Raw genomic sequence first — 576,716 nt, 5'->3', positions numbered from 1 at the left:
TGGAGGTTTCGGTGAGCCAAGATCGCCCCATTGCATTCCAGCCTGGAGGACAAGAGCAAAACTCCGTCTCAAAACAAACAAACACAAATAAAACATGACTGAGACTGCGTTTTTTTTTTTTTTTCTTTTTGATCCATGGTACTGCAGGGTGAAAGAACTATTTTCCTTCCCATCTGAGGTTCATGACTGAGACCCTAGAACCACAAATAGATGAACAAGAGAAAAGCATACACATTTATTTAATGTAAGTTTTAAGTGATGTGAAACCGTCATAAGGAAATGAAGAACCGAAGCAACAGTTAAACAGAAGTGTTCTTACGCTAGATCTGATGAAGAAGTCGATAGTTATGCAGAAGCATGGCAGGAAAAATGAGGTATGATCTAATGGCAAGAAGCTGAAGGGCATTCTGCAAGGCCTGTTTGTTCAGATTCTTCTGAGTTCCTGTGTCTTCATAGATAAGGATGTTCCTTTTCTTCAGGTATAGGGAGGGTACTTCTCTAGTGAGGGACTTATGACCTGCTTCAGAGAAAGGTCAGAAACGTCCTTTTCAGCTTTATGACCTGCTTCTGGAGAAAAGAGGGGAAAGGTGAGAATGACCTTCCTCCTTCTGCTGTCTTCTCGAATGCCAAGGTGTTGTGTTTTGGGATAGTACGTCATGAACTCCACCAGCACCTAATACAGTGAAAGTGTTCAGGATACCGCCAAACCTCTCCCAGAGTCAGGCGTGTAAACCAGCCCGGGCGGCGGCCACAGCTGCAGGGCCGCCATGGCGCCCAGAGTAGCGACCCTGGGGGAGTGGCGTGGGGCAACGCTGGCTGCGGGGACCCAGTGACAGCATCAGAGGTAATAGGTTTTGACAAGTTTGCATCATGTGTGAATATAAGCTAGTCGTTCTTGGCTCAGGAGGGGTTGGAAAGTCTGCTTTGACTGTACAATTTGTTCAATGAAATTTTGTTGAAAAATATGATCCTATGATAGAAGATTCTTATAGAAAGCAAGTTAAAGTGGCCAGGCTCATGCCTGTAATCCCAACACTTTTGGGAGGCCGAAGCGGGCGAATCACCCGAGGTCGGGAATTTGAGACCAGCCTTGACCAATATGGAGAAACCCCGTCTCTACTAAAAACACAAAAAATTAGCCAGGCGTAGTGGTACATGCCTGGTAATCCCAGTTACTTGGGAGGCTGAGGCAGGAGAATGAACCTGGGAGGCAGAGGTTGCAGTGAGCTGAGACTGTGCCATTGCACTCCAGCCTGGGCAACAAGAGCGAAACTCCATCTCCAAAAAAAAAAAAAAAGTTATTGGGACAAAAAGAAAAGAAAAAACTATCAAAACTTTTTTTTTTTCTTTTGGACAATTCAGGAAACTAGAATGGACTGGATCATTAAATGCCTTAGCCATAAATATGGTATTGTGGTTATATAGGAGAATTTTTTTCTTTTTTTAACAAAATAAATTGAGACAGAGTCTCGCTATGTTTCCCAGGCTGGTCTCAAACTCCTAGGCTCAAACAATCTGCCTACCTTGGCTCTCAAAGTGCTGGGATTACAGGTGTGAGCTACCATGCACGGCCAGGAGAATGTTCTTGTTCTTAGGACATACTATTTGGTGGTGAAATGTCATGATGCCTGGAACTTACTTTCAAATGGTTCAGAAAGAGAGAGAGAGAAAAAAATACAAATTTGTAGAATGCTAACAAATGGTGAATCCAGGCAAAAATTATATGCTATAATTTTCTTTTTCTAATTTGAAATTAAAAGAGAACATGATTTAAAACAAGTTTTGTTTTGTTTTGTTTTGAGACAGAGTCTCAATCTGTGGCCCAGGCTGGAGTGCTGTGGCACGATCTCGGTTCACTGCAACCTCTGCCTCCCAGGTTCAAGCAGTTCTTCTGTCTCAGCCTCTCCAGTAGCTGGGACTACAGGCGCCCACCACCACCTGGCTAATTTTTGTATTTTCAGTAGAGACAGGGTTTCACCATATTGGTCAGGCTGGTCTCAAACTCCTGACCTCAGGTGATCCACCCTCCTCGGCCTCCCAAAGTGCTGAGATTACAGGCGTGAGCCACCACGCCTGGCCAACAAAAAAGTTTTTAAAATAGTTTTAAACTCCTTACAAAAAAATACAAAAAACTGGCCGGGCGAGGTGGCGGGCGCTTATAGTCCCAGCTACTCGGGAGGCTGAGGCAGGAGAATGGCATAAACCCAGGAGGCGGAGCTTGCAGTGAGCTGAGATCCGGCCACTGCACTCCAGTCCGGGCGACAGAGCGAGACTCCATCTCAAAAAAAAAAAAGAATCTAAATTAAATATGCCTTATCAAGCAGAGTCAATAAAATAAAAATAAAAATAAGAAAATAAATTGAATATGCCAAAATGGCAGGGGAGTTTTGTTCAACTTGCACAATCTTTTATTTTTTTTATCTTTTTTTTTTTGAGATGGAGTCTGGCTCTGTCGCCCAGGTTGGAGTGCAGTGGCACAATCTCGGCTCACTGCAACCTCCACCTCCCGGGTTCAAGCAATTCTCTTGCCTCAGCCTCCTGAGTAGCTGGGATTTCAGGCGCCGGCCAACATGCCCAGTTAATTTTTGTATTTTTTTTTTTTTTTCAGTAGAAATGGGGTTTCACCATGTTGACTAGCTGGTCTCGAAGTCCTGACCTCAAGTGATCTGCTCACCTTGGCCTCCCAAAGTGCTGGGATTACAGGCATGAGCCACTGCACCCAGCCAATTCTTTTTTTTTTTTTTTTTTTTTAGTTTTTCTTAGTTTTTTAAAATTTTGCATGTATCTTATCTTATGTACAATCATTTAAATTATTTGACATTAAAAATAGAGAATTTCGCCGGGCGCGGTGGCTCAAGCCTGTAATCCCAGCACTTTGGGAGGCCGAGACGGGCGGATCACGAGGTCAGGAGATCGAGACCATCCTGGCTAACATGGTGAAACCCCGTCTCTACTAAAAATACAAAAAATTAGCCGGGTGAGGTGGCGGGCGCCTGTAGTCCCAGCTACTCGGTAGGCTGAGGCAGGAGAATGGCCTAGACCCGGAGGCGGAGCTTGCAGTGAGCTGAGATCCGGCCACAGCACTCCAGCCTGGGCGACAGAGCGAGACTCCGTCTCAAAAAAAAAAAAAAAAAAAAAAAAAATAGAGAATTTCATATAAAAATCTAAATTCTAGCTTCTCTTATAGATTGGGATGCCGTGGCCACACTGGGCCCTGATTTCTACATGGCAGTCACTTGAACCCTCTCCAGTCCACCATGTCCCAGCCTTATCTGGTTCAGTCATGTATGTTACTTGCCTGGCCCCTGTATGCAAGTAATCCTTTTTCCTTTCTTCTCTGCATTCTAAATTGCCTAAGGGTTTGCACTATCACCCTCATATTCTGTCTTTTTGTATTGAATCAGCTTCTGTCATGATTAGTGTCCATTTGTTAAGCCACTATTTGAATTAATGAAAACTCATCTCAGAAATTCCAATGAATATCCCCCATGATACATCATTTCAATTTTTTGTGTGAAAGGAGGGATATATGAAAGCCATTGTGTAAGCTGGTCACAGTAGCTCACGCCCGTAATCCCAGCACTTTGGGAAGTCAAGGTGGGCAGATTGTTTGAGCGCGGCCGTTCAGGACCAGTCTAGGCAACATGGTGAAACCCCATCTCAACAAAAAATACAAAAAATCAGCTGGGCGTGGTGGCACCTCTGTAGTCCCAGCTGCTTGGGAGGCTGAGGTGGGATCGCTTGAGCCCAGAAAGTCGAGGCTACAGTAGCCATGATCATGCCACTGCACTTCAGCCTGGGTGATGAAGTGAGACCATGTCTCAAAAAAAAAAAAAAAAAAATTGTATGATTACACACACAAACACATCTCTGCCTACAACTGAAAGAATTTGAGATGACTTGAAGTAAAATTAGACTATAACAACAAAACAGGTGACAAACCACCCCACAATAAAAGGCAAAAATCCAGTAAAAAATATCAGTCAGCTGAGGTTAAGCCTTCATGTTGTAAGCCTCCTTTGGGTCATTCCCTTTTGTAGTACTTACCCAGTTAAAACTTTGTTTGATGCCTTAAACCCCCACTAGACTATAAACTCTTAATGGCAGGGACTTTGTCAATCTTATATATTGCCATATTCCAAAGTGCATAGCATAGAGCCTCATTAGTTCAATAATAGATGAAAATGTATCAGGAAACTTTTTCGCTCAGTTGCTGCTGAAGAAAAGCTATAGCAATCAAATATAAAATTGTTTTTCAGACTCTTAGCAGCCAGGACAAAGAAAGAAGCAGCCAAAGGTCTTGGCCTGTAGCCTGTCGATATTGCAGGATTAGCCCCCTGTCCCAGAAAGCAGTGTGGATAAAACAAACAAACTAAACCTCCAGCTAAGAAAGTTGCTCTGGATTCGTAGTTGTTGGTGCCTTGAGGAGCAAGGTACAAGGTGCATACCACTAGTCTGGCTTCCAGGACAGGACTATGGTCACTTGGAGATCATAGTCATAGAGGAACTGGTTTTCAGACAGGCACCTAGACGATGAAGAACAAAACACAAGACATATTAATTGCAATGATGATTTAGGAGGTGGCAGAATCCTATTACTAGGTCTGGCCAATAAGATTACAAGAGGACAGGTTGAGCATGGTGGCTTACACCTTTAAGCCCAGCACTTTGGAAAGCCAGGGCAGGAGGATGGCTTGAGCCCAGGAGTTTGAGACCAGCCTGGGCAATACAGTGAGACCCCATCTCTAAAAAATTGTTTTAAAAAAGGTTAGAATAGAACAAGCTTAACTTGTAGGAAGTAACCAGAGCTGAAATAAAATTCCACTTTCAGAATTGGTTCCAGCATCTAGAGATAGGTCAAGACTCTAGTGCCTAGGGAACAATCTAAGAATGGAGAATAAGGAAGGCCATTAAAAATTATAGGGGTATGCCAGGCATAGTGGCTCATGCCTGTAATCCCAGCACTTTGGGAGGCCAATGCAGGCAGATTGCTTGAGCTCAGGAGTTCAAGACCCACCTGGGCAACAAGGTGAAACCCTGTCTCTAAAAAAAAAAAAGGAAAAGAAAAAGAAAAATTAGCTGAGTATGGTGGCATGCACCTGTGGTCCCAGCTACTCAGGAGGCTGAGGCGGGAGGATCACTTGAGCCCAGGAGGCGGAGGTTGCAGTGAGTCAAGATTGTGTCACTGCACTGTAGCCTGGGCAACAGAGCCAGATCCTGTCTCAAAAAAAAAATTCTAGGGGCAATATATATATATTTGAGATGGGATCTTGCTCTGTTGTCCTGACTGGAGTGCAGCAGCACAATCACAGCTCACTGCAGCCTTGGCCTCCAGGCACAAGCAGTCATCCTGCCTTAGCTCCCAAGTAGCTGAGACCACAGGTATGTGCCATCATGCCTGGCTAATTATTTTTTATTTTTATCTTTTGTAGAGACAGGGTCTTATCATGTTGCCCAGGCTTATGTATAATATTGAACTAGTTATCTCATCTCATGATGTCTTATTTTACATAGTCATATGGAAAAACAAAATTAAAATAATGAAATACCAGCGGAAAGATGTGACATACTACAAAAATGCATTAAAACTCCAAGATCTTGGCCAGGCACGGTGGTTCACACCTGTAATCCCAGCACTTTGGGAGGCCGCGGGAGGATCACGAGGTCAGGAGATCGAGACCATCCTGGCTAACACGGTAAAACCCCGTCTCTACTAAAAATACAAAAAATTAGCCAGGCGAGGTGGCGGGCGCCTGTAGTCCCAGCTACTCGGGAGGCTGAGGCAGGAGAATGGCGTGAACCCAGGAGGTGGAGCTTGCAGTGAGCCGAGATCGTGCCACTGCACTCCAGCCTAGGTGACAGAGCAAGACTCCGTCTCAAAAAAAAAAAAAAAACAAAAAAACAAAACTCCAAGATCTTGATGTAAGCAATAGTGATAAATACCCACAAAAATGTTAAGTAAAGCTAAACTCTCCCATCCTGTGAGGACTTGAATGCTCTTATGCCACATTCATCGACCTCTTTGGGCTCCCTCTGGTGGCACGTTAGTCCTCAGTAATAACTAAGTATTTTCGAGAATTTCTTGTAAATTCCTGTGGATGAAAGCTTCATTGAATAGTTTTTTAGCTAACCATTCATAAATATTCAAATAAGTATAAAATGATGGCTGGGCACAGTGACTTATGCCTGTAATCCCAGCACTTTGGGAAGCTAAAGCAGGAGGATCACTTGAGCCAAGGAGTTGGGGACCAGCCTGGGCAACATAGTGAGACACTGTTTCTACGGAAATAAAAAAAAGGAGAGGCACATGCCTGTGGTCCTAGCTATTCAGGAGGCTGAGGTGGGAGGATCATTTGAGCTCAGATTGAGGCTGCAAGTGAGCTGTGACTGTGCCACTGCACTCCAGCCTGGGTAACAGAGCAAGATCTGATATCCACTGTGTGAGCCACTGTCCCCACTAAACATTTTTCAATAAAAAAAAATTTTTAATTCATCAACCCTCACCTACAGAAGTCAATTTAAAGAAAAGAAAAGAAAAAAAGAAAAGAGAGAGACAGGGTGTCACTATATTGCCCAGGTTGGTCTTAAATCCCACTTGGCCTCAAGTGTTCCTCCTGCCTGGGCCTCCCAAAGTGCTGGGATTACAGGGATAAGTCCTCATGCCTGATCTAAAATCAGTCAATTTTTGATGTTGGTGAGGAAATAGAGTCACAGAAACCCTTATACTCTCTTGATGTGATTGAAAATTTGCTCATGACTTTGGATAAAAATTTAGTACTGTCGGCCGGGCGCGGTGGCTCAAGCCTGTAATCCCAGCACTTTGGGAGGCCGAGACGGGCGGATCACGAGGTCAGGAGATCGAGACCATCCTGGCTAACACGGTGAAACCCCGTCTCTACTAAAAAATACAAAAAACTAGCCGGGCGAGGTGGCGGGCACCTGTAGTCCCAGCTACTCCAGAGGCTGAGGCAGGAGAATGGCGTAAACTCGGGAGGCGGAGCTTGCAGTGAGCTGAGATCCGGCCACTGCACTCCAGCCCGGGCTAGAGCGAGACTCCGTCTCAAACAAAAAAAAAAAAAAAAAAAAAAGAAAAGAGAGAGACAGGGTGTCACTATATTGCCCAGGTTGGTCTTAAACTCTTGGCCTCAAGTGTTCCTCCTGCCTGGGCCTCCCAAAGTGCTGGGATTACAGGGATAAGTCCTCATGCCTGATCTAAAATCAGTCAATTTTTGATGTTGGTGAGGAAATAGAGTCACAGAAACCCTTATACTCTCTTGATGTGATTGAAAATTTGCTCATGACTTTGGATAAAAATTTAGTACTGTCGGCCGGGCGCGGTGGCTCAAGCCTGTAATCCCAGCACTTTGGGAGGCCGAGAAGGGCGGATCACAAGGTCAGGAGATCGAGACCATCCTGGCTAACACGGTGAAACCCCGTCTCTACTAAAAAAATACAAAAAACTAGCTGGGCGAGGTGGCGGGTGCCTGTAGTCCCAGCTACTCGGGAGGCTGAGGCAGGAGAATGGCATAAATCCGGAAGGTGGAGCTTGCAGTGAGCTGAGATCCGCCACTGCACTCCAGCCTGGCGATAGAGCGAGACTCCGTCTCAAAAAAAAAAAAAAAAAAAATTTAGTACTGTCTTATAAATTGAAAATGTCATTTCTAATGCAGCAATTTCACTCCTAAGTATTTACCTTAGAGAAACTTTGGCACAAACACCAACAGACGTATGCGGAAATTTCTTACCTAAAGAGTTCATAATAGCAAAACTGGACACATCATAGAAGGATAAAACTGTAGTGTATTAAAAACACAAAACACAGGCTGGGCACAGTGGCTCATGCCTATAATCCCAGCATTTTTGGAGGCTGAGGCGGGTGGATCACCTGAGGTCAGGAGTTCGAGACCAGCTGGCCAACAGGGTGAAACCCCATCTCTACTAAAAAAATACGATAATTAGCTGGGCGTGGTGGTGTGTGCCTATAATCCTAGCTACTCAGGAGGCTAAGGCATGAGAATCGCTTGAACCCGAGAGGCGGAGATTGCAGTGAGCCGAGATCATGCCACTGCACTTCAGCCTGGGTGACAGAGTGAGACTCTGTCTCAAAAAAAAAAACAAAAAAACAAACAACAAAAAAACCCTGAAACACTATACAGCAGTGAAAATGGGTAAACTATAGCTGTAGGCATGAATATGGATGAGAACCTCAAAAATGCTAAATGAGGAAAAATGTATCACAGAAAAATATGTAGAGTATGAGTCCATTATGTACAGGTCAAGGACAGGCTGGGTGCAGTGGCTCATGCCTGTAATCCCAGCACTTTGGGAGGCAAAGACGCATGCATCCCTTGAGCCCAGGCATTTGAGACCAATGTGGGCAGCATGGCGAAACCCAGTCTCTACAAAAAATACAAAAATTAGAAGGGTGTGGTGGTGTGCACCTGTGGTACCAGCTACTTGGGGGGCTGAGGTGGGAGGATTGCTTGAGGCCAGGAGGTTGAGACTGCAGTGAGCTGTGGTCATGCCACTGTACTCCAGCCTGGGTGGCAGAGTGAGACCCCATCTCAAAAACAAACAAACAAACAAACAAAAAACCTCAGCAAACATTTCTTCTTATCTGCATCAAGCTACCTATTAGCAATACATCTTTTACTTTTAAAAAATCTAAGCTATAGGTCAGGCGCAGTGACTCACACCTGTAATCACAGCATTTTGGGAGGCAAAGGTGGATGGATCACTTGAGCAGGAGTTTGAGACCAGTCTGGCCAACATGGTGAAACCCCATCTCTACTAAAAAATGCAAAAATTAGCTGAGCATGGTGGCGTGCACCTGTAATCCCAGCTATTTGTGAGGCTGAGGCAGGAGAATTGCTTGAACCTGGAAGACAGGGGTTGCAGTGAGCCGAGACCGTCCACTGTACTCCAACCTGGGTGGCAGAGCAAGACTCTGTCTCAAAAACAAAACAAAACAAAACAAAAACAAATCTAAGCTATATTACTTTCTTCTTTTGGAGACGGAGTTTTACTCTTGTTGCCCAAGTCATAGTGCAATGAAGCAATCTCGGTTCACTGCAACCTCCACCTCCCAGATTTAAGCAATCCTCCTGCCTCAGCCTCCCAAATAGCTGGGATTACAGGTGTGCACCACCACACCCAGCTAATTTTTGTATTTTTAGTAAAACGGAGTTTCACCATGTTAGCCAGGCTGGTCTCGAACTCCTGACTTCAGATGATCTGCATGCCTTGGCCTCCAAAGTGCTGGGATTACAGGGATAAGTCCTCATGCCTGATCTAAAATCAGTCAATTTTTGATGTTGGTGAGGAAATAGAGTCACAGAAACCCTTATACTCTCTTGATGTGATTGAAAATTTGCTCATGACTTTGGATAAAAATTTAGTACTGTCGGCCGGGCGCGGTGGCTCAAGCCTGTAATCCCAGCACTTTGGGAGGCCGAGAAGGGCGGATCACAAGGTCAGGAGATCGAGACCATCCTGGCTAACACGGTGAAACCCCGTCTCTACTAAAAAAATACAAAAAACTAGCTGGGCGAGGTGGCGGGTGCCTGTAGTCCCAGCTACTCGGGAGGCTGAGGCAGGAGAATGGCATAAATCCGGAAGGTGGAGCTTGCAGTGAGCTGAGATCCGGCCACTGCACTCCAGCCTGGGCGATAGAGCGAGACTCCGTCTCAAAAAAAAAAAAAAAAAAAAAAATTTAGTACTGTCTTATAAATTGAAAATGTCATTTCTAATGCAGCAATTTCACTCCTAAGTATTTACCTTAGAGAAACTTTGGCACAAACACCAACAGACGTATGCGGAAATTTCTTACCTAAAGAGTTCATAATAGCAAAACCTGGACACATCATAGAAGGATAAAACTGTAGTGTATTAAAAACACAAAACACAGGCTGGGCACAGTGGCTCATGCCTATAATCCCAGCATTTTTGGAGGCTGAGGCGGGTGGATCACCTGAGGTCAGGAGTTCGAGACCAGCTGGCCAACAGGGTGAAACCCCATCTCTACTAAAAAAAAATACGATAATTAGCTGGGCGTGGTGGTGTGTGCCTATAATCCTAGCTACTCAGGAGGCTAAGGCATGAGAATCGCTTGAACCCGAGAGGCGGAGATTGCAGTGAGCCGAGATCATGCCACTGCACTTCAGCCTGGGTGACAGAGTGAGACTCTGTCTCAAAAAAAAAAACAAAAAAACAAACAACAAAAAAACCCTGAAACACTATACAGCAGTGAAAATGGGTAAACTATAGCTGTAGGCATGAATATGGATGAGAACCTCAAAAATGCTAAATGAGGAAAAATGTATCACAGAAAAATATGTAGAGTATGAGTCCATTATGTACAGGTCAAGGACAGGCTGGGTGCAGTGGCTCATGCCTGTAATCCCAGCACTTTGGGAGGCAAAGACGCATGCATCCCTTGAGCCCAGGCATTTGAGACCAAATGTGGGCAGCATGGCGAAACCCAGTCTCTACAAAAAATACAAAAATTAGAAGGGTGTGGTGGTGTGCACCTGTGGTACCAGCTACTTGGGGGGCTGAGGTGGGAGGATTGCTTGAGGCCAGGAGGTTGAGACTGCAGTGAGCTGTGGTCATGCCACTGTACTCCAGCCTGGGTGGCAGAGTGAGACCCCATCTCAAAAACAAACAAACAAACAAACAAAAAACCTCAGCAAACATTTCTTCTTATCTGCATCAAGCTACCTATTAGCAATACATCTTTTACTTTTAAAAAATCTAAGCTATAGGTCAGGCGCAGTGACTCACACCTGTAATCACAGCATTTTGGGAGGCAAAGGTGGATGGATCACTTGAGCAGGAGTTTGAGACCAGTCTGGCCAACATGGTGAAACCCCATCTCTACTAAAAAATGCAAAAATTAGCTGAGCATGGTGGCGTGCACCTGTAATCCCAGCTATTTGTGAGGCTGAGGCAGGAGAATTGCTTGAACCTGGAAGACAGGGGTTGCAGTGAGCCGAGACCGTTCCACTGTACTCCAACCTGGGTGGCAGAGCAAGACTCTGTCTCAAAAACAAAACAAAACAAAAACAAATCTAAGCTATATTACTTTCTTCTTTTGGAGACGGAGTTTTACTCTTGTTGCCCAAGTCATAGTGCAATGAAGCAATCTCGGTTCACTGCAACCTCCACCTCCCAGATTTAAGCAATCCTCCTGCCTCAGCCTCCCAAATAGCTGGGATTACAGGTGTGCACCACCACACCCAGCTAATTTTTGTATTTTTAGTAAAACGGAGTTTCACCATGTTAGCCAGGCTGGTCTCGAACTCCTGACTTCAGATGATCTGCATGCCTTGGCCTCCCAAAGTGCTGGGATTACAGGTGTGAGCCACCATGCCCAGCCTATATTACATTTTAAAAGAAGTTATTTGTTATTTTATTATTGTTTATTATTCATACAACAAATTTTACTGTTTAAACTCCATTTTATTTGTTATTATAATTTTATTTAAATGCTATTTATTTTATTGCTTTAAAAAGTTTTTTTTTTTAGACAGGGTCTCACTCTGTCACCTAGGCTGGAATGCAGTGGCTCAATCACGGCTCACTGCAGTCTCAACCACCCGGGCTCAAGCAATCCTCCCACCTCAGGCCCCTAAGTAGCTGGTACCACAGGTGCACATGACCATGCCCTGAGAATTTTTGTATATTTTGTAGAGACAGAGGTCTCGCCATGTTGCCCAGGCTGGTCAAACTCCTGGGCTCAAGCAATCCACCCGCCTCACCCTCCTACTGGGATTACAGGCGTGAGCCACTGCTCCTGGCCAATACACTATATTTCGTAAAGCCTATTTTTAAAATACATTTTTTGTTTGTTTATTTTTGCTTTTTTAGAGATGGGGGTCTCACTATGCTGCCTGTGCTAGAATATAGTGTTATTTACAAGTGCAATCATACCATGGTATAGACTGAAACTCCTGGGTTCAAACAGTCTTCCTGCCTCAGCCTCCTGAGTAGCTGGGACTACAGGCATGCACCAACATGCCCAGCAAAAAGAAGCTATTTTTAATATGGTTATTATGAGCAAGATTGTCATGTCTAAAGCAACAGACTTCAGTTTTACATGAAAAGTGCAGATACCAATGCATTTGCCTCTGATGATCTATGATTATCCTTCTGACAGAATGATCTCTTGTTTGAGCTAAGCACATCTTGTTTGAAATATGATTACATATTTAGCAATCCTGACCTCTCATAGGAGTTTTACACCTATATTAAAATTATTAATGTGTTGCATTTGTAAGGCATTTCATGGGTTTTCAAGTGTCACTAGAAGACGTTTCCCTCATTGTACAGTTTAGAAAACTGAAGACAAGAGTAATAAAAAGGGGCCAGGCATGGTGGCTCATGCCTGTAATCCCGGCACTTTGGGAGACCAAGGCGGGCAGATCAAGAGGTCAGGAGATCAAGACCAGCCTGGCCAACATGGTGAAACCCCATCTCTACTAAAAATACAAAAAATTGGCCAGGCGCAGTGGCTCACGCCTGTATTCCCAACACTTTGGGTTCATGCAATAATTTATCTGATTTGTTGTAAATTTCAGACTTGCCATCATCTGGACATTCCTGTTCATCAGAGCGGTGGGAATTTTCATTTTAATTGTGGCATGGAACTCACTAATCATCTGCTACCGTGGTAATCAATAGGAATAAATATTCTAATAAACATTCACTTAAAATCTCCAGTGAATTCAGATGCTATTTAAATGAAAAACAATACACTGATATAGGTCAGTGTGTTCCCTCCTCCTTGGTGTGCTTACTAATTTACCGAATGTACTCTGAATGCTTTTAATGGTAAAGGAAAGGTACTAGGTGCTCTTTTTTTTTTCTCTCTCTTTTTTTTTTGAGATGGAGTCTCGCTCTGTGGTCCAGGCTGGAGTGCAGTGGCCGGATCTCAGCTCACTGCAAGCTCCGCCTCCCGGGTTCACGCCATTCTCCTGCCTCAGCCTCCCGAGGAGCTGGGACTACAGGTGCCCGCCACCTCGCCCAGCTAGTTTTTTGTATTTTTTAGTAGAGACGGGGTTTCACCATGTTAGCCAGGATGGTCTCGATCTCCTGACCTCGTGATCCGCCCGCCTCGGCCTCCCAAAGTGCTGGGATTACAGGCTTGAGCCACCGCGCCCGGCCTAGGTGCTCTTTTTAATGTGTTAACTGAGAAGAAGCCTAGTTTTTTAGCCCATTAACAAAAGCTATTACAATACCTCCGCTAAAATACTGGCAGATGAGCCAGGGCAACATAGTGGGACCCCGTGTCTACAAAAAAAAAAAAAGATTAGCCAGGGGTGGTGGCACGGATCTGTAGTCCTAGCTACTTTCGGAGGCTGAGGCAGGAGGATCACTTGAGGCAAGGAGGTTGAGGCTGCAGTGAGCCATGATGGCATACTACATTCCAGCCTGTGTAACAGAGTGAGACCCTGTCTCAAGAAATAATAAATAAAATTGGTGTGGCATAGTGGCTCACGCCTGTAATCCCAACACTTTGGGAGACTGAGGCAGGTGGATCACCTGAGGTCAGGAGTTCAAGACCAGCCTGGCCAACATGGCAAAACCCAGTCTCTACTAAAAATACAAAAATTAGCTGGGCACTGTGGCAGGCACCTGTAATCCCAGATACTAGGGATGCTAAGGCAGGAGAATCACTTCAACCTGGGTGGCAGGGGTTGCAGTGAGCCGAGATCATACCACTGCACTCCAGCCTGGGCAACAGAGTGAGACTCTGTCTCAAAAATAAGTAAATAAAGGCCGAGCATGGTGGCTTATGTCTGTAATCCCAGCACTTTCGGAGGCCGAGGCGGGTGGATCACCTGAGGTCAGAAGTTTGAGACCAGCCAGATCAACATGGTGAAACCCCGTCTCTACTAAAAATACAAAATTAGCTGGGCATGGTGGTGGGCACCTGTAATCTCAGCTACTTGGGAGGCTGAGGCAGGAGAATCACTTGAACCCAGGAGGTGGAGGTTGCACAGAGCCAAGATCATGCCATTGCACTCCAGCTTGGGCGACAAGAGCAAAACTCCATCTCAAAATAAATAAATAAATAATAAATAAATAAATAAAATAAAATACTGGCAGATTGCCCTTCCTACATTGTAAGCTCCTTGGAGACACAGATCATGTCATATTATTAATGCTTGTAATTCTGTCAGTGCCTAACATGCTGCCTTGAGTTTCATTAAATGGCTTAAACTGTTGTTTAAGCCATGCAATTTATGGCATTTTGTTATAGCATATTAAGACAATTATTAATACAATAATTGAAACTCTACCTACCAAATTATAGCTATTTTATTTGTTAAAACCTCTCTTTAGCCAAGTGTAGAAATGCACATTTGTAGTCCCAGCTACTCGGGAGGCTGGGGCAGGAGGATTGCTGGATCCTGGGACATCAGGGCTGCAGTGAGCCATGATCACACCACTGCACTACATCCTGGGTGACAGAGCAAGACCCTGTCTCAAAAAAGAAAAATAAGAAAAAAACTTCTCTCGAGTCTTCAGTTTTCTCTTTTTCTTTCTTTTTCTTTTCTTTATTTCTTTCTTTTTTTTTTTTTTTTTTTGAGACAGAGTCTTGCTCTGTTATCCAGGTTGGAGTGCAGTGGTGCGATCTCGGCTCACTGCAACCTCAGCCTCCTGGGTTCAAGCAATTCTCCTGCCTCAGCCTCCCAAATAGCTGAGACTACAGGTGTGCGCCACCACCACCCAGCTAATTTTTATATTTTTCATAGAATGGGTTTCACCATCTTTGCCAGGCTGGTCTCAAACTCCTGACCTCAAATGATCCGCCCACCTTGGCCTCCCAGAGTGCTGGGATTACAGGTGTGAGCCACCATGCTCATCCAGAACTGGGAATTTCTAAGCAAAAGATTATTTTTGTACACATTCACCATTCCTCTACAGGCAAACAAACTAAAATGCATTGCTATTTGATTTTAGAGACTCCTAGAGATTTTTCTAAACTAGAATTTACAATTAAAAAAAAAAACAAACAGTGGCACACTATCTTTGAACAAAATCACATACAGCAGCCCAACATATAAAACTACTGTCTGGGAGGAGGTAGGAAATTCTTTATCTAACAAATGGAGAAAATCAGTAAGCTATATTTTGAGGCTTTTGATGAATAAGATGACTCACAGCTGAAAGAATTTGCCCTTGACTGCTATGTCAGAATACTATGTCAAAACAGAGGACAGTCTTGCAATTCAGAGCAAGAACAATGGGAAACCATATTTTCTATTCCATTCCCAGAAAATAAATGTTTATGAATGGAAATATGTCCAAATATGGTTAACGCCTTCTACTTATACTTCTCATACAAAGTGGTATATGGGCCAGGTGCAGTGCCTCGTGTCTGTAATCCCAGAACTTTGGGAGGCTAAGGTGGGAGGATTGCTTGTGCTCAGGAGTTCAAGGCTGCAGTGAGCAGTCTGGGTGACAGAGCAGACCCTGTTTCAAACAAAACAAAACAAAAACAAATTGGTGTATGTAACCAGTCTGAGAATTTCAACTTTGAAGACTCACAGAAGATAATTAGTATAATTTAAAATTTTCCATGTTACAGTTCTGTAATAGTGGAGTAGTTTGTATTGGATCAACATTCCCACATACAATAATAATATATTTTTTAAAGATAGGGTCGGCCGGGCGCGGTGGCTCAAGCCTGTAATCCCAGCACTTTGGGAGGCCGAGACGGGCGGATCACGAGGTCAGGAGATCGAGACCATCCTGGCTAACACGGTGAAACCCCGTCTCTACTAAAAAATACAAAAAACTAGCCGGGCGAGGTGGCGGGCGCCTGTAGTCCCAGCTACTCGGGAGGCTGAGGCAGGAGAATGGCGTGAACCCGGGAGGCGGAGCTTGCAGTGAGCTGAGATCCGGCCACTGTACTCCAGCCTGGGCGACAGAGCGAGACTCCGTCTCAAAAAAAAAAAAAATAAAGATAGGGTCTCCTTTGTCACATAGGCTGGAGTGCAGTGGCTCAATCATAGCTCACTATAACCTGGAACTCCTGGGCCTAAGGGATCCTCCAGCCTCAGCCTCCCAAGTAGCTAGGACAACAGGCACAGGCCATCATGCCTGGCTAGTTTTTTAATTTTTGGTAGAGGCAGGGTCTTGCTATTTTGCTCAGGCTGGTCTCAAACTCCTGGACTCAACTGATTCTCCCATCTCAGCCTCCGAAATGCTGGGATTACAGGCATGAGTCGCCATGCCTGACCGAGAGTAGATCTTGAATGTTCTAACTATACATGAAAAAACGGTAACTATGTGAGGCAATGGATAGGATATGATATGGTTAAGCTTTATGTCACCAGCCAAATCTCATTTTGTATTGTAATCCTTAGGTGCTGAGGGAGGAGGCTGGTGGGTGGTGATTGGATTATGGGGGCATTTCCCCCCATCCTGTTCTCCTGATAGTGAGTGAGTTCTCATAAGATCTGGTGAGTTTATAAGGCAGTTTTCCCTGCTCTTGCTCATACTTTCTTTTTTTTTTGAGACGGAGTCTCGCTCTGTTGCCCAGGCTGGAGTGCAGTGGCTGGATCTCAGCTCACTGCAAGCTCCGCCTCCGGGGTTCACACCATTCTCCTGCCTCAGCCTCCCGTGTAGGTGGGACTACAGGCACCCGCCACCTCACCCGGCTAGTTTTTTGTATTTTTTAGTAGAGACGGGGTTTCACCGTGTTAACCAGGATGGTCTTGATCTCCTGACATCGTGATCCGCCCATCTCGGCCTCCCAAAGTGCTGGGATTACAGGCTTGAGCCACCGCGCCCAGCTGCTCACACTTTCTTACCTGCCCGGTTGTAAGATGTGCCTGCTTCCCCTTCCTCTGCGATTGTAAGTTTCCCGAGGCCTCCCCAGCCATTCAGAACTGTGAGTCAATTAAACCTCTTTTTTTTTTTTTTAAATAAATGACCCAGTCTTGGGTTTGTCTTTACAGCAGTGTGAAAATGGATGAATACATGCTAATTAGCTTGATTGTGGTATTCATTTAACACTATATGCATATGTGAAAACATCATGTTGTACACCATCAATATATACAACTTTAAATTTTATTATTTTATTTATTTATTATTCTTAAAATTTTTTCTGAGACCAAGTCTTGCTCTGTCACCCAGCCTGTAGTGCAGTGGCATGATTATAGCTCGCTGCAGCTTCAACCTCCTGGGTTTAAGTGATCCTCCCACATCAGACTCCTGAGTAGCTGGGTCTATAGGCATGCACCACCATGCCAAGCTAATTTTTGTCATTTTTGTAGAGACAGGGTTTCCCTATGTTATAGCCCAGGCTGGTCTCAAACTGCTGGCCTCAAGTAATCCACCCACATTGGCCTCCCAAAGTGCCAAAATTACAGGTTGAAGACACTGCACCTGGCCCATTATTACTTTTTTGGAATGGGGTCTCACTGTATGGCCCAGGCTGGTGTTGAACTCCTGGTCTTAGTGATCCTCCTGCCTCAGTCTCCCAAAGTGTTGGGATTACAGGCATGAGCCACTGTGCCCAGCCTATAAACACATACAATTTTAATTTGTCAATGTTACCTCAATAAAGCTGGGAGGGAAGAAAGAAAGAAATTCATCAACAGGTTGGACGCAGTGGCTCACTCCTGTAATCCTAGCACATTGGGAGGTCGAGGTGGGTGGATCACCTGTGGTCAGGAGTTCGAGATCAGCCTGGCAAACATGGTGAAACCCCATTTCTAAAAACACACACACACAAAAAAGCCTGGCTTGGTGGCATGTGCCAGTAATCCCAGCTACTCGGGAGGCTGAGGCAGGAGAATGGCTTGAACCTGGGAGGTGAAGGTTGCAGTGAGCTGAGATCATGCCATTGCACGACAGCCTGGGCAACAAGAGTGAAATTCCGTCTCAAATAAATAAATAAAATCAGTAATCTAAATTTCCACTTTAAGAAGCTAGAAAACCACTCTGTTCTCCTTCTCACTACTGCGCTTGACAGGTCTTAAAAAAAAAAAAAAAAGCTAGAAAACGAGGATCAGCTGCAAAAACCTTAGGGCTAACCTCACACAATTAGTGAAATATTGAATTATCTTTTGTAAGATCAGGAACAAACCAAAATGTCCCCTCTCAACATTTCAACTCAACATTGTATTGGAAATCTTAGTGAATGCAAAAAAATAGATAAATAAAAGGAACTGGGCACAGTGGCCCACACATGTAATCCCAGCAGTTTGGGAGGCTGAGGTGAGCAGTCACTTGAGGTCAGGAGTTTGAGACCAACCTGACCAACATGGCAAAACCCCGTCTCTATGGCAAATACAAAATTAGCCAGGTATGGTGCCATGTGCCTGTAATCCTAGCTACTCAGGAGGCTGAGGCAGGAGAATCGCTTGAACTGGGGCGGAGTTGGGGGGGTGGTGAGCAGGAGGGGTATGGGGGGCGGGGGGGGGGTGGAGTTTGCAGTAAGAGAGCAAGACTCCGTCTCAATGAATAAATAAATATAAATAAATGGAATACAGATGGGAAACAAATAAGTAAAACTTTCAGTGTTCACGCATATCATGATCATTAATTTTGGAAATCCAGGAATCTATAAAACAACTCTAGAACTAATAATCCTAAGATCATAGGACACATGGTCAACATTTTAAAATCAATGACATTGGAAATACAACTGGAAAATGAAATGAAAACAATTCTATTTACAATAGCATAAAAATACTTAGGAATAAATCTCACAAAAGCTGTGCAAGACTTCCACCCTGAACACTACAAAACAAACTATACTATATTTATACAATGGAATACTACTCAGTAATAAAAAGGGGCCAGGCATGGTGGCTCGTGCCTGTAATCCCAGCACATTGGGAGGCTGAGATGGGCAGACTATTTGAGGTCAGGTGTTCAAGACCAGCCTGGCAAACATGGCAAAACCCTGTCTCTACTAAAAATACAAAACTTAGCTGGGTGTGATGGCGGGTGCCTGTAATCCCAGCTGCTTGGGAGGCTGAGGCAGGAGAATAGCTTGAACCGGGGAAGGCAGAGGTTGCGGTGAGCCGAGATCATGCCATTGTACTCCAGCCTGGGCAACAGAGCAAGACTCTGTCTCTAAACAAATAAATAAATAGGAACAAACTATACAGTTTCTACTCTCTGCAAGTGAATAGGCTGAGAAAATTGTAAGCGACTCTGAATGAACATAAAAATTCTGCTTGTTAAGAACAAAGTCTGGCTCTGGTAACTGACCTTCATAACTAAAATATAAAACTGTTTGAGAAGTATTTAAAAAATGAACAGGCCGGGCGCGGTGGCTCAAGCCTGTAATCCCAGCACTTTGGGAGGCCGAGACGGGCGGATCACGAGGTCAGGAGATCGAGACCATCCTGGCTAACACGGTGAAACCTCGTCTCTACTAAAAGAATACAAAAAAACTAGCCGGGCGAGGTAGCAGGCGCCTGTAGTCCCAGCTACTCGGGAGGCTGAGGCAGGAGAATAGCGTAAACCCGGGAGGCGGAGCTTGCAGTGAGCTGAGATCCGGCCATTGCACTCCAGCCTGGGTGGCAGAGCGAGACTCCGTCTCAAAAAAAAAAAAAAAAAAAAAAAAAATGAACAAACTACTGAAGCCTACATCAACTTACCTGAATCTTATTAGGTTGACTCAAATAAGCCAGACGAAAAAAGAATGCATAATGTATGCTTCATTTGCATGTTGTTCTGGAACAGGGAAAACTTACCTGTAGTGAAAAAATCAGGGCAGAGTTTGTGGATGGCATTGGGATGGGGATCAACTGAGAAGGAAGCATGAAGGAGCTTTCTGGGGTAACGGAAATGTTTATCGGGAGGTTAAATGGGTATATTTAGTTGTTAAATGATACCCTTAAGATTTGTGGACACCGGGCACAGTGGCTCATGCCTGTCATCGCAGCACTTTGGGAGGCCGAGGTGGGCGGATCACCTGAGGTCGGGAGTTCGAGACCAACCTGACCAACACAGAGAAACCCCGTCTCTACTGAAAATACAAAATCAGCCGGGCATGGTGGCGCATGCCTGTAATCCCAGCTACTCAGGAGGCTGAGGCAGGAGAATCGCTTGAACCCAGGAGGCAGAGATTGCAGTGAGCCGAGATCGTGCCATTGTACTCCAGCCTGGGCAACAAGAGTGAAACTCCATCTCAAAAAAAAAAAAAAAAGATTTGTGGACATCGCTGTATGGAAAGTTTACCTGAAAAAATGGAAAAGAAGTATAAATAAATATTGAAATTCATGAGATTTGCTTTCCACAGTAGCATGAATTAGCAATCCTAAAAGTACCTCATTTGCATTCTAGGTTTGTGCAAATGAATAAGTATATAGGAGGATAATGAAAGTCACTCTTTTCTTTTTTTTCTTTTTTGGAGACAGAGTCTCGCTCTGTCGCCCAGGCTGGGATGCAGTGGCACAATCTTGGAAAGCCACTGTTTTCTCAGTGTTGGAAATGGAAGTTACACATATGGAAAAGAGGAGGGCTAGTATGAACCCTGGAGGTAGAGACAGAGAGATGGACCTTAGGTCCTCTATCTAGACAGATATATATGTATATCTATTAAGGTATATTTATGTACATTTTTTTTCTAGCATTTTCTCCAGAGAGGGACTAGAAACAGTGACACACCAATAGCAGTGAGCACACCTAGCACCCAGATTTGATTCCTTTATTTTCCTCTTGGGGTTGCAAAAGAATAAGGTGAGTATAGAATATCATGTGTCAAATTAGAAAAGTGTTTAAAGTGTTTAAAAGGCCAGGAGCAGTGGCTCATGTCTGTAATCCCAGCACTTTGTTTTTTTTTTTTTTTTTTTTTGAGACGGAGTCTCGCTCTGTTGCCCAGGCTGGAGCGCCGTAGCCGGATCTCAGCTCACTGCAAGCCCCGCCTCCCGGGTTCACGCCATTCTCCTGCCTCAGCCTCCTGAGTAGCTGGGACTACAGGCGCCCGCCACCTCGCCCGGCTAGTTTTTTGTATTTATTTTTAGTAGAGACGGGGTTTCACCGTGTTAGCCAGGATGGTCTCGATCTCCTGACCTCGTGATCCGCCCGTCTTGGCCTCCCAAAGTGCTGGGATTACAGGCTTGAGCCACCGCGCCCGGCCTATCCCAGCACTTTGAAAGGCCGAGGCAGGACAATCACTTGAGTCCAGAAGTTGGAGACCAACCTAGGCAATAGACCGAGACTCTGTCTAAGAAAAAAGTAGCCAGGTGTGGTGGCACGCAGCTGTAGTCCCAACTACTTGGGAGGCTGAGGTAGGAAGATGACTTGAGGTCAGGAGTTTGAGGCTGTAGTAAACCATGTTCATGTCACTGCACTCCAGCTTGTGCTACAGAGCAAGACCCCATCTCAAAAAACAAAAACAAAAACAAAAAATGAAAGAAAAGAGCTTAAAGAATGATTGGGGGCCATGCACGGTGGCTCATGCCTGTAATTCCAGCACTTTAGGAGGCCGAGGTGGGCGGATAACCTGAGGTCAGGAGTTCGAGACCAGCCTGGCTAAAATGGTGAAACCCTGTTAAAAATACAAAAATTAGTCAGGTGTGGTTGCATGCGCCTGTAATCCCAGCTACTCAGGAGGTTGAGGCTGGAGAATGAGGAAGCGGAGGTTGCAGTGAGCTGAGATCACGCCATTGTACACCAGCCTGCCAACAAGAGTGTAACTCCATCTAAAAAAAAAAAAAAGAGCGATTGGAACACATCAAAAGGGATAAATGGTCTAACTTGAAAGTGTTTTACCAGCCAAATTCAGGACAATTTGATCATCAAAATAAATAATGATAGAAATGGAGTATTACCCATTGAATAAAATAAGATTCCATGAGCCCGTATTGATAAGAATGAATGAATAAATAAATAAGAAAGAAGAGAAAACTTTTACTTGTAAGAGAATGCCAACTACAAAATGTAGAGGAAATGATAAAGTGAAATATTATTAGCAGATGCCAAAACTAGTGGGTAAAACATGATGACAGAATATTCACATAGTATAAAAATACTTCCCCATTAATTACTTAATACTAAAATTACAAATATATAAAATCAAGTATTTTTAAATTAAGTTGAAATATTTAAATTTTGATTAATTTATGTCCTAGAATATTAATTAATACTATAAAACATTAATTTTAAAATAGAGAAGTCTGGTGGCCATCATCTTCACCTGGTGATTAAAGTTACCATTAGCAATATTGGGACAATCTGACATATGTCTCCCGATAACAATGCTCTAAGAAGGATATTGATATGGTTTGGCTGTGTCACCACTCAAAATCTCATCTTGAATTGTAATCCCCGTAATCCCCATGTGTCAAGGGAGAGACCTGGTGGAGGTAATTGAATCATGGGAGCAGTTCTCCCATGCTAGTCTCATCACAGTGAATGAGTTCTCACGAGATCTGATGGTTTTGTAAGTGTTCGGTAGTTCCTCCTGCGCTAATTCTCCTTCTTGCGGCCTTGTGAAGAGGGTATCTTGCTTTCCCTTTGCCTTCCGCCATGATTATAAATTTCCTGAGGTCTCTCCAGCCATGGGGAACTGTGAGTCAATTAAACGTCTTCCCTTTATAAATTACCCAGTCTCGGGCACTTCTTTTTTTTTTTTTTCCCCCAAGACTGAGTCTTGCTTTGTCGCCCAGGCCAGAGTGCAGTGGCGCGATCTCGGCTCACTTGCAACCTCCGCCTCCCGGGTTCAAGCAATTCTCCTGCCTCAGCGTTTTGAGTAGCTGGGACTACAGGCGTTTGCCACCACGGTCTCGGACACTTCTTTATAGCAGTGTTAAAATGGACTAAACAGGCCGGACGCGGTGGCTCAAGCCTGTAATCCCAGCACTTTGGGAGGCCGAGACGGGCGGATGGAGGTCAGGAGATCGAGACCATCCTGGTTAACACGGTGAAACCCCGTCTCTACTAAAAAATACAAAAAACTAGCCGGGCGAGGTGGCGGGCGCCTGTAGTCCCAACTACTCGGAGGCTGAGGCAGGAGAATGGCGTAAACCCGGGAGGCGGAGCTTGCAGTGAGCTGAAATCCTGCCACTGCACTCCAGCCCGGGCGACAGAGTGAGACTCCGTCTCAAAAAAAAAAAAAAAAAAAAAAGACTAAACAGATATAGTATCAGTTTTGCGGTATTCCTGCCAAAAATGCATAACCTGAATGTAATTATGATGAAACATAAGACACATCCAAATTGAATAACGTTCTACAAAATATCTGGCCTGTGCTCTTAACACTGAGGAGCAGTTCCAGACAAAAAAAGACCAAAGATTGCCTTTGTAACTGCCAGAAAAAAAAAAAAGAGAGAGATCAAAGACCCATTACAACTACATGTAAATATGTAATCCTGGCTCGGATCCTGGACAAGGGAAAAAGAAATAGCTGTGGAGGACTCTATTTGAACAATTTATGAAATTTGAACAGGAACTGTAGATTCAATAGTATGGTATCAATGCTAAACTTTCTGATTTAGGTCATTGTACTGGTTATATAACATAATGTCCTTATATTTAGAAAATACACGCAAATGTATCAAGGGCTAAAGAACACAGTTGCCCTCCATACCTGGTAACAACTTTAAGTGGTTCAAAAAATATAAATGTACATATATGTGCATGCATGCATACAAATGTGTGTCATGGAGAATGATGACGCAAGTGGTGCAAGACAGAAACCATTTGTGGGTCTAGTGGGTAGATGGGAATTCCTTGTACTATTCTTGCAAGTTTTTTTGGTAAATTTGTAATTTTTGGGGGCTGGGTGTGGTGGCTCATGATACCAGCACTTTGGGAGGCTGAGGCAGGTGGATCACGAGGTCAGGAGTTTGAGACCAGCGTGTCCAATATGGTGAAACCCCATCTCTACTAAAAAAAAAATACAAAAATTAGCTGGGCTTGGTGGCGCACACGTGTAGTCCTAGGTGGTCGGGAGGCTGAGGCAGGAAAATCGCTTGAACTCGGGAGGCAGAGATTGCAGTGAGCGGAGATTGTGCCACTGCGCTCTAGCCTGGGCAACAGAGTGAGACTCCATCTCAAAAAGAAACAAACAAACAATTTTTGTTTGTTTGTAGAGATGGGTCTCTCTATGTTGCCCAGACTGGTCTCAAAGTCCTGGGCTCAAGTGATCCTACCACCTGGGCCTCCCAAAGTGCTGGTATTACAGGCATGAGCCATGGAGCCCAGCTATACATTTGTGATTATATAAAAATAATTTAGGCTGAGTGAAGTGGCTCACACCTGTAATCCCAGCACTTTGGGAGGCTGAGGCGGGAGTATCACTTATACCCAGGAGTTCGAGACCAGCCTAGGAAACATAGAGAGACCCTGCCTCTATAAAAATAAAAATATATAAATAAATAAGTATAAACAGATTTAAAAGTTATTTGCACCACCTATATATCATATGTAGAAGTGTTTGTGTTACATCTACACATGTGTTACATGTGTTTGTTTATGCGTGTACATCTAAATTCAGTGGTGGGCTGTTATATTTGTTTTTTTTCTTTGGGTGAAGGGTGTTATATTTGTGAATGTAGGAAAAACATAAGCTCTTTGTGTTAAGTTTGAAGTAGTGACCCTCATTCTTAAGGAAAACAAACCCTCTTTTATTGAAAAGTTCCACTATTCACTATTCCTCAAATGTTTTATTTTTGTTTTGGAAATATTGAAGAGTTGGGAAAAGATATCCCACCTTATTTTCACCCTTAATCGGAACTGTCACACTTCAGGCCAGGCACGGTGGCTCACACCTGTAATCCCAGCACTTTGGGAGGCCAAGGTGGGCAGATCATCTGAACTCAGGAGTTCGAGACCAGCCTAAGAAACATGGCAAAACCCTGTCTCTACCAAAAATACAAAAATTAGTTAGGTAGGTCGTGCACACCTGTGGTCCTAGCTACTTGGGAGGCTGAGATGCGAGGATTGCTGGAATCTGGGAAGTTGAGGCTGCAGTAAGCCATGATTGCGCCACTGCACTCCAGCCTGGATGACAGAGTGAGACCCCATCTCAAAAACAAAACAAAAACAAAAAAAACACCTGACACACTTCATATCCAGAATCTATTAGGATTAACTCTGCCTGGAAATGTGAATATTTCCAGTTACAATTTCAGACCTGTTCATGAAGTGATTATGGCCTATTTACCTGCTTTTAGGGATGAATTGCTTGAAGGAATTGGCATGATCCAAAAAAGGACCATGTGTAACAAGTGTGAATATCTGTCCACAAAATGTATAAGATTCTGTACTGTCTTTTGATACGTGGGTATGTCTCATAAAACCAAAGAAATATAAAGCTTTAGTGAAGCATTTTAAAAATCATTATTGACATTATACACACACTTGGTTTAAAGACTCAAGTGATTCAACAAGTTTTGTTAAGAAAAAGAGCATGGGCATGGTGGCTCACGCCTGTAGGCCCAGCATTTTGGGAGGCCAAGGCAGGAGGACCAACTGAGCCCAGGAGTTTAAGACCAGCCTGGGCATCATAGCCAGACCCCATCTATACAACCAAAATTTAAAAACTAGCTGGGCGCCCAGGCATGGTGGCTCACGCCTGTAATCCCAGCACTTTGGGAGGCTGAGGTGGGTGGATCACCAGAGGTCAGGAGTTCAAGACCAGTCTGGCCAATATGGTGAAACCCGTCTCTACTAAAAATTAAAAAATTAGCTTGGCATGGTGCTGTGTGCCTGTAATCCCAGCTACTAGGGAGGCTGAGGCAGGAGAATCTCTTGAACCCAGGAGGCGGAGTTTGCAGTGAACTGAGATCGCACCACTGCACTCCAGCCTGGGCAACAGAGCAAGATGTCTCAAAAAAAAAAAATTAGCTGGGCATGGTGGCAAGAGCCTTTGGTCCCAGCTACTCAGGAGGCTGAGGCAAGAGGATCACTTGAGCCCAAGAGGTCAAGGCTGCAGTCAGCAGTGATCGTACCACTGCACTCCAGTCTGGGTGACAGAGTGAAATTGTCTCAAAAAGAAAAAAAAAGAAAAAAGAAAACAGCACTGCTCTTCCCTTCTTCCACCCATTACCTTCCCTTATCTTCAGACATAACTACTTTCATCATTTATAACTGATTGTTTTGATGTTTACTGCCGTGTCTCTAAACAACATGCTTAATTGTTATTTCTTGGGTCTTCAGTTTTGTAAACTATCTGTCAGTTTCCTACTGCAGATGAGGACCCAACTCTATTTGCTCTTCCTTCACCAATATTAAGTACATGATTATGACTATGTAAACATTATTCATAGCTGAGACAAGTAGTATGTGCTATGATTATCTTCTTATCCCGAATAAATCTTTATTTTGCCTAGATTTAATAATTGTGCTTTTTCTCTTTAAAAAAAATTTTTAGGCTGGGTGCGGTGGCTCACACCTGTAATCCCAGCACTTTGGGAGGCCGAGGTGGGCGGATCACAAGGTCAAGAAATTGAGACCATCCTGGCTAACACGGTGAAACCCTGTCTCTACTAAAAATACAAAAAATTAGCCAGGCATGGTGGTGGGTGCCTGTAGTCCCAGCTACTCAGGAGGCTGAGGCAGGAGAATGGCCTGAACCCGGGAGGTGGAGCTTGCAGTGAGCCGAGATCACATCACTGCACTCCAGCCTGGGCGACAGAGCGAGACCCTGTCTAAAAAAAAAATCTCGCTCTGTCGCCCAGGCTGGAGTGCAGTGGTGCAAACATGGCTCACTGCAGCCTGCACATCCTGGGCTCAAGTGATCCTCACACCTCAGCCTCCTGAGTAGTGGGACTTCAGGCGCCTGCCACCACGCCCGGCTAACTTTTGTATTTTTTGTAGAGACAGGGTTCTGCCATGTTGCCCAACTTGGTCTTGAATTCCTGGGCTCAAGCAATCCACATGCCTTGGCCTCCCAAAGTGCTAGGATTACAGGTATGAGCCACTGTGCCCAGCCTTCTTTTTTTCTTTCTATTATTTTTGAACCAGGGTATACATACATGCATACAATTTATGATGATCAAATCTGGATAATTGGGATATCAACAGTCTCAAATATTTATAATTTCTTTGTGTTGGCAACATTCCAAATCTTCTCTTCTAGCTATTTTGGAATATATGATTAATTATTGTTAACTATAGTCACCTCATTGGGCTATTGAAAACTAGATCTTATTCTTTCTATGTAACAACATTTTTGTACCCATTAACTGACTCATCTTCTTCCCTACCTCCTCACTACTCTTCCCAGTCTCTGGTAACCCCAATAAACTCTCTACCTCCATGAGATCAATTTTTTAGTTCCCACATAGGAGTGAAAACATGTGTTGTCACTCTTGTGACCAGAAACCTCTGTGGCCACTGGCGCCTTTGCCTGAGTTTTTATCATGCGTCCAGGAAGAATGAGGTATGCAGACAAGTGGAGGGTGAGCAAGATAAAGAGGAACTTCATTGAGTGTTAGAGCAGCTCAGAGGAGACCTGCAGTGGGCAGCTCATCTCTGTAGCCTGGTTGTCTCAGCAGGCGCCGGAGTGGGTGGCTCCTCTCTGCAACTGGTAGTCCATGGTCTCTCCATCCTCTGCCCTGCTCTGGCTGAACTGGGGGCTTTTATGGACCTCAGAGAGGATGAAGTGCTTTTGGTCCATAGGCAGCCATGGGCTGGCCGGAAAAGGCCCCGCAAGTGCCCACTCAGACCCATGGGGACTGGCACCTGACCCCCAGCCTTCAGGCCCTCCCTGCCCTGAAGGTGGGGTCTTACGGGGACCGCCCCCTTTGCTCAGGAGCCTGTCTGCCTCCCACTGTGCCACCAGCATCTATGTCACCCAGGCTGTTCTAACTAAGGGGCTCCTGCAGGCCAGCGCCAGGCTGTTCTAACCAAGGGGCTCCTGCAGGCCAGTGCCAAGCCGCCCTCAGCCCCCACTTGGCTTCCACTCTCAGCACCCACTTGGCTTCCCCTCTCACACTCGTGGGTGCCCAAATTCCGGAGGCAGCAGAGGCGGCAGAGGCCTGGTGTATCAGCACTGCCGCGAGCCTGAGCACACCCGGCTGGACTGTGACAGCATCCCTGCTCATTCCCACCCCCTGCTCTGATAATTGGAGCCGTTCCGGGAGGGGAGAGAGGCCAGGCAGAGGGAGAAGAAACCCCCGAGCCTGCTGGGACAGGGTTGGGGAAGCCTTCCAGGGTCCCCAAGGATTCAGACTGCAGAGATAGCTGCCTGGGTCCTGCACCTGGGAGGGCAGCTGCAGCTGCACCAGGGAGCTCCCGCCCTGCCAACTCAGAAGGGGCAGAGCTTCTGTTTATCACCGGCTCCTTGGAGCAGGAGGCCTGGGTCTGCAGCAGCGGATCCGGCAGCTGCAGCTGCACCCAGGAGGGCAGGGATCCTGCCTGCTCCCGGCCCCCACAAGAGCACAGGGAGGCTTGGATCTGCAGCCCCAACTTGGGTGGCTGCAGACTGTCCAGGAGAGGGGGCTCCTGCCTTCTTCATGGAGCAGGTCTACAGGCGCGGCTTGGGCGGCTGCTGCAGCGGCACCCGGGAAGCTCCCGCCTTAACTCGGAAGGAGCGGGGCTCCTGTCTGTCCCGGGGTCCCGCTGGCTCCATGAGCATGCAGCCCCAGGCATACCTCCCCACTGCCTGGCTTATTTCTGTGCCTGGCTTATTTCACTTAACATAATGCTCGTACACTGATGAGGAATGTAAATTAGTACAGCTACTATGTAAAACAATATGGAGTTTCCAGGCCGTGCGCGGTGGCTCAAGCCTGTAATCCCAGCACTTTGGGAGGCCGAGACGGGCGGATCACGAGGTCAGGAGATCGAGACCATCCTGGCTAACACGGTGAAACCCCGTCTCTACTAAAAATACAAAAAAAATAGCCGGGCGAGGTGGCGGGCGCCTGTAGTCCCAGCTACTGCGGAGGCTGAGGCAGGAGAATGGCGTAAACCCTGGAGGCGGAGCTTGCAGTGAGCTGAGATCCGGCCACTGCACTCTAGCCCCGGCAACAGAGCAAGACTTCGTCTCAAAAAAAAAAAAAACAAAAACAATATGGAGTTTCCCCTAAAACTAAAAATAGAACTAGCATATGATCCGGCAATTCCACGGCTGCGTATATACCCCAAAGAAAGGAAATCAGTGTATCACAGAGATATCTGCACTCCCATATTTATTGCAGCACTATTCACAGTAGCCAAGATGTGTAGTCAACCCAAGTGTCCATCAACAGATAAAGAAAATGTGATGTGTATATACACAATGGAATATTATTCAGCTATAAGAAAGAATGCATTTCTGTTATTTGCAGCAACGTGGATAAAACTAGATAACATTAGGTTAGTTTTCTTAGTTTTCATTACCCCAAACCCTGTTCCAGTTGTCTAAATCTCCTTTCAAGAGGTTCTGATGCATCAAATGTTTCATTGGTTTCATCATCTAAAGAAATCCCTCTTGGTGCCTATGATCTGCTCCAACTGAACAGGTTTGTTCTCAGTGCCTAGTGACAACTGACAACCTGGGGTCTCCCTTCACTATCATCCTGGTACTTATCCTAGATCTCCTGTTTCCTGTGTCCTACGTCATTTTCGTTTTTTGGTTATATTTTTGTTTCAGAGGAGCATATCTCTAGTAATTTCCTAATAAAGGTACACAGGAATTTTGTTTCGTTTTGTTTGCTTTTTCATTCTTTGCACATCTGAAAATATTCCTTTTTTTTTTTTTTTTTTTTTTTGAGACGGAGTCTCGCTCTGCCGCCCAGGCTGGAGTGCAGTGGCTGGGTCTCAGCTCACTGCAAGCTCCGCCTCCTGGGTTTACGCCATTCTCCTGCCTCAGCCTCCCAAGCAGCTGGGACTACAGGCGCCCGCCATGTCGCCCGGCTAGTTTTTTTTGTATTTTTTTTTTAGTAGAGACGGGGTTTCACCATGTTAGCCAGGATGGTCTCGATCTCCTGACCTCGTGATCCGCCCGTCTCGGCCTCCCAAAGTGCTGGGATTACAGGCTTGAGCCACCGCGCCCGGCCTGAAAATATTCCTATTTCCCATCTTGTATTTGATTTATCAGAAGTAGAACCTGGCCGGGCGCAGTGGCTCACACCTGCCATCCTAGCACTTTGGGAGGCCGAGGCGGGCAGAGATCTACCTGTGGTCAGGAGTTCAAGACTAGCCTTACCAACATGGCGAAACGCTGTCTCTACTAAAAATACAAAAATTAGCCAGGTGTAGTGGCACGTGCCTGTAATCCCAGCTACTCGGGAAGCCGAGGCAGGAGAATCGCTTGAACTCAGGAAGTGGAGGTTGCAGTGAGCTGAGATCATGCCACTGCACTCCAGCCTGGGCGACAGAGTGAGACTCGTCTCAAAAAAATAGAAGAATAAAAAGTAGAACCTAAACTAAGGAGACCTCACCAAAGACAGTTAGATTGGGAATATAAAAAGTGAGTGTAGAGATGAAAAAATTGTAGGAGAGTTTGAAAATGCAGGAGTGGATCCTGGAGGACTGCCTGAATACATTCACCTGAAATGAGACGTTGAACTAGGAAGAAATTGAGATACCTTTAATTGGCAGAATTACATTCCTGTTACACTTCCACCCTCCCTCTGTAGAATGAGAACTCAAAAGGAAGTGTAAGTCAGTCGTAGAAATTAAGGGATTGGCCAGAAATTGCTTAGCAATTTGGGAGCCCAAGGCGGGTCAATCAGTTGAGCCCAGGAATTCGAGACCAGCCTTAGACAACATGAAAAAACCCCATCCCTACAAAAAAAAATACAAAACTTAGCTGGGTATGGTGGCATGCACCTGTAGTCCCAGCTACTCAGGAGGCTCAGGTGGGAGGATCACCTGAGCCTGGAGAGGAGGAGGAGGCCATAGGGAGCCGTGATTGTACCACTGCAATGCAGTCTGGGTGACAGAGCAAGACCTTGTCTCAAAAAAAGGAAAAGGAAGGAAGGAAGAAAAGAAAAAAAGGAAGGAAGAAAGGAAAGAAAAAAGAAAGAGCGCTACATGTTTTGTATATCTGAGTTTGTTGTGTGCTCAAAGTTTACCCCTCCACCATGTACATTTCTGACTTCTATTACTGTTTTTTTCCGTAAAGAATATCTCTTACTTTTGTAATCAGAAAAAATAATACAGTTGTCTGCATTTTGTGGCAAAGTTTGAGAGAAACTGAAGAAAACCTTGTAGAGGAACATTTCCAAGGTATACAGTAGTTTCTTATCAATGAGTGATGAGAGAGTGGTATGAATAGGAGAGCCTGTCAGATAAATGAAAGGTCAGTAAAAGGATCACACAGTTCTATTGAACATTATTCAACATTTTCCAGAGGTATCTGGCTCTATGCAGAAAGAATTGCCACAATTTTTCAAATAACAACACAAAGATATAATACCTTTATTATGCCACTTATTTTCCTCCTAATGGAAACTTCATTCTCTCTGGGTTCTGTACAAACTCTCCTGTCTAGAGACAGGAGAAAATCATGTCTAGAAACATGATACAGAACAGAAATAACAACTATCCCGATCGCTATGTTTGAAGATTATAGGTATGAGAAGAACTTTTTTGTTGTTGTTTTAGACAGCATCTCGCTGTGTCACCCAGGCTGGAGTGCAGTGGCACAATCTTGGCTCACTGCAAACTGCCTCCCAGGTTCAAGTGATTCTCATGACTCAGCCTCCTGAGTAGCTGGGATTACAAATGCCTGCCACCACACCCAGCTAATTTTTGTATGTTTAGTAGAGTCAGGGTTTCACCATGTTGGCCAAGCTGGTCTTGAACTCCTGACCTCAGGTGATCCGCCTGCCTTGGCCTCCCACAGTGTTAGGATTACAGGTGTGAGCCACAGTGCCCCGCCAGAGAGATTCTGATTGGTCCAGTCCCGCCTCCTTGAAATTGATCCTCCTCATTGCTGTTAGAGAGGTCTAACTGAGCCGGGCGCGGTGGCTCAAGCCTGTAATCCCAGCACTTTGGGAGGCCGAGACGGGCGGATCACGAGGTCAGGAGATCGAGACCATCCTGGCTAACACGGTGAAACCCCGTCTCTACTAAAAATACAAAAAACTAGCCGGGCGAGGTGGCGGGCGCCTGTAGTCCTAGCTACTCCGGAGGCTGAGGCAGGAGAATGGTGTAAACCCGGGAGGCGGAGCTTGCAGTGAGCTGAGATCCGGCCACTGCACTCCAGCCTGGGAGACAGAGCCAGACTCCGTCTCAAAAAAAAAAAAAGAGAGGTCTAACTGAAATGCAAATGTAACAATATTTCCTTATAATTTAAAATAATTTACTGTCCTGTCAACTCCCTCCTCCATTGACTTAGCATGGTATGTAAAGTCCTCTATGATCTTGTGCTTGTCTCTTCTGTCACTTCCCTATTACATTTTATGCCAATAAATATCTCGTCGCTTCATTTTAGGAGAGATGAGAAAATGGAAGTATTTCATAGCAAATTTGCTATATTTTTACCAGAACTATTTAGTATTAGCCTGAAGTAACTATGATAAAGAAGCATACTGCAATCCTTATAGCAATTGGTAAGAAAATTACTCAAATAAAAACTTAAGGCCGGATGCGGTGGCTCACGCCTGTAATCCCAGCACTTTGGGAGGCTGAGGTGGGTGGATCATGAGGTCAGGAGATCGAGACTATCCTGGCTAACACAGTGAAACCTCGTCTCTACTAAAAAATACAAAAAAATTAGCCAGGCGTGGTGGCGGGCGCCTGTAGTCCCAACTACTAGGGGGGCTGAGGCAGGAGAATGGCGTGAACATGGGAGGTAGAGCTTGTAGTGAGCCAAGATTGTGCCACTGCACTCCAGCCTGGGCTACAGAGTGAGACTCTGTCTCAAAAAAACAAACAAACAAAAAAACTTAGAAATGAACAAAGGAATTAAAAGAATACATTGAAAAGTATTTGTTTAATGCAAAAGAAAGCAGTAACATTGGAACCGAGGAACAAAAATAACATGAAACACAATGGAAGCAAATAGGGAAATGACAGGCGTAAATCCAACCATACGAGTAAGTACAGTAAATGTACATGAATTAAACACTCCAATTAAAAGCAGAGATTATCAGATAAATAAATAGGGTTCAATTACATGCTGTCCATAAAAGATACACTTTAGATTCAAAGATATAATGTAAATGTAAAATTATGGAAAAAATCATCATGAGAGCTGGAGTCACATGTAATTCCAGCACTTTGGGATGCTGAAACCAGCGGATCACTTGGGGTCAGGAGTTTGAGACCAGCTTGGCCAACATGATGAACATAGTGAAACCCTGTCTCTACTAAAAATACAAAACATTAGGCTGGCATGGTGGTGTGCACCTGTAGTCCCAGCTGTTCAGGAGGCTGAGGTATGAGAATCACTTGAACCCAGGAGGTGGAGGTTGCAGTGAGCTGAGATTGTGCCACTGCACTCCAGCTACAGAGCAAGACTCTGTCTCAAAAAAAAAAAAAAAAAAAAAAAAAAACTGGAGTGACTATTTATATCAGATAAAATAGACTTTAAGACTTTTTAGAAGTTACTATAAAAGAGATGGACATTTTATTTTATTTATTTATTTATTTATTATTTATTTATTTATTTTTGAGACAGGGTGTTGTTCTTCTCTCGCCCAGGTTGGAATGAGTGGCACAATCACAGCTCACTGCAGCCTTAACCTCCCAGGCTCAAGTGATTGTGATCACCTGATCATCCCACTTCACCCTCCCAAGTGGCTAGGACTACAAGTGCGTGCTACCATGCCCAGATAATTTTTTATTTTTTGTAGAGATGGGGTCTCACTATGTTGCCCAGGCCAGTCTTGAACTCCTGGGCTCAAGAGATCCTCTCTCCTCCACCTCCCAAGTGCTGGATTACAGGCTGACCCACTGCACCAGCCTGAAATACTGTTTTTTATCAAGTTTCATGAAAATGCAGAATATTGTCATACTTTTTTTAAAGCTATGTTATTAGCACACAGAACACTTCATTGTTGTTTTTTGGAGAAAAGGCACATTGTGCCACTAATAGAATGTCCCCAAAGCTGGATTGATGTGAGGAAAACAGCTTTATCTTTTAGATTTGAGAGACTTCCTCTTGGCTCCCAGGAGGAGGAATTTCCTGATGTTGACACACATAGCCAGCTTGGCACAAATGTCTTGAGGTATGGAAAAACTAATTCATCTTTATGTCCACTTCTCCCTTTCCACCGCTGAACAGACTTAACTCCCTTAAACCCAGACACCTTTTGAGACCTGACCTCCAATAATTGATTACCGGTATGTCAGGCAATCTGAACTTCTTAGGGATGCCACTGAGAAGGTGCACCTCAAAAGAGCGGCAGTTCCATTTCTACATTACGAATCTTCACATAAATTCTGTCATTTTCAATTTACTTCGTGAAAGTCGAGTTGGCTCTCAAAAAGTTGTCAAGCAACATACTAAACCTGAAATATCAACTCTCACTCTAAACTTTCCCTGTTCAGAGCATCAGATAAAGACTTCATTGAGTTTTTTAGGGGCTTTCTGATGTGGGTAGTCCATTGAAGAGGGAAGTTTGAAAGTTGTTGGGCTGGGCACAGTTGGCTCACGCCTATAATCCCAGGGCTTCCAGAGGCTGGAGCAGGAGGATCGTTTGAGCCCAGGAGTTCAAGATCAGTCTGGGCAACAAAATGAGGCTCCCCCTCTACTAAAAAATTAAAAAATTAGGCAGGTATGGTGGCACATGCCTGTGGTCTCAGTTACTTGAGAGGCTGAGGTTGGGAGGATCACTTGAGCCCAGGAGTTCGAAGCTGCAGTGAGCCATGATCATGCCACTGCACTCCAGCCTGGGTAACAGAATAAGACCCTGTCTCTAAAAAAAAAAAAAAAAAAGTTGTTGCATACTGTTACTGTTAACAATTGTTTGCACATGTCCTGCCTGAAATACCATGGTACCAGGGTTGTTTATGGAAAGTATCTTTAATAAAGCTGGATACAGTTTTGCTTGGAAAAAAATTATAAACATATATCCTTCTAACAACAGAGCCCCAAATATATAAGGCAAAACTTGACAGATTTGAAGGGAGAAATACAATTCAACAATAACTGGAAACTTTATTTTTGTTGTTGTTGTTATGGAAACTTTATTGTTATTTTTTATTTTTTATTTTTTGAGATGGAGTTTCATTCTTCTCCCCCAGGCTGGAGTGCACTGGTGCAATCTTGGCTCACTGCAACCTCCGCTTCCTAGGTTCAAGTGATTCTGCTGCCTCGGCCTCTGGAGTAGCTGGGATTACAGCCATGAACCACTATGCCCAGCTAATTTTTATATTTTTAGTAGAGACACCACGCCCTGCTACTTTTTGTATTTTTAGAAGAGACAGGGTTTCACCATGTTGGCCAGGCTGGTCTCAAACTCTTGGCCTCAAATGATCTGCCCGCCTCAGCCTCCTAAAGTGCTAGGATTACAGGCATGCGCCACCGTGCCCAGCCATGTTATAGAAACTTTAAATATCCTATTCTCAAAAATGGAAATAACTACACAGAAAATCTTACAGCTCATTAAAAAGAATATAAACAATCAACTATAAAGTGGATAGAATAAACATTTCACTAAATAAAGTATGTAAATGTTTAATAAATTCATGAAAATGTGCTCAATATCATGAACTATTAGAGAAATGCACGTTACAACCACAATAAAAATATAACTACACACTCACTGAAATGTGCTATGATCAAAGAGACAGTGCATACGAAGTATAAGTGAACATATAAAGAAAGAGAACCCATACATTGCTGGTGGAATGTAAAATGGAACAGCCACTTTGGGAAACAATTCAGCAGTTACTTAAAAGTTAAATGTAGGTTTGTCATATGACCCAATAATTCTACTCCTAGATACTACCCAAGAGAACTGAAAACATCTGCCTACACAAAGACTTGTATGTGAACGGTTTTTATCTGTGACAGGGTCTCACTCTGCCTCCCAGGCTCAGGTGATCCTCCCACCTCAGCCTCCTGAGTAGCTGGGATCATAGCCATGTGCCACCACACCTGCCTAATTTTTAATTTTTAATTTTTTGGCAAAGATGGTATGATAGTTAATACTGAGTGTCAACTTGATTGGATGGAAGGATGCAAAGTATTGATACGGGTGTGTCTGCGAGGGTGTTGCCAGAGGAGATTAACATTTGACTCAGTGGGCTGGGAAAGGCAGACCCACCTTAATTTGGGTGGGCACCATCTAATCAGCTGCCAGCATAAGCTAGAATATAAAGCAGGCAGAAAAACTTGAAAAGCCTAGACTGGCCTAGCCTCCCAGGCTGCATCTTTCTCTGTGCTGGATGCTTCCTGCCCTCAAACATCAGACTCCAGGTTCTTCAGTTTTGGGACTCAGACTGGCTCTCCTTGCTCCTCAGCTTGCAGATGGCCTATTGTGGGACCTTGTGGTCATGTGAGTTAACTTAACTCCCCTTTATATATATACACATACACACACACACACACACATATATACACATACATACACACCCTATTAGTTCTGTCCCTCTAGAGAATCCTGACTAATACAGATGGGGGTCTCACTTTGTTGTCCAGGGTGGTCTCAAACTCCTGGGCTTAAGTAATCCTCTCACTTTGGCCTCCCAAAGTGCTGAGATTACAAGCATGAGCCACCATGCCCAGCAATGTGAGTGTTCACAGCAGTGTGATTCATAATAGCCAAGAAGTGGAAACAACCCAAAAGTCTATCCAATGGTGAGTGGGTGATAAAATACTGCATGTCTGTAGAATACAATTAAAGAGAACAAACTATTAATACAATGTGGATGAACCTCAAACACATTGTGCTCTGTGAAAGCAATCAAACAGAAAGACTACTTATTTTATAATTCCATTTACATTAAATGTTTAGAAAAGGCAAATTTATAGAAACAGAAAGCAGATCTGTGGCAGTCTAGGGTGAGGATAGGAGTGGGGATTAACCATAAATGAGTACAGAGGAAATTGTTAGAATGATGGAAATGTTCTAAACATTTTCGTAAATGTTAAAATTTGTCCAAGGTCATGCAGCTAGTGAGCAGCAAGCCAGGATTCAATTCCAGGCATTTGGTTCTAGTGGCCATTCTCTTACCTCTCTGCTAATATAAATCAAATTTTGATGATATTTGTCTGGGCACAATTGCTCACACCTGTAATCTGAGCACTTTGGGAGGCCACCACAGGCAGATCACAAGGTGGAGAGTTTGAGACCAGCCTGGTCAACATGGTGAAACCCTAAATCTACTAAACCCTAAACCCCAATCTACTAAAAATACAAAAATTATCCAGGCGTGGTGGCACATGCCTGTAATCCCAGCTACTCGGGAGGCTGAGGCAGGAGAATCACTTGAACCCGAGAAGCAGAGGTTGCAGTGAGCCGAGATCACGCCACTGCACTCCAGCCTGGGCGACAGAGCAAGACTCTGCCTCAAAAAACATTTTTGTTTTGATGATATTTTAAAAGGTTTGATAAAGAATCATTCAGGGCCGGGCGCGGTGGCTCAAGCCTGTAATCCCAGCACTTTGGGAGGCCGAGACGGGCGGATCACGAGGTCAGGAGTTCGAGACCATCCTGGCTAACACGGTGAAACCCTGTCTCTACTAAAAAATACAAAAAAAAAGCTAGCCGGGCGAGGTGGCTGGTGCCTGTAGTCCCAGCTACTCAGGAGGCTGAGGCAGGAGAATGGCGTAAACCCGGGAGGCGGAGCTTGCAGTGAGCTGAGATCCGGCCACTGCACTCCAGCCCGGGCGACAGAGCGAGACTCCGTCTCAAAAAAAAAAAAAAAAAAAAAAAGAATCATTCAGAATCTCTCCTGAAGTTGAAAATATGTAACGTATTAAATTTGGTAGTGCAAAGCATGGGAAGATATATGTTATTTTCCAATTTTAAGAAAATAATAAAAATGCCTTATCGGTCTTCTAGACACAAATAAGGAAGAATAGCCTGCCTTTTTTTTTTTTTTTTTTTTCCCTTCTAGTTGTATGGCAGGAGGCAATATATATACAGAAAAGATAATGGGCTTTAGAATAGATATGACTCAGATTTCAAGGCTGCAGAGCACTATGATTACAGCTGTAAATTGGCATTACGCGCCAGCGTGGGCAACACAGCAAGACCCATTTAAAAAAAGAAATAGGCACTTTGGGAGGCCGAGGTGGGCAGATCACGAGGTCAGGAGTTTGAGACCAGCCTGGCCAATATGGTGAAACCCCGTGTCTACTAAAAATACAAAAAATTAGCCAGGCATGGTGGCGGGCACCTGTAGTCCCAGCTACTCAGGAGGCTGAGGCAGAAGAATCACTTGAACCTAGGAGGCGGAGGTTGCCGTGAGCCGAGATCGTGCCACTGCACTCCAGCCTAGGTAACAGAGTGAGACTCCATCTAAAAAAAAAAAAAAAAAAAAAAAATAGAAAGAAAAGGAAAAAAAAGAACAGAAAAGAAAAAGGAAAATAAATAGGCTGGACATGGTGGCTCATGCCTATAATCCCAGCACTTTGAGAGGCCGAGGTGGGCGGATCACCTGAGGCCAGGAGTTTGAGACCAGCCTGGTCAACATGGTGAAACCCCGTCTCTACTAAAAATACAAAAAATTAGCTGGGGCCGGGCGCGGTGGCTCAAGCCTTTAATCCCAGCACTTTGGGAGGCTGAGATGGGCAGATCACGAGGTCAGGAGATCGAGACCATCCTGGCTAACATGGTGAAACCCTGTCTCTACTAAAAAAATACAAAAAACTAGCCGGGTGAGGTGGCGGACGCCTGTAGTCCCAGCTACTTGGGAGGCTGAGGCAGGAGAATGGCATAAACCCGGGAGGCGGAGCTTGCAGTGAGCTGAGATCCGTCCACTGCACTCTAGCCTGGGCGACAGAGTGAGACTCTGTCTCAAAAAAAAAAAAAAAAAAAAAAAGCTGGGCGTGGTGGTGTGTGCCCGTAATCCCAGCTACTCAGGAGGCTGAGGCAGGAGAATTGCTTAAACTCAGGAGGCGGAGGTTGCAGTAAGCCAAGATCACACCACTGCACTCCAGCTTGGGCGACAGAGTGAGACTCAGTTTCAAAAATAATAGTAATAATAATTGAGATTTGGTCTCTGACTCAGCTACTTAACCATTTGATGTTGACAAGTTATTTAACTTGTTTGGAGCCTCATTTCTTATCTATAAAAATAGATGCAACCTGCACACTGCAACCTCTGCCTCCTGGGTTCAAGGAATTCTCCTGCCTCAGCCTTCCAAGTAGCTGAGATTACAGGTGTGTGCCACCACACCCGGCTAATTTTTGTATTTTCAGTGGAGACGGGGTTTCGCCATGGTGGCCAGGCTGGTCTCAAACTCCTGATCTCAAGTGATCCACCTGCCTTGGCCTGCCAAAGTGCTGGGGTTATAGGCATGAGCCTCCACGCCCAGCCAGATGTAATAATTTCTACATATCAGGATTGTATGTGTGAAACACAGTATGATTTAATGCATGCAAAATCTTAGCACAATACCTTGCTCATAGTAGATGCTGAAGAAGTGAGAGATCTTTCTAGATATCAGGATTCTTTTTTTTTTTTTTTTTTTTTTGAGACGGAGTCTCGCTCTGTCACCCAGGCTGGAGTGCAGTGGCCGGATCTCAGCTCACTGCAAGCTCCGCCTCCCGGGTTCCCGCCATTCTCCTGCCTCAGCCTCCCGAGTAGCTGGGACTACAAGCGCCTGCCACCTTGCCCGGCTAGTTTTTTTATTTTTTTAGTAGAGACGGGGTTTCACCATGTTAGCCAGGATGGTCTCGATCTCCGACCTCGTGATCCGCCCATCTCGGCCTCCCAAAGTGCTGGGATTGCAGGCTTGAGCCACCGCGCCCGGCCGATATCAGGATTCTTTTAAACATTAGAACCAGTCATGTCTTCCACGGAAGGGCAGGGCAATTTGCTAGGACTTCTCAGCAAAACTAAACTTGAAAGAGAACAAAGAACAATTCAGAACTTATTCAATGGCTATATATATTCAATATATTTGTTTTATTTGATCTAGGTTAGCATATTAAACACCTCTTTTGTTTGCACATATAATATATTTTTTGAGGTAAGCGCTTACTCTGTCACCCAGGCTAAAGTGCAGTGGTAGGATCATAGCTCACTGCAGCCTCTAGCTCCTCAAGCAGTCCTCCCATCTCAGCCTCCTAAGTATCTGTGACTGTGGGTGCACACCACCACGCTAAGCTGTTTTTTTTCTTTCTTTTTAACTAGAAATGAGATCTCACTATGTTGCCCAAGATTGTCTCAAACTCCTAAACTCAAAGAGTCTTCCCACCCTGTCCTCCCAAAGTGCTAGAATTACAGGTGTTACCCTCTGCGTCTAGCTTTCTTGCATACGTCTTATATAGAAACCTTAACTTTTTTTTTTTTTTTTTTTGACAGTGTTTCTCTCCTGTCTCCCAGGCTGGAGTGCAGTGGTGTGGTCTTGGCTCACTACAACCTCCACCTCCTGGGCTCAAGCAACCCTTCTGCCTCAGCCTCTTGAGTAGCTGGGACTACAGGCTACAGGCAGGCACCACCATATCTGGCTAATTTTTGTATTTTTAGTAGACATGGTTTCATCATGTTGGCCAGGCTAGTCTCAAACTCCTGACCTCAAGTGATTCACCTGCCTTGGCCTCCCAAAGTGCTGAGATTACAGGCATAAGCCACCGTGCCTGGCCTAAAAACCTTACTTTAATCTCCTCCTATTCTCTGGACTCTACCCCTGGGTATAAGAGATATTATTTCACTATTATCTCCAAGCATCTTTAAGGCGTATGAGTAGAGCAACACCCATAGTCTGTATGGCTACTGTCAAAACAATTCATGAGAATTCTAATGGAGGGAAAAAAGGTGGGTAGGAACAGGCCTTGTTCGCTTGTCCAAATGAGTTCTGTGGATGCCAGAGATGACCCGAAATCCTACTGAACAACCCTTCTTGGGTCCCAGGGTCCTGCTCACACAAGTCACCAAGAACATTTTCTAAATATAAATGTTGGAAATCTTTTATATCAATGGCACTGACCTGTATTTAGGAAACAAACACTAATTAAAGGACAAATGTGCTTTGTTTTGTTTTCTTTTGTTTTGTTTTTATGAGACAGACTCTCTCTCTGTCATCCAGCCTGGAGTGCAGTGGCCCAATCTGTGCTCACTGCAACCTCCACCTCCTGGGTCGGAGCAATTCTTATGCCTCAGCCTCCGAAGTAGCTGGGATTACAGGCACGTGCCACCACGCCTGGCTACTTTTTGTATTTTTAGTAGAGACGGAGTTTTGCCATGTTGGCCAGGCTAATCTTGAACTCCTGACCTCAAATGATCTGCCTGCCTCTACCTCTCAAAGTGCTGGGATTACAACAGCACCCGGCTGACAAATGTTTTAAAACTTTTTTTTTTTTGGCCGGGGGCGGTGGCTCACGCCTGTAATCCCAGCACTTGGGAGGCCTGGGCGAGTGGATCACGAGGCCAGGAGATCGACAACATCCTGGCTAATACAGTGAAAACCCGTCTCTACTAAAAATACAAAAAAATTAGCTGGCGTGGTGGCAGGCAACTGTAGTCCCAGCTACTTGGGAGGCTGAGGCAGGAGAATGGCGTAAACCCGGAGGCAGAGCTTGCAGTGAGCCGAGATCGCGCCACTGCACTCCAGCCTGGGAGACAGAGCGAGACCCCGTCTCAAACAAAACAAGACAAACAAAAAACTTTTTTTTTTCTTCTAGTTGACAGAAACAAAAATGTTTAGTTTATTTGGTAAATTACTGAAGTATTTCTTCCACTAGATGTCAGTGTCGCCCTTGAAAAATGAACTTTCACTTTTATAATATGAAAGTTAAATTCTTTTAGCCCTGGGATGGCATCTTTCTTTTGATCTAATAGAAGATACAACCAGATGATCCAGACTGATTTTGTCCTCAGATAATTTCCTCCAACGGGACATCAGGAAGGAATTTGTTGTACAGAATTGAAGATTTGGCAAGAAGATCTAGAAGCACCCAAAGTCTCCTTGAGAATGACAATTTTAAAATAAGCAATCTAGTTAAAAACAACAACAACAACAACAACAACAACAACAACAAAACTCTTAATTTTCCTGTTACCCTGTTCATTTGAGGTTCTTTTGGTGAGCCCTTTAACTCTGTGACCTGTGTTCTGTTTCCATCCTAGAACAAGCTTTCTTCTGAGGATGAAAGGCAATTAGTCTCTGATTTTCTTACAGAAAGTATAATAATAGGGTTTTTTGTTTTGTTTTTATGAGACAGACTCTCTCTCTGTCATCCAGCCTGGAGTGCAGTGGCCCAATCTGTGCTCACTGCAACCTCCACCTCCTGGGTCGGAGCAATTCTTATGCCTCAGCCTCCGAAGTAGCTGGGATTACAGGCACGTGCCACCACGCCTGGCTACTTTTTGTATTTTTAGTAGAGACGGAGTTTTGCCATGTTGGCCAGGCTAATCTTGAACTCCTGACCTCAAATGATCTGCCTGCCTCTACCTCTCAAAGTGCTGGGATTACAACAGCACCCGGCTGACAAATGTTTTAAAACTTTTTTTTTTTTGGCCGGGGGCGGTGGCTCACGCCTGTAATCCCAGCACTTTGGGAGGCCTGGGCGAGTGGATCACGAGGCCAGGAGATCGACAACATCCTGGCTAATACAGTGAAAACCCGTCTCTACTAAAAATACAAAAAAATTAGCTGGGCGTGGTGGCAGGCAACTGTAGTCCCAGCTACTTGGGAGGCTGAGGCAGGAGAATGGCGTAAACCCGGGAGGCAGAGCTTGCAGTGAGCCGAGATCGCGCCACTGCACTCCAGCCTGGGAGACAGAGCGAGACCCCGTCTCAAACAAAACAAGACAAACAAAAAACTTTTTTTTTTTCTTCTAGTTGACAGAAACAAAAATGTTTAGTTTATTTGGTAAATTACTGAAGTATTTCTTCCACTAGATGTCAGTGTCGCCCTTGAAAAATGAACTTTCACTTTTATAATATGAAAGTTAAATTCTTTTAGCCCTGGGATGGCATCTTTCTTTTGATCTAATAGAAGATACAACCAGATGATCCAGACTGATTTTGTCCTCAGATAATTTCCTCCAACGGGACATCAGGAAGGAATTTGTTGTACAGAATTGAAGATTTGGCAAGAAGATCTAGAAGCACCCAAAGTCTCCTTGAGAATGACAATTTTAAAATAAGCAATCTAGTTAAAAACAACAACAACAACAACAACAACAACAACAACAAAACTCTTAATTTTCCTGTTACCCTGTTCATTTGAGGTTCTTTTGGTGAGCCCTTAACTCTGTGACCTGTGTTCTGTTTCCATCCTAGAACAAGCTTTCTTCTGAGGATGAAAGGCAATTAGTCTCTGATTTTCTTACAGAAAGTATAATAATAGGGTTTTTTGTTTTGTTTTGTTTTGTTTTTTTCAAGACGGAGTGTCCCTCTGTTGCCCAGGCTGGAGTACAGTGGTGCAATCTCAGCTCACTGCAACCTCTGCCTTCCAGGTTCAAGTGATTCTTCAGCCTTAGCCTCCTGAGTAGCTGGGATTACAGGCATCTGCCACCCATAGTGGTGGGATTACAGGTGTGAGCCTCCCAAAGTGCTGGGATTTTTTGTATTTTTAGTACAGATGGAATTTCTCTCTAATTTTGTATTTTAGTAGAGACTGAGTTTCACCATGTTTGCCAGGCTAATCTCAAACTCCTGACCTCAAGTGATCCGCCCGCCTTGGCCTCTGAAAGTGCTGGGATTATAGGCATGAGTCACTGCACCCAGCCATAATAATATTTCAGTTCAAAAACTAGAATGTTTTGCAGCCATAAAAAAGAACAAGATCATGTATTTTGTGGGAACATGGATGGAGCTGGAGGCCATGATCCCTAGCAAACTCATGCAGGAACGGAAAACCAAATACCACATTTTCTCACTTGTAAGTGGGAGCTAAATAATGAGAACTTGTGAACACAAAGAAGGAAATAGACACTGTGGTCTACTTGAGGGTGGAATCTGGGAGAGGGAGAGGAGCAGAAAAGATAAGCATTGGGTACTGGGCTTAATACCTGAGCGATGAAACAATCCGTACAACAAACCTCTGTGACATGAGTTTTCCTGTGTAACAAACCTTCATATGGGACCTTCAAACCTAAAAAGTTAAAAAATAAAATAAATGACAATGTTAAACATTTCTCTATTCAAGGAATTACGAAGATAAGTAAGCATATTTTTTCTTTCCCTGTTGTATTTATTAACAAAATAGAAACAAAAATCTCTTCAGAAAATTGTTTTTGAGCTCTATGCCTGAAGTTATACGGAAGTATAACAGATGGGGGCACAGTGGGATTCTTGCAGAGTGCCTGCCAGGTATGACACATGCTACACAGAGAGCAGAAAGGGTTTCTTAATGCAGAGTCAAAAGGCTACTCATAAAAAAGACAACAAATATGGTGCAGTGTATACTGCTCAGGTGATGGGTGCACCAGGTTCTCACAAATCTCCACTAAAGAACTTACATGTAACCAAATGCCACCTGTACCCCAATAACTTATGGAGAAATAAAATTTAAAAAACAAAAACAAAAACATGATAGGCTGGGCAAAGTGGCTCACACCTGTAATCCCAGCACTTTGGGAGGCTGAGGCAGGCGGATCACCTGAGGTCGGAAGTTCGAGACCAGCCTGACCAACATGGAGAAACCCCATCTCCACTAAAAATACAAAATTAGCTGGGCATGATGGCGCATGCCTGTAATCCCAGCTACTCAGGAGGTTGAGGCAGGGGAATCACTTGAACCTGGGAGGCGGAGGTTGTGGTGAGCTGAGATCTCACCATTGCACTCCAGCCTGGGCAACAAGAGCAAAACCCTGTCTGAAAAAAAAAAAAAAGGTATAAAGAAATAAAACCCTAGAAATAGAAGAAAAGGATAATTCCATTTTAATTTTAGGTTAACCTTAATTTATTCATCTTAAGACGGTCTTTTTAAATAATACATGAAAGACAAAAGCAATAAAAGATTGAAAAATTTTAATTCATCTAAATATAAAAACTTTAAAATATTAAGTATAAAGAAAACCCTAGAAATAGTAGAAAAGGATAATTCTATGTTATTATTATTATTTGAGATAGAGTCTTGCTCTGTCACCCAGGCTGGAGTGCAGTGGCACAATCTCGGCTCACTGCAACCTCCGCCTCTTGGGTTCAAGTGAGTCTCCTGATTACAGGAGCAAGCCACCACATCTGGCTAATTTTTGTATTTTTAGTAAAGACGTGGTTTCACCATGTGGGCCAGGATGGTCTCAAACTCCTGACCTCAGGTGATCCACCTGCCTCTGCCTCCCAAAGTGCTGGGATTACAGGTGTAAGGCATGGCACTCAGCCAATAATTCTATTTTAAATTTAGGTTAACCTTAATTTATTCTTCTTAAGAAGGTCTTTTTAAACAATATATGAAAGACAAAAGCAATAAAAGACTGAAACAAATTTTAATTCATCTAAATATAAAACTTTTTTTTTTTTTTAATGGCTATTTGGCCAGGTGTGGTGGCTCACCCCCGTAATCCCAGCACTTTGGGAGGCCGAGGTGGGCGGATCATGAAGTCAGGAGATGGAGACCATCCTGGCCAATATGGTGAAACTCCATCTCTACTAAAAATACAAAAATTAGCCAGGTGTGGTGGCACGCACCTGTAATCCCAGCTACTTGGGAGGCTGAGGCAGGAGAATCACTTGAACCCAGGAGGCAGAGGTTGCAGAGAGCCAAGATCATGCCACTGAATTCCAGCCTGGTGGCAGAGTGAGACTCCATCTAAAAAAAAAAAAAAGGCTCTTCATGCTTACCAACAAACAAGGGAAAGATAATAACCACAGTTCTGATATTTGCTAACTTGTACCATGTAGATCACCAAACTGTTTCGAGGAAAAATTAGATGAATTAAAAATCCCAAATATTTGGGAATTGAGCAAAATACATTTAAAAACAAACGAACAAACAAAACCAGGTAGATTACAGAAGAAAACACAGTGGAAATTTTAAACTATTTTGAATGAAATATGACAAAAATATAACAAAATTTGTGAAATACAGCTAAAATAGTGCTCAGAGAGAAAATATAGCTTTCAATATAATATTAAAAATCAAAGGTTAGTCTGGGCAATATATGAGCCCTGTCTTTACAAAAAGTAATAATAATAATTAGCCACGGTGGCATGCACCTGTAGTCCCAGCTACTCGGGTGGCTGAGGTGGGAGGGTAGCTTGAGCCCAGGAGCTCAAGGCTGCAGTAAGCAGAGATCACGTCACTGCACTCCAGCCTGGCCGACCAGGTGAGACCTTGTCTCAAAAAAAAAAAAAAAAAAGAAAAGGAAAGAGAAAAAAAAGATTAATCGTCAGTTATCTCAGTCTCCATATCAATAGTCTATTATTTTTTTTAAAGAAACTGAAGTCAAAATTAATATAACTAGAGAGTTTATTTTGGCTAAGGTTGAGGACTACAGCCAGAGAATCTGAGGTTAAAGTTCCCCTGAATATATGCTTCAACAGAGTGGGTTTATGCAGGAAAAAGAGAAGTTAGAGGGCAGTCCCTAAAGTGTTTACCAAGAATTAATGTTGGTTCCCTAAAATAAGTAAGCTATTGATTGCCTTATGGTACATTGTTCTTGTATTGCAAAACCCAGGAACATGAAGATAATGAGTCGGGGTTACATTGTGGCATTAGTGGTAACATTTTAGGAAAATAAAACAATTACCTCCAGGCATGGCTGCAGAGGGTGTGATTGAAGCCTGGTGTTCCTGTCTCTGTGGGCCTGATACATTTTGAATATTTCACATTCCTTAGACTGTGATGAGCCACTTTTCTTTCTCAAAAGCAAAAGTTACCAATAACTGAAACAAAAAGTGAACATTTATATTGTCAACCTTAAATAACAAGGTTCAGAAAATATGATTAAATGTAGAGTTTGAGAATAGCCGTCTGGGAAGCACAGATTCCAAAGAGTGGACGACAGTGTTCCAAAGTTTAGAAGTTTGGGATTATTTATATAGACAAGGTTTAGGGAAGCTTAGTAGAATTTCAGCATCTTTTTATGTAAGGGTTAATGCATAGTTACAATTGTTTGATTGATCGAAGTGTTCTTTTTTTTTTTTTTTTTTTTTTTGAGACGGAGTCTCGCTCTGTCGCCCAGGCTGGAGTGCAGTGGCTCTCAGCTCACTGCAAGCTCCGCCTCCCGGGTTCACGCCATTCTCCTGTCTCAGCCTCCCGAGTAGCTGGGACTACAGGCGCCCGCCTCGTCGCCCGGCTAGTTTTTTTTTTTTTGTATTTTTTAGTAGAGACGGGGTTTCACCGTGTTAGCCAGGATGGTCTCGATCTCCTGACCTCGTGATCCACCCGTCTCGGCCTCCCAAAGTGCTGGGATTACAGGCTTGAGCCACCGCGCCCGGCCCGAAGTGTTCTTTTTCTTTCAAGAATGTGTGTTTAACATTGCACACTGAAGATGAAACAGTCCTGGGGTCTTTTGTGCCATCTGTTCTGAATTAGGTACAGGACAATAAAGGAAGCAGTTAACCTCTGATGAAGATCATTGATTCGAAGGGGAAGTTGTCTAGTCTCTGGTCTTTCCTAGTCATTTACCGAACAAGAACCATGAGAAAGAGAGTCAATCTATTATGTTATGTTATGTTATGTTATGTTGTTATGTTATTTTTGACAGAGTGTCACTCTGTTATCCAGACTGGAGTATAATGGCATGATCTCGGCTCACTGCAACCTCCACCTCCCAGGTTCAAGCAATTCTCCCGCCTCAGCTTCCTGAGTAACTGGGATTACAGGTGCCCATGATCATCCCCTACTAATTTTTGTATTTTTATTAGAGACAGGGTTTCACCATGTTGGCCAGGCTAGTCTCGAACTCCTGACCTCAGGTGATCCGCCCGCCTCGGCCTCCCAAAATGCTGAGATTACAGGCGTGAGCGCCGCACCCGGCCTAATCTATAAGAAGCGGAAGTTACAACTATATGCTACATGACTCGGATTGGCCATGTCTCTCTCAAGTCTTAAAGTGTTTTTGGAGTTCCAGCATCTTTTAAATTTTATTTTCACACTATATATCCTACCTGCCTTTAAAAAATAAAATATTATGAATAACTGCATCCCAATAAAATGTGACAATTTAGATCAGAAGGACAAATTACTTGATTTAAAAAATTACTAAGACTGATGAAAGAAGAAATTTAAAAGCCGAATAGTTCTAAATACATAAGAAAAAGAAAATTTAACATTTGACACCTTTCCACTGTGTGTACGGCATAGACAGAGAAAAGAAATATGAGCAAAGGCATTTTTGAGAGAGCTGTTTAGTCAAGCAGACAGTCAACGTACGAGAGGTCTGAAAACAGGACCTGAAATTAAGGTACTTTGAACTGTGGGAATAGAGAGAATAAAGCAGAATAACCCAAATCCTGAAAGAATAGGGCAAAGCCAGACTAGCAGCTAAAGCGTCACTTGAGCTACTGAATTATATTGCCTTCAGTTCCTCACCACAAAGGACAAAATTGGTCTCTGGTCCTGATCTGGGGCTAGGTTTTTCAATGGGAGTGAATTAGCTCTAGCTGTGTGATGAATGTTACGAGAAAAACTTAAGAAAATTAAATTTAACAGAGTTTAACTGAGTGAAGAATGATTTGAGTATCGGTCAGGTCTGTGAACCAGAATAGGTTCAGGGCAACTTCAGGGTTGCCACATGGCCAGATAATATTTACGGACAGAAAAAGGAAAATGAGGTACAGAAAAACATGAGGTATAGAAACAGCTGGATTGGTTACAGCTTGGTGTTTGCTTTGTTTGAACATGGTTTGAACAGTTAGCTGTCTGTGACTGGCCAAAACTCTGTGATTGGCACAAGAGTAGGTTAGTCTGTTTACATATCCAGTTCAGCTACAGTTCACTGTGTATAGAGAAACCTGTAAGCTGAGCATAAAATATGTAAGATGGCAGTTTTAGGCTAAACTTAATTTAACGTGAAGTTAGAATGAAGTGAAAATAAAACATACTTATTTTATTGTACGTTGAGGGAGTTTCAAGGTGATGGGGTTTAGGACATGCTACTCCAACATATGTCACCTTGGCATATTGAAATATGGCAGAAGCCTTTGGCATAAGGATTATTTTAAGCTCATTATTTTGAGAGACTGCAGCTACAGGAGAAGTTTAGAAAACAAGAGCAGAAGTCACACTTTTCTTTCTTATGTATCTATTTATTTCTCCATGAAGGCCTAGAAGTCACACTTTTCTTTCTTTTTTATTTATTTCTCCATGAAGGCCCAGAAGTCACACTTTTCTAAGAGAAATTTACATCTATAAAGGAAATCTCCATTCACAAGCATGTCTCCATTTGTAAGCATGTCCCTCCTCCCACTTTATACAAGAAAGAGAAAGATGACTCTAAGTCACCACAGACTCTTATCAATGGAGAAGGCACCAATGTAAATCTGCATGACAAACCTGACCCTGATTTACCGTGCTTTTCCTGATCACCTCCTCATAACCAGGCTTTCCCACACCCTCTTTCTTTGTTTCCATTGAAGATTTTTTTTTTTTTTTTGCTTCCAAATTTTGTTTTAGGTTCAAGGGGTACATGCGCAGGTTTGTTACATGGGTAAATTGCATGTCACAGGGGTTTGGTTTATAAAATTATTTCATTACCCAGGTAGTAAGCATAGTTCCTAATAGATAACTTCTCCATCCTCACCTTCCTCTGAACTTTCACCTTCAAGTAAGCCGCTTGTCTATTGTTCCCTTCTTTGTGTCCATGTGTACTCAGTGTTTAGCTCCCACTTATAAGTGAGAACTTGCAGTATTTGGTTTTCTGTTTCTGTATTACTTTGTTTAGAATAATGGCCTCCAGCTCTGTCCGTGTTGCTGCAAAGAACATTATTTCATTCTTTTTTATGGCTGTGTAGTATTCCATGGTGTTTATCTGCCATGTTTTCTTTATCCAGTGACCATCCATAGGCATTTAGGTTGATTTCATGTCTTTGCTATTTTGATAGTGCTATGATGAACATACGCATGCATGTGCCTTTAAGATGATAGAATAATTTACATTCCTTTGGGTATTTACGCAGTAATAGGATTGCTGGGTCATGGGGTTATGGGGTTTTTTTCTTTTCTTTTCTTTTCTTTTCTTTTCTTCTCTTTCACCGTGTTAGCCAGGATGGTCTCTATCTTCTGACCTCGTGATCCACCCACCTTGGCCTCCCAAAGTGCTAGGATTACAGGCGTGAGACACTGTGCCCAGCCTCATTTTTTTTTATTGTTTTGTTTTTTGTTTTTAAAGAGATAGGGTCTTGCTCTGTTGCCCAGGCTAAAGTACTGGGGCATGATCATAGCTCACTGCAGGCTCGACCTCCCAGGCTCAAGGGATCCTCTACCTCAGCTTCCCAAACAGCTGGGACCACAGACGCATGCCACCTGCCTGGCTAATTTTTTATTTTCTGTAGAGGTGGAGTCTTAGTATGTTACCCAGGCTTCTCTCCAACTCCTGACCTCAAATGATCCTCCCACCTCAGCCTCCCAAAGTGATGGGATTACAGGTGTGAGCCACTGCATCCAGCTGGTAGTTCTGCTTTAAGTTCTTTGAGAAATCTTATCTTCAAACTACTTTCCACAGTGGTTGAGCTAACTTACATTCCCACTAGCAGTGAATCTGTGTTCCCTTTTCTCTGCAATCTCATCGGCATCTGTTATCTTTTGACTTTTTTATAATAGCCATTGTGACTGGTGGTATCTCTTTGTGGTTTTGACTTGCATTTCTCATTTTTGTTTTTGTTTTTTAGAGATGGGGTCTCACTATGTTGCCCAGGCTGGTCTTGAACTCCTCGGCTCAAGTGATTCTCCCAGCTCAGCCTCCCAAAGTGCTGGATTACAGGTGTGAGCTACCATGCCCAGTCGATTTGCATTTCTCTAATGATTAGTGATGATGAGCATTTTTTCATTTGCTTGTTGGCCATGTGTATGTCTTCTTTTGAGAAGTGTCTGGTCATGCTCTTTGCCCATTAATATGGTTTGGCTCTGTGTTCCCACCAAAATCTCATGTTGAATTGTAATCCCCTGTGTTCGAGGAAGTACCTGATGGGAGGTGATCGGATTGTAGGGGCAGATTTCCCCCTTGCTGTTCTCATGATGGTGAGTGAGTTCTCACGAGATCTGGTTGTTTGAGAGTGTGTAGCACTTCCCCCTTCACTCTTTCTCTCCTGCTCCACCATGGTAAGATGTGCTTGCTTCCCCGTTGCCTTCTGCCATGATTATAAATTTCCTGAGGCCTCCCAGCCATGCTTCCATGTAGTGTTGGGCCTGTGGGTGCACAGAAGGCAAGAGTTGAGATTTGGGAGCATTCACCTAGATTTCAGAGAATGTATGGAAATGCCTGGATGTCCAGACAGGAGTCTGCTGGAGGGGCAGAGCCCTCATGGAGAACCTCTACTAGGGCATTGTGGAGGGGAAAGGTGGGGTTGTGGCTCCCACAGTGTCCCCACTGGGGCATTGCCTAGTGGAGTTGTGTGAAGAGAGCCACCATCCTCTAGACCTCAAAATGGTAGATTCACTGACAGCTTGCATTGTGCACCTAGAAAAGCCACAGGCACTCAATGTTAGCCTATGAAAGCAGCTACAGGGGCTTTACCCTGCAGAGCCACAGGGGAGGAGCTGCCCAAGGCTTTGTGAGCCCACTCTTTGCATCGACATGCCCTGGAAGTGAGTCTTTCCCTGTTTGGAGTCACAGGAGATTATTTTGGAGCTTTAAAACTTAATGAATGTCCTGCTGAGTTTCAGACTTGCATGGGGCCTGTCATGCCTTTGTTTTGGTCAATCTCTCTCTTTTGTAACACAGGCATTTACCCAATGCCTGTACCCCCACTGTATCTAAGAAGTAACAAACTTGTTTTGTTTTGGTTTGGTTTGGTTTCTTTTTTGAGATGGAGTTTTGTCCTGTGGCCCAGCCTGGAGCGCAGTGGCGCGATCTTGGCTCACTGCAACCTCTGCCTCTCGAGTTGAAGTGATTCTCCCGCCTCAGCCTCCTGAGTAGCTGGGATTACAGGCATGTGCCACCACGCCAAGCTAATTTTTGTATTTTTAGTAAAGATGAGGTTTCACTATGTTGGCCAGGCTGGTTTTGAACTCCTGATCTCAGGTAATCTGCTCGCCTTGGCCTCCCCAAGTTCTGGGATTACAGGCATGAGCCACTGCACCCAGCCACAAACTTGTTTTTTATTTTACAGGCTCATAGGCAGAAAGAACTTGCCTTATCTCAGATGAGACATTGAACTTGTACTTTTGAGTTAATGATAAAATTAGCTAAGACTTTGGTTGACTGTTGGGAAGGCATGATTATGTTTTAAAATGTGAGAAGAACATGATATTTGGAAGGGGCCAGGAGTGGAATGATATGGTTTGGTTCTGTGTCCCTACCAAAGTCTCATGTTGAATTGTAATCCTTTGTGTTGAGGGAGAGATCTGGTAGGAGGTAATTGGATCATCAGGGCAGATTTCCTCCTTGCTGTTTTCATGATGGTAAGTTCTCATAAGATCAAGTTGTTTGAAAATGTGTAGCACTTCCCCCTTCACTCTCTGTCTCCTGCTCTGCCATGGTAAGATGTTCTTGCTTCCCGTTCACCTTCTGCCATGATTATAAGTTTCCTGAGGCATCCCAGCCTTGCTTCCTGTACAGCCTGTGGAACTGTGAGTCAATTAAACCTCTTTTCTTCATAAATTACCCAGTCTCAGGTAGTTCTTTACAACAGTGTGTGGGAATGAACTAATACGCCCATTTTAAAATCAGTTTAGTCTCTTTGGTCCGTACGTCCAAAATGACAAAGAAAAGAAGGAACAACGGTCGTGCCAAAAAGGGCCGCGGCCATGTGCAGCCTATTCGCTGCACTAACTGTGCCCGATGCGTGCCCAAGGACAAGGCCATTAAGAAATTCGTCATTTGAAACATAGTGGAGGCCGCAGCGGTCAGGGACATTTCTGAAGCGAGCGTCTTTGATGCCTATGTGCTTCCCAAGCTGTATGTGAAGCTACATTACTGTGTGAGTTGTGCAATTCACAGCAAAGTAGTCAGGAATCGATCTCGTGAAGCCCGCAAGGACCGAACACCCCCTCCCCGATTTAGACCTGCGGGTGCTGCTCCACGTCCCCCACCAAAGCCCATGTAAGGAGCTGAGTCCTTAAAGACTGAGACAGACTATTCTCTGGAGAAAAATAAAATGGAAATTGTACTTAAAAAAATAAAAATAAAAAAAATAAAATCAGTTTAATTTGATTTTTGTTTTTTGAATTAAGTTCCCTATAGGTTCTGGATATTAGAACTTTGTCAGATGCATGGTTTGCATTTTTTTCCCCATTCTGTAGGTTGTCCATTTACTCAGTGGATAGTTTGTTTTGCTGTGCAGAGGCTCTTCAGTTAAATTAAGTTCCATTTGTCAATTTCTGTTTCTATTGCACTTGCTTTTGGAGTCTTTGTCATGAAATCTGCCATAACCTATGTCCAGAATGGTATTTCCTAGGTTTTCTTTTCCTTTTTTTTTTTTTTTTTTGAGATGAAAGTCTCTCTTGTTCCCGGGCTGGAGTGCAATGGCGCAATCTCGGCTCACTGCAACCTTCGCCTCCTGGGTTCAAGTGATTCTCCTGCCTCAGCCTCCTGAGTAGCTGTGATTACAGGCATATGCCAGCATGTCCAGCTAACTTTGTATTTTTATTAGAGACGGGAGTTTCTCCATGTTGGTCAGGCTGATCTTGAACTGTCGACCTCAGGTGATCCATCCGCCTTGGCCTCCCAAAATGCTGGGATTACAGGCGTGAGCCACTGTGCCCGGCCTTCCTAGACTTTCTTCTAGGGTTTTTATAGTTTTATTAGGTTGGTGCAAAAGTAATTGTGGTTTTGCCATTACTTCGAATGGTTTTACATTTAAACCTTTAATCCATCTTAAGTTGATTTTTGTGTATGACAAAAGGAAGGGATCCAGTTTCAATCTTTTGTATAAGGCTAGCCAGTTATCCCTCCACCATTTATTGAATAAGGAGTCCTTTTCTTGTTGCTTGTTCTTGTCAACTTTGTCAAAGATCAGATGATTGTAGGTGTGCAGTTTTATTTCTGGGTTCTCAAACCTATTTCATTGGTCTGTGTGTCTCTTTTTGTACCAGTACCATACTAGTCTTGTAGGATACTTTGAAGTTGGGTAGTGTGATGCCTCTGGCTTTGTTCTTTTTGCTTAGAATTACTTTGGCTATTTGCGTTCTTTTTGGAATTTTAGAATAGGTTTTCTAATTCTGTGAAAAATGTCATTGGTAGTTTGAAAGCAATAGCATTGAATCTGTAAATTACTTTGGGCAGTATGACCACTTTAACAATATTGATTCTTCCTATCCATGAGCATGGAATATTTTTTTCATTTGTTTGTGTCACCTCTGATTTCTTTCAGCAGTGTTTTGTAATTCTCATTGTAGAGATCTTTTACCTCCTGGTTAGCTGTATTCCTAGGTATTTTGTACATGTGTGTGTGGCTATTGTGAATGGGATCGCATTATTGATTTGGCTCCCAGCTTGGACGTTGTTTGTGTATAGAAATGCTACTGATTTTTGTACATTGATTTTGTATTCTGAAACTTTGTTGAAGTTGTCAATCAGATCTAGAAACTTTTGGGCAGAGACCATGGGGTTTTCTAAGTATAAAATCGTGTCATCTGTGAAGAGAGATAGTTTGACTTCCTCTCTTCCTGTTTGGATACCTTTTATTTCTTTCTCTTGTCTAATTGCTCTGTTTAGGACTTCCAGTACTATGCTGAATAGGATGATGAGAGTGGGCATCTTTTGCTTGTTCCAGTTCTCAAGGGGAATGCTTCCAGCTTTTGCCAGTTCAGTATGATATTGACTGTGGGCTTGTCATAGATGGTTCTTATTATTTTGATGTATGTTCCTCTAATGCCAAGTTTGTTGAGGGTTTTTAACATGAAGAGTCGTTGAATTTTATTGAAAGCCTTTTCTGTGTCTGTTGAGATGATCGTGTGGTTTTTCTGTTTAATTCTGTTTATGTCACAAATTACATTTGTTGATTTGTGTATGTTGAAACAACTTTGCATTCCAGGAATAAAGCCTACTTGATTATGATGGATTAACTTTTTGATGTGCTGCTGGATTCAGTTTGATAGTATTTTGTTGAGGATTTTTGCATCTATGTTCATCAGTGATTTTGGCCTAAAGTTTTCTTTTTTTGCTGTGTCTCTGCCAAGTTTTGGTATCAGAATGATGCTGGTCTCAAAGAATGAGCTAGAGAGGAGTCCCTCCTCCTCTGTTTTTTGGAGTAGTTTCAGTAGGATTGGTACTGGCTCTTCTTTATACGTCTGGTAGAATTCAGCTGTGAATCTATCTGGTCCAAGGCTTTTTCTGGTTAGTAGGCTTTTTATTATTGATTCAACTTCGGAAGTCATTATTGGTTTGGTAAGGGTTTCCGTTTCTTTCTAGTTCAATCTTGGGAAATTGTATGTTTCAAGGAATGCATCCATTTCTTCTAGGTTTTCTAGTTTGTGTGCAAAGTTGTTCGTAATAGTTTTTGAAGGCTTTTTGTATTTCTTTCTTTCTTTTTTTTAATTTAACAAATCTGACTGTTCCTGAAAGTTTTTTGTTTTTCGTGGGGTAAATGGTAATGTCTCCGTTGTCATTTCTGTGTTTATTTGGATCTTCTCTCTTTTTTTTTTAATTAGTCTAACTAGTGACCTATCAATCCTATTTTTTCTTTTTAAACTTAAAAAATTATTTTTCAAAAAAGAATAGAGAGAACGTATCGCTATGTTGCCCAGGCTGGTTCCAAACTCCTGGTCTCAAGTGATCTTCTTGCCTTGGCCTCCCTAAGTGCTGGGATTACAGGTGTAAGCCACTGATGCCCATCCACATTTTTCTTTTTAATGTAACTCTGGGCCAGGCACAGTGGCTCATGCCTGTAATCCCAGCACTTTGGGAGTCCAAGGTGGGCAATTGCTTGAGCCCAGGGTCCAAGACCAGCCTCGGCAACGTGGCGAAATGCAGTCTCTACAAAAAATTCCAAAAAATAAAAAATTAAAGATTAGCTGGGCATGGTGGCATTTGCCTGTAGTCCCGGCTAGCTACTCAGAAGGCTGAGGCAGGTAGATAGATTGAGCACAGGAAGTCAAGGTTGCGGTGAGCTGTGATTGTGCCACTACATTTCAGCCTGGATGACAGAACAAGACCCTGTCTCAAAAAAAAAAAAAAAAAAAAAGTAGGCCTGTACTAATGTAGAATGACAGATTGTTTCAGAATGAAAAAGGAGAGTAAAGGACAAAAACTGAATACATTATAAAAATTATGTAAGGTTTGCAGAAAAGGAATCTTGGAAGAGGATATCTTGTGTGGTCAAAGCTGTCTGAGATTAGATGGATTTATTTATAAGGATTTATTAAAATCAGCTTTGTTATTAATAGTACACTTGTACAAAACTAGAAATTAGTTTTCTCTCTCTGTACAATGACAAAGTTTTCTTAGAGAGTTGGTCAGCTCTTGGTAAGCAATCATGAAAAGTTTTTCCATACCTTTTTTTTTTTTTTTTTTTTTTTTTTGAGACGGAGTCTTGCTCTGCCGCCCAGGCTGGAGTGCAGTGGCCGGGTCTCAGCTCACTGCAAGCTCCGCCTCCTGGGTTTACGCCATTCTCCTGCCTCAGCCTCCCAAGCAGCTGGGACTACAGGCGCCCGCCACGTCGCCCGGCTAGTTTTTTTTGTATTTTTTAGTAGAGACGGGGTTTCACCATGTTAGCCAGGATGGTCTCGATCTCCTGACCTCGTGATCCGCCCGTCTCGGCCTCCCAAAGTGCTGGGATTACAGGCTTGAGCCACCGCGCCCGGCCGGCATACCTTTTTTTTTTTTGGAATAAGGTTTCACTCTGTTTCCCAGGCTGAAATGCAGTGGCAGGATCATGGCCTCCACTTCAATGGATCCACCAGCCTCAGCTTTCTGAGTAGCTAGGACTACAGGCATGAACCACTATTCCAGGCTAATTTTTAAAAAATTTCAATAGTTTTTGGAAACAAGTGGTGTTTGGTTACATGGATAAGTTCTTCTGTGGTGATTTTTGAGATTTTGGTGTACCCATCACCTGAACAGTGTACCATGCCCAATGTATAGTTTTATTATCCCTCACCCCCATCCCACCCTCCCACCCTTCCTCCTAGTCCCCGAAGTCCATTACATCATTCTTTTTTTTTTTTTTTTTTGAGACGGAGTCTCGCTCTGTCGCCCGGGCTGGAGTGCACTGGCCGGATCTCAGCTCACTGCAAGCTCCGCCTCCCGGGTTTACCGCCATTCTCCTGCCTCAGCCTCCCGAGTAGCTGGGACTACAGGCGCCCGCCACCTCGCCCGGCTAGTTTTTTGTATTTTTTTAGTAGAGACGGGGTTTCACAGTGTTAGCCAGGATGGTCTCGATCTCCTGACCTCGTGATCCGCCCATCTCGGCCTCCCAAAGTGCTGGGATTACAGGCTTGAGCCACCGCGCCCGGCCCCATTACATCATTCTTATGCCTTTGCCTTCTTATAGCTTACCTTCCACAGGCTAATTTTTCAAATTTTTATCGAGATGAGGTTTTGCTGTGTTGCCCAGACTGGTCTCAAAGTCCTGGGCTCAAGCATTTCCCCGGCCTTGGCCTCCTAAAGTGTTGAGATTACAGGCATGAGCCATTGCACCCAGCTAGTTTTTCCTTACCTTTAAGAAATCTGGCTGGGCGCGGTGGCTCAAGCCTGTAATCCCAGCACTTTGGGAGGCTGAGACGGGCGGATCACGAGGTCAGGAGATCGAGACCATCCTGGCTAACATGGTGAAACCCCGTCTCTACTAAAAATACAAAAAACTAGCCGGGCGAGGTGGCGGGCGCCTGTAGTCCCAGCTACTCGGGAGGCTGAGGCAGGAGAATGGCGTGAACCCGGGAGGCGGAGCTTGCAGTGAGCCGAGATTGCGCCACTGCACTCCAGTCTGGGCGACAGAGCGAGACTCTGCCTCAAAAAAAAAAAAAAAAAAAGAAATCTGCCTCAGGTGGATCACCTGAGGTCAGGAGTTCGAGATCAGCCTGACCAACATGGTGAAACCCTGTCTCTACTAAAAATACAAAAATTTGCTGAGTGAGTTGGCAGGCGCCTTGTAGTCCCAGCTACTCCAGAGGCTAAGGCAGGAGCATCGCTTGAACCCAGGAGGCAGAGGTTGCAGTGAGCTGAGATCATGCCACTGCACTCCAGCCTGGGTGACAGAGTGAGACTCCGTCTCAAAAACAAACAAAAAGAAATTTGCCTCCACCCATCCCCTGCTGCTCCGCCATCATGGACACCAGCCGTGTGCGGCGTTTCAAGCGAGCCTGGGGCACTATGGTACTGGGCATAACTGGCTCTCAGGGACAGTGTATGGGGATGGACATGGAATTTGTGGACAACAGGAGCCACTCCATTATCCGCAGTGTCAAAGGCCCCATGTGCAAGGATGACATGCTCACCCTGTTGGAGTCAAAGTGAAGAGGTGGCTGGGTGCGGTGGCTCATGCCTGTAATGCCAGCATTTGGGGAGGCCGAGGTGGGTGGATCACCTGAGGTTAGGAGTGCAGGAGTTCGAGACACGCCTGGTCAACATGGTGAAACCCCATCTCTACTAAAAATACAAAAATTAGCTGGGCGTAGTGGCACATGCCTGTAATCCCAGCTTCTCGGGAGGCTGAGGCAGGAGAATTGCTTGAACCTAGGAGGCGGAAGTTGCAGTGAACTGAGATCACACCACTGCACTCCAGCCTGGGTGACAACAGTGAGACTGTCTCAAGAACAAACAAACAAACAAAGACAAAGCAGAGAGGCCCGGAGGTTGCACTGAGCTTGGCTGCTTGCTGGGTCTTGGATGTTCGGGTTGACCACTTGGCCCACAGGAATGATGTGCCACGATCTGCTCCTTTATTTTATTTTTTTTTGCTCACCACAGAGGAATTAAGATGCATCTTTAAATAAAGCGTTTGTGTTCCGTGTTTTTTTTTTTTTTTTAAAGTAAGTTTGCCTAGGAAACAGCCTGAATTTTATCAAAATAATGCCATGTGCCTCATGTTGTTTTTCTGAGGTCTTTGATTACTTAAGAAAACTGAATTTTCTCAATATTAAAAGAGTTATATTTTGTTCACAAATATCTAAGCTTCTGTATTTGCCTTGAAAATCTTGTATTGTTGTTTTGGTTAAATAGATAACCAGGTACTGCCTCATTGTGGTCTGTGATCCTATAATCAAGTGGGTTTTTTGTTTGTTTGTTTAAAGAGACAGGGTCTCTCCCTGTTACCAAGGCTGCTGGAGTGTGGGGGCGTGATCATAGCTCTCTGCACCCTCCACTCCTGGGCTCTAGGCCCAGTACTCCAGGCTCCAGCGGTGCTCCTGCCTCAGTCTCCCAAGTAGCTGGCACTATAGGCATATGCGACCATGATTGGCTAATTTTTTTATTTTTTGGACAGACAGGGTTTCTCTATGATGTCCAGGCTGGTCTTGAACTCCAGGCCTCAAGTGATCCTCTTCCCTCAGACTCTCAAAGTGCTGGGATTACAGACATGAACCACCACGCCTGGCTAATTAAGTATTTTAAACCTTATTGATAATTTCCTGAAATCAAATGGAGGTCTTTTGACTTCAAACTAACTTTGAGGATTCCCAGAGGGCTCCTAAAAAATCTCAAAAGAATCCACTTTCTCTCCTTATCAAAAGCAAGAAGGCCAGGTCTGGTGGCTCATGCCTATAATCCCAGCACTTTGGGAGGCCAAGGCAGGAGGATCTCTTAAGGCCAGGGTTCAAAACCAGCCTGGGTGACTTAGCCAAATGCTGTCTCTACAAAAAATTATTTTAAAAGTAGCAAGGTGTGATGGTACATGCTTTTAGTTCCAGCTACTAGGAGGGTGAGACAAGAGGATCCATTGAGCTCTGGAGTTTGAGACTGCAGTGAGTTATGATTGCACAATGCACTCCAGCCTGTGCAACAGAGTAAGACTCTTTCAAAAAAAAAAAAAAAAAAAGAGAGAAAGTAAAAAGAAAGATGTTTACTAGCAGTATTTGATATATTAAATTGCATGGAAACGTGCTGAATAAGTGATGATAAACCCATATATATAGTAAGTGTGTCAAAAATGCATAAAGCTTGGTTAATGTTTTACTCCGATGCTTTCCTGGAAGCTTTTGTAAGGAGCTAAGATATAATGAGATTGCTTCATCTTCAAAGATAATTTATGAAAAGGACTCTGGGAAGTACTCTGAAATACAAACAAACTTTTGAAAACTTAGGATCATACCATTGGCCTGGGTAAGAATTTCTGTAACACTAATGAAGAAACTGATGGCTTCATGAAACTATTAACTCAAGATCAAGCAGAACAAGAGTTAATTACATGGCACTGAAAAAACTGATAAGGATGATTATAATTTTTTTTATTTTCTATTTGAAACATTGCCAGTTCTTTAATCTTTTGTTTTCCCGATTTAAGGAAGCCCTTTTCTCTTAACCTGTCTATAGCTTATAGAAGTTTAGTAAAGTACTTTTGTAAACAGAATTGAAATACTTGCTTTTCTCTCTGACTGATCCCTCCAGAATTCAGAAAGTATTAGTGAATATTCTTTTTTTTATTTAAGACACAGTCTTGCTCTGTCACCCATGCTGGAGTGCAGTGGTGTAATCTCAGCTCACTGCAACCTCTGCCTCCCGGGTTCAAGTGATTCTCCTGCCTCAGCCTCCTGAGTAGCTGGGACTACAGGTTTCTGTCACCATCCCCGGCTAATTTTTTGGTATTTTTAGTAGAGATGGGGTTTCACCGTGTTAGCCAGGATGGTCTTGGTCTCCTGACCTTGGGATCTGCCCACCTTGGCCTCCCAAAGTGCAGGGATCACAGTTGTCAGCCACCATGCCCATAGTGAATACTCTTGTTTTCATGCAATATACTTATTTGCATGTGTTTAATAAGAATCTGTTCTCCTTGTAACAAGGCAAAATTGGAAACATTAGTTATCTTACCAAGGCTTTGACTGTGTTATTATTATTATTATTGTTTTTGATTCAGGGTCTTGCTCTGCTCTGTCACCCAGGCTGGAGTGCAGTGGCATGATCTGTGCTCACTGCAGCCTTGACCACCCGAGCTCAAGTGATCCCCCTGCCTAAGCCTCCTGAGTAGCTGGACCACAGGTATGCATCACCATGCCCAGCTAAATTTTTTTTGTATTTTTCTTTTGTAGAGATGGTGTTTTGCCATGTTGCCCAGGCTGTTCTCAAATTCCTAGGCTCAAGTAATCCTCCAGCCTTGGCCTCCCAAAGTGCTGGAATTACAGGCATGAGCCACTGCACCTGGCCTTGACTGGAATATTGTATTTTCAGATATGACCAGTTTTAAAGAACTAAGGTTGACTATCAGGAGAATCCACCCCCAATATTTCAGCATAGGTTCTTTCTATTTTCCCTAAGTGTTGGCCAGCTGAGAAATAAAGAGAAAGAGTACAAAGTGAGGAATTTTACAGCTGGGCCTCCGGGGTTAACATCACATATCAGTAGGACCATGATACCCCCAAGCTGCAAAACCAGTAAGTTTTCTTAAGGATTTTAAAAGGGGAGGGGGTGTGTGAACAGGGAGTAGGTCACAAAGATCACATGCTTCAAAGGGCAAAAAGGAGAACAAAGATCATATGTTTCTGAGGGCAATAAAGATCACAAGGCAAAGGGCAAAGCAAGATCACAAGGCAAAGGGCGAAATCAAAAACTCCTGATAAGGGTCTGTGTTCAGCTGTGCACGTATTGTCTTGATAAACATCTTAAACAACAGAAAACGGGGTTTGAGAGCAGAGAACCAGTCTGACCTCAAATTTACCAGGGTGGGGTTTCTTCTCCATCCTAATAAGCCTGAGGGTACAGGAGACCAGGGTGTATTTCAGTCCTTAACCTCGTAAGACAGACACTCCCAGAGTGACCGTTTATAGACCTTCCCCCAGGAATGCATTCCTTTCCCAGTGTCTTAATTATTAATATTCCTTGCTAGGAAAAGGATTCAGCAATATCTTTCCTACTTGCACGTCCATTTATAGGCTCTCTGCAAGAAGAAAAATATGGCTCTATTCTGCCCGACCCCGCAGGCAGTCATACCTTATGGTTGTCGTCCCTTGTTCCCTGAAAATCGCTGTTATTCTGTTCTTTTTTAAGGTGCACTGATTTCATATTGTTCAAACACACATGTTTTACAATCAATTTGTACAGTTTAACACAATAGTGGTCCTGAGGTGACATACATTCTCAGTTTACGAAGATAACAGGATTAAGAGATTAAAGACAGGCATAAGAAATTATAAAAGTATTAATTTTGGGAACTGATGAATGTCCATATTAAAATGAAATCTTCAAATTTATGTTCAGAGATTGCAGTAAAGACAGGAGTAAGAAATTATAAAAGTATTAATTTTGGGAACTGACAAATGTCGATGAAATCTTCACAATTTATATTCCTCTACCGTGACTCCAGCTGGTCCCTCAGTTTGGGGTCCCTGACTTCCCACAACAGTTGACTTTAAGGAACTAATGCTTATAAAGCTCCTTAGAAAAACCAGCCTCTAGGTGCAGCAAACCACCATGGCACATGTATACCTATGTAACAAACCTGCACATTCTGCACATGTATCCTGAAACTTAAAGTAAAATTTAAAAAATTAAAAAGAAAAATCAGCCTGATACATGGCTTTAAATGGTTTCTGGCCTTACATGTGAGTAGAAGTGGTCACTTCCTGGTAGGCCCAGGAAACTGGAGGTACTTTGGGGACCTCAAGAAGAGATGAATTCACCCAGATGTTTGAGTACCATAGTCAAATTCTGATGGCCAGTCATTTGGTTGGCTTCCTAGCCTCCAGAGGTTTTTAAAAGTGTAAAATTTTTAGAGTTTCAACAAAGCAGACTTAAGTAAAGCCTATATAATCAATCACTATTCTTGCTGCACTTATATAAACAATCAAGCAAGTTTAATGAGACTAGACTTATTTTGGAAATAAATTAGTCTTATTGTGATTGTCTTTGGCAGAAACGAGAGTGAATGTAGAGAGAAAGATTGTGTTTCAAAAAAACTATAGTGCGTGTGTGTATCAGATACTAGCCCTGTTCGTTGTCTTTGAGGTTTTATTGTCTACTTGTAAACTGGATGTGTAAATCTGAATTAGCCTACTTTCCTCCAATGTCTAGCTATGGTTCCTCAAACAAACATGTCCAATTTTCCACCCTTGTGACTTGAAATCACTAAGAACAATAATTGCCTGTATTGGCCAGGTGCGGTGGCTCATGCCTGTAATCCCAACACTTTGGGAGGCCCAGGGGGGGTGGATCACGAGGTCAGGAGTTCAAGACCAGCGTGGACAACATGGTGAAACCCTGTCTCTACTAAAAAAATACTAGAACAGGTGCGGTGGCTCACACCTGTAATCCCAGCACTTTAGGAGGCCAAGGCAGATGGATCACAAGGTCAGGAGTTTGAGATCAGCCTGGCCAATATGGTGAAACCCTGCCTGTACTAAAAATAAAAAAAATATTAGCCAGGTGTGGTGGCATGAACCTGTAGTCCCAGCTACTTGGGAGGCTGAGACAGAAGAATTGCCTGAACTCGGAAGGCAGAGGTTGCAGTAAGTCGAGATCACACCACTGCACTCCAGCCTGGACGACAGAGCAAGACTCTGTCTCAAAAAAAAAAAAAAAACCTAAAAAATTAGCCAGACCCTGTTTCGAAATAAATAAATAAATAAGTAAATGTATGTGGGTGAATTAGAAATAAAATGGGGCCGGGCGCGGTGGCTCAAGCCTGTAATCCCAGCACTTTGGGAGGCCGAGACAGGCAGATCACGAGGTCAGGAGATTGAGACCATCCTGGCTAACACGGTGAAACCCCGTCTCTACTAAAAAATACAAAAAACTAGCCGGGTGAGGTGGCACGCGCCTGTAGTCCCAGCTACTCGGGAGGCTGAGGCAGGAGAATGGCGTAAACCCGGGAGGCAGAGCTTGCAGTGAGCTGAGATCCGGCCACTGCACACTGCACTCCAGCCTGGGCGACAGAGCGAGACTCCGTCTCAAAAAAAAAAAAGAAATAAAATGGATTTTCTCAATGTGATAAAAGCGTCTACATAAAACATACAGATAATATGAATGGTAAAAGATTAAATGTTTTTCCCTAAGTATGGGAACAAGGCAAAGATATCTATTCTCATAAATTTTTTTTCAATATTGTACTAGGAGTTCTAGCCAGTGCAATAAGGCAAGAAAAAAAAAACTAGAAAGATTCAAATTGTAAAGGAAGTGGTAAAACCGCTTATATGTGATTGCTCAAACAGAAAATCCTTTGAAATTAAAAAAAAAAATTACTAGAACTGGAAAATAAATTTGGAAAGTCACCAGGATACAAGATTAACATACAAAAAATCAATTTCTTTCTTTTCTTTCTTTTTTATTTTATTTTGGAGACTGAGTTTTGCCCTTGTTGGCCAGGCCACAGTGCAATGGCATAATCTTGGCTCACTGCAGCCTCTGCCTCTTGGGTTCAAGCAATTCTCCTGCCTCAGCCTCCTGCCTCAGCTACACCTGTAGCTGGGATTACAGGTGTCCATCACTATGCCTGGCTAATTTTTGAATTTTTAGTAGAGATGGGGTTTCACCATGTTGGCCAGGTTGGTCTCAAACTCCTGACCTGAGGTGATCTACCTGTCTTGGCCTCCCAAAGTGCTGGAATTACAGGTGTGAGCCACTGTGCCTGGCCAATTTTATTTCTTTATACTAGTAGTAAACAATCAAAAACTGAAATTAGAAATCCAATTACAATAATGTATTTAAAAATATATCAAAAAATATAAAATACTTAGGGAATATTCTGGCAAAAGATTTGCAAGACATATTTAGTAAAACACTACAAAACATTGATAAAAGGAATTAAAAGTCTTTTTTTAATTTATTTTTTCATTGTGAAATCATGAGCCAAAAAAAATCTAAATAACTGAAGACCATAACATTTATATGGAAATACAAATGACCTAGATCAGCAAAAATGACTCTGAAAAAGAGCAAAGTTGGAGAACTGATACTATCTGACTTAAGATTTATTATAAATTCATGGAAGTCAAGATAATGTGATTATAGATAGCATCAATATAGGCAAATAGGGCAAGTAGAAATAAAACCATATATATATGGTCACTTGATTGTGAACAAAAGGTCAAGTACAAGTTAGTGTCTTTTTAACAAATGGAACTAGAAAAATGGAATATCCATGTGCAAAAAAAAAGTTTTAATACATACTTGGTGCTATGTACAAAAATTAATTAAGAATGGATCAGAGACATAAATTTAAACCTAAAACTATAAACATTTAGAAGAAAACATAGGAAAAATCTTGTGGTCTTGGATTAGGCATAGTTCTTACATATGGTATAAACAATTCATAAAAAGAATTTTAAAAATTTGATTTTTTCAAAAAATTTAGAATTCTTTCTCTTCAGAAAACCCTGCTATGGAATGAAGACTAGCTAGACACTGGGAAATGTACTTGCTAATCACGTATCTGATAAAACACTTATATCCAGAAAGGAGATTATTTCAGAAAGGAAATTATTTCAGAAAAGAAATCAGTGCTTGTTTTGGGATGGATGAGCTAGTGGGGGAATTGCAAAGGAGCACGGGAGGACTTTTTTTTTTTTTTTTGAGACAGAGTCTCGCTCTGTCGCCCAGGCTGGAGTGCAGTGGCCGGATCTCAGGTCACTGCAAGCTCCGCCTCCCAGGTTTACGCCATTCTCCTGCCTCAGCCTCCCGAGTAGCTGGGACTACAGGCGCCAGCCACCTCGCCCGGCTAGTTTTTTGTATTTTTTAGTAGAGACGGGGTTTCACTGTGTTAGCCAGGATGGTCTCGACCTCCTGACCTCGTGATCCGCCCATCTCGGCCTCCCAAAGTGCTGGGATTACAGGCTTGAGCCACCGCGCCCGGCCGCTTTTTTTTTTTTTTTTTTTTTTTTTTTGAGACGGAGTCTCGCTCTGTCACCCAGGCTGGAGTGCAGTGGCCGGATCTCAGCTCACTGCAAGCTCCGCCTCCCGGGTTCACGCCATTCTCCTGCCTCAGCCTCCCGAGTAGCTGGGACTACAGGCGCCGCCACCTCGCCCGGCTAGTTTTTTATATTTTTAATAGAGACGGGGTCTCACCGTGTTAGCCAGGATGGTCTCGATCTCCTGACCTTGTGATCCGCCCATCTCAGCCTCCCAAAGTGCTGGGATTACAGGCTTGAGCCACCGCGCCCGGCGCTTTTTTTTTTTTTGAGATGGAGTCTCACTCTGTTGCCCAGGCTATAGTGCAGCAGAATAATCTCCTCTTACTGCAACCTCTGCCTCCTGGGTTCAAGTGATTCTCATGCCTCAGTCTTCTGAGTAGCTGGCATTACAGGTGAGCGCCACCACACCCAGCTAATTTTTTGTATTTTTATTAGAAATGGGGTTTCACCATGTTGGCCAGGCTGGTCTTGAACTTCTAACCTCAAGTGATCCACCTACCTTGGCCTCCCAACATGCTGGGATTACAGGCACGAGCCACTGCACCCGGCCAGGAGAATTTTTGAGGTAAATAAAGGATATTTTCATTACTTGATTGTACTGATGTGGTTTCATGGATATATAAAACTTATTAAATTGTATACTTTATATTATATGCAGCCTATTATATACCAGGTAAACTCAGTAAAACATAAAAATATAAAAACTTACTACATTTCAAAGACAATATTATAAAAATCTTCCCAATAATTTTTATCCCAATTACAGCCTGAAATTACATTTTGGAACTATTAAAGTTAATTTAACCTACTGCTTTTCAACTTACTAATCTAGCTTCTACGATTTAAAATTTGGTACATAAGAAAACTGCAATTAAGTGAGAAATCAAAAATAAAATATAGCACTCCAGACGTCCTATATAAATAAGGAAACTTCAAAATGTACTTGTGTAGAAGCACTTCTAGAATAATGGAGTAACTGAGGCTGGGCACAGTGGCTCATGCCTGTAATCCTGGCACTTTGGGAGGTTGAGGTGGATGGATCACTTGAGGTTAGGAGTTTGAGACCAGCTTGGCCAACGTGGTGAAATCCCATCTCTACTTAAAAAAAAAAAAAAAAAGGCCGGGCGCGGTGGCTCAAGCCTGTAATCCCAGCACTTTGGGAGGCCGAGACGGGCAGATCACGAGGTCAGGAGATCGAGACCATCCTGGCTAACACGGTGAAACCCCGTCTCTACTAAAAAGATACAAAAAACTAGCCAGGCGAGGTGGCAGGCGCCTGTAGTCCCAGCTACTCGGGAGGCTGAGGCAGGAGAATGGCGTAAACCCGGGAGGCGGAGCTTGCAGTGAGCTGAGATCCGGCCATTGCACTCCAGCCTGGGTGGCAGAGCAAGACTCCGTCTCAAAAAAAAAAAAAAAAAAAAAAAAAAAAAAAAATTCTCTGGGCATGGTGGTGCACACCTGTAGTCCCAACTACGCAGGAGGCTGAGGCAGAAGACTCGCTTGAACCTGGGAGGCAGAGGTTGCAGTGAGTTGACATTGTGCCACTGCACTTCAGCCTGGGAGTCTCCAGAGCTAGATTCCATCTTGAAAAAAAAAAAAGAATAATGGAGTAAGGACCTATGAAAATCTGTTCATTCATAAAAGGAACCGAACACTAACAAAAATTGTCCAAATCAAATTGTTCAAAACATTAGAAATTAACCAAAAGGTTGCACCATCTTAGGAGCATTTATTCAAGAAAAACTGCTGGACTGGGCACGGTGGCTCATGCCTGTAATCCCAGCACTTTGGGAGGCTGAGGCAGGCAGATCACTTGAAGTCAGGAGCTCAAGACCAGCCTGGCTAACATGGTGAAACCTCGTCTCTACTAAAAATACAAAAATTAACTGGGCATTGTGGCATGTGTCTGTATTCCCAGGTACTTGGGAGGCCAAGGCCGGAGAATTGCTTGAACCTGGGAGGCAGAGGTTGCAGTGAGCTGAGATCACACCACTTCACTCCAGCCCAGGTGACAGAGGGAGACTCTATCTCAAAACAAAACAAAACAAAACAAAAGCAAAAAACAAACAAACAAACAAAAACCCTGCTGAATATCAGAAAGAACAGTGAGTTTTGTAGGTTTTAACTTACACTATTTCCATCCTATGCTCCTTAATTTCAGGGTAGGCTTAAGTTTTATCCCCAGAGAATTGTCACTATTTAACCTGTCTTGCAGCTCCCTGAAAATCTCCATTCCCAAGGACTGTCTTTATATGACCTGAGTAGGTTCACTATGTATGACTAGCTTTATCCCTAGGACATTTGTTGAAAACAATCAGTGGCCATCATTTAACACTGCAGATGCCCGACTAAGTGATACCAGTTAGAGCTAACAAGGTGACCCACCTTGTTACCCACCAAAAAACAATTAAAAAGGAAAACTGTGGAACGAGATGTTCATATGAAACTTTGCAAAGGTTAAACATATTACTGGAAACCTAAAAGACCATGTGCAAGTGCAATGCTCTGCTCATGTCTAGAATGAACCTTGAGGATTCTGCATAAGCAGGAAGTGAAGGCTAAGGCACAGGGCTGGAGCTTTGAAAACATTCCAACACACGTACAGAGCAGTGCTTAATTTGAAATTTATAACGGTAGACACCTATATTTAAAAAGAAGAAAGGGCTGGGTATAGTGGCTCACAACTGTAATCCTAGAACATTGAGAAGCCAAGGCAGAAGGATCACTTGATGCCAGGAGCTTGAGACCAGCCTGGGCAACATAGTGAGACCCCATCTCTATAAAATTTTTAAAAATTAGCTGGACGTGGTGGCATGCACCTGTAGTCTCAGCTACTTAGGAGGCTGAGGCAGGAAGATCCCCTGGGCCTAGGAGTTCAAGGTTGCAGTGAACTATGGTCATACTACTGCACTCCAGCCAGGGAGACAGAGTGAAATCTGTCTCTGCAAAAAAAAAAAAAAGAAAAGAAATCTTCCCATAGTTGAAAATCCAGGCCCATTTGACTTCTCAGATGAAGTCTATCAAATCTCTTTTTTTTTTTTTTTGAGACGGAGTTTCATTTTTGTTGTCCAGGCTGGAGGGTAGTGGTGCAATCTCGGCTACTGCAACCTCCACCTCTCAGGTTCAAGTGATTCTCCTGTCTTAGCCTCCCAAGTAGCTGGGACTACAGTCACGTGCCATCATGCCTGGCACATTTGTATTTTTAGTAGAGACAGGGTTTCATCATGGTGGCCAGGCTGGTCTTGAACTCCTGACCTCAGGTGATTCGCCCGCCTCAGCCTCCCAAAGTGCTGGGGTTACAAGTGTGAACCACCACGCCCAGCCCAAGTCTACCAAATCTTTAAAGAAGAATTAACACCTATACTTCACAAACTCTCAAAAAATAGAAGAGGAGGGAACACTCCCTAAAACATTCCTTGCCAGTATTACACTGTTATCAAGACCAGACAGGCCGGGCGCGGTGGCTCAAGCCTGTAATCCCAGCACTTTGGGAGGCCAAGACGGGCGGATCACGAGGTCAGAAGATCGAGAATCGAGACCAGCCTGGCTAACACGGTGAAACCCCGTCTCTACTAAAAAAATACAAAAAACTAGCTGGGCGAGGTAGCGGGCGCCTGTAGTCCCAGCTACTTGGGAGGCTGAGGCAGGAGAATGGCATAAACCCGGGAGGCGGAGCTTGCAGTGAGCTGAGATCCGGCCACTGCGCTCCAGCCTGGGCGACAGAGCGAGACTCCGTCTCAAAAAAAAAAAAAAAAAAAGACCAGACAAAAACACCACAAGGAAGAACATTTTTTTTTTTTCCTGAGACAGGTTCTCACTTTGTCACCCAGGCTAGAGTGCAATGACCCTATCTCAACTCAATGCAGCCTCAACATACCAGACTCAAGCAATCCTCCCACCTCAGCCTTCCCAGTAGTTTGGACTACAGGTACTTGTCACCATGGCCAGCTAATATTTTTTATTCTCCGTAGAAACAGTCTCCCTATGTTGTCCAAGCTGGTCTCAAATTCCTGGGCTCAAGCAATACTCCCTCCTTGGCTTCCCAAAGTGCTGAGATTATAGGCATGAGCCACCACACCTGGCTCAGGTTAATGGTTAGTGGATACAAAAAAATAGTTAGAAAGAGTAAATAAGATCTACTATTTGCTAGCACAACAGGGTGATTACAGTAAGAAATTGATTTGCTTGTCCATTTAAAAATAACTAAAAGAGAGAAGAGTGGAGTGATTCATGCCTGTAATCCTAGCACTTTGTGAGGCCAAGGCAGGCAGATCACTTGAGCTCAGGAGTTAGAGATCAGCCTGGGTAACATGATCAAATCCCATCTCTACAAAAAATGTAAAAGCCAGGCATGGTAGTGTGCACCTGTAGTCTCAGCTACTTGGGAGGCTGAGGCAGGAGGCTCAAGCTCTATTTGAGCTCCAGGGGTCAAGGCTACAGTGAGTTGTGACTGTGCCATTGCACTCTAGCTGGGCAACAGAGTGAGATTTTTTAAAAAATGCTTAAATAGGCCGGGCGAGGTGGCTCATGCCTGTAATACCAGCATTTTGGGAGGCTGAGGTGGGTGGATCACCTAAGGTCAGGAGTTCAAGACCAGCCTGGTCAAAATGGCGAAACCCGGCCGGGCGCGATGGCTCAAGCCTGTAATCCCAGCACTTTGGGAGACCGAGACGGGCGGATCACGAGGTCAGGAGATTGAGACCATCCTGGCTAACACGGTGAAACCCCGTCTCTACTAAAAAAAATACAAAAAACTGGCCGGGCGAGGTGGCAGGCGCTTATAGTCCCAGCTACTCGGGAGGCTGAGGCAGGAGAATGGCATAAACCCAGGAGGCGGAGCTTGCAGTGAGCTGAGATCCGGCCACTGCACTCCAGCCTGGGCAACAGAGCGAGACTCCGTCTCAAAAAAAAAAAAAAAAAGACTGTCTCAAAAAATGGCGAAACCCTGTCTCTACTGAAAACACAAAAATTAGCTGGGTGTGGTGGCAGGTGCCTGTAATTCCAGCTAGTTGGGAGGCTGAGGCAGAAGAATTGCTTGAACCTGGGAGGCAGAGGTTGCAGTGAGCTGAGATGGTGCCACTGCACTCCAATCTGGGTTACAGAGCGAGAATCTGTCTCAAAAAAAAAAAAAAAAAGCATAATTAAAATAGTGTAATTGGATTGTTTGAAACACAAAGGATAAATGCTGGAGTTGATGCATACTCCATTTACCCCCATTACCTGATGTGATTATTACATGTTGCATGCCTGTATCAACATATCTCATGTAAGCCATAAATGTACACACCTACCTTATGCACCCACAAAAACTAAAAATTAATTGTTTTTGAGAGTTAGGGACAGATGCCCAGGCTCAGTGGCTCACGCTTGTAATCCCAGCACTTTGGGAGGCCAAAGCAGGCAGATTGCGAGGTCAGGAGTTTGAGACCGGCTGGGGTTTCACTGCCCAATGCAGTGAAACCCCAGCTCTACTAAAAATACAAAAATTAGCTGGGCATGGTGGCAGGAGCCTGTAATCCCAGCTACTTGGGAGGCTGAGGCAGGAGAATTGCTTGAGCCTGGGAGGTGGAGCTTGCAGTGGGCTGAGATCATGCCACTGCACTCCAGCCTGGGCGACAGACCTAGACTCCATCTCAAAAAAAAGTTAGGGACAGACAAAAACTTTATTAACCTGATAAAGGACATTGATGAAGAAAATTACACTAACATACTGTATGGTGAAAAACAATACTTTTTTGAGTATTTTGAGGAACAAAGCAAGGATGTATATTTTCATCACTTCCACTCAACATAGCACTGGAGTAAGATCAAAAAAATTACCAAGGTTGGAAGGAAAGAAGTTAAATTGTCTTTAATGGTAATAAGATAAATTTTTATGTACAAAATCTTATTGTATCTGCAAAAAACCACCAAAACTAATGTGTTTACCAAGGTTGCAAGATATAAGAGCAATACACAAAAATCAATTGTATTTCTACATACTGTCAATGAAAAAAAATCAAGAAATTACAATTGGAAAATATCATTCACAACAGCATCAAACAGAAGAAACTACTTAGCAATAGATTTACCAAAAGAAGTGCAAGACTTATTCAATGGACACTACAAAACATTGTTGAAAGAAATGTAGCCAGGTGTGGTGGCTCACGTCTGTAATCCCAGCACTTTGGGAGGCTGAGGCAGGTGGATCACCTGAGGTCAGGAGTTCTAAACCAGTCTGGTCAACATGGCGAAACCCCATCTCTACTAAAAAATATGAAAATTAGTCGGGAATGGTGGCGGCTAGTTGGGAGGCTGAGGCAGGAGAATTGCTTGAACCCGGGAGGCAGAGGTTGCAGTGAGCCGTAATCCCAGCTACTTGGGAGCCTGAGGCAGGGAGAACTGCTTGAACCCAGGAGGCGAAGTTTGCAGTGAGCCAAGATTGTATCACTTCACTCTAGCCTGGGGAACAGAGTGAGACTCTGCCTCAAAAAAAAGAGAAAGAAATGTAAAGACTTAAGTAAATGAAAAGATAGCTCATGCTGATGGGCTGGAATACTTAATATTGTTAAGATAGCAGCACTTTCTAACTTGATCTACAGATTGAATCCAATAGCTGTAAAACCTCAGCTGCCATTTTCTAAGAATTGGACAAGCTAATCCTGAAATTCATATGGAAATGCAAGGAACCCAGAACAGCGAAAGCAACCTTGAAAAAAAAATAACTAAGTTAGAGTACTTAGTTACATACTTTCCAATTTCAAAACTTACTAAAAGCTACAGTAATCAAGATAGTGTGGTATTGGCATAAAGGCAGATATATACATCAATGGAATAGCACTGAGAATCCACAAGTAAATTCTTCCACTTATGGTCAATTGATTTTTTATAAGCATGCCAAAAAAATTCAGTAGAAAAACAATAGTTTTTTTTTTTTTTTTTTGAGACTGAGTCTCACTCTGTTACCAGTCTGGAGTTCAGTGGCATGATCTCAGCTCACTGCAACCTCCGCCTCCCGGGTTGAAGCAATTCTCCTGCCTCAGCGTCCTGAATAGCTGGGACTACAGGCACGCACCACCACACCCAGCTAATTTTTTTGTATTTTTACTAGAGACTGGGTATCACCATGTTGGCCAGGATGGCCTTGATCTCTTGATCTCATGATCCGCCTGCCTCGGCCTCCCAAAGTGCTGTGATTACAGGTGTGAGCCACCACGCCTGGCCAACAATAGTCTTTTCAATGAGACTGGGACATTTGCTGTCATGGTGCTGGCACAACATGATATTCACATGCACAAGAGTGACACCTACAAATATGAAATTGAATCTCACACCACTTACAAAAATTTACCAAAAACAGATCATCAATTTATAAGGGTTAAAACATAAAGCTCTTAGAAAAAAATCTAGGTGAATATCTTTGTGACCTTGTGTTAGGCAATGGTTTCTGAGAGAGGACACCATAAGCACAGGTATAAAATATGAAAGAGATAATTAAACCTCATCAAAAGTGAAAACTTTTGAGCTTTAAAAACTCCCCAAGAAAGTGAAAAGACAATCCATTTGAGTGGGAGAAAATATTTGCAAATTATATACCTGATAAATGTTTAGTATCCTGAATATATAAAGAATTCTTGCTGGACGCGGTGGCTCAAGCCTGTAATCCCAGCACTTTGGGAGGCCGAGACGGGCGGATCACGAGGTCAGGAGATCGAGACCATCCTGGCTAACATGGTGAAACCCCGTCTCTACTAAAAAATACAAAAAAACTAGCCGGGCGAGGTGGCGGGCGCCTGTAGTCCCAGCTACTCGGGAGGCTGAGGCAGGAGAATGGCGTAAACCCGGGAGGCGGAGCTTGCAGTGAGCTGAGATCCGGCCACTGCACTCCAGCCTGGGCCACAGAGCGAGACTCCGTCTCAAAAAAAAAAAAAAAAAAAAATTATTAAGACATTTGAATTTTTCTAATACTTCCTTCCCCATTGTTTTTCCTCATCTCTTTGGTGAATTTAAACCATTTCTTATACTCAAGTTATTTTTACCTTTACAATATGTATCTTTTAAGACTTACTAACAGTTTGATTTGTTTTGTAATTGTTCATAATTATTATTATACTATTCTATTATTAAATAGGAGCTTATTTCTCACCACCAATCTTTCAATACAGTGATCTCTTTGTTCTTTTTGTTTTTTTTTGAGACAGTCTCACTCTGTTGCCAAGTCTGTAGTGCAGTGGTGTGATCTTAGCTCACTGCAACCTCCACCTCCCAGGTTCAAGCAATTCTCCTGCTTTAGCCTCCCAAGTAGCTGAGATTACAGGTATCTGCCACCATGCCTGGCTAATTTTTGTATTTTTTGTAGAGACGGAGTTTCACCATGTTGGCCAGGCTGGTCTCGAACTCCTGACCTCAGGTAATCCACCCACTTTGGCCTCCCAAAGTGCTGGGATTACAGGCTTGAGCTACCATGCCTGGACGATCTCTTCATTCTTGAATCTCTATTGTGGACATGCTCTTGATTAGTTAGAATCTTTGAATGCTTTTTCGGGAAGAGTTATGGGTGGTATGTATTTTCAGACCCCTTGCATATCTGAATTTATTTTTCTGTTGTCTTCACATATGAAGTGACACCTTGACTGAGTATAGAAGTCCTGGGACTCTACCTCTTTCTATCAAAATACAAGGATTTTGTTTTGTTACTTTCCAGTATCTAATGTTGTAGAAGAAAAAGTCTGAACATGATATGATTCTTTTTGTTGTTCTTGGCATTTGCTCTTGATTTTTGTTTTAGCTTGTGTGTCTGTCTGATTCTTCTATTTTTTTCTTGCACATTCACTTCCCATTGACTTCTGGAAGTAGATAATATTGGAATATAATTTTTTTTTTTTTTTTGAGATGGAGTCTCTCTCTGTTGCCCAGGCTGTAGTACAATGGCACAATCTTGGCCCTCCGCCTCCTAGGTTCAAGTGATTCTCCTGTATCAGCCTCCGAAGTAGCTGGAACTACTGGCATTCACCACCACGCCCAACTAATTTTTGTATTTTAGTTTTGCCATGTTGATCAGGCTGGTTTTGAACTCCTGACCTCAGGTGATCCACCCACCTCAGCCTCCCAGAGTGCTGGGATTACAGGCATGAGCCACCATGCCCGGCATGAATATAATGTTCATTCTTCTAAGAATCTTAATGATTATTGAAGTCACTGAAATATCACATTATTTTAAAAACTGACTAGAAAACATATTTGTTTGAAATTTCAATATTCAAGAGACCACATTTTTATAGACACTATGTTTAGATTTTTCAGTATTTCATTCTTGTATCCCAGAAAAATTACTATTTTAATTTATAATAGTCTATTAGTGGCAAAGAGGTTTATTGATAAATGTTCAAAATAAACATACTAGATTAAAGAAATAATGCTACTAAATTATTATTTTCAAATTAATCATGTTCACCTTGGTCTGAGCTCTCAGGATAAATTTGGTTAGTTGTCAACTAAGGCAATGAGAAGCAGAAATAAAAGGAGGCCCGCTAAATGTGGTAGCTCACACTTGTAATCCCAGCATTTTGGGAGGCTGGGATGGGAGGATCCTTGAGCCCAGGAGTTCAACACTAGCCATGGGCAACATGATAAGACTCCATCTCTACAAAAAATTTAAACATTAGCTGGGTGCACACCTGTAGTCCCAGCTACTTGGGAGGCTGAGGTGGGAGGAACCACTTGAGCCCGGAGGTTGGGGCTGCAGTGAGCACAGATTGTACCACTGCACTCCAGCCTGGGTGACATAGTGAGACCAAACTCGCTCTTTTGTTTTGTTTGAAAACCAAAACAAAACAGGAAAGTATAATGGAGACAGATTCCCAAAGAAAAACAAAAAGGAAAATAAAAAAACCAAGAAAGAAAAAATGAAAAAGGTCACAGAAAGATTATGATATTATCAGTAGTTTTTAAGCATTAGAATAAAAATTTATTCTCTTTTCACTGTATTGGGCAGTAAAATTCAGAATAGGTATTACTCATTCTCATAATTATTTGAAGTTTTAATTAAAACTGTCAAAAAAAAGAGAAAGGAAATGTTCTTTTTCTGATTCAAATTCTATGTTACATACTGCTCTTTCATTAGTATTAAAATATTTATTAAATATCCATATATATGTTCTGCCATACCAAATATGAGAGGAGGTAGAATACAAATCTATAGTGCTTGTCTTCTTGTACTTTTCTTTCTCAAATAGATAATATATGTGAAGACAGATTCTTAGCAGTGGATCAAAAAAGGAAAAAATATACATATAAGTGAAGCCAGACATATAACAGACCAACTGGCACTTAACAAGCAGACTGCTGATTAACATAAGAACTACCTATCTTTGTGTATGATAAGCCCACAGCTAAGCTCTAGCACCTCTTCCCTAATATACTGTTCGTCCATTCCTTGAATCATTGTCTATGGATCATTTGGAACTAGCGTGTGTCTAGATTCCCAATTCTGTTTCCAAATCTAATTCAATTAATAACTCCCTATTAATGGCATACATTGTGCTTTGTACCCTTCCTTATACTTTTAACCTAATATTTCCAAAACTTCATAATTTTTGCAATATCATGCTAACTGTGCTATTATTTAAAAATAATTTTTAAGTTGACTCATACTTCTTTCTTTAACCTATTCCTAATCATTAATATCCATGGAAATGCAGTTTTTTTTTTAATGTGTCTGTATTTCATCAACTAAAATAATCATGTGTCCCCTCAGTGGTATGACAACCACACTGGAGTAACTACTGTGTTGAGTCTGCTTTGCTATCACCTAGCAAGAATGATAAATGTACCAACATAGAATCCTGTCCTATGGAACATAAGCTGCTCTATCTTCCATCTCAAAAGGCAGTCTCATTTTTTTGGTAGTCTCTTTTGAGTAGGCACATTCCAAGATACACATAACAAAGAATATTTAAGGAACTCTGAGTTTCTTTTTTTTTTTTTTTTGAGACAGAGTCTTGCTTTGTCGCCCCGGCTGGAGTGCAGTGGCCAGATCTCAGCTCACTGCAAGCTCCGCCTCCCGGGTTTACGCCATTCTCCTGCCTCAGCCTCCGGAGTAGCTGGGACTACAGGCGCCCACCACCTCGCCCAGCTAGTTTTTTTTTTTTTGTATTTTTAGTAGAGACGGGGTTTCACCGTGTTAGCCAGGATGGTCTCGATCTCCTGACCTTGTGATCCGCCCGTCTCGGCCTCCCAAAGTGCTGGGATTACAGGCTTGAGCCACCGTGCCCGGCCCTGAGTTTCTTAATGTAATATGTTCATATATTTCATAGATTAAAATATCCCTTTTAGAAAATTCAATACAAATAGTAGCCAGGCATGGCGGCACATACCTGTAATCCTAGTTACTTGAGAGGTTGAGGCATAAAAATTGCTTGATCCCGGGAGGCAGAGGTTGCAGTGAGCTGAGATTATACCCCTGCACTCCAGCCTGGGTGACACAGTGAGACTCCATCTCAAAAAAATGAAAATTCATCCTTGGGTTATTTTGTTTGTTTAAAGTTCTTCAGACTGATTTAGTAATGACTGAAATTTACTCAGATAATAATGACACAAGTATGTCAGTCTCTTAATTCTTTTTTCTTTTTTCCTGTAGAAATTAGGTCTTGCTATGTTGCTGAGGCTGGTCTTGAACTCCTTGCTTTAAGTGATCCTCCTGCCTTGGCCTCCCAAAGTGCTGGAATTACAGGTGTGAGCAACTGTATTTATCCAATTTTTTACTTTTTCTTTTTCTTTTTTTTTTTTTTAAGATGGAGTCTCACTCTGTCGCCAGGCTGGAGTGCAGTGGCGAGATCTCAGTTCACTGCAACCTCTGCCTCCCAGGTTCAAGTGATTCTCCTGCCTCAGCTTCCCAAGTAGCTGGGAATACAGACGCACATCACCACGCCCAGCTAATTTTTGTATTTTTAGTAGAGACATGGTTTCACCATGTTGGCCAGGATAGTCTCGATCTCTTGACCTTGTGATCCAGCTGTCTCGGCCTCCTAAAGTGCTGGGATTACAGGCGTGAGTCACCACGCCCAGCCACATTTGTCCAATTTCTTTTTTTTTTTTTTTTTTTTTTTTGAGACAGAGTCTCGCTCTGTCGCCCAGGCTGGAGTGCAGTGGCCGGATCTCAGCTCACTGCAAGCTCCGCCTCCCGGGTTCACGCCATTCTCCTGCCTCAGCCTCCCGAGTAGCTGGGACTACAGGCGCCCGCCATGTCGCCTGGCTAGTTTTTTGTATTTTTAGTAGAGACGGGGTTTCACCATGTTAGCCAGGATGGTCTCGATCTCCTGACCTCGTGATCCGCCCGTCTCGGCCTCCCAAAGTGCTGGGATTACAGGCTTGAGCCACCGCGCCCGGCCTCAATTTCTTAATTCTTACTGTGCAGAATAGTGTAAGTCAAACATAGCATTTCTGGAGTTCAGATAACAAGTGAATAAAATAAAATCAATAAAGCTTCTTTTATTCATTTGTTCATTCAACAACTATTGACTGCATATTATGTGCCTGCTCTTTTCCTAGGTGCTAAACATGCATCCATAAAGCTTTTTTTTTAAGTAGATAAAACCAGTTATCATGGATATGTAAGTATTGTAATATAGGATTTTATGAAAAGTTTGAAAGTACCTATTGATACTTTTATTTTTTATTTCTGTTTTTATTTTTTGAGACAGAATTTCTCCCTGTTGCCCAGGCTGGAGTACAGTGGTCCAATCTCAGCTCACTGCAAACTCTGCCTCTGGGGTTCAAGAAATTCTCCAGCGTCAGTCTCCTGAGTAACTGGGATTACAGGCACCCACCTTCACACCCGCCTAATTTTTGTATTTTTAGTACAGATGGGGTTTCACCATGTTGGCCAGGCTGGTCTCAAACTCCTGACCTCAAGTGATCCGCCCTTTTTGGCTTCCCAAAGTTCTGGGATTACAGGCGTGAGTCACCATGCCTGGCCTTACATATGTACATACCTTTTTTTTTTTTTTTTGAGACGGAGTCTCGCTCTGTGGCCCAGGCTGGAGTACAGTGGCCGGACCTCGGCTCACTGCAAGCTCCGCCTCCCAAGTTCACGCCGTTCTCCTGCCTCAGCCTCCCGAGTAGCTGGGACTACAGGTGCCCGCCACCTCGCCCGGCTAGTTTTTTGTATTTTTTAGTAGAGACAGGGTTTCACCGTGTTAGCCAGGATGGTCTCGATCTCCTGACCTCGTGATCCGCCCGTCTTGGCCTCCCAAAGTGCTGGGATTACAGGCGTGAGCCACCGCGCCCGGCGTATGTACATATCTCAATGTAGATATTTGTGTGTGTGTGTGTGTATTTCCAGCCTTGAAAGTACATGTTAATCTTTGAAATATTCCCATTAGCATCAGTGTTTTCTAGTACCTCATTTCTTAAATATTATTATTATTTTGAAAATATCCAAGGCTGGGCGTGGTGGTTCATGCCTGTTATCCTAGCACTTTGGGAGGCTGAGGTGGGTGGATCACCTGAGGTCGGGAGTTCAAGATCAGCCTGACCAACATGGAGAAACCCCGTCTCTACTAAAAATACAAAATTAGCCTGGCGTGGTGGCACATGCCTGTAATCCCAGCTACTCAGGAGGCTGAGGCAGGGGAATCGCTTGAATCCGGGAGACAGAGGTTGCGGTGAGCTGAGATCGTACCATTGCACTCCAGCTTGGGCAACAAGAGCAAAACTCCATCTCAAAAAAAAAAAAAAAATGAAAATATCCAAATATTTCAATTAATATTTTAATTCGCGTTTCTAGTTCCTTTTGACAGGGTCACACTGTGTCACCCAGGCTGGAGTGCAGTGCAATGCAGCCTCGACTTCCTCGACTCAGGTAATCCTCCCACCTCAGACTCCCAAGTAGCTGGAACTACAGGTATGCGCCACTATGCCTGGCTAATTTTTTGGTATTTTTTGTAGAGATGGGATTTCACCATGTTGCCCATTCTGGTCTCGAACTCCTGGGCTCAAGGGCTGCCCGTCTTGACTTCCCAAAGTGCTGGGATTACAGGCATGAATCACCACGCTGAAGCTTGTTTTTAAAAGTTATGTATTCTCACTATTTATGTATTATAAAATACTTCAAAAATGTAGAAAAGTGCGCCGGGCGCGGTGGCTCAAGCCTGTAATCCCAGCACTTTGGGAGGCCGAGACGGGCGGATCACGAGGTCAGGAGATCAAGACCATCCTGGCTAACACGGTGAAACCCCGTCTCTACTAAAAAAAAAAAATACAAAAACTAGCTGGGGGAGGTGGCGGGTGCCTGTTGTCCCAGCTCCTCGGGAGGCTGAGGCAGGAGAAAGGCGTAAACCCAGGAGGCGGAGCTGGCAGTGAGCTGAGATCCGGCCACTGCACTCCAGCCTTCCATCCTGGGTGACAGAGCGAGACTCCGTCTCAAAAAAAAAAAAAAAAAAAAAAAAAAAAAAAATATATATATATATATAGAAAAGTGCAGATGACCATATAAAACTGTTTCTTCATTTGTTCAGACTAAAAACAGTGGGGTCACTGACACCTTTCATTTACCATTCTTCAGTTTTTGTAATATCATTATGCCAACTAAGCTATTATTTTGAAAAATAAAGTTTACTTATTTTCTTTTCATTCTAATACCCATAGTACCTACTTGATTCCTGTCCTTCACTGACACTCTAAAATTTTGTTGGTTGTGTCTTCAAAATATAGCCAGAGTTCTGTCAGTTACCATTCCCACTACCACCACCTTGGTCCGAGACACCATCATCTCTTGCCTGAATTATTGCAGTGGCCTCACAGTGGATCTGCCAACGTCTATCTTTGACTCTCCTTTCTCCCTCAACAATCTATGCTCAACACAGCAGCCAAATTAATCCTATAATAATGTAAGTTAGATAATATTCTTCCTCTGCTACAAAACATTACGGTGATTTCTCATCTCACAGAGAACAAAAGCCAGGGTTGTTGATATTCTGTTTCTAAGGGGTGTCTGTGCTTTTGTATGTAGTTATAGTAGATTTGTTTTCATTGTTAGATAATATTCTATTGTAAGAAAATAACTCATTTTATCAATCCATTCTTTCATCTATGGACATTGGGGAGTTTTTAATTTGTGTTACTATTATAAGTAATGCTGCCACAACAAGAAATGCTAAGGGAAACTCTTAAGGATGCAGGAAATTATATAAGATGTAAATTCAGAAGTACAGGAAGGAATGAATAACTCTTATATTATTGTCAATTGATTTTTAACAAGAGTGCCAAGAAAATTCAATGGGAAAAAATAGTCTTTTCAATGAATGGTGTTGGGTCAATGGAATATTCAGATGCAGAAGACTGAAGCTGGACCCCTACATCATACAATACACAAAAATTAACTCAAAGTGGATCATTGACTTAAAAGTAAGAGCTAAAACTATAAAACTCTTAGAAGAAAGCCTATGTGTATATCTTTGTGACTTTGGGTCAGGTGATGGTTTCTTGATAGGAAACCAAAATTATAGCAACAAAAGAAAAAAATAGATAAAATGGACTTTATCAAAATGAAAAACTTTTGTACTTCAAAGGACATCATCAATACAATAAAGACAACACACAGAATTGGAGAAAATATTTGCTAGTCATATGTCAGGTATGGGACTTGTTCCAGAATAAGTAAGGAATTTTTGCAACTCCACAGTAAAAACACAAACAATTCAATTTAAAAAATGAGGAAAGTGCCAGACACAGTGGCTCATGCCTGTAATTCCAGCACTTTAGGAGACCAAGGCAGGTGGATTGCTTCAATCCAGGAGTTTGAGACCAGCCTGCGCAATATAGTGAGACCCCTGTCTCTACAAAAAAATGTGAAAATTAGCTCAGCGTAATGCCATGGGCCTGCAGTCCCAGCTACTTGGGAGGCTGAGGTAGAAGGATCGCTTGAGCCCAGGAGGCAGAGGTTTCAGTGAGCTGAGATTGTGCAACTGCACTCCAGCCTAGATGACAAAGTGAGACTCTATTTCAAAAAAAAAAAAAAAAGAGCAAAGTATCTGAATAGACTAGACATTTTTCCAAAAAAAATGCAAATATCCAATAAGCACATAAAAGATGGATCAACATCATTAAGTCATTAGGGAAATGCAAATCAAAATGACAATGAAATGGCGAAAATTAAAAAGACAATAAGGGCCAGCCACAGTGGCTCACGCCTGTAATCCCAGCACTTTGGGAGGCCAAGGCGGGTAGATCATCTGGGGTCAGGAGTTTGAGACCAGCCTGGCTGGGTTCAGCCAGGCGGAAACATGTCTCTATTAAAAATACAAAAATTAGCTGGGTGTGGTGGCACGCCCCTGTAGTCCCACCTACTCCAGGAGGCGGAGGTTGTAGCAAGCAAGATTATGCGATTGCACTCCAGCCTGGGTGTCAGAGCAAGACTTCATTTCAAAAAAGAAAACAAAACAAAAAAACTTTGATTGTGGAGTTGGTAGTACTCATTGAACTGTACATTTAAAATTTGTGCATTTTATTATAAGTAAATTATTCATTAATATTTTATATAGAAAAATAATGCTGCTGGAAATATATATATGAGTCATTTTTATCCATGTACATTATGTATTTACTTTTTTTTTTTTTTTTTTTTAGTCAGGATCTTGCTGTGTTGCCCAGGCTGGAATGCAGTGGTGCAATCATAGCTCACTGCAGCCTCTAATTCCTGGGCTCTAGCAATCCTCCCAGCCTCCATAGTAGCCAGACTATAGGCATGCATAACTGAGCTTGGCTAATTTTAAAATTTTTTGTAGAGATGGGATCTCACTATGTTGCCCCAGCTTGCCTTGAACTCCTGGACTCAAGTGATCCTCCCTCCTCAGCCTCCCAAAGTGCTGGGATTACAGGTGTGAGCCACTGCGTACCTAGCCTATGTGTACATTTTGCACATGCTCTAACTATACATAGTATATGCCTAGGAGTAGGAATTCTCTGTCTTAAGGTTTGCAAATTGTCAAATTTTATAAGATAATGTGAAATTGATGTTTAAAATTGTTTTACCAACTTCCACTTCCACTTATACTTCCAGTAGTGGCATGCAAAAGGTTTCTGGTGATTCACATCCTCACCAATGCTTAGTATTTTCAAATTTCTTCTTTTTTTTTTTTTTTTTTTTTTGACGGAGTATCATTCTGTTGCCTAGGCTGGAATCAGTGGCGTGATCTCGGCTCACTGCAACCTCCACCTCCCAGATTCAAGTGATTCTCCTGCCTCAGCCTCCCGAGTAGCTGGGACTATAGTCACGTGCCACCATGCCCGGCTAATTTTTTGTATTTTTGGTAGAGACGGGGTTTCAACGTGTTAACCAGGATGTTCTCCATCTCCTGACCTCGTGATCCGCCCACCTTGGCCTCCCAAAGTGCTGGGATTACAGGTGTGAATCTTACGCCTGGCCTAAGATTTCTTAATTTTGCCAATCTAATGGGTAAAAATGTTACCTCACTATGGCCCTCATTTAAATTTTTCTGATTACTAATAAGATTGACAATTACCCCCCACCCCCATTTATTGACCATTTGGAATTTTTTTTTCTGTAAAGTTGCAGTCCAGCTATTCTAGTCATTTGTTTATTTTTTCTTATTGATTTGTAAAAGTTCTAGATCTATTCTGAGGCTGGGTGCAGTGGTTTATGCCTGTAATCCCAGCTACTTGAGAGACTGAGGTGGGAGGACCCTTTGAGACTGGGAGGTCGAGGCTGAAGTGAGCCAAGATCACGCAATTGCACTCTGGCCTGGGCAACAGAGCAAGACCTTGTCTCAAGATAAATAAATAAAGATAAGGCCGGGCGCGGTGGCTCACGCTTGTAATCCCAGCACTTTGGGAGGCCGAGGCGGGCGGATCACAAGGTCAGGAGATCGAGACCACAGTGAAACCCCGTCTCTACTAAAAATACAAAAAAAATTAGCCGGGGGCTGTGGCTCAAGCCTGTAATCCCAGCACTTTGGGAGGCCGAGACGGGTGGATCACGAGGTCAGGAGATCGAGACCATCCTGGCTAACCCGGTGAAACCCCGTCTCTACTAAAAAATACAAAAAAACTAGCCGGGCGAGGTGGCCGGCACCTGTAGTCCCAGCTACTCGGGAGGCTGAGGCAGGAGAATGGCGTGAACCCAGGAGGTGGAGCTTGCAGTGAGCTGAGATCCGGCCACTGCACTCCAGCCTGGGTGACAGAGCAAGACTCCGTCTCAAAAAAAAATAAATAAAATATAAATAAATAAATAAATAAATAAATATAGAGAGATACATAAAGATTTTTAAAAATAGATATTTTCTGGATTCTAGGTCTTTATTATGTGTGGAAAAGATCTTCTTTCTGTGATTTGTCTTATGTCTTAAGACATTATTCCACACCCTGAAGTTAAAAAGATAATTTTATCTTCTGAAAGTGTTAACATTTTGGTTTTCATGTTTAAATTTTTAATCCAATGTCTTAGTATGGGTATAACTTAAGCTTGCTGAAGAAAAGATAACCCCAAATAGAGGGACTTAAAGAATATAGACTTTTGGGGCTGGGCACGGTGGCTCACGCCTGTAATGCCAGCACTTTGGGAGGCCTAGGTGGGTGGATCACCTGAGTTTAGGAGTTCGAGACCAGCCTGGCTAACATGGTGAAACCCCAACTCTACCAGAAATACAAAAAATAAGCCGGGCGTGGTGGCATGTGAATGTAATCCCAGCTACTTGGGAGGCTGAGGCAGGAGAATCACTTGAACCTGGGAGGTTGGAGGTTGCAGGACCTGAGACAGCATCGCTGCACTCCAGCCTGGGGGACAGAGCAAGACCCTGTCTCAAAAAAAAAAAAAAAAAAAAAAACTTTTTTCTTTTCCAAGTAACTGCTCCAAAATAAGCATTTTAGCGTGGGAACTGGTTTTGCTTTATAGGGTCATTCGGGGAACCCAGTTTTTTTTTATTTCTTCCTTTCCTTCTTTCCTTCCTCCCTCCCAACCTCCCTCCTTCCTTCCTTCTTTTTCCCTTCCTCCTTCCCTCCCTCCCTCTCTTCCTTCCTTCCTTCATTTCTTTTTTTCTTTTCTTTTCTTTTTTTTTTTTACAGGGGTCTCACTATATTGCTGGACTTGAACTCCTGGATTTAAGGGATCCTCCCACCTCAGCCTCCCTAGTAGCAGGGATTACAGGCAGAAACTCCAATTTTAAATGTCTCTGACAAAGGTATTCTGTTCATCGCCTTTACATGAACAAGATATATTCCTTCACTTCTTTAGGTCTCCTTTAATTAATAACTGTAGAGGCTGGGCGTGGTGGCTTATGCCTGTAATCCTAGCACTTTGAGAGGCCGAGGCGGGTGGATCCCCTGAGGTCAGGAGTTCGAGACCAGCCTGACCAACATGGAGAAACCTCATCTCTATTAAAAAGACAAAAATTAGTCCAGGCGTGGTGGCACATGCCTGTAAACCCAGGTACTCGGGAGGCTGAGGCAGGAGAATTGCCTGAACCCAGGAGGCAGAGGTTTCAGTGAACTGAGATTGTGCCATTGCACTCCAGCCTGGGCAACAAGAGCAAAACTCTGTCTAAAAAACAAAACAAAACAAAAAGCTGTAGAAAGGAGACATCACCCCTAGGGCAGGGGAACAAAATGAGAAGTAGTATTAATGGAATCTAGGGACTTAGAGGAGGGGCCCCATGTGGCTGTGCTGTCCTTGAGAGCAGATACTCCACAGTCGAGACCTCGGCGGGGTGCCATGGGACTGGTTCGCTGGGGCACCACAGCTGTTGCTCAGTTGGGTGCATTCTGAGATTGGTGTTGGAACTTCTGGAAAGAAGGGGCCAAGTAGTTGAAGCTGTGAGCCCCCAAAGAAGCAAAAGGCTGGATATGTAGCTGTCCTCATGGTGCTGGGGAACCTGACTGGAACTGGAAACAGGAAGCATATCTCTTCTTCCCTTCGTCCACCTTCCATTCTCTGCCTCCTTTGGCAAACCCTAAGATAAATCATCTGTCAATGAAAGAAATGGTGCTGCAGTGGACAACCTTGTGCGCATGTTGTTTTTGTTTTTCTTTACAAATCTCCTCAGGGTAAGTTCTTGTAAGGTTATATGTAGTTTGCTAGATATTGCCAAAATTTTCTCTATTTGGAGCTGAACCATTTTGCACTCTCAGCAACAGTATGAGAATGTTTTTCCACAGGGCCACATGAACAGAGTGCATTGTCAAGCTTTTGAATCTTTGTCAAACTAATAGATAGTAAGTGATATTTCTGTTTGGTTTTTATGCAGATTTCTGTTACGAAGTTGAATGTCTCATCAGGGTTTGAGACTATTTACCTATATTTTTCTGTAAATTGTCTGTTCATGTTTTTTGCCCATTTTTCTTTTTCTTTTCTTTTTTTTTTTTTTTTGAGACAGTCTCTCTCAGTCACCCAGGCTGGAGTGCAGTGTCACAATCTTGGCTCACTGCAAGCTCCACCTCCTGGGTTCACGCGATTCTCCTACCTCAGCCTCCTGAGTAGCTAGGACTACAGGCACCCACCACCACGCCTGGCTAATTTTTTTTTTTTTGTATTTTTGGTAGAGACAGGGTTTCACCGTGTTAGCCAGGATGCTCTCAATCTCCTGACCTCGTGATCCGCGTGCCTTGGCCTCCCAAAGTGCTGGGATTACAGGTGTAAGCCACCACATCTGGCCCTTTTTTTTGCCCATTTTTCTTCTTCTTTTTTATTTTTTGTTTGTTGTTGTCGTTTTGAGACAGAGTCTCACTCTGTCACCCAGGCCGAGTGCAGTGGCACTATCTCAGCTGGCTGCAACCTCCACCTACTAGGCTCAAGCAATTCTTGTGCCCCAGACTCTTGAGTAGCTGGGATCACAGACTAATTTGTATTTTTAGTAGAGATAGGGTTTTGCCATGTTGTCCAGGCTGGTCTCAAACTCCCGGCCTCAAGTAATTTGCCCATCTCAGCTTCCCAAAGTGCTGAGATTGCAGCACTTGGCCCTTCTGCCCATTTTTCTTTTTCTTTTTTTTCTTTTTTTTTTTTTTGAGATGGAGTCTTGTTCTTGTCAGCCAGGCTGGAGTGCAATGACGCGATCTCAGTTCACTACAACCTCTGCCTCCTGGGTTCAAGTGATTCTCCTGCCTCAGCCTCCTGAGTAGCTGGGATTATAGGCACTCGACCATGCCTGGCTAATTTTTGTATTTTTAGTAGAGATGGGGGTTTCACCATGTTGGCCAGGCTGGTCTGGAACTCCTGACCTCAAATGACCTGCCTGCCTCAGCCTCCCAAAGTGCTGGGATTACAGGTGTGAACCATTGTACTGGCCTATACATATATTAATTTTGGGGAAAATTGACATCTTTATGATTGTATTTGCCTTATCCAAGAACAAAGGATCCTTTTCATTTGTTCAAGGTTACCATTGTGTCTTCAAGGGTGTTTCAGGTTTTTCTCATATAAGACTGCATACTTTCTGTTATGTTTACTCTTAGATATTTTACCTTTTTTGTTGCTTTTGTGAATGGGGTTTGCTTTTACTTTAAATCTTCTATTGTGTTTGATATGTATGAAGGGTATTGTTTTTTGTATGTTGATTTAATTTTTTTGGAGATAGGGTCTCACTCTGTTACCCAGGCTGGAGTACAGGTAGAGTGCAGGTGAGATTGCAGCTCACTGCAACCTCCACCTCCCAGGCTCAAGTGATCCTCCCACCTTAGCCTTTGGAGTAGCTGGGACTACAGGTATGCCCCACCATGCCAGGGTAATTTTTATGTGTGTGTGAGTGTGTGTGTTTTGTAGAGAGGGAGTTTTGCCATGTTGCCCAGGCTGGTCTCAAACTCCTGGGTTCAAGCGATCCACCTACCTAGGGCTCTTAAAGTGCTGCGATTACAGGTGTGATCCACTGTGCGCAGCTTGTGTGTTAATTTTAAATCTAGCTACATCTCTGAATTCCTTAATGTTTAAGATGAATTATCTTGGGTTTTCTAGGTATATTCTCATAATATCAGTAGATGTATTTAAACTTCTTTTGTACATTTTATACCTTTATTTGAATTGTTTTGTCTTATTATATTGGCTAATCTCCACTCAAATATTAAATTACAGTGAGATAGCATCTTTGCTTTGTTCCTGACCTTGGTAAGAATGCCTCTAACGACTAAGTGACTAAGGTGCTGAGATATATTTTATCATGTTAAGGAAGTATCCAACAATTCCTATTTTTTTTTTTTTTTGAGGCGGAGTCTAGCTCTGTCGCCCAGGCTGGAGTGCAGTGGCGCGATCTCGGCTCACTGCAAGCTCCGCCTCCCGGGTTTACGCCATTCTCCTGCCTCAGTCTCCCGAGTAGCTGGGACTACAGGCGCCCGCCACATCGCCTGGCTAGTTTTTTTGTATTTTTTTAGTAGAGACGGGGTTTCACCGTGTTAGCCAGGATGGTCTCGATCTCCTGACCTCATGATCCGCCCGTCTTGGCCTCCCAAAGTGCTGGGATTACAGGCTTGAGCCACCGCGCCCGGCCTTATTCAGATTTTTTAAAAAACAGAAATAGATACTGAATTGTATCAAAGGCCTTTTCAGCACCTGTGGAAAAATCTGATTTTCCTCTTTCTATCTATTGATATAGTGAATTACATTAATGGTTTTCTTAATATGAACTATCTTTACAATCTTAGAATAAATTCACCTGGGTCATAAAGTAATTTTTAAAAATTTTGATGTTTATTTTTCTAAGCAATTTTAGAGTTACAGCAAAATTGAGTGGAAAGTACAGAGAATTCCCATATACGGCCCTCCTTCCACACACACACTCATGCACACAGCTTTCCCCACTATCAGCATCCTGCACCAGAGTTTACAATCCATGAAGCTACACTGACACATTATGCAAAGTCTATAGTTTACATTAGGGATTACTCTTCTTGTCACATACTCTTTGGATTTTGACAAATGTATGATGACATGTATTCACCATTATAGAATTATACAGAATAGTTTCACTGCCCTAAACATCCTCTGTGCTCCATCTATTGATCTCTCCATCCCCCCAATCCTGACAATCACTGATCTTTTTACTGTCTCCTTAGTTTTGTCTTTTCTGGAGTATCATATACTTGAAGTCATACAGTATGTAGAGATTGACTTCTCCTATTTACTAGTATGCACTTAATTTTCTTCCTTGTCTTTTCATGGTTTGGTAGCTCATTTCTTTTTAGCACTGAATAATACTCAATTGTCTGGGTTTAACACAATTTATTTATCCATTTACTTACTAAAGGACATCTTGGTTGCTACCAAGTTTTGGCAATATGAATAAAGCTGCTATAAACATTCACTTACAGGTTTTTGTGTGAATGTAAGTATTTAACTCATTTGGGTAAATACCAAGGAGCAAGATTACATAAAGTATTTTTAAAATGTGCTTTTGGATTCTGCTGTTAATGTTTGACTTGGAATTTTTTTTACATTCATATTCATAAGTGAGAGTAGTTTATAGACTTTTTTGTACAGTCTTTGTCAGATTTTGGAATCAATATTATGTTGATTGGCTTCATAAAATGTTACTGGCTTCATAAAAACAATTGGGAAGTTTTTCTTATTTTAAAATGGCCCAAACCAGGTGTGGTGGCTCACGCTTGTAATCTTAGCACTTTAGGAGGCCAAGGCAAGAGAATCTCTTGAGGCTAGGGGTTCAGGACAACCCGGGGCAACATAGCAAGACCCTGTCTCTATTTTAAATAAAAAGAAAAAAGAGAAATAAAAGGAAAAAACTGCAAAACAATTTATGTAGCAGCATCTAAGTATCACATCTTTGGAAATTTAGAAGAATTCCTCATGAAAGCACCTGGGCCTCATACTTTTTGTATGGATAGTTATTTTATATCTTTATTTCTTCTAGTAAAACAGATTTGTCTAGCCTTTCTATCTCTGCTGAGATTAATTTTGGCATATTGCAAGTTTCGTTAAATCTAGGCTTTCAAATGTATTTTCGAGTACAGTGGCTCATGTCTGTAATCCCAACACTTTGGGAGGCCAAGGCAGGTGGATCACCTGAGGTCAGGAGTTCAAAACCAGCCTGGCCAACATGGTGAAACCCCATCTCTACTAAAATTACAAAAATTAGCCAGGCGTGGTGGCGGGCACCCGTAATCCCAGCTACTCGGGAGGTTAAGGCAGGAGGATTGCTTGAACCCAGGAGGCAGAGGTTGCAGCGAGCCAAGATCATGCCATTGCACTCCAGCCTGGGTGACAGTAGCAAAACTCTGTCTCAACAAAACAAAACAAAACAAACCAAAAGATGTATTTTCATAATACTATGTAATTTTCTGTTTAAATGGCTATACTCCTCTTATCATTTTTTAAAATTTAGTGTTGTACTTTCTCTTGTTTTGATTAATTAGTGGCCTGTCATTAAATTTTTTCCTCAAATAATTGGCATGGTAATTTATTCATTGGTTCTCTGTATTTGACATAATTAATATCTGCTTTATCCTTATTTTACTTTCTGCTTTTCTTTTTCTTTCTTTGTTTTTAATACCTTAAACTATTAAGGGATAATCTGCTTTTCTTTGATTTACTTTGGTTTAGGTTTCTTTTTTCTATTCTTTTTTTTTTTTTTTTGAGACATGGTTTCACTGTGTCATCCAGGCTGGAGTGCCGTGGTGTGATCTCAGCTCACTGCAACCTCCACCTCCCAGGTTCAAGTGATTCTCCTGCCTCAGCCTCCCAAGAAGCTAGAATTACAAGCATGCACCACGCCCAGCTAGTTTTTTTGTATTATTAGTAGAGACGGGGTTTCACCATGTTGGCCAGGCTGGTCTCAAACTCTTGACCTCAGGTGATCCACCCACCTTGGCCTCCCAAAGTGCTGGGATTACAGGCATGAGCCACCGCACCTGCCCTTTTTTTTTTTTTTTTTTTTCTCTTGAGATAAGGTCTGGCTCTGTTGCCCAGGCTGGAGTGCAGTGGTGCTTTCACGGCTCACCAGAGCCTCAACTCCTGGGCCCAAGCAATCATCTCACCTCAGTCTCCCAAGGAGCTGGGACCTCAGGCATGCACCATTATTCTGGCTAATTTTTGTATTTTTTGGAGAGACAGGGGCTCGCCATGTTGCCCGGGTTGGTCTTGAACTCCTGGCTCAAGCCATCTGCCTGCCTTGGCCTCCCAAAGTGCTAGGATTATATGTGAGAGCCATCGTGTGTGTAGCTGGTTTAGGTTTATCAGTGAGAAATCAAATTCATTTTTGACCATTCTTTCATTTTTAGCAATAGAAATATTTAAAACTATATATTTTTCTTTAGTCACTGATTTTTTTTTACAGACTTTGATATGTATTGTTTTCATTGTTATTTCTTAGAAATTATTCAAGCTCAATTTTAATTCTATTTTCCATTTCATCTAACAGTTGTTTAGTAGGGCACTTTATTTATTCAGTTTTTTTTTTTTTTTTTTTTGAGATGGAGTCTCCCTCTGTTGCTCAGGCTGGAGTGCAGTGGCACGATCTCAGCTCACTGCAACCTCTGCATCCTGGGTTCCAAGTGATTCTCCTGCCTCAGCCTCCTGAGTAGCTGGGACTACAGGCATGCACCATCATGCCTGGCTAATTTTTATATTTTTAGTAGAGACGAGGTTTCATCCTGTTGGCCAGGCTGGTCTCCAATTCCTGACCTCAAGTGATCTGCCTGCCTCTGCCTCTCGAAGTGTTGGGATTATAGGTATGAGCCATGCACCTGGCCTCAGGGCACTTTAAAATTTCCAGGTGGGGCCAGGCGCAGTGGCTCAAGCCTGTAATCCCAGCACTTTGGGAGGCCGAGACGGGCGGATCACGAGGTCAGGAGATCCAGACCATCCAGGCTAACACGGTGAAACCCCGTCTCTACTAAAAATACAAAAAACTAGCCGGGCGAGGTGGCGGGCGCCTGTAGTCCCAGCTACTCGGGAGGCTGAGGCAGGAGAATGGCGTAAACCTGGGAGGCGGAGCTTGCGGTGAGCTGAGATCCGGCCACTGCACTCCAGCCTGGGCGACAGAGCAAGACTCTGTCTCAAAAAAAAAAAAAAAAAAAAAAAAAAATTTACAGGTGGAAAGAACTACTTGTTTTCTGTTTTCGTTACTGATTCGTTACTGATTTCTAGTTTTATTATATTGTTTATTAACTTAAAATTTAAAAAAAAACAGAGACAGAGTCTTGCCATGTTGTCCAGGTTGGTCTCGAATTCCCTGGCTCAAGCAGTCCTTCTGTCTTGGTCTCTCAAAGTGCTGGGATTACAGGCGTGAGTCACAGCACCCAAATTATTATATTATTTACTCACTAATTATTGTTTAACTAAAATGAGCCTGATGCTGTGGCTCACACCTGTAGTCCCAGTACTTTGTGAGGCCAAGGTGGGAGGATTGCTTGAGCCTAGGAGTTCGAGACCAACCTGGGTAACATATAGAGACCCTGCTTTTACAAAAAAAAAAAAAAAATTAGCTGGGTATAGGGGCATGTGCCTGTAGTCCCAGTTACTCAGGAGGCTAAGGTGGGAGGATCACTTGAGCCCAAGAGGCTGAGGCTGCAACAAGCCATAATCATACCATTGCACTCTAGCGTGAGTGACAGCATGATAAGTTGTCTCAAAATAAAATAAAATAAAATAAAATTTGCTTTATTTGCTTTATTCTACTATTGAAAATCTGTTTATGATATGTTATAGCCAATTTTCATTGCTGACTCCATATGTGCTTGGGAAGAAAGTATGTTCTCTATTTCTTTTTTTTTTTGAGACAGTCTCACTCTGTCACCTAGGATGGAGTCCAGTGACACGATCTTGGCTCACAGAAACCTCCGCCTCCTGGGTTCAAGTGATTCTCTTGCCTCAGCCTCCCAAATAGCTGGGATTACAGGTGTGGGCCACCACACTTGGCTAATTTTTGTATTTTTAGTAGAGATGGGGGTTTCACCATGTTGGCCAGGCTGGTCTTGAACTCATGACCTCAGGTGATCCACCCACCTTGGCCTCCCAAAGTGCTGGAATTACAGGTGTGAGCCACCATACCTCGCCTATTTTTTTTTGTTTTTCTTGAGATGGAGTTTCACTCTTGTCGCCCAGGCTGGAGTACAGTGGTGTAATCTCAACTCACTGCAACTTCTGCCTCTGGAGTTCAAGCGATTCTCCTGCCTCAGCCTCTCAAGTAGCTGGGATTACAGGCGTTCGCCACCATGCCTGGCTAATTTTTATATTTTTAGTAGAGACGGGGTTTTGCCATGCTGGCCAGGATGGTCTCGAACTCCTGACTTCAGGTGATCCATCTGTCTAAGCCTCCCAAAGTGCTGGGATTACAGGCATCAGCCACCTCGTCTGGCCCTTTCTGTATTTTTGATGTGTAAAGTTTAATATATATCATATCCAGGAGGTCTATCTTATTATTTATTTATTTTAAAGGCTTATCAAGTGAAGCAATGGGAGTGAAGAAGGAACAAATAAATCTGTAACTGGTTGTGATCAATTAGTTGTAAACACCACTGCACTCAGACCAGCCAAGGTCTATCTTATTTATTATTAATATATTGTTTAAGTTTTCTATATCCTTGCTTAATTTGGCTGGTTAGACCTGCCTTAGCCTGAGAGAGAAATGTTAAGGTCTCTTATTTTTATTGTTTTTATTGTGAGCTGAGCAATATGATTAATGCATCACTTTGCATTTGAGGGTAAAACAAACAAGACATACAATAGGATTTCTTTAAATGATGCATTTATTTCTGTTAAAAACATGTCCAGGTTCTAATTTAGGGACAGACACTACTAGTTTTATTAGGCAAATATTTTAAGGCTTCAGTCTTCTCCTGTGTAAACTGCGGTCAGTTATGGAATTTTAAAAATCTACTACTTTAATTGACCTATTCAATAAAGTGCTTTTGAAATAATACTCTTCCAAGCCCCGCAGTTACTGACTGAAATAATTGCAATAATGACAGCTATCATTTGTGTAGTGCTCACTGCCCGCCGGGCTCCACGCTTGGCACTTCACACACACAGCTCCCCTGAATCACGGCATATTCCTTTTAATTTTTCCTCAGTCTCTAGAATGTTGGACTGTGGTTCAACTGGCAATACCAACTTGCATCTGGTTGGATGCAACTTTCTACTTTTATTAGGACAATGGTCAGAAAGAACACATTAGTCAAGGGAGCAATTAGCCAACATTTATTTCTGTTAGTTTCCAAGTTTGACAGGAAACAAGACCAGAAAGAGATAAGGAGCTCTGGCCTTTACAGGGTGTGATCGGACTCTTGGAAAAACAGAGCTGTTTTCTTGGCTAGCTATTTTCATCCAGGTTTATACAAGCACTCCCAAAGTGGTAAAAAATATTGTAGCCAAAGACTGTTGCTTGAGTTAGACAGAGATAGCATGACAAAGAGTGTTTAGCACTAAGTTAATCTCCTTTTGTCTTTTGTAGTAACATAGTGATGCAATAGGAGTAAGTAATGAGATGGTCTCACCTTGACTCAGATTAATGAATATTATACCTGCTTCTTCAGATAAAGAGACTTTGAGTTGTTTTTAAATTCACTTATCCATTTGGTGAATCACTTAACATTATTATCTCCTATTACCATCAGGGTTGATAAATACATGATAGCATTGTCACACTACCACCTTCTGTGCTTATGACAGAGAATCAGTCATTAATCAACTTGTATACTTTCTTGCCAAATCTAGATGGAGCCCCACAATTTTTTAAAACACGGCACGCAAGTATACGACTGGAATTAGCTGCTAAGATAAAATCTGCTGCCATTCTTGTTTAGGCACTCAGGATGCAAGGATAAATACACAGGACTCATAGTTGAGGGTGGGATGCAGAAATATAAATAGCAACTCTTGTGCCATGAGATCAGGTGACAGGGAGGAGTTGCTGCCTAACTTAGAGTGGTGAATTTAGCATTTCTTTAATGGCATGAGGATGGCCAACTCTTTTAAGTTCCTTAGACCATGATTTTTGTTAGTGACTCTTGGTTCACCTGCTCAGTACACTGTGGAAGTATATGTGGAATGTCTACTTCTGTGGTTCTCACCCATGTGTCACAACATGTTTGTGTACCAAGTCACAGATGTGCTTTCATTTTGATCAACTTGCAAAACTTATGCTTACTGCAATTGGAGTTAGCAAAGTCTCTCAAGCAGGCTGTTGAGCCCAATAGATCATTTGTTGTAAAATATAGAAGCTTGATGGGGCACGGGGCATAATACGACAACATACTTTTTGTTTGTTTGTTTTTGAGATGGAGTTTCGCCCTTGTTGCCCAGGCTAGAGTGCAATGGCACGATCTTGGCTTACTGCAACCTCTGCCTCCTGGGTTCAAGTGATTCTCCTGCCTCAGTCTCCCAAGTAGCTGGGATTACAGGCATGAGCCACCACACCTGGCTATTTTTTTTTTTTTTTTTAGTAGAGACGGGGTTTTACCATGTTGGCCAGGCTGGTCTTGAACTCCTGATCTCAGGTGATCCACCCGCCTCAGCCTCCCAAAGTGCTGGGATTACAGGTGGGAGTTACCACGCCAGGCTGACAACATACTATGTTATCATACTATGTTTGTATTTCGGTATATGGGAGAGTGTACGCATGGCTGCATGGCCAGGCTCATGGCAACCCTTACTGTTTCCTAGTCAGAGATGTAACCATATGAGCCATCCATTTATAGGCCCAGGGTTGTGTTTTAAAAGAACTAGGTGTGTCTCAGTTTGGCTTAACATTAACATTTGATTATCACTTCAAAGTACAGAGGATCTGTTTCATTGCACTTGTCATTAGTCTAATCTAATGATTTAAAAGTACGTATTAATATCCAAACTAGGATGGCTAAGAGACACCACAGGTAATTAGAAGGGTCTAATTAGAGACACCTAAAAGCATTTCGAGACATTGTATTCTGGACTCTTTAAAGTGTACTGGACAATGTGGAGCAACAGTTCTTTCACTTCAACAAGGGCTTGTAACATAGATGCCTGGAAGGGAACAATGACTAGTAAATTTTAACATTTTCTCCAGGGAGTGTTGCCATTATGATTTTGCAGGATTTACTGTAAAGAAAGCAATAGACACAGAATGGAAATGAATAGAATGAATAGAACAGAGAAGGCCGGGCGCGGTGGCTCAAGCCTGTAATCCCAGCACTTTGGGAGGCCGAGGCGGGTGGATCACGAGGTCAGGAGATCGAGACCCTCCTGGCTAACACGGTGAAACCCCGTCTCTACTAAAAATACAAAAAACTAGCCGGGCGAGGTGGCGGGCGCCTGTAGTCCCAGCTACTCGGAGGCTGAGGCGGGAGAATGGCGGGAACCCAGGAGGCGGAGCTTGCAGTGAGCCGAGATGGCGCCACTGCACTCCAGCCTGGGCTACACAGCAAAACTCCGTCTCAAAAAAAAAAAAAAAAAAAAAAAAGAACAGAGAAGAGAAAAATAGCAGACAATGTTTTGTAGACAGCTCCACAAATCCTGGAGCCCAGCCTCTCCCTAAAATTGGCTCTCTAGCTTGCAACTATCCATCCCATCAAGCAAAGTGGTTTTAGGAAAAGACAGCATATGGCTGGACGCGGTGGCTCACACCTGTAATCCCAACACTTTGGAAGGCCGAGGTGGGTGGATCACGAGGTCAGGGGAGTTCAAGACCAGCCTGGTCAACATGGTGAAACCCCCGTCTCTACTAAAAATACAAAAATTAGCCAGGCGTGGTGGCGGGCACCTGTAATCCCAGCTACTTGGGAGGGTGAGGCAAGAGAATCACTTGAACCCAGGAGGCAGAAGTTGCAGTGAGCCAAGATTGAGCCACAGCACTCCAACCTGGGCGACAGAGCAACACTCCATCTCAAAACAAACAAACCAGAAAGTTACTCTTGGTTTACAGATCTTTGTTGTGACTCAAGCTCTTGTTAATAAACAATGCAAAGCTAGGTAGTCTGAGAGGTAATACCATTGGAAGGATAATCTTGGAATACAAGGAACTCTGCATTTGTGAAGAGTTGAGCTACTGACCATCAATAAAATGTGCATTTCAAATAATTTGCCTGAATCATCCTGGTAGTCACAGAGGTAAACATTTTTGAAACAGTTGTTCCAAATTGTGGGTACAACTTACAACTAATTTTCCCCATTAATATATGTTAGCTGAATGCATTATCAAACATCTAATCTCTGTTCTTTGCCATCTAGTTTGAGTCATTTAAGTAATTCAGGCAAGATTCTGTAGCCACAGACATATATATGAACTTGGAGTTTTAAGAAAAGTTAAGGCCAGGTGCAGTGGCTCATGCCTGTAATCCTGGCACTTTGGGAGGCCGAGGTGGGAGGACCATTTGAGGCCAGGAGTTTGAGACCAGCTTGGGCAACATGGCCAAACCCTGACTCTAAAAAAATGCAAAAATTACCAGTGTGGTGTCGTGCGCCTGTGGTCCCAGCTACTAAAGGCGGGGGGTGGGGGGTGGGGGGTGGGGGTGGGTTGAAATGAGGGGGTTGAGGCTGGAGGATGGATGTCTTGAGACCAGGAGGTAAAGGCTGCAGTGAGTTTAGATCGCGCCACTGTACTCCAGCCTGGGCGACAGAGTGAGACCCTGTCTAAAAAATGAAAAAGTTAAATTTGATTGTGATAGAAACTCAATAGAGAAATCCTGAAAAGCCGCTGCTTTTTTAATGTAATAATAGCGAGGTGTGCCTTTTATTTGGAACTTCAAGTGCCTTAGTAATATTGTAATCACAGCTCAAGAGGTAAGTGGGGGTCAAGTGACATCATCCTGGGTCCAAAGGGACTGAGTATGTGCTGGAAAATCAAACTGGCACCTGCAAGACGCAGTTCCAAGGATGCAGTTCGCAGTGAGTTTTCAGACATGGATGATGTATGTCGCGTCGGACGACTGAGACAGCTCTCCACTTCCCCTCATCCAAGGGGAAGGAGGAACCCAGTTATCTGCATTGTTAACAAGCGCCTCCCCTTCTCTCCAGGTGACCCCGAGGTACGGACCACACCACGAAATACGGATCCAGATTTTAAAGGCCTTGGAATCCAAATTCCTCGTTTTACAAAGAGCCCACAGGGTGAAATGACTTGCTCATGGTCTGGTAGCTAATCGCAGATCTGCTTTCTAACTCCTACTTCGAAGACCCGGGAATCTACGGGTGTTGAAATCGTCCAGAAGAGCTTTTTGAGGGAGTTTGTGACTCCCGATTCCCCAGCCCCGGGTAAGAAAAGGGTCGTGAACCTACATTGCGAGGTGGTCTCTCCCTCACACCACCTCTGATGTCCCAAAACACCGGGAGAAAGTTGCCCGCCCCGGGCTGCGGCGGGGCCTGCTGCTCCGCCCCGGCGCTGGCGGGCGCGCTCCATACTGGCCGCCGAGGGGCGAGCGCGGGACCCGGCGGCGGGCGGCGGGCGGGGAAGGAGCGGGGCGTGGTTTGCCGCTTTCCGAGCGCCAAGGAGCTGAGCGCGCTCAGCTGCGCCCAGAGCCTTCGGCCGAACCTGAGAAAGCAAGAGGGAGAGCGAGCAAAAGCCGCGATCCAGAGAGCCAGGCAAGCGGGGCGCCGACCTCGGGCGGCCCCGGCCCGCGCTCTTGCCCCTTGGCCGGGCGGACGGTGGGTGAGCGCGGCCGCAGGGCCCCAGCACCCCGGTGCGCCCCGGAGAGAGCGGGAGGGAGGGGAAGGGGCGAGAGAGAGAAAGGTCCCTGAGCCGGGGGCGGGGGCGGCGGGAGACTGGAACCGACCCGATGCCAGGGTCCGAGCCGGGCCACGGGAAACTTTGCTCGGGTGGGGAGAGAGGGGTGCGCGGAGGGCGCAGCAAACTTGTCAGAGGGCGGGGCGCTCCGGAGATTGGAGCGAGCGCCAGCGGGTGGCGTTTGTCTCTCCGGGTTCTTTGTGTCACCTCCGGGCCCCAGCCAGCCGGTCCGCCCGGCTCGGGCAGGCGCTGCGCGGGAGGCTGTGCCCTGGTGCCCCGGCGTCCCGGCCGCCCCCTCCCCGGCCCAGGCCCAGGCCCCGGCGCTCGGGGGCCGCTGATTGTTTTCATTCCTCGCGTCACGCCTGGGCGGGAAACATTTTGAACGCCGCGTGAGCTGGAAGGCGGATAGCCGCGGCGCAGAGATTGCAGGATCGTGGGCAGTGCGGGGCTCGCCCGGGGGACCCGGGAACCCGCGCATCGGGACTGCAGAGGGCGCGGGGACGGGCGGCCCGGGTACTGGAGGGGCGGCGGCGGGCGCGGCAGCTTAGCGCCTCTGCGGGAGCGGGGGGCCCTCGGACGGCGGGGATTATAATTCCATTTCGATTGCTTGGGGTCTTTGTTGTCTGAAATTGCCTTTAGGGTCTGACGGTGGCACTTTCTCCTGCTTAGGTTATTTTTCTTCTATTGAAAAGGGCGGGGCGGGGACTGTGTATGGAATTAGTGCTGCTGGGAACATTAACGCCTTATTTGATGGAGGCTGAGAAGTCCTGTGTAGCATTCGCGTTTGTGGACGCCTGCTGTTTCCGAAAGTTATTTCCCCTCCCTCCCAGAAAGGGAGCGTCTGAACTGGACGCCGGAGGCACGATTGTGTACAAGCACCGGCAAGTCGGAGCTAACCCGTGAGGGTTGTTTCGAGCCGCTCCACACTTGGCATCGCTTTTTTTATCTTTTGAGTTTGTTTGATTTGAAGCAACTTTTGTCTGCTTTGCTAGAAGTTCCGAAGGCTTCGTTGCAGATACTATGTGGCTATGCTAGGATGGGTTCGATCATTTTTAGAGGTGGGGAATACAATTAAACCGTGCCGGGCCACACCTGGCCTTCTCACCGCTCCAGTGCCTGCCACAGAGACATCGTAAACATGTTCAGAGGAGAGTGTTCAGCTTTTATGGGATGAATATTTGGTGTGTTTTCATGCTTTAATGCATGATTCTTTCTCCAAGTTGCCTTTCTGGAAAGCTGTGGAGACTCTCAAGGGCTTTTCCTGAGATAATTACTGAACGGCTTTAGCTGGGCCAGCCCCCTGGGGCGGTGGGAACAGGTGTAATCCTTATTAAGTTTTTTCGTGGTGAAGAATGGAGATGTCAAAATAAGTAAAAGTGGAAATGTTTAGGTCTTTGTCCACATGTTTGAATTAACAAACCTTTATCTGAATTTTTAAAAAATCAAACTCAAACCACTTTTGGTCAGCTAGCCTTAAAATTGTTTGAAAAATCATGTGAATAAATTTACCCAATTAGAAAGGTTTTAGCATTTCACTGGATTCGTGTTAATTGTGTTGTAGGATATTGCAGAATGTTTAGAGAACTGACTCACAATGGGGTTATTATGAGTAGTGCTCTCACTAGCATAAGGTGAAAGTTAATGTAAAATTTAAAAACTGAATGAATCACATTTTAATAAGTAAGGGAACGGGTGAAAAACAATTGGTTCATTTTTCATTATTTTATTTTTCATTACTTACATGTTTTAAATACATATTTTCAATAATTTCACAAGATTATTTATTTACTCAAACTCCTACATATACCAGTCACTGTGCTGGCTTCTGGGGATCTGAATAATAATAGTTACACCTTATAGAATGCTTATTTTGTACCAGTAGATACTTTACATAGATTACCTTTTTACCTTTTTCATCTATAATTGCTTATTGAGTACCTACAATGCCTTGTGCTAGGTGCTGGGGTGATAGTGGTGCACAAGACAGCCATGGTTCCTGCCCTTATCTAGGTAGGGAATCTAGGCAGGAAATAAAATATATTGCTAAACTAATAGCAGGTTTTGAAAGGTAAATCAGATCACATCATTCTTCTGTTAAAAACCCTCCATTGGCTTCCTGTCTCTCTCTGAGTGAATGGCAAAGACCTGACAGTGGCTCCCAGAGCACACCTCTTTTGGCTTCCCTGCTTCTCCATGCCCTTACCTTCCTATTTTATCTGCTGCTCTCCTCCCTGCTCGAGTGTCTACAGCCAAACTAGCTTTCTTGCTGCATAAGGGCCTTTGGACTTGCTGTGCACTGCCTGGAATGACCCCCTGGCCCTAGCTCCCATATCTCTAATGGCACTTGTTGACCTGACCCTCTTTACTTCTTTACTTGATGTTATTTTGTCAGTGAGCCTTCACTAACCCCCAGATTTGAAATCACAACCATCCTTGCGACTCCCATTCCTCCTTTCATAAGTTACTATTTTTCCTCCATAGCACTTATGGCTGCCTACCATATGTTGCTTGTTTATTGTCTGTCTTTTTCAGAAGATTGTATATCCTTCAGAACTGTATCAGAGCTGTTTTATTCACTGTTACATCTTCAGAATCTGGAACAGTAACTGGCATATAGTAGGTCCTCAATAACTTGAATGAATGTTGAGTGGAAAGAAGGGTACAGCAGAATGCTGGGACATAGAATAACCAAGGCCTCCTAGAATACTGGTGAGAAGGCCTCTAGGTGGAAGTGACATTTAAATGAGACTTGAAGATGAGAAGGAGCTAGCCATATTGTTGTGGCGTAAGAGGTTGTAGAGAGGAGACAGGCATGGAAGAAAATCTGGCAGAGAGAGGGGATGCTCAAAGGCCTCGAGGCGGGAAAGAGCTAGGTGGTGTGTGGATTTATTGAAACTGAGAGGTCATTGTGGCTGAGCACTGTCAAGTCAAGGGAGGGTAAGACTAAATGACAGAGTGGAAATCAGGTGTCAGATTATTCAGGGTCTTTCTAGAGAAATTAACATGAAATCCTCATATATAGCCTATTAACCCTTTTATGGTTTAAAAAACTGGGCATCAGGGAGATTGAATAACTTTCTGAGATTATGCAATGGGTGAATGGCAGAGCCTAGAATACAAAGCCAGCCTTACAGACTCTAACAAACCTATATTTTACCACTATGTCAAGATCAAAAGACATAGTCCCTATCCTGATGAAGCTGTTAGTTTAGTGTGAAGACAAGGTATTGCAGTATACACATGTACTCCTGGGGTCTGTGGAAGGAGGGAAGCCCCTAGTTCTGCCTGGGAGTGGGACAAGCCAAATTGGAAACAATATAATCATTTTTCCTTTTTTATTATTATGAAATATTTCAGATTGGCAACATCTTAATTAAGAAATAATATTAAATACAATAGCCTATTCTCTGAGTCTTCACTGTATGTTTCCCTCCTTTTTTTCTTTTTAGAGACAAAATACTTGCTTTCATATGAGACAAAGGGTCTGTGTCATATGCCCCCTTTCCTACTTTCATCAAATAAAAGATTATGTCTGGAATAGTGCAAATTCACTTATTTTATTTTTTTGAGACAAAGTCTCGTTCTATCACCCAGGCTGGAGTGCAGTGGTACGATCATGGCTTACTGTAGCCTCTACCTCCTGGGCCCAAGTGATTCTCCCACCTCAGCCTCCCGAGTAACTGACTACAGGTGCGCACTACCATGCCTGGCTAATTTTTAAACTTTTTGTAGAGAAGAGATCTCACCATGTTGCCTAGGCTGGTCTCCAACTCCTGGCCTCAAGTGATCCTCCTACCTCAGCCTCCCAAAGTGCTGGATTATAGGCATGAGCCTGCCCTTGGCCTCTTGTTTACATTTGAGAAGTTTTTGACTTATGTATAGACCTGTGAAACTGTCTTCCTGTAGCCCCTTGCTATACCCTGAATCCCTCTTCCTCATACAACCAATGATAGCTTTCTGACTCTGTGGATTAGTTTGCGTTTTTAGAATTCTATGTAAATGAAATCATGTAGTAAGTTCTGTTCTTTGCCTGGCTTTTGCTTAGCATAATTATTTTGACTCATCTATATCGTATCAATAGTTGATTCCTTTTTGTTGTTAAGTAGTACTCCATTGTACTGATAGATTCCATTTCATTTATCTTTTTACCCATTGATAGATATTTGGGTTGTTTCTGGTTTTGGGCTATTAAAAATAAAACTGCCATGAACATTATACACAGTCTTTGTATGCATGTCTTTCATTTCTCCTGGGTAGATGTCTAGGAGTAGAATGACTAGATCCTATGGTAGGCATATGTTTAACTTTTCAAAGAACTACTATGCTTTTCCAAAGTGGTTATGTAATATAACCAAAATAGTCTATGAGGGTTCCAGTTGCTCTAAATCCTTGCCAACATTTGGGGTGGTCAGGCTTTTATAGCCATTCTGTTGGGTGTGTAGTCATTCTGTTGGGTGTGTAGTGACACTTCATTGTGGTTTTAATTTCTATTTCCCTGATGACTAATGACGTTGAGCATCATTTCATATGTTTATTTACCATCCGTATATCTTCTTTGTTGAAGTGTCTGCTCAAATTTTTTGCCCGTTTTCTTGCATTGTTGTTTTCCTTCTTATTGAGTTTTGAGAGCTCTTTGTGTATTCTGGATGCAAATCATTTATCAGGCATAAGCTTTGCAAATATTTCCATTCAGTCTTATCTTAGTCCATTTTGTGCTGCCATTATGGAATACCAGATTGGGTAATTTATAATGTACAGAAATGTATTGGCTCATGGTTCTAGAATCTGGGAAATCTAAGATTGAGGGGGTGACATCTGGTGAGAGCATTTTTGCTGTATCATTACATGACAGAAGGGCAAAGAGAGGGTGAGAAAGAAGCAAAATGGAGCTGTTTTATTCTATTTATTTATTTATTTAAGACACAGTCTCACTCTGTCACCCAGGCTGGAGTGCAGTGACACAGTCTCGGCTCACTGCAACCTCTGCCTCCTGGATTCTAGTGATTCTTGTACCCTAGCCCCCCGAGTAGCTGGGATTACAGGTGTGCATCTCCACATCGGCCTTTTTAAAAATTTTTTTGGTTTTTTTTAGAGACAGGGTTTCACTGTGTTGGCCAGGCTGGTCTTGAACTCCTGGCCTCAAGTGATCTGCCCGCCTTGGCCTCCCAAAGTGCTGGGATTACAGGCATGAGCCACTGCACCCAGCCTATTTTATTTTATTTTTTGAGACAGTGTCTCATTGTGTTGCCCAGGCTGGAGTGCAGTGGCTTGATCTCAGCTCACTGCAACCTCCACCTCCCAGGTTCAAGCGATTCTCCTGCCTTAGCCTCCTGAGTAGCTGGGACTCCAGGTGCGTGCCACCACGCTCAGTCTGATTTATTCTTTTATAAGGAAACCGCTCCTGTGATGATGGTGTTAATCCATTAATGAGAGCAGAGCCCTCATAACCCATCACCTGATAAAAGTTCTGTCTCTTAATACTGTAATATTGTAACAGTATTGCCTCTTAATAATGTTATAATGGCAATTAAATTTCACCAGAGTTTTGGAGGGGACATTTAAACCATAGCAAATTTATTACATTCTCTTAACAATATCTTTTGAAGATACTGTTCTTAATTTTGATAAAGTACAATTTGTCAATTTATTCTTTATGGATTGTACTTTTGGTATTATATTTGAGAAATCTGCCTAATTCAAAGTCTAAAAGGCTTTCTCCTATGATTTTTTTCTAAAATTTTTATAAGGTTTTGGTTTAACATTTAGGTTCATGTACTTTAATTTTTATTTACGGTGTGAATATGGGTGGAAGTTTACCCCATCTATGCCAGGAACATTTGGTAATTTTTGGAGACAGTGTCTGGAGACCATGTCTGGTATAGGAACGAGGGGCATTTGTTCCCGGCATCTAGTGGGCAGAGGTCTAGGATGCTGCTAGACACCCTACAGTGGATAGGTGAGATCCTCTGAATAGAGAATTATTCAGCCAAAGTGTTAGTAGTGCCAGGGTTGAGACACTCTAGGCTTGAGGTTTATTAATTTTATTGACCTCCATGAACCAGCTATTGGTTTCACTGATATCGTTTAATATTTTTCTAGTTTCCCTTTAATTGATTTTCACTCAAATCTTTATTTTTTCCTCTCTTCTACTTTTGGGTTTAATTTGTTCTTATTCCAGTTTCCTTAGGTCATTGATTTGTGACTTTTCTTCTTTTCTGATATAGGTGTTTAGTCTTTTAAATTTATTCCTCAGTACTACTTTAGTGACATGTCACAAATTTTGATATGGTGTGATTTTATTTGTATTTAGTTTAAAATACTTTTAAAATTGACTGGGCACGGTGGCTCACGCCTGTAATCCAAGCCCTTTGGGAGGCCAAGGCAGGGGATCACGAGGTCAAGAGCTTGAGACTGGCCTGGCCAACATAGTGAAACCCCATCTCTACTAAAAATACAGAATTAGCTGGGTGTGGCGGCACGTGCCTGTAATCCCAGCTACTTGGGAGGCTGAGGCAGGAGAATTGCTTGAACTTGGGAGGTGGAGGTTATCGTGAGCTGAGATCATGCCGCTGCAGTCCAACCTGGGCAACAGAGCAAGACTCTGCCTCGGGAAAAAGAGAAAAAAAGAAGCAAGTCACTAGGTGCAGCCCGCACTAAAGGCGTGGACTCCACTGCTTTCCTCTCTCCTTTCTCTCTTTTCTTTCTCTCTCTCTTTCTCGCTTCCCCTCTTCCTTCCCCTCCCTTCCTTCCTCCTTCCTTCCTTCCTTCCTTCCTCCCTCCCTCCCTCCTGTCCGTCCCTCTAGCTCTGTCGCCCAGCAGGCTGGAGTGCAGTAGCACGATCTTGGCTCACTGCAACCTCTGCCTCTCTGGCCCAAGTGATCTACCTGCTTTGGCCTCCCAAAATACTAGGATTATAGGCGTGAGCCTCTGTGCCTGGTCTAGAAACTAATTTTCTTTTTTCTTTTTTTTTTGAGGCGGAGTCTCGCTGTCTCCCAGGCTGGAGTGCAGTGACCGGATCTCGGCTCACTGCAAGCTCTGCCTCCCGGGTTTACGCCATTCTTCTGCCTCAGCCTCCCGAGTGGCTGGGACTACAGGCGCCCGCCACCTCGCCCGGCTAGTTTTTTGTATTTTTTAGTAGAGATGGGGTTTCACCGTGTTAGCCAGGATGGTCTTAATCTCCTGACCTCGTGATCCGCCCGTCTCGGCCTCCCAAAGTGCTGGGATTACAGGCTTGAGCCACCGTGCCCGGCGAAACTAATTTTCTTTTTTTTTTTTTTTTTTTTGAGGCGGAGTCTCGCTCTGTCGCCCGGACTGGAGTGCAGTGGCCAGATCTCAGCTCACTGCAAGCTCCGCCTCCCGGGTTCACGCCATTCTCCTGCCTCAGCCTCCCGAGTAGCTAGGACTACAGGCGCCCGCCACTTTGCCCGCTAGTTTTTTGTATTTTTTAGTAGAGATGGGGTTTCACCGTGTTAGCCAGGATGGTCTCGATCTCCTGACCTCGTGATCCGCCCGTCTCGGCCTCCCAAAGTGCTGGGATTACAGGCTTGAGCCACCGCGCCCGGCGAAACTAATTTTCTTAAACGAATCCACTAAATTATCATAGAGCAGATCATTGCTGTTATAGAAACATATTTTAGAATACTGCAGAGTATTACAATATTCAGAACACCTGCACTTGGAGAAACCTCCCCTCCAGACAGGCTCTGCAGGGTGCACTGCCTCCTTTTCTTTCCTCTGGGCCGCATTAGGAGGAGGGAGGTGAATGGGGAGAAGGAATCAATCTTCCGGTGTTGACATTTTCCAGACCCTGAGAAAGGTTGAGTTGAAAGATAAGTGTGAAAGCATCTCTTTCTTTTGATGGTGTCTGAGATGAAAAGCACTTGCTAATAGCCCCTCAGGTCAAAGTAACACATTTGACAAAAAGTAGCCTCAAGGTTTTGCTTGTCAGCGTCCATATTTGATTGGAAACTTCAATCTGAGATGTGGTGCTTGAATTTTTCTAGAATTTGCCAATTACTTGTTGCTCTGGTTCCAGCTGACTTTTAGTCTCCCTTTGGGTATTACCATTGCGTGCAGTTTGTTATCAGTGAGTAGCTCTTCTCTATCGGGCTGTCTAAATGTACCCCTATTTAATTTATTCAACAAATTATTTTTTAAATACTTACTGAATCTGGGCTCTGACACATAGATGAAAGTCAGTGTCTCTTGCCACTAGCAAGCTGTCTAGAAGCAGAAAGGCCCATAAGCAGAGGAACATGCAATCTCAGTGGTAGTCACTGCAGTGGAAACTGGTGGTCACTGCAGTGGAAACATGAGCAGGGCAAAGCATGGTCAGCTAGAACAGTGGTTCTCAAAGTAGGGTCCAGGGACCAAGAATGGCCAACCTATTGAGTGTACCTTGACAGTGGGGCCCAGCAATCTGTGTTTAGTAAGCCTTGTAAGTGATTCTGATGCATACCGCAGACTGTGAACCATGGGCAGAGAGGATTAGACAATCTCTGAGATCTTTTCCAGCTCTTCAAGTCTATGCGTATGGTTAAGAAATGTGATATTTGTCAGGAGATCGAGACCATCCTGGCTAACACGGTGAAACCCCGTCTCTACTAAAAATACAAAAACTAGCCGGGCAAGATGGCGGGCGCCTGTGGTCCCAGCTACTCGGGAGGCTGAGGCAGGAGAATGGCGTAAACCCGGGAGGCGGAGCTTGCAGTGAGCTGAGATCCGGCCACTGCACTCCAGTCCGGGCAACAGAGCGAGACTCCACCTCAAAAAAAAAAAAAAAAAAAAAAAAAGAAATGTGATATTTACCCCATTGTATTTTTTTTTTTTGAGACTGAGTCTTGCTGTGTTGCCCAGGCTGGAGTGCAGTGGCACAATCTCGGCACACTGCAACCTTCGCCTCCTGGGTTCGGACTCCTGAGTAGCTGGGATTACAGGTGCACGCCACCACACCCAGCTAATGTTTGTGTTTTTAGTAGAGACAGGGTTTCACCATGTTGGTCATGCTGGTCTCGAACTCCTGACCTCGTGATCTGCCCAACCTGGCCTCCCAAAGTGCTGGGATTACAGGCATGAGCCACTGTGCCCGGCCCTACCCTGTTGTATTTTAAGAGCAGTAGTTGGCACTAATATCATATACAACATTAATTGCAATGTAGGCTGGGCACTGTAGCATATGCCTGTAATCCCAGCATTTTGGGAGGCTGAGGTGGGAGGATCGCATGAGCCCAGGAGTTTGAGATCAGCCTGGGCAATATAGTGAGACCCCAATCACACACACACACACACACACACACACACCACACACACAAATTAGCTGGGCTATGGTGGTGCATGTCTGTAGTCCCAGGTACTAGGGAGGCTATGGTGGGAGGATTGCCTGAGCCTGGGGGATTGAGTCTGCAGTGAGCCATGAGAGACACAGTGAGACCCTGTCTAAAAAGAAAAAAAGGAATGTAGGTAGAACAAATTCAGTTTTACTATATGTGTTGCTGAAGTGAGCATGAAAAACAAATTCAATATGATACAGTTGTTTGGCAGTGGAACAATAGTAAATTGGATTTAAAAAACTTTATTATGAAAAATTTCAAATATATTCAAAAGCAGAGATAATAGTAAAAATGTACTATTGCGTAACGATTACTCAGAATGAATATTATTAAATCCTGTCAATCTGGTTTTACCCATGTCCTCACATATCCCGCCTGTGCTGGATTATTTTGAAGCAAATTTCATACCTCATATCATTTTATCCTTAAATAATTGGATTTCAAATATTTTGAGATATTAAAGTGCTAGAAATCAATTTGAAACGGAATCACATGTAGCCATTTCCTGGTTTCCCTTACATTATAGATAAAACTTATCTGGAGCTAATTTACACAAAAGGTGGATAAAACAAAACAGGTGGACACATGTACATATATTCCTATTTGCATAAAACCTATTAAAAACAAGTATATTTTTTTTGTTGTTGAGGCAAAGTCTCGCTCTGTCACCCAGGTGGGAGTGCAGTGTGGTGTGATTATGGCTCATTGCAGCCTCGACCTCCTGGGCTCAACTGATCCTCCAGCCTCGTGTTTCGATATTTTGTAGAGACGAGATCTCACTGTGTTGCCCAGACTGGTCTTGAATTTCTGGGCTCAAGAAATCCTCCTGCCTTAGCCTCCCAAGGGGCTGGGATTACAGGCGTGAACCACCGTGCCCAGCAAAAATAAGTATAATTGTCACTACCATGAATACATTTTATTAAAACATTTTATGTACTGTCATTATGTTAGCAATATATGCATTATACTTATAGATAATATTCTAAAATAGTAAGAAAGAATATACACGCATGCCCTGCCAAAATTGAATTATTATACTTGAAGGGGAATTTTAATTTGGAAGACAGGTTTTTAGGAAGGTAGATATTAGAAGGTTTTGAAGGTTTGGGGCAGGTTTTTTTTTTTTTTTTTTTTTTTTTTGAGACAGAATCTCACTCTGTCACCAGGCTTGAGTGCAGTGGTGTGATCTTGGCTCACTGAAGCCTCCGCTTCCTGGGTTCAAGTGATTCTCCTGCCTCAGCCTCCTGAGTAGCTGGAACTACAGGCATGCACCATCACACCTGGCTTTTTTTTGTGTTTTTAGTAGAGATGGAATTTCACCATGTTGGCCAGGCTGGTGTCAAACTCTTGGCCTCAAGTGACCTGCCCGCCTCAGCCTCCCAAAATGCTGGGATTATAGGCATGAGCCATCGTGCCTGGCCTTGGGGCAGATTTTTAATATATGTAAATTAAGAATTGTCACTACTCATTTCAGCAGTTATGTTGCCTCATTTGGAAAGAAAAGGTATTCAGCATGTGGGGATGCATAAAAATCCATTCATCTTAGTCAATGTGCTCCATGCTATGTTTTTTTCAAGGTTAGAGATAACACATTTAGTGGGAGTTGAGGTTATGGGATAGTTCATGTTTGAAGTGGGGACATAATTGATTTACAGACATACCACCTGTTTTCTCCTACTTTGGCTTTGGAGAACAAGTTGTGGTATACTGAGGAAAAGCTGATTGTATCACTTATGACTGAGATTTTCATCTTTAGCCGTTCTGTGTGATACATGAATTAATGGGTCATACCATAGGAATTAGCTAATTTTCATTTTAAAATATTACTCAAGAAATTTTTTTTTTTTTTTTTTTTGAGACGGAGTCTCGCTCTGTCGCCCAGGCTGGAGTGCAGTGGCCGGATCTCAGCTCACTGCAAGGTCCGCTTCCCGGGTTTACGCCATTCTCCTGCCTCAGCCTCCCGAGTAGCTGGGACCATAGGCGCCCGCCACCTCGCCCGGCTAGTTTTTTTTGTATTTTTTAGTAGAGACGGGGTTTCACTGTGTTAGCCAGGATGGTCTGGATCTCCTGACCTCGTGATCCGCCTGTCTCGGCCTCCCAAAGTGCTGGGATTACAGGCTTGAGCCACCGCGCCCGGCCAGAAATTTTTATCTTAATTGTACATTTCAACAATATAAATAAGCTGTTCCAGACTGTCTCTCATGCCTCCAAACAAATATAAACCCCCACAACTCAAATGCATATAAGCTTTTACTACAGTATAATGGTAGGTTATAGCCAGTGTATGATGGGATTGTTGATAGAATAATGCATATTAGAGCTTTTAGTTCAAAAATTTGAGATAGTGATTCAGAAAGAAAAAAGGAATGATTATCATGAATTCTGTTTATTAGAATTCTGTTTATTAAAAAGTTAAAGATATGTTCTATTTATTTATTTATTTTTTATTGTTTTTTTTTTTGAGATGGAGTTTTGCCCTTGTTGCCCAAGCTGGAGTGCAGTGGCGCAATCTCAGCTCGCTGCAACCTCCACCTCCCGGGTTCAAGCAATTCTCCTGCCTCAGCCTCCTGAGTAGCTGGGATTACAAGCGCATGCCACCACGCTCGACTAATTTTTTGTATTTTTTGTGGAAACGGGTTTAGCCAGGCTGGTCTCGAACTCCTGACCTCAGGTGATCTGCCCACCTCGGCCTCCCAAAATGCTGGGATTACAGGCCTGAGCCACGGCGCCTGGCCAAGATGTGTTTTAGTATTTGCACTTGTGTGTTGGCAAAGAAAATAGGTTACTAAGCTTGCTCTTATTGGAATATCCTTTGTAGTCACTCATTTGATGATACTGAGTAAGAATCTTTCTTCTGTTAATACATCTTTGTTTAAAAGAAAATAAGTTACCTTTGTAGTCTTTGTACATTTTTCATTGCAGAAAGTCTCCCCTCTGCTGGGTAATAATTAATTTTGTAAAAGTGTTTAATCCAGTACTGATTATAGTCCCTTCTGAGCTGGATGAAAAGAAACTTCTGAATGTTTGTAACCACAGATTGATGATTTGGTTACAAAGACTCTCTGTTGGTGATAGTTTCTGAGAACTGGAAGGTAAGCTTGTTCCTTGGGTGAGTCATCAGGTTGTCTTGCAGTTGGTCATGTGTTTTCTTAGCAACTACTGTTGATTTCAGGTTTGAACAGGGTGAGCATGTTTTGAAATGATCCAACAGATTCTTTTAGGTTATATATGGCTGCTAAATCTTATACACTTACTGTTATATGTATCACAAGGAGTGAAAGATTGAATTCTTTTTCTATCTATACCTTCCAAATCATTTCTCTTCTAATTTGTTTTTCAGGGGTGGTGAGGACTGGAAGTGGGGGTAAAAAAGGAGAAAAATAAATGAATCTGGGATATCATGATATCTGGGATATCATGGGATATTATGCCCCTGGACTAGAGCAGAACCAAGAGGACCTCCATGTGCTGGTAGGATTAAATATGATTTCCTGGGATGTTGATCTCGAGTAATACTCCATGTGCATACATTCTAAAGGAACAAGTGAATTTTAGAAATGTCTGTGGTATAGTGTAGTGGTTAAAAGCATGGCTCATGAAATCAGTCTGACCCCTGGTTCAAGTTCTAGCTTTGCCATATACTGGAGGTGTTATTTTGGGCAAATTACTTAACCTCTCTGAGTAGAGTTTCCTCATCTGTAAAAGTGAAACTAAAATCCCACATACTTATACTGAGATAATACAGGTAACAGACAGCTTAGTACCTACGGAACACATGGTAACAAATGCTAGTTATTGCATTCAGTTCAAGGGTGTAATATACAAGGGGCTAGATAACAGGTGTTTAGGGGACAGTCAGAAATGAATCAGATATGAGCCCTAATTCTTCAGGAACTAGGGGAGAGGGCCTTGTAAACAAGTCACTGTGGTATTATCTAGAATGGAAGAAGTGCCAACTGAAGTACAAGCGAGGTGCTGTGGGTGCATAAAGCAAGTGCCAACTTTGGGGAAGTTAGGGCTAATTTTGTAAAACATTTGCCATTTGAGCTGAGTATGTATTGCTGGGCCTAGAATGATGAGTAGGGCTTTTATGGGTGGAGAGTGGAGGAGAGTAGATTGTGGGCTGAAGAAAAGCACAGGGTTAATTAATGGCAGGGTGTGGTGGGAGAGAAGGCCGGATAGATGACTTGTGGTTAGATTTTGGAGGGTTTTTCACACACAAGTGTTCAGACTATATTCTCATGGTCAGTGGGGAACCAAAGCAGGTGTTTGGTGTGAGCTCTGTTTCGCAATAATGTTTTGAAAGATGTATTGGAGAGGCAGGGAGTCTGATTACAAGGATGTTTCAGAAATTCAGGTGAGTGATGAAGACATTTGGAGAACAGAGTAAGAGGGAATTAAAAGGAGATAGAAGACAGATAATTTGAAACTAGGTGCCAAAGACAATGTTCATGCCATTACTTGAGAGAGAGAAAATACAGGAGGAGAAGGTATGGGATAAATTGGATAGTTCAGTAATGGAGTGGGCTAATGGGTCTGGTGAGCTCAAAGATTAGTGGGAGATCTATCTGGCAGTTGGAAATTCAGTTCTGAAAGAAGGAAGCTAACATTTATTGTGCACCCACTGTGTCTCAGGTTTTATGCTAAGCATCTTTGCAAATTATTTATTGGTAGCAATTTTTTTTTTTTTTTTGAGACAAAGTTTCACTCTTGTCCAGGCTCAAGTGCAGTGGCATGATCTCAGCGCACTGCAACCTTTGCCCCCCTTCCCTTGCCCCCCATTTCAAGTACTTCTCCTGCCTCAGCCTCCCGAGTAGCTGGGATTACAGGTGCCCACCACCAAGCCCGGCTAATTTTTGTATTTTTAGTAGAGATGGGGTTTCACCATGTTAACCAGGCTGGTCTCAAACTCCTGACTTAAGGAGATCCACCCACCTCAGTCTCCCAAAGTGCTGGGATTACAGTCGTGAGCCACTGTGCCTGGCTGCAAATAGTATTTTTAAGATGAAAAAGTAGGGGCTCAGAAGAGACCTGATGTTTAAACATCAATTTTAATTTTAAAGCACTTCTCATTTTTTTTGTTTTTTTTGAGACGGAGTCTCGCTCTCGCCCGGGCTGGAGTGCAGTGGCCGGATCTCAGCTCACTGCAAGCTCTGCCTCCCGGGTTTACGCCATTCTCCTGCCTCAGCCTCCGGAGTAGCTGGGACTACAGGCGCCCGCCACCTCGCCCGGCTAGTTTTTTGTATTTTTTAGTAGAGACGGGGTTTCACCGTGTTAGCCAGGATGGTCTCGATCTCCTGACCTCGTGATCCGCCCATCTCGGCCTCCCAAAGTGCTGGGATTACAGGCTTGAGCCACCGCGCCCGGCCTCCATTTTATTTCTTAAGTTCTAGTATTCCTTTCCCTTCTGAGCTGCTTGAAAGTTAATGTCCTTTAAGATTTTTCTCTCTTTTTTTTTTTTTTTTTTGAGACAGAGTCTGGCTCTGTCGCCCAGGCTGGAGTGCAGTGGCCGGATCTCAGCTCACTGCAAGTTCCGCCTCCCGGGTTTACACCATTCTCCTGCCTCAGCCTCCCGAGTAGCTGGGACTACAGGCGCCCACCACCTCGCCCGGCTAGTTTTTTGTATTTTTTTTTAGTAGAGACGGGGTTTCAACGTGTTAGCCAGGATGGTCTGGATCTCCTGACCTCGTGATCCGCCCGTCTCGGCCTCCCAAAGTGCTGGATTACAGGCTTGAGCCACCGCGCCCAGCCAGATTTTTCTATCTTGCTTCTGATGAAATGGAAACATTTGTTTTGGAGTGGGTAAAAACTTAATCTAATAAATCTTGTTTTAGTTCAATTGGAGAGGCCAAAGGGGCAGAGAGAATTCTGCTCTTTTCCTTACTGTTGTCCCCTTTATTAGATAATGAAATGTGTAATCCTTATGCCAAGCTCATGGATGCAGTTAAAAATTAAGTCTGATCAGACTTTGAATGCCTTTTAAGGAATTTTTGTTATTACAAAAACCGCAGCACGCACACACGCACGCACGCACATGCACACGCACACATGGGCAAAAGCCCTTCCCCATATTACTTTCATTTTCCATTCTTGCAGTCTCTCTTCCTAGAGATAATTGCTATGGACAATTGTGTGTTTATCTCATTTAAATGTTTCTGACACCTGGGACCTTGGGACTAATTAGGCAAAGTAGCTAGAATTTGACCTTTTTCCTTTTCACCTAGGTATTTGATATCAGGGTTTATTACTGATTTCATTACTGAGATTTCATAACTATGGGTTCTTCCTTTTTTTTTTTTTTTTTTTTTTTTTTTGAGACGGAGTCTTGCTCTGCCACCCAGGCTGGAGTGCAGTGGCCGGATCTCAGCTCACTGCAAGCTCCGCCTCCCGGGTTTACGCCATTCTCCTGCCTCAGCCTCCCGAGTAGCTGGGACTACAGGCGCCCGCCTCGCCGCCCGGCTAGTTTTTTGTATTTTTTTTTAGTAGAGACGGGGTTTCAACGTGTTAGCCAGGATGGTCTGGATCTCCTGACCTCGTGATCCGCCCGTCTCGGCCTCCCAAAGTGCTGGGATTACAGGCTTGAGCCACCGCGCCCAGCCAGATTTTTCTATCTTGCTTCTGATGAAATGGAAACATTTGTTTTGGAGTGGGTAAAAACTTAATCTAATAAATCTTGTTTTAGTTCAATTGGAGAGGCCAAAGGGGCAGAGAGAATTCTGCTCTTTTCCTTACTGTTGTCCCCTTTATTAGATAATGAAATGTGTAATCCTTATGCCAAGCTCATGGATGCAGTTAAAAATTAAGTCTGATCAGACTTTGAATGCCTTTTAAGGAATTTTTGTTATTACAAAAACCGCAGCACGCACACACGCACGCACGCACATGCACACGCACACATGGGCAAAAGCCCTTCCCCATATTACTTTCATTTTCCATTCTTGCAGTCTCTCTTCCTAGAGATAATTGCTATGGACAATTGTGTGTTTATCTCATTTAAATGTTTCTGACACCTGGGACCTTGGGACTAATTAGGCAAAGTAGCTAGAATTTGACCTTTTTCCTTTTCACCTAGGTATTTGATATCAGGGTTTATTACTGAGATTTCATAACTATGGGTTCTTCCTTTTTTTTTGTTTTTTTTTTTTTTTGAGACGGAGTCTTGCTCTGCCACCCAGGCTGGAGTGCAGTGGCCGGATCTCAGCTCACTGCAAGCTCCGCCTCCCGGGTTTACGCCATTCTCCTGCCTCAGCCTCCCGAGTAGCTGGGACTACAGGCGCCCGCCTCGCCGCCCGGCTAGTTTTTTTGTATTTTTAAGTAGAGACAGGGTTTCACCGTATTAGCCAGGATGGTCTCGATCTCCTGACCTCGTGATCCGCCCGTCTCGGCCTCCCAAAGTGCTGGGATTACAGGCTTGAGCCACCGCGCCCGGCCTTTTTGTTTTATTTTTAAGGCAGGGTCTCACTCTGCTTTCCAGGCTGGAGTACAGTGGCATGATCTCTGTTCACTGCACCTCCTGCCTCCTGAGCTGAAGCAATCCTCTCACATCAGCTTCCTTAGCAGTTGGGACTATAGGTGTGCACCACCATGCCTGGCTAATTTTTGTGTTTTGTGTACAGATGGGGTTTTGCCATGTTACTCAGGCTTGGGTTCTTATTTTTGACTGTGGTTTTGAAACTCCCATAAATACAAAATTTAACTTACTTTAAATGCTGTTAGATCACCTTTCAAATCGCTAACATACCTAGGGTTATAAAGACCTTGTGTATCTCATTTGTTGCTAAACCAGTTCTGTTAATTTATGACACAAATTTGCCAGTTAACTGCAACAGTGGGCAAAAAGCTTCTTTTTCTTTCTTTTTTTCTTTTTTTAGACAGTCTTACTCTTTAGTCCATGCTAGAGTGCAGTGGCATGATTATAGCTCACTGCAGCCTCAAACTCCTGGGCTTGGGTAATCTTCCCACCTGAGTCTCCCAACACAGGCTCATGCCACCACATGATCCTCCTGCCTCAGCCTCCCAAAGGGCTGGGATTGTAGGCATGAACCACCTTGGCTGGCTGGCTTTCTTTCTTTCTTTCTTTCTTTCTTTCTGTCTCTCTTTCTTTCTTTCTTTCTCTTTCTTTCTTCTCTCTCTTTCATTCTTCTTATTCTTTCTTTCTCTCTTCTCTCTCTTTCATTCTTTTTATTCTTTTTTTGAGACGGAGTCTTGCTCTGTCATCCAGGCTGGAGTGCAGTGGCGTAATCTCGGCTCACTGCAACCTTCACCTTCCGGGTTCAAGCGATTCTCCTGCCTTAGCCTCCTGAGTAGCTGGGACTACAGGAGCATGCCACCACACCCGGCTAGTTTTTGTATTTTTAGTAGAGACAGGGTTTCGCCTTTTTGGACAGGCTGGTGTCAAACTCCTGACCTCAGGTGATCCAGTTGCCTCGGCCTCCCAAGGTGCTGGGATTACAGGCATGAGCCACCACAACTGGCCCTTTCTTTTTCTTTTCTTTTTTTTAAGAGGAGGAAGGGCACAGAAGAACTGAGAATAGAAATTAACATAGGTCAATTTTAGTTTGGTAACTATATTAATCTGTTAACTACTTCATATATTGAATGCTCATATAAATGTGCCAAATTTCTGTACAGAATCATGAGGTAAATGGACTGGGTATATCTTGTCCATTAAGAGGTCTCTTATGGTACTGTTTAAGGACGTGGGTTTTGGAGCCCAACAGACTTGTGTTCAAGCCAGTCTTGCCAGTAACTTGCTGTATGGTTTGGACAAGTTATTTAACCTCTCTGTTTCCTGAAATGAGGTAGATGGTTTCTGTGTTATAGGCTTATAACACAGTGAGGATCAAAGAGATGGTGCATGTAAAGTGTCTGGTACCAACTGAGTACTAAATAAATAAATAACCATTTTTTTTTTTTTTGAGAGAGGGTCTTGCTCTGTTGCCAAGGCTGGAGTGTAGTGGTACAATCTCCATCTTCTGGGCTCAAGCAGTCCTCACATCTCAGTCTCCTGAGGAGCTGAAACTATAGTTGTGTGCCACCACGCCTGGCTCATTTTTAAATTTTTAGTAGAGATGGGATCTCACGATGTTGCCTAGGTTGGTCTTGAATACCTGGGTGCAAGTGATTCTTCTGCCTTGGCCTCCAAGTGCTGGGATGACAACATGAGCTACCACGCCCAGCCAGTGATTCTTATTGCTGTTTCATCATTATTATCAAATAGAGAACCTATAATTTTGATCATGTATATTAGAGAATTTACCTGTTCTCACTTTTAAGCTATAACAAAGTAGGTGTCATTGATATTTCACTTTTTTTTGCACTGTAGGTTGTCAAAAGGAATATAGAAATACTGAGATAAGCTTTTTATAAAAAGTGTAGAGATGGGGTTTAGCTGTGTTGCTGAGGCTGGTCTTGAACTCCTGGGCTCAAGCGATTTTCCCACCTTTGCCTTCCAGAGTGGTGGGATTACAGGTGTGAGCAACTATGCCTGGCCAAAATAAGCATTTTAAAACAGATGCAAATCTTAGTACCTCTCTTTGTTAGCCAGCTTTTTAAGTAAGTTGAAAGAGTTCACCCAAAGAATAACACAGAGATTTTCTTTTGTTTTAGTAGTTCAACATCTCAAGTTCCTTTGTTGTTTCGAGTTTTGTTTCTACTCAGGAAAATGTTATCTAATTTATAAGACATTTTTAAAGGAGTGTTCTAATTGTTCACCAATGGGGAGGAAACAACTTCAGTGGTGTTTCTTGTTGGTTGAGAACATATTATATATATTTTGGGGGCTGAGGACAGATCAGGGATATTTCCACAGGGAAGGATTTGAGAGAAGGAAAAAAATATTTCTTAGAAATCTCAAAACTGTAGTCTCAAATTCCGTGAAAAGAAAATTGAAGAATTTTGTAATCCAAGTCATTGGAGATAAAGGGTCAGAAGGAGTATTTTGTTGTAGGAAGTGTTGTCTTCACGAGAAGATCCATAAATCCTAACTGTTTTCATGAGCTAGAAGATATGCTAAAGAAAAAGGAATCTCAGAAGTAGACGGAAACAGGTTGTTTTTGTTTTGTAAAGACAAGGTCTTGCTTGGTCGCCCAACCTGGTGTTCTTTTTTTTTTAAGGCCAGATAAATTTCTTTTTTTTGAGACAGAGTTTCGTTCTTGTTGCCCAGGCTGGAGTGCAGTGGTGGGATCTCGGCTCACTGCAACCTTCGCCTCCTGGATTCAAGTGATTCTCCTGGCTCAGCCTCCCAAGTAGCTGGAATTACGGGTGCTTGCCACCATGCACAGCTATTTTTTGTATTTTTTAGTAGAGAAGGGGTTTTACCATGTTGGCCAGGCTGCTGTTGAACTCCTGACCTCAGGTGATCCACCCACCTTGGCCTCCCAAGTGCTGGGATTACAGGTGTGAGCCACCAGGTCCAGCCCTAAGTCAGATAAATTTCTTTCTTTTTTTTTTTTTTTTTTGAGACAGAGTCTCACTCTCGCCAGGCTGGAGTGCAGTGGCGTGATCTCAGCTCACTGCAACCTCTGACTTCCTGGTTCAAGCAATTCTTCTGCCTCAGCCTCCCAAGTAGCTGGGATTACAGGCACGTGCCACCATGCCCAGCTAATTTTTGTATTTTTAGTAGAGACTGGGTTTCACCATGTTGGCCAGGATAGTCTTGATCTCCTCACCTCGTGATCTGCCCGCCTCGGCCTCCCAGAGTGCTGGGATTACAGGTGTGAGCCACCGCGCCAGGCCCCAGATAAATTTCTGATGGAGTCATTGTGCATGTTACAAGCAACAACAAAAGTAATTTAGTATACACAGAAGTGCATTCTGTTCTTTCCCTGAGATGATATGACCTCATATCAGATCTTAAAGTTGTGTCCACAGTATTGGTAAATATGTATCTTTAGGGAAAACTCAGAACAAGTAATTCTGGTTGTTTCTCTTCTGGTGAGAAAGTTCTGCCATGTTTAGAAATGGAATGGAAACAAGTTTGCAAGCTCTCTAGCAGTCACAAGTGAAACAGGAGCAAAGGGAGGATTTAACAGATTTCATGGTTTGAGATTCTGCTATTTCAAAAATCAAATCTGTTTTTCAGAGACACCCTCTTCTTTTCTTTTCTTTTTCTTCTTCTTTTTCTTTTTGAGATGGAGTCTCACTCTGTTGCCCAGGCTGCCAGGCTGGAGTGCAGTGGTGCAATCTTGGCTTACTGCAACCTCCGCCTCCTGGGTTCAAGCGATTCTCCTGCCTCAGCCTCCCGAGTAGCTGGGACTACCGGTGCCCGGCATCTCGCGTGGCTAATTTTGGATTTTTATTTTTTTGTAGAGACGGGGTTTTACCATGTTGGCCAGGTTGGTGTTGAACTCCTGATCTCAAGTGATCCACGTGCCTTGGCCTCTCAAAGTGCTAGGATTACAGGTGTAAGCCACCATGCCTAACAGAGATACCCTCTATTTTCATAGTTGCTTTTTTTTTTTTTTTTGAGACAGAGTCTTGCTCTGTCGCCCAGGCTGGAGTGCAGTGGCCGGATCTCAGCTCACTGCAAGCTCTGCCTCCTGGGTTTATGCCATTCTCCTGCCTCAGCCTCCCGAGTAGCTGGGAGTACAGGCGCCCGCCACTTCGCCCGGCTAGTTTTTTTTTTTTTGTATTTTTTAGTAGAGACGGGGTTTCACTATGTTAGCCAGGATGGTCTCGATCTCCTGACCTCGTGATCTGCCCGTCTCGGCCTCCCAAAGTGCTGGGATTACAGGCTTGAGCCACCGCACCCAGCCATAGTTGCTTGATTGAAATACTTTTCGACGTAACAATACCTATTAAAGAGCTGCATTGCTGGTTGGCATGCTAGAACACACAGCTTTTACATCACACTGCAGTTAATTTTCCAGCCGCTTTTTCTCATCTACTTTCACTTTACTTTTTAAAATTTAAATTTACATTTTTTTTTTTTTTTTTTGAGACGGAGTCTCGCTCTGTAGCCGGGCTGGAGTGCAGTGGCCGGATCTCAGCTCACTGCAAGCTCCGCCTCCCGGGTTTACGCCATTCTCCTGCCTCAGCCTCCGGAGTAGCTGGGACTACAGGCGCCCGCCACCTTGCCCGGCTAGATTTTTGTATTTTTTTTTTTAGTAGAGACGGGGTTTCACCGTGTTAGCCAGGATGGTCTCGATCTCCTGACCTCGTGATCCGCCCGTCTCGGCCTCCCAAAGTGCTGGGATTACAGGCTTGAGCCACCGCGCCCGGCCTAAATTTACATTTTTAATTTTACTTTTTTGTCTTTAACCAGTCAGAATGCTAAGATTTGATGGTTAAATAAGACCAAGTATCAAATATTTAGTACGAACTCTCCATTTATCAGTGTGGTTGTGCAGAAATGAATGGTTCTTTGGAGGCAGAGTTAAAGAGAAACACAGACTCAAGAAGGACAGAAAGGAACTAATTTTGGGGAGATTTGAATTAAAAAAAAAAAATCCACTAGAACAAGTATTTCCTTAACATTCTAGTATGAAAACTATTATCTAAAGTGATTAAAAGAGATGTCATTTTAATTTATTTATTTATTTTTTTATTTTTTATTTTATTTTATTTTATTTTTTTTTTTGAGACGGAGTCTCGCTCTGTCACCCAGGCTGGAGTGCAGTGGCGCGATCTCGGCTCACTGCAAGCTCCGCCTCCCGGGTTTACGCCATTCTCCTGCCTCAGCCTCCCGAGTAGCTGGGACTACAGGCGCCCGCCATCTCGCCCGGCTAATTTTTTGTATTTTTTTAGTAGAGACGGGGTTTCACCGTGTTAGCCAGGATGGTCTCGATCTCCTGACCTCGTGATCCACCCGTCTCGGCCTCCCAAAGTGCTGGGATTACAGGCTTGAGCCACTGCGCCCGGCCGTCATTTTTTTTTTTTTTTTTTTTTTAATCTTTCAGAGACAGCGTTTCACCCTGGAAACCCAGCCAACTTTTATGTTCTTTGTAGAAACGGGGTTTCGCCATGTTTCCCAGGCTAGTCTCAAACTCCTGAGCTCAAGCCATCTGCCTGCCTCAGCCTCCCAAAGTATTGGGATTACAGGTGTGAGCCACTGCACCTGGCCAATTTAAATTATATCTATATATAGATATAGTTTAAAAATTACATAATATTTAAGACCTATGAAAAAGTATAAATGATTATACAGTAAGTGTATGCCTGCTTTAGCATCCTAGGTCAGAAATAAAATATTGCTAATTTGGTTGTGACCTCTTCCTCCTCCCCAGAGGAAGCTGCTATACTGAATTTGGTGTTTATCATGCTTACGTGTTTCTTAACAATTTTGTTGCATATGAATGTTAAGGGTGATTTTCAAAGTATTTCACAGCTGGTAGTGTGTGGGCCTGGCCGTGTCAAGTTGTACCAGCCTAATATTAGTCCGATCATGGATCCGTAAGAGATATTTTCAGATTGTATCCAGCTGGGCACAATGGCTCATGCCTGTAATCCAAGCAGTTTGGGAGGCTGAGGCAGGCGGATCACGAGGTCAGGAGTTCGAGACCATCCTGGCTAACATAAACTCTGTCTCTACTAAAAATACAAAAAATTAGCCAGGCATGGTGGCACATGCCTGTAATCCCAGTCACTTGGGAGGCTGAGGCAGGAGAATTACTTGAACCTGGGAGGTGGAGGTTGCAGTGAGCCAAGATGGTGTCACTGCACTCCAGCCTTGAGACAGAGCGAGACTCCGTCTCAAAAAAAAAAAAAGATTGTATCGAATTGACTGAGCATGGTGGCTCACGCCTATAATCTCAGGACTCTGGGAGGCCGAGGCAAGTGGATCACCTGAGGTCAGGAGTTTGAGACCAGCCTGGCCAATATGGTGAAATCCCAAGTCTACTAAAAACACAAAAATTAACTGGACGTGGTGGCAGTTGCCTGTAATCACTGTTACTTGGGAATCTGAGGCAGGAGGATCGCTTGAAACTGGGAGGCAGAGGCTACAGTCACCTAAGATCACATCACTGTACTCCAGCCTGGGCAACAGCATGAGACTCTGCCTCAAAAAAAAAAAAAAATTAATATGTAATTAATATTACAATTTTACTGTATGTTGCACATTCTTCTGCAAGTTGCTTTCTTCCCTCTCAACTGTGAGATTCATCCATCTTGGTATATGTGTAACTGATTCATTGATTTTCATTGTTTAATATTTCATTGTTTGAGTATGTCACAGTTTATCCATTCACTTATTTGTTGGTATTTAGTTTTTTATGTCTCCTTCTAGGACCCACCTGTTCACGTCTTTTACTTACTTTCCTATTGGGTTGTTTGTCTTTTTCTTTTTGATTTGTGGGTCTATTGTTTCTGTAGTTTTCTAGAAACAGTTACTCGTTAACATGCACATAAACCACATAATGACAGCTTTGCCTTTCCAATATTACTGGAGCTACATATAGCTACTCACATTTGAAAATGGGTATACTCTAATCAGACTGATGTGAAGTACATAAGTAGAACTGAGTGTTAATATGCCAGTGACTGTAGATATAAACATATTTCTTTATTTAGAATGGATATGACTTGCATTTTTTTTGGTAAAGATTAATTTCCCCATATTTCCGTAGTCATGCAGGTGAGGGTGTGGACCCTACAGTACTCTAAAGTGTGAGTACTTACCTTTGTAAGAAATCGTAAGATTCTAATTTTTGTCTCCACTAACTACATAAAGCAGGATAATGGTTGGCACCATTGCTTCCTCATTGAACTGTGGACGGGTCTCAGCATGCAAAGGAAGTAGAAAGTGAATGGGAGGATGGCGGCTGTTGCTCAGAAGTTCTTTCCATAATTTGATTTATTTACACTGTTCAGGTTGTTCATGGCTTGGTTCTTCCTCCCTTTTTCCTCCAGTGAACGGTGACTTGACAGAGGTATGTGGGAGGCTGCTTGTTCTCTTGTTGGCTGCTTGTATTTGCTTTCTGGAAGGTTATTGTTTTCAAGGATCTTAAGCACCAGGATTAGGACAGTTAAACCATTTGTTAGCTTGGAAAATGTCATCGTCCTCTTTATCCTGCTGTCCTGGCTGTGTGCTTCCTTCTCTCCCTTCCTGTATTTCTCTTCCTTACAGATTGCTTGCATTATGTTTCTGTGAGATGTCTGTCTGAGTATTTAACATTTTGTTCATTGTAGTTCTTTAAAACCTTCTTATAGTTGCACAAAAAGACATAAACATTTAAAAATATTTTTGGTACTGGAGGTTGCCTTTTCCTGGAGCATTGCATCTGATTTCCTTGTTATCAGTAGACTAAATACTACTGAATGCTGTGTCTCTCCCTGCCTGCCCTCCACTCCACTGTCTCTGCTCCCCACCTCCTGGCTCTGCAGGCCTCTTTTGTTGTTGAGAGCTAACAAAGTACCATAATTTGCTAGATGTTGCAGGAAGATGACAGGCCAAGGGGTTCCAGGAAGGATTCCTATGTAACCTGCCTGAACTCTCTTATCTTTAAAATTGCCACCTAACTAGCCTTGTGTCTCCTGGGAATAGCCAGAACTTTAGAGTTAAGAATGTTGTTCAAAAGAAAGATGTTTATTTTTAGAGGCAGAAAATATTTTGAGCCTATTTGCCACAACTGCTTTTTTAAAGAAACAAAAACGAATGGACTTTACAAGTGGGTAACCTCAAAGGGAAAACAAAAATCTTGCAAGAAGATTTAGCAATATATAAAAGTTTGGAAAACAAGCTTCATTAAGTAACTTTTTATGTTTGCTTAATCAAAATTAATATTACTGTAATTATTCTGAAGTTCTCTTTTTCCTTGCATTTCTTACCAAATAACCTGATTTAATGACATAAAAAATAAAAAATGTCAAAGGGGAAAAGTATTTAAAGACATTTTGTTGTTGGTACAAAGGGTGTGGTGTTATCACTAGGAGACAAGCAGAGTTCTCAGAGATGGTGTCATCTAAATTAATTTTATCTTCTTCATGATCACATGGATAAAAAAAAATTCAAACCTCTGATTTTTTTTTTTTTTTTAAGTGGGGCGTTGCTGTGTTGTCCAGGCTGGAGTGCAGTGGCTACTCACAGGCGTGATCATGGTGCACTAAGCTTTAAACCCTTGGGCTCAAGTGATCCTCCTGCCTCAGCCTCCCAAGTAGCTGGGACTACAGGTGTACACCACTGTGCCATACTTTCAAGTCTTTGATTTTTAAGGAATCCTGATTTTATTTTAGCAGGATAATTTTTACTTTATGAGGCCCAGTTTCTTGTAATGATGCAGCATGTGATACAGATAAAAATCAAAGACCAGAGCTAATAGAACGGCCCTTCCTTCTCATAGCATCTTTATGAACCGTTGTGAGTAAAGATGATTCCCAAAATCCTTTACAGATACTAAGTTCTATTTAAAGATTCACAATAACAATGACAACATTTTAGGGCTCTCTTCCAACACCATCACTTCCTCCTTCTCCTGGGAAGTTAAGCTTGGGGTGGAGGAGGTGCAGTGGTATTCCTGGACTAGCATGTCCATGCTGTTGCCTGCTTTTGGAAACACAGACCTTTATGTGACACTGAGCAATGGGATTGGTGATGTAGAAATACGTTGATGGAGACTAACAGAATAGAAAAAAAATGAAGTAACACTTGTCAACCTCAGCCAGTCATGGGAGGAAGTGCCCTCACTTATTAAACAGTAACAAATAAAACGTTTGAAATGCCGATTATTTATAGTAAATTGCATTTTCTGTCTTTTGGCATGAATCTTAAGAGGTATATTTGAGGGACAACAGTGTATGGGCCAAAGGGAGGCCTCACTGCCCAGGTGGAAGAGCTCGCTCTTGCCCTCTGCAGGGCTCCAAGGCTCCCAGACCAGTGACTTGATGCCAGAAACCCCAGGGCAGAAGGGAGACTGGCCAAAGTGCATATTGCAAGGGGTGCATCTTAAAGGCCCCTCTGACTGACTGTGCTCTACTCTAGGGAGGTCTGTGGACCAGGATCACCCAAGTGATTCCAGTTTAAACTATGATGGACCTGTTTTATGAAGGTACAGGTATGAATTTGGTGGCTATGGATTGAGCTACTTGTTTAGAACATTTAATTGGCTGGGTGTGGTGGCTCACGCTTGTAATCCTAGCACTTTGGAAGGGTGAGATGGGAGGATTGCTGGAGCCAAGGAGTTTGAGATCAGCCTGGACAGCACAGTGAGACCCTATCTCTACAAAAATTAAAAGAAAAAGTTAGTGGGGTGTGGTGGCACACGCCTGTAATTCCAGCCACTTGGGAGGCTGAGGTGGGAGGATCACTGGAGCCAGAAGTTCAAGGCTGTAGTAAGCTATGATCATACTACTAAACTCCAGCCTGGGCGACAGAGCAAGACCCTGTCTCAAAAAATAAACAAAATCTTATTTAATTGCAGTAGTGGATACCATTATATAATTTTTAATAAAAAAAACCAGCAACAAGCAAATATGTTCCTTTTTTTTTTTTTTTTTTTTTGAGACGGAGTCTTACTCTGTCGCCCAGGCTGGAGTGCAGTGGCGCGATCTTGGCTCACTGCAAGCTCTGCCTCCCAGGTTCACGCCATTCTCCTGCCTCAGCCTCCCGAGTAGCTGGGACTACAGGCTCTTACCACCATGCCCGGCTAATTTTTTGTATTTTTAGTAGAGACGGGGTTTCACCGTGTTAGCCACGATGGTCTCGATCTCCTGACCCCGTGATGTGCCCACTTCGGCATCCCAAAGTGCTGAGATTACAGGCATGAGCCACCGCACCCGGCCCTCAAATATGTTCCTTTTAACTGCATTGCTAATCTTATCAAATAAACTGAGAGAATACGGTGAGTTGTTCAAAGCCTCCCAGTGAGTCAGGGAACAAATAAGACATCAGAAACCACTGTCCCTGGATACCCAGACTGTTACTTAGTCCAACAGACCTGTTATTGAGGATTAACATCCACTCAGAGCCAGAAATAGACCAATTGAGACTAAATCAGTTTTGATTGTTGGTCTCTAAGGATGAAGGGATGAGGGATACATTAATTTGCTGGGCAATTGATTTTCCCTTGGGATAAGAGAAAAACAAGACCAAAATTGTCAGTCATCAAAAATGGCACAGCCACTTTCGTTAATAAATTATGTTTGGGTTTGGAAAACTTCCAGCCCTATAAATAGATTATGGGAAGCCTTCAGGGAGAGAAAAAAAGATGCGCCATGACTGCATTTAAAAAAAATAGCAGGCCCATTCAACTTGGAGAAAAAAAATTAGAGGCCTATAACCTAGAACTTTGGTCAAAATAGGAACTGTGATTAATAGCTGAAACTTTACTTTCTAAGTTTGTTACCACAAACTTCCAAGTTTAGAAGGGATAGGTCAAAAGTTTAGGAGGATTTTTGGGAACGATTTGTACAAACAGGAGATTTCTGAGCAGTTACATTTTTCTTGCTGAGAGGTGGTTAATTTGGTTACTCACATTCTTATATTTTGCCGTAGTAGAGATTAAGAAAACCACTGGAAGGCCGGGCGTGGTGGCTCAAGCCTGTAATCCCAGCACTTTGGGAGGCCGAGACGGGCGGATCACGAGGTCAGGAGATCGAGACCATCCTGGCTAACACTGTGAAACCCCGTCTCTACTAAAAAAATACAAAAAATTAGCCGGGCGAGATGGCGGGCTCCTGTAGTCCCAGCTACTCGGGAAGCTGAGGCGAGAGAATGGCGTAAACCCGGGAGGCGGAGCTTGCAGTGAGCTGAGATCCGGCCACTGCACTCCAGCCTGGGCGACAGAGCGAGACTCCGTCTCAAAAAAAAAAAAAAAAAAAAATACAAAAAAGTAGCCAGGCGACGAGGCGGTCGCCTGTAGTCCCAGCTACTCGGGAGGCTGAGGCAGGAGAATGGCGTAAACCCGGGAGGCGGAGCTTGCAGTGAGCTGAGATCCGGCCACTGCACTCCAGCCTGGGTGGCAGAGCAAGACTCCATCTCAAAAAAGAAAAAAAAAAAAAAAGAAAACCACTGGAGTGGAAATGAGAACCATCTCCACATTTTAATATTGTGATTGAAAGAGAATTATGGAATGCTTCTGAAGATCTACACTGTTGTAAAGTGACACCATTCTGATTTTCTGGGCTTCTCATAGGAATGTTGATAAAGCCAGCAAGTGGAGCTTGCTGTTTGTGTGTGTGTGTGTGTGTGTGTGTATATATATATATATTTTTTTTTTTTTTTTGAGACGGAGTCTCGTTCTGTCCCCCAGGCGGGAGTGCGGTGGCGCGATCTCAGCTCATGGCAAGCTCCGCCTTCCGGGTTCGCGCCATTCTCCTGCCTCAGCCTCCTGAGTAGCTGGTACTACAGGCGTCCGCCACCATGCCCGGCTAATTTTTTTTTTTTTTTTTTTTTTTTTTTTTTTGAGGCGGAGTCTCGCTCTGTTGCCCGGACTGGAGTGCAGTGGCCGGATCTCAGCTCACTGCAAGCTCCCCCTCCCGGGTTTATGCCATTCTCCTGCTCAGCCTCCCGAGTAGCTGGGACTACAGGCGCCCGCCACCTCGCCCGGCTAGTTTTTGTATTTTTAGTAGAGACGGGGTTTCACCATGTTAGCCAGGATGGTCTCGATCTCCTGACCTCGTGATCCGCCCGTCTCGGCCTCCCAAAGTGCTGGGATTACAGGCTTGAGCCACCGCGCCCGGCAATTTTTTGTATTTTTAGTAGAGACAGGATTTCACCCTGTTGGCCAGGATGGCCTCGCTCTCCTGATTCACCCGCCTTTGGCCTCCCAAAGTGCTGGGATTACAGGCGTAAGCCACTGCGCCCGGTCTTGGAGCTTGGTATTCAACAGCGGAGTTGGGGATCAAAGGGGCGTTATCTTTCATGAGTATATGTGTTCCCTATGTGTGTGTTCTTTGCTTTCTTATTCTCTGTGTCTGTGTCTTTTTCCCTGTGTTTCCCTGACAGTTCTACTTTATGACTGTCTATAAGGTGTGGTGGTCTGTATTTTATAGTCAAGGTCATTTGCATTAGTTACACTTTTTTTTTTTTAATTGAAACTTTTTTTTGAGACAGGGTCTCATTCTGTTACCCAGGCTGGAGTGCAATGGCATCATCACAGCACATTGCAGCCTCGACCTCCTGGGCTCAAGTGATTCTCCCACCTTATCCTCCCTTGAGTAGCTGGGACTACTGGTGTGTGCCACCGCACCTTGTTAAGTTTTTTTTTTTTTTTTTTTTTTTTTTGGTAGAGATGAGGTCTTACTGTGTTACCCAGGCTGGTGTCAAACTCCTGGCCTCAAGTGATCCACCTGCCTTGGCCTCCCAAAGTGCTAGGATTACAGGCTTGAGCCATCACACCCAGCCTAGCGTGGTGTTCTTTGGATGGTGAGTGGGTGGGTGAATAAGAAATGGCACCTGTGGCAACATGATCGTGATCTCCACCCTGTGAGGCTGGCGTGTCTAGATCTCCTTGGCCTGTACTTGGTACACCCACACAACCCGATAAAGCCGGTAGCCCTGGTAAGAGGCTTGCCTGTGGAGGCAGTGAACACCTTTACGGGGAGCTGGGGAGGATTGCTTGATTGTCTAGAGAAGTTGGTTAATGTCTCATATTTAGGGCCACACAAGAATCAAGACAATCATTTGCTGACAGTCATTCTCCCTGGATTCTGGTCATTTTGTTTCTGCTGCTGAAGCCCCCTTTTATTTTTTTTCTGTATTTTTATTTTTATTTTTTTTTGAGACAGAGTCTCACTCTGTTACCCAGGCTAGAGTGCAGTGGTGCGATCTCAACTCACTGCAGCTTTCACCTCCCAGGTTGAAGCAATTCTCCTGCCTCAGCCTCCTGAGTAGCTGGGATTACAGGCGTCTGCCATCAGTCCCGGTTAAATTTTGTATTTTTAGTAGGGATGAGGTTTCATCATGTTGGCCAGTCTTTTCTCGAACTCTCCTGACCTCAGGTGATCCATCTGCCTCGGCCTCCCAAAGCGTTGGAATTACAGGCGTGAGCCACTGTGCTCGGCTTGAAGCCTCTTTTAAAAGCAGTGATCAAAAAAGAAAAAAATCTAGACATAACTCTTAAATATCTGACTGAAGCCATTAAATGATACAGTTTGGACAGTGTGGTAGCTCATGCCTTGATCCCAGTGCTTTGGGAGGCTGAGGTGAGAGGCTTGCTTGAGGCCAAGACCAGACTGGGCAACATAGCAAGACCCTGTCTTTACCAAAAAAAGGTCAGTTGGGTGTGGTGGTGTGTGCTAAGGAGTTTAGAGGAGCACAAACTGCCTCATGAGCCAAGAAGACTAATGGGAGAAACTGAAGAACCATACCATGATCACCCCAACCTTGAGTTGGGCTAATTTATCTCAATAACAAAAGACATTGAAAAGTCTCCTTTTGTGCAAGTTTTATCAGAAGATTGATTTAAAAACCTTTTTTTTTGTTGTAGAAGATGACTCCCTTAGCAAGGCAGGAAAAGAAGACTCAACCCTCTGAAAATTAACCTCTGTGCATTCTTCACTAGAGTCAGCCCCAGTGAACCTGAACTGTGGGTAGACGAAGGAGTCAGGCACAGATCCAGGCCATGAATTCTTGGGAGAAGCAGTCGGAGCCCACAAAGAGTCGCCATCCCCTGAATTCTGACTGTTACCATAAATAGTGGGCAGCTGTTCATTTCTTCCAGTAAAGGCCCAGGTGGCCGGTGTATCCTATAAAGGAAGCTGGGAAGGTGGGAAAGCCGATCTGGCTGACCGTTAATTGTGCACAGATAGAGAAGGGAGAGCGGTAATATGTAACTTTAGTAAGGAACAAAGGGGCTTCCAAAAGTTCACTTGCTCCAGCCTGAGACAAAGAAGGAAAAATAAATCTGTTCAGATAAATAAGCAACAGAGGACAAAAGTATTTTTGTGTTTTCCCTTTGATATCCACAGATAGCATATTTTACAAATACCACAAGATTAAATTCTTCAATTAGTCTGAAAAAGCAACACAAGAGAATTCAACAAATGAGCCAAGGTTATAGTGGGGATACTTAGGTTTATAGCACCAACCAGCAAAGGACATCACAGTGGCATAGAAATTAAATCTCTAAGCTTAGGTTTATTCTTTTTATTAACCACAAGTCACATTCTTAAGAAAACATTTTCTTCTCTGGTTACGTTTTATTTTATGGATGAGAGCTTTCTAAATTTTATTTTATTTATTATTTCACTTGATGGAAGGGATGTGACAAAGGTTGACGTTAAGTGGTTTTATTTATTTATTTATTTATTTAATTTTTTCGAGACAGGGTCTCACTCTGTTGCCCAGACTGGAGTGCAGTAGCATGATCTCAGCTCATCTCAGCCTCCGTCTCCCAGGCTCAGGTGATTCTCCTGCCTCAGCCTCTCGAGTAGCTGCGATTACAGGTGTGCGCTGCTGTGATTACAGGTGTGCGCTGCCACCGCCTGGCTAATGTTTGTATTTTTAGTAGAGACAGGGTTTTACCATGTTGGCCAGGGTGGTCTTGAACTTGTGACCTCAAATTATCCACTTGCCTCGGCCTCCCAAAGTGCTGGGATTACAGGTATGAGCCACCATGCCTGGCTGAAGTGGTTTTAAAAAATGTGTGTGGGTTACATATTTTTCATTTAGAAGATGAGGTAGCAATAATGCTAAAAGACTTCGACTAAGAATTCTATGTTAAAAAAAAAGAATTCTATGTTACATCAGCTACCACAATTATTTTTATTTTTGTCCTTTATCTTTTAATGGTTGTTTATATGCATATATATTTATATGGTTACATTCCTATTGAATATCGACATTGGATTCTGTTGACCTTAGTATTTTCTTATTTAATATTTTCTATAGTCTTTAATTTTTTTTTTTTTTTTTTTTTTTAAAGCTAGGGTCTCACTCTGGTGCCCAGGCTGGAGTATAGTGGTGTAATCATGGCCCACTGCAGCCTTGGCTTCCTGGTCTCAAGTAGTCCTCTAGGCTAAGCTGCCCAAGTAGCTGAGACTACAGGCATGTGCCACCGTGACTGGCTAATTAAAAAAAAAAAATTTTTTTTTTTTTTTGAGACGGGGTCTCGCTCTGTCTCCCAGGCTGGAGTGCTGTGGTGCGATCTCAGCTCACTGCAACCTCTCTCTCCCAAGTTCAAGCAATTTTTCTGCCTCAGCCTCCTGAGTAGCTGGGATTACAGGAATGCACTACCACACCTGGCTAATTTTTTTTGTACTTCTAATAGAGATAGGGTTTCACTATATTGGCCAGGCTGGTCTCAAACTCCTGACCTTGTGATCTGCCTGCCTCGACCTCCCAAAGTGCTGGGATTACAGGTGTGAGCCAATGTGCCCGGCAATTTTTTATTTATTAATTTTTTTAGAGACAGGTTTTCTCTATGTTTGTTAGGCTGGTCCTGAACTCCTGGACTCAAGCGGTCTGCCCACCTGGGCTTCCCAAAATGTTGGGATTGTAGGTGTGAGCCACCACACCCAGCCAAAGGAAACTTTTATGTTTTTGAATTACCTGTGAAGCTATTACCAGGATGATTGTTTGTCTTCAGTTACTTTGTGGGATATTGCTATAGAATAAACATTTGGGCCAGGCACAGTGGCTCACGGCTATAATCCTAGCACTTTGGGAGGATTGTTTGAAGACAGGAGTTTGAGACCAGCCTAGGCAACACAGTGAGACCCTGTCTCTGCAATAAACAAAACAATCTGATCTTTTGAGTTAGGGATATAATACAGATTAATTTATGTGTCATATATTTTTATATATACTTATATAAATGTATATTTATGGATAACTTTATACTTATATAAATATATAATTGTAAGTATAATTTTTAAAGAATTGGAAAAAAATCCAAATTAATTTCTGTCTTAGTTAATTAATCTGCCACATCAGGAATCTGTTGCTTCATTTCATGTGGATGTCCAGTGGATAAGATGTTGCTTATTCAAAACCACTCAAAGAAACACAAGCTTTGCATAGCCTTAGTAATACGGCCTTGCAGAAACCATTAGAACAATGGCACTATTACTGATGTTTGTTATTAGAAACTAACATATTTCTGATTGACCAGCCAGATAGACTATTGAATTATGGAGACCGTTAGCCTTATGGGAATTTTATTCCTCTTTAGAATAGTGTTTGAAAGGAAGAGTTTATAATCCAAGCATTTCACTGAGGAGAGATAATAAGGCCTATAACCCTGCTGCAGTTTACAGTTTATTGGTCATGCTTTGTGTGAATTATTTGAGCCTTCTAGCAAGCCCTGTGATGCAGGTGGAGCCGTAGATCCTTGTGTAACAGCAGAGGAAGTGGAAGCTCAGCCACCTGCTTGTGGTCACGGTATGGGTACACAGAAGAGGGGATGAGAAGCAGTCAGCTCTTTGCATCCTGACAAATGTCAACTTGAACAATGTCATCATTAGGATGAATTAGTGAGCAGCTAAAATTCCATTTATGGTTTTAATTAGAGATGAGTATACTAATTGATATTAATAATGATGTTAAATCACCAAAGAGAACTTAAAACATATTCCATATATTGTATTTAGCAGGTCAAGAAATTTCTATCACTCTTGCTTAAAAACAAATAGTCATGTTACTGAATGAGTAACATGTGGAGGCCGGGTGAGCGGTAACTCACACCAGTAATCCCAGCACTTTGAGAGGCCAAGGTGAAAGGATTGCTTGAGTCCAGGAGTTCGAAACCAGCCTGGATAACATAGGGAGACCTCCTGTCTATACAAAGTTAGATAACATAGGGAGACCTCGTCTCTACACAAAGTTAAAAAAAAAAAATTATTTGGCTGTAGTGTCACACACCTGTGGACCCAGCTACTTGGGAGGCTGAGGTGGGAGGATTGATTAAAAACAAATAGTCATGTTACTGAATGAGTAACATGTGGAGCCTGGGTAAGCAGTGGCTTATACCAGTAATCCCAGCACTTTGAGAGGCCAAGGTAAAAGGATCACTACAGTCCAGGAGTTTGCGACCAGCCTGGATAACATAGGGAGACCTCATCTCTACACAAAGTGAAAAAAAAAAGAGATTAGCTGGGTGTGGTGTCACATGCCTGTGGTCCCAGCTACTTGGGAGGCTGAGGTGGGAGGATTGCTTGAGTCTGGGATATTGAGGCTGCAGTGAGCTATGATGGTGCCACTGCACTCCAGCCTATGTGACAGAGTGGGCCTCTATCTCAAAAAAAAAAAAAAAAAGATACAATTATTGGTGGAAAAGTTACTTATCCTGATCATCTCATTTTGGTATTATATGAAATAGAGGTTGAGACTGTGGACTCAGGATGGAGTTCAGAGACACAGTGGCTCTTAGAATAAAGCACTTTTACTTCCATGAGCCTTGGTTTCATCTATAAATTGTTGATATGGTTAGTATCTATGTCAGAGAAGTTTTATGAGGATTAAATGATATAATGTATATAAATGCTTAGTGCATAGCAAGCACTTTGTTTTTTTTTTTTTTTAAGGAATTAGGTGGTATTTATTGCAAATATGCTTCTTTATTCTTTTACATTTTATTTATTTATTTATTTATTTATTTATTATTTCTTTATTTATTTTTGAGATGGAACCTTGCTCTGTCTCCCAGGCTGGAGTGCAGTAGTGTGATCTAGGCTCTCTGCAACCTCTGCCTCCTGGGTTCAAGTGATTCTCCTACCTCAGCCTCCTGAGTAGCTGGGACTACAGGCACACACCACCACACCTAGCTGATTTTTGTATTTTTAGTAGAGACGTGGTTTTGCCATGTTGACTAGGCTGGTCTGGAACTCCTGATGTCAAGTGATCCCCCTGCCTTGGCCTCCCAAAGTGCTAGGATTACAGGCGTGACCCACCACACCTGGCCTGTTTATTCATTTATTAAAGTCAGGGTCTCGCTCTGTTACCCAGGCTGGAGTGCAGTGGTGCAAATCATGGCTCACTGCAGCCTCAATCACCAGGCTCAGATGAGCCTCCTACCTCAGCCTCCCAGGGAACTGGGACTGCGTGCACCTCCACACCTGGCTAACTTTTTTTGGTGTTTTTTTTTTTGTAGAGATGGGGTTTTGTTATGTTGTCCAGGCTGATCTTGAACTCCTGGGCTCAAGAAATCCTCCCACCTTGGTCTCCCAAAGTGCTGAGATTACAAGTGTGCACCACTGCGCCCAGCCTTTATTGTACTCTTGATGTGAGGAAATGCCTGTAAATCAAGGCTGAAAATACAAAAAAAAAAAATTATGTTGGATGATAAATTCCCTCCTCTACAGGGGTAATTTGAATTTGGGAAAAATTGTTCCAGACACAAGCTTGAAGTCTTCTGAACTAAAATATAAATTGTAGCCTTGGTTATATTGCTTATAATACAGAAGCTGGCAAACTTTTTTTTTTTTTTTTTTTTTTTTTTGCATGGGTGTGAGGGGAGTTGGGGAAGTGTGAACTCTTTTTGAAATGAAAAAATATATTATGCTCTCAGGAAGAGATTTTTTTTTTTGTGCAGAGTCATTGAGTGGTGATGGGTGACCCAGGGAGAGCTGAGAGGTGGGCCCTTGGTGTGGCCCAGGAGATGAAGGAAAGCCGCTCAGGGCAAAGCTTAGAGGGGAGCCACAGCCAGAATGTCAGGGTCAGAGGGGTACCCTAAGCTTCTTTCCCCTCCTGGAGTATTGAGGGTAAGTGAAATGGAGAAAGCAGGCCCTATCGTAGACGACAGTGGAGAAGGTGGAATTTGTAGACTTCGAGAGCGGGCCAGTGCTGCTACAGAAGCCTTCCGGGGATACTTGGAGCAGTTTCAGTGACATGAGTCCTGTAGGAAAGGCTTCTTCTGAAGACAGAAAAACTAAGAAAAGGGTAAAGGTAGGAGATACTCGTTGAGAGTGCTTAATGATTCTGTCCGTCTATCTCTCCATTAACTCCTTGCACATCCCCTTGGTACCTACTTTGCATCAGACTTGATGTTTGATACTGGATGCAAAGAAGAAAGTGATACTGTAAAAGAGCTTAGGGTGCAGTGAGGTCTCAGACACGGAGATGTGTCTGAGACAAGTGTGGTAGATATGCTGAGATTGTGGCATGGGGTGTGTAGTGGGCACCAAGGTCGATCACCTCACTCTGCCTGGGTCAGTTGGAGTTGTCTGCGTGGATGGGATAGGCGAGACTGTGTGTGCAAAGATGGGAAGGTGAGAGAGAACCTGGGGCCTTAAAGAGGGCTTCAATTCTTTGACCATGTTTGTAGGCTTAGGGCCTACGTGAGAGTGTCAAAAGACAGGGATGAAATAGGAAGGCCCCAGATGTTGAATTTTAAATGCAGTTGATAGGAAGCCTTTGAAATATTTTAAGCAGAGAAGTAGCCAGAGCAGTGGTTTTCAGAGCTTAATGTGGTGGATGCTGTGGTGTACTGTCCAGATTCGCTTCCAAGAAAGACTCAATGCCCAGCCTCTTGGGAGTGACCCCTTTAGCCATTGCCTCAGCTGCAGTGAACCACCTTACTCAAGGGAGGGAGGTGGAGGGTCCCACATCCAGGGACTAATGAGGTGGGAGTAGGAAAGTTGAGCCATCTAGGCCCAACTTAGGACAACTCTGAGAGCCCTGTTCCCTCCAGAGCTCACCATGGGGTTGGTAGAGGCCATTATTGAGCCTGCTTTGCATCTCAGCTTTCTCCTCTGCCCACTCCTGCTTCCTTCTCTACTCCAGCAATCTGGGCCTTTCTCACTGTCTCTCTCAGTGAAGTTGGCAAGGCTCTATTTGGTGTCCCTTGATGTACTTAGGGCTGGCAATTGTTTGCAGGTGGGGAGCACAGACAATCGTGGGGCTCACCTTGTCCATTTATCTTCTCTGAAGGATGACACTCTTGCATTGCCTGTTGTAGCCTCAACATAATTGTTTCCTGTATTTTTTCCAATTTTCTAATTGTTTACAGAAAAACGTTAATTCTGGACCCTGTAACTCCCAAATGGCCAGAGTTGAAGTTACTTGTTCTGTTTTTAATTTCAATATATATTTTTTGAGACAGGGTCTTGCTCTGTCACCCAGGCTGGTCTGCAGTGGCGTGATCATAGCTCACTGCAGCCTCAAACTCCTGAGTTCAAGCAGTCCTACCTCAGCATCCTGAGTGAACTTGTTTTATTTTGAATATGTTGAACTGGGAGATGTTGAGGTAGTTATGCTGCTAGCTATATACGCATTCAACAATATTCAGCTTGCATTTATTGACTGTTTGCTGTGTGCCAGGTTTTCGATTAGGTACCAGGGTCATCGAAATGAAGGATAGTAGTCCTTCCCCATGGGGAGATAATAGTCTAATGAATACTTAATTGAAGCTGAGGGAGACATCTCGAGAATATGCGAGCTAAATAGATGCTGATTTTCTTAATTGGACGCGGCCTCCCTCCCTCCCTCGTTTGCCAGTATAGGATCTTGTTTTATAGTGGAGGGCTTGAGCCCTACACCACCTGTGTTGTGCTAACACAGATAATGATGCCATTTCACAAAGTGAAAGTAGTTTTAACATCCTTACTGCTCGTTTTTCAAACAGGATTCAAAATGCACTGTTGGGTGGACTCACTACCTACAAAAACATACATACAGGGAAACACACACACAAACTTATCACCTCTGTTTACTATCTTTGGCCCAGGAGTGAGGACACTAATGCACCAGCAGGAAGATGTGTGCTTAGGTAACTGAGAGCTAATGGTCCTTATTTTTTCTTTTGGCTTTATGATCTTCAGCTTGGTAATGACTTTTTATTAGAATAGTTGATTATAATTTATATAAGATAGGGTGAAATGTGTGCTTTGTTGTCCACTTGTTTATTATGTGGAATTTTCTTCCTTTTTTTAAATCATAGGCTTTGATTTTAAGAGGAAGGTAGAACAATGTAATTTTAAGAATACATTGTGTGATTATTTGGTGCAAAGTCAATTATTAGGTGTACAGTTTATCTACTGGATGTATATCAATTTTATATTTTGTAATTAGATGTCTCAACTGACAGAATTTATCTTGTACTTATTGGAGTAGTAGCCTTATTAATTTTGTGTTTTAAATGATACGGACTGTTCATTCTCTTTTGAGGTGGAGTCTTGCTCTGTCGCCCAGGCTGGAGTGCAATGGTGCAATCTCGGCTCTCTGCAACCTCTTCCTTCTGGGTTCAAGTGATTCTCCTGCCTCAGCTTCCCGAGTAGCTGGAACTACAGGTGCGCTCCACCATGCCTGGCTAATTTTTGTCTTTTTAGTAGCGACAGAGTTTCACCATGTTGAACGGACTGGTCTCAAACTCCTGGTACCAGGTGATCCACCGGCCTCAGCCTCCCAAAGTGTTGGGATTACAGGTGTGAGCCACTGCCTGGCCATCATTACTAATTAAAGAATTAGTAATGAATTTATAAAGAAAAAAAGAATTTGTGACCAGGAATGGTGGCTCACACCTGTAATCCCAGCAGGGAGGCCAAGATGGCTAGATCACAAGGTCAAGAGATCAAGACCGTCCTGGCCAACACGGTGAAACCCCATCTTTACTAATAAATACAGAAATTAGCTGGGCGTGGTGGCCTGTGCCTGTAGTCCCATCTACTGAGGAGGCTGAGGCAGGAGAGTTGCTTGAACCGGGGAGGGGGAGGTTGCAGTGAGCCGAGATGGTACCACTGCACTCCAGCCGGGCAACAGAGTGAGACTCCATCTCAAAAAAAAAAAAAGAAAAAAAGAATTTGTAAAGAAACCCTAAATGGATGGAAATAATAATCATTTGGAGAAAGAAATGACATTTTTGACATTTTTCAATACTAAAGAGAATTTTCCCTCTAGTTTCCATACTGTCAGAGAACATCACTTAACTTTTCCAGTAGGACGCCAGGTCTGAACTGATCCTACACCCTCTGTGGTTCCCTGGGGAACGTGTTCAGCCTGTTGCTGTGGAAGAGAGAGCCCAGCTGATTGTCCTTCAGGAGGATCCAGAGACACTACCCTCACCCAGGCCTCACTGACATTGCCAGCCAGACTGAAGATTTATCACAACCCAGAAGAACTTAGTAACTGAATTGGAAGATATGTAACTTCTAGAGCAGCAAGAAACTGTTTTTTTTCTTTTTCTCATTCCTGATATTTGAAATATGCTTTAATATTGGTGAGAGTTTTGGACTTGGTGCTTTTGTGGACTACTGTAAGTACTGTTTTTTTTTTTTTTTTTTTTGAGGCAGTCTTGCTCTTTCGTCTAGGCTGGAGTGCATTGGTGCCATCTTGGCTCACTGCAGCCTCCGCCTCCTGGGTTCAAACAATTCTCCTGCCTCAGCCTCCTAAGTAGCTGGGATTATAGGAATGTGCCACCATGCCTGGCTAATTTTTATATTTTTTGCAGAGATGGAGTTTCACCATGTTGGCCAGGCTTGTCTTGAATTCCTGACCTCAAGTGATCTGCCTACCTTGGCCTCCCAAAGTGCTGGGATTACAGGCGTGAGCCACCATACCTGGCTGAGTCCTGGTTTTTATAGTGTCATAAAATCACACTTATTTAGCTGGAAGAGCTCATAATGTCTAGCTCCACCCTTATGTTATGGATGAGAAGACCATAATGTCTAGCTCCACCCTTATGTTATGGATGAGAAGACTAGGGACCAAGTATGTTCAGTACATTCTGTACAAGCTTGGGACAGAATGAGGGCCAACACTCAGGCCTGCTAAGCCACCAGTCCAGGAGTGATTCTACAACACGGTATTGCCCCTTCATAAGACCATTCAGCTTCCCAGACTGTACTTGGTGTGGCTTCGGGTATCCCAGGCCTGGGTGGGGGGCACCGTCCTTTACTGGCCAGCCAGCCAGCAGCTGTGTGTGCTGGTCCCTGCTTCTCTCGCCATGAGCTGGGATTTTGAGGCCAGGCTTGGTTATATTCTAGCCTGGTTGAGCCTGAGTCCTTGTTACTGCTGCCCATTCACCATTCCTGCCCTACTGGAAATTAACCTCATAGTATCACTCACCTAATTATTTTATTTAATTTGCACAGCACAGCTGAAGCACAGTGGTGACAATGGCTGGGAATCAAGTAAGGTGAGGTAGCCTATATCCCATCTTGCTGACTACCCAGTGTAGTGCCTGGAGCATACAAACTGCACATTCATACTTTTTGGGTAAATTATTGACAAGTAAAAATGAACGAAAGCTAAACAGTAACAGAACATTTTCTACCCTTTGTCTTCTTGAGATGTTTTAGGAGACTAATTCTTGTTGTTCTTTTCTAATTTAAATTTTTATGAACAATCAAGATGTAATGCAGGCATTAAGATTATTTCTGAGAGATTAAGAACATGGAAATACTGATGCTCAATATTTAGCAGAACCAAAAAAATTATGATATAATATAATTACAACTCTGTAAAAACAAAGTAGGCCGAGCGGGGTGTCACATGCCTGTAATCCCAGCACTTTGGGAGGCCAAGGCGGGTGGATTGCCTGAACTCAGGAGTTCGACACCACCTTGGGCAACATGGTGAAACCTCGTCTCTACTAAAATAAAATAAAAAAAAAAAAGTTAAAGACCTATGACAAAGACAAAAATTATCTAAAAATTCACTGGTGGCATTTGGATAGTGAAACTAGGGGTATAGTTTTTTCTTTTTTTTTTGTAGTTTTCTGGAACATTAAAAATTACTTTAATAAGCTTCTCTTTTATAGTACAAAAGTCCTCTTAAAATAAATACAATGTATATTCCATTTTGTAGAAAATAAATTGAATGACAGTTTGACTTTCTATCCTTACAGTATATGTAACTTACAGTATTCTAAAAAATCCTCTAAAAATAGCTGGATACATTTCTTAACCACTGGCTCTGTTGTGGTGGTGGTGTAGGGGAGGAAAGGGGTGATACCTTTCTTCACCCATCATAAGGGTCATGGCTGACACTTCTGTCTATAACAAAAGACAGGTTAACTAGAGAAAAGCATACTAAGCATTATTATTAAAGTATAATTAATAATTCTATTAAAGTATGATTTTTATTTTAAAATATTTATATTTTGGAGTCAGGGTCTTGTTCTGTTGCCCAGGCTGGAGTACTGTGGCACAATCATAGCTCACTTTAGCCTCAAACTCCTGAGCTCAAGGAATTCTCTTTTTTCAGCCTCTTAAGCAGCTGGAACCACAGATGTAGGCCACGGCCCCAGGCTAATTATTTCTATTTTTTGTAAAGACAGGGTCTCCCTATGTTGCCTGGGCTGGTGTGAAACTCCTGGGCTCAAGTGATCCTCCCACCTTGGCCCCCTAAAGTGCTGGGATTACAGATGTGAGCCATCGTGTCCGGCCCATACTGAAGTATTTAGTCACAGTTTTACATGACATGAGAGTCTTCAGAATGAAGGCCCAAAGACTTCAGGGTGAAGACTCAGGGTGAAGTATCCATTTTTATGTTATGGTTCGATGCATGGACAACCATGTATAAATATGATTAGACAAAAAGGATAGGATCCAGTAGTGACAGACTGAGGGGGAAACTCATTCAAATTCTTCTTGGCCTCTCTGTGCAGCATTCCTTCCATCCAGGTATGGGGCAGGACCCCTTTCTGGAGTGGTTGGGTATTTTCTTTTTGTTGTTGTTGTTTTTTGAGACAGGGTCTTGCTCTGTCACCCAGGCTGGATGGAGTCCAGTGGCGTGATCTTGGCTCATTACAGCTTCGACCTCCTGTGCTCTGGGGTGATCCTCCTACCTCAGGCTCCCAAGTAGCTGGGACTACAGGCGTGGGCCACCATGCCCAGCTAATTTTTATATTTTTAGTGGAGACAGGGTTTCACCATATTGGTCAGGCTGATCTCAAACTTCTGAGCTCAAGTGATCCACCCACCTCAGACTCCCAAAGTGCTGGGATTATAGGCGTGAGCTACTGCGCTCAGCTATTAAGGGGTCTTAGCACTCAAAATCAAACAAGGTAGGCCAAAGAATGTCTTATGGTCAGTTCTTACACGGAAAAGCAAGGGGAAGTTTGTTATAATGTTTTTAGGTTTTATTTCTGGCTTTGGAGAAATGGAGTTCTGATTTCTATGACCCACCTTGATGAAGAGGGATTCCAGTTTCCATGGCTTGCCTCTGGAGAGAGTGGAGGGGAGAGAGACAGGAGAGCAGGCGGTCTGAGAGAAACTTTGTTTCTGAGGCCTTCGCTTGGGAGTATAGTTTTCCGAGCCCCAACAGTAGATTAGAGGAACGGACTTATTTTTGTGCTTGTTAATGATTTCTAATTTGACGAGGCTCACTTGTCCTGGCAGCTTTCCCATCCCCAAACTACATTTGCTGGGTCCTTTCTGCCTTCATGGGGAAATCTTGAGGTTAGGAAGGTTGAAATTGCTCCTTTTCCTTTTATGCCTGTTATGACAAGCTTTGCTTTTTTGGACTTCTCCAGGCAGTTAGTTATTGCTATTCATGCTCCTCTCTGTTCCTGTCTCTAGAAAGCACTTCCCACTTATTCATCTTTGTACCCCAGTGCCTGATATAGTGCCTGGCAAGTCGTATTAGTGCCTGGCAAGTCGCACTCAACTGGTATTTGTTAAATGAGAATGACTGATTACTGTCACCCCTGGAACTCTCAGCTCTTCACGAATTTGGTTTATGTTTTTATAATATGTATCTTATGCCCTCATGTTAGAATAATATTGGGATGGAAAGTCTCTAAATTAAGCAAGAAGCTGAGCAATTGTAGGGGAGGAAAAACTTCTTTCCTCTACCCTCCTAGGTTCAGTGTCTGGAGGCCCTGCCAATTAAACTGTCAAAAGAGATTAACAAGAGAAAAAACAGTTTTAATTACTTACGTAGGCATGAAAGTTCACAAAGAAATGTGGCACGAGGAGGCGGTCAGAACTTGAGGGCTTATATACCAAAGGATGACAAAGTGCAGAGCAGAGGCCAGCCGTAGGAAAAGGGGAGTCACTTACGGGAAGGTGGCTAGGAAATGTGTGGTATACAGGGGTTGTTAGTAAGGTTTGTCTTGGAGATTAACGTGCCTTCTTCATTGATGGGAATTGTTAAGAGACATCCTCCTCTTCCTGGTGCAGCAGAGGGGGACACCTTTACAAATGGAAATTTCCTATATACATGTAAATTTCCTTTACAAAGAGAAAAAAGCTCTGTTTTTAGAGCTTGCTTGCTGTTCTCAGTTGCCTTCAGCTCAAAATAATCTTTATGCCAAAGAAGAATATTTTGGGGTGACATTGTGGCCCCCTTTATGATTTTATGTGTATATATGATTCAGGGCTGTAGTGGGACTTGGACATTACAAGACAAAACAGACCCTTATCTGAAAAAGATTGCTTTTGCTAACTTCCTCTGTAAGGGAACACAGTTAAAGAGAAAGAATGGGTTCTGGCCAAGCAGCAACTGGTGCCTCTGTTGATAAAAGCACGTGTAATTTGGGTCGGCTATAGTAGTGTGGGCCAAAAGGAAAAAGCAAATCACTCTGCCTTTGCCCATTTGTAATAATAAATTAATTTCTGCATGTGAAAGCATCTCTGCAGCTGCCACTACAATTGGCAAATATTTTTCTCAAGAAATAGTTTGTTTCAGAAACAAACTTCTGATTTTAACAGCTAACATATTTTTGGCTGTCATAAGTGTTTGCTGCCAAATATTTCAAATTTAGAGATATTTCTTTTAAATATCTTAGGGAGACTAGTGTTTGGAATTTTAAAATAACAATCCTTCATCAGTGGGAAAATGCTACACAACAGAAACGTGTAAAAATGCTCATGCAGTTATATTATTCAAATGCTTGACAAACATACTGTTACAATCACAGTGAGATCCTGCATGATTTTCCCCAAGCATTTCTTTTCTTCTCAGAATTTTGCCAGTTGTACTTGAAACCATTTTGACTACAGCTCAGAAGGACTAGTTCTGTAAATTTCACAGTTCCTCCATTCCCCCCCAACTTTTTGTTTTTCCTCAGAGTAGTTTTTCCCAGAGTAGTTTCATGTTCTTCTTGAAAACCCAAGGCAAAAAAAACATTACAAGCAGAAATTGGCATTTTACCTTAAAATACATCCAGGAAGATATTTGAAGTCAATTCAGTTTTCCATGGCTAAGAATTCTGGTCATTTGGGGAGAAAAAAAAATTGTCAAAAATGGAAGAAAGTGAAGCAATTCAAATGAAGATATCCAAGGAAGGAATTGCTACTTCTTTTTAGTATTCTGTGACCTATGAAGACCTGAGGTTAAACATGATTTTTAGTATTATTTCTGTTTTATTTGTGTGTACAAAATAAATCCTTAGTGTACTTTCTTTCTTTTCTTTTTTTTGGTAGAGACAGAGGTCTCACTATGTTGCACAGGCTGGCCTTGAACTCTGGGGCTTAAGCAGTTCTCCTGCCTCAGCCTCCCAAGTAGCTGGCCTATAGGCGAGGGCCACCATGCCTGGCTGTTTTATTTATTTAGTTTTAAAATTTATTGATTCTCTTTTATTCACAAAGGATTTAAGATGACCACAACAAATACATATAAGATCAGATATTATATGTCAGTCAAAAGTAAAAACAAAACATAATACAAAGGCCAGAGAAAAACAAATACAGTGAGGGTCTACACAGTTACTAGAGTTATACCTCAAAGTTAGCCCTGTGTTTTGGGGCAGCCAAAGTGAAAAAGGAACATTAATTATATGGTTTTTATTTTTAGAAAAGAAAGCAACAACAAATACCCATTCTTCATTTCTCAAAGGAAATGAAGTGTTTTCTAGCACTAAATTCTTTTAAAGAAAGAAAAAAAAAATTTAATGGAGGGGCTTCCTACAAGGAGAAGCAGAAGGTTGTAGAAACAGTGTCTTTGGCCAGGTGCGGTGGCTCACACTTTTAATTGTAGCCCTTTGGGAGGCGGAAGCAGTGGGATCACTTGAGTCCAGGAGCACAAGACCAGCCTGGGCAACATTGTGAGACCTATTTTTTTGTCACTACAAAAAAAAAAAAAAAAAGAAATTAGCCGGGCATGGTGGCAAACGCCTGTAGTCCTGTCTACTCGGGAGGCTGAGGTGGATCGCTTGAGCCTGGGAGGTTGAGGCTACAGTGAGCTAAGATCACGCCACTGTACTCCAGTCTGGTCAACAGAGCAAGTCCCTGTCTCAAAAAAAAAAGAAATTTTCTTCAGCAACACTGCTCAAGTTATTTATTTATTCTTTTTAAAAATATTTTCTCAAACATCTATTATGTAGCAACTATAAGGCATACACTATGCTACATAATAATGATTAAAACGGCAAGTAAGACAGCCCGTTCCCACAAAGCTAGAATCTGGAATTGGAAGAGTCTGTTTCACAGGGCCAGGGCAGGCTCCGTGTGGAGAGTCTAAGGAATGGGTTTCTCCTTGTTAGCTGGCCAAGCTAAACATTCAGGACCTACAGCCTCTAAGTGATGCAAGGATGTCCGTAGTATACTCCAGCTTAAAATGCCAGGAAGGGTCTAACAAGAGCTAGGCAATGGGAGTCAGGGCTCCAGCCAGCTTGGCTGGGATACAGGGCTGAGATTATTCCTGGAGTGGGGAGCAGAGATGAGTGATCTATTAGTTACTCAGTTACTTCTTCGGGGAAAAAGGCCAGTTCACCTAGAGCCAAGTTACCCAATGACAGACTGACCTAATTATTTGTTTCTTTTCAGTTCTATTTTAAAAGTTTAAACAGTTTGTATAAGATGGTTTTAACAGCTTTTTGAAGATGTATGTGATGTTTAAGATGGGCTTTTTCATTTTAATGTGCTGGCATTTTATGGATTTTTTTTTTTTTTTTGAGACAGGGCATTGTTCCTGTGCCCAGGTTGGAATGCAGTGGATGTGATCATAGGATCATAGCTCACTGCAGCCTTAATTAAGCTCCTGGGCTCAAACTGTCCTCCTGCCTCAGCGTCTTGAGCAGCTAGGACTATAGGCATGCACCACCATGCCCTGCTAATTAAAAACAAGTTTTTTTTTCTAGAAATGGGGTTTTGCTATGTTGCCCAGGCTGGTCTAGAACTTGTGGCCTCAGGTGATCCTCCTGCCTTGGCCTCCAAAGTACTGGGATTGCAGTTGTGAACCACTGCATCCTGCCGTTATAAAATAACGTGTGTTTGCATTGCTGGAACGGGAAGGTGCTGGGGCAGAGCTAGATGAAAACACACTGTAGAGCCTGGACTGCTGTTCCCCCGGAGAGGAGATTGAGGGGCAGAATGAAGGACTAGGGGGAAGGCAGAGTAAGTGTATTCGCCAGGAGTATAATCATTACAGATATATTCTTTGATGTAAAGAGTCCTTAGGAATATATTTTTATTATGAATAATAATTCATTATGACCCTCACTACCTTCTCACTCTCCCCTTCTCTGTTCCATACTACCCTGGAAACATTGTTAATCTATTGCTTGTAGGCGAGGCTCTGTTGATTCGGGCTCTCTATGGGACTCGGCTCTTGGTGATACGCATTTAGTTCAAGAGTGATGGGACATGAATCTGGCAGAAATGATAGAGTAGGTCACAAAGTCATTCCTGTGTTTTCGGTAGGGATGCTTTAGCATGTTGTCTACAAATTAGTCCCCTTCCTAGAGCTTACAGCTGGAATCTAGCCATCTTCAAGTGATATGGCACTGAGAAATAATACTAAGATAATCTGAGTTTTTCAAAGCACATAAATTTCCAATTTCTTTCTTTCTTTTTTTTTTTGAGATGGAGTCTCGCTCTGTTGCCCAGGGTGGAGTGCAATGGCATGATCTCGGCTCACTGCAACCTCCGCCTCCCGGGTTCAAGCGATTCTCCTGCCTCGGCCTCCAGAGTAACTGGGACTACAGGCGCACGCCACCACCCCTGGCTAATTTTTTTTGTAGTTTTAGTAGAGACGGGGCTTCACCATATTGGCCAGGCTGGTCTTGAACTCCTGACCTTGTGATCTGACCCTGTGATCTATCTGCCTTGGCTTCCCAAACTGCTGGGATTACAGGTGTGAGCCACTGTACCCGGCCAAATTTCCATTTTCTACTACCAATTTTTTCTTTCTCAGCAATGAATAACAATTTATATTTGTGGCTCAGGAAATGTGACTCACACCTGTAATCCTAGCACTTTGGAGGCTGAGGTGCATGCGTCACTTGAGCCTAGGAGTTTGAGAGCAGCCTGGGCAACATGGCAAGATCCCGTCTCTCAGAAAAAAAAAAAAAGAAAGCCAGAAATTAGCTGGGCAGGTGGTGTGTGCCTGTTGTCCCAGCTACTCAAGAGGCTGAGGTGGGAGGATGGCTTGAGCCCGGGAGGCAAAGGTGACACTGAGTTGAGATTGTGCCACTATACTCTAGCCTGGGTGACAGAGTGAGACCCTGTCTCCAAAAAAAAAAAAAAAAACCCAGAAAAAATTTACATTTTTCTAATTTCATTAGAAAATTTCATTACAATTTTGTAATCTCATTTTGTAATTTCAACATGCTGCATACTAAATGATATAATCATCTTGTTCTTACAGAATGGCTGTGACTTAATTTGTTTGTATCCTCTCTTATTCCAGGGAAAAGTTTGAAGCACTTTATAGAGAAACATAAAATTCACTAGAATAAAAAATGGATGAGGACATTAGAATGAAGGAAAAATAGGGATAGATAGATGTAGACGGTGGTAAAGCAACTTATTTTTGCCGTAAAAGGCAAAAAAAGGGAGGGAAACCTTGTTTATAAAAATAACATGTTCATTAAATTAAAAGAATAGATGCCTAGTATCACAGTTTTTCTTGGTACTGAGACCTGAGAGAATTTTCCACAGCATGTTCTCATTAAAGGAACACTGGTTTATGGGCTGTGTACTCCCGAACTCCTGTAGAAAGAGTACAATGGTAGGTTTCTCTTGACTGTTTCCTATCATACCCTGCATAGTAAGGTTTGCGGGATCACACTGAAATACATTTTAATAAAAGCAGTTCTCTGAAGGGATAGAACAATGCAGTTCAGGTTCACAGCTCCCTGGCGGCTGGACAGGATCCAAAGACAACATCCAGGAATGGGTGGACTCTGTTTCAGGCATTCCTCCATGAATATTGTTTCTTGTAATCCAGTGTTTGTAAATGTGCGGTGGAGAACTTCGGGTTAGATTCTTTGGCAGGAATCTGAAAGTCTGAATGTTGGCCCAGACAAAATCATTACCCTCATTTAACAGATGAAGAAACAGGACCCGGTGGCTCAAGCCTGTAATCCCAGCACTTTGGGAGGCCGAGACGGGTGGATCACGAGGTCAGGAGATCGAGACCATCCTGGCTAACACGGTGAAACCCCATCTCTACTAAAAATACAAAACTAGCCGGGCGAGGTGGCGGGCGCCTGTAGTCCCAGCTACTCAGGAGGCTGAGGCAGGAGAATGGCGTAAACCTGGGAGACGGAGCTTGCAGTGAGCTGAGATCCGGCCACTGCACTCCAGTCCGGGCGACAGAGCGAGACTCCGCCTCAAAAAAAAAAAAAAAAAAAAAAAAGAAACAGGACCTTGGAGAGGCTGATGATTGCTCAAGGCCGAGTGGTCAGTGGAGAAACTGAGACTACAGCCGAGTTCTCCTGACTCTAAGTCTCGTGCTTTTTCAGCCATTTCCTCCCACTTCTCTAACTTACATAGAATTCTGTTGAAATTTGAAGAGTTAATAATGACTATTTTAAACATTGATAATGGATTCCCTACTTAGATGTTTAACTAAGTGAACGATATAGCTGAAGTCTGTCCTCCCAGTCCTTTGCCCTCCACTCTGTGAAGTAGTGGGTATCCTGCCTTAGCATGTTTTTGTTCTTTTACTGTATATGTGTGCATGTGTGTGTTTAAAATGTCCATAAGTGGCCTGGCGCGGTGGCTTATACCTGAAAAAATTCCAGCACTTTGGGAGGCCAAGGCAGGCAGATCACCTGTGGTCAGGAGTTTGAGACCAGCCTGGCCAACATGGTGAAACCTCGTCTCTACCAAAAAATACAAAACTTAGCCAGGATTGGTGGCACACACCTGTAATTTCAGCTACTTGGAAGGCTGAGGCAGGAGAATTACTTGAACCCGGGAGGTGGAGATTGCAGTGAGCTGAGCTCGTGCCACTGTACTCCAGCCTGGGTAACAGAGTGAGACCCTATCTCTAAACAAACAAACAAATAAATATATAAACAAATTTACATAAAGGACATGTGACTTTATAGTATATCTGTCCTTTGTGCTGCTGGCTTGTTTCCCCACCTTTGTAGTTCTGGTATCTATCCATGCTGATATTGGCCGTTCATTTGTTTTAGCTGTGAATAGTCTTCACTTCCACGTGAGTCAGCGACAGTTTATCTGTTTCTCTGCTGATAGTATTAGATTATTTCCACTTTTTTCCTTACAAACACTTCTACCCTGATTATTCCTGAATGTGTCTCCTTGTGTATACGTGCACTTTTTTTTTTTTTTTTTTTTTTTTTTTTTGTTGAGATGGAGTCTCGCTCTGTCACCCAGGCTGGAGTGCAGTGGCCAGATCTCAGCTCACTGCAAGCTCTGCCTCCTGGGTTTACGCCTCAGCCTCCTGAGTAGCTGGGACTACAGGCGCCCGCCACCTCACCCGGCTAGTTTTTTGTATTTTTTTAGTAGAGACAGGGTTTCACCGTGTTCGCCAGGATGGTCTCGATCTCCTGACCTTGTGATCTGCCCGTCTCGGCCTCCCAAAGTGCTAGGATTACAGGCTTGAGCCACTGTGCCTGGCCACGTGCACTTTTACAGGATTTTTTAGTTGGCAGAAATGAGCATCAGGCAGATGTGAGAATGTCTTTGCTGAGCCCTCCTGGGCCCACCTTGGACCCAGCATGCCATTTGGGTTCATTTGCAGCCAGTGCCACTCTGGCCTCAGTGGCCCTTCAGCTGCCCTCACAATCCTTGTATGCTTCTGTGGTTGGTGGGTTTGTGTTCTCGGCTGTGGCCTGTTCCAAGCACCGTTTATTCCTCAAGGACCCCACACCACCCATGCTCCCCCTGCTCCTGCTCCCAAGAGATGAAACTCAGCTCTTATTTTCCTGAGAAAAATGAAGTCAGATGATGAGAGCTCTCTTCATTCTTCTCTGCTTCAAAATTTCTCAGCATTCCTACCCAGAGGAACAGCGAGCATGTTTTGCAAACCACAAATTCTTCATGGAATGTATGGAGGAATACATTTCTTGAAAAAGTTTCTGAGATCCCGAATTGGAACTTTGTCTTATCATGAGCTGCTTTATCTTCAAAGCCACTCCTTCAAATCTCTCTGACCACAGCCGCCAACTCTCCTAGTGTATTTCCTAAGGTATGCAGACCGTAATTGTTCTTCAGCCTCACTGAGACAGCAGTCTGTACACTCTCATTTCATGGGTTCACTCCTGCCTGTAGTCACATCCCTCCTTCCCATGTAATCTTCCCCACAGCGTCCACCCCAAACCTCCCTCTCAGAGCTCTTTCTTTTCCTGCCTCAATCTGCTGCATCACTATCATCCTGGGAATGTCCCTTTATTTCTCCTGTATTCAATGCCCAGTCCCTGTTTTTCTCACTTTTAGTTTAGTGTTCTATTTTGTTGGCATACTTTCGTTCATCTTGCTTTACCTTTTTTTGTTGGTATAGCTTTATTTTCTTTTTGAGACAGAGTTTCGCCATTGACCAGGCTGCAGTGCTGTGTTGCCATCTCAGCCCACTGCAATCTCTACCTCCCTGGCTCAAGCGATCCACCTGCCTCAGTCACCTGAGTAGCTGGGATTACAGGCGCATGCCACCCACAGCTGGTTAATTTTTGTATTTTTTGTAGAGACGGGGTTTTGCTGGTTGCCCAGGCTGGTCTCGAACTCCTGGCCTCAAGCGATTTGCCCACCTTGGCCCCCAGGGTGCTGAGATTACAGGCATGAATCACTGCACCTGGCCCCCACCAGTAGCTTTCTAAGAACAAGTGCTTAGGACATACATTTTTTTGGAGCTTTGTGTGTCAGGAAATTACTTTTTTCTACCCTAACACTTGATTCATACTTTAGCTGGATATAAATTATAGGTTGAAAAGTTTTCTTTTAAAACTTTGTTCAAAATACACATAACATAAAGTTTATCATCCTAATCATTTTTAAGTGGTATTAATTCCTGCTGGTGGATTCACATTGTTGTGTAACCATCACCACCATCCATCTCCAGAACTCTTCATTTTGTGAAACTGAAACTGTTTATTCATTAAACAATTAAAAGTTAATTAAAATAGTTAACTCTCCATTCCCCCTGGCAGCACCATTCTACTTTCTGTCTCTAAATTTTGACGACTGTAGGTACCTTATGTAAGTGGAATCAGACAGCATTTGTGGAGAATTTTCTGAATCTGTGTTGATTTCACATTTGTAAATGTCAGGTTTTTTAGCTTTGGAAGTTTTCATCCTTAAGCTTTTTTTGAGATGGAGTCTTGCTCCATGTGTGTAAAGTGGAGTGCAGTGTCATGATCTTGGCGGACTACAACCTCTGCTTCCTGGGTTCAAGCAATTCTTCTGTCTCAACCTCCCGAGTAGCTGGGACACCCAGCTAATTTTTGTATTTTTAGTAGAGACAGGGTTTCACCTTCTTGGTCAGGCTAGTCTTGAGCTCCTGACCTCAGGTGATCCACCTGCCTTGAGCTCCCAAAATGGGATTACAGGCATGAGCCACTGTCCCTGGGCCTGTTTGTTGGTTTTTTTGAGACAGGGTCTTGCTATGTTATCTGGGCTGGAGTGCAGTTGCGTAATCATGGCTTATTGCAGCCTTGACCTCCTGGGCTCAGGTGATCCTCCTGCCTTAGCCTCCCAAGTAGCTGAGACTACAGGGGCACATCACTATGCCTAGCTAATTTTTGTATTTTTTGTAAAGACGGGTTTTTTTTTTTTTTTTTTTAGACGGATTCTCACTCTGTCGCCCAGGCTGGAGTGCAGTGGCTGGATCTCAGCTCACTGCAAGCTCTGCCTCCCGGGTTCATGCCATTCTCCTGCCTCAGCCTCCGGAGTAGCTGGGACTACAGGCACCTGCCACCTCGCCCAGCTAGTTTTTTGTATTTTTTAGTATAGATGGGGTTTCACCATGTTAGCCAGGATGGTCTGGATCTCCTGACCTCGTGATCCGCCCGTCTCGGCCTCCCAAAGTGCTGGGATTACAGGCTTGAGCCACCGCGCCCGGCCTAAGATGGGGTTTTACCATGTTGCCTAGGCTGGTCTAGAACACCTGGTCTCAAGTGATCCTTCTGTCTTGACCTCCCAAAGTGCTGGGATTACAGGCGGGAGCCACTGTGCCTTACTAAGTTTTTTCACTCTTTGTTTTAGTATTGTGACTAGCTTTTAGTTTTTACTGCTGATTAAGAAACAGGATAATCCCTATAAATGTATTTCACAGATTATAATAAATACAGTTTATATACTGTGTAGTACATTTCTTATACTAAGTATTTAATAAATGTTAATTGTTGTCATTTTTAGTTTCATGAGTGTTTTCCTTGAATTCCAACAACCACCTTATAAGAGAAGTATTATTCCCATTCCACAGCAGTGGATACTGAAGTTCAGAGCATCAGGGACTGGGTCAAGGCCAGCAGAAGGCTCTTTTTAGGGAAGTGGCTACATTTCCTCAGGATGTTCTGATCACGGGTTAAGTGGGTGGTTTCTTGCCACAGTTGGTATTGGTTGGTGACACTGCTTTGTTGTGCGATTGCAAGCCCGGTGGCATCATGATTTGAGAATTGCTGCATTTTTGTTTTCCAAAAGTGTAGTACATAGATAGGTGTATTAGTTCGTTTTCATGCTGTTGATAAAGACATACTTGAGACTGGGAAGAAAAAGAGATTTAATGGACTTACACACTTCCACATGACTGGGGAGTCCTCACCATCACGATGGAAGGCAAGGAAGAGCAAGTCACGACTTACATGGATGGCGGCAGGCAAAAAGAGAGCTTGTGCAGGAAAACTCCCCCTAATAGTAACCATCAGATCTCATGAGACTCATTCACTATCATGAGGACAGCGCAGGAAAGACCTGCTCCCACAATTCAATCACCTCCCACCAGGTTCCTCCCATGACACATGGGAATTGTGGGAGTTACAATTTAAGATGAGATTTGGGTGAGGACACAGCCAAACCATGTCTTAGGATTGATTGTTCTGGCATTTGTGTGGTGTCATTAGAAGAATAAAGTGCCCGGGAGGAAGGAATAGAGTGGACTTTACAAATCACCTGACCTGGGAATATGTACCAGGTCAATTTATTTCTAGTCAAATGATGACCACAGGATAAATAATAAGGGGGAAAAGTTAATGGGAAAAAGATGAACAAATTTATGGTAGTGTTTCACCAACTTTCTGCTGTGAGCTTGTAAGCGGACTGTCAATTGCTAGGAATAGCTCTGCAATGTAACTGATAAAGGAGAAGATCCTTCCAAATTCCTAGGTGAACTATAAATAACATAGTACACCTGAAGAATGGCAAAAGAACAGGAGAGATACCCCAGGGAAAATGCTGGCTTTAAAATCACTCTGTTAAAGAAATACGTGAATACTACATCTGCTATGACACACGTTCTGGTCAACCTTTAGAGACAGGACAGATGCTTCTTCCTCACCATTGGCAAAGTGGTTTTTCAGCTAGACTTTCAGTTAGACTGGCAGGGCTTGTTAACTGTCTACTAATGAGAAAATGGAAAGCCATTGAGCTACCAAAAAGACTTTGGGAGTATTTTTTAGAAATTTCTGACACACTCAGAGAATTTTAAAAATATTTCATTTTTGTCAAGAGAATATTTTTCTCCGTGTGAAGACATAGTTGTACAGGTTCTACTGCATATGGAATGAAGAACTGAACCTGAACTAATAATACCTTATTCTCATTTTGCTGTCATTTCGTTAAAATAAAAGCCAAATTGTTGTTCTTATTTCAGTAGAAATAAGCATCCATCATTTAAAAATTTAAAAATGCAGATAAAAAGAAAATAAACACCACCCATAATCCCTTTCATTTGAGATGCTCTCTATTAAAATTTCATCTTTTAGTTCAAAAAACCAGAGTAAATGCCAAGATTTCTTTAAAAAAGGGAAACTCACTAGTGTTTTGAGGTTTTAGTCGACACCACAGGATTATTGCATAAGCAAACCACAGTCATTTCAAAATAGTTTATATCAGCCAGCTGCAGTTGCTGACACCTGTAATCCCAGCACTTTGGGAGGCTGAGGCAGGAGGATGGCTTCAGGTCAGGAGTTTGAAAACAGCATGGGGAATATAGTGAGACCCTGTCGCTACAGAAAATTTAAAAATTAGCCGATTGTCGTAGCGTGTGCCTGTAGTTCTAGTGAGTGAGCCATAGTACCACTGTACTCCAGCCTGGGTGACTGAATGAAAACTTGTCTTCAGTAACAATAAACAAAACAAAAGCAAAACCCCCAAATAGCTTGTGCCATTGGTAAAAGCGTGTATATTAATTTACATATATTTTAAAAACAATTCCACATTATTCCACTTCATTTTAGAAGCTTTAATGCCACTACATTCTTCACCTAACCTTTCGTTATGTTTCTGAAGATTTTATTAACTTTTAAGAGTAGTTTCATTTCAGGTCAGGCATGGTGGCTCATGCCTGTAATCCCAGCACTTTGGGTGGCTGAGGCAGGCTGATTATCTGAGGTCAGAAGTTCAAGACCTGCCTGGCCAACATGGCAAAACTCCATCTCTACTAAAAATACAAAAATTAGCTGTGTGTGGTGGTGCGCGCCTGTAATCCCAGCTACTACGGAGGCTGAGGCACGAGAATCGCTGGAACCCGGGAGGCAGAGGTTGCAGTGAGCCGAGTTTGCACCACTGCACTTCAGCCTGGGTGACAGAACAAGACTCCATCTCAAAAAAAAAAAAAAAAAAAGAGTAGTTTTATTTATTTTAATACTAAACCCTGGCTTAGTAACATAATTTTAGTAACTTTTATTTGAAAAGAAAAAGTAAGGCCGGAAGGAGTACCCAGGAAAGCTCTTTTGGGCTGGAATTTACCTGGGCACAGCCACTGTGTTCTCTTCAAGGGTAGTCAAAACACAGTGATAGATTTCAGTTGCTAGAGACCGGGGAGACTCCATCTAGCCCTTTAGCCAAACCCTCACTTCTCTTTCTTTCCTTGTTTTTTTTTTATTTTTTATTTTTTATTTTGGAGACAAGGTCTTGCTCTATCACCCAGGCTGGAGTGCAGCGGTATGAACACAACTCACTGCAGCCTTGATCTGGCCTCGAGTGAGGTGGGAACCCCAGCCTCTGGAGTAGGTATGACTACAGGTGTGTGCCACCGTGCCCAGCTAATTTTTTTGATTTTTTTGTTGAAACCAAGGCTGGTTTCGAAGTCCTAGTCTCAAGCAGTCCTCCTGCCTCTGGCTTCCTAAGTGCTGGGATTACAGATATGAGCCATTGCACCTGGCCTTTCACTCTTTCTTCTGCCTTCTTTTTTCAAAGCCTTTCTAGCTTCTGAATTCAAATCCTGAGAAGTCCCTTGAAGCTTTTCTTTTCTACTGTGTTCCAGTTTCTCGTGAGTCCTATTTGATAGGTAAATTCCTCCTTAGAAGTGTCAGCAGTTTCTCACCAAAAACAATTGTGTTGGAAATGTCATCAGTAAGTCTCTTCAATTATATCCTCATGGCCTCTGTAGCGTGTTTTGACAAATAATTGTACTACGACAGTATTTGGGTCAATAATCTAACACTTCCAATTGATTCAGTCTTAAAAGTTTGGTTTTGCTTTTGATAGACATTTCTAGAAGCTCTAAGAAATTGTCCAGGGGGTAAAAAAAATTATGAATATATCTTTTGCCTTGTTTGCTAATAAATTTTCATGATTAAAAACAGAAACTTCTTGGACATCCAGCTATTTTAAGGTCTAGACTGGTTTTTGGGGGGTACTATGTTATCTGATTTTTTTTCTGACACCTTTATTATTTATTTTTATTTATTTAGTTTTTAGAGGTAGTCTCTCTATGTTGCCCAGGGTTGCCTTGAACTTCTGGGTTTGAACAATCCTCCCACCTCAGACTCCTGGGTAGCTAGGACTATAGGCATGTGCCTGGTCTTTTCCTACATCTTTAATATACAATACAGTGAATTCCACGTGCCAGTTGAGGACAGGAATACTTCTTGATTCTCCAGTTACCAAATTGTCTTTATTGTTCTATTTTTATTTATTTATTTATTTTTTTGAGACAGAGTCTCGCTCTGTCGCCCAGGCTGGAGTGCAGTGGACGGATCTCAGCTCACTGCAAGCTCCGCCTCCCGGGTTTAGGCCATTCTCCTGCCTCAGCCTCCGGAGTAACTGGGACTACAGGCGCCCGCCACAATGCCCAGCTAGTTTTTTTGTATTTTTTTAGTAGAGACGGGGTTTCACCGTGTTAGCCAGGATGGTCTCGATCTCCTGACCTCATGATCCACCCGTCTCAGCCTCCGAAAGTGCTGGGATTACAGGCTTGAGCCACCGCGCCCAGCCCTATTTTTATTTTTAATATAAATACAACAAATGTTTCTTTCTCCTATATCTGATACCTTATATTTGATTAATATTCAATTAAATGACCATTCTTTTTTTTTTTTTTAATTTCGAGACATTCTATATATGTTTTAAAATTTCAACTTTTGTTTTAGATACAGAGGGCACATGTGCAGGTTTGTAACACGGGTGTATTGTAACCAAGTGGTGAGCATAGGACCCAATAGGTAGTTTTTCAACCCATGCCCCCCTCCTTCCCTTCACCCCTCTAGAAGTCTGTAGTGTCTTTTGTTCCCATGTTTATGTCTATGTGTTCTCAATGTTTAGCTCCCACTTTTAATTGAGAACATATATTATTTGGCTTTCTGTTCCTGTGTTTATTCGCTTAGGATTATGGCCTCCAGCTCCATCCATGTTGCTGCAAAGGCTATGATTTTAATCTTTTTAATGACTTTTAGTATTCCATTGTTGTGTATGCACTACATTTTCTTTATTGAATCCACTGTTGATGGGAACCTAGGCTGATTCCATGTCTTTGTTATTGTGAGTCACGTGGCAATAAACTTATGAGTGCATGTGTCTTTTTGGTAGAAAGATCTGTTTTCCTTTGAGTATATATGTAGTAATAGGATTGCTGGGTTGAATGTTAGCTCTGTTTTATGTTCTTTGAGACATCTGCAAACTGCTTTCCACAGTGGCTGAACTAATTTACTTTCCCACTGACAGTTTATAAGCATTCTCTTTTCTCTGCAACCTCACCAGCATCCGTTGTTTTTTGACTTTTAGTAGTAGCCATTCTGACTGGCGTGAGATGGTATATCTTGGTGGTTTTTGATTTGCATTTCTCTGATAATTAGTGATGATAAGCATTTTTTCATGTTAGTTGGCCTCTTGTAAGTCTTCTTTTGAGAAGTGTCTATTCATGTCTTTTGCCCATTTTTTAATGGGGTTGACTTGCTTGTTGATTTCTTTAAGATCCTTATAGATTCTGAATATTAGGCTTTTGTCAGTGCATAGTTTGCAAATGTTTTGTTCCGTTCTGTAGGTTGTTTACTTTGTTGATAGTTTATTTTGCTGTGCAGAAACTCTTTAATTAGGTCTCATTTGTCAATTTTTGTTTTTTGTTGCTTTTGCTTTTGGAGACTTAGCCAAAAATTCTTTGTCAATGCTTATGATGAGAAGGGTATTTCCTAGATTTTCTTCCAGGATTTTTATAGTTTGAGGTCTTACATTTAAATCTTTAATCTATGTTGAGTTAATTTTTTTTTTTTTTTTTTTTGAGACGGAGTCTCGCTCTGTCACCCAGGCTGGAGTGCAGTGGCCGGATCTCAGCTCACTGCAAGCTCCGCCTCCCGGGTTTACGCCATTCTCCTGCCTCAGCCTCCCGAGTAGCTGGGACTACAGGCGCCCGCCACCTCGCCCGGCTAGTTTTTTGTATTTTTTAGTAGAGACGGGGTTTCACCATGTTAGCCAGGATGGTCTCGATCTCCTGACCTCGTGATCCGCCCGTCTCGGCCTCCCAAAGTGCTGGGATTACAGGCTTGAGCCACCGCGCCCGGCCCTGTTGAGTTAATTTTTGTTTATGGTGAGAGATAAGGAAGGGTTCAGTTTTGTTCTTCAGCATATGGCTAGACAGTTATCCCAGCACTATTTATTGAATAGGGACTCATTTCCCCATTGCTTACTTTTGTCAGTCTTGTTACTATCAGGTGGTTGGACATGTGCAGCTTTATTTCCGAGTTTTCTATTTTGTTCCATTGGTCTTTGTGTCTGTTTTTGTATCAGTACCATACTGTTTTGGTTACTGTAGCCATAGAGTATATTTTGAAATTGGGTAGTGTGATGTCTCTGGCTTTGTTCTTTTTGCTTAGGATTGCTTTGACTATTTGGGCTCTTTTTTGGTTTTATATGAATTTTAGAGTTGTTTTTTCTAATTCTGTGAAGAGTGTTCATAGTTTGATAGGAATGGCATTGAATTTGTAAATTGCTTTGATAGTGTGCTCATTTCAGTGATACTGATGCTTCTACTCCATGGGCATGGAAAGTTTTTCCCTTTGTTTGTGTCATTTCTGATTTCTTTCAGCACTGTTTTATAACTCTCCTTGAGATCTTTCACCTCCTTGGTTAGCTGTGTTCCTAGGTATTTCATTTTCTTTGTGGCTATTGTAAATGGGATTATGTTCTTGACTCTTAGCCTGGATGTTAACTGGTGTATAGAAATGTTACTGATTTTTGTACGTTGATTTCATATCCTGAAACCCTGCTAAAATCACGTATCAGTTCTAGTAGCCTTTTGACAGAGTCTTTAGGGCTTTCTAGGTATAGAATCATATCATCAGCAAAAAGAGATAGTTTTACCTCTTTTTTTCCTATTTGGATACCTTTTATTTCTTTCTCTTGCCTGATTGCTCTGGCTAGGGCTCCCAGTGCTATGTTGAATAGGAGTGGTGAGAGTGGACATTCTTGTCTTGTTCTGAGTCTCAAGGAGAATTGTTCCAGCTTTTGCCCATTGAGTATGATGTTGGCTGTGGGTTTTTTCATAGATGGCTCTTATTTTGAGGTATGTTCCTTCAGTGCCTAGTCTGTTGAGGATTTTTTTTAATCATAAAGGGAAATGTTGGATTATATAAAAAGCTTTTCTGTGTCTATTGAGATGACATAGGGTTTTTACTTTTAATTCTGTTTATGTGGTGAATCACATTTATTGATTTGCATATGTTAGAACCAACCTTGCATCCCAGGAATAAAGCCTACTTGATCGTGATGAATTAACTTTTTTATGTGCTGCTGGATTCAGTTTGCTAGTATTTTGTTGAGAATTTTTGTATCTATGTTCATCAGGGATATTGGCCTGAAGTTTTCTTTTTTAGTTGTGTCTTTGCCAAATTTTGGTATTAGGCTGATGCTGGCTTCATAGTATGAGTTAGGGAGGAGTCCCTCCTCCTTGATTTTTTGGAATAGTTTCAGTAGGATTTGTACCAGTTCTTCTTTACACTTCTGGTAGAATTCAGCTGTGAATCCATCTGGTCCAGGGCTTTTTTTGGTTGGTAGGTTTTTAAAAAAATTATTATTGATTCAACTTCAGAGTTTGATATTGGTCTACTCAAGATTTCAATCTCTTCCCAATTCAATCTTGGGAAATTGTGTTTCCAGGAATTTATCCATTTCCTCTAGATTTTCTAAGTTGTGTGCATAGAGTTGTTTGTAGTGTTCACTGAGAATCTTTTGTATTTCTGAGGGATCAGCTGTAATATCATCTTTGTCATTTCTGATTATACTGATTTGGATCTTCTCAGAGACATTCTTACCAAATTCAAGGTACTGTCCAAATAATGCTAATGCTAATAGGACTATTTGGTATGAAATGCTATTTTGTAAAAAGTACACTCTTGTCTTAGGTTGTTTGAGTTGCTATAACAAAATACCATAAAATGAGTAGTTTGTAAATGACAGAAATCTAATCCAAGATCAAGTCCGGAAGATTCAATGTCTGATGAGGACCTGTGTCCTCAGAGATGGCTATTCTCTCAGTCTATCCTCACATGGTAGAAGAGGTAAGGGGTCTCTCTTGGGCCTCTTTTATTTATTTTTATTTTATTTTATTTTATTTTTTGAGACAGAGTCTTACTCTGTCAATCAGGCTGGAATGCAGTGGTGCGATCTCGGTTCGCTGCAAACCCTGCCTCCCTGGTTCAAGCGATTCTCCTGCCTCAGCCTCCTGAGTAGCTGGGATTATAGGCGCGCGTCACCACGCCTAGCTAATTTTTCTATGTTTAGTAGAGACGGGGGTTTCATCCTGTTGGTCAGGCTGGTCTCGAACTCCTGACCTCATGATCCGCCCACCTCGGCCTCCCAAAGTGTTGGGATTACAGGCATGAGCCACTGTGCCCAGGCTGGGCCTCTTTGTATAAGGGCACTAATCCCATTAATGAGGATCACCTCCAAAAGGCCCTACCTTCTAATACCATGATATTGGGGATTAGATTTCAACATATGAACTTTGGGGGATGTGAGAATTCAGTCCACTGCAACTCCTGAGAGTCGCATCCATCTCCAGCTTCAAGTGACGGGGCATGCCGTCTCCCTTGCTCTCAGAGTACCTTCTGTACTTGTTTATTAGAGGATTTTGCTTCATATTGTGTTCATTTATCATTCTCAGAGGATTGAATCTCCTGAGAGCAGCATCTAGCCTATATGATTATTTGTTGTGCAAATGAATGAAAACAAAAATAAATGACATATGGCAAACTTGCTCACCTTAGGAGCCACCATCGTGTGCTGGTTTAGAGCATGAACTCTGAAGCCCAAACCACCTGGATTCAAGTCTTGGCTCCATCATTTATTACCTGTGTGTCCTTAGACAATTGCGGTGCATCTAAGCTTTGTCTTTTCAAATGTGGAGATAACTATAGTTCCTAACTCTTACCATTTTTGTAAAGATTAAATGAGGTTGTATATACAAAGTGCTTAAAACAGTGCCTGTATACAGTAAGTACTGTATAAATGGTTTCTACTATTTCTATGACCCTTTTTTTTTTTTTTAAATAGCGATGATATGGAATAGTGTGTGCCCTTAGAAAATTCATTCTAGAATTCAATTCTTAGGGTACCAAAATGAAGAAGTGCTTTGTCTCCACTTTGGGTTCAGGAACTCCAGAGTATGGGAAGGGGTGATGGAGGTCCTCAGTACATCACAAAGCTGAGGATGTTTGTATCTTTTTCACTCATCAGGCTGCCAAGGCTCGTGGTGAACTAATAAACAGCCTTTCCTTTTGGTTAGAATCTCTCAATTCCACATAGCAACTCTTTTACCTCAGGCTGCTTGTGATTCATCTTAATTCAGAGGATAAAGAAATTAATCATTAATTAGTCAAGTTGATTTGGTAGCTGAAATCTTTAACAACAGTGATCCATGCAAGAGATAAAAAAGGGAAGTGGATGATAAACAGAGGGGGCAGGCAGGATTGAAAGATTTTTGAACTAGGAGGGACTGTTTAATGATTTTTATTCTTTGTATTTTTTGAAGTGTTCTGTTTAATATTTAATATGATTGATTGTATCTAGCTGTTGGCCTCATATTTATCTTTTAGTTCCCTCCCACCCCAGCATTTTATTATGTAAAATTTCTAGTATACAGCAAAGTTAAAGGAATTTAAAGGTGAATAGCTATATGATCAACACATAGATTCTAACATTAATATTTTGCAATGCTTGCTTGATCACAAAGCTGTAGTTATCCATCCCTATGTATACCCCCAGTCTACTTTATATTTTTATATGCTTGCTTAGGTTTGTTTTATTATTTAATCATCCATATGGGAGAAGTCAGTTTTTTATACTCATCCTACAGAAACTAATAGTGGTAAATAAATACATGAAGCAATGCATTTAAAGAGGTATGGAGTAAAAACTGCTCTCACTGGAGGAGTTCTTTAAGAATCAAGGTGGGGCGAGGGGAAGAAATGTGTAGGTGGAAAAATAAGTCCTTGGGAAAATAATTCAATATATTAGAACCCATTAAAATATTCTTTTTAATATATTAGATTTTTAGTTTCACTTTTCAAGCTATGCAGGCTCAGTTCTTATTGTTTCCAGTAAATGGCAACGTAACTGGGGCAGAAAAGGAACTAAGTTAAAAAAAAAAAGTTTTAAAGAAAATCCTTGAAGTTGAAGGCTAACAATCACGTAACACTAACGCCCAAGATATCAGTTTGTGTCAACTTTCCTTCCTCTAGACAAGTTATTACATCGAATTGCCTGGCTGTCCTTTCCACCACTGGTATAGAATCCGCAATGCTAGTTCTTCTGGAGTTCTGAAAGCAGCTCCAAATGGCATGAATAGGTCATAGGGCAAAATCTTGATTATGAGTCAAAAAGAAGGTGTAGTTACTTTGTTCTTCATGAACCACGGAAACACACACTAGAAAGCCATACTTGTTTTGGAGGACAGTTTTTGGTTGCTGCTGTTTTCTGGCAATGCGTGTTTACTAGAAACAGAGCTGCAAAGTTATTAATGAACATTTATCCATTTCACTTTCAGTTCACTTCTTCAGTTGAGATGGACATGATATAATCTCCATTGAGTCAAAGAATGGCATCTAGTCCTGAGCTTCCCACTGAAGATGAACAGATTTCCTGGGGCATCGACGATCTCCATATTTCATTGCAAGGTAATTAAGATTGGGTGGGGGTAACACCTACAGAAACTGTGGAAACCTTATTTTTATCTAGTTGCGAATCATACTGATTTCTGTCTCTCTTATGGAGATAAATATATCTGTATTTTGCCAACTGTAGAAACCTTTTAGTATATTTAAATGTCTTTATTTCTGTCTTAGCTCTCTGGGAAAGTAAGGAATACCTGGAAGGAGTTTGCTATCTCTAGTTTCTTACTGAGTGTATGTATTTTATTTGCAGTGAAAATTAAATAGTAAACTGTAGTTTGTTTGGCATTGTTTGTACGTACTTCGTATCTTTTTGTGTAGCTTCTTTTAAATGCACATCCTTGCCGGGCACAGTGGCTCATGCCTGTAATCCCAGCACTTTGGGAGGCCAAGGCAGGTGGATCACCCAAGGTCAGGAGTTTGAGACCAGCCTGACCAACATGGGGAAACTCTGTCTCTACTAAAAATGCAAAATTGGCCAGGTGTTGTGACACATGCCTGTAATCCCAGCTACTTGGGAGACTGAAGCAGGAGAATTGCTTGAACCTGGGAGGCGGAGGTTGCAGTGAGCTGAGATTGCACCATTGCGCTCTAGTCTGGGCAACAAGAGCGAAACTCCGTCTCGAATGAATGAATGAATGAATGCACATCCTTATTTTGTCCTGATAGGAAGAGAGGTAATATTATAAATGAGTGACCTTTCAATCATGTGAATCATGTGTGCATGTATATAAGGGCTGTCATTTTTTAAAAAGTGCTTCTTGTGGAGTTTGGCAATATTTGTGTTGTACTTTGAAAATTCACTAGCCACTAGACCTTCTACCTTTGTTGATGAAGCAAATTTTGCAGTTGAGTAAAGTTAGCTAATATAAAAGAAATAAGGCTATAGCAGGTCTTTGAAAATATTTATGCAACTATGTATTTTAAAGTAATTTTAAGATTATGGGCAGTATTATGCAGCATTTTTAGAATGTTACTTAAAGTCATAGATTCTAAGTCATTTATGGTAAAGATGCCAAAATTACTTTTTTCCTGATATTTTCCTTTAAATTAAAGATGTGTTTTGGTGCCATATTGAGTGATTTGGCAAAAAAAAAAATGTGTTTTGAATGATTTGCTTCTATATTTTGAGCTGAGATGGAAATCAATAGCTGTTAGAATAGACAGTATCTGTATGTATCAGCCTTTTCAAAGTAATTATTGTATAATTTATATAGAGTAAGAAACATTTAAATTGTTGAGAGGTTATACTTGAGGTAAGAATTTTTAAAATTTTCAGTAAGGACTTAAAAAATAGTGTCTGAATATTCAGATGTGGTTGGAATCAAGCTTTCATTTAGCTGGAAAAAAATTCTTGTTTTTCTGTGATGTTTTGGTTGCATGTGATGTTTTGGCTGCAATAAAATAGGTAAATCAAATTTCTCATGTTGGCTCTGCCAATCACTAGTTCTTTGAACTTGGAGGAGAGACTTCATCTTTTGAGTCTCAGTTTCCTCATTTGTAAAGTGTGAATGAGAGTTCCCACACTGCAGCTGCATTTTGAAGATGAACAGTAAGGGAGACAAAGGGGCTTAGCACAGTGCCTCACACAGACTAGGGACTCAATATGTACGCATGCTTTCTTTTTCTATATTTATGGCCAAAATCTTAGCCTCAAAATTATTTCTTGTCCAAGAGCACATAGCTGGAGTAGAAACTTCATGATATATAGGAAAAAATTGTAAACCAGACGTCTGGTTTTTTTTCTGCTTTTTCATTTGTTTGTTTTGTTTTAACATTTCTGTTCAGTGGCTCCCTATCACATGTGGGATGAAGTCCAGACTTCTTGGCATGGTTCAGGCTTTTGCTGGTCCAGTGCTTGCCTTTCTCTCTGCTCTTATCTCCCACCATGCCCCATAAGCACTCTGTGCTCCAGCCCCACGGTTCCTTAAGGGGCCATACTCTCCCTGGTCCGCCAGCCTGTGTGCTTTCATTCAGATTGTTTCCCTTGTAGCTCCCCCGGCCCCTCCTCCAGCAGCAGAAATCATTCTCCCATCCATCCTTCATACATCCTTTATCCCTCCCCAGGTCAATTAGAATCAGTTTCTCTGTGAGCCCCGTTCTCTCTTAGGCTGAGATAATGTGCTCCCTCCTCTGTTCTCCCGTAGTGTCTCTTTGAGCACTTGTAGTATTTTAATTATTATACATATCAAGTAATATTTTCTTCCCCACAACAGAATGGACATTTTGACTTTTATGTAGCATGCTATAACTTATGTAGCACTTTTGCATACATTATCTCTTTTGATCCTCACAACCACATTATGAAGTAGATTTAAGAAAAATCTTTGACAATTGAGAAAGAAGCTGTGGCTCAGAAAGAATGAATTACTTGCCCAGAGTCCCACAGCTAGTGAGCAGCGGAGCTGGGTTTTGACTAGGACAGTTTTCTTTGTATTGTTCCATACCCTCTTTGATACACTTCAAAGAACAGTTTGAAAGAGGGAGTTTCCTTAACGACTTTCCCTGGAAAATTCATTAAATCTTAGCCTTACCCTGTTCAACCCATAGCAAGTTTCACATCCAGAATATGGATGAGCATCTTTAAGTAACATTAGTGATCTCAGGCTCATAAGTAGCTCAAAATAATTAGCAAATTACTGAGAAATGAGTGGTTTCTTATAGCATGTTTTGAATTATAGTAGTTATACAATCTGCTTTCCAATTTGGAGAGTAGTATGGACTGTTTTGCAATGTAAATGTGATATACATGCACTGGTCAGTCTGAATGATTTCCTTTCATGATGTATTTAGAGGAATTGTGGAGCTGGACACATTGCTGTCTAGGGGGACTGGTGGAAAGCCAATACTATAATGTCAAGGTGACGGTGGGCAGTCTGTTCACATTAGCCAGGTACCCTCAAGAGTTATCAACCAAGAAGTTCCCATGCCTATAAGATGAAGGCTTTATGGCAAAATGAATAGATTCCCAAAGTTAAGTTCAATATTGTTATCAGTGAATTGTAATGATTCTTTCAGCCTAAGTTGTTGAAGGAAAAAAGGAAAGGAGGGAGGAAGGAAGAAAAGAAGGCAGACACTTGTATATATTTCTGAAGGCACCTTTGCTTTCATAGCAGGATTATTAGCTATTTGAGAAAACAAGTTGATGGACAATATTATCTGCATGAAGTACTACTGAACCAAAGGCTGTCACACAGCAAGCAGACTCATATTTCATGAAATTCACACGTGCTTTTAATGATCCCTGGAGTAATACGAGAAAAGAGATTTCATGTAATATAAGAGGCTCAGGATCACTACTCATAAGAAAGTTTTTACTTTTATTTTTTGTTTCAGAACCTTTTCTTAGAGGCAGATAGAGACAGTAGAATGGCCTAATTAACTTATACAGTCTGCTTTATTTTAGCAAAAACTTAATCTAAGGTGAGACAATTGTGGCAACACCCTGACTCAGAATAACACTTGCAAGAAAAGATTAAAATGTCTGAATTGAAATGTAGTGATTCATCATTAATATGTTATGAAAGCAGATAGCCCATATGTACAGGGCCTAAAAGGAATCAGCCCTGAAAATCAGGCTGTGCTTTGCCGAAATTCATAGAGCAGGACGATAAACAAGTGACTTCATCTTTCTTTTCATTGATTTTTTGTGTGATCTTTGAGAAAATATCTTTGTAAAGCCAATTTGAGGGTACCTTCCCTCTTTTTTTTGTGCGAGGGTCTTGCTATGTCACCCAGGCTGGAGTGCAGTGGCATGAACACGGCTCACTGCACTCTCAAACTCCTGGGCTCAAGTGATCTTCCCACCTCAGCCTCCCAAGTAGCTGGTACTACAGGTGCACATCACTGCGCCTGGCTAACTATTTTATTTTTTGTAGAGATGGGGGTCTTGCTATGATACCCAGGCTGGTTTTGAACTCCTGGACTCAAGTGATCCTGCTACCTCAGCCTCCCAAAGTGCTGGGATTGCAGGTGCCACCATACCTGGCCCTGAGGATACTCTTTATAGGTAGATATTTATGTTTTCTACATGTAGTGAAGAGGATGGTGTTGGACTGTTTGAATGGTTAGGAAGAGAAAGGAATGGTATTTATACATCTGAGTGGGTTTGTATAAAAATGGAATTCATTTTAGTTTAGTGCATTATCTATTACTCTGGGCAGTACACATTTTATTTATTCATATATATGTATATATGTATATTTTTTCTTTTCTGAGTTTCTGAGACAGAAACTTGCTCTTTCACCCAGGCTGGAGTGCAGTGGTGTGACCACGGTTCACTGCAACCTCTGCCTCCTGGGTTCAAGTGATTCTCCTGCCTCAGCCTCCTGAGTGGCTGGGATTACAGGTGCCCGCCACCATGCATGGCTATTTTTTGTATTTTTAGTAGAGACCATGTTGGCCAGGTTGGTCTCAAACTCCTGACCTCAAATGATTCGCCTGCCTTGGCCTCCCAAAGTGCTGGGATTATAGGCGTGAGCCACCATACCTGGCCAGCAGTCCATATTTTAAATGATTTTGAGATATGGAAATTCAGGCTATTAAAATGATAATAAATGGCTGTTTAAACATTTTTAAATTTAATTTAATTTTTAATTTTTAAAATTTAAAAATATATGTGGGGGGAAGTCTTGCTATTTTGCCCAGGCTGGTCTTGAACTCCTGGCCTCGAGCTATCCTCCCACCTTGGCCTCCCAGAGTGCTGGGATTACAGGCGTGAGCCACTGTGCCTGGCCATAAATGGCTGTCTTTAAAAATTATTTGCTTTACCAAGATGCCCATTATAGAACTCCTTTAAATCTTTCCATTTGGATTTCTTCCTTGGCAAAGTAATAGGTGCTTCCTTTTCTTTGATCCTAAGAAAATTATAACTGCATACTTTGTAAGAAACAACATCTGTGCTCAGCCCTTCGGGTGGGAAAGGTATGCCCAGGGAGCAGTGTTTTGAAGTATTGGATAGATATGTTTATGAAAGCAGTAGGGGTAATGTTGGATAAGTATCACAGGGCTTTAAAGTTAGATGGGATTTTCTTTGCAATTCAGTGTAATTTGAGACCAAAGTAGGAATCCCTTCCAAAGTATTTCTGAGATTAAGATCCTTCGTGGAGTTGAATCGAAACCCAATGGTTTGGGGTTTTTGCTTTTAGGCAGTGCCTACCTATTGGGTCTTAAGAGTGACAGTTACATGGTCACATGTCAGGGTTGTGCCTGAGGGGATTAATCTGTCTTTGAGGTACAGGAAGGCTGGAAAAGAGTAGGCAAGTAGTTAGAGAAACCTATTAGGAAGTATTAGCAAATATCTGAGTGTTGGGTACTGTTTGCCTGGGCCTGAGTTATAGCAGTGAGCGTGAAAGTACGGGACAGAGAAGAAAATCTTTAAGGTGGAAGACTCACTAGGAATTTGCAATGGTAAATATGGATAAGGTAGATAGGCTCCACAGTTTTGAAGTTGAGCTGCTTGGGATAATAGTAGTAGCGTATATAATGCCCAAATTACTAACTTTATTTAGTGTGTTTTGTTTTGTTTTGTTTTGAAACAGAAGTCTTGCTCAGTTGTCCAGGCTGGAGTGCAGTGGCACGATCTCGGCCCACTGCAGCCTCTGCCTCTTGGGTTCAAGCAGTTCTTGTGTTTTAGCCACCTGAGTAGCTGGGATTACAGGCATGCGCCACCATGCCAAGCTATTTTTTGCATTTTTAGTAGAGATGGGGTTTTGCCATGTTGCCCAGGCTTGTCTCAAACTCCTGGGCTCCATAGATCCTCCCACCTTGGCCTATTTAGTGTTTTTTTTATGAGGCATGATAGTATCAAATATGAAGGCCATTAAATATTATTTATATCAATGTGCTTAAAATAAATTTTTGCAGATGAAAGGTGCTTTACAAAGAAATTCTTGAGAACTTCTCAGTTATAGAAAGATTAAAAACGTGATTCAGGTGGAGGATCTATTTGAAAGTCATAGTAACAAGGGAAATTGACTGTGTAGGCAGACTCATCTTGAGAAATTTTAAATAGCAACTGTAGGCAATTTTGAACTGTTTTGGATACTTTATATATTTTAGATTTAAGTTATTTCTTTTTAAACAGGTAAATATAACTTGTTGGTCATAAAGTACATAATGAATTTCTGTAACAGGAGCAAATTACTTGGCTTTCAAAAACAACATAGGCCAATGCTTTAAAAAAACAGCATCCAGATACAGAATATTGTCATTAATTAGACACTGAACTAGGAATGAGTGTGGATTCTATTACCTTTACCACCACACAGGAGTTAACTTGGCAGGAGTCCTGCCAAGATGCTGGTGAATGCTTAACCATCTGCATAAACCTGTATAAAAACATTCAGCCCAGTTACTGTGTCATTTCAAACAAGGCTCGTATGTTTTATCTAATGCTGTTATTGTCTAGATGACATATTTTAAAAGATTAAAAAACCCTCTGTGTCTTCTCGGTAGGTATCCTTACTTGGTAGGGTTCAGTAGTGAAACGTGAGTCCCTGTAGTTAGGTTATTACTCCGTTTAAATTTATTTATTATTTACTGAGTATCCATCTGAAGGGAGGCTTTCAATTTCTGTACTATTTTTAGAAGCATTAAAAATTATCCAAGCTTAGTGGGTTAGGTTACAAACATTGTAATGGAGATGCAATGTTTAATTTTATTCATTTACTCAGTAAATGCTGAACCCCAATCATGCACAGTGGTATAGGTGTTTGGAGTACAAAGAAATTGGGCACCTTCAAGAAGCGTGTAGTCTAGATGTGCATTTGCTTGTTGATGTCGTGTGGAAGTGAAAAAATAGCCTGGGATGCAAATATAATCATTCTTAGGAGATGAGTTGATGTCTTTAACTTTAAAGGGTTATGTTTCTAATTGTTGTATCCGTTGTACAGATTCAACCAAAATATGACCAAAAATGTTGTCTGGAATATCTTTCTATGTTTTATTTTTAGGGAGGTGAAGAATAAAAAACATACTGTATATAGCATTATTTACAGTGTGAGTTATAAATTCCTCTCACTGTAAAAATGAAACAGTTTGGTCAGAACTTCCCTGGAGATTGTTGTCTTCTTACTGTTCTTATCCTTGCATTTCCTCTCCTCTTTGGATATTACTTGCTGCAATAATCCTTCAGAGTTCCTCAAAGTATGTTTTAGGTGCATTTGATATTCCTGAATTGTTACTGCCAATCAAGTTTCTGAATATTTTAGGTTTTCAATAAACAATTTTATTATGAGTGACTGAGTGGCCATTTTATATATTTAAAAAAGTTCTATAAAGTACCCCAAATTAGAAGAACTTTTGAGTGTTCATGAAAATTGTCAGAGAGGATGGAAACATGATTTCTTTAGGCTTCAGGCAGTGAAGTGTGTCTATGATGTTTTGAGGCTCAATAGTGCTTTAGTATTCTGTTTATGAGAGAAGATGCTGTTCTACCTTATAACTGTAAGTGAATGAAGCCATGTGAAGTCTTAGAAAGAGGAACAAGATTAATGAAAGCTTCTGGGCTGGCACAGTGGCTCATACCTGTAATCTCAGCACTTTGGGAGGCTGAAATGGGACTACCGCTTGAGCCCAGGAGTTTGAGACCAGCCTGGGCAACATAGTGAGACCCCTCTGGCTCCACAAAAAATAAAAAAAAATTAGCTGGGCATGGTGGCATTCACCTATATGTCCAGCTACTTGGGAGGCTGAGATGGGAGGATCGCTTGAGCCCAACAGTTGAGACTGCAGTAAGCTGTGATCGTACCACTGTGCTCTAGGCTGGATGACAGAGTGAGACCCTGTCTTTAAAATAAATAAATAATTAATTTTTAAAGAAAGGCTTCTGGGTGGAATTTCTACCCATTTTCAGTAAAGTCCCCAGTGTGGGATTTTGAGGTTAATGATGAATGAAGAGTGAGAAAATATATTCTCAGGTAATACTTTTGTTTCTCTAACCAATTCACATTACTCAGTTATGATAAATAAAAGCAAATTATCTTTGGCTGGTTAGATGCTTGTTACACCAGAGAAAGCAATCAAGCTATAGTCCCTCACTGGCTATCAATGTTTTACTATAACAATACAAAAGCTTCTCGAAAGTTCTTGTTATCATAGTAACTGATACTATCTTTTGCTGTGTTTTCTTGGAAGGTTGTTTGCCTTGATATTACCAGCTTTATAACCTTTTTTTTTTTTTTTTTTTTGAGACAGAGTTTCACTCTTGTTGCCCAGGCTGGAGTGCAATGGCACAATCTTGGCTCACTGCAACCTGTGCCTCCCAGGTTCAAGCGATTCTCCTGCCTCAGCCTCCTGAGTAGTTGGGATTACAGGCATGCGCCACCATACCTGGCTAATTTTGTGTTTTTAGTAGAGATGGGGTTTCTCCATGTTGGTCAGGCTGGTCTCGAACCCCGACCTCAGGTGATCCGCCTGCTTTGGCCTCCCAAAGTTCTGGGATTACAGGCATGAGTCACCGCACCTGGCCTTAAGCTTTATAATCTTAAAAGTATTCTAATTAAATGAAAAATAAAATAAGAGCTTTTGTGGTATTTGCACTGTATAGTGTTTTTCAGAATTGTTTTATTTTTATTTTTTAATTTTTTTTTTAGCTTGTATATACAGTTTTGGCTTCTGGGAACTTTGATTCTGTTTTTGCCAGGAATTTGGGGATAAGCTTACTTTATTCTGGGTCAGTTACATTTTGAAAACTGGGGCAAGATAAATCCAGGGTCATTTAGAGTCTTGTTAAAGTGGGTTAACAAAGATTTCCTTCATTCCTTATAGAAATAAAAATCCTTTTTAATTAGCCCCATGAGATACAAGATTTTCTGAGCTTTTCTGTATCCATGTATGTTGGGTGGGGGTGTAATTATTCAGAGCTTGGAGTAGTACATTAGAAAAACAAAACTTAAAATAACATTACCTTTAAGATGGAAAAACTAAGAAGTTAATATAGTATGTTAAATTGTAACCATTTGCTGGATTTAGTGTATGATTTAACACTCTGAATTGGAGGTCATTCTAAATGTGCCTCTTCAAAACATTACTTCCCTTATCTAATTTCAACATTGGTGATTACAGTTTCCTGGAGTAACTCCCATTTTTCTAAATAATTCAGGAAATTTTGATAAAAGATAACTGCATTTCTGTGTCTCAATATGTATGAGAGCCACAGTTTACTACCACCAGGTATTTTTATAGTCATTTAAAAGTGGCAGATGAAAGGATATGAATGATTTAACAGAGATGGAATGTCTGAAGTTCTGAATGTGTGTCTCTTTGGAGGAGAGACGTCAGATGCTGGATGAATAATTTACTGTCATTGAGGGTCTGTGCGGTGATGCATATTGGGCGAGCATAGGAGGGAAAAGGCAGAAAGAGTAGCCGCACGCTTTTGCTGTTGTCTTGTTGGGTGGAGCAGCATTCACTGGTCAGGCACTGGTTTTTTCCATCTTTACTGCACAGGGGATTTCATCAGTGCTGTTATGTTTTCCATCTTTACTGCACAATTTCATCAGTGGTGTCGTGTTGTAAGGTAAAGGGCACCTGGTGCAAAGGTGGAACACAAAGAGCCCTTCTCAAATTTGAGAAACACTTAAGATCTTTCCAAAATATTGGAATCATTTGCTTTTTCTTCAGTTAAGTAGCGTTTTTAATAGTGGGAACTAGGTCTGCTGTATATCTGTCTGCCTCCATCTGAATGCTTTGTGGCAAACTTCCAGGGGGTTTTGATGTCTTCATAATAAAATGTTTCAAGAGTCCAGGTGGATTTGCATTTCCCACTTCATCACATAATTCTAATTTTTATAAGCATAGGTAAAACTGCTCACTGATTCATTCATGCAGCAAATGTTTCCTTTGACCATACCTTGTATCAGGCATTATTTTGGGGAAGAGAATACTGAAGGGAATAACTTCAATAAGCTTCGTGTGCCCATGGTGCTTATATTTAAGCTAGACTAGATTATAATCAAGAAGTACATCAGCGCATGATAAAGGCTGTGCAGAAGATTTAAGTGAGTTTATATCATAGAGCTTGGGTGACTTCTTTAGATCAGAGAAGGCCTCTCTGAGAAGGACAGTTTAGGAGCGATTGAGTAACAAGGAACTGCCTGCAAAGAGCAGCATGAAAGCAGGTCCAATCTGAGGCAGCAGGACAAAGAAAAGCTCTAGAATAGAAGCAAGGTTGGTGAATTCATCGAGCCGAAGAAGCCTATTGTGGCTGGATTGTGGTGGGCAAGGAGTGGCCTGACCTGGTGGTGGACCGAATGAGATCACCTATGGAGCGCGTAGTAAGAGCAGACCTTTGGGTCTTCCTGTGTTTAGAGGTCAAGTGGAAGAGGAGGAACAAGGAAAGGACACTGAGAAGGAGTAGCCAATGATAAGGAAGGAAAAGCAGGTGAACGTGATGGCATGGAAACGCCTAGATGAACATGTTTCAAGAAGGTGGTATGGTAAAGCATATTGAATGCCACACAGCAGTCAAGTAAGGTCAGTACAGAGAGGAGCCCACTGGATTGGGCTCATAGGATTTGTTGTGATGGCTCTGACAAGGGTAGCCACTGTCAAGTGGTGGAAATGGAAACCTGACTCTGCATTGAGGAGAGAATAGGAGAACGAGGAAGTGGAGAGAGAGTCACTTAATTTGTACTTTCAAGAAACTTTGCTGTAAAACAGGGATATCAGGCACATGATAAAAGGTATGATTTTTTTTTTTAAGGTAAGAGGTACTATTTCATTTCTTGTTATGCTTTTCTTAGGTATAGGTCAGTACGGGGTAGTACATGGCACATCCTCTTCTAAAATGTATCCTCTGATTACAGAGATACACACAAGCACGTAGACTATCACAGTATCAAGGGGTGTGTGCTCCAAGCAAGGCCAGACTTGGTACTATGGAAGTATGGCGTAGGAGTACCTAACTTAGACCCAAGGAAGGCTCCCCAGAGAAAATGATTCCTAAGCTTTTACCTAAAAGATGTTAGCACATGAGCAGTGTGCAGATGAGAAGATGCTGTGGGCAGGAGAGGCCAGAAGATGAGCTGGATGTGGTACCTTCAGGGAAATGGATGTTCAGTGAGACTGAGGATTTAAAGGAGAATTAAAATTTGAAGGAGAATGTGAAGAGATGAGGGGTCATATAAATATATAGGGGTTTAGAATTTTTCCTAAGACCAAGGAGAAGCAGTGGAGGGATTGTGAACAGTCACAGAACTGGTTTTAGAAATTCCCCCAGGCTGCAGTGTGGCATATAGTCTTTAAGGGAGTGAGGGTGGAGGCAGAAAGACCAGCTTAAGTCTGTTAGGGTGGTCCACCCAAGAGAGAATGGTGTCCTGATGTAGAGGTGGCCGTGGAGATGGAGAGAAATAGGTCTTCAAGAGATATCATCTAATAGGTATCAGGGCTTTTTGATTGGGTATAGGAGAAGGAGAGGGAAGGATGTATCACAGATGATAGGTTTTGGCTAGGCGTGGTGGCTCATGCCTGTAATTCCAGCACTTTGGGAGGCAGAGGCGGGTGGATCACTTGAGGCCAGGAGTTCGAGACCAGCCTGGCCAACATGGTGAAACCCTGTCTCTACTAAAAAATACAAAAATTAGCTGGGCGTGTTGGCACGCGCCTGTAATCTCAGCTACTCTGGAGGCCGAGACAGGAGAATCGCTTGAACCCGGGAGGTGGAAGCTGCAGTGAGCCGAGATCGCGCCATTGCACGCCAGCCTGGGGGACAGAGTGAGACTCTGTCTCAAAAATAAATAAATAGAAAAAATTGTTAGGTTTATTCTTGGGCAAATCAGTAGATGATAGAACCATTTACTGAAAAAAAAAAAAAGTACAGGAGAACAACTTTGGTTGGAAAGGGAGTTGGTTAGAGATGATGACTCAGTTCTGGAAATGTCGAGTTTGAGATGTCTATGGAATAACCACGTAGAAATACCCAGACAACAATGGGATATATAGGAGAGATGACACCTGGGCTGAAGGTGAATACTTGGGAGTCCTTAGTGTGTAAATGACAATTTATTCCTTTGGACTAGATGAAAATATCTAGAAAAAGAGAAGGGTCTAGGCAGAACATCACATAGATAGAAAAAGCAACACAAGCCCATAGCAGAGATGGAGAAGGGATGTCCAGAGAAGTAGGAAGAAACCCAAGTGAATGTGGTATCATGGACCCCAGAGGAGGAGAGTATTTCAAAAAGGAGAGGGTAGGAAACTGTCAGAAGTTTTAAGATATCCTATAAGTACCGAGAAGTATCCATTAGGTTCAACAATGGAAATATGTAAGTGGCCTAGGTGAGAATTAAGTAGAGTGTTTGGGACAGCCCGGTTTATAATGCGTTGAGACATGAGTGGTAGATAAGGAAGTGAAAATAGCCAGAGTAGACAACTCTTTCAAGAAGTTTGGATTTGAAGGGGAGGCGAGAGATAGGGTAGTAGCCATGGATTTGGCATTTCAGCTGATTTTGAACTATAATGAAAAGAACACGGATTTTGAATCCAGACACATCTGGATTTGAATTTCTCCTCCACCAGATGTGAGATCCAGAGCATATTATCGAAGACATAGTAGATTTTCAATAGATGTTTTGTTTTATTATTTGAGATAGGGTCTCACTTTGTCACCCAGGCTGGAGTACAGTGGCATGACCATGGCTCACTGCAGCTTTGACCTCCCAGGCTCAGGTGCTTCTCCTACCTCAGTGTCTGGAGTAGTTGGGACTATAGGTGTGTGCCACCGTGTCTGGCTAATTTTTTGTATTTTTCTTAGAGACAGGGTCTTACCTGGTTGCTTAGGCTGGTCTCGAACTCCTGGGCTCCAGTGATCCTCCCATCTCAGCCTCCCAAAGTGCTGAGATTACAGGCACAAGCCACCAGACCCAGCTTAGATGTTTTCTTGAATGAGCAAATAAAGTATCCTCCATCTTCTGGGAGGAAGTTTTCTCATTTATAAAATGCATACCTGACTACTTCATTGGTAGCCCTTAATGAAATAGTGTCATAGTTCCTTACCTGTGACATTCCACTTATTCCTGGGCCTGACTTGCTTCGGCAAGCCATCTGAGCCCTGCCAGGTGTTTCTTAAGGTAGCCATGTGTTAGGGCTAGGTACAGTGGCTCACACGTATAATCCTAGCACTGTGGGAGGATAGCTTGAGCTCAGGAGTTTGAGACTAGCCTGGGCAACATGGCAAGACCCCATCTCTATAAAAAATACTCATGTGTTATAATATTTATTTTGAGATACATTATATTAATATCTCAGAGTTTATAATTTCATTGCTGTTTTTTGCCAGGCCCTTCTTATTCCCTCTTGTTTCAAGAATAAGTTACACATGTAAATCATCCAATCTATTTAGACAAGTATTTCACAAAGTGAGATATGTGAAGCCCTGAATCAGAATCTCTGGGAGTTGGGATCCAGAAACCTGCACTTAAAAACAATAACCCTGAGTAATTTGCTGGCATTCCAAAATGTAAGAACCCTGGATTTATAATCACAGCACAGCTCTGTTTAGTGCAGTCTGGTTCTTTTGCACTCAGAAGTCAGAGGTGCTTGGACTGCAGCCCCAGTAGAAAGTGTTCAGGCTCACATATCTCGATTTTCAAAAGAAAGCATTCAATTTTATGTGGTAGATAAAAGGTAGCAAGGAGTAACAAATATGTGTTAAAATAAGTGTAGCCATTTCTTTATTTCTTCATTCCATAGATATTTATTGAGCAACTCAGATGAATCAGAAGAGTGTGAGGAGGAGAGACAAATAGCACTTAGCTTCTAGACTTTTATCAGTATTGTGGACTCATTTTCATGTGCTAGAAATACAAGATTTGCTTACTCAGAGAGCCAGGAGCTATGTTCCAGTGAGGCTGGAAACAAAAGCCTCAGTATAAGAATCTCAGGTGTTTACACAAGGGTGTGGTTTGCTCATGTGGCAACACGAGGTTGCTGGACTCCACATGCTGAGGCTCAAAGTAGAAACCACTGATCTTATGTCACATATTTTCCCAATAAACTTAAATACTTAAATCTCTACGTTGATTGAAGAAAAATAACAACAAAGTCCTGCTCCCTCCTTCCCTAGCCATTTAATCGTTCATTCAACAAACATTTTCTAAATTCCTGTAGTACGAAAGCTCTGGGGTAGGTGCTGCAGGCAAAATGAGGAGAAAATCAGACATGTGTCATGTACTGTTGGAGCCCATAACCTAATGAGGAGGCAGAAGTTGATCAAATAATCTTATAGATATTAGCTAATATTTTATTAAGCTTTAATAAGATATAATTTGACATCAAATTCACATACCATGCAATTCACCCATTTAAAGTGTATGATTTAGTAGTTTTTATATACTCACAGAGTTGGGCAGTCATCACATTGGGTTTTAGAACTTTTTTTTTTTGAGACAGCATCTGTTTTTGTCACCCAGGCTGGAGTGCAGTGGTGCGATTTCAGCTCACTGCAATCTCTGCCTCCTGGGGTCAAGCAGTCCTCTCACTTCAGCTTCCTGAGTAGCCAGGACTACAGGCGTGTGCCACCACACCTGGTTAATTTTTTGTTTTTATTTTTATTTTTGTAGAGACAGAGTTTCACCATGTTGTCCAGGGTGGTCTTGAACTCTGGGCTCAAGCAGTCCTCTCACTTCAGCTTCCTGAGTAGCCAGGACTACAGGTGTGTGCCACCACACCTGGTTAATTTTTTGTTTTTATTTTTATTTTTGTAGAGACAGGGTTTCACCATGTTGTCCAGGATGGTCTTGAACTTCTGGGCTCAAGCAATCCACCCACCTCAGCCTCCCAAATGTTGGGATTACAGGCATCAGACACTGTACCTGGTCAAAAAGAGTATTCTTTTCCTACTGACTTTTCTTGGCATGCTTGTCAGAAATCAATTGCCCTTAAGTGGAAGAATTTACTTTCAGATTTTCAGTGCTATTCCATTCTTCTATTATATAGATCTACCCGTGTGCCAGTACCGCACTATCTTGATTACTGTAGCTTTTAGTAAATTTTGAAATTGGGAATTGTGTGTCTTCCAACTTAATTCTTTTCAACATTGCTTTAGCTATTCCGGGGTCACTTGCATTTCCATATGAATTTTAGTATTAGCTTGTCCAGTTCTGAAAAAAAAAAAAAATGGCAGCTAAGATTTGATAGGAATTGCATTGAGTTTGTAGATCAAGTTGGAAAGTATTGCCATCTTAACAGTATTAAATATTCTAGTCCATGAATATAGGCTATCTTTTTATTTACCTAGATCTTTAAATTTCTGTCAACAACGTTTTGTAGTTTTCATTGAATAAGTCTTGCAGTTCTTTTATTAAATCTATTGGTAAGTAGTTTATTCTTTTTGATACCATTGTGAATGATATTTTCAAATAGCAGTTTCTTGATTTTTTCATTGGCAGTATATAGAAATACAATTGATTTTTGTATATTTATCTTATATCTTGCAACCTTGCTAAACACATTAGTTTTGGTATTTTTTTTGTAGATATAATGGGATATTCTACATAAAAGCCCATGTCATTACCATTAAGACAATTTAACTTTTTTCCTTCCAGTCTTGATTTTTTTTTTTTTTTTTTTTTGCCTTACTCCAGTGCAGTGTTGAATGGAAGTGATGGAAGTATACACCCTTGCTTTGTTCCTGATCTTAGAGAGAAAGCATTTAGTTTCTTGTTATTAAGTATGTTATTAGTGTTATTTTCTTCGTCAGTGTTCTTTATCACGTTAAGAAAGTTTTCAGCCAGGTGCAGTGGCTCACGCCTATAATGCCAGCACTTTGGGAGGCTGAGGCAGGTGGATCACTTGAGCCCAGGAGTTCAAGACCAGCTTGGGCAACATGGTAAAAACCTGTCTCTAAAAATAAATAGATAGATAGATAGATAGATAGATAGATAGCCAGGTGTGGTGGTGCATGCCTGTAGTCCCAGCTACTTGGGAAGCTGAGGTGGGAGGATTGCTTGAGTCCAGGAGGCAGAGGTTGCACTGAGTTGAGATCATGCCACTGCACTCCAGCCTGGGTGACAGAGTGAGACTCTGTCTCAAACAAAATAAAACTAAACTAAACTAAAAAGTTTTTATTATTCCCTTTTTATTTTTTATTTTTGTGAATACGTAGTAGTTGTATATATTTATGGGTTACATGAGATATTTTGAGATAGGCATGCAATGCATAATAATCATATCTGGGTAAGTGGTGTATCCATTACCCCAAGCATTTATCCTTTGTGTTTCAAACAATCCAGTTATACTTTTAGTTATTTTAAACTGAACAATTGCATGTTTTTTTTTTTTTGTTTGTTTGTTTTTTACCGTAGTCACCCTGTTGTGCTAGCAAATACTAGCTTCTTTATTCTTTGTAACTATTTTTGTACCCATTAACTATCTCCTCTTCCCCTCTACCAGCACCCCCAACTACCCTTCTCAGCCTCTGGTAACCATTCTTCTACTCTCTATCTCTATGAGTTCAATTGTTTTAATGTTTAGCTTCCACAGATATGTGAAATCATGTGATGTTCTCTTTCTGTGCCTAGGTTATTTCACTTAACGTAATGACCTTCAGTTCCATCCATGTTGTTACAAATGACAGACTCTCATCCTTTTTTTTTTTTTTCCTTCTTTTTTGAGATAGGGTCTCACTTTGTCACCCAGGCTGGAGTGCAGTGATGTGATCTTGGCTCACTGCATCCTCCACCTCCTGGGCTCAAGTGATCCTCCCACCTCAGCCCCCCAAACAGGTGCGCACCACCACACCTGGCTAATTTTTCATATTTTTTTTGTAGAGACATGGTTTTGCCATGTTGCCCAGGCTGGTCTTGAACTCCTGAGCTCAAGCGATCTGCCCACCTCAGCCTCCCAAAGTTAGGATTACAGGTGTGAGCTACCGCACCTGGCCAGGATTTTAGAACATTTTTGTCACCCCCAAAAGAAACACCATACCTTTAAACTGTCACCCCTCCCCAGTCCCACCCCCGTCTCCACCTCCAACCTCACCCTCAGCCCTAGGCAATCATTAATCTACTTTCTGTCTCTACGAATTTCCCTATTTTGGGCATGTCACATAAATGGACTCATATAATATGTGGTGTTTTGTGGCTGGTTTCTTTCACTTAGCATAATGTTTTCAAGATTCAACCATGTTTATTTGTGTAGACTAAGCATAGTCTATGCCAGGGATTGACAAACTTTCTCTGTAAAGGGCCAGGTAGTAAATATTTCAGTCTGTGAGTGCCATATGGTCTCTGTTGCAACTACTAACTCTGCCATTGTGGCATGAAAGCAGCCACAGGCAATACACAATCAAGCATGTGGCTGTTCCAATAAAACTGTATTTACAAAAACAAGCAACAGGTCAAATTTGGCTTGTGAGCAATAGTTTGGTGACCTCTGGTCTAAGTCAATAGGGGTACTTAATCCTCCTAGTAACCCAAAGAAGTAGATACTATTGTCCCCTTTTCAAACAAGACTGAGGCAGCTAGTAAGCTTATCAGGGGGTCCCACACAAGTAGTCTGTCTCCACAGCCAGTGTTCTTAACCTTGTCATTGATTACAGATTGAGCTAAGTGCTAAATAGTGGGGAAATCCCCCCATGACTCTATGAAAGCAAATGAAAGACTTAGATTGACTTAGGTTTTCCTCAGGATGCAACACTTGAGCTCAGACCTAAGCATGACTGGTGAAGTGAATAGGGGTGGAGTGGTACAAATGCCTGTGGCAGGTGGGAACATAGCTTGTAAAGGCCCTGAAAGAAGGCGGGAGTGACTGGAGCCAGGGGTGCAGGAGAGAGTAGGATGCCTAAGGCTGGAGAGGTGCTCTGGGGTCCACACAGTGCCTCCTAGGCTCTGTTAAGGATTTTGCTCATGTTTCTAAGAGCAGGGAGAAACTATCTAAGAACTGAGTAATTTGGGTAAATTTAGGACAGATTGGAATGGCACAGGCGGGCTTGGTTGGCCGTGGAAGCATTCCAGGGTAGAGTTGATGGTAGATTGAAGAGGAGAGGCCAGATGCGGTGGCGCATACCTGTAATCCCAGTACTGTGGATGGCTGAGGCAGGAGGATAACTTGAGTCCAGGAGTTCGAGACTAGCCTGAGCAACAAAGTGAGACCCCCCCCATCTGATACGGTTTGGCCATGTCCCTACCCAAATCTCATCCTGAATTGCAGCTCCTGTTAACTCCCATGTGTTATGGGAGGGACCCAGTGGGAGATAATTGAATCGTAGGTGAGGCTTCTCCCATACTATTCTTGTGATAATGAATAAGTCTCATGCGATCTGATGTTTTTATGAGGGGTTTTGCTTTTGCTTGGCTCTCATTCTCTCTTGTCTGCCACCATATGAGACATGCTTTTCGGCCGGCGCTGTGGCTCACGCCTGTAATCCTAGTGCTTTGGGAGGCCAAGGTGGGTAAATCACGAGATCAGGAGATTGAGACCAGCCTGGCCAACATGGTGAAACCCCGTCTGTACTAAAAATACAAAAATTAGCCTGATGTGGTGTCGTGCACCTGTAGTCCCAGCTATCTGGGAGCCTGAGGCAGGAGAATCGCTTGAACCCGGGAGGTGGAGGTTGCAGTGAGCTGAGATTGCGCCACTGCACTCCAGCCTGGGTGACAGAACGAGTCTCCATCTCAGGAAAAAAAAAACCAAAAAAAACAGACATGCCTTTCGCCTTCTGCCATGATTGTGAGGCCTCCCCAGCCATGTGGAACTGTGAATCCTTTAAACCTCTTTTTCTTTATAAATTACCCAGTCTTAGGCATGTCTTTATCAGCAGCATGAGAATGGACTAATATACCATCTTTACAAAAAATAGGAAAAAAAAAAAGATTCAACAGGAGGGCTGGTGGGCCAAGAGGTATAGAGAAGGAAGTAGATACCAGAGTCATGTACGAGGGGGCAAATTTGGCAGGATTTGGTGGTAGGTTGTACTTGAGAATGATAAAGGATGGGGGTGTCCAACCCATGAGACAGGAACATGGGCAAGGACTGGACTGGAGAGAGATAGGGTTGATTTTAGAGTGTGATTTTAGTCCTGGAATGCTGAAGTTGACAGGCAAGTACTTTTTTCCCATAGTGATAACATAAATTCTCCAGAGGGGGACATGTGTGAAAGTAATTGTGAGGTTGAGAAATGGGTGCTCACTGTGTTTATCAGTTATGTTAGCCAGGAGTTACCTCCTAAACTCATTTTACTGATTCAGTAAGCAAGAGCTTAGCCTTGGTACTATTTGTTTTCCTTTCTTACTGTTTGTCTGCTTATGGTTGGTTGCAAGAAATCGTGTTGTATATTATCCCCTGCTTTCTCTATTAGTTAATAGCCTTCCCCTTTTGTAGTAAAGTAACAGGCTTTTTCCTGTTCAAATATTTTAGGCTTGTTTTTTGTTTTGATTGTGCATGCCTGTGTGTTTTTATTCTCTTAATTTGTTTCTTTATTTATTTCTGTTTGTTATCTCCAAGAGAAACAATAGAAGAGGTGGCTTTATATTTTTAGTTCTCTTTCTGTCAGATGACAGCTTGATTAGGATTTTTTGGGTGGGCTGTTGGAACACATGGCTAAAATATGTTGCATTATTGTCTGAATTTAATTATCATCCTTACCGTGTCTGTCCTAGCTAACAGTGAGTTGGCAGTATTGTTGTAGGGAGTGGCAACAGCGTCTCATTAGCACATGCCTGTGACATAATAAGAAATATATATTTGGTTTCTGCCCCTGGTTCCTGGCACAGAGCTCCTAAAACCCGTGTAATTTCCTGAACCCCAGGGATGTTAGGAGCATCTTTTGTTCTAATATTTGATCTTTGGCTCTAGTTCCTGACACAGAGCTCCGAAAGCCCTTGGAATTTCCTGGGTGATAGGACCATCTTTTGTTCTAATGAGTCCACTCTTGATGGGCTCCTAGATAGCCTCAGGATGGAGTATGGTTACCAGAAACACCAAGCCATGATTAGAAATTTGGAACTCCTTCCACCTCCATTTTCCAGAGGGGTGAGAAGAGCTGGAGATTGAATTAATAATTCATTATGTTTATGTGATGAAGCCTCCATAAAAATCTCTAAAGTGCCGAGCTGAAAAAATCTATATCCTATGGAAATTCTAGTGGGAAAGCCATACAATATACCAATAACAAATAAGTAATATAGTATCATTTACACATTGTAATTCTAAAGAAGAAAGTAAATAGGATGATATGATAGAGAGTAATTGTTTGGATGAAGGGTATTTTGGATAATGTGTTTGAAAAATTTTCTCTGAGGCCGGGTGTGGTGGCTCACACCTGTAATCCCAGCACTTTGGGAGGCCAAGGTGGGTGGATCACGTGAGATCAGGAGTTCAAGACCATTCTGGCCAACATGGTGAAACCCTGTCTCTACTAAAAATCCAAAAATTAGCTGGGCGTGAGGGCAGGTGCCTGTAATCCCAGCTACTCGGGAGGCTGAGGCAGGAGAATTGCATGAATATGGGAGGCGGAGGATGCAGTGAGCTGAGATCGCGCCGTTGCACTCCAGCCAGGGCGACAAGAGTGAAACCGTCTCAAAAAAAAAAAAAAAAAAAAAAAAAATTTTCTCTCTGGAGATACTTGACTGAAGGCATCAGGATGAGTCAGCCATATGAAATGCAAGTAGAAAATGTATTCCAGAATTCCAGGTTAAGGAAACAGCAATTATAAAGTCAAACATGTCATGAAATGAAGTTTTTAGAGGTAGGCAGGAGCCAGATTACATGAAGCTATGGGCCATGATTATGGTTTGGATTTTAAAATACAATGAGATGGGGCCAGACACGGTGACTCATGCCTATAATCCTAGTGCTTTGAGAGGCTAAGGCGGGAAGATTGCTTGAGGCCAGGAGTTCGAGACCAGCCTGGATGACGTAAGTAGACCCCCGTCTCTATAAAAAATGAAAAAAGTTAGCCGGTCGTGGTGGCATTTGCCTATGGTCCAGCTACTCGGGAGGCTGAAGTGGGAGGATCACTTGAGCCTAGGAGGTCGAGGCTGCAGTGAGCTGTGGTTGCACCACTGCATTCCAGCCTGGGCCATACAGTGAGACCCTGTCTCAAAAAAAAAAAAAAAAAAAAAAAAACCAATGAGAAGATTGTACAACTTTGTGAATTATACACTTTAAAAAGTGAATTTTATGGTGTGTGAGTTATATTTCAATAAAACAGTTGTTAATTAAAAAATCTCTAAAGTGTAGTTTGGAGGCCTTCTGGGTTTGTGAACATGTTCATGTGCTGGGACCCTTCCAGACCTTGCCCTCTGTACACCTTCATCTGGCTGCTTATCACTATCTTTTATCATTATCTTAAAGATGGAGTCCTGCTCTATTGCCTAGGCTGGAGTGCAGTGGTGCAATCACAGCTCACTACGAACCTTTGCCTCCCAAATTCAAGCAATTCTCCTTCCTCAGCCTCCCAAGTAGCTGGAATTATAGGTGCCCCCCCACCATGCCTGGCTAACTTTTTGTATTTTTAGTAGAGGCAGGGTTTCACCATGTTGACCAGGCTGGTTTCGAACTCCTGACCTCGGGTGATCCGCCCACCTCGGCCTCCCAAAGTGCTGGAATTACAGGCGTGAGCCACTGCACCATATAATAAACGAGCAAATGTAAGTGTTTCCTTGAGTTCCGTGAGAGCCATTATAGCAAATTACTGAACCTGTGGAGGGGATTGGGAAACCCCTGATTTATAGCCAAGTCAGACGGAAATGTGGGTAACCTGGAAATCAACTACCTGTGATTGGCATCTGAAGTAGGGGAGAGTCTTGTGGTACTGAGCCCTTAACATGTGGGGTCTGCACTAACTCCAGGCAGTCATTATCATCATTGAATAGAGAATACCCACTTGGTGTCTGGAGAGCTGGAGAATTGCTTAGTGTTAGGGAAAAATTCACACATTTGGTATCGTAAGTGAAATATTAAGAGCTGTAATACAGAAAAAGTGCTTTTCTTCCATAATGCCCTTTTGTTCAAGACGTTTTATTAGTAGAATAAACAAATTGTCTAGGGGTTATTAAAATAAAGATTGGCCAGGCGCAGTGTCTCACGCCTGTAATCCCAGCACTGTGGGAGACCGAGGCAGGCGGATCGTGAGGTCAGGAGTTTGAGACCAGCCTGGCCAATGTGGTGAAAACCCGTCTGTACTAAAAGTACAAAAATTAGCCGGGCGTGGTGGCAGGTGCCTGTAATCCCAGCTACTCAGGAGGCTGAGGCAGGAGAATCACTTGAACCTGGGAGGCGGAGGTTGCAGTGAGCCAAAATCATGCCATTGCACTCTAGCCTGGGCTACAGAGCAAGACTCTGTCTCAAAAAAAAAAAAAAACAAAAAAAAACAAAAAAAAAACGAAAAGGATTAAGAGAAGACGTAGGCCTAGTATAACTGTTGCCAATAAGTTCTTTTCCTCCATCAGTCAGTTTTATCCTTAATACTTTTAGTATTTCCTAAGTCTTTCAATCAGCAAATATTTATTGGGGATTTTTTTTTTCTACATTACACTGCTGAGGGGAAGCAAAAACACAAAAGCACAAAGGTTTAATTTCAAGTTCTTAGGCTGAGTAGGAGGGAAACCTGTAAGTTATATACCAGAAATTCAAGTTACAGTCTTCAACTCCTGCTGCACTCCACTGATCCTCCCACTTCAGTTACCAGAGTAGCTGGGACTATAGGCATTTACCACCATGCCTGGCTCTAAGATTAGCTTTTAATTTCTTTCTTTCTTTTTTTTTTTTTTTGAGACGGAGTCTCGCTGTGTCACCCAGGCTGGAGTGCAGTGGCCGGATCTCAGCTCACTGCAAGCTCCGCCTCCCGGGTTTACGCCATTCTCCTGCCTCAGCCTCCTGAGTAGCTGGGACTACAGGCGCCCGCCACCACGCCCGGCTAGTTTTTTGTATTTTTTAGTAGAGACGGGGTTTCACTGTGTTAGCCAGGATGGTCTCGATCTCCTGACCTCGTGATCCACCCGTCTCAGCCTCCCAAAGTGCTGGGATTACAGGCTTGAGCCACCGCGCCCGGCCTAGCTTTTAATTTCTATTTTATATCCCTATGTACTGTTTGAAAAATTTTTATAAGCATTACAGATTTCTTTGTAATAATAATAAGCAGAAAAGATTCAACAAATATTGTCATAGGCCAGAGCCAGAATAGATTATTTCTATTCATTTTAAGAAAGGGGACTTTGGGGCCAGGCACTCCTGTAATCCCAGCACTTGGGAGGCCAAGGCAGGTGGAGCACCTCACCTGAGGTCAGGAGTTCAAGACTAGTCTGACCAACATGGTGAAATCCCGTCTCTACTAAAAATACAAAAATTAGCCAGGTGTGGTGACAAGCACCTATAATCCCAGCTAGTTGGGAGTCTGAGGCAGGAGAATCACTTAAACCTGGGAGGCGGAGGTTGCAGTGAGCCGAGATTGTGCCATTGCGCTACAACCTGGGCGACAAGAGCGAAACTCTGTCTCAAAGAAAAAACAAAACAAAAAAGCAAGGGGACTTTTGGCTGTATGCAGTGGCTCATGCCTGTAATTCTGAACACTTTGGGAGTCCCAAGTGGGTGGATCACTTGAGCCCAGGCATTCGACACCAGTCTGGGCAATATGGCAAAACCCCGTTTCCATAAAAAAAATACAAAAATCAGGTGTAGTGGCACACACCTGTAGTCCCAGCTACTGGGGAGGCTGAGATGGGAGGATCACTTGAGCCGTGGAGTTCCAGGCTGCAGTGGACTGTGATTGCTCCACTGCACACTCCAGCCTTGGTGACAGAGTTGAGACCCTATCTCAAAATAAAAAAAGGGGTGTGAAACTTTTAAACTGCATATGTCCGATTATAATAAATGTTGATCAAGTGCCCACATGTGCTGGGTGCTGGCATTTCTATGAACGCAGAGAGATGGGGAAGAGTGGCCATTCCAGGCAGTATGTAGCGTGGTGATGCAGAAAAGGGTGAAACATCGTTGGGGAATTGTAGATATCCTCATTTGGCCAGAGAAATAGGATATGGGTACAGAAGTCATGGAGCCAAGTTACCAATGACCTGGAATGTTAGGCTAAGAATTGATCATTTTTTTCAGTAAGGAATTAGGAAATGATCAAATAATTTTAATAAGGAGAGTGAAAGATCAAAGTAATGAATCTAGGGCCACATGCAGTAAATCTTTATTAATAATCCAATCATAGGAGGAGAAGAAAATAAATTCTTTGATAGGAAGAGGTCACAAGGCGTCCTCATAGAGTAGCGAACACTCTTGGAGATGCCACATTTTAATCCTGCATCGCTCTGTGTTGAAGTGAAAATGAAAGCTGGTGATTCTTAGCCTCAGGTAACTGCTTTTGAACTCTTACTGCCAGGGAGGACTCCTGGAGTCAACATTTTAGACCAACTTTTGGGAAATGACCTTGCTGAGACTTAGTAGCCATGGTAGTTTCATAATGAGCTTTAAAATGAAAATCCACACCCTTTAATTAGCTTAATTCAATTGGCTTTCAGTTCAGTTCCCTTCTGGCTAAGGATATGAGTTGCCCGCTCACAAAAGCAGACTGAATCAGAACAAACTCAGGGATTAAATGTATTTTTATGGTAATGACACCTAGAGAAAAATCTTTGCCTTCTGTGCCTCATTTCTCAAATTCAGGCAAATATTTTTCAAGGATGATAAGCAAGAATACTCATGTGGGCCTGAATAAAATTCACTGACCACATTTTCCTGCATCATGTATATATATTTGCCTGGAAAATCAAGATAATTTCTCATTCTCTATTCTCTGAGCATTTTCACAGAAATTCATCATTGTAGTAGATTGTATTATTCTCTTTATTTCTTTGCTTTTTCTATCCCTAACATCTGCTGATTGAAAGGTCCTATTCTCTACATGCCATTCTAAGAAGAGTTTTATTAAGTCGCTATAAGCACGTGGCTCTCAATTATTTTTTCCCCGATGGGTCAGCCTTTGAAAAGAACAAAAGTTTCCTTATCCTGCCGTAGGGTGAGCTATTTGGCACTGGTTCCCATTGAATACTGCCATTCAGGGATAAAGCAGTATGAAAATGTGAGAAAAGTGTGTCAGGGGATAAATGGAATGGTGCATACGAAACCATTTAATTGAGCTACTACAAAGGTGTTTAATTGCACCTGGGACGTCTTTGTTTGCCATTAAGCAAAGGGTCTTTATTGCATTTAGAGGGTTTTGATTTCCAGGATGAAGAGGCATTCTCTAAGTTCGGACAATGAGTTAAAAGCCATGCAGATTCCTTTCCAAATCTTTTTTTCTGAAGATTTCATTTGTGCACTGTCTCATTTGCTAACTGGAGAATACCTGTGGGGATTTGTTCTGGCTGCCCCTCTTAGTGTTTTTTCCCTTGTTTTATTAGAGTTTGATCAGATTAGGACAGAGGTAACTTACTTCAACTTTTCCTTACAAAAGTTTTGATTATTTTAAATTCAAGTTTATGTCTCTGAGGAGCATCAAGGGCATGTTCCTCAGTTTGCTGTCCGATTAGGTGCTCCATTTGAACAATCCAGTTAGAGCCCTGATTTTGCTGCCACTTTTCTCAGCTAGGAAAGTTCATAGTCCCAGGTTGCCTAGTATAAGACCCCTTTTGTCTAGTATCATGTGCAAATGAAATGACCCCCATCTTGTTTGGAAATAGCTCAAAATGGCTGAGGTTTCTAGGTGGGCATGGATTGGTAAGACTCTGTAGGCACACAATGGTCTTTTTGCACTCAGTTTCACGCTGCATTTCACTTCTTCTGAGGTTGTTGAATTGTGCTCCTCCTTCCTGCCATAACTCCCCTCAAATCAGTGCATACTCTCTCTCCTGGACCTGATAATATTGCTGATTAGTTTCTTTTTTACCCCTTATCATCTACATGGGGAAAAATCTCTCTTGGTCCCTTAAAAATAAGGAAGAGAGTCATCTTTGTTTTTGTTGTTTGTTTTCATTTTGAATGTCTGCTCTATTGCTAGGAATGGATAGGGCCCTCTCTGCTTTTACATGTGAGCTTGATTAGTGTACAGCATGTGAATATAACTTGATCCTGGAATCACAAAAACGTATTCTGTAGTGTTTTTCTATTAAGATACAAAATTAGCCTTTGATGCTTTTTTCTTGGTAGGTGGCAATACATGTTTAAAAGTTATTCTTTTATCTTCTGATACTAGGGGACAAAACAATGAAAACATTTCTCAGAGATTCTAGGAGATTTGGTATAGTTTTGAATTGTAGGACAAAATTGTGGTGCTCTGGAATTATTTCGTTGAGAGAAATTTATATAAAACAGGAATGACTCTCAAAAGCCTGAATTATCCAGTTGGCTTATCAGAACTCAATTTAGTTCAGTTAGCAATATTGAACACCCTATAAAGTGTAGATCAGTAGGCTATAACTAATTTAAATTGGTAATACATAAAAAATGGAATGGACTAAAAAGGAAAAAAATTCCTGTGAGGTTTGGTGCATCTTGAATCTCTAATCAGTCGCAGTATTTACTGGGCAGTTGTAAACACCACAAAATTCCATTTATACTGCTAGGCCGTCTTCTAATTCTTCAACCAGAGCTCTTGTCTACTTCAAAATTTTTCTAGAACTTAAATTAGATGTCATACTTTTACATATATTGCAGGCCAAATACCAACAATTTCAATTCACTATGACTATGTAGATTAATAAGGGAGACTAAAAAGTCCAAGGAAAACAATGTAGTGGAAGGTAGAACAGACAACTTTAAGAGAAAGGACTGTGAACTCGTAAAGGTATATTTGCTTCAATATAGTAAAATATAACAACCACAATAATAATTAAAAACATTATTATTAGGTTAGGTGTGGTGCCTCACACTTGTAATTCCAGCACTTCGGGAGACCAACATGGGAAGATCACTTGAGTCCAGGAGTTCAAGACCAGCCTGGGCAACATAGTCAGACGTCATCTCTACTAAATCTAAAAAAGAAGACAAAACATTTATTATTATTACTGTTATTATTGAGATGGAGTCTCGCTCTGTTGCCCAGGCACAATCTCGGTTCACTGCAATCTCTCCCTCCCAGGTTCAAGCGATTCTCCTGCCTTAGCCTCCTGAGTAGCTGGGATTGCAGGTGCCTGTCACCATGCCCAGCTAATTTTTGTAGTTTTAGTAGAAATGGGGTTTCACTATGTTGGCCACACTGGTTTCGAAATCCTGACCTCGTGATCCGCCCGCCTCAGCCTCCTAAAGTGCTGGGATTACAGGCGTGAGCCCCCACGCCCGGCCCAAAACATTATTACTATTTCAGAAAATATTTATTTAAGGCCTACTCTGGGCCAAGCTTTTCTAGGCACTTGGGACCTATCACAGACGAAGCATCTTTGCCTGTGTTGTGGTGCTTAAATTCTGTTGAGAGGTGAGTGAGACATTAACAATAAACTTCCTGTATGAATAATTTACCTGGAATATTAAAAGAGATAACTACTGTAGGAAAAAAGAATAGAGCAGGACAGGAGGGATCGGGACTTGGGGGTGTTATAGTTTTAGATCGGACAGTCAGGGTAGACCTCTTAGATGAGGTGTTGTCTGTGCCAGGATTTGAAGGAGGTGAGGGAATTCGCCTGTGGTTAACTGTAGAAAGAACATTTCCAGAAGAAAGAACAGCTGGTGCCAAAGCCTAAGGTGGGAATGGGTCTGGGGAGTTTGAGGAAAACAGGAGGCCAGAGTGGTTGGAGCAAAATTAGCAAGTGGGAAGCAGGGAAGGGCAGATAGTGCTGGGGCTTGTAGCCATTATGAGGAGTGAAGAGAGGAGCCCTTGCAGGGTTTTGAGCAAAGGAGTTTCCTGATCTGAGTGAACATTTTAGCAACATCACTCTGCCTGCTCTGCTGAGCATAATATTTTGGGGCAAAGCTGGAAGGAAGATCTGTTAGGAATCTGTCGCAGTAACCCAGGTGGAGGTGATGATGACTTGGGCCAGGGTGGTGGTGATGGAGGTGGTGGGAAGTGGTCATATCCTGAATATATTGTGAGGGTGGACCTAACAGGATATCCGGAGGCATTAGATATGAAACGTGAAAGAAAGGACGGAGCAACCTTGATGAAGGAGGAAAATCAGGAGTCTGGGTCCTGGAAGCAGGAGAGGAGAGTGATCATCTGTATCAGATGCTGCTGATGGGTCCAGCAGGATGAAGGTTGAGAACAAACCATTGGTTTTAGCGAGAGTGGGTCATCGAGGACCTTGATTCAAGTGACCATGTTGAGAAAGCTGTTTCAGTTGAATGGCAGGGACTGGATTGGTATGGATTCAGTTGAGAGTGAGGGAGGAGAAGACCTGGAGACAGTAAACACAAACTATTTGAGGAATTTTGCCACAAAAGAGCAGACAAATGAAGCGATGGCTGGTGGGATCTGGCGTCAAGAGAGGTTTGTTTTTGGATGGGAGAATTAACAGTATGGCTGTATACTCATGGGAATTGTCTAAGAGAGTAGGGGAAGAGGATACAGAGAGGCAGGAACAGCATGTTCTTGTGTTGGAGCACAGGGATGGGATATAGTGGACAAGTGAAAGGATCGGCTTTAGATCTGAGCAAAGCTAGTTCATCTGTGCTGACAGGTTGGAGGCAGAGCACTTTTGCAGGCTGTTAGATGAGGGGGTGGGAAGCAAGGTCTCAGCTGAGTTTAGTGATGTGGGGGAGGTATTGGACGTTTGTGGAAGAAGAAAAGGGGTGAAGTTGCCATCTGGGGAGGGGGAGAGGGCCATACAGTGTGATTGCTGGGCAGCGTTTTGGGTCCACTGGGGGTGCTGGTGAGATCAGTGAGCACTGTTCAGTGGGTTTCTCCAGCCACATTCAGCAACCTGTTTGTAGGATGAAGTGCACAGAGTAGTCATGAAGTGTCAAAGCGAATAGAACAAAATAGGTGAAATGCAAGAAGTGTTGGTAATAATTGATCATGGAACTTAAAATGGATAAGAATGAAACGTAGGGCATCCTGGGGTTGAGGGACACTGAAAAACTGGCAGAGTCAATGGCTTGAAGTTGTCGATGAACTGAAAGGATTGTTGGAGTTGGGGCACTAGAACGAGTGAACTGATCGGAGATGCATGAACTTGAGATCATGGAGGAGTTGTTAGTAGTAATAACAAAATCTGGAGTATGACCATGACAGCAAAGTGGTTGACACAGGGCAGAAGACAAGTGTATTGGAGAGGAGGAATTCGAGAAGCTGAGGGGCCAGGACATTGGAAAGTTCATTGCTGTGTATATTGAAATTGCCAAGAATAAGGCCAGGTATGATGGCTCATGCCTGTAATCCCAGCACTTTGGGAGGTGAGTTGGGAGGATTGCTTGAGCCTAGGAGTTTGAGAACAGCCTGGGTAACATGGTGACACCCATCTCTACAAAAAATTTAAAAAATTAGCTGGACATGGCAGTACACGCCTGTAGTCCCAGCTACTTGGGACCCTGGGAGGGCAAGGCTGCAGTGAGCCATGATCACGCCCCTGCACTCCATCTTGATCAGCAGAGTGAGACCCTGTCTAAAAATAAGTAAATAAGAAAGTACTACGAGTTAGACAGGAGTTCTATTGGACAGAGTGACAGTGGAGAAGGAGCAGAGAGGATGAGAAATGATAGAGGCAGGTAACAATTGTGATAGCAAGGATAGTCTGATGACATGAGACTCAAAGCTAGGGGATTTCAGGGACAAAGAGGGTAGAGGATGAACTGGAGGTGGCCACGAGGAGCGAGGAAACAGTGGTACGAGGGCTGCAAGAGAAAGCAAAGCCGCCACTTGAGAGGGCTGCAGGGGAAGCGGTATTCTCAAAGGAGGGCCAGGTTTCCATGAGAGTAGGAAGGCAAAGCCTCAACACCAGAGAGGGTATTGGGCACGGAGGGGATTTTGCTGATGGCGCACCACAGATTTCATCATCATTGGAAGCATTTTAGAACTTAAGGAGAGGTGGGAGATAAGAAAAGTTGGGGGGATATGCAGAGTCTTTTGGGAATTAGAGAGAAATAAATGAGAGGGACCTGAGAGTCTAGAGTGCATGTGCGTGTGTGTGCATGTGTGCATGTATATACATGTGTGCTTATGTGTGTGTTTGCATGCATGCATGTGAGTGTGTGCATGTGTGCATGCATTGGCTGATATAAGCAGGGATAAAGGGTATAGTGAGATGAGGCCCGGTGAACTTGAGGTTGATGGTGGCAAGGCCGTAAGCATTGGGCACAGGATGCAACGGGTGTCTGGGCCTATGCTTATCCCTCCCCATCCAGGTGAGGAGGCCTGGGGAGATGGAAGCTCAGTTCATGAGTACAGGGCTAACCTCGGTGTCAAGAATGTCTGCTGAAAATCGGGGTAGAGGGCTAGAGGAGGTATGGTGTCAGTGTGGGGCCACTCCTGCTCAGAGGGGCAAGAAGGGCTGTACTCTGAGGGTTCAGGTCTTCCCCTTGACTCCTACCTGGGTTTTTTTTTTTTCTTTTTTCTCTTTGAGACGAAGTCACGCGTCGTTACCCAGGCTGGAGTGCAGTGGCACGATCTCAGCTCACTGCAACCTCTGCCTCCTGGGTTCAAATGATTCTTCTGTCTCAGCCTCCTGAGTAGCTGGGCCTACTCGGGCATGTGCCACCACGCCCGGCTAATTTTTGCTTTTTTTTTTTTTTTTTTGAGATGGAGTCTCGCTCTGTGGCCCAGGCTGGGGTGCAGTGGCCGGATCTCAGCTCACTGCAAGCTCCGTCTCCCGGGTTGACGCCATTCTCCTGACTCAGCCTCCCGAGTAGCTGGGACTACAGGTGCTCACCACCTCGCCCGGCTAGTTTTTTGTATTTTTTAGTAGAGACGGGGTTTCACCGTGTTAGCCAGATGGTCTTGATCTCCTGACCTCGTGATCCGCCCGTCTCGGCCTCCCAAAGTGCTGGGATTACAGGCTTGAGCCACCGCGCCCGGCCAGTTTTTGCATTTTTATTAGAGATGGGGTTTCCCCATGTTGCTCAGACTGGTCTCGAGCTCTTGACCTCAGGTGATCCACCGGCCTTGGCCTCCCAAAGTGCTGAGATTACAGGCGTGAACCACCATGTCCAACCCCTACGTGTTTAGTAAGAGTAATAGCCAGCACTTCTTATGTGCCAGAGTCTATGCTAATCACTTTAAGTGAATCATTAGATTCTCATAACAATCTCTAGAGACAAATGCCTATTACTTTTTTATTAAACAAGGACACGGCTCAAGGTCATACAGCTACTCCATAACAGAAACAGGATTTGAACTCAGTTCTCTCTGACTAATTACAGCTCATTTACAGTTAATTCAGTGGCAATATATTCTCCGTGATAAGTGTTAAGACTAGACCGTAATGATTTTATGTGCCATTTAAAACATCTTATATTCTGGGGTCATCTTTACTGCGTGGTTTTGGCTTAAACTTAAAGTCTTTGTGGGTTAGGGGCTCCTGTTGCTGTTCACAGTTCTTTGTACAGTACTGTCAAGGTGGTATAGGGTCTCAGTTGTTTTTTCTTTTTCTTTTTTAAATGAGACAGAGTCTTACTCTGTTGACCAGGCTGCAGTGCAGGGGCATGATCGCGACTTATGCAGCCTTGACTTCCCAGGCTCAAACCATCTTCCCCCCTCACAGGTTCATGCCACCACGCCTAGCTAATTTTTGTATTTTTTGTAAAGATGAGATTTCTCTATGTTGCCCAGGCTGGTCTCGAACTCCTGAGCTCAAACAATCTGCTTACCTCAGCCTCCCAAGTGCTGGGATTACAGGTGTGAACCACAGCACCGTGGTCCTAATTCTTTAGTCAGTAAAAAATATTAAAAACCATTGTCTCGTCAACAAACCCATGGTTTTTAAAAAAATATCCTATCAACATGCTTTTTAAAACACTACTTGGACAAACATCTACAATTTAGACTAAATCCTGGAAAATGTGTAAGCTTGTGAAACACAGGCACATATCCAGTGTGACAGACCTCTGAAGCTCTGATATGTTCAGGAGGTTTCTGAGGCTTCTGGTTTTATAACTGCTGTTGTTCCTTCTTTGGTAGCTGAACAGGAAGACACCCAGAAGAAGGCCTTCACGTGCTGGATAAACTCACAGTTGGCCAGGGTAAGCAAACAAAGACCAAATTAGGTTATAAATCTGTTTGTTACTCCCCATACTCCTTCTATTTTGTCCCCAAGGAGGCCATTAAAAAATGGTACTGGTGATGACAGGGACAAGGTTGTGGAATGTCTTTTCTTGAAAGAAGATGTTTTAAAAGGTATGTTGATCTTGTTTTGATTTATTTGTTACTCTTTCTCACACAGACAAAAAAGTACTTTTGTTGAGGATATGGGACAGTGCTATAAAATATTTAATCACATCTCTTCAAGTGAAATAATAGTAATACTGATTTGCATATAATGAATGTTATATATTAGAAACTGTCCTGAAGTCTTTAAAAGTAATGATTGTGACAACTCCTGACAAATGATTTCACGACATCCCTATGAGATAGATAGTAATATACCTGTTTAAAGGTCAAGGAAACTTCAGTGCAGAGAAGGGATGTGACCTGCATGTGGTCACATAGCTTAGAAGTGATAGTGCTGGGATATGAACCCAGACAATCTGGACTCGGCAGCCTTGATCATAATCACGGTGCCATCCTACCACACTGATGCTGAGTGTCTAGAGTAACCTAGATATATGATGAATGAGCCTCTTCTCACAGACCACGCACACTGTTTTCTCTCTGTCCATTTCAACACGATGCTTGTAATTCTAAGAAAGGGTAAATATATAAGCAGGTTACTCCAGAAATGTAATCTACTCTCCAGATGAGTCACTAGTGACTGATTCTAAACGTCTTTAATGCCGCTTGTGTGCACAGGTTTTAAGCTCTCAGTGAAAGCTCCGTGCAGAAAGGGTGTTGTGTTACTGGAAATTTGCCATAAGATAATTTAAATTTGCTACTTTTCTTATGTTTTGATATGAATCTTTGCATGTTCTTTCTCATTCTCTTAATTAAGAAGAAAGTCATTACTGAATTTTAGTTTTTCACAAAGCACATTTATGAGATCCTTAAAGGTATGGTTTTTGGACCACAGTTTGAATGATTATTTTTCTTGTGACCTTCTGCAGCACACTTCTCCCTCAGTTATATCCGACCTATTTACAGACATTAAAAAGGGGCATGTCCTCCTGGATCTGCTAGAAGTACTTTCTGGGCAACAGTTGGTAAGATTTTTAAATGACACTGAGAGACTTTCTGTTGATTTAAAAAATATATATTTCATTTTTTGTGAGTAATATATTTGCTTGAATTTCACAGCCTCGGGATAAAGGATCTAATACATTCCAGTGTAGAATCAATATAGAACATGCTTTGACATTCCTAAGAAACCGATCAGTAAGTGTAAATTTTACTTAAAAATTTACAGGCGAGATTAATGCTCTGGAATATTTCCTCCTTTTAACCTGCATTTCTTGTTTTCCAGATTAAGCTAATAAATATTCATGTTACTGATATCATTGATGGAAACCCATCCATTATCCTTGGCCTAATTTGGACAATTATCCTGCACTTTCATGTAAGTAGTTTGATGAGATAAAAATTATTTCTACCCTACCACAGTATAAAATAAATGTAATACAATAAGTGTCAGTTGACTAAATTCAGTCCTGAGCATCTCCTATAAATAGGAGCTCTAGAAATCTTGAACAGGTAGAAAATAATAGCAGACCTTTTGCCATTTCTGTTACTGGTTTTTTTTTCCTGGAGACAGAGTCTCGCTCTGTCAACCAGGCTGGAGTGCAGTGGCGCAGTCTCAGCTCACTGTAACCTCTGCTTCCTGAATTCAAGTGATTCTCCTGTCTCAGCCTCCTGAGTAGCTGGGACTTCAGGCGCATGCCACTGTGTCCAGCTAATTTTCATATTTTTTTTTCTTTTTTTTTTTTTTTGAGGTGGAGTTTTGTTCTTGTTGCCCAGGCTGGAGTGCAGTGGTGCGATGTTGGCTCACTGCAACCTCCACCTCCCGGGTTCAAGTGATTATTCTGCCTCAGCCTCCTGAGTAGCTGCAATTGCAGACATGCACCACCACGTCCAGCTAATTTTGTATTTTTAGTAGAGACGAGGTTTCTCCATGTCGGTCTGGCTGGTCTCGAACTCCTGACCTCAGGTGATCCACCCACCTCTGCCTCCCAAAGTGCTGAGATTACAGGTGTGAGCCACTGTGCCCGGTCTAATTTTTGTATATTTTGTAAGGACGGGGTTTCACCATGTTGGCCAGGTATGGTCTCAAATTCCTGACCTCAGGTGATCTGCCTGCCTTGGCCTCCCAAAGTGCTGGGATTACAGGCATGAGCCACGTGCCTGCCCTGTTGCTGTTTTTCAATTGAAAGTTGAATGCTGAATTATCATGATATCCTGCATTATTCATAATATCAGCACCAGTCTGAACAGAACCTGCCATGGTAAATGTTTGCTTCTTATTGTTTGTTTACTATGGCGAGGAGAGAGTAGAAAGCTTCTGGAGTAAATGCTTGAAATCTAGCCACTGAATTTTTTAAAGCCTCCCCATTTTGGGGGACCCCTGTCCTATTTGACTACGAATAATCCCACAACATCCAGTTCTATCCCAAGACTGAGTTGTAGATTCATTTCGTTTCACAGATAGTTTTGACACTTACTATATGCTAGCTCTTATGCGAGGACATCAAGATTTTGTGATAGGTATAGTTCTGACTTTATAAAACATCTGATTGATAAATATGTTTTTTCAGGCCTGGAATTCTGACATAGCGCAGGGTGTCTGCACTACCTAAAAAGTTGCATTTTCTGTATTTCCATAATTATTTTAAAAATAACTTGGGAACAATACTTATTTTAGAAAAACTAGAAAATAGCATAACTAACATATAAAATTTAAAACATGCAGAGACAGACTATATATTATTTCTGGATACATGCATTTGTAATTACAGTGGAATAATATGCATGAGGATGATGAAAACTAAATTTAAGCTTGTGTGTTTTTTTTCTGGGAAAGGATAAAATGGGATTGGAGAGAGAAAGAGGCTTAAATTGTATCTGTGTTTTATTTCTTTTTTTTTTAATGATTTATTTTATTTTATTTTTTTGAGATGGAGTCTTGCTCTGTCACCCAGGCTGGAGTGCAGTAGCGTGATCTCAGCTCACTGCAACCTCCGCCTCCTGGGTTCAAGAGATTCTCCTGCCTCAGCCTCCTGAGTAGCTGGGATTACAGGTGTGCGCCACCATGCCCAGCTAATTTTTGTATTTTTAGTAGAGACAGGGTTTCTCCATGTTGCTCAGGCTGGTCTTGAACTCCTGACCTTGTGATCCGCCTGCCACGGGCTCCCAAAGTGCTGGGATTATAGGCGTGAGCCACCACGCCCGGCCTGTGTTTTATTTCTTTAAGAAAATCTAAACCAAATATGGTAAAATGTTAAAATTTGATAGTTCATGGTCATGTATTATTTTTTCCTATAGTTTTCTGGTATTTGAAGTATAATTAAAAATTTTAATACAGATAGTAAAATTATAATCTACCACTCACTATAGCTGCTATAAATAATTTAGTGTATAGTCTTTACGATATATACAGCAAGAATTAATGTATCTTCATATGTATATATTTTAACAAAATGGGGTCATGTTATCCATACTGTTTTCATTCAGCATGCTCTGTTGAACGGCTTTCTGAATATATATATATATATGTGTATATGTGTGTGTGTGTATATGTATATGGAGGCATGATGTTTGTTGTAAAGTACAGTGTTTCACTAATGGATAGTCAGAAAGCTCATGATCATTTGTAATTATAGGTAATTTCAGATAAGAATGCCCTTAAGATGAAACCTTTGCTATATAATCTTAATTATTTCCATGGGCCAAATTCTTAGAAGTGGCATTGTGCCATAGCTTTTTTTTTTTTTTTTTTGAGACAGAGTGTCACTCTGTTGCCCAGACTGGAGTGCAGTGGCGGGATCTTGACTCACTGCAACCTCCACCTCCTGGGTGCAATTGATTCTTCTGCCTCAGCCTCCCAAGTAGCTGGGACTACAGGCGTGCGCCACCACAACTGGCTAATTTTTGTATTTTTAGGAGATGGGGTTTCACCATATTGGCCAGGCTGGTCTTGAACTCCTGACCTCGTGATCTGCCCCCCCCTTGGCCTCTCAAAGTGCTGGGATTACAGGCGTGAGCCACCATGCTGAACTTAAAGCTTTTATTTTTATTTTATTTTATTTTATTTTATTGATTGATTGATTGATTGATTGATTGAGACTGCTCTATTGCCGAGGCTGGAGTGCAGTGGCGCGATTTTGGCTCACTGCAATCTCCACCTCCTGGGTTCAAGCGATTCTCATGCCTCAGCCCCCTGAGTAGCTGGGATTACAGGTGCCAACCACCATGCCTGGCTAATTTTTGTAATTTTAGTAGAGACGGGATTTCACCATGTTGGCCAGGCTGGTCTTGAACTCCTGACCTGAAATGATTCACCTGCCTCAGCCTCCCAAAGTACTGGGATTATAGACGTGAGCCACCACACTTGGCCTTTTTTTTTTTTTAATTAAAAAATTTTAAGTAAACTTTTGTCAATGTATATGTAACACACACAGATAAAAATGAACAGGACTTAAGTATAGAGTTTGATGAATATTTATAAATGAAACACACCCATATAATCACCCTGCCAGATAAAAATATAGAACTTTGCCAGCATCCCTAAGTGCCCCAGGTCCTTCTCCCAGTCACTGCCCTCCTTTCCTAAAGGTAAGCACCACTTTGAGCCCTATGGATAAGTGTAGAGTCTTTAACACCATACAAATGGAATTATAAATGTCTTCTCTTATGTACACTATGTACTCTTTTGTGTTTGACTTATTTCATTTTATATCATGTCTGTAAGATTTACCTTATCGTAGCAAGTATCAGTAAGTCTTTCTTGTTCATTGTTGTGCATGAATATACAATTGTGTGAATATACCATAACATATTTACCATTGTATTGTTGGTGCACATTTCTTTTGCTGCCAGTTTTTTTGTTTGTTTTTGGTTTTGTTCTCTTTTGTTTTTTGAGATGGAGTCTCACTCTGTCACCCTGGCTGTAGTGCAGTGGGGCACGATCTTGGCTCACTGCAACTTCTGCCTCCTGGGTTCAAGCGATTCTCTGGCCTCAGCCGCCTGAGTAGCTGGAATTATAGGTGTGTGCCACCATGCCCAGCTAATTCTGTATTTTTACTAGAGATGGGGTTTCACAGTGTTGGCCAGGCTGGTCTCGAACTCCTGACCTCGGGTGATTAGCCCACCTCGGCCTCCCACAGTGTTGGGATTACAGGCATGAGCCACCACACGTGACCTGTTGCCAGTTTTTAGCTACTATGAATAAAGCTGTTCAGAACATTCTTGTATATACCTTGTATAAATCCTCATTTCCATCCTGTATCTACCTAGGAACGGAGCTGATGGTGTCAGAGCATATGATCTTTAGCTTTAGTATATACTGCCAAACAGTTAATCAAAGTAGTTCTTCCAGTTTATACTCACCAGAATTTCTTGCTACAATCTCTGCTGCTAATACTTGGCATTTAAAATTTATTATTTAAGCCTTGATGTTATGTGTAATGATTTATAGATGTTTTAAAATACATTCTAGGCTAGATGCGGTGGCTCATGTCTATAATGCCAGCACTTTGATAGGCTGAGGCAGGAGCATTGCTTGAGCCCAGAAGCTTCCTACTCTCTCCTCTGCCATAGTAAACAATACCAGCCTGGGCAACATAAGGAAACCCCATCTCTACAAAAATAAAAATAATTAGCTGGGAATGGTGGTACCTGTCTGTGGTCCCAGCTTCTCTGGAGACTGAAGTGGGAGAAGCACTTGAGTCTAGGAAGTTGAGACTGCAGTGAGCCATGATTGTGCTACTGCACTCTAGCCTGGGCAACAGAGCAAGACCCTGTCTCCCAAAAACATACACATGTATACCGGAGATGTAGATATAGATGAATACACATATACACATATACTGAAGATCATATATACATATGGAGATCACATATACATATATATGTTATAATATATATGAATATATTATATAAAATATGTAAATGTATATATTATATAATACATAATATATGTATTATATTTTATATAATATAAAAACATATATATGTATATGTGATCTCCAGTATATACATTATATATATTCTACAAAGAACTTTTGTCCAGTATATATAATATATATACTGTAATATATCTTTTGTCCAGTATATATTATATACTGTAATATATAATATTGTAATAATATTTTATAATATACATACTATAATATAACATATATTACAGTATAATATAATATATAGTGGACAAAAGTCTTCTGTAGAATATATGTAAATTGCAAATAATTCTGACTCTGTGGCTTTTTCAATGTTTTAATGAAGAAGCATTCATAATTTTAATATAGTTTGAATTTATCAACTTCTTTTGTGGCTTATACTTTTATATTCCTTTTTTTTTTTTTTTTTTTGAGACGGAGTCCTGCTCTGTTGCCCAGGCTGGAGTGCAGTGGCACAATCTTGGCTCACTGCACCATCCACCTCCTGGGTTCAAGTGATTCTCCTGCCTCAGCCTCCTGAGTATCTGGGACTACAGGTGTACACAACAAGGCGTAGCCAATTTTTGTGTTTTTAGTAGAGATGGGGTTTCACCATGTTGGTCAGGCTGGTCTTGAACTCCTGAACTCAGGTGGTCCACCTGCCTTGGCCTCCCAAAGTGCTGGGAGTACAGGTGTGAACCACCATGCCTGGCCTGTTATATTCTTTAAAGACCTCTTTTTACTATGAAGGTATTCTTTTACATTATTTTCTAGAACAATTTTGTCCAATAGGATTTTCTGCAATGATGGAACTGTTCCATAGCTATATTGTACAAAACAGTGACTACTAGCAACCTCTGCCTCCTGGGTTCAAGCCACTTGTGGCTATTGAATACTTGAGATGTGGCTAGTGTGGCAGAGGAAATGAATTATTCAATTAATTTGAATTTAAATCTCACATGTGCCTAGTGACTGTCATACTGGACAGCCCAGTTCTGAAAATATAATTGTTTTAAATTCTATATTTAGCTCTACAATCTTTCAAGAATGAATTGATTTTGTATGCTGTGTTGAAACAATCGAAATTTACTTTTTTCCATATGGCTATCCAGTTGACCCAACAGTTTATTGAAAAGCTCACCATGTTCCTACTGTGCTGTAGTGTCACCTTCACATGTGAAGTCGACATGAAGTCGCCCTATATGTGAGGCTCTATTTTCAAATGACCTCTTTTCTTTCATCACTTCTCTTTGCACCAGTACTATACTTTGTAATTTTGGTAACTATATAGTAAGTCTTGATATCTGATAGTGTAAGTTGTCCAACTTGTTCTTTAAGAAAATCTTCAGGCCGGGCGCGGTGGCTCAAGGCTGTAATCCCAGCACTTTGGGAGGCCGAGACGGGCGGATCACGAGGTCAGGAGATCGAGACCATCCTGGCTAACACGGTGAAACCCCGTCTCTACTAAAAAATGCAAAAAAACTAGTCGGGCGAGGTCCTGTAGTCCCAGCTACTCAGGAGGCTGAGGCAGGAGAATGGCGTAAACCCGGGAGGCAGAGCTAGCAGTGAGCTGAGATCTGGCCACTGCACTCCAGCCTGGGCGACAGAGCGAGACTCCGTCTCAAAAAAAAAAAAAGAAAATCTTCATTATTCTTTGCTTTTTGCATTTTTATATACATTTTATAAATAACTTGTCAGTTTTCACGCGTGTGTGTGCGTGGACACACACACATTCTCACACACACACACACACTCCTGCTGGGATTTTTATTAGGATTACATGCATGTATAAAACGTTTCAGAAAAAAATTGACATTTAAAAAATACTGCATCTTTCAATCTGTGAGTATAACGTTTTAATTATTCTGTTTAAAATATTTTCTAATTTTCATTTCTATTTCTCATTTGACCCATGGGCCATATAAAAATATATTGCTTAGGCCGCGTGTGGTGGCTCACGCCCATAATCCCAGCACTTTGGGAGGCTGAGGCAGGCGGATCACGAAGTCAGGAGTTCGAGACCAACCTGACCGACATGGTGAAACCCTGTCTCTACCAAAAATAAAAAAATTAGCCGGGCGTGGTGATATGCACCTGTAATCCCAGCTACTCAGGAGGCTGAGGCAGGAGAATCACTTGAACCTGGGAGGCAGAGGTTGCAGTGAGCCGAGATTGCACCACTGCACTCCAGCCTGGGCGACAGAGCGAGACTCCATCTCAAAAAAAAAAAAAAATATATATATATATATATATATTTATCTTAATTTCTGAATATTTGGAGATTTTATCTGTTATATCTTTGCTGCTGACTAGAATTTCAGTGTGGTCAGAGAACATACTCTGAATGATTTCAGTCTTTCAAAATTGCTGCAGCTTGATTTATGGTGCAGCATGGTCAGTTTCAATAAATGTTCTGTACGCTTGTGAAAGCAATGTTGGTGTAGTGCTTACCGGATCAATGCTAATCAGATCAAGTTTGTTAATTGTGTTGTTGACATCGCCCTCCAAAAAAATTGAGCCAATTTGTACATTTACTAACAATATAAGAATATCTAGTTTCTCATACTTTGACCATCGCTGGATATTGCCTTTACATTTATTTTGCCTGTATAATATAGTAAAAGCTATCCTTTTGCTGCATATATTTAAATTTCTTAAATTACTAATGCAATTGTTTTTTGTAGATTTTTTTTTTTTTTTTTTTTTGAGACGGAGTCTCGCTCTGCCGCCCAGGCTGGAGTACGGTGGCCAGATCTCAGCTCACTGCAAGCTCCGCCTCCCGGCTTTACGCCATTCTCCTGCCTCAGCCTCCCGAGTAGCTGGGACTACAGGCACCCGCCACCTCGCCCGGCTAGTTTTTTGTATTTTTTAGTAGAGACGGGGTTTCACCGGGTTAGCCAGGATGGTCTCGATCTCCTGACCTCGTGATCCGCCCGTCTTGGCCTCCCAAAGTGCTGGGATTACAGGCTTGAGCCACCGCACCCGGCCGTTTTTCGTAGATTTAATGGCAGTTTTATTTGTTTCCTCTGGACTTGTCTATCTATGTGTTTGACTGTCTTTTTTTTGATGTGTACATTTGTCCTTAATGGATGCATTTCACTTGATCCAGTCTCTCAAGGTACTCTAGAGTAGGAGCTCAATTTGGTTCAGTTAAATTCGTTTGACAGGCGTTAAGCTACAGTGAAGTGCTCCATAAGTACTTCAGGGGGATGCATCGATGAGGGACATCCCTCAGTGTGGGGCAGCATGCCTGGGTGAGTGTAAGGAATGACCCAAGTCATACCTTAGGAAGCAAAAGTGCAGCCCCCATGGCAGATGCTGTTATTCAAGGATTTGCCCAGTATTCATTTCACCAGGAGTAAACTAGGACTGTCATAGGATGCTTTTTAGGTCTTATTTTGGCCCAATGCTGGTAACTGATGCTTTTATAAACATTAAGTCTTACTTTGCCTTCCTTAGATTGAGAAGCTTGCCCAGACTCTTTCTTGCAGTTACAATCAGCCTTCCCTGGATGATGTGAGTGTGGTTGATTCTTCTCCTACCTCAAGTCCTCCAGCTAAGAAATGCTCCAAAGTACAAGCAAGATGGCAGATGTCTGCCAAAAAGGCCCTTCTTTTGTGGGCTCAGGAACAATGCGCCACGTAAGTAGTTTGCTATGATCCTAAGAGACACACAGGGCAACTGTATCAACCAATACCACCTCACCACCCAAACACCTCCCTCACTTAAAATGAAAATTCTCACTATCCCTCTTCCTCTCAGTGCTTCTTCCATATGTGGAAGCCCAAGAGCTCAGCCACGTTTGGTTTCAAAGGCTGGAAGGTAGTATCACCTGGGTAACTAACTCATTCCCACCTGCTGTGTTTAGGGGGCATATTATTACATGGAAATAAAGTGGTATTTAAGTGCCAGGCACGATGGCTCACTCCTATAATCCCAGCAGTTTGGGAGGCTGAGGCGGGCAGATCATTTGAGGTCAGGAGTTCGAGATCAGCCTGGCTAACATGGTGAAACCCCGTCTCTATGAAAAATTAGCCTGGTATGGTGGCACGTGCCTGTAATCCCAGCTACTTGGGAGGCTGAGGCAGGAGAATTGCTTGAACCTGGGAGGTGGAGGTTGTGGTGAGCCGAAATCACGCCATTTCACTGCAGCCTGGGCAACAAGAGCGAAACTCTGTTTCTCTCTCTCACACACACACACACACACACACACACACACACACAAAACTTATCTCTTGAAGATGTATGTGAGTATATTAAGAGACCTCAGAGTTTAGGAACATAGCTCAATTAGGAAGCACAGAGACCAGACAGTATACGTTTTGAGATAGAGTCTCACTTTGTCACCCAGGCTGGACTGCAGTGGTGCGATGATGGCTCACTACAGCCTTGACCTCCCAGGCTCAATTGATCCTTCCACTTTAGCCTCTTGAGTAGCTGGGACTGCAGGTACACACCACCATGTCTGGCTAATTTTTGTATCTTTTGTAGAGATGGGGTTTTGCCATGTTGCCCTGGCTGGTTTCAAACTCCTGAGCACAAGCAATTCACCTGCCTCCATCTCTGAAAGTGCTGGGATTACAGGTGTGAGCTACCACACCAGGCTGGAGTATGCATTTTTAAAAAGTGGGGATAATGAAGGAAAGTTAGTGCTCATATCTCGTTTTTCTTTTAAAGAAAGAAAAGTGTTTTCTGCTCTTGGGAGACAATTTACTTTTCCATTTTAACCAATGTCTGAGCTGGAGTTTAGGAAAAATAAAGACTGTAGATGCAGGAGATCTCTCTACTAGAACTGTAGAGTTCACAGGGCATTTCTTGTCACATCATAGCATTGTTAGGTAAATAGGGTCATAAATATGTTGCTAAGCCCTTCAAATGCAGGACTTCAGAGTAAGTCCTTCCTGTTGAAAGGCCAAGATAGAGCTGAATTTCTGCCTTCAGCCTTACTTTTCTTTTTTTTGATAGGGAGTTTCGCTCTTGTTGCCCAGGCTGGAGTGCAGTGGCAGGATCTCAGCTCACTGCAACCTCCACCTCCTGAGTTCAAGCAATTCTCCTGCCTCAGCCTCCTGAGTAGCTGGCATTACAGGTGTGCACCACCATGCCCAGCTGATTTTGTATTTTTAGTAGAGATGAGGTTTCATCAGGTTGGCCCAGGCTGGTTTCAAACTCCTGACCTCAGGTGATCTGCCCACCTCAGCCTCCCAAAGTGCTGGGATTACAGGGGTGAACCACTGTTCCCGGCCCAGCCTTACTTTTCTTTAGTTGTCATTCATTCTCTATATTTTATGACAGCCATAAACGTACATAACCTTATATAGAGGTTTAAAGTATATTAAATGAACTCTTTCTTGAATCTCCTAGAGATAATTGTACTCCAGTTTTCTTTTTTTTTTTTTTTTGAGACGGAGTCTCACTCTGTCACCCAGGCTGGAGTGTAGTGGCCGGATCCTGGCTCACTGCAAGCTCCGCCTCCCAGGTTCACGCCATTCTCCTGCCTCAGCCTCCCGAGTAGCTGGGACTACAGGCGCCCGCCACCTCACCCGGCTAGTTTTTTGTATTTTTTAGTAGAGATGGGGTTTCACCATGTTAGCCAGGATGGTCTCGATCTCCTGACCTTGTGATCCACCCATCTCGGCCTCCCAAAGTGCTGGGATTACAGACTTGAGCCACCGCGCCTGGCCTGTACTCCAGTTTTCTAAATTTTAAAAATCCCAAACAGCATTTGTGAAAAGCATTATTGTGTCTACTCAGATTTATTTCATTTATGCATAAATAACCTTAAAGTCCTTTCAGAGCCCCAAATATTTTACCACAGTTTATCTTTTCTTCACGTCTCCCCATCTTTCTTAGTTTTCAGCTATAGAGCTTATGCTAAGCTTATTAAAATGTAGCACCTCTTCTTAAGTAATTCATCATGGGTTTATCCTAGTTTTGGCCATCATTGGTGGTATTATATAACTTTTATTTCAATATCCTGTGTTTTATTATTTCAATATTTGTGTTTTATTTCAATAAGACTCTTTTGTAAGTAATATGTTGTATTTTCTCATTTGTGAAACAGATGAATCAGGCCCCATTCTCCACATCTAAATGAGTGTAGGTTCTGCCAACCAGGAGCCTAATTCCACCCTCTCTAAGGTCTGGCAGCAGCATCTTTATGGTATTGGCTTTGACTCATCAGTGCAGAGCTGACCTACACCGTATTGGGTACAGTGCCTGCCAGTCAGTGCAGTGCTGGTTCAGTACTCAAGGTGTTGAGGTCTGGCCCTGCCCTCAGCTGCAGCCGCCATCCCTTTAGTTATTATTAGGTTGGTGCAAAAGTGATTGCGGTTTTTGCCATTACTTTTAATTACTTAAAAGTAATTGCATTACTTTTGCCATAGCATTACAATTTGCTATTACTTTTAATGGTAAAAACTGCAATTACTTTTGCACCCACCTAATAGTTTAGCTTAGTCTTGCATGTTCTAAAGTCAGAGTACCTGGATTTGAAGTGCTGGTGCCCTGTACTTTCTAACTGGTGACTTTGAACACCTAATCTCTTTGTGTTCCAATTTCTTCAGTCATAAAATGTGAACAACAGTAATATATCATAGGTTGTTATATGCATGATAAGAATTAATTTTTTTAAAGCATTTAGAACAGTTTCTGGGTAGAGTAGATACCACAGACATATTTGTTAGACAACACAAAAATCACTGACTGCTATGTAGTTTATTACAGTCATAGTTTTAAACTTTTTTCCCCTAAGTAAACAGGAAAACCCAGGTCATCTGGAGCAGACCTGTTTCCTGAGTAGCTTTTATCATTTGATTCATACCTTAAAATAGTCTATTGAATTTCTTCCTGCTTTTTATGGGATATGAAAGGACACGATAGTTGTTCTAGAATATATCCCAAATGTTGCAGGCAACTATACCCTTTTGCAAAACTTTCACTGATCCCTTATGAAGCACGGAATAGTGATGGAGTGATTTTTTAAAAAATATGTGTCTTAAGCCCTGATTATATGCCAGGCATTGTTTGGGGAATGAGTCTACAGTGGTGAACAAGAAAGGCAAAGCCCTTGCTCTCAAAGGCTTGCATCCTGATGGGGAAAGCAGGAATCATCATGAAGAAATACGATAATTACAGTTGGCAAGCAGATTATGAAGGACTTTTGATATGGTCAAGAAGGTTGAGGGCAGGGAGAGTGTCTCCTTTAGTGCAGGTGGTAAGACAGGGCTTTGCTGCAGAGAGACTTTGAACTGACTCCTCAAGTGGAGGCTTTATGAAGATGTATGAGAAGGAACATCCAAGGACAGTGACTAGGAGGGTGGCTTTGAGAAACAGGAAGGAGGCTGGTGACTGTAACTCTGTAAGAGAGGGGAGATACAAAGATGAGAAAAGCAGGCCGGGGCCAAATCACATAGGGTCTGTAGACCAGGGTGAGAGATGTTATTCTAAATACAATGGCTAGCTAATGATGTTGGTTGATTGATAGATAGATAGATTTTATTGTGATAAAATATACATAACCTAAAATCCACCCCTTTGACCATTTTTAAGTGTGCAGTTCAGTGGCACTAACTACATTCATATTGTTGTCTAGCTATCACCACTCTCTGTCAGCAGAACTTTTTTCATTTTGTGAAACTGTAGCTGTTAAACTAGAACTCCCCATCACCTGCAACCTCTGGCCTCTGGCAACCACCATTCTACTTCCCTATGAATTTGACTACTCTACATACCTCATATAAGTGGAATCATATGGTATTTGTCCTTTTGTGACTGGCTTATTTCACTTAGCATGGTTTTTAAGGTTCCTTCATGTTGTAGCATGTGTCAGAACTTCCCTCCTTTTTTTTTTTTTTTTGAGACAGTCTCATTCTGTCACCCAGGCTGGAGTGCAGTGATGCAATTGTAGCTCACTGCAGCTTCAATCTCTCAGTGTCAAGTGATCCTCCCACCTCAGCCTCCCAAAGTGCTGGGATTGCAGGTGTGAGCCAACGCCCCCAGCCAGAATTTCCCTTCTTTTTAAGGATGAATAATATTCATTACATGTATATACCACATTTTGTTTATCCATTCATCCGTCATGATGGGTTTTAAGCAGAAGAGTGACAAGGTCTATCTATCTAGTGAGTTACAGGCCATTAATTGCACACAGTGTATCATTTAATTTGTCCCACCGAAAAAGAAAGTGATTTCCTCTAGTTAGGGACCTTCCCTGTATGTAGAAGTTTAAAGGCAGGCTTAAGCCAACAGATTTGGTAATGAAAGGCATCAATCTTGGGTGAATATCATTATCTCCTGGAGGGCTTTTTTAAAGGCACAGATTTCAGGCCCACCTTCAGAGTTTGATTCAGTAGGTATGGGATTTGGCCTGAGAATTTGCATTTCTAACACCTGCACCCCAGGTGATACTGTTGCTGCTGGCTCAGGAACCAAATTTTGAGAATCAGTGTTCTGTGGTATTTTGAGTTTCATCAAGCTTGGCATTTTCCTTTAATTTGATCACAAGATTAAAAATTTTATCTAGCATGATGTATCTAATTTACTTGATTTGACAAATTTTAATTGAAGATAGTGGAGGGGTGTGTTACATTATTTTTAATGGTATTTATCATGTTTTTGTCCTTTTATGATAGCTATGAGTCTGTCAATGTGACAGATTTTAAGTCAAGTTGGAGAAATGGGATGGCTTTTTTGGCCATCATTCATGCCTTGCGACCAGACCTAATTGACATGAAGAGTGTGAAGCAGAGATCCAACAAAGACAATCTGAGAGAGGCCTTCAGAATTGCAGAACGAGAATTAAAAATCCCCAGATTGCTGGAACCAGAAGGTAAAGAAGCTTCTTTGTTTTTAAAACAATCTTTAAGGCTTAGCATGAAGTTGATTTCAAAATAGTATCTATACATGAATAAACATAATAGCATTCTATTGTAGTCCTGGAGGGCTTAACTTAAACTGTTGATTGAATTTTATATGATTAAACAATTCCTACCAATTTGTTAACTTCAGTAATTACAGGGGAAGCCACAGCTGAAAGCAAACAATGCTGTTATTGGGAATAATTTGAGCCTCTCTCTTGATTTTCTTCTATTATGTTCTGTGTTTTTTTCTTCTTGATTCTATTATTCTATTCTAAATCTCTTTTGTAAGATGTTTCTCTGAGTCTTGAATTAAAGTTAGTTATATGTCTCTCCTCACTCTCTCTGAGTTAAAGCTGAAACCTTTGTGAGAATAGAAACTGCTGCTTTCCCATCTGTCCTTACATGGTTGGCCATTGATTCTGCTCAATTGTGTTGGATTGTTAATGACAACATCCTGCGTACTGGTTAGTTTTACAGAGATCATCATCAAATTATAATTTAACTTTATAAAATTAAGGTTAAAAAATTTTACTTCTTTCTCAAAAGCGCTTTACTTTGGATTGTAATGTTTCATAATATAACCAAAGCTATTAAAAAAAACATTAAGGTCGTAATAGAGGTATACAGGATTAGTGAAAATTATGATGAATGCGTAGGTCAAGCACGTATGAATTCTAGTCTCAGCTCTATTACTGCGGTGTGTATACAAATGTTTAGTGACTGACTCTCCCAAATAATGGGAAACATACACACATTTACACTATGATAGATTTGACTGATATTAAGGAATGTATATTATTTTATAAATGATTATAACATTTATGATATGCTTTCTTATAGATTTCATATAGCCCCAAAATGGTTTTGTTGATTTTTGCCAAACTGTATCCATCTGTAATCGACTTAGGGTTGTATTTGCTGAAGAAATGTAGTTCTGACATGAATGTTAGTTTAGAATTTCCTTTATGTTAATAAGTGGAATAAGAGGTATATCAGAACTTCATTTGTTCTTCAATGACATGAGTGACTTCTTTGCTGAATTGAATACTAGAAGAATATTTTCTCAACTTTTTATGCTATTCACAACGCAACTAACAGCTTTAGACAGAACATATTTTTAAGATTTACCTGCATCATTAACATTTTATTCATCTCTTTTTTAGCAGTTAACAGAACAACAGTCAAGCCCTCATTTGCAGACTTCTGTGTTATAAATGCTACCGTTATGACTGATTTCAAGTTACCAATGTGCAATCACTAAACGCAGAATTAGAAAAAGATGTTCAGTACCACACCATGATATGTTGCTTCCGTCACATAGATACAATAGACAGATAGCCTCAGGAGCATATAGATAATAGTAAAATATAATACAATAATTGGGAAGTGATAAGTTTTGAGTATTTATTACCTATGCTTTTAATATAATTTGTGGATTTATATGATTTAATTTTTATTGATGATTTTTTCACAACCAGCTTACAAAAACTTCTGAACATTTCGCAATCAACTCTCTTAAGCTGATGTGAGTCAGCTAGTTCCAGCACACTCACTGCCCAGGTGACTGTGGATTGGTCACTTAATCTTTTTCGTTTTAAGCGGCTCTATTAAGAGATAATTCACATACCATATAATGTATCCATTTAAGTATACAAATTAGTGGTTTCTAGTATACAGCCTGCCCTCCGTGTCTGTGGGTTCCATATCCATGGAGTCAGCCAACAATGGATTGAAAATATTTGGGGAAAAAGAAAAGCATTTGTCCTGAGCATGTACAGACTTTTTTCTTGTCATTATTCCCTAAACAATACATGTTACACAATTGTATAACAACTGTTTACATAGCATTTACATTGTATTGGATATTTAAAGCAATCTAGAGATGAGTCCTGGAAGCAGTTCCCGTGGATACCAAGGAGAACTGTATTCACAAAATTGTTCAGTCATCATCACCGTTCATTTTAGAACATGTTTGTCATCCCCAAAGGAACTCCTGTGACCATTAGCAATTACTCTCCATTTGCCCCAACCCCCCTCATGCCCCAGTACTTTCTAATTACATTTCTAATTACATTTCACATGTATGGAATTATACAATACACGGTCTTTGTGACTGGCTTCTTTAACTTAGCAAAATATCTCCAAGGTTATCTATGTTGTGGCATGTATCAATACTTCATTCCTTTTTTTTTTTTTTTTTGGAATGAGTCTTGCTCTGTTGCCCAGCAATCTTGGCTCACTGCAACCTCCACCTCCTGGGTTACAGTGATTCTTGTGCTTTAGCCTCCCGAGTAGCTGGGACTACAGGTGTGCGCCACCATGCCTGGCTAATTTTTTGTATTTTTTTTTTTTTTTGAGACAGGGTCTCACTCAGTCTCCCAAGCTGGAGTGCAGCGGTGTGATCTTGGCTCACCACAGCCTCCATCTCCTTGGTTCAAGTGATTCTTGTGCCTCAGCCTCTTGAGTAGCTGAGACTACAGGTGTGCGCCACCATGCCTGGCTAGTTTTTTTGTATTTTTATTTTTTTTGAGACAGGGTCTCACTCAGTCTCCCAAGCTGGCGTGCAGTGGTGTGGTCTTGCCTCACCACAGCCTCCATCTCCTTGGTTCAAGTGATTCTCTTACCTCAGCCTTCTGAGTAGCTGGGTCTACTGGTGTGTGCCACTGTGCCTAGCGAATTTTTGTGTTTTTAGTAGAGATGGGGTTTTACTATGTTGTCCAGGCTGGTCTTGAACTCCTGGCTTCAAGCATTGGGCCACCTCAGCCTCCCGAAGTGCCAGGATTACAGACATGAACCACCACACCTGGCCTTTTTTTTGTATTTTTTTTTTTTTTTTTTTTTTTTTGAGGCGGAGTCTCACTCTGTCGCCCGGACTGGAGTGCAGTGGCCAGATCTCAGCTCACTGCAAGCTCCGCCTCCCGGGTTTACGCCATTCTCCTGCCTCAGCCTCCTGAGTAGCTGGGACTACAGGCGCCCGCCACCTCGCCCGGCTAGTTTTTGTATTTTTAGTAGAGACGGGGTTTCACCGTGTTAGCCAGGATGGTCTTGATCTCCTGACCTCGTGATCCACCCGTCTCGGCCTCCCAAAGTGCTGGGATTACAGGCTTGAGCCACCGCGCCCGGCCTTTTTTTTGTATTTTTAAATAAACTTTCAGCGAGGTGCTATGTCTCATGCCTGTAATCCCAGCACTTTGGGAGGCCGAGGTGGGCAGATCACGAGGTAAGGAGTTCAAGACCTAGCCTGGCCAGCATGGTGAAACCTTGTCTCTACTAAAAATACAAAATTAGCTGGGCGTGGTGGTGTGCCTGTAATCCCAGTTACTGCCTCACCTGGCTGAGCTAATCATGGTGAAGTTACTCTTTTCTCCCTCTTCTTTCCATACTGTGCTCTTTGGAGGGAAATCACTGCATAGCCTACACTTGGGAGAGTTACACTCACTCTCCTTGATGGCAGATTATCTATGTGAATTATTTGAAATTCTTCTGCTCAGAAATTTGTCTATTCTCCCCCGTTTACTTACTTATTCAGTCATTTATTTATATCAATACGGGCTTCTTGTATTACTTTGTTTATTTTAAGGGTCAATTTTTTAAAAAGTCCTCTTTACACTCAAAGTTTTGGCCAGTAGGAGCTCTTTCAGTTGGCCTCTGTGCTCCTTTGATTTGTCCCCATCAGTATGGGGTTTGCTTGTTTGTTTTTGAGCATTTTCTTACTTTCTGGCCTGACAAGACACTGCAGGCTCATCTTGTGTATTTCCTGCCCCAGTCTTAGGAACAGTCATTTCTCCAAGGAGGCCTGGCTCTTTTTATTGGAGAATGGTATTAGAAACCAAGATCTGGGTGCTACCTGTGCTCTTTGCTACTGGTATTTAGCCTCTTTGGACTTCAGGTTTTGGTAAGAGTTGAATTTAGGAGATATTTGTAAGCTCACAGCCTAATGTGAACTTAGAACTTGTATGTGAGCTTATAGCCATATTCATTCATTCATTCATTCATTCATTCATTTATTTATTTATGTATATATGTATGTATGTATGTATTTAGAGATGGAGTGTCTTGGCTCTGTCTCTGAGGCTGGAGTGCAGTGGCTCAATCTCGGCTCACTGCAACCTTCACCTCCTGGGTTCAAGCAATTCTCCTGCCTCAGCCTCCTGAGTAGCTGGGATTATAGGCATGTGCCACCATGCCTGGCTAATTTTCGCATTTTTAGTAGAGAGGGGGTTTTGCACTGTTGGCCAGGATGGTCTAGTACTCCTGACCTCAGGTGATTTGCCGCCTCGGCCTCACCAAGTGCTAGGATTACAGGCTTAAGCCACCATGCTCAGTCTGCCTACAGCTGTGTTTCTATGGTTTGGACGTTGGTCTGCCTTCATGTTGGTTGTTACTAATTCTTGTTAACTTTTTACCCCTATCTTTTTTCCCCCCTTCCTTTTTTACCTTCTTTTCTCCCTTTCCTTGTCTTTTGTCTTTTCTTTTTGGCTTTTCATTGTCTTTTGTTTTTCCTTTATTTTTCCTCATGCTTTTGTCCTGTTTCTGATGACTGTTTTTTTTTTTTTTTTTTGAGACGGAGTCTCGCTCTGCCGCCCAGGCTGGAGTGCTGTGGCCAGATCTCAGCTCACTGCAAGCTCCGCCTCCCGGGTTCATGCCATTCTCCTGCCTCAGCCTCCCGAGTAGCTGGGACTACAGGCGCCCGCCACCTCACCCGGCTAATTTTTTTGTATTTTTTAGTAGAGACGGGGTTTCACCGTGTTAGTCAGGATGGTCTGGATCTCCTGACCTTGTGATCTGCCCGTCTCGGCCTCCCAAAGCGCTGGGATTATAGGCTTGAGCCACCGCGCCCGGCCTGACTGTCTGTTTTAAATACTTTTCTTATATTGTGATTCTCCAAATCTTTATTATTAGTATAAAATATTTTCTCCATTTTTGTATGTATGAATAACCAGGCAACTAATGAAATAGACACTGTAGTAAAAACAAATTTCCTCTGCATAATTGCCCATAATTCATTATAAATGGCTTAAATAATAGCTCAAAAATGTGAAATGCATCATGATTATTTATCCAAACCAAATACTTTAGTCATATTTGAATAAGGGAACTATTTTGACATAATATTGTTAACACATTTAATCTTCACGCGTGGCTTCATATATAATGAGAAGTTTTTGTAAAGTGATATCTAAATAAGCCAGTATCATTATTTTATGTATCTCTTGATGTTTATATCTTTTTCAGTTAAAGATGGAATAACTTAATTCTTAAAAATTCTTCCTATATTGAAACCCTACCCTCAGCTTTTTATTGCTAACTTTTATATGCTTACTGCCTTGAATTACATTGTTTGCAAATGGATTGATTTATTTTCTACTTCAGGTGACTTAGAGCACTCATCGAACCTAGTAAATATGTTCACTAAAGCATGCATGGTGTGTTGTGTTTGTTTGTTACTTGTTTTTCTCCTAACCTTAAACTCCTTGAGGGGCAGATAATGTTTTAAGGCATCTAGCATCTGCTAGTTGAATGAATAGAGGGTTGAAACATAAGATCTCCAAAGGCAGGGACCATACCTTACATATCCTTGTAGCCCCTGCCTGTGACCCACATTTATTGGCTCCCTGTAAATATTTGTTGCTTTAAGTTTAACTTAATAAATAAACTGAAGTTTTTAAAAAAAATAATCTTCATTGCTTGTTTAGGTCAAGGAACACCTCCAAATTAGGTGTTCATTTTGTCTGTGACATATTGCATCCCCCTTTTTGTGATTTTATGATCTCCTTCACTTATTAGATGCCTGGAGAAGTTCTGTACTTTATAGAATTTATATGCCTGGCACAGTGTCTTATGCTAGCTACTTGTGAGGCTGAGGTCGGAAGACTGCTTGAGGCCAGGAGTTTGAGACCAGCCTGGACAACATAGAGAGACCCTGTCTAAAATAAAATAAAAAATAAGATAAATAGGAGTTTGTAGTCTTTAAAATTTTGTTTAATTCAGCATTTTACAAACTTATTTCACCATGGACTCTTAATGCAACACAAAGCCTGGCCCGTAGAAGGCTCTCAGTAGATTTACTTGTTCTATGAATGAATGAACAAACTCTGTGAATGTCTTAGATAAGCTTTCCATACAATATATGCTTTTGGAGATGCTTTACTGCACACATGCCAAGACCAAGGTGTCAGGAATGCATTCTAATTGCTGTATGTTCCTGCATTCCCAGAGGAATTTCTGCACCATGTGTCTAGAAAGAGGAATGCTTTATTTTCTCCTCTTCATTCTCTCTGACTACTTATGCCCTCAGACATATCCCCATAGTGACACTTTATTATTAGAAAACTGAGACTGTGCACATACTAGTGCCAGGATTTAACCCCCCAGCTATCTCTGTGTATAGATCTAAACTCTTAGCCACTGCACAGTCTTGCAGCAAGGCTGAGTAGACAGAGATTGGATGGCTGGGTGACTACTTTGGTGCATTTCCAGAGTCTGTGAACCAAATGGCAGAGGCTATGGCATAGCCCATTCTTGAATATTCATTATAGCAAATGTATAACAGCTAATTGATAGTGTGGTGTATCTTGCAGATGTGGACGTTGTTGATCCTGATGAAAAGTCCATCATGACCTATGTGGCACAGTTTCTGCAGTATTCCAAAGATGCACCTGGGACTGGAGAGGAGGCTCGGGTATGTTTTCATATGCATAAGTCAAGCTCATTTTAGTTGTATCCTGCTAATGGTTTAATTTTTAAAATCAAGATATAATTTGCATACAGAACTTAAATGTACGGTTTAATGAGCATACACCCCTGTAAATCATACTTCAGTCATGATGTAAAACATATCTGGTACCCAGAATATTCCATTGGGCACCTTTTCTGTCTCTGCTTCCTACCCCAGGCAACCAGCATTCTAATTTCTGTTACTGTAGGTTAGTGTTGAATGTTCTTTTTTTTTTTTCTTTAGGTTCAAAGGGATAATTTATTAAACTTTACTGAATTATCTGAAACAACTTTTCGATAGGCACTATATAAGACAAATGAAGTTAAACTTTTAAAAATCTAAAGATATAAAATTTTTGTTTATTATAATATTCGATTTAAAAATTTTTTTATTTATTTATTTTTTGAGACAGAGTCTCGCTCTGTCACCCAGGCTGGAGTGCAGTGGCACGATCTTGGCTTACAGTTGCATCTGTCTTCCCTTTCAAGTGATTATCATACCTCAGCCTCCCAAGTAGCTGGAATTACAGGCACGTGCCACCATACGCAGCTGATTTTTGTATATTTGGTAGAGACGGGTTTCACCATGTTTACCAGGCTGGTCTTGAACTCCTAACTTCAAGTGATCCACCCATCTTGGCCTCCCAGAGTGCTGGGATTATAGGAGTGAGCCACTGTGCCTGGCCTGTCAAATTTTTATGTATTATAATATTTATTACCTTTATTGAGATATAATTTATATACCATAAAATTCATCTATTTAATATGTTTGTTTCAATGGTTGTTGGTGTATTTACATGATTGGGCAACCTTCACCATCATCTAATTTTAGCACATTTCCAGTTTGTCTGTTCTTTAGCTTCATATAAATGAAATTGTGTGATTCATATAAATGGAAGTGTTGTATTCTATTGTTAATCCCTATTTGTTGATATACTCCTGAATTACTATTTTTTGTTTGTTTGTTTGTTTGTTTGTTTAGACAGAGTCTTACTCTGTTATCCAGGCTGGAGTGCAGTGGCATGATCTTGGCTCACTACAACCTCTGCCTGCCAGGCTCAAATGATTCTCGTGCCTCAGACTCCCGATAGCTGGGATTACAGGCGTGGACCATCCTGCCTGGCTAATTTTTGTATTTTTAGTAGAGACAGGGTTTCACCATGTTGGCCAGGCTGGTCTGAAACTCTTGGCCTCAAGTGATCTGCCTGCCTTGGCCTCCCAAAGTGCTTGGGATTGGAGGTGTGAGCCACTGTGCCCAGCCTTGCATAACTATTAGATTGCCATTTGATTATTCAGTTTTTCTCCTTTACTTTCAGTGAGTACACAAAATAGTGTGGGTGGAAACTTCATAAAAATTGCTGAGCTGAAAAGAAACTCTTACTCTGCTTCTAAGATGATAAATGAGTGCTGTGAATTTAGTAAACTGTTTGAGAATATTACTTAAAAAAGTGTTTTAAACCACATGTTTGCATGCATTTTCAGACATGTTTACATGCATTTTATTTGACAAATTGGGCCTATGTTTTTCCAGCTGTTAAGTTTGAGGCAATAAGCCAGATTGTTGCTGACTCTGGAAGAGAGTCTCAAGCTGAGATGCAGGCTTATAATTCAGTTCACTTATTTCTGGCCTGCTGAGGAGCTATTCTTTTCTAATTAATTTTCATATTAAAAAAATAAAATGCAAGATTCAACTGTCCATGAAATTGAGTGCAAAAGTATTAGAAAACTTTTGCTTAATAGGAAAAAACAAAGTGAATGAAGGTTAAAGAAGGGTGGAAATAAGATATAACTTCTTTGTCCTATAGCAGTAAAATTGGCTTCCAAATGTAAGCAAGTTTACCACCTAAGCAAGAATCTACGGAAAAAGTAATTGTTGTTCATATCTTGACGATAGCATAGCTAAAAACCTTTGGTACTGTTATTTTTAGGCTCTCGAAAGTGTTTGAGTTATTTTTGATGTCAGTGTTTCTGCAGGGTGTGAACATCTCTTGAATTACCCCATATTTCGTTTTATTGGAAGGCAGTCTTCTGAAATGCCTGCTATAAAGAAATGATTTAGAATAATGTTCTCCAAGCCAAAATGGGGGAGGGGGTGCATTGCTTGCCCATTTCTTTAGCACATTGTCATGTTCAGATGCTAGTTACAATCTGGTTTAAAATTTAAGGTGTTATGTGAACCAGTGATATTACTCTTTGGCATAATGAACCATTGGTGTGTAATGATGGCATTCTTTCACTGCTGTTTCAAGTTGTTAATTTTTTTGTTAAAAAAACCAAGTCTGTTTAAAATATAGTTTAATTGTGTGTGTGTAAAATACAGGGAAAGGTGAAAGATGCTCTGGTCTGGTTAACTCTGCAAAAGGAAAAACTACAGAAGTTGCTAAAGGATCCAGAAAATGATACCTACTTTAAAAAGTATAATGTAAGTATGATTTTAAACAGCTGTTTGTAATTTACTTTTTAAGGGATGAGCAGTAAGTATGTTTTTAGAAAACTCTTTCAGGGTTAAGTATTTTAAATATTAAATTCACTGAAGGTTTTAAGGCTGAATTCTAGCACTGTACTTCAGAAACTAAGGTGCATGTGATTCACTGGGGTAGTCCTGTTAAAATGCACATTCTGGTTCAGTAATTCTGGGGCAGGGCCTGAGTTTTTGCATTTCTAACAAGGTCTCAGATGATGTTGATTCTCCTCGTTTTTGGAGTACTTTGAGTAGCATGGTTCTGGAGCAGGGGTTGGCCCATTTTGTAAATAAAATGTTGTTGGAACAGAGCTACACCCATTTAAGCATTGCCAGTCACTACTTTCACACTATAACCCCAGAGTTGAGTAGTCGTGATAGAGACCATATGGCTCTTAAAGCCTGAGATATTTACTGTCTTGCCCCTTACAGTAAAAGTTTTCCAGTCCCTGGTTTAAAGCAGAACATGCTTTTTATTTTATTTTTATTTTTATTTTTTGAGACAGAGTTTCGCTCTTATTGCCCAGGCTGGAATGCAGTGGCGTGATCTTGGCTCACCACAACCTCTGCCTCCCGAGTTCAAGCAATTCTCCTGCTTCAGTCTCCCAAGTAGCTGGGGTTACAGGCATGCACCACCACACCCAGCTAATTTTGTATTTTTAGTAGAGACAGGGTTTCTCCATGTTGGTCAGGCTTGTCTCGAACTCCTGACCTCAGGTGATCCACCTGCCTTGGTGTCCCAAAGTGCTGGGATTATAGGCATGAGCCACAGCACCCAGCCCCAGAACATGCTTTTTAGAATGAATACAGAGCCTCAACTGAGAGTTCTTTGAGAAATAATGACAGCTGTGATTATTACCACATATTGAGCATTTCCTTTTTTTTTTTTTTTTGGAGACAGAATCTTGCGCTGTGGCCCAGGCTCGAGTACAATGGTGCAATCTTGGCTCACTACAATCTCTGCCTCCTGGGTTCAAGCGATTCTCATGCTTCAGTCTCCCGAGTAGCTGGGATTACAGGCACCTGCCACCAGGCCCAGCTAATTTTTGTATTTTTAGTAGAGACGGATTTTCATTTTTTTATTTTTATTTTTATTTTTTTGAGACTGAGTCTCGCTCTGTCGCCCAGGCTGGAGTGCAGTGGCCAGATCTCAGCTCACTGCAAGCTCCGCCTCCCAGGTTTACACCATTCTCCTGACTCAGCCTCCCGAGTAGCTGGGACTACAGGCGCCCGCCACCTCGCCCAGCTAGTTTTTTGTATTTTTTAGTAGAGATGGGGTTTCACCGTGTTAGCCAGGATGGTCTGAATCTCCTGACCTCGTGATCCACCCGTCTCGGCCTCCCAAAGTGCTGGGATTACAGGCTTGAGCCACCGCGCCCGGCCTGAGACGGGTTTTCACCATGTTGGCCAGGCTGGTCTCGAACTCCTGACCTCAAGTGATCCACCTGCTTCAGCTTCCTAAAGTGCTGGGATCACAAGCGTGAGCCACCACACCTGGCCATGTTGAACATTTTCTATGTAGCAGATACCTTGCTGATTTGCATTTCACGTGTTAAAATATCTTGCTGAGCTTGGTATTATTCCATAACATTATTTCATAACATTTCATTTAAAATGCTGTCAATAATTCTGGATAATGTTTTAAATAACATTTAAAACATTAATGCTGATCTTTGGAACAGCATTTGAACAGTGTGGTTCTAGAGCAGAGGTTGGCCCATTTTGTGAATAAAATGTTATTGGAACAGAGCCACACCTATTTATATATTGTCAGTTGCTAGTTTCACACTACAGCCCTGGAGCTGAGTAGTTAACTATGGCCAGTTGCAGTGGCTCATGTCTGTCATCTCAGCACTTTGGGAGGTGAGGCAGGTGAATCACTTGAGCCCAGGAGTTCAAAACCAGCCTGGACAACATAGTGAAACCCTGTCTCTACAAAAAATACCAAAAAAAAAAAAAAATTAACCGGACGTGGTGGTGCACCCCTGTAGTGCCAGCTACTCGGGAGACTGAGGTGGGAGGATCACTTGAGCCCAGGAGGCAGAGGTTGCAGTGAGCCAATGTCATGCCACTGAACTTCAGCCTGGGCAGTAGAACCAGATCCTGTCTCCAAAAAAAGAAAAAAAAAAAACCCATGTAATTAATAACTCTTTTTTTTTTTTTCTGAGACAGGATATCTCTCTGTCTCCCAGGCTGTGGTGCAGTGGCCCGATCACTGCAACCTCTGCCTCCTGGGCTGAAGCCATCCTCCCACTTCAGCCTCTTGAGTAGCTGGGACTACAGGTGTGTGCCACCATGTCTAGCTAATTTTTTGTATTTTTGGTCAATACGGAGTTTTGCCATGTTGCCCAGGCTAGTTTTGAACTCCTGGGCTCAAGTGGTGCACCTGCCTCCCAAATTGCTAGGATTACAGTTGTGAGCTGCAGTGCCTGGCCAATTGATAACTCTTTTTTTTTTTTTTTTGAGACAGAGTCTCTGTCACCAGGCTGGAGTGCAGTGGTACGATCTCGGCTCACTGCAACCTCTGCCTCCCAAGTTCAAGTGATTCTCCTGCCTCCGCCTCCCGAGTAGCTGGGACTATAGGCATGCGCCACCACGCCCAGCTAATTTTTGTATTTTTAGTAGAGATGGGGTTTCACTATGTTGGCCAGGATGGTCTCAATCTCTTGACCTTGTGATCCACCCACCTCGGCCTCCCAAAGTGCTGGGATTACAGGCGTGAGCCACTGCACCTGGCCTGATAACTCTTAAATACCCGTATTTCACACAAATATGAACCAAGAAAAAGCTTTACTTATTAAGTATTTGAAGGCAAAGTGTTTTTCAAAGTTTATATAAAATTAATTGGGAAGAATAAGCCAAATCTCAGTTATTCATGAACACTTTGAAAATTGCTTATAATATGACTACTGCTATCATATAATTTTCACATTCATTCATTCTTATTTTGTTGTGAGCGCATACTTGGGGAGAACAAACAAACTCATATTTTCCATGTGGCATCATGATCTGCCCTGTAACCCATTGACCTTGCTGCTCCATTCCAGTAGAAATCCAACAATACTGACACAAAGCACAGAGTGAGACGTATGACATCATGCTGGTGTCCAGTTATCACAGTGCACTGAAGAAGGAAATCAGAGCAGAGAGAGGATACTAGATTCAGAGGATTTTACCTTTAAATAAAAACTTAAATATATCCTATACCTATAGACCTCAAAATAACAGATTATATGATATAAATGGAATTAAACATTTTCAGTCTTTAAAATACTCTTCTAATTGTAGAGCCTGCTGTCCTTTACGGAGTCATTCAATGAAGAAAAAAAGTCCTTTTTGGATGTTCTGTCAATAAAACGGGATCCGGATGAGCTGGACAAGAATCATTTACAGTTGAGAGAAGCCTGGGATGGCCTCAATCACCAGGTGACTGTTTATGTTGATTAGAAGAACATTTTCAGGCCAGAATCAGTGGCTAACACCTGTAATCCCAGAACTTTGGGAGACCAAGGGTGAGTGGATCACTTGAGGTCAGGAGTTTGATACCAGCCTGGCCAACATGGCAAAACCCTGCCTCTACTAAAAATACAGAAATTAACAGGGTGTGTTGGTGGGCACCTGTAATCCCAGATACTTGGGAGGCTGAGGCATAAAATCGCTTGAACCCAAAAGGTGGAGGTTGCAGTGAACTGGGATCACACCACTGCACTCCAGTCTGGGCGACAGAATGAGACTACGTCTCAAAAAAAAAAAAAAGAAAAAGAGCATTTTCAAAGGGCAGCTTTGTTTTTTTGGATGAGGGTTTTACTTTAAACTTCCATGAGAAATTCTGTAAAAGACAGGATAGATGCTTCATCAGAAAATGGGATAGTGTTTTTGTATTTTCTCCATGGCATCATTTGGGTAGTGATCATCTTTTAAGTAGGAATTTTTTTGCATTCCGCTTAGAGAAAACGCAAGCTTATCCAAGCTTGATATATTTGCTATCAATTCTTGGTTTGCTACAGTAGATTATCTATATTTTGATTGACCTGTGGCTTCTTCTCTACTATCATGTATCAATATCAGTAGATGCTTGAAAGAAGTAGGAACAAATCCACGGAGAGTGTGTAAGGATGAATTTGTGCATGTGTGTCTGAATATATCTGTATAATTTCAATCCATTTCAATTTATGGAGACATGGCTTATGGCCCAGCATATGATACATAACTTTGTGCACTTGAACACATATTCTGCAGTCATTGGGTATAATATTCTATAAATGTTAAATTTTTTAAAAATTCAGTTTAATTTTTAATTTTTATTGGTACATAGTAGGTGCATATATTTATGGGGTACATGAGATATTTTGATACAGGCATGCAATGTGAAATAAGCACATCTTGGAGAATGGGATCTTCATTCCCTCAAGCATTTATCCTTTGAGGTACAAACAATCCAGTTACACTCTTCAAGTTATTTTAAAATGTACAATTAAGTTATTATTGACTATAGTCACCCTGTTGCACTATCAAGTAGTAGGTCTTATTTGTTCTTTCTATTTTTTTGTACCCATTAACCATCTCCATTTCCCCCTACTCCCTAGCTGCCCTTCCCAGCCTCTGGTAATCACCCTTCTACTCTCTATCTCCATGAGTTAAACTGTTTTGATTTTTAGATCCCACAAATAAGTAAGAACATGTGATATTTGTCTTTCTGTGCCTAGCTTATTTCACTTAACATAATGACTTCCATTTCCATCCACGTTGTTGCAAATGACAGAATCTCATTCTTTTTTTTTTTTTTTGAGATGGAGTCTTGCTCTGTCACCCAGGCTAGAGTGCAATGGTGTGATCTCGGCTTACTGCAAATCTGCCTCCTGAGTTCAAGAAATTCTCCTGCCTCAGCCCCAGAGTAGCTGGGATTACAGGTGCATGCTGCCATGCCCGGCTAATTTTTTTCTTTTTTTTTTTTTTTGAGACAGAGTCTCGCTCTGTTGCCATGCTGGAGTGCAGGGGCGTGATCTCGGCTCACTGCAAGTCTCGCCTCCCGGATTCAAGTGATTCTCTGCCTCAGCCTGTAGCTGGGACTACAGGCACCCGCCACCACTCCCGGCTAATTTTTTGTATTTTTGGTAGAGACAGGGTTTCACTGTGTTAACGGTGATGGTGTCAATCTCCTGACCTCGTGGTCCGCCCTCCTTTGCCTCCCAAAGTGCTAGGATTACAGGCATGAGCCACTGCGCCCGACCCTCGTTTTTTTTGGCTGAATAGTATTCCATTGTGTATATGTACCACATTTTCTTTATCAATTCATCTGTTGATAGGCACTTATGTTGCTTCCAAATTACAAATATTAATTAATATAAGGTGGTTGATAATTTTGTTCAGATTATCTGTGTCTTGATGGATGTTTTGTCCAATTCTATTATATATTGCTGAGAGAAGAGTATTAAAATCTGTGGGAATCTGTCTTCAGTGCTGTCAAATTTTGCTTCATGTATTTTAAAACATTGTCTTTGTGTGTATGTGCTTATGATAACTTTGTCTTCCTGAAGACTTCTGCCATTATGAAATATTCCTGCTTATCTTTAATAATACTGTTTTTCTTGACATCTATTAATATTATACTTAATCTTATACCAGTATAGTCATTCCAGTCTTCTGTGCTGACTGTATAGTACATCTTTTTCCTTCATTTACTTTTCATCTATTTGGAGTCTTTATATTCGAAGTGTATCTCTTATAAATGACACATAGTTGTATCTTGCTTTCTTACCTACTGTGCCAGTCCCTGTCTTTTTTTTTTGAGATCGTGTCTCACTCTGTTGTCCAGGCTAGAATGCACCAGCACAATCATGGCTTACTGCAGCCTCAGTCTCTCAAGCCATCCTCCTGCCTCAGCCTCCCAAGTAGCTGGGACTACTGGTGTGTGCCATCACGCCTGGCAAAGTTTTAAATTTTTTTTAGAGATGGAGTTTTGCCATGTTACCCATACTGGTCATGAACTCCTGGCTTCAAGCAATGCTCCTGAATTAGAGCTTTTGGCCTCCCAAAGTGTTGAGATTACAGGCATGAACCACTGTGCCTAGCCTATCCCCTCTCTTTTAATTGTAGTGCTTAGTCCACTTAATAGTTAATTGTTGATATAGTTCAATTTAGGTATATCATTTAACTCTTTGTTTTGTTTATTCTCTCTGCTTTTTCTATCTCTGTTTCTTCCTTTTTTTTTTTTTTTTTTTTTTTTTTTTGAGAAGGAGTCTCTCCGTGTCTCCCGGGCTGGAGTGCAGTGGTGTGATCGTGGCTCACTAACCTCTGCCTCTGGGTTCAAGCGATTCTCCTGCCTCGGCCTCCTGAGTAGCTGGGATTATAGGTGCCCACCACCATGACTGGCTAATTTTTGTATTTTCAGTAGAGATGGGGTTTCACCATGTTGGCCAGGCTGCCTCCCAAAGTGCTAGGATTACAGATGTGAGCCACTGTGCCCGGCCCCCATTTCTTCCTTTGTTGCCTGGTTTTGGATCATGCGTTTTTTAAGAATTTCATTTTAATTTGTCTATTGACTTGACTCTACTTCTTCCTATCATGTTTTTAGTGGTTGCTCTAGGGATTATAATATACATTACAAAATTTTTACAGTCTACTTAGAGTTTTGCAATTTGTTGTTGTTGTTGTTGTTGTTTTGAGACAGGGTCTTGCTTTGTCGCCCAGGCTGGAGTGCAGTGGCTTGATCACAGCTAACTGCAACCTCTGCTTCCCGGGCTCAGTCAATCCTCAGCTTTCTGAGTAGCTGGGACTACAGGCATGCATCACCATGCACACTTAATTTCTTTTGTTTTTTTTTTGCAGAGAAGGGGTTTCACTATGTTGCCCAGGCTGGTCTTGAACTCCTAGGCTCAAGGGATCCGCTTAACCTTGGCCTACCAAAGTGCTGGGATTATAGGTGTGAGCCACCACACCCAGCCTTAGAGTTGTACAACATCTAAGTTATTGTACAACTTTTTGTAACATGTAGAAATCCTGCAATCAAATTGATTCATCTCCCATTATTTATGCTATAGTTGTTTTGTATATAAATATATGTGACACATGTAACATATGTCTTAAAATCCCCAGGGCCATGTTATAATTTTTTTTTCTCTAAACAACCATATATTTTAAGGAAATTAAATGAAAAAATTAATATTTTATGTTTATCTAGGTATTTCCCATGTTCTTAATTTCTTTCTAGAGATTTGAGTTTCCATTGAGCTCAGTTCCCTTCAGCCTGAAAACTTCCTTTCACTTATTTTACAATACAGGACTGTGAGTGACAAATTCACCTAGTTTTCTTTGATCTCTAAATATGTCTTTGTTTTGCCTTCATTAAAAAAATAACTTTATTGAGGTATAATTTATGTAACATCTCATTTATAAATGGATAACGAAATGATTTTTAATACATTTACAGAGTTACGACAGGAACTGTGTGGTCCACAAAGTCAAAGATACTCTGGCTCTTCACAGGGAAAGTTTGCTGACCCTTTGCTTGGCTGTCAGGAGTGGCAGCCTGTTTTCGGAATACATTTTCCACACCGTTTACTAAGTATTAAACAGCAGTCTAGTGGCTTAAAAGAGCCACTCTTTTAGACAACCTAATTTTGAAGAACTTGCAGCTCCTAGAATCTTCCCATCAGTAGTGGTGCTTATTGCATTGTCAGTTTCTATTCTGATCACCGCTTTGAAACGGACTCTTGTGAAGGATAAGACCTGTCTGTGACAAGTCCTCAACAAAGTGGAAGGCAATGAAGAAGATATTGTCTGTATAGTTCAGTCTGTTCTAGACCACAGAGACCTGGCCTGATTTTGTTAAATATGGAAACATTGCCCAAATAATGAGAAAAACCACAAAAAGAACTATTTTGCAAGATTAAGTGCTGTAAATTGGTAATAGCTTGAAAATTCACTCCTCAGTCAGGTAAACTGCAGCTCAGTTTCTTGATGTGGCAAATTGAGACATTGCTAATTTTAAAGCCATTGAGGGCATAAAAGTTGAAACCACGTATGCAGTTTCTGGTTCAATAGTTTGAGAACAGATTTCTCAGAGCATCATAGTAAATGGTTTCATATTGAGCCTACTGTAGAAAATAGCAACATTATGTTATTTTGACCTGTTAAGATCTTATGTAAATTTTCAGCCAAATTGAAAAGTAATTACTGCAGAAAGGAAGTGTTAAGTGAGAAAGGAGAGGAGCGAAAGGTAAACATTGCCTTCTGTTCTTCCTCTTCTGCCTGCTGTATAAATATTGAGTGTAGCCCTGAGTCGGAAAAAACAGGTTTGGTTTAATTCAAAATATATGCAGCTGTCTTTTGGTTGTGCAAAGAATAATAGTTGAACTAGAGGTATTGCTCTTAGCCTCTCTTTAACTCAATTATATTTCAAATTTCTGTTTTATTTTTTGGCAGATGTACAAGTAGTTAGACACACTAAAAGTCTATGCTAACTTGTTTATTTGAAATGGCTGGGCACGGTGGCTCACACCTGTAATCCCAGCACTTTGGGAGGCCGAGGCGGGCAGATCACTTGACGTCAAAAGTTCAAGACCAGCCCTGGCCAGCATGGCAAATCCCTGTCTCTACTAAAAATACAAAAATTAGCCAGGCATTGTGGCACATATCTGTAATCTCAGCTACTCAGGATGCTGAGGCAGGAGAATTGCTTGCACCTAGGAGGCAGAGGTGTCAGAGGTATATACAGCCTGGGAGACAGGGTGAGACTCCATCTCAAAACAAAAAGAAAAAAAAATTACAATAATGAAATAACTTTTTTTCATTTTTCTTTCATCTGGAGACATAATGGCAAATAGTTAATGATTTAAGATTGTAGAATTGGCCAAGTGCAGTGGCTTATGCCTGTAATCCCAGCACTTTGGGAGGCCAAGATGGGCAGATCACCTGAGGTCAGGAGTTTGAGACCAGGCTGGTCAACGTGGTGAAACCCCGTCTCTACTAAAAACACAAAAATTGGCCAGGTGTGGTGGTGTGTGCCTGTAATCCCAGCTACTTGAGAGACTGAGGCAGGAGAATTGCTTGAACCTGGGAGGTGGAGGTTGCAGTGAGCCAAGATTGCACCACTGCACTCCAGTCTGGGTAACAGACTGAGACTCCATCTCAAAAAAAAAAAAAAAAAAAAAAAAAGTTATAGAATATCTTTGCCATATGTCTTTTGAGAAAATTAAACTTGCAAGACAAAAAAAAAAAAAAAAAAAAAAAAAAACAAAATGGAAAAGCTGTAATATCTAATGCTTTCATTTTATGAACAGTTCCATTTGACTGCCTTAAAGGAACCTAGCTTTGTCCTCATTTTGTATACCTGGGTACTTGGTTAAATATCTTTTAGATATTTGCTTTAGCATATGATGGGCACCCCATAAATGTTTTTGAATGAATTAATGTTGAAGTGATCTATCTGATATACAAATTTTTGCCTGTTTAAAAAACAGTATAACTCAACTGGGCTTGGTGGATCATGCCTGCAATCCCAGCAGTTTGGGAGGCCAAGGCAGGAGGATTGCTTGAGGCCAGGAGTTCAAGACCAGCCTGAGCAACATAGTGAGACCTTGTCTCTACAATAAAATAATGATTAAAAAAACCCTCAAAGAATAAAAACAGTGCATTTAGTAGAATTAGACTGGGTAACAGAAAGATAAAATACAGACTTAAGACCAGTACTTTTTATTAGAGAAAGTTGAGTGAAACAAATTTTAATTTGTGATTGATCTTCATAGGAGTATGAAATAAATTAAAAGAGGCTTATTTGGCTCATGTTTCTGCTTCTGTACAAGAAGCGTGGCACCAGCATCTGCTTCTGGTGAGGGCCTCAGGCTACTTCTATTCATAGTGGAAGGCAAAGGGGAGCTTGTGTATAGAAATCACATGGCAAGAGTTGAAGCGAGAGCGAGAGAGGCAGAGAGAGAGAGGAGGTGGCAGACGCTTTTCAACAACCAGCACTTGTGGGAACTCAGCTCCTGTTAGGCCCAGCCCCAATACTGGGTATCAAACTTAAACATGAGATTCAGAGGAGATAAACATTCGAACTGTATAACAGTAAGTTTGTGTAAAAAGTCACATTCTTTTTTTTGAGATGGAGTCTCGCTCTGTTGCCCAGGCTTGAGTGCACTGGTGTGATCTCGGGTCACTGCAGCCTCCACCTCCTGGGTTCAAGCGATTCTCCTACTTCAGCCTCCCAGGTGGCTGGGACTACAGACATGATCCACCATGTCTCTCTCTCTCTCTCTCTCTCTCTATATATATATATATATATACACATATATATATATACATATATATACACACACATATATATATATATATATATATATGTATGTCTCTTGAGACAGAGTTTCACTCTGTTGTCTAGGCTGGAGTGCAGTGGTGCGATCTTGGCTCACTGCAACCTTCGCCTGCCTGACTCTGTGACATCACTTATCACACTTTCCTGTAACCATGTTCTTGGCTGCTGCTTTGGATAGGTGGTTCAGGCAAGAGCTGTGGCTTTTATTTATCTGGTTTACACTCTGACATAGGGGGTTGTATTAAATTGCTCTTCTAGGCAGGACCCTGCTCTTGTTTTTATTCATTTGCTTAATTGTGTGTTGATTTCCTTTTATAGTCATACCTTCTTTCCATTCTCCTTGAGCCACAATTTTGATATCTTTAATATGTTTTATGTTTTTGCATAATATAGATTGAATTTGTGTGTATTTTTGTTTTGTTTTATTTTGTTTTTGAGACAGGGTCTTACTGTGTCATCCAGGCTGGAGTGTAGTGGCATGATCACGGCTCACTGTAGCCTTGACCTCCTGGGCTCAAGTGATCCTCCCACCTCAGTCTCTTGAGTAGCTGAGACTATAGGTCACACAACAGGTGTGCACCACCGCTCCTGGCTAATTTTTGTATTTTTAGTAGAGATGGGGTTTTTACCATGTTGCCCAAGCTGGTCTTGAACTCCTGTGCTCAACCGATTCTCCTGCCTTGGCCTCTTGAAGTGCTGGGTTTATAGGTGTGAGCTACTGCACCCTACCTGTACATGTATTTTTAAGTTGTGTCCCCTTGAGGTTATATGTTGTTTCTTTTTATTTTTGAGCGTAGTGTATTTTAAGGTGCTTCCATGTTGGCGTTTGTGCATCTAATTTTCTCCTAACTGCTGCATAGCATTAAATGATGGGTAACCATCACGTGGACCTTTGTCCACGCCAGAAGCTTTCTGTATCTTTATCTCCAGCTCTTAGCACAATAGCTTGTTCATAAATGTTTGGCCAGTGAGTGAATGAACGGATGTGTGAGTGAGTTTTGACAGTGCTTGCCGAGGGGACATCCCGGTAGCAGGGGCAGCGAGAGCGAAGACACAGCGAGTATTTGGAGAAGCAAGCAGTCAGAGTGTGTGTTTCTCACCTGCTTGTGCATGCAGGGAGTGGTGCGAGGCTGAGGAAGGAGGAGATGTACCTGGATTTGGGAATGGGTGGTGCTTTTCATGAAGGACAGATGTTCGGGAGATATGGTAGAGAGATGTCACGTGGATATACTGTTAGGGCTAGAGGGGGAGAAGTTATAAATCTGTATCGAAGGTGTAGTTGTAGTGTCAGAGCACACAAGGACACACAGCATTTCAAATGATGGTCATTCAGTAGGATAGTCTATCCTTGCTTAGAGGTGTGCTTTTAATCTTTTGAATTTCTGGCATATCTTATTGTGGATTTATCAAAACGTTTGTTTTTTCTTATGCCTTCTTTTCCTGCAACTTTTGAACAAATTATATTCCTGGTCAGCAAGTAGCTAAGTGATATTTAGAACTAAGAAATTTACCCATTGATAAAGATTTCCATGATAATGGATCACATTTATCAGTCTTGGCTTCCAGAGAAACTTCAAAGAGTCAAACATACTGTATGTGAAGAAATAAACTAGAAAAGTTCTACTGAAGAATTTCTTCTTCTTCTTCTTCTTCTTCTTCTTCTTCTTCTTCTTCTTCTTCTTCTTCTTCTTCTCTTCTTCTTTCTTCTTTCTTCTTTCTTCTTCTTCTTCTTTCTTCTTCTTCTTCTTCTTCTTATTCTTTTTTTTTTTTTTTCAGATTAATGCATGGAAAATAAAGCTAAACTATGCCTTGCCCCCACCCCTCCATCAAGCTGAAGCTTGGCTCCAGGAGGTAGAAGAGCTTATGGATGAAGATTTGTCAGCCTCCCAGGATCACTCTCAAGCCATGACTCTAATACAAGAGAAAATGACTTTATTCAAGGTTGGAAAAGAAAAAAAAGAGATGTAGAAAAATATTTTGTTAGGGATTGTTCTTGAGTAAGACTTTGTCCTAAAAAGAAGAGAAGGAGAGTAGTGGATATTTGAGGATGGTTTACAATTATTCCTCTGGGGATTTTTGGGACCTAGAACATAACTTTACATTCATGACCATTGTACTAGTTTAAGATTGAAACAATAAGGATAGAATCTAAATAAGGATAGAGTTCTAAAGCAACTATAAATAAAGTCTGATCAAAAAAAAGGTCAAGGGGTGGGAGGGTGAAGAAGGGGGAGCCTGATTTAAAATTTGAGAGACTTGGGTTCTCATTAAAATGGCATAAAAAAAATTATGTGAGATTTATGGTATTTGAGCCTACAAAGGAATGTAATATACACCAATAAATAAAAGATTGTAATAATGGTTTTACTAAAGAAACTATGGTCTGCCTGTCTGTAAAATGTTCAGATTTAAAACATTTATGATGAAAATGTTTGTTCACAAAATCTTAGTTAAAGGGGTAGTTTCAGCCTAGGCAATATAGCAAGACCCCACCTCTATAGAAAATTTTTTAAAAAATGAAACTAGCTGGGTATTGTACTGTGTGCCTGTAGACCTAGCTACTTGAGAAACTGAGGTGAAAGGATCCCTTGAATCCAGGAATTCCAGGCTGTGGTGAGCTATGATCATGCCACTGCACTCCAGCCTGGGTGACAGAGCGAGACCCTGTGTCTTAAAACAATGAAAAAAAGTGGGTTGTGGGGAGGGCTTTATGAAAATTTTTTTGAAAAAAGATGTAATGCAAGTGAGATTGACAAACCCTTAATTATACAGTGTTTGACAATAAATATGGTTTATGTCATGCTGAATTTCTTTTCAGAGCCTGATGGATAGATTTGCGCATCATTCAAACATTCTCCTTACCTTTGAAAATAGAGATGAAAATCATTTGCCATTGGTACCACCTAACAAATTGGAGGAAATGAAAAGACGGTGTGTAACACTACCATTTCACAACTGCTGGTACTATTCACGTTTGAGTAACAACTGGTACTACAGGGACCACAAAATACAGATTTTTAGATAATTTTTACCAAGTATTCTCCTTTAAATATTGATAACAGTATCTTCACATTTTATATAGTGGTAACGTTACAGATATTATGCCAACATACCTCCTTTTTTATTGAATGTTAGAATATGGTGATGGAAAACATTCAGAAACTGAGCTCTGTATCTTGGTTTTGGATAAGTCACTCTCTTTTTGAGCATGTTTCCACCTTCGTAAATTTAGGTTAATGATAATTGCCCTGTTCAGGTCTCACCAGGAAACTGAATCAAATGGGAGGAGGGATATGAAAGCACTTTATAAACTGTAAAATACTATAAATATTGAGATTATTAATTGATTATCTTTTCTCATTACTCAGAAGCAACTTATTAGAATAGTGAGAGGGTGTTTAGCCTTTATAATGAAAACTTTTAATATATAAACTTAGATTATAGTTTCATTAAGTTATATGGAAGTTTTCAGATTTAGTAAAATATTTCATAGATCAACATTTTATTACAGGATTTGTCAATCGGGGAATAGTTAATTCAGAAAATGTTGTGTTTGATGTTTTTACCTTAGAAATAGTTGTTTTATATCTAGTCACAGTATTTGTTTTACAGTGTTTAAAAAAGAAAAAGACAATGATACATCTGAGTTCCATGTGCTTAAAAGAAAGAGTTAAAGCCTCAGTCTTTTTTAAAATGCTGAACAGATTTCTCACATTTGGTCAATAATATTAAGTTAAATTCCAAAACCTGCACTGTTTTCCAGAATCAACAACATTTTGGAGAAAAAATTTATTCTACTTCTAGAATTTCATTACTACACGTGCTTAGTTCTTGGTTTGGTAGATGAAGTGAAATCAAAATTGGATATTTGGAACATTAAATATGGGAGCAGAGAATCTGTGGAATTATTGCTGGAAGACTGGCATGTAAGCTTTTTAATTTTGTGTCTTAGGCAACTCTTCTCCATCTCTGGGTGCTGTGTTTACATTTTTCCTTGGCACGATTTCCCATTAACTCTTCGGGTTTTGAGATGGGTTTTCTTGGTAGATTTCATTAGCTTAAATATTGCCTGGAGAAGAGAATTACAGGGAGTCAAACAGCAGCATACGAAAGAGTAAAAAAATAGAAAATATCACTACTTACTACCCAAGGGAGATGAAGAGTTAACCAGGTCTATTAACATAATCTGAAGGATTTCCATGCTTTTTTTTCGTTAAAAATTCCTTCTTTCACTTACTTGAAATGTTAATTTTGGTTTCCTTTTCAGATTCATAGTTTCATGCAGTAATTACATTTTTCTTATAACGTTTTGATCTTAACTTACTAAATTTTACTGGCTAGGATAAACAATACATTTTTTCTTTTGTCTTGAGGCTTTCTTTTTGGCCTTAGCTCTTCTAATTTATAGGAAAAATGTTTGAAGTGACTTAAATATAAGTGTGTCACATCTAAGTTAAAACTACAGCATCACAGAAATGTCAATTCTACATTTAGGCCTTGTCCTTCTTTTTGTTTCCGTCCTTTTAGAGATGAGGTGGGGCTGGGCGCGGTAGCATACACCTGTAATCCCAACAAGTTGAGAGGCCAAGGCAGGCAGATCACCTGAGGTCAGGAGTTCGAGACCAGCCTGGCCAACATGGTGAAACCTGTCTCTACTAAAAATACAAAAATTAGCCAGGCGTGGTTGTAGGCACCTGTAATACCAGCTGCTTGGGAGGCTGAGGCAGGAGAATCACTTGAACCCTGGGAGGTAGAGGTTGCAGTGAGCTGAGATTGTGCTTTGTCTCAAAAAGAAAAAAAAAAAAAAAAGAAATGAAGGGGGAAAGGAAAACCTAAGATTGTAAATTTTGTTGTAAAAATTTTAAAAATGATAAAGAGAAATTTACTTCCAATTTATGACTTAAACACTCGATAAGTTTCCAAACAGGAAGCATCATTCTAAACTGGGCTAGATTTTGAGTATTTCTATTTCTTTTTCTTGCTTGAATTTTCATTTTTCTGTTTAAATATTCATACTATTGGCACACATAAATATAAAGTAAATATGAATTTTGGATTAGCTTAGTATTTTTCCATAACAGAATTTGGTTAACGGTAGTTTCCGAAATGTTTCTGTGTGATGGATATCTTTTTGTAACATACTCTAATATATCTTTAAAAAGTACTCAATATTAATAAAGCATGTGAAATAAGAGCAACTGACACAATTATGTAATATTAATAAAATGTACAAAGTAGGAGATCCTGAAATTACTATAAATACTTAACTTGCCTTTTTCCACAAGAGGAACACCATTGTAATACCATGTCACCACATTAAGATCAATTTTATCAGGTGTCAGACCTATTTAATGTTCACACCCAGCTTATGTCTCCTAGATTTTCACCATCTTTCTTCATCTTTTCCTACCAAATATGTAGTATTAAAGCCCTAAAGAAATTTTAGGTAACTGTGTCCTTCATTGAATGGCTGTATCTCTCTATCTGGATTTCTTGGCACAATTTTAAAAGTAAAAACTGTCTTTTTGTTTTCTTCCCAGAAATTTATTGAAGAAAAAGAATTGCTAGCTCGACTTGATACTTCTTTTCAAAAATGTGGAGAAATTTATAAGAATTTGGGTAAAGTAGTTCAGTTACTTTTTGAGGAATGACTATCACTTAACAATGATGTTTTATCTGTTGTGCTTTCTATATAATGTTTTAGAAATTAGTTTTATGTGCATGTTTTCCTGGGAAAATTCTTGCTTTCACTTTTAATATTGTCAGAGTACATATTATTTTGCCACTGTCAATTAGTATACAAATATTTTAAAATAGTATTAATAAAAAATTGTTTTCTAAGATTGCTTTTTTGTTTTGTTGATATTGTAGCTGGAGAATGTCAGAATATTAGTAAACAGTATATGATGGTGAAATCTGATGTTTGTATGTATAGAAAAAAAATATATAATGTGAAGTCCACTCTACAAAAAGTGCTGGCATGTTGGGCTACTTATGTGGAAAACCTTCGCTTGCTAAGGGCTTGCTTTGAGGAGATAAAGAAGGAAGAAATTAAAGAGGTATTTGCAGTCTAATAGCATCTGCTCAATTTTATTTTTTAATTGTTTTATTTTGTGACCCTCATTTTCAATCCAAAGATGAGAAAACAGAGAAGAGTACACCAGTGTTTTGGAAAATTCTTCAAGGTCTTGGAAAAAATTTAGTTTCCTCCCGATGTAATTGCCAAGAGGCAGTTTCTCTACTGGTTTATAGGTTTTATACATGGTCACGCACACACATACACTCCCCCGCTTCCCACACACAGAGGTTTCTTAAGGTATAACTTACATATGGAGTCATAGCTTCTGCGAGATGTTTTGCTAAGCTCTTTGGAGAGGAAATAAGACAATATACTGGGTAGCTTATAGACACAGTTAAAATAAACTACTGTTTAGAAAATTTTATTTTTCCATTTGGTTGAAACCTTTCGGCTCTAAAATCTTCCTGAGTTTCTAGAGGAGGAAAATCAAGATACCTTAACTTATGTGTAGGGGTGTGGAAGAACTGTCAATGTAATTCATTATTGTTTTCATGTGTTATTCATGTAATAATCTGTTCTATGATTATTTGAGGTGGTTTTTCTTTCTTTCATTTGTTTTTTTCTGTTGCAGATGGCTATAGATAGCCTTTCAGATTAAACATTTCCAAAATAGAAACTAAAATTAAAAGAAAATAGATTATTTGTGTTAAAGTAAAATTTGTGATAACTGTAAGAGTGCAAAAAAGAGCATTTTAGGGGTTGAGTCATCACTTCTGTCCCCTGTATTAGTACTAGAATTTCAAATCTTTGTCTTCCAACAGTCCTTCTGTCTTTTGAAGATTGTCTATAAAAATGTACATAACTAAGAGAAAAATAACATTCTAAGGTTGTAATACCCAAACTGCTGAGAAACCCTGAGCTACCAGAGAGAACTAAGAGAACTTACCGAACACTCTAAAATTTGAAGGAGACACAACAACATCCATCTGTTGGATACCATGCTGCTACTAAGTTGTTGAACCTGACTACTGAAAATGGGAACTGTTAGATAATATTTCTGGCCTAGGGACTCTCTGAAAAAATTAATGAGACAATTAAGGCTGCATGAACTAAACAAGTTTGGAAACCTCTGCTTTAAGTTCATCAGCCATGTGGAAAGAGAGATCAGATGCATCTTAAAAGTCCAGGACCAGGAGTGATGACAGACAGCTGGCACTCGCCAGTTAGCACTTAGGAGTGAAGAGCTAGACCAACAGGGTTGGCAGACTCCTCTAAGGGGAAAGTCAAAGTCTTTGCAAGGAATGTTGCTTAGAATTAGTCTTGGTGCCGAGGTTGCCATGACCTTGATTGCGCTACTACACTCCAGCCTGGGCAACAGAGCAAGACTCCATCTCAAAAAAAAAAAAAAAAAAAGCCTTGGTGAACATTTATTATACATAATAGAAAGACAGTATTATGTCATTAAGATAGTATGTTGCTTGTGTGTTGTGTAGGTACCCTTTGAGACACTAGCCCAGTGGAATCTAGAACATGCTACTTTAAATGAAGCAGGAAATTTCTTAGTCGAAGTCAGCAATGATGTGGTTGGATCATCTATTTCTAAAGAACTGAGAAGGTTGAATAAAAGATGGAGAAAATTGGTTTCAAAAACTCAACTTGTAAGTTCTTTTGATTGGTTGCAGCTTTATTTAGATATGATTTATGTAACATACAATTTACTCATTGTAAGGTCATAACTGATTGATTTCTGGTATATGCACAGAGTTATGTAGCCATTACCATAAAAAATTTAGAACATTTTTATTACTTCCTAAGGAAACCCTAGCAGTCACTCCCTATTTTCTTCCAATGCCCCCCGCCCCAGCCCTATGCAACCACGAATCCACTGTCTTTCTATAGATTAGCCTATTCTGGACGTTTCACATAATGGAATCATATGTGATCTCTTGTGACTGGCTTATGTTACTTGGCATAATATTTTTAAGGTTCATCCATATTATAGAATGTAATCGTACTTCATTCCTTTTTATTGGCAAATAATAAATCATTGTATGGATATACCACATTTTGTTTGTCCATTCTCTAGTTGATGCACATTTGGATTCTTTTCACTTTTTGGGTTTTTATGAACAATGCAGCTATGGACATTCATGTGGACACATGTTTTCTTTGAGTGTATGCCCAAGAGCGCTTTCAATTCTTAAACCTTTCTTGAGTATATGCCTGAGAAAGCTTTTAATTCTTGAACCCTTTTTACTATAGAGCTGTCTAGTTAAAATTCACTTACCATGAAGGAAAAACAAGCATTGTTTTGCCTACTAGATTTTCAGCTCATTGAGAACATACACCGAGCCTTATTTATCTTTATATGTAGCATAGTGCCTCGTAAAAGCAGACTTTTTATAAAATATTTTTTCAACTGATTCTTAACAATTTGAGACATAGGTGTTTTATGTGAAAAGCTCACATTTTATAACATGGTTATAGTTTAATCCTAAACATATATTTGAATATATTACATCCACTTCCTGTTTGTAATGTATATTAGCATAAAATAAAAATATGAGTATTAAATTTCATGAAATTAATTTTGTATAGGAAATGAACCTGCCACTGATGATAAAAAAACAGGATCAGCCCACTTTTGACAATTCTGGAAATATTCTATCTAAAGAAGAAAAAGCAACTGTTGAGTTTTCAACAGATATGTCAGTAGAACTTCCTGAAAATTCTAATCAACATATAAAGGTAAAATAATCGTCCTTTGTATATTTCACTTGCATATAGAAATAATTTAAATTTGCTATTAATAAAAAAGATATTGCCGGGCACGGTGGCTCCTGCCTGTAATCCCAGCACTTCGGGAGGACAAAGCAGGTAGATCGCTTGAGCTCAGGAGTTCAAGATCAGCCTGGGTAACATGGCAAAACTGTCTATACCAAAAATATGAAAGATTAGCTGGGCATGTGTTTGCGCACCTGTGGTTCTAGCTATTCAGGAGGCTGAGGTAGGAGGATTACTTGAGCCTAGGAGGTGGAAGTTGAAAGTGAGGCGAGATCGAGCCACTGCACGCCAGCCTGGGTGACAGAGTAAGACTCCCGTCTCAAAACAAGAAAGAAAAGATACTGTTAAGATGGTGGTAAATGTGTGAATTGTTAGATAACATTTAATGTATGGTCATTTCCTAGGAAAATGCTTAAATGTTTTCCCTCATGAAGTCTTTAGCATGAAAGTGTTACTTACTCCACTTACTGTGCTCTCAAAGACTCACAGAGCAGTCCTGACTCTGAGCAGTGTAAATTGAGTTGTTACTTTCTTGAGATTACTTCTGACTAGTGCACAGAAATTGGCTACCTTTAAGCTAACCCCTGGCCTCCGTGTGTCTTGCTTCCTTTCTGTAAAATGGAGGAAAATATTCTATTTCTTCCTTGTTTTGTTGGGTAATTTGGAGGATGACTTTATAGGAAAAAGTATGGGAAAAGAACAAAAAATAAATTAAAAATTATATACTTGTAAGCTATAATACCTATGGCTTGGGAAACATTCCACCTTTGTGATAACTTATACAGCTTTACTTAAACTACTTTTAAACTGACTGGGACCTACTGGCATGATGGAGTGCCAGCGTAAAGAATGCCTACTTAGAAAATCTGGAAAGATTTGAATTTTTGCAGTGTGCTTTAAAATACTAGAGTCTTCTGATACATTTAAAATGTGATTTGACCAGGCAAGGTGGCTTATGACTTCAATTCTAGCACTTTGGGAAGCTGAGGCGAGAGGATTGCTTGAGCTCAGAAGTTTGAGACCAACCTGGGCAACATAGTGAAACCCTATCTCTATTTAAAATAAAATAAATAAAATAGGGATCTGATTAAAAACAACTTTAAGAATGTATCTTTGGGCTGGGAGCGGTGGCTTACGCCTGTCATCCCAGCACTTTGGAAGGCTGAGGTAGGCGGATCACTTGAGGTCAGGAGTTCGAGACCAGCCTGGCCAACATGGTGAAACCCCATCTCTACTAAAAATACAAAAATTAGCCAGGAGTGGTGGCGGGTGCCTGTAATCCCAGCTACTTGGGAGGCTGAGGCAGGATAATTGCTTGAACACGGGAGGTGGAGGTTGCCGTGAGCCAAGATTGCACCACTGCACTCCAGCCTGGGTGACAGACTGAGACTCCATCGCAAATAAATAAATAAATAAATAAATGTATCTGTGTACTTCATAAATATAAGCCATTATAATTTGTCAACATATAGTTTAAGAAATAATGTATCTATCATGTAAAGCTATAATATGTTAACCTATAGATTATTAATGGGGAAAAGATTTAATTTTGTTGAAATTTGATTCTGAGTTTCTTCTTGATATTTTACAACTACCATTACTAATAGCTATATTTATTTAAATCATGTATGAGTTTTAGAAATGTGTTTACCATCACTTACTGTAATTTACTTAACTTTAATCTTCTTACATGTAAAATGGAGAAAGTAGTATCTGATAGGAATGGTATTATAATTAAGTAAGAAACCCTGAACAAACTTTTTAATTTGCAAAGTGATGTATACTATTTTGAAGTGTTATCATTGGCCAGGCATGATGGCTCATATTGGGAGGCTGAGATGGGACTTAAGCCCAGGAGTTTGAGATCAGCGTGGGCAACATAGTGAGACCCCCATCTCTACAAAATATAAAAAATTAGCTAGACGTAGTGGCATACACCTGTAATTCCAGCTACTCGGGAAGCCGAAGTGGGAGGATCACTTGAGCCTGGGGGGTTGAGGCTGCAATGAGCTGTGATTGTGCCACTGTACTCCAGCCTGTGCAATAAAGCGAGACCTCATATAAACAAAAAGTTATTGTTGTCAAAGAACGACATCTTATGTCGTTAAAATATGTTTAATTAGCACTCTTCAGGAAAGAAAGTGGTGTAACTTTTTTATCTTTTATTTTTGAACACAGGGTCTTGCTTTGTTGCCTAGGCTGGAATGCAGTGGCATGATCATAGCTCCAAACTCCTGGGTTTAGGCAATTCACTTGCCTCGGTCTCCTGAGTAGGTAGAACTACAGGCACGCACCGTTATGTCCAGCTAACTTTAAAATTTTTTGAAGAGATGAGGTCTCGCTTTGTTGCCCAGGCTGGTCACAAACTCCTAACCTAAGCGATCCTCCTGCCCTGGCCTCCTAAAGAGCTGGGATTACAGGTGTAACTTTTTGAAAAGGAAAATCATTTTGTTATGTACATGCTGACATTTTCAGTGGTAATTTTGAATGTTGTAGGCTGGAGAAGAACATGAAAAAGAAGATGAAGAATTCACAGGGCAACTAAAAGTGGCTAAAGATGTTGAAAAACTCATTGGACAAGTGGAAATCTGGGAGGCAGAAGCCAAATCTGTTTTGGATCAAGATAATGTGGACACCTCAATGGAAGAATCTTTGAAGGTATGAGTGTAAAAGTATTAAGAGGGTACTTTCATGGTTGCGCATTTATGTTTTAAGATAAATAGAAAGTTTTAAAGTAAGTAGTAATAAGCCTACAGTTTTATTTTTCTTTGTTGGGTGTTTAAAAAATGAATGGATTTTATCCCTGGATCATTTGTTGTTATTTTGCTTGAAAGCAGAGGTTAGATTAGGAGACCACTGATAATACCTACGAATGTTAAGCTCTTGGACTTACTTTCTTAGTCATAACATGTGGGTTAAAATATTCTGTTGCACCAGAGGACAGTGAAGAGATGAGTGAGTTCAGTCTCATATAGCTCAGTACAGAGTACACATAAGAGATTATACAATCAGGCTGGGCATGGTGGCTCACGCCTGCAATCCCAGCACTTTGGGTGGTTGAAGCGGGTGGATCACAAGGTCAAGAGATTGAGACCATCCTGGCCAATATGGTAAAACCCCATCTCTACTGAAAATACAAAAAATAGCTGGACATGGGGGCACATGGACCTGTAGTCCCAGCTACTCAGGAGGCTGAGGCAGGAAAATTGCTTGAACCCGGGAGGCAGAGGTTGCAGTGAGCCAAGATCGCACCACCGCACTCCAGCCTGGTGACAGAGCGAGACTCCTTCTAGAAAAAAAAAAAAAATCATACAATCTATGCTTTGAAAGTTCACCCACTGATGAAGCCACTCTCCTTTCCTTACTCAATGCGGGCAGAGTGACTCATGTTGTTAGATCTCCATTCTGTCTTTATTCTCAGGCAGTCAACTCATTGAAAGGCAATGAGGCAAGAGTGTGTTTTAATATCACTGAGTTCTCCTGGGAAAGGAGTTATCATTGAGGTTTTTACTGAGTTCCAGCTCAGCTATAAAACCTACAGAGCATAAGTTACAACAAGATGGGAAGTTCCTAGAATAAAAAGGAACATTTACATAATTTTTCTAAGCCTACATTTCTGAAAAGTGTGTATTTCAGCATTTTGTGTTTTCATTGTGTGACAGTTTTTATTGCTTTGAAAATATTATATAAATTTATCATGCCGTCTCATCTGCCAGTGCTTTTCTGATTTTATTTTTAGTATTTATTTATCCACTCTATCTGGAATTTATTTTCATGAAAAAAATGAGGTAGAAATTAAATATTAAAAAATTTTTAAAATAATTTAAAAAATATTGTGAACATACAAGCACACTGAAATATATTTCTATTAAGAAAGAATTAAGTAGATATTCATTGGATCAAAATATTGGATCAAGATATATTCTAAAGTAAGAAATACAAGTTCCTAAACTGTATGGATAATGAGATAATGTAATCTCATTTGTGGTTTTTAAACAGAGTTGTGTTTTTATATATAATGCATTTATATTCATAGAAAAATATCTGTAGAGATATACCAGTAACTGAGTCTATCTTAATCCTGTGTTATTCCCAGCTCTTAATACATGGTAGACATAAAATAAATATTTTCTTCCTTTTTTTTTGAGACAGGGTTCTGCTCTGTCACCCAGGCTGGATGGAGTACAGTGGCATAGTCATGACTCACTCAGCCTCCCCAGGTTCAAGTGATTCTTCCACTTCAGCCTCCCAAGTAGCTGGGATTACAGGCATGCACCATCACGCCCAGCTAATTCTTTTATTTTTAGTAGAGATAGGGTTTTGCTGTATTGTCCAGGCTGGCCTTGAACTCCTGGGCTAAAGTTATTTGTCCGCCTCCGTCCCTCAAAGTGCTGTAGGCGTGAGCCACCACGCCTGGCTATGAATATTTTTTTTACATGCTGTACCTTTCTATTGTTTTTCAGTTTTTTTAATTACATGAGCTTTTTTGTTGGTTTTATAATTTAAAAGAGGGAAAAATTGAAACTATAAATGAACTTGCTGATTTCAAAAAATTGAAATCACTGTTAATTCCAGTGCCCCAAGACAAATAAGATCAACATTTACATAGTTGATATCACACACTATAACTTCTATTTTATAATACCCATGTATATTAGTTTGTTTTCACCCTGCTATTAAAGACATACCTGAGACTGGGCAATTGACAAAAGAAAGAGGTTTAATGGACTTATAGTTCCACGTGGCTGGGAAGGCCTCACAATCATGGCGGAGAGTGAAAGGCGAGTCTATGTGGCGGCAGACAAGAGAAGAGGGCTTGTGCAGGGCAACTCCCTATTATGAGAACAGCACAGGAAAGATCTGCCCTCATGATTCAATTACCTGTCGCCGGGTCTCTCCCACAACTGGTAGGAATTCAAGATGAGATTTGGGTGGGGACACAGCCAAACCATATCTGCATGCCACTATGAGTTGTAATTAAAAAACTATTTTTTGCTAACTTGTGAACGGAAAAGTGGTATCTCCTTATTGTTTTAATGCGTAGTTATTTGACTACATGTAATATTGAATGATCATATATTTATTAGACATCTGTTTCTGTGAATTATCTGTTCTTGTATTTTCAAAATTTTCTTTGGGATCCTGGCATTTTTTAAATTGAATTATACAAGCTCTTTGAATTGTGATCCATTTTCATTTCTGTGTCAAATATTTTTGCTGAGTTGTTGACTTTGTTTATTTTATTTTGCACTGCAGGGTTTTTATATTTATGCAGCTATGTCTGTCCCTACTCTTAGGCCTGGAAAGACCTTCTGCAGTGAGATAGCAGATCAGATTTTATTTCATTTTATTATTTTTTTGAGATGGAGTCTCGCTCTGTTGCCCTGCCTGGAGTGCAGTGTTGCAATCTTGGCTCACTGCAACCTCTACCTCCCAGGTTCAAGAGATTCTTCTACCTCAGCCTCTCAAGTAGCTGGGACTATAGGCACCCGCCACCACACCTGGCTAATTTTTGTATTTTTAGTAGAGGTCGGGTTTCACCATGTTGGCCAGGCTGATCTCAAACTCCTGACCTCAAATGATCCGCCCACCTCGGCCTCCCAAAGTGCTTGGATTACAGGCATGAGCCACTGCCAGTTTTATTTTATTTCATTTATTTTATTGTATTTTTTGAGATGGAGTTTTGCTCTTATCAACCAGGCTGGAGTTCAGGAGCACAGTCTTGCCTCACTGCAACCTCTGCCTCCTGGGTTCAAGTAATTCTCCTGCCTCAGTCTCCCGAGTAAGTGGGATTACAGGCGTGTGCCACCATGGCCAGCTAATATTGTAGTTTTAGAAGAGATGGGGTTTCACCATGTTGGCCAGGGTGGTCTCGAACTCCTGACCTCAGGTGATCAGCCCGCTTCAGCTTCCCAAAGTGCTAGCATTACAGGCGTGAGTCACTGCACCTGGCTGCAGATTCGTTTTTATGGATAATGTCTTCTTTTTGTGGTTTCATATTTCTGACCCATTTGGAATTTATTTTTGTTATGATGTATAAATATTATTTTCCAATGGCTATTTTCTCCAGTAACATTTATTGAATTCTCCTCTCCACTACTTTGACATGGAACAAGTTCATTTTAAGACTTATTACCATTGTCTCAACTTTCTTTCTATTGTCATTGTATTACTTTTATTCTTTATTTTATTGAAGTGCTTACTGTATAAAGAATAATCTATAAAACATGTTCAGAATCTGATTTTATCAATATGAAATTTCAAAATGACTCCTTAAAATATCATTTTTCAGAATGCAAATTTGCCTGATTTTGGATTAATAATGAACTTTTTTGGTTTCCTGAGATTGTTTTGATTAATGTTTAACATATAAGAAGAATGTTTATCGTGATCTCACTTCAATTTGTTTTAATAGCATCTTATTGCCAAAGGCTCTATGTATGATGAGCTTATGGCAAGAACTGAAGATATGTTACAAATGGATATACAAAATATTTCAAGCCAGGAGTCCTTTCAACATGTTCTCACAACTGGGCTTCAGGCAAAGATTCAAGAAGCTAAAGAGAAAGTCCAGGTCTCTCTTTAATATTCACTATTTAGTAATTCTGTTCTCTAAAACTGAGGGGTCACTGGGTGGGCAGTGAAGGGGAGTGATAGCCCTGTAGCTTGGAAATGTTTTGTAAAATATTACTTTTGCTTTATGTTTTATTTCTTTATAATTTAGAGCATGTCGGAAAATATAAGTATCATAGTATATAAGTATCATAATTTAGATATCTACGTTTAGATAGATTTATCATAATTTAGATAGATTTATCATAATTTAGATAGATATCTAAATATCTTTGTCTAGTGGGAAAATATTTTGTCTAGTGGTCAAAGTATTTGTTAACTTAATAATTTATTAAGAATTGGTCCCCGTGTTAATTTGAGAATTTTTTTGTCTTCAAGATCAATGTGGTAAAACTCGTTGCAGCGTTGAAGAACTCAACCGACGTTTCACCAGAATTGGACATCAGGCTGAAGATGGAAGAATCCCAGAAGGAACTTGAATCATATATGACAAGGGCTCAGCAGTTACTGGGGCAAAGAGAGAGCCCTGGTCAACTCATTTCAAAATACAAGGTGGGAATCTTTTCAACCATCAAATGTAGGACATTTATTGTTAACTGCCTATCTTGTTTGAAATCAAGATGTTTCCTTCACAGTAATTATATACTGAGTTACTATAACTTAAAAAGAATTTCCCAGTATTATGTATCGTTCCTCTGAGGTTACTAAACGTAAGTATTGAAGCATATAATTTTTTTTTTTTTTTTTTTTTTGAGACGGAGTCTCGCTCTGCCGCCCAGGCTGGAGTGCAGTGGCCGGATCTCAGCTCACTGCAAGCTCTGCCTCCTGGGTTTACGCCATTCTCCTGCCTCAGCCTCCCGAGTAGCTGGGACTACAGGCGCCCGCCACGTCGCCCGGCTAGTTTTTTTGTATTTTTTAGTAGAGACGGGGTTTCACTGTGTTTGCCAGGATGGTCTCGATCTCCTGACCTCGTGATCCACCCATCTTGGCCTCCCAAAGTGCTGGGATTACAGGCTTGAGCCACCGTGCCCGGCCAATGAAGTATAGAATTTTTTAATTCAAATTTTACTGTGGATCTGCTGAATGTACTCAGTGATATGGTATAAAGAGTGCAGCCGACTCTATGACATTGAACCAGAATTTAATTTCTCTGGCTTTTTAATTTGTAAAATTGGCATAATAATTCCAGCCCTATCCGCCTGTCAGATTTGTTGTGAGGCTTTAAGTGAAAATAAGGCATATGAAATTACTTTGTATACATTCTTGAATGTAAAAAAAACCATTATTATTAAAATACTTTGATAAAAGTTATTCATGGAAACATGCTTATCTGTAGTTAAAGACCTAATAATGTTTTGTATAGAGACAGGTTCAGGTTAATTTTTATGGTTTGATAGGCTGAGGTTGCAACTTAAGATGTCACCAAACCAGAGACTATTAATTGACATAGTGGGAGGTGCTGGGGGAATTAGAAGCAAAGCTAAATGCCTCTACCTTGGAGCAAATGGGAGAGGTGGAGTAATACCAGCTCTTTTGTTCATTCATGCTCAGCATTTAGCACACTTTATTGAACACTTAAAATGAGCTGGGCATTTGGGGGAAATAAAGATTCAGGAAGGCAGTGGCCCATTCCTACTCCTACTCTTTATGAAAGGGCGCCCCATAGGAGCCTCTCTTCATTCTCGTACGACCTCCGTCTGTCTTCTGGGCCTCAACCCTATTTTGGCTTTCTGGATTGCTAACCACGCTGGGCCGCTGTTATCAGTCATTTCAGCTGCTTTTCCTGTGACCTTAGTAGCCCTTGTCTGCTTGATCTCATGCCATTTGCACTTTGCTAGCTGCTACCTTCAACCACTTCCCTCTGTCTTTTATTCCCACTTTTACTCCCGGGTTCCTGAAAGTACTAAATTGACCTTAAGAATGAATCGTTGTTTTAGATGATGGTGAGGCTGGATTCTAGGTGGGTAGATATGGTCTGGTCAGGAAAAAGAGAAGGAAAAAAAAATAGAGGCTCCTAGGCTCCTCTTTTTCTTTTTCTTTTTCTTAGAGACAGGGTCTCACTCTGTCACCCAGGCTAGAGTGCGGTGGTGCTGTCTTGGCTCACTGCAGCCTCCAACTCCTGGGTTCAAGCTATCCTCCTGCCTCAGCCTCCAAGTAGCTGGTACTACAAGCACACACCACTACACCCGCTAATTTTTAAAAATTTTTTTGTAGGAAGAGGGTCTCACTCTGTTGGCCAAGGCTGGTCTCAAACTCCTGGCCTCAAGTGATCCTCCCAAGTCGGTCTCCCAAAGTGCTGGGATTACAGGTGTGAGCCACTGTGCCCAGCTGCTTGGCTCCTTTACCAGAGAAGGGCTGGAGGTGTCAGTTCTCACACCATTTTCCTCTCCCTGACCTTCTTCCTTTTGGTTTTCCCGCATTTTGCCAATGGCATTTAGTCAAGTGGATACACTTTCACAGCAGAAGCAAGATCCCTGTCCTGGTAGGCATGCACACACAGGCAGTGGGAGCTCCCAGCTATGACTAGCATACAGGTAAAGGTGTCTCCCCAGGTCATAAATCTAGCAGTCCTCCAGGAGGCCTCGCTCGGAGGAGGGCCCTGGAGCTCAGCATTGTGCCTTACCTGCAGCCGGTCCATAAGAATGTGTAATGAGTGAATGAGTGAATTCCCACCCTGCTTGGCTTCTCCCTGAGAATTACTTTCATCTTCTCTCTCCTGTAGGGGCCTTTTTCACACACAGGCCCAGACCTGTTTTTTTGTTCTGTCATTCACTGGTTACCTAGGCCAGGTTTCTGCTCCTGTAGAGTATGTCAGGTTAGGAGCAGACACGTGCCTGTCAGGGCTGTTTCCATTCTTGTGTGCTGCTGGGGAGAGACTGCCAACATGGGTGGCCCTGGGCAAAACTTTGAAGTTGATGGTGAAACAAATTGGCCTCCTTTCAGCATAACTGCTTATGCACGATAGTTAACCTTTCTATACATTTTGTCTTGGCCGGGTACGGTGGCTCACACCTGTAATCCCAGCGTTCTGGGAGGCTGAGGTGGGAGGCTTGCTTGAGCCCAGGAGTTTGAGGTTTCAGTGAACTGTGATTGTGCCACTGCACTTCAGCCTGGGTGACAGATTGAGAACTTATCTCAAAACAAAACAAAACAAAACTGGTAGACTCTTCATGTTATATTGCTTCTGAAGTATGGTTGTCTGCTCAATACTTAAGAACTTCATAGGAAACTTAGCCAGTGGCTTATTAAACCTGTACAGTGAACTTTATAATTACTTATCAATGGGGTAACAAAAATCATTTTGAATATCATGAAGGTATCTTAGTCTGGGCCTCGTGTGTAACTACATGTGAATAATAAATATTTTGGCACTCTTTTGAAAAGAATTCAAGAGATGCCAAAGGGCTAGCAACTTCCACTTACAAGGAGAAGTCTCCTATAAATCTTCAGATGTTCTTCAGAGAGCCTCTTCCTACTTTACCAGTTAAAGACATACCAAAATTAACTTTGAGGATTTGGCAGTAGAATTAGAATGAGGTTTCTATGATCTTGTTTGCATTTTTTTTTTCTTTAGGAAGCACTAATAATTTATAATACAAAGAGTCTGGCCAAGTATTTGAAAGCTGTTGAAGAACTGAAAAATAATGTAACCGAGGACATAAAGATGTCTTTAGAAGAAAAGAGTAGAGATGTCTGTGCCAAATGGGAGGTAAGAACATGCATATGTCTCTGCACTTAAGTTTTTATATGTCCGATCCTGGGCTGTCGGTTGTCAGAGCCATTCCTGGGGTTTTCCTGCCTACGCTGTATCACTGGTGGGCTGGTCCCTGCAGGCTGCAGTCCCAGGGTTCATACAGAGTTTCATAGCGGAATAGGTCTAGGCTTTGGTGTGGCAGACAAACCTGGATTCAGCAGCTATGACCCTGAGCAAGGTAGTTAACTTTTAGGAGCCTCCCTCATAAAAATGAGATAACACCACCTACTGGGCGGAGTTGATGCAATGATTTGTAGAAAGCATCTACCACTGAGATTGTGTTCTGGTAATTAATGGCAATTAATATTAAATGATATTGAAATGTGTAATTAATATGATAATTAAAATGTATGTGTCTATATCTCTATGTGTAAGAGGATTGAATATGTACTGTTAAGGATCCTCCTAAAACTTGTTTTAAAGTAAACTTTTTTTTACTTTAAAATAGTTTTAGATTTACAGAATTACTGTAAAGATGGTGCTGAGAGTTCCAGTGTACCCCATGCCCAGATTCCTCTGTTATCAGCATCTTACGTTAGTATAGTATCGTTGATACAATTACTGGGTCAATGTTAATACACTGTTTTTTCTAGCAGTTTACTCTGACAGATTGATACATTACTATTACCTAAAGTTTGCACTTTATTGACCTTTTCACAGTTTTCCCCAGATGTTCTTTCTGTCTGTTCTAGAATCTCATCCAGGATACACATTACATTTACTTATGTCTCCATGGGCTCAGTTATCTGTTTGCATACAGTTTCCCTCAGTCTGTAGCTTGTCTTCATTTTCTTAACAGTGCCTTTCACAGCTAAAATACATTTCTAGTTGTTAGAAAAAAAAAACACCATGTTTATGGGCCTGGGATGTTTTAAAACATCTCCCCCCAAAATATATGGATGAATCAGAATGGCACTTAAGCTTTGTTTCTTTTTGTCACTACACATGTATTTATTGTTACTATACTTTTTTGTATATTTTGTTCCCATGGTTAATATATTCCCCCCCCTTTTTTTTGCAGTCTCTTCATCATGAACTGTCTTTATATGTTCAACAACTGAAAATAGATATTGAAAAAGGGAAGCTTAGTGACAATATTTTAAAACTTGAAAAGCAAATAAATAAAGAAAAGAAACTCATCCGTAGAGGAAGGACCAAGGGTCTCATCAAAGAACATGAGGTACAATAACGTGCTTCCACTTAAATTTCGTCATCATTTTGGGGTTTATCTTAAATGGTTGTGTGTATCTTTAGTCTAGGATGAAACTTGAAAATTACCCAGCCCTCCTCTCCCCTGGGAATGATCACTTCTTTGCTTCACAGAGCCTGTGCTTTTTACTTTTTAGAAGTGAGAAAATTCAGCACTGAGTTAATATTTTATGATTTCCCTTAATGTGTCTCAATGGCCCCTGTCCTCAGACTCCGGTCACAAATGTGTCAACTGTTACTAAAGTACCCATAGTTGGCTTTTGTCAGGATACCGTGTCCTCAGAAGCACAGCTTTTGAGAAAACGAGCAAATCAGGGTATAAAGCAGCTGGGGCAAATCTCATGATCTTTTTTTGGTCTCCATCCTATTTGATTGCTTTTATGTATTTGACATTTCTGACCCTTTTTTTCATTTCTTTTTAAGTTTCTACTGCTATGGCTCTCCCACTGTCAGTCTCTCTTGCTTTATATAATTCTATATCTATCTATCTATCATCTATCAATCTATCTATGTAGATATATATAAATATAGATGTAGATACGTAAATACACAGCAATATATAATTTGCAGTGAGTTCTTTTTAGTGTCTTCACAAATATTCCTTTTTATTCTATTATCTTAGTGTTTTGCTTTTGAAGAAGGGGGTCTCCACCTCCACTTTGGCTAATTTCCTGCTTCCCTCAGGCGATTTTATGTACTCTGGGGTTTGACCTGCCTTCTCTGCAATGATAGTGCGTCAATTTCTCTCTCCATCTGAGTCGTTTCACCTGAATTCTATGTTCTGTTTCTCACTGACTAGTAGATACCACCAGTGTTTTTCGGAGAACTCAAATTCAGCGAGCTCAAAATTGAACCAATAATATCTCCTCTCAAAGGTTCATTTTGTATTCTGCCTCCTGGTAATGAATGGCATTGCTGTCTCATGACGCCCTTCCTCTCCTTCCTCCCTTCCTTTCCACTCAGGCTTAATTAAATCTGTTGCCAAGCCCCATCTGGTATTCTTCAGAACAGCTTCTTCCTTTCCAGTAGTGTTGCCACTTATCTAAGCCAGGGTTCTGTTCTCAGAATGATGATGGTTGCTTCATCTCATCTTCCATACCAGCAGCAGAGTTGTCCTTTTGAGCCACAAATCTTACCCCCAGGACAATTCCAGACATTTTAGAAGGCCACTTAGTTCCTTCATAGCCTGGCCCAGGAAACCCCTTTAGCGTCCCTCCTGTGCTGTGCAGTCCAGCCCCACGGGAGTACTGGTCCTTTGAGACATCTAGTGCTTTTCATTATCTTTGTGGTTTTCGTCCTCTTGATGGTCCTTCTGCTGGAAATAACCTTTCTCCCTTTTTACTTGGAGAACTTCTCCTTTCTTCCACATATAGTTCAGATGCTTCCCTCTTGTGAGGCAGGCTTTCTCTGACTTCTTCAGGCAGGTGGGCTCTATCATAACACTTAGCACACTCTATGCTGGTTCTTTGTGTGTCTAGGTTACTGAACTGAAAATTCCTTTAGGGCTGACTCCCTCATCTTTTTTTCTCCAGCGCCTATTGTTATAGCACGTAGATGGCCTATACAAGAACGCATTGTTAAAACCACACACATCTGTTAGTTTCTAGTCCTTATGGAATAATCATGTAAACTCATCTGAAGCGCATTTCCTGCTTTATTTCTTCAATTAGGCCTGCTTTTCTGAGGAAGGCTGCCTGTACCAGCTTAATCACCACATGGAAGTCCTGAGGGAGCTGTGTGAAGCGCTGCCTTCACAGAAGAGTCAACAAGAAGTGAAGAGACTACTCAAAGATTATGAACAAAAGATAGAAAGACTTCTGAAATGTGCTTCCGAGATTCATATGACACTGCAGCCCACAGTGGGAGGCACGTCGAAAAACGAGTTAGTATTTCATAAAAATAGCTACCCTTCAGGATAAAACGAAGCCTTTTGCACAATTAGATGGCATTAAGCGTTAGTCATGCTTGTTTAGGTTTCATATTTCTTACTCTCTTTTAAACACGCAATTTTGATTCCTTTCTAGGGGGACCATCTCCACATCTGAGAATAGAGGAGGGGATTCCCACAGTGAGGCACCATTTGCAAAATCAGATAATCAGCCATCAACTGAAAAGGTGTTAAATGTGGATAATGTGTTTTAGAAGTAAACCCAATGTGAAAGACCAAGTTACAATAATTGACTTCTCATTAATTAGGTGTTGGTTATAATTATCCGATTGTTTTTATCAATGGAGAATTTCCACTTACACAATGCAAAAGACTGATTTTCAAATGAGAATGCAACTAACCAAAGCTATAACGAGCATAACCTGATCTTCCTCTGAGTACACAAATAGTTCTTTCAAGCAGAGACCCTTTTGAACCATTCTGAATACCGATTATCTGTGTACATTGTTATTGAGGGTAGAAGAGGTTGAGTTTGATCTGTATAGATGTTTCCATTTCATTGAGATGAACAAGTTCATTTATCATTTGCCTTTTCTTCTGTTGAATTATAGTGTATTTCATTTTCTGTGGGAATTGAATTTTCTAAATTCCTAAAGTCTAGACAATTTGGTATTTACTGTATATTGTAGTCCAGACTGCCCATCAGAACATGTGGAGGAAGGAATGAGGTGAGGCGGATTTGTTTTTGGAGGTCTGCTCCTGCATGGTAGGCTTCTGTCTACTTTTGACTATGGGTATGGAGTCTCAGGCAGAAATAGCATTTTGGGGCTGGGAGTCTTCCTTTACCATGCTGCCATATCAATTAGAAGGTGCGACTCCCTTCTGTCCTACGGAAAGACTTTTCTCTGAGCTGAGACATCCCAAAGAAATTGTATTATCTCCTAGTTTGAGGTATAAAGGATCAATGATTTATTTTTGAATATAAAGCGTTTATCTTTTCCAGATAATTAAGTATGTTTAAGATATTTTGTTTACTATTTTGCATATTCCCTTAGGCAATGGAAGCCACTATGAAGTTCAACTTGGCATCAGAGTTAAAGCCTCCGCAGAAAGAAAGCATTATGGAAAAGGATTACAGTGCATCTGTAAATAGTTTACTAGAGAGGTAAACTCTTTTTAAACAACTGGAAAATCCACCAAAAGTCTTTCATCAATGCAAACATGTTATACTTTTAAAAAATTTTATTTTCAGTTAGTCATCATTTTGCATGTGGTCCAGTAACTTAAACAGAAATTCCATGGTATTTCCTCACACGTAGTTGACAGTAATTTTGTATTATTTTATTTTTCTTATTTTTTTTGTGTTTGTTTTTTGTTTATCTTTGTGTTATTTTATTTTTATATTTTTGGGACAGAGTCTCGTTCTGTCGCCCAGGCTGGAGTGTAGTGGCGCCATCTCGGCTTGCTGCAACCTCTGCCTCCCAGGATCAAGTGATTCTCCTGCCTCAGCCTCCTGAGTAGCTGAGATTATAGGCACCTGCCACCATGCCCAGCTAATTTTTTGTAGTTTTAGTAGAGATGAGGTTTAGCTATGTTGGCCAGGCTGGTCTTGAATTCCTGACCTCAGGCAATCCACCGGCCTTGGCCTCCCAAAGTGCTAGGATTATAGGTGCGAGCCACTGCGCTTGGCCTGTGTTATTTTAAAAATTAACTATTGTGATGTTGCATTTCATTTTGCCCAGGTATGATACATACAAAGATATTCTTGAACACCACCTGCAAAACAACAAATTCAGGGTTACTTCTGATTTCTCTAGTGAAGAGGACAGGAGTAGTTCTTGTCTGCAGGCCAAACTGACAGATCTACAGGTAATTCCCAAACATATTATTTCTCTGGTTATCTTGTTCATTAGAAATAGTACCACTGTGAGTCTGAACATCCCCTTTTCTGTTGAGGTCACATACGCCAAATGTTTCCAAAGAACTCTCTTTGCTGGATTGCATTTCTAATGTCACCCTATTATAAAGTGATTTTCTTTCAGGTACCAACCCCAGGAAAGGCTTTGGTTTAGGGTCTTAATTTACTGCTTATATTCTAATCCGGTATTCCAAATATTGTGGCTTGAAGAGTTTTTGTTTATTTATTTCTTTTTGTGCTTCAAACTTCAAGGGAATTGATCAAAAACAGTGTGTTTTTGAAGGGAATTTCATCCTGCTCCTGGGTTGCTCCAAAGTTAACCAGCCAGTGACTCTGAATGTTTGTTTCAGTCCTTCATCTTTACCAAATGATCACATTGTCTAAAATTGCTGTACAGTGATTGTTGACTGTCTGATGTTGGGCATTTAGGGGTAGGCAGTGGAGGGAGTTTTCACTCTAAATGATGGATTCTTCCTAAAAAGCCTTCAGTGGAAGTTATTGCAGGTGACTCAGAAACAACAGAAAGAAGCAATCTATTAGTAATTGGCACACAAATCACAACTTCTACAAATAATATCTTTCCTAGTTTGAAGATGATCTGTGCATTGCAGTGCATTCTTGATGCCCGCCCTGAGTGCATTAGAGGGAACCCTCCTAGATGGAGGGCCATGGGTAGTTCCTACAACATCCTTCCATTTCTAGTTTCTTTTATTTTATTATACCAGGTCTCAGTCACACTCTACCATCTGACTGCTCTCTATTTTTCATCTGAATAAGCAAAATTTATATGTTAAAATCCCTGTTGCTCAAGTGATGGATTTAGCATGGTTTCGTCACAATTAAGAAACTGTCTTGAGACGTTTCTCTAGTGACTGAATAATGAGTTGGTTAGAAAAACCATACTAATCTTTGGGTAAAGTGAAGAATAAATTATACTGCTGATTGCTGATCTGTCAGTAGTATTGTATAGCAATGCCTTACTAAAAAAAAAGAATCAAGATGAGCTGGAATAGTATAGAATTATAGATGTTAATTATAAACCATAAATTAATTTAATTCACTTCTTATTTATATAGAAACAGTTTTGGTTCACTCTAGTTTTCTTTTAGTTTAGAAGGTAACAAAGATTTCCTATCCAGAGAAAACATAATATCTGTTCTTACATGTATCTGTATTTTTCTGAATTGTATTCTGGGTAATTATCTTAGGGGAACAGAGTTTGGGTACCTTTGAGAGCTGCCTTGTCGACTCCCTTGACTTCATTGAATGAGTCCTCTGAGAGCACAGTTAACGTCATTGTTCCCTAAAGGATAGTTGACTTGTAGATGGTTGGAAAATATTTTTAAACACATTTCCATGTGAAACATTGTGTTTGCCTCCACAGTTGGTGAATGTCTCATGTTTTAAGAACAGAATAATTGTGCCTATTAACCCCATTAGCTGATAAATTGATTAATGTGTTCCATCTAGGTCATAAAAAATGAAACTGATGCTTGCTGGAAAGAGTTTGAAATTATTTCATTGAAGTTAGAAAATCATGTGAGTGACATAAAGGAGCCTTATATAGTTAAGGAAAGAGACACACTAAAGGAAAGAGAAAGAGAGCTTCAGATGACTCTTAATACCAGGTAAAATTCTGAGATCTATTAACTATGAATCTAATAAACTCACTAAATCCAGTAATGCCATTTTAAGTAAGACTATTGCTATGCTAAGTATGTTATTTTATTTGGATGTCACAACAACAGTAAGAGAGGCTACCATTATGATTGCATTTTACTGATAAGGAAACTGATACTCAGAGAGGTTAAATATTAATAATATAACCAGGCCACGATGCTACCTAGAAACTTGGTAGAACTTAAGGTCTGCCAGGGTTCAAAGTCCACAGTCTTTCCACTGTCTCTTTTGGGCATGAATTTGACCAAGCCACATAAACTCTGTGGGCATTGATCTCTCCATTTCTGAAATGACAGTGTTATTAGGACCTTGTATACATAGAATATGTACCCTCAGCGTATATTCCTATATATATAGGAAAAAACTGAGGCTCAGAGTCTATATATTACTTACCTATGGTCCCACATTTCAATTTCTTATCAGTGGAGCCTATTCTTTGGATCCCATTATATTTGTAATATGGAAATTTAACAAATTATTCCATAATTAAAATAATTATGAGGTTTCTTAGTTGTCAAGGTGAAGTTAAGTTACAATTCTGTTTTATTTCAAAAGAGAGAGAAAGGCTTAGTATGTTTTACAATTTTCCATTCAGTGTGGTATATATTACCCTGCTAAGAATACTTTGGGGCCAGGCACGGTGGCTCCTGCCCATAATCCCAGCACTTTGGGAGGCCAAGGCAGGCGGATCACTTGAGGTCAGGAGTTCGAGACCAGCCTGGCCAACAGGGTGAAACACTGTCTCTACTAAAAATACAAAAAGAAAAAAAAAAAAGAATACTTGGGTATTGGGATGCTTTTTGGAGTGAAAGGAGAAATCATTAATTATACCGAGACAGCTGGAGTTGTCTGGCCCAGTGGGTAATTTTTAACCTAGCTCTGCTGCCTCTCACTAAATAAATGTATGTTGAATGAATGAATGAATAAATGGATAGATGGATGAGCATATATGAAAGAATACTTGGATATAGCAACCCATTCATTCTTTGGCATTTTGAATCAATGGGTTTAGGTATTAATGTGATGATGTGTATATATCATTGTATATCTATTTATTGGATAATTATTTTCTGTTCTTAGTTCAGTAATTGTGTTAATCAGTTTTATAGGATATATTTCTGCTGTGTTTCCCTCTTATGTCTGGCTTACCTTGCACCCAGAATGGAATCTTTAGAGACAGCACTGCAGCTTGTGTTACCTGTAGAGAAGGCATCACTTCTTCTCTGTGGCTCCGACCTGCCTCTCCATAAAATGGCCATCCAGGGATTTCATCTCATTGATGCTGATGGCATTTATCAACACCTAAGGGTAAGTATATAAGTTCTCACAGTGATTTACAGAATAATCAAGTCTTCTGAGATTTATAAATCTTTATGGATTTTTAATTATTCGTCATAGCATAGATTAAGAGTATAAGTCACGACAAATTTTTTTCAGTAATTTAGACTTGTTTTTTATTTCTTAACTCTCTAATTCCTTACAAATTTGGAGGTAGGTACCATGGAGTACATAATGAGGTATTTTCTTTGAATTCAAAATGAAACCTTGTTTATGAATGCCTTCTTCAGTAACTGAATTCCTAAATATACTAGACTCATGCTTAAATGCCATATTCTACTGTTTTCTTATTCTAAATGCCATCTTAAATAAAAATATTTGTTTATTTTTCAGATTATAAAATTGATTTCTGAACAGTTTAATATCTAATTATTTGCTTTGAAGCAATAGATTTATGTGCTTGTTTTCTTTTTGGGATTGAAACATCAGCTGGGGCATCTGATCATTTGTAATTAAAATGTTTCCTTAGGTAGAAACTGTCACCTTTTTTTTGTTAAACTCAAAAGCATTTTTCTAGATCAAATCTAGTCATGCAGTTTGGGGCTGGTTTCTCACAAGCAGTCTTTTTTTTTCCACCTCGTTTTTTAGCTTTTCTTATCTTTATTTTAGAATATCCAAGATTCTACTGCAAAACAGATTGAAATATGTAACCGCTTAGAAGAGCCAGGCAACTTTATATTAAAGGAATTACACCCATTTGATCTGCATGCAATGCAGAATATTATACTGAAGTACAAAACACAATTTGAAGAAATGAACCACAAGGTGCAGAGGAGTGAAGATACTCTGAAGGCTCTGGAAGACTTTTTGGCATCTCTCAGAACAGCTAAACTCTCTGCTGAGCCCTTTATAGACCTTTCAGCCTCAGATACACAGGTGGCACAAGAAAATACTTTGACAGTGAAAAATAAAGAGGGAGAAATTCATCTGATGAAAGACAAGGCCAAACATTTGGATAAACGTTTGAAGATGCTTGATATGAGCTTTAAAGATGCTGAATTGGGTGAAGACACCTCCTGTGAAAACCTTCTTGATGCTTTATCAGTAAAGTTACCTGAGACACATGGCTATGGGGTACAGGAGGAATTCACTGAGGAAAACAGATTACTAGAGGCTTGTATCTTCAAAAATAATGAACTCCGTAAAAATATTCAAGATGTGCAGAGTCAAATCAATAAAATTGGTCTTAAGGATCCTACTGTTCCAGCTGTGAAACATCGGTAAGTATTGTCCATCCATTTCCATCCAAGATGACTAGCACTTTTCTGTATTTTCACCTCTATTAGGTGAAAGATATTCTTCCTATGTCTTTCTGCTTCTATTCCATCCCACTGTATTCAGTATTCAGCATTCTTTTCTGTAGACTTTTCAGGCAAACTTCTTTTTTGTTGGTATTGTACCTGTACAAAACGTGGCATAATTTTTCTTTCCTCTTTAAAGTGTATCTTATGAACAAAGGAGTGGTGGAGTCAGATATGCATGAAGTGCTGTACATGAGTTACTACCGATTCCCATGTACTTCTGTGTGTTTACTGTGGAGTTCTCCTCAGGACGGATGACTGGCAGACTCCATGCATGTGATATTAATGAAACCAGTGGTGGAAGATGCATGTGCCACATCTTGTCCCTGCTTCTTTCTTAGTTATTTGGTCTCCTTCTCCTCCCGGCAGGATTAGGGTGGGAACTGAGTGGAAGGGCAGGAGACTGAATTTAAGAGGCAATCTAAAGTTCGTGTTGATTCTGGAGATGGCGCAGAGTTGCAGTAGACTGAGGTTTGGCAGCCTTCTGTATACCTGCTGCCATTTTAATTCCAGCATTTGGAGTAGGGCCTTCAAATTCCAAAAGCTAAAATGTTAGCAAGAGTCGCTGTTGTGGAATTCTTTCCCTCTGCTCTCCCCTCTGCTCCCCTCCGCTCCCCTCTGCTCCCCTCCACTCCCTTCTGCTCCCCTCCCCTCGCCTCCTCTCTCCTCCTTTCTTTCAATGGAGTCTTGCTCTGTCACCAGGCTAGAGTGCAGTGGCATGATCTTGGCTCACTGCAACTTCCCAGGTTCAAGTGATTCCCCTGCCTCAGCCTCTCAAGTAGCTGGGACTACAGGTACATGCCACCATGCCCCGCTAATTTTTTTTTTTTTTTTTGTATTTTAGTAGAGACGGGGTTTCACCATGTTGGCCAGGATGGTCTCAATCTCCTGACCTCAGGATCTACCTGCCTCAGCCTCTAAAGTGCTGAGATTATAGGCGTGAGCCACTGTTGTGTTTTTTTGTTTGTTTGTTTGTTTTTGAGACAGAGCCTTGCCCAAGCTGGGGCGCAGTGGTACAATTTCGGCTCACTACAACCTCTGCCTCCCAGGTTTAGGCGATTCTCCTACCTCAGCCCCACTAGTAGCTGGGATTATAGGCATGCACCACCATGCCTGGCTAATTTTTCTATTTTTAGTAGAGATGGGTTTTGCCATGTTGACCAGGCTGGTCTTGAACTCCTGACCTCAGGTGATCCACCCCCTTTGACCTCCCAAAGTGCTGCAGTTACAGGCGTGAGCCTGGCCTCTTCCTCTTACGTACCTGGCCTCTTCCCCTCTTTCTAAATCTGTCTTACTTTCTATCTCCTCCTCTGCCCACCTTTAGTTCCTCAGGCTCAGTGGTCTCTCAAGGGTCTTTAGATGACCAAGCCCTCAGTGTAGCCAAGTGTGCCTTTCCCTTTGAAATGCCCTACACCGTCAGGCTCAATGAAACTTTCATTCTTAGGGAATCCCACCACTGCATGCGATTGTACCACTGCCCTCCATCCTGGGTGACACAGTAAGACCCTCTCTCAAAGAAAAGAAAGAAAGACAGAAAGAAAGAAAAAGAAATTATATTTAAGGAAGGTGGAGGGGATTGCTACTGAACAGGATAATCAGGGAGGGTCTCACTGAGAGGGTGGCCTTGGCATCAGAGGAGAGGAAAGAGCAAGCCACTCGAACCTGAAGGAATAGCCTTCTAGGCAGAGAGAGCAGTAGGTATGAAGGTCGGTTGTGTTTTTAGAGAAAAGGCAAGGAGGTGAAGAGGTGCAGTAGTGAGGGGGAGATGTAGCTTAGCTCATGCAGGAACTTTTAGGCTGTTTGATGACTTTGGCTTGTTCTTCGAGTGACATGGGACGTCATTGCAGGGTTCTAAGCAGAGGGAAATGTGTTGGTTTTCTTCATAACCTGTTGTGTCTGGCTGATGTGTTGAAAATAGACTGTAGGAGTTGAGAGAAGACATGGGAAGTCTGGTTTGACCTATTGTCGTAATCCCTGGTAGGGAAGAAGCTGGCATGAACCAGTGGTAATGTGGTAGAAAGTGTTGAGATTCTGTATGTAGTTTGAAGATAGAGAACTGATGATTTATTGACACATGGACATGGGATATAAAGAGATATTGGGGTCAAGAATGCTTCCAACAAACATTGGAGTCTTCCTCTGGGTTCAGGTGCTCTTGCCTCTCATTGTCCGTTGTGTCAATGGTAACTTGAGCAGTTGAGTAAGAACTGAGTTACCATTAACTGAGATGAAAAAGACTAAAGTTTATCAGTCTTGGATGAAATTTTTCAGTATTGAATGAAAGATTGGGTGTGCTCAGTTTTAGAAATGATATATTCAAGATATACTAGACATTCAAGCAGCAATATCAATAAGACACCTAAAAATAGATGGCATTAGGAATCAGGAGAGAGGTCTGGGCTAGAGGTGTATATTTGAGAGTTTTCATCATTTTACAAGGCTGTTTAAAGCTATGAGATTGGATGAAATTTCTGAGGGGCGTAAGTTTAGATAAACAAGAGAAGAGGTCCAAGTTGGATTCATACTCTGGGCACTCCGTATTGAGGGATCAGGGAGATGAGGGGGAGCCAGCTGAAGAAACTGAGAACGGAGAGGCCAGTATAGTAGAAGGAAAATCAAGAGACTTGTGGGGCTACCTGAAGAAGGCATCTCAACAAGGAGGAAATGACCAAATGTCAGATGTTGCTGATTAGTGAAGTGAGGTGAAGATTGAGAGTGGAACAGGGATTTTGCAATGTGGAGGCCAGCTGTTATAGTAGGCAGTAGAGAATGAAAACCTTATGGGAGTGAATTGAAGAGAAAATTGGAGGCTAGGAAGTAGAGGCTGTGAGCAGTTTAGCAATTTAGATTTAGGTGAATGGTGTTAATCCCTTCAGTATTACTTTATCCTTAAATAATTCCTTTTTGATTGGGAGAGCTTTTTGTACATAAAGGAGAAGTGCAAGATTTCCCTTGTCTTTTCCTTTCTCCTTGGCCACCCCATCCTTCTTAGGATCCTGCAGTTCTTGGTCATTCACCTTCTCCTCTTCTCCCCTATCATGCTGTCTTCCTCCTACATGAGCACACATATGCGCTTTGTCTCTCTTTCCTCTCATGTGTGTATACATCTTTTACAAGTGTGTTCATCACAGAAACATGTTACTGCTAATGGTTTTGTATATTTATTATATTTATTTAAAGCACCAAATTAATATTCTGGAAATGCAGCCAGGCACAGTAGCTCACACCTGTAATCCCAGCACTTTGGGAAGCTGAGCCAGGAGGATTGCTTGAGTCCAGGAGTTTGAGACAAGCCTGGGCAACATAGTGAGACCCCATCTCTACAAAAAATAAAAAATTAGCCAGGCGTGGTGGTGTGCATGTGTGGTACCAGCTATTCGGGAGACTGAGGTGGGAGGATCACTTGAGCCTAGGAGGTTGAGGCTGCAGTGAGCTGAGATTGTGCCACTGCACTCAGCATAGGTGACAAAGCGAGACAAGCAAAACAAAATAAGACCCCCCCAAAAAAAAATCAGAAAAATTCTGGAAATGCAAAGAGCCTCCCGAACTCTGTAACAGGAATGTGTAATTTTGGCATTAACCTCATGAGGACAAATTAAGGTTACTGTGCCTCCCCAGGTTACCCATATTTGTGTTGAATCAGTGGTTAACAGTTGGCTATCAAACTTTTTTCTCATTCATAATCAAGGAAAAAATCATTAATCAGACTGGATAAGGTTCTAGATGAATATGAAGAAGAGAAGAGACATTTACAAGGAATGGCTAATTCTCTTCCACACTTCAAAGACGGCAGAGAAAAAACCGTGAATCAACAGTGCCAAAATACAGTACTCTTGTGGGAGAATACCAAAGCCTTGGTCACCGAATGGTAAGGAAAAAAAGAATCCCTCTTGAATCTGAAAAATTGTCTGTAGCACAATTAACTTTTTCAAACTTCTGGGTTGAAAACACATCTCCGTGAACCCAAATGAGGGCAAACATAAGGATTTCCCACTGGAGTTCACAGGGCCAGTGTCTGGGACAAGACCTAGAATTGTAGATTATAGCCAGAGTGCGGCAAAGAGGTTCTCCATGAAGCATAACACGTACACAATACGGTGTGTTTATGCTTGTTACCATCCCAACTGGGTTGGTTTCCTGTTGCTGTAAATCACCAAGCAAATCACCACCAACTTAGTGGCTTAAAAAGAACATGGATTTATTACCTTATGCTTCTGGAGGTCAGAACTAGTAAAATAGGCTGCGTGAGGTGGCTCACACCTGTAATCCCAGCACTTCGTGAGGCTGAAGTGAGAGGATTGCTTGAGCCTACATGTTTGAGACCAGCCTGGCCAACATGGTGAAACCCCATCTCTACAAAACATAAAAAAATTGGCCAGACATGGTAGCTCATGCCTGTAATCCCAACACTTTGGGAGGCTGGGGTGGCCGGATCACTTGAGGTCAGGAGTTCGAGACCAGCCTGGCCAATACGGCGAAACCCCATCTCTAAAAAAATATTAAAAAATTAACCTGCATGCTTGCAGGTGCCTGTAGTCCCAGCTACTCAGGAGGCTGAGGTGGGAACATCACTTGAGCCTGGGAGATTGAGGTTTCAGTGAACCAAGATAGCACCACTGTACTTCAGAGCGAGACCTTGTCTCAAAAAAAAAAAAAAAAAAAAAATCAAGCTGTGTTCCTTCTGGAAGCACTAGGCAAGATTCATTTCCTTGCCTTTTCCGTATTCTAGAGGCCTCCTGCTACATTCCTTGGCCTGTGTCCCCCTCCTCCATCTTTAAAGCGGCAGTGCAGGATCTTCAAATCTCTCTCTGCCCTCTGTTCTGTCATCACGTCTCCTTTGACACCTCTCCCTGCCTCCCTCCCAGAAGGACCCTTATGATTACACCAGGCCCACACGGGCAATCCTGGATAATCTCTGTAGTTTAAGATCCTTAGCTTAATCACTTCTGCAAAGTCCCTTTTGCCTTGTGAGGTAACCTGTAAGGTAACATTCACAAGATCCAGGGATTAGGCCCAGGTATCTTTGGGAATTGGGAGCATTACTTTACCCCACGCGCCTACTTGAATGGGAGATGTTGCCTGTCAATAACTGCTGTGTTTCCCGCAGAGTTGGGGCTAGTTGCAAAAATTTTCGTAATCTTCAGAATTCCATTGGGGTACACCTCCTGTTTCCTACTGGAACCTGAGTGTACAGGCGTCAAGATGAACCCTGTATGTGGTATTTGATCTAGTCTACCCTCTGACTTTACTGAGGAAAGAATTGAGATTCAAAGAGGCTAAAGTAACTTATCCAGAGGCTCAGACTAAGCAGTGCCCAGCTGTAGTAGAAACCAGGTGTCCTAACTGCCACATTGTCTCATTGCCTTACATTTTAAAAAGGACTAAATCCAGAATGAATAGAATAGATATATAAAAGGCCAGGCATGGTGGTTCACACCTATATATAATTCCAGCACTTTGGGAGGCCAAGGCAGGCGGATCACCTGAGGTCAGGAGTTCAAGACCAGCCTGGCCAACATGATAAAACCCTGTCTCTACTAAAAATACAAAAATTAGCCAGGCATGGTGGCATTTGCTTGTAATCCCAGCTACTCGGGAGGCTGAGGCAGGAGAATTGCTTGAATCCAGGAGGCGGAGGTTGCAGTGAGTCAAGATCGCACCCCTGCACTCCAGTCTGGGTGAGAGAGCGAGACTCTGTCTCAAAAAAAAAAAAAAAGAATAGCTATAGAAACAACCTGTGACTTGCTGAATTGATACTGAAATAATCTGCCAGAGTTACGTTAAGGCGGCTCTGTTTTCCGAGATGTCTTTTGGTTAATGATGAAATTGAGATGCTGATTCCTTAGGGTGATGAATCCTGTGTTTCGTTCTAGACCTTACATCTGGTAACTTTTTAATGTTCACCTAGTGACAGTACTAATCAGAGATTATGCCATCTATTTGCCAGATATATTGATGTGCCATCATTCTTAGGTTAAATTGGCAAAAAATATTAAGAACCACATCAAGAGGAAAAGTCCTTTATGCCTTATTCATCATTTATGTGGTATACTTGCAAAGAGAAAGAATGGTTTTGCTATTTTTGGACATTTAGCCATTGTATATTTTTCTATTCATAGTCTTGAACAATGTGAAAGAGTTTTGGAACTCTTAAAACAATATCAGAATTTTAAAAACATCTTGACAACTTTGATTCAAAAAGAAGAGAGTGTCATCTCCCTGCAGGCTTCGTACATGGGAAAGGAGAACCTGAAGAAAAGGATAGCAGAGGTGAGTCCGGCTTCCGTTAGAAAAAAACTGCACAGCGACCTCACTGACAGGCCTGGTAGTAAAGAGATATAGATTAAGTCATTTTGAAACTTCATTTAAAAGAAGTTACTAGTGACCCTATTTTACCGGATATCTAAAAATGTGTTGCATTTTATCACCAGGGCTGGAAAAAAGAAACAGTCGCCAAGTTGGTGGTGGGTCTCTTCTATCTGGGCTTTGATGTTGGGGCTGCGTTTCTGTTCATGCCTGCTGCCACCTCTGTGAGGCTGTAACAGCCTTTGCACTGACTTTCTGTTTACAAGGAACCTGACCCTGCATTGCAGGCTTGACGGAAGATGGTGGGAAAATCCTCTCTGTTGTTAGTGGAGTAAGGAAAAATTAGCTTTTATTTACTCATTTTCTGTGAAGATGTGCAAGCTTATTACCACGTTCCTCCATCTGTGTTTATACTCTAAGAAGAGTAATATTTTTGGACACTAGGTGTCATTATTTTCTATGGTTTTATGTGGTTATCAACCAGAGTGGCAGAAGAATGGAATAGTTAGAAAAGAATATACTACACTGCACTCTGTGACTCTATGCCAGGAAGTTTCTTTCTTCTCCTCCCGTCCCCACCTCTCCCCTCCCTCCCTGCAATTCTCCTGCCTCAGCCTTTCAAGTAGCTGGGATTACAGGTGCGCAACACCACGCCCAGCTAATTTTTGTATTTTTAGTAGAGACAGGGTTTTGCCGTGTTGGCCAGGCTGGTCTCAAACTCCTGACCTCAGGTGATCTGCCCGCCTCTGCTTCCCAAATTGCTGGGATTACAGGCATGAGTCACCACGCCTGGCCTTTTTCTATTGATTTTATAAGTACTAAGCTAAAGTGTTGTAAAGGTGTCAAAAGTATGTGGAATGTAGTTTGCTTGATATACTTGGAGGTTGGAAAGCAATTTTATTAAACTTTCCAGTTGTTAAGAGCAGCATCAGTGAAAGCTTAAATAGGACAATTTAGTTCTTATCTAGAACTATTAACCCTGAAGCTCAAGTGACACCCAGAATGTCAGGAATGGCCCTTGTCTGGGACCCACTTTCTCAGGCTTAGTTTCTTAGAGCTGGCCAGTCGAAAGCAGCCCTATTTAGATACCAGCTGTACAATATATGACTGTAGCTGGTTTCTTGTCAGACTTAAAGCTGTCAAGACCATAAGCAGATAGTCACAGTTGCTTAGATGTAACCTGTCTGGTTCCCTCTGGTGGAGGCAGCTTTTGGGTTTGGCTGGTCTTGGGATCTAGAAGGGTCCTGTCCTCATTCAGTAGATTTAAAGAGCTCTGGTTTCCTAGGTTCTTAGAGACTCCAGCATGTTCAGCCTTACCAGATCCTCTTGGGCTTGTGTCCCAGTTCGCATAGCCACCCTTCTGCCGTGTCCCCGATAGCAGTCTCCTACCTTGTACTCTTGTTTTAGGATCAAGGTCTCTGCCTTACTCAACAGACCCTGAGACCCTCCCTTGTATGCTGACCAGATATCTAGTCCCTCTTGACTTGCAGCTTTTCTTGTTCATGCAAATCCTCCTCACTTCTGGCGCCCTTCCTCAGCCCTGTTTTGATGAGTGTCAGTTATGATGCCCCATGCTGCGTGTGGCCTGTCTGCTGCTCTTCCTGCTACCCCATAACTCTATAACCTTATAACTATAAACTATACTTTCTAGATAAATTATTTATCTGACTAATAAACTTCTCGTCACCTCCAGGGAGCTGACTTCTCTCCTGGGTGAGTCTCCCTAATTGGAATCTAGGCCCAGGTCTTGGCCTTTCTGCCATCATTAGCTCCTCTGTGGCCTCTGTCCTCAGCTATATTTGGCAGCCCCAAGTCCAGAGCCTCCCCAGAAAGTCAATCTCTGTGGGTATGGAGGGAGTCCATCCAACCAGGTGAAGGAGGGCCTGAGAGTCTAAATGTGTTTCTCTTAAAAAATGTCCTTCAGTCTTTCTGTTTGAGGCTAACTGTATTTCGGCTTTAATGATTACCTTGAAGTCATTTCTAGCCTTTTGAGATTCTGTAGCACAAATGGCCTTGCTGCTTATTGGCTTCTCTGCACCCTCCCCACTATCCCATCTCCTTCTAGACCAAGGTTTCAGCTTTAGTTTTGGTGAGCCAGTTACTCATTCTTCAGCTTTCCAGCTTCCCAACTTCTCACCTTCCACCTGAGAATATTCTCATCCTCTGTTCTCTGTGTGCTTGTTGGTTTGTACCATTTTAAATTCTTTTCTGTTGTTAAAGTAGCATGTGAGGAGGAAAGAGAGACAAACATATATATTTAATCCACCATGTTAAACTTGTTATTTCACTGTTTCAATCACTGCATAAAACTGCCTGCCCTGAAGACCTATTTGAAGTATGTATATAGCAGAAGTAAAAATTAATGAACTCTGCTTTGTCTGTACTCTTTACTCAACTGCAAAAGGTATTTTTAAGATTAGTAAAATAATTATAACTACCTTTAAGAAACAACAGTGCCGGGCGCGGTGGCTCAAGCCTGTAATCCCAGCACTTTAGGAGGCCGAGACAGGCGGATCACGAGGTCAGGAGATCAAAACCATCCTGGCTAACACGGTGAAACCCCATCTCTACAAAAAAAATACAAAAAACTAGCCGGGCGAGGTGGCGGGCGCCTGTAGTCCCAGCTACTCGGGAGGCTGAGGCAGGAGAATGGCGTAAACCCAGCAGGCAGAGCTTGCAGTGAGCTGGGATCGCACCACTGTACTCCAGCCGGGGTGACAGAGCAAGACTCCGTCTCAAAAAAAAAAAAAAAAGAAACAACAGTCCCGGCTTTCCTTATTTTATTAAAATGAGAATTGTACCTCTAGTATATGGGTACTTGTATGTTTGCTGAAATAATCTTTTATTTTGTATGAAAGATATGGAAGTTTTAATACACTAATATTTAATTCTTTTGTCAGGTTTTTAAAAAACTGTCTAAAAAAAGCAGATTTTAGTACTAATTATTAACATAACTTTCAGTTAATTTTGTGATGACACAGGTACTGTCTTCACAAACAGTCCATTTCTGTAGCATAGATCTTTATCCTGCTTTGCAGCAGTGCCTGGAATATGATACCACTGAGAACTTTTGTCCTTCAAAACTGTGGTAACGTGGATGTTTATCTAGGATATGGTGACAAAGTTCTACTCTCTTTAATGAAAGACAGAAGTGCAAAATGTTAGACTAGAAGGCTGGAATGTCAGGAGACTATTAAAGTTTGGAAATGTCAAAGTGGCCCTAGTTCCCTTTATTTTACTCCTTCCATTCGCTGTAAAACAAAACCCATAGTTCTGCCAATGCTAAAATTACACTCTCTTGCCCTTTCTTTTCTCATCACCCTGTGGAAGCTTGTGCTAGTTTAACAAGAAAGTTCTTTGCAGGCAAAAAAAATTTAGTTTGTTCAGTTAAATGAAATATATCGAATGAAAGTTTTTTTATTTAATTGAACAAACATTTTTGCTTAACAATTTTTTTCCTCAATAAATTTTTTTTTTTTTGGTATATTTAGGGAGTACAAGTGCAAGTTTCTTTTTTTTAAATTTTTAAAATTTTATTATACTTTAAGTTCTAGGGTACATGTGCACAACATGCAGGTTTGTTACATATGTATGCATGTTCCATGTTGGTGTCCTGTACCCATTAACTCGTCATTTACATTAGGTATATCTCCTAATGCTATCCTCCCCCCTTCCCCCCACCCCATGACAGGCCCCGGTGTGTGATGTTCCCCTTCCTGTGTCCAAGTGATCTCATTGTTCAATTCCCACCTATGAGTGAGAACATGTGGGTTTGGTTTTCTGTCCTTGTGATGGTTTGCTGAGAATGATGGTTTCCAGCTTCATCCATGTTCCTACAAAGCTTATTCCATGGTGTATATGTGCCACATTTTCTTAATCCAGTCTCAAGTGCAAATTTTTTACATGAGTATATTGTGTAATGGTGGAGTCTGGGATTTTAGTGTACCTATCACCCAAATAGTGGACATTGTACCCAATAGGTAAATTTTCAGCCCTCACCCCTTTCCCACTGTCTCACCTTTTATAGTCCTCAAGGCCTATTATTCCACTCCATATGTCTGTGTGCCCCCTTTGCTTAGCTTCCACTTATAAGTGAGAATATATCAGTATTTGACTTTCTGAGTTATTTCTCTTAGGATAATGGCCTCTACTTCCATCTTTGTGGACAAACATTTATTGTGTTCCAGTGCAGAGTTCTGAACCAGGAGAACGAAGACCTGGGTTTTGATCTCAGTTCTGCCAGTGTATCAATCAGCATCTAGTTAGAAGACAAACCTCCCCAGTTACTGATTTTTCATTTTAAAGATTTTATTTAATATTAATTTTTTTTTTTTTTTTTTTTTTTGAGGCGGAGTCTCGCTCTGTCGCCCGGACTGGAGTGCAGTGGCCGGATCTCAGCTCACTGCAAGCTCCGCCTCCCGGGTTCACGCCATTCTCCTGCCTCAGCCTCCCGAGTAGCTGGGACTACAGGCGCCCGCCACTTCGCCCGGCTAGTTTTTGTATTTTTAGTAGAGATGGGGTTTCACCGTGTTAGCCAGGATGGTCTCAATCTCCTGACCTCGTGATCCGCCCGTCTCGGCCTCCCAAAGTGCTGGGATTACAGGCTTGAGCCACCGCGCCCGGCCCTTAATATTAATTTTTAAATTAGCCTTTATTTATAATGGTAGACTCACATACAAAAGTAATACAAAGAGATCCCAAGTATCCTATACTGAGTTTCCCCAGTGGTAAAATCTTGTAAAACTAGAATATCACAATCAGGATATTGACATAAATACAGTCAAGATAAAGAACATTTTTGTCACTACAAGGATTCTTCTTCTTGTCATTTTCTAGCCCCATCCACTTCCCTCCTCTTCCCACCCCTTCTAGTCCCGGACAACCACAAATTTAGTCTCTATTTCTATAATTTTACTATTTTTAAAATGCTATATAAATGAAATTATATAGTATGTAACTTTGGGATTGGCTATTTTCACATAGATTATTCTGTGGAGATTCATTCAGGTTCTTCCATATATTGATAGTTTGTTCCTCTTTCTTGCTGAGCAGTATTCCATGTTATGAATGTGTCACAGTTTAACTATTTACCCTCTGGCTTCTTTCCAATTTTCGACTATTATGAATAAAGCTGCCGTAAACATTTGTGAAGGAGTCTTTGGTAAATATAAGTTTTTGTTTCTCAGGGATGTGTCCAGGAGTGTGCTTGCTGGGTCATATGTTAATTGCATGGGGTTTTTTGTTTTTGTTTGTTTGTTTTTTGATGGAGTCTCGCTCTGTTGCCCAGGTTGGAGTGCCATGGCACAATCTTGGTTCACTGCAGCCTCCGCCTCCTGGATTCAAGCAATTCTCCTGTCTCAGCCTCCTGAGTAGCTGGGACTACAGGTGCATGCCACTACACCTGGCTAATTTTTTTGTATTTTTAGTAGAGATGGGGTTTCACCATATTGGTCAGTCTGATCTCGGACTCTTGACCTCAGGTGATCCCACTGCCTCGGCTTCCCAAAGTGCTGGGATTACAGGCCTGAGCCACTGCTGGAATGGCACTGTCTGGCCTGCAGGTTTTTTGTTTTTTTGTTTGTTTGTTTGTTTTTTGAGATGGAGTCTCACTCAGTTCCCCAGGCTGGAGTGCAGTGGTGCAGTCTTGGCTCACTGCAAGCTCCGCCTCCTGGGTTCATGTCAGTCTCCTGCCTCAGCCTCCCAAGTAGCTGGTACTACAGGCACCCGCCACCACCCCGGCTAATTTTTTTGTAGTTTTTTAGTGGAGACGGGGTTTCACCGTGTTAGCCAGGATGGTCTCGATCTCCTGACCTCATGATCCGCCCGCCTCGGCCTCCCAAAGTGCTGGGGTTACAGGCAGGAGCCACAATGCCCGGCCTGCATGTTTATTTTTTAAGGAAACTGTCAGAATGTTTTTCAGAGTGGTTATACCATTTTATGTGCTTTTTCTGCATTAACTGACATGATTATATAATTTATTTCCATCAGCTTGTTAAAATGGTGGGTTACATTGATTGATTTTTGGATGTTAAACTAGGCTTGCATTCCTGGAATAAACCTTATTTGGTCATGGTATATAATTCCTTTTTTTATATGTGTTGCTGAATTATATTTGCTAATATTTTGTTAAGGATTTCTGTGTAAATATCCTTGAGAGATATGGTAGTTTCTTTTTTGGTACTGTAAAACTGACTTTCATAAAATTAATTGGGAGTGTTTCCTTCTCTTCAGTTTTCCAGGAGAGATTGTATATGATTGCTGTTAAATCTCTTTTAGATGTTTGATCAAATTCTCTAGTGAAACCATCTGGACCAGTAGATTTCTTTTTGGGGAGTTTCTACATTATTCATTCAATTTCTTTAATATTAATAGGGCAATTTACATTATGTATTTAATATTGGATGAGTTGCAGTAGTGTTTTTCAAAGTATCTGTCCATTTCCTCTAAGTTTTCAAATTTGTGTGTGTAAAGTTATTTGTAGCATTCTCTTATTTTCTGCTTGATGTCTGTAGTGTCTGTAGTGGTATCCCTGTTTCATTCCCAGTACTGGTATTGCTTTCTTCTGTCTTTGCTTTTGTCAGTCTTTCTAGAAGTTTATCAATTTTACTGATCTTTTGAAAGAACTAGCTCTTTATTTTGTTGATTTTTTCCTAATGTTCTTGTATTTTCAACTTAATTGATTTCTGTTTTAATTTTTATTATTTCCTTCCTTTTGCTTCCTTTGGGTTTATTTTCTTCTTAGATTCTTGAAGTGGTCATTTAGATGATTGATTTCAGATTTTTCCTCATTTTTAATGTATGCATTTAGTGCTATAAATTTCCCCCTCAGCAATACTTTAACTGTGCTACACAAGTTTTCATGTTTTATTTTCATTCCATTTGATGTATTTAAAAATTTTTTTTTTTTTTTTTTTTTTTTTTTTTTTTGAGACGGAGTCTTGCTCTGCCACCCAGGCTGGAGCGCAGTGGCCGGATCTCAGCTCACTGCAAGCTCCGCCTCCCGGGTTTACGCCATTCTCCTGCCTCAGCCTCCGAGTAGCTGGGACTACAGGCGCCCGCCTCGTCGCCCGGCTAGTTTTTTGTATTTTTAAGTAGAGACAGAGTTTCACTGTATTAGCCAGGATGGTCTCAATCTCCTGACCTCGTGATCCGCCCGTCTCGGCCTCCCAAAGTGCTGGGATTACAGGCTTGAGCCACCGCGCCCGGCCTAAAAATTTTTCTTGAGACTTCCTCTTTGACTCGTATTTAGAAGTATGTTGCTTAGTTTCCCAGTGATTGGAGATTTTCCTTTTGAAAAAGTAGCATTTTGCCTTTTATGATAAAGTTAGAATCCAAGATGTCTTAGAGTTTTGTGTATTTTATTCAGATAAGTGCTTAGGTTCTTTGATATTAAAAAGATGATTCTTATTAGGCAGATGTAGGGACTGTCATTTTTTTTTTTTTTTTAATGCCATTGAATGCAGATGCTTTTTTTGGCAGGTAGAATCTTATTTCACATGGATAAGAAATATGGTTTTAGACCACTGTAAAAATTTCATCATGCCAAGTGGGAGGAAATTTGAGTATAGGATTAACATTGAACCAATGGTTGGGATGCTAAAAACTTTTCATTGAGAAAGTGGGACAATAAAAGCCTACTTTAAAAAAGAACAATGTAAGAAGGTATTACGCTTTGTTGGATATTGTTTTTAAGCTCAATATCCAACAATAGAATTGTGATTCTTAGCTGTTTGTCTATATCAATATATCAAAAATAACTTTAATATCTTTTTTACAGATTGAAATTGTCAAAGAAGAATTTAATGAGCATTTAGAAGTTGTAGACAAGATAAACCAGATCTGCAAAAATCTACAGTTTTATCTAAATAAAATGAAAACTTTTGAAGAACCCCCTTTTGAAAAAGAGGCTAATATTATTGTGGATAGATGGCTTGATGTAAGTGATAATTTCATTGACTGCAAATTTAATTTTGTTTCCAATTTTTTTGTGTCTTTAGTATTTTTATTTAATTCAAGATTCGAAAATACTCATTGTAAAAATGTTCAAATTATATAAAACTTAGGAATTAATTTTAACCCCAGAGTTGGGACTACTAACAGATGGGTTCATCATCTTGTACATATAGAAATACATACTTGGCTTTTTAAAAATAAGTTCATTAATGTATTGCCTGTTCATGCAGTATACTGATGTTTAACTACATATTTATTGTAATTTTGGTTGAGTAGTAATGATATTACTAGTTTTTATTAATTACAGACTAAGAACTCATCTGCATTATGTTTTCATCTGGGTTTTTAAAAGCACCATTTAACAACAACAAAAAAAATGTAGTTTAGAAAGGAAGAAGACTAGACCAGGTGTGGTGGCTCACACCTGTAATCCTAGCACTTTGGGGAGGGAGGCTGAGATGGGTGGATCACCTGAGGTCAGGGGTTCGAGACCAGCCTGGCCAACATAGTGAAACCCATCTCTACTAAAAATACAAGTATTAGTCGGGCATGGTGGTGCATGTCTTTAATCTCAGCTACTCAGGAGGCTGAGGCAGGAGAATCATTTGAACCCAGGAAGCGGAAGTTGCAGTAAGCCAAGATGGCGCCACTGCACTCCAGCCTGGGTGACAGAGTGAGACTCCGTCTCAAAAAAAAAAAAAAGAAAAAGAAATTAGGAAGACTGTTGATTTCAATTGCATATAAGCAGCAAATCAGATATTTTTTTTTTTATTTTTAATTTTTAAGAGAAAGAACTATATGATATGTTAAAGCAAATTTTTGTTGATGAATAAAGCAAATTATCTAGTAATAGTAAACTAAAATTTTATTTTAAAACAGTGTTTGGCTGAAACAGTGGTTTTCAAACTTTTCACAGCTACATATGTTGTTTCTCTTTTTAAATTATGGTAGATAAATGAAAAGACAGAAGACTACTATGAAAATCTTGGTCGAGCTCTAGCTTTGTGGGACAAACTTTTTAACTTAAAAAATGTCATTGATGAGGGGATGGAAAAGGCCCTTCAAAAAATGGAATTACATCAATTGACTGAAGAGGACAGAGAAAAGCTGAAGGTAATTTAACAAATAAAATACATGCTTTTCTTGGTACACAATTGACATTTTTTTATTTTTATTTTTTATGAATATAGTCAACAAACATATTAGGATGCTCATATGTGACTTTGTTATCAAGAAAATCACAGATATTTTTGGATCATTATTCAATTGTTGAATCTATTACCCTTACCACTACTTTGAAAGTATGGGATTTAGTAGGTCTATTGCTAGATCTTGTTATATAATAGGGAAACGTGTGCTAGTATTATGTATCACAAATTGTTTTTAATATTTTGATAACTATCATGTAATTTTTTTCCTTTGTAATTCTACATTATTTAGTTTATGCTTTATTTTTAAAATGCTATTACACAAGGGATCTATAGGCTTCACCAGATTGCCAAAGGAATTGGTAGTATGAAAAAGATGAAGAATTCCCAGCAACAGCGCCAACTAAATGCATAATTGCTCCTGGGTAGTGATACAGACCCCAGGGGTTGGCAGACTTTTTCTTTTCTTTTTTTTTTTCTGAGGCAGAGTCTTGTTCTGTCGCCCAGGCTGGAGTGCAGTGGCACAATCTCGGCTCACTGCAACATCCGCCTCCCAGGTTCACATGATTCTCCTGCCTCAGCCTCCTGAGTAGCTGGGATTACAGGCGCACACCACCACGCCTGGCTAATTTTTTGTGTATTTTTAGTAGAGACAGGGTTTCACTATGTTGGCCAGACTGGTCTTGAACTCCTGACCTCGTGGTCCACCTGCCTCAGCCTCCCAAGGTGCTGGGATTACAGGTGTGAGTCACAAGGCCATCCAGGAGACTTTTTCTTAAAGGGCCATATAGTAAATATTTTAGGCTTGTGGATCATTTGTCTCTGCCACAACTGTTCACCCCTGCTGTTGGAGAATGAAAACAGCGAGAGACAATATAAATGGTTGAAAGTAGCTGGTTTCCAGTAAAAACTTTATTTATAAAAACAGGCTATCAGCCCTCTGGCTATAGTTTGTTAACCTCTGATCTAGACCATGATTATAGACAGCCTTCTTCGTATTTGAATTAAACAATGCCTTATAAAGATTAGAAAAAATACATGGCTATGTATCACCATCTTTATAGAGCTTCAAGAAAAACTGCTTTTTAAAACAACAATCTCAGGTTGTGGCATCTGGAAAGAATCAAAGTTATTTCTCTTTCAACTCTAGGAAGAATTCTTCCTAATTGCTTGTTTGTTTACATATTACTTGTTTGAATCATATAAATTTGTTGTCAGCTGGGTGTGGTGGTTCACGCCTGTAATCCCAGCACTTTGGGAGGCTGAAGCAGGCAGATCACTTGAGGTCGGGAGTTTGAGACCAGCCTGGCCAACATGGTGAAATCCTGTCTGTACTAAAAATACGAAAATATTAGCTGGGTGTGGTGGTGGGTGCCTGTAATCCCAGCTACGTGGGAGGCTGAGGCAGGAGAATAGCTTGAACTGGGGAGGCAGAAGTTACAGTAAGCAGAGATGGTACCACTGTACTCCTTCCTGGACGACAGGGAGACTCCATCTCCCAAAAAAAAAAAAAAAATTTGCTCTCTTGCTAGGTCAGAAAACAGCCGACGGTTGCCAGTTATATATGGTTCAACGTAACATAAGAATGTATGCTAATGCCTCAAATCTTATTTTGTTTCTAATTCTCACTTTTATTCACTTTTTAATTTATGTATTTATTTTTACACATTTGGAAAAAGTTTTTTAACTGTTTGGAGATTTCAAGTTTCCTGGATATATTATAATAGGTATTAAGTAAAACTATGATTTTCTAAGTATAAATGAATCATTTCTATTAAATTTGTCTTGGATTACAGGTTGTTTAAAAATCTGATGTTAAGAATTGTAAACTGACAGCTGTGGGCCAAAATCTGCTAAAATTGTGTGTGCGTGTATGTATGTGTGTGTGTGTGTGCACGCGTGCGGATGCGCACACACGGGGTATGCAATTTATAAACATATTCATGAAATTGAATGCCTTAAGGCAGACTATGCATTCTCTCATGGCACAGGCCTAGCCTTTCTCTTGTCTTATACCTAGAAAGACACTTGGTTGTAGCATTTGCCTGACCCCTGAAGGCACTTGGATTTGTAACTTCTAGGACACTGAGACGCATGATTATGGGAAATTCAAGGGCTCTCTCAGTTTCTGTATATAAACACTAGTAATTATGGGTATCAGAAAATAAGGTGTGAAGGCCGGGCGCGGTGGCTCAAGCCTGTAATCCCAGCACTTTGGGAGGCCGAGACGGGCGGATCACGAGGTCAGGAGATCGAGACCCTCCTGGCTAATACAGTGAAACCCCGTCTCTACTAAAAATACAAAAACTAGCCGGGCGAGGTGGCGGGCGCCTGTAGTCCCAGCTACTCGGGAGGCTGAGGCAGGAGAATGGCGTAAACCCGGGAGGCGGAGCTTGCAGTGAGCTGAGATCCGGCCACTGCACTCCAGCCTGGGCGACAGAGCGAGACTCCGCCTCAAAAAAAAAAAAAAAAAAAAAAAAAAAAAGAAAATAAGGTGTGAAATAAAAAGACACTCTCCTTTAAAATTACATGTTTTAGGAAGAATTACAAGTCCATGAACAAAAAGCTTCAGAATTTTCTAGAAGAGTGGCTGAAATACAGTTTTTGCTCCAAAGCAGTGAAATACCTCTTGAATTGCAGGTAAGAATTTTTATTTAAAAGTTTCAGTTATTGAGGCTTCAGTAAGCCATAATCATATCACTGCACTCCAGCCTGGGCGACAGAGCAAGACCCTGTCTCTAAAAGAGGGGAAAAAAGGCCCAATTAAAGATTCTCTATAACAGGGGTGTCCAGTCTTTTGGCTTCTCTGGGCCATATTGGAAGAACAGTTGTCTTGGGCCACACATGAAATACATTAACAACAGCAAAAAAATTTCATAATGTTTTAAGAAAATTTAGGAATTTGCGTTGGGCCGTGGACTGGACAAGCTTGCCCTATAGCCTCTAAAATAACACTTGTAAACCATGCATTCTAAGCCTAAAATAAAATTAGGATCATTTATTCAGTTCCTATGTTAAGTCCCACCAAATTTCTAATAGTGGGTATAGTTAAATATATTTATTCCATATTTAGCATGAATGATAATATATTTTTGTATTCCTTTATTTTCCCCTCACCTATTTCACAGGCCTCAGGTATGGAGGGCAAATGTTGCCTGTACGTCTATGTAAAGTAATGATGATTTTCTATGTGTTTCTTGGGTATAGGAAGGAGAATTTCACTCAAGTCCTCCTAGGTTTATTATTTGCTAGATGGAGAAAGAGAGAGATTGCCCCAAGTATGATTTTCTGTTGTGTGAAGAGGTTTGTTTTTGTTTTTCTTAGATCTAGGTGCATAGTGGTTGAATATGAGCGCTGGAGTTAAGACCTTCTGGGTGAGGTTCTGGCTGTACTACCTACTAGCTTTATGATCTTGGACAAGTTACTTAACATTCTTAAGCCTGTATTTTATATACAAAGCGCTTACCACAATGCTGTGTAGATCACAAATACTCAATAAAAAGCTGGCTATTTAATTTTTTATTTATATTTTTATTTATGTTTTATGTCATGAGCACCATGAGATAGCACCTTAGTTAGTATGCTAGATTAAACTTGTGTTGAGGGGAAGGATCAAGTTTGTCTCTTAGAAAAAAGTCAGAATATCCATCTCAGTTTTTTTATGTTATGCTTTATCCTTTGAAGGCAAAATTCAAATTGTATCAGTGACATAGAAAAATGTAGAACAGTGAGAAGAATGCATTTCACATTGAAATGAAGTAATCTTAACCCATTGTCTAGCAATATAGTTGTCTTAAATCTAGTTAAATAATGACCATTATACTACTTCATATGTTTCATGATTTCAGGTCATGGAGTCCTCTATTTTGAACAAGATGGAACATGTACAGAAGTGTTTAACAGGAGAATCCAACTGCCATTCACTCAGTGGCAGCACTGCTGAGCTAAGGGAGGATCTCGACCAAGCCAAGACCCAGATCGGGATGACTGAATCCCTCTTAAAAGCCCTGTCTCCTTCTGACAGCTTGGAGATCTTCACTAAACTAGAGGTGCTACCCAGCTGCTTATCTGTGGTTCAGATATATTTTCACACTATTTGCAGTTGTCTTGAGCTCTTAGAGTTAATAAAAATAGAAAAAGAAGAAAACTCAGAAAAACCACTTTTGTATATTTAACATTTTCATCTTTGAATTGCCTTGTGGATGATAATTAATTGATATTAACTTGCATTGTATCATACATTTACTAGCAAAGAGAAAGTGAATCCACTCAACTGAGAGTCATTGAGATTTTTACAAAACAATTGAGATCTAATATGCTTTGTGTAATTTGAGCCTGTTTTAAGATTTAATGGTTGTTGTTTGTTTATACCTTTAGGAGATACAACAGCAAATTCTACAGCAAAAACACAGTATGATATTACTTGAGAATCAAATAGGTTGTCTGACTCCTGAACTCTCTGAATTGAAAAAGCAATACGAAAGTGTCAGTGATTTATTTAATACCAAAAAAAGTGTTTTACAAGATCACTTTTCTAAGTTATTGAATGGTGAGTGCAACATTTCTCTTATTTTGTTTCTGGGACTCTTGAAGTATGAATGTAGTACTGTGAACACAAAGGCTAATCTAAGCCTGACTTGGAGATGGTTTGCACAGACTACATTCAAGAAAATAATAATCAGATAAATCTCTTGGGAGCAAAGACTGATTTATGCTTGACATAAATAACATCTAGTTCTTGCAAGCTCCAAATCTTTATTTCTTTCTTGAAGGTAAGTCACCAAGGTCCTAGTGTTTGACCTGCTCACTGTGGTCGGTGAGTCTGGGGAAATACTGGTGCACAAGCTGTCCGGGCAGTGTCTTTGAGTATCCTGTATGCTTGGATGTTTGATATAGAAAATGCACTACAATTACTTGACTAATTGTAGTAAAAATACCGGAGGCATAGAACCGTATCTAAATAAACAGTGAGGCTGGGCGCGGTAGCTCACTCCTGTAATTCTAGCACTTTGGGAGGCTGAGGCAGGTGGATCGCTTGAGCTCAAGAGTTTGAGACCAGCCTGGGTCTGAAACCTTGGTGAAAGGTTTCAGAGTTTATTACCACTTTCACGATGATGTGTATCTATGGCATGGGAAACAAGTTTCAAAATCTCTCACTTTAACAAGATACCTGAAGTCTTCCTTGAATGAATAGAGCTTTTTTTCTCCCCCTGCAGATCAATGCAAGAACTTTAATGATTGGTTCAACAACATTAAAATGAACCTTAAGGAGTGTTTTGAATCATCAGAAACAAAAAAGATTGTGGAACAAAAGCTACAAAAGCTTTCTGTAAGAGATATATGTACATTTTTTATAAAAATTTCCAATACTAAAATACTGGAGGCATGGCACTCTATCTGAATAAATAGGGAGGCTAAGTGCAATAGCTCACACCTATAATCCTAGCATTTTGGGAGGCTGAGGCAGGTGGATCACTTGAGCTCAAGAGTTCGAGACCAGCCTGGGTCTCGAACCTTGGCGAAAGGTTCACTAAGTTTATGGTGAAACCTTGTCTCTACAAGAAATACAAAAATTAAGGCCGGGCGCGGTGGCTCAAGCCTGTAATCCCAGCACTTTGGGAGGCCGAGACGGGCGGATCACGAGGTCAGGAGATCGAGACCATCCTGGCTAACATGGTGAAACCCCGTCTCTACTAAAAATACAAAAAACTAGCCGGGCGAGGTGGCGGGCGCCTGTAGTGTCAGCTACTCGGGAGGCTGAGGCAGGAGAATGGCGTGAACCCGGGAGGCGGAGCTTGCAGTGAGCTGAGATTGCGCCACTGCACTCCAGTCTGGGCGACAGAGCGAGACTCTGCCTCAAAAAAAAAAAAAAAAAAAAAAGAAATACAAAAATTAGCTGAGGGTGGCAGCAAGTACTTGTAGTCCCAGGTAAGAGGATTGCTTGAGCCTGGGAGGTGGAGGGTGTAGTGAGCTGAGATCATGCCACTGCACTCCAGCACTCCAGCCTGGGCGACAAAGTGAGACCCTGTCTCAAATAAAAAAGAAATAGAGTAATAAGTACTTTGACTTACTAATATTTTCACATAAGAGATAATATTCCCAAATAACTTGGCCTTTTCCCAAATATTTAAGACTCTATTTATTGGATATGTGTACAAATGGCTTACAGAATCTCTACTTTTACATATATTCTAAGATGCTGTTTAATTTAGTGTCCACTGGTGAATTCAGTTGTGTTCAAATCATACTTGATAAAAAATAAAGACCTAATTTGGATTTTAAAATCCCCTTTCTTGAAAGAGGAATTTTGACGTGTTTATACAGCTTTTCCCCATTATATTTCTTTTAAAAATTGCCACTGAACTTCAGTACATTTCTGGTTGGAACATGGTGGAGGATATCCTGAAATGAAAGGCAGAGTTCATGGGTGCGTAAGAAAGGCCTGTGGTGCCCTAAAATCCTGATCACTTTAATGTTTTGAAGATAAGTTATGTTCTTAAGCTTATCAATGGCACTAAATGTTCCCTGTTTAATTCCTTGCTTTGATGTACCATTCTTTACTGATAGAATCACCTCTCTTCTCTTTTAACAATTTGAAGTCCCATCTTTTTTTTGTTTGCTTGTTTGCCTGTAATTTTCCCCATTGCATGGGCCTTAACAATTGATACCCAAACCTTGAAACATAAACATTGAGATAAAATTCTAATTTGGGCAACGTTAAATACAGAATAGTCTGTGGAGAAGTTGGACACAGCCAGGATAGGAAAGTGTAACTTTCCTGGTCTTGCTCCTGCTGATCTTCCCAGTGGCTCTGTGTTACTTTGCTTGATATAATTCCTTGGAAGTCGGAAGTAAATGTAAATGTACATGTGCATTCTAGAACTATTATAAATCACCTGCCATTGGAGATAGCCACATCTCCATCACCCTTTTGTATAGGATCTTAAGAAGGTGGAATGTCTGTGTACTGGTTTGGAAAAGTGTTGTGAGGGTGGCAGAGACCACATTCAGACTTACCAGGAGATTGTGATGGACTTTTTGTCTTTCTGAAGGATTTCTTGACTCTTGAAGGAAGAAACAGTAAAATAAAGCAGGTGGACAGTGTACTGAAGCATGTGAAGAAGCATCTGCCCAAAGCACGTGTGAAGGAGCTAACCAGTTGGCTCGTGGGTCAGGAATTGGAATTAGAAAAAATGGAGTCCATATGCCAGGCTCGAGCAAAGGAGCTTGAAGACTCCTTGCAGCAGCTACTGAGGTAGGAAATAAAGGTGATACCTAAATAGCATGTTTTCTAACCATATCTTTATTTGTACTCTGCCTCAGCACAGAGAGCACTGGGATATGCAGTACACACAAATTTCACACACAAAAGGCGTACTTTTCAATCCAAGTTTGGTGCTAGAAATATAAAAATTTGGGGAAAATCTTCACATTATCTAATGTAGCAAAGATTCATGGAATAGTCCGAAAAAAGTTTTCTGTTTGTTTCCTGTTCTCTATGAGACATTAGTGTGGTTTTCTTTAATACTATAGAACCCCACTATCATATAGGCTGTTATTTAGATTTTGTTATATTACAAATTAAATTCTCTCTAAATTATATCAAACATATATTATAAAAACCTGGTTGAGTCACAACGTTTGTGCCATCCTTTTCTTTGGTGTAAACACTTTTTGCTAATTTTGTATTTAAACATGGGTAATGCTCTTTTAGACTCCAGGATGACTACAGAAACCTGAGTAAGTGGATGGCTAATCAAGAAGAGAAATGGAAAGGAATGGAAGAATCAGGGGAGAAAACTGAGCTGTTCTGCCAAGCTTTAGCTAGAAAGAGGTATAGCTGATCTTGTATGAAATATATTACCTGGGAATATGGTTTCTTCCATGGTATGGTTACTCCTATAAACTTTAAATGGTATTTGGAATTTACAGCGAACAGTTTGAATCTGTGGCCCAGTTGAACAACTCTTTGAAGGAATATGGGTTTACTGAAGAAGAAGATATAATAATGGAGTCAACATGTTTGATGGATAGATACCAGACATTACTGAGACAACTAAATGAAATCGAGGAAGAGGATAAGTTACCACCCACAGAGGACCAGAGCTTTAATGATCTTGCACATGATGTAATTCATTGGATAAAGGAGATTAAAGAGTCCCTTATGGTTTTGAATTCATCTGAAGGCAAAATGCCACTTGAGGAAAGAATCCAAAAAATCAAGGTATAACTATGGAAACTAAATTTCAGAAATCCGAGTGAACTCTAGTTTTGAAAAGATTTAAAGGAAATCTAAATGCTTCTTAATGGAAAATCAGATCACTGTGGAATGGTTGAAGAAATTCAGATCACTGAGCTTACAAAAAAGAAGGGTTGTGACGAATCTAAAATTATTTTGATGCAAATGAAAGAGAGAAAGCATGTCCTGTCTTAGAGAGAGCAGTGCCTATTGTCATCTTCACTGAGTGCAAAAGAATTGAGATAAAGACAATGGATCAGAGCTGCTAGTAGAGGGGAGTTTGTTGGGATGTCAAAAGAACATATGTCAGTGTAGCAGAAGCATCAGCAATGTCGAGGCAGGGGAATTCTTCAGAGTGGATATGGTTCATAAAAGGTTATTAGATAGTGGACGGGGAAAGCAAGGAAGTCTCAGTCTCCCTTGGGCTCCCTTTTTATCTAAGGGGAGATTCAATAAACAATTTTAAAAATTAAAATTTATAGTAAATTTAAAAATTCAATCACTAGATAAAAATACAGGGGACAGAAGCACTTGTGCCTAAAAAGAACTCTAGGAGAATTGAAATCACATTCGTTGAAGCATTCTTAGAGGAAGAAATGGTCAAAAATCGTGAGCTCTTAAGGTTGGTGAGACTTAGTAAATAATCAGTCATCTGGGATTATATCCAGACGTTTTCCCAGAGAAAGTGAGAATAAGAATTAATTATGTCATGGTAGAGAAACAAGAGTTGGCATGAGGGACACTGCATTTTCCTATGGGAAGTCATAAGTCAATGCTTAGGTTATAAAAATGTCTTGTCAGATTGTTATCATAACTCTCCATCCATAAATAATAGAGTGGATAGGGGGTTTTGGGGGCATAAAGGAAGTATTGAAAGTCTAGAGAAGGACAGGAATGCAGTCAGCTCAAACTGACAAATATTTATGGAGAACTAACTGTATATAATGTGAAGAGAGATATCTTTGTCTTTTGGTACATATAAAAATGAAAAGATTATGTTGAAATATACACTACAGATAGAATCTCTGTGTGAAGCTTACAAATAAAGAGATACCATGTAGTATCTCTAAGTAATGCAAATGACATTATGAAATCTCTTTTATGTAATTCAGGAAATCATTTTGCTGAAGCCTGAAGGGGATGCCAGAATAGAGACCATCATGAAGCAGGCTGAGAGCAGCGAGGCCCCACTGGTTCAGAAGACCCTCACTGACATCAGCAACCAGTGGGACAACACACTCCATTTAGCTAGTACCTACCTAAGGTAAAGGGCATGCCTGCACCACTTGCATCATTTCCCATTGCGCAGTGAAGCCATAACAAGTATGTTTTGTCTGCCTCCTGGGTTTGGATATAGTATCTGCTGGAGAGAAAGTCAGTAATGTCAAGGACATCCACAGTGTCAGAGACAGAAACCAAAACCAGACAACCTCATTATCTGCATGGTATCACTGTAGAATAATTAATGCTCTTAAATATTTATTTTAAGAAATTCTTAAATATGTGAACATTGATAAATGTTGGCTGAATCCAACGAATGTAATTCCAGTGAAAATTCTTAATTCATATCATGTCTACAGTGGTACATTTTAATATTTAGAAATGTGAATTTTATGTTTTGTCTGAAGAGCCAATCAGATCTTAATTTTAAGCTATAAAAAGCATAAACTAGGCCAGGCGCGGTGGCTCAAGCCTGTAATCCCAGCACTTTGGGAGGCCGAGACAGGCAGATCACGAGGTCAGGAGATCGAGACCATCCTGGCTAACACGGTGAAACCCTATCTCTACTAAAAAAATACAAAAAACTAGCTGGGCGTGGTGGCGGGCGCCTGTAGTCCCAGCTACTTGGGAGGCTGAGGCAAGAGAATGGCATAAACCTGGGAGGCAGAGCTTGCAGTGAGCTGAGATCTGGCCACTGCGCTCTAGCCTGGGCAACAGAGTGAGACTCCGTCTCAAAAAAAAAAAAAAAAAAAAAGGAAGCATAAACTAGTTAGTTGATTAATATACTGAATGTTTATTTTACTTTGTGAAGAAGTAAAATATGGGAAAATATAATTAATAGAAACTGTTGGGACTTGTTTGAAATCTAAATTATTAAATATTCTCTGGTCAAATTATGTAACAGAAAACAATTATTTTTTAGTAATACTCCAATACTTTCTGTCTTGGTTTCTGAGCTAAACAGTGTTATTTAGAATGTTCTAATAATATCAAGAGTGTCTGGGAACTGTGTATATTAGTGTTATTTTAATGTTTATTAAGATGTATGTTACATAATATGCAAAATGCTAGTCCATTTTGCTAAATATCATTTCATTTATAAAATATTTTGTGAAATTTAGCCATCAAGAAAAGCTTCTACTAGAAGGAGAGAAATATTTACAAAGTAAGGAAGATCTGAGATTAATGCTCATAGAACTAAAGAAGAAACAGGAAGCAGGTTTTGCTCTACAACATGGTCTGCAGGAGAAGAAAGCTCAGTTAAAGATTTACAAGAAATTCCTCAAGAAAGCACAAGATTTGACATCCTTGCTAAAGGAGTTAAAATCTCAAGGAAATTACCTCTTGGAGTGCACTAAAAATCCCAGCTTCAGTGAAGAGCCTTGGCTGGAAATAAAGCATCTACATGAAAGTCTTCTTCAACAACTGCAGGTGAGGTGGTCAAAATAATGCTTTAAATGATTGTTCTAATTACACATAAGCATGCAAGACATATGTGGAACTTTCTGTTGTTGTTCATTTTGTTTTATTTTATTTTATTTTTTGAGACAGGGTCTCTCTCTTTGCCCAGACTGGAATGCAGTGGCATGATCTCAGCTCACTGCAGCATCAACCTTTGTGGACTCAGGTGATCCTCCTGCCTCAGCCTCCCGAGTAGTTGGGACTACAGGCATGCACTGCTACACCTGGCTCATTTTTGTATTTTTTTAGAGATGGGGTTTTGCCATTTTGCCCAGGCTGGTCTTGAAATCTTGGGCTCAAGCGCTCCTCCTGCCTTGGCCTCCCAAAGTGCTGGGACTACAGATGTGAGCCACACCTGGCCTGTTGTTCTCTTGGTAAACTGAGAGCTTTCTAATTTAATTGATCTTGTTTATTTATTTTTTTGTTTGTTTGTTTTTAGAGACAGTGTCTTGTTCTGTCACCCAAGCTAGAGTACAGTGTTGCAATCATAGTTCACTGCAGCCTCGAACTCCTAGGCTCAAGTGATCCTCCCACATCAGCCTACCTAGTAGCTAAGACTACAGGCATGCGCCACCACACCCAGCTAATTTTTTTATTTTTGTAGAAATGGGGCCTCGCTTTGTTGCCCAAGCTAGTCTAGACCTCCTGGCCTCATATAATCCTCCCGCCTCGCCTCTGGAATAGCTCGGATTACCTGCATGAACACCGTGCCCACCTCCTAATTTATCATTTTTAGATGAAAATCCTAACTCTCAAGGATGGAGGAATAAATCCAGTTCATTTTGCTATTGTATTATTTGATGATGATATTATATTCTCTCATCAAAATTTCCCTCTTTAGGGGTAGAATAGGTTAAGATTTTTCAGGCATCTCTATGAAGGTAACAGTGTCAGTATTACCCATCCATCCGTCATCTATTGTTAGTAGCTGATGTCAGTTATCTTATATCTACCTTCTTATCAGTGCCCCTCCCTCAGCTCTTCCTGCCTGATCTTCAGTAAAATAATTACGAGGTAGGCTGGGCACGGTGGCTCACGCCTGTAATTCCAGCACTTTGGGAGGCCGAGGCAGGTAGATCACGAGGTCAGGAGATCGAGACCATCCTGGCCAACATGGTGAAACCCCGTCTCTACTAAAAATACAAAAATTAACTGGGCATGTGCCTGTAGTCCCAGCTACTTGGGAGGCTGAGGCAGGAGAATGACTTGAACCCAGGAGGTGGAGGTTGCAGTGAGCCGAGATTGCACTGCTGCACTCCAGCCTGGTGACAGAGCAAGACTCCGTCTCAAAAAATAATAGTAATAATAATTACGAGGTAAAATGCCAGCTTGTCCTGAGGGAGTATATTCTTTTAATAGAACTGTTTATAATTTTTCGTACACTGAAAGCCAGATGCCATGTAAAGATTGCCTGGGTAAGAAATCCTGCTTGTCCAGATAGCAAAAGTTGGGCGGGGGTTAAGATAGACCTGTTCTTCTGTAAATTGTTTAGTAGTTGCTGCTCTTTGATCAGCTGTGGTCATTGTATTTTCCTATCCCAGGGAGAGAAACTGAAGGTGGTTTTACTTTTGAGTTAGGATTACATTTTCCTAACACACAAGTTTGGAGTTTGATTTTTAAGACACGCATCTGAGATTAGTTTGATCTCATATGGTCTCATTTCCAAGTGTGGAAATTGGTAGCTGGTTTTATTGCAAAGGATAATTAAGGAAGCTACTTTATCATGAATGTTTGGGATTTAAGGATATAATTTGTAGCTATTTCATTTTATAAACATCTTGACAAATAAATTATCTTCATGAAGAGGAAATGAAGGCAAAGAAGTATGGAAAAAGCAAATTGTTTTCAATAATAGTCATTTTTGGCCGGGGGGAGATGGAGACTTTGCATGAAATATCTCAAACTCTAAAATCATAACTCTAATTTATAGCCCTATTCCTGTTTCAAGATGAAACTTGTAAACAGCTATTTATTAGTCATTTAATTATTTTGTGAGTGAAAAAAATTAGAGAGAAATAGTTTGTAAATTGTCTGTGGCTTTATTTTTAGGATTCTGTGCAAAACTTGGAAGGTCACGTTCGAGAACATGATTCATACCAGGTTTGCGTCACAGACCTGAATACCACATTGGATAATTTCTCCAAGGAATTTGTCAGTTTTTCTGATAAGCCTGTGGATCAAATAGCGGTTGAGGAAAAATTGCAGAAACTGCAGGTACTAAACAGTGTCCAGACATGATAGACATTTAAAAAAAAATCAATGTTAATTACAACGTAATTAATCAGTGTCCTCTGTCAGAAATTCCACTGGTATTCAGAAGACTCTTAGGTAATTAAAGCTCTGACCAGTCATAATAAATGAGAATGTCTTTCTTTAGTGGACACATCCATTTATAATTTGAATTGACCCTCACTTGGCGGGCCCTCAGAGACAGTTTTACCCACTAGACTGTAGGACCTTGAAAGGCCTGTATGTTACTCCTTTATGTAACTTCAAAATCTATCCTAGTACTTGGCTATTAGTTGGATGAATGAATGATTGAGTGAATGCTTCTTGTGTAGCCCATTAGGATAAGGACTGATAAATTGTACATCGTTCACCTGGATTTATTCTAGTTCAAAGTAGCTGCTGCAGTATGTCGAATTCCTTTTGAGTCTAGAGTTTTAAAATTAGTCATATTTGTTTATACATTTATAAATATTGATTTTCTGCTATATTTAAGATAGTACACTAGATGAATTTCTCATCAACACAAAGTTTTGCTCTGAATTTTAAATATTAGCATTAGATTCACGTGGGTACATTCTAAATGATTATTCTTTTTAATACTTTTCACATAATAGGCACCTATTATTCAGTGTTTTGATTGTATGACAAAGAGGTATCTTGAACAAAACATATGTATTCAAGGAATATCTATTGATTGCCTCCTGTGTTGTAAGAACTGTGCTGTGAAAATTTTCTAAATTACTTGTTGCAAACATTTTAGTATCTTAAAATACCTATTTGAGAATTTGATCCAAGATGCAACATGGGTTTACATTTTGCTCACGTTTCTTCTGTGTGATACAAGTTGTTAAGTTTTTAAATATTTCCACTGGTGAAGCAAGAGTACTCTGTGATTTATAAAAGTCAATTAACTTTTGTGGCAATTGAATGGAGATATAACAATCTTTTCTCCACTCATAGGAACTAGAGAATAGACTCAGTTTACAAGATGGCACATTAAAGAAGATTTTAGCTTTAGCAAAATCCGTCAAGCAAAATACATCTTCAGTGGGGCAGAAGATTATTAAAGATGATATAAAATCACTTAAGTGTAAACAAAAAGATTTGGAAAACAGACTTGAATCTGCTAAGCAGGAGATGGAATGTTGTCTCAACAGCATTCTCAAATCAAAACGCTCAACAGAGAAGAAAGAAAAGTTTACTCTGCCAGGCAGAGAGAAGCAGGCCACTTCTGATGTGCAGGAGTCTACTCAGGAATCAGCTGCAGTGGAAAAGTTGGAGGAAGACTGGGAAATAAACAAGGTAAGTGCTTGTGATTGCACTTTCAAGACAGTGAGTCTGAGAATGAAGAGGTATTTGGCTCTGAAAAGAGGGTCGTGAATCAAGCATTCTGATTTCATAATTAAATCCTCAATGTCCTGGCTATTTATGAAGCCTACTTGTAAAAAGAGCTCTTAGAAAATTGTCCAGGATTTCAGTGGTGAAATATTGCTGTTCAGTCTGTTAAAATGTCAGTCATCAATTTAGGTTTGTTATTCTCTCTGATAGGTAATCAGATGCCGTTTCTTGGGTCAAGAGCCCAAAGGCAAATTAGAAAAGGCGAAAGAAAAGAAAATGTGCATTACCTGTTTTCTCAGGAAAAAATCCAAAATCCCAATTTTTGGGGGGTTGCTTTCATAATGAAATCAGAGACTGTTGGAAAGGATAGTTTCTTATCTTTTTCTTCTTGTGTTAACCCTCTGTTGTTAGATCACTTAGTGTAAGGATAGCAACATTTAGGCTCTTAGTTTTCCCTGGGGAGAAGAAAGAAGAATGTTTACTTGTTTTCACTGTAAACAATCACATGGATACATTTCTTGTGGCTCTTAAAGTGCTTTTTCGTAGGTTACAGATTGAAATGGGAATCGCACAAAGAGAGATCCAGTAAACTATATTTGAGAGGATCTCCCTGGCACGCAGCTTCTCACAGTCAGGGTCCAGTGGGACAATAGTGAAGGTTAGAACATTCAGGTATGAGTTCCCATCAGGTTTTTAGGGAGTATGTAATCAACATGAATAAAGAGAACATGCACTTTTATTTTCTCCCTAGAACAGAAATGCATGAAAGATTAAAGGAACCAGGCAGGATTTTCTAAAAATATGTAAAACAATGTGAAATGCCTATGGAGCGTCTCTCTATGAGGAAAGTTTTTTAAACAAGTCCCACAGTGTTAGATAATGCTAAGGAAATGTGTCAGGCCGGGCATGGTGGTTCACATCTGTAATCCTAGCACTTTGAGAGGCCTTGGAGGATCCCTTGAGACCAGGCTGGGCAACATAGCAAGACCCCTGTCTACCAAAAAATAATAGTATTAATAACCGGGCATGATAGTGCATGTCTGTTAGCCCAGCTCCTTGGGAGGCTGAGATGGGGGATCACTGGAGCCTAGGAATTTGAGGTTACAGTGAGCTGTGATTGTGCCACATACTCTACCCTCGGCGACAGAGTGAGACCCTATCTCTAATCTTTGTGTTTTTTTTTTTTTTTTTTTGAGATGGAGTTTCACTCTTTTTGCCCTGACTGAAGTGCAATGGCGTGATCTTGGCTTACCGCAACCTCTGCCTCCCGGGTTCAAGCGATTCTCCCGCCTCAGCCTCCCGAGTAGCTGGGATTATAGGCATGCTCTACCACGCCTGGCTAATTTTGTATTTTTAGTAGAAGACAGGGTTTCTCTAATTCTTTTAAAAAGGAAATATGTCTTAGAGGATTAAGGGATCAGTGAGTGATGTTCTTGATGTTGTATGTGTGAAAGAAACTTTTAAAACAGTATTTAAATAGCAATAGATAGGCAAGAGTTAGTGACTCACACCAGTAATCTCAGCATTTTAGTGGGCTGAAGTGGGAATATCACTTGAGCCCAGGAGTTTGAGATCAGTCTGGGCAACATAGGGAGATCCCATCTCTACAAAAAATTTAAAACTTAGCTGGGCATGGTGGCTTGCACCTGTGTTCCCAACTATTTGAGAGGCTGAGGTGGGAGGATTGCATGAGCCCCGAAGGTTGAGGTTGCAGTGAGCCATGATTGTGTCACTGTACTTCAGCCTGGGCAACAGAGCAACACCCTGTCTCTAAATAAATAAAATGATAAAGTCAAAAAGGAAGGAATAAATACCTGAGTGCTTTCTTTGAGATAGGTTGTATAAGAGGGCACAGTCCTAACACATGAGCTTGCTAAAGGGAGTTACTTGCCTAACAAGTTTAAAGTAACTTCCCAGATCCATTTTGACTGTGAACCCCCCAAAACTCAATAGAAGATCATAATCTAAAAATAAGAATTGTTTTTGGCTGGGCGCAGTGGCTCACAGCCATAATCTCAGCAGTTGGGGAGGCCGAGGTGGATAGATTGCTTGAGCCCAGGAGTTCGAGACCAGCCTGGGCAACATGGTAAAACCCAGTCTCTACAGAGAAAAATACAAAAATTAACCAGAGGTGGGTGGCACATGCCTATAGTCCCAGCTACTTGGGAGGTTGAGGTGGGAGAATTGCTTGAGCCCAGGAGGTTGAGACTGTAGTGAGCCAAGATTGTGCCACTGGACTCAAGCCTGGGTGACAGAGCAAGACCCTGTCTCAAAAAAAAAAAAAAAAAATTAAGCTTTACTTAATCTTGAATGATAAGAGTTATTGATAGTTTATGATACAAATTTAAGGGTTATTGATAGTTTATGATACTTCATTTAAATGTTTTTTTTCAGGGCAAATGAAGGAATTGAAGTCCTCAAATAATTTTCATAAGTCTGGATATAGATAACTAGTTTTTATTCTCTGGTAACCTTTTGTTTCTTTATTCTTTTGTAACATGGCTATTTTTCTGTATCTGCGTGACTTATTTTCTCTGAGTACTGGCTGTATTTACTTGTATGTAATATCAGAGTATGTAATATTATATAACATTAGTCTATTAAGGTCAAGAGCAGTTTTAAGGTTGAACAGCAACTAGCAAAAGAGATCAGATTTATGCTTAGATGAATAAAGTACATGTATAATGTGACAAGTGACATAACTGTGTTAATGACTTAAGCTGGATTCTCAATATGATGAATACATAGGACACATAAAGGCACAGTGATATAAAATCATTGTGATAGTGAAAATAAGCACTTTAGTCATTAAAAACATTACTTCAGACCTGTTTTGTGCTAGTCATTCTGCTAAAATGTGAGGATATAGTTGTCACAGCTTAAAATCTAACACTAATTAAATAGCTAATTAATACTTCACATGCCTTTTTGAAATCCAGAGAGACTTTTATCAGATTATTTTGAATAGACTCCAGAAGAATTTTTAGCAAGTTTTTCTTTTGTTTTTTTTTTAATAAATGTCATTAATCTTAGAGTTTTGTTGAAAATGTGATGGTAGTTTCCAAAAATTGCAATCATAGCATGTATATATTTGAATCCATTGCCAAGAATTTCATTTCAGATGAAATGCAGGTGATTTTGTAGATCTGGACCTTTGGTTGACCTTTTCTTTAATATTGGAAATGTTCAGGCAGACCTAGAAACAAAAGTAGTTGCAAAATTCAGTATGACAGGTATTTGTGCTTATGATTCAATACCATACTGCATATTTTTATAGATGCGTATTTCTGAATTTTTACATATGAGTAGGAAGAAGTACCTTCCGTCTCCTCTTTCCTATATAGATTAAGTGAAGCAACAGATTAGGATATGGTAAAAAGTGAAGACTGTCAAATCTCTTAGAATTTTATGTGCCCATAAAGGGAAATGATAAAGAGGAAAAACAGGGAAACTCATACATTTCTATATTATTTTTTCCTAAAAAATCATAATGCAATATTACAGCTTATCTGGTATCGAATGATCTTTCTTGCCCCATCCTTCCAAAGTAGCAACCTACATGACATAATTGCTTTTTAAAAACTGAAAACCTTTTGTCTGTAATTACTTCTTTGATTTCCTTATCATTGGCATGATTGTTAGCATTTCTGAGTTGATTTTGTTCTTTTCAGAAGTTTCTGAACATTTCTAATTTGATGTTTAAGAAGGCATTTGTAGATAAATCTTGGAAGGTAGATGATCACACATGCAGGCAAAATGTGCAAAGCTCTACCTGTGGGTGAGTGAGCCAGAACAAAAGCCTGGAGTCAGAACTTGAATGAGAAGGAAACTACTTACTGGAGAGTTTTCAATCCTGGGGTGAATTATGTCTATTTCTGATGTTGTTTATCCTGTTAACTCAGTAGAAAAAAAAGTTATAACAGAGCACATAGTTGGGCCGTGTGTCAACTACAGTGTCCTACTTTGCCCTTTCTGGCCAGTATGTAAATCGTGCATCTTACTGCAGAGGTATTTTCACAATCCAAAATTTATTCCTTAATGGGATAAACAACTTACATAGTGCATGTTTGTTTGTTTTTTTCCACATGCATTTGAGAACATGCTCCAAAGTTGTAAAATCTCAGGCTGAAAAGACCTTAGAAATTGTCTAACCTAACCGTTGTATTTCAGGTGAGGGAATTGGAAGTCCAGCAGAGTTAAGACTAGAACCTAGGCATCCTTTATTTATTTTTTATGAATTTTAGAAACAGGGTCCTGCTCTGTCTCCCAGGCTGGAGTGTAGTGATAGTGCAGTCATAGCTCACTGCAGCCTTGAGTTCCTAACCCTAAGCCATCCTCCTGCCTTAGTTTCCTTAGTAGCTAGGACTCCAGGCATGTACCACAATGCCCAGCTAATTTTTTTTTTTTTTTTTTTTTTTTTTTTTTTGTAGAGACTTACTATGTTGCCCGGAGTGGTCTTGAAGGCATCCTATCTATATTCAGTCTGATGCTCAGAACTTTACTATTTCATTTTACAAAATGTGTTATATGAGTGGAAAATTCAGATCCAAAAAAGTTTGAGGAATGTAGGGTTAAACAAATTCAAATAGGTTTTCTTTACTGTGTGATCTTTTAAAGCCTTTAATAGGCTAATGTGCTGACTGACCTCAAGGGACTCTTTATTGAGTTCTCATGGATACCTTGTCTGATTTGAATACAAATCCTGGCATTTGTTTCAAACTTTCTTTTTTCTCTTTTTCTTCTTTAACTTAAAAAAAAAAAAATCAACTCCACTATTCTAAGAATGTTTTCAACTTTCTCCACTCTTTCAGCCCAGCCAAACCCTGTTCTATCATTCTTCATTGGTTTTTGTTTGTTTGGAGAAAGGGTCTCCCTCTGTCGCCCAGGCTGGAGTGCAGTGGCGCCATCTTGGCTCACTGCAACCTCTGCCTCCTGGACTCAAACGATCCTCCCCCCTCTGCCTCCTAAGTCGCTGGGCTCACAGGTGTGTACCACCACACCAGCTAATTTTGTATTTTTGGTAGAGACGGGGTTTTGCCATGTTGCCCAGGCAGGTCTCAAACTCCTGGGCTAAGGCAATCCTCCCTTCCACCTTGGCCTCCCAAAGCTCTGGGATTACAGGCATGAACCATCACCCCTGGCCACCCTGTTTGTATCATTCTTGACAGATGTCTGGTCAACAACTGCTACATTGACAGACCCTCGGTTTGTTTCCATTTTACTCTACAACCCATACATTTAAAAAACATTTTTTTTTCCCCAGTCACCTGCAGGCCAAAGACAAATATACTATTAAAATTGGAAATGGATGACTGAGTAAAATTCTTATTCTGGTTTAAATTTTCTGGTTTGAATTCTTCTGTACATCTGCTCAGTTTAAATTCATTGAATAGGCAGTAAGGATCCCCACATAGACATGGTCTCTGTTCTCATAGAGCTTCTAATCTAGATGGGGGGATGCACATTAATCAACTAATTATCTCAATGAAAATCTAATTACGGGAACCGAAGGAAGGAACTTAGTTCCATCATAGTCTTTTACCAAGAAATCTGACCTATACTGCAGTATCAGAGAGAGCTCCCAGGAAGCAGTATTGGAAGAGAGACTGGAAGTGTCAGTTGTAGTTAACAGAGCTCAGGACTGGGTGTGGAGAGCATTTTTGACAGAAATACTGTTTCCTGTTTTGGTGGGGGAGAGCGTGAGGAATTTCGAGAGCTGACTAGGAGCACGGTGGCTGCAACATAGAAGCAGATGGCAGAGGAGAGTGACAGAGATGAGGCCCGAGAGATAGGTGTGGCTGGCTGTGCCTTACGGGTCACATTAACATTTTAGATGTTATACTAAGAGAAATTGGCAGCCTCTGAGACTGTGTTGATCTGGCTTTTGGTTTTGTCTCTAATGGTGATGATGTATGCTTATGCAAAGAGTTGTTTTTCACTGCTTTATATTGTAAAGCTGTAGAGAAAAAAGAAATACATCCTTTAGAGCTGGTATGACACTCTGCCCCATTGTTGCCAGGTTACAAGTATTGGATTTAGGTTTGTGCCTGTCACAAAGTTAACATAGCCATGGGCCGTAGCCCCTGAATGGGAAAAGGGATAGTGAAGCTGTCACTGACTTGCCGCTTGTGACTGTGCTAACATGTTGGCCAAGCTGAAGACCATGCTCAGTCGTTTAGAGCTCAGTGTTTTCAATGCTGAAGTGGAATGTTTACTTTGTGAGTCAGGGGATAATAAAGATGAAAATATCTTGGTCTTGCCCTTAGGAGGAGTTGATGATATTCTTTTCACCTCCTATTCCTTTCCAAACAGACCCAAATGAAAGGCAAGATACATGTTTGGAAAAAAGCAACATTTGGAAAAAAAGAGTAAACATTGTTGGCCATGTAACCCAGCCATGCTTTGATAGAATGGTCATTTTCCACTTTAAATTTATTATTAACTTTCAACATTCTATTTATGCTCAGAAGCTCAATATGTATGCTTTAGTACACTGTTTAAAATTACACTTTGTCTTGGAGTTTATGCTAACCATAATTTCTTTTTTAAATAGAGAAATTTCAGGAGCAGGGAGAAGGGAAACAATTAGGTGTCCAGGGGCTTAGAATTTATAAGGGCTCCATGAGAGGCTGTGCATTGGAAGATACTCCAGAATAGACAGGGGCCCTTGAAAAGCTTGTACCTCTGGGGAAAAGTAGACCAGGAAAATCTCAAGTCGGAGAAAGGACTAGGAAGCTTCTTTTTCCAGTTACGTATAGAAATAAGAGGTCTTGCATGAGAAACCTAAATCAACCTTAAGCAGGTTTTGAGTCTGAGTTTATACTAATTTGCATTGTGGAGCAGGTCTAGCCAAAAAATTAACATGACAGTCAGTCTCTAATCTGTGTGTCTGTCTACCTACCTACCTACCAGTCAGGCCAAAGAGATTCCCACAAGTACGTTAAAAAAGAAAGTCTGATAACAAATAATTAGTAAGAATGAATGAATAAATAAATAAATAACACAAAGGAACACTCTACCACAAGGAGGGGTACTCATCACATCAAATGAGAGAATACTCTAAGAAAGTGAGATAATGCAGCAATCTGAAAGATATTTTACCATAATGTGTTTAAAATGATTAGTGATTTAAAAAAGAAGAAATTGAAATCAAAGGGAAAGAATACAGTACTTTGAGAAAGGACAGATCTGAAAAGGAATCATAAGCGACTTCCAACAACCAACCAAAAAGTCATTAAATGCAGATTGCTCTGGCCAAATTAAGCAGCAAATTTGACATAGTCTGAAGAGACTTAGAATATATGACTGAGAAAATTATCACAAAATCCATCATCTATAAAGAGATGTACCCCCTACTGTAGAGGTGAGGTTTAAAAAAAGTGTGTGTATGTGTGTGTATATATATACACACACATATATGACAGATATATATGTATATATGTATATATACATATACATGTGTATATATGTATGTACATGTGTATACGTGCATGTATATACGTATATACGTGTATGTATATATGTATGTGTGTATATACGTATATGTGTATGTGTATATATGTGTATGTATATATGTATATGTATGTACATATATGTGTATATACATATGTATGTCATATATATATATGACAGAAAATAGGAAGGAATTTTAAGAGAGCCAGAGGCTATACTGCAATGATTGAACACATTTCTAACAAGAGCTTTAGGAGGAGAGAATAGAGAGATTGGAGGAAAGGCAAAACTTAGAATTTTCCAAAATTGAGCAAAAATATAAATCTTGTTTCAAGAAGAACAGAGAGCCTTGAACAGACTAAATAAAAATAAATTCTTATCTAAAAGCATTGTAGTTAAAATAGTAAAACACCAGGGCCAAAAAGAAGAATCTTAAAGGCAACTAGAGAAAAAAGATGACCTCTAATAAAACAAGTATGTCAATAATAAATTTCTCAATATGGAAAGTCAGAAGGCACAAATGAGATCTTCAAGGAGCTGTCAACCTAGGAGAAAGTAACTGTCAACCTGGCTGAATTATCATTCTAGAATGAGGCAAAATACATTTTGAGACAAAGACTGAAAGTTTACCTATGTCAAACTTCAAACAAAATATATTAAAGAAAAGCTTAAATGTGAAGAGAAAAAATGTAAATCTTTACAAGAGAATATGAAAGAACATGTTTGTGATCTTGGGGCATAGAAGACTTTGTTAAACAGGCCCTAAAACCACAAGCTTCAATAGGAAAAGAGAGATAAATTTTCACTAGATGAAAACAGCAAGCTCTTGGCTGGGCGTGGTGGCTTACACCTGTAATCCCAGCACTTTGGGAGGCCGAGGCGGGCGGATCACGAGGTCAAGAGTTCGAGACCAGCCTGACCAATATAGTGAAACCCTGTCTCTACTAAAAATACAAAAATTAGCTGGGCATAGTGGCGCACGCCTGTAGTCCCAGCTACTTGGGAGGCTGGGGCAGGAAAATCGCTTGAACCCGGGAGGCAGAGGTTGCAGTGAGCTGAGATGGCACCACTGCATTCCAGCCTGGGCGACAGGGCGAGACTCCGTCTCAAAAAAAAAAAAAAAAAAAGTAAAAAAAAAAAAAACCAGCAAGCTCTTATTCAACACAAGACATCATACACAAAGTTTAAAGACAATCTACTGAAAGATAATGATAATGCATATAACTATTAGAAGATTAACATCCAGAATACAAAAAAAGCCAAAAATCACTAAGAACACAAAAAAATGGACAATGGATATGCAAAAGCAATCACAGAAGGCAGGACTCGTATGTCCAATGAACATATGAAGAGTAGCTCAGGCCAGGCGCTCTGGCTCATGCCTGTAATCCCAGCACTTTGGGAGGCTGAGGCAGGAAGATTGCTTGAGCCCAGGAGTTCAAGACCAGGCTGAGCAGCATGGAAGACCCCAACTCTAGAAATATTTTTAAAAATTAGCTGGGTATGGTGATGTGTGCCTGTAGTCTCAACAACTTGGGAGGCTGAAACAGGAGGATCACTTGAACCTAGGAGATTGAGGCTGCAGTGAGCCATGTTCACACCACTGCACTCCAGCCTGGGTGACAGAGCAAGACCCTGTCTTAAAAAAAAAAAAGAAAAGAAAATATGAACTCTATCACTATGCTGGTAGGAATATAAACAGTAAGTCAGTGTGGAGAATTAATCAATAACTCTCTATTGAGAATCAAAGGGAGCACATTACTACCAGTATTTTTAACTCTACTCTACATAGATATCCTACGGAACTCCACACATGCACAAGAACAATCATACAAGGGTATATATCACAGCACTATCTATTATATGAAAAGGTGGAAACAATGTTGTTGTCCACAGTAGTCTAACAGATGAAAAATTCATTTTCATTCATTCAGTATAATGAACTAGATTTATACCCTGTTAACATGGATAAACCTCCAAACATACTGCTGAGTGGAAAAATACAAGTTATGACATGATACATCCGTGATTCTATTTCAGTAAGAATTAAAAACACATAAAGCAATGTTATATGAATACTAACATGTGTAGTGAAAATATACAAGTGTGTGTATAGACTTTAGAATGGTGGCTAGTTCTGGAGAGGAAGAGATGAAAAGGGATAAAAGTTGGGCTTTAAATTATTTTTTTCAATACAGAAAATTACATCAGTTTAAATCGGTGTGGTCAGTAATGTGTGTCTGTTGTTGATATGGTTTGGCTGTGTCCCCACCCAAATCTCATCCTGAATTGTTAACTCCCACAATTCCCATGTGTCATGGGAGGAACCCGGTGGGAGGTGATTGACTTATGGGGGGCAGGTCTTTCCTGCGCTGTTTTCATGATAGTGAATGAGTCTCGTGAGATCTGATGGTTTTAAAAAATGGGAGTTTGCCTGCATAGCCTCTCTCTTTTTGCGTGCCGCCATCCACATAAGATGTGACTTGTTCTTCCTTGCCTTCCACCATGACTGTGAGGCTTCCCCAGCCATGTGGAGCTGTGAGTCCATTAAACCTCTTTCTTTTTTAAATTGCCCAGTCTTGGGTGTGTCTTTATCAGTACCCTGAAAACAAACTAATACCGTAAATTGGTACCAGTAATGTGGGGCATTGCTGAAAAGATACCTGAAAATTTGGAAGTGACTTAGGAACTGGGTAACAGGTAGAGGTTGAAACAGTTTGGAGGGCTCAGAAGAAGACAGGAAAATGTGGGAAAGTTTGGAACTTCCTAGAAACTTGTTGAATGACTTTGACCAAAAGCCTGATAGTGAAATGGAAATAAGGTCCAGGTTGAGGTAGTCTCAGATGGAGATGAGGAACTTTTTGGGAACTGGAGCAAAGGTGACTCGTTATGTTTCAGCAAAGGGATTGGTGGCATTTTGCTCCTGCCCTAGAGATTTGTGGAACTTTGAACTTGAGAGAGATGATTTAGGGTATCTGGTGGAAGAAATTGCTAAGCAACAAAACATTCAAGAGGTGACTTGGGTGCTGTTAAAGGCATTCAGTTTTATAAAGGAAGCAGAGCATAAAAGTTAGGAAATTTTGCAGTCTGACAATATGATAGAAAACAAAAACCTGTTTTCTGAGGAGAAATTCAAGCAGGCTGAAGAAATTTGCATAAGTAACAAGCTGAATGCTGATCCCCAAGACAAAACGGGAAAATGTCTCCAGAGCATGTCAGAGGGCTTCATGGCAGCCCCTCCCATCACTGGCCCAGAGGTCTATGGAAAAAAAAAAATGATTTTGTGGGCTGGGCCCAGAGTCCTTTTGCTGTATACAGTCTAGGGACCATGTGCCCTGTGTCTCAGCTGCTCCAGCCTTAACTAAAAGGAGCCAAGGAACAGCTTGGGCTGTGGCTTCAGAGTGTGCAAGCCCCAAGCCTTGGCAGCTTCCACGTGGCGTTGAGCTTGTGGGTACACAGAAGTCAAGAATTGAGGTTTGCGAACCTCTGCCTAGATTTCTGAAGACGTATGGAAACACCTGGATGCCAAGACAGAAGTTTGCTGCAGGGGCGGGGCCCTCACAGAGAACCTCTACTAGGGCAGTGCAGAAGGGAAATGTGGGATCGGAGCCCCCACACAGTGTCCCTACTGGGGCACCACCTAGTGGAGTGGTCTCCCTGTTACCTAGCCTGGAGTGCATCGATGCAATCATGGCTCACTGTAGCCTCAGCCTCTTGAGCTCAAGTGATCCTCCCACCTCAGCCTCCTGAGTAGCTGGGACTACAGACACATGCCACCACACTGAGCAAATGCCACTGTCCTCCGGACCCCAGAATGGTAGACCCACTGACAGCTTGCACTATTTGCCTGGAAAAACTGCAGACTCTCAATGCCAGCTTATGAAAGCAGGCGGGAAGGAGGCTGTACCCTGCAAAGCCACCAGTGCAGAGCTGCCCAAGACCATGGGAGCCCGTCCCTTGCATCAGCATGACCTGGATATGAGACCTAGAGTCAAAGGAGATCATTTTGGTGTTTTAAAATTTGACTGCTCTGCTTAATTTCAGACTTGCATGGGCCCCGTAACCCCTTTGTTTTGGCCAATTCATCCCATTTGGAACAGCTGTATTTAACCAATACCTGTACCCCCATTATATCTAAGAAGTAACTAGCTTGCTTTTGATTTTACAGGCTCATAGGCAAAGGGACTTGCTTTGTCTCAGATGACACTTTCAACTGTGGACTTTTGGGTTAATGTTGAAATGAGTTAAGATTTTGGGGGACTGTTGGGAAGGCGTGATTGGTTTTGAAATGTAAGGACATGAGATTTGGAGGGGCCAGGGGCAATATGATGTGGTTTGGCTGTGTCCGCCACCCAAATCTCATCTTGAATTGTAAGTCCCACAATTCCCATATGTCATGGGAGGAACCTGGTGGGAGGTGATTGAATTATGGGGGTGGATCTTTCCTGCGCCGTTCTCGTGATAGTGAAGGAGTCTCATGAGATCTGATTGTTTTAAAAAATGGGAGTTTGCCCACACAACCTCTCTCTTTTTGCCTGCTGCCATTCATGTGACTTACTCCTTGCCTTCCGCCATGATTGTGAGGCTTCCCCAGCCACATGGAACTGTAAGTCCAACGAAACCTCTTTCTTTTTTAAATTGCCCAGTCTCAGGTATGTCTTTACCAGCAGTGTGCAAATGGACTGATACAGTTATATTTTATTAAGGTTCATATGAAATATTTTATATATTAAAATAAAACTTTTCAAATGAACATGCAAAGTAAAAATAAAATGGAGGAAAGGGTGGTGAGCAAAGGACGCCTGGTGATGAAAGAATCTTTCGTTCCAGGAGCCTATCAGGACCTGAAGTCTGTGTTCTAACCTCCCTGCCACAAGCAAAGGACCTTTTACATTTGAAATGTTAGTTTAAGGGATTCTGTTGGCTTTTCTGCCAAGTTAGAAACATGGCTTTGGGAGTTGGTAAACAATTGAACTTTTGGGGGTAATCTCAGGTTTTCGAGCATCCTTTTTCTGACTACTAAAGGCAGTTATTAGAAATGTTACTTTTCTGTTGTGTAACCATAGTCCTCAGGTACTGGATCATCAGATAAGAGAGACTAAGGGTTCTGCAATCTTAGTAGATGAAGAATAACAGATAAAGTGTTCCTCAGGTCCAGTATCTAGGCTTTTAGTGCAGGTTCTCCGGGGCCCAGGATGTATATCTAGGGGTCCTCTAGGTAATAGCAACCATCAGATAGAAAGGAGACAACTGTCTAGCTCATAGGACTGGCTCATAGGCAGAAAGCACCTACTGGCCAGGGAAACCTGAGGTGTGGCACCACTCTTCTTCTCACAGCCTTCCTGGATCTTTCCTCTGTGAGATGCTGCTGCCCTAGCTGTAGATTTTCACCACACTGTCCCTCAATACCTTGTTGGAACCTGAGGAAATTTACAAAATCATTTCAGTAATTTGCAGCCTTTTAGAAGAAGTGACTTGTGCTAAATGCCAATTAAGTACTTCAAAACCAGTAGCCTTGGACAGTGGAATTCTCTTTCCAGTTAAAACTGGTGAAGCTCCTGACAGTATTTGTTTTATTTCAATGAACTTTTAATTTTAGAATAGTTTTACAGTTACAGAGAAGTTGCAGAGATAATACAAAAAGTTCCTTTACACCCCTGCACCCAGTTTCCTCTATCGTTAACATCTTACAATATATCTAGAGAGTATTTTTAAGACATCAATTTCTACCTTGTTTGGGGATGTGGACATGTTTTATTCACAAATATGATACCTCAAAGATTCTATGGACATGAAAGTATATAGCACAATTAAATGATTTTTCGTCTATAAAGTAACCTGAAAATAAAAACGAGCGCCTTAGCAAAATTATGGACATCTTTTAAAATTACTGCCATGGTGCTTTGTACATCTCAGGGCTTCACAAATATTTATTGAAAGAATAAGCAAGTGAATGCAGATGCATTCTCTCTCTGTGTCCTATTGAGAACCTCAAGTTCTTCAAGCTTTCAGAAAAGGTCAAATTACCTCATATATAACTTGTTCTGCCTTACCTAGGTTTGAATTATTACTACTGATTGGCTTAAGACATAATTTATCCTTTCTTTTTTTTGAAATCAAAATGATTTTGAGAGAGGGTCTCACTGTCACCCAGTCTGGAGTGCAGGGGCACAATTACGGCTCACTGTAGACTCAGCCTGCTGGGCACAAGTGATTCTCCCACCTCAGCCTCCTGAGTAGCGGGACTGCAGATGCATGCCACCACGCTGAGCTAATTTTTGTATGTTTTTGTACAGATGGGGTTTCACCATGTTGCCCATGGTGAACTCCTTGAACTCCTGGGATCAAGCAATCCGCCTACCTCGGCCTCCCAAAGTGCTGGAATTATAGGCATGAGCCACTGTGGCTGGCCAATTTATTCTTAATGATACAGAATTTTTCTTGGCCCCTTCACCAGACTCGTAAAAGGGGCGCCCCATCTACTTGGTCCACTGTGCTCAACCCCTTACAGGAGGGAGCATGTGAGCAAGCGAGCATAGGATCTGGCCAGCTGCTCTGGGTGCCAAGACAGGAACGAGCTCTGTGTGGGGCCTGTGGCCAGACCAGGCATGTCACCTTGAGGGGAACGAAGTGGCTCCTGGGTGAGGTGCCCGTGATCCTGAAGCCCTAGAAAGGGGTATTACGGCGCTCCTTTAGTTCTGCTGTCCGCGGATGGTGGTGTGTTAGTAGCTCAGTTGGCCCCTTGCCTCGTCGTGTGGGGCAGCCGCCCTCCACCTGCAAAGGCAAAGGGCCGGTGTAACAGCCTTTCTGGGTACCCATGCTTGGTGGGTCCTGAGCTCTTGTCCAGCATCCAAGAAGAATGAGGTCACGTGGATGATTGAAAGATGGTAAAGGCCAAGAATTTTATTGAGCGATGAAAATGGCTCTCAGTGGAGAGGAGAGCTGAATGGGGGATAGGAAGGGCAGGCTGTCTTCCCTGAAGTCAGGTTGTCTCTCCCCTGAAGTCAGGCCATCTCCTCCTCTACCGATTGATTCTGGTGTCTTTATAGGCCCAGGATAGGGAGTGTGTGCTGATTGGTTTGTAATTATGCGAAAAAGTTTAAAGCGAAGACTCCACTCAAAGGAAAGCATAACAGTGTAGAAAACCCATTAGGAAAGGGTAGGTATCTGTAAAATAAGGGAAGGGTGGGGATCAATCAGAGGAAAGTGTGCCAAACAGGAGGACAAGTTCTCGGTCCCATCCTAGGAATTAACTTGTAGCTTGACTTTCAGGCTTTAAACTATCTTTGGCACGGAGGTGGGGTTTCACCGGGGACTTGCCCCTATCTGTCTAGGCATTTGACTGCCTCCTGTCACTATAATTAATATCACGAATCCTTGGTGTTACCTCCATCTAGCCACTTATTTTAAACTACCAGTAAGTAACAACAAATGCCTATTATTTGCCCTGCTCACTGTATCCTGGTGAACACTAAAGCATACACTTTTGGGTTTTTAAAAAATATCTTTTTTCTGTCTTTAAGACTATAGATTTTGCTTCAGTATACAATTGAGCAATGCTATATCCTATACTACTTTATCAAAAAAGGTTTCATCTTGGGGTAATACCAACATAGGCATTATTATATGGAAAAATCACATTTCATAGTGCCCAAATATACTTTTTAAGTCTATAAATCCAAGTAAACAGAAGAAACTGGAATGTTTTCATAGAGAAAAATAAACGGTATTTATTTGGAAAGTAGACGATTCAGCAGTTAATCTTTTTATATATTTCAGGATTCAGCTGTGGAAACGATTATGTCAAAACAACTTTCTCTCAATGCTCAAGAAAGCATGAAAAACACTGAAGATGAGCAGAAAGTCAATGAGCTGCAAAATCAACCTTTAGAATTAGATATTATGTTAAGAAATGAACAATTAGAAGAGATAGAGGTATGGAAACATAAAAACACTGACAACATGATTGCATCATTTATCCAGTGCAATACAATATATTTTAATTGCCAAAAACTTGCTTGTACAGAGTGAAAAGTCTTATTTAACCTTTGCCTGATGATCAATTTGGTAACTATATAATTATGTACTAAGTAAGTTGTATAAATCTTTCCATTTAGAAAGTAGAAGAGTTTAATGAACATTAGTCTTCTTTCTGTTTCAAAAAGTTCCTAAAAACTCAGTGACAAAATTTGGAGATTTTGACTTGCCATCATTCCTTTTCTTACAAGTATATATTCTTCTGATTCTGACAAATGTATTTTTCCTAACAATCAGTGCAATGAGGTTCCTCCTCCTTTGTTTTTACATCTGTGTTTACATAGTTACGTTTATGTATTTATGTGCTTCCAGCTATGTAAAGTAATCTAAAAATCCAATACATGGCCATATTTTAAAAAGTGAAACTGCAGCCAGACATGGTGGCTCATGTCTGTTATCCCAGCACTTTGGGAGGCTGAGGCGGGAGGATTGCCTGAGTCTAGGAGTTGGAGACTAGCCTGGGCAACATTGTGATACCCCATCTCTATCAAAAAAATACAAAAATTATTTAGGCAAGATGGTGTGTGCCTGTAGTTTCAGCTACTCAGGAGGCTGAGACAGGAGGATCATTTGAACCCAGGAGTTCAAGATTGCAGTGAGGTGAGATTGTGGCACTGCATTCCAGCCTAGATGATGGAGCGAGATCCTGTCTCTAAAAAAAAAAAGAAGCAAACTATAAACGATCCATGCAATTAACACACATCTAAAATAGGAAACATGGGTGATGTATGTAAATAATAAAATTAAGATGAATCTCCCTTTAGATATTGCAGAACTCTTTAAGATCTAATTGACATTAAATGCTGGACCCATGGTGAATTTTAGACTAGATTTTAACGTGATTCTTGGGAAGAAAAACCTTTTAAATATTAAGGATATGGTGGTTCATGCCTGTCATCCCAGTCCTTTGGGAGGCTGAGCTAGGAAGACTGTTTGAGGCCAGGAGTTCAAGACCAGCCTGGGCAATATAGCAAGATTCTTGGCTCCACAAAAATAAAAATAAAAAAATTATCTGGGTGTGGTGACATGCACCTGTAGTCCTAGCTACGTGGTAGGGTGAGGTGGGAGACCTGAGCCCAGGAATTTTAGGTTACAGTGAGCTATGACTACACCCTGCACTCCAGCCTGAGTGACAAAATAACAATAATTTTTAAAGGTTACAACTTTAGTTACCCTGTGTGCAAATGAGTTACCCTCTTCTTGAGATAGAGTGTGTTATCTCAAAGAGGAAAGCAGATGAATGAATTAATGCATAAATAAGTGAGTGTTTATTGACTGATCTGTTTGACTTATTTTTAGGAATTATATACCCAGTTGGAAGCAAAGAAAGCAGCCATTAAGCCACTGGAACAAATGGAATGTCTTAACAAAACAGAAACTGGGGCCTTGGTTCTTCACAATATAGGATATTCGGCACAGCACTTGGACAGTTTGCTTCAGGCACTTATTACTTTGAAGAAAAACAAAGAAAGCCAATATTGTCTCCTCAGAGATTTTCAGGAACACCTCGCTGCAGTTGAATCCTCAGTGAAAGCCTTGTTGACGGACAAGGAAAGTCTAAAAGTGTAAGTGTAAACATTTAGGACTTGTATTCTTTTTATTCAAGCACAACCATCTGCCACCTTGGACAGGCCCAGGGTTTTAAGAGTTTATTTTGTGAAAGGATATTACGATTTTAAAACCACAGTATGGAAATTTATTTCATGTGGATGCTGTCTTTGTTTGGGCTGCTGTAACAAAATACTGCAGACTAAGTGGCTTATAAAAAAGCAGAAAATCATTTCTTACTGCCTTGGAGGGTGGGAAGTCCAAGATCAAGGCAGCAGAAGATTCAGCATCTGACGAGGGCCTGCCAGTTCACAGATGGCACATCTTAGCTCTGTCCTCACATGGGAGCAGAAGCCGTGCAGCTCTCTGGAGTCTCTTTTATAAGGGCTCTACTCCTATTCATAAGGGCTCCACCCTCATGACCTAATCACTCCTTAAAGTTCCTAACTCTTAGTGCTATTACGTTGGTGATTAGGTTTCAAAATGTGAATTTTAAGGGATACACATTCACACCATAGCAGAAGCCATTTGAGGAAACTGTGGGTTTCATGCAAAAAATAATTTAAATCATTGAATATGTTTTACAAAGTAATTGATGAAACAATTCATGCTATAAATATCTACAAAATAGATTTATGTTCTATGGAATTCACTATTATTTTTGTCAAGAATTCTAAACCATGTGGGCAGGGGAGAGAAACATATGTAATTGTTTAGTATCAGCATAATTAGTTAAATAGTTTGGTATATATTGAATATATATGTATTGGAATGGTTTCTTTTAAAATATATGCACTCCTTTTGGCTTTGAAAATGATGGCAAATGGCATTAAATTTAGTCTTCATATGTAAATATTTTCTCATTATTAAAAAATTTATTTTAGGCCAGATGTGGTTGGTCACACCTGTAATCCCAGCACTTTGGGAGGCTGAGGCAGGTGGATCACTTAAGGTCAGGAATTCGAGACCAGCTTGGCTAACATGGTGAAACCCTGTTTCTACTAAAAATACCAAAAAAATTAGCCAGGCACACACCCGTAATTCTAGCTACTCGGGAGGCTGAGGCAGGAGAATCTCTTGAACCTGGGAGGTTAGAGGTTGCAGTGAGCCAAGATCACACCACTGCATTCCAGCCTGGGTGACAGAGTGAGACTCTGTCTCAAAAAAGGCCGGGCGCAGTGGCTCAAGCCTGTAATCCCAGCACTTTGGGAGGCCGAGATGGGTGGATCACGAGGTCAGGAGGTCGAGACCATCCTGGCTAACACGGTGAAACCCCGTCTCTACTAAAAAAAATACAAAAAACTAGCCGGGCGAGGTGGCGGGCGCCTGTAGTCCCAGCTACTTGGGAGGCTGAGGCAGGAGAATGGCGTAAACCCCGGAGGTGGAGCTTGCAGTGAGCTGAGATCCGGCCACTGCACTCCAGCCTGGGCAACAGAGCGAGACTCCGTCTCCAAAAAAAAAAAAAAAGTTTAGTTTATACTTGCATTTAATTGCGGTTTACTTTCAGTAATAGCCCTTGAGGAAACAATTTTAGGTTAGCTTGATGATTACAACTTTTTCTTCAGTATCTTTCCCTTTGTTAGAAAGATGACAAGGGAGTTGGATATTATGGTAATATCTCTCAGTCCTAGACTAACCTTTATACAAATACTTTACAGTTTACAGAATATTTTTATGTACGTTCTTCCCTTCACTCTTCATTTTTTTCCTGTGGCTATTCATTTTTAGGATACTCATTTTCTTTCTTTTTTTTTTTTTCACTCAAAGTAAAAGCCAAGATACTCATTTTATAAGAGAGTTTTCTACACCAAGTGAAAGCCACAGTAAACAAGATTCTGATTTTTATTTTAAGGATAGATTATTTTTACAGACAGCCTAATTTTTTCTGTGAATTTAGAGCAGAATTAATTTCTTCTAATGATATTTATCCATATTTTAATGTAGAATAAGCATTAAATATTAACAAGCTCTATTTTTATTCTTTTTCTAGAGGACCACTGGACAGTGTAACGTATCTGGACAAAATAAAAAAATTCATAGCATCCATAGAAAAAGAGAAAGATTCTTTAGGCAACTTGAAAATCAAATGGGAGAATTTATCAAACCATGTGACTGACATGGATAAGAAATTGTTAGAAAGCCAGATTAAGCAACTTGAACATGGTTGGGAACAAATGGAACAACAGATTCAAAAGAAGTATTCTCAGCAGGTACTGGAGTATGATGAATTTACAACCCTCGTGAATAAGATACGGGACATTGAGATTTCTCTGCAACAACAGCAGCAACATCTACACTTAAGGCTGAAGTCTCCAGAAGAACAGGCATTGAACCAAAGCATGATTGCCTTGACCACTGACCTCCAGGCTACCAAGCATGGATTTTCTGTTTTAAAGGGGCAAGCTGAACTTCAGATGAAGAGGATTTGGGGAGAAAAAGAAAAGAAGATTTTGGAGGATGGAATAAATAACTTGAAGAAACAATGGGAAACACTGGAGCCGTTACACTTAGAAGCAGAAAATCAGATTAAGAAGTGTGACAAAAGGAACAAGATGAAAGAGACTATCTTATGGGCCAAGAATTTGTTGGGCGAACTTATTCCCTCCATTTCCCTTCTTCCAGATGACATTCTTTCACAGATCAGAAAGTGCAAAGTGACACATGATGGCATTCTAGCTAGGCAGCAGTCTGTGGAATCGTTGGCTGAAGAGGTCAAAGATAAGGTTCCTAGCCTTACAACCTATGAGGGCAGTGATTTAAATAATACCCTAGAGGACTTACGGAATCAATACCAAATGCTGGTTTTAAAATCAACTCGAAGATCACAGCAATTAGAATTTAAGTTGGAAGAAAGAAGCAATTTTTTTGCAATCATAAGGAAGTTGCAACTTATGGTTCAAGAAAGTGAAGCACTGATAATTCCCAGGGTGGAGACAACTGCCACGGAAGCTGAACTAAAACATCACCATGTTACTTTGGAGGCATCTCAGAAAGAATTGCAAGAAATTGACAGTGGAATCTCAACACATCTTCAGGAACTAACAAACATCTATGAGGAACTTAATGTGTTTGAAAGATTATTTCTGGATGATCAGTTGAAAAACCTTGAGATTAGGACCAACAGAATACAAAGATTAATTCAGAATAAATGTAATGAAGTAGAACACAAGATAAAGTTTTGCAGAGAATTCCGTGAAAAAACGTCAGCGCTTCAGGAGGAGGTTGACAGTATACAGCACAATGAACTACTACTTAATCAAGAAGTAAATAAAGGTGTTAAAGAGGAGATCTATAATCTTAAAGACAGACTTACCGCTATTAAGTGTTGCATCTTACAGGTATTGAAACTTAAAAAAGTGTTTGACTATTTTGGACTAAACTGGGATTTTTCACAACTTGACCAATTACAAACCCAAGTATTTGAAAAAGAAAAGGAACTTGAAGAAAAAATTAAGCAGTTGGACACATTTGAGGAAGAACATGGCAAATATCAGGCATTACTAAGTAAAATGAGAGCTATTGATTTGCAAATTAAGAAAATGACTGAAGTAGTACTAAAAGCTCCTGATAGCTCTCCAGAAAGCAGATTGCTCAATGCCCAAATTTTAAGTCAGAGAATTGAGAAAGCCAAGTGTTTATGTGATGAGATAATAAAGAAATTAAATGAAAATAAGGTCTTTGATGACTCATTCAAAGAGAAAGAAATACTACAAATAAAGCTGTATGCTGAAGAAAATGATAAGTTATACAAAGTTCTCCAAAACATGGTATTAGAGCTCTCACCAAAAGAATTGGATGAAAAGAATTTTCAGGACAAACTAGAAACTTCCTTACATGTTTTAAATCAGATAAAATCTCAATTGCAGCAGCCTTTACTTATAAATTTGGAAATTAAACATATTCAAAATGAAAAGGACAATTGTGAAGCATTTCACGAGCAAGTTTGGACAGAAATGTGCAGTATTAAAGCTGTGACTGCTATTGATAAGCAAAGAGAAGAAGAAAACTCTTCTGAAGCGAGTGATGTGGAGACAAAACTACGTGAGTTTGAAGATCTTCAGATGCAACTTAACACAAGCATTGATTTGCGCACAGTAAGTTTTACAAATTGGGCAGTTAGTGGCCGGGTGCGGGAGCTCACGCCTGTAATACCAGCATTTTGGGAGACCAAGGCTGGCAGATCACTTGAGGCCAGGTAGAGACCAGCCTGGCCAACATGGCAAAACTGCATCTCTACTAAAAATACAAAAAAACACACAAAAAATTAGCTGGGTATGGTGGCACATGCTTGTAATCCCAGCTACTCGGGAGGCTGAAGTACAAGAATCACTTGAACCAGGGTGGCGGAAGTGAGTCAAGATCCTGCCACTGCACTCCAGCCTGGGTGACCAAGTGAGACTCTGTCTCAAAAAAAATAAATAAGTAAAATAAAATAAAATTGGGCAGTTAGTGCATCTATTTTTATTTTGTGATTTTCTGTTTTGCTAATGTCTGTAGTTCTAAAGAAGCTATAGGTTCTACATGGAAATTCTCTACAGAAAGATAGCCATTTTCAAAAATTACAGTGAACTGGTTTGAATCCTGACTCATACTGCATCTAAATGCACTGCCTTCTAGTTTAGAAAAGGACAATTCTGACTCCTTTATTTCTGTTTTCCTCGTAGTCTCTATTGAGCTCAGAACATTTTTTAAAATTTGTTTTCTGTTTTGTTTTTAGAGGTAGTAAGATATAATGGAAGAATTACAGTGTAGAGGGAAGAACACCAAATAATAACTAACATTTATGTAGAACTTACAGTGTTGGAGGCACTGTGCTAAAAATTTCATGTTGAATTTTCATAGCAACTCTGTGAGATGGGTGCTATTATTAGCTGTGTTGAAAAATAAGGAAATCGAAGTTTAGAAACATGAAGGTTTTTCTTAGAGTCCTGAGAACAGTAACAGAACCAGAGCAGGGAACATCACATTCAGGCTCATGGGCCAAATCCTTCCCACAATGCCTGGTTTTTATAAATAAAGTTTTATTGGAATATAGCCATTTGTTTTTGTATTGACTGTATTTGTTTTCATGCTATAGCAGCAGAGTTGAGTAAGTTGTGATTATTTGCTCACCTGTGTTGGAAAGTGACTCCAACACACTCCATTCCCTTCCTTTTGATAGGATATCTTAGGCATCATTGAAATAGCCGGGCGAGGTGGCGGGCGCCTGTAGTCCCAGCTACTCGGGAGGCTGAGGCAGGAGAATGGCATGAGCCCGGGAGGCGGAGCTTGCAGTGAGCTGAGATCTGGCCACAGCACTCTAGCCTGGGCGACAGAGCAAGACTCCGTCTCAAAAAAAAAAAAAAAAAAAAAAAAGAAATTCACACTGTGCTGAATATAATGCCGTACATAGTGTTTTCAGATTGATCACATTAAATTTATAGAAGGGGAAATTAACTCCCTTTTCTAATTTGAAGAGTTATTAAGAGATACTATATTTGGAATATTTTGATAGGTGTAAATGCTGTGGAAATATAAAGTATTATGAAGTTATATTCCTTAAATAGTTTTGTAATAAATGAGTAATTTGAGTATTTCTCCACTTGAATTTTAATACAGTTTCAGGAAACAATGTGCACAAATCCCAAAAATAATAGCGTTAGAACTGAACTGGACCTTTATTTATTTCTACTATGTTTGTTATTTCAATGAGATGACTGAAGTCTAGAGACATTCATTCAATGATGTAGCTAAACTAAAGTTAGTGGCAGAGAAATTAGTTTAAAAACTTAAAAGATCTGGAGATTTCATTTCCTTTTCATTTGTTTACAAATACTGATTAAGGTTATATACATTAAACATAATTCATTGTTTTATTTAATTCATAGTCTAGTACAAGAGTTCCAAAGCAGGAAGATACATTAATAGACATTATTCTTGAGATGTTATTTTGAACTTAGATTATTTTTCTTATTAAATGTGGAAACAACTTTGATTTTGTTTTGTTTTGTTTTGAGACGGAGTCTCGTTCTGTCACCCAGGCTGGAGTGCAGTGACACTATCTTGGCTCACTGCAACCTCCGCCTCCTGAGTTCAAGCAATTCTTCTGCCTCAGCCTACCAAGTAGCTGGGACTACAGGCGCGCGCCACCATGCCCAGCTAATTTTTGTATTTTTAGTAGAGACGGGGTTTCACCATATTGGCCAGGCTGGTCTTGAACTCCGGACCTCGTGATCCACCTGCCTCAGCCTCCCAAAGTGCTGGGATTACAGGTGTGAGCCACCGCGCCCAGCCTGGAAACAACTTTTTTAATGCAATGTTATTCACTTTTAAATAATAGTGTAATATTGTCACACTGTAAATATGAGAATGCTAACTCTTATGAGACTTAAGGACGTATTATGAATGCACCACAAAAACTTAAGAATGACAGAAATTCCAAAAGTTTGACAATTTTGTCATAGCATTTTATCTCCTATTCACTAGAATGTCTTGAATGATGCTTATGAAAATCTAACACGCTATAAAGGAGCAGTCAGCAGGGCAGTGGAGAGCATCACTTCCCTCGAAGCCACCATTATACCCTACAGAGTAGATGTTGGCAATTCAGATGAATCTTTAGAAATGCCTCTTCGAAAACAAGAGGAATTGGAATCCACAATAGCACACATCCAGCACCTCACTGAGAAACTGGGAATGATATCCAGCCCTGAAGCCAAACTACAACTTCAGTGTACTTTACAGGAACTAGTTTCTAAAAACTCAGCAATGAAGGAAGCTTTCAAAGCACGGAAAAATGAGGCAGAAAGGTAAGTCCTCTTCTAAAGGTAACCTTTAAGAACATAAGAGATCGTTTTAAGATATAATTAAACTATATTTTAATAGTTTTAAGAACATAAAATATAGGGTTTTTTCTCTATCATTAACACATGCATTAGAGATAATTTGGAAAATATGGTAAAGTAGAAAAAAATTGCAATGTAAAGAAAGCTCTGGTAAATATTATATTTCTTCTGGTTTTTTTTTTTCTTATTTAATATTGGGTACATACAACAGAGTGTTTATAAAAGTATATGCATGGTATAAGTAATAATGATAAAACTAACATCTTTGTACCCAAAGGTACATCATTAATTTGAGTTCTCTTGTGTGCTCCTCTCTCTTCTCAGAAATAACCATCCTTCTCCTAAATTTTGTTTACCATTTTCCTGACTATTGTTGTACTTTTTTTTTTTTTTGAGACAAAGTTTCGCTTTTGTTGCCCAGGCTGGAGTGCAATGGCACGATCTTGGCTCACTGCAACCTCCGCCTCCTGGGTTCAAGCAATTCTCCTGCCTCAGCCTCCCGAGTAGTTGGGATTACAGGCATGCACCACCCGTGTGTGGCTAATTTTTTGTATTTTTAGTAGAGATGGGATTTCTCCGTGTTGGTCAGGCTGGTCTTGAACTCCCAGTTGTACTTTTACTATGTGTTTGTGTGTCCTGTTTTCACAATTTCAAGCTAATACCTAGTGTGTACATTCTTCTGTTACTTCTTTAATTTTTAATTTTTGTGAGTATATAGGTATATATATTTGTGGCATATATGGAATATTTTGATACAGGTAATCAGTGTGTAATAGTTGCATCAGGGTAGATGAGATATTCATCATTTCAAGCATTTATCTTTTGTGTTACAAACAATCTAACTGTACTCTTTTAGTTATTTTTAAATGTACAGCTAAATTATTACTGAATGTAGTCACTGTGTGGTGCTATCAATACTAGAGCTTATTCATTCTTTCTATTATTTTGTACCCATTTACCATCTCCCTTCCACCTCCCCCACTACCCTTCCCAGCCTCTGGTAACCATTCTTGCTGCTCTCTGTGTTCACAAATTCAATTGTTTTGATTATTATATCCCACAAATAAGTGGGAATACGCGATATTTGTCTTTCTGTGCCTGGCTTATTTCACTTAACATAATGACCTCCAGTTCCATTTCTGTTGTTGCAAATAACAGGATCTTGGTGTTTTTTTTTTTAATGGCTAAATAGTACTCCTTTGTGTATATATACCACATTTTCTTCATCCACTCATGTGTTGATGGACTCTTGGGTTGCTTCCAAACCTTGACTATTGTGAATAATGCTGCACTAAACATGGGAGTGCAGATATCTCTTCAATATACTGATTTCTTTTGGGTATATACACAGCAGTGGGATTCCAGGATCATATGGTAGCTCTATTTTTAGTTTTTTTTAGGATCCTCCAAATAGTTCTCCATAGTGGTTGTACTAATTTACATTACCACCAACAGCATATGAAGGTTCTCTTTTCTCCACATCCCTGCCAGCATTTATTATTGCCTGTCTTTTGGCTAAAAGCCATTTTAACTGGGTGAGATGATGTCTCATTATAGTTTTGATTTGCATTTCTCTGATGGTCATTGATACTGAACACCTCCATATCTGTTTGCCATTTGTATGTCTTCTTTTGAGAAATGTCTATCCAGATCTTTTGCCCATTTTTTAATTGGATTATTACTTTTTTTCCTGTACAGTTATTTGAGCTCCTTATATATTCTGGTTATTAATCCCTTGTCAGATGGGTAGTTTGCAAATATTTTCTCTCATTCTGTGGGTTGTCTCTTCACTTTGTTGATTATTTCCTTTGCTGTGCAAAAGCTTTTTAAGTTGATGTTATCCCATTTGTACATTTTTGCTTTGGTTGTCTATGCCTGTGGGGTATTATTACTCAAGAAATCTTTGCCCAGTCTGGTGTCCTAGAGAGTTTTCCCCAATGTTTTCTTTTAGTAGTTTCATAGGTCTTAGATTTAAGTCTTTAATCCATTTTGATTTTAGTTTTGTATATAATGAGAGATAGGGGGTCTAGTTTCATTTTTCTGGTTGAAGATATAGATAGATAATCCAGTTTTCCCAGAACCATTTATTGATATCTTTCTATAGGTTTAGGAAGTTCTGTGTTATGATCTCTTTGAATAAACTCTTTGAGTAAACTTTCAACCCATTATCTCTCCCTCTATCTCCCCTTTAAGGCCAATAACTCTTTTTTTCTCTTTTGAGACAGAGTCTCACTCTGTCACCCAAGCTGGAGTGCAATGGCACAGTCTTGGCTCATTGCAACCTCCCAGGTTCAAGCAATTCTCATGCCCCAGCCTCCCAGGTAGCTGGAATTACAGGCATAAGCCACCACACTGGCTAATATTTTGTATTTTCAGTAGAGACAGGGTTTCCCCATGTCGGCCAGGCTGGTCTTGAACTCCTGACCTCAAGTAATCTGCCCTCCTCTGCCACCCAAAGTGTTGGGATTACAGGTGTGAGCCACTGTGTCCAGCCTAATAACTCTTAAAGGATTCACCTTTTGAGGCTATTTTCTAGATTTTGTAGGCATGCTTTTTTTTTTTTCTATTCTTTTTTCTTTTATCTCCTCTGACTGTGTATTTTCAAATTGTCCTGTCTTCAAGCTTAGTAATTCTTTCTTCTGCTTGATCAATTCTGCTGGTAAGAGACTCTGATGCATTCCTCAGTATGTCCATTGCAGTTTTCAACCCCAGAATTTTGCTTATTCTTTCTGATTATTTCAATCCTTTTGTTAAATTTATCTGATAGGATTTTGAATTCCTTCTCTGTTATCTTGAATTTCTTTGATTTTCCTCAAAACAGCTATTTTGAATTCTCTGTCTGAAAGGTCACATATTTCTCTCTCTGAAATTGGTTCCTGGTGCCTTATTTAGTTTGTTTGGTGAAGTCATTTTTTCATGGATGGTCTTGATGCCTGCGGATGTTTGTCAGTGTCTGGGTATTGAAGAGTCAGGTATTTATTTTAGTCACAATCTGGGGTTGTTGGTACCTGTCCTTCTTGGGCAGGCTTTCCAGGTATTCTAAGAGACTTGAGTGTTGCGATCTAAGTTTTTGGTCATGGTAATCATATCTGCATTACGGGATACCCCAAGCCTAATAATGCTGTGGTTTTTGCAGAGTCTAGAGCTACCATCTTGATGGTCTTGTATAAGATCTGGAAGAATTCTCTGGATTAGGAGGCAGAGACTCTTATTGTTTTCCCTCACTTTCTCCCAAACAAACAGAATCTGTGTGCTGAGCTGCCTAGTGCTGGGGTAGAGGTGAAATAAGCACCCTTGTGGCAACCACTACAGGGGGTGCACTGGATCAGACCTGAAGTCAGCACAGCATCAGCACTGGGCCTTGTCCAAGGCCCTCTGTAAACAGTACCTGGCTATTGCCCATGTTTGCTCAAGGCCCTAGGGCTCTACAATCAACAGGTGATAAAGCCAGCCAGGCTTGTGTCCTTCCCTTAAGGGTGGCAAGTTGCCCCGCACCTAGGTGAGTTCAGATATGCTGTCTGGGAGCCAGTGCCTGGAGTTGGAAACCTTAGGAATCTACCTGGTGCTGTGTGCTCCTGTGGCTGAGCTGGCACCCAAACCACAAGACAAAATCCTTCACATCTTGTCTCCCCTTTCCCCATGTCCACCACCACTGCAGGCCCACAGAAAGTACTGCCAGGGTACTGCTCATGTTCACTAAAGGCTCAAGGGATCTTCAGTCGGCTTGTGAATGCTGCCAGGCCTGGACTCACCGTTCAGGGCAGTGGGCTTTATCCTCTGGCCCAGGCTGGGTCCAGAGATACTGTCCAAGAGCTAATACCTAGACTCCAAGAGCTCACTTAGTACTCTTCCCCACTGTGGCTGAGCTGGTACCTAAGCTCAAGACAGTCTCCTTTACTCTTTCCTCTGCTTTCTCAAGCAGAAAGGGCCTCTCCTGGTAGCCACCACAGTTGTGAAGGTGCTGAGTCCCACCTGAAGCCAGCATGTCTCGGTCTCACCCAAAGCCCACTGTGTGTACTACCTGGTTGCCACTGTTGATGATTCAGGGCCCTAGGGCTCTTTAGTCAGCAGGCAATGAATCCTGCCAGGACTGGGTCCTTCCCTTCAAGGAAGTGGGTTCCCTTCTGGCCCAGGGTGTGTCTGGAAATGTCATCTAGGAGCTAGGTCCTGGAATGGGGGCCTCATGACTCTGCCCAGTACCCAGTCCTACTTAGCTGGTATCCAAGTTGCAAGACAAAGTCCTCTTTACTCTTCCCTCTCCTCTCCTCAAGTAGAAAGAAGGAGTCTCTTTTGGAACTGTGAGCTGTGGTTCATGGGGTTGGAGGAGAGGTAATGCCAAGGACTCCCTTAGCTGCCCTGGCTGGTGTCTCACTTGATCGCTTGCCCCAGCAAGTCCACTGGCTCTGATTGTAGCACAGCAGTAGGACTTACCTAGGAGTTGCAGTCTTTGTGGTCTCGACAACCTTTCAAGTTTATTTAGGACCCCAAAGTACTTTAGGCCGAGGTGGTGAGGCTTGCTGCAATTCTAGTTTCAACCACTGGGATGGGCAGTTGCCCTCTGGCTAGGGCTAGTCTAAATGCTTCATGCTGGCTGAGTTCTGTCCTATGTTGGCAGCACTGCATTCTAATGCAAAGTCCCCCAGTTGCTGCGCTTTCCCTCCCCCAAGCACAGGATTCTTTCTCCCTGCCATGCTGCTGCTGCTGGGGGATGGGTGAGTAGTGGTATCAGCAATTCAAGACTACCTTTTTTATCCTCTTCCATGCCTCTTTCAGAGATATGAAGTTAAAACTAGGCACTGTGACTGGTCACGTAATTTTTGTTTTTTATGAAGTTGCTTTTGTATGGAGATAGGTGTCAACTCTGGTGTTCCTGTGGGATGATCATAAGTAGAGGCTTCTGTTCAGTCATCTTGCCCCTCCTGCATACCTCACTTCATTTTTTCAAACCCATCATTATGACTGAGGTTTATTCATGTTCTTAGTAAAATTTATTTACTTAGCTATTGATGGACATTTGGATTGCTTCCAGTTTTTGCATTCAGAAACAGTACTACTTAGGAAAATTTTTAAGTGTAATAACTTCCCTTGGGTAAATATCTAGGAGTGTGATCATTCAGAACAAGAGGTTATGGACATCTTAAAATTTTTTTTTTTTTTTTTTGAGATGGAGTCTCGCTCTGTTGCCCAGGCTGGAGTGCAGTGGCCCGATCTCAGCTCACTGCAACCTCTGCCTCCTGGGTTCAAGCGATTCTCCTGCTTCAGCCTCCCAAATAGTTGGAACTACTGGCACACGCCACCATGCCCAGCTAATTTTTGTATTTTTTTTGTAGAGACGGGGTTTCACCATGTTGGCCAGGCTGGTCTCGAACTCCTGACCTCAAGTGATTGGCCCTCCTTGGCCTCCCAAGGTGCTGGGATTATCGGCGTGTGCCACCGCACCTGGCCTGACATCTTAAATTTTTAATGCCAAATGATTTTGCCAATTTCCACTCAAACCAGCAGCATATAAGTATTCCAGTTGTCCCATATCCTTGCCAACATTTGATATTGTGAGACTTAATTTTTGCCCATCTGATGAGTAAGAAGACATATTTCATCGTGGTTTTAATTTGCACTTCTGTTACTGCTAATTAGTTTGATCTCTTTTTTTGAATGTTTATTGGTCATTCATGTTTTCTCTTCCGTAAAATGCTTATTCAAGCCTTAACCCAATTTTATTGGTTGTTTTTTTCTTACTGATTTCTAGGAATTCTCTACTTTAGAGAGTGGTCCTTTCTAGTTATATGTCTTACAAATATTCATGCAGAGGGAGTTTTCCATTAGACACTCATCCTGGGATTGACTTCCAGCTTTATGGTCTGTCCCCCACCTTTCAGTAGGAATCAAAGAAAACTGAAACTCAGGTGCCCTCAAGGCAAAAAACTGGTCCTACAACTTTGCCTATTTCTGTTTCTTTCCATTTTACAGTTTGACTCCCCAATTCCCTGTCAATTTATTCATGTGTTTTAAGAGTTGCTTTTTAAGAATAATTTGATCCAGAGTTTTTAGTTACATTCAATGGAGGATTTAGCCTGTGTCTGTTTTTGTATGCATAATTTTATAGTGTTTTAAAATATATATGCTATATATATGAAATATCCAGCTTTATTTTAAAATTTTATAACAGTTCTTTTCTTGATTATAACAAATACTTTGTAAAAGTAATTGTAATTACTCTATAATATTGTATACAATGAATCGTTTTAATTTCTTAATCATACCTTTGTTAGATAAGGGTATTCCAATATGTGCTGTTTTAATTAACAGTCTAGTGAATAAAGATGTTTTACTGTGCAAAAGATTTAGGATAAGTTCCATATGTTTGGGATACAGTTCTTAAGGTAAATTGCAGAAGCTACGTTAATGGGTCAAAGATAGGAATAGTTTTAAGACTGAGTGGTTTTCCACAAGAATTGAACCAATTTACAGCTCATCAGTGTGTTTGAGAATGCAGTTTTCATTTGACTGAAGTGAACTTTAGGAAAAAAAATCTTCAGTTTAGAGGACAGCCCTTCCTTCCTTTTCAAGTTTGCATTTAAACCCATATGCAGGTCCCTTTGGGAATAAAACCTTCTTAGAAGATGCATTGGCTAGCAAAAAAGAAAGTTGTCATGTCTTTTCTTAAAAATTAAGTGTGGAGTATTTTTTCTGGAAAATTTTGAATGTATTGTGTTAAATAAAATTTAATACCACTTTTTTTATAACTGTGACTCACTAGGTGTCTTGAGAATTACAAATGCTATAGAAAACTTGAAGAGGATATTTACAGTAACCTCAGCAAAATGGAGACAGTTCTTGGACAGTCCATGTCCTCGTTGCCACTGTCTTACAGAGAAGCTTTAGAGCGCTTGGAACAGAGCAAGGTAATAGTATTGGCAATTAGCCACTAAGTCTGTGTGCAAAAAATTGCAAAACTGGCAGAGACAGCAGAGAATGTGGCCCTGTTATGACCCATAGAAATATTCACGCTGAGTTAAATACCCATGAATATTCCTCAAATCAAAAGCCAGAGGGTAATGTTATATGTATATTTGAGACAGAGTCTTGCCCAGGCTGGAATGCAGTCATGCAGTCTTGACTCACTGCAGCTTCCACCTCCCGGGTTCAAGTGATTTGATTCTCCTGCCTCAGCCTCCTAACTAGCTGGGATTATAGTGCCTGCTACCATGCCCCACTAATTTTTGTATTTTCAGTAGAGACGGGATTTCACTATGTTGCCCAGGCTGCTCTTGAACTCCTGACTTCAAGCTATCCTCCAACCTCGGCCCTTCAAAGTGCTGGGATTACAGGCACGAGCCACTGTACCTGGCCTTATGTAATATATTGAAGCTTAAAAAGCCAGAAGGAAGGAAATGAAGCAATGATACTGAGAGATTTAATTAATCAGGTTCACAGGCAGTCATCCCCCAATAGCATCCTGTCCTTACTCATGGCTTTTCTAAAGCGTCACCTCTCATGTGACTTTGAGGGATGCTGCTGGATCCATGACAGAGCCTTATTGTCCACTGATTGCTTACTGCAACTGTCATAAGCTCTAAGTTCTGGTTACTTATTAGACTGTTATAAAGCAATTTGAGCTTTTGCTTATTTTCATCTGTTAGAATCTATGGTATTATGTTATTAGGATTTTGATGAGGACTTTCTAAATCATCTATAGTTAACATTCACCAAAAACAAAAGCAAACCAAGAAAAACCTTTTAATATTGTGTTGGTGGTTGATATAGGAAGTATTGTGCAAAGGAACTAATTAGTGAAATGTGAAACTTAAGTTAAAATAACAAAATGTACAGTAGTCCCCCCTTATCCACAGGGGGATATGTTCCAAGACACCCAGTGGATGCTTGAGACTATGAATACCACTGAACTCTGTTTATAATTTTTTTCCTATACATACCTGTGATAAAGTTTAATTTATAAATTATGTACAGTCAGGTCAACAACAATAACAGAGTAATTATAACAATATGCTGTAATAAAAGTTATGTGAATGTGGTCCCTTTCTCTCAAAATATGTCATTGTACTGTTTTCACCCTTCTTGTGATGACGTGAGACTATACAGTGCCTGGGTGCTGAAATGAAGTGAGGTAATGAAATGAAGTGATGAAATGAAATGATACAGCCATAGTGAGGTAACGTTGGGCTACTATTCATCTGGTAGATGCTACTATGCATCTACTACTACAAGCATTTGATACCACAACAGTTGATCTGATCACCAAGAAGGCTACTGAATAACTCGTAGGCAGGGAACATATACAGCATGAATGTGCTGGACAAAGGGAAGATTCGTATCCCAGGTTGGATGGAGAGAGATGGCATGAGATTTCATCACACTAGTCAGAATAGCACTTATATATTTGTATACAAATAAAACATACATTTTATACAAATAAATCCTACACATTTTTTCCTTCTGGAATTTTTAAATATTTTTAAATATTTTTGGACCATTGTTGATCACAAGTAACTGAAACTTTGAAAGGAGAAACCCAGATAATGATGGCTATTGTACTTCTAGATTTTTTGTTGTTGTTGTTGTTGTTGTTGTTGTTTTAATAGGAAAGAGTCTTGTTCTGTCACCCAGGCTGTAGTACAACGCTGTAACCATGGCTTATCACAGTCTTGAGCTCCTGGCCTCAAAGGATCCTCCCGCCCCAGCCAGCTAAGTAGCTGGGGCTATAGGCATACACCACCATGCCTGGTTAATTTTTTTTTTTTTTTTTTGAGACGGAGTCTTGCTCTGTCGCCCAGGCTGGAGTACAGTGGCCGGATCTCAGCTCACCGCAACCTCCGCCTCCCGGGTTCATGCCATTCTCCTGCCTCAGCCTCCTGAGTAGCTGGGACCACAGGCACCCACCACCTCGCCCGGCTAATTTTTTGTATTTTTTAGTAGAGACGGGGTTTCACTGTGTTAGCCAGGATGGTCTCGATCTCCTGACCTCGTGATCCGCCCGTCTCAGCCTCCCAAAGTGCTGGGATTACAGGCTTGAGCCACCGCGCCCGGCCCTGGTTAATTTTTAAATTTTTTGTAGAGACAGGGTCTTGTGATGTTGCCCAGTCTGTCTTGAATTCCTGGCCTCAAGCAATCCTCCTGCCTCAGTCTCCCAAAGTGCTGCATGAGCCACTGTGCCCAGCCTCTTATAGAATTTCTATTTTTTTTTCTTTTAGACGGAGTCTCACTCTGTTGCCCAGGCTAAGTGCAGTGGTGCAATTTGAGCTCACTGCAACCTCTGCCTCCCAGGTTCAGGTAATTCTCCTGCCTCAGCCTCCTGAGTAGCTGGGACTACAGGCGCATGCCACCATGCCCAGCTAATTTTTGTATTTTTAGTAGAGATGGGATTTCACCATTTGGCCAGGATGGTTTCGATCTCCTGATCTCGTAATCTGCCCACCTTGGCCTCTCAAAGTGCTGGGATTACAGGCATGAGCTGCTGCATCTGGCAAATATTTGCTTTTGAAAGTACTTTCTTTCTTGGAAAAAAATGGTTTATGGGTCGTTATTTGTCCCTGTGGTCCCAAATTCATGCAGAATACAATAATACATAGATAATTCTCATAATTCTCATCTGGTCTAAATTGACTTCTAAAAGAATAAGAAGTGGATCATGCAATACTTATGGAAGATTGAAATAATTAATTGTTCAGAATTTGAAAGAGTTTGTAAGTTTCAGGAAAAACCTAACAGTATGTCCCTCTTATTTTTTTTTCTTTTCTTTCCTAAGGACTTGGTATCAAATCTTACATCAACCAAAGAAGAGTTAATGAAACTACGACAGATCCTTAGACTCTTGAAACTCAGGTGCACAGAAAATGATGGCATATGTTTGCTCAAGATCGTGTCAGCTCTGTGGGAGAAATGGCTGAGTTTGCTGGAAGCTGCTCAAGAGTGGGAGATGTGGTGTGAAGAACTGAAGCAGGATTGGAAATTTGTCAGTGAAGAAGTGAGTGCTTCATTTTCAACAAACCATGTAGTTTCTAACGTGTTATTTAAATTGTTTTATTACTTTCACCTTGTTTTTCTATAAAACGAGTCGTCAGTCTATACTACTTGTGCACATCATTTATACGTGATACATAAATGTTTATAGATATCAGGCCTTATTAAGATAACCTCCAATAACTTATTTGGATTCTTTTATAGTAGTGCCTTTTTTTGGTAGCAGATAATTTTTATTAATAAGTGACTACTAGCTGGTTTGAGCATTACAGTCTTTATTGTGAAAATAACTTAACCCCTCTCGGAAATAACTGTCTCTACATTATACTGAAGGTTAGAATTAGGTAATTTGCATAATCACCAAATAATTTTGAAATTAACTATAATTTTTAGCTATGGAAATTAACTGTAATTGTTAAATGTGGACCTAAAAATATGTGAGGTTATGATATTCTTTTTGAAAATGATCTCAAAACCTGCATGATATGTATCAATCACAAATGTTAATTTAGCCTTGGTTCAGGATTTAGGTATCACCTATATTTAGAAAGAAAATTAATTTAGAAAATTAAAGATAGCTGGGTGCAGTGGCTCACATACGTAATCCCAGCACTTTGGGAGGCTGAGACAGGAGAATTGCTTGAGCCCAGGAGTTCTAGAACAGCCCAGGCAATGGAGTGAATCCCATCTCTACAAAAAATTTTAAAAATCTGGGCCTGGTGGCACATGCCTCTAGTCACAGCTACTTGGGAGGCTGAGGTGGGAGGATCTCTTGATGAGAGGTCAAGACTGTAGTGAGCCATGATCACGCCACTGTATTCTAGCATTCCAGCCTGGGCAACAGAGCGAGACCCTGTCTCAAAAACAAACAAACAAACAAACAAAAAACAACGTAAAGTTATCTTAGGATGAAACGTTTAGCACTATCGTATTATCTTGCTTATGACTATTGTCCTTAAAAATGAATATTATGTCAGTGGTCCTGGTGAGCACTGACTAGTGAATAGTCTCTTGAATGTTAAAATAAACTTTATAAATTACACTTTTGGTTGGGGCTGCTGGCATCAGTGCTTGCCTGTCCGTAATGGTACCATTTGTTGAGTTACTATGCTGTGCTGAGAAGGCAGTTCACACCCGTTCTTACTGAATCTTTGCATTGTCCCTGGGAAGTAAATATTATCACCATTTTATAGATGGGGAGACTGAAGCATTGACAGATTAAGTAATGGCACAAGGTCCCCAGGTAGAGATTGATTAAGCTGTAAGCCCCTGTGGGCTGCGGCTGGGGCTGTCTTGCTCACTGCTGTAACCTTGGAACCTGGCTAGGGCCCTGCACTTAGTGGGCAATTAGTAAATATTTGTTGAGGGACGTCTCTTATTTAAATTCAGGTCTAGGCTAATTCTAAGATTTTGCTCTTTTTATTTTATCACATTATTGCTATATACCCATTTGCAATTATGTGTTATTCAGACTCCATTCATATAGAACTTTCTAATTATTCACATAAGCATTTGACAAAATCTGCTAACAAAATGTTTTTCAGAATAACACAAGCCAAAAAAAATGCTTCCCTGTAATAACAATAATAAAAACAACTACTAAATTGAGCAATTATTATGTGGCAGGCATAGTTCAGAGCACTATTCAAGAATTCTGTGAGGATATTTTTATTATCCTTACTTTGTAGATGAGGAAAATGAGACACGGTGAGACTGAGTAACTTGCTCAAATTCACAAGGGATAGTAGAGGATTCAAACTTAGACTCTGGTGCCTAGCCATTAATCTGTTAACTTACATGATATTTACATACATCAAATTGATAGAAGATTTTAATGTAGCCTTTATCCATTCAATAAAAATTACATCATCTAACAGCCCATACATGTAAGCTTCTGTTAGCATGGTTGGTGCTTTTATATACGACAAAGTGAATTTCTGCTTTAAACACATCTTCTATAGTAACATAATAATCCAGTCTTGATGAAATAAACAGTTTATATCAGTAGACTTTTAAAAAACTTAAATGGCTGTTTATAAGTTTACAAATTAAAAACTAAATTTAAATTTTGATAGAACTTGTGTCCCCCTAAAATTTTATTTCCCTGTTTTTTAAACAAAAGTTCTTTACTGTAACTATTCACTTGGGTTATTCAGAATCATCATTTTTTGCTTCGATGATCATAATGTGCTAGAAGAATGTCACATTGTCAAAGATGATTGGAGATGTGAGGCTGGCTTCTCCCACTTGCACCAACAGTCATTTCTTTGTTGAGTCCCTTTTCTGCTGGTTCTGGGTTTTTCAGTCTCCTTCATTGGATTTGCTTATGATGCAACTATGGGTCCTTCTCCCTTTCTAGACCGAACTTTACAATTGACCATGAACCTAAAAGTTTTATAACCAATTTTATTAGGATCCCATGTCTAAGGAAAATCATCAAGGTATTGCAAAGCCTCTTCTAGGTGGAAAAGTGAATGCACAGGCTTTTTGCAACTATTTTACTGATTCTAGGGCTGTCTTCACACTTTTTAGCATAAAATGTGTTGTTCTGACAAGTGCACACGATCACATGATCACCAACAAAGTCAATGTTTAAGATAATTCTGTCACCCTAGAAATTTCCCCTGTTCTTCTTTGTGGTCAGTGCCTTCCGTAACCTCCAACCCTGGAACATTAATCTGTTTCTGTTCCCATGGTATTTCCATTTCCAGAATGTCATATCGATGGACTCCTTACAGTTTGTGGCCTTTTGAGTTTGCTTTTTTTCCCTAAGCATAATGCACTTGAAATTCATTCTTGCTGCTGCTTGTATTTGTAATTCATTTCTCTTTATTCCTGACTAGTATTGCTTTGGGTGGGTGTAATACAGTTTGTTTATTCATTCCCAAGTTGAAGAATTGCCTGGCTTTGGGGTAAAATTATTGTCCTAATAAAAACTGTGGCCATGCACCGTGGCTGACGCCTGTAATCCCAGCACTTTGGGAGGCCGAGGTGGGTAGATCACGAGCTTAGGAGTTCAAGACCAGCCTGGCCAAGATGGTGAAACCCTGTCTCTACTAAAAATACAAAAAAATTAGCCAGGTGTGGTAGCGGATGCCTGTAATCCCAGCTACTCGGGAGACTGAGGGAGAGGATTGCTTGAACCTAGGAGGTGGAGGTTACAGTGAGCTGAGATCACGCCATGGCACTCTAGCCTGGGTGACAGAGAGAGACTCTGTCTCAAAAAAATATATATATATTGTTCTCCCTCTTGTATTCCCCGTTCTCAATCACTTACCAACTTCTCAGTGGACACCAGAGCTTGGGACTGAGACTTGCAAATGGTAGTTTATTTTGGAAAGTGATCCCAGGGAACAGGAGTGGGAGATGAGGGGAAATGAAACGGAAGGTCTGAGCCTTTAGTCTTTTTACTCTTACTGGATCGGGGTTGCTACAGCTGCCCATTTCTGGTTATTATCAAGTTATATCTGCCCATTTCTGGTGTGTAAGCACCAAGAGGTGCCCCATTAAGTCCTGGATTACAGACATAGTTTTTTCAACCCTGATGCACACTGGAAACCCTACATGTACAATTCCCCCATCAATGTAGCAATTTCTTTATTTGCATGCTGGTTTCCAGCAGGGGGACACAAAACGATGCAATGGAACCCTTATCTCATTCCCTGGTGGAAATGTAGCTGTCTGGCAAAGAGCCAGGACTTCTAATTCAACTGAATTTAGGTTTGAGGTGATGAGAAGCACCCATTGCACACCTGGGTCTCTTGGACAGTGGCCAGTCTACATCTGCATCCATGTATTCTAGTTATTGGGTACCCAACTGGATCGTATAGCCCAAATGGCAGGGCAGCTTATACCACAGCCCGACCCTGCTGTGGTGCTTTTTCTCCAGGTCCCTCTCGACATTGGCAGCATTCTGATAAATGCATCTGAGCAGTAATCCCAAGGATAGCATATACTGCCTTCCAGACCCCAAAAGGTCTGTTCAGTGCTGTGTCTCTTTCTTAGTGGTAGAGTTATAAGATTGAACCACTTGACCTTTACCTCAGAGAAGTCCTGGCATGCCCCAGGCCCTGACACTAGGGCTCCTGAATTTTCACAGGCTTTGTTTCTCACCCTCTGGCATGTCTGACTGGCCATTCAGGTCCTCACCATTTCAGTTAGTATGATATCATAAACATAGATGACTGGAGTGACATCCTGTAATGTCATGATTGCAAGATCCATGACTGTGTTTGAACATGGAGCAGGAGAGTTAACCATCGCTGAGGCAGGATGTGATAAATTGAGTACTGTAGCCAAGGGGTGGGCCAGAGGATTCAAGGGGAGGCGTAAGAATGACCTGATTCAGGGGCCTTTGAGACTTTTTTCTACATCTTAGTTGAGTTCAGGGCTGGTGGAACTAACAGTTTCTAGATATGTGATGTAATGAGTTATGTATTTCTGAGTTCTGTGTACACCATTATTGATAAATAACTTGATTGGTTCGGTAATTCTGGCTGCTTTATCTTTGTTGTGTGTCAGGGTGATGAGAATCTGCTGGACTTACTTTTTTAGCATATAGGGATTGGAAGTGAAAGAAAAGAAACCAGCAGAAAAATTTTCCATATCCAATAGTTGCCCTACCTCTTATACTTAATGAAAGCAGTTTGGTGGAGCTCATGTGCTTATCTCAGGAGAAATGTTGCTTTATCCAACTGAAATCTGAAGGAGAAATAAATTATTTATGAGGATATTCAACAGCATTTCCTTCATACCACAAGAGCAGTACTCTATTTCAGTCACACATCAACATGAGCAATAGCTGGGAATTAAGGGATTCTGATAGCAGAGGATTAATATTCCCAGCTATAGGAAAACATGCTAGGATATGGCACTAGCAACCGTTTGAAGAGAGAGCATACAAAAATTATGGCTACTTCAGGTCCTGAAATGGTAACTGTATATTTTACTTATTTTAGTTCTTTTTGTTTATTGAATTAGATTGAACGAGAAGCAATTATTTTAGATAATCTTCAGGAAGAACTCCCTGAAATTTCCAAAACAAAAGAGGCATACACCACAGAGGAACTCTCTGAGCTGCTAGACTGTTTATGCCAATATGGAGAGAATGTGGAGAAGCAGCAGCTGTTACTGACTCTACTTCTTCAGCGCATCAGAAGTATCCAGAATGTTCCTGAAAGCTCAGGGGCTGTGGAAACTGTTCCAGCATTTCAAGAAATTACTTCTATGCAGGAACGATGCAACAAGTAAGATTTATGAAAAGCTATTAAGGACATGTGCTTAACAATTATGGCTCAACATTTAGAAAATCTAAAAGTATAGAATAATGGCAAATGATATAATAGAATTGAGGTGAGATAACACTGATAGGTATAAAAAGGGATAGAACAGATTAATAACTGTAATTAAGCACATATTTTCCATCCTGGTATTAATGAGGGTGAATATCCTCCAGTTTCCTTTTTTGTCATTTGTGATTTTTTTTTTTTTTTTTTTTTTTGCCCTTTTTCTAGTTTAGTAATACATATTTATTATAGGAAATTCAGGCCGGGCTCAGTGACTCACTCCTGTAATCCCAGCACTTTGGGAGGCTGAGGTGGGCAGATCATGAGGTCAGGAGATCAAGACCATCCTGGCTAACACGGTGAAACCCTGTCTCTACTAAAAATACAAAAAGTTAGCCAGGCGTGGTGGCGGGCGCCTGTAGTCCCAGCTACATGGGAGGCTGAGGCAGGAGAATGACGTGAACCCGGGAGGCGGAGCTTGCAGTGAGCCGAGATTGTGCCACTGTACTCCAGCCTGGGTGACAAAGCAAGACTCTTGCCTCAAAAAAAAAAAAAAAAAAGAAATTCAGAAACTGAAAATTAATATAAAAATCTACCTTGATGTCACCACAAAGCAATAATCATTTTTTTCTCCTTTTTTACTATGATTTTGTTTTTAAATAAATTGAGATCAAAATACTTGTACTGTTTTGTATTCTGCTGAATAATTTACCAGCAAATCATGTTTGCCTTCCTATGCCATTAAATGTTCTTTTCAAATGTAACTAGCTGTGGCCGGGCATGGTGGCTCACGCCTGTAATCCCAGTACTTTGGCCATGTTGGCCAGGGTGATCTTGAACGCCTGACCTCAGGTGATGCACTCTTCTCGGCCTCCCAAAGTGTTGGGATTACAGGCGTGACCCATTGTGCCCTGCCGGTACACTTCTGGCTGATAGGCTATGAATCAAGGGATCCTTTGATACCTTTCTTGAGTTCAATTAATTTGCTGGAGTGGCTCATAGAACTCAAGAAAACACTGTAGTCATGTTTTCCAGTTTATTAATAAAGAATATAATAAAGGATACAGATGAACAGCCAGATAGAAGAGGTGCCTAAGGCATGGTATAGGAAGGGGCCTGGGGCTTCCCTGCTTTCTCTGGGTGGTGGAACACCCAGGCTTTCAGCAATCCAGAAGCTCTCTGAGCCCTGTCTTTTGGGGTTTCTTATGGAGACTTCATTATGTAGTCTCATTATGAATTCATTATGATTGATTATATAATTGGCCATTGGCAATCAACTCAACCTTGAGCTTCTGTCCCCTCCCCCAGAGGTTGGGGGTGTGTGTTGGAGGTAGGGGTGGTACTGAAAGTTCCAACCTTTTAATCACATAGTTGGTTCCCCTGGCAACCAGCCCTCATCCTGAGGCTACTCAGGATCCCACCTAGAGTTGCCTCCTTAGAACTAAAGATGCTCCTACCACTCAGGAAATTACAAAGGACTTAGGAGCTCTGTGTCAGGAACTGGTCAAAAATCAAATATTAGGACAAAAGACTCCTAGCTAGCACTCCTATCTACAAAGGTATTAAGAGCTCTGTCTCAGGAACCAGAGCAGAGATCAAGTATGTATTTATTATATCACAATATCATAGATACTTACCAAATAACCCTCAGGAAAGATTTTACCCACTTCAGTGCCTTTTCTGATATTTGCTACATCCATAGCAAAATGGATCAGCTTAAGAGAAGAAGACCAGTGGGGTTTTCTATCCCCAGAAGCCCACCCATGATTCCATTCACACCTCTAAGTCATTTTCATTTGAGCTCAAGGGTTACATGGAGAAAAAGAGAGGACAGAGATATCAGTTACAATGGAATATGTGAAAAAGAGACTATTTGGAGCGAAAGGTTTGGAGAGGTTTTTGAGTAAGTGATAGATTTTGTACCTGTTTGTATATGTGGTATATCCATTATCAAAAATTGTTACTTTTTTCTTAGAGGAAATAAACGTCCTTTAAGAGCTATTCAGGCATTTCATTAATTGTTGCAATAAAACTGTTTCACAGAAGAGCAGGATAAAGAAACAATTATATTTTGATGTTCTCTTTTAGGCTTCTTCAGAAAGTTCAAAAAAATAAAGAATTGGTGCAGACTGAAATCCAAGAAAGACATTCCTTCACAAAAGAGATAATTGCTTTGAAGAATTTATTTCAACAGACCACAACTTCTTTCCAAAATATGGCATTCCAGGATCACCCAGAAAAGTCAGAACAATTTGAGGTAAGTGAGGAATGAATCAGTGAATGTGGCAGATACAGGCCCACAGTCTTGTATCCAAAGTCCTTGGGATAGAGATAACTCAGTGGCTGGGTTTGGGGGAGTGGTCTGGGGAGAGAGAGGCACAGGCAAAGCCTCTGTGGCATGGTGTGGGCAGAACCAAGAGAGAAGATCAGTGTGGCTGGAGAGCAGAGAACAGAGTTGAAACAAGGCTGGAAGGTAGGCCAGTCTGGACCAAGCAGCCTTCTTTCAACTGTATTTCCAGTATGTTTGGTGAATAAGGGCCTCAGACCACTCTTGAGTAGCGTGTTGGGTTACTCCTTTAGTAGGACTTGGTGCCTTGTCTCTGATAGGGGCTATGTGCACCCTACAGGTCATCTGGAATCTCATTTCTTCAGAATAATCTCCTTTTTCATTCCAGTCCAATGGTGACAGCCCAAAAGGATGTTTGGAAGTTTATTCAAAAGTCATGTGTTGGCCGGACACAGTGGCTCACACCTGTAATCCCAGCACTTTGGGAGGCCCAGGCAGGCAGATCACTTGGGATCAGGAGGTCAAGACCAACCTGGCCAACATGGGGAAACCCCGTCTCTACTAAAAATACAAAAATTAGCCAGGCATGGTAACGTGTGCCTGTAATCCCAGCTACTGGGATGCTGAGGCAGGAGAATCACTTGGACCCAGGAGGCGGTGGTTCCAGTGAGCCGAGATCATGCCACTGCACTCCAGCCTGGCTCCATCTCAAAAAAAAAAAAAAAAGTCACATGCTGTCTAAAGAGAACTTTTGGTTATTATATTGGAAAGTAAAGAAGCAGTCTTCATGGGCAAGCCTTCCAAGTGTACCTCTGAATGAAAGCCTGTACTCCTGGACTAGGTGTAGATAAAAAGGGATGACACTTACTTCTTAAACCCTATCTTTAAATGGCATTGTTCTCTAACTTTCTCTCTAGATTTGTCCTCTGCTGAGGATTAAGAAAAGGAAAACAATGACACATCACAGAGTCATTTAAAATTGTAATCATTCTTCACTGCAGTGACTCAATCCATGAACACAAATAATGCTACTGAACAGCTACTGTAAAAACAAAACAAACAACGAAAAAGCCACAGTCAAGTCAAGAAGTATTTTTCCACTTGATCTTTGGGAAACTTTCCCAAACAAATGAGTTTCTCCTTTATAATTACTGCAGGAGAAGGTAGATCAGATTTGGTTTCTAGGCCACAACCAATAGACTATTTGTTCAGGTTTCTTTTATCTCCTAAAAACCTACATTCTTTGTATGGAACTGGAACCCTCCCTTTTGAAAGAAGTTGAGCTCTGCTAGGCTGTCTAATTACATGAAAGTAGACACTTCTGCTCCAAGCATGGGGCTTTTAGTGGCCTTGAATCATTGTGATGATAATGGAGGAAGAAGTAGAAATAGCAACACGTTAATAACAACAACAAAAAACTTCTTTGAAACTTTTTTTTTTCTTTTGCTGCTTGCAGATTTTTAGATCAGGACTGCAGCGCAGATACAATTAAATCCTAAAGGTACTTTAGAAGCAGGGGGTGTTGTAATGTCTTTTCTAGATAATGGTGTGACACTATGAAGAGATATCAAGTTTAATTCTTACAAATTAGAAAGCATCATCTGACTAAACTGAGTATCTCTCGGGCTTAATTAGCTTGTATCACTAGTGGGGTTTTGTCATGCAAACTGCTCTCCTTTAAATCATAAGGATGTGCTGGAAGGCTGCTTTCACTTCTTAGAGTTAAACTTTTCCCCCAGTCTTGTGAGTATTGCAACTCTCAATGTTTTTAGGAGCTTCAAAGCATCCTTAAGAAAGGGAAGCTAACTTTTGAGAATATTATGGAAAAACTGCGAATCAAGTATTCTGAAATGTACACCATAGTTCCTGCAGAGATTGAATCCCAGGTGGAAGAATGCAGAAAAGCTTTAGAAGACATAGATGAGAAGGTAATAATAATGTCTATACTACTGTTATTATTTATGGAGCTGAATGTCTATCAAAAGGAAAATATCATTTAATGTCAAATTCCATTTGCTGGGATTTCAGCTATGACTGCTTTTAAGAGTTAAGTGACCATTTTGTCTAATATTGAATGCTAAGATAAAGATGCTCTAAATATGTGACATAAGATAACAGAATTAGATAATTTATGTTTATTTAATTGTTGAAATGCTTCTTCTTCTCTTGTATTTTATAATACAGTTATATATCTTTTACTGGTTTTGTTTGCTTTTGTACAACCACTGTACAACCACTTGAACATTTTGGACATTAATACTTTGCTTTAAAACACATTCTTTGAAACATTTTGACATTACAGCTGAGGGCAATAAGAATACAAATTTCACAACTCACTAGGAATAGCACTTAGTATGTAGTGTCTGTCTAATGATGATGTTAACAGAATTCTCATGAAAAGTACCTGAATGAATCTTTATACCTGAAAGTCCAGATTTGAAGAAAAGGTGGAAAATATTTTATAATACTAGAAACATAGGCACTTAGTAAGATATTTTGATTAGATTGTAAAAAGCCCATATCAAACAGAAGAAAATTCTGTTTGGTCTGGTATCCACAGAAGTTTTTTTTTTTTTTTTTAATTAATTAATTTATTTATTTTTTCTGCCTAGAATACTTAAAACTTGATAAATAAAATAGATCTTAGATAAACACAAAAAATTCAGATTTCACACTTAGTTGCTAGAATATGTCATTAATTCTGTGACAGATTTCTCAGGAAAATCTCACAATGTAAAAAACATGTAAACTCTTAATGTATATTTATAACAAATCTTTTTTATTTACACACAAGAAAACCTATTTTGTACTTTCTCAAGGATCTTGTACTATTGATTTTATTTTAGGAAAATACTAAATGTTTTGGGAGAAACTAAATGTTATTCTTATGAATACTTATGAAAATCTGTAGCAGAGTAAATTAATAATCAAAATCCGTCATTCAGATTCAAGGTAGAAGATTTCCGCTATGACCCTGTATATTTGTCACAAATAGCAACTAATTTTTATTATGTGATGTGGCTAAAGGAAATTCAAGGATCCCAGGACAGATGCAGTAACATTGTGTGTAATTCAAATGGCTATGTTCATTTCCTAAATCATGATCTGTCCTAATGTATCTAAATGGTATACATTTCTGCCAGGAGAATAAGTGCACAAAATATCAGAAAACTTTGTCTTGTGGTAATTTGTGACACAGCCAGCCATAAAAAACTAACATGGAATTTTTTTTCGAATAATATTGACTGCAGTATGGTCTGGGGAATAAAGACAGGATATAAAAGTATCAACAGCCTGATACTGTGAATAGAGCCTGGGACTCAATCTCAGGACTTGGGGGTTTCTTGGGACAAGTTCAGCTACTTCCTTGACATATGACTGCAGCAAATCATTTAGTCTGTGTGCCAGTTTCTGCATCTGTATACTATCTGCATAGGATGCTTTTAGTCTCAGTGGTTACACAGATACAGTGGTTTTTTTTTTTTAACTTACAAAACAAAGGATTATACAAAAGCATAAAGTATTACTTGGTTATTTAGTAGCTGCTTGGAGAAAGCCTTATCAAATAGCAAAACGAGAACACACACCAGTCAGGTATTTGGAAAGTGATATATTCAACATTCATTTATTATCTTTCCTAGCTCAAGGGTTTTTTTTGGTTTGTTTCTTTTTAAGAGAATCGTTTAGATAAAAAAAATTACACTGTTCAGTAGCTAAGTTTCTGATGGCTGGGAAAACATCTACAAATGGTTATACAGAGAATAATTAAGCTCTGTGCATCCTCAAGAAATAGCTACTTTTAGAAGGTTGTTTCACTCAAATGAGTACTATGATTGGAATTACATTTTTTTAAAAAGTCAGCTTGAGAGTAAGTTTGGTTTTATTGAAAACAGATCTATGCAGAGGATTTTCTCATAAAATGGAAAGATCATATAAAAATTGTTTATCCCCCAGGAATTCTTTTATATCATTTGATCCATATGGAGATGTTTCACACAATCCACTCAGTAGTTTTGCCCAACACAGCATATATCTGTAATACATGTTAGATTACATTAAACTAATTTTTATTTTATTTCAGATGAGATTTAAAAGGTCAAGTAAACACACCTGCCATTTATTAGTCTTCCTATCCACCTTCTCATTAATGCATTTTCAGAATTTCTTCCTCCAGCCCTTAAAAGATTTTTACAAGTTGAAACAGAGTGACTACCACTTTTGTTGTTCGAACCTATGAATAGAGTGCAGACAACCTCTCTAAGCCAAATGCATCTTTCTGTCTTTCATAGATTAGCAATGAAATTTTAAAAAGCTCACCGTCGTATGCAATGAGGAGAAAAATAGAAGAAATTAACAATGGGCTTCATAATGTTGAAAAGATGTTGCAGCAGAAAAGCAAAAATATTGAGAAAGCACAAGAAATTCAAAAGGTAAAATCCTCCTTTAACTCCCTTCAGCATTTGGTATTTCTGACCAACTCCTGCCCTGTTCATCAGTTATCACGAGGTGAGTTCTTTGAATTAATCTGAAGCACAGAAACCATAAACCAAATCCGCAGAGGCATCACCTAGAGAGGCTTGATAGGGAAAAGTTGCATTTAAAAATTATTCTGTTGGCCAGGTGTGGTGGTCCACACCTGTAATCCCAGCACTTTGGGAGGCCAAGGTGGGATGATCACTTGAGCCTAGGAGTTTGAGACCAGCCTAGCCAACATGGCATAAACCCCGTCTCTACTAAAAATACAAAAATTAGCTGGGCGTGGTGTCACAAGACTGCAATTCTAACTACTCGGGAGGCTGAGGTGTGAAAATCCCTTGAACCCAGGAGACAGAGGTTGCAATGAGCCGAGATCACGTCACTGCACTCCAGTGTGGGTGACAGAGTGAGACTCTCTCAAAAAAAAATTCTGTTTTTCCATGGTGGGCATATCCCCAAACTTCTGAGAGCCTGTGATTTTCACAAGTAAAGGAAAGTAAGGATCTTATCTTGGGGATACTGATATTAAAAATCATTCAATAGAGTATGAAAAATATTAAAGCTCTTTTTTAGACTGCCAAGGTTAAATAAAAATAAAAATTCCAAATGTATTTCCCTTCTAAAATGTCTTATAAAATAAAATCTTAGGTAAAACTGTACATAAACACTATTCTACTTCTTAATTTGCAAGCAAACTATAGTATAGGGAAAGGATTCTTGTTTTAATCTACATCTTAAGGAAATATTTTAATAATTTGTGGCTTTTAAAATAGGTCAGAATATGGCTCACTATTGGACAAATCTTAAGCAGAGGAACCTAATTTAACAAGTTAGATACAGACCTCAAGATAGGGAAAAAAAAATTCTTAAGCAAACATTAAGAATTGAATATTTTAGCTTTGAAATTTTCCTCTGCCCAGTGAAGTTCAGATTTGAATCCAACCTATTGGTTTCTTGAGTCAAAAGCAGTTGCTCCTAATACATGTTTCTAGAGCTCTCTGCCTCTGCATTCATCCCAAGTTGGCAGATAGTTTTCTTTTTTTAAATTTTTGAGGTAGGGTCTCACCCTGTCACCCAAGCTGGAGAGCAGTGGTGTGATCAAAACTCACTTTCAGCCTTGACCTCCCTGGCTCAATCAATCCTCCCACCTCAGTCTCCCAAGTAGCTGAGACTGCAGGTGTTCACCACCACACCTGGCTAATTTTTCATGTTTTTTGTAGAGATAGGGCCTCCCTGTGTTGTCCAGGCTGGTCTCAAACTCCTGGGCTCAAGCAGTCCACACACCTTGGCCTCCAAAATTGCGTGAGCCACTGCACCCAGCCCAGATATTTTTCTTTGTTTTATTTTTTCACTTAACATTATTTTCTAGATTGAGTGTGTGTGTGCGTGCGTGCACACGTATGTATGAACTGGTGTAAATAGGTTCAAGTATTTCCCCAGCCGTTTTTAAACAGAATGTTTTGCTCGTCACTCTTGAGAGACAAGGGCTATATTGACCTTGTTTGTGTCAGTCATCTCTAGAAATGTCCAGGTCTTTCTGTCCCCTACAGCTAATTTGTAGTGAAATGAATACTGTTACAGTTGGGAGAGCTCAGGAAAAGTGTTTTTCAGTTTAGATCACAAATTGCTGGATATAAATTAACAGCTATTCTTGTGATGTTGTTTCTGTGGTGTTTTAGTAGCATTTATAAATGTAAATACTGTGTGAAAACCAGGCATAGCCTCCATAAACTATGACCTCTTCATTCAAGTTGACTTATAATTTCCTTCTCCAGAAAATGTGGGATGAGTTAGATCTATGGCATTCCAAACTAAATGAGCTGGATTCTGAAGTTCAGGACATCGTTGAGCAGGACCCAGCACAGGCTCAAGAATGGATGGATAACTTGATGATTCCTTTCCAGCAGTATCAGCAAGTATCACAGAGAGCAGAGTCTAGAACCTCACAGTTGAATAAGGTATGGCTGTGACTCATAATAGCTTCATATCATGTGGTGGTATTGAGATGGTGTTAAAGCAAAACAGTATATTCAGAAACAGCCAGTTTCTCTTGAATTATCAGTTTTAGACTTGAAGCTGGGGCCATGGTAGGCTCACGTGGGCACTGAGGAGACAGATTTCAATGCTAGTGCAGGCAGAAAGTCTGATTGGGCAGATAGAACCAAGAATCCAAAAGCTGACCACAGCAAGAGCCAGGCAAACTGTTGGGAAGTCCAGGCTCCCCAACAGGTGGATAAAGACCAGTAATGGGAATTTAGGACAGGTGATCTCAGGAGTCTAGTGAGGGAGACAACAGTGAGAAAGACTGTCATTCAGGTACAGGATACCCTCTCTACCCTCCTTCCAAACAGGAGCTGTAGTTGGCTGAGTTGTGTTTGTGATTTAACAAGAGTGAAGCAGCATCCTAGTCTTAGAAGAACTGTAGGGCAAGGTCTTGAACAGGAGGACAAAGTACAGCCCAGTTTTTAAAATGAAGCCTAAAATGGGAACCAGAATAGTTGCAAGGCTAACCCAGAACTTTGCAGAGGCCCATGATGTTGGAGTAGAACTGCTTAAATCCTTTCCACCTATGGTCAGAGTTAATCTTAAAAGTCAGAAGTATCATAACTAGAGCAGGTGAACAAGTGGCCCCAGCCATGGGGAGCAGACATCTGCAAGGCCTGACACACCCCTGCCTAACAGCAACTGACTCTTCATCGAGGAGTCATTCGGCTCCAGTAAAAGGCATGTGACTAAGTCTGGTCCTGCATCTCTTTCTCAGGCCACAGTTAAGATGGAGGAATATAATGACCTTCTGAAGAGCACTGAGGCTTGGATAGAAAATAACTGTCATTTGCTGGCCAATCCTGCTGACTATGACTCTTCGAGGACACTGAGTCACCATGCTAGCACTCTGCAGGTAAGTGTTCTTCCAGGTTTTCTGCCGCTCATAGCATCTACATAAGGATTCATGGCTTACCTGATCGTCCTGGTGCTTTTTTCCTCCTTTCCTGAAATACAGTCTTACCACTAACCATTTCAGGGGCAGAAGGAAGTTTGAGAGAGTGGCAAGCACTAGATACAGATTTTGGAGAGCAGGATTCAGCTCTTACTGTCCTGATAACTACTTTATGACTTTTTGGATAATTTCGTATATCTTCTGTGGACCTCAGTTTCTCCCCATGAAATAAGAATGTGCACAGGATAGTGCTAATGGTTTTGGTTGTTAGAATTCTAAGATGCCCCCCAATACTCCCATCCTCTGGTGTATATGACCTGAAAGAATAATTGAAAGAATAATACTTGAATGTGGGCAGGAATATGAATATGATGGGAAAGTCACTTCATTGACTGGGTTACGTTATATGACTAAGGTAATGGGGTAGTCACTCCCATAAATACTTGATTAACGTGATTATAAGACTATCTAATATGGGATTTTTGGATTTGGAATGCTCCACTGGTAAGTATAATACTTATATTCCAAAATTTGAAGAAGTCCAAAATCCAAAACGCTTCTGGTCTCAAGCATTTCAGATAAGGGTTACTCAGCCGGTAGCAGAGTGTAGTGAGATTCTCCTTGAGAAAGTGGCTATATTGTCCAAGGCCATGGAGCTAGGGCCCAAGGGCTCTTTCTAGAAGCTGAGAGTCAGTGAGAGCCAGCTAGGAAACAGGGAGCCCAGTCCTACAGCTGAATTTTGCCAACAACCTGAATGATCTTGAAAGAGAACCCCGAGCTCCAGATGGCACCGGACTGCATCCTTGTGGCTCCCCGGACAGAGGACTCACCTCAGCTATACCTGGACTCCTTACCCCTGAACACTACAAGATAACTTTGTTGTGTTTTAAGCCATTAAGTCTGTGGTAATTAGTTACACAGCAATAGAAAACGAATCCATGGTTCCTTCCACTTCTAACACACTATGATTCCAAATTTCCTGTCCTTCCTGGTGCTCCACATGTGCCCCATGTGTCCATGCTGGCTTACAAAGACAAAACAAATGAAAGTGTTTTCCCACTTGAGGCCTCGGCTGCAAAACATCTTCTGGATGCTGAGTATCAGGGATGTTGCATTGCACAGGTGTGTTTTCCTTCTCTTATTCTGCCATGAGAAGGAATCCCTTAGAGAAAAGCTTATTTGGTAACAGTGTTTACAGAATCAGACCTCAAAGGTGATTCAGCTCCTTTTTCTTTCTTTTTTTTTTTTTGAGACGGAGTCTTGCTCTGTCGCCCAGGCTGGAGTGCAGTGGCCAGATCTCAGCTCACTGCAAGCTCCGCCTCCCGGGTTCACGCTATTCTCCTGCCTCAGCCTCCCGAGTAGCTGGGACTACAGGCGCCCGCCACCTCGCCCGGCTAGTTTTTTGGATTTTTTTTTTTAGTAGAGATGGGGTTTCACCGTGTTAGCCAGGGTGGTCTTGATCTCCTGACCTCGTGATCCGCCCGTCTCGGCCTCCCAAAGTGCTGGGATTACAGGCTTGAGCCACCGCGCCCGGCCTCAGCTCCTTTTTCTATCTTTAGAATGGCACAGTGTGTTCCTAAGTGAGCTGCTGACCTCAGACCTCCCTGAAGTTTGAGAATTGTTGGCGTTTTTTTTTTTTTTTCTTATGGTAACAATTGTAAAGATGCTGCATTTCTACCCATTTTTTTTTCTTTTCTTCCCCTTGCTTATGATTTTTTTGCCTTCCCCAACTTGGATTAACTTTCCACATCCGCAAAGTTTGTCATTTTTAAACTTTTTATCGCCTCCCTGAGTCACTAGTTTTGAGGACTTTACCAAGACAAAAGAGAGGAATGATGCTTTTTTTTTTTTTCCTTCAAATGCTTATTATGAGTTAAAAAAACAAACTGTACAAAAGTGAGCTCAGGCAAAGGCAGCTGAGATTTTGCTACCTTCTACGGATACAAATGTAAAAATGTGAAAGCATCTCTCAGACTTCAGGACATTTTAAATTGCTAGACTTTCTTTTTGAGCTAGAACTGAGTAAAGGAACTAGGGACAAGGGAAGGTGCGAGTTTATTTCTGTGTGCCCTGATGTGTCCTGATCTCCCCCGGGAAGTAAGTCCCAAATAACTAGTCCTATGTGAAATCCTCATTTGTCCAATAATTCTACTTTTAGGATGCCCTTTTCCATTTTCTAGCATATTCAGGTATTACTTTTTTTTTTTTTTTTCTTTCTTTTTTTTTGAGACGGAGTCTCGCTCTGTCCCCCAGGCTGGAGTGCAGTGGCCGGATCTCAGCTCACTGCAAGCTCCGCCTCCCGGGTTCACGCCATTCTCCTGCCTCAGCCTCCCGAGTAGCTGGGACTACAGGCGCCCGCTACCTCGCCCGGCTAGTTTTTGTATTTTTTAGTAGAGACGGGGTTTCACCGTGTTAGCCAGGATGGTCTCAATCTCCTGACCTCGTGACCCGCCCGTCTCGGCCTCCCAAAGTGCTGGGAATTACAGGCTTGAGCCACCGCGCCCAGCCCAGGTATTACTTTTTAAATTGACTTTTAAAGAGGTGTCAGAACTCTCAACTAGGCTTTATTTTTATTTATTTATTTTTTTTTTTTGAGACGGAGTCTGGCTCTGTCGCCCAGGCTGGAGTGCAGTGGCCGGATCTCAGCTCACTGCAAGCTCCGCCTCCCAGGTTCACGCCATTCTCCTGCCTCAGCCTCCCAAGTAGCTGGGACTACAGGCGCTTGCCACCTCACCCGGCTAGTTTTTTGTATTTTTTAGTTGAGACAGGGTTTCACCGTGTTAGCCAGGATGGTCTCGTTCTCCTGACCTCGTGATCCACCTGTCTCGGCCTCCCAAAGTGCTGGGATTACAGGCTTGAGCCACCGCACCCAGCCCAACTAGGCTTTAAATGTTTGTTTTAATTGCACTATACCCTTCTACCTGGATTGCATTTGTTAAAACAGGTCTTTGTAACCTAAAGGTAATTCCACAAATACTACTGTTGTAAGAATCACTGAAACATAAATTCATAAATTGTCATTATAAAAATAGAGAATTATTATTTTTTTCTTTTTTGAGACGGAGTTTCACTCTTTTTGCCCAGGCTGGAGTGCAATGGTACGATCTCGGCTCACCACAACCTCCGCCTCCCAGGTTCCAGTGATTCTCCTGCCTCAGCTTCCCCAGTAGCTGAGATTACAGGTGCATGCCACCATGCCCACCTTATTTTGTATTTTTAGTAGAGACGGGATTTCACCATGTTGGCCAGGCTGGTCTTGAACTCCCGACCTCAGCTGATCTGCCCACCTTGACCTCCCAAAGTGCTGGGATTACAGGCGTGAGCCACCGCACCTGGCCTGTTTTTAAAATCAACTTTATTGGACGGGTGCGGTGGCTCAAGCCTGTAATCCCAGCACTTTGGGAGGCTGAGACGGGCGGATCACGAGGTCAGGAGATCGAGACCATCCTGGCTAACACGGTGAAGCCCCGTCTCTACTAAAAAATACAAAAAACCAGCCGGACGATGTGGCGGGCGCCTGTAGTCCCAGCTACTCGGGAGGCTGAGGCAGGAGAACAGCGTAAACCTGGGAGTCGGAGCTTGCAGTGAGCTGAGATCCGGCCACTGCACTCCAGCCTGGGCGACAGAGCAAGACTCCGTCTCAAAAAGAAAAAAAAAAAAATCAACTTTATTGAGGTATAATTTACGTACAGTAAAAATATTAATACACCTATTTTAAGTATGCAGTTCAGTGAGTTTTGATAAAAGTGCAGTTGTATAACCACCACCGCCATCAATATAAGGAACATCTCCATCTCCTAAGACGTTTCCTCGTGCCTCTTTGCAGTCAATTCCTTTTCACCCATCTTCAACCCTAGGTAACCACTCATAGTTTCTTATTACTATAGTTTTGCCTTTTCTAGAATATCATACAGAGGGAATCAAACAGTGTGTAGTCTTTCGTGTCTCACTTGTTTCAGTTCACATAATGCTTTTGAGATTCATCCAGGTTGTTACACTTAATGCATAGTTAATTCTTTGATTGCCAAGTAGTGTTCCAGTTTTGGAAATAAATTTGGAAATAAGTAGTTTGTTTATCTACCAGTTAATAGATATTTGGGTTGTTTCCAGTTTTGAGCTATGTATTTGCTATTGTTGTCTAACAAATTACTCTAAAAGTTAGCAGCTTGAAACCGCAAACTTTTATTATCACAGTTTCTGTGGGTCAGGAGTCCACCCGCATGGCTTAGCTAAGTATCTCTGGCTCAGGTTCTCTCGTGAGAATGCAGTCAAGGTGTTGGCAAAGGCTGCAAACTCATCTGAAGGCTCAATTTGCGTGAGGGAGGAGGTGGGATCCGCTTCCAAGCTCATTCCCATGGCTGTTGACAGGCCTCAGAAGATCTGCTTCTACTCACAGACATGTGGGCTCCTCCAGGAGTCTGCCTCACACCATGGCAGCTGGCTTCCCTTGGCATAAACAATCTCCAAGAGAGTGAGAGAGAGCTCTCAAGACAGAAGCCACATTTTTTTTTTTAAATTTTAGAGACAGGGTCTTGCTCTGTCACCCAGGCTGGAGTGCAGTGGCACAATGTCGGCTCACTGGAACCTCCACCTTCTGAGTTCAAATGTTCCTCCCACCTTAGCCTCCCAGGTGGCTGGGACTGCAGTTACACACAACCATGCCCGGCTAGTTTTTAAATTTTTGTAGATAAGGTCTCACTTTGTTGCCCAGGCTGGGCCACAGTCTTTGTAATCTAACCTTGAAAGTGACATCTCATCACTTCTGCCACATTTTATTAGAATTAAATTAGTAAGTCTGGCCTGCATTCAAGGAAGCTGATATAAGGGTATGAATACCAGGAGGTAGGGGTCATTCAGGGCTACCTTAGAGGCTGCTGTCATAGGCTATTATGAGCAAAACTGCTGTGAACATTTATATATAAATCTTTGTGTAGACAAATGTTTTCATTTTATTTCAAAGAATAAATACCTAAAAGTAGGATCTCTGACTTTTACGATGTGTTTAAATAAATAATAAACTGAGAAATTGTTTTCCAAAATGGCTATATCATTTTTCGTTCCCACCAGCAACATGAGTTCTAATTGCTTCATATTTTCAACAGTACTTAATATTGTCTGCCTTTTAAATTTTAGCCATTTTAGTGACTTGCAGTGGTAATTCATTGTGGTTTAAATGGCATTTCTCTAATGACTAATAATTTTGAGCATTTATGTCTTTATTGGTCATTTGTACAGTTCCTTTGTGAAGTATCTGTTCAATTTTTTTTTTTTTTGCCCATTTAAAAAATTGTATTGTCTGTCTTCTTGTTGAGTTGTAAGTTTTTTGTAAAATATTCTGTAAACCATTCTTTTGACATATATGTCATTTACAAATATTTTCTTCCAGTCTATGGCTTGTCTTTTCATTCTTTTAACACTGTCTTTCAAAGAGCAAATGTTATTAATTTGATGAGGTCCAATGTATCAATATTTTCTTTTGTGGATTATTCTTTTGTGCTACATTCTAAGAAATCCTTACCTAACCCAGGGTTGCAAAGATTTCCTCCTGTGTTTTCTTCCAGTAACTTGATAGTTTTAACTCTTACTGTTAGGTCTATGATTCATTTCATGTTTATTGTTGCATAAGGTGTGATTGAAGGATCAAAGTTCTTTTTTTCCATGGGGATATCCAATTGTTTCTGCATCATTTATTGGTAAGAATCACCATTAAATTACTTTGGCACTTTGTTAGAAATCAATTGACCTTACACATGTGCGTCTATTTCTGGGCGCTCCCTTCTGTTCAACTGATTTGTATGTCTATACTTTTCTCCAATATGACAGTCTTCATTACTATAGCTTTACAGTAAGTCTTGAAATCAGGTAGCATCAATTCTACAACTTTGTCCTTCTTTTTCAGATTTGTTTTGGCTAAATCAAGGCCTTTGTGTTTCCATATAAATCTTAGAATACACTTGTTAATTTCTAAATAAAGGTCTGTGGGAATTTTGAGTGGGATTGCATTAAATTTGTAGATCAATTTGGAAGATAATTAACATCTCAACCATAGTAACTATTCAATCCAGGAATATGATATCTCTTTATCTCTTTTGGCGTTTAATTTCTCTCAACAATGTTTTGTAATTTTCAGTATGCAGGTCTTTTTTTTTTTTTTTTTTTTTTGAGATGGTGTCTCTCTCTGTCGCCCAGCCTGGAGTGCAGTGGTGTGATAATGGCTCACTGCAACCTCCGCCTCCTGGGTTCAAGTGATTCTCCTGCCTCAGCCTCCTGAGTAGCTAGGATTATAGGCTCCCACCACCACATCTGGCTAATTTTTGTATTTTTAGTAGAGACAGGGTTTCGCCATGTTGGCCAGGCTGGTCTCAAATTCCTGAACTCAGATGATCCACCCATCTCGGCCTCCCAAAGTGTTGGGATTACAGGCGTGAGCCACCACACCTGGCCCAGTATACATTTCTTGCATGTATATTGTTAAATTTATTCCTAAGTATTTTATTATTTTTGATGCTGTTGTCAATGATAATTGGTAAAAAAACAAAAAAAAACATTGGTTTTAAGTTTTGTTTTCCTGGCCGGGCGCGGTGGCTCAAGCCTGTAATCCCAGCACTTTGGGAGGCCGAGACGGGTGGATCACGAGGTCAGGAGATCGAGACCATCCTGGCTAACATGGTGAAACCCCGTCTCTACTAAAAATACAAAAACTAGCCGGGCGAGGTGGCAGGCGCCTGTAGTCCCAGCTACTAGGGAGGCTGAGGCAGGAGAATGGCGTAAACCCAGGAGGCGGAGCTTGCAGTGAGCTGAGATCCGGCCACTGCACTCCTGTCCGGGCGACAGAGCGAGACTCCGCCTCAAAAAAAAAAAAAAAAAAAAAAAAGTTTTGTTTTCCTAAACGTTTTCCCCTATAAGGATTTTGAATAAGATTAATATAAAATTCTAGGCCGGGCGCGGTGGCTCAAGCCTGTAATCCCAGCACTTTGGGAGGCCGAGACGGGCGGATCACGAGGTCAGGAGATCGAGACCATCCTGGCTAACACGGTGAAACCCCGTCTCTACTAAAAATACAAAAACTAGCCGAGCGAGGTGGCGGGCGCCTGTAGTCCCAGCTACTCGGGAGGCTGAGGCAGGAGAATGGCGTAAACCGGGAGGCGGAGCTTGCAGTGAGCTGAGATCTGGCCACTGCACTCCAGTCCGGGTGACAGAGCGAGACTCCGCCTCAAAAAAAAAAAAAAAAAAAAAGATTAATATAAATTCTGAATAACCCACTTAGTTTTAGTGACTTATGACTAAAATTCTAGTTGCATAAGTGAATGTTCTTTCTCCTATCAGTTATTTTTTGTGGAATTACCTGAAGAGTACATTATCAAGCTGAATATTTTCATTAGGTGGCTGAGCTATTTTGATGTCTTAACTTTGAAAGTTATTATATGTATGAAAGGGCTTATCATGTATAATAAAAGACACTTCTCTCACTCCTATTATTAAAGGATTCCAAAGGTTTTAGAAGTGGACAAAGACCAAATATGTATGTTTCTTATTATATTACAGTATACAGGTAGATACTCTGAAGTCTTTCACTGTCATTGACAATAGAGGGTGTTGTGTTTTCATTATTGAACTAGAAATGCGTAGGAGTTTAAAATGTTGAGACAACTGTCAATTTTCTCTGGTTTAAATTTTAATCAACTTATATCAGGATCTTGATGCCTGTCTCTCTTTTTCCCATTCTGTGTTTATCTAGATGGCTTTGGAAGATTCAGAACAGAAGCACAGTCTTTTACATTCAATCTTTATGGATCTAGAAGACCTGTCAATAATTTTTGAAACAGATGAATTAACACAATCCGTACAAGAGTTAAGTAATCAAGTAACAGCATTACAACAAAAAATAATGGAAAGCCTTCCACAGATTCAGCGAATGGCTGATGTAAGTTTGCACCATAAAGATGTGATTTCTTATTCTTTATTTATATTTCATTCAGGATTAAATTAGAGGCTGCGCAATGGTGGCTCACGCCTGTAATCCCAGCACTTTGGGAGGCCAAGGCGGGTGGATCACTTGAGGTCAGGAGTTCAAGACGAGCCTGGCCAACATAGTGAAATCCCATCTCTACTAAAAATACACAAATTAGCTGGGCATTGTGGTGCACACCTGTAATCCCGGCTACTTGGAAGGCTGAGGCAGGAGAATCGCTTGAACCTGAGAGGCAGAGGTTACAGTGAGCCAAGATTGCGCCACTGCACTCCAGGCTGGGTGACAGAACAGGACTCTGTCAAATAAATAAGTAAGAGTTATACTACTAACCAAGCACTATACAACTAATCAATGTGAAGACACATTGATCTGGTAAAATGTCATGTGTGTTCTCATTTGGGAATTACATTTTATTTTACTTTGCAACCTGTAGTGTAATGTGTAACTATAACAAAAAGCATCTCCCCATTTGCAATCCAGAAGTGGTCTGTTTTAAAGAGTAAAGAATCCTGATAAAATAAGCTCAGTGTTTTCTCTTTGTCAAAGAGAAATACTACTGATTTTTAAGTGCTGGATAGGAAAGAGGGAATTAAAAGAGATAGTTCTGGCTGGGTGCGGTGCCCGGCACGGTGGCTCATGCCTGTAATCCCAGCACTTAGGGAGGCAGAGGCGGGAGGATAGCGTGAGCACAAGAGTTTGAGACCTGCCTGGGCACTATGGTAAGACCCCATTCTCTACAAAAAGGAATTAAAAACAAGTGTAAAATAGGTAGTCCCAAGTCTTTATTTACCAATAGCAAATATTTATCGAGGGGTTGTTATTTGCCAGCCTCTGGATTTTTATTTTTGTTTGAAACATCTGAAGCATTTATTTAAATAGAGAGTCACATAGTTGAGGCAATTACAGTTCTTCATTATTTACCTTTGTTAGTTACATTCCCTAGGCCACACTCATGTATCTTCGGGGAATAATAACTGTTAAAGTAATTATTTTTGGTTACTGAAGCTCATTTCAAAATTTTTAAATGCTTCTATAATTTTTGATGAAAATTACCCTAAAATACATTGTATAATTCTATTACCTTCTTAAATAGTAGGTACACAGAATAATGTCCATGTAATTTAACTTTTCCTCATAATTTGGAGATATCAGTATAAACAGCTATTGTACATACTGCTTCATTTTCTTATGAAGTTTTGTTGGTCCCTGGCCAGGCGCGATGGCTGACACCTGTAATCCCAGCACTTTGGCAGGCCGAGGTGGGCAGATCACCTGAGGTCAGGAGTTCGAGACCTGCCTGGCCAACATGGCGAAACCCCGTCACTACTAAAAGTACAAAATTAAGACGGGTGCAGTGGCTCACGCCTGTAATCCCAGCACTTTGGGAGGCCGAGGAGGGCAGATCACGAGGTTAGGAGATCGAGACCATCCTAGCTAACACGGTGAAGTCCTGTCTCTACTAAAAATATAAAAAATTAACTGAGCATGGTGGCGGGCGCCTGTAGTCCCAGCTACTCTGGAGACTGAGTCAAGAGGATGGTGTCAACCCGGGAGGCGGAGCTTGCAGTGAGCTGAGATTGTGCCACTGCACTCCAGCCTGGGTGACAGAGTGAGACTCCGTCTCAAAAAAGAAACAAACAAAAGAACAAAATTAGCCGGGTGTGGTGGCAGGCGCCTGTAATCCCAGCTACTCGGAGGCTGAGACAGGAGAATAACTTGAACTCAGGAGGCGGAGGTTGCAGAGTGCCGAGATCGTGCCCTTGCGCCCTAGCCTGGGCAAAAGGAGCAAAACTCCCTCTCAAAAATAAAATAAGATAAGATAAAATAGGATATTTGTTGGTTCCTATATTGAATAGCTCCAGACTGCTATAATTTGATACCCTGTCTTTTTTTATGTCATTTTTAAATCTCCTTCATTATTAACCATTCCTTATTGGCACAGTAGATCTGCATTGAACTCTAAAGGCCTTAGGCTCTCTTATGGTTGTGTGGACTTCAGTGTGTAGGTTTTGCAGCATACTTTACTTATTTTTGCAGCATTTCACTTGAAGGTTCTTGGCCAGGTTCTGGATGTTGATACTGATGAGAGAATAACCACTGGACAAATGATCCATTGTTTAAATTAATCTGAGTAGGTTATAAAATAACTCAGTGATACTCCACTTGGCAACAGTTTATTAAGGGGTTAGTGAAAAAGTCCTCACCCTTTTCTAGCTCCTGTGTGTTCGTTTTCCAAGGGTGACTTTATCATTTTACTTAAGATGGTGGGAGTTTTTAGAATGTCACACCTACCTGTTTTCAAGTCTTTAAATATATTCCAAAGATAAATCTGAAGAGTTAAAAAAAAATTGATTTCAGTGTATATGACCTTTGATCTCATAGTATGAGTAATTTAAAATTGGCCATATGGTAAGCTTTAGTCCAGAAGGTATATAAGCAATGCTTTGTATTGCAGTGTGCTATTAATAGATTTACATTTATATTGGAAGTGGTGAACACTGGCCGGGCGCAGTGCTCACATCTGTAATCCCAGCACTTTGGGAGGCTGAGGCAGGTGGATCACCTGCAGTCGGGAGTTGGAGACCAGCCTGGCCAACATGGTGAAACCCCGTCTCTACTAAAAATATAAAAATTAACTGGGCATGGTGGCACGCGCCTGTAACCCGTAGCTATTCAGGAGGCTGAGGCAGGAGAATGGCTTGAACCTGGGAGGCAGAGGTTGCAGTGAGCAGAGATCGCGACATTGCACTCCAGCCTGGGTGACAAGAGTGAAACTCTGTCTCAGAAAAAAAGAAAAAAGAAAAAAAGGAAAGAAAATGGTGAATATTATTTATCTATAGTGTGTGGTTAGTTTTTAAGAGGTATAGATGGCAGACATTATTTGGCTAAATAAGAGAATAGAATTAATGCCAATAAACTGTGTTTTATAGATGATTAATATACAATATATATTGCATCAGCGTGTTCTTCTGAAATTCTAGGATGTGGTTGCTATTGAATCTGAAGTAAAATCAATGGAAAAAAAAGTTTCAAAAATCAAAACTATCCTATTATCAAAAGAAATATTTGATTTTTCACCTGAAGAACATCTTAAACATGGGGAGGTAAGCATAGATTATTATTTAAAGTATTTTCTTGTGATACTTATTATGTCTTTTTCAAAATAGAATATAATGTGATTTAAAAAAGCATTTAGTCTTACCAGAGTAATAGCAAAATAAGGTTGGGAAATTGATGGGAATAACTATAACTGTATATTTAAGTCATAGTTGTAGTACCACCTATGTAAAGATAATTTTCCTATAGGTTATTTTTTCATTTAAATCAAACTCAAGGGCTTGAGCACCTAATTCAGGCTGAACTGGGTTCCAGCCCCAGCTAGACTGCTCACTGCATGACTTTGAGTAATTAATGGTTTTTGGATTGTCTTTCATATCTGTGCACTGGTACTGAGGTGATTACATTGGCCAATTGTAATGTAAATAGAGCCCCTGACAGAGGAGCTGGGACATGACTAAACAGCAGGCAAATGTTGATCCCCTGCTCAGCCTAGTCATTGAGAGCATGTGGTTGAGGACCAGGGAGGCCTGGATTCTGTTCCCAGCTCTGCCTCTTAACACACTAAGCTTACCTGGATCTTCTAACTTCTATGAACCCAATTTCCTCACCTGTGAAATGGAGGTTAGGATACTTACCTCTCGAGGGGTTGTAAGGATTAAATGAAATGATATTATATGAAATATAGCTTAGTACAGTGAGTAATCTCTTCTAATATATTGGTTACATAAATCCAGATTTCTATGGATCAGAAGTTATTAAAGCAAAAGATAATTATACTCCTGGGACTCATGCAGGACAGTTCTGTTCAAGTCAATAAGCATTTTTGAGGGCCTACTATGCGGGAAGCCCTGTGGTAGGTGTAGTCGCTACGAAAGTGAGAGGCAGTTCCTGCCCTTACATTGCTCACTGCCTGGTGACAATATACACAGCAGAACGCCAGTTCTACACAGAAAGTGGAGGGAGAAAAGGAAGAAAAAGTTGTCCAAATGCGTAATTGAGTATTGGTAGGTTCCTCTTGCGCCAGTTATTCTTTCCTGAGACTTTCAACTCCCGGATCACAAGTGATATAATAGTTCTTTTCAATCTGAGCTAAGAAATAGTTTTAAAAATGGAAACTATAAAAACTATACCGTATTTTAATTCTGAATAATTAAATTTAACAGTGACCATTGTCTTTTCATTTCTGTAACACGCTCCTCTTATGTAATTAAGGTCATACTTGAAAATATACGTCCCATGAAGAAAACCATCGCTGAGATAGTGTCTTACCAAGTGGAACTGAGGTTGCCGCAGACAGGAATGAAACCTCTCCCTGTGTTTCAGCGGACAAATCAGCTTTTACAAGATATAAAACTGTTGGAAAATGTGACTCAAGAACAAAATGAGTTATTAAAGGTAAGCAGTTTCTGATGACAGCCAACTTACTGGATGAGAATGTTCACCAAAAGCTGGTTTGGTTTTCACTTCTAATTGAAATTCATTATTATCCTATTATTATAGGAGGTGGCATTTAATGTAAAAGCATATCTTCATGCTCAAATGGAGCTAAGGTTATTTTTCTCACTTCTTATCCTTGTTCTGGTTGAAGACATTAAAACATGTTATGGTCTATTTAATTTCATTCCACAGTTGTTAAAGACCTACATGGGCAAAATTCTGTGGGAAGAGAGTCAAACCTGAACAAGGCATTTGCAGCCCCTGAGGCCAACAGATCTGTAAAGTAATCATCACCATAGTAATCTCTTTATTCATCTCAGTCACTCTCCTATTGACTTTCTCGTTACCAAGCATGTGATGTAGGCAGAGTAGGTACTTTATCATCTTTCTTTTTACAGATAAGGAAATCGGCGTCAGGGCTAAGTGACCTGCTGAAAGACCACAGAGTTCACTTGTGTAGAGGTTAATGTATGTACACATGGAGCAATAATTTGAGTTTCTAAACTCCTGGTGTCATTTCTGCATATTGAGGGCTGATATTTTTCATCTTCTTCCCAGAGGGGTTTTGTATTGTGGTGGTAGTGGTTGGGTTTTGTTAAATCACTAGTCTCCATCAGGAATCATCATTAGTTAGGAATAATCTTTAGTTTGTATTCCTAGATCAAGGAATTCCTACAAGAAGAGAAAGTTATAGAAAGTCTGCACTGACTTCCAACCCTCTCCATCGACCTCCTGCATGTTGCCTTTCCTGATTAGATGGGTCACTGTAGGGGTTATTTTTCATTTTTCGTGATGGCCTTCTGGTTATAAGAAGAAAAATGACTGTGTTTTAATCCCTGTTAAATTTCATGTACATTTTGGTGGCCACTCTGTTCTCCTAAGGTTTGAGGAGACTGTACTCTCTGGTTTGAGTCTTAACTCAGTTTCTCTGGTCTGGCTACTAGTCAATGATGTCATTCTATAACACCCACAGAGAGAAAGAAGCTCTAGCACTCAATGTACTATCTTGTAATAATATAAGGAGAAGAAAAAAATATATAATTTGATCTATTATTTTCATCCTTTTGTGCTTTATTGGTCTCCTGGTCAGAAGAAGAAAGCCACCGTCCTAACTATGCTTTCAAGTGGCTTCTTCACAGATGAAAGGGGTGAAATAGAAGAGGAAGTTCTATTTTGTGCCAAGTTAGGTATCAAACTGGGCTGCTCAAATTTTCCATCTCATTGTGCTGGTGGCAATCAGATGTCCCCTCAGATATTTCAAAGCTAAGGAAGACAGTGGTGATGACAATCATTAGAATATGGTACATTTCCTTTGATTTCTACTTTAGATGTTGTAAGTGCCCTCGTTGTAGAAAATAAGACAAATTACTTTTGTGGGGAGTAACAGGATGTAGTTCATTATTGAGGGCTGGGGAGCAGATGTGCACAGTGAACATAGTTATTCATTTCCAGCCTACAGCTAAAATTATGGTTAAATATTAAAGAAAATACAAGGAAGAATTCCGTGTTGGCTAGACACTTTGTAGTTTTAAAAGGCATTTTGCTTCACTATGTAGCATACCAAAGAAGTATCTAGTTTTTCTTTTGAAGTCTATTTCTTTGTTTTTCATCATATTTAATCATACTATTTAGTCCCCAGATAGGTCAGAGCTTTACTGCTCCCCTAACACTAGATGCCAGGTATTGTTCTGGTTAGTTTTGCCTTATTCTGCAAATTCAGAATGTTCTTGAACCCTCAGCCTCTTACTCATAAAATACACATCACTGATCCCAAGGGGTACCAGGTGAAGATGAGTCTGGACCGGGAAAACCCATCATCACTGACATCACATGCTCTGTTCTGTCTGAATGAGTTATGTCACCTTTCTATGCGGAAAGCCTGCCCTCCCCCCCCATGGAATATGTATTAAAATGGTGTATGTGACTTGTCAGTAAGTTCTCAAAAGTTAACAACTTTATGTTAACATGCCATAAAATGCTTTCCAGAATAAACCCACTGGACTGGAAATACTTAAGAGCAAAGGTGTGTCCAGTGAGACTTGTACTTTAAGCATTGCCCAAGGTGCTCTGGCATCTAGTAGAGCAAGAAGATCAGGTGTCAGCTTTGCAAACATTCTCCTCTCTGTTGAGGCTACCACGTCCTATTGAAATCTCAATGGGTGCATATTTGCCGTGAGTGATTAAAACTTCTGTGGAGCTAAACAATGAAAATAGTCCATTAATCTGCTTAGATTATGACAAATGTTCTTTTTTGTGGGGGTTATTTTATAGGTAGTCATAAAACAGACCAATGAATGTGATGAAGAAATAGAAAATTTGAAACAGATCTTAAATAATTATTCAGCTCAGTTCTCCCTTGAACATATGTCACCAGACCAAGCTGCCAAGCTGCCACAACTACAGGTATGTTTCTTTCATTCATAAAGGTATGTTTCATTTGTCCATCCGTCCATTTATTTCATACTTACTAAGGCTTTGGTGTCTAGTTGCCTTTCTAGTGGTACAGTGTAAGTTCCTATTTCTCTGTAACAATTGAAGGTATTTCTGTGTGTGTTTACTTTCCATCCCTATTTCATAAAATAGATGATTATATAATTATCATTACTAAAAAGTGATAAAATTGTAGCCCCTGATGTTTAATCAAGAGAAGCCTTATCCGTTTGTAGCCTGGGCAGCCCTAACCCCAAAAACTGAGCCAGGGCTGCCACATCTCCTTCTTTATTGGAGGGATTTTTAAGTGCCCTTGGCATCAGCTTGATGCGTTTTGATCTGAATTTGCTCTAGTACCAAAGAACCTGATGTAACACACAGGATATTTGGACAACCTGACTTTCTGGGATAGAGTCAGGCAGTGTGGGCAGGCTGGCCTTCAGCAGTGAAGACCCTGAATACTATTGTAATAAAGAATTCCATATTCTAAGCAGTATTGCCATACTAACATATTACCATATGTCAGAATTAACAGTGTCATGTGGATTCAGTTACAATGGTTTGCATGATAACCTATTGCTAGGTTTTTTCAGTCTTTGTTTTTGAAGTAACATTTCCATAAACAACAACAACAACAACAAAAAACCTGATTGTATGGTAGGAGTAATAGAGCGCTGCTTTTTTTCTTGCCATCAAATTGATGCAGACAAGCAATTAATATGGTACTCAAAGGAAGATAACACTACTTGCCAGCTGTGAGACCTGGGGCAAGTGATTTGACATCTACAGTGAAGTACAGGAGAGTAAAAGATGACACAGCTGTTAAATGGTGGATCAGTAATTCCCAATCAGTAATAAAGACTCAATATTGTAAAAATATTAGATTTCCCCTTATGCTAAAATATCAGGGACCCCAAAGAGCTTTTGTTTATATGAATTATATCCATTGATAACAAATTAAAACTCACAAATGTAAAAACATTCATTTAGTTTTTAAGCAACAATAATAAATCCACTGTATTTTAATAGGAATAACTATTTTTATTATTCTTATTTTTTTTTTAGAGATGAGGTCTCACTGTGTTACCCAGGCTGGAGCAGAAATAACATTTTTTAAGTAGTTATATTTTCTAAAACAAATAGTAATGAGAAGAGTGACATTGTTTTATGTATCTGTAATCTCTTTAATATCTGGTTTAATATTAGGTCAGTGCAAAAGTAATTCCAGTTTTCTCATTGAAAGTATGACAAAAACCACTATTACTTTGGCACCCACCTAATAAACAGATTCTTATGTTTCTGCATTTGATCTGTTGAGGCATGTAGTTTTGTTTTAAGTATGCAAAGACAATACAACCTCTCAAAGACATGCACTTGGAAGATGGAGGGATATTTTAATAGTCCTTTTGAATAGTTGTGGACATTTTTCTTTGAAACTATACAAAAACCCAACAAGTGCAAATTACATATTAATTGTAAAATGGAATCCGAACCCATGTCAATGAACTTTATATGTTCTTACATTAAAATTTACTGGTTTACTTTGTACTTCGAATGGATCTTCTAACATTGCATGATTTTATAACATCACGTTCAATCACTTGGAGAATCCTGATTAACTGAGTTATGCGGATCTTCTAAATGTTGACACATTTCAAGAGTCAATATTTCTTTGAATCGTACTTGTTAAATTAACACCTATCTCTTCAGAAAAAAATCTTTTAGTATTTAAGGAAAGCAATATAGTTTATCAGCTGGCTTTTTTTTTCAAGTAAAAATAGTGTTCTGTGAATAAAAAGGATAGTTCAGCTTACAACTCAAACAGTAGCATAAGTGCTTTTTCTCAACCATTGGCCCTTCGTATGCAGCAGAAGTGCCATATGCATACTTTCCGTTTTTTCACAAAGAATAGTGAAAATATATACTGCTGTGGTTTGAATGTTTTTGTCCTCCCAAAAAATGTTGCCCCCCCCCCAACATTTTTATTCATGTTGAAACTTGATCACCAACACAGCAGTATCGGGAGGTGTGGCCTTTGGGAGGTGATTGAGTCATGAGGGCTCCTCCCTCATGAATGGGATTAGGTGCCCTCTGAAAAGGGCTTGAGGGAGGGAATTCACCCATTTTTGCCCTTCTGCTTTGTGCCATGTGAGAACATGACAAGCCTCCCTTCAGGAAGATGTAGTGTTCAATGCACCATCTTGGAAACAGAGAACAGCCCTCACCCGACACCAGACCCCCCAGTACTTTGATCCTGGACTTCCCAGTCTCCAGAACTGTGAGAAATAAATTTCTGTTCTTTATAAATTACCCAGTCACAGATATTCTGTTATGGCAGCACAAATAAACTAAGACACATATTTTTATCAAGGACATTCTTAAGGAAAATGGAAATTTTTTTACTATAAATACATCAAAGTGAAGAACCCAGTAACAACTAATATACTTGGCGTACGTGCCTTGATTCATATAAGGTGCCAGTAGTTTTACCCACCATTGCTTTTATGCCATCAGTGCACAGTATAAAAGGCAAATAGCATTTTAGTGTAATGAAAATGATCTGGACCTTATGGACTGTGGCCAGGGGGTCTGCAGATGCTGCTTTAAGAGCAGCTGCTCCATGTAGGACTGTGCCTCTACTCTGTTTCTGTTATTCTAGTGGCTACAGTATCGCTCTTGTCGGGAGGCAGTGTACTTCTAAAGTTTAGTGTTTATTGAAAATGGAACACAAAATACAGCCAACTCAGATTTAAGTCAAACAATTGTTGGCCGGGCGCGGTGGCTCAAGCCTGTAATCCCAGCACTTTGGGAGGCCGAGACGGGCGGATCACGAGGTCAGGAGATCGAGACCATCCTGGCTAACACTGTGAAACCCCGTCTCTACTAAAAATAAAATACAAAAAACTAGCCGGGCGAGGTGGCGGCGCCTGTAGTCCCAGCTACTCGGGAGGCTGAGGCAGGAGAATGGCGGGAACCCGGGAGGCGGAGCTTGCAGTGAGCTGAGATCCGGCCACTGCACTCCAGTCCGGGTGACAGAGCGAGACTCCGTCTCAAAAAAAAAAAAAAAAATTGTTATTTCCCAAAAGCAATCACAGAAATTTTGACTTCAGACACAATAGGAGTATTGGCATAGGAATGTGTGCAGTAGAGCCAGGAGAAAGCCCAGGCCTATGCTCTGCTGCGTGCTAGCTGCAGCTTTGGACAAATCACCTTCTTTCTCTGGCCTTTAGAACTCTATCTTGCAGGTGGAGACAGATTACGTTTCTCTGTTCTGTAAGAAAGTTAATGCTTCTGTGACTATCTGTAGGATGGTGGGTGGATGAACCAACAGCAAGAAAGGAAGAAAGAAGGAGGAAAGAATAGGGGTTTGAGGAATATATTAGGAACAAATTTCAAACACAAGAAGGTTTTCTAAAAAGAAGCAGGCTGCTTCTGATGCAGCACTCACTTCAGGATCTCAGGCAAGTTGAATGACATCTCTCAGAGGTGCTAGAGAGGAGGATGTTAGTGTATTTGTCACCTGCTATTTCTTCCAAATCTAACAATCTGTAATCCTATAATCATCTCAGACAGACACTGGGCATCTGCATGTCTGCCATGTATAAGAAATTTTATTTGCACATGTCAGTAATACAAATGTTAAAAGTAACATTATGAAGGTTGGGATCATCTGTCCATCATTCCCATAATAAGTTATACTACATGGTACCCTTATTTGTTTATTCTTATTTAGTAGGAAGCTTTTACTGTAGAAGAAGTAAATGATTGAGCAGAATAGACTGTGCTTTAAAAAAAAATGAATTTAGTAATACCAAAGAAGTCTTCAGAGATGATAATAAAAGAATGAGATTTCTATCTTCATTTTCTCTCAGTGGTTCCCAAATGTTAGTCTGCTTAAGAATTTCCTGGAGAGACATGAGAACATGTCTCCTGGGGACTTGCATTTTTAATATGCTTTGGGACACAATGGGAAGTATGCATAAGTTCTCTGTAGTATGGTGTGTGGTGTTGGTTAGTGTGCAGACTCCTGGGCCCTCCCCTGTGGATCCTGGTTCTCTCAGTCCTGTAGCTAGCCACTGGAGCAGTAGCTCCCAACCCTGGCCACACACCATAGTCATCTGTAGAGCATGTTACAAGTTTCCACGCCTTGGCTTAACCCCCAGGGATTCTGATTCACAAGGTCTCTGGTAAGGCTGAGGCATCCTATAGCTTGTAAACCCTACACAGGACCTTTGGAAATGCAGCCTGGATGGAAAGGAGCTATACTGTACCAGAGACTAGCTTCTGGCTTTGTAAACCAAACAGCAGAGAAAAATCTTCAGCCCTTGTACCAAAGGAAGCAGGCTGTTCCGGGCCTGCAGAGGCCTCAGACTTCTCAAACCTGTGCAAACACTCTTTCTACACAGGGAGAAATCGAAGATATGGAAAAACAGATTCTGAGTTTGAACCAACAAAAAGAAGACCTGTTGGTGGACCTGAAGGCCACCGTACTAAACCTTCACCAGCATTTGAAGCAAGAACAAGAAGAAGTAGAAAGAGATAGGCTGCCAGCTGTAGCATCAGAGGAGGGTGGAGTGGCGGAGAGGGATGCTTCTGAGCGGAAGGTGAGTATGACTTTAGGTTAATGCCGGCCCCACACTCCACAAGAGCATTAATGGGTAGTGTTTTCCACCTGAACGACCTGTGGCATCTATATCTATGGCTTGTAGTAAAGGACTTTTTACAAGTGGAAATACTCAACCTGAAGTTGTTTACTAGTGAATATAAATCCTCAGGGTGTGCCTGTTCTGGACTCCACTCAGAATTCTTAACACCTGAATTACTTTAGGACACGCTTATAAAATTTCACAGGCAGATCGATCTAGCCTCCCTTTGAAGTATCTTCATACAGAAAGTCAGCCCTTTACAGACTTAAGAAGGGCCCAGTGCCTAAGTCTTCTCTGCATTCACATCAATGAATCACATTCTTTAATTGTTTGATGAGGGGCCACAGGGGGCCATGAAAATGTCAAGACCTAAGGTTTGACTGACTTGGGATATCTGGCTGGAGGAGCTGAATGGAGCAGGAGACAGAGCCTCCTTGTAGGAGTGGGCATCTTCAATATAGTGAATAAAAAATTAGCTACATAAAAATGCAGCCGGACAGGGATCTTGGTGATGTTGACTGGCAAGCAGACTGCAGGTATTCTTGTGCTGTGCCTTTCAGTTGAACAGAAGAGGCTCCATGTCTTACCTGGCAGCAGTCGAGGAAGAGGTGGAAGAAAGTTCCGTGAAGAGCGAAGTAAGGGAAATGATTTTCTTGTTAAAGTTTGTTAGAGCCAGACCTCTAAAAGAAGTCAATGAAAAGATCTTAAAGTGAATGGAAACATAAGAATTTTTAAAATTAATGTTGATATTTTAAAAGTATGATTGAAGTAGTTCTCTTATGTTATTAATGTTTAAGTGTATGGAAACCTACTTCACCATGTAAGAGTGAGATGAATGTAATTCAGGCACTCTCGTTGGCATACGGGAGAAGGTGAAGAAGTTCTCTGTAGTATCCTGATTTCTGAGGACTTTCTCTGAAGTTTTGAGAGCATGCTGTTTGTTTGGCACTCCTGGTCTCATTTTTAGAACTGTATTTTTCCACATTTCAATTACTCTTTTGGTCTGAAACAGTGTTTCCAATGACACGGAGAGTTGTGTTAGCAACTCATACTAAGAATTTGTACTACTTAATTGTAACTGGTTGAATGAGACATTTTCAGTTGTCTTTTCTGACATCAGTTTCCATTTCATACTTGAAAAAATAAGTTGCAATGGGTGTTATGACAAAAGGAAGAAAATTGAAGCAACTTACAGTTTTTGTGACTCGCACGTAACCACCAGACACTTTTTGGGTTCATTTTATAGATGGTTAAGTAGCTCCACTGTCACACAAAACAGACCTCTTATCCTAGAGTGTGTCGCTAGGACATGGTGGAACTGTGACAAGGAAGAGTTAAACTTTACTGTGCTCTGTGACCATCAGACAACTTATACCCCTTCATGGCAGAGAATAATGGAGGGACCAGGGACCAGAAAGAGTGACTTCAGTACGATGTTAATTTGAGATGTGTATTTGCTTCTGAGCTGATGTTTATAGTGTTGTCTTTGACAGCAACAAAAAAGTACATGTTCATCAAGCTGTGATTTTAAAAAAAAAAAAATTGACAGGTAAAAATTGTATACATTCAAAAACATTTGCTGGTTGTGGTGACATGCGCCTACAGTCCCCCCTACTCGGGAGGCTGAGGCAGGAGAATCACTTGAACCCAGGAGGCAGAGGTTGCAGTGAGCCAAGATGATGCCATTGCACTCCAGCCTGGGTGACAAGAGCAAACTCAGTCTCAAAAAAAATTATAATATATTTATGATATGTATGATGTTTTGATACAGTATATGTATATATGCATTGTGGAATGGCTAAATTGAGCTAATTAACATACACATTACCTCACATACCATTTTTTTTGATAATGAGAACACTTAAAATCTACACTCTCCGTGATTTTCAAACATACATTAACTATAGTCACCATGATATACAAAAGATCCCTTGAACTTATTCCTCCTGTGCCCTTTTTTTTAATGCTCGTTGACAAACATTTTTGTAATCCCTGGTCGCTGGTAACCATTGTTTTATTCTCTGCTTCTATGAGTTTTTTGTTTTTTTTTTTACATTCCACATAGAAGGGAGATGATGTGGTATGTGTCCTTCTGTGCCTGGATTATTTCATTTAACAGAAGATCCTCTAAATTTACCCATGTTGTTGCAAATGACAGAACTTCCTTATTTTTTAAGGCCAAATAGTATTTCACTATGTATATATAACCACATTTTCTTTATCCTTTCTTTTGTTGGTTGACACTTAGGTTAGTTCTGTATCTTGGTTGTTGTGAACAGTGCTGCATTGAACATGGGAGTGCAGACATCTCTTTGACATACTGAGTTTTTTCCTTTGGATATATACTCAGTAGTGGGATTGCTGGTTCTATTTTTAATTTTTTGAGGAACCTCGATACTGTACCAATTTACATTCCCACCGACAGTATTCAGGGGTTCTATTTTCTCCACATCCTCATGACCACTTGTTATTTTTTTATCTTTTTGATATAAGCCATTCTAACAGGTGTAAAGTAGTATCTCACTGTGGTTTTAATTTGCATTTCCCTGGTGTTTAGTGATGTTGAACTTTTTTTCTTATACCCATGAGGCTGTAATTTTAAAGATAGCATTTTAATTTTTCTAACTGTTATGTATTTTTAAATATTTATTTAGAGACAGGATCTCACTCTGTTGCCCAAGCTAGAGTGTAGTGGTGCTCACTGCAACCTCCAACTCCTGGCCTCAAGTGATCCTCGCACTTCAGCCTCCCAAAGTGCTGGGATTACGGGTGTGAGTCACAGTACCTGGCCTCAAAGATACCATTTAAGGTTACATTGACCAAAGCAGATTAAGTTCCTAAAAGCACCGTTTTAAAGATTTCCTTCATGTGACATGAGCCCCTACTTTTAAAAGTATTTTCTAGGCTTTAGGAAGAGCAGCTACATTTGTAAAGATGATATAGTTAGCAAAAAATACAGATTAAAAAAATGGGGGAGGGCTGCAATAAAGGGCTCTGGTTACACTGCCTGATAAGTTGAATCTGGTATAAAAGAGGTGAGTGAGTAGGGCACCAGTTATGACAGGAAGGGAAGCTCTTCCTTTTGCTAACCAATCGATTACTGTGACAGAATGGAGATGAGAAGGCAGAACCGTCTCCTCAGTCTTGGTCTTCACTTTGGAAGCATGACAAGGACATGGAAGAAGACAGAGCTTCCTCATCCTCTGGAACAATTGTTCAGGTAATGCTGGGCATAACAACCACGCTTTGGGAGTTATGAGCGTAGCGGGGAGCAGAGATCTATTTTTGCATGACTTTCTTTTCCCCACACCCCTGAGACGGAGTCTTGCTCTGTTGCCCAGGCTGGAGTGCAGTGGCATGATCTCAGTTCACTGCAACCTCCGCCTCCTAGGTTCAAGCAATTCTCCTGCTTCAGCCTCCCAAGTAGCTGGGATTACAGGCACACGTCAACACGCCCAGCTGATTTTTGTATTTTTAGTAGAGGCGGGGTTTCACCATGTTGCCCAACTTTCTGTGTTAGCTTTGCTTCCTCTCTTTCCCCTTTACTTTATTTGTTTTTCAGTCAGCACTGCCTAAACCTTTAAAATGCCCATTTGTAGCTCAGACAAGGAATAAAAATAAGGGTAGTAAAGAACTATCTTGTTTAAAGGAATGCTTAGGGAGGGAACCTGCAATGGGCAGAGTTTTTTTTTTTTAGCTGACAATTGTATATATTTATGGTATACAACATGTTTTGAAATGTGTATACATTGGAAATGGCTATATCAAGCTAATTAACATATGCATTACCTCACATATTTGGCATATTTTCAGTAATTAGAATACCTAAAATCTAGTCGCTTAGCAACTTTTAAGTATACATTATTATTAACTATAATTGCCATGTTATACATAGATTCTCTTGAATTTATTCCTCCTGTTCAACTGAAATTTTTTTTTTTTTTTTTTTGAGGCGGAGTCTTGCTCTGTTGCCCAGGCTGGAGTGCAGTGGCGGATCTCAGCTCACTGCAAGCTCCGCCTCCCGGGTTCCCGCCATTCTCCTGCCTCAGCCTCCCAAGTAGCTGGGACTACAGGCGCCCGCCACCTCGCCCGGCTGGTTTTTTGTATTTTTAGTAGAGACGGGGTTTCACCGTGTTCGCCAGGATGGTCTCGATCTCCTGACCTTGTGATCCACCCGTCTCGGCCTCCCAAAGTGCTGGGATTACAGGCTTGAGCCACCGCGCCCGGCCTCAACTGAAATTTTGTATCCTTTGACCAACATTTCCCCAGGCCCTCTCTCAGCCCCCACCCTCCACCCCCAACAGCCCTGGTAACCACCATCCTATTCTCTGCTTCTATGCAGTCCATAGTTTTAGATTACACATGTAAGTGAGATCATACGGTATTTATCATTCTGTGCCTGGTTTATTTCACTTAACATAATGTCTTCAGGTTTATCCATATTGTCACAAATGATGGAATCTCCTTCATTTTGAAGACTGGATAGTACTCCGTTGTATATATATGCCGTGCGTTCTTTCTCCATTCATCAGTTGATGGACACTTAGGTTCCTTCTCTCTCTTGGCTACCGTGAATCTTTGAAAGCTTCTGACATCACCTTTGCACAAGCACAAAGACAGCCTTAGTGAGCCCCTGCTTGGTTCTATTTCTGTTGTGTACTCAGTGATAACAGGAGAGTACTTTTTTTGAAGAAAATTCCATATATGTGAAAATCCAAACTGACCAAACAGATAACTCAAAGGAGCAGCTAAAAGCTTCACTGCACTGTTTTACCAAAGCATTTAAATTAACATGCCGCTCTTGGGAGTATTGGTGGAGGGTCTCTCCATAATCTTTTTTTTTTTTTTTTTGTGAAACAAAGTAGTATGTAAGATAAATTAGATGCGCTAAGTCTTTTTTGCTCCTTATGACATTCTAAATATTTTCCAATCTCTCAAATGCCCTCACTTTAGAAAAGCATCATAAGCCTATGAACCACGTTCTTCCTTTGCTCCCGGAAGATCTCTGCATCCTCGTGATCCATACACCTCTCGCTCCTGCCTCCTATCCAGGGCTGACCCCCTGCCCTGCTCTCATGCCAACTCTTTCCCTAATCGTTGGCACCATTCTCTGCCTGTACCAGCCTTGTCAGTCTCTGCCTCTGGCTAGGTTCCTTCCTTCTCTACCTCAGTACTCAGGCTTCCCCTCCCTAACATGTTCTCTTCCTTGTGGCCCCACTACTTCAAACAGAGAGAGAGTTCCAGAACCAGCCTGCATCTTCAGTGGCTCCACAGAAGGCTTTGGTCCCTGGGATGCCCTTTCTCCATGCCTGGCTGTAGACGTCATTCCTGTCCACAAAGACCCATCTCAACTTCCCCTGCTCCAAGAAACCTCCTGACATCCTACAAGGAAAATTGCTGTCTCTTTCCCTGTTTTCCAATAGGATTCTGAACCTCAATTATGACTTAGCACATTTTTATGAATACACTTGATACGATTTCATGAGTGGAAAGAAGCTTATCGTTTATATCCTATACTCAGCTCAGTATGGTACTTTAATGAACTGAATTTCTTGATCCTGTTTCCCATGTTAATTACTACACTTCCTCTTTCATTTGCTACTAAAGGTCTTTCCTTGGTGCTCCACTCCCTAGGCCCCTTTTGTAACCTTGTTTCAGCCTCTGGCTGTGCTTAAACTGCCATTGATTTCTGGAGCACCAATTTAGTGCCCTTTTATTAGTCCTAATCCTTATTGACCTCTCTGGGATTGACCACCTCTTCCTTCTTTTCCTTCTTTAACTGTGGTGTTCCTTTAACTTTCTTAATTCTGTTCTTCCCTGTCCCTTCTACCTCTAGTCCCTCCTCCGTCTTCTTTTCTTGCCCCTCTTTCTCTTTCGTCTGTGATGCTAGGCATTCCCCCAATGTTCTGTCTTCTTCCTTCTCCCTGTTTTCTTTTTTTTTGAGGCGGAGTCTCGATGTGTCACCCAGGCTGGAGTGCAGTGGTGCGATCTCAGCTCACTGCAACCTCTGCCTCCTGGGTTCAAGCAATTCTCCTGCTTCAGCCTCTCGAGCAGCTGGGATTACAGGCACCTGCCACCATGCCTGGCTAATTTTTTTATTTTTACTAGAGACAGAGTTTTGCCATGTTGGCCAGGCTGGTCTTGAACTCCTGACCTCAGATGATCCACCCGCCTTGGCCTCCCAAAATGCTGGAATTACAGGTGTGAGCCACTGCGCCCAGCCTCTCTGTTTTCTTTCAGGGCAATTTTATTTCCTCTGAGAGCTTTGTGGTCACCTCTATGCCAGTGATTACCAAACTAAATCTCTAGTCTTGGCTTTTCCCTTAAATCTACAAATCTATTCCACATTTCTATCCTCCTGATAGATGTTTTTGGGATGGAGTTTCTCCAACTCAAACCCATTTTACCAACTTTCCTTCAAAGCTTGCTCCTCTTACTAATTTCTCAATGTCTGCTGATGGTGCCATTATTTTCTCAGAGATAAACTTTGGAGTTCTATTAGGTGCCTCATTTCTCTCACCTTTCACATCCTGTCAGTGGCCAATGATGTCCATTCACTGCATACAACCTCTCCTCCCGTTATTTTTGCTATCGTCTTATTTCAAGCAATTCTTACTACTTCCCTGGACTTTTGGAGTAGCCCTCTAATTGGTTTCCAATTTCCAATTGTTTTTCCTAATACATCTTATAAAATACTGATGACTTTTCCTAAAACCAATCATGCTAAACCTCAGCTTAAAATTCTTCATGGAGTCTGATTATCTACTGAAGAAAATGCAAACTTAGCCTGGCATTCCAGATTTTCCTGATCCCTACTTACCTTTCTGATTTTATCTAATCTCTACCTTTCATTCTTGGTTTGTACCTTTCTGATAACAGTCACTGTTTTCAGTAGAAGAAGCTGAAAAGACACTAACATTTTGTTAGGAAATGCTAAACGCCATATATATGTGACTAAATTGCAAGCGTGGGTGAGATAGTTTTTATTCCCATTTTAAAGGTGAAGTAACTGAGGTTCAGAGAGTTCAGGTTAATTTTTCCGAGATCACACAACTTGCAGATAGAGCAATCAAGGTTGGTTGATTATAATATCTACATGCTTTCTCCCATGTTGTGTTATTTGTGTACATGTCATTTTCCCATTGCTTAACTTTGGTTAACCTTAAAAGAAGGCTTGCTGAATCAGAGTATATATCCATTTAAAATGTGACACACATTTTCAAACTGCCTTCTAGAAAGGTTATACCAAGCTAGGCACAGTGTCTCATGCCTGTAATCCTAGCACCTTGGGAGGCTGAGGTGGGTGGACAGCTTGAGCCCAGGACTTCAAGACCAGCCTGGGCGACATAGTGAAACCCTGTCTGTGTAAAAAAATAAAAAATTAGTCAGGCGCAGAGGCGGGCGCCTATAGTCCCGGAGACTGAGGCGGGAGGGTCACTTGAGCCTGGGAGATGAAGGCTGCAGTGAGCTAAGATTGCGCCACTGCACCGCAGCCTGGGTGACAGAGTGAGGCCCTGTCTCAAAAAAAAAAAAAAAAAAAAAAAAAGAAAGGCTATACCAATTCTATTTCTCCTAGGTATACATGGAATTGCATTTCCTGACCCCTAAGCTGATTTTTGATATTGTCAGTCTTAGCCAAACTTAGCCAGTGGTTTAAATTAAGTTATGCTCTAAGAATGTTGAATATCTCTTTAGATGCCTATTGGCTTTTGTAATTCTTCTTTTGTGACTTGCTTGTTCCTACCATTTGACTGTTTTTCTATGTAAGGGTTGATGTTTTCCTTATTATTTATAAGAGTAATTAATGTATTAAGAATATTGGCCGGGCGCAGTGGCTCACGCCTGTAATTCCAGCACTTTGGGAGGCCGAGGGGGGCGGATCACGAGGTCAGGAGATTGAGACCATCCTGGCTAACATGGTGAAACCCCGTCTCTACTAAAAAATACAAAAAACTAGCCGGGTGTGGTGGTGGGCACCTGTAGTCCCAGCTACTCGGGAGGCCGAGGGAGGAGAATGGTGTGAACCCAGGAGACGGAGCTTGCAGTTAGCCAAGATAAAGCCACTGCACTCCAGCCTGGGCAACAGTGAGACTCCATCTCAAAAAAAAAAAAAAAAAAAAAGAATATTAATACTATGTTTAATAGTTATCCCAGTTTGTTATTTCTCTTTAACTTAGATTATGGTAACTTTTGTGGTGCATATTATTTTTTTTTATATAGTCAATACTAATATTATTTTCATTTCTTGTCATGCTTCCCCACACCTAGAATTTTTATGGTATAACTTGGAGAATTCAATGAGAATTTATTGTTAGGGGTAATACAAGGATTCTAGTTATATTTTTCATAACTAGAATTTATTGTTAGGAGTAATACAATAATTCTACTTATGTTTTTCATCAAATGCCTTCGTAGTTGTTCCTAAATGGAATAAATTCACCTTTTCCCCACTATTTGAAATGTCACCTTTATCATATAATTAAGTATTTGTTTGTTTGTTTATTTATTTATTTATTTCGGTAGAGACAGGATCTTACCATGTTGCTCAGGCTGGTCTCAAACTCCTGAGCACAAGCAGTTCTCCTGCCTTGGCCTTCCAAAATGCTGGGATTATAGGTGTGAGACATCACACCTGGCCATGTAATTTAAATTTTCATAAGGACATACTTTTAAAGAATTATTCAACGAGACAAAGCATACTTCTGGAAAAATCTACCTAAGTACCTAATTCTCTAGATTCTTTATGTGCTCATTAAGAAGAGAAGTTTGGAGAATGTAAGTCTTTCAAATAAAGACAGTCTTGGGGAAGCTGATTTTTTCTCTAATGAGCAAACTTTTTTCTAATTGTACCTGACTTCTCTGTACCTGACTTTTTTTGCAAGCAGGTAGTTTGTTAAATGAGCAGGCACAGAAAGAAGAACTCACGTGGCATCAGGGAAGGACCTTTTCTGGAGCTCTGATTCTTTTCTTTACAGGAAGCATATGGGAAAATAAGCACCTGTGATAATTCCATGGCACAGATCCTCACACCAGACTCACTAAACACTGAGCAAGGCCCAGAATGTTCCCTAAGGCCCAACCAAACAGAAGAGGTAAGTCCCGGTTGGTAATAAGTAAGCTGCTCAGATAGCTGGACTAGCAGCTGTGTCCAGTGTTCTGTGTCCTGCAATACCTTGTACATCAAGCCAAGTGTTCCTTTTGAACTTTAACATATGAAGATATGTGCTGTCAAGCTGTAGAACTGGAAGACTTGTCATCAGATATTTACAAAGAAAATAGACATGGCATAGAGAATTAGACGTTTTTCACTCATTTACCATTTGTGAACATGAAATAGTCTTTCCATTGATGACTACTTCTTTAATCTGTAGGTAGAACTTATGGGGGCAAAGAAAGTAGAGAAGGTATTGATTAATATAAAAGGCATTTATAGTTATCCGTTTAACCCTCAGACTGTATAAGGTAGGTTCATCCCTACCGTATGTTTACAAATAAAGAAATCAAAATTCAGGGAATAAAAATATAGCTAGTGGGCCAGGCGTGGTGGCTCAAGCCTGTATGTAATCCCAGCACTTTGGGAGGCCGAGGCGGGCCTATCGCCCGAGGTCAGGAGTTTGAGACCAGCCTGACCAACATGGTGAAACCCCGTCTCTACTAAAAATAAAAAAATTAGCTGGGCGTGGTGGCACGTGCCTGTAATCCCAACTACTCAAGAGGCTGAGGCATGAGAATCGCTTGAACCTGGGAGGAGGAGGTTGCAGTGAGCCAGGGTTGCGCCACTGTACTCCAGCCTGCCTGGGCGATTGAGCAAGACTCTGTCTTTAAAAAAAAATGTATATTATATATATATTTTTATATTTATATTTATATATATATATGTATGGCTAGTGAATGAGGGAATAAGGAATCAAACCCAGAATATTCTAATGTGGCTTCCTAATTTGGAATCTTGTACCTCAGTGGTTCTCAAGAACACCTTACAGCGGGGTGTGGGGGATGGGTACTATTTCCCAAGTTAATTTTGGTGTTTAACTGGACCTAAAGCTCCATGGGTCTCACCAAATAGCTCCTGTAAAAGATATTGGCATGTTTTTGCTGTTTTTATTGTTTAATTATTGCATCTCTTCTTTTATACTGAGTTGTATTTATGTTTTTTTCTCCCAATCTTTAGTCTTCAAAAATATATCTTAGTTCTCAAATTGTTACTCCTTTCTCTTCTTTCTTTCCCTCCTCCATTTCATTCTCTGTCTCTCTTAACAATATATGTCTGGGAAGGTGGACAAATGTGAGAGGTTTACACCCAGTGGCAATGCTAAGAAAGTTGCTGACCTGGTCAGTAGGTTTTTTTGCTGTTCAGAATTAATCTGGGTTTCGTTTTGTTTTTGAGACATGGTCTCACTCTTCACCCAGGCTGAGTACAGTGACCACAATCATGGCTCACTGGAGCCTCAACCTCCTGGGCTCAGGTGATCCTCCCACCTTAGCCTTCCGGGTGGCTAGGACCACAGGTACACACCATCACGCCTGGCTAATTTTTGTGTTTTTTTCAGATACACAGTTCTGCCATGTTGCCCAGGCTGGTCTCGAACTCCTGGTCTCAAATCATCTTCCCACCATAATGTTATTTTTGATACCTAATTAAAAATCAGATGTAGCTTCAATGGTGTTTTAGCTATAGTAGCCATTCTGCTTAATATTCTTTCTGCTGGTGTGGATGACCTCTAGGGTCTTTTCCCTGACCATGTGGATACTAGATAATGATGACAATAAAGAGAAGGAGGAAGAAAAAGGAGGATAAAAAATGCTTATGGAACATTTAATATGGGCCAGGTACTGAGATTTTACGTATACCATCTCTTTTAATCATTAACAACAGTTCTATGAGATAAATATTACTGTTACCCCACTTTATAGATAGAGAAACTGAGGCTCAGAGAAGTAAGATGCCCAAGGCCATTTAGCTAGTAAGTGGCAAAGCTAGGATTCAAACCCAGATCTTTCTGACTCTGAGTTTAGAACCTGAGCTTTGAACTATTAGGCTCCAGTGACTCTCTTTTAAACTAATTTATGTATGTGTGTATTTGTATTTTCTTCTTAACTCAGAACTTTTGCTGGGGAGGAATTCTTTGGGCAGGAAAAATAGATGTTACCCTTTACTACAGGAGGAATTTGTCCACTTCTGATTATTCAGGGACTCCTTTACTGGCTCCAAGTTGCATACCTCTTGGTGACTGTCTTCCTGCCTTTTAGTCATTTCTGTCTCATCAGCACAGCACATCACTGAAGAGAGGGAAAGTGGGGACTCTGCAGAGACCAGGCAGCCAATGTCATCAGCCTTCTATCAGCCTCAACAAACCTTTTGTTTCAGGGGTTAAGTGTATTGACCAAATGGTAATTGCATAATTTTTAGTAAAATTCTGAGTCATTTTTGACCCGTATTACAACCAAGGATAAATATTTAGTATGGAAAAATGTGAAATCAAGCTAGGCATGACCTCAGAGTAAACCGCCACCATGGCATTCCAGGGGCATGCTTTGCATTTATTCATGTGCAGTTAGGTACTGTACTTTAGGTACTCAGTTTTACATTTCATAAGCAGTGGGGGAGATATGCAGGTATTTGTAGAATTGACTGAAATATTAAGGAGAAAATGTAAAGGTTTGCTATTTTGGCATGAAATGTAGCAATAGCCAGAAAATCAACATGCATTTTAACTACAGTTTTTTTTATTTTAACTGATTACTTCACTGATTATTTAGATCAGTGATGTGTTGATGCAGAAATGAAGCAATGTGATTCACCAACTTAAAAGTTAACTTGGATACTAAAAGGTTGGTGAAATTATGTCAAGAATGTGGAATTGTAGATGCCAAAGTGTAGTGAAAGCAGAAATTGCTTTTGATTCTATTTACTAGTGTGACCATACAACGAGGAGGCAGTTTGAATAACCTCCCTAAGCCCAGTTTCCTCATCTGTACACTAGAAGTAATAATAGGTTTTAGTTTTGAAATAACGTGGTGGTCTGTGTATTATGCTTAGCCCAGTGCCTGCTTGTGTTAAGAGCCCAATAAAGGCTAGCTATTATTAATTTACAGTTATGCTTTAGAGATGACATATTTATTTAATAAGAAATACTTGTAGTAATACTTTTTAGCTCCCCCCTACAAGGTGTACAATGATAAAACATCCATTTAAATAAGTTTTGCTTTTAGAATTTGGGGCTATCATATAGAGAAGGTATTTTACAGGGGTGCTACTGTGTAAAAAACCAGGGAACTCTGAATTAAAAGATCATAGAGTTGTGTGACCTTGGGTAAATAACTTGGGTGCTTCTCAGAAGCAACATGGTAAAAAGGGAGGCTGTGGGCTGATTAAACGTTCTGTGCACTTAGGTTTCTTAGACTTTAAAAAGAGGTGAGTGAACTGATCTCTAGTGAGTTCCTTAGGCCACCCTCAGCTCTTGAAGCTCTATGGTTGGAAATATTCTTTTTTTCTTCTCTTCCCCTTTGGATTCTTTCAAGGTTCAAATAACTAGAAAATAAAACCCAGATTAGTCATGCAGCTTCCTTATTTCCTCATTAATTTGGTGAGTACATGAGAAAGCAGAGAAACTCAATAGTGTCATTTGAAAAAGCATGTGGAGCGCCGGGTTTGGCGACTCATGTCTGTAATCCCAGCACTTTGAGAGGCCAAGGCAGGAGGATCACCTGAGCCCAGAAGTTAGAGACCCGCTTGGGCAACATGGCAAGACCCCATGTCAAAAAAAAAAAAAAAAAAGGTGTGTGGCATATAACAGGTGCTCAAATAAAATTTTTGAATAAATAATGAAGGCAGGTGGTAAATCTGTGATTACAGATTAATTAATATTATAGATTATCTTAGATTAATTAATATTAAAAGATTGTTTTCTCAAGTGGCAGAAAAAGGAAAGGGGATCCCAAAATCTTTGTTTATAGCAATATCTGAAAACTAGAAGGGAATTAATCAGATGACTAGAAATTGATGTCTGGAAGTCTGGAAGCAAAATCACACAACTGTTGCTTTAAAAAAAAAAAAAAATCAGGGCCAGGCACTGTGGCTTATGCCTGTAATCCCAGCACTTTGGGAGGTCTAGGCAGGTGGATCACTTGAGGCCAGGAGTTCAAGACCAGCCTGGCCAACATGACAAAACCCTGCCTCTACTAAAAGTACAAAATTAGCCAGGTATGGTGGCGTGTTCTCGTAATCCCAGTTCCTTGGGAGGCCAAGACAGGAGAATCACTTGAACCTGGGAGGCGGAGGTTGCAGTGAGCCGAGAACATGCCACTGCACTCCAGCCTAGGTGACAGAGGGAGACTCTGTCTCAAGAAGAAAAAAAAAGTCGGGATTGGCTGGGCGCGGTGGCTCACGCCTGTAATCCCAGCACTTTGGGAGGCCAAGGCGGGCGGATCACGAGGTCAGGAGATCGAGACCATCCTGGTGAACACAGTGAAACTCCGTCTCTACTAAAATACAAAAAAATTAGCCGGGCGTGGTGGTGGGTGCCTGTAGTCCCAGCTTCTCGGGAGGCTGACGCAGGAGAATGGCGTGAACCTGGGAGGCGACGGAGCTTGCAGTGAGCGGAGATCGCACCGCTGCGCTCCAGCCTGACAGACAGAGTGAGACTCCATCTCAAAAAAAAAAAAAAAGTCAGGATTAAAAAAGAAAATTAAAACAGGTGAATCCAAGCATAGACCTGACTATATATGAAGTTCAGAAAAAGCACAACGCAAGGAAAAGTGTCCTTGAGAAGGTGATTCTTGAAGAAAATTTTAATAATAGAGTAACGAAGGCAGGGAAGAAATGGCATTTTGGCAGAAAACAGCAAATGTATGTGAAGATAATAGACGGTGAAAGGTAAAAAGTACAACCCAGAGACACTTGTGCCAGACCAGCTTTTGTAATACTCATCAGTGTGCATGAAAATGAACAGGATTCTCATGCCCGGCACGTGTTTGTCACAACCTACCAATTTGGTTCACTCTTTTACACTGAAAGTTCTATGTCTAAACAAAATTCCATAAACATCGGGGAATGTGCATTTGAGTTAGGGTATACATTTGCAATCAACTCCCATTCAAAGGTCGTCACTTGGCCAGAATTTCATTTTATTAACATGTTAACATGCTAACATGTTAACAGAGTCTTACAGAAAACATTGTATCTTATAATCAATAAAATATTTGTTGAGACCAAAAAGTTTATACAGCAAAACACAAATCCTTATTCCTAAAGGAATTTCTCTAGAAGTATCAATGTTACTCTTTCCATATTCTGGGGAAGGATAGATAATACAGTGGGAAGTAAATACATCTCTGTATCAAATTATCTTTTGCCTCCAGGTTGAACATACCTAATATATAATTACTGGAATATGGCCGGGCGCAGTGGCTCAAGCCTGTAATCCCAGCACTTTGGGAGGCCGAGATGGGCAGATCATGAGGTCAGGAGATCGAGACCATCCTGGCTAACACAGTGAAACCCCGTCTCTCCAAAAAAAAAAAATACAACAACAACAACAAAAAAACTAGCCGGGAGTCGTGGTGGGCGCCTGTAGTCCCAGCTACTCAGGAGGCTGAGGCAGGAGAATGGCGTAAACCCGGGAGGCGGAGCTTGCAGTGAGCTGAGATCCGGCCACTGCACTCCAGCCTGGGCGACAGAGCGAGACTCTCAAAAAAAAAAAAAAAAAAATTACTGGAATACTTTCATTTGGTATCTGGGAGAAAATTTTCTGTTGAGTTGATAAACAGCCCAGTTATTTCAATGTAAAAGGAACACACCACACTTTCTTTATACTATGAGCATCTAGTCCTTAACTCAGTCATATTTGAGTATGCAGAAGGGGAAAGTATTGTAGGGATTCCCTCTGAGAAATAGAAAACAGTTACCAGGTTACTCTACTGAAGTTCATTACTTGACTCAAGTTGTTTTTATTAGGGAAAAGTTTAGATGAGTGATACCGTGTATGTTTTTAAAAAGCTAAAATTTTTATAATCTAACTCTTTGAGAAGATGTTAAGTTAAAATTATGAGGTATATTTTATTGTATCCCTGCTGGGATGTAAAGATCGTGTTCTGTTTTGTTTTGTTTTTCTGTTTGAATAGAGTGTGCAGCAATGTAAGCATTGCTTAATCATGTGTCACGTAACGCTAAACACTGGCCAATTCCCTTAAATGTTTCAGACACACACACCCCCTGTCACTCACATTCTCACCTGTCTCCTGGGGCTCACCGGGTAGTGAACTGTGAGCCTGTTCGCGTCCTCTGTGCCCGGGAATACTGTACCTGTGTACTCGCAGATCGGCTGCTTGGAAACCTGTGGCACCAGGTCACGTGATTGTTGCTATGAGTGTGGAGGTGCATTTCTCTTTTCTTTCTTCCTTCTTCTGTCCTGATTTTATTTCTTTTAACTGGGGAAATGTTGCAGGTTCCCAGGTCTTTGTAGGCCCCAAGTCTGAAAACTTTGGACTGCCTGGCTTATCTTTGGATTTTTCTTAGGGCACCACACCTTCTATCGAGGCTGCCAATCTGGACTCTTGTGACGCGCAAGGAGGTTTGGAGCCCAGGGTGGAGAAAACTAGGCCGGAGCCCACAGAAGTCCTGCATGCCTGCAAGACCCAGGTGGCTGAGCTGGAGCTGTGGCTGCAACAAGCCAACGTGGCATTTGAGCCGGAAACATTAAACGCAGACATGCAGCAGGTGGTGGAACAGCAGCTGGTAGGGTGCCAGGTAAGACTGAGAAGTCAGAGTTCATGGTTTGCCTCTCCACCAATCATCTGCCAAGATTGGGTGAATTTCTCTTAAAGCGACACTGTTTTTCTTTCTGTTACTCTGACCCTTACATTTATCTTGGCCTCAACTTTTAGTTCTCAGGGTCATTCTTTGAAATGCTTTATGGAAACATCTTATTTGAGGGGATAGTAGTGGGTCAGAGTTCAGAATCTAGAGTCTGATCCAGCTCTGTCACATTAACTGTGAATTTCAGGAAGTGAACTTCTCAGCCTTATTTTCCTTATATAGTAGGCTATCTCATAGGATTTTTGTCAGGATTAAATAAAGTATTTAAAGTAGTGTCATAGGATTTAAATAAGGTATTTAAAGCAGTGTCATAGGATATAAAGTTATCTCATAGGATTTTTGTCAGGATTAAATAAGGTGTATAAAGTATCTAACAAGTGCTCAGTAAATGCTATTATTTTATTGATTTTAATAAGTAATTAGAATATTCATTCATCAGAAATGAAACCAAAAGTTTTGATTTGCAATCTTTGCAGCCATTTTGCTAGGAATGCCCTGGGGTTTGCTTGGGAGGGGCAGGGATATAAACTTCCTTGCTGCTAGTCACTCTGAGTAAAGCTTGCCGTCTCAGCCCAAAGGTTGGGGTTTCTAATCCCTCCAGGGAGAGGCTAGAATGATGACATTGCAACAGCATAATCGAGTGTCACAAGAGCAGGGGCATGCGAGCTGCTTGCAAAGACCTGTCTCCCAGCTGCACTTAGGGAACCAGCCTTGTCTCTGCCATATGGACTTGTCTGCCAGGGATGAAGACATCCTCTTGTCTCAGAGTACCAATATCACTAGCCCTGCCACAGGGAGCGTTTTCTGCTGTAGCCTGTTATGTTGTTGTGGGTAGCCTGCCTTTGATCCACAGGTGTGCATTCTCCCCTTCTATGTAAGCCCACAGTCTTACAACATCCAGGAACCAGACAGACAGGCCAGCCTCCTTCTCTGTGCAGCTCAGCACCTCTGATCTCCAAAGTCAGTTCTTTTTTTTTTTTTTTTTTTTCAGGGTCTCACCCTGTCGCCCAAGCTGGAGTGCAGTGGAGCAATCATAGCTCATTGCAGCCTCGACTTCATGGGCTCAGGTGATCCTCCCACCTCAGCCTCCCAGGTAGCTGGGACTACAGCTCTGCACCACCACACCCGGCTACTTTTTGTGTTTTTTTGTAGAGATGAGAGGTCTCACTATATTGCCCAGTCTGGTCTCGAACTCCTGGACTCAAGTGATCCACCCGAAGTGCTGGATTACAGGTGTGAGCTATCATGCCCAGCCCAAAAGTCAGTTCTAAAAGGATAGGTTCACTCAGATACTGGCACTGCCGCTTGGCCTGGCTGATGAGGCCCAGGGGAGCCTGTGAATGCCATAGAGTGTCATATAGCACAGAGCAATGCTGTGCTAAGCTCAACTCGAGGCAGTCCAGATTTTGAGTCCCACCCACTTAAGGCCATTCAGGATTGATTTGCCAGCTGATTATCTACTGACTGGGTAGACCCTATGCCAACTGCTTGATTGTCACCAGAATCCCATCTTCATTGCCACTTGTAGTGAGTTCAAGGATTTCCAGGCTGCTCAAGGAAAAGACGTGACTACCAGGTGGCAGTAGCCCCCAACAAGCTTTATTTGGGCAGCATTTTGGCAGGATTAGGATCGTGAGGGACAGGGAAGCTGTTTACTGCAGGAGACCTTCCAGAGGCGAAGGCATAGACTGGGGGTCGGACCACCACCCAGAGGCGGGGGAGGGCAAGGGAACTCCCCGGGGGGGAGAAGAGAAACAGAGAGGGAACTTACGTGTCTAGCGATGTCTCCGCACAGTGGTCTCTGGGTCAGAGAGCACCGAAGGGCAGCAGAGGCTTGGGAATGTTTTATAGCCCAGGGTTAGTCTTGTCCGTGGCTGGCAGATGTTGGGTGCAGTTTTCAGCAGTATACAAAGCAGACAGGCTCTAAATGGATTAAAAGACACTTATTTGGGCTGCGTTTAAAGCCGTCAAATGTGTAAAAATTTGAGTCTGGTGCTGGCACTATTTTGAACTTACTGCTTCTGACCTGCTTTAAAGAAAAACCACATGGGGCCAACATACAAGGGCATCTTTGGCTCATTTATATAACATGACACAATAAAGTTATTATTGAAACATATGAAAACCTTAAAGTGGTCTGTAAAAGTACAAAATTCCAGTGGAAAAATGGCCAAAGGACAGGAGCAAACAGTTCAGTCAAAATTATAGACCAGGTGTGGTGGCTCACGCCTGTAATCCCAGCACTTTGGGAGGCCATGGCGGGTGGATTGCTAGAGGCCAGGAGTTTGAGACCAGCCGGGGCAACATAGTTATACCTCGTCTCTACAAAATAATAAAAATGAATAAAAAAAAAAACACTAGCTGGGCATGGTGGTGTGTGTCTGTAGTCCCAGCTACCTGGGAGGCTGATGCATGAGTTTCTCTTTAAGTCCCAAGAATTCAAGGCTGCAGTGAGCTATGATTGCACCACTGCATTCCAGCCTGGGCGAGAGAGTAACACACTGTCAAAAAAAGAAAGAGAGAAAGGAAAGAAGGGAGGGAGGGAGGATTATGCTTAGTAATTTAATATTTGAGACTTGTTTAATCTTGATTATTAAAGACATAAAGTAGAACACCTATTGTTTCTACATTACATTAGAAAAAATTATATCATTCTGGAAATATAGATCCTCTAATGTCTGATAGTTCTATCTAATTGGCTGAATGTTTTGGGAGGTCAGGTGTCAACATATGAGCTGTTCATCTTCTTGGAGCTAAAAGTACCGTTACTTTTTTTTTTGAGACGAAGTCTTGCTCTCGCCCAGGCTGGAGTGTAGTGGCACAATCTCGGCATACTGCAACTTCTGCCTCCTGGGTTCAAGTGATTCTCCTGCCTCAGCCTCCCAAGTAGCTGGGATTACAGGCATGCGCCACAGCACCTGGCTAATTTTTGTATTTTTAGTAGAAACAGGGTTTCCCCATTTTGATCAGGGTGATCTCGAACTCCTGACCTTAGGTGATCCACCTGCCTTGGCCTCCCAAAGTGCTGAGATTACAGGCATGAGCCACCATGCCTGGCCAGTACCATTACTTTTAATTTACCTTCTGAAAATAATCTAAATTGAGAAAAGTAATTATAGAAGCTTTGATTACAAAAGTGAAGAACTAGAAACAAAAGGGTAACAAGAGGGAAATTGATAAGTGAATCATGGGATATCAACTTGTAACTGTTAAAATAAAAATCATGAAACGTGGAGACAGATGAAAAAGTATGTAAATAGTTAAGTGGGAAAAACAGAGCATAAAATTATGCTACATTTTGTTTATAGCCACTGTACAATCTATGGGTACATACTGTTTAAACTTAGAAGAATCTATAGAGGATGTAAGTAGAGTCGTCCCACCTTTATCTGTGGGGACAGTGTTACAAGTCACCTAGTGGATGCCTGAAACCGCAGATAGTACCAAACTCTGTGTATTATGTTTTTTCAGTCTGACAACTGAGATGGCTACAGATTGATTATCCCTTATCCCAAAATGCTTGGAACTAGAAGTATTTTGCATTTGGGTTTTTTGGGGGGGGATTTTGGAATATTTGCATATACATAATGAGATACCTTGGAAAGAGGACCCAAGTCTAAACACTAAATTAATAAATTAATTTCTTTATTTATATTAGAGTTAAGGGTCTTGCTCTGTTACCCAGGCTGGAGTGCAGTCGCATGATCATGGCTCACTGCAGCCTTGAACCACTGGGCTCAGGCAATCCTCCTGCCCCAATCTCTGGAATAGCTGGGACTACAGGCGTACACCACCATGCCAGGCTAATTTTGTTTTTTGTAGACTCGGGATCTCACTGTGTTGCCCGGGCTGATCTCAAACTCCTGGCCTCAAGTGATCCTCCTGCCTTAGCCTCCCAAAGTGCTGGGATTACACGTATGAGCCACCATGCTAGGCCTCAATTTATATTTTATCTATACCTCATGCACATACCCTGAAGGTATTTTATATAATAACTTTAATAATTTTATGCACAAAACAAAGTTCAGTTGTGACCCATCACATGAGGTTGGGTGTGGAATTTTCCACTTCTGGTATGGTGCATAAAAAGTTTCAGATTTTGGAGGATTTTGGATTTTCAGATTAGGGATACTCAACGTCTTCTAAGTAACTAATGGGCAGAGTGGTAGAGTGTGGATATGCTGGACAAAGGGATGATTCACATCCTGAGTGGGATGGAGCAGGATGGTGTACAATTTTATCATGCTGCTCAGAGGGTGCAAAATTTAAAATGTATGAATTATTTATTTCTGGAATTTTCCATTTTATATTTTTGAGCTATGATTGACTGCAGGTAACTGAAACCACAAAAAGTAAAAGCATGGATGAAGGGGCCTATTGTAGCTTGCTTGGATGAAGGAGTTGTAAGATAAATTATGTGAAATTTTGTTTTAAGAATAGAGTTCTTCCTTAAGGAAAAATTGTAATTCCTTAAATTCGCTCAATGAATGAAGCTTGTTCTTAGTCATGCACCGAGTTTTAGTACAAATGATCATGGTGCTGGAATGTGAGTTTGTCTGTTGCTGTTAACTTGAGTGCCCAGCCGGTTGGCATGACCGAGCAGGCTGCTGAGCCCCAGGAGAGGGCAAACTTGATCTGTTGAGCAGGAATACAATGACCGAGACTTACTGGGAAACTTACTTCATCTAGCTGATGTATTTTTAGATTTATGTGAATTGGCTGGTTGTATCAATAACTAAGTATTTCAGGTTCCAAATTATTTCTTCTATGGTGTTCTGAGAGTTTGAAGGCTTATTTGGCTTGAGAAAGAGAAGGAAAAGAGCAAGGGAAATAATTTTCAAACAGTTACATAGAGTTCTTTTTTAAATTCCTACTCCACACTTGGATTGCAACATAAAAAATTAGGAAGGTAGGCGAGGCGTGGTGGCTCACGTCTGTGATCCCAGCACTTTGGGAGGCCTAAGTGGACAGATCACGAGGTCAGGAATTCGAGACCAGCCTGGCCAACATGGCGAAACCCCATCTCTACTAAAAATACGAAAAGTAGCCAGGTGTGGTGGCACATTCTTATAATCCCAGCTTCTCAGGAGGCTGAGGCAGGAGAATTACTTGAACCTGGGAGGCAGAGGTTGCAGTGAGCCAAGATCACACCATTGCACTCCATCCTGGGCGACAGAGTGAGACTCCATCTCAGGAAAAAAAAAAAAAAAAAGATTAGGAAGGTAGGGGGAAAGTAAGAACATCAGCATTTTTTAAGCACAGATTGGTATCAAGCACTGGCCAAAGTATATGGATTTAATTCATTCACTCCTCATAATGACCCTAGGAGGTAAGTTCGGTTATTATCTTCATTTTACAGACTACTAGAGGCACACGCCTCTAAAGTAAGGTGCCTGTGCTTACACATCTACTAAGTCGCAGGACTGGGATCTGAAACCGGATAGTATGGTTCCAAGATCTGTGTTCTTAACCACCATCCTCTGCTGGATACATTCTGATGTGTTTTGTGAGGCAACTATAGAGTCATTTACTTAAATTATTTTACAGAGTGATATGTGTAATTGGGATTGGTTTGGTTGCATCCCTGCTGAAAAGCACAAGAATTCTGTGGAAGTTTTTGTTTTTCCAGGGTTTCTTCCATCCTGTGTTTCTGGGGCTTCTTGTATACACTTAGGTAAAAAGAATAAGTCGTAACTTGTTTGCGAGAAGAATACTTCTTCAAGAACAACACTATGAATAATTAAATGCTTTTATTTCCTAGGCTATGCTAACAGAGATTGAGCACAAGGTTGCCTTTCTGTTAGAGACTTGCAAAGATCAGGGCCTGGGAGATAATGGAGCCACTCAACATGAGGCTGAAGCGCTTTCGCTGAAACTGAAAACAGTGAAGTGCAATTTAGAAAAAGTCCAGATGATGCTTCAGGAGAAGCACAGTGAAGATCAGGTAAAAAATGACTATCTATAGACTTGATTCATCTTGATATACATCTTGATATACATATGTGGCAGACCCGCCAGAAGAGAACTCTGGTTGGAAGTGATGAACTAGCTACAGAGAAACTGTACTAAGTGTGAAAGAATTCCACACATTAACACTGTAGATGAGTACACTGGCTTGTTATTTTTATTTCATTCTACTTTGCAGTTTTCCTACCTAGGTTGTTGTTGGTGATGGTGGTGGTTTGGTTTGTGTTGGTTTAATGTGGCTGAGTATTCTTGCTGGCAGTAAGGTCTAGTGTAAGGCTTCTTCATAAAAGAAGGATGTATTATAAAGGAATGTTGTGACTAATTGACTGGAAAACAAAGCTCTCATAGATGTGACTAAAATTTGACATCAGAAACATAAACCTCTTTCCAGGATACTTTGTTACTGATTTGCAAATATTTATATATACTAATCAAAGTATCATATAGCTAAGGTATTCTCATGATTTTTAAAAGCACTCAGTGTTTATAAATGCAAATGTGCTGGCCGGGCGCGGTGGCTCAAGCCTGTAATCCCAGCACTTTGGGAGGCCGAGACGGGCGGATCACGAGGTCAGGAGATCAAGACCATCCTGGCTAACATGGTGAAACCCCGTCTCTACTAAAAAATACAAAAAACTAGCCGGGCGACATGGCGGGCGCCTGTAGTCCCAGCTGCTTGGGAGGCTGAGGCAGGAGAATGGCGTAAACCCAGGAGGCGGAGCTTGCAGTGAGCTGAGACCCGGCCACTGCACTCCAGCCTGGGCGGCAGAGCGAGACTCCGTCTCAAAAAAAAAAAAAAAAAAAAAATGCAAATGTGCATCTTATGAGTAGATCTTACTATATAAGATTTGCGTGTGCTTATGAGTGGTTCCTACTTATGAGATTTATGTTCACAGAAATAAGACTGGCTGCATATATATAGGCTATGTGGTTCCCCTTTCATCCTCATATGTTCTCTTTTTTAAAAAAATGTATTTTAGCCATAGGGGAAATTTGGATTTATAATACTGTTTCTCTTTTTGATACTTTTTTATTTGGTATTTGTTCTTAAGAAAAAAGGCAATACATTTTCTTGCTTTTAGTAATTCATTGGATGAATTAGCTTGAAGAAGTAAGATGATCACTTCACCAAATGTAGTAGTTTTTGAAGTTGTTATGAAATAAGTACATTAAATCATAGTAGGCTGGGCGTGGTAGCTCACTCCTGTAATCCCAGCACTTTGGGAGAATGAGGCAGGCAGATCACCTGAGGTCAGGAGTTTGAGACCAGTCTGGCCAACGTGGTGAAACCTTGTCTCTACTAAAAATACAAAAATTAGCTGGGTGTGGTGGGCACACCTGCAATCACAGCTACTTGGGAGGCTGAGGCAGGAGAATCCCTTGAACCCGAGAGGCGGAGGTTTCAGTGATCCAAGATCACACCCTTGCACTCCAGCCTGGGCGACAAGTGTGAAACTCCATCTCAAAAAACAAAAAATTATAGTGTATAATTATAGCAAATAACAAAATACCATCATTTGTTTCATATAGAATTTTTCTATGTGGTCCCATTATTAGAATTGAGATAAAGGGGAGTTTGTTTTTAAAAATAAATAGCCTGCCATTATGAAATATTTTGCAGCATCCTACCATTCTAAAGAAATCCTCAGAGCCAGAGCATCCAAAAGCTCTCCAACCAGTTAACCTTTCTGAATTGGAATCCATTGTAACTGAAAGGCCACTATTCAGCAGACAAAAAGATTTCCAGCAGCAACAGGTAATTCTAGCCCCCAACAGTTGTAGGGACAAGAATATAACTTTTTAACCAGGCAAGGTGGTGCAAACCTACAGTCCTAGCTACTTGGGAGGCTGAGGTGGGAGGATCACCTGTGGCCAGGTGTTGGAGACCAGCCTGGGCAACATAGTGAGACCCTGTTTCAAAAACAAAAAAGAAAAGCCCAGATGCAGTCGCTCATGCCTGTAATCCCAGCATTTTGGGAGGCTGAGGCAGGTGGATCATTTGAGGTCAGGAGTTCAAAACCAGCCTGGACAATATGGTGAAACCCTATCTCTACTAAAAATACAAAAAAATGAGCCAGGCATGGTGCGCGTGCCTATAATCCCAGCTACTCGGGAGGCTGCGGCACGAGAATCACTTGAATCCAGGAGGCAGAGGTTGCAGTGAGCTGAGATCACACCACTGTACTCCAGCCTGGGGTGACAACGTGAGACCTGTCTCCAAAAAGAAAAAAGCTTTCTATATGGAATTTCTGCAAAGTGTGGCATGTGGGTGTTTGTGTGTGTGCAGAAACTCTGAGAGTTTTCAGCATTTACCATAGCACCTGCTTTGCTTTCAGCTGCTAACATTGGGGACACCATAACTTTGCTCCTTTATTAACTTGCATCTTATATCAACTTGCATCTTATATCAGCTGTCTTCAGGGTGAACTTCTGTAGTTGCAGCTCTGCTTTGCCTGTGTTTTCAAAATGTGTTTGTATGTCTTTGATGATTTTCCATGTATGCAGTTTAAATAACAGCTATTGTGTGAATATTTTAAATAGGTTTTTGGGAAGTGAGAGTTTATAAGAACAGGGATGCAAGAAAGAGACATAGTAATTAATGATTTAGGAACTGACTCAAAATTAGATTTATCTCAGCAGGGGAAACTATTGGGTACTAATTGAAAAACTTGATGGATTGGACCATTGGAATTTCATTCAGTTACAGGTTCTGGAGTTAAAACCAATGGAACAGAAAGATTTCATCAAATTCATAGAATTTAATGCTAAGAAAATGTGGCCCCAGTATTGCCAACATGATAAAGATACAGCTCAGGAATCATCTGCAAGGTAAAACATTTAAAAATAGAGTTGGACATTCAGTGGTTTTATGACTGGGAGAATTAAGAGTGTTTCTTTTAAAAACTGCTCATAGAACTGTGAATGTATATAAAATTTTTAGTGTTGATAATTCTCTTCACCTTTTCTTCTTCTTCAAAAGCAACCAGGCATCCAGCCCCGAAAATGACGTTCCAGACTCAATCTTGTCACCCCAGGGCCAAAATGGAGATAAGTGGCAATATCTGCATCACAAACTCTCATCAAAAATGAAGCTCCCACTCCTTCAGCTTGTGGAGCCTCAGGTCAGTCTACATCTACATGGTGTAAATAGCCTGTTTGTCTTTGAAAATCCAACAGGCATTCATTAAATAAACATGTATATTCTGCAAAAAGCAAAGTTGTCAAGTGAGTTTTTCACTTGGCTGACACATTTTCTTGATCTTGGAAACGTGCATTAGGGACCCCTCCTTTGTGCTTCTGTAGCACCCAGGGCTTCCCTCATCAGAGCTTTTATTACACTATCCACCTGTTTATTTATAGTCTGTATTCCCCATTAGATGGGGAAGAAAGACAGATCATGTCTGCCTGGTTAGCATTTGAGAGCCAAGCACAGTACCTAGGACATCATAGACTCTCAGTTACTGTTTGTTGAATGAATAAATGAATGAATATATGTTTTAAGAAATACTTTAGCCGGGCGCGGTGGCTCAAGCCTGTAATCCCAGCACTTTGGGAGGCCGAGACGGGCGGATCACGAGGTCAGGAGATTGAGACCATCCTGGCTAACATGGTGAAACCCCGTCTCTACTAAAAAAAATACAAAAAACTAGCCGGGCGAGGTGGCGGATGCCTGTAGTCCCAGCTACTCCGGAGGCTGAGGCAGGAGAATGGCATAAACCCGGGAGGCGGAGCTTGCAGTGAGCTGAGATCCGGCCACTGCACTCCAGCCTGGGCGACAGAGCGAGACTCCGTCTCAAAAAAAAAAAAAAAAAAAAAAAACACTTTAAAAACTATACAGTGCTATATGAGTGTCATTCATTCATCAGAAAATTCTTTGGAATCTACCATGTGCCAACCCCTGTGCCAATGGCACTGGCTAATTGGTGTTCCCTCTAATTGGCCCTCCTTATGACTGCCGTCACAGGCTCTATCAGGGTGGCTTGCTGTGTCAGCCACTGCTGCCTCTCTCTAGACAGGGAGCAGGTGAGCAAAATAGCCCCATTGCGTACAAGGCAGGCTTCTGCCTTCTACCACACACTCACATTGCCTGGGCAAAGGTTACCCATGATTTCCCAATTCCCCAGTCTGATAGGAACTTCTCAGCCGTCCTCTTTCCTCCTAAGGACCTTACTTGACTAATTAAAGTTGAATCAAACTCATCAGTTGGCCTTTAGCCTTGGTTTCTCCATATTACACTGTAACGTGTACATAGGTCTCTTGCAAAGAACTCCACTCATTGTTAGTTCTTTCCCCAAGCAGAGTCATCTACCACCTCACCCTGTTTCATTTTATTTGTTAGCTTTCCAATTTGAGGAAGAAGCTAACTCTGAATCATTCAGCCTTCTGAAATCACAGCTCATTTTCAGTACTTATTTAACTTTTCCATAACAAATAAAGATGCAAATCCATCCCTTAGAAGAGACTTGAATTCTATTCTAACAGTTGGCTGTGTCAAAAGTAAACTGGTAAATAAACAGCTAACCCTGTAGCATGAATGTTGTTATTACTAAACTGAAAGATTAATGGTTTCACACACACACACCACCTTTTTTTGTTTTTTGTTTTTAAGAGACAGAGTCTCAGCCGGGTGCAGTGGATCACCTGAGGTCAGGAGTTCGAGACCAGCCTGGTCAACATGGTGAAACCCTGTCTCTACTAAAAATATAAAAATTAGCCAGCCATGGTGGTGGGCGCCTGTAATCTCAGCTACTTGGGAGGCTGAGGCAGGAAAATTGCTGGAACTCGGGTGGCAGAGGTTGCAGTGAGCCAAGATTGCGCCATTGCACTCCAGCCCTGGCAACAACAGCGAGACTCTGTCTCAAAGAAAAGAGAAACAAGTTCTCGCTGTTACCCAGGGTGGAGTACAGTGGCGTGACCACAACTCATTGTAACTTTGAACTCCTGGGCTCAAACGACCCCTGCCTCAGCCTTCCAAGTGACCCGGACTACTGCTGTGCAGCACCATGACCAGCCACTTAAACATGTTTTTTATAATTATTTCTTTTTGGTAGAGAAAGTGTCTTGTTATATTGTATAGGCTGGTCTTGAACTCCCTTGAACTCCTGGCCTCAAGGGATCCTTCCACCTCTATTTCCCAAAGTACTGGGATTATAGGCATAAGCCACTGAGCCTGGCCTTTCCTCTCATTTTGATATCTAAATGAACCCTCAAGTATCTAAATATAACTAGTCATGACTTTTCAAAGCTGTCCAAAATATTAAAACTTGATTTAATTATTTTTTCTTATAAATGACAAGACAGACAAAAATGCTCACCAAGAAAATGACTCAGAAGACAGCATGCTAAGGCATCTTTTTCTGTTTAAATTAACATCAGCAGGCTGGACATGGTGGCTCACGCCTGTAATCCCAGCACTCTGGGAGGCTGAGGCAGGTGGATCACCTGAGGTCACGAGTTCGAGAATAGCCTGGCTAACATAGCAAAGCCCTGTCGCCTACTAAAAATACGAAAGTCAGCCGGGCGTGGTGGCAGGTCCCTATTATCCCAGCTACTCAGGAGGCTGAGGTAGGAGAATCGCTTGAACATGGGAGACAGAGGTTGCAGTGAGTTGAGATCATGCCACTGCAGAGCAAGACTCCATCTCGAAAATAAAAAAATTAATTAATTAACAGCAGGGTCTAAAACTGTCACTAATAGGGTTTCCCTTTGTCAAATAGGTTTCCACAAATATGGGTGTTCTACCCAGTGTGAGTATGTATAACTTGAGATACCCAACAACTGAAGAACTGAAAACCTACACCACCCAACTTGAAGACCTGCGCCAAGAAGCAAGTAACCTTCAGACACAGGTAGAAGCTGCACACAATGTGTTTTCCTCATTGCAGTAATATAAACAGAGAAAGGAGATACCATCATTGTGACTTGGTCATAATTGTCGTCACAGAACAAATCATAGAACACACAATGGAATGGGTCTTAGGATTGCAAATAGAATTGGTCTTGCTTGCGAACTCTAATAAATTTTGTAGTAGTTTCCTAGGGACTGTGTGCAAAGGATTCTGAGTCCAAGATCAGCAGGAAAGAGGATCATGATTGATGAGTTCTGTCTGCAGTGGTGATCTGGGATTGGAAGGGTGAGGGAGGAGAGTAGGGAGGGAGTATAGGCATGGTTTTCAACGCTGAGCAGACTTAACACTGAGATAATGCTTGCTAGGTTATGTGCGGTGTCCATCAGAGAAGACAGTAGGAGACGGCCCAAGCTGGAGTGCTGACTAGCTATGGCATGCCCCTAAACTACTTGTAACTGTTCAAGAATTCAGGGTAGCTGTGGGTAAAGTAAAAGAGGTGACCCTAACAGCTTATGCTAAAACAGATCTGTGGCTCCCAGACTCACCAGGCCCAATGCACGACACTGGGGACGTGCTTGGAGTCATACACCTAAGCCTTGATTCTCACAATCGGCTCATAAATGACATTTTCCCCTTCCTCTGCAGGCTGTTCCTGTCTTTAAGACACTGTACCCACTCTTTGTAATCAGCCGCTTCAGGCTTCTCTTTTTTGACTCCTTTTCCTTCTCCAGGCTATACTTGATTTCATTAACCGCTTTCTCCTACATTGGAATGTGGAGGGTGGGAAACAGTGGTAAAGGAGACAGTGTAATTTATCTGGGACCACACTTTCACCTGGATCACCCTGCTAAGGGATCCTTCATCTTATGACCTTTTAGTCCCATTCAGTACTCAAATAACTACCTAACGTTGAGCTTCTTAAACTCGTTTTTCTCCAAGTTTAACATTGTGAGTTTATTTATTTGTTCTGCTACCTAGTTCACAAAGTGTTTGAAGCAACTTATTACAAAAGAAGCATAACATAAATCGTAAACTATAATGGAAACTAGGCAAAATATAGGTCTAGGAAGGCAAAGGTATCCTGATTTTCTTTTTCTTTTTTCCTCTTGATTCAGGAAAATATGACAGAAGAAGCATATATCCATTTGGATAAAAAATTGTTTGAACTATTCCTGACCCTTAGTCAGTGCCTCAGCAGTGTGGAGGAGATGCTGGAGATGCCCAGGCTTTACAGGGAATATGGTTCTGGCCGGCAGGTGCACTGCGAGGTAGGGCACTTCCCACGAACCCATGTGTTGGCCATTACAGCAGCCCCGTGAGTTAAGCCTGAGTGGAAGCCTCTTGAAGTCAGAGCTCATTCATTGTCTTCCTTCCTCTCCACTTCAGACACTGGCACTTGAGTTGAAGAAACTTTATTTAGCACTGAGTGACAAGAAGGGTGATCTTTTGAAAGCCATAACTTGGCCTGGCAGGAACACCAACTTGCTCCTTGAATGTTTTGACAACCTTCAAGTCTGCCTGGAGCACACTCAGGCTGCAGCTGTCTATAGAAGCAAGGCCCTAAAAGCTGGCCTTGACTACAACTGCAGTTACCAGGTATGATTCTGAGCACACAGCCTGTTTTAGCACTGTTTTAAGTTACAGCATGGACCCTAATGCCTAGTAATTCCTATCCCTGGTGACATTTGTTAATAAGAATTACTAAGGGAAATGATGAGACTCTTCCGTTTGTTGCTCATGGTTGGAGATCATTTGAAATTGAAGCCCTGGCTGGATGCAGTGGCTCATGCCTGTAATCCTAGCACTTTGGGAGAGACCGAGGCAGGCAGATCACCTGAGGTCCGGAGATTGAGACCATCCTGGCCAACATGGTGAAACCTCGTCTCTATTAAAAATACAAAAATTAGCCGGGCATGGTGGTGTGTGCCTGTAATCCCAGATACTTGGGAGGCTGAGGCAGGAGAATTGCTTGAACCTGAGAGGCAGAGGTTGCAGTGAGCTGAGATCACGCCACTGCACTCCAGCCTGGGCAGCAGAGCAAGACTCCATCTCAAGAAAACAGAAAGTGAAGCCCTTTCTGAAGTCTTGGCTGAGCGCAATAACTCATGCCTGTAATCCAAGCACTTCGGAGGCCTAGGTAGGTGGATTGCTTGAGCCCAGGAGTTCAAGACCAGCTTCGGCATCATAGATCCCATCTCAAAAAAAGAAAAAAGTAGAAAAAAAAAAGATAAAAATAGAGTCTTGAGTATGAATTTGTTGGGATGAGCTAACATAATGTTTAATTTCTTGTATTACATTTAGCCATTTAACAATTAAAATGGGGGGGTGGGCCGGACGCAGTGGCTCAAGCCTGTAATCCCAGCACTTTGGGAGGCCGAGACGGGCGGATCACGAGGTCAGGAGTTCGAGACCATCCTGGCTAACACGGTGAAACCCTTTCTCTGCTAAAAAATACAAAAAAAGCTAGCCGGGCGAGGTGGCTGGCACCTGTAGTCCCAGCTACTTGGGAGGCTGAGGCAGGAGAATGGCTTAAACCCGGGAGGCGGAGCTTGCAGTGAGCTGAGATCCGGCCACTGCACTCCAGCCCGGGCGACAGAGCGAGACTCCGTCTCAAAAAAAAAAAAAAAAAATGGGGGGTGGCATTTGTATTTGTTTTTCTAGGCTAGAGGGAGCCATTAACGCTTTTGAGGTAAGGAATGACAATCCGTGTATGTTTCAGGTAGATTCCTCCAGCAGTTGTCTAAAGTGAATTGGAGAGGGAGAGACTCCAGGCAGGTAGAAGAGTTAGGAAGCTACTAAAATTATCTAATGAAAAAGAAATGAAACCCAATACTATTTATGAATGAGGCTTGCCCATAAAAATCAAGCCTGAATCTGACCAAGCTTCTAGAATCCAAGTAAAACAGACACAAGAAAAGAAGAACAGGTTAAACAGCACACTGGGAGTGTAGTGTGCCAAATCCAGCCTGTGGGAAACTGTACTGAACAAATGACCCATTTTTTCACACACACACATTCAAGAAACAAAAAAGAAAGGTGGTCAGGGATTCTGCAGATTCAGAGAGATCTAAGATGTACTTATCCATCATGACATATGCACCTCATTTGGATCCTCATTGAAATAAATCAGAAAGAAAAATTATAGGCAATTAAGGATCTGTGAATCCTATCTGGGTGGTTAAATCATACTAAGGAATTGTTATTGATGGCAGGGGAGGAGTATATTGGAGTATTTTTAAAGAGAAGGATGGGATCTTTATCTTTTAGAAATATATACTGAAACATATACTGATGAAATGACTTGAGACCTGGGATTTGCTTCCAAATAGCCTGACGGAAAGGAGATTAGGTACAGTTGAGAGCTGGAGGGAGGATGTAGAGGGAAGAAGGTCAGCCATGAATCAATAATTGTTGAAGTTTAATGATGATACAATGGGGATTTCTCTATTTTTGTATTTGTTTGAAATTTCTAATGTCACAAAAATTATAAAAACCAACTAAATATAAAAAAAGATAATGAAGGCCTAAATGAGATTGCTCAGTTTCCTGCATTTATCTTACAGAATGAAATAAAGAGATTATATGATCAGCTCATTAAGAGTAAGACATCTTTACAACAGTCTTTGAATGAAATCAGTGGCCAGAGTGTTGCTGAACAGCTTCAGGTAATCAAGTCAAAATAATCCAGACTGACTGAACTTTGAACCACAGAGCTTTGTGTTTAAGCCGTGCTTCTGAGCTACTTTCCTTTGTGAGCAGCAGCAAGACTTAAGTACATAAATAAAAAGTGAAAACTATTTATGTTGACCTTTTAAAAACATCTCTTAATTTTCTGAAGCACGATGTATTAAAACAACGGGAGACCATTTTCACTTATCAACCATGACAAAATGTGTATGTCCACTGTTGGTAAGGATATTGGTAAATGAGACCCTCGTCCTCTTGCCAGGGGAGTCCTGGGGATCCTTTGTCTGTATATCAGAATTTTAAACATAAATACTCTCTCTTCCAGCAATCATTTGACTTCATTTATTTAGCAAATATTAATTGAGGATCCACTATATTCAGGCACTGTTTGAGGTGCTGAACTTGTACTCCTCCTAAGGATATAAGATAAGTGCATAGAGATAAATATTTTGGCCAGGTGTGGTGGCTCACGCCTATAATCCCAGCACCTTGGGAGTCTGAGGCAGGTGGATCACTTGAGGCCAGGAGTTCAAGACCAGCGTGGCCAACATGGTGAACCCTGTCTCTATTAAAAATACAAAAATTAGCCAGGTGCAGTGGCACACGGCTGTAGTCCCAGCTACTCAGGAGGCTGAGGTGTGATCGTTGCTTGAGTCTGGGAGGCAGAGGTTGCAGTGAACTGAACTGAGATTGTGCCACTGCACTCCAGCTTGGGTGACAGAGCCAGACCTTTGTCTCTAAACAAATAAATAAATAAATAAGCCATAAATATTTAAGGATGGAGCCAGCAGCTCCGCTTGAATTAAAAACTGTGAATAACCTAAAAGTCCATTGAGAGCTGACTGATACAAAAGCAGGGTACACCCTTAACAATAGCATGCTGTGTGTCTGTTTCAAAGGAGCTAGATATGTGTATACTGATGTGAAGAGATACTGAAGAGCTGGTGAGTGAGGAATGCTAACCACAGGACAGAGTGCTGTGGTGCAGTTCATTGAGTTTAAGGATATGCGCGTATACCCCTACTGGTATGGAGCATGTTAGGAACTGGGGACCTCTGGGAAGATTGTTAAGGAGAGGTGAGGGAGCAGGAACTGGGCTTTTCGTTTTTCCCTTCATCCCTTTCTGTACTGTTTAATTCTTTTTAGATGACTATGTGTACTTCTCTGACGTATTGAAGGGTTTTCTTTTCTTGTATTGTCTCTCACTTAGAAAGCAGATGGATATACAATGGAGCTGGAGAACGCTGAGAGCCGAGTGGTCAAACTACGAGATGAAGGGGAGAGGCTTTATTTACCTTACGTTTTACTCCAGGAGGTTTACAAATTAGAGGTATGCCTGAGCAGAAAACATTGACTCAGCACTGTGATTGTGAGGAGTCAGATTCTTTTCTTTCACCAACAGAGTTTAGATTTGTCTTTCAGTTATTGCCCCGGTTGGATGAAAATGCATTTGTGCACCTGCTCTTCTCTTTTCAGGATGTACTTGACAGTATGTGGGGAATGCTAAGAGCCAGGTACACAGAACTCAGCAGCCCTTTCATCACTGAGAGCCAGCAAGATGCTTTGTTGCAAGGCGTGGTAGAACTGGTGAAGATTGGGAAGGAAAAGCTTGCTCATGACCACTTAAAACAAACCAAAAGTAAAGTGGCGTTACAGGCTCAACTAGAAAATCACAAGGTGAGACAGACACATGGGTCGGATGTCCCCTTCATAGACTAAAATCTTAAGGTATTTCTGAATGTGAACAGAAAGGATCCATTTTTCTTCTTTGTTGAAATTTAAGCTATTCATCCTTCTAATAAACATCTATTAGAATGCTTAATGTGTACCAGGAACCCTGGTACATGCTGGGAATTTGGGCTATGAGTAAAAACAGACACAGTTCCTTATATTCATGGAGCTTTCACCTGATTGAGAAGATAGACATTTATCAACAAGTCTTCAAACAAATTAAATTTGAGGATACACTCTACGAGAGCATTTAATAGCAGAAGGTGACTTAGGAAAGTTAGAAAAGGCTTTCCTGGCCTTGCACGGTGGCTTCTGCCTGTAATCCCAGAACTTTGGGAGGCCAAGGCGGGTGGATCACCTGAGGTCAGGAGTTCGAGACCAGCCTGGCCAAAATGGTGAAACCCCATCTCTACCAAAAATACAAAAAATTAGCTGGGCATGGTGGCAGGTGCCTGTAATCCCAGCTACTCGGGAGGCTGAGGCAGGAGAATCACTTGAACTCAGGAGGCAGAGGTTGCAGTGAGCTGAGATCACGCCCCTGCACTGCAGCCTGGGCGACACAGCAAAAAAAAAAAAAAGAAGAAGAAGAAGAAGAAAAGACTTTCCTGAGAACTAGAATCAAAAGGAAGGTGTATTCTTATGTAGTATAAGACTATAATAAATCTTTTCATTTTCAAAATTCATTTCATTAAACAAAAACCTCGATCACCAGCTAAAGATAAAGAGTAATCTAGGTGCTGGTAATTAAAAATGTGTAAGACAGTTCCTACCTGAGGTAAGCTTACGGTCTAGCATTTGGAAGGTAGAGCTTAGTCTAAGAAAAGATGAAACGTAAATATTGTATGAAGGATGGAGGGAAGAGGAGAAAATAATATTGATTATCTACAGTGTGTCAGGCCCCTTGCTAGATTTTTTTGTAAACGTCTCTATATGTCATTTTCAAGGCTTAGGAGAAGGGATTCACATAATTAACAGTGGGGTCCCTACAGACAACTGGTGGAGGCAGTAAATGGAGAAGAACCAGGTGAAATAAAGCCTTCCTCTTGAAAAGTTCTTGAAGTTCAAATACAAATACAGGAAGCTTTATGTCCAGGATTCCTATAAATCAGCAAATCTCCTTTATTTAGTCATTTTCTTGAGTCTAAGTTAAAGCCAAGGTTAAGGCGCCCTGTCTTTTGAATATGTGGGCTGCTTAAGTTTGCACATCTGTCCATCCAACTTGTCTTGAAATTCATCAGCCACAGTGGCATCTGTTTTTTGGTTTTTTTGTTTGTTTGTTTTTGTTTTTTTAAGAGACAGGGTCTCTGTTTTCCAGGCTGAAGTGCAGTGGTGTAATCATAGCCCATTGTAGCCTCGAAATCCTGGTCTCAAACAATCCTCTCACCTCAGCCTCCTGAGTAGCTGGGACTATAGATGTGTGCCACCACACCTAGCCGGCATCTATCTTTTTGTAGCATTTAGACTCAAAGCAACTGATTTAGAAAGCTCTATCTGGAAATTGAAATTGACAAAAATGTTTGCCATTTAACATGGATTATTTAGTGGAAAATAACACTTAAGGATAATACTTCTTTATAATTCATTGAAGTTCCACTAGTGTTCAAAGACTAAGATTTTTTTTTTTTTTTTTTGAGAGGGAGTCTCGCTCTGTCGCCCAGGCTGGAGTGCAGTGGCAGTGGCATGATCTCGGCTCACTGCAACCTCCGCCTCCTGGGTTCAAATGATTCTCCTGCCTCAGTCTCTCAAATGACTGGGATGACGGGCATTCACCACCATGCCCAGCTAATTTTAGTATTATTGGTAGAGATGGAGTTTCGCCATGCTGGCCAGGCTGGTCAATTTGACTCTACATGGATGTCCTGGGATTTTGGATTTAAAACAAAAATAACTGGATATAAAGTTGAAGTGACTTGGTTTTTAAGATTTTCACAATTTCAAAATAAATATTAAAACTTTCTCCATCTCATAGATTTTTTTCCAGAAGCTTGTTGCTGACATGTTGATCCAAGCATACTCTGCCAAAGTGTTTCCTTCTTTATTGCAAAAGAGAGAGACATTTTGGGCAGAACAAGTAACAGAAGTTAAAATACTAGAAGAAAAGTCACGCCAACGTGGTATGAAGCTACAGAGTTTGTTGCAGGTATTTGGTTTATGTAAACGTTGTACTGAAGCCGGGAATTCCTGGTTTTCCATCACCACCCCGGGTGTTGAGAAGAAGTATCTAGTTATCATTAAGCTATAGTTAAATGGAAGCCTGACAGTGAGGAATGTGGAATGTGGACCCCTGCTCAGGTTCTGAGGCCACTCCCTGAAGGAAAGGTGGGCTGGGATTTCTCATACATAGATTTGGAATGGTACTGCGTCTCTCTGCCTTTTAGGTTCATGTGTGAATAAGCAAAATGATAAGCACTTTGAGACCTTGAATGAGATCATTTGGGTGAAACAGTTACTGGTTTAGAAACTGTACTGCTTCAAGAGAACAGGCCCAGATGTTCTAAAATGGGTAATGGCAATCTTGTCTAAATTCAAAGAAAAAAAATAAGCATGCATAAAGCTCCTTCTCAGTTTTGAGGCATTCCCCTCACAGCGTTTCATAGCTAATGTTAGTATTTAAAGGAAATAAAGAAAAAAGGAAGGAGGCTGGGCGTGGTGGCTTACACCTGTAATCCCAGCACTTTGGGAGGCCAAGGGGGGCGGATCATGAGGTCAGGAGATTGAGACCGTCCTGGCGAACAAGGTGAAACCCTGTCTGTACTAAAAATACAAAAAATTAGCCGGGCATGGTGGCGGGCACCTGTAGTCCCAGCCACTCAGGAGGCTGAGGGAGGAGAATGGCGTGAACCCGGGAGGCGGAGCTGGCAGTGGACTGAGATCGTGCCACTACTCCAGCGTGGGTGACAGAGTGAGACTCCGTCTCAAAAAAAAAAAAAAAAAGAAGGAAGGAAATGTTTAACTTGATAATGTAATATGGTGTTATTTTTTGCTAACAAAATTTATTTTCTAGTTAGTGTGTCAAGTTGATATTTCTAATATGTCATGGTATTTTTTTAAAAAGACTCCACGGACCCAGTGAGCGTTCTATAAAAGCTAAGTGAGCCACTATGTGAATAGATATGGAATTGAGTGAGGTGGTTATTTTTCTTTTTTTTTTTTTTTTTTTGTTTGAGACGGAGTCTTGCTCTACCACCCAGGCTGGAGTGCAGTGGCCGGATCTCAGCTCACTGCAAGCTCCGCCTCCCGGGTTTACACCATTCTCCTGCCTCAGCCTCCTGAGTAGCTGGGACTACAGGCGCCCGCCTCATCGCCCGGCTAGTTTTTTTTTTTTGTATTTTTAGTAGAGACGGGGTTTCACCGTATTAGCCAGGATGGTCTCGATCTCCTGACCTCGTGATCCACCCGTCTCGGCCTCCCAAAGTGCTGGGATTACAGGCATGAGCCACCGCGCCCGGCCGAGGTGGTTATTTTTCTAACAGATGATGTTTGGAGTCAGTAACTCAGCTCTGTGGTGTGTTGGGATCCTAAGGGTGGGCGTCTGTGAAAACGGGGCAAGCTAAAAGATGACAAGACTAGGACTAAGGCAGTTGTCCTCCCCTGATGAAGTGTAAGCCTGTACTCCTCAGAGACACCCTGAGCAGACCTATGCTTCAAGTGGCATGGGGGTTTGGTGGGCGTGGGCTTGGGCTTTGAGAGCAAGAACAGCCTAATAAGAGCTTCTGTTGAATAAAGGTCTAAAATTTAGCTCTTTCCCTTTCCTAGTAAGAGAAAGGCTCTCTTGTGGCTCTGAGGTCTCTACAGAGTTGCTAAGAGTATCACTTTAACTTCATTGTATTACTCCTTGAGTCATGTTACCCAGTTTGACAAGACAAGCATAAAACACTAAATGCCAACTGAGATTCTTTTTAAACCTTATCCTCAAAGGCAATGGAATTATTTTCCATTCGATGTTGAGCGCTTAGCAGAGTGGGTTACGTCTCTGACACACCTGGAATCTGTGCTTTAATTTTGTATAGTCTTGGTGTTCATTTTTGTTTGGTGATGAATTGTGTTGTTATCTGGAACCAATCTAGTAAAGGCTTCCACTGATTTTATGTCCTTGATTCTCTAGAAATGGGAAGAATTTGATGAAAACTATGCATCTCTTGAAAAGGACCTGGAAATTCTTATATCTACATTGCCCTCTGTGAGTTTGGTGGAAGAGACAGAGGAAAGATTAGTGGAAAGGATTTCGTTTTACCAGGTATTTTTCTTCCATTTAAGTTATCAAAGGCATGTCCATAGCACTTTGTATTTTACATTTGTTTTGACTGAGTGGCTTGATTTTGAAGGTTTGAATTGAAACAAAACGTTCATGGTATAGCTCACTGTTGAATGTATTCAGGGAGACTGCAGATTTGAATGTGAACTCCTCGGCATAACCACAAGTCTGGCATGGGGGACAGGACCTTCTCTGAGTCGTGGCTCCATCACTTACTACTTCTGTGACCTTGCTGTCCCTAAGCCTCAGTTTTTTAATCTGTGGAACGTAGATAATCGAGCCAATTCCACCTGTCTCTGGAAGTGAATGCCAATGAGCTACTAGTATGGAAATGAGCTGAAGAATGGAAAGAACTTTGTCACCTTCGGCCTCTAAACATATATTTAGTTTTATTCCTACAGTGAAGTCCTGAGTAGGTGTAGCCCACGAGACAGACAATAATCTTACCTGCCACCAGCATTATAAAAACATCCCAGGCCGGGTGCAGTGGTGCACACCTGTAATCCCAGCACTTTGGGAGGCCGAAGCGGGTGGATTGCCTGAGCTCAGGAGTTTGAGACCAGCCTGGGCAAAATGGTGAGATGCTGTCTCTCCTGAAATACAGAAATAATAATAATAAATAAATAAATAAATATAAAAATAAATTAGCTGGGTGTGGCAGTGTGTGCCTGTAATCCCAGTTTCTTGGGAGGCTGAGGTAAGAGAATTGCTTAAACCCGGGAGGTGGAGGTTGCAGTGAGCCAAAATCACGCCATTGTACTCCAGCCTGGGCGACAGAGCGAGACTCCATCTCAAAACAAACAAAAAAAGACCCTCAAACGTTTAAACTTTTTGTGTGTAACTTTTTGTATTATTGTCATCAGTCTCTGTGTCTCTAATTTTGGTGCCAAAGAAAAGATAAAACCTTAAAATGGTTTTCAAGTGGCATTGAGAACATGACTAACAAGATAAAAACAGGTTTTAAGTCTTCTCACCAGGAACTTAAAATTCCTAGTTTTAACTTTAGAGTATATGCCGTCAGAATCTGAGTTGTGCGGCTAGAGGCAGTTATCAAATATCAACTTTAAAACTTCAAAAGCACATTTATCGCCTGAATGAACTAGGTGGAAAATGAAAGCAGGAAATACTTCCAGGCCTCTCTCTTCCATGGAGATATTTTAGCCTCTATAAGGAACATTTTCCAAAGGCTGGGACACTGTATTTATACTCCCTAGATGTCTGGAAAGCTACCGTTGGTCTCATTGCCACCTTATTAATTATATTGAGCCTAACTCTTAGGTAAATCTGGGTCCTCTGGGGTGGGTGGGAGTGGGGGTGATGGGAGTACTGTTTAGCTCTTTGTTAGTCTAGGGATACGGAAGGTAGCATCTAAACAGCTGAAAGAATACAGTTGAGAACAGTATTTTAAGGCTTATTCTTTTAAGCAACAGTCTAATATTAGCCAAAGTAATATGAGTATGATTTTCTCCAAAAGTGACCATAAATATTAAAAAGAAAAAAATTGTTCTAAGATTTTAAATAAATTTGCCAGACTAAAGAAGACATATCTCATAAAACCCATCTCACATATGGACTTCATAGGCTGTTCTCAGTTCAGAGTCAAGGAAAGGTTTGTGTGAGTCTGACAGATGTCATCATCTTGATCAGCCGTCGTCTGTGGGGCGTGGAACCTAGGGGTCAGTTGTGTGGCCTCTGAAGTCGAACAAACCTGTGTTCAAATGCTGGTTCGGCCTAGTTACTCGTGCACAGACTGTCTCCATGCATATAATCAGTGAATTAGGCTGGGCATGGTGGCTCACTCCTGTAATCCTAGCACATTAGGGGGCCGAGGTGGACGGATAACCTGAGGTCAGGAGACCAGCCTGGCCAATGTGGTAAAACTCCATCTCTACTAAAAATACAAGAATTAGCTGGGCATGGTGGCACGTGCCTATAATCCCAGCTACTTAGGAGGCTTAGGCAGGAGACTCGCTGGAACCCAGGAGGCGGAGGCTGCAGTGAGCCGAGATCACGCCACTGCACTACAGCCTGGGTGACAGAGCGAGACTTCATCTCAAGAAAAACAAAAAGGTGGGGGGTGAATTAAGACTTTTCAGAGATGTTTTAAAGATGAAGAATCTAGCATTTCACTTAGAAAATTAAACTGATTCTTTTTTCTTTTAATACAGATGTTTGATATTTCATTCTAGCCCACACAGGCTCAGACACGGGGAGGGGATTACAAATGGGAGTGGTAGAAAGGGCCATGGAAGTGGAATTTTTTGGTAATTTTTTAAAAGGTTTAACTTAATTTGAAAATAGCAAACCTTCTGTTTTGATAATAATTTATTTTTTAAGATTAAACAGGTTCAGGATAAATGGCATTAGATGAATCCAGCTGTGTTAGGTAATTACCTTTAGATAGACTTCAGATAATTTCATTTTTCTTTCCATGGAGTTGGATTAATGATATGCTATTTTAATTTATTTTTCTAAAGTTTTCTTCCTTTCTGTCTACTGAATCTTTATATTCAGTAGAAGACTCTGGGAATGAATTTTCTGCCTAGTATTTGCATCTCATGGATAATAGAGAAATACTATTTTATTTATCCTCTTCTTATCTAAGTCACCATCTGAAGTGCCTCTGGGGGCAGAACAGAAATAAGGAACACCTGGTGGCTCTGCAATCAGCGGGGTGGTGGGGACTGAGCTGAGGGAAAAAGGGAGTAGGCTCTCCTAGAGCTGGCAGCTGCTGCTCAGTTATGGCCACCCTTTGCCACATGAGATGCAGACCAACAATTGCTAGGTCTTCCAGTTTTCCCAGAGACACTGGCAATCCTGATTATTATGTAAGATTTCCTGGTTTTTCTTTCTTTTTTTTTTTGAGACAAGAGTCTCACAGTGTCATCCAGGCTGGAGTGCAGTGGCACAATCTCGGCTCACTGCAAGCTCCGCCTCCTGGGTTCACACCATTCTCCTGCCTCAGCCTCTGAGTAGCTGGGACTATAGGCACCTGCCATCATGCCTGGCTAATTTTTTGTATTTTTAGTAGACACAGGGTTTCACTGTGTTAGCCAGGATGGTCTCAATCTCCTGACCTCGTGATCCACCCCTGTCAGCCTCCCAAAGTGCTGGGATTACACGTGTGAGCCACCGCGCCTGGCCTAGATTTCCTGATTTTTCAAACTGATCTTAAGGTCACACAAAACCTGTCTGTGAGCCCAGCGTGGCCTAAAGAGTGCCAGCTTGGTTTTTGTTTGTATGCAATAAGTCTATAAAGTTGATTTGGTTTATCTTTTGGGTTTTTTTTTTTTTTTTTTTTTGAGACAGTCTCACTCTGTTGCTCAGGCTGGAGTGCAGTAGCACAATCTCAGCTCACCACAGCCTCCACCTCCTGGGTGGGTTCCAGCAAATCTCCTGCCTCAGCCTCCTGACTAGCTGGGATTACAGGTGCAGGCCACCAAGTCCTGCCTTAGCCTCCCAAGTAACTGGGATTACAGGCATGCGCCACCACGCCTAGCTAATTTTTTGTATTTTTAGTGGAGAGGGGTTTCACCATGTTGGTCAGGCTGGTCTCAAACTGCTGACCTCAGGTGGTCCACCCACCTCAGCCTCCCAAAGTGCTGGAGTTACAGGCGTGAGCTAGTGCGCCCAGCCAGTAAGTCTACAGAGTTGAATCTGTGCTCTAGAAATGCAAGATTGGACACCTATCATGAAAGGTGACCAATAAACCATTAATCATGCATCTAGTCAGATTATAGTCTTGAAGGTTGGGAAAGTGTTACTGTTTCATCAGTAGACACAAATGTCAGTTTTAAATGCAGTATTTGTGAATAGCTTGCCAGACTTTATTTTCTAAATAATTCATTTTATGACTTTACTTTTTATTAGCAAATAAAAAGAAACATTGGTGGAAAACACGCCCGGCTTTACCAAACTCTGAACGAAGGCAAACAGTTGGTGGCGTCTGTGAGCTGTCCTGAATTAGAGGGCCAGATCGCAAAACTGGAAGAGCAGTGGTTGTCCCTGAACAAGAAAATTGACCATGAGCTCCACAGGCTGCAAGCACTTCTCAAGCATCTGCTCAGGTCTGCCTTTTGGGGGGTGGACTGGCTTCACATTGTTCTGTGGAGAAAGACCTCAGGGATTCTGTAGTCAACTAAATTTTACCTGCAACCCGCCTTATGCTGTTTTCTCTTGGGCAGTCTAAAGCAGTTGGGGCCCTCTTCTGGGCTAAACACGATGTAGAATCTCTGATGGTTTGCTAGACACAGCATAACATGTAGTCAGTTTGCTGTGATCGTTTTTTCTTTTCTTTTTTGTTTTTAAGGAGGCAGGGTCTTGCCCTGTCACCCAGGCTGGAGTGCATAGAGTGCAGTAGCACAATCATAGCTCACTGCAACCTTGAACTCCAGGGCTCAAGAGATCCTCCTGCCTCAGCCTCCCAAGTTGGTGTGACTACAGGCATAGGCTACCGTGCCTGGCTAATTTTTTATAGCTCTATAAAATTTTATACCTCTATACAATTTTTTGTAGAGATGGAGTCTCACGTTGTTGCCCAGGGTGCTCTCAAGCTCCTGGCCTCAAGCAATCCTCCTGTCTCAGCTTCCCAAAGTGCTAGGATTACAAGTGTGAGCCACTGCACCCAGCTAGTTTACACGTTTCTATAGAAGCTAGGAATTATGTTATAAAATATATATAGGTTACCTTTATACCACGATATTGCTCTTTCCTACCCTCTTCCAAATTAAATTAAAAAATTAAATGATTTTAGCTAACAGAGTAGTTTGAAATAGCTCACAACAAAGGAGAATTTGTTGTGCTTAGTTAGTATAATCTTGAACCATGTGAGGAAGGAGGAGAACATGGAACATTTAAACCTCATTCTCATCCCTGCCTCTTAACCTAAGGCAGTTTAAATGTTACAAGAAGAGCAGAATTTTGTTTGAATATTTTCACTACCTCGGGCAAATATGTTGGGTGTTCAGCCAACAGCAGTTTGTTGTTACACAGCTTATACAAATACTGTGTGTGTGTGTGTGTGTGTGTGACCATATCTGTTAAAATGTGTGATTCTATTACATTCAAAATATTAAAAAGAAAAAAATTGTTCTAAGACTTTTAAATAAATTTGCCAGACTAAAGAAGACATACCTCGTAAAGCCCGTATCACATATGGACTTCATAGGCCATTCTCAGTTCAGAGTCAAGGAAAGGTTTGTGTGATAATAAATAAATAAATAAATAATTTTATTTATTTATTTTTTGAGACAGGGTCTCACTCTGTCGCCCAGGCTGGAGTGCAGTGGCATGATCATGGCTCACTGTAGCCTTGACCTTCTGGGCTCAAGTAATCTTCCCACCTCAGCCTCCCGAGTACCTCAAACCACAGCACATGCCACCACGCCTGGCTAATTTTTGTATATTTTGTAGAGATGGGGTTTTGCCATGTTGCCCAGGCCTGTCTCACATTCCTGGGCTCAAGCCATCCTCCCACCTTGGTATCCCAAAGTGCTGGTATTACAGGAGTGAGCCACCGTGCCTGGCCTATATTTTTAATATGAACAAATTTATAGAAGATATTTGATGAATAAAAATCTCTGCCCCTTCATTGGGTGTACTTTTGTATAGCTGTAATAAGAAATAAAAAAGAATGCTTTAGACTTCCTAATTGTTCTTTTTTTTTTTTCTGAGACAGAGTCTTGCTCTGTTGCCCAGGCTAGAGTGCAGTGGTGCAATCTCAGCTCACTGCAACCTCCACCTCCCGGGTTCAAGTGATTCTCCTGCCTCAGCCTCCTGAGTAGCTGGGACTACAGACATGTGCCACCATGCCTGGCTATTTTTTTGTATTTTTTAGTAGAGATGGGGTTTCACCATGTTGGTCAGGCTGGTCTCGAACTCCTGACCTCAGGCAATCCACCTTTCTCAGCCTCCCAAAGTGCTGGGATTACAGGCGTGAACCACTGCACCCGGCCTGAAATCTTCATTGTTCTTGCTTAGCTATAATGAAGAGAGTCCTAGAAAATGCCAGGGGCATCAGACTTGGGGCATGGTATAAAACATGATATAATCCTTATTAACGTCACGATATTCTGAATGTTAGGACTAATCAACATAGGAAAACATATAATAATATAAGAAGACAATTTGCTGGTGATGCATATCATTATCAGAGTATGTTTCTAATCTGCCTTCTCTCTCACTTTACTCCTGTTAGTTATAGCAGAGATTCGGATCAGTTAACCAAGTGGTTGGAATCTTCCCAGCATACTCTGAATTACTGGAAAGAACAGTCCCTCAATGTGTCTCAGGACTTGGATACAATCAGAAGCAACATCGACAATTTTTTTGTAAGTTGTAATAGCCTATTACTGGCCAGAAATAAATATCAAGGAAAAAGCATCAGGGTTGATGTGATAGTCTTTCGTATTTATTTGTGGATAAGGAATAAGACTTGGGCAAATAGTAGCTGTATTCTTCAAACCTAGAACTGTTTATAGTGTTCATTCATTTATAATGATAAAATATATTTTTAATTGACCCTATAAAATATATATAAATTTAAAACTTGCACTGGGCGCAGTGGCTCATGCCTGTAATCCCAGCACTTTGGGAGGCCAAGGTGGGTGAATCAGCTGAGGTCAGGAGCTTGATACCAGCCTGACAAACATGGAGAAACCCCGTCTCTACTAAAAATACAAAATTAGCCGGGCGTGGTGGCACATGCCTGTAGTCCCAGCTCCTCGGGAGACTGAGGCAGGAGAATCACTTGAACCTAGGGGGTGGAGGTTGTGGTGAGGCAAGATGGTGCCATTGCACTCCAGCCTGGGCAACAAGAGTGAAACTCAGTCTCTAAAAACTTGCACTGACATAGGTCATGTTTTACAAATACAAAAAATACAAGACCCAAGAACAACTTTATAAGGTTACTAACTTATAAATGTTTAACGTTAATAAAGGCATAGTTTTAAATTATTGTAAACAAAATTGATATATCTACTAAAAAGCTTTTGTTCCATTGTTTTGAGATGTTTTCTGGAAAAAAAATTCAAAAAATATCCCCCAAATTTTGGGGGAAATAAAAAGGTATTACTCTTGTAATATAATTACGTAATGATTATTGGTCAATGCACTTATGAAACGTAGTCTTTTCCATTAGACTTTTCTTGGTTTTTTTCCATTTTTCATACTTTGTAGCTGTGGTTACTCACTTTGGTATTAAAATGTAATTTTTTTCAACATACTTGAAAGAATCTCTACATAGGAAAGATTTAAATATTTTAATTACAAACTTATTTCAAGTAATTCATTTAATATGCACTTTTTGTTGGGTTCCATAGTTTATTGTAAAACTTAACCATTTAAATAATGACTTATTTTTAAAAATACTAACCCACTGGGTGATAAGCTTCTTGAGGGGTGTGCATTCCATCTCTTTTGTTCCCCATTGTGTATGTAATGTCCGACAGTAGGAAAAAGGTGTGTGTGTGTGTGTGTATACACATTCAGATATTTACTATGTTTAATTGTTGACCCTAGCCAGTTATTCTGACTCTTACTTTCTGCTATATTTAAATTTTAAGTTTCTAAATTTTAAAACTCTCCTTTAGGAGTTTTCAAAAGAAGTTGATGAAAAGTCCTCCTTGAAGACTGCTGTTATAAGTACCGGGAACCAGCTTCTTCACCTGAAGGAAACTGATACAGCTACGCTGAGAGCTTCTTTAGCACAGTTTGAACAAAAATGGACAATGCTCATAACTCAACTTCCAGATATTCAAGAAAAACTTCACCAGGTAAGTCTTTAGAGACTCAGCATTTGAATTAATGTTCACTTGTTAGCTCACAACTCTTTTGAAATTATTTCTCTGACTCAGTAATTTTCATTGACACTACCCATTTTTCTCCGGCACCACTGAATATAGGTCTTAATTACTGGACCCTCCTCCAATGGGATTTTTCTTAAGAGAGAAATCAGGCTTAATTACTTTATTTCTCAGTTTATCTTTGCCACTGTGTTAGTTTATGTGAAGGTCATTGTCATTGTTTTGGGGTCGCTTATTCTAAGTTTGAATGCTGGGTTTGTTTTTTTGAGTAACCTGCGTAATTATATAGCAAGACCTTTTATCAAACCAGATATCATCTTTAGTGAAGCCCTGATTCATTTTGTTAACTGCAGGCAATTAAATGGAAATCATTTTGTTCTCACAGCTTCAAATGGAGAAATTGCCATCTCGTAAAGCAATCACAGAAATGATTAGCTGGATGAACAATGTGGAGCATCAAACTTCAGATGAAGACTCCGTGCATTCACCAAGTTCTGCATCTCAAGTTAAACATCTTCTTCAGAAGCACAAGGTAATTATGCAAAAGGAGCAGAAGTCTTTTCATTGAAACAAGAAGGCTAATCAGTTAGAGGGGTAATGCTGGACAAAGGGACACATAGGGTATAATTTCGAAAAACGAATTCTAGGGGTAGGGAACTGGCGTGGTGGATGATTCTAGAGAGATGTTAGTAGACTTGCTTTTATTCTGCTTAAATTCCTTTTGCCAGCCCCCATCACCACAGGATAACCCAAGCAAGCTTTTAACAGACTCTCGTCTCATCTTTTTATCCCCACCCCACTGCCCCCACTAACCACCGGCTCTGCCTGACAGAGTGATTTTGATTCCTTAACTGTTCTTGGTGCTCTCCCTCATCATGCTGTGTACATGCTGCACCCTCCACCTGGAATGCCAGGGCCCATGTTTAACTGTATACGTCCTCTTAGTCATCCTTCCAAAGTCAGCTCGAGTTGTCCTCATTTGGAAATCCACCCCGACTCTCCCAGCCGGACTAGGTGACTTTCCTGGATTAGATGTCTCCATCATGCTGTTAGTAGCTCCCATCATGCATTATTATAATTATTGGTTTGCTTGCCTGTCTCCCCACCTTGACTGAGCTTCTTGAGACCAGGGGCTGTCCTTCACCTTACTAAAATATAGCACGCTTATCCCAATAGCTGCCTTCCTCTAACAGGTGTTAATGAAATGTTCTTTGAGTAAGAGAATGAGTAAGAAAAAATTGAGATCCTTCTACAAAGAGATATAAATGTGGCCTTCTCTGTGATATTTAATTTCAAGTAGATTTAATATTTCATGAGCCACACACAAACATGTATTGTGTGCTCAGCAGTATGCTGGCCACTGGGAATACAAAGATGAGTGGCACGTGTGGTCCATTGCTTTAAGACCATGCAGGCTGATGGAACTAGCTTCTGGTAGGCAGAAGATGAATGGCTTAATCACCAAGCATGATATTAGCAGAGGATTTTGTTTTTATGTACCATCACATCCTAACTTCAGTGTGTTGTAAAATCTTTGAAAAGTCTACACGTGTGTATTCTCACAGACTGTAGCAACCTAGCACATACCACATGGCTGTCACCCCCGGGTGTCTCCAAAAGAGGTTCTAGAGCTTTGCAAGGATGAAAATCAATAAATGACAGGTTTGGCAGAAATGTTGTTGGCCCTGGTTGGGTTTAGGATTGCTGTACAACTTAAAGCCACCCAGACTTTCTAAAGCCACCTGAGAAGCCTTACCTATCCCCGAAGGAACAGGGAAGCTGCCTAAATGACAAGAGTTCCTTAAAGGTATCCTGGGTTTTCCGAGAGAGCTTTTCCTTCCTGTTTCCCATCTGGTTGTTTCCATGAACCCTCAGGATGGCCCCGACTTCCCGCACAGCTCACGGGCAGCCTCCCCCAGGAAGCTTTGTCATATCCTGGGTCCTGATTTCAGTTCAGATGATAGCAACTGCCACACACAGTGCCCCTCTGACTTTTCAGCCTATTTGAAAACAATGCATCTCTGTGTAATTCCCCGAAAGAATCTCTACTCCAATAAAGCCAACTCCTGGTGTAGGTTGGGGAGGGTAGAAAGGAACTCCTGACAGGTGGCCCTTGATTAATGGATGGGAGCTTGGCACCCCCTCGAGTACATAAAGGGAAATCCAGTTGATCTGACCAACTTTCATGACTGCTTTGGGTGTTTAACTTTGCTTATTTTAGGAGTTTAGAATGGAAATGGACTATAAACAGTGGATAGTGGACTTTGTTAACCAGTCGTTACTTCAGCTAAGCACCTGTGATGTAGAAAGCAAGCGCTATGAAAGAACAGAGTTTGCAGAGCACCTGGGGGAGATGAACCGCCAGTGGCACCGTGTACATGGAATGCTGAATAGAAAGGTGTGTTCCTGGGTCACAGCTGGATGTGTGGTTTGGCCTTTGTAAAATACACTCTCTGAAAAATCAAAAAAGACGTTCAATTAGTTGACTAACTGATTGCTAAGCCTAATAATCATCTCAACCATAGACCTTTTATAAATCCTATGTTTTAGCATTCTCCATTGGTACCTATAAGATAATATGAAAATAGTTCTTATATTTGAGATTTCTTAGTGGGAAGTTGAGCGAGGCAAGCGAAGAGGAGGAATTTTATTTAGGAACATGTCAAGTATTATGTCAGGCTCCTAAATGATCAGAGATTTTACATTTTCTATGAAAGCAGATGTTCAAAAGGGGCAAAGTTATTTCAGCTTTGAAAAGATTTATGAAAAGAAAGAAAAATGCATGTGGCTTTTTGGTAGATTTTTCACTCTGTGACTCTTGAAAAGATTTGGAAAACTTATTCCTGAAAAAATACTTTACATATAATCATAATGATAATTGGTGTGTTTACTGTGTAGAGAATGCATACAAATGAATTTACACAATTAAGAAATAAGTACATGAATGGACAAAGGACATGAACAGACAATTCACAAAAGAGGAAATTATAGTTAGCAAATAAACATGGAAAGATATCATTAGCAGATACTCAAACACTGTGTAACATAATGCACTTAATTACATTAGAAAAAAAAATCAGATGAGGACAAAACCCAAAGCTGTCACGTTCATACACTGCTGATAATGGCTTAAGTACTCTCTTGGAAAGCGTTTGGAAAATTTAAAGAACTGTAATAATAATCTTATCACTTAACCAAGCAAGTCACCTCTTACACATTTAAGTAGATAGTCCTTCAAAAAAGAAAAAGATGCGCAGAGTGTTCAGTTCAGCATCGTTTACAGCGGTGAAAAGGTACCATGCTTTAATTCGCACTGTCAGGGAATAATTAATCAAATTATACTGTATTAATTTGATGAAACATTGGGGCAGCCTTTTTTTATTTTTATTTTTTGAGACGGATTCTCGCCCTGTTCCCCAGGCTGGAGTGCAATCATGCGATCTCAGCTCACTGCAACCTCCACCTCCCAGATTCATGCAGTTGTCTCAAGCCTCCCAAATAGCTGATATTACAGGTGCCTGCCACCACGCCCAGCTAATCTTTGTATTTTTAGTAGAGTCAGGATTTCACCATGTTGGTCAGGCTGGTCTCGAACTCCTGACCTCAAGTAATACACCCACCTCGGCCTCCCAAAGTGCCGGGATTACAGGCATGAGCCACCATGCCTGGCTGGGCAGCCTTTTAAAATTATGTCATGACAGGCCAGTTGCAGTGGCTTATGCCTGTAATCCCAGCACTTTGGGAGGCCGAGGCAGGCAGATCACGAGGTCAGGAGTTCAAGACCAGCCTGACCAACATGGTGAAACCCCGTCTCTACTAAAAATACAAAGATTAGCTGGGCATGGCAGCATGTGCCTGTAACCCCAGCTACGCGGGAGGCTGAGACAGGAGAATCGCTTGAACCTGGAAGGCGGAGGTTGCAGTGGGCCAAAATTGCGCCATTGCACTCCAGCCCGGGTGACAGAGTAAGACTGCGTCTCAAAAAAAAAAAAAAAAAAATTATGTCATGACACAGTACTTATAAGGTATTATAAAAAAGAATATAAAAATGTACGTATATTATAATTATGACCTAATAAAAAAATTATTATGAATGAGAAGAATCACAGACATTAAAGACAATGATTATTTTATTGAATTGAAAAATTATTTATTATTGATATTGGTAGAAATTTTTAAGAACTCTAATGCAGAAAGTCTGAAGAAAGAAATTTTTCTTTTTTTTTTTTTTTTTTTTTTTTTTTTTTTTTTTTTTTTTTTTGAGACGGAGTCTTGCTCTGCCACCCAGGCTGGAGTGCAGTGGCCGGCTCTCAGCTCACTGCGAGCTCCGCCTCCCGGGTTCACGCCATTCTCCTGTCTCAGCCTCCCGAGTAGCTGGGACTACAGGCGCCCGCCTCGTCGCCCGGCTAGTTTTTTGTATTTTTTAGTAGAGACGGGGTTTCACCGCATTAGCCAGGATGGTCTCGATCTCCTGACCTCGTGATCCGCCCATCTCGGCCTCCCAAAGTGCTGGGATTACAGGCTTGAGCCACCACGCCCGGCCAGAAAGAAATTTTTCTTACACTTTGCATATATTAATAGATGACTCAATGAAAAATATCGAATGTTGGGAACATTTTATTTTGTTCACATCTGAAACTCACAACAGCTACCTGTCTCAGCAGATTAGTTTTCACCTGAAATATGATATTTTTTTTCTAAGAGGAGCTTTAATTCTGTTTTCTGATTTATGAATCTTTATTTCAAAAGTTATCAGCATCTTATTACATGAAATATTAGAAATTTGAGAAGAAACAAAATTGTTCTTTAAAAAATGACATCATGGCATTTACCTTTTAAAACATACATTTTAACATTTTTTGTAATTGTTAAATTCATCACTTAGATACAACATCTAGAACAACTTCTGGAAAGTATCACTGAGAGTGAAAATAAAATACAGATTTTAAACAACTGGATGGAAGCACAAGAAGAGAGACTGAAAACTTTACAAAAACCTGAAAGTGTGATCTCAGTGCAGAAGCTGCTCCTGGACTGTCAGGTGAGGAAGAGAACAGTGTCCCGCCCAACCCTTGAACTGGGGCAACTCGGTCACCTCTCTTGCCCCAAGGATAAGTTGCTGTAGTTTATGGAGACTCTCTTCCAGCTCCCCTCTATTTACTTATTTTCGTATGTCAATTAGATAATGACCCATGGGTTTTACAAAATTGCGAAGTGCCATTTTTTCTGATAAGCAGAAGAATGTATTTTCACGGTTACAGTATTGTTCTCCTAAGAGTTTTGAGTAGTACTCTTGGGGAAAAATGCTCAAAGGGAATTTTGATTTAAATGCTTTCCAATTTTCCACCTGTTTAATCATTTTGCCCAGTGTTCACAAAATTACTCTAAAGGTTTCATTATTTTTAGCATTTCATTCTGTGTTTTTTCAGAGGAAAATGATTTTCTTCTACCTATCATGCATTGTTTTAAAAAGTTCACTTGTCCCTTGGAACCTCTGTCTGAATCACATTGGGCTGGAGGGTGTTGTCCATTGTTCAGCTGTGCTTTGCCACATCACTCAGTCTTTGCACATTGATCTTGCTTTAGCACTGCCTTTATGACTGCTGCCCATTCAAAGCACCTCTGCCATCGCCATCATGGCAGGCGGCACGCGCTGTGCTGTTTCTGCACTTCCTGTTTGACGGCCTTGCAATAGTCACTGTCAGGACTGGAAAGTCTGGCCGGACTGCATTTCTACTGAGGAGGTTAGGGGATAGCACTGGATGTAAATGTGAGCAGCAGCACCACCGTAAGAGGCCTTTTCACATGCTCATATCCTGTTCCCACCTCCCCATGAGCCGTCTCCACTTTAGCCTTCTGACAGCCACCTTGGAGTCAGTGTGCTTCCTTACTGGAAGCCTACATTCCGCAGCCTGATGCTGGACTGTCCCCTAGCAGGTGGTTCTTTCCAGAGCCCAGAAGGTGTTTTCATGCGTGTCGCTACCTCCGGTTCTCATTAGGTGCTCTCGACTTACTCCTTACTGTCTGGCCAGTCTGTCTCAATCAGTCTGGCTTCCTTCAGACCACCCTCAGTGCAGGCCTGTCTCATGCAGCTGCTTCCAGCCCACTTGCCAGCCTCCCCCGCATTTCCTTCTGATTCATTCTCCACATTGCTGCAGAGGGATATTTCTGAAATGCAACGGGTCACAGTAATCTCCATTTGAAAATCCTCCAGTGGCTCCAGATTGACCACAGAATGAAGTTCACATGTTTTAGAATGACATTTTGGTCCCTCACCTACAAAGAGTTGCAAATATACCTAAGTCAAGCGAGTCTTACACAGTTGGTTCTCTTTTTGATAGATAATTGTAGCCACTGAACAAGGTTGAAATGGATTAAGTTTAGCTATTCTTCCCACAACCTCACTACCAAGTTGTAATAAAACAAATTCCAGACACAATGCCACCGTCTATAGAAATGTAGATCAGCAAGCAAGCTCTAAAAATAGTTTATATAAGTTCAGCAAAGCCTCTCTGTCCTCTTTAGCGCACCAGCCACCGCTTTGCATGAAAGACAGACATAGTAATATTCCAGAAGCAAGCATCCATATTTCTATGGCCAACATTAGGCAACCAGAATCCTTGGAGTTTAAACTGGATACAAAAACCACATAAGGACTTACTTTAGGGATTATTGCACCTGGTGAAGGCAACAGGCTATGCCCAGTTCTTATAGCCTGTTCAAGTAGGGGTGGAAGTTGTACCTACAGTAGTTTAGCCAATCCATGGATCTTGAGTATATGAAATTTACCAGTGAGAACCCATTTCTCATATTCATTATGTTATTTAATAAGCCATTAAGGCTGGGTGCAGTGGCTCACGTCTATAATCCCAGCCCTCTGGGAGGTCGAGGTGGGAGAATTGCTTGAGTCCAGGAGTTCGAGACCAGCCTGGGCAAGATGGTGAGACCTTGAATCTACAAAAAATTATTTAAAAATTAGCCGAGCATGGTGGTGCATGCCTGTAGTCCCAGCTACTCAAGAAACTAAGGGAAGAGTATCCTTTGAGCCCAGGAATTCAAGGTGACAGTGAGCTATGATCATGCCACTGCAGTTCGACCTGGGTGTCAAAGCAAGACCCCACTCTAATAATAATAATAATCCATTAATTTTACCAATAGAAAACCATTTCTAACATTCGCTCTGCTCGTTAGAAAAATGACTAGTGTTGGCCGGGCGCGGTGGCTCAAGCCTGTAATCCCGAGACGGGCGGATCACAAGGTCAGGAGATCGAGACCATCCTTGCTAACACGGTGAAACCCCGTCTCTACTAAAAAATACAAAAAAAAAAAAAAAACTAGCCGGGCGAGGTGGCGGGCGCCTGTAGTCCCAGCTACTTGAGAGGCTGAGGCAGGAGAATGGCGTAAACCCGGGAGGCGGAGCTTGCAGTGAGCTGAGATCCGGCCACTGCACTCCAGCCCGGGAGACAGAGCAAGACTCGGCCTCAAAAAAAAAAAAAAGAAAAAAAAAGAAAAATGACTAGTGTTGACTGAGACAAGGAACTTTAAAAGAAATTGACAGACGTGCCTGGCCAGCATCATCCCTTGTCAGTCCCCATTTGCCTCTGTGCCGTTACATTTGCAGCTGATTGCAGAATTATTTCTACCTCCCTCCCCTCACCCCCACCATCCACACACAGGTTCTCCTCTGCTTTTGTCAGAACTCCGTCGAAGCACCCTGGCCCTCTCCCTCAGCACATGCCCACTAACTGTGCCTTCCTGCCAACTCCCACGTTTCCATTAGCTCATTTCTGCCTATTTTCAAGTTTTATGCTGCTTCTTGGATGCCTCTTTGTAAAAGGCCATAAACAAGGCAGAGATGGAAGCAAATAAATAAAACAGGCTTCCCTAGCACCCCACATAGCATCATGTGTCAGAGACTGTGTTGGACTCATCTGTCCACGGGTCTGTCCTCTCTCAGACTGTGGGTTTCTCAAGGCAGGCTGGCACATTAGCAGGCCTGTTATACCTGTCACTGCCTGTGAAATTCATAGGTGCTTAATAGTTGCCTGAGTATATCTATTAGTAGACCTAAAAGGCTGCTTTTCTATAAATATTAATTTCTCTCTCTCTCTCTTTTTTTTTTTTCACTATTCTTTGCATATAATAACTAAAATGAGACCAGGTGCAGTTGCTCACACTTGTAATCCTAGCCTTTGGGAGGCTAAGGCAGAAGAATCACTTGAGGCCAGGAGTTCAAAACCAGCCCGGGCAACACAACAAGACCCAGTCCCTACAAAAAAAAAAAAAGTTATTTGGGCATAGTGTTGCACACCTGTAATCCTAGCTACTTGGGAGCCTGAGGCAGGAGGATCACTTGAGCCCAGGAGTTCAGGGTTCGAGCAGTAAGCCATGATCATGCCACTGTACTCCAGCCTGGGTAAGACCCCATCTCTAAAAAAACAAAACAAAAAGAAAGAACTGAAAAAAAGGAAAAGAAAATGATGAAAATGATTGATGTATACTTTTATGACTTCTCCCAGGGTAGAATGCTTCAGTTCAGGTAAGCTTCCTAAAGTGGCTTTACTGTAGAAAACTTAAGGATTGGAGTTGATGAAACATGAAGACATTAGGATTTGAAATATTCTGAAGGGCTTCTAAAAGTCGCTGGTGACTGGAAAAAGGCCACGTTTGACATATTATAATTATCAAGGAAAATTGTGTAGTTGACTAGAGTGGGGAGGTTTGAGATGAGGCTGTTAATCCCTCAGGTTTGATGTGTCTATATATAAGCAAGCACAGCTTCTTAAAGAACTGTGTTCATGGTAAAGTCAGAGGAATTTAGATATTTTACAAATATTTAACGCTGGTTCTCACAGAATAGAAAACCGGCACTTGCAAATTCTAGTCAATCTCCATAATTAGCAAAAGATTGTTTTTAATTCCACCCTGATTTATATGTAACACATTAGAATTTAAAGTAAGACATTAATTTGCCGGTGAAGTGGGAGTTGGGAAACTTGAAGGGTACTGTTAGGCCTCAGTGAAGCAAGGTCAGATGACAGGACTACTGGGCCAAATCCGTATTATTCTGCAGAGCAAAAGAAACAAGCGACCCCACCGTGTGTGGGTGTTCGTGTGCTGCTATTGCCGTGGCCTTTGATTTTTTTTCTTTTTTTGATACAGGATCTCACTCTGTCACCCAGGCTGGAGTGCAGTGGTGCAGTCATAACTCACTGCAGCCTTGTGCTCCTAGGCTTAAGAGATCCTCCCACGCTGGGCGCGGTGGCTCACGCCTGTAATCCCAGGACTTTGGGAGGCCGAGGCAAGCGGATCCCTTGAAGTCAGGAGTTCGAGACCAGCCTGGCCAACATGATAACCCCATCTCTACTAAAAATACAAAAATTAGCTGAGCATGGTGGCACATGCCTGTAGTCTCAGCTACTTGGGAGACTGAGGCAGGAAAATGGCTTGAATCCCAGAGGTGGAGTTTTCAGTGAGCCAAGATCACCCCCACTCCAGTCTGGGTGACAGAGCAAAAAAAAAGGATCCTCCTGCCTTAGCCTCTCAAGTAGCAGGGACTACAGGCGCCTGCCACCACACCCAGCTAATTTTTGTATTTTTTTTGTAAAGACGGAGTTTTGTCATGTTTCCCAGGCTGCTCTCAAACTCCTGGGCTCAAATGATCTGCCTGCCTTGGCCTCCCAAAGTGCTGGGATTACAGGCATGAGCTGCCATGCCCAGCATGGCTATTGTTTATGCTGCCATTTTTGAAGTGTGTGTGTGTGTGTGTTGTTATTTCCTTTTGTCTGTTATGTAGTCATTTCTCATCAGTTTCCTTTAAATTATCGGGGAATTATGACAGCTTATTAGTAAATAAGTGTTTTTAGAAATTTCTAATTAGTCGAGCCTTTAGGGGAGACTGTTTTATAAATTGAAAGAAGGAAAGTGATTGAATATTCTTAAAAGTGTTTTCAGTTATAACTTTGCAGATGAAAAAAGTTAGATTTAAACCTATGATAAAAGAAACATGCTAATAAATAAGGCTGTCAGGGTGTGAGGGAGCGAGTTAGGGTGGCAGAGATGGACAGAGGTAGCAGCTGACTGAATCTCGTTGGCAAAGGCTATTTCAGAGAAGCCGTTTTGTTTCCTGGGTGCCTTTGTAACCAGTCCAGAAGAATAATATTTCATAAATTCACCCACATGTTAGTATGGGTGGATTGTTATGACAGTGAGAGGTTTTCTGTTAATATGCTATATATTCATGTGGTTCTAAATTCTAAAAGCATAGAGGGTCATACAGTGGAAGATTCCTTCAGCTCCGTTCTCTCGTCATCCATTCTTACTCCCAACCCTAGCCTAGTTTCTTATGGAACAGATTTTTTTTCCCTTTTTCTACTTTCCAGTCCAGAAGATCCCTGACATTCATTGATTTAGAGTTTGTGATTTCCACATTCCAAGAGTGACCTGAGAGCTCCTCATATGTGGTAATCTGGCAGTTTTGCTGGATTGGATTTCAGTGCTCCGCTGTGAGGCTAGCACGAGGGAGGTCGTCCCTCACCAGGGTACAAACCCAGCCACCTGCTCAGCTGCTGCATGCCAATGAGGCACTCATGTTTCTCTTTTCTTATGGACCGTGCAGTGACTCTTACAAAGGATTAAAAAAAAAAAAAAAAAAAAAAGCTGGGATCCTTATCCTAAGCAATTTTCAAGAGAGATATAGAACATGAGCGAAGGGTCGTTAACTTGAGGCCATGCATTCAGAACACATGCATCTGGATGGAAATGTAATGCTAAAGAAAGTATGCAGAAGCGTGTCCCAAATTTGTGAATTGGGAGACTTGAGGGAAATTCAAAATGAATCCCTCTGAATGCCAAAGATCTCTTGTGTTTTCCAGTGGTTTTGTAATGAGCATGTAATGCTTTAATAATTTTTTAAAAGTTTAAACTTTTTCCAAGTTGGATTTCAACTGCAATCCTGAGAAGGACAAATAAGCAGCTCCTACCGTCCTTCCTCTAAGTAGAATGGCAGCGTTGCTGCTGGCCTCATTCATCTCTGTTTTCAGACTGCTGGCTCCATGGTGTCCTTTGTAGTGGAGGGATCCTGTAGGTTTTTAAAAATGTGTCTATAAAGAGTAGACCAGGTCAAGGTGCCTCTTATGAGTGAATTAATAAACTAAGAGGTAGAAAATGATTAAAGTTATTACTGAACTACCAACAGTTATATCGTCTGTCATTTATATGATGCTGCATGGTTTAAAGGCACCTTCCTGCTTGTGATTTTATTTGAGTTCTCAGCTTGGCCTTGGCACACACGGTGTGGGGTATCATCACTTTTTCCAAATGAAAAAATGGAGACGCATAGGTTTGATGACTTATGCCTGGTCAAACAGCCAGTGCAGGGCAGACATGGAATGGGGACCAGATCTCAGACCAGCATCCTTTCTGCTCTGCCATGATGGTTCAGACATGTTGCCTAGATTCTCCTAAAATACAGACTTGTGTCATGTGTAATTGAACTAAGAGTGTTATGATTTAAGTGTCTTTGATGTAATGCTATTTAATTATATAATCGAATGGCATTTTTATTTGGAAAGAGTGAACGCCTGTCTCTGACACCTTATTATTTGTTTTCTAATATTGTGCATTGAAAACCTTTTCCTGTTACCCTTCCAGGATACAGAAAATCAACTTGCAATTAAATCCAAAGCACTGGATGAGTTGAAACAAAGTTATCTGACTTTGGAGAGTGGGGCAATGCCATTGTTAGAAGATACAGCATCCCGAATTGATGAGTTATTTCAAAAGAGAAGCAGTGTTCTCACTCAGGTACTAGAATTCATTTGAAATGTGCTATTTCTCTTCACTTTTTTTTTTTTTTGAGACAGAGTCTCGCTCTGTTGCCCAGGCTGAAGTGCAGTGGCCGGATCTCAGCTCACTGCAAACTCCGCCTCCCGAGTTTATGCCATTCTCCTGCCTCAGCCTCCCGAGTAGCTGGGACTATAGGCGCCCGCCACCTCACCCGGCTAGTTTTGTTGTATTTTTTAGTAGAGACAGGGTTTCACCATGTTAGCCAGGATGGTCTTGATCTCCTGACCTCGTGATCCACCCGTCTCGGCCTCCCAAAGTGCTGGGATTACAGGCTTGAGCCACTGCGCCCGGCCACATATTCTTCTTTTATTTGTTGTTGTTGTTTTCATCCTTTACTCGTGGAGACTTTATACCAAACACTGAAAAGTTGCTGAGAAAAATAATTGAAGTAAGTTAGAGAGAAGCATTACAAGTCCCATTTTATGCACTGAATAATTAGAGGCAAAGCCACCAATTCCAACGTCATTGACAGGCTGCAAATCCACTTAGTTATCTTTGTTTTGTCTAATGTACTCACACAGACATAAATATCTCCATACCCCAAACCCAACAGAGTATCTGGCATTGTTTCCTGGCAAGATATACAGAAACAGTGATGAACCAGTGTCTCCATGTAGAGGGAGATGCCTCAGGGAGGAAGTGATCCTGTATCATGTAACCTCTATGAGCTAGGAGCATAGTCAGCTCCAGGAGGACTTTAAAGGTTGAAAGAAACACTACATGGTGTTGAAGAGGGAGTATAAAGGAAGAAAGCAGGCAAGACATCTAATAATCTTACAAAAGGCATGTCAGTGTCAGCATTTTACCCCTTCCAGGAGGAGAGCACCAAAAGAGAGCAAACTCAGGCATCTCTAGACATTGCAACCTTGACATTTTCCCACAACAGAGGAAGAGAACTAAAAATACTAATCAGTTATACCAATCAATTGGTATAATCTATCAATAGTATAATCTATACCATCAATTATAGATGTGTCCATGTTTCCTAGAGAACCTTCATTGTGGGTTGTCACCTGCTAAAATCTACTTTCAACCATTTGTACCAAGAGGTAATAGGGAATAACCTGCACGAAATCCATAGGCAACACTCAGCCCCATTCCTCAGTCCCCATTCCCCCAGGAATCTAGCAGAAAAATAGGGATAAGCTCATTCAGTCATTTATTAAGCATACATTGTGTGAGGTACTTTGCTCACTGCCAGGGTTACAAAGATAAACAAGAAAATAAATGAATCCTACCCTCAAAGAGCTGATAGGCTAGTGAAAGAAACACATGTGAACAGATAATTACAATATAATAAAAATATAAAGAGAAAATTAAATGAGATAATGCATGTGAAAACATGCAGATAGTACTGTCATAAGGATAGACATATATATACTTGGAATGGAATTGAGAGTCTGGAAATAAGCCCTCACATTTATAGTCAATTGATTTTCAACAAGGATTCTAAGACAATTTAATGAGGGAAAACATTTTCTTGAAAAATGGTGCTGGTACACCATATATCCACATGTAAAATAATGAAGTTAGACCTCTACATTCATACAATATACAAAAATTAACTCAAAATAGATCAAAGGCATAAATGCAGGCCAGACATGGTGGTTCGTGCCTGTAATCCCAACACTTTGGGAGACTGAGGTGGGAGATCATTTGAGGCAAGGAGTTCAAGACTAGCCTGGGCAACATAGCAAGACCCCCATTTGTATTGAAAAAAAAAAAAAGACATAAGTATTAGAGCTAAAAGTATAAAACTGTTAGAAGAAAACATAGGTGTAAATCTTCATGACTTTGTGGATTAGGCAGGAGTTTCTAGATACGACACCAAACTCATAAGCCATCAAAGAAAAAAATAGATAAATTGGACTTGATGTTTTAAAGCATAGCATCAAAAAAGTAAAAAAGGCAAACCACAGATTGGGAAAAAAGTATTTATAAATCATATATTTGATAAGGGACTTAAACCTAGAATATATGAAGATTTATCACAACTTGATAATAAAAGGAAAAATGACCAAATGAAAAAATTGGATACAAGCCAGGCTCAGTAGCTCAGGCCTGTAATCCCAGCACTGTGGGAGGCCGAGGTGGACGGATTGCTTGAACTCAGCAGTTTAAGACCAGTCTGACCAACATGGCAAAACCCTGTCTCTACCAAAAATAGAAAAAATTAGCTAGGTGTGGTGGTGAGTGCCTGTAGTGCCAGCTACTTAGGAGGCTGAGGCAGGAGGATCACCTGTGCCTGGGAGGCAGAAAGAGCAATGAGGCTAGACCACACCACTGCACTCTAGCCTGGGCAACACAGGGAGACCCTGTCTCCAAAAAAAAAAAAAAAAGACAAATGATCTGAATAGACATTTCTATAAAGAAGATAATACAAATGGCCAAAAAGCACATTGAAAAGATGTTCAGTGTCATTAACCATCAAGGAAATGAAAATCAGCGCCACAAAGAAATACCACTTCCTACCCACTAGGATAGCTATAACAAAAAGACAGATAGTAAGGAGTGTTCATGTGGATGTGGAGACATTGTAATCCTCACAGACTGCTGGCAGCGTTCCATGGAGTTGGAAAAGAGTCTGGCAGTTCCTCAAATGGTTAAACGTAAAGTTACCATGCGACTTAGCAATTCCACTCCTCCATAGATAGCCCAAGATAAATGAAAACATGTCCACACCAAAAACTTATACGTGAATATTCATAGCATGAGTCATGATAGCCAGAAAGTGTAAACAACCCAAATGTCCATCTATTAATTAATATATAAAGAAAATGTGGTCTATCCATACAAAAGGAATGAAGTAGTACTGATATATACTATAATACTGATGATCTTAGAAACATTGTGGTAAGTGAAAGAAGCCAGTCACTAAAGATCACGTATTGTTTGATTCTGTTTACATGGAATATCCAGAATGGACAAATCTAAAAAGACAGAAGGCAGATTAGTGGCTGGGGGAGAATGAGGAGTGACTGCTAACAGGTATGCAGTTTCTTTTCAGTCATGAAAGTGTTCTGAAATTGATTGTGGAGATTACACATTTTAAATAGATGAATTGTATGGTACATGAATTATATCTCAATAAAGTAAAAAAAAAAAAAAAATGCAGAAGGCGTGAGGCACAGATCATCCATCTATAAGCTGTCAAGAGTCAATGTAGGCCTGGCCCAGTGGCTAACACCTGTAATCGCAGCACTTTGGGAGGCCAAGGTAGGAGGATCGCTTGAGACCAGGAGTTCAGGAACAGCCTGTGCAACAGAGTAAGACCCCGTCTCTACAAAAGTAAATAAAGTTAGCCGGGTGTGGTGGTATGCACCTGTAATCACAGCTATTCGGGAGTCCGAGATGGGAGGATTACTTGAGCCCAGGGGTAAACAAGAGTCAATATAGCCTAGTGTTTAAGAGCAAGGGCTTTGCAGTTTCTGCCAAAATAAGGATCCTGGCGGCACCATTTTTGATCTGGATCTTCAGTCAGGTTACTTAACATCTCTAAGCCTCAATTTTCTGGTCTGTAAAATGGGGACAACACCTACTCATTTATTTCTATCTTAATACTGATACCTATGCAGTGCTCAATAAATGCTGCCCTACTGATGACCCCAGTTTGAACATTTTGAAAATACTCCTCCTGCTTGTTTTTAGTGTAGTGAATGATGAAAGAAAATTACTTGATGATTTTCTTACCCTTTCCCTCAAATCATGTGTACTATGTCTTTTCCATGAAGCTTTATGATAAGGCCAGAAGGCCTTCAAGGTGCCGGAAGTTCCACCACCTTTATCTGTGGAAGCTGCAAAGGCCTCGTGCAACAGGAGCCATGGCAGTTCTTGTGTTGATATGTACCTGTGGGCTCTGGGATGATGCGGTACTTTGTGCTAGAATTATCCCTGCCAATCGTTTTTGGCAAAAAAATGTACATCGATGAGGAATTCTTTCCTTGCCTTTCCTCTTTATTTTCTTTTTTCTTTCTTTTTTTTTTTTCTGCAGACAGAGTTTTGCTCTTGTTGCCCAGGCTGGAGGGCAGTAGCACGATCTCAGCTCACTGCAACTTCCACCTCCCAGGTGCAAAAGATTCTCCTGCCTCAGCCTCCCGAGTAGCTGGGATTACAAGTGTGTGCCACCACGCCTGGCTAATTTTTTGTATGATTAGTAGAGACAGGGTTTCACCATGTTGGCCAGGCTGTTCTTGAACTCCTGACCTCAGGTGATCCACCCACCTCGGCCTCCCAAAGTGCTGGGATTACAGATGTGAGCCACCACACCTGGCCTTCTTCTTTATTTTCTTAACTAAATAACTTGGTTTCTTTTTCTGAGCCATCCTGCCCTTATAAAGACATTTGGCCCACATAGTTGCCAACATGAAACTCAAATTTTAGCATCCGCGTTTGTTTTTATCCAGCCCTGTTTGGGCCAGAGATTGAGGAGCCTCCCTGTCACCGTGGATGTGCCAGTTTTCCCTGTAGTTGTAAGCAGAAAACAGGGTCTGAGTGCAGAGCCGTGTGATTGTACCCAAAGTTCACATCACACTACCCGTAAAGATGGCCTGTTGAGGCCAGGTGCGGTGGCTCAAGCCTGTAATCCCAGCACTTTGGGAGGCCGAGACAGGCGGATTACAAGGTCAGGAGATCGAGACCATCCTGGCTAATACGGTGAAACCCCGTCTCTACTAAAAAATACAAAAAACTAGCCGGGCGACGAGGCGGGCGCCTATAGTCCTAGCTACTTGGGAGGCTGAGGCAGGAGAATGGCATAAACCCGGGAGGCGGAGCTTGCAGTGAACTGAGATCCAGCCACTGCACTCCAGCCTGGGCGACAGAGCAAGACTCCGTCTCAAAAAAAAAAAAAAGATGGCCTGTTGAGCCACTATAGTGATCACATTCCATTTCAACCCAGATCCTTATTACAAATTGAGATATAATTCACATGCCATAAAATTCACCTTCTAAGGTACAGTTCAGTGGTGGTTAGTATATGCACAGAGATACGCAGCCATCACCACTATCTCATTACAGAACATTTTCATTACCTCAAAAAGAAACCTCCATACCCATTGGCAGTCACTCCCCACTTTTCCCCTTCTCCAGTCGCTGGCAGCTGCTAGTCCACCTTCTTATGGATTTACCTATTCTGGACATTTTATATAAATAGAATCATATGCTACATAGCCTTTTGGATCTGGCTTCGTTCACCAAGCATAATGTTTTCAAGATCATCAGTGCTATAGTACTTAGAGTACTTCATTTCTTTTTATGGCTGGCTAATTTTCCATTGTGTGGATATACCAGATTTAGGTTATCTCTTCATCAGTTGAAGAACATATGGGTTGTTTCTATTTTTAGGCTCTCATGAGTCATGCTGCTATGAACATTTGTATCAGGTTTTTACGTGAACATATGCTTTGAATTCTCTTGTGTGTATATCTAAGAGTACAATTGTTAGGTCATATGGCAACTCTGTGTAATTTTTTGAGGAACTCTCTAGCTGTTTTCCACAGTGACTATACCATTTTACATTCCCACCAACAATGTATAAGGATTCCAGTTTTTCCACACGTCACCAACACATTATTATCTGACTTTTTGATTATGGCCATCAAAGTGGATGTGAAATAATATCTCATTGTGGTTTTGATTTAGGTTTCCCTAATGACTGTGGATGTTGAGTATCTTTTCATGTGTTTATTGACCATTTGTATATGTTCTTTGGAGAAATGTTTAGTCACATCCTTTGCCCAATTTTTCGTTGGTTTATCTGTCTTTTTATCGTTGAGTTTTAAGTTTTCTTTACATATTCTTTATTGTATCTGAGATCTTTTTCTATATGCAACAAAATGCTTGGACTTTTTTCATCGTTATCAGAACATAGCAGTGGACAAAATACACTCACCATTGCGTTGCCTCCTGCTTTGGCACTTGCCTATTGTTTGGGTAGAGCATATTCCTCTCCAATTGGTGCTTGCTGTATAGTAATAATCAGACTTAAGTGCCAGGTACCATCTTACAATTATAATGTTGTGCTGTTGTCAGAGCATTTTCACAGACACTATTTTATTTGTGTTTTCAATTATCTCTGTTTTGTGGATGAGGAAACTGACTCTAGGGTTCAATAAGTTACGTAAGGTCAGAAAGCTAATAGAATATAACTGAACCTTGCACTCATAAATTCTAATACTCTCCCAGTATTCTTTCCCTGGGCTGTCTCTTCCTAGTCTGAACTCTTTCAGTGCTGATCCTTCTGATCTTTGGGCTCTTTTTCATTCACTCATTATAAAACAGCCTTCTCTGATATTTTCTTAGGCATTGACCTACCCTTTCCACCTTCAGTTAATCACTAATGATCCTTCAATACTCTCAAATTGAAATAACTAAATTAGACACAATGGGAGATTCATTGGAGAGCATGTCTTCTCAGTGATTTTCTAAATCAGTACGTTTCCACTTTTTGTCTAGGTCAATCAGCTCAAAACCTCCATGCAGTCGGTTTTACAGGAGTGGAAGATTTATGATCAACTCTATGATGAAGTGAATATGATGACAATCCGATTCTGGTACTGCATGGAACACAGCAAGCCTGTGGTGTTATCATTGGAGGCCTTGAGATGCCAGGTGGAGAACCTTCAGGTAAATTAACCAGAGCTTGGCACGGTGTATTACTGGCAGGAAATTACAAATGGGAGGAAGCACAGTAATGGGCATAACTGTGTTTGTGCCCTCCCACAGAGAAGCACAAAGCATGTTAAATAGCAGTTTCAAAAGAATAACTGGAAATTCCAAAATAAGTCACATGAGCCAAATCAGTAAAACATTGTAAAATGTTTGAATTTTGAGTTGAAAATGTCGAATCTTTATTTTCCATGTCCATATTATTTCACAATTTAAGGTTTTGGTTTTTGCGTGGACTTTTTTTTTTTTTTTTAGTAGACCTAAGTGCTAAGTACTTAATATTACTTAGTACTTAAAAGTTCAGCCTCAAATGAAGAATGCCTTCTCCGTTGTTTTCTTCCCATTCCTAATAGTTTATCAGAGCTGTAAGATTTGAGTGTTATTGCTACAGAGTAGCAAGTGTTGAGAAGCTGCTGCCTTCTTTAGAAGTCGCCAGGCCATTCTGAAACTTAAATTTCTTGTATGCGTCTCTTAGTCTCTGCAAGATGAAGCTGAGAGCAGTGAAGGGAATTGGGAGAAACTCCAGGAGGTTATTGGCAAACTCAAAGGTCTCTGCCCCTCTGTTGCTGAAATAATCGAAGAGAAATGCCAAAATACTCATAAAAGGTATGCTTTCAGATATAATTTGAATGATAGATATCTTCCTCTTAATGACTTGTGAAGAATGAGGGGGCATAGGGATTGTAAAGTCTTCTTCCTCCTCTGAGATGACTAAAACCTATTCTGGTCTCTTCTGCTTTGATGGATCTAGTCTATGTAAGATTCTATGTCATGAGGGCTATGACATCCCTCGTACACGTGTTTGGTATAATTAGTCTAGAAATGGCCTAATTACAACCCAGTGTACTCACTTACAGAGGGTATAGACCAAATGTCAAGTTTGATCTCGGAAACACCAAAGTCAGAGGCAGAAACAGACAAAGGGGTGGGCCAGATGGGCAGCCTGCAGGGGATGTTCAAACATCACTGGAAACATTATAAGGTGGAAGAAAGGGAGTAGATATATCTATTGGGGAGGGCCTTTGTGGGGTTGGAAGGAATTCTTTGATGAACTACTTATGGTGGGATATGAAAGCTCCCTTTAAGGAGTGTGGCCCTGGTTAATTGCAGGGCTTTTATTTTGATGAGTGGGATATAGAAGTTGGCCTCCAACCAATTGATTAGAAATAGGGATGAAGAATTATGCTATCTTAAGTGTCCTTCCTGATTATTCCTCTGTGCAGTTTCAGCCTCTCTTGTAAATCAACTTTGAACACGTAATGAACAAGGGACACCAAATTATACACCCTGCATTGGTGCCCTTAGCTCTTGATCCAGTCTTTATTGGAAGAGGGGGAGGAGAGAGACTAAGAGGAACATGCAAATGCATCTGACTCCACATACAATATCAGGGCTACCCTCAAAACATATGGCAGGGCAGTCTGTTGCTAAAGGAACTCAGTTGTTACACTGCACATACACATTCATTTGTTGGCACAAGAATATGTTGGAAGGCGTATTGAAAAACATGCATAGCAAGAAGACTGAAGAAAAGAATACCAAAATGCTGGTAGTAGTTACCTCTAGATAAATGAGATGTCAAGCATATTTTAACTTCCTCATGGATTGGTAAGTAGGAAGGATAAATAGATAAGAAGAAAGAAATATCTGGAGGGATTTTGTTTGCTTTTTGACAGTGAATATATGTTGTATTTATAATTAGAGAAAATCTTATTTTAAAAGAGTTCCGATAAGATTTTTGAAATGCATAAAAGTAAAGCACCTTTTATTCTTTAATCAGTTAGCAGAGTTGAGGATATTGTGGAGCAAACATTCTCATGTATTTCATGTTAGAATGTAAATATAACGCTTTCAGAAAGCAGATTGACCGTTTATTCCCATAACCTTACAAATATTTACATCTGTATATTCTTTGACTCTGTAATTCTCTTTTTTTTTTTTTTTTTTTGAGACGGAGTCTTGCTCTGCCGCCCAGGCTGGAGTGCAGTGGCCGGCTCTCAGCTCACTGCAAGCTCCGCCTCCCGGGTTCACGCCATTCTCCTGCCTCAGCCTCCCGAGTAGCTGGGACTACAGGCGCCCGCCTCGTCGCCCGGCTAGTTTTTTTGCATTTTTTAGTAGAGACGGGGTTTCGCCGTATTAGCCAGGATGGTCTCGATCTCCTGACCTCGTGATCCGCCCGTCTCGGCCTCCCAAAGTGCTGGGATACAGGCTTGAGCCACCGCGCCCGGCCGACTCTGTAATTCTCTCAGAAATCTAGTCTAAGACTAATATCTTGAAATACAGAAAAAAAGCCTTTTGAACAAAACTGTATCTGAGCATTATCATAATAGCAAAAATTACAAATATCGTAACTATCCATACTAAACAGGAATTAAACTAAGGAATTTAGCAATTAAACTAAGGAAACAAAGGGGAAAAACCCGCAAACCATTTCTACAGCCATTTAAAATGAAGTTTACTTATTTTCTTTTATTAATAACTTGGGGAAAATGTTTTTTAAAAGTTAAACAGGCCAGGCACAGTGACTCATGCCTATAATCCCAGCACTTTGGGAGGCCGACGTGGGCAGATCACTTGAGTCCAGGAGTTCAAGACCAGCCTGGGTAACATGGTGAAACCCCATCTCTACAAAAAAAAATGCAAAAATTAGCCAGGCATGGTGGCATGTACCTGTAGTCCTAGCTACCTGTGGGGGCTGAGATGGGAGGATTGCTTGAGCCCAGAAGGTCAAGGCTACAGTGAGCTGAGACTGTACCACTGCACTCCAGCCTGGGCAACAGAGTAAGACCCTGTTTCAGGAAAAAAAAAAAAAAGTAGGAAAGAAAGACAAGATACTACAGTCTGTATATGGAATAATAAAACAATTTCCTTTATTTCCACTTCCACGTAAGGAATATTTGTGTAAACAGAAAATAATTTTTATTTGACGTAAATACAATGTTAAAGCCTGTTTAAAGATAGCATATCTCTATAAACTGGGAGCCTCTTCATGTGGAGACATTTTATCAGGCATACAGTTCAGTGTTTTCTCCGTCTTTGCCAAAGAGACATTCATAGGCAAGGCACCATGGCTCACACCTATAATCCCAACACTTTGGGAGGCTGAGGCAGGAGGACTGCTTGAGGTGGGAGGATTACTTGAGCTGCAGAGTTTGAGACCATCCTGGGCAACATATCAACACCCTGTCTCTACAAAAAAAAAAAAAAAAAGTTTGAGCTCCCTTCATCGCTCCCCTCCCTTAAAAATAGAGAGTGAAACATTCATAGCATCATAGGTATTTGTTGCCAATCATAAATTTTGTAGTTTTTGTGCAATATTACAAAGTCAAGTTAATAGCCTAATGTGGATTTCTTTTTATATAATGGTTTTTATGATGGTGATGCCACTAATTTTAAAAACCATTTAACAGTGTCTTGTTAATGATCCATCTGCTAATAACTTACCAGTAGAGTGTGTGCATTGTACTTTTGCTACAAGGTAAAGGAGAGAATGAGGGTCATGTTATTTACATTGCACTGACAGGTGGACTCAGGTGAACCAAGCTGTTGCAGACCAGTTGCAGAAGGCCCAGAGTCTGCTCCAGCTCTGGAAGGCCTATAGCAATGCTCATGGCGAGGCTACCGCAAGGCTGAAGCAGCAGGAAGCAAAGTTTCAACAGCTCGCAAACATCAGCATGTCTGGAAACAACCTGGCAGAGATCCTGCCCCCAGCCCTGCAGGACATAAAGGTGGGAACAAAGTCCATTTGGAAAACCAAGGCCAAGTCAGCCCAACAGATGTTGCCAGTAAGGGACGGCCATGACCTGGGGACCAGACAGACCACAGGGACAGAGAAGTCAGTCAGGACAGATGCTGTGAGCAGGCCATGTAGGACACAGGCAAGGCTGGGAGGACCAGGTGGTAGCTCAGAGGTGACGTCCCGGCAGCAAATAGCTGGATAAGGGGTACCCGATATCACCTCGTTCCATGTCTGCGCTTTCTCTCTAGTGTTAAATCTCTAAGGCAAAAGCTTCATATGAAGTCTGAAGTAAAAGCAAGTGTCTCAACTGAGTGTGACCCTGAAAGAATAATACATGTTGTATCTCTTGTTTTAGCGATAATCATGGACTTGGTGCCATGTTGCTAGGCCTTTACTGTGGGTATAGTAAATTTCAGACTATATTAAAAGCTTGCATAATTTCCTCTATGGTGTTTTTTCTATTACTGTTAATGAATGCTCAGAAAGTTAATACTATTTAGTTCTGAACTGGGTGAACCGATGCATTTTGTATCTTCTGCTACTATAGGTCAAATCAAAAAGTGGCAGCCAATTTAATTAGGTGGGAATCCAACAGATATACTCTGTACGTCTGATTAACTTCTACCTGAGCTGATATTTAAAAATTAAAGAAAAAAAATTGTATATACACAGTATTTCCAGAATAGCCTTAAAATCAGCCTAATTAATATAATTCTATAGTTTTTGCACGTGAATCCATTTATATCGGAAAGTCTAAGGTAGGAGTCAGAGTTGCATTGATTCTTGAAACATCATGAAAGCAGATACCTAAATTGTTTGACAACTGAAATATAAAGCACATGAGTACCCAGGTTGTCTCCAGTTTCTATGTGCTAGAAGCCTCAACTCTATTAGTCAGTGGTCACTTTTAGTTTTGAACTGACAAATTTCAGAAAAGTGCCAGTAATGTACATCATTTCAAGAAAGCCCAGCCTTTTCAGCTATTTAAAATAAATAATAATAACAAAAGGTCATGCCTACATTTTCAGGGCAAATATTCTCCTAGATTTTGGTGGAGCAGCAGCGGATAGGAAATTGTGGTTTGAAAGGAGGAAGAGGTGTTTGTGATCGCTTTTTCTTCTGCAGGAGCTGCAGCATGATGTGCGGAAGACAAAAGAAGCCTTTCTCCAAAATTCCAGCGTCCTGGATCGGCTCCCACAGCCCGCAGAGTCCAGTACCCACATGCTCCTCCCGGGTCCCCTGTACTCCCTCCAAAGGGCTGCTTATTTGGAAAAGATGCTGCTTGTGAAAGCAAATGAATTTGAGGTTCATCTTTTCTTTTCATTCAAGTTTTAGTCTTGGACATTTGCATTCCATCCTCAATCCCTGTACCGTTTGAAGCAATAGCGCTTTACGGGCTGCTCCCAAACATATACGGTTCCAGCTTCAATCACATGGGCAGATCTTAAGCAACCATTTCTTCATTATTGAAGATGTTAGTTCTAGAAGTCATACATGTATTATATTGCATACACTGTTCAGATCTCACAGTTATTTGGATTTCTGAGTCAAGTAATTTGAGTCGTAGAAGTGACTGCTTAAAGCATGAAGATTTGTCATATCTTCATATCTTCATTCACTTTTTTTTTTTTTTTGAGACAGACTCTTGACCTGGCACCCAGGATAGAGTGCAGTGGCATAATCTTGGCTGACTGCAACCTCCGCCTCCTGGGTTCAAGTGATTCTCCTGCCTCAGCCTCCCAGTAGCTGGGACTACAGTCGCCCACAACCAGGCCTGGCTAATTTTTTTTTTTTTTTTTTTTTTTGAGATGGAGTCTCGCTCTGTCACCCAGGCTGGAGTGCAGTGGTGCGATCTCAGCTCACTGCAAGCTCCACCTCCTGGGTTCACACCATTCTCCTGCCTCAGCTTCCCCAGTAGCTGGGACTATAGGCACCCACCACCATGCCCGGCTGATTTTTCTGTATTTTTAGTAGAGATAGGGTTTCACCGTGTTGGCCAGGATGGTCTCGATCTCCTGACCTCATGATCTGCCTGCCTTGGCCTCCCAAAGTGCTGGGATTACAGGCGTGAACCACCATGCCCAGCTGGCTAATTTTTGTATTTTTCGTAGAGATGGGGTTTCACCACATTGGCCAGGTTGGTCTTGAACTCCTGGCCTCAAGTGATCTACCCACCTTGGCCTCCCACAGTGCTGGGATTATAGGCATGAGCCACTGCTCTCAGCCTTCATTCACTTTTTATAAAGCCTTTAGTGCATGAGCTGTCAACAAGCTTCACAGAAGGCCATGGAGCTCCAATATCACGTCTCAATACCAGCAGGAAAACAAACAAACAAAAAACCACATTTAACTAGTGGAACTGAGAGAACAGAGTGCTCACTGACTCTCCTCTATGTGGTCCCCTCAGGTAGGTGATCTGTCCATTTAGGAAGGCTCAAAGGCACAGAGTGAAAAATCAGGGGGCTTCTGAATATTTATCTATGATTCTTAAGATAATAGTGAACTTCTGGATGTCAAAAACAACTGGAATTTATTTTATTTTGTTGCATTTTATTTATTTATTTATTTATTTATTTAGAGACAGGGAGACAGAGTCTTATTCTGTCACCCAGGCTGGAGTGCAGTGGCACAATTACAGCTTACTGCAGCCTCGACCACAGGCACGCACCACTATGCCCAGCTAATTTTTTATTTTTTGCAGAGATGGGGTCTGCCTATGTTGCTCAGACTGGTCTTGAAATCCTGAGCTCAAGTGATCTTCCCACCTCGGCCTCCCAAAGTGCTGGGATTACAGCCATGAGCCACCATGCCTGGCCAAACACATCTTGAATTCTTAGCACCTCCCAAGCCTGTATTTACTTCTGTTTTGCACGTACATGAAAATAGTTTCTAATGAAAATTTCTCTTGTTCTAGTTTGTTCTCTCACAGTTTAAGGATTTTGGAGACCGGCTGGAATCTTTAAAAGGTCTTATTACGCATGAAGAAGAGAATTTGGATAGACTTCACCAACAAGAAAAAGAAAATCCTGAGTCATTCCTGGTATTGCCAATATTTGTCTTTTCTAAGGACTTAGACTCGCCATAGGGTTAAAAAAAAAAATAAGCTGATTACTGTGAACTTACAGAATGTTTGCATCCTCACTCTTTTTTTTTTTTTTTTTTTTTTTTTTTTTGAGACAGAGTCTCACTCTGTCCCCGAGGCTGGAGTACAGTGGCGCAATCTCGGCTCACTGCAAGCTCCGCCTCCCGGGTTCAAGTGATTCTCCTGCCTCAGCCTCCTGAGTAGCTGGGACTATAGACGTGTGCTACCATGTCCGGCTAATTTTTGTTTTTTTTTTTTTTGAGATGGAGTCTCGCTCTGTCACCCAGGCTGGAGTGCGGTGGCCGGATCTCAGCTCACTGCAAGCTCCGCCTCCCGGGTTTACGCCATTCTCCTGCCTCAGCCTCCCGAGTAGCTGGGACTACAGGTGCCGGCCACCTCGCCCGGCTAGTGTTTTGTATGTTTTAGTAGAGACGGGGTTTCACCGTATTAGCCAGGATGGCCTCGATCTCCTGACCTCGTGATCTGCCTGCCTCGGCCTCCCAAAGTGCTGGGATTACAGGCTTGAGCCACTGCGCCCGGTCAATTTTTGTATTTTTTAGTAGAGGTGAAGTTTTACCATGTTGGCCAGGCTGGTCTTGAACTCCTGACGTCGGGTGATCTGCCTGCCGTGGCCTCCCAAAGTGCTGGGATTACAGGCCTGAGCCACCGCGCCCGGCCTAACTCACCCTTAAGCACAGTCATTTTTATGCCATTCATTACTGTCCTATTTTCCCTCAGACCTAGAAAAAGTAGGACGACATAGGGATCTTTTTTAGTAATATGTCAGAGTAATTTGTAGTAGATGTTTTTTCATAATTACTATCAGTGAACCACAATAATCTAGAAGTTGGCTGTTGTGATTAATTGAATTTTTCTGGTTAGTTTAATATAAAAAATAAAATAGTCTATTAAAATTATGCATTTTTCTTTTCTTTACCTTAGTAAGTTTAGTTTAGTAAATATAAATGACTGAAAGAATTAAATCTGGTCTTGTAACTCTCCTAGGAATCAACATTCATAACTTAGATCAGTCAGCAAACTATGGTGCACTGTCTATCACTGATTTTTAATAAAATTTTGTTGGAACACAGCCATGCCCTTTCATTTGCATATTGTCTATTATAGTTTTCATGCTACAAGGGCAGAGTTGACTAGTTGCTACAGAGACTATATGGCCCACAAATACCTAAAATATTTATGATCTGGCCTTTTACAGAGAAAGTTTGCTTTTCCTGACCTAGAATATTACAGCAGAGTTCTGTAGTGATAACTTCAGTATTGTTAAGGATGTTTGCATGACATATTGTCAGCCTAGAAGTTGTTGCTGGAATATCTTTTTAAAAATGAAATTTTAGGCCGGGCGCGGTGGCTCAAGCCTGTAATCCCAGCACTTTGGGAGGCCGAGACGGGTGGATCACGAGGTCAGCAGATCGAGACCATCCTGGCTAACATGGTGAAACCCCGTCTCTACTAAAAAATACAAAAAACTAGCCGGGCGAGATGGCGGGCGCCTGTAGTCCCAGCTACTTGGGAGGCTGAGGCAGGAGAATGGCGTGAACCCGGGAGGCGGAGCTTGCAGTGAGCTGAGATCCGGCCACTGCACTCCAGCCTGGGCGGCAGAGCGAGACTCCGCCTCAAAAAAAAAAAAAAAAAAAAAAAAAAATGAAATTTTGATAAGTTTGCTTTCTTGTGATGTCATGTTCTGTCAAAATATGGGTGTTTAAGTCCCTTGCTCTGCTAGAGTTATTTTAAGAATCAAATTTTCATCACTCTGTGCTTGACCTGTTTGTGGAAGATCAGGTTATTGGCAGACTAAATGGGACTTAAAAGTCCAGAACTGGTCCTTTTTTAAAAAGCCTGTTAGGCCGGGGGCAGTGGTTCATGCCTATAATCCCAGCACTTTGGGAGTCCGAGGCAGGTGAATCATCTAAGGTCAGAGTTTTAGACCAGCCTGGCCAACATGGTGAAATCCCATCTCTATTAAAAATACAAAAATTAGCCAGGTGTAGTGTCAGGCACCTGTAATTCCACCTACTCAGGAGGCTGAAGCAGGAGAATCGCTTGAACCTGGGAGGTGAAGGTTGCAGTGAACCGAGATTATGCTACTGCACTGCAGCCTGGGCGACAGAATGAGACTCCATTCCAAAAAATAAAAAAGCCTATTTTCTGTATTCTTCAGTGACAAAATCTGAGATCACTTTCTATTTCCTGGGCTGTTTGGGTGCTGGCTGTGTGTGCAGGTTGGTATTCTAGAAGGCACAGCATTGAGAGAGCTGAATTTAGGTCCCACTCTAACATTAGCTAGCTGGTTGCTTGTGGGCAAGTAATTTGCCTGTTCAGGCCCCAGTTTCCCTTCATCTTTGAGATAAGGAGAGTTGTTTATCATCTAAATATCTTATTGGCATCCAAAAACCTATACTTTAATTTTTTAAAACTAGAATCATGTGCTGGCACTGACAGCCCAGTCACCTGATATTGAACATTTGAATGAAGTGAGCCTCAAGCTCCCACTTAGTGACGTAGCTGTGAAGACATTACAAAATGTGAACCGGCAGTGGATTCGGGCCACGGCCACGGCACTGGAGCGCTGCAGGTTAGAACATCCCTTCTCTGTCGTTGTTTCAAAGTAAAATTAACGGCTTCAGCTCAGCAATGGCATTGTTAATATGGGTGTGTTTTGTTTTAAACCTTTGTAGTGAGCTTCAGGGAATTGGACTGAATGAAAAATTTCTTTATTGCTGTGAAAAGTGGATCCAACTTTTGGAGAAGATAAAAGAAGCACTCAAAGTGGATGTGGCTAACAGCCTTCCTGAGCTCCTGGAGCAGCAGAAAACCTATGAGGTAAACCTGTGTTCTCTGCCACCCTTGAACCACTCACCTGGGGCAGGAGTCAGGAAAAGATAGCTTTAAATAAAACACAGGGAGTGTACCTATCAGTCTCTAAATACAGAATGTATACCTTTAAGCAAATTCAGTTGTCAATTGGTCATTTGTAAAATTCTCATACGTTTCATAAATTTCAACATTTACTGCTCATTTTGTTAGGGACAGGACTCCTAGATTTTCTGCAGTACATGGAAGCTTCTAGTACAACTTTGCTTCCACAAAATGCAAATATTATACCATTCTATCAAGAATGGTATAATAAAATATTTCAACTCATCTTTGTATTTTCACTCAGTAATTCTCCATAGTATTAAAGCACTTGGTATAATTATAACTGTAGCATTCATAATTTCACAGGACTTTCCTCAATGCTTATGCTGACATGTATTTGAAAATACTCCTGGTGGTTATAGGCAGATCAGTCTTCCTGTGTCACCCAGGCTGGAGTGCAGTGGCGCAATCTCAGGTCACTGAAACTTCCATCCCCCAGGCTCAAGCAATTCTCGTGACTCAGCCTTCGATGTAACTGGGACTGCAGGCATGTGCCACTGCACCTGGCTAATTTTTGTATTTTTAGTAGAGATGGGGTTCACAATGTTGACCAGGCTGGTCTCAAACTTCTGACCTCAAGTGATCCGCCTGCCTTGGCCTCCCAAAGTGCTGGGGTTACAAAGGACACATTTCAAAAGTGTGCAGAATTAGTTCACTGCAACTTTTTAATGTTAACTGATTGAAGTCTACATTGCTACATGAAGGTCATCCAATTAAAATGAAATTTCCCCTGCCAAAAAGCTGAGTGGCCTTGAATAAGTTACTCAACCTTTTTATACCTTAGTTTCCTCCTCTTCAGATGGATGTAATAATAGTACTTAAGCCCTAAGTCTGAGAAATAAATGAGACAATGCATGTTTTACAGAGTGCCTACCAAATCATAAATGCCTAACAAATGAGTATTAGATGTAATTATTATTAAACCTGTTTGCTTTTAAGAATATATTCATAGGTGATGTTGATATGATAGCTGAACATTTTTTTGCAGTAGATTCAAATAATATGAAAATTATTCATCATATCCTTTGTGAGCTTAGATTTTAATAGGAAATGTAGCTTCCTAGATTCATAAAATGAATTTTACTAGCTGATGTTTTCTGTTTGGACTCATATGCAGATGTTAGAAGCTGAAGTTTCTATAAACCAGACAATTGCCGATTCCTATGTCACCCAATCTTTACAACTCCTGGACACAACAGAAATAGAGAACAGGTGAGCTGTCTGCGTCTCATGAAGGTTGTGGGTGGATGAAAGGTAATGCATTCAGTTGGGGCAGGCTTTCTGCCATGTGAACCTTGACCATGTTGGTGCCCTGTGGCCATGTTCATGACAGATCACCATGGGACCAGGCTTCTAACTATGTAGTGGGACTAGATCTTGCTGGGTGACCATAAAAACATCAATGACAGACACCTTTTTCCTATGGTAGATGGATGGGGTTAGCAGCCCAGCAGCTTTGGAAAATGCTCACTTCTCAAGTATTGTTAACTAAGTTTGTGCCCCCAAATGATTCTTCTGTACTATTTCCCTCTCTGCCATCTTCCTCATGATGTTTTGCTACTTAAAAAATAATTTCTAAAAGATTATTCCTAGTGTTCCCAGTAAGTAGCTAAATCCTATAAGTATGAAGAAGGGCTTTCTCTCCATGCTACATATGTGGGCTTAGGGTCACTGGGCAGTGCCAGTCAGGCTGAACAGAGCCCCTTTGGCCAGTCTGCTAATGCTGAGTGAGTCTGCTCATGCAGCTGGTACACATGGCAGACAGCCTGGACGTGGCCTGGCCACTTCTATACTTCTCTAAATGTCCTAATGGGTATGATTTTTCTTCCACATCACCACCCATACACCTCTGAATCTTCTTTCAGCATAACTAAGAAATGTAAAGCCCTTTTCTCCCTAGCTCTGAAGCAGTAAATTCAAGCCAGTTCCAGGATGATAAACTAATTTCTATTTGATCTGTACAGAAAAACATGACTTTCCCATAATAACTAAGAGGCTTTGTTTCTTATGTGAAGGATATTACTTATCCAGAAAAGAACTGTTGGCCGGGCGCGATGGCTCACGCCTGTAATCCCAGCACTTTGGGAGGCCGAGGCGGGTGGATCACAAGGTCAGAAGATAGAGACCATCCTGGCTAACACAGTGAAACCCCATCTCTACTAAAAATACAAAAAAATTGGCCAGGCGAGGTGGCAGGCACCTGTAGTCCCAGCTACACGGGAGGCTGAGGCAGGAGAATGGCCTGAACCCGGGAGGCGGAGCTTGCAGTGAGCCGAGATTGCGCCACTGCACTCCAGCCTGGGCGACAGAGCAAGACTCCGTCTCAGAAAAGAAAAAAAAAAAAAAACTGTTGAGTAGCTGCAATAAGGCATGCTCTTTATTGCTAAAATTATGTAAAGTACACTCAAGTAATCCATAGTGTTACAAAGTACCTGCCTGTTCATCTGTTTCCCATTGATCCAGTTTCTAGTTTTCCTTTCTGTATTTGGCATAATGTATATTAAAACAGCTTTAGTTTGTTTAAGGGAATGGTTATGCATGCTGGCAAAATACCAGGTTACGTGCAGATACCTTCTGCTAACTTCAGTCTGCATGCTGCCCTTCCCAAAGCTTTAATCATGTTTAAATGGAATAGTACTCAGGTTTTTAGAAGTTGGGATTTTTTTTCATGTAAATTATACTTATAAAAACTGAATCTGAGCTGCTATTACCCACTGATAGTTATTTTTTCTACATGTTGATGTCTGGATTCTATAACCATTTGTTTCTCCCCAGACCAGAATTTATTTCAGGATTCTCAAAGCTGACGGATCGGTGGCAGAATGCTGTTCGGGCTGTTCGGCAGAGGAAGGGTGACATTGATGGGCTGGTGAGGCAGTGGCAGGATTTCACTACTTCTGTGGAGAACTTGTTTCGCTTCCTCAGTGACACCAGCCACCTGCTATCTGCAGTGAAGGGCCAGGAGCGCTTCAGCCTCTACCAAACCAGAAGTCTGATCCATGAGCTGAAGGTAGTGTATGCATCGTAGCATTGTGAGAACCACAGCGTGGTCATTATTTGCAAGATGTTCATTCACCTTTGGTTTAATGTTTTTGATGATAATGTGATCCAAGTGTGCTCTCTGCAATGTGAGGCCAGCAAGGTGCAGTCACCACACCCCACAGCCCGGTCCCTAGCATTGTGAGGTTAGAAACCCAATATTACCCATTCATCCAGAAATACTGAGGTTCTCTTGGGCCATGAGAGGAGCCATGGAGTGGAGATGGGTGAATAAAGTGGAGGATTTCAGGGCAACAGACTCAAACCACCCAGATTCTTAAGCCACTGACTAATGTATAAATTGACCATTAGTGTAGTAATGTACAGTGATGGTTTTGTTTACTCTTGAAGGGCAAATTCAGTGGGTACAAAAAAAAAAATAGAATGAATAAGACCTAACTATTTGATAGCACACAGTAGGGTGACTATAGTCAATAATAATTTAATTGTGTATTTTTAAATAACTTAAAGAATGTAATTGGATTATTTGTAACTCAAAGGATAGATGCTTGAGGGGATGGAAACCCCATTCTCCATGATGTGCTTATTTGACATTGCATGCCTATATTTAAAAATCTCATGCACTCACAAAAATTTTAAAAACTAATTGTAAAAAATAAAAATAAAGGGGCAAATTCATTCAGGCAACAAAGCTTTCCAAAAGAAACTTGCTTGATGAGCACAGGATTAACGTAGGTGGTTGGGATGTCCCATGGAGCTGTAGAGCTACTCTCCACCTTAGAGAAGCCTCTCAACAAACACCACCCTCCTGAAATCCTGTACAGCCCTCACTCATTATGCAATCATCGCATATGAATTGAGTGCCTTCTCTGTGCCAATCACTGTCCTAAGTGCTGGGTGTATTCTGTGGACGGAGAGAAGACCTTCGCTCTCGTAAGGGCAGACAAAGTAGTAAGTAAACCAGAATAATTAATCAAATAAATTAATAAATAGTAAAATATCAGATTGTAATAAGACTTAACATAGATCATTAAAACAGGGCCAGTAGAGATGGGGATGTGTGGCTCCTTTAGATTAGGTTGTCTCTGGCCATGTGACAATTAACCTGGGACTGAATGATGAGAAGGAGCCAGCCATGCAAGATCTGAGGAAAGAGCCTTTCAGACCGAAGGAGAGGCTTACTCCAAGTCCCCAAGATGAGAACAAGCTCAGCACAGCAGAGGAACGGCGAAAAGGCCAGTGTGACTGGCGCAGAGCTGGCAAGGCAGCAGTGGCAGGAGGTGAACTAGAAAGCCGGGTAGGGAGGAGTGTTTTGCAGGCTGGGTATGGTAGCTGGATTACCTGGTCTGGCTGGAACCAGGAAGCCTTTGAAGCATTTCAGCTGAGGGAGAGGGCAGCATGACACTGCTTGTTTGTTTCTTTTTCTTTTTATTTATTTATTTATTTATTTTTTGAGATAGAGTCTCGCTCTGTCGCCCAGGCTGGAGTGCAGTGGTGCAATCTTGGCTCACTGCAACCTCCACCTCCCAGGTTGAAGCGATTCTCATGTCTCAGCCTCCCGAGTAGCTGGGATTATAGGTGCCTGCCACCACACCCAGCTAATTTTTGTATTTTTAGTAGAGAAAAGGTTTCACCCTGCTGGCCAGGCTGGTCTCGAACTCCTGACCTCAGGTGATCCACCCATCTTGGCCTCCCAAAGTGCTGGGATTACAGGCGTGAGCCACCGTGCCCAGCCCTGTATTTTTTAAAGATCACTCTGGCTGTTCCTGGTTGTAGGGGAGCTAAAGAAAAAAAAGTAGGAATCCTAACATCTCACTTACCTATCGCTGCATAATGACACTCATCATTCTGTCTTGTCATTCTTGGGGTTGACAGGGGTTGGTGGTTTCTGCTTGGGGTCTCTCAGGCAGTTACAGTCACATGGTGGCTGGGGCTGGCGTCATCTGAAGCTCACTCACATGACCGATGCTTAGGCTGGAACAACTGGAGCAGCAAGGAGCTAGGACAGTGGAGCTCCTCTCCTGGGGCATCATTCTCTGTGGTCTTGCCATGTGAGGGCTTCTGGTGGCCAGACTTCCTATATGGTACCCCAATGGCTTCAAAGATTCTTATCCCCAGAACAAGCTGTATTGCCTTATAAACCCAGCCTCAGAAGTCACATCTATCGCTTCTGCCACACTCTAATAATGAAGGCCATCATATGTGCCCACATGAGTTTGAGAGGAGGGGACACGGGTGCCACAGTTTGATGAGGATTGGCTGCAATCCCAACACATTGGGAGGCTGAGGTGGGAGGATCCCTTGAGCCCAGTTTGAGACCAGCCTGGACAACATAGTGAGACCCCTGTCTCTACAAAAAAATTTAAAAATTAGCCAGGCGTGGTGGTGCATACATGTACTCCCAGCTGCTCAGGAGGCTGAGGCGGGAGGATCACACTTGAGCCCGGGAGGTTGAGACTGCGATGAGCCATGGTCGCACCACTGCACTCTAGCCTGGGTAAGAGCAAGACCTGTCTTAAAAAAAAAAAGAGGTTATCTTTGGAATTTCAGTGATCCTTGGAGGCAGTCATCTTGAAAGAGTCTGTTCGGGTGTGGTTACATCTGGGTGTTCTTTTCTGCAATAAGATAATGAGGTAACAGGCAGGGAAAGAGAAAACAATCATTCTCCTTGGTGAGTCCGGGTCTTAGGCAGATAAAGGACTTTAGCTTCTTTAGGAGACACAATGCGGGAGGGCAGAGAGACCCTGAGACTTCTTCAGTTCAGCATGTCAAAACACTGTATTTTGGAGTGTCGGTTTGTGAATCTGGTAAAGGAAAAGCTGGATGAAGGATGACTCTGTATTGAAGCTTAAGCATCTTGGTGAATAGTGTGCTGTTGACCAAGTCAGGGAAGACTAAGGGAGGAGCAGGTCTTCTACCAGTGGCTCATTTGCGCAGCACAATACGTTGGAGAGACGCGCGTGGAGTACCTGTGGTCCAGTTGCTGTTTCTTTTATTTGTGTGCTGCTCCTGAGGGTGCATTTGGCTTTCCTTCTTTGGGTATGGGTGATCTTCAGGCTTCTCAGAAATGCCTTTGTAAATTAGTGTTGCTCTGTTGATGTTTATCAGCTCCCATTATGGAAAATGCCCACACTCTGTCTCCCTCAAGAAATTTCAAGGTGAAGGAAATAATATTTAATTGTGTTGTTTATTTGCTTATATACATTTTTAGATATAGGTATTCACTCTGTCTCCCAGGCTGTAGTGCAGTGGCGTGATCATAGCTCAGTGTAACCTCAAACTTCTGGTGAGGCTACCTTGGCCTCTCGAATAGCTGTGGCCACAGTACTCACCAGAATGCCCAGCCAGGAAAACGTATTTAGAACAGACAAAAACTATTTAATTGTTCCTCCAAAACCAAATGCCTTTGGGAATATGGACAAATTTTAAAGTTTTTGCTTTATTTTTGTATTATAAACACCTAGTTTCAATCTCTTTAAAGAAAACCCATGTAGCCAGGTGTGGTGGTGCATCTCTTAAAAAACAGGACCTCTGCTACTCTCTGCATACTGCCTATGGAGTGGCCCTGCTCTGCAGGAGCAGTCACGGAGCTGTAACACTGCCACTAAAAAATAGAAAAATAAAAATAAAAATAAACAAGACCTTGTCTCTTAAAAAATTTTGTTTTGGATTTTTTTTTTAATTTTTATTTTTTTGAGACAAAGCCTCACCCTGTCACCCAGGCTGGAGTGCAGTGGCGTGATCTTGGCTAACTGCAACCTCTGTCTCCCGGGTTAAAGTGATTCTTGCGACTCAGCCTCCCAAGTAGCCGGAATTACAGGCATCCACCATCATGCCTGGCTAATTTTTGTATTTTTAGTAGAGACACGGTTTCTCCATGTGGGCCAGGCTGGTCTCGAATTACTGAGCTCAATTGATCTGCCTGTCTTGGCCTCCCAAAGTGCTGGGATTACAAGCATGAGCCATCACACCAGGCCTAAAAAATTGTTTTTAATTTTCAGAAAGCCTACATGATATTTGGATGGAATTTTTTAAAGCTGCCTCTTTGGGGCACATATCCATGTACATGTTTATGTGCCCATAAAAAGCTTAAGAAATGTATATGTTTTTGTATTTTTACCCTTTCTTGCATTCTTTCCTTTTATATTTGTTTAGCATAATGTAAGGTCTGTTACTTGATTTCAGGTCTGTTACTCCATTCACAGTATTAAGAAAATACTCTTAGACCCATTTACCTTGCAGGCTATTATTCTATGATGTATATTTTTTTTATTTCTCTGTGCTTCTAATCATTACACTAAGAATCTTATCTCACCGGTCTTTGGAAATTATTTTAAGAACACCTCACTTAGTAGTATGCTTATCTACTCAATGTAAAACATTAGCTTTTGACGTGAGTGTGTGTGTATGTACATTCTAACCCAATTTATCTAATTTATATCTAGTTTAACTCTTAAGAAAAACTCTGAAGGAAACACACACACACACACACACAATCACATTTTGAACACATCAGAAACCTAAGCAAATTACTTTTCTTTTTTTTCTTAGAATAAAGAAATTCATTTTCAAAGATGGCGAACTACCTATGCCCTAACGTTGGAAGCTGGAAAAAAGTTACTGTTCACAACTGATCTGGAAACTAAAGAGTCTGTGGGTAGGAGAATCAGTAAACTTCAGGACAACTGGAAAGACATGGAGTCCCAGCTGGCAGAGATGATTAAGCAGTTCCAGAGCACTGTAGAGGTAAACTCACCACTTACTTTTCCATTCATGATACTCAAATTCAGTACATAGATTTTCATTTGCGGTGTGAAAAATGGAAATGATTTTAGGAAACTGTAGTATCATGAGTTTCCAACTCAAGGTCTAATCCATAAGTCATGCCAGTTACTTAATGTGAAATGACGATATAGCATTGCAAAAGCTCAATGTTTAGTATTTAAATACTTGAGATTCTATTAAGATACTTATTTTTATGAAAGAGGAAACATATTCAATTAAAGTTCAATACATAAAACTAATGTTCCATGTACAGCCTGTTCTTGGCATAGTATATGAAAAGAAACAGACAGAAACACTTCATTTTTCTGCTGTCATCAGAGAATGTACTTTTCCATATAAGTGAATTTTCCAAATAATGTATGATTATACCTTTAAGAACTACAGTGTTATATTTTAAGTCACTATTAGGAAAATCGTTGTTGTTTTGTAATGCTAAGATACCAAGTTGTTCTCAAGGCCTCTGAATTGCTTTGAACCTATGGCCCTCCCTGAACTACTGTGCTCTTTGAGTTCTGATATGGTTTTTATCATTTTTCTTTCTCTCCTCTTAATGTCAAGCTATTTTTACTTTTTCTTTTTCCAAGCTCACTTACTTCTTATTAAAGCCCACTCTTTCTAACCTGTCGTGTGTGCTAAAACTAGATAACCAAACTTATCAGACATATTTTTCTGAATTAAGAGTAAATATATGCTGAGTTAGGGCTTGAGATTTTCTCCTGTGAATAAAGTATCTGAATTTTATTTGGTATATGGACTATATGGAATTCATTAACTAGCAAACATTTGTTAAGCATTTGCCATGTTTGTAAAGCATAATGATAATTGCAAATAACAGTTTGAAGAACTCATGATTTTGCTTCTCCCTTTGCTTTCTTTTGAGTTGAGTTTCAGATAGTTGATATTGCTAGACAAGTGGCCTCCCTTCAGTGAGGGGTTACCATAGACTGAGGCCAACCCAAGTATGTTTAGGTATCAGCTGTACTGAAGAATAGTGTTTCATTGTAGATTTGTATAGTTTTAGTAACTTCAGGAAAAGAAGTTTATCCTAATGAATCGAATATAAATACCCTGTAGTTGAAAATGCAGGCACCTATTTTGTTCAACAATTAAAATTTCAAGAAAAGAGATGGTCAACCCTTGACTTGGCTTTTAACCCCAGATCCATGGGCTAGTCATTTTTCTCTGAGCCTTAGTTTTCCCATTTAAATATGATAATACTTGTTTTAAAAATGATAATACTTTCCCTGTATATCTCCTAAGGTTATTATAATTACTATGGGTTAATAAAGTTGAAAATGCTTTGTAAACAGGAAAGTGCTTTAAGCAGAAGGTAGTAGTCATAGTCAGCACAGTGGTGAGAAATGGAAAGTGAAGGTTGAATGTGAAAAGGTCACTAAAGCCAGGCTGTAGAAAGGAGAAGAGAGTCAGCAGAGGAGAGGGGTGATGGTGGAAAAGAAGACAAGGAAGGTGGCTGAGTGCTTGTGCTCTGTGGTGCTATTATAGCATATGCCAAAGACTGTCAATGCTAACAGTTAATCCATACAGTAGCCTTTTAGGTGTGAACTTTTCCAAAATTAAAGTAGAAATCACATTGGTTAGATGAAAAGGATATGGGGAGCGAGGAAGAACTTTTTTATTTTTATTTATTTATTTATTTATTGAGATGGAGTCTCGCTCTGTCGCCCAGGCTGCAATGCAATGGCGCGATCTCGGCTCACTGCAGCCTCCGCCTCCCAGGTTCAAGCAATTCTCCTGTCTCAGCCTCCCAAGTAGCTGGGATTACAGGCACATGCCACCACACCCAACTAATTTTTATATTTTTAGTAGAGACAGAGTTTTGCCATGTTGGCCAGGCTGGTCTCGAATTCCTGACCTCAGGTGATCCACCCACTTTGGCCTCCCAAAGTGCTGGGATTACAGGCTTAAGCCACCATGCCCGGCCCAGAAGAACTATTTTCAAGCAAAGGCCAGCCTGGTGGTTGAAATGAGCCACAGGTAAAGCTGCAAGGAGGCTCGAGTCATATTGGTGTTCCTTCTGCTTTTGGGAGACCATAGTCTGCTCAAGACAAGGAACTGGGTATCTGTGTGATTTATAAAAACAAACTTAATAGAAAGATTATGTGGAGTAAATGAGCTATTCTATTTCCACAATTCATTCCAAAGAGCAAAGTACTTACCAGTTTTAATCTTGTTTTCAAATAGACCTGGGACCAGTGTGAAAAGAAAATCAAGGAGTTGAAAAGCAGGCTGCAAGTTTTAAAGGCACAAAGTGAAGATCCTCTTCCAGAGCTTCACGAGGACCTCCATAACGAAAAAGAGCTGATTAAGGTATTGAAATCCGAACAAGTGGCCAAGATAATCACTTAGCTGTTTTCTGAGTACTTTGAAGTGCTTCTTTGCCTCTTTCTGTGTTGAAACTGAGTTTTCATTTTCAAATCAGAAAATATTTTCCCGATCTACTGTTTAACATAACATGCTGGTCTCTCAAGGAATTAGAATTGATGCTTTTTAAGATTGTTGTTTGAAGACGAGAAAGACTTTTGCAAAAACTCACTTCTTAGGATCTTAGGGGTTTTCTCCTTCAGGTCCTCTTTCTGTCTGTTCCTCCTCTGTAATATAAGATGTGGCCTCTGAGATTCCTGTAAAAGCTGTTCCCTTATCAAATGTCCTTTTCTTTGAAACGAGTAAAATATGACTAAAGAATTCATTTTTGAAAGCCAGTAGGTTGGGGTGCTCCAGTATAACATTTTTATAAAACGGTCCAAACTATATTCTTCCTAATGAATACCACACTAGCAAAAATTCCTCGATATTTTAGGCCTTAGCTGAAGACAAGGCAAACTTATGGATAGGAGTTGGGGCCAGGAAAATTCCCAGGTCAGCAACTCCCTGCATCTCTTTTCTGTCTGCAGCTTTGATGTTTAAAAGACATTGAGAGACTGTTGGAATGGTCTTTTAATTTTTTACTTCCTTCAGTGACTTTCAGGGATCAAACTGAAGAAATGAGGAAGAAATGAATAGTCTCCTACTTCAAGTTGGGCTAGAAATTAGTGTCTTTCTCCCTACATCTTTTTTCTTTATTGTAAAAATGTCTAATGTGCTAAAAGGCATAACAAATAATATGACAAACTGCCGTGACACCATCACCCAGCTAAAATATAAAAAAAAATTATACACACAGTTCAAGTGTCCTGTATGATCTAACTTCTCCTCCTTAGAGGTGTTAGTAACCCTGGATTTGGTGTTCATCATTCTTACACATGTCCTAATAATTTTAATACTTGTGTTTGTAGGTGTCAGTGTTTTTCTTTGTTTGTTCATTTGTTTGTTTGTTTTTGAGAGACAGGGTCTGGCTCTATCTTCCAGGCTCGAGTGCAGTGGCACGATCTCAGCTCACTACAACCTCCACTTCCCAAGTTCAAGCGATCCTCCCACCTCAGCCCCGGACTACAGGCACACACCACCATGCCCAGCTAATTTTTGTATTTTTTTGTAGAGACGGGGTTTTGTCATGTTGCCCAGACTGGTCTCAAACTCCTAGGCTCAAGCAATCCTCCTGCCTTGGCCTCCCAAAGTGCTAGAATTACAGGCGGGAGCCACCATACCCAGCCTGCTGTCAGTGAGATGTAGAATTGCTTTCTGTTTTTAAACTTTATATGGCTAGGCATGGTGGCTCACAAGTATAATCCCAGCACTTTGGGAGGCTGCAGTAGGAGGATCCTTTGAGTCCAGCAGTTTGAAAGTAGCCTGAGCAACAAAGTGAGATCCCATATGTACAAAAAAATTTTTTTTAATTAGCTGGGTGTGGTGGCACTTGCCTGTGATCCCAGCTGCTGGAGAGGCTGAGGTGAGAGGACCCTTTGAGCCTCGTAGGTTGAGGATACAGTGACTCATGAATGCACCACTACATTCCACCCTGAATGACGGAGTAAGACTGTCTCTAAAAAGTAAACAAAATACGTAAATTTTAAAACTTTATATAAGCAGTACTGTGTATAATATAATTTTTTTTTTTCTTTTTTTAAGACAGAGTCTCCTGTCGCCCAGGCTGGAATACAGTGGTGCAGTCTCAGTTCACTGTAACCTCCACCATTCGGGTTCCAGCAATTCTCATGCTTCAGCCTCCTAAGTAGCTGGGATTACAGGCATGCGCCACCAGACCTGGCTAATTTTTTGTATTTTTAGTAGAGATAGGGTTTCATCATGTTGGCCTGACTGGTCTTGAACTCCTGGGGCCTCAAGCAATCCGCGTGCCTTGGCTTCCCAAAGTGCTGGGATTACAGGCGTGAGCCACCGCACCTGGCCCACAATGTAACTTTTTTCCTTCATTATGATTTGGAGTCGTTGATGTTGGTACCTAATGCACATTCATTCTCACTGCTGTCTAGTATGCATTATAAGAATATGTAGTCACTTGGTATTATCAGATTTTTTTTTAACTTTTGCTAGTCCAGCAGCTGTGAGTGAGATAGTATCTCTTTATAGTTTACTAGTCAGTTTCACATTTTTTTCATATTTGCCCTTTTGTGAATTGCCTATTTGTACCTTTTACTGATTTTTTTCTATTGGGCTATTTGTGTTTTTCTTATTGAGTTGAAGGAGCTGCTTATTTATTTTAAATATTCCTCTTCTCCTGAGTGTATACATTGCAAATGTCTTTTCCCATCTAAGAGCCTATTTTTCTACTTTTTCCTTGGTGTTGCTGGCTGAACAAAAGATATTTTGTTAATGTGGATGAATTTGTCAGTATTTTCCTATATGATTAGTATTTTCCGCTTCCTCTGTGAAATCTTCATACTAAAGTCGTAAAATACATGCTTACATTTTCTTCAAAAAGTTTTCGGTTCTTGGTTTTTACATTCACATCTTTATTCATTGAGGAATTGATTTTTGCATACATTTTAAGGCAGAGATCCATTTTCTAATTTTATTCATCTGGATAGCCAGTTCTCTTGGTGCCTATTTATTATCTAATGTCAAATATCAAATTTCCATATACGCAGGATTCTTTTCTCAGTTCTCTGTTCCACTGGTCTGTGTAGCTCAGCTTTAATATCAAACTGTCTTAATGGCTGCACTTTATTGTAACACATCTTTATTTCAGGTGTGATGTGTACCCACACCTTGTTCTCTCACATTAGTTTGGATGTCCCTAGGTCTTTGATCTTCTGTAACTTTGAGAAGCAGCTTGTTAAACCATGAAAAGTTCTGATAAGAGTTATAATTGAATTGCATTGAATTTATAGATTAACTTGGATAAATTTTTTTAGTATTCCTGCTTATGCTCATGAATGTGGTATATATTTCCCTTTGGTCATATTATTTAGTTTTTTTCACTAATGGCTTATATATATATATTTTTGTTTGTTTGTTTGTTTGTTTGTTTGTTTGTTTGTTTGTTTTTGAGATGGAGCTTCATTCTTGTCACCCAGGCTGGAGTGCAGTGGCACGATCTTGGCCACTGCCACCTCCGCCTCCCTGGTTCAAGGGATTCCCCTGCCTCAGCCTCCCGAGTAGCTGGGATTACAGGCACCTGCCACCACGCTCAGCTAATTTTTGTATTTTTAGTAGAGATGGGATTTCACCATGTTGGCCAGGCTGGTCTCTAACTCCCGACCTCAGGTGATCCACCCGCTTCGGCCTCCCAAAGTGCTCGGATTACAGGCCTGAGCCACCATACCTGGCTTATTCTTGTTATAATTTTCTTAATCACAAAAGATATATCTTTTGTTAGATTTATTTCTTGGTGCAATATTTTGAAGCTTTTGAAAATACTACCTTTTTCTAATTGTATTTTTTAACTGATTATTGCTGATACCTAGAAATGCAATTGGTCTTTGCATATTTATGTTTAACCATCTTGTTAAACTCTTATGTTAATTCCAGCAATTCGTTTATGTATTTTTTTGGGTGTCTGTGAGACCATCATCATCTGTCAATAATGACAAGGTTATTTTTGTTTGTTTCTTCTTTTTAATATACTTTTTTTTTTCCTACTTTTCCTACACGGGTCAATACCTTCAGAACATTGTTAAGCAGAAGCATTAATAGCTGAGTCATCCATTCTTGATTTTAGAAGAAAATGATTCTAACATTTCACTATTAAGTGATATTTGCTGGTGATGTGTCAGTCAGTGGCTTTATTAGGTTAACAAGATTTCTATGCCTAATTTTCAAGGTTTTTATCATCCCTACCTCATTAGGTTTAGAGCAAGACTTTGGTAACAACGGAGAGAATTTGGAGTCATGCTCTCAGCTGATACACAGAGTTTCCTTCCATAAGGTCTGGGAACCTGTGCAGAATGTGACATGTAAACCCTTGAGCAGCCATAATTTTTTTCAAGTATCACACGTCTCAGTTTCCAGTGGGATCTTTTCAACTTTCATGGTCTCAGCATCCTATTTATCAGTGGAAAGAATCAGGGAAAGGGAAGGAGCACTGAGTTCATTCAACCATGACCATATTCCAAAAAGATCCCAGGTAACCCAAAGCTTGTCCGGCTCAGTGTGCTTCATTCCTGAGGCACCTGGGGAAATATGCTAGCCACTTGGCCAATTTGAGCTCGACTTTCCTCCTCATAAAATTATATTCCCTTCTAAGCACAGCTGCAAAAAGAAAAACATAAAAGATAAAAAAGAAAAAGTATATTCCCACTACAGCCAAGTTGAGGAATGGAATGATTTCCTTACATATATGTTTCATGTATATTCTAACTTCACTATGATGAAAATGGCTACAATGGACATCTGTGTTTCATAACACTTGTCCAAAGATTGAGTCCTTGGAACAGTTCGGTTTTTAAATAATTTTTGTATAAGTAATATAGTCACATGGCTCAAAATTCAGAAGGTGCAAAAGGTATATGTGATAAATTTTTCTCTTATCAATTCCTCTCCACAGAAGCAATCAATATTACAAGTTTGTTGTATATTCTTCCAAAGATAGAGTATGCATATACAGGCCAAAATTTATTTGTATACCCATTCTTTTTTGGTCCTCCTTTTCCCAAATGGTAGTACAGAAAAATGGGACTTGACAGTTCCACTGGTAATGGAGTCCATAGGCAAAGCCTAAATGCTGTCCTGATACTGCAGAGTCTAGTCAAATCCTGTGCAACACACCGCTTTTTGTAGCCAAACAACTTGAAGTTTTACATCCCATGTTACATAAAAAATTGGAAATTTCCAGATATTCTTGTGGTATAGATAATTTATCTGGTTGAATGAAGATGGTGGAAACTTATCTGATTTCTTTCTGACAGTTTGGTTGCAAATCTGGGGCAATTTAATTTAAAGACAGGCATGATTGTTGACATTTTTATACAAACTGAACGTCAGCTATAGTAAACTTCCACAAGAGACCTCATTCTATATACTGTTTGACTCCCTACTTTTTTATGTAGTGTTTATGAACATTTTAAAGCTCTCAAGACATACTGCCAAATTGCTTTCCTTTCAGCCATACATTTTGGTATCTGAAAACTTGCTGTGCAGCAGCACCATGGCAGGTTCTGGGCACTGCATTAGTGAGCGGTGTTGTCATGGTCCCTGCCATGTGTGGAGCTAATGGTCCAGTCTGCCAGAGGGACCTGTTCACCAGATAGCCACACTGTATGCACAGGGGTGTGTGTGTGTCTGTGTGTCTGTGTCTGTGAACATGGTGAGTGTTAGAGGGGCAAAGCGCAGGGCAATGAGAGTAGAACAGGAGTCTCAACCTTATCCAGTGACTGTACACTTTCTGATTGTCAATATTATAAGTATTCAAACCATACTGATTGAAACCTGGCTGGGCATAACTTGGCGGCCGAGCCAGCACCTCTGAGCAGGGCACTGGACAGGCTGAGCTTCCTGCCACCTGACTGGGAAACTCTGTCTGAAGCTCAGCGGTTTCCAGATCTCCAATTTCAAGTCAGTAAGTGGTACACCTTGGCTGGCAGGTGGCCCCCTTTATGTTATATAGCTTTCCAAAGCGTTCCACTGTGGAATCCGCTGTCATCTACCTTACTGGTACCAATTATGAGACCAAAAGCAGGTAATACAAATGTTAAATACCTAATGATTTAGCTTCTGAGAAAGGTGTTAATTCCTCATTCTACATGTAATCTTTAAAAGAATTCTCTGGGCCACTTTATTAAACATAAATTGTTGTTGGTAAGTTATGAAATCATGCCAATGTAGCTTTTAGAACTCTGAAAATCAATCAGAATTAACATACTGTTAGGGCCCTTCAAACTTATCCCTGATTTTAGGCATAGTATCAGCAGGGCATGGTGGCTTGCCCTTGTCATCCCAGCACTTCAGGGGGCTGAGGCAAGAGGATCACTTGAGCTGGGGAGTTTGAGACCAGCCTGGGCAAAATGATGAGACTTCCATCTCTGCAAAAAAATTTAAAAATTAGTCATGTGTGGTGGTGCATGCCTTTAGTCTCAGCTACTCTGCAGGCTGAAGCATGAGGATCACTTGAGCCCAAGAGGTCAGTCAAAGCTGCAGTAAGCCATGATCGTGCCACTGTACTCTAGCCTGGGCAACAGGGTGAGACCCTGTCTCTAAAAAAAAAATAATAAAAGTTAAAAAGGCATAGTATCTTATTTCAGGTTTCAGTTAACAGATAGGACTGGAGACCCTTAAAATGTGCCAAGTCATGAAGAATTGTAAGCACAATAAAAACCTGGTGGACTCAAGTGTTTTGTCTGTTTCCTTTTACCTTCCCTGCTGTGAAAGTAAATCTCTTGAGTAAATCCTAGATTTCAAAGTTTCAATTTGACAATGACAGTGCTGCTGCTTCTTTTTTTTTTTTTTGGAGGTGGAATCTCACTCTGTCAGCCAGGCTGGAGTGCAGTGGAGTGATCCTGGCTCACTGCAACCTCCGCCTCCTGGATTCAAGCGATTCTCCTGCCTCAGCCTCCCGAGTAGCTAGGATTACAGGCCACCACGCCCAGCTAATTTTTGTATTTTTAGTAGAGACGGGGTTTCATCATGTTGGCCAGGCTGGTCTCAAGCTCTTGACCTCAGGTGATCTGCCTGCCTCGGGCTTCCAAAGTGCTGGGATTACAGGTGTGAGCCACTGAGCCCAGCCATTGCTGCGTTTTAAAAGATAGGTGTTTCCATGGCCAGAAAATTATCTACTAACTAATCTTTGCCAATTATTAGAAAAGTTTATTTCTGTCTTCCATTATACTTACTCATTAGTTTCAAAAATTAGCCAAAAATAATTCCCTTTGAACATAAGTCATTGCTGTTACATGATTGCCACAATAGCAGCAATGCATTTCTTAGAGGTTTTTTTAAATGGAAAATCACATTTTAAATCTATCTGAAATGTAGTTTCAGGATTAAAAATTGTATGTGTGCGTGTGTGTGTGTGTCAAGATTATTAGATTCCAAATACACTTTCCTGTGAATAAAGACCTACATGACTTTAAAATAGAATAAATTCTGTCGAAATCAGAGCTACCTGAGGAAATGAAAATAAAGGTAGAAAAGAGTTTTCCTTTGAGAAGAAGGTGGTGGAGAACTGGCCAACCACAACTGCAGGCGCTCGCCTTGGGCTGTTTCCCATTCAGAAGGTCCCTCCCCCTCTCCTGGCCTCCCCTCCCCCAGAGTCTAATCAAAGGATTAGCCTACAGGTTTGGAAACAACAGCCGCTTGAGTTGAAGGCTTTTTACCCCCTTCTTGTGATTAAATGCAGGAACTAGAACAGTCTTTGGCTAGCTGGACTCAGAACTTGAAAGAACTTCAAACTATGAAGGCAGACTTAACCCGGCACGTTCTCGTGGAGGACGTGATGGTTTTGAAGGAGCAAATAGAGCATTTGCACAGACAATGGGAGGACCTCTGCTTAAGGGTAAGTCAGCTCACTGCAGGGCACGGCTGTTTGGGAGTGGATTGAAATGTCTCTGAAGGCCAGACAAAGTAGAAAGGAGCTTAATTTCATTGAACCGGAGGCCCTTTTCAGTGGGACCCTTGGCCTGGCCGCTGCTCCTTTAGAAGGCAGCAACATGGTTTAACAGATTTGACCCTTTTGTTTCTCCAGCGCTAAATGCTAGAACTTTGCACGCTTTTAATGAGCTTTTTTAAAAGTCACTTTAGGTGGAGACAGAAATTGCAATTCTGGTCAGATGTGTAGACCGCTCTCTGGCTTGTGTAGGTGGCAAGTCTTAATCAGTGTATCAGAAGCAGGACCCAGTGAAGAGGTCCTTTACTGGGGAGTCTCTTCTGGGCCTAACAGCAGGAGTCTATACTTAATGCCCAGCAAGCATGGGAGCATTTCATATGAGTACTCTGCGTTCACAGGCAATCTGATGTTTATTTCAAGTAGCTGGTTTCTAAAATTCTCTAAGAGAAGTGATCAACTGCTGTGTTGTCTCAATGGATCACTTTGACTTATTGAGAATGGGATTGTGTTAATAGAGTATTATATGGTATAGGCTTGTGACAGGATCAGGATTGAATTAAGGGATTCAAATAGTCTTAAAGATCTTTGTTTTAAGAACATAGAATTCTAGCGAAAATAAATTCCTTAATTTCATTTTTGTGAATTAAGAGATGTATTTAAAAAGTTGAAATTCAGACACGTTCTCCTTCTTGATTTTAGTATTTAATATTCACAATGTACCCTAATTTTAAATGTTCTTTTAGAACTTTTCAAATTTTATATAAAAGAAAATATTTAGAATATATGAAAAGTGTTCTGAAAGTTAAGGTAGACAGGAAGACTGGGGCCCAGATGTTCCTAATTGTTACTATTATGAAATCAATCAGGATGACACTGTGCAAAATGCCAGGATTTTTAAAAGATAAACAGATGCCCTGAGGAATGGAAACACAACACTTGTTTTTCTAGGATAGTTTTTCAAGCCTTTTTAACACGTTTGGCTGGGTAGGATATATAAGCATTCAGTATTTTCTCCTCCCAAAAGAGCAGAGGTTTCTTTATACACAGCAGGAAAATCTCAGAGAATTCAACCTTGGTTTCCTGGTCCATATAGTGGGGTGTCAAAACTTGACCAAATAGCCACCCCCTTTGAACTCTAAGATTCTGAAGATTCTTAAAACCTGGGAATACTTTTGTACATCTAGTAAGGCTGATTTGCATTGTTTAAATTTATATTTAGTGAAATTTAAACCTTTAAGGAGGAGGACCCTTAGCTGATGTCAGTTTAGGGGCTACTTATGCGTAATGGGGCATTGGGTATTTTGGGGTCAGCCTGCTTGCTGCAGACCAGCTGTTGGCGATATATCCATGGTTTCCATCCAAAATCCAGTGCTTAGCAGGAAAGTGGGTTAAATGAGTGATGTACATTGTTTTTGGTTTTACTTTGTTTTGAAGCATAACAATAGGACATTTAAATGGCTGTAGTTTTCCTGGTCCATTTGCATTATAAATGTTTGATTTACATTCTATCTGGATTAATAGTTTTTAAATAGGACATTGTCCTTCTGTTGGTATAAGGATTTGATTCGTTGTTAAAAGGGCAAGGATTTGGGTTATATCTTCACCTAGCCTTTCCTGTTTTTTTTGTTTTTTTTTTTGAGACGGAGTCTCGCTCTGCCGCCCAGGCTGGAGTGCAGTGGCCGGATCTCGGCTCACTGCAAGCTCCGCCTCCCGGGTTCACGCCATTCTCCTGCCTCAGCCTCCCGAGTAGCTGGGACTACAGGCGCCCGCCACCACGCCCGGCTAGTTTTTTGTATTTTTTAGTAGAGACGGGGTTTCACCGTGTTAGCCAGGATGGTCTCGATCTCCTGACCTCGTGATCCACCCGTCTCGGCCTCCCAAAGTGCTGGGATTACAGGCTTGAGCCACCGCGCCCGGCTAGCCTTTCCTGTTTTTAATTTTTTTTTTTTTTTTTTTTTTTTTTTTTTGAGACGGAGTCGCGCCCTGTCGCCCAGGCTGGAGTGCAGTGGCCGGATCTCAGCTCACTGCAAGCTCCGCCTCCCGGGTTTACGCCATTCTCCTGCCTCAGCCTCCCGAGTAGCTGGGACTACAGGCGCCCGCCATGTCGCCCGGCTAGTTTTTTTGTTTTTTTTTTTAGTAGAGACGGGGTTTCACCGTGTTAGCCAGGATGCTCTCTATCTCCTGACCTCGTGATCCACCCGTCTCAGCCTCCCAAAGTGCTGGGATTACAGGCTTGAGCCACTGCGCCCTGCCCCTGTTTTTAATTTTTAATGTAACTTGATAGTAACACACGAGTATTGGGTAAAACAGTCCTTCCAATCAGCTACATTTCAGGTACCGTATTTGTTATTTTTTATGGCATTTATCACAGGTGTAAGAAACTTCTGTTGATGCGAAACCCTAGGTTTTTAAGAGGCAAAACCAGACAAGGGTGAGTGTAGAGAGCTACTGATTAAAATGAATGAAACTCAGTCTTTTTGATGTGAGGGAGAGAAGGGGGTGCTTTCCTTCCTGGCTATACTCAACTGCCAAATGTATTTTCATTTGCAGGTGGCTATACGTAAACAGGAGATTGAAGACAGACTCAATACATGGATTGTATTCAATGAAAAAAATAAAGAGTTGTGTGCCTGGCTGGTGCAGATGGAAAACAAAGTTCTACAGACAGCAGACATTAGTATTGAAGAAATGATTGAAAAGTTACAGAAGGTACGGGAGGATACCCAGGTGGATGTAGTTCTGACTACTGTGGAATTGTCGGCCCTCCTCACGCCTAGGCCCAAACAGGTGCAGGGTTACGGGTGCTTCCAGTAGCATAAATTTTAGAAATTTGAAGGGACTTCACTATTTTTGATCCTTTTGAGAGAGCAGTTGGAAGAGAGAAGGTTCCGGAGAGATGGGAGTGTGAGACCATTGTCAGTGGGCATGGTACTGAGGGGAGTTGCTTTCTCTCCATTAGGAAGTTTGGCCAGGGAAGGGGCTTACCCATCAGCTGATACCCCAAGTGAGTTAGAGTTTCTCTAGTTGTTATTAAGAAGCTCCCATTGGCCAGGCGCAGTGGCTCATTCCTGTAATCCTAGCACTTTGGGAGGCCGAGGCGGGTGGATCACCTGAGGTTAAGAGTTCGAGACCAGCTTGGCTGACATGGTGAAACCTCATCTCTACTAAAAATACAAAAATTAGCCTGGTGTGGTGGTGGGCGCCTGTAATCCCAGCTACTTGGGTGGCTGAGGCAGGAGGATTGCTTGAACCTGGGAGGTGGAGGTTGCAGTGAGCCGAGATGGTGCCATTGCACACCAGCCTGGGCAACAGAGTAAAAATTCCATCTCAAAAAAAAAAAAAAAAAGCAGCAGCAGCAGCTCCCCTTGCCCAAGGGGAGAGGCCAAAAGCAGTGAGGCTCATAATTTTGAAATGGTCACTGATCTCTACAGGGAAAAGTAATAACATTCTTGCTGCAGTCACCCAAAACACCACTCAGTCAACCCTCTAGAAAACTGTAAACGATAGCAGCCTAATTAGTTATGCTCAGTTGTCCTCAGTTCCCAAGTAGGTTAAAAGAAATCTGTGAGAGGAAACAGAGCTTTTGAAATAGGTAACTGTTAAAAACAAAGTAATTATTGCCTTACGTATTTTGCGTTTGCCTGATGCTCGTTGCCTGACTTTTTAGCTACTCACTGAAAAGTTAGCTTCATTAGAAGGTATGAGGTTTTGAGACAGTGTCTCACTGTGCTCCCACCTCAGCCACCGGAGTAGCTGGGACTGCAGACATGTGCCAGCATACCTGGCTAGTTTTTTCAGAAGTGGGGTCTTGCTATGTTGCACAGGCTAGTCTTGAACTCCTGGACTCGAGTGATCCTCTTGCCTCGACCTCCCAAACTGCTGGGATTATTGGTATGAGCCATTATACCTGGCCAATTTTTTTTTTTTTTTTAAATTTCAAGAGGCAATTCTCTGTATGTTTTTGGCTGGAGAAGAAATGAATTTGGGGTAATTACCCAGGCTTTATGTTTTGGTGCCTTTGCCAGGACTGCATGGAAGAAATAAACTTGTTTAGTGAAAACAAGTTACAGTTAAAGCAGATGGGTGACCAGCTGATCAAGGCCAGCAACAAATCGAGAGCAGCTGAGATCGATGACAAGCTCAACAAAATTAACGATCGTTGGCAACATCTTTTTGATGTCATCGGATCAAGGTAAGAGATGGGCTAAAAATGATTCTTACTCTCCAGGAACAGTAATTACTTTACAGATCTAGTAAACTGAGCCCAGCCTTCCTCTAAGATGATCCAGCAATTTTGAAAGTTTACAGATTAAGGCAAAGTTTGATTAAAATGAGTGGAAATTCTTTCCATGTTATAAAAAAAACTATATGCTAGTATATACCACCTTAATATTTTTTCTTTCGCTTACAACTTCACATGCATTAGTTTTAAATAAGGGTTGGAAACTTGTTTGGAAAGGGATCCTTGGGAGGGGGTATTGTTTAGAAATTCTGACTCTGTGTTAGCCTTTATGTGTCCCCACAGTGGAGCCATGCCTGTTGGTCCTGCCTCAGTATGGCAAATCAGGCAGGTGAGGGCACAGGCCTGGTTTCTGGAGGCTGGGAGCCCATGACTGCCCCGCCACCCGCACTCAAGGCAGGGGCAGGAGTCTAAGTGCGTGGGCTCAGAGTGCCAGGTCTCCCATGGGTGTCTTGTCCTAAGATGTGGATTTGGACACAGCCAAGTCCTAAATCAAAGGGCCACAAATCAAAGCTATGTTGGCCAGTGCAATCTTACCAGAAATGGTGCTGATAATTTTATCTCTCCCCACAAAATGATGGTGATGCCCAAAGTTCTTTTTTTTTTTTTTTTTTTTTTTTTTTGAGGCGGAGTCTCGCTCTGTCGCCCGGACTGGAGTGCAGTGGCCGGATCTCAGCTCACTGCAAGCTCCGCCTCCCGGGTTTACGCCATTCTCCTGCCTCAGCCTCCCGAGTAGCTGGGACTACAGGCGCCCGCCACCTCGCCCGGCTAATTTTTTGTATTTTTAGTAGAGACGGGGTTTCACCGTGTTAGCCAGGATGGTCTCGATCTCCTGACCTCGTGATCCGCCCATCTCGGCCTCCCAAAGTGCTGGGATTACAGGCAAAGTTCTTAAATGTCTTCAAATTCCCTCTCTAAAGACAAACCCCAAGTGGATGCCTATTCAGTGGCCACCTGGCATACGGAGAACAGTCACTTGGCCTTGGGACTGCTTGTGCAGCTGTGCTTCCACTGGCCACCCAGGTCCTTTCCATAGCAGTATACTCAGATGTTTTGAACAACACATAGAATTAGGAATATACAGGAGAACCTGTAAGGTGAATAAAGAATTGGGGGGTGATGAAAGTAAGACACTCTTAATAATTTGGCATCTTCTTTACCTCATTGTTTACTGGAAACCACAAGTGAACCTGAGTCAGTCAACAGAGGCACCAGGCTAAATAAGTTGTGTCAGTTACGTTAGTGGGAGTAGGTATCTGAGCAGCTGTAAAACCAAGTGGTTTGAGAGCTCAGACCCCATCTTCCTGGGATCAGGAAGATCCTTACAGAGGGGCTGCATTCCCAGATGGTCCTGAATGAGGGATTGCGGTTACTGGTGGCAGAGAGAGAGACACATATGTTGAGAGCAAACAGGTATAGAATAGAGCAGTGTCAAAGCCATTCAGGAAGTGAAGAGAAGCCCCATTGGCCCCAAATGTAGGAGATGAGCTAGAAAGATGGGCTGGGGCTAAATCTTAGAAGACTTTAAATCTCAGCTAAGTATTGGCCTTCTGAAAAAATATCTGAGTCATGCCTGGTTCCTTAGCAGTGGAGGGTTTGCTGAAGACAAATATTAGGGGGATTTGGCTGGCAACGTAGACTGGCCCAAATTCAACATCTCTCCACAGCCAATTGGGGGAAGCGAAAAAACCTACAGAAATGCCTGGTGGAAACCTAAGTAAGAATTAAGAGTACAAGTTTTGAACCATTCCTGACTTTCTCACTTATTCACTGTGAAAACTTGAGTATGTGATTTAACCTTTCTAGGCCTCAGTTTCTAAGTCTGTAAAATGGGTCTAATTGGCTTAACATCAGAGGCCGCTGGTGCTGTCTGCTGTGAGGATATATGTCATGCCTTTGGTATAGGGCCAGCACAGCACATGTGAGCCAGCATTTATGGAGTGGTTGTTTTAATTACTTTTCCATGAGAAGACTCTGAAGTCGTGTGTGTGTTGAGTGGAAGATGATTCTGTCGGTGACCTCTAGTGATGAGAGGTCTTTCCCCAGTGAGGCCTGCAACTGGACTACCTCGTTCTCAGAGCTTAGAATAGTGCATCAGATGTTTGTTGAAATGAATGTTTCAGTGCATTCGTTAAGAATAAGATCATTTCTGTGGGATAAATTGTGTCTTTGTGGTTGCCTTTTAAGCATAAGTCTTCTCGAGCCCTTGGCACTAGTCGAGGGTATGATGGCATCACATCCATTCATGGGTCATACAGGATCAAGATCTAGCTAATGTTTCTCGAAGGTTAGAGTGACAGTCCATTTTTAATCATTCATGCTCTGCTTATATCACTTTGGAGTTTAACAGGCTGTTTGCTTTCCTCGCTCACTCTTTGCCTGTCTTCAGCCAGCCTTTTGGTGGGAAAGAGATAAAACAGTGGGTAAAATTTTATTGATCTTTTTGGAAAGCACAGCTGGGGGAAAAGGAGTTGAAATAATAGCAAATATGTTGTCAGCTGCCTATGTTCTTAGCAATATGCCTTTTGTGTATGATTTCACTTAAACTTCACTGTGATTCTGGAAAGTAGATACCATTGTCCCATTTTACACACTAAGAAGGAAACTGAGGACTGAAGCTAAGCAACTTACCCATAGTTACATAGCCAGCATGTGACATAACCAGGATTTCAACTCGGGCAGTTTCACCTCCCTGACAGCCCAGACCCTCTCATTTGAAACACTGAAATGAGCAGTACATGCTCAGTGCCTAATCCCTTCAGCACTGAGGAATTTGGGAGGGAATCATTTTTCTTATTTTAAAGCAAGGGCCAGGCTGAGACAGACAGCTAGAATCTAAGAAGCTCTTAGCTGAGTTTATTGTTCCGGTGAATCTGTGGGTTGAGGCAACAAACTTGGACCTGTCATAATCAGCCTTACATAGAATCAGCCTTATATAGAATCCCTGATGCTGACTTCACCCTGGGCGTTGTACAGAGGAAGGGAATGGTTGGAAGCACAGGCTGCAAACTTTACATTTGAACAGTGGCGACAAGAACCTGCTCTGCAGGGTGCCCTGCTGGCTTCATTTGCCCACAGGATCCAGGACACCATGCAGCGTCTTCCATCCTACCCACAGTATTCTGCTGCTTTGGCCCTGTGGCGGGGAACAGCATCTCTTGTTAAAAATAAGATTGGCCAGGCGTAGTGGCTCACGCCTGTAATCCCTGCACTTTGGGAGGCCGAAGCAGGTGGATTACCTGCAGTCAGGAGTTTGAGACCAGCCTGGTGAACATGGTGAAACCCCGTCTCTACCAAAACTACAAAAAATTGCTGGGCACGGTGGCACGCACCTGTAGTCCCAGCTACTCAGGAGGCTGAGGCAGGAGAATCACTTGAACCTGGGAGGCGGAGGTTGCAGTGAGCCAAGATCGCGCCACTGCCCTCCAGCCTGGGTGACAGAGCAAGACTCTGTCTCAAAAAAAAAAAAAAAAAGATTGGAAGGCAATCCTATGTAGGTACCCGGCCTCGTTACTGCAAGATCTTAACTACAAAACTAACTTCAGAATGGTTTTAGAAGACTAAGGTTTAGAATGGTTTTCAGAAGTCCAAGGCCTCAATAAATCAGGTTTAATTCACTAGAGGAAAAAATGGGATTTAGGATAGGCTTCCTTAAAAACCACATTAGATTTCTGATCATTTCGGGTGGTAGACCCCATTGTTGGATAGATAGGAGAGGAAACCAACACTGCTTATTTTTTAAGTGCCAGTTTCCTCACATAGATTATTTCATTTTAATTCTTAAAACAACACTGCAAAGTCAGTGTGATTCTTCATTTTACAGAGAGGGAAACTGCAGCTCAGAGAAGGTCAGTAATTTAGCCAAGGACAGTGGGAATTCTGCCCGGGTTAGAAACATGCACATAAGATTACATGGGCCCTGGTGTGGGTATAAAGAGGCCCATGACTGGCTGTCCCTCAGAGTTGCTCTGGGAGCTTTTAAAAGTTCTCATGGGCCCTTGGGCAGCTTCTCACAATGGTGACATCTACACTCTTATGAAACATGCAGATAATTTCAACAGAGGTCATTTAAAGCATTACATAGACTCCCTGATGCTGATTGTATATATGTTTGGTGATTGTAATTATGTAGAACCCAAGCTGACGACAAGAAATATTCCATGTTCATTTGTCAAATTAAATGAAGACTTAAACTTTTTTTTTAACTGTGCCTATTAGCCACTCTCCTCCCTCTTTTCTTCTTCTTCTTCTTTTTTTTTTTTTTTTTTTTTTTGAGACAAGGTCTGGCTGTATGACCCAGGCTGGAATACAGTGACACAATCACAGCTCACTGCAGCCTCGACCTCTCAGGCTCAAACAATTCTCCTGCCTCAGCCTCCCAGGTAGGTGGGACTACAAGCACACACCACTATGCCCAGATAATTTTTTGTTTTTGTTGTTTGTTTTTTGTAGAAATGGGGTTTCACCATATTGCCCAAGCTGCTCTTGAGCTCCTGGGCTCAAGTGATCCTCCCACCTCTGCCTCCCAAAGTGCTGGAATGACAGGCATGAGCCACTCGCACCCAGCCTTCGATAATGTCTTTGAAAAGTGATTCAGCAAAACTTCTGAATGCAGGACAGACAACTAAATTAAAGAAAGTGTCCTTCAGAACTGCCAATATGTGTGATCCTCTGTTTTGGAGGCATCTGGATTACCTAAGAACAGCTGAGATACAAATTGTTGGGTGACAGACAAAAAGATGCAGGGTTAACCTTCACAGCCACCACAGTCTGAAGCTCTGAGAAGACGGTCCTTGGATCTCATCCCCTCAATGGGACTGAGGCCAGAGAAGGAGTTGACCTGCCACCTGATCTCACCTATTCCTCCCCTTATTTTTAAAAACCCAATAGTTGAACTCCTTAAAAATTCATCTGCTTTTGTTTTCTAGAACTCCCTCCCCATTTCCTTAATGAAAACCCTGCTTGTCATATGAACCAGAGCTCTATAGACACAGGTGGGGCTGTGTCTTCAGTGAGTCCCTCTGGCAGGTTGCACATCTTGGTGAATCCTTTTAGAGACTTGGGATCAGGGTGAGGAACTCTTTTTAAAGGCTCTTTCTAGCAGCATGTGTGAATAATCTGATGAAAGCGTTCAGTGCCTGATACAGGTTGGACAGCGAAGTGGAAAGGCATACCCTCCGAGAAAGTTTACATTGGTTTTTCTCTTGGTTGGAATCATTTTAATGAAAGTTATTTTAATTTTCTTTTTGCTTATCTGTACTTTCTAAATGTTCATTATGGAAGATGTTTATAACATGTCATGAACAAATGTCATCAATTTTATGTTCTTTTTCCTGAATTTCTGACGGTAGCACCACTAGCAAAGCCTGTCGTCCTTATTAAGCCACTGACAAGGAGGGACTTTCCTAGTACCGTATGACCTCAAAGATTAGCTCCTTCCTGTTTACACTGAATGGCTCTCACTATCAGAAATATCAAATCCATCCAAAGGAACTTTTTAAACCAAGCATAACTTTTAAATTTTGCCTGCCAACCTGAAAAGCTCACCTAGTTTATAATAGTGGCAATTAAAATGTTATCATTAAACTCAGAAGTTATGACCGTGGCAGTTGTGTGTTAAGATTGTTTTCCATGCCTTGCAGAATGGGCAGAAATAAGTGTGCCTTTTTAAACTGATAAAGCTTTTCATTGCTCTCCTCTTATCTGTATTTTCTCAAGGTTTTCTGGAAGACCAAACAATGCTGCTAGTCACGAAGTTGACTTGCGTTGGTCTTAGCATGTTGCCTGATCCAGTGGGACTGGAAGGATTTAGGGATTATTTTAGCACAGGGAGAGCCAGATGTGAGCTCCTCACTTCCATTTTCCTTCCCATCAGCCTGATCCTTCTGCCTCTAGAATGGGTGGCCGCTGTTTCCAGACCCTGCAGAAATGCCTTCCTTGAGGGTTGAGGAGCTCCCCCAAGGAAAGTAGCCGTCACTGGGGTAATGAGCAAGTATCATGATGGCCAGCATCAGGCAGGTCCAGTGTACTGAGCTTCAGAGGTTCGTGTTCAGCAGGTTGCAGGAACAGCCAACCACGTGGGCCTGAGTTAGATGCAGCATTTTGGGAGAACTATTGCCAGGTCTTCACTTCTGATTCCACTGATGTAGCACGTGTTTGCTATGTTTCAAGGTGGGGATACAGTAATGACTAAATGTTGGGCTTTAGGGACTCCTGAAAAACGATATCGAGTCTCAGAATAAGGCTGGGAATGAGTCTGAGGTAGACTAGACACAAACCAAGCGCTGCCACTCAGGATTGTCCGGAGAAACTGAGGGTATGAATAAGGAGGAATTTTCAGACACGTTATGGTAAACCCTGGGAGGAGCTAGCAAGGAAAATTACAAAATTTCTTCTTCCGCAATGAATTCCCTTTATACTGCAAAATAGAATTTTCTTGCACAAAGCAGATAAACTAAATGAACTATCTGACCCTCCTAAACCAGGATGCTCAGGACCAAAAGGACAGAGCAGAAAACCCCACAGGGAAATTTCTTCTTCAAGAGGACAAGAGGAAGGCATTCCTGTTGGACTCAGGGGTGTCAGATTTTGCTGTTTCTTTTAAACCTGAAACAGAGAAATTTAATTTGTGGAGGACAGAAATCCTCTTTTGCCTGCCCCAAATCTAAATGTTTCTTCTCTCCGTTTATAGCACTTCATAAATAACCCATAGCCAAGATAACACTGTGACTTTCTTCTCCCAGCGTTGCAATCCTGTAGCGTCAGAACAAAGACTGTGTGTGTGAGGAAAGAGCTGGAGATATTTGTTTATTGGAAGGGAGAAAACTGAGATTAAAAATTGCAGTTAGCAGGAGAGAAGGTGTCTTCCTTCCTGCTGGCATTGCCCTGTGCCTGCGAGCCAGCCGTGCTCACAAGGAGCCTTGGAGAGGGCTGCGTCCGCCTCTGTACAAGATGCTGAACCAGTGAAGAGGGCACGCGGGCAGGGGGAGGGGCTGCCTCGGCCCTGGGAGGTGGAGGTGCAGCCGGGAACTTGGAGCTTTCGCTTAAACATAAGGAATGATTTTTTCTCATCAACAGTAAGTGCCATTTTCGTCATCAGCTCTGCATAGGGCCGAGGCGCCGGGTGCTGTCCCTTGTGTCTTGCTCTCTGGCTGTGTCGCTTTGGTTACAATAGAAATCACCGATGAGATGGTGGCTGCGGAGTGTTTGTGCTCAGCCATCGGGGGATGGGTTCTTTCCAGCGTCAGCATGCGTGTGGTGTCTGCAGTCTGCCTCTGACAAGCAGGGCAGAGGAGTGATTATGCCGTGTGGAAAATGGAAGTCCTCCGGTGACAAAAATGCTTCAAAGAGGCAATGAGCTCAGATGTGTATTGTAATGCCTCTGCCCCTAAATCAGGGCTTCAGGATCTTGGAGTAATGCATTATTTTGCCATAAGGATGTTTAGTCATGTGAAAAGATACAATTGTACAGGATTTGTACAGTGTTTTTTGCAACTGACAGCTGCCCACAGGTTTGACTGTTTATTTCAGATACTTGAACCATCTCAGGTTTCCTTAGTATTTTTTATATTAGGCATAGGAATTTTTTTGTTCACTTAGGCTGATTTAGGGCTTTTATAATTTAACTGTAGACTCCTGAGCACATAGAGGATAGGACTAAATGGTAAATTATTCCATATGTATAAATTTGACATGTAAAGCCTTCATCATACATTGTTAAGGCTTAGGCTCGGTATGTAGAATGATGCTAACCTGGCTTGATTTTGTTTGTTTGGAAGGAGAGCAGTGTTTATCAATGTTATATTCTCATCCATCGCTAGTTAACAGAAAAACTTTATTTGCCTTGATTGTTTTCTGCATTTTTACCCATAATTACTGCAAAGGAACTCTTGCAATTTAGACTAGCTCTGAGGCATAATCCTTTTGTTTGGTTTCATGGAAAACACTTTGCTTTGGGTCTCCCAATACAGAGCCTGTGAAGGTGGAAAACTTCACTTTTGTACCTAAAAATTTTGCTTTTCTGATTCTCAGAACTGGGATTTAATTCAGAAAATCATGCTGCTTTTTCCTGGAGAAAGGTTATTTGTCGAAATGTCTGTGTGAGAAGTGTTCAGAGCACCGGGTCAAAACCTGGGCAAGTGCAGGGATGGGGGCCGCGGCAGCAAACTGCTCGCAGGTGGTTGACGTCAGGCAGTGTTGAGATTGCTTCTGTGTGCCAGCGGTCTGGTTTCTGAATAGGTTTTCTTCTTTCCAGATACTAACTCGAGATTTCGAATTTTTCAAGAGCAGTATTAACAAGGCCTAACATGTGGAGGTCAGTCGCCTGGGTTGGCAAAAGACAAATGCTTCCTGGCCTGGGACAGGTGATCATTAGGTTACAGCGTCTGCACAGAACAGAACGATGCACACTCCGCAGTGTACCTGATGGGTCCCAGGGTCAGTCATTACCTGATGATCAGAAGAACAACATGTAGACTCCCAGGCATTTGGGGGTGTTAGGCCTCTGGATGGAGTTTGGCATATACCGGCTAAATCCTGGCTGGATGAGTGCTTTGTCACTTCTTGGTGACCTTCTTTTCCTTTCCTCCCACCTTCCCCTCCTCTTTAACTTGCACTGAGTATGCCTGTGATGTGAGTGTCTGTCAGCGCTTCACTGGCCCTGTGTGAAGCCGGGGCTGAGGAGCAGGGGTGGCTTCTAGGCTGGCAGCACACTGCTTTGTGGGAAAAGGGCTCTGATGTGCTCTGGTCTTTACAGCTTTTCTTTAAAAATCTAACTTGGCCGCTTCTTTTATGAAGAAGACAAATCAGACAAATTGGAAGGTATGAGTGAACATCATTTACTCCTTCAACAGCTATTTATTGAGCAACTCCTATGTTGTATTACAGTGTCAACATTACATCAGAATTAGGTGATGACCTCTCTGGGAAGAAGGCCTGTCTTCCAGCTATCTCTGAATCCAAGGGTCTGTGCAGGATCCAAGACAAGGCACGTGGCTAAGTGATTACTGAAAGAAAATCAGGGAGGGGAAACATGGGCAGCATATATTGAGCCTTCTGGCCTCCTCCCCAGCCACCTGCCAAGAGCCCCAGGTTGTAGCATCCACTATAGCAGCTCCTACCCCTCAATGTATCCTGAGCTGTGAGTCCAGACTTCTGGTCATGCTCTCTGACTGCAGCAAAACGATCCTGTACCAACAGTATGTGCATGTTAGTGTGTGTAGGATTATGTGAGAGGATGGGTAGTACTTAGGAACAGCAGCTCCAGACCAGACTGCCCAGGTTAGAATCCTGCCTCCACTATTGACCATGTGACTTGCGTGAGCTCTTTACTCTCTGTGCCTCGGTTTCCTCATCTGTCAAGCAGGGATAATAATATTACCTATCTCCTAGCATTGTTATGAAGAGGAAATGATGCCTATAATCCCAGTACTTTGGGAAGCTGAGGCAGCTGGATCACTTGAGGTCAGGAGTTGAAGACCAGCCTGGCCAACATGGGGAAACCCTGTCTCTACTAAAAATACAAAAATTAGCTGAGCGTGGTGGCAGGTGCCTGTAATCCCAGCTACTCAGGAGTCTGAGGCAGGAGAATCACTTGAACCTGGGAGGCGGAGGTTGCAGTGAGCCCAGGTCGTACCACTGCACTCCAGCGTAGGTGATAGAGACTGTATCTCAAAAAAAAGCAAATGAGTTGCTAACGTGAAGCACAACAGGCCTGGCACATGTGGCCATCAGCGTGGGATACAGATGTTTCATTTTAATGATAAAGTTTATCATTTTAAAACATACACATAGAAATTTTAAAAGAATGGGATGACAGTAGACAGTCTCGTCTTTTATTCCTACACTCCACTGGTTTGTCCTGAGCACCCCATTTTGGATACCAGAGTCCTGGGGAAACCAAGCAAATTATTCCCCCACCTTCTCCATACCCTCTTTGCATGTCGCACACCTAACCCCACGGTTAACAGTTCAGGATCACCACAGCCCTGTGGGTCTGTACCCAGGCAATTGTGTTGCTAGTTAGCTCCCTTCATGTAAACACGTGAATTCTTCGGTGTGTTAATTGCTTTTAAGTTAGAAGAGAGGAAACAAAGAAGGAAAAAGAAAAATATATATAAATAAATACTTGGATTCTAGCCCTCTTCTTTTCAAAATAATAAAGAGGCTGGGATTCTTAGGGTGGAATAGGGTCAGGGGCTAGATAAAGGCCGTGGGAGATTTCATTCTGGGCAGAGGGAGAAGTGGGGAGGGCGGGAGAGCTGTGCAGAGGTCACGAGCCTGAGCCCTTCCCCCACCCGCAGGAAGCTCTCGTGGCTGGGCCTCTTCTCCGGCAGAGCCTTCCAGGAGAGCAGTCCTTCAGGAGCTGCCTGGAGCACTCCTTGTCCCACGGTGCCAGGGGTTCCCAGCTACCCTGCTAGTTGTCTGGAGTGTTCTTTCTGGAACCAGGGCAATCAAGGTGGCAAGATACTGGGGTGAGGAGGGTGTACCCCTGAAGCCATAGGAATGAAGGTGGGATCTAGGTTACAGCTATATCCAGGCCTGGTCCTGGATTCCATTACTTCCTTTTTAATAAATCATCTGTGGCTCTGAAGGGAACGTATCCTTGTGGTGTTTGCGGTAAGAATGTAATTTGGAAAACGGGCATTTATCTCCGAGGCATTCTGCCTTTCACATTCGGTCCCCTCAGCTACCCAGTGAAAGAAGGTACTACTGTGAACACCATTTTTTTTTTTTTTAATATGGAACGCTTCACGAATTTGCATGTCATCCTTGCGCAGGGGCCATGCTAATCTTCTCTGTATTGTTCCAATTTTAGTATACGTGCTGCCGAAGCGAGCACTGTGAACGCCATTTTATAGACGGCATTAAACATGGCCAGGACACAAACCCAGGCTCCGACCACAGAGTCTGTGTTCTTCCATCTCCAGACCACACATCCTTCTTCCAAACTTGCCCTTGAGAATAAAACACTGATGAAATAACTTTGTGAGGTCCAGTGCCATGTAAATAAAGCATGACTGTAGCGTCATGTGATCCAGCGTCCACTCTGTGCAGATGACTTTACATGAAGCCCCTTATTTCAATCTCACCACCACCTGCAAGGTGGGTAATCTTGCAGATTGTGAGGAAACTGAGAGTCAGCGGTTAGGTACATTGCAGCGTGCAGAGCTCTTAGATGGGAGAATGGAACTTGGGTCCAGGTCTGCTTGCCTCCGGAGTTCTGGCCTTCACCTCACCCGATGCTGCCACCTCCCTGAAGCTTAAGCGGCTTTGAGGGTGTACTAGAAATAAGGGGGCTGAGGTGAAAGGACTTTCACTAAATCTTTTTTTTTTTTTGAGACGGAGTCTCGCTCTGTTGCCCAGGCTGGAGTGCAGTGGTGCAATCTCGGCTCACTGCAAGCTCCGCCTCCCGGGTTCACGCCATTCTCCTGCCTCAGCCTCCCAAGTAGCTGGGACTACAGGTGCCCGCCACCACACCCGGCTAATTTTTTGTATTTTTAGTAGAGACGGGGTTTCACGGTGTTAGCCAGGATGGTCTCGATCTCCTGACCTCGTGATCCGCACGCCTCAGCCTCCCGAAGTGCTGGGATTACAGGCGTGAGCCACCGTGCCCGGCCTTCACTAAATCTTAAAAGTAGCTGGTAATAGAGCTAGAAGTCAGTCCCTTGGATTGACTTGGTAAGTTGTAAGATACACATTTTTGTTTTTAATCCACACTTATATGACTACTCCATGGCCCACTTAAGTCATAGCTTCTAGCGGAATGTCCATATTTGTCCATTCAGCAAGCATCTGTGGAGAGCGTCCTGCCCACCAGGCACTGTGGGAGGTGCTGTGTGTGCGGTGGAAACTGGCCGGCTGCAGCCTGGCCATGGCACTCCCTGTCCTGGTGGGTGTCTGAGAGAGTGCAAGGTTAGAGGCAGAGTGGCCCCTGAATGCTTGAGGTACAGAGATCAAGGGGCTGAACCGGTTTTCAGGGCAGGGCAGGGACTATTGAAAGCTTTGAGCATGGATCAGACTTGCCTTCTGGAACTTACTTACACTTTGGCTACAGAACCAAAGGTGGGCAGGAAGTCTAGGGGGCTGAGAGGAGGTTGTTCAGTCAAGTAAGAGGTGATGGTGGCGTGCAGCGCAGTGTTTCCTGAGATTAGGGTCGGTGCCCCCATTTTATCGCTCTAGTGCTCCCAGCCATGGAGCGCAGTTCTGACAGCATCTCCCAACGTAAGTATTGATCAGTGGGAACTTTCCATTGGAGCCATTACTTTTAAGTGTCTGAGATTAACTACACATCCCACAGAACGCCAGGACAGATCCTGGCTCTACTCGCTCTGCTTTAGGACTTTAAGGAAAGCGGTTTATTGGAGCATTTTATTTTAGTATATGTGTCAGAAAAAGATTGTTTTCCCTCAACAGCTACATCACGTCCCCTTGACAGCATGTGGACGCGTACGCCAAGTTGTACTCATGCCATGCGCGTGCTTCCAAATCTGCTCCGTGCCGAGTTGGGCTGGATGGGAGCTGAGGCAGCCTGGCGAGGGAGATCCCATTTAGAACTGCGCTTGTATGCAGATTTCCTTTGCCCCTCCCTTTCTGACAGGCAGAGATGCCCCATCATCTACCCACATGGGCTGGTTCAATGTATACGACTGGGTGAACCCCTCATACTGAAGCGGTAGGGCTTGGCACATGTTCTCTGCTTACCCAAAGGGGAGGGTCCCATGCGAGGCCTTGTGGACCAAATACCACCAAGTGAACCAGGCGTGTAACATCTTTAATCTCCCAGGGTAGATCACCGGCTGCTGCAATCTCAGGCATACCCATGGCAGAAACTGGGCAGAAGTCAGGAGTGGTTATTTTCACTTAGGAAAAAAATGGCTATCTTCTCACCTCTGGAGCCCCAGGAAGATGAACTGGGTCTCAGAGGATCTCACTCTGGGAATGATAGGACTTCCATTTTCATGGGTGGATTAACTCTCCGTCCTTTCGAAAGTCAACAGAGGCAACAGCCTTGCAAAGCTTCACATATTCTCTGAGAACTCGTATCTGGTGACATGAGAGTTGTTCTGATATGAAATCAAAGCAAAATAGATTCTTTCTTACCCTGCAATGCTCTTATTGGAACATTCTTCTACCACTAAGTATTGGGTTTTTGATTTCCATCACTTTTTGTTTGTTTGTTTTGTTTTTCTGCAAATATGTGTAGGGTGAAGAAGTTGAAGGAGACCTTTGCTTTTATTCAGCAGTTGGACAAAAACATGAGCAACCTTCGCACCTGGTTGGCTCGAATTGAGTCTGAGCTTTCCAAGCCTGTTGTTTATGACGTCTGCGATGATCAAGAGATCCAGAAGAGGCTCGCTGAGCAGCAGGTGGGACGATCAAAAATGAGCTCTTGCAAGAGTATGGGTGTCCGCGATGTGCACTGACTCAGGCCTTCCCCGTATATCTGTGTGTTTTCACGTGCTCACATTTCATAACATTGGTTTGCTTTTTCCAGAGAAAACTGACCACCTTTCCATGTTCTTATGTCCATCTCTTGAGTGCTCCCTCCCACATTCATGTAGCTTTTTGTGAAACTGTGTGAATAATGTTTAAGATGCAAACCTTAATCTTGGTGGTAAATAAGGTTTTTTAAATTATGTCCTTTTTTTGACTCTGATCTTTGTTGTGTTTTGTTAATATAGTTTTGAAAGGCAACTAATTGAAAGAAAAGCAACTTTTCTAACCAAGGAAGGTTTTTATGGGATGATATTCTGTGTGTCTGGTACAGCTTTTTAAAAAATTAAAACAAGAAAAGGTATGATAAGGAACATGCTTGGACCAATAGTTTAGGAAGACTCTTAAGAGCTGCAATGCTCTGTGCATTTTTGTTATCAGATATGCATGCCCTGAGCCAATCCTGGAAATTGTGCAGTTCGAAAGCTGCTGCGTTCTGCCAGTGTTTCTCATTGTACCCACCTGGTAGGTGCTGTTTGACATCACTGGTTTATCAAATCCACTTTCCTGATTTCCCTGGTCTCATGGCCACATGCTCATTCTCACATGCAATGCCTGGATTTGTCTTTATTATTATTTTTTTTAATAAGTAAGTTCATCTTAATCTTTCTTTAGCTTTTGTTCACCTCTGTTTTTCTTAGACCTGTGGGCAGATTCTGTTTCGACTGTAGAAGCAGTATGATTCTCAGAGTCGAATCTGTTTTCTTCACGTTAAGCCTCCACCACACACCACGTACCACAGGCGCTTAGAGACAGGATTGAGGGTGAACCTTTTTCACCAGATTCAATATTTGGTGCTACTGTTGACATTTTTTAAGAGATGGCGTCTCACTGTATTGCCCAGGCTGGTCTTTAACTTCTGGGCTCGAGTGATCCTCCCACGCCAGCCTTCTGAGTAGATGGCACTGCAGGCAGGAGCCGCCATGCCTGGCCCTCCCTGCTCTTGACTTTTCTAAGTGCTATTACAATTACTGTTTAAATGATGCCTGTTCTCTGGCTTTCAAGCTAGTATGATTTAGTAATGCTACAAATTAAAAATACTGGTTTTTCCACTTAGCTTTGGAACTTTAAGCATGTCTTTTTCATTGAGGTCATCTAGACTCTGTCTTTGCTTTGTGCAGAAAAGAATATTGATATAAGTATTATGGAATTTTAATGGACATTACAGAGATTTTAATGCCTCTCTCATTGGAGTCACAGCTACTGAATACATCAGTTTTACTTAAAAGTGTGATCCACTAGGATGAATGTCTTTGAACAGTCTGTGAAAAGGCAAGGCCTTGCAAATGACAGTTTACCCTGAGTGGTGAGTTTTTTCAGGTAGATTATATGGAAGCTGTCAGTACCTTTCCTCTTAAAGACTAGCTGGCTAGATTTTGCTGGGGCTGTTGATAGTGTGTTAATTTTTTTTAAATCCAAAGTGTGACAGAACATTAAATTAATTAAATTGCAGAGAATTTGTTCCCAAAAGCATACAATTTGGAGCCACTGCTATTCTCTTAGCCTTATTTCTTCCCATCCTGCAATGGCACATAATTTCAATCTGGTTGATTTGAAAATTCTCTCTTTACAGAATTCAGCATCACCTTAGTGACATTTCTATCCCTTTGTTACTTTAAAAAAAAAGATTAATGGAATTGGTGTTCAGGACTACCATTATTGTGTAGAAGTTAGATACTGTGTTAGTTTTCTACTACTGTTGTAACCAATTACAGATTTAGCAGCTTAAAAACACAAATTTATTATATTTCTGGAGGTTAGAGATCTGAAATGGATCTCTCTGGGCTAAGATCAGGATGTCATCAGGGCTGCGTTCCTTTCTGGAAGCTCTGGGGAGAATCCATTTTTTTTTTGCTTTTTCTGGCTTTTAGAGGCCACCCACATTGCTTGGCTCATATGTGCCCCTTCTGCCTTCAACGCCATCAACATTGCATCTCTCTGTGTCTTTCTTCCTAGTCACATCTCCCTCTAGCTGCCTCCTCTTCTACTGTTAAGGACCCTTAATATTACAGTGGGCCCACCCTGCTAATCCCGGATAATCTCCCTATTTCGAGGTCAGCTGATTAGCAACTGCAATTCCCCATGTAATCTAACAGATTCACAGACTCCAGAATTAGGATCTGGATGTCTTTCTGTGTGTTGGAGGGTGTCATTGTCATCATTCTGCCTACCACAGATGATCTCAGGATACTTTTAGTATTTTTGTTAAAAAGAATAAGTTACAGTGTGTTTATATTATACTAAACTCAGACCTTAAGTACCCCATCCAAAACACTGGCAACAAATGTGTCACACAAAAGAATTATGTATGGGCCACTTTTTAAAACCTTACCTAGTGACCATTTTTGGTCTGGGTTAGAAAACCACCTTACCTGTGTTTACTTTTCAAACTAAATATAATAAATTAATTGCTTCCAAAAATAAGACCTAAAAACATGACATCACCTAGCATTGCCTTATGCAAAAGCCCTCGGCCCCCCAAAGTAGCTAAGAGCCATGATGTCCCTGGATCCTCACTGTAATGTACCTGGTCCGGGAGGGCCAGACCCTCTAAGAGTCCTTTCTGTTTTGCCTTTCCTACATAGAACACCTTTAGGTATAAGGTAATGGGGGTTATTCCTATGGAGTATATCATCTTTAAAATGCACAGGAAGTAGTGGCAATTTTGTGACATTTAAATCACGAACCACTTTCGTTGAAACTTTTTAAGATCCCTGTTCTAGTTTTTTCATTCGTTGGTTACTTGTTTCTCTGTGGGGTGTGCCAGATGGTGGCTTGGAGGAGTTGTTAGTTACCCTTCCATTGGCTAACGAATAGCCCCTGCTGTGGGCCAGCTGAGCTTCACCTCACACCCCCCGAACCATCCCAACACCCCCCTGCCCCACTTGCTACCCAAGCCCTCCCACAGAGACGTTGAGGAGCTGGCACTGGGGTTTCACCCTATATGATTTTCTGTCTTTTCAGCCTGTTTTTTTTCTCCTCAGCCCGCCTTACCTTCTGTTTTTGGTTCCTTTTTATTCTCATTCTTCTAGCTGTGTTCTCTTCTCCATTTTCGGGTCTATCTCCTCTTGCTCTGTACCCCCCAACCCCCAAGTTCCTCCCCAACCTCAGTGTTCTGTGTCACCTTCCCGGGGCAGAAAAACAAAGTGAACAGGAGCCTGTTAGAACTGTCAGCAAAAGTCTTTCTCAATGTTTTATGTTGTTTCTTAAATCTACTTTTTCTCTAGATTGGGACAGTTTCTAAGACCTAATTCTTGTGCAGACTTACATCTCTGTGGATACTAGTGGTAGGATTATTTCAGTTTGCAAAATGTTCTTGTCTAGCACTTAAATGGTCTGCATTTTAAAAGGTAGTCTGTCACTTTATTTTTTATCGTACAAGGTAACTAGTAGGCCATTGTGTGGTGTTTTACATGGTTTTAAAAAAATTTTTGGAAAATGTTTTTTGAAAAGTTTTGAGAAAGTTTTGAAAATGTTTGAGCTTTTTTTTAAACCAAGATGTTGATGGTCTTTTAGAAATTATTGTAGAGCTCATTTCTTTTTTTTTTTTTTTTTTTTTTTTGAGACGGAGTCTCGCTCTGTCGCCCAGGCTGGAGTGCAGTGGCCGGATCTCAGCTCACTGCAAGCTCCGTCTCCCGGGTTCATGCTATTCTCCTGCCTCAGCCTCCCGAGTAGCTGGGACTACAGGCGCGCACCACCTCGCCCTGCTAGTTTTCGTATTTTTTAGTAGAGACGGGGTTTCACCGTGTTAGCCAGGATGGTCTCGATCTCCTGACCTCGTGATCCGCCCGTCTTGACCTCCCAAAGTGCTGGGATTACAGGCTTGAGCCACCGCGCCCGGCAAGTAGAGCTCATTTCTTATGGCCATTTACATTAAATATTAAATCAGTTTTCTTTAGCCGTTTGATTCAATGTAAGCTGAATAAATAATGTAGGATAATTGCAGAGTTTATTAAAATACAGAGCATTCATATTGTCCATAAACTAGAACCTCTCTCTGCTTTTCAACTAGACCTTACCCACCCGGAGCCAGATGAGGTCATGGGCATTTTTCAGTTATAAGTGATAAGTATTATTTATTTAACACCAGTATTAGGGTTCCTAATTTATTATTTTAATATTTAAATGGTATATGTATCTTCTGATTTTAGAAGGGCCCCACGACAGTGCTATGAACCGGTAAGAGTTCTTAAAACTGGAATTTTATTTAGACATAATAACTTTAAAGTTGGTCCTCAAATTGACTCCAGGGAGACTCCCAGCATTCGAGCATAACAGGCCTTCTACCCACACTGCAGAGCTCTAAAGAAATACCCTGCACATTCTTCACAGTGCACACAGGGTGGCCAAGTAGACAACACATCTCTTCTGAATGTAACCTGGTGGTCGTCGTTTGTACTCAGGATCAGTGTTAGGAACTGCCTGATTTAAAATTCGGTTGGCGGGTTGGCATTTTATTCCCTCATATCAACCTAAACACACAACGATCGGAATTGCACATTTATATGAAGAAAAGTAAGAATAGGGGCTGGGCACGGTGGCTCACCCCTGTAATCCCAGCACTTTGGGAGTCTGAGGAGGGTGGATCGCTTGAGCTCAGAAGTTGGAGGCCAGCCTGGACACCATGGCAAAACCCCATCTCTACCAAAAATACAAAAAATTGCTGAGTATGGTGGCCAGCTACTTGGGAGGCTGATGTGGGAGGATCGCTTGAGCCTGGGAGGCAGAGGTTGCCGTGAGCCAAGATCGCACCACTATGACAGAGTGAGACCCTTGTCTCAAAAAAAAAGTAAGAAAATAGTGGTCCCATCTAGTAATATAGTAATAATCTCAAATTATTTAAATATCAAAGTGACCTGGAATGAAGCTTATATTGCCTTTCTGTAGATGGTGACAGCTACCATTTATAATATAGTCCTCTTATTAACTGAAATTTGTTGAGTCCTGGGAACTGGATTTAGTCTAGCTAATAGTGGCTTAAAGTAGTGTAGATTTCAGAAATTGGTATATTATGAAATAATTAAAATGGAATTTAACTTAGTCTTTGCTTTCTCACAATGTAATTTGGATATTAAAACTAATGATGTGGTCTCGTGTCACTCGTCACAGAATTTGGACATCAGGGATGCCTAACTCTTCCAGAATGGCAAAACAAAGAGGTTCCTCATCTCTCTCCCTCCCGGCAGCCCACCCGTGGGGTGCAGCAGTATTACTATCTGATGATGACTAGAAATGCCATGTTTATTCGTAAAGAGGTTTTCCTATGACCTTACATTTTCTCTTCACAAATGTTCCTTTTCCCACATTGGGGATTGCATCACTTTCACCATCAAAGGACAAGACTCCAGAAACCCTGCCTCTCCCCAAGCCACCGCAGCTTTGGCTGGGCTTTATCAGCTGGGGAGGCCAGGTCTGTCTGCCAGAATTCCCCCCGTGGGCTCATGAAGCCCTTGAATGAGCTCACGGGGAGCCTGTGGGCACGCACACTGCTGCATGCACAATTTGGTGTGTGTTTGAAGAGTTCAGTAGCCCATAAAAGGTGGAGAGTTCCTACTGAAGACTCAGTTTCTAAAGACTTCCCTAAAACCAAGTCTAAACTGGAGCCCTTGGGGGTTGGGTGGTATGGAGTAGATGCCATGCATACCCAAAGTCTGTGGGGCAATGGGCTCTCAGCGGTAATGGCGCCACCTGTCAGTGTGTAGAGGACGACGTCCACCACTGTGCCACCCCTCGCGTGGTTCAGTGCGCAAGTCCTAGATGTTTCCAGTGTTTCAACTTTGTGTCAGGTGCTGACAGCACAAGGGTAACACAAAGATGAGAGGGATTCCATATGTACTGCCAAGCCCATGGTGGAAATCCACCCAGGGAAGTATCCCCTGGGCTGGGAGAAGGGAGGGAGGAACGGAGGTCCTTTGATGCTGACCCTCCTGCTGTCACCAAGAGGTTTCTTATTCTGTTGTAATCACAGGATCTACAGCGAGATATTGAACAACACAGCGCAGGGGTGGAGTCTGTGTTTAACATCTGTGACGTTCTACTGCACGACTCCGATGCCTGTGCAAATGAGACTGAGTGCGACTCAATCCAGCAGACCACCAGGAGCCTGGACAGACGCTGGAGGAACATCTGTGCCATGTCCATGGAGCGGCGCATGAAGTAAGAACTAAGCTCCCCCAAATGTCTTCAGCATGGTCAGCCGCACTCAGTACACCCTTCTGACCTCATTCACCGTAACTGTTCTGTTCATTTCACTTAGAAATGCGCCAGGTATTGGCAGAGAAGGCCTAATGCTTGTCAAAGGATTTATTCAAGAAAAATGTAACAGGAGTAATGTCTCTCTCCAGCTCTCCTGTGTGGGGTATGGCTGTGAGCTGGCCACTGTGCTTCTGTTGACCTAGCCAGGTCGTAGTGGAGGCAGCCCTGTCTCCTAGTTTTTTAACCTCTGTGAAGCAGGAGCTCTGAGGTGCTTGGCACTCCCAGACGGGAGGAGCACAGACCAGAAGTGGCGTCTCTGTTATTTCCCAGAAGGGGTAACAGGGTCTCCCCCACTAAACTGTGCGGGTGTCAGGGGATAAAAGAAGGGCAAAAGCACGGGCTTGCAGGGGATGGCTTGTGTTAAGATGCTTTCCTCCCATCAGAATCGAGGAGACGTGGCGCCTGTGGCAGAAGTTTTTGGACGACTATTCCCGCTTTGAGGACTGGCTCAAGTCAGCCGAGAGGACGGCGGCCTGCCCAAATTCCTCAGAGGTGTTGTACACAAGTGCCAAAGAGGAACTGAAGAGGTTTGAGGTAAACGCCTTCTCCATCCCAGTCTTCTGATCATAACCAAGCCTGCAGCGAGCCTGGGAGCTGCTGAAATGACTTCCTCTAAGTGGCCAGCTTCTCCTCACCTCTGGTGAGGGCTGCCCAGTCCACAGCCTGCCCCCAGCTGCTGAGACAGCTTTGCAAGACATTGCGGATGTATGCCAGCTGCTATGCAATGAACTTGAAAGCCTGTTGTGTAGCTGGCATCAGGATAGGTGAATTAGGCCCTCTGCTGCCATTGCAGTTTGGGGGTGAACCCCTGGCAGCAGATCGCTTGGGGTGTGGAAGGGAAGACGGGTGTCATGGCACTCTGCACACTTTGGCTCTGACCCCTCCCGTGTGATGCAGGCCTTTCAGCGGCAGATTCACGAGCGGCTCACTCAGCTGGAGCTCATCAACAAGCAGTACCGGCGGCTGGCCCGGGAGAACCGCACAGACACAGCCAGCCGGCTGAAGCAGATGGTCCACGAGGGCAACCAGCGCTGGGACAACCTCCAGAGGCGGGTCACGGCCATCCTGCGGAGACTCAGGGTGAGCTCCCCCGCGCCTGGCTCGGGTGTAGATTTTCAGGGAGACGTAACGTGCGATGTGCAATGGCAGGCTTGTCACACACAAAGCAGCAGATCGAAGGTTTCACTTCAGGCCTGAGCTGTTTTAACATTCCTCCAACACGAAGCCCAAAGCTGCCAACATTCATTTTTTAAAAGGGGGATTTACATGTGGAGCTTCTTAGGCAGGGCCTGTTGATGAGATTTGTGTTACCAACACACAGCTCTTTTTACAACTTCTATAACCCGTGGTGGTGTGCATGTTAGCACAGAGTCCAGGGCACAGCTTCACTGGGTCTGGAAAAGGCAACACATGGGTCCCTGGAAGGAGCCCCGCTTTGCCCATCTGTCTGTGTTTTTGGGACCCACCAGCTCTCGCACTGAGGATGGACAAGGCACATGAATGCAAGAGCCCCTGTCTGTACTGGGGGGTTGGGGACTGTGATTATCCTCTGAATTTCAGACCCCACAAAGGTTTGGTTTTTGAAGGTAAATACTCACCTTAGATTAATGTCATTCAGAAGACGTGCTGTATAGAACTGTGTGAGTCCAGGTATAAACTGAAGGGACGGTCACAGGCAGGGACTACAGGACACAGTTTTAATTTCTGCATCTGTTCTCAGGGCAGAGCATTGCTGAACCCATTCTAGAAAGATACGAATCTGGGCTTCTTTCTTTTCTTTCTTTCTTTTCCTTTCTTTTTTCTTTCTTTTCTCTCTCTCTCTCCTCTCTCAGGAAGACATTGGCTTTTCTAGTAACCTAGACAACTTCTGTGCATTTCTTTCTGTCTCTCTCTCCCTTCCTGTCTCCCCCTCTTTCTTTCTCCCTCTCTTCTCTTTCTTCTTTCTTTTCTTTCTTTCTTTTTTTTTTTTTTTTGAGACGGAGTTGCCCAGGCTGGAGTCCAGTGGCACAATCTCGGCTCACTGCAAGCTCCGCCTCCCGAGTTCACGTCATTCTCCTACCTCAGCCTCCCAAGTAGCTGGGACCACAGGCATCCGCCACCACGCCCAGCTAATTTTTGTATTTTTAGTAGAGACGGGGTTTCACCGTGTTGGCCAGGATGGTCTCCATCTCCTGACCTCGTGATCCGCCCGTCTCGGCCTCCAAAGTGCTGGGATTACAGGCGTGAGCCACCGCGCCCGGCCCTCTTCTTTCTTGACAAGGTCTCACTCTGTTTCCCAGGCTGGAGTGCAGTGCTGAGATCATAGCTCACTGCAGCCTCAAACTCCTAGGCTCAAGGGATCCTCCTGCCTCAGTCTCCTGAATAACTAGGATTACCGGCATGCGTCACCGTGCATGGCTGATTTTAATTTTTGTGGAAATGGGGGTCTCACTGTGTTGCCCAGGCTGGTTTCAAACTCCTGGGCTCAAGTAATCTTCCACCTTGGCCTCTCAAAGTGCTAGGATCGCAGGTGTGAGCCACCATGCATTAATTATCTCCTGCCGATCTGGCTGTGGCTAATCTGCCTTCGTCTGGCACTGAAGCTCTACCAATCTGAACATCAGCTGCCTATCTGTGAAGTGATAACCTGAGAGGTATCCTTAATTGGAGATGATAAATCTGCTCTGGGTCTTCTTTCTCTGGGAGAACACGTTCAGAATTCTATCAGTGAGGGCAGAAAGGGGCACCAGGCTGGCCTCAATCCTGAGATCAGGGCTTTTCCATCTTGAAACTACTAAATCCTTGTCAAGCAAAAGCTGCCAAAGGCTAATGCGTGAAACAGGCAGAAGGCCTGGCCTGGCCCCTCAGAGGGCTCTTCAAAGGACAGAGGAAAATCACTGATTTGGACTAATTTTAGAATTTCAAACGCTTAAGGACCTTGGAGACCATAATCAACATTCCCACTCTCTCCCTGACTTGCCAGCGTAGACGCTGGGGCTCAGAGAAGTTCAGGGGGCTTGTTGGGTATCATAGAACCAGGACCAGACCCCAGTCTTCTGAACACAGTGCTTCTGGGGCTTTCTGGGTATCCAAGAGGCAGATTTCTCCCTGAATATTTTGGGTACCCTTTTCTTGTGGCCGAAGGTGACCTTGCTGTCTGTCTGAACTCTAGTTCTGTGGTCAGTACAAATGTGATTTCCTCCCTGCTTCTGCAGCATTTCACCAACCAGAGGGAAGAATTCGAGGGCACCAGGGAGAGCATTCTGGTGTGGCTCACAGAGATGGACCTGCAGCTGACCAACGTGGAGCACTTCTCAGAGAGCGACGCCGATGACAAGATGCGCCAGCTGAATGTGAGGGCCGCTTCCCTACCTCTTCTCAAATGAACACACCTTTGCGGGGGAGAGCTGGCCAAGTGCAAATTCCACCCGATACTCTTGAGAGCCAATTTCAGAATTCTTAAAGCAGCCAGGCTACATCCCACCTGTGTACTACCAGATTATCACGTGCAAGGACATTGTTCTTTACGGTCCAGGAGTATTGGTGTCACCAGTGGGGCCAAGAACAGGTCCACTCTCCCATTATTTCTGATATCTGCATGACAGGCTAATCTCACTGTAATTCTCTGCTTGGCTAGATTTTGGAAGAGGTTGAGAAATGGAAATTTGCCTTCCCTAGCATAATGGCACCAGTGAATATTATTGTGTCAGCAAACGCAAATGCCCATTCATGGCTTATTATGGGAAATGTTCTGTTCCCACCAAGTTTTACCATGGCAAGGTCTTTCTCTCACGCCCAATAACGGTAAATGTCCACCCGTGTCAAACTTTTAGAATTATTTTAATTGGAAGAACCAGTGCCCATAAGGAGGGGTAATATGGACAATCATTTTAAATTCCTACAGTGTCATTGTCACTTGGTTAAAAACTAAAGCTAGAGTACTAGGTGAAGGAACAAAATATTGGCATTTGGATGCTTTCTATGGCCCCGTTAGAAGAAACAGGCACTGGAGGCTCAGGGGAACTTTCTTTGAAATCCTTTCTTTCTTTTCTCTCAACAGGGCTTCCAACAGGAAATTACATTAAATACCAACAAGATTGATCAGCTCATTGTGTTTGGGGAGCAGCTGATTCAAAAGAGCGAGCCCCTGGATGCCGTGCTGATTGAGGATGAGCTGGAGGAGCTCCACCGCTACTGCCAGGAGGTGTTCGGAAGGGTCTCCCGGTTCCACCGGCGGCTCACCTCCTGCACTCCGGTACGGGCACTGCCGCCTAGAAACGGCACCTGGACTGCTCCTCAGAGTTGACGTGAGACCGAATTTTTAAAGAATTAGGAGACCGATCTTATAGTGGTTAATTACGGTTTATTTTTTGGTTGAAAAGAAAAGGCTATATCGAAACATTTTAATCTCCACTTTTATTAATATAGAGCCACAATAACTCACAAGTTCCCATTCCCCAGTGGAAAGTATGGCACTTCTGAGGCGCATGCTCTGTGAGGCGGTTTTCAGTATTCCTCAGGGCCGGGCTTGTCTGGCAGGCGTCACTACCCCTAGAATTCCTGAAGACCTCTTCTGGCTTTGATTACATTAGTAACTTGGGAATGTGTTTGCCCTTCCCTGTTTCTTAGTGACTGGAAGCTTTTAGTATTTGTGCCTTTCTGATGCTTTGTTCTCACCTTGGAAGAGACAACACAACAGTTTCAAAAGCAACTTTGATGTTTCCCCAGACGAAAGGCCCTTTTGGGAAGTTCAGGTGGAGTTCAGGCCACTGTTAAAAGTTTACTGCCTTTGTGTGTCTGAAGCTTGAATGACAACCATTGACCAGTACAACTGGCCACTCTTTCTTTTTTGTGTCTCCAACTGACCTCATTCATATGTAGTTATTTCATCAGACATAGCCTCAAAAATTACCCTACAATTTCTCATTATTAAGTGCAGCCACTTAGAGTTGTTTTTCTTAGACTGAAAGAGACATTATGACACAAGCAGAATAGAATATAGACACTGAGCAATTAAGTTGGCGGATAAGAAACCTGGTGCATACGGTTCTTGAAGTTTGAGTCTTACCCAGAACATTCAAATGTCCTTTTCAAAAATGCTCTGATTCTTGGAGGAACCTGCCAGTAACCATCAATGAAACTTTGGCCACCATTTCCTTATCTCCTAGATAAAGTTGTTTAACTTAGATTATCAAACTTCAACTTTTTTTTTCTAAGAAAAAAGAGCTGGAGGTTTGGGAAAATACAGATTCTAGGCCCCACTCCAGATTGTCTAAACTGGAATAACCAGAAACAGGACCTGGGAACCTGATGTTTTTTAAAACTGCCTTACAAATACTACTGGCAGTTATTTTTGGAAACTGCTGGACAGGCAGACTTGTCATGCTCTTCTAATTGTAGAAGCCTATGAGTTGATTAATTCTAACAACTGGATACTTTGGTTTAGGGTTTGGAAGACGAAAAGGAGGCCTCTGAGAATGAAACGGACATGGAAGATCCCAGAGAGATCCAGACTGATTCTTGGCGTAAAAGGGGAGAGAGCGAGGAACCGTCATCTCCTCAGTCCCTGTGTCATCTAGTGGCCCCGGGGCACGAGCGGTCTGGCTGCGAGACCCCTGTCAGCGTGGACTCCATCCCCTTGGAGTGGGACCACACAGGCGACGTGGGGGGCTCCTCCTCTCATGAAGAGGACGAGGAGGGTCCATACTACAGCGCACTGTCAGGTAACAGCTGGGTTCCCAGCACCCTGCAAAGTGACCTGTTTGGCTGTGTTTTTAGCCCTTAACAACACGGCCAGCTCTCGATGACCAAGAGTCCAGCTTGTAGCCAACCCTGACTTCTGTGGTTTCCTGTGTTCTGTCCTGCCCATCTCTAACTACCTGAGAATTGACCACTCTCATCACAGGTGGAATGAAAGGGGAAAAAAATGAAATTCACAATCAGACACCAAGGTTACTCAGTGATGGCTCTGGCTGTCTGGGAGACTCATCAGTGATTTTTTTTATTTTTTATTTTATTTTATTTTATTTTTGGATACAGGGTCTCACACTGTCACCCAGGCTAAGGTACAGTGGTACGACCATGGCTCATTGCAGTCTCAACCTCCAGGGCTCAAGCAATCATCCCACCTCAGCCTCCTGAGTAGCTGGGACTATAGGTACACGCCACCACACCCAGCTAGTTTTTAAATGTTTTGTAAAGACAAGGTCTTGCTATGTTGCCAGAGTTGGTCTTGAACACCTGGGCTCAATAAGTCCTCCCACCTCAGCCTCCCAAAGTGCTGAGATTGCAGGCATGAGCCACCGTGCCTACCCTCCCTTTCGGTTGAGTGTCTCAGTGTCAGCAGGCTGAGCTTCTCCCTTTGATACCCAGTGTCCTGCTTTGGACAGTCAGGAGTTGGCTGGGAAAAAAAAAACTTTCTGGTTTTCAAAATCCTTTTAATTAAAAAAATAAAGGGTAGTTTTCTCCTCTCAGCTGACAATGTTTCTACTGTGTGTTGACTTAATACTTGGGCATTAATCTTCAGGCACCTCCAGTGAGGCAAATGACATTGTTCTTTTTCAGATGTAGAAATCCCTGAAAATCCTGAGGCATATCTTAAAATGACCACAAAAACTTTGAAAGCGTCTTCTGGTAGGCCCCCGCCCATGCATGTCTCAACATGGCAGCATCCTGTGGGCACACTGCATCCTCAACCTCGCTCCCGTGTCGTGTCTGCCTCTGCCTTCTGTGGACACCATGCGCCTTGGTCCTTGTGGCATGGTGTATTTACACTGCCATACTCACCCATAACTGCGTGCTCCTTACAAAACCCCATCATCCAAGCCAGAGCCGTCTCGATGCCAGCCCTCTCCTCCCTTCAGGCCTGTGGAGAGGGGATTTTTCGTGGTGCCTTTTTTGATGATTTTTTTCTGCATCTAACTGAAGTCCTTTGGCATGGGCCAAGCTTTCTTCATGGTGGCTTGGTTTGGAACTGTTTCCTTGCTTTACTGGGATCCCCTGGTGGAAAGGGGTGGGTTGGGGGTTGGGGGGTAAAGGTGCTGATGATTTGCCACAGGAGGAATAAGACCTTCCTTTCCTTGATTTGCAGCTCTAATCTTCATCCTTAGCCCCATCCCCATCTGCCATGGTGGGTCATGGAGAGCCCTGAGGAGCCTTTTGGTTCCCAAGTCCATCCTGACATTCACTCTTCCCCTCACTCCTGAGAGGCCTTCTGCCCTCTTGGTTCCCAGACCCGACCTTGCTGCTCAATGTCCCTACCATGCGAGACCCTGGCTCCAACACGCCACTCATCCCACAGCAAATCATGTTGGTCGTGCTCCATTGTGTACCCATCTAGTGAAGGCACAATGTTGCTGAGTTGCATGACTCTCATCTCATTCTCTTCTGGGACATACTGACATTTTGCAAACATGCATGCTTTGCAAGGAAAGCTGCAGAACTCATTTTCATACTGTAACCTGATGCCATGTCACCTGTGACCTGTTCGGTTGGAGAGAATGGACTCTCGCTTACTGTCTTTCATTTCAGGTAAATCCATTTCGGATGGCCACTCGTGGCATGTTCCCGACAGCCCTTCCTGTCCCAAGCATCACTACAAGCAAATGGAAGGTGACAGGAATGTTCCACCTGTTCCCCCCGCGTCCAGCACCCCTTATAAACCACCCTATGTAAGTCTTAGCTCCACTGGGAGTACAGCTATGTGTGTGAGTCATAGTTACATTTGCAAGATACATTTTGATGTAAACTGTGTGTGTTCACTCCCCGGGCATATTTCGAGTTGGTTTTCTTATGGTGACCATATCTCTGTCGAGCTGTCCATACTTCGTTAGAACCCTGGCAAAACCGATTAGATTTAGAGAGAGCTTTCTGGCCAAAAACAATCTTCGTGTATGTTGGTGTGGTGTAACAGTCATTATTACTGTCGAGTCAGGTGTCTGTGCAAATAGTGAGCAAGCAAGGTGCTGGCTTTCCTGACCTCTCCTGAGCTCTCAAGGCTTTGTCTTTTTGTTGTCTGTTTTGTTTGTTTGTTTTTGTTTTTGTTGAGACAGAGTCTCATTCTGTCACCCAGACTGGAGTGCACTGGCACTATCTTGGCTCACTGTAACCTCCGCCTCCTGGGTTCAAGAGATTTTCCTGCCTCAGCCTCCCAAGTAGCTGCGATTACAGGTGTGCACCACCATGCCTGGCTAATTTTTGTATTTTTAGTAGAGATGGAATTTCACCATGTTGGCCAGGCTGGTCTCGAACTCGTGACCTCAAGTGATCCACCTGCCTCAGCCTCCCAAAGCACTGGGATTACAGGCATGGGCCAGTGCATCCGGCCTTCAAGCCTTTGTTATGTTAACCTTTTGACCATACATCCTATTCCAAAAAATCATAACTTCATATTCAGATTTGATGGTGTGCTGCAGTGGACACGGATTTGATTCCTAGCCCCGCCAATCCATTGCCATTGTACCTGAGGCACTTTGCCTTGCCTCTGAAAGCCTTTCTCAAAGGTCCTCAGAAGTAATGGTCATGATTACTACTCCTGAATTGGTTTATTGTTTATAGCAGTGGCTGTTTCTTCTTAGTTACATTTGCCTCAGCTGACTTGAGTTCTTGGCATGCTCTGGCTAGAGAGCTCCTGGGAGGGCAGCCTAGGGCAGCAGCGAGAGAAATTAAGGAGAGAATATTGTTACATCATTGGAGAAGACTCTGCCTTTGCATGGTCAAATCCAAGTCAGTTGATAATGGGCTGTTTGTGTCCAATTCAGAAACACTTCCTCTTACTTAACAAGCAGGTGTCATTTCTAAAAGCAATAATAAGACGGGGGAACGACCGCAGTCCCTGACCTCTGCTTTACATCCGTGGCTCATGTGGCTTGGCTATCCCTTCCTGGGATTACGCCTGTGTTCCTCACCTGGCCAGTTTCGAAAGCTCAACCCTTTTGTTGTATCTGAAGCCAGATGTATCACCACAAATCTGAAGGTTTTTTTATTATTTTCATTCTGCACAAATAGGCCATACAGACACAATCCAAAGAAAGCAGGGCTTTTCTAAAAAGGGATACATTTATTTTTGGAGAGGCTCTAGGTAACGGCCCAATCGGCTGTGTGATAACAGAAAAGTCAGTATGTGTAGTGGAAGAGAAACACTTGGTAACCAATGCCCCTGGGAGGCAGATTCATCCTGTGTGCATTTCTGATTCTCAGTGATAAGGATACCAACCCCCTCTACAGAGTGACAGGGATAACTAAAATTCTGTAAAACACTGTGAAAATGTAAAAGTGCTAACACAGTAACAGTCCTGGTAAGCTCAACACATTGTTCTCATTTGTTTCGCATGGTTCGTTTGAGGGGTGATTGGAAGCATGCCAATTAAAACAGCCCATTTTCTTCCCATCACTGACATCTCATCTGCTTCCCTCTCCCTGGGCCTTAGCTGAGGCTTTATTTCTGCCATTAGCTTTGCCAGCGTATAAATGCTACCTAGGCACTAAAGCACCACTGTATTCCTAGCAAGATACCGTCAAAGGAAAGGGGCCCGTCTCATTTCTTCACTGTTAATATGAATCTAGTTGTTCTTCAGATATCCTTAATATCTACAGATGGTAACTTAAAAACTGGCTCATTCTAGGGAAAGCTGCTATTACCGCCAGGCACGGATGGTGGCAAAGAAGGCCCGAGAGTCTTGAATGGCAGTCCACAGCAGGAAGACGGGAGACTGGCCGGTATCACAGGGCAGCAGTCAGGTACTGCCTATACCTGGCAGTTGTCCAGAGAGCCAGAGTATGGTATTTAAGTCCTTGCTTAACAGAACATTCATTAGATATTAACCAACTATATGATTTGCCAAAACTGGGGGACTTACCCTACAACAGCCAATGTTATTTTTAAATCAGCGATTGGCATTCATGAACAAATTCCTAGGCTGTTCAGTGTAATTTGAAAACTATTCTTTAAATACTGGTAAAATAAGCCTCCGGAGGAAGTGCAGGTTTTCACTTTCTACACTTGTATGTAAAGATCAGACGTGAGGAGGATGATCAGTGTTGTCTCAAGTGTCTCTTCATTCGACCAGCCCAGTAATTATAAAAGTAATTACTCAACTAAATCTAAAGCTGACAGCATCGACCTGGTCATTTGTGGACCAAAGGAGAAAACTGAAAAGATTCAGCATGAACTGAACTGTTGAGCTTGAAACTGTAGCACGTAGACCTCCACTTCATTCCAGCCTCTGGGAGTGTAGGCCTCAGATCATGTGCTATTCCACATTCCAGGAGAAGAGAGAACTCCCAAAACCTGACCCTTTTGTCAGGGGAATCCCCTACATTTTTTTTTTTTTTTTTTTTGAGACGGAGTCTAGCTCTGTCGCCCAGGCTGGAGTGCAGTGGCGCGATCTCGGCTCACTGCAAGCTCCGCCTCCTGGGTTTACGCCATTCTCCTGCCTCAGCCTCCCAAGTAGCTGGGACTACAGGAGCCTGCCACGTCGCCCGGCTAGTTTTTTGTATTTTTTAGTAGAGACGGGGTTTCACCGTGTTAGCCAGGATGGTCTCGATCTCCTGACCTCGTGATCCGCCCGTCTCGGCCTCCCAAAGTGCTGGGATTACAGGCTTGAGCCACCGCGCCCGGCCATTTTTTTTTTTTTTTTTAAATCACCCTGACCCCTAATTAGCTGGAGGCAGAGAAATCTGTTGCATTGTTGCTTTTTTTAATTGGCAATTTTTTAATTCCAGGTGCCTTTGACAGATGGGCGCTGATTCAAGCACAAGAGCTTCACAATAAGCTCAAAATAAAACAAAATTTGCAACAGCTGAACTCTGATATCAGCGCCATCACCACTTGGCTGAAAAAAACTGAAGCAGAGCTGGAAATGTTAAAGATGGCAAAGCCTCCCTCTGATATCCAGGAAATAGAACTGAGTGTGAAGAGACTGCAGGTGAGTTAGAGGTGTGGCGGGGAAGAGGGATTCAGAGTGTGCACATGAATGCATTGCTATGCTGGACAAACAGATCATGTGTATTAGTGGCATAGGCGCAGCTTGCAGATGGTGTATATAGAGGTCAGTCTCTTCCATTTCAGTTCCATAGTTGGCAAAGAAGGACTAGTGGTGGAACCTTCCTTGAAAGGGCCTGGGAAAGGACCAGCTCATCTACTGATGAATCCCATGGCCTGATCTCATTACCCTTTTATGCAGTGAGGATGTGTCACCTACATAAGTCCTGACCCTACTGGAACTAGCCCAGGGAGCTACAAAGGGACAGTTTGAGCCCTGCGCTTTAAGGGTGCCCTGAGCATTAGCCTGAACTCCTGAGACCCAGGGCAGGGATTTTGGGGGATCCAGATACCCTCATATTTGTACTTTTATTTTGCTATGTGTGTTAATATATTAGGAATTAATATTTCTGGGATATCTAGGAGCAAATGCAGGATAACCACATATACTTTATCTGGAAGACCTTTAGTCTGGTCCAGAAGCATTAGCCAGTTGCAGAGCAGGGCCTGTAGAGGTCAGCAGGGTCTCCTCCCTCCAGCAGGCCTCTGCTTTGGGGCCCTGTTGGCCAAGTTCACGGACCTTAAGGCAGCTCCCTCCCCTGATACTTCCCCAGCCAGTCACAGGCGAGGTCACTCTCATTTCTGTGGCTGCAGCTTGGAAGAGTGTGGAAAATTTGTACCCTACTGAGGTTCAAAATGAGCCCCTCCTCCCTACTGTCAGAGCTCCTAACCTCATCTTTTCTCTCTGTGATAGGAGATATTGAAAGCCTTTGACACCTACAAGGCATTAGTGGTCTCTGTCAACGTGAGCAGCAAGGAATTTCTGCAAAACGAGAGCCCGGAATCCACAGAGCTCCAAAGTCGACTCCGCCAGCTGAGCCTGCTCTGGGAAGCGGCACAGGGCGCAGTGGACAGCTGGAGAGGGGGCTTACGACAGTCACTCATGCAGTGCCAGGTACGCTGACTCAGCACCCAGCCTCCCAGAGGCGCCCAGGCCCACGTGGTAGGAGCAGCAGATATTTTTATCATGGTCAGGCTGCTTTGGTGCAGCCAAATGTGGCTTGTGTCAGGAAACGTGTACTTTACCATTTGTTTCCACAGAGGCTCACCGGCCGTCTCAGACCCACTCCCTGTCCCAGGTCTCCTCTGTTGCCCAGGCCCAGAGCCACTCCTGGAGTCAGGGTTCCTGCAAGTGACCTGTGGGTTAGAGGTGCTACCTCACAACTCCTCTTGTCCTTTTGCCAGGGTGATTAAGAGACCTGGCCTTGAAGCAGAGGAGCAGTTATTGCTTAATCGCTATGTGACTTTGCGCAAAGCATTGAACCTCCTAGACCTCAGTGTTCTTATCTGAAAATGGGAATCATTCCGTGTCTACCTCATAAGGTTCTTTTTTAGGAAGAAATGAGGCAGTGTGTGTAATCCTAGCCCAGCACCTGACACAGTAAATGCACAGCGGGTGTGAGCTCTGCACCACTGCCTAGCTCTGGCCGTGTCTTAGGGAACGTGAGCACACCCCAGCCTGTCCTGTTGGATTGTTTCCCTCCACCACTGGACCCCAGCAGATTGGCTGAGGAATGCCTGTGGCCTTCATCTGTAAAATCAGCCGGGCATCCTGAAGCCCCACCTTCATCGTGGCATTTTCATTTGCTGCCTCCTGGCACTGTGCCGAGCGCCTTCCTTCTTTCCTCTGCCTCCCTTGTATTCACTGGGAAAGGCCAGAAAAGCAAATAACTGTGATAGATTGGAAGCAGCAAGCCATGTTCCTAGCATGCCCTCTTCCAGGACTCTAAGACATGGCAGCGCTCTGATGTGTGCTGTTTTTTAAGGACTTCCACCAGTTGAGTCAAAATCTGCTGCTGTGGTTAGCGCGTGCCGAGAACCGGAGGCAGAAGGTTCATGTCACCGATCCGAAGGCCGACCCCCAGGCTCTCCTGGAGTGTCGGCGGGAACTAATGGTAAGTTTCCTCCCAGGAGCTCTGTACCACCACCAGCCTCTGTCATCCCCAGAGAGGCCGCACACTCAGGTAGCCTCGCCTAGTATTTCAGGAACTGTGCCAGTGGTGTTTGCCTGTAATGCACGAGTTCAGCCCTAGTATTCCTCCAATTGACGTTTAGCGAGCAGCCCTTTATCGTTCTGAAGCCAAATGACTTGCAGGAATGGAGAGCCACAGTCTACACAACTGAGGACATAGGTGCTCTCGATATCCTGAGAAACTTAAGGCCATTTGAGTGGAAGTCTTTTTCTCTTGTGAATCCTGCTCATTGGGGAGAAATATGGTGCTCATTTGCTCCACACCTGTGATGAGCTGGGGGGGGGGTTTCTGTATCCACTATGGAAAAATCTTTCTTATTGGAGGAGAGTCATGTCCTCGTGCATTTGTCACTAACACACCAAGATGAGATTTCTCTATTCTCACTGGTGCTCAAGGTGACATTTTCATCCATAAATCTGTATGTGGTTTAAATGTTATACAGTGCTAGCCATTGTTTAAAAATATAGTTTTCCTAAAAGGTTTGCAAAGCCCCAGTCTCTAGAGCAGTGGCGTCCAGTAGAACTTTCTGAAGTGATAGAGATGACCTGCATCTGCACTGTCTAGTAACCTCATGTGGCTTTAAAGCACCTGAAATGTGGCTATTGTGACTGAAACTGAATTTTTTTTTGAGACAGAGTCTCGCTCTGTCGCCCAGGCTGGAGTGCAGTGGCCCGATCTCAGCTCACTGCAAGCTCCGCCTCCCGGGTTCACGCCATTCTCCTGCCTCAGCCTCCCGAGTAGCTGGGACTACAGGCGCCCGCCACCTCACCTGGCTAGTTTTTTGTATTTTTTACAGTAGAGACGAGGTTTCACCGGGTTAGCCAGGATGGTCTCGATCTCCTGACCTCGTGATCCACCGGTCTCGGCCTCCCAAAGTGCTGGGATTACAGGCTTGAGCCACCACGCCCGGCCTGAAACTGAATTTTTAATTTTAGTTAATTTAAATAGCCACATGTAGGCCAGGCACGGTGGCTCCCAGCACTTTGGGAGCCCGAGACGGGCAGATCGCTTGAGGTCAGGAGTTCAAGACCAGCCTGGTCAGCATGGTGAAACCCTATCTCTACTAAAAATACAAAATAAAATAAAAATACAAAAAAAAAAAAAAATAGCTGGGCATGGTGGCAGGCGCCCGTAATCCCAGCTACTTGTGAGGCTGAGGCATGAGAATCACTTGAACCCAGGAGGCAGAGGTTGCAGCGAGCCCAGATCGTGCCACTGCACTCCAGCCTGGGTGACAGAGTGAGACTTCATCTCAAAAAAATAAATAAATGAATAACCACATGTGTCTAGTGGCCATATTGCAAGCAAGATAACCACCCTTAACAATTAAAGCCCGTTTGCCTGGTATGAACCTCTATGGTTATGCTGCTGTTTCTCGCTTGATTGACTTTAGAGTTTCCCTTTACTTCCTTCCATGGTGGATGAACATGGTCTTGCCACACCACTTGCCTCACTTCTTTCCTCTAATTTCTCCAGCATCACAATTGCCTTCAGAGTGAAAAGAAATTAAAAATAGGGGCAGGGTATAATCCACTTGCTATCTAAATAGTGCTGGGCTGGAGGACACAGGCAGATACGAGCAACAGAAGGTTCTGGAGTTGAGTACTACCCATCATTGAGTGTGGAACTTTTCTGGTACTGAGAAAAACCTCCTGTGGCCACACTCGCTTCCCTTTGGACAAGTCACTGTTTCACACACTTTTTCTGTTTTCAGCAACTGGAAAAGGAGCTGGTAGAACGTCAGCCTCAAGTGGACTTGCTACAGGAGACTTCAAACAGCCTTCTCATTAAGGGACATGGAGAAGACTACATTGAAGCTGAAGAAAAGGTGCATGTTATTGAGAAGAAACTCAAACAGTTACGAGAGCAAGTGTCCCAAGATTTAATGTCCTTGCAGGGAACCCAGGTGAGTCTCCTTGTAGCTTTTAAATGTAAAGATTGCCGTATTACATGCAGACAGGACAGCAGTGTTGCAGCCATGCTAAGACAGAGGCCAGAAGCAAGGGCCAGGTGGTCCGAGCGGGGCCTCATGTCGTGCCCTTTTCTAGCTGTGCAGACTTAAAGAGCTGTATGAGCTCTTTGAATCTGTTTTGTCATTTTTAAAAGGGGGTGAGGGGTGACAATTTTTTAACCTTTTTTTTTTTTTTTTTTTAAAGGGAATTGACTAATTTTGTATTTTTTGTAGAGAAGGGTTCTTGCCATGCTGCCCAGTCTGGTCTTGAACTCCTGACCTCAAGCAATCCAAAGTTCTGGCATTACAGGCATGAGCCACTGCACCTGACCTACTTTAAAGTGGGATCCAACTCAAAACAAAGGGAATGCCCAGACTGTGGCCTCACCAGACTTAGGGCAGGTCTATTTTCTCCTAAGCAGCCTAGACTAGACTCTCTTGATGGTCACATGATCTCATCACTGACCTATGATGAGCTCACCATCAACTCGAACTGCTGCTGCTAAACTCAGTCTCCCCAGCTCTGCTATGGGTTGGTTTTTAATATGGGTTGGCTTTTCCTTGTTTACATTCCTTTTTGTCTGTTGTTGGGAGTGAGAGCCCCTTCAGGAAAGATTTCAGACTGGGCACAGTGGCTCATGCCTATAATCCCAGCACTTTGGGAGGCCAAGGCAGGTGGATCACTTAAGTCCAGGAGTTTGAGACCAGCCTGGGCAACATGGTGAAACCCCATCTCTGCAAAAACATACAAAACCAAGTGCGGTGGCGCATGCCTATAATTCCAGCTACTCAGGAGGCTGAGGTGGAAGGATTGAGTTTGGGAGGTCAAGGCTGCAGTGACCTGTGATTGTGCCAGTGCACTCCAGCCTGGGTGACACAGTGAGACTGTCTAAAACAAAACAAAAAAGTTTGATTTAAGCTGGGGGAGGGTGAGCTGTATCACGAAGAATCTGCGTGAAACACATTTCTGTACTCAACCTTTGGGGTCTTAATTTCAGAACCCAGCCCCACCCCTGCCCAGCTTCGACGAGGTAGACTCGGGGGACCAGCTTCCCACGGCATCCGTGCCAGCTCCCCGAGCAAAGGTAAGCAGCCCCTTTCCCTCTGTGAGGACCTCACTGGCTATTTATTTTTAAAAGTCACTGAGATGAGGGACACTTCGGATTCCAAGAGCCCATTAGCCATTTCAGGACAGCACAGGTCTCTGCTGACCCATAGAGAGGCTTACTCCAATTTTTTTTTTTAATTAAAATATTCTTTTTAAGAACTTAAAGTGTGCCTTCTAGTCACTCTTCTTTGGGATCACCGTCGGTTGTAAATGAGAGCTCTTAGTGTTGCTAAAGGGGTTTCCTGATTTTGCCATTAAAAATAGATCAGCAAACTTGACCCTGAAACTCTTGAGTAGATGAACCGAATTATTTCCTACCTCAGGTAACATTTAATCTCAATTGTATTACTCTAGTCTCCAAAGTTTGGCTGTAACACAACATAAAGATGGTATATAATTTAAGGGAGGATTTTTTTGTTTTATCATTGATAGGACTAAACCATCTTCAACTTACTAACTGGAGTTTCTTTACCCAGCAGTTCAGAGCAGCGAGAACTACAGAAGGCGAGGAGGAGACAGAGAGCAGGTAACAGGGCTTTACCATGACAGCAGTCCTTTCCCCTGCTCCACACTCCCACTGCCTCAGTCTTGCCAATGCCACTATCAAGGTCCTTGCAAAAATCTGGTTTTGTTTTGTCTGGAAAGGGCTGGTCTTCTCCTCTGAAACTGAACCCCAACCGTTGGCCCCATTTAAATCTCAGGTCTTGGATTTCTTACTTACATAAGCAGGGGTTCAGGTACTAGAGTGGGTCGTGCCTGTGGAGCCTCCCAATGGGCTCTCAATCTCCTCTGTTGGCAGGGTCCCTGGCAGCACACGGCCACAGCGCTCCTTCCTCTCGAGGGTGATCCGGGCAGCCCTGCCCCTGCAGCTGCTGCTCCTGCTGCTGCTGCTCCTGGCCTGCCTTCTGCCCTCCTCCGAAGAAGACTACAGCTGCACTCAGGCAAACAACTTTGCCCGGTCTTTTTACCCCATGCTGAGGTACACCAACGGGCCACCCCCCACATAGAGGACGTAGCTGGCCACAGGCCACACCACCTGCCTGATTGCTAAGGGTGCCCAGCACGTGGCCCCAGACCAATCTGAGTGACTTAGTGTTGGCAAGGTCCAGGGACCTATGCAGACACCTTCTTCTGGGCTTGCCCAGCACGCTCTCTGGAGCCCAGGGCAGCTTTCAAATCGTGTTCCTCCCCAGGGGCAGGGAACCTGTGGGGCAGTTGCCCCGGGTATTTTGGCAAAACTAGTTGATTGGTTTAGGGATCTCTGGAAATGTCAGTTTCCTGAAGAGCCAAGCACTTTGTGAATTCTGGTTTATTTGTAAAACAGCATTATTATAATGTAGGTATGGTCAATGAGCAGTGGTGTCCATCACATATATTATAGAAGCAAGCGAGCACATTCCACCCTAGAAATGGTTCAGAAACTCGTAGGCACCCTTAGCTGATGGAAACAATCACATTTAATATGTTTAGAATCAGTTTTACTCCAATCAGCTGGCAATTTTGAGCTACCAGTTATATACCAAAATGTTCTGTTCAGTACCTAGCTCTGCTCTTTTATATTGCTTTAAATTTTTAAAGAAATTATATTGCATGGATGTGGTTATTTGTGCATATTTTTTAACAACGCCCAATCTGTATGAATAATGTAAACTTCGATTTTTTTAAAAAATCAGATTTTAGCTGGAGCTTTTGACTAATGTACAGTAAATGCCAAACTACCGACTTGATAGAGATGTTTTTGTAAGTTAAATTTTCTAAGACTTTTTCACATCCAAAGTGATGCTTTGGGTTTTAACCGTTTGGCCACGGCGGGGGTTCGGGTTGGGGGGGTGGGGGTTGGTACGGAAACTTGAAGCTGTTTGTGATATGTACAACTCAGATGTTTCTCATTAAAAAGCAAAATTAGCCAGACTTCTGTTGAACTGCTTTGTTATAGAATTCAGTACAATGGTATGCTTAATCTTCCAAAGAACAAAAATTATTTTTAACATATTGGGGAGGGCCTTTTATTCTAAACTAGTAAGTCTTATTTAACTTTTACAGAATTAAGTTAGCTCCGGACCCTTGTGTATGTGTAAATTCTCAGTGTGTGACCTTCAGATGCTGCAGGGAATGGCAAAGGCAGCATGGCATGAGAGGTGGACATGAAGAGAGGGATCTTATACCCAGTTTCCTTTTTTTTTTGACAGAGTTTCACTCTGTCACCCAGGCTGAAGTGCAATGGCCCAATCTCGGCTCACTGCAACCTTCACCTCCCAGGCTCAAGCCATTCTCATGCCTCAGCCTCCTGAGTAGCTGGGATTACAAGCACGCCCCACCATGCCTGGCTAATTTTTGTATTTTTAATAGAGACGGGGTTTTGCCATGTTGGCCAGGCTGGTTTCAAACTCCTGACCTCAAGTGATCTGCCCACCTCAGCCTGCCAAAATGTGAGCCACTGTGCCTGGATTCCCAGCCCACTCCATGACAGATTAACAGGCAAAGCCCCTTGTTGCCCATTTAAGTCCAGTAACATTTTACTTTCTACCTAAACAAAGAGGATAGGCATCAGCATTTCCCCTTTCTTGATTGGAAGATAATGAACACAGTTCCTAGTTCCTAACCTGCATCTGTTGGCAGACACAGCTGACCACACAATCCCAGTCCCCTCCTCCCCTTGTCTGCAAAGCACAAACCTCAGGGGAAAGCAGTGAAGCTCATCAGTAGCTGAAGCCTCAGCTTTCCACATTGGTGCCCCTCATGGGTGAGACATCCGCAAGGCCTGGGCAGTTAGGGAGACCATCTGAAGAGAATCCGTCTTCACTTTACCTTCAGTGTTTAAAGTTACCAGATTGTTGGATTGCTATAGAAAGGAAGGTGGTTTTTAACCACATAACTTCAAAGTAGTTTAACTGTTTAAAATTATTTTTTTCATGGATTACAATGATCCCAGAGAGAAACTGAAGTGAAAATGTTACCCAAGATTTTCCTTTAGGCCACCGAGTTGATTAGAAGGTCACAGATCCATCCATTGCTTCAGGCAAAAGAGTATCTCCGTCTTCCATTCCAAATGAGGTGAGTGTTTGAGAGGCCTTTTCTGCCCTTAAGTAGAGATGTGGGACAAGTCAAAGTTGCAGTGAAAGGAAGTGTGGTCTGCATTTCAAAGCCTAATACTGTGCATATCAATTTTCATCTCTTCCTCAGGATGAAGGCCTTTAAGCTGGTTTGCCCCCCCCCATCTCCAAGGAGGCCACTGTAGCTTCTTTCACTCAGAGCTCAGTGTATTCCCAAAACTCTTTTATGAGGTAGTCTGGGTTTTATATTGTCTGCAGATTTTTCATTGCCCACATGCAAGACACATTTTCACATGACTCTTGGCACTAAGATAACTTCAAATGAATGAATTGCTTTTCACCCCATCTCTAAAGGATATAATTCTAATCAAACTCAGATAGAATGATTACAGAAAATTTATCCAAATAATTGATGCACTAGATACCAGGACTTGTGTGGGCTCCATTTTACTTGTGTACACGGGACCTGTGGTCATAAATCACAGGTGTGAGATGAGCTGACTAAACATGAGATTGTTCTTTTTAAGAAGCCATACATTAAAGCAGAGCTTCTTCAATCTTCTGAAATCGTACTCAAGCATTTGTGTTCAGATGCCCTTTCCCAGGAAAACTAGCCCTAGGTTTTCATCAAATTCTCAAAGGACTCTCTAACCCCAAAATACTAGAATTCAGAATAGAATGTAGACACTACTTAGCCTAATTACTGTAAGTTCTCACACTCAACCCCCAAAAAATACATTTTTAAAGCCAAAATAATGAAACACTTTATTTATATCATGTTAACCTCTCTGCGACAGTGCCACAGACATTAAAGGGACACAGTAAGGAAAACACTCCCTGGAGGAAGGGAAAGCAGGTCCCAAAATCTGCTTTCACACAGCAGCAAACATTCATTTCTACACGGCCCAAATGTAAAGCCTGCAAATGAAATCAACAAATTAGTGTAATGGTACAAAGCATTTGTCTGAGAAAATGGCAAATGACTGATAGCCAACCAACAGGCTCTGAGGTACACAATGATAAAAGGCATAGGACCCACAGTTAAGGCATTGAGACACCCAACAGAGGAAACAACGGCAAAAACATCCATTGTACAGTCAACGAGAACTGTTCGCGGCTGGCATCGCCACTCCTTATGTTCCTCCCATAGAGGAGACCCACCACCAGTTACCAGTGGCTGGTCCTACAAGTGAATAGGATCCCTGGAATTAAAAAAAAAAAAAAAAATCCTTGACCCAAAGCAACAGAAATGGCACTACAGTCATACATCACAGACAATGTGCATCTTAAGAGCCACCACTGGAGCCAAAATTCCAGCAAGTTTGAGAGCTATAAAAGAAGAGTGGCACGTGTTTTCACACTATAATACTATAGTATATCACTCCACAGGGAAGCATCAGTGCCTAAAAGGTGTGAGTTTTACACGAGTACACTTCAAAGGAACATGTTCCATGTGTTTGGGGAAAGCAGTCACAGATCACAGTACCCACTAGCTCACGAACCTGGGATGGGACGATGGGAATAATAGAATGCATCTTATTTTTCCATCTGTTGTTGCTGCTGTTCTGTAAAGGTTCATGCAGACCCACCTAAGCTGAGGAGATGGGATCTAAAGGTACAGCAGAAGACAACCCTAACTTTACCACCCCTCCATTCTGCTGCGACTCAGCTCACAAAGCAGATTGTCACAGAAGCAAGTCCTGGGGCAGGAGCAGTACTGGCCCGCTGGGCAAGCAGAAGACTTGCGTGCCTGTCCAAGCTTTGCCATGGGTTAGTTTTATGACCTCAAATAGGTGAATTTGCCCCCGTGGGCTTTAATTTACACAGATATGAAAGGTGGAGTTAAACTTTTATGTGAGAGGTTTACAAACTTACTGTGTCTGTAGGGGTATTCTGGACATTGTGGTGGGAGGTGAGGAGTATTACAAGGGGCCCCCATTTAAATCACAGCAGCCATGCATGTCAGGTTGCACCTGACAGATTCTGCAGTTTTAAAATATTTGTCTTTACATTTTTTTTTTTTTTTTTTTGAGACAGAGTCTCGCTCTGTCACCCAGGCTGGAGTGCAGTGGCCGGATCTCAGCTCACTGCAAGCTCCGCCTCCTGGGTTTACGCCATTCTCCTGCCTCAGCCTCCCAAGTAGCTGGGACTACAGGCGCCCGCCACCTCGCCCGGCTAGTTTTTTTTTTTTAATATATTTTTTAGTAGAGACGGGGTTTCACCATGATAGCCAGGATAGTCTCGATCTCCTGACCCCGTGATCCGCCCATCTGGGCCTCCCAAAGTGCTGGGATTGTAGGCTTGAGCCACCGCGCCCGGCCTTGTCTTTAAATTTTTAAACTGGTTGAAGTGCATGGTCACTGTCAGCACTGGACTTGGACTGCCTGCGTTGAGCTCTATCACCTCCCCATGTGACCTTGAGCGAGTTTGCTTAGACCGTGTCTAGTTCCACAACCAGAAAATCAGGACAATAGCAATTATTATAATAAGGATTAAATATGAATATCTGAGGCACTGAGAACTGTGTCTGGCACAAATATTATCTTTAGGTACTAAATAATGTGTTTTCATCTTTTTAAAAGATTTTCAGCAACTGAAAAAAATTGTGGCAGGGCTGGGCACAGTGGCTCACGCCTATAAGCTCAGCACTTTAGGAGGCCTTGGCAGGCAGATCACTGGAGCCCAGGAGTTCAGGACCAGCCCGGGGAGCATAGTAAAACCCCATCTCTACAAATACTAAAAGAATAAGCCAGGCATGGTGGTGTGCACCTGTAGTCCCAGTGACTCGGCGAGGGCGCGAATGGGGTGGGATGGGGCACTGAGGTGGGAGGATCACTTGAGCCCAGGAGGTCGAGGCTGCAGTGAGCCATGATGGTGCCACTGCACTGCACTCTAGCCTGGGCAACAGGAGTCAGACCCTGTCTCAAAAAAAAAAAAAAAAGTCAACTCTTATTAAATGAAGATACTTTGTTTCAAAATAGGCCTATAAACAGAAGGTTCACTTTGAATTTGTAAAGTCCCTTAGTAGATGTCATAAGAACCAAACCCTGTTTTCACATGCTAGAAAATTCTAGGCCGGGCGCAGTGGCTCAAGCCTGTAATCCCAGCACTTTGGGAGGCTGAGACGGGCGGATCACTAGGAGATCGAGACCATCCTGGCTAACCCAGTGAAACCCCGTCTCTACTAAAAAAAAAAAAAAAACACAAAAAACTAGCTGGGCGAGGTGGCGGGCGCCTGTAGTCCCAGCTACTCGGGAGGCTGAGGCAGGAGAATGGCGTAAACCCGGGAGGCGGAGCTTGCAGTGAGCTGAGATCCGGCCATTGCACTCCAGTCTGGGCGACACAGTGAGACTCCATCTCAAAAAAAAAAAAAAATTCTAGAATTGCTTCAACTCCACTTACACGTATAAATATATATGGATATATAATGTGGCTCTGCCAAGTATTGGTAACTGATTTTTCTTCCTTACTGAAATCTAAAATAGTTGCCCTTCCAGCTGAGTTAGCAGGGGAAGTGTTCCAGATCAAGACTCACACTGCACAGCTCCCATCGATTTTGCACTGTTTTATTTTTAATGCAGTTAAGAGTCCTCAGATTTGTTACTAGGCTGACAGCTCTGTCTCATGTTCCCACCTTAATTTTTTTAGAAAAATCCCTTCAAGACTATTTTAGGGTCAAATCTTTTGTAGTCAGTCCTAGTAGGCAGTGACTATGAGACAGGCCTGACAGAGGGGTGTCATGAGAACAGAGGGAGATTTGGTGAGAATAGCTCATCTGGAAACTCACTGTGCGGCGCCCCTGAGACTGCCCACTTGAGGCTCTAAGGGGATTGCCATTGCCAGGTCACTCCCAGGAGTAGAAGTGAACACATCTGTCTTAAGATCTACTCTCCAAAATATATATATATATATATATATATTCCACGGTAATTTTTTTTTTTTTTGAGACAGGGTCTTCTCTGTCACCCAGGCTAGAGTACGATGGTACGATCTCGGCTCACTACAGCCTTGATCCCCCAGGTTCAGGTGATCCTCCCACCTCAGCCTCCCAGGTAGCTGGAACTACAGGCCTCCACCACCACACCTGGCTAATTTTTGTATTTTTCGTAGGACAGAATTTCACTGGCACATAATGAGTTATTGAAGGCTGCCTTCTTTGCCTCTTACTTCCTACTCTCCAGCTTCCAAACCCCTCTATTGGGAGTGGGGCATTCTAGGCTGATCAGGAGAAAAGAAGCTGACACTAACACTGGTTCCGTGGTTCCTATGAAACCAAGCTTATCCTGCCTGTCCTAACTCTTACTAAGGCTGTAACACTGAGTCACTAAGAATAACTTCAAACTGCCTCAGAACGCAGACATCAGTGTGTTCTCTAGGTACTTGTCCAAGCGTTTCTAAAACAGCTAAGCTCAACTTTTAGTAAAATTGCACTAATATCAAAATTACAGATTATTCAAGGTCTTACTAGCAAAAACCAGTCTTGGTAACACTGAATGTAATCTTCCTAATGACTTAGTAAATACAGGATGTGCTAGCCAAAGTGAACATATTTTCAAAAAATATATATTTAATATCACATCACAAGGTAATTGTTTAAAACATTACTGCAGTAATGAAACATGATTATTTAATTGCTCACTTTCAAAGTATGCTGTTACTCATTTTGCACATTTACTGTGTTTTCAAAACCGAAAATTTCAAATCTTTTAAAAAGTTAGTTATAATTGACATTTCAGAGGTGCCCTTCTTCATATCCTGTTTATGGTTCCACTTGGAATAAGAACTAATACTTTTACTGTTTCTTTTTCACCCAGCCCACCATATAAGTTTTCCAATAAGAAAATATTTTTAAAAGCGCTCTCAAATGTAAAAGAATTCTTTCTTGCTATAAATAATTATCCCTAAATATTTCTGTTTAAGGAGAGTTCACAAACTGGGTCTTGTTCAAGGGGTGTACTCATCAAGGCTATACAGTGTGGCCCCAGAACTGACACGCTGGGGTGCGTAGCTACTCATCCACCCATAAAACAGCACGCCGTGCACATCCACAGCCCAAAGTGTCCCTGACTACTTGGGGTGGCTGATGTGGCAGTTGTGGCTGCTACTTATGAGGTTGTACAAGATGGAAACTGCATCTGCGGTGCCCCAGGGAAACACTGTGGCTGTCACCCACACCCACAGGAGAAAACCCCATTCCTGCAAACACAGCTTTTCTCCAGCACCCATCCTGGCCCAATGGGACAACAGGTTTAAGGAAGGGCAGTTCCAGGAGCAGGGAGATTTGTATCTCCCACAGTTCTCCATGAAAATGATCACATGTTCATATACACATACCCCAAATTATTGGCAGGCTCTGTGAATGCAAATCAAGAGGGACAAATCTGTGCAGCTGGCAGCAAGGTCAGGGAGAGAACATGACTCACATCCCAGCTTGACTACAGTCCCTCTGGCCTTTGACAGAATAAGCATCATGATATGATCAGTCCCCACAGGCCTGGGAGGTGAGTACGCAGTTGTCACGGGGGTTTTCAATCTTAAAATCAAGTGGTCCAGAAAAGAGCATACAAAGGTCAACTCTCAAAAAGGGAAGGGTAGTGTGTACTGCAAAAGAAGGGTTAGCCCACTTCCTGTAAGCATGTCACTTCCTCTCCCCTCTGATTCGCAGCCCTTCCAAGTCAGATTTCCACCATTCATTCCAAAACCTTTAAGATGTTTCACAAAGGGAAGGAAGGAAGATGGAGAGTAAGAATACCACATTGAGATCCTATGAGGCCATTCAGTGTGGAAACGCTGCACTCAAATGTGCCCTCTGCTAACAAGGAAAACTATGGCTTCCACACCCTGACTCCTGGGAGTTGGGGAGGGCGAGGGAAGGACGGTACAAGACCAAGCCTGCCATCACCAAATGATGGACCACACAGCAGAAAGATGAAGCCCAGGCTCCCGACACACGAGTTCATGCTTCAGCCTGTGACCTCTGTGGGCCCGTTCACCTCAGGGCCAGGCGTCACTGAGATTGTGGGTTCTGGGAGCCCTCTTTGTTTTTACTGTCCTCTGCCGGGCTGCACTCGGACCCCGTGACGGAGGACTTGCACCCGCGAAGCACGTGGGCATTCAGCATCTCCAGCAGCAGGTCATACACTGGGACCACGTTTTTGCACTTCATGCTGAGCAGATGTTCCATGCCCTTGTTACTATGGGGACAAAAAGGTGCTGAGATTCCCTCCTCCAAGGCAGCCACAGGAACACCGAAGCCTTCCCCAGCTCCCTGCTCAGAATCAGTCTACCCCACCCCTAACCCCACTCTTCCCCCAGCCCATTTATCCATGGCTCATGCATCCAGCTCCCCCTGATAATTTAGGCTCAAGGGCAAGGACGTTGTCAGCCTCTGTGTCCCACCACACACCCATGATGTCCTGGCACATAAGACAATAGATTCTCATTATTTGCAGTAATCATGTTCTATAAAATCATTGTGAATACTGACTCCTCACTCCTAGGGGAAATACAGGGTTAGGTTCCCGCAAGCCTCTGGCCACATCTTCATCAGCTGATCAATACAAAACCTTGTTTTATGTGTGTTTCCTTCTAAAGATGCCTTATGTAATCGATACTATTGACTCATTAACATTGAACTCATGGCCAACAGCACTATAACTCACACCTGAGCAAAGCTTAACACATACTTTCTCCATAAGGCACATCACAGCTTTTTCACACCGAGTAACACTAGACAGCTCTTCAGCCCCACACCAGGGCGCCATTTTCAACAATGAAGTCACTGACCAAAGGCTCAAAAATGTAAAACCATGGCACTAAGTAGACCAAGTAAAGGACACTTGTTGACAGTAGGAGAGCAGCTGCTTGTTCCGTCTCAGCTGGGACTGTGCATGAAAGGCAACTCAAAAGTTTTTGCCACTCTGTTCATGACCTCAAAAACACCACGAATATTGATTTTGGGGTTACAAAGAAATTTTAGCAAGCAGATAAATTCACAATGAAGGAATCTACAAACAGGATCTGTTCTGCAAATGGCTGTATGCTGAGTAATCATTAAAGGGGAAAGGCAGAGGTCTTCATCTCCTCTCACTTAAGATTCTTGAGGTGTATATTGTCCTTCTGCATAGCCTTTAGACTTGCCTCCTCAGTGACCAGTTAATTACCTTCTATCCTCCCCTCCCCTCCTCCAGCTCCAGGGCAAGGCTACCCTCATCGTGGGTGACACCAAGCACTGAACATCATTGTACCAACAGTAGCCACCACTACACACCCTCTTCATCAGCATGCACAATTACATTTCCTGATCAGAAACATGCCGTACCCACAGCCCTTCCTTCCTAAATCTGCTGGGCCCACCACTTAAGTCTTAAGTCTTATCCTTAATTTCCTGATGCCATCGAAAGAACAACTCTTAGGGAAGCATTTGTGCACTTCTCCATATCACCAGCTCGAGGGACCATCTAGGAGAGCGGGTCTTAGCCTCTCCACAAAAAATGACCTCAGGGCCTCAGCCCTGGGTGGTATAAAGAGGAGTGGCAGTTCATGTTAGGGGAGGAACTGCCCCTTTTAGGACTCCATAAACAGGCTATAAACCCCAGCAACTGAAAAACCAATGAACCACCACTGGCTGCCATGCAGATCTTGTAAGATACCACATGACATTCCTTCCATGCCCACTCTGTACCCATCTTTGGCTACAGGTGTGTGAATTGACAAATCCCCCATTCCCTTTCAGGCGTCATTTTCCTCAACCTGCAGACACTTTTCCCAAATCACTTCACCCTCCATTGAGCACATAATCCCACCCCACGCCCGAGCGAAGCAGCTCCTGAGAGCGCGTACCTCGCATGCCTGACGTGGGACAGGAGCATCAGGAGGTTAGCCAGGCGCATGGATTGCTGCTGGGAGGAGATGCCACTCTTGGCGATCACCCAGACCAAAGCGTCAGTCACAGCGTTCAGCAAGTGGGCCAGCTTCCGGCTGCTGTCAGCATCCTGGGTCACTGTGACCAGAGGGTACATACCTGGACAAAGAATAAAAGCCACAAGTCATTGCTCTGAGCAAAGGAGAAGTTGTATGCTCCGCTGTTCTGTGTGCCTGCTCCGAGGTAATCTGCGTGCTTTGACAGCTGCATGTGTGGCAGGACCTTATAAGCATGGTCTTACCTCCCCAGGGGCTCTTCCCTGACAGCCAGTCACATCACAGAGCTAGAAGAGAAGCCTGGCCTAATGCAGACAGACTAAATTGCCACTTGAAGTGCCCACCAGACCCATAATTGTGGCCTTGCCATGGCAAGTATATCTAGTCTCCTGAAACCATTACATGGTGTTTCTCATCTGCGGCAACAGATAGAGAGATGGTCAGAAGGTGAGATTAATTCTACTTTTACCCGACGGAGGGCCCCCCATCTAAAGGGAGTTTAATAAACAAAGGAATGGCCAATATGATGAAGCCTCCTCTGCCACCTCCTTGTGTGTACCACACGCCTCAGACAGCCATGGTAGGGCCCCTGCTACCACCTCTACATCTCACTTGAGTGGCACGTGGCTGGGGCAGGAAGACCACTGATTTGGAGTCAGATGGACCTACTTCCTAGCCACCATCTGGAGCTCTCTGAGCCTCAGTTCCTCAATGAACAATGCATGCAGGAACACATCTGCTTAGGTCCCCACAACCACGCCCTGGGTAGGCTGCCTCCCCCATCCTGCCCTGCCCTGTGTTTAACTCCCCTCCAACTCTAGGGCTGAGATACTGTGGCATCCCAGTGGCAGCAAAGTAACAGCTCAGGTACATCTCCTCCCCACCCCCCGCCCCAGACCCCTGACTCCCTGATTCCCTTCAATAATTAGCTTCTCTTCCAGGCTTTCCATTTCAAAGCAAGAATAAATATGTGAAATCAACCAGGGAGCTGCTGAGTCTTGGCTACCATGAGACTGAAGATAGCTGGTGCTCCAGCATCCACAGAATTTGTTTTGGCAGTTTTTGTTCTCTATTTTTATTGGCATTTTCAGTTCAATTAAGCCAGCTCAATTCAACTAAGTTCAACTCAGTTAAGGCAACGGATGTACTGAAGCACAATTATGTAAGTGTAGTGCTTTGCCACATCCCGAGGGACCTCCATAATGTCTGATGATGCGGATTTAAAATATTCATCTTTTCAATAGCCCTGAAGCTGCTTCTCCAACCCTCCTGCTCACTTTGTTCTCCACACTGGTTCTTCCAGAGTCCCCCCACATCCTCACACCTCCCACTGTCACCCCAGAGATGACTTGCCCTCCCACTTCAGAGGAAACAAGACCCTACCCTTGACCCCGTGTGTCCCCTTCTGAGTGGCCAAAATGCAGATCTGCTCATGGGGCTCCCTTTAATGACTTCCCAGCTCATAGGATCAAGTCCAAACCACCTGGCGCAGCTATCAGGGGTACCAGGGCCCTCCCTGCTCCTCTCATCTGCAGTTCCCACCACACCTCGCCTTGAGTCCCCCTCAAGGTGACGCTCCGAACATGCTCAACTTGCTGCTTGGAAACTCTCCTTCCTCTTTCTCTACCCTGAGTCTCTTGCTCATTTATACCCATTCCTCCTGTGGATTCCAACATGGTCATGAAATTCCTTCTGGAAGCTTCCCCCAACCTCCCTACCATCCCACCCTAAGTCTGGTCTGAGGTGTCCCCTGATGCTCTGACAGTGCCCTGTTCACCCCCGGCAAAGGTTCCACATTGCCCCACATGCTGGATGTCTGCTTGTCCCCACACACACCCCACAGCCACCCCTTCTGCCCTCAGCAAGACTGGACATGAGTGCTTTGAGGGCACAGACCGTTTTTTTTGTTTGTTTGTTTTGTTTGTTTTTGAGACAGAGTCTCGCTCTGGAGTGCAGTGGTGGGATCTCGGTTCACTGCAACCTTCGCCTCCAAGTTTCAAGCAATTCTCCTGCCTCAGCCTCCCTAGTAGCTGGGATTACAGGCACACACCACCATGCCCGGCACATTTTTTGAATTTTTAGTAGAGACGGGGTTTCACCATGCTAGCCAGGCTGGTCTCAAACTCCTGACCTCATGATCCGCCCACCTCGGCCTCCCAAAGTGCTGAGATTACAAGCGTGAGCCACTGTCCCCGGCCAGACCCTTATTTTTTTGACCAAACCCACCATCATATTTGAAATGGTAAATATGCATGCTAATGTATGTTTTAGGTACACACAGAAAATTATCCAAAGTACAGAGAAAATTATTTCAAGCTTACTTAGCTGCATAAACAAGCACTTCCTTTTAACTACCCTGTAGTCTGTTCAGCTGCGTAACATGTGCTCCATGGACTTCCATTGCCATTAAGAAATACCGTATCTGGGAATTCCAAAAGGAGCTAAAGGCCGGACGCGGTGGCTCAAGCCTGTAATCCCAGCACTTTGGGAGGCCGAGACGGGCGGATCACGAGGTCAGGAGATCGAGACCATCCTGGTTAACACGGTGAAACCCCGTCTCTACTAAAAAATACAAAAAACTAGCCGGGCGAGGTGGCGGGTGCCTGTAGTCCCAGCTACTCAGAGGCTGAGGCAGGAGAATGGCGTAAACCTGGGAGGCGGAGCTTGCAGTGAGCTGAGAGCCGGCCACTGCACTCCAACCCGGGCGACAGAGCGAGACTCCGTCTCAAAAAAAAAAACAAAAGGAGCCAAAATTGTGTGCCTGTACATGTCTCAGTTCAAAGTGACAAAGACTAAAAATATAAAAACAAATCTTCAGATTATACACAAATGTTCATAGCAGCATAACTCAGCCTAAAAGTGGAATGTACACTAACTAATGAATGGCTCAACAAAATGTGCTCTATCCAGACAGTGGAATAGTATTCAACTACGAAAAGGAACAAGGTACTGATACAGATGAACCTCGAAAACATCAGGCTAAGCAAAAGAAGCCAGACATAAAGAACCACATGTTGTATGATTCCATTTATAATAAAATGTCTACAATAGGCAAATCCATAGAGTCAGGAAAGCAGACTAGTGGTTGCCTAGGGATGTGGGTGGGATAGGGAGTGGGAAATGATGGCTAATAAGCATGGGGTTTATTTTCAGGTGATGAAATTGATGTTCTAAAATTGATAGTGGCGATTGTTGCACCACTTACTGTGAATAAACTAAACACATTGAACTGTATACTTAATATGGAGAAATTATACGGTAGATGAATTTTATCACAATAAAGCTGTTACTAAAAATAGTAATAATAATAAAAGAATGCCTCAGAACCAAAATTACAATAACACAAATTCCCTGGGCTGTGTGTGACCAAGGTTCCCCTCAGAGAATATGTGTCATTGTGTTACTTCACAAACCACAGTCATTGCCAAGGCCAGACCCCGGGCCTTCTGCAGGCTGTAGGGGCAGCACAGCTCCACGTGGGGCCCAGAGTCCATCAGCCACAGCGGTCTGGGGAGGTGAGGCACTGCAGTTTTGGAAAGGCATGTGCTAAATCCATTTTACATACGGCGGGGGGAGGGGGAAACAGTGTATATACAAAAAGACTGACCTATTTAAAATTATCCTGGGGACTCCTGTTCTCACTAATCACATAGAAAAGAAATACCCTCCCGGAAAGGAACTGTGCTGAAGAATACCCATGCTGATGCCTGGCTCTCCAGTCAGCAGTGCCACGCCTGCACCTCAGGCATCCGTGCTCAGGCCCTTGCTCATCAAACACGTTTCTACAGAGTACTTGCTAAGTAGCAGGCCCTGGGCAGGGTGGGGCAAAGGACAGAATCCAAAGCCCTGCCTAGTCAGACACAGAAAACAACAAAAATGTAGCACCCTCTCCACCCCCGAAAAGTAAAAACATCAGGATTCACTGTAGAACAAAATTAAATTACTTTTCATGAAACTGAAGAAGTATAGTTTAAAAAAAAAAAAAGACAAGATCTTGGCACCATGCCCCACACATACCAAAGAAAGTGAAAGAAAATCAAGGACACAATCTCCTCTCCCCTTTATCAGCTGGGAACAGCTGCGTGCTCCTCTCACCGGCCCACCTGATGGCATGCTGAGCAGCACAGTGCTGGGGGACAGCCACCCCTCCTTCAAGGTTTGCCACGTCTAATTTGTTCAAAGGATGAAAACATAAGCTCTCCTTGACTGAAGGCAAATAAATGAGAAAAATCGAATGTGTTAATAAAAGTCCCAGAATACTGACCAAAGGAAAGAAGTCCTGGCTTTGGGGAGCTGTATGCGGCGTTTGCTTTGAGGAAAGGAACCTCTGGCCATGACCCACACCCTCTATCACCACCTCCTGCCCGCAGCACATGAGGGAAGATGGGACTCAAAAGGTGCCATGGTGTGAGGCCGGCAGGCTGCTGTTCAACTGTGCTTTGCCCCAGCGTTCTTGGTCAACAGAAAAGGACCCCCCATCTTTCCTCATCAGCATCCCTCTGTGTCTTTGTCTTCTCCACCCACCCACTTCATGGGAACTCTCCCTATAAACTCAGAGGGAACCAAGGTTTAAGCCAGTGTCTCTTCATAACTTTCTTAATGTAAAATAGGATTTCCTGGCTTAACCCCTCTATTTCTTTCATTTAATGAAAAGTTTCATCCTTCGTAAATCTTAAAACTATTTAAATAGACTTGTTTCGAATTTAAAATATTTTAAAGACTATGGGATAATTGATTTAATTAATTACACTCTAATTCCTAAATTCCATACCCCCTCTAATTCTATCCAAGGGAGGGTTTATCTAGTCCTCAGGCCCCTGGGTGGCAAGACGGCCAGTCTCTCTGTTGGGTGTTGGGTAGGCTATTAACTATGACACTTGCATAACACCTTAGAGTTTATAAAAACACTCTAACAAGCATTGTAACAGGTTGTTAAATGCAACATTTTCTGTTGTCTCTTAGTCTCAAGAGCCATATCAAAGGCTAAGTATGGTACAGGAATTCCAAGTACCGCCTATTCTCTATGCGCACAGTGGAAGAGGACCAGCTGAGAGAGTTCGAATGTTGCGGTCCTTTCCCTTCCCTCCCAGGAGAGAAATATGTGCCTCTCCACTTGAGCCCATGAAGGATCAGACCTTTGATTAACTATTTGAGTGTATATCCTGTTCTAGACCAAAAGCATTGTATATAAATCATTTTGACATCCTTAGTATTTAGAAATCGTTGATTTACACACCAGAAACTGAGCTGAAATTTAGTTAGATGACAGTTAATTTCCATTCCATATTATCGCCATTGTTAGTAGATATGCATAACCCAGAAATGGGCAGCTTGTAAAACATGACTACTGACTACCCCCGACCTGGCCAGCTAGCATGCTGTACCACTGCAAATGTGATTGGGTGACATAATCCTAACTTGAGCACGTCACATACACAGGAAAACAGGAAACCAAACTATGCAGGAGACCATTTTCAGACAGCTCAGTGCTTATCTAGCATGGCAAGGCCATCTAGCAGCAAACAAATGCAGCACTTGGAAACTTCTATCCTAACATGGGATAGAGAAGTTCGCAGCCTTTTGACTTAAGAGACCTACCCCATTTCTCCTCTCCTGACCCTGCTCCTCCAGGGCCTCCACCCTGTGCTTTATTTGGTTCCCTGCCTGGTGGTATCTCTTTTCCATTTAGCCTACACACTTTGCTCTCTTAATTTTTGTTTTGTTTTCATTACATTGTTTACAGATTCATTGAGGTATACCTGACATGCAATAACTTGCACATATTTTGTGTGTACGATTTGATGGGCTTTGACATACATATACACAGTGGAACCATCAGCACAACCAAGATAATGAACACACTCATCTGCAATTTTTTGACTTTATGATGGTACAAGAGTGATATGCATTCAATAGAAACTATACTTCCAGTAGCCATATAACCATTGTTTTTTCATTTTCAGTATAATAACTTTCAGTATTCCATAAATTACATGAAATATTCATTACTTTATTATAAAATAGGCTTTATATTCGATGATTTTGCCCAACTGCAGGGTAATGTAAGTATTCTGAACACATTTAAGATAGGCTAGGCTAAACTATGACATTCAGTAGGTTAAGTATGTTAAGTATATTTTTGACTAGCAACATTTTCAACTTAAGATGGTTTTTTGGGAAATAACCCCATCATAAACTGAGGACCGTCTGTCGTTGTATAGATTATTTCTGGACTCTTTGTTCCATTGATCTATTTGTTTCTCTTGACATCGACACCACATTATCTTTGAAATCAGGTAGTGTAAGTCCTCCAAGTTTGTTCTTTTTCAAAGTTGTTTTGACTATTCTAGGTCCTTTGCATTTTCATATGATTTTAAGAATCAGCTTATCAATTTCTACCAAAAAGCCTCCTGGGATTTTTATCAGTTTGAATCTATAGATCATTTTGGGGGAGCACTGAAAACAATACTGAATCTTATGATCCATTAACATCTCTATTTACTCAGGATTTCTTTAATTTTCTTCAGCTATATTTTGCAGTGTTTAGCGTGCAGGTTTCACATCTCTTGCAAGTTTAGTCCCAAGATTTCACGATGTTTGATGCTATTGTAAATGGTATTGATTTTTTTTTTATTATACTTTAAGTTCTAGGGTACATGTGCATAACGTTTATATCATGTATAACTCCCCAATGCAATCCCTCCCTCCTCACCCCTCCCCATGATAGGCCCCACTGTGTGATGTTCCCCTTCCCGAGTCCAAGTGATCTCATTGTTCAGTTCCCACCTGGTATTGATTTTTTATTTCAATTTCCAGTTGTTCACTGCTGCCACATAGAAGTACAATTGATTTATATATATTGCCCTTACACCTTACAAACTTGCTAAATTCACTTAGACTCCTTAGGACTTTCTACATAGATTATCATGTTTTTTAAATAAAGAGTTTCACTTCCACCTTTCCAATCTTGATGGCTTTTACCTCTTTTCTTGCCTTATTGCACTGGGTAGAACTTACAGTAAAATGTTGAATAGAATTAGGGATAGTGGACATACTTGCCTTGTTCCTGATGTTTTTCATAGATGCCCTTTAATGGGTTGAGGAAGTTTCCTTCTATTCCTTGTTTGTTCAGTGTTTTCAGCAGGAATGGATGTTGGATTTTGTCAAATGCTGTCTGCATCTATTAAGATCATGGCTGGGCGCAGTGGCTCACACCTGTAATCCCAGCACTTTGGGAGGCCGAGACGGGTGAATCACCTAAGGTCAGGAGTTCAAGACCAACCTGACCAACATGGTGAAACCTCATCTCTACTAAAAATACAAAAATTAGCAGGGCATGGTGGCAGGCACCTATACTCCCAGCTACTCAGGAGGCTGAGGCAGGAGAACTGATTGAACCCAGGAGACAGAGGTTGCTGTGAGACCCAAGATCACACCAGTGCACTCCAGCCTGGGCGACAGAGGGAGGACTCTGTCTCAAAAAAAAAAAAAAAAAAAAAAAAAAAAAAGATAATCATATGGTTTTTCATTATTATTCTGTCAATATGGTGAATTTTGATTGATTTTCAAATGTTAAAGAAAACTTGTATTCCCGAAAATTCTGCTTGTTCATGATGTGCTATCCTTTTAATATAGTATTGGATTCTAATTACCAAAAAAAAAATTTTAGAGAACTTTTGCATATACATGCATGCTGGAAATTGGTCTGTTGTCTTTTCTTCCAATGTGTTAGTCTGGGTGTTCTATCAGAGTAATGCTAGTCTCACAGAATGAGTTGGAAAACATTCCATGCTCTTCAATTTTCTGTAAGAGTATGTGTAAACTTGGTGTATTAGCCCATTTTCACACTGCTGATAGACATACCCAAGACTGGGCAATATACAAAAGAAAGAGGTTTATTGGACTTACAGTTCCACATGGCTGGGGAGGCCTCACAATCATGGCAGAAGGTGAAAGGCACATCTCATGTGGCAACAGACGAGAAGAGGGCTTGTGCAGGGAAACTCCCATTTTTATATAACCATCAAATCTTGTGAGACTTATTCACTATCAGGAGAACAGCAAAGACCCACCCCCATGATTCAGCCATCTCCCACCGGGTCCCTCCCACAACATGTGGGGATTATGGGCACTACAAGATGAGATCTGGGTGGGGACACAGAGCCAAACCATACCACTTATATTATTCATTTCTCAAATGTATGGTAGAATTCTCCCAGAATTCCAGATGGTGGTGGGGCCACCAGTTGGTGGAGCAGTCAGAACACACACATTTATAGGTTAAGTTTGCCATCTTATATAGGCACAGTTTGTGGCACCCCAAAACAATTACAGTAGTAACATCAAAAATCACTGATTACAGATCACCGTAATAGATATAATGAAAAAGTTGGAAATATTGCAAGTGTTATCAAAATTTGACACAGACATAAAGTGAGCACATGCTGTTGGAAAAAATGGTACCAACAGCCTTGTTAAATGCAGGGTTGCCACAAACCTTCGGAAAACATGCAGTATCTGTGATGCACAATAAAGCAACGTGCAATGAAATGGGATGTGTTAAATCACTTAGCAATTGTTTGATCCTCCAGGCTTGTTTTTAAGTTTTGCTTAGTAGGATCATAATGGCCTTTAGTCTAGGCCCACTACTGAGGCAATACCCTTCTGAGTACTATATGAAGGCTGAGAAGTGCCCAATGCCCAGTGTACTGCAAGGTTTTTCACCAGTGTACTGGCTGGTGAGAATGTGAACTGTTCCTGGCCCTGTGTGAACTCTAGGGATTGTTTTGCCCACTCCTTTCTGATGGTTCTTTCCCTGTCCTTGGTATCCTCATAAGCATGGGCAGATTAGCACTCAGCTGAAGACTTGAAGAGGACTCTCCATAGATCTCCAAAATTCTGTGTGCAGCTCTTTCCCATTCAGTACTCTCCCCTCCAAGTCCTACCTGCCTTGCTACCAAGAGAGATCACTGGTGTCTATTTGGGTTACCCTTTGTGATGGTTAATCTTAGGTGTCAACTTGGCTGGATAAAGGGATACCCAGATAGCAGATAAAGCATTATCTCTAGGTATGTCTGAGAGTGTTCCAGGAAGAGACTAGCATTAGAATCAGTGGACTAAAGCCAGGCACAGTGGCTCATACCTGTAATCCCTGCACTTTAGGAGGCCGAGGTGGGTGGATCACTTGAGGTCAGGAGTTCAAGGCCAGCCTGTCCAACATGGTAAAACCCCATCTCTACTAAAAATACAAAAAATTAGCCAGGCGTGGTAGTGCATGCCTATAATCTCAGCTACTCTGGAGGCTGAGGCAGGAGAATCGCTTAAACCCAGGAGGCAGAGGTTTCAGTGAGCCAAGATGGCATCACTGCACTCCAGCCTGGGTAACAAAGCAAGACTTCATCTCAAAAAAAACAAAAAACGAAAAACAAAAACAGTGGACTAAGTAAGGAAGATCTGCCCTTAACCAATGTTGGCAGGCACCATCCAGTTGGCTGAGGGCGCAGATAGAACGAAATGGCAGAGGAAAGGAAAATTCTCTCTCGGAGCTGGAACACCCATTTTCTCCTGCCCTTGGACATCAGAACTCCAGGTTCTCCAGCTGCCAGATTCTGGGACTCACACCAGTGGCCTCCTGGTTTCTCAGGCCTTCAATCTCAAACTGAGGGTTACACCATCAGCTCTCAGGTCTTTCCATTTACACTGAGCAATGCTACTGGCTTCCCTGGTTAACTAGCATGCAGATGCATATCATGGGACTTCTCAGCCTTCATAATCTTTCAAGTCAATTTTCATGATAAATCCCCTCTCATTTATCTACCTACTTACCTATCCATCCTATTGGTTCTGTTTCTCTGGAGAAACCTAATACACCCATCCCTGCTTTGCAACCTGGAAACTGACTTCAGGCAGTAAACTGGACAAAGGACTCTCCTCGTTTGTGTCCCTCCTCCTGGGGAACAATGCTGTCCAATGTCCAATATCTGTTTTATATATTCTGTCAGAGTTTTAAATTTTAAGGCAGGGAGGCAGATTACATCCCTATTTTTCTTTTAAATTTAAATACCTCCAGAAGAAAAAAGCCTGTACTTAACAAACCCTTAAAACCTAGCATAGAAAAGACTCACTTATCCTAGCAGTGAAAATTGTCCCATTTTCTCCATAGCAATGCTGAACAGGATCAATTTATTTTGACAATTGTTATGACTACCAAGAAAGAAAGGAAGTTCCTTAAAAGAAGATTTCTGGCCAGGCGCAGGCCCAGTATTTTGGGAGGCCGAGGCAAGCGGATCACGAGGTCAGGAGTTCGAGACCAGCCTGGCCAACATGGTGAAACCCCATCTCTACTAAAAATACAAAAATTAGCCAGGCGTGGTGGTAGGTGCCTGTAATCCCAGCTACTCAGGAGGCTAAGGCAGCAGAATCCTTTGAACCCAGGAGGCGGAGGTTGCAGTGAGCCGAGATCGCACCATTGCACTCTAGCCTGGGCAACAGAGCAAGACTCTGTCTCAAAAAAAAAAAAGATTTCTTTTTTTTTTTTTTTTTTTTTTTTTTTGAGACGGAGTCTCGCTCTGTCACCCAAGCTGGAGTGCAGTGGCCGGATCTCAGCTCACTGCAAACTCCGCCTCCGGGGTTTACGCCATTCTCCTGCCTCAGCCTCCCGAATAGCTGGACTACAGGCGCCCGCTACCTCGCCCGGCTAGTTTTTTGTATTTTTTAGTAGAGACGGGGTTTCACCGTGTTAGCCAGGATGGTCTCGATCTCCTGACCTCGTGATCCGCCCGTCTCGGCCTCCCAAAGTGCTGGGATTACAGGCTTGAGCCACCGCGCCCGGCCTAAAAAAAGATTTCTTAAACTTGGATTTATGGTAAACAAATTTTACTCATTTACCACCGTAAGTGGTAATTACATCACATGTCTCCCTCGCCTTCTGTAATTCTCTCAATGTGGCAGCTCTGTCATACTGCAGGGGAATGCTGTAGCCTTCATCTTTCCCATTTGCACAGATGCTGCGTCTAGCTTTGACAACAACACAATATGATGTCTGGGAGGCGAAAATGCCTATAAGGAGCCTTGCCAAACAGAAGGCTTTATACTGCAAAGTGTTGTAACAACAAGCAAACACTGCTTTCTGAGAAGCACTTTCCTGCACAGAAAAGAGTTCTAAATTATTTCTGAAAGTGAGAGAAACCCCATCATCTGGCATTTGATGATCCTCCATTGCCAAGATGGGAAGGTACTCTTCAAGCAGATCCTCCCTTTGACAGAAATGGTAGCACGTATGTGAGGTAATGTTGGTAGGTGATTTAGAAAAGGTCGGAAAGAGTTGATTTTATTCCATCATCAATTTCAAATATCCTGGCTGGTGGGCTGGATGTGGTAGCTCACACCTATAATCCCAGCATTTTGGGAGGCCAAGGTGGGCGGATCACTCGAGGCCAGAAGTTCAAGACCAGCCTGGACAACATGGTGAAACCCTGTCTGACACGGTTAGGCTTTGTGTCCTCACCCAAATCTCATCTTGAATTGTAATCTCCATAATCCCCATGTGTCAAGGGAGAGACCAGGTGGAGGTAATTAAATCATGGAGGCAGTTTCTCCCATGCTGTTCTCATGACAGTGAGTGAGCTCCCACAAGATCTGATGGTTACATAAGGGTCTCTTCTGCCTTTGCTTGGGACTTCTCCTTCCTGGCACCTTGTGAAGAAGGTATCTTGCTTCCTCTTCACTTTCCACCATGATTGTAAGTCTCCTGAGGCCTCCCCAGCCAAACTGAACTGTGAGTCAATTAAACCTCTTTCCTTTATAAATTACCCAGTCTCAGGTATTTCTTCATAGTAGTGTGAGAACAGACCAATATATCATCTCTACTAAAAATACAAAAATTAGCCAGGAGTGGTGGCGTGCACCTGTAATCCCAGCTGATTGGGACACTGAGGCAGGAGAATCACTTGAACCTGGGAGGCGGAGGTTTCAGTGAGCCAAGATTGCACCACTGCACTCCACCCTAGCCTGGCCAACACAGGAAGCCTCTGTCAAAAAAAAAAAACTGGCTGGACTTTCCTTATATGCACATCAACATAATCATCAGTGTAAGCTGGGCCCTCATATTATTCTGTAAAAGGTGAATGGTAACAATCAACAGGGAAGGGTGTGTTGGGTGCAGGGGAAATGACCTGTTAGGCAGGTAAGGCCAGATTGAGATTCATCTAGGAAATGTTCAAAGGTTGTCCTCCAGGTCTCTATACCTTCACATGGCCTTCAGATTCCTTCTTCATTCTCCCTCAGCCAGTTCTTCAGGGGCTAACCCCACCCTCCACCCCAGATCTAACAGTATCCTGTGCTCTCTCCAGAGCTAATGCATGGTCTGTTGCCCATTTACAAAGAGATGGGTAGAAATTGAGTGTGAGCATTTAAAAACTTTTATAGCAATCAACAGAGAAATTTTAAATCAGTTGAATATGATAACTAATAATATTATAAACTAGGACTTGTATTCTTCACTTTTATTTTTTCTCATAATTCATTTTTGTTATATTTTGCAAAATAACTATCCTTAACACTCCAGCCTGGGCAACAGAGTGAGACCCTGTCTTGAAAAAAAAAAAAAACTAGTGCCAATATCCAAGAGTCTGTGAGAGAAGACATGTATAAAGGTCAGCTGGCCCCAGATCAAGAGGAGCTGGAAACATGTGACCGCAGTGAATTCTGCACTGAATCTTGGCTTCAGGAACCACTACTTTGGCTGATTTAAAAGACCATAGTATAATATAATCTGATACCTCCCTGTTGTTTCAAGCATCAAACTCTAAGATTGAATAAAGAAAGCCCCATATGTTGTCCAAATAGAGATATCTGTAAGTCTTCAGGTGAACATTAAAACCTGGATATACACAGTGTTTGAGGAAGAAAAAAAAAACCAATAACCTAAAGGCCGAACAAGAGTAAATGGCTAAGCAAAGCTACCAATATCTGCTAGAGCAGCTGGCTTGGACACCAGGTAGATCGTGAACTGACCAGTGTGACAACCATCCAGAAACTTAGAAAATCATACAAAATAACACATCTCTATTGCAGTAATGTTTATGCTTCCTAATGTTAAAAAGGAAGAGGATCGGCTGGGCGCGGTGGCTCAAGCCTGTAATCCCAGCACTTTGGGAGGCCGAGACGGGCAGATCACAAGGTCAGGAGATTGAGACCATCCTGGCTAACACAGTGAAACCCCATCTCTACTAAAAAATACAAAAAAGTAGCCGGGCAAGGTGGTGGGCGCCTGTAGTCCCAGCTACTCAGGAGGCTGAGGCAGGAGAATGGCATAAACCCGGGAGGCGGAGCTTGCAGTGAGCTGAGCTGAGATCCCGCCACTGCACCCCAGCCTGGGCGACAGAGCAAGACTCTGTCTCAAAAACAAAAAAAAAAAAAAAAAAAAAGGAAGAGGATCTGGATATTCAATAACAGAGAAATGGTTGAACAATTTCGTATAATGCCCTCATTTCAAAGATTGTGTTAGATCTCTCCTAGTTAACCCAGAATGGTTTCACAGCATTTTGAAAAGTGAAAAAAAAAAAAAAAAAAAAATTCAGGAGTTCGAGACCAGCTTGGCCAAAATAAGGAGACCTCACCTCTACAAAAAATACAAAAATTAGTGGGATGTGGTGGCAGGTGCTTGTGGTCCCAGCTACTCAGGTGGCTGAGGTGGGAGAATCACTTGAGCCCAGGAGGTCAGAACTGCAGTAAGCCATGATTGTGCCACTGCATTCCAGCAGGGGCAACAGAGTGACACTCTGTCTCAAAAAGAAAAGTGAAAAAGCAAGATACAGACTGCGCACAGTGGCTCATGCTTATAAATTCCAGAACTTTGGGTGGCTGAGGTGGGAAGACTGCTTGAGGCCAGGAGTTCAAGGCCACCTCTGGCAACACACCAAGATTCCGTCTCTACAAAAAAAAAATTGTTTTAATTAACCAGGTCTGGTGGTATGCACCTGTAGTCCAAGCTACTTATGAGGCCGAGGTGGGAGAATCACTTGAGCTCAGTTCTAGGTTACAGTGAGCTATGATCATGCCACTGCCCTCCAGCCTGGGCAGCAGAGCAAGACCCTGTCTCAAAAAAAGAAAAGAAAAAAGGAAGGAAAGGAAGAAGGAAGGGTCACCAAAGTTATAGTGTTATTTTAAGGGCAGGTATTCCTGATTTTATTTTCTTCCTTGTATGTTTTTCTCATTTGAATGTTTCCAGATATTATTAAGAAAAAGCCAACAAAACTAAGCCATCTGCCTATGTTAGACACCTTATCTCCCTCCTCTACCTCCCACTTTTCCCTCAAGTCAAGTCCCTTGCTCCCTGACCTCATGCCACAATGTCAGTTCAGGCTCTCATTGCCTCTAATGGGCCCCCAGCTTCAGTCTCTGCCCTTTCTAGTCCTCCACATGGAAACCAGAGTGACCTTTCTATATTGCATATCTGTGCATGACACTCCCGTGCCTGAACCTCTTCTAAGCTGCCCAAAGCCCGAGCAGCAGTTTCTAATCTTCAGCACTGCATTTTACAGTCATGCCTACTTCCCTCTGCTCTTTCCTGAAGATTTGTTCAAACATCATTCCCTTCTGCAACAACTCTGGCATTTCTCCTATTTTCCCGTAGTACTTTGTGTAGACTTTATCATAGCACAGAAATCATTATTTTTAATGATTTGTTTTCTCTCCCTCCCTGCCTACACTATGAGCTATTTGAGGGTAGGATCATATCTTTACCAAATGAATGAATCTGTAAAAAAGTAGGACCCCAAACGTAAGTATAAATGCATGCCAACCATGTAAAGTGTCTGTGTAAGCAATGAAAAAAGGTTAAAAGATAAACAATTTAAAGTTCTTTTCTTTTTCTTTTCCAGCAAGTGGCTTGAGCTACTTTTAAATTGATTGCCAGTCATTCACTTAATGAGTAATTTATGTCCAAGTTACCAAAAGTTACCTACAGTTTAAATCACTATCAAAATAAAAACAAAGTCCAAAAGGAAACCATTTTACCCTTTTCAAATAAAATAGAAGTTCAACATTCTTCTTAATGTCACACTAGTTGTAGAAACAACATCTCTCCCCGATAAAACATGGCCCAGCTGTGTGGTTTACTTACTGGAATTGAGCAGGATCATGGCCTTGACACAGAGATACTCTTTGTGTTGGAGTTTTAACTCTCGAAACCTTGAAGTAGTTGCCAGGAGCATGTCAAAGATTTCCAGAATTCCTTCTACGCATTTCCCCTCATCCCTACAAAAGTTCGTTTGGAAATTTAAGGAACATAGCTTCAGGAAACCATCAAAAAAACAATAAGGAGTGTTTTATTTTTAATCTCAAGTTTCATCTTGTAACATGTTCATCTGATAATATCATTTTAACTACAACAGGGTGTTAATGAGACCACACCCAGCAATATGAAATTACTAGAATTATCTTCATATAAAGAAGATAGGCCATTTCCTATAAATCCCAAAAGTAAATATATGAGTAAATATTATTTAGGCAACAATGTGCACTGGAATATTTTCCTGCTATATTTTCACCAAATGTTTTCTTATAGCAATACCACTCCTATTGATTGTTTTCAATCAAAACCATGTCAGTCAACCAGCCCCAGATATGACACGTTTTTCAAAACGAGACATTCCATGTTCCCATCGGGAAGTATTAATGAGGAAGACTGTGTGTCATAGAAGCAAGTGTCCCAAGAATAAAACTCCGTATCTAGGGCTTAACTCTCACTTCCCGGTGGTCATTTAGAAACTGGTGTAGCAACTAAGACATTTACCTGTAATTTGAAAAAGCTGAATATGACAAAGAAATCACAATTAGAGAAGATGGATTAGAATTAGGAAAAGAAGGTATACATGGAGGTGGGGAAAATTGTTGACTTGCCAAGGATTATCTTCACGCAAGGATTATCTTTAAACCTTGAGCCATCTAATCAAAATTCTTTGGAGCACTCCTTATAGAAATAAATGTTTAAATATACTTTGAAAATAAATTATTTGAACTTTATCTGGAAAATACCAGCTTCTATTCACTCCAGCCAGACACACATTATTCCACCTCACTGCTCCCCCAAAACACTCTATTATTATCAGTCACAGGGTTATTGGAAGTCCTTGACAAGCAGTTAGATGATTTTGTCATAAAACCACTGTTTGCTCCTGAAAGCCGGCAGCACACAGGAAGGGCAATGGGTTTATGTGAGTTCCATTTTCAGTCTCTAGCAGCCCCTGAAGGGGCCTTGAGGTCTTCAAAGAGCTGGCTGCTCCCCTCCTCCTTTCCCGAACTCAGGGCATTTCCAGTGATGGCAGTATTTCAGGGAAGAGCCTCTGACACCACTGGATACACCAATCCTGTGTAAGTCTTTCCCATTAGCTGCTATGTACATGGCACTCACCGGGATCCTGCATTCTGAAGCATTCACACTCTCCCACCCAGACTCACTCACACAGAGCTACGAGCGTGCAAATTGCTCACTTTGGCATATGAGCATTAGTAAGTTACTAAATTTACTAAATCGTAAATTCTGTAAACACCTGCAATTTTCTGTAAGTACACAGGTTAAGTGACAAAACACCAGTGCCCCCTGGAAGTCACTCATAGGAAAAGGCCATCTTAGAGAATCCAGAGCACTGGGCAAAGAGTGCCAAATCTACAGGAAGCCTCATCTTTCCACCTCCCCAGCTCCAGGCTCTCCCAGGCAACCTGATGCAGGCATCCAGTAAGGACAACACAAGCACTGCACAGAGATAACACACAAAACACCTGGGCACTGAATCCCTTCATGCCACATCACCGAATCACCCTGCCTGCGGGCAGTTCATTATGGGAAATTGTAACTGTTGAACTTGGGGATATTTGATACTAAGGAAAGCAGTTTGAAAATATCTCTGTGGGGGAAAAAAAAACTCCTGCATTGATAGTTTGATTATCTCTTTATTCTTCTGTGCTGATGTGGGATTATACACACGTCCACAACACATACATACATACACACACATACACACTCACACACACCCCTCCCCCCAAGTGGTATGGTAAGGGGACCAACCTGAAATCAATCCTATTTTCCAGAAGTACCTGTGTCTTAGTTCCTAAATATTGAAATTGGCATCATTTCCTCATTAAAATATATGCCATTTTCACTACAAATTTATGTTTCAAAAATGGGGGGAGGGTTTGCATACTGAGGTATTTTAAACCCTGATAAAGGCTGTCACTCACAGTAATCAGACCATATATCCTCATGGAAAAAGTTACTTTCTAAACAAAATCTAAAGAACTACGTCTGATTGCTTTCTTTTTAAGCAGGCATGACAGTCAACCATTTCATTCAAGGGGTGGCAAAGTTAGAATATTTTTATTCACTTCACAGTCTGCAGAAACCAAATACATTTCTACAAAATAAATGAGAAATGAAGGGGCAATAAAGTATAAGACATCGTAAATGACAACCCAATAAAGATGAGTTACACAGAACAAAGTTAGGAAAGACTCTAAAGTAAATTAGTGACATCTATTTTATTTATTTTATAATTTTAGATTGTAACTGAATTATGAGTAAGAAATTAGGACAGAGTTAAAAGAGTTGAATTAAAGACAGGCTGGCTGATCATGTCTGTAATCCCCGTGCTTTGGGGAGGTCAAAGTGGGAGGATCACTTGAGGCCAAGAGTTCCAGACCCGCCTGGGCAAGATAGGGAGACCTTGTCTCTACAAAATAATAATAATAAACCAGGCATGGTAGCATACACCTATAGTCCCAGCTATTCAGGGGGCTGAGGCAAAAGATCACTTGAGGCCGGAAGCCTGAGGTTGCAGTGAGCTATGATGGCACTGCTGTATTCCAGCCTGGGCCACAGAGCAAGACCCTGTCTCTAAATTAACAAAAACAGAAACAAAAACAGGACATACGATTTCAATGTTAAAATATTGAAACAATGGATCAATCAAACTGACCTACTCAGGAAATTTATTTTTGCACGCTATCTGTCCATCAACTACTAAATAAAATCAGTAATAACATGGAATATCTTTGTATTAGTCCATTTTCGCATTGCTATAAAGCATTACCTGAGACTGCGTAGTCTATGAAGAAAAAAGGTTTAACTGACTCACAGTTCTGCATGGCTAGGGAGGCCTCAGGAAACTTACCACTGTGGCAGAGAGCAAAGGGAAACCAAGGCACTTCTTACATGGAGGCAGAAGAGCGAGCGATTGAACGAGACGGGGGAGCTGCCAAACACTTTTAAAGCATCAGCTCCCATGAGAACTCACTCACTATCATGAGAACAGCATGGGGGAAATCGTCTCAATGATCTGATCACTCCCACCAGGCCCCCCCCTTGACAATTTCAGATGAGATTTGCTGGGGACACAGAGCCAAACCGTATCAATTTTATTACTTGATAATCTTTTTTTTTTTTTTTTTTTGAGACAGGGTCTCACTCCGATGCCCAGACTGGAGTGCAGTGGCATGATCTCTGCTCACTGCAACCTCCGCCTCCTGGGTTCAAGTGATTCTCCTGCCTCAGCCTCCCATGTAGCTGGGATTATAGGCATGCACCACTACACCTGGCTAATTTTTGCATTTTTAGTAGAGAAGGGGTTTTACCATGTTGGCCAGGCTGGTCTTGAACTCCTGACCTCAAGTGATCCACTCGCCTCAGCCTCCCAAGGTGCTGGGACTACAGGCGTGAGCTACCGAGCCTGGCCAATAATCACTCTTTATAAAATAAGAATATTGTTTTTTATTTTTTTTGAGATGGAGTCTTGCTCTGTCACCCCAGGTGGAGTGCAATGAAGTGATCTCTGCTCACTGCAACCTCCACTTCCTGGGTTCAAGCAATTCTCCTGCCTCAGACTCCCAAGTAGCTGGGACTACAGGCGCCTGCTACCACACCCAGCTAATTTTTGTATTTTTAGTAGAGACGGGGTTTCATCATGTTGCTCAGGCTTGTCTCGAACTCCTGACCTAAGGTGATCTACCCATCTCGGACTCCCAAAGTGCTGGGATTACAGGTGTAAGCCACCATGCCTGGCCTAAAGAAGAGTATTGTTTAATACAACAACAAAATGTTGAATGAGTGGGCCTCCCTTTGGGGTACACTATTTTGTACCTATATATATATACCTCCTGGCAGCACACACCTGGGTACAGACCATGGTTTACCTCTGTGTATATGGCAATGGCAGGGAGTGCTTAAGGCTTAGAACATAAAAAGGACTTAATAACTGAAGTGAAATTACTTATGTACAAAGGGTAAATTAAAATTGGGAATTGAAAATTCGGTGGCTACCTTGAAGGAATTTAGCATACAAATAACTAATGCGAATGTAAACTCAAGACATTTATACATATATAATTCCATGAACCTCTCTGCAAATGTCCACAATGGGATTCAAGCCCAGATACAAACTTCCTCTGACTAATAATTTAACATTAGTCAGTTGCCTGTTGATACTAAGGACACAAAAATGCCTTTGCATATGTGATTTTTTTTTGAGCAAGTAGACAATCAGGTTCCGTAGAGGATCTTCACATGAATTTATGATGAATTCAGTGGTTAGTAAAAGAAGAACTAAATGCTTAGAAATAAGCTGGAGTCGGCCGGGCGCGGTGGCTCAAGCCTGTAATCTCAGCACTTTGGGAGGCCGAGACGGGCAGATCACGAGGTCAGGAGATCGAGACCATCCTGGCTAACACGGTGAAACCCCGTCTCTACTAAAAAAAAACTACAAAAAACTAGCCGGGCGAGGTGGCGGCGCCTGTAGTCCCAGCCTGTAGTCCCAGCTACCCGGGAGGCTGAGGCAGGAGAATGGCGTGAACCCGGGGGGCGGAGCTTGCAGTGAGCTGAGATCCGGCCACAGCACTCCAGCCTGGGTGACTGGAGTAACTAGATTTTCCTCTCATCCTCAGTAGATACAAGTTTTCTTGTTGCAGAAACCTCAACAAGAATAAAGGGAAACAGAAATTATAGTTTCAGTATCCACAAATGGGCTGTTAGTTGTATTCACTGTTTATACAGCCATATTACCACCTGAAGAAACTCTGCTAGGACAATCCAGCAGAAGACAGTTATTTTCAAATGGTATGAAGATTATGTCTTCACTTTGCAAAAAAGAGTTGTAATAGAACTCCTTTATGGAGCATGACTCCTGACTTTTTGAATGAGCAACTCCTCTACAAATACACCTATTACATAAAAGTATATTCATCTGTATAAGAGATGACTACGTAACTGAACTATCTTAGACTTCAAGTTCCTGACTTCACAAAGTTAATGTGTTAAAAATGCTAGAGATTGTAGGCTGGGAGCAGTGGCTCGCTCACGCCTGTAATCCCAACACTTTGGGAGGCTGAGGTTGGGGGATCACTTGAAGTCAGGACCTTAAGACCAGCCTGGCCAACATGGTAAAACTCCATCTCTACTAAAAATAATAATAATAATAATACAAAAATTAGCCAGGTGTAGTGGCACATGCCTGTAATCCCAGCTACTCGGGAGGCTGAGGCACAAGAATCGCTTGAGCCTGGGAGGTGGAGGTTGCAGTGAGCTGAGATTGCACCATGGCATTCCAGCCTGGGTGACAGTGAGACTCTGTCTCAAAAACAAAAAACAAACAAACAAAAACTACTAAAAATTGCAACAAAAAATAAACACCAGTAATCATTCAAAAAAAAAGTCTGCTCAATGTGAATGCATTTACAATTCCCAAGAATTCCTCTTCTATACTCAAACATACTAGATTTATGTTGTAAAACATAATACTTTCACATAAGTTATAAAGGCAATGTGAGTCTATTATAAATAATTTGTTAAAAAAATAACTTTTCTTCTGCTAACTAAAAGGTAGGCCTAATATTTTTCCAGGATTTGTGTCCACTTATAGTAATGTATACACACAATTACACGAATTAAAGAACCCATACAGAGAAACAGGAGAGTGGAGAGTTAATTGTACTAAAAACCAGGAATGAATCAGTCACCAAAAATAAACACTAACTTTGGCATCAATTTAGAAATCAAGACAAGAGATAAAACAATTTAATCCCAAAGTCTGCAAATTATTTGATTTGTCAAGGGATGGAACATCTCCCTAGGACTAACCTCTAGGAGAATTATATGTGTGTATTTATACATATGTATATTTGTCCTCAGTTAAAACACCAAGCAGAATACAATGGCTTGGCTAGGTGCTTGGCTTTTCAGCCTGCCTTGCAACATGGTACCCTGAGATGACAGTGGGGAGAGTGGGTTTCTGCAGTGTGTTATGAGTAGAACAGGGCTGTTCTGTACCAAAACATCTCTGTACTGAAGAATGTGCTCTTTGTCTACATTGTCACCCAGGACAACAGGCAGAATAAAGTAGACAGTTAGTTTGCCGTTTGGCAATCCCCTAAGTCCAGCCCCACCACCTACTATCCTACCTGTCAGTAGGTTTATTAATCTCCCATTTCCAAATATCTGAATGATAGAGATAATAATGGGTCCTACTCCCTTAAGGGTGCAGGAAGATTGTGAAGATTAAATGTGTTGACATAAGTTAAGTGCATAAGGTGCTGCCAAGCACATACAAGCCAATAGGTTAGCTATTTTGTTTGTTACTGAAGCGTCTTGTGCCCTGCACTTCTCTGGTCTTCCAGAGCCTCTCTCCATGGTTTACCACCTGGGCTCTCATTCAAGTCAATCCATCCTCCAGCTCTTCCCAAAGGATCTGTTCTCTATCAAAACACCTTCATTATGCAGAACAGTGCTGTTTTAACAACATTGTCACCCATGACAAAAGGCAGAATGGGGACTGATACCTTGGGGCATCACTCTTCATCTGTGTAACACAGGGTCTACGGATGATCTTAAGGTGGTAACAGGATTATAATGCAAGAGTTGGGGTAGACACTAGGCATCCTCCCACACTGTGCAGACTCAGATGTGGCTGAACATTCGACACTAGCACTTTTTCCACAAAAGGGGCGTGGAAATCAATTTCCATGCAGATTTCAAACTGCTCGAATTTACACCAAGAGGGTATTCTACTTTCCTGCTAAAAAGTTTGAGTGTTTTTATATAGTCCAGCTTTCCCTCCATAAACAGTTTCACCTAAGTCAATTAAAAACTGGTTCCTTTTCTGTGTCATCTTTAAAAGAAAATCAAATGCAAACAAGATACAGATAGCATCACGTTCCATTTTCTGTTAAGTTTCATGTGGTTTTAGTAACCCTTCCTTCCACCACTATTGCCAAAAATGCTGTATAGTACATGCATTAGAATGAGTTAAAGCAGACTGGGCACAGTGAGGGCTGTAATCCCAGAGCTTTGGGAGGCCGAGGTGGGTGGATCACCTGAGGTCAGGAGTTCAAGATCAGCCTGGCCAACATGGTGAAACCACTTCTCTACTAAAAATAGAAAAATTAGCCTGGCGTGGTGGTGGGCACCTGTGATCCCAACTACCCGAGTTGCTGAGGCAGGAGAATCACTTGAATCCAGGAAGCTGAGGTTGCAGTGAGCCAAGACTGCACCTCTGCACTCCAGCCTGAATGACAGTGAGACTCTGTCTCAGAAAAAAAAAAAAAAGAATGAGTTAAAGCATAAGAAAATAAACTTGGCAGATTTGTAAGAATTTTATCACCTGTCCAGAAAGCTCCAGATGTAATTGGTCACTATAGGTACAAAAAACAGCAGGACAACTTAAGATTATAACCTGAAAATGGAATTTTTAATGCAGAAAAGTCTTTGTCGACTTATACATGTAGTGGCCACATACCTACAGGATACACTCCCCTATTAAAGTGCCGGCCTGTAAATACTGCTGCACCACAGATTAAAAATGAGTCACAGGACCCTGAATCCCTGGACCCAACTCTCTCCTTCTCCGGTTCTTGACCCAGTGAAGGAACTGATGATACTATCATCCTCTAATTGCTCTGCAAGTGTGAGATTTTAATTGCAGCACCCAGGACTTTGTTCCCACTAAGCACCTTACTCAAACAAGTGGGAGAAGAAACACAATGCGTTTTTTCTCACCTGTCCAGAACAAGATCTGGAGCAAAGATGAGCTTGCCGGGGTGGTCAATTGAGCGCCACATCAGCCCCACCATTAACACCTCCATCCAACAGCTCTCCAAGAGCCGCACTTGGTCGAACAGGCTGAGCTCCACAAAGCCTGGGGAAAGCAAGAGGCGGTGAGACACCCCCACCCTCCTCCTCAGCTTCCTGTGTCTGTAGAGACAGAATGGCAAGTGTTAAAACACTAAGAAAACGCAAACCATTAGGGAATTGATATTTTATAGATATGATTAACTACTCATTAAAGGAAGAAAACTTTGCAGTTAAGCTGCACGACTCAGTTTCCAGTCTTGGACCCCTTCTAGAGACAAATATACTTCATTTAGAGTTTGTCAAGCATGATGACCTGGGCTCAGAACTGATCTTTGTTAGCTGTGTCCTGATAATTCCTTTGCACTACTGAGAAGGTTGATGCTTGGTTGCCAGTCAGAGGAGCTGCCTGTCTGACCCAATCTTTGACTGGGATCCGAAGGGGTGGGGGAATGGGGTAGGTGGAGGTTGGGTTTGGAGGCTTGCAGACAGCAGTGTCAGCCCTCGCAGAAAGCCAAGGCAACTTCAAGGATTTATCTGATTGCTTAAAATTTCCCATCCAGTGTTAAGATCCTTCTGGGTAGAAGCACTGTTTCTGGGCGATTCTATCCTAAGCAGCAAATATCGCCAAGCACAGTGGCGCACACCTGTAATCCCAGCACTTTGGGAGGCCAAGGCGGGTGGATTGCCTGCACCCAGGAGTTTGAAACCAGCCTGGCCAACATGGAGAAACCCCATCTCTACAAAAAATTATCTGGTCATGGTGGCAGGTGCCTGTAGTCCCAGATACTCTAGAGGCTGAAGTGGGAGGATTGCTTGAGCCTGGGAGGTTGAGGCTGCAGTGAGCTGAGATTACGTCACTACACTCCAGCCTGGGCAACAGAGCAAGATCCTGTCTCAAAAAATAAATAAATAAATAAATAAAATAAAGAGCAAATATAATAACAAAGCAGGTCCTGACAACCTAATAACCCATGTTGGTCACAGTACTGTTTGGAAACAGGTAATCTCTGGGGAAGGAAGCACTTCAAAAGCAAAGCAGAGAACACTGGGGCTTCCTTCACAAGCCATGATAAAAGGAGAGGGCCATGTAATATAAATATGGTAACAAAAGACACAGCCTTGGAGTGAAATGGACTCTGGGGTTTGAACTCCAGCTCAGCCTCTTTCTAGCTGGTCACTTAATCTCCCATTAAGTCTTTGTTTTTCTTATAGGAAAACGGAGGTAACAATGCCTATCTCTGAGAGTGTCCTATAGGCAAGATCTCTTATTCTTGTTTTACAGATGAGGAAACTATGGCAGAGAGAACACATGTGTTCAAGTCTTTGAACAATTATAATGTAAATCTGTCTCAAGGAGAATGTAATGGTGTTATGAGTGTAAAGATGGATAAATACTTTCTAAATCCACATGCTTTGCTCAGTTTAGATTCCTAATATGTATACACCTTCCCAATCTCACCCATAGTAATAGACAATAAGCCTACCCAAGAGATCATGTCTCTTAACCTTGTAGATATTCAACAAGATCAAGGCTAGATGATATTTTAATTTTTTTTTTTTTTTTTTTTGGTTTGGACAATGACTATGCCAGCTAAGAGAGGGGGAGAAAATCACACCTCCAGACTATGCCTACGTTTCCTGAAAACTTTTCAAAACACCAGGCTTGAATAAGGAATAACGCAGTTTAAGAGTTCAGACTTCTTATGGCACAAAGAAGTGGCACAGCTTTCAGCAAAAATTAATTTCATCACTGCTCTCCGTGTGTGGTCCTGAAAATCGTGTTTGGAATACACTTAAAGCAAAAACTAGAGGAAAGTGCATCAGGATTGCCTCCTCCGGGAAAAAGCAGAGAAAAAAATAATTCTGGCAAAGGTGAAGATGTTAGACAAAACAAAATACAACTCGAAACCAAAAATCCTCAGGAAGCTCAGAAGAAATGGGCCCAGTTCAACAAAAGTCCCCAAATGATACTGTCACCGTAGGCCTCAGTTCCCTGGGCTCTTTACCTGAAACTTCTCTTCCCCCACCTTCTCACCCCTCCTCATCTTTACAGCTTGCCCAGTGCAGTCGTTGCCCCCCAGGCCATGGGAACGCCCCCAGTGGCTCAGAACTTGTAAGAGGCTTCATTTCTTCAAGGACTGTGAAGAAGGGCATGGAGAAGCTTTCACAGGGGGATTGTGGGGTGTTGTCATTCTAGGTTAGAATCCTAGATTCACTCTTCCACAGAAACACCAAGTCAAATGATAATTAGCTGGTAATTTCAACATCATACAGCACTTCAGGTCTATGTTACAAATGGGCTTGGGAGAAGTGATCACTTTAGAGGATGGAAAATGTAGGTTCCAAATGATAACTCATGAGTAACTAAGCTCATTTTTAACTTGATAGCATTCCAAGTTTATGGGCCCATTGATGATTCGTGTAACTTCAACCACTGATTTACTCTATTTGTCCATACATATTCATTTGTGCATATAATATTGATTCTCTATTGGAACAATAATTTACAAAATTCTATTTAGCATCTGACGAACCTTTCACTTTCAAACTAGTCATACTGTACTCTACCCCACCCTACCCCACCATGCCCCTCCTCTCAAGGTGAGGAATCCAGAGCCAAGAAATGGGGCAATGTGGAGTCTATCATCTTAACCATGTTCCAGGTTCCAGGACTCTAGGATTTCTTGCCCAAATGACCCCAAGCCCAGTTCCAGAGTCTGGGTGGGTTCCCTGGGTCCATCCTCCTAGACCACCTCTAGGCATGAGAGGGGGCCGACAGGTGAGTGTCTGTAGCAGATGTGGACACACAGGATAGGGTTTGTGCCAGGTAGTATGGGAAGCATCTAGCCACGGGAAAAGAAGAGAGTCAAGAATAGAAATGGCTGGGCCATGCACAACTCTTTCTTCACTACCATGTTGGGTACAGAACTCAGAGGAGTCTCAGAATTCTGAATCAGAATGTGGCCTTGTTGAAGGTAGCTATGCCAAGACAGGAGGAAGGAACATATTGCACTCAAAAGTTACGAATCCAGCTGAGAAACTGTTAAATATCTAGGCACAGCTCACAGACGTCTACTTTATACTCTTGTCCTTTAAATATTAGCAGCAGGCCTTTCTACAAGTACATGGAAAACTAATAGCCCGAAAGCCCTACCGGGAATCTTCTTGGCCCAGCTGATCATGTGTACCAACTCCTTGTCAGCCAGCTTGGTCAGGGACATCATCATGGAGGCCTCGGTGAAGGGCGCACTGGGGCGGCTGATCAGTACATGGGGTGGCTCAGCCTCCAGGAGGGTGAGCACCAGCTGCTCGGGGCTCAGGGCGTCCAGCAGCAGCTCCCGCACTAGGGGCACGTGGCTGCCACTCCTCTTGGCCTTGCTGGCGCAGTGCAGTTGCTCGTCGGCACTTCTCTGTCTCCGCACAAGGCGGTACCCACATCTGTCTCTCCGGGAGCCTGAAGAGGAAAGCAGGGTCATTCAAATTGTCGGGGTAAAACCGCAGTCAAGTAAAAGAAGCTTGACTTTTATTTTCTGGAGCCTGTGGGGCACGTACCAAAGATTACTATGGTCGTGACTGTACTAGGAAAACCAATGACATAACTTTTCAGGAACTTTTTAGGTCTCCATTTCCAGGTCATCTATAGATACTAACACCATTTCTCTATAAAGCGTGCTCATAAACCTGTTTCCAAACCATAAAACTAGGAATTTTCTTCAGGTAGAAAATGGGGATATTTCCAAAGGTATCAAATAATATACTTTTAACACATTCTTAAAATGTTTATATGCATGTGTGCATATGTATATAGTTCTTTATTCATACTTAAACAAGTATATTTCAAATAGCAAATTAAGTGAAAAAATCTGGAAAATATGGAAGAGAATAAATTTTGGCATAAATTCTTTCAGTCTTTTTAATGCCTTTATATTTTTCCATGTTTTATATACAAAATTATTATTTTGTTTGTTTTTGAGACGGAGTCTCACTCTCACCCAGGCTGCAGTTCAGTGGTGCGATCTCGGCTCACTGCAACCTCAGCCTCCCAGGTTCAAGCAATTCTCCTCCCTCAGCCTCCTGAGTAGCTAGGATTACAGGTGCCCATGACCATGCCCGGCTAATTTTTATATTTTTAGTAGAGACGTGATTTCACCATGTTTGGCCAGGCTTGTCTCAAATTCCTGACCTCAGGTGATCTGCCCATCTCAGCCTCCCAAAGTGCTGGGATTACAGGTGTGAGCCACCATGCCCGGCCTTTATACACAAAATTAGATTGTAGTATGTACACTATTTTATTATAATCGTATTTTTGAGACAGAGTCTTGCTCTGTTGCCCAAGCTGGAGTGTAGTGATGCAATCACAGCTCACTGCAGCCTTCCTCTCCTGGACTCAAGCAATCCTCCTGCCTCAGCCTCCCAAGTAGCTGGACTACAGGAACATGCCACCATGTCTGGCAAATTTTTAAATTTTTTTGTAGAGATAGGGTCTTACTATGTTACCCAGTGCTCAATAGTTTGAGTATCTATTTTCTCCGAACCCATTGGGCATTAAAAATCATTTTTAATGTTTGCTAATCTAACAAGTGACTAAACCATCTTGCTTTACTTTGTATGTTTTAATTACTAGCAAAGTTGATTTATATGCTTGTTCTTTGGATTTATTTACCTTTTTTTTTTTTTTTTTTTTTTTTTAGAGACAAGGTCTCTGTCACCCAGGCTGAAGTATGGTGGTATGTCATGATCACAGCTCACTGCAGCCTCAACCTCCCAGGCTCAAGTGATCCTCCCACCTCAGCCTCCTGGGTAGCTGGGACTACAAGTGTGCACCAACACACCCGACTAATTTTTGTATTTTTTGTAGAGACAGGGTCTTGCCATGTTGCCCAGGTTGGTCTCGAACTCCTGGGCTCAAGTGATCCACTTGCCTTGGCCTCCCAAAGTGCTGGGATAAGCCACCACACCCAGCCCAATAAGTAAGTTTTGGTGATATAGAAACAAGGTGGAACCAAAATACCAAACAATAACATGTAAAATGAGAGAGGAATTATTTTGGTTAGAATTTCTAAGATTCTTTTTTGGGAAGACAGAAGCTTAAATTCTCAAATTTAAGCTTCAAGAACACATTCAAGAACACATGTTAAAAAGCAGAAATATCATTAAAGGAATTGAAACATGGCCAAGCATGGTGGCTCACACTTGTAATCCCAGCACTTTAGGAGGCCAAAGGTGGTGGGGGAAGGCAGATCACTTGAGGTCAGGAGTTCAAGACTAGCCTGGGCAACAGAGTGAAACCCAATCTCTACTAATAATACAAAAACTAGCCGGGCATGGTGGGAGACACCTGTAATCCCAGCTATTTCGGAGGCTAAGGCGGGAGAATCACTTGAATCTGGGAGGCGGAGGGTGCAGTGAGCCAAGATCATGCCACTGCACTCCAGCCCAGGTGACACAGCGAGACTGTCTCAAAAGAAAAAAGGGAATTCAAACAGAATGCATGACTTTTAAACTAGTAAAAGAAGAAAAAGAAAACATAAAAATGTGATCAACTCCCAAAACGGAAGAAGTAGAAAATACATAATAAAATTTTTTAAATCACAAAATAAGATGATAGAAATGAACCCAAATATCAGTTGTCACAATAAACAAAAAATACCAAATTGACCATTTAAGAGTGACCTGAAATCGTACATATTTTTAAATCTAGACATAGATTAGTTGTAAGATATACAACTAACATATAGGAAAACAAAGTAGACAGATAGAAAAATATATAACAGGGCCGGGCGCGGTGGCTCAAGCCTGTAATCCCAGTACTTTGGGAGGCCGAGGCGGGCGGATCACGAGGTCAAGAGATCGAGACCATCCTGGCTAACACGGTGAAACCCCGTCTCTACTAAAAAATACAAAAAGCTAGCCGGGCGAGGTGGCGGGCGCCTGTAGTCCCAGCTACTCCGGAGGCTGAGGCAGGAGAATGGCGTGAACCCGGGAGGCGGAGCTTGCAGTGAGCTGAGATCCGGCCACTGCACTCCAGCCCGGGCGACAGAGCGAGACTCCGTCTCAAAAAAAAAAAAAAAAAAAAAAAAGAAAAATATATAACAGGCAAAATTAACCAAATAATTGACATTACTCTACTGATACCAGACAAATAAACTTTAAGGCAAAAATTATTATTATAGATAAGGAGACTTGTTGCCAGAATATTTTAAAAAGATAAATAATTCTAAACTCATATACTGCAAAACAACCAAGGCCAGGTGTGGTGGCTCACGCCTGTAATCCCAACAATTTGGGTGGCCAAGGTCGACGGATCACCTGAGGTCAGGAGTTCGAGACCAGCCTGGCCAACATGGAGAAACCCTGTCTCTATTACAAATACAAAAGTTACCCAGGCATAGTGGCGCATTCCTGTAGTCCCAGCTACTCAGGAGGCTGAGGCAGGAGAATCGCACAAACCCAGAAGGCACAGGTTGCAGTGAACTGAGATCATGCCATGCACTCCAGCCTAGATGACAGAGCAAGACTCCGTTGAAAAAATAAATAAATAAACAAACAACAAAACACAGCGTCCAAACACAACACAAAAGTGATTGAAAGAAAAAGAGAAACTGGCAGATGCACTATTAAAATGGGATATTTAAACCTCTCTCTCAACAGCTGAAAGAGCGAAGAGTCAGAATGCAGAATATTTGAACCACATAATTAACAAGCTTGATCTACAAAGGCCATAGATATTTTGCAAAAATTATCACATACTAGGCAACGAAGAAAATCCTAAGTAAAATAGGCATAAGACCATTTTCTCTGACCATAAGAAAAATGGAAATCAACAACAAAAATATAACTTCCAAATCCCTATATATTTGAGCACCAAAATCTTTATAAGTTTTCACTGGTTAAAGACAAAAATGTAAAATGGAAATTAAGAAAAACACGTTATAAGTAAGGATGTCATTAGCATGGTTACAACTTTTATATGAATTTCCCTTAAAAAAAAAAAAACCCTAAAAGTTGAAACTGCAAAATGCTTAGTTTTATACTCCCATCATTATGTTTATTCACTAAATTAAATTGTTTACATTTTAAAAATAAATATCAGTTAGAAAATATGAGCAAATTTAAATTATTGGCTACTGGAAAAATTTGTCAGAATTTCCTCTTAACGTTGACTAGTTATAGTAGAAGAAAGGGCTCTATTTATTCAGAACATTTGAACCAAATTTACTGCTAAAAGAATTAAAGGCCTAAAATACAATTCATTTTATTAGTAATCAAGTAGAATGCTATGGATATTTAAGGTCAATTATAAACCCAGGATAAAATGGAGCAAAATGTACATTTTTCTTAATTTTTTAAAAAATACTTTAGGTTCTGGGATAGATGTGCAGAACATGTAGGTTTGTTACATAGGTATGCACGTGCCATGGTGGTTTGCTGCAAAATGTATGGTTTTAAAAAGCACCTTTCTGCCAGGCAAGGTGGCTCATGCCTGTAATCCCCCAGCACTTTGGGAGGCTGAGGCAAGAGGATCACTTGAACCCAGGAGTTCAAGACTAGCCTGGGCAACACAGTGAAATCCTGTCTCTACAAAAAATACAAAAATTAGCCAGGTGTGGTGGTGCACACACCTGTAGTCCCAGCCACTCGGGAGGCTGAGGTAAGGGAATCAATTGAGCCCTAGGAGGTCAAGGTTGCCGTAAGCCAAGGTTGTGCCACTGCACTCCAGCCTGGGTTGCAGCAGAGTGATACCCTGTCTCAAAAAAAAAAAAAAAAAAAAAGTCCCTTTCTGATCATACATTTCTCTTTTGTAGAGTACATAAGGATAAAAAATTACAAAACAGATTTATATACCCTTTACATACCCAAAGTGAGAGATTTTGAATTTATACGTTCAAATTTACTTGACAAATTTTCACTGACAAAGTCTAACATTCTAGGTCCTGTAGTGAGTTCTGGGGATTCTAGACTCAATAAATAAAGCCCTTGACAAGGAACTCATTTTTCTATCAAGGATGTTTCTAGTGTTGTGGCTTTGACACTGTAACCTAGGCAGCTGTCTCTGAGTGAGCTTAATGAGCAGCTCCACCAAATAGGAGTGGTAAATAACCCCAGCCAAAGATGATGATGATAGTAGTGATCAACAATACTAATGGCAGCTAATGTCTACTGGAAGCTTCTATGCACCAGGCATTGCATATTGCACATATCCTGACAGCTACCCTACAGTACAGGAGCTGTTACTGTCTCCAATGTACAGAGGAGAAACCAAACATAAGCTCAAATAACTTGTCCAAGATGGCATAGCTAGAAAATAGCAGAAGCAGGATCTAAACCCAAGCAGCAACCTAAATCCAGAGCTGGTGTTTTTAACCACTATTTTATACTACCTACCTATCAAATCCCTTTCATGGAAGACTATACAGCAGGTGTATAAAGATATGGCACCCAAAATATGTTGAACTATTGTCCCAATACAGGGATATAGGCCAAATACATGGCTATTCAGATGGATTTCCTGGCTCCTTACATTTCAGTGTATCCTTATAATGAAGTTTCATCCATTAAGTTAGTCTAGGTGGGTGTTGTCCTACCGTTGTATGACCACATCCACACTTCAGTAGAAAAGACAAGATCAGAAATTCAGAAGAAAAAGGTGATAACAGACTACATGGTTTCAGAATAAAAGAAGCGGGATGGTGCAAGAGGATCCAACACGCAAGTATAATCCCTAATCCTCCGAGACCTGATGGAAGAAAAAGTGTGCAGAAAGGGTTTTTGGGAGGGCAGATAAGAAGAGTGATGGGAAAGGACACAGACAGAGTTAAGAAAGTTCACCTTGGCCGAGCGCGGTGGCTCAAGCCTGTAACCCCAGCACTTTGGGAGGCCGAGACGGGTGGATCACAAGGTCAGGAGATCGAGACCATCCCGGCTAACACGGTGAAACCCCGTCTCTACTAAAAATACAAAAAACTAGCCAGGCGAGGTGGCGGGCACCTGTAGTCCCAGCTGCTCGGGAGGCAGGAGAATGGCGTGAACCCAGGAGGCGGAGATTGCAGTGAGCTAAGATCCGGCCACTGCACTCCAGCCTGGGCGACAGAGCAAGACTCCATCTCAAAAAAAAGAAAAAAAAAAGAAAGTTCACCTCTAATGGTCTTTCTCTATGGTCATTGACGGGCAAAATATCCCATTGTATATGTGCAACAACCCATCTCATTTCTTCTGAAATCTCCAAAGAGAATACAGTCTTTTCTTAGACTTTCTGGCTAAATTCAACAAACTTTCTCTCATTCCCTTTTCTTTTTTTTTTTTTTTTTTTTTTTTTTTTTTTTTTTTTTTTGAGACGGAGTCTCGCTCTGTCACCCAGGCTGGAGTGCAGTGGCCGGATCTCAGCTCACTGCAAGCTCTGCCTCCCGGGTTTATGCCATTCTCCTGCCTCAGCCTCCTGAGTAGCTGGGACTACAGGCGCCCGCCACCTCGCCCGGCTAGTTTTTGTATTTTTTAGTAGAGACGGGGTTTCACCGTGTTAGCCAGGATGGTCTCGATCTCCTGACCTCGTGATCCGCCCGTCTCGGCCTCCCAAAGTGCTGGGATGACAGGCTTGAGCCACCGCGCCCGGCCTCTCATTCCCTTTTCTATGAAATCTTCTTTAACCATCCCTCTGTACTCTATCTCATGAAACGGTGTTGTATCAAAACTCATATGAGCTTTTCAGGGAAGGAGAGAGAACAGAAGGAAAACTAAAATTGAGCGTCAGGTACTGTGCTAAGTCTTTATATATGCTTTTTGTTTTTTTTTCTGAGACGGAGTCTCGCTCTATTGTCCAGGCTGGAGTGCAGTGGCCGGATCTCAGCTCACTGCAAACTCCACCTCCCGGGTTTACGCCATTCTCCTGCCTCAGCCTCCCAAGTAGCTGGGACTACAGGCACCTGCCACCTCGCCCGGCTAGTTTTTTTGTTTTTTTTAGTAGAGACGGGGTTTCACTGTGTTAGCCAGGATGGTCTCCATCTCTTGACCTCGTGATCCACCCGTCTAGGCCTCCCAAAGTGCTGGGATTACAGGCTTGAGCCACCGCGCCCGGCCTATATATGTTTTCATACTTATTCTTTACAAAACCCAGTGAAGCAGATATCTCTGTTCAGAGATATGAAAACCGAGGGCCAAAGAGGTGATTCAGTAGTTTGAGCACAGTCACGGTCAGCAAGAAGTGATGAACCAAAAATGAAACATAGACTCTGTGGGATCCAACCTTCATGCTCTTCCCAGCATACACTGCCTTGAGCCATGAGGGCTACAGCTGTGCAATGGATCCTAGTATAATAAAAGCATTCTTAAGACTAAGTTGGAAATCATTTTTAAACACACACACACTCACCTTAAAATATCGTTTAACTTAAAACTTAAAACATTTATTTGCAATCTTTTGTCAGAGCACCAAGGCTTTCTCTTTATGCATCTGGGCCAATTAGACAAAGTCACTTTTCTGCATAAACGTACCCATGAGATATTATCTCTGGATTTTCAGTTTCAGCTTCTTTAAAACAAAAACAGAGCAAGAACCTAGCCGGGCGCGGTGGCTCAAGCCTGTAATCCCAGCACTTTGGGAGGCTGAGACGGGCGGATCACGAGGTCAGGAGATCGAGACCATCCTGGCTAACATGGTGAAACCCCGTCTCTACTAAAAATACAAAAAACTAGCCGGGCGAGGTGGCGGGCGCCTGTAGTCCCAGCTACTCCCGAGGCTGAGGCAGGAGAATGGCGTGAACCCGGGAGGCGGAGCTTGCAGTGAGCTGAGATCCGGCCACTGCACTCCAGCCCGGGTGACAGAGCAAGACTACGTCTCAAAAAAAAAAAAAAAAAAAGGAACCTAGATACTTCTAAGGAATTCTGAATTCAGGATCTCCCAAGGTTTATGTTTTGTTTTGTTTTTTCCCCCAGTCTCACCCGTATCTATCTCAATAGTTATTAGTCCTTTAAGATTTTATTCAAAACTTTCAACTAAACATCAACCCCCACCCAACTGAGTCTCATTCTGTCGCCAGGCTGGAGTGCAGTGGCATGATCTCGGTTCACTGCAACCTCTGCCTCCCAGGTTCAAGCTATTCTCCTGCCTCAGCCTTCCAAGTAGCTGGGACTACAGGCGCCCGCCACCATACCCGGCTAATTTTTGTGTTTTTAGTAGAGACACGGTTTCACCATGTTGGCCAGGATGGTCTCGATCTCTTGACCTCATGATATGCAGGCCTCGGCCTCCCAAAGTGCTGAGATTACAGGCGTGAGCCACCGCACCCAGCCTCAACTAAACTTTCACAGAAAAAACCAAACTTGTCTTTTCCTATTCATGTTTGCACAAATTTTAATTAAATTTTATAATGTAACAATTACAGTGAGTAGAAACAGGTTTGAGAAGAAGCTCACTGGTTTCTGATAAGGATAAAGTAAAGCGGTGGGAATGGAAATGTTTAGGTGTTCGAGAGAGTAACCAATACACACTGTGAGGCTATGGGCACTGGCAGGGTGTTCTACAGAGGAAATGAAGATCATTGGTGACTCTAGGAAGCCAGAGAAGTGTGATCAGATGAAGAGAACTTCTGCTGTAACTGAACTATAATCGCTGAGGGTTCTAATCTGTTACATACACAGAGAAAAAGAAAAGGGCAGAGAATGCTCACGAGGCAGAGCTACTAAGAAATTGTCAGGGAGGGCAGGGCGCGGTGGCTCACAACTGTAATCCCAGCACTCTGGGAGGCCGAGGTAGGCGGATCACGAGATCAGGAGATCGAGACCGTCCTGGCTAACATGGTGAAACCTGTCTCTACTAAAAATACAAAAAATTAGCCAGGCATGGTGGCAGGCACCTGTAGTCCCAGCTACTCAGGAGGCTGAGGCAGGAGAATGGCGTGAACTCAGGAGGCGGAGCTTGTAGTGAGCCGAGATCATGCCACTACACTCCAGCCTGGGCAACAGAGCAAGACTACTTCTCAAAAAAAAAAAAAAAAAAAAGAAATAAAGAAAAGAAAAAGAAATTGTCAGGAAGTAAAGTGATAGATTTTTGCTTTAAATTAAAATAATTACAATGAGAAATTACAACCAACCACAGGTAAAATACTGGCTAGCAGAAGAATAAGTGCAGGCAGAGCTGCTCCGAGTACATATAAACAAGCAAGTGAGTACAGACAAGTGAACCAAAAGCTAGCCAGGTGGAGAGAGCTGGGTGTTGGCATCTTTGTCAGTTATATACTAAAGTGCTCACTTTTCTTTGTGTATAAAATATATGTGAATATATGTGAGTATATAAAATACATGTGAATATATGTATGTGAATATATTACATATACATATGTATACATCTATTACTGTCATAGAACAAAATCTATGCTGTATGTACTTTTCATAGTTCCATTATCTTTCTGACTCCTGCATATTTTTCCACTTCTAGAAAGCTAGATGAGGGGATAGGTATGAGCCTCCCCATGGCTACCCCAGTAACCCACAAGATACTCTACTTTTTTGTCACAAGCTTTAACCATGGACATTTACCAGGATTTCATTCTTAGAACTGGACTTTTCAAGATCACAGACAGATGGCCACCCAGCCCTGTTTGAGGATTCCAGTAGCTAGAAGTCCCCTAAACCATCTGGTGGCCTATTTATTCTGTGGTCAGACCACTTGAACTGTAGAAAGTTCCTCTCTACTTGGGGCCAAAATCTGCCTCCCATAATTTGTTCCCACTCACCCCAGCTCTGTTCTCTGCAGTTACTGTGGATAAGTCAATGCCCCCTCCAATGTGACAACACACAAATACTTAATTACTATGTCCTAAATCTTCTCTCTTCCCGGCTACTGTCCCCAGTTCCTCAGAGGACAGGGCTTTTAGCAAGGCCCATATACAATAAGAAGGGAAGCAAGCACTCACCACACTTCACCATTCCCACTTCATAACACTTCCGAAGTCGGCAGGCCTGGCAGCTCTTGCGCCGGTTTTTATCGATTGTACACTGATTTGTAGCTGGACAAATATAATCATTATGGCCTATAGCAGAGTGGGGGGGAAGAAAGATTATTGATACGATCTCTTGGTTAAATCTCTTCCTGGTCAACAACACTGATAACACTTTCCAGCTGAGAGATAGGGGACATCTTCTTAATGACCAGTATAGGTACAAAGGCAAAGTCAAGCTACATTGACACCTTGTTAATGAGTAAAGGAGACCTAGGAACATTTCAATATCCTGGTTTTTGACTAATATGTTATTCTCTGCATATTCTTGGAATTCTCAAAAGAGAGATATAAAAATATATCCTTTGGATATGGAAAATGAGACAGTAACATTAAATTGATTTGCTCCAAGTCACAGAACTCAAGAGTTGTAAATCAAGCCATCAAATTCAACTTTTTATATTCTTTTACATATATCCCTCTTTTGGGTTTAATACAATATTTTAATGGGAATTCATAGTCAAAATAACAAAAGGAACAAATAAAGAAATTAGCAATCTAAATAATGACAGAAAGTACTGCTATTGACAAGAGTTGTGGTGGATTACTGTTCTCAATTCTTCATTCTCTCCCTCGGCCTTGCGACCATGCAGTGTACTAGAGTGGGCAGAGAGTAAACACTTCCCTACCAATTGATGTTGGGCTTGACCACAGGACTTTCTATAGCCAATGATATATCAATAAATGTGCTGCTCCAACAGTTTGGCTTGGCCTCTCGAGCTCCTGTGAGGTAGCCACTGGTCCAAGAAGAACGTGGGGACATGTGGAACAGACCTGACCTCCCCAAAAGCCCAGAACCAAGTTTATGAAGTAGAGTTACTCTAAACAACTCAAAGACATAGAAGTACAGAAAATAAGACTCATTGTAGTAAAATCCTAAGAGTTTGAACTTGTTAGTTATATAGCAATCTCTAAGACAATGATACTCTTAATTCTTTTATGCAAGGAAGAGCTAAGAATATTTACATTTCAAAAATCGTTTCAGATGCAGTACGAAGAACCAATGAGAGGCAGCAAAACTGATGAGGCCATGAAACCAGATGACAGCCTGCTATATTTGTGCAAATGAGAGAATATGTCTGGACAGGGTGTTGGTAGGGAGGATGAGGACAGCTACATGGGTCTGAGAAAGGGTTAATAGAAATTATAATAAAATAGATGAAAAGCAAAAGTGAAAGTGAGTAGGGCATTTTGATGCCTTTCTAATAATCAATATGGCCTGAACATCTTACATTAAGCTTATAATGAACCAGAATTTCAGAGCGGAGAATAAATGAATCTCAAAAATAAATGAAATGAGCAAGTCATAAAAGAAAAAAGTTGCAAAAGAATATGTAGGAGAAGACATGAACACAAAGTTCAAAAACAGAAAATGAACCTGCATTATTTAGGGATGCATGTGTAGGAGGCAAAACCACACATAGCAAGGAAGGCAGAAAGGAGGACTGTCCCACCTCTGCAGGGAGGGAAGCGGGTGTGGCAGGAGGGACCACCCAGAGAGATTCTGGGGAGCTATTATATTCTATTTCATTGTTTGAGCACTGGTTACACAGGGATTTGCTTTATAATCATTCTTTAAACTGGACATGGTACATGCAGAATTCTACATGTTAGCATACAATGAAAAGGTAATTTTTTTTTTTTTTTTTTTGAGACAGACTCTTCCTCTATTGCGTAGGCTAGAGTGCAGTTGCATGATCTCGGCTCACTGCAACTTCTGCCTCCTGGATTTAGGTGATACTCCTACCTTAGCCTCCCAAATAGCTGGAATTCAGGCACCCACCACCACGCTCTGCTAATTTTTGTATTTTTAGTAGAGATGGTGTTTGGCCATGTTAGCCAGGCTGGTCTCAAACTCCTGACCTCTGGTGATCCGCCCGCCTTGGCCTCCCAAAGTGCTGGGATTACAGGTGTAAGCCACCACAGCTGGCCAGAAGAGGTAATTAAAAACCTAACTGTAACTCCAATCTTGAAACAGTCTTCACAGTCTCTTATATCTACATGAACCTCTCATGTTGCAAAGAGATATCTGCACTTTTATGTTTGTTGCAGCATTGTTCACTATAATGTAAGCAAAGAAGATGTATATGAAGTACAATAATGTTTTTCAAGCTTTCTTAGGCTCCTTTTCTATTACACTTAAATTATTAACTACACTTCATATATTTTACTTCAAACAATAGCATCCCTAGTATGGCCCAATTTTATTAAAGTGCTTTGATCTATCATCTTTTTTTTTTTTTTTTCCGAGACAGAGTCTCCTTCTGTTGCCCAGGCTGGAGTTGCAGTGGTGTGATCTCAACTCACCGCAACCTCCACCTCCTGAGCTTAAGCAATCCTCCCATCTCAGCCTACCATGTAGCTGGGACTCCCACTTTTCCACTTCTACTACCCTTCCTAGCCTCTGGCAACCATCCTTCTACTCTATCTCCTTGAGTTCAATTGTTTTCTTTTTTTTGGTGGTGGGAGGGAGATGAAGTCTCACTCTGTCGCCCAGGCTGGAGTGCAGTGGCGTGATCTCAGCTCACTGCAACCTCCACCTCCCGGGTTCAAGCAATTCTCCAGCCTCAGCCTCCCGAGTAGCTGGGACTACAGGTGCATGTTGCCACACCCAGTTAATTTTTCGTATTTTAGTAGAGACAGGGTTTCACCGTGTTGCCCAAGCTGGTCTTAAACTCCTGAGCTCAGGAAATCCACCCGCCTTGACCTCCCAAAGTGCTAGGATTACAGGCATGAGGCACCGCAATTGTTTTCATTTTTAGCTCCCACAAGTAAGTGAGAACATGGGAGGTTTGTCTTTGTGTGCCTGGTTATTTCATTTAACATGACTTCCAGTTGCATCCATGTCATTGCAAGTGACAGGATCTCATTCTTTTTTATGGTTAAATAGTGGTGTATATGTTCCACATTTTCTTTATCCATTCACCTGTGGATGAACACTTAGGTTGCTTCCGAATCTTGCCTATTGTGAACAGTGCTGCAACAAACATGGGAGTGCAGACATCTCTTCTATACACCGATTTCCTTTCTTTTGGGTACATACCCAGCAGTGGGATTGCTGGATCATATGGTAGCTCTATTTTTAGTTTTTTTGAGGAAACGTCAAACTATTCTCCATAGCAGTCGTACTAATCTCCATTCCGAGCAACAGTATAGCAGGGTTCCCTTTTCTCCACATCCTCGCTAGCATTTGTTATTTCCCATCTTTTGGATATAAGCCATTTTGACTGTGGTGAAATGATATCTCATTGTAGTTTTGATTTGCATTTCTTTGATTAATGATGTTGAACACATTTTTATATACCCATTTGCCATTTGTATGCCTTCTTTTGAGAAATGTTTAGCCAGATCTTTTGCCTATTTTTTAATGGATTAGATTTTTTTTCTAGAGTTATTTGAGCTCCATCTACTATATTCTGATTATTAACCCCTTGTCAGATGGGTAGTTGGCAGATATTTTCTCCCATTCTGTGGGTTGTCTCTTCATTGTTTTCTTTGCCATGTAAGCAGCTTTTTAACTTGATGTGATCCCATTTGTCCATTTTTGATTGGTTGCCTGTGCTTGTGGGGTATTACTGAAGAAATCTTTGCTGCAACCAATGTCCTGGAGTGTTTCCCCATGTTTTCTTTTAGTAGTTTCATAGTTTGAGGTCTTAGATTTAAGTCATTGATCCATTTGGACTTGATTTTTATATATGGTGAGAGATAGGGATCTAGTTTTATTCTTCTGTACATGGATGTCTAGTTTTCCCAGTACCATTTATTGAAGAGACTTTTTCCCCAAGGTGTGTTCTTGCACCTTGGTCAAAAATGAGTTAACTGTAGATGTATGGATTTGTTTCTGGGTTCTCTATTCTGTTCCATGGATCCCTATGTCTATTTTAAGCTAGTACATGCTGTTTTGGTTGCTATAGCTCTATGGTATAATTTGTAGTCAGGTAATATGATTTTTCCAGTTTTGATATTTTTGCTCAGAATGGCTTTGGTTATTCTGGATCTTTATGGTTCCATACAAATTTTAGGGTTGTTTTTTCTATTTCTGTAAAAACATCATTGGTATTTTGATAGAGATTGCATTGAATCTGTAGATTGCTTTGGGTAGTATAGACATATTAACAATATTAATTCTTCCAATCCACGAACATAGAACATCTTTCCATTTTTTTGTGTCCTCTTCAATTTCTTTCACCAACGCTTTATAGTTTTCATTGTAGAGACCTTTCACTTCTTTGGTTAAGTTAATTCCCAGGTATTTTATTTTATTTGTAGCTGCTGTAAATGAGATCACTTTAGATTTTTTTTTTCAGATTGTTTGCTGTTGGCATACAGAAATGCTACCGATTTATGTTGATTATGTATTCTGCAACTTTACTGAATTTATTACATCTAATAGTTTTTTGGTGGAGTCTTTTGATTTTTCCAAATATAAGATCATATCATCTGCAAACTAGGATAATTTGACTTTTTCCTTTCCAATTTAGATGCCCTTTATTTCTCTTTTCTGATTGCTTTAGCTAGCAGTTCCAGTACTGTGTTGAATAACAGTGGTGAAAGTGGGCATCCTTGTCATGTTCCATATAGAGGAAAGGTTTTCAGTTTTTCCCCATTAAGTATAATAGCCATGGGTCTGTCATATATGTCTGTTATTGTGTTGAGGTATATTCCGTCTATACCAGTTTTTTAGGGTTTTTATCATGAAGGGATGTTGAATTTTATCAAATGCTTTTTCAGCATCAATTGAAATTATCATATGGTTTTCAACCTTCATTCTGTTGACATGTTGTATTAAATTAATTTTCATATGTTGAACCATCCTTGCATCCCTGGGATAAATTCCACCTGGTTATGATGAAAAATCTTTTGAATGTGTTGAGTTTGGTTTGTGTTTTATTGTGGGTTTTTGCATCAATATTCATTGGGGATATTGATCATATCCTTTTGATGTTTGTCTGGTTCTGGTATCAGGGTAATACGAGTCTCACAGAATGATTTTGAAACTATTCCCTCCTTCTCCTCTATTTTTCAGAATTGTTTGAATAGGATTGGCGTTAGTTCTTCTTTAAATGTTTCCTAAAATTCAACAATGAAGCCATCAATCCCAGGCTTTTCTTTGCTGAGAGACTTGTGTGTGTGTGTGTGTGAGACCTGATAACACTCCATCACCCAGGCTAGAATGCAGTAGTGCAATCTTGGCTCACCACAGCCTTGACTTCCCGGTCCCAAGCAATCCTCCCACCTCAGCCTCCTGAAGAGCTGGGACTACAGATGTACACCACCACACCTGGCTAATTTCTATTTTTTTTTTTTTTTTTTTTTTTTGTAGAGATAGGGATCTCCCTGTGTTGCCCAGGCTAGTCTTGAACTCCTGGGTTCAGGTGATCCTCCAACCTTGCCCTCCCAAAGTGCTGGGATTATAGGTATGAGCCACTTATGCCCAGCTTGCCGGGAGACATTTTATAACAGCTTCAATCTTGTTACTTGTTACTGGTATGTTGAAGTTTCAGATTTTGTCATGGTTCAATATTGACAGGTTGGATGTGTCTAGAAATTTATCCATTTGTTCCAGGTTTTCCAAATTATTGGCATATAGTTGCTTATGATAGCCTCTAATGATCCTTCAGATTTCTGCAGTATCAATTGTAATGTCTCCTTTTTCATCTCTGATTTTATTTGGCTCTTCTCTCTTTTTTAAAAAAAATTAGTCTGGCTAAAGGTTTGTCAGGTTTATTGTCTCAAAAAAATTCATATTTTGTGAATCTTTTGTGTTGTTTTCTTGGTTTCAATTTCATTTATTTCTGCTTTGATCTTTTTATGAATATTTCTTTTCTTCTACTAATTTTGGGTTTGGTTTGCTCTTGCTTTTCTAGTTAAGATGCATCATTAGGTTGTTTAAGTTTTTCTACTTTTTCGATTGATATAGGCACTTAAGCTATAAACTTTCCTCTTAGTACAGCTTTCACTGTATCCTATAGGTTGTGGCATGTTGTGTTTTCATTATCACTTGTTTCAAGAAATTTTTAATTTCCTTCTTAATTTCTTCATTGACAGACTGGTTGTTCAGGAGTTTAATTTCCACGTTTGTATAGTTTCCAAAATTCTTTCTTGATTTCTAGTTTTATTCCATTGTGGTCAGAGAAGGCACTTGATTTGATTCCATTTCTTCAAAATGTTTTAACACTTGTTTTGTGGCCTAACATATGGTATATCCTTCGGAATGATCCATGTGCTGAGGAAAAGAATGTGTATGTTGCAGCCACTGGATGAAATATTCTGTAAACATCTATTAGGTCCATTTGGTCTTTAGTGCAGATTAAGTCTGACATTTCTTTGTTGATTTTCTGTCTGGATGATCTGTTCAGTGCTGAAAGTGAAAGTGGGGTGTTGAAGTGTCCAGCTATTACTGTATTAGTCTGTCTCTCTCGTTAGCTCTAATAATATTTGCTTTATATATCTGGGTGCTCCAGACATACTTACAATTGTTATATTCTCTTGCTGAATTGACACCTTTATTATTAGTGACCTTTTTTGTCTCTTCTTACAGTCTTTGTCTTGAACTCTATTGGGTCTGTTGTAAGTATAGCTACTCCTGCTCTTTTTTGGTTTCCATTTGCATGAAATATTTTTTTCCATCCCTTTATTTTCTTTCTTTTTTTTTTTTTTTTTTTTTTTTTTTTTTTTTTTTTTTGAGACGGAGTCTTGCTCTGCCACCCAGGCTGGAGTGCAGTGGCCGGATCTCAGCTCACTGCAAGCTCCGCCTCCCGGGTTTACGCCATTCTCCTGTCTCAGCCTCCGGAGTAGCTGGGACTACAGGCGCCCGCCACCTCGCCCGGCTAGTTTTTTTTTTTGTATTTTTAGTAGAGACGGGGTTTCACCGTGTTAGCCAGGATGGTCTCGATCTCCTGACCTCGTGATCCGCCCGTCTCGGCCTCCCAAAGTGCTGGGATTACAGGCTTGAGCCACCGCGCCCGGCCCATCCCTTTATTTTCAATCTACATGTGTCTGAGGCAGGCTGATCTCCTGAGGTCATGAGTTTGAGACCAGCCTGACCAACATGGTGAAACCCTGTCTCTACTAAAAATACAAAAATTAGCCGGGTGTGGTTGTGGGTCCCTGTAATCCCAGCTACTTGGGAGGCTGAGGCAGGAGAATCCCTTGAACCGGGGAGTTAGAGGTTGCAGTGAGCCAAGATTGCACCATTGCACTCCAGCCCGGATGACAGAGTGAGACTCTGTCTCAAAAAAAAAAAAGTTGTTATAGTTACTGTTTTTCATTGGTTCTTCCTTTAGGCTTTCTACTCAAAATATGAGTAGTTTACAAACCACAATTAACAGTGTTACACTATTCTGCGGTTTTCTATGTACTTACTATTACCAGTGAGTTTTGTACCTTCAGATGATTTCCTATTGCTCATTAACATATTTTTCTTTCAGACTGACGAACTCCCTTTAGCATTTCTTGTAGGACAGGTCTAGTGTTGATGAAATCCCTTAGCTTTTGTTTATCTGGGAAAGTATTTCTCCTTCATGCTTGAAAGGTATTTTCACTGGATACACTATTATAGCGTAAAAATTTTTTCCTTTATCACTTTAAATATGTCATGCCTCTCTCTCCTGGCCCATAAGGTTTCCACTGAAAAGTCTGCTGCCAGATGTTGGAGCGCTGTTGTATGTTACTTGTTTCTTTCCTTTTTTTTTTTTTTTCTCGCTCTGTCACCCAGGCTGGAGTGCAGTGGCGATCTCAGCTCACTGCCAGCTCCGCCTCTCGGGTTCACACCATTCTCCTGCCTCAGCCTCCTGAGTAGCTGGGACTACAGGCGCCTGCCACCACGTCCGGCTAATTTTTTGTATTTTTAGTAGAGACAGGTTTATCTTGCTGCTTTTAGAATTTTGTTTCTTTTTTATCTTTGAGTTTAAAGATGGAAGATCACGTAATAAAATCATTCTAACGTTCCTATGAACAAACAAGAGAAAACGGCTAGGACATTTTTTAACTTGTACCAGCAGGTGTTAAATACATTATAACACTATAATAGTTGAAATAATGTAGAATCATGTAAAGTAGTTCTTATGCAAGAATGGAGAGAGAGATCAATGGAACAGTCAAATAAAATGCTAATATACATAAGAACTTTGTATATCATATTTATACATATGTAGAGAAACAAAATCCAATGGAAACATGAAGAGATGCACAAAATCATCATCAGGGAAATGCAAATTAAAACCACAATGAGATGCTACTGCATACCATTAAAAGGGCAAAAATTGAAAAGACTGACAATATCCAGTTTTGGCAAAGATGTAAAGCAACGGGAACTGTCTCATACATTGTTGTCAAGAATGCAAAGTGGTCCAGCCACTTGGAAAACAATTTGTTAGTCTATTATAAAGTTAAACATATACTTATCACACAACTAGCAGTTTTACATGTAGGCACCCAAGAGAAACAAAATCATATGTCTGCACAGAGAGATATGCATGAACACTCACAACAGTTTTATTCAAAGTAGCACAAAACTTTAAACAATGCCAATGAATGAATGATCAGTGATATATCTATACATTGCAATATTATTCAGCAACAAAAAGGAATGAACTACAGATACATGCAACAACACAGATAAATCTCAAAAGCATCATAAGTAAAAAGCCAAATTGAAATACAGTATGACATTCTCAAAAAGGCAAAACTAGAGGGACAGAAAACAGACCAGTGATTCCCAGGGACGGGGAAATTCAGGAGAAATGGGTTGCAGTGGACATAAGCGAATTCTGGGGGGTGATAATAAATTCCCATCTTAATTATGGTGGTGGTTGCATGATTACACATATTTTCAAAACTCATAAACCCATATAATTAAAATAGGTAAATTTTATCGTATGGAAATTGTATCATAAACTCAACTTTTTAAAATTGACTCCCATATTTTAAAAATCAATGAAAAATGAATGGATTTATTCAGTAAAATTATGTGGAGAAAATTAACTATTTAGAGATAAATACATTTGATTATTTCATCTAGTATGCCAAAATAAATTCCTTTTGAATTAAATAATAAAATGTAAAAACAAACTATTAAGTAACAAAACATAGGCAAAAGTTTATATAATGCCTGGGTGTGAAAGGACTTTTTAGGCTTAAAAACTACATACAAAACTATCAAAGTTGGTAATATTTGACTATTTAAAGATTAAATATTTCTGCATGTCAAAATCAGAGTCAAGTGGAAAAAATATTTGTCATACATGTAATAATAGGTTAATATATAAAGCATACAATTTAAAAGGAAAATGTCAGAACCCCATAGAAAAATGGGCGAAAGCTCTGAATAAAAAAGATAAAACAGAAAACACAAATGGCAGATAAATTTATGAGAAAACATTTACCTCACTAATAAAGAGAAGCAAATTAAAACCAAAAGATACCAATGTAGCAAGGTTTTTTCTTTTTGATAAGAGTCAATGCTACCAAGAGGTTGGTAAAAGAGACACTCATGCTGCTGGCAGAAGAGCAAGTCTGTACAATCTTCTTGAGACTTGAACACCTGAAAACATGTTAAGAACTTTAAACATTAATATACTATGATCCCATAGATTTGTTCTAAAAATATATCCAGAGAAACTATTAGAGATTTTTTCAAAACTTCATGAACAAATAAATTAACCACAGCATTGTTTAAAACTGAAAATCAGGCCGGGCGCAGTGGCTCAAGCCTGTAATCCCAGCACTTTGGGAGGCTGAGACGGGCAGATCATGAGGTCAGCAGATCGAGACCATCCTGGCTAACACGGTGAAACCCCGTCTCTACTAAAAAATACAAAAAACTAGCCGGGTGAGGTGGCGGGGCCTGTAGTCCCAGCTACTCGGGAGGCTGAGGCAGGAGAATGGCGTGAACCTGGGAGGCGGAGCTTGCAGTGAGCTGAGATCCGGCCACTGCACTCCAGCCTGGGCGACAGAGTGAGACTCCATCACAAAAAAAAAAAAAAAAAAAAAAACTGAAAATAATGGATAAGGTCTTCAACAATAAAGAGTTAAATAAATCTGATAAGATAGAATATTACACAGTTGTGAAGCAAGTCTCTGGAAATTTAACAACAGAAATGCTTATAAGACAATATTAAGTGAAAAGGATACAGAACTCTGTATAAGCCCAATTAATTTTGAAAAATCATATGCAAGGAATTGTTAAGTGCTACTGGTGAGCAAAATGGACAAAAACCCTGGTCCTCATGGAATCTGTAATCTGTTGTCTTCCTCGCCACTGTATCCATAGAGCCCAGTACAGTGCTCAACAAATATTTATTAAAGGAACACCAACAGGAAAGAGAACACAAAGGAAAGGATAAGCTTGAAAAACAAGCCGTGCCTTCATCTGCACCAGACAAAGTGATGAGGTCTCTCTCCCTATGTCCTCCTTCGTCTGCGCTCCATAACCCAGGAGAGAAACAGCAGCACTTATCAGTCTGACGGCAACTCATTGTGTGAGGAAGCCAAGAAAGTATCAATGGAACAGCAAGCACAACACAGCTTCCAGTGCATTCGTACAGTGAAGGTGACAGATACATGACTAAGATATGGCCAATTAGCTTATAAATCAAGTTAGCAAGACAAGTTCAAAATCATAAAAAAAGAATGGATCAGACGCAGTGGCTCACGCCTGTAATCCCAGCACTTTGGGAGGCTGAGGCGGGCAGATTACAAGGTCAGGAGATCGAGACCATCCTGGCTAACACGGTGAAACCTGGTCTCTATTAAAAATTCAAAAAATTAGCCAGGCGCAGTGGCAGGTGCCTGTAGTCCCAGCTACTCGGGAGGCTGAGGAAGGAGAATGGCATGAACCCAGGAGGTGGAGCTTGCAGTGAGCCGAGATTGTGCCACTGCACTGAGCCTGGACGACAGAGAGAGACTCCGTCTCAAAAAAAAAAGAAAAAAGAAAAGAAAAAAATGCAAGGAATTTCTCAGTACTGTACCGTCCTGGCCTATTTGAGACAATTTTAAAAAATGAGTGACCACTTTCAGTTACTGCAGTGGAAAGAAAGGATCTTTTATGCACTACAACTGTAAGAGCTTTAACTCTTTCCTCTTTGCACATTTAGAATTTGACATTCCTGTCTGATGCAGCAGGAAGGAAGAAACAACACAGAGAAGTAAGGAAATTTACTTTCAACTGTTATTAGCTGTAGTCTCGGGGGTCAAAGATGTTTCAAGCAGACAGATGTTCCCTCAACAGCAAAAAAAAAAAAGAAAAAGAAAAAGAAGAAGAAGAAGAAGAAGGATCTCTTTTTAAAAGATACGGTTAGTAGTAATAGGTCCAAACGTTCTTAAGGGGTAAAATCCTAGAACCTCAGCAAGATAGAAAATAGTCATCATATCAAGTTCAGAATTTCAGAAAATCCAGATTGTTCTTATCATATAGCGGGGAACTGGACCTGGCCTTATAATCTACTGTTATAGTTGTCACAAATAAAATATTTGAGCACTGAATATGTTTTCATATCAATCAACCTCATTTCATCTTTAGAAAATCCCTATGAGTATCTCCATTTCACAGAGAAGGAAATAGGCTGGAAGGTAAAGTCACAGAGCTAAAAAGTATAAAATCCGGGACAAAGAGGCTGCCATTCATACAGGGTGAATTTCAGGGGACAGGTAGGAAGGTGACTCTTTACCAACATTTCACTCCTCACCACATCCTGGATTCTATCAGTATTTCTCTGATTGAGGTAAAACATCCTCTTAATCTAGAGTTATCAGTGCGTGAGTTAATCTAGTAAATTGCTATTTGCCATTTGCACACTACGAATTCCCTCAACGTTGCTTTTCTTAACTGGCAAAGAACAAAGAGCTGGGGCTTTGATAGAAAAAGGAAGGGAGCTTTCAGATGGAAACGTAGGGTGTTGCCTGGGAGGGGGTGATTGAGGGACAGGCAAAAAGAGAAAAAAAGAGTAAGCAAGAAAGTGACTTCAACAAATCAGGGCTGGCAAGGGAGAGAGAGTGTAGCAAGGACACGCAGGGAGATGGGCTGACCGGCCTTGAAATCAGGGGTGCGCAACTTGAAGTTTGTAAATCAAAAAATAAAATCCTAAGGCCCCTCAACCATCCGAATGGGTCCCTCCTCTTGGCCAAGGGCATTACAAAGTTAACCCAAAACATAAGTTTAGGCCATGATGGGAAGAGGGAGCCAGACATGGTTCATTATACTCTCCTCCCTTTTGGAATCACTGATAGAACAGACCCTTTAAGTCCCCTAAGAAACATTTACAATCTATTCTTTCTGAAGCCTGCTACCTGGAAGCTTCATCTGCATGATAAAACCGTGGTCTCCACAATCCCTTATTGTAACCCAGTCATTGCTTCCTATTGATAATAACTCTTTCAACCAACTGCCAACCAAGAAAAATCTTTGAATCGCCTGTGACTTGGAAGCCCCTGCTTTCAGTTGTCCTGCCTTTTCAGGCTGAATCAATGTACATCTTACATGCATTGATTAACGCCTTATGTCTCTCTAAAATGTGTAAGACCAAGTTGTGGCCTGACCACCTTGGGCACATGTTCTCAGATCTCCTGAGGGCTGTGTCACGGGCCACTTATCACTCATATTTGGCTCAGAATAAATCTCTTCAAATATTTTACAGAGTTTGATTCTTTTCATTAACAAGTTGATTCAAACAAACAAACAAACAAAAAACAGTCCAGGCCGGGCACGGTGGCTCAAGCCTGTAATCCCAGCACTTTGGGAGGCTGAGACGGGCGGATCACGAGGTCAGGAGATAGAGACCATCCTGGCTAACATGGCGAAACCCCGTCTCTACTAAAAATACAAAAAACTAGCCGGGCGACGTGGCGGGTGCCTGTAGTCCCAGCTACTCGGGAGGCTGAGGCAGGAGAAAGGCGTGAACCCGGAAGGCGGAGCTTGCAGTGAGCTGAGATCCGGCCACTGCACTCCAGCCTGGGCGGCAGAGCGAGACTCCGTCTCAAAAAAACAAAACAAAACAAAACAAAACAAAACAAAAAAACAGTCCAGAAGGAATTTAGAGAAAGTTAGGGAAATAATCTAAACCCAGCTCAGAAAATAAGGTGATCGTGAACTGAGACCCTCCTAGCCTAGGGGAAGAAATGTGTCTAGATCAATTCTCCAAGTCCACTGCAGCTGAATTCCCGATTTCTGACCATTTCCATAAAATGTGTTTATCGTCTCTTCCTCAGGAGCCAGCCCACCATCATGACTGTTAAGCATGCTATGTATTAAATTTAAGTAAAAGAAAGAAACAATCTTTGCAACTCCCTGTGAGCACATTCTTTCCAAGAGACACCTTTACAAGGTTGTAACTCGACGCCTTCTATCCAACACCCATGTGAGTGAAAGAGGAGTAAGACCCATTCGAGTTGGCTGTGTAATCTTGGAGTTCTGGGGTAGAAATCTGCAATTCCACCCCACCACCCAACCCACTCCCAAACACACATGATCTTCTGAACTGCTCATCAAATACTTTGTGTGCCAAACAGGCCAGTGGTGACATTTCTGCCAAGTCATCTCTGCAAAATTGTTTGAAAGCAAAAGTAGGAAACTAAAGCAGTTAACAATTCTCTCGTACCTTGAATGCTTCTTTTAAAAAAGGCCTTACATCCTTCACACGACCAGACTCCATAGTGATATCCCGATGCGTAATCACTGCAGACAGCGCAGAAGTGAGCGTCCCTCTTTGAACTTGGACTAGTAACAGGGCTGGTGCAACGGTTCCCACTAACCTTCCTTTTCAGTGTCTCTCTAGGGAGCAAAGAAAATATCCATTGAACAGAGCATAAAAGGGGAAAAAAGGGCTTTCTAGGGAAAAAAAAAATAGCATGAACATTGCCTAATTTAATCTCTTTTTCCTCCAGGGTTCATGGTAAATATATTCCCGGAAATCTGATAGAGCAAAGCTTTTGATACTGATATCATATCTACAAAGAGCCACGCTGTGGGGAATGACTAACGTTTGAAAGTGGGTAGGTGAGTTTATGCCCATCCACGTGATGCTGATGAGCATTTGTCACTGCAGAAGACCAGTCATAGCCATGGGGTGGGGGGTCCATCTCTAAGTGTAATGAAAGGAGTGGCTAGATCAAATCTTACCCACAAGTCTGAACCACAGGCAGGATATGCATTGGTCTTCTGTAGTTACTAGAGTTCACAAACACTGCATGGATGGGCCTGAAGGCACACAACCACTTTCAAACATCAGTCATTCCCAACAGCATTGCTAAGCAGCCCTTCAGACATTTTAGGTTCCCATTTAAATGGAGAACAAACATCTCACTCTCTGCAATTTCAGATAAAGGTCTAGATTTAAAATAACTTTCAGGTCGGGAGCAATGGTTCATGCCTGTAATCCTAGCACATTGTGGGGGCCAAGGTGGGCATATCACCTGAGGCCAGGAGTTCGAGACCAGCTTGGCCAACAAGGTAAAATCCTGTATCTACTAAAAATACAAAAATTAGCCAGGCATGATGGCACACACCTGTAATCCCAGCTACTTTGGAGGCTGAAGCAGAAGACCGCTTGAACCTGGGAGGCAGAGGTTGCAGTGAGCCAAGATTGTACCACTGTACTCCAGCCTGGGCAACACAGTGAGACTCTGTCTCAAAAAAATAAAATAAGGCCGGGCGCGGTGGCTCAAGCCTGTAATCCCAGCACTTTGGGAGGCCGAGACGGGCGGATCACGAGGTCAGGAGATCGAGACCATCCTGGCTAATACGGTGAAACCCCGTCTCTACTAAAAATACAAAAACTAGCCGGGCGAGGTGGCGGGCGCCTGTAGTCCCAGCTACTTGGGAGGCTGAGGCAGGAGAATGGCGGAAACCCAGGAGGCGGAGCTTGCAGTGAGCTGAGATCTGGCCACTGCACTCTAGTCCGGGCGACAGAGCGAGACTCCGCCTCAAAAAAAAAAAAAATAAAAATAAAAAAATAAAAATAATTTTAAGAGGAGTAACAAATGGACTTTAAGTTACCTTGAGATGAATGGGAGACAAGAAAAAGGGGGAAGAGAAGAGAAAGGGAGAGACAAAAAAGAAGAGAGAAGAGAAGAGAGAGAACAAGCAAGTGCCTGGCCTGGAAAGGCTTGGAAGGAAGCAGAGGCTTGAGGTTCATAAAGGAACAGAGAGTCTAGCAAGGGAGCCCCAGGCAGGCCCCAAAACACATCTGGCTAGTTCCTGATGTTGCCAGGGCATGGTTCTTTTAGAAAGGGAATGGTGAAGGTATTATAGATTTATAAATGAAGGTAATTATATCACGGATTAATTTGCCCCAAAATTAGCAGAACTTTGATTATAATTCATGCTCAGAAACAAAATATGTCTTCCTTTAAAGAAGGAAGAAAAAAAAAACCATTACTTTAAAAAAGTTATCCACAATGTTTATATTCTCTTCTTTATTTTACCAATGAGTAAAATGTTTTTAAAAGAAGAAAAAAAAGAATTATAGTGCAATGTTACCGTCTCAAAGTTTTATGATAATATTTGAAAGTAACGAATTTCAATATCCAATATGCCCTTAGTACTTTGTTTTAGATGTTTATCTCCCCCTCTCCTTTCTCACTATACCATCCCTTCCTTCATACCTATTATCATTAGAAATACTAATAATTAGATGGAAATAACCCATAACATTACCTTGCATTTAAAGAGTACACATATCCTTTATAACTTCAGGGAATGTGAACTGAAGCCCATACTTCAATAGTTTCCACCAATCTTTATATAATGTTATTATTTTAGTTCATGGTTAAAAACTTTATACCCATCATCTGTCTTTTCAGGCTTTGCATGTCTAGAATTTCATTTAAGTTGTAATACTGCCACAGTTACTTTTATCCTGGAAACAATTTGTCATTAACATTAAATTGTGATTTCACTATAAGACGACTCTAAAACTGAAAGTAAAGTAAAAATTCATTTTTCAAATCCAAATAACTCCGTTAACAGTGACTTAAGTTCAGACCAGGCGCGGTTGTTCATCACGTCTATAATCCCAGCACTTTGGGAGGCCAAGGCAGGTGGATCATTTGAGGTCAGGAGTTCAAGACCAGCCTGGCCAACATGGTGAAACCCTGTCTCTACTAAAATAAAAAAAATAAAGAGCTAAGCATAGTGGCATGTGCCTGTAATCCCAGCTACTCAGGAGGCTAAGGCATGAGAATCGCTTGAACCCAGGAGGTGGAGGTTGCAGTGAGCCAAGATCGTGCCATTGTACTCTAGTCTGAGTGACAGAGCGAGACCCTGTCTCAAAAAAATAAAAGGAGTGACTTAAGTTCAGTCTTTACTATATAAACACAATAGTCATGATAGCAAATTCTCCCCACAACACCGATGTACACATACCACTTTTTAATGAGAACTAAAGTATCAGAATAGAACAGGGCATCCTGGCCAGGCGCGGTGGCTCAAGCCTGTAATCCCATCACTTTGGGAGGCCGAGACGGGCGGATCACGAGGTCAGGAGATCGAGACCATCCTGGCTAACACGGTGAAACCCCGTCTCTACTAAAAATACAAAAAACTAGCCCGGCGAGGTGGCGGGCGCCTGTAGTCCCAGCTACTCAGGAGGCTGAGGCAGGAGAATGGCGTGAAACCCGGGAGGCGGAGCTTGCAGTGAGCTGAGATCCGGCCACTGCACTCCAGCCCGGGCGACAGAGCAAGACTCCGTCTCAAAAAAAAAAAAAAAAAAAAAGAACAGGGCATCCTGTGTTTTGAGTGCTCTAAGTAAACTATGTAATTAATAAAATAAAGAAATTAGGCCAGGCGCAGTGGTTCACGCCTGTAATCCCAGCACTTTGGGAGGCCAAGGCGGGCGGATCACGAGGTCAGGAGATCGAGACCATCCTGGCTAACACGGTGAAACCCCCTCTCTACTAAAAATACAAACAATTAGCCAGGCGTGGTGGCGGGCGCCTGTAGTCCCAGCTACTCGGGAGGCTGAGGCAGGAGAATGGCGTGAAATCGGGAGGTGGAGCTTGCAGTGAGCCGAGATAATGCCACTGCACTCCAGCCTGGGCGACAGAGCGAGACTCGGTCTCAAAAAAAATAAAATAAAAATAAAATAAAATAAAATAAAGACCTTGTCTAACATATTATTTCCTTCTCACTAAACCATAAAGTGATTTGAGAAATGGCCAGGAACTATAATTCAGAATGAAGAGTGGACTTACCTGTTTACAGGTAAGGTGTGTTCTAGTGATCTTGCTTCACACCAGGGACTCTTTTGAGGTTCTGCATACAGATGTGATAACTGGCGATGGACTGCTAAAGGAGAAAGGTGTCCAGGTGTTGGCCACAACACATTTGGGCTTGCGGTCTGCCGACCAGGCCCACCTTCCAAGTTAGTGACATTGCTGGGAATGCTGTAATTCATCACAGCAGGGCTATAGAATGTCATGGCTGGATATTCATGGTGGCTCTCTACATAGGAGGAAGGTATGTATATAGAGCCGTGCTCCAGGGGTAAGATGGATTGACTGCAGTTGTAGGAGGAAGGAGAATTAAGGCTAGATGGTGAATTTTTTATATCCATGTCTTGAGATAACAGCCGAGAAAACACCTTGCAAGAAGAGGCACAAAGGTCATTATACTGTTCTCAAAGATTTGTGGGCAAGTATAATGGCTGTAAAGAAACACAGAGGATATTGTCAAGTTAGTTAGAGCTACAGGTGTAACTATGAAAATTTAAATATTTTCATTAAAAAAATACACACATTTGTATGAGATTACAAATACATCCTGAAAATATATATATGAAAATATTAACCTCAGAGGAGTGAGAATGTGAGGCATGAAACTCACATTTTCTGCTTCATTCATCTCTTCATTGCTTGTTTTTTAATCAACAGTTTAAGCACAAGAGTTTAATCATGAAAATTTATTATAAAATAGTCTTTAAAACTAGATAACACAGGATTAAATAAAAATGAAAGTTGTTATGGAAAAATAAGCAAGAATAACCAAGTAAACCCTAAAAGAGAAGATCAATGAGTAAGGCTAGTCTCAACCAATATTAAAATACACGGAGGCCAAGTGAGTGGCTTACGCCTGTAATCCCAACACTTTGGGAGCCTGAGGTGGGCAGATCACTTGAGGTCAGGAGTTCGAGACCAGCCTGGGCAACATGGTGAAACCTCATCTCTACAAAAAATTAGCCGGGCATGGTGGCATGTGCCTGTTGTCCTAGCTACTCAAGAGGCTGAGGCGGGAGGATTGCTTAAACCCAGAAGGCAGAGGTTGTAGTGAGGAGACATCATGCCACTGCATTCCAGCCTGGGTGATAGAGTAAGACCATATCTCAAAAAAAAAAAAAAAAAAAAAGAAAGAAAGAAAGAAAGAAAGAAAACACATTATGAATCTTCAATAATGAAAGACAATGGGTATTAGCAGAAGAGACTGACCAGTGTAACTGTGTCACTTATCAATCTGTTGCCTCTAGGTTTTGCTTTTGTCTTTTTTTTTGTTTTTGAGACAGGATCTCACTCTGTCACCCAGGCTGGAGTGCAGTGGTGTGATCTCGGCTCACTGCAACCTCCTGCCTCCCAGGTTCAAGCGATTCTCCTGCCTCAGCCTCCCAAGTAGCTGTACTACGGGTGTGCACCACCATGACTGGCTAATTTGTTGTATTTTTTAGTAGAGATGGGGTTTCATCATGTTGGCCAGGCTGGTCTCAAGCTCCTGATCTCAAGTGATCCACCTGCCTCGGTCTCCCAAAGTGCTGGGATTACAGGCATAAGCCACCATGCCTGGCCTACCTCTCAGTTTTGAATGTGCCCTTCAATTTTTGCTCTACAGTAAACAACATAATTTTTGTATGTAAAGTGAGCACAAAGCTGGGGGTACTGGCTCATTACAGGCAAATCTTTTTTTTTTTTTTTTGAGACGGAGTTTCGCTCTTGGCTGGAATGCAATGGCGCCATATCAGCTCACTGCAACCTCTGCCTCCCAGGTTCAAGCAATTATCATGCCTCAGCCTCCTGAGTAGCTGGGATTACAGGCACATGCCACCACACTAATTTTTGTGTTTTTAGTAGAGACAGGGTTTCACCATGTTGGCCAGGCTGGTTTCGAACTTCTCGCCTCAAGTGATCTGCCTGTTTTGGCCTCCCAAAGTGCTGGGATTATAGGTGTGAGCCACCATGCCCGGCCACAGTAATAGACAATATAATATCTGAGGTATAATTCATCACTTTCTTTCCCAAAACCATTCATTCCCTATTTGTGTTAATAGAAAAAGCCCATTATAGTTACCTTTGACTTCTCCCCTTGACTCAGTTAACTTTAATCACCAAGGCACGTTGGTTTTTTCTCCCAATGCCTTTTTTCCACTGTCTGTCTTTTGCTGCCATCTTGAAGTAAGCTCTCATTACTTTTTTTTTTTTTTTTTTTTTTGAGATGGAGTCTCACACTGTCACCCAAGCTGGAATGCAGTGGCGCTATCTTGGCTCACTACAACTTCCGCCTCCCGGGTTCAAGCAATTCTCCTACCTCAGCCTCCCAAGTAGCTGGGATTACAGGCGCCCATCACCACACCTGGCTAATTTTTTGTATTTTTAGTAGAGACGGCATTTCACCATGTTGGCCAGGCTGGTCTCAAACTCCTGACCTTATGATTTGCCCGCCTCAGCCTCCCAAAGTACTGGGATTACAGGTGTGAGTCACTGTGCCTGGCACAAAGTTTTTGTGTGTGTGTGTGTGTGTGTTAAAATACAGGTAACATAAAATTTACCATCCTAGCCATTTCTAAGTATAAAGTTCAGTAGTGTTAAGTATATTCACATTGTTGTGCAACCAATCTCTAGAACTCATTTCATCTTGCAAAACTAAAACCCTCTATCTATTAAACAAATTCCCCACTCCTCCCTTCCCCCAGCCCCGGGCAACCACCAGCCTACATTCTGTCTCTATGGATGTGATGACTCTAGGTACCCAGCAGTGGTGAAACCAACTATCAGACCACACCACCAAATGACAAATGCCAGGATGCACCTAGCCAATCAATCAGGTGCATGGCAACTTTGCTTAGAAAATACAGATCTCACATCTCAACATATCACCAATCAACTTGTGTAGAATTTCCACATACCCCCAGAAGGATGATAATTACAGTCAGAGAACTGACTTCTGGAGAGTCATTAAAAGGCTAGGTGCTTTTTGTTTGGATATATTTCAGATATACCAGATTCACGTGATTCACAGATTCACTCTTTGTCAGTGGCATCTTGAATAGATAGGAACTTGGCAGCCAATGCAAAGATTTTTTCTTCCTAAGCAGAGCCATAATAAGGGGAAGGAATGATGAACTTACACCATTGTAATAGTTCTCTGAGACAGGACAACAGGTAGTAAAAAAAAAAAAAAAGGGGGGGGGCTCTTCTCTACCAGAGGTCTATCAAAATAAATCAACAAACCCATTCTGGTTGAGAAGCCCTCCTCTAAAACAGAGATATAAACTGGTCAAAGGAAAGACTCCCCAAAAGATTTAATTTAACATTGCAGGGCAGCGTTTTCCCAACACATCGTCTGAATGTTCAAACATGGCCTCAGTACAATGTTCTGGTACAACAGGAAAAAAACGTCTCTAAAGAGTTTAATTGTTGGGCCTGGCATGGAATTTCACCTGGCCAACCAAAGAACCAGTACCCAGACATCCTGATTCTAAGAATTATTCATTTATTTGCATGTAATTTTTCTTTAATTAGTCACCATAACTAAAATAGTTGGTCCATATCCTGGGTGGGGAACAGCCCTGTGTTCTGTCCAGAGATTTCTCTCACTCCCCCAGCACATACCCCCGTGTTTGGCCATCTCAGGTTACATCCGAATTCAGCCAGAAAGTTTTTTTTTTTTTTTTTTTTTTTGAGGCGGAGTCTCGCTCTGTCGCCCGGACTGGAGTGCAGTGGCTGGATCTCAGCTCACTGCAAGCTCCGCCTCCCGGGTTTACGCCATTCTCCTGCCTCAGCCTCCGGAGTAGCTGGGACCACAGGCGCCTGCCACCTCGCCCGGCTAGTTTTTTTTTTTTTTTTTTTTTTTTAGTCGAGACGGGGTTTCACCATGTTAGCCAGGATGGTCTTGATCTCCTGACCTCGTGATCCGCCCGTCTCGGGCTCCCAAAGTGCTGGGATTACAGGCTTGAGCCACCGCGCCCAGCCCAGAAAGCTTTTTGTACACATGGGATCATGCATGGTGTTCTAACATACTGGCTAGGGAACATACTATGGCTTTTGAATAAAAAAAAAGGTATTTAAAATTTCCAATATTGACAGTGATTCATGGAGAAGGAAAAGGTTGGCTCTAGAAATGGCAGAAAGACACTCCAAGAAGACTAGACTGATTTTTATCAAAGCAACTATAAATCTAGTTAATAAGACATCAGGGCTGGGCGTGGTGACTCACGCCTGTAATCCCAGCACTTTGGGAGGCCAAGGCGGGCAGATCACGAGGTCAGGAGTTCGAGATCAGCCTAACCAACATGGTGAAACCCCATCTCTACTGAAAATACAAAAATTAGCTGAGTATGGTGGCGTATACCTGTAATCCCAGCTACTTGGGAGGCTGGGGCAGGAGAATTGCTTGAATCTGGGAGGCGGAAGTTGCAGTGAGCCGAGATCATGCCACTGCACTCCAGCCTGGGCGACAGGGAGAGATTCCGTTAAAAAAAAAAAAAAAAAGAGAAATCAGTCACCCGGGCATGGGTGGCTCATGCCTGTAATTCCAGCACTTTGGGAGGCCGAGGTGGGCGGATCACCTGAGGTCGGGAGTTCAAGACCAGCCTGAACAACATGGAGAAACCCAGTCTCTACTAAAAATACAAAACTAGCCAGGTGTGGCAGCGCATGCCTGTAAACCCAGCTACTCAGGAGGCTGAGGCAGGAGAATCACTTGAACCTGGGAGGTGAAGGTTGCGGTGAGCTGAGATCGCACCACTGCACTCCAACCTGGGTGACGGGCAAAACTGTCTCAAAAAAAAAAAAAAAAAAAAGTCAGCCACCATCAAGCCTGTTCTTATGTATAGTCTATCAATGGACAGAGCAGAACAGTCATTCTAGCCCCAGCTCTGCCTGAAAGCCAGGCAATCTTAGACAAATCCACAAATTCCCTGAGCTGCCACATCTTCTTCAGTAGAAACAGGTACCTATTTGGTGCTGTATCTTTTCACAGTGCTCTAAGGATGAAATGAGATCGTGTCTGTGAAAGGATTCTGAAGCTGGGCGCGGTGGCTCACACCTGTAATCCCAGCACTTTGGAAGGCCAAGGTGGGCAGATCACGAGGTTAGGAGGTCGAGAGCATCCTGGCTAACACAGCAAAACCTTGTCTCTACTAAAAATACAAAATTAGCATGGTGGTACATGCCTGTAATCCCAGCTACTCGGGAGGCTGAGGCAGGACAATCACTTGAACCCAGGAGGCAGAGGTTGCAGTGAGCCGAGATCGTGCCATTACACTCCAGCCTGGGCAACAAGAGCAAAACTCCATCTCAAAAAAAAAAAAAAGAAAAAGAAAAAGAAAAATCAGCCTGGCGCGGTGGCTCACGCCTGTAATCACAGCACTTTGGGAGGCCGAGGCAGGCGGATCACAAGGTCAGGAGATTGAGACCACGGTGAAACCCCGTCTCTACTAAAAATACAAAAAATTAGCCGGGCGCGGTGGCGGGCACCTGTAGTCCCAGCTACTTGGGAGGCTGAGGCAGGAGAATGGCAGGAACCCGGGAGGCGGAGCTTGCAGTGAGCCAAGAGGGCGCCACTGCACTCCAGCCAGGGGGACAGAGCGAGATTCCGTCTCAAAAAAAAAAAGAAAAAGAAAAGAAATGATTCTGTAAGGTATTATTACACATCCAAGAAGATGAAGCCAGTCTATTGGTATGTCATTGGATACACATACAGTGTTGGTTGGAATTTCCAGACAAGTTGCAATGTCTTTACGGCCACCCTGAAGATTTTTGCCTCCTAATTTTACTTTTTGACTTCTGTTCTACAGAAATCCATCACCCCTAGTCCAGATAGCTGGGCAGCTGGTAGCCTGCCAACACTGTGTGTGCGGACAAAATGCCACATATTCCTGATGCCATATTCTCAAGCTTGCAGACTAGGAGGACTTAGACAGCTCATCCCTATTCTTCTTCCACCTGCCCATCACACTTTCCCAAGCATTCAGTTCAAATGCCCCACATTTGTGTGCCCTGCAGAAGTAAAAAATTCACACTCACAAAGCAGCAACTAGAAGGAATTTCATGGAAAAGATTTTAAAAGATTTCTTAAGCAGCAAGCATCCTTGATGTGCCTAAGCAGCTGTTTGACAATTATTCGCTTTCTTTTTTTTTGAAACACGGTCTTGCTTTGTAACCCAGGCTGAAGTGTAGTGGTAAGATCATGGCCCACTGCAGCCTTGACCTCCTGGGCTCAAGGGATCCTCCAAACTCAACACCCCAGGTAGCTGGGACTAAAGGCATGCACCATCATGCCCAGTTAATTTTTAAATTTTTGTACAGATAGTGTCTCACTGTGTTGCCCAGATTGGTCTCGAACTCCTGGCCTCAAGCAATCCTCCCACCTCGGCCTCCCAAAGTGCTGAGATCACAGGCATGAGCCACCACACCTGGCCAATGATTATCTTTAAATGTATTCTATTTATTTATTTATTTATTATTTATTTAGAGATAGAGTCTTGCTTTGTTGCCCAGGCTGGAATGCAGTGGCATGATCTCGGCTCACTGTAACCTCTGCCTCCCAGGTTCAAGCAATTCTCATGCCTCAGCCTCCTGAGTAGCTGGGATTTTGGCATGAGCCACCATGGCCAGCTAATTTTTTGTATTCTTAATAGACAGGGTTTCATTATTTGGCCAGGCTGATCTCGAACTCCTGGCCACCTAGGCCTCCCAAAGTGCTGAGATTACAGGCGTGAGCCACCACACCCAGCCTTTTTAAATATATTCTTTCAAAACAAAATATTAAGGCCCTCAATTAATTTAATATTAGGAAGATAAAACACTCCAAAATCACCATAGAATTCATCATTAACAACTGATTTGCATGTATTTCTTAAGAACATGTACATCAGGAAACCCTGCTTCCTTCCAAAATGAGGAAAAGCTAATTCTCCTAGTAACCAATTGGCGCTTATTTAGTTGAATAGGAAATAGAGTTTTGAGGGCTTGAATAGGGCAAGAGGACCAAGCCTCGAAGGCAGGGGTGGGAGAGAGTTCATCAGTCTTCTTGAGTGTCTTCTCTCTCAACAGCAAGTCTCTGCTCTTGCCTAATACCAACAACAGCCACAGGCCATGCTCTGTAGGAACTGGACCAAATTCAAATATTCATTTGGGACAGGGTTAGAGAGAATTCTGAGTGAAGAGATTCAAGATGACACGGCCAATCCAGAAGTTAGGTTGAATGCTCTCAACTCCCCTTCCAGGCCTGGGTTTGACAGTAGAACACACAACAATTTACTAACAAAATGCTGCAGTCTAGCTTTGAGGAAACATACAAGTCCAGCAATCTATCTTTCCAGGTCACCCTAACTCTCCTGTCCTCTCTCAAGTACACCCACACAAAGATTCTCCACTAAATGCCCTTCATTTTCAAGACCTGTCATAATTCCAGCTAGGAAGGCCAACTATCCAGTTTGCTGGTTCCTCATAAACTTGCCACTCTGCATATCCTAGTTACTACCACTGTAACTGGGTATGCAAGGTAAGTTACATATTTAAAATACAGGCTTTTTCATAGAACAAAGGAAAAAGGAAAAAGACATCAATTTTATATACGTATATTAGCAGTACCTACCAATAACAGGCTCCTAACTGCATACTGAATTGAATACTGCATTAAACAGTGAAAGCTATTAGTTTACAAAAGATTTTGCATCTCTACCTGCCAGGAAAATCTAGACTTTAAGACATGAGCAGAGAAATTTCAAAATCCTGACATCTACAGATAAGTTGGGTATAGACCTAAGCCTCTATGAAGATAAATATTTTACCTTCAGCAATTGTCATCACTCTGCATTTTAAATGGCTTCAGTTTATCATTTTCAAACCCTCTTTTGCCTCTCACTATTTGATAATATGCAATTTCAGGTAGCTTTCTTAATCTCAGGTATAATGAAAGTAGTTTTTTTTTTAATATAGAAGTTTTAAAATTCAAAGATTATACCAGAATGATGCATTCTACTAATATGATATAAATAACTTTTAATGGCCTTGTATTTCAATTCAGGATAACTAATGATATATGCCATAACCAAAGGCTTAAATCACAATAGAATCTAAATCTGCTAAGAACTAAATCTATTAGCCCTATATGAATTTAACACTTAGTCCAAGTCTCTAGTTCCCCATTTGCAAGTAGCATTGTCTTTGCCTTGATTTATCCCAAGGTACTAGAATTCAAAATACCACAAACTGACTCATCCTATAAAAAGGGAAAAACAGGTTTTTCTTTAAAAAAAAAAAGTGAAGGAAAATATGTCTAAGTAAAAACATACTAAAGAGCAAAACTACATATTTATTATGTAGTTTTGATCAGTCATTTTCAGGGGCAGTGGGGTAGGTGGAGGTACAAAGGGGACTTTTGGGGTGATGGAACTGTCTTGTGTCTTGTCTGTGGTGCTGGTTACATGACTGTGCATCTGTCAGAATTCATAGAGGTACACTTACAGAGGCTAAATTTTACTGTATGTAAATTATACTGTAGTAGCCTAATTTTTTTAAGTGCTATTACATATAAAACAATGTGCTAGACACTGAATTATGACATCTAACGTTCAAGCATACAATTCTCAAGGGTTCTAGATGTATTATCAAAAACTTACCATTAAACACTTAAAGTTCAGCCTTCAGTATTTTATATTTTATCCACATTTATAGTCTATAAAATGACTCAAAACATCACCTAAACTTATCACAAGATGAATTTTGAATCATTATGTGTTCAATTCACACTTAAAGAAAATCTCATTGTCTTATTCTTAAAAGTGAACATCTCAATATCTATTAAATGTTAATTATATGGTTATGAGTTGAATTTGCTACTAAATTTTACCTTTTCTGAATTATAAATACATTCTGAGAAATGCAAACTGTGATTAGATTTATTCACATCCCTCAGAACACTACAAAATGTGTCCTAAACATGTTAATTGATTTCAGAGACTTCTATGTCTTGAGCAAGACTTCAGTGTTAACAAGTGTCTGATGGCTTTTAAAATGAGAACGTTTCAGAAATTCATCTAAAAAATTGCTTGAACGTAAAATGCAATCCTAAGGTGTATACTCTAATGCCTATTGATAAATAAATAACTTAGTTTCCTTCTAGAACTCATGTCAAAATACATTTTCTTCAGAAAAAATAGGAGTCAAAGATGTTTCACGTTCTTTTCATAGTCACATTACATTTGCTTTTTACAACACTCTCAGAAAAGTCTTTCCTTTCATATATTCACTTTTTAAATGACAAATATCTTTCCCCTCACTAGACACTGAGTCACGAAACTTAGAGCAAAAGTAAAACTTTCTAATGGAATGCTCATGTAAATACTAGAAATAAAACAAAATAAGGCAAACTCTTTCCTTCAAAATGTTGCCTACCACACCCAAACACAATCCTGCTTTTTAAACAGCAAGTAAAATTAAATCAACCGTATTTTCCTAAATAGAAGTCCACTCAAAGTTTTTTTCCACAAATATGACATTCACTTGACTTAATATTATCCTTCCCAGAAGAATAACACGCAGGGTGTTAGAAGGCAGTTGTTGGACTCCTCTTCAGCAAATAAAGGAGACCAGATAGAGCTTAGCTTGGTCTGCCCAGGAAAGGAGGAACGCAGCTTGCTGATATGGCTAAGGAATGCCAATTAATACATTTTAAAACCCCTATCATCTGCCTGAGACGTGTACATCTTCCCAGGCCCTCAAACTTCAATCAGAAAGTGTGTTCAACTCCACTGTCATTTCACCCACAGTGGGGAAATCCATCGAGGAAAACCACAGGAAAAAAAAGTTTTTCAGACATTCATATTAGCATAAGCAACCCAGAGCTCACAGCACAAACTAAGTTAACTTGCCGGTATCTTGAATGAAGACATTTAATCAAAGCATACATTTTCCACCTTTCCAGTAGCTTTCAAGACAGTTGGTTTTGGTGACCGTTTTTTGGTCTTTTATTGTTCTCAACATGACTGGTTTCTCACCGCAGGATTTCAAACAAAATGAGACAATTAAATGACATCTCGAGCGAAGGGGTGCTTACCTTGCAGATAAACAAACGGGCCTTGCCTTCTCTAAAATGCGGACACGTGCTTTTCCAGCATTAGGGGGCTCCTGGCGCGCGCCCCGCGGCCACCTGTTGAGGAAAGCTAGCGCAGCTCCTGCAGCCCAGGCTCCGGGCGCCAGCCCTGCCCCGCAGCCCCGGGGCCCGTCGCAGCTCGAGTGGTCCTCCCCGGCCCAGCGCTCGTCGCCTGCTCTCCGCCCTGCAAGTTTCAAGAGGCAGTTATTTCTCGCAGCCACTGCGCTTGCAACTGCCTCCGGGCGGGGGAGTGGGTGTCCAAAAAGCCAGCAGCTGGAGAAACTGAAAAGATCACAAGCGACTAAACGATAAGCCCCTTCTTCCTTTTAAGGACCGAGAGGAGGGTAGAGGGGAGTAGTGCCTGAGCCCACGTGACCACCGAGCCCGGCGGTCTCAGGAGCGCCCGGCGCCGCGCGTGACCCCAAAGTGGGAGCACCCTCGAGCCGCCTCCTGGCCCACCCCCAAGGATAGTGGCGCACAGATGGCGCTCCCCGCAGCCCCAGTCTCAGATTTAAGAGGTCTGTAGTAGGGCCTGAGAACATGCATTTCCAACCAGGTCCTGCGGGATGCCGACACTGATACAGCCAGTCTGGGGACCACACTTCGAGGATCACGTCCCCCAGCCCCTGACTCACACAAGTGTCATTCAGTACAGAAGTCTGATTCTAAGGAGCCAGTGGTGAAACCAGAGAGGCTTTGGGTTTGTCAAATCCCCAGCAGCAAACGTTAACTTCGGGTCCTGGAGTGGCAAAGCCGTGGACTAGAGGTGGAGGGCGTGGGTTCTCAGCTCTCAAGAGCTCTCTAGGAAGGCCTTTCGCGTTGGATCAAAGATCCCAGGTACTTCCTCGAACTCACTTGGTGGAAGTGGCACTGGGGAGACCTGTGCCTCCGGCCGCTGCGCCCTTCTCGGCTGGAGGTACCTGCCCACCCCTCTCCTTGGGCGAAGGCCCCTGGCGCCTCCTGGTGGCAGCCCCAGTTCCCCCAGCTTAACGGGGTATTCCCCTCACCCAATCCAGGAGGAGCCCCAGGGTGTGAGACTGCGACCACAATCTTAACTGGCTTTAAGGCAGCTGCTGCTGATGAAAAGGAAAGTAACGTGTGACCCACAGGCCATTGCGAGAACCCAGTGTCACATCTGTGCCTAATTAATCATCAAACCATCTACTCAGGTGGCATAAGGGACATGGTTTTTGAGGGTTGTGATCCAGATCTCTAACAGAGGAAGACCAAGGGGGCATTTGGAGGGAACCTTTTACAGTACCAGCCTCAACTGTTTGGTGTTTAGCCAAAATAGACACAAGTGTGCTCTGGGTTGATAAGGATGAGGTCCGCAGGTAATGAAGACAGGCTCCAAAGATGGAGAAGCACCTGCTTCATCAGCTAAACAATAGCTGTGAAAAGTCTCCACTGCCCCACACCAACTCCAATTTTCATTAAAGCTGACCTGGTTTCTCTCAGGTTGAAAGGCAGAGCCTCCTGGTCCTTGAGGCAGAGAAGTTAGTTTGGATAGGAAGAGTGTGTCGCTGGCAAATAAATGCAGCGGACAACATGCCAATCTCAGCCTCCCTGTCCCCTGTCCTGGGGTCTCTCAAGGTACCCAGTTCCCATATACTCCTCCTCCTTGCCACCTTATGGAGAAAATGTTAAATGATGGTTTAAAAAAATCAGCTTCGTGGCCAGGCATGGTGGCTCTCACCTGTAATCTCAGCACTTTGGGAGGCTGAGGCAGGTGGATCACGAGGTCAGGAGTTTGAGACCAGCCACTTTGGGAGGCTGATGCAGGTGGATCACGAGGTCAGGAGTTCGAGACCAGCCTGACCATGGTGAACCCTCATCTCTACTAAAAATACAAAAATTAGCTGGACGTGGTGGCATGCACCTGTAATCCCAGCTACTCAGGAGGCTGATGCAGGAGAATCGCTTGAACCTGGGAGGTGGAGGTTGCAATGAGCCAAGATCGCGCCACTGCATTCCAGCCTGGGTGACAGAAACTATGCCTCAAAAAAAAAAAATCAGTTTCATTTGGTGGTATATACGTGTTAACAAGATAACTCTGGAAATGGAAACCGTCATGAAGGAATTTCAACCATAAGCCAACAGGCAGAAAAAGATGGGTGAGGGTGAAGAAAATGCATCTATCATTATTAACATCATACCTGATGCTGTGCTAAACACCTGCACAGCATCTCATTTAATCCTCACACCAGCTCAGTGAGATACTGACTCCACTTTTCAGGTGAGGAAATTGAGGCTTACAGAGCTTCTATCAGCTACCTGAAGCCACATGTGAGAAAGGAACCCAGTAACAACAGTGGCTTCATAGACAGCTACCACTTATTGGACATTTATGCCCCGCTTTCTGTCAATAATTCTTATTTTATATGCAAGCCTATAAGGCAAATTCTATTATCCCCATTTTATACTTGAGAAAATGAATGTTCAGGAAGGTTAAACAACCTCCCTATGGTCACATGACCTATCAGTGGCTAAGAAGGACTTGAATCCGGTAGAGAGGCCAAGGATCCATTTACCTCCACACCATGCCTGCAATCAATCAGAAATGAAGATGGCTTGACTCTCTGCTCTACGCGGAACACTGCAGACAAACTCCTGACACCTGTGAGCCAAGCTTCTGCTCTGTGTTCACTGTGATGCTTTCTTCAGAAAGCATTCTACACACAGGAACAGCATGTTCTCTTTTTAGAGCAGCTCAAACACCCACAGATGCTGTTTATTATACAAGGAAACCTCACTGCAGGAAATAATAAGCAGAAAATGAATGGGAGTGAGTACGTTTCCTTCTGACTCATCCTGTCCGTCAAGAAAGACAATTGTACCCAGGGATGGAAACTTTGCCTGGTTTAATGCAGAGGGAGAGGTTGATTATTCCAATTCTACCTGAATTGTGACCACAATGACGAAGGGATTATTCTTGAGGCAGTTTATATCAATGGCTAGACCAAAAAGCACTCTGAAGCCTGGTATTGAGGACGATGCCTGCTATATAAATGAGCAGGGTCCCAGCCTCATTTCCACCTCACCCCTGACCTGCCTAAGGAAGCACCCACATATGACGTTGAAAGGACTGCCTGTCTCCAAAATAGATTACAATGAGGACTGAAATCTTCACCATTAAGTCATATTTTGGGGATAAAGCATTGAATTGTTAAAATTAAGTCATGTTATATATGATGGGTAATATTAATTTGCTAGCATTTATGATTAACAAGAGGAGCTTGCAAGATGAGCTAGATGTCACCTGGGAAAGCAAAGGAAGTCAATGTAGTACAGGTATGGTTTGCTGTGAAGAGGAAGGAAAGCTTCTCCATAAAGGTGCACCTTCCTCATCTTCTCACCCCGCCCCTTCTCTTTTTTTTTTTTTTTTTTTTTGAGACGGAGTCTCGCTCTGTCACCCAAGCTGGAGTGCACTGGCCAGATCTCAGCTCACTGCAAGCTCCGCCTCCCGGGTTCACGCCATTCTCCTGCCTCAGCCTCCCGAGTAGCTGGGACTACAGGCGCCCACCACCTCGCCCGGCTAGTTTTTTGTAGTTTTTAGTAGAGACGGGGTTTCACCGTGTTAGCCAGGATGGTCTCGATCTCCTGACCTTGTGATCCACCCGCCTCGGCCTCCCAAAGTGCTGGGATTACAGGCTTGAGCCACCGCGCCCGGCCTCCCCGCCCCTTCTCTATCTAGTGAAGTCTTACACATCCCAAAGCAAAGAGATTGAATAAGGTAAAGAGCACATTAGCCCAGTGGAACGTGCACATTGCCTCCCCCACAGCCCTCATCTTACCTGTCAACACAACCTGCGCTGCAATTGAACAGTGCATGTCTTATATCTCTAGCATTCTCCATGGTCCATAACACCCACCTAGCACAATCCAGACATTCAACAAATGTTTGCTGAAGGCTTTGACTTGGAAAGATCAGAGGGAAACAGTAGGGAGAATTTTCCATAGGAAAGAAACCACCAAGAGGCAAAACAAAACCCTGTCAAAGGCAAGAAAGCAAAAGCTAATACAAAAAATGGAGGGAAAGAGGAACCCTACAAATGTCTAGAAGGGTGTCATGCCAAAGGATGCCTTTGAATTTCTGCTTTATTCTCTGAGCTTGAGGTCAAGTAGGAGGATTTGGGTTCTGGGATACTCTTACCTGCTCCAGAGTATTATAGGAACAAGCTTATTTATATTATGTGGGTACAAATTGGTCTGTTTTAAGAGAATCTGAGAGATAAAACCCTACACTTATGGAATTAATAAAGGAAAGGGGAAAGATTAATTGAACCTGCAATAACACTTTTGGTGGTGATGAATGAAAAAGATGGGATTACTAATTAATATGTCAGAGATCATCTCAACTGAACATAAATCAAAGTTCACAAAATGTGATTTGATATTTGAAACTTGAATTTGGATAGAGCTCTTTAGGATCACATCTTTTGTAGAAATAAAAACAAACCTAATATTTATTGAGCATCTTTCTAGCCCGGACACCACAGTAGGCAGGCTTGAATAGGTTGATTCACTTTTATTTCATTTAATCCTCGTAAATTCCCTGGACTGTCTATTTTACGGATGGGAAAACTGAGGCTCAGAGAGCTAACATTTCTTTTATAAGTCACCCACATGCATTTGGTAGGGTGAAAGTTCCAACCCAGCTTTACCTACCTGCACATCCCATGTTTTCTCCGCTGTTACTGAGATGCTTTTCTTATTTGTTGCATAAATGGAGGCATGTCTGTCCCGTGGAGCCCAAATATTGTTGAATGAAATGTTGTCAATTTCTTGTCTAGGAATGACCACCTATGAGCATATTTATGTAACTTATTCTTTATTGATCTGTGTTGGACTGGGGACCTCAGAGGGTAACAAGGACATAAGCAGCAAGATAGACCTAACCTGATACCTGGGCACCAGGACCAAGAGACAAGGTTACTATGACCTGCAGTTTAAATGAACCACCTGAGCAACCAGCACCTGCAGCCAACTCTTTCTAAATCACCCTTATTTGTCTCAGTCTTGATCTTTGCTATTTGTAAACAAACAGGTAAAAAATAACTTTTTGTCCTGTCCACAGGCTCTTGAAGGTATTTAAATTCCACACAAATCTCTTGCATAACTTAAGTTTCTAATTTTCTATGCATTTGAAATCAAACATGAAGAATACACATTTTTTTCCTTACTTCCAACTCTGAAGCAATTCTCTTGAGCTAGAAGAGAAATTAGCCCATAGAGGTCATTGACATGAATGTGAACACCCCGATAAGAAAAAAAAAAAAAAGTTATAGGACTGTTAGAAATGGCGGCAAATTGTTACATGCAATTTCACAAATGACTCAAATACAATTCTGAAAATGCAGCTTCCTTACCTTTTCTGGCTCAGAAGAAGATATTAATAACAGGTCAGCCAGTGTAATATTCCCTGAAATGAGATCAAAAAAGAAATAAGGTATAGACATACATGGCTTAAGACCATAGATAAGACTGATTCCATAGAGTTTAATATTTCAAAAAATGTTTCAAAAATTTTGACTAGAGTTTTTTCTACATCTTCTTGTAAATGTATCTAACATTTTCAATTTCTTTGTTCATATCATGGAAAGTTACTATGAATGCCTCATATTGTCCTTTAGACCCATAGCAACTAACTCTCCAGTGACGCACATTGCAGAAACGGCTTTTTTTTTTTCCGAGATGGAGTCTCGCTTTGTCGCCCAGGCTGGAGTGCAGTCCTGGCTCACTGCAAGCTCCCCCTCCCAGGTTCACGCCATTCTCACACCTCAGCCTCCGGAGCAGCTGGGACTACAGGCGCCCGCCACCACGCCCGGCTAATTTTTTTGTATTTTTTTTGTAGGGACAGGGTTTCACCTTGTTAGCCAGGATGGTCTCCATCTCCTGACCTCGTGATCCGCCCACCTCAGCCTCCCAAAGTGCTGGGATTACAGGCGTGAGCCACCGCACCCGACCCAGAAGTAGCTTTTATAAAAATACAGACCTGATCTTTTGTGCATAGAAAGTGCTTCTTTCACATATGTCACTGTTTGATCTGATGAACCTAACCAGAGAAAGGAATCGTTTTCTCTTCTCTTATTCAGTCCTCTCCTTTGCTGGGAATTATAACCAGAAAACGAACTTCTCCAAGTAGTTCATGCAGCTACTTAAGGATCTCCAATGCTGTTCCTTGGACCAGGATCTCTGCATTCTCCTCTCCCCTCACATTGTTTCTCTTCCTTTTATGTCCTCACATATTATTTTTCTACTGTCCAGGCAGTTTAGCTAACTAGCTTAATGGTTCTGCTCATATTCAATTCAAGTGCTTCCTCAGCCTGCTCCACATAGTCTACCAAGCCACCAGCCACAGCTTACTAGGAGACCTACTGTCCTAGCATATTGGCTTCTAGTTAACAAAGCACTTCATGGCCACATCATGCTGCATGTTCACACCAACCCTATGAGTTTGATTTTATCACCAATTTACTGACAAGGAAACTTGAGTTTTCCAGATTTGCACTCAGAGAAACACAGGTCATCTGACTTGTATATAAATGTACACCTGCCTCCCTGCAAAAGGTTCAGTTTCTGTGTTCCTAGCACTGAGGCTGTCAACGTCCACCATATTACAAAACTGCTAGTATTTCATAGGCCTTTCAACCGGACCCCATCCCTTCCCTCCCATCCTACCTCTACCCTCCCTCATCTCAGGCTAAAATACCACTGAAGGGAGAAAATTCTTAACAACTTCTTTAGTTATTTTCACCTTAAAATTTTTCTGACAGGCTGGGTGCGGTGGCTCGTGCCTGCAATCCCAGCACTTTGGGAGGCCAAGATGAGAGGATCACTTGACCCGAGGAGTTCAAGACCAGCCTGGACAACATGGCGAAAACCCATCTCTACAAAAAATACAAAAATTAACCAGGTGTGGTGGCACCTGTAGTCCCAGCTACTCGGGAGGCTGAGGCTGGAGGATCACCTGATCCCGGGAGGTTGAGGCTTCAGTGAGCTAAGATCACACCACTGCACTTCAGCCTGGGTGACAGAGACCTCGTCTTTAAAAAAATTTTTTTTTCCAACACTCAGCATTACATTTATTCTTTCATAACACACTCTTCTTTGAGACTGCCTCTTGCCCTCATGCATTCCTTAATGCTTGCAATACCTTAAGTGTCTACCTGAGACACAGGAAATATGAGGGTGTTTGCTCACAGATGAGGAGGAGGCTATAACTACCATTCATTCAGCAGTTGCTTGTAAATCCTTTGCCTGTACTATTTCATTTTATCCTCAGAATAATCCAATGAGGTAGGTACTACTTATGTTTCCATTTTACAGATGAGAAGAATAAGACTCAGAGAGTTTAAGGAACTTGCCCAACAGCTATTAAGTAGCAGAGGGTTCAAACCAGATCTGTTTCACTCCAAAGCCCATTCTCTCTGAAGTGCTGGTCTCCCTAAGACTTTATACACTAGCTGAAGGGAGAAAACAAACGCATAAGATGATCTGCAATGCCTGTTACAAATGATAAGTGATAAATTAATGGTGGCAATCAGGAATTTTGTGGACTTTCAGAAGGTGAGAAGTCACGTTCCTGCATGTTTGGGTTCCTCTGAGACAGTTATAGTAACTCCCAAAGCTCCTTACCAGGGCTAATTGGAGGGTGTTGATCTCCTCTGCCGTATCATCTGAATTCCACAGGTGCATGGGCCCATCCTTAAATCCTTCCCTTGGAGTCCCTCGTTCTTCCACTTTAGCACTCTAGAAGCTTCATTCAGGGCAGCTGTAGGCTACAAATGACTTCCATCTGCTCTGTTTTTCAACCTAACCTTGTGGTTGGGAAAAGAGAGCCCAGGATTCCTACGGAGAGAACAGAGAACACAAGGAAACTAGCGCACACAGATCAGAATTGCCCAGTGCAGGGATGGAACCCAGGCTTGGAGTTCCAAGGCTTGGACCTGGGGTGGGTTTTCAGCCCAAACACTTGCTAGTTGTGTGCCCTTGGACGTTTACCCGACTTCTTTGATTTTTCTCCATAAAATGGGAACAGCACAAGAAGCTACTTCACAGAAATGACAAATTGTTGTAACGTGCCTGATGCTTTGTAAATTCTCAATAAGTAGTAGCTTGAAAACAACCCAGAGATCCTTGGATTGAAGGATTTCCTAGGTGTACAGAAGGTTTGGCCTAAGAGATGGCAATGAGCAAGTTTTCCTCTTTGGGAAGTTTGAGCTCTGAGGGTAGAGGAGATAGTGAAGGGGTTAAATGCTTGCCTGGAGTGTGTTGTAGAACTCTGCATATATCTCTACAAGCAGGCCCAATTGTGAAGTTAGAGAAAGCCCCCCGACACCTGACCCAATTATAAGAGTAAAGTTACAGCAGTGTTTCTCCCATTTCACTAGGTCATAAGAGTCACCTGGGTCCTTTTTTTTTTTTTTTTTTTTTGAGAGAGTCTCGCTCTGTCGCCCAGAGCTGGAGTGTCATGGAGTGTCAGTGGCGAGATCTTGGCTCACTGCCAGCTCCGCCTCCAGAGTTCACACCATTCTCCTGCCTTGGCCTCCCGAATAGCTGGGACTATAGGTGCCTGCCACCACACCCAGTTAATTTTTTGTATTTTTAGTAGAGATGGGGTTTCACCATGTTAGCCAGGATGGTCTCAATCTCCTGACCTCGTCATCTGCCCGCCTCAGCCTCCCAAAGTGCTGGGATTACAGGAGTGAGCCACCGCGCCCGGCCTCACCTAGGTTACTTATTTAAAATACAGATTCCCAGCCCACTCCCCCAAAATGTTCTAACCCAGGTGCTCTAGGGCAGTTCCTGGGAATGCTCATTTTACACAAGCCACTGGGTGATTTCATGACCAAAGAAGTTTAGGAAACATTGCTTTAAGCATTCAAAGAACTTATGTGTCCTCTGTGTAATAGAATCTATATAATGAGCAGATTTATCATCCCACTTTATAGGAAAAGTAACTAAGACCCAACAAGTTTCAGCAGCGTGCAAGAGCCTGCTCAGGCTGGCTCAAGAGAGCCTACTGTTGTTGTTTTGTTTTTTTGAGATGGAGTTTCACTCTTGTTGCCCAGGCTGGAGTGCAGTGGCACGATCTTGGCTCACTGCAACCTCTGCCTCCTGGGTTCAAGTGACTCTCCTGCCTCAGCCTCCCAAGTAGCTGGGACCACAGGAACCTGCCACCGTGCCCAGCTTTTTTGTATTTTTAGTAGAAATGGGGTTTCACTATGTTGGCCAGGCTGGTCTCGAACTCCTGACCTCAGGTAATCCTCCCTCCATGGCCTCCCAAACTGCTGGGATTACAAGCATGAGCCACCTCACCCAGCCAAGAGAGGCTACTGTTAAATATTCAAGGAATTTGCAATTCGGTGATTAAACCCTGAATGGTTTGAATTTGGCCATGGTGGAATAACTACACTCCAGATTTCTCCTGGCCAGAAAGGAGCTCACGGGTGCCCAGGTCGGCTTCTTTTTTCAAGCAACACAGGGCACTGATAGAAGTGAACACATCTTGGCTGTTCTCCTGTTTTCAGTCCACGGTTCAGTTTGAATATTTGTCTTTTTCTCTACTGAAATTCATAAAGATTACATACAAATCAGCAACCCAGGTCTTTTTTTTTTTTTTTTTTTTTTTTTAAAGAACTGTTTTACTAGCACATCACTGAGTCAGGGTAAGTAGTGTGTCTGAGTGTTAGCAAAAAAGCTGAAGTTCACCTGTGTTCTCACTCCTTAATCCATGTGCATTCTCCTCCTGGTCCCCTTATGGTCCCTCCAGCCTCCAGTCCTGGATAGATTTAGGGCTCAAATTCTAACAAGGATCACCTGCTAGAGAGTTGGTTCAGAATTTCTAGACTTTACGTGATCGTTCTTTTCCACAACAGGTTGATGTCTCCCTCTAGTGGATAGGAAAGAGTAAGACAAATTTTTAGATCATTGTATATATGTAACACATTGAAATGTATAGAGGAGAGCTAATTTCCAATAGCAGCACAAAAATTTCCTTTTTATTCATTTAATATTTCATTCACTCAGCATTTATAATTTGCTTACTATGTGCCAGATATTGAGGTATGAAGATTAAAAAATGAGAATAGTCACTATATACTGAGAAAGACTGCCAAGATACATTGAGAAGAAAATCAGAGTGCAGAGCGTTATGAAAAATACACTATCATTTGTTTAGAAAGGCAAAAGAAAGAATACATACACACACATTCGCATAAGATATCTTTAGAGAGACACACAAAATAATGTTAATATTAGTTGGTTTCCCCCTGGAAGGGAAATAGAGGTAGGAGAGTTTTCTAGTAAATAGGGGTAGGAGAATTTTCACTGCATTCCTTTTACGTGTGAGTGTGTGTGTGTGTGTGTGTTTATTTATTTATTTTTTTTTTTTTTTGAGACGGAGTCTCGCTCTGTCACCCAGGCTGGAGTGCAGTGGCCGGATCTCAGCTCACTGCAAGCTCTGCCTCCCGGGTTCACGCCATTCTCCTGCCTCAGCCTCCCGAGTAGCTGGGACTACAGGCGCCCGCCACCTCGCCCGGCTAGTTTTTTGTATTTTTAGTAGAGACGGGGTTTCACTGGGTTAGCCAGGATGGTCTCGATCTCCTGACCTCGTGATCCGCCCGTCTCGGCCTCCCAAAGTGCTGGGATTACAGGCTTGAGCCACCGCGCCCGGCCTGTGTGTGTGTGTTTAAAATTTTTTTCTTTCAAGCTAGGCTCTCACTCTGACCCTGTGCTGGAGTTGCAGTGGCACAATCTCAGCATGCTGCAGCCTCAACCTCCTGGACTCAGGTGATCCTCCCACCTCGGCCTCCTGGGTAGCCAGGACTACAGGCATGCACCACCATGCCTGGCTAACTTTTTGTATTTTTTGTAGAGACAGGGTTTCACCATGTTACCCAGGCTGGTCTTGAACTCTTGGATTCAAGCGATCCGTCTGCCTTAGCCTCCCAAAGTGCTGGGATTACAGGTGTGAACCACTGCGCCCCAGCTCCCTTTTATATTTTTTTTATTGTGAACCACATGAAGGTATTTCCTAATCATAAAGTAGACAGATATTAAAACTTAAGAAGAAATTGAGGCCAGTCCTGCTTCAGTTTCTCGGAAGGAAATTCATACACATATACAGAGAAGTGTGATCAGGCTGTGTTAGAAGTAGGCACAGTGCACTACAAAGCACCAGGCAGAGGCCCCTACCCAAACTGGTTGTGGGGACAGAGTGGAAGCAGGAAAGATCAAGAGAGACCAGGTTAAGGAGGACGTTGCATGACAAGCTAACGAGCTTTCACTTGATTCTGTAGCAACAGCAAGCCATTCAAAGGCTTGAGCAGGAGACTAACAGGTAGATTCTCATTTCAGAGGATCATCTGGCAGCAGTGCAGGGGAGGATTCGAGGAGGTCTCCACTAGAGGGAAGGTAGAGTCATGAGCCCTTTTTTGTAATTTCTCTTCTTCAAAGACGTGTTCTCTAGGGTCAGAGGATTCAGGTTAAGAACAGGAATAATGAGTCTAGGTTATAAATGCTTTATGTGGTCTTTATTCAGATGACTTGTTCTTAGTCCAGGGAGAATAATTTATGTGTAATCCACTTGCCAGTGGGGTAGGAACACTAGCAAGTCCTTTACAAATGACACCTCATTAATCTTCACAATAATCATAGAAAATGGGGGCATGATTATTCTCCTAAAAAGTACAGATGAGAACATTGAGACTAAGCAGATTAATCAACTTGCTCAAGATTGATAGCAAAAAAAAAAACCTGTCAGATTTAAGTCCATCTGTCCGATTGCAAAACACATATTTTAAAGTATCGGCAAGAGTCTCCTCTAAACTGTTCAACAGAAAACCACTACCCGTCTCTGCCAAAACCAAGCTTCTGAAATATTCCCTTTGGCCAGGCGCAGTGGCGTGACTCACACCTGTAATCCCAGCACTTTGGAAGGCTGAGGCCTGCAGATCGCGTGAGCCCAGGAGTTCAAAAACAGGCTGAGCAACATTGTAAAACTCCATCTCTACAAAGAATACAATTAGCCTGGCACAGTGGTGCATGCCTGTAGTCCTAGCTATTCAGAAGACTTGAGGTGGGAGGATCACCTAAGCCCAGCAGGTTCGAGGCTTCAGTGAGCTATGACTGCCACTGTCCTGCAGGCTGGGTGACAGAGCGAGACCCTTTTCACACAAGACTAGTGCATATGCCACAGCAATTTGATTGGTTACAGATTGCTAAATTCCGAGAAAGAATAATCTATTACTCTAAAGGAGGGGTAATGATCTAAGGGGGTCTTTCGTGCTGTTTGGTCTTAATTATCTACAGGAAAACAAGGCAAAATTTGCAGCTGCATGCCATGTGACTCAGGCTGCACAGTCACACTCCTCTCAAGGCTGGGTATAAAGTTCCAACAGCTTTAAGTTTGAATTATTTAATTTCACATATTTATTCAAAAGTAAATTAAAAGCTGGGCATAGTAGCTGATGCCTGTAATCCCCAACACTTTGGGAGGCTGAAGCAGAGGATCACTTGAAGTCAGGAGTTTGAGATCAGCCTGGGCAACATAGTGAGACCATGTTTCTGCAAAAAGAAAAAAAAAATCTTTTAAAAATTAGCTGGGTGTTGTGACTCATGCCTCTAGTCCTAGCTACTTGGGAGGCTGAGGTGGGAGGATGGCTTGAGCCCAGGAGTTTGACGCTGCAGTGAGCTATGATTGTTCCACTGCACTCTAGCCTGGGCAACAGAGCGAGACATTGTATCAAACAAACAAACAAACAATAAATAAAGTATTAAAATTTAAAAAGTTAAAACTGGTTTTAAGTGTTTTCAGAGCTATTTTCTTCTAAAATATTAAAAGCAAACTGCTTATAAAAATTAATAGGTGGCCGGGCGTGGTGGCTCACACCTGTAATCCTAGCACTTTGGGAGGCTGAGGTGGGTGGATTACGAGGTCAGGAAATCGAGACCATCCAGGCTAACACAGTGAAACCCCGTCTCTACTAAAAATACAAAAAATTAGCTGGGCATGGTGGCAGGTGCCTATAGTCCCAGCTACTCTGGAGGCTGAGGCAGGAGAATGGCATGAACCCAGAAGGCAGAGCTTGCACTGAGCCGAGATTGTGCCACTGCACTCCAGCCTGGGCGACAGAGAGAGACTGTCTCACCAAAAAAAAAAAAAATAATAATAATAATAAAATAAAAAATAATAGGCAAAATACAAGTCATAATTTAGAAATATTGAGATTTTAACTCAAAAATATTTAAAGCTAATTTTAAAAATTATTATACTAGGCCAGGTGCAGTGGCTCATGCCTGTAATCCCAGCACTTTGGGAGGCCGAGCTGGGCGAATCTTGAGGTCAGAAGATCGAGACCATCCTGGCTGACAAGGTGAGACTCCATCTCTACTAAAAATACAAAAAAATTAGCCGGGCGTGGTGGCAGGTGCCTGTAATCTCAGTTACTCGGGAGGCTGAGGCAGGAGAATGGCATGAACCCGGGAGGCAGAGCTTGCAGTGAGCCAAGATCGCACTACTGCACCCCAGCCTGGTTGACAGAGCAAGACTCTGTCTCAAAAAAATAATAATAATAATAAATATATATATATATATACACACACACACTATATAAAATACTTTATACAAATTAGTCATAATTCTACCATTTAATGTCCATCTGGTTCATGCAGTAAAGAAGCATAGTATGTCTAGAACTACCTATATACAGATTTAAGTCAATGTGAGGTATTTAACACGACCAAATGTTCCTCAGCTTCTATGCATAGCCATTGTAATACCGTGTTAACTCCTGAATAACTCTGAAGCAAGAAAACGGGACTACAGAAAAACAGACCGGGCACGGTGGCTCACGCCTGTAATTCCAGATTTTGGGAGGCCAAGGCGGGTGGATCATGAGGTCAAGAGATTGAGACCATCCTGACCAACATGATGAAACCCCGTCTCTACTAAAAATACAAAAATTAGCTGGGTGTGGTGGCACGTGCCTTCTATCCCAGCTACTCGGGAGGCTGAGGTAGGAGAATCACTTGAACTCAGGAGGTGGAGGTTGCAGTGAGCTGAGATCACGCCATTACACTCCAGCCTGGGCAACAAGAGTGAAACTCTGTCTCAAAAGGAAAGAAAGGGAAGGGAAGGAAAGGGGAGGGGAGGGGAAGGGAGGAGAGGGGAGGGGAACAGAGGAGAGGGGAAGGGAGGGAAGGGAGGGAAGGGGAAGGGAGAGGAGGGAGGGGAGGGGAAGGGAGAGGAGGGAGGGGAGGGAAAGGAAGGGAGGGGAGGGAAAGGAAGGGAGTGGAGGGAAGGGAAGGGAAACTACATTGTGCAAGAAACACCTGCATTTTGGCTCTTAAGAAGAATTAAACAAGTTAATTTGTCTTTTTTCTCATCTAAATGCTTCTGCTACTCCGCTCCGTCCTGAGCTTAAAAGTAATGTTTATCTCGGACATCAGCAGCAACACAAACCTTCATGGCATTTGGACACAGTTGGATTTTGTTTCAAGGACTTGGAACCCAGAAAAAGACAAAGGATCCTATACCTAGTTTGCTGAGTTTTTATTAGGAATGGACGTTAGATTTTGTCAACACTTTTGGTGGATCTGTGGGGGTAATCATATGGTTTAATTTTATGTTAATGTAGTGAATTATATTGATTGGGCTTTGAAATGAAGACTTACATGCATGAAATAAACTCCAGTTAGTCTTAATGCATTGTCCTTTTTACATATTGTTAGGTTGAATTTGCTAAAATTCCTTGAGAATTTTTGCACCTGTGTTCCTGAGAACTACCGATCTGTAGTTTTCTAAGAATGTCTTTGTCAGGTTTTGGTGTCAGGGTAATGCTGTTATCCTAGGATGAGTTGGGAAGTATTCCATTGGCTTCCATTTTCTGAAAGAGGTAGTAGAGAACTGCTGTTATTTCTCCTTAAACATTTGGTATAATTCACCACCAAAGCCATCTGGGCTTGGAGTTTTCCTTGTAGGAAGGTTTTAAACTACAAATTCAATTTTTTTTTTTTTTTTGAGACGGAGTCTCGCTCTGTCTCCCAGGCTGGACTGCAGTGGCCGGATCTCAGCTCACTGCAAGTTCCGCCTCCTGGGTTTACGCCATTCTCCTGTCTCAGCCTCCCGAGTAGCTGGGACTACAGGCACCTGCCACCTCGCCCGGCTAGTTTTTTGTATTTTTCAGTAGAGACGGGGTTTCACGGTGTTAGCCAGGATAGTCTCGATCTCCTGACCTCGTGATCCGCCCATCTCGGCCTCCCAAAGTGCTGGGATTACAGGCTTGAGCCACTGCGCCCGGCCCAAATTCAATTTTTAAAAATAGATATAGGACTACTCAGGTCAGCTCTTCTTGTACAATTTTTGGTAATTTTTTTTCCAACGGGTTTTGTCCTTTTTATGTATGTTTTTGAATGTTTTGTTAAAAAGTTGTTCATAATATTCTCTAATTATTATTCTAATAGCTGTAGAATCTGCAGGATATGTCTTTCATTCTTGATGTTTGTAATTTGTGTTTCCTTTCACTTTTTTTCTGTTCAGTCTGGTTAGAGGTTTATTATTTTTATTTTATTTATATATTTATTTATTTTGAGATGGAGTCTCGCTCTGTCACCCAGGCTGGAGTGCAGTGGCACAATCTTGGGGCTCACTGCAACCTCTGCCTCCCAGGTTCAAGCAATCCTCCTACCTCAGCCTCCTGAGTAGCTGGGATTACAGGTGCACACCATCATGCCTGCTAATTTCTTTTTGTATTTTTAGTAGAGATGGGGTTTCACTATATTGGCCAGGCTGGTCTAGAACTCCCGACCTCGTGATCCACCTGCCTCAGTCTTCCAAAGTGCTGGAATTACAGGCATGAGCCACTGCGCCAGGCTTTTAACCTGTTTTTTTGTTTTGTTTTGTCTTGTTTGTTTGTTTTTGAGACAGAGTCTCGCTCTGTCACCCAGGCTGGAGTGCAGTGGTGTGATCTCAGCTCACCACAGTCTCCGCCTCCCGGGTTCACACTATTCTCCTGCCTCAGCCTCCCGAGTAGCTGGGACTACAGGCGCCCGCCACCACGCCTGGCTAATTTTTTTGTAGTTTACTATTAGTAGAGACAGTGTTTCGCCACGTTAGCCAGGATGGTGTTGATCTCCTGACCTCGTGATCTGCCTGCCTTGGCCTCCCAAAGTGCTGGGATTACAGGCGTGAGCTACCGGGCCCGGCCTAGGGGTTTATTAATTTTATTGATCTTCTCAAAGAACCAGCTTTAGGCTTTATTGATTTTCTGCTATTTTTGTTTTCTATTTCATAAGTTTCTGCTCCAATCTTAATTATTTCCTTTTTCATTTTATTCTGTTTAACTTACTCTTTTTCTAATTTTGTTTTTTGTTTGCTTGTTATTGTTGAGATTGGGTCTTGCTTTGTCACACAGACTGGAGTGCAGTGGCATGAACATGGCTCAGTGCAGCCTCAACCTCCCAGGCTCAAGCCATCTTCCCACCTCAGCCTCGAGGAACTTGGACCACAAGTGCATGCCACCCTGCCCAGCTAATTTTTGTATTTTTTGTAGAGAGGGGGTTTCACCATGTTGCCCAGGTTGGTCTTGAACTCCTGAGCTCAAGCCATCACCTGCCTGTGCCTCCCAAAGTGCTAGGATTATAGGCATG

General features: G+C 41.9%; 2 protein-coding genes, 2 long non-coding RNA genes, 1 other non-coding gene and 1 pseudogene across 16 annotated transcripts; 3 read left to right on the top strand and 3 right to left on the bottom strand.

The window, feature by feature from the left end:
• The first annotated feature begins 52,766 nt into the window (after nucleotides 1-52,766).
• On the top strand, nucleotides 52,767-53,145 carry LOC117069488 (annotated as a pseudogene). Its single transcript, XR_004431565.1, has one exon. The product of XR_004431565.1 is annotated as a 40S ribosomal protein S26-like (transcript).
• Nucleotides 53,146-98,389: 45,244 nt separating this feature from the next.
• SYNE2 (spectrin repeat containing nuclear envelope protein 2) lies at nucleotides 98,390-487,598 on the top strand. Of its 9 annotated transcripts, XM_033187768.1 has the most exons (117): nucleotides 98,390-98,574; nucleotides 111,319-111,449; nucleotides 161,341-161,470; nucleotides 193,452-193,513; nucleotides 194,531-194,626; nucleotides 194,721-194,798; nucleotides 194,887-194,979; nucleotides 202,970-203,151; nucleotides 208,141-208,337; nucleotides 214,950-215,050; nucleotides 217,406-217,507; nucleotides 220,835-220,972; nucleotides 229,635-229,799; nucleotides 230,677-230,789; nucleotides 231,622-231,784; nucleotides 233,399-233,477; nucleotides 233,730-233,917; nucleotides 235,371-235,535; nucleotides 236,476-236,625; nucleotides 239,158-239,319; nucleotides 243,077-243,235; nucleotides 243,613-243,786; nucleotides 246,809-246,943; nucleotides 248,010-248,168; nucleotides 249,868-250,079; nucleotides 250,222-250,312; nucleotides 251,141-251,250; nucleotides 251,828-251,954; nucleotides 253,474-253,631; nucleotides 254,844-254,991; nucleotides 255,631-256,241; nucleotides 260,011-260,190; nucleotides 262,442-262,592; nucleotides 270,406-270,564; nucleotides 271,533-271,694; nucleotides 274,268-274,369; nucleotides 275,578-275,778; nucleotides 276,107-276,278; nucleotides 276,946-277,058; nucleotides 278,782-278,984; nucleotides 279,444-279,563; nucleotides 279,662-279,953; nucleotides 281,081-281,232; nucleotides 282,311-282,620; nucleotides 284,700-284,864; nucleotides 285,840-286,181; nucleotides 301,449-301,604; nucleotides 303,006-303,271; nucleotides 305,245-307,348; nucleotides 309,720-310,042; nucleotides 316,836-316,980; nucleotides 319,842-320,060; nucleotides 325,037-325,302; nucleotides 327,430-327,598; nucleotides 329,401-329,556; nucleotides 331,918-332,058; nucleotides 333,880-334,062; nucleotides 334,866-335,003; nucleotides 342,781-342,966; nucleotides 345,996-346,118; nucleotides 347,287-347,469; nucleotides 349,783-349,914; nucleotides 354,348-354,545; nucleotides 355,148-355,222; nucleotides 357,697-357,807; nucleotides 363,563-363,679; nucleotides 370,105-370,335; nucleotides 376,166-376,348; nucleotides 377,993-378,127; nucleotides 379,073-379,200; nucleotides 379,352-379,493; nucleotides 382,089-382,220; nucleotides 383,336-383,488; nucleotides 383,607-383,816; nucleotides 385,784-385,885; nucleotides 387,118-387,237; nucleotides 387,384-387,584; nucleotides 389,608-389,778; nucleotides 391,744-391,875; nucleotides 395,764-395,960; nucleotides 398,090-398,222; nucleotides 399,483-399,665; nucleotides 400,081-400,227; nucleotides 401,917-402,093; nucleotides 404,581-404,736; nucleotides 411,348-411,500; nucleotides 417,996-418,166; nucleotides 418,684-418,814; nucleotides 421,732-421,936; nucleotides 423,073-423,252; nucleotides 424,862-424,987; nucleotides 427,468-427,622; nucleotides 427,726-427,870; nucleotides 429,084-429,178; nucleotides 430,742-430,976; nucleotides 435,518-435,712; nucleotides 437,954-438,079; nucleotides 445,440-445,595; nucleotides 448,197-448,355; nucleotides 449,672-449,838; nucleotides 463,091-463,253; nucleotides 469,349-469,536; nucleotides 470,019-470,169; nucleotides 470,533-470,715; nucleotides 472,830-472,967; nucleotides 473,675-473,869; nucleotides 475,061-475,337; nucleotides 476,179-476,247; nucleotides 477,145-477,284; nucleotides 479,238-479,394; nucleotides 480,337-480,539; nucleotides 481,350-481,550; nucleotides 482,422-482,550; nucleotides 484,343-484,534; nucleotides 485,578-485,664; nucleotides 486,164-486,213; nucleotides 486,487-487,598. In XM_033187768.1, exons 3-117 carry the CDS (start codon nucleotides 161,392-161,394, stop codon nucleotides 486,692-486,694), a joined length of 20,775 nt encoding a protein of 6,924 aa, XP_033043659.1. In that variant the 5' UTR covers nucleotides 98,390-98,574; nucleotides 111,319-111,449; nucleotides 161,341-161,391; the 3' UTR covers nucleotides 486,695-487,598. The 9 variants fall into 9 exon arrangements, with proteins under 9 accessions (XP_033043659.1, XP_033043657.1, XP_033043665.1 ...); XM_033187766.1 differs by lacking the exon at nucleotides 111,319-111,449 and having other exon boundaries at nucleotides 98,390-98,570; XM_033187774.1 differs by lacking the exon at nucleotides 476,179-476,247 and having other exon boundaries at nucleotides 98,390-98,570; nucleotides 479,238-479,352; nucleotides 486,167-486,213.
• LOC117069487 lies at nucleotides 458,723-466,481 on the bottom strand. Its single transcript, XR_004431564.1, has 2 exons — nucleotides 466,375-466,481; nucleotides 458,723-458,891 (listed from the first exon to the last, which is right to left on the bottom strand). It is a non-coding gene; the product is annotated as an uncharacterized LOC117069487 (long non-coding RNA).
• Nucleotides 460,620-460,726, bottom strand: LOC117071631. The gene has a single exon (XR_004432399.1). It is a non-coding gene; the product is annotated as a U6 spliceosomal RNA (small nuclear RNA).
• Nucleotides 487,599-488,046: 448 nt separating the features above from the next.
• ESR2 (estrogen receptor 2) lies at nucleotides 488,047-560,401 on the bottom strand. 3 transcript variants are annotated; one of them, XM_033187764.1, is made up of 10 exons: nucleotides 560,028-560,401; nucleotides 549,956-550,407; nucleotides 546,364-546,536; nucleotides 532,685-532,801; nucleotides 522,931-523,230; nucleotides 519,702-519,840; nucleotides 511,785-511,918; nucleotides 496,583-496,763; nucleotides 488,645-488,768; nucleotides 488,047-488,529 (listed from the first exon to the last, which is right to left on the bottom strand). In XM_033187764.1, the coding sequence occupies exons 2-9, from the start codon at nucleotides 550,315-550,317 to the stop codon at nucleotides 488,675-488,677; spliced, it is 1,500 nt and encodes a 499-aa protein (XP_033043655.1). In that variant the 5' UTR covers nucleotides 550,318-550,407; nucleotides 560,028-560,401; the 3' UTR covers nucleotides 488,047-488,529; nucleotides 488,645-488,674. The 3 variants fall into 3 exon arrangements, with proteins under 3 accessions (XP_033043655.1, XP_033043654.1, XP_033043656.1); XM_033187763.1 differs by having other exon boundaries at nucleotides 488,179-488,768; nucleotides 560,028-560,396; XM_033187765.1 differs by lacking the exons at nucleotides 488,047-488,529; nucleotides 488,645-488,768 and adding an exon at nucleotides 494,688-494,934 and having other exon boundaries at nucleotides 560,028-560,396.
• Nucleotides 516,986-539,846, top strand: LOC117069485. Its single transcript, XR_004431563.1, has 2 exons — nucleotides 516,986-517,040; nucleotides 539,773-539,846. It is a non-coding gene; the product is annotated as an uncharacterized LOC117069485 (long non-coding RNA).
• Nucleotides 560,402-576,716: the final 16,315 nt, after the last annotated feature.

This window comes from Trachypithecus francoisi, unplaced genomic scaffold (genome assembly GCF_009764315.1).
Source record: "Trachypithecus francoisi isolate TF-2019V2 unplaced genomic scaffold, Tfra_2.0 Lachesis_group3, whole genome shotgun sequence".
Classification (NCBI taxonomy): Eukaryota; Metazoa; Chordata; class Mammalia; order Primates; family Cercopithecidae; genus Trachypithecus; species Trachypithecus francoisi.
Note: the sequence above shows the minus strand (reverse complement) of the source record. Positions and strands in the feature narration are given on the sequence as shown.

What these genes read in the sequence shown, in the direction of transcription:
- SYNE2 (XM_033187766.1), top strand. Translation starts at nt 161,392, where the DNA reads ATGGCATCTAGTCCTGAGCTTCCCACTGAAGATGAACAGATTTCCTGG. An exon ending in AAATACCTCTTGAATTGCAG is followed by an intron (nt 274,370 to 275,577) that starts GTAAGAATTTTT and finishes TCATGATTTCAG; the next exon opens with GTCATGGAGTCCTCTATTTT. An exon ending in TTAGCTAGTACCTACCTAAG is followed by an intron (nt 281,233 to 282,310) that starts GTAAAGGGCATG and finishes TGTGAAATTTAG; the next exon opens with CCATCAAGAAAAGCTTCTAC.
- ESR2 (XM_033187765.1), bottom strand. Translation starts at nt 550,317, where the DNA reads ATGGATATAAAAAATTCACCATCTAGCCTTAATTCTCCTTCCTCCTAC. An exon ending in CACACCTTACCTGTAAACAG is followed by an intron (nt 546,537 to 549,955) that starts GTAAGTCCACTC and finishes TTTGCTCCCTAG; the next exon opens with AGAGACACTGAAAAGGAAGG. An exon ending in CTGGGCCAAGAAGATTCCCG is followed by an intron (nt 519,841 to 522,930) that starts GTAGGGCTTTCG and finishes TGCTTTCCCCAG; the next exon opens with GCTTTGTGGAGCTCAGCCTG.